The 576,716-nt window shown below is 44.5% G+C and overlaps 5 protein-coding genes, 4 long non-coding RNA genes, 1 other non-coding gene and 1 pseudogene across 18 annotated transcripts; 4 read left to right on the top strand and 7 right to left on the bottom strand.

Annotated features, from left to right (window-relative positions):
• Positions 1 to 18,182: 18,182 nt before the first annotated feature.
• DOCK9 (dedicator of cytokinesis 9) lies at positions 18,183 to 292,065 on the bottom strand. Of its 5 annotated transcripts, none has more exons than XM_065902028.1 (53): positions 291,617 to 292,065; positions 166,862 to 166,978; positions 147,684 to 147,773; positions 143,736 to 143,818; positions 141,736 to 141,805; positions 139,911 to 140,006; positions 138,813 to 138,947; positions 133,082 to 133,256; positions 132,062 to 132,129; positions 121,994 to 122,068; positions 120,552 to 120,692; positions 120,029 to 120,232; positions 119,508 to 119,630; positions 114,890 to 114,972; positions 113,863 to 113,985; positions 110,855 to 110,934; positions 110,582 to 110,769; positions 110,200 to 110,265; positions 109,032 to 109,124; positions 107,659 to 107,782; positions 107,179 to 107,300; positions 105,784 to 105,870; positions 105,320 to 105,409; positions 103,760 to 103,875; positions 103,417 to 103,486; positions 102,486 to 102,611; positions 101,850 to 101,921; positions 93,975 to 94,121; positions 93,696 to 93,779; positions 92,662 to 92,773; positions 89,128 to 89,306; positions 88,771 to 88,884; positions 86,638 to 86,758; positions 80,284 to 80,417; positions 78,108 to 78,222; positions 73,625 to 73,691; positions 71,782 to 71,829; positions 68,462 to 68,505; positions 62,286 to 62,401; positions 52,701 to 52,838; positions 52,398 to 52,580; positions 50,753 to 50,866; positions 50,415 to 50,630; positions 48,827 to 48,884; positions 47,180 to 47,286; positions 35,646 to 35,768; positions 34,862 to 34,975; positions 33,151 to 33,297; positions 30,304 to 30,514; positions 24,623 to 24,813; positions 21,660 to 21,760; positions 21,400 to 21,538; positions 18,183 to 19,477 (listed from the first exon to the last, which is right to left on the bottom strand). In XM_065902028.1, exons 1-53 carry the CDS (start codon positions 291,743 to 291,745, stop codon positions 19,355 to 19,357), a joined length of 6,192 nt encoding a protein of 2,063 aa, XP_065758100.1. In that variant the 5' UTR covers positions 291,746 to 292,065; the 3' UTR covers positions 18,183 to 19,354. The 5 variants fall into 5 exon arrangements, with proteins under 5 accessions (XP_065758100.1, XP_065758099.1, XP_065758097.1 ...); XM_065902027.1 differs by lacking the exon at positions 68,462 to 68,505 and adding an exon at positions 69,065 to 69,132; XM_065902025.1 differs by lacking the exon at positions 68,462 to 68,505 and adding an exon at positions 69,065 to 69,201.
• LOC136144272 (uncharacterized) lies at positions 24,773 to 32,230 on the top strand. The gene is made up of 3 exons (XR_010658513.1): positions 24,773 to 24,902; positions 25,900 to 26,010; positions 30,437 to 32,230. It is a non-coding gene; the product is annotated as an uncharacterized lncRNA (long non-coding RNA).
• LOC136144271 (uncharacterized) lies at positions 62,336 to 92,645 on the top strand. 5 transcript variants are annotated; one of them, XR_010658508.1, is made up of 4 exons: positions 62,336 to 62,460; positions 79,166 to 79,580; positions 80,326 to 80,471; positions 82,857 to 85,339. It is a non-coding gene; the product is annotated as an uncharacterized lncRNA (long non-coding RNA). The 5 variants fall into 5 exon arrangements; XR_010658510.1 differs by having other exon boundaries at positions 82,884 to 85,339; XR_010658511.1 differs by lacking the exons at positions 80,326 to 80,471; positions 82,857 to 85,339 and adding an exon at positions 92,253 to 92,645.
• On the bottom strand, positions 261,365 to 261,437 carry TRNAF-GAA (transfer RNA phenylalanine (anticodon GAA)). Its single transcript has one exon. It is a non-coding gene; the product is annotated as a tRNA-Phe (tRNA).
• A 118-nt stretch (positions 292,066 to 292,183) lies between the features above and the next one.
• Positions 292,184 to 295,032, top strand: LOC136144407 (uncharacterized). Its single transcript, XR_010658539.1, has 2 exons — positions 292,184 to 293,128; positions 293,248 to 295,032. It is a non-coding gene; the product is annotated as an uncharacterized lncRNA (long non-coding RNA).
• A 59,625-nt stretch (positions 295,033 to 354,657) lies between these two features.
• Positions 354,658 to 358,125, bottom strand: LOC136144419 (uncharacterized). Its single transcript, XR_010658542.1, has 2 exons — positions 357,612 to 358,125; positions 354,658 to 357,473 (listed from the first exon to the last, which is right to left on the bottom strand). It is a non-coding gene; the product is annotated as an uncharacterized lncRNA (long non-coding RNA).
• A 147-nt stretch (positions 358,126 to 358,272) lies between these two features.
• Positions 358,273 to 523,127, top strand: UBAC2 (UBA domain containing 2). The gene is made up of 9 exons (XM_065902222.1): positions 358,273 to 358,431; positions 383,957 to 384,084; positions 388,223 to 388,342; positions 388,876 to 388,985; positions 458,428 to 458,551; positions 461,977 to 462,024; positions 481,539 to 481,784; positions 507,115 to 507,237; positions 521,905 to 523,127. Exons 1-9 carry the CDS (start codon positions 358,401 to 358,403, stop codon positions 522,010 to 522,012), a joined length of 1,038 nt encoding a protein of 345 aa, XP_065758294.1. The 5' UTR covers positions 358,273 to 358,400; the 3' UTR covers positions 522,013 to 523,127.
• On the bottom strand, positions 394,447 to 398,172 carry GPR18 (G protein-coupled receptor 18). Its single transcript, XM_065902215.1, has 2 exons — positions 397,958 to 398,172; positions 394,447 to 395,561 (listed from the first exon to the last, which is right to left on the bottom strand). Exon 2 carries the CDS (start codon positions 395,525 to 395,527, stop codon positions 394,529 to 394,531), a length of 999 nt encoding a protein of 332 aa, XP_065758287.1. The 5' UTR covers positions 395,528 to 395,561; positions 397,958 to 398,172; the 3' UTR covers positions 394,447 to 394,528.
• Positions 438,895 to 453,468, bottom strand: LOC136144304 (G-protein coupled receptor 183). Its single transcript, XM_065902072.1, has 3 exons — positions 453,345 to 453,468; positions 445,625 to 445,778; positions 438,895 to 440,522 (listed from the first exon to the last, which is right to left on the bottom strand). Exon 3 carries the CDS (start codon positions 440,490 to 440,492, stop codon positions 439,422 to 439,424), a length of 1,071 nt encoding a protein of 356 aa, XP_065758144.1. The 5' UTR covers positions 440,493 to 440,522; positions 445,625 to 445,778; positions 453,345 to 453,468; the 3' UTR covers positions 438,895 to 439,421.
• A 5,838-nt stretch (positions 523,128 to 528,965) lies between the features above and the next one.
• LOC136144344 (single-stranded DNA-binding protein, mitochondrial pseudogene) lies at positions 528,966 to 529,537 on the bottom strand (annotated as a pseudogene).
• Positions 529,538 to 533,852: 4,315 nt separating this feature from the next.
• On the bottom strand, positions 533,853 to 534,920 carry LOC136144205 (G-protein coupled receptor 183-like). The gene is made up of 2 exons (XM_065901902.1): positions 534,441 to 534,920; positions 533,853 to 534,086 (listed from the first exon to the last, which is right to left on the bottom strand). The coding sequence occupies exons 1-2, from the start codon at positions 534,918 to 534,920 to the stop codon at positions 533,853 to 533,855; spliced, it is 714 nt and encodes a 237-aa protein (XP_065757974.1).
• Between the last annotated feature and the right edge of the window lie 41,796 nt (positions 534,921 to 576,716).

Raw genomic sequence — 576,716 nt, forward strand, 5'->3', positions numbered from 1 at the left:
ACTCAGGCAACAACTGGGGCTGGCTGGGTGGAGGGTTTCAAAGCTGCGCCCTCTGTAACCGACCAGGAGATGCTCCAACCAAGAGCCTTAATGGAGGAGCTTCAAAACCCTGGAACACGCTCCTGAAAGGTTTGTAGAATCTTCCTATCTTGAGATGGAAAATCGAAATGATGGTGGTACCCGTCTCCACACATCATATGGCGCATACAAAGAATTTCATTAGGTTAAGTCCTTCCTTAAAATAAAAGTCTTGACTATATTAAAAGAGCTGGCTTTTGAGACAACTTTGGCTGAGCACTGCGTTTTGGTGGGAGGTTTGACTTTTGCTACTTTGGGTGGGAGACTGGGGATTGCTTGAGCAGCAATTCCTAGGCCTCACTGGACAGATGAAACTTGTTGGAATGTAGATTCTGACGCAGGGGTTCGGGTGGGGGGCCAAGACCCTCCATGCCACAAGCTCCATGGGCTCATCGAGGCTGCTGGTGTTCAGACCACACTGAGACCAAAAAGGAATCGGATCAAGGCCTCTCAACGTCGGCACCACTGATGGCTGGGTGGGGAATTTCCCTGTCGTGGGGTCTGCCCTGTGCTGCGCGGACCCTCAGCAGCATCTTTGGGCTCTGCTTGCGAGATTTCAGAAGCAGCCCCAACCCCTGATTGTGACAACTGATAAAAGGCTCCAAACATTGCCAGATGATCTTGCCCTGGGGACCAAACCCATCTGAGAACCACTGGGCAGATGACTGTCAAAGACTCCTCTGAGTCCAGGTTTCTATGATCGAAAGCCCACATCAAAACACACATGCCACTAAGCCCAGAAAAGATGACTCCAGAGCTGGTCAAAGTGTCCTTTTAAAGGTATAAAGTCCAGGATCAACCTGCCTTTACCAGAGCCACGGGTAGCAGCCTGCCCACCCTCAGCAAAGCCTGGGTGAAGCTGAATTTGCACGATTAAAGAGACCCCTGTGTGTGGCGTGGTGGGTGTGGGGACAGGGAGGGGACCACCTGCTCTTTGCACACAGGGGCCTCACTCCGGGACAGGTGTGAGCCTGCCTGGGGGGACCAGGGCTGCTCACCCCAGATCGGCAACAGAGAGGTTCCTCGAGAGGCCGGAGGGCAATTCATAGAAATCAGCAGAACACAGATTTTCTTTACAAGGGAACTTTGCTCCTGTTATCCGCAGGGTTAGGAGGCGTGCAGGGGCTTTAGACGGGGCTGGACAAGCAGCCGGTGACTCAGGGCTCATCAGTGCCCGGAAGGACAGGATGGGGCAGAGGCCCAGGGCTGGTCCATTCCATAGCCAGCATCTCAGCCCCACCAGGCGAGAGAGGTGAGACTGAAAGCCACAGAGAGAGCAAAACGTGCCTACGTGGACGCCCGCTTATTTGAAAATGCGCTATTCGCTTTTATTGCTCTGAGAGATAAACAGGACGGTATTTCGATAGTTGGGAAAACGCCTGTGCTTCACTAGTAACAAAAACAAGTCTCCAGATACAAAGGTACCTGTTCAAGAACTACAGAGACATCCCCAGAGAGAGTGGGAGGTGGGCAGGGCAGGCTGCTACCTAAGGAAGCAGACAAGGGGTGGAGGTGTGTGTGTCTTGTACCGAAGAAATGAATGGGATCATTCAATACATTTAAGATTGGGTTTCTTTAGGGAGTAGGAAAGACCAGAGGGACCAGCACAGAAGTCAGACTTCTTTAACTGTACCTCTTTTTCCTTATATGTTTCACCTGGCCAACTATGGGAATTAGAAGAAATAACAGACTTTGCTTTTTAGTAGCATTGGGTTCCCCGTATAACTGAGCGGAGAGCACAGACAGCTCTCATGTACTTCCTCCCCACGCCCCTACAAGCACAGCTCCCGCCCCCCAGGTGGGGATCCTGCACCAGAGTGGGACACTGTCACACTGTGAAGCAACAGTGGCAGGTCATGATCACCCCAAGTCCATCACTCATGTTAGGGTTCACTCTTGGATTCTGACAAATGTATGATGACCTGAACCCACCCTGATGGGAGCTTTCAGACCATTTTCACTGTCCCCTGATGATCCTCTGGGCTCCACTAGTCGCCTTTCCTCTGCTATAACCCCTGGCAACCCCTGATCTTTTTATTGTCTCCAGTTTTGCCTTTTCTGTAATATTGGCAGATCCCATGGTGAGCAGTCACACTTGCCCTGCGTGTTCTGTCGGCCATGTGGTTAGATGGAATCACATGGTTTGTAGCCTTTGCAGGTTGACTCCTTTCATTTATCAACACGCACTTAAGTTTCTTCCATGTCTTTTTGTGCTCTGTGAATCCTCTACCAAATCATAAGCAAGATGTAACTAGAAAAAACCAATGTTTACAAACGGTGATAGGAGCTCTGAATGAAAACAGGCTAAGTAGGAAGCACAGGGCACCATGTGGGGCTGCCTCTGCCTGTGGGGGGTGGAAGGGTGGGCGATAGTGGGCTGTGCCCCAGAGGAGCCCACAGCTCACCAGCACCCCCATTTCAAAGCCCTGGACCATAAGAGGGCTGTGGTGGGGCCAGGGCACCCCAGGTCAAGGTTGCTTCAAGCGCAGTGATGCTGAACCCTCAAGGTCAGAGCAGACTAAAGGTTGCTTTGTTGGATTTGTTGGGCCCTGGTGGGGACAGAGAGGTGGTCCATGGGTTCCCCAGGATGTCTCTGAAGTTCTGTCCTCATGGCAGTGCAGAAAGCGACATTCCCTAACAGCCCACCAGGTGCCAGGCTCTGTGTGCACATCAAAGGGTCCTGCCAACAATCACAAGAGGCCAGCAGGGCCATACAGCGCGAGGCACCCGCACAAAGCCGTGTCGCTGGTGAGCCGCTGAGCTGATCCTTGAACACACAGCCCTTTGTGGTTTTAGAGCTCCATACAGATTTGACAGATTTTTTTCCCCCCAGATCCTTCCCAGCCCTGAGAAACTAAAACTAGAGCAACGTTTATAAAGCCCCACTTCATGACACACAACCTCATTTTTCACATGGCGGAGTGATGAGTGATGAGTGCTTGGGCTTGGCACATATTGAGTTCAGATTCTAGTCCATTTCCAACTGGGGGGTCGACAAGGTAGTATCTGCTGTTTGCAGAAGTCTGTGCAGACGACGTACATGTGAACGTCATCATACAGCAGCGCGTGGAGAAGGTGGGTCAAGGTTACCGAGGGACGGGGTGAAGGCAGACAGAGGAAGTGATGTCTTGAGCCCCGGGACCTCGGGAAGGCAGCAGCTGTGGGGCAGCAAGGGCATCTGAGGGGCAGGGACCCCGAGGTGGAGGACAGCCAGAGAGGGTGTGTTCCTGCTGCAAAGTGAGGCAGGGCGATGACTATCCTGGAACTGTGCACCCTGGGGGGCCACACGACTTCCCTGCAGAGCCATGGAGCGGGGGTTCTCTTGCCTCCCCTCAGATCTAAGATGACTCCTTTTGTGTGTGTTAGTTGCTCAGTTCTATCCAACTCTTGGCAATTCATGGACTGTAGCCCACCAGGCTCCTCTGTCCATGGGATTCTCCAGGCAAGAATACTTTAGTGGGTTGCCCTTCCCTTCTCCATGACTTCTCCTATGCCCTCCAAAAAGCCTACCCTCACCCTGCCACCCACTGGAGCAGTTAGCATAATTTGTAAGAGGGGAAATCACAGGTAGAAACAGTTCTCACAAAGATCGACTGATCAGATTTATCCTGGGAGATTTTTGAATGACATGTGTTCATTTGTGTGAATCTGCCGTTGATGTAATTTCAAACAGTGAAGTAAGAAATGGCAAGAAAACCCAAGTGCCAATAGGCTTTGTAAAAACTTCTTTTCTACTATAGGTTATTGCAAGATGTTGAATATAGTTCCCTGAGCTATACAGACGTTCCTTATTGTTTATCTATTAATATTTTCTACATAGTAGTGTCTCTCTGTTAATCCCATATTCCTAATTTATCCCCTTCCCCTACTTTCTCCTTTTGTAACTGTAACTCTGTTTTCTTATGTCTGTGTCTGTTTCTGTTTTGTAAACAAGTTCCACTGTATAATTTTTTTTTTTAACTAGATTCCACATATGAGTGATACCATATGATATTTGTCTTTCTCTGTCAGCCTTCTCAGTATGCCAACTTCAGGTCCATCCAAGTTGCTGCAAATGGCATTATTTCATTCCTCTCTATGGCTAAGTAACATTCCATTGTATATATGTACCACATCTTCTTTACCCATTCATCTGTTGGTGGACATTTAGCTTGCTTCCACGTTTTGGCTATTGTAAATAGCTCTGCTATTGGGGTGCATGTATCTTTTCGAATTAAAACTTTCATCTTTTCTGTGCCCAGGAGTCAGATTGCTGGATCATATGGTAACGCTACTTTCAGGTTTTAAGGAGCCTCCATACTGTTTTCCATAGTGTCTACAATAGGATTTTTGGGCAAAAAAGTGGGGTGGTTATAAGGAGCCCCTTCACCAAGTCCACTAGGCAATTCCAGAGAAATTCCAGAGAAATTTTCACTGAAAAGATAGGAATGTCGGGTGAAGAAGTGACAGTGTTTTGGAACCAGGTTTCTCACCAGGCTGGGCTCTCCTACAATTTGTAGAAAGAGCGCATTTTGGAGCAGGAATTGGTAGAATTTGGTACCCAGTGCCAGCATCACGTGTACTGCCCCGAGGCTCTCCAGGTAGGACGAGGGGAAGGTGGCCCAGGAGAGGCTGCTTAGCTAGCTTTTAAAGGAAGTGAACTCAAAGTCCAGGAGATGTTGACAGACTGGTAATTCTAGATGTTCCTACACAGTCTTTACTCAGAGCAAAAACTCCCAAGGCTGAGGCAAACCAAAACCTAGGTTCAAGAAGCACTAGGAGATTCAAAAGACAAAGAGGAAATACTGGAATGGAGTCAACTGAAATGTTGACGGCAGTTATCTGGAAGGGACAGGGCATGGGGGACTATGAATAGTTTCATTCTCATTTATATTTTTCAGTATTTTATACATTTTCTACCAGGACCAGGTATTGCTTCCCAATTAGAAAAAATCCTAGATGCACTTCTTCTAAAAAGACAAGAAAAAAGTTTATTGAATTTGTCCAGTACATGAGATTGCGACTGGGAAGTAATTACAGGGATAAATTAATCCATTTCTAAACAGGCCTGGGGACTTCCCTGGCGGTCCCAATGCAAGGGGTATGGGTTTGATCCGTGGTCGGGGAAGTAAGATCCCACATGCCACATAATGTGAGCAATATAAAACAAAATAAAAAACTAAACAAGTCTAGAAAGCTTAAAATGTCTAAAAATGTAGGCAATTTGAGTTCAGAACCTGGATAGATTCTATTCTTCATGCTTGGAATCTGCACATTGACATAAAATAGTCATTTTTAGTACAGCATAATGTTTTACTTTAAATGAGTACAATAAGTGAAACAGCGATATCTTATACTTCATAGGGTTCCCCCACCCCCACTTTTGAAGGTATTTCACTTTTCTCCTTGGCTGCCAGGATGCTCAGAGCTGTTTCAGGCTCCATGGTGTACAGCTGTACAACCATCTCCTCCCTCTGTTCACTAACCTCCCTGATTCTATGCTTGTTTAGATGGTTCCACGTAACAGTCTTTACGACAAGGTCCCCACGATACTTTTGGGGAGTGAGTGGGACACAATAATAATAAATGATCTTATTTGAGAGAAAGCCTCCGTGAAGAGGAACAGGGACTTATCTACAGATGACGAAATTTTGAGATCCACTTTGAAATAGAACCCAACTTTTCAGACTCCGCATCCAGTGCTGCTTCTACTGTGCCAAGCCCAGCACTGGGGTATCAGGATGGCTGTCTGCTGGGGGTATCAGGATGACTGTCACCGCTCGACAGGGAGGGTGACAGGAGGGACCGTACACACTGCTGCCCACTCCTGGTCACTCCCCATCGGGAAAGGCTGAAAGCAGCCGGCCAGGTGACAGGCCCACACAGCTCTTTGGGAAGAACCAGCCGAACGAGACTGCCGAAGCCAATGGTGACGGTGAATATTTCCCAATCTGGGTTTCAGAGCCGGGGTTAGTTCCTCCAAAGACTTGCTATCCTCATTTCTGTCCTGGCTTGGTGACATTTCTGTTCAAACTGTCCTCCCCCTGAGGGCCCTGAGTCTATCCACACAGCCAGGAAGCCTTTGTTCTGTCTTCTCTCATGTCTGGGAATCTCACTTGGTCATACGGCTTGGGTTGCCAAGCAGTGGTGACATAGAGTGACACAGAGGGTGGGGCTTAAAGGACAGAAGTTAGTTTTCTCATAGCTGTGGAAGCTGAAAATCCAAGATCGAGGTGAGGGCCGTGAGGGATGGATCTGTCCTGGGCCTCTCTCCGTGTCTTGCAGGCGGCCGTCTTCCCTTTGGGTCTTCATACCATCTTCCCTCTGTGCCTGTCTGTGTCCAAACTTCTTCTTAAAAGAACTCTCGTGATACTGGATTAGGGAGCACCTTAATGACCTCATTTTAACTTGATTATCCTATAAATCCAGTCAATCCTAAAGGAAATCAACCCTGAATACTCATTGGAAAGACTGATGCTGTTTGGCCACCTGGTGTGAAGAGCCGACTCTTTGGAAAAGACCCTGATGCCCGGAAAGATTGAGGGCAGGAGGCGAAGCAGGCGGCAGAGGATGAGATGGTTGGTTGGCATCACCGACTTGATGGACATGAGTTTGAGCAAGCTCCGGGACTTGGTGATGGACAGGGAGGCCTGGCGTGCTGCAGTCCACGGGGGTGGCAAAGAGTCACGCAACTGAGTGACTGACCAACAACAAACTCTATAAAGACCCTTATCTCTAAACAAGGTCAAATTCTAAGGTACAGAGATGAGAACTTCAACATGGATTTGAGGGGAAAGAATTCAGCCCCTAGTGCTTGCTCTCCGTCTTTGGTTGGGATGACAGCCCCTGCAGAAGCCCACGCTGCCAGGTGGCCCCAGGCATGCAGGCTGGCCAGGGCATGTTCGGCCAGCCACCGGCCTGGATTCTGGGTCAGAAGAGTCTTAGCTAGAACCCCAGTTCCACCGTTTACTGTGTGACCTTGGCAGTTTCCTCCATCTCTCTGAGATTCGGTTTCTTCATAGGAGACCACTTCCTACCTAACAGGGTCATTATGAGGAGGAAGAGTAACCGTGTCTGCGAAGTGCTGGCACCCAGGAGGAAGCAGTGAGGCAAGGCCATGGCCGATACTTAAGCAAATCACCAGCTTTTGCTGGAAGAGGCCAGGCCCGTTCTACCTCTGAGATGCTGCTGGATTAGCCCCACCCGGAGCAAAGGTGGACCCGGGACCGCCTCTGGGTCTCCGCTCTGAGGGACATGTGCTCGTCTCTGAGCATCTTTCAGAGTTCAGCTCAACAAACTTGCATCCAAAGAAAGTTTTCTTTTAACTTTCCTCATGCCTGATGACCTCAACAACCTAAGGATGGGTTTGGGCCTTGAATCAGGTATATGTTAGTCACTCAGCTGTGTCTGACTCTTTGCGACTCCATGGACTGCAGCCTGCCAGGCTCCTCTGTCCAGGAACTGAAACAACCCAGGGATTGAACCCGGGTCTCCCGCATTGCAGGCAAATTCTTCAATGTCTGAGCCACCAGGAAAGCCTGAATCAGGGGTGATGCTGCTCCAATTTCTAAGGTTGTGCAATTCACCCTCATTTCTTCACCCATGGTTCCTTTACAATGCACAGATCATTGGCGTGAAGGTTGATTTTTTTGTGTGTAAAGTTGACTGGGTCATGGGTTGCCCAGGTATTTGGCCAAACATTATTCTGGGTATTTCTCTAAGGGTGTTTTTGGGTGAGATTAACACTTAAATCAGTAGACTGCCCTCCCTATATGGTGGGCTTCACCCAATCAGTTGAAGGCCAGAATAGTACAAAAGACTGACCCTCAACCTGAGTTAGAGGGTAGTCTTCCTGCCTGCCAGCCTCTGAACTGGGCATCAGCTTTTTTTTTTTTTTTTTTTCCCGCCTTTGGACTCAAAATGAAACAGTGGCTCTTCCTGGGTCTCCTGCTTCTGACTCATCCTGCAGATCTTAGGACTTGCTGACTTCCATAATCGTGTGAACTGGTCCCTTAAAAGAAATCTTTACACACACACACACACACACACACACACACACACACACACACGTTCCAGTGGTCCTGTTTCTCTGGAGAACCCAGACTAATAAAACAGGTAAACTCCAGGTGACTATTGTCAGCTTACCTGTAGGTGCCACCACCCAAATTCCAACCAGTGGGTCCACATTCCAGCGAACTCTAATTGACACCGACTTCAGGGAACCATTGCAAGTGCTGTTCTTGCTTTTCCTAACAAGAGGAGGGCATTCCTTCTCAGCCTCAAGGGTCCCCCTTTAACATGCATATCAGCCCCACTCGAAGTTAGAGGTGATATGGCTTTATCCCTGCCTTCGTAGACAGAGGGACAGAGTGAAAAATATGTCTGCTCATGTCCTGTGTGGACATGGAAGGAGCAAGCTCTAGACTCTGGTGCCAAGCCTCTTGCTCAATGTTGGTGCAGCATGACACGCCCCAGGCACTAGTTAGATGACATGAAGTCTCATCTGTACACAGGCTCATCAGATCTCAGGGTTGGGGGGGTGACCCTCCCCTCTCAGGCTATCTGCCCAGCGGGAGGAGGTGACTGCTGTGTCCGTGTGCCCAGCTGGAGTCTCAACAAGTGTCCTGGAGCCACCACTCCCCATGGAACAGGGAGAGGAAGCAGGACAGGGGACGGGTCTCGGGGGATATAATGGCGGGGTCCCCAGAGAGCCTTCCATGGGACACTGGTCCTGGGACAGGCTACAGAGAAGCAAAATGGAGTGCCTCAATCAACTATTTAGGGGAAATGCCCCTTAGGAGAGGTCTGTCTTGGAAGCAAAGTCCATAAGGAAGCCTCTGAGGGGCACTGTAGGCGGAGCCTGCTAACTTTGCCTTGCTGGACCCGTAAAACGCAACACTCATCCTTTAACTGTGTTTCCTCATAACACCAATCGACATCCCACATCCTTTGGAATCAGTAATGTTCCACAAACAAGTGCAGGAAAACAATGGTCTAAGCAACTATTGAGCAAGAATTAATACTGAATTTTCTCCTCTTTTCTCATTTGGGCTGAGTCATGACTTTTTTTTAAGTGACATTTACTCAGAGCTTACCACAAGGCAGTCAGTAGTTAAATTCTTAATTCCTGTAACTCTCAGGACCACTCAGTGTTTTGGGAACCATTATCATCCCCATTTCACAGATGAGGAGACAGGGACAAAGGAAAGGTAAACTTGCCCAGGCTCAACAGCTAGCATAGACTGAATGAAGACACGCTTCACCTCTGGTGGCTTAATTTCCTTGTCTTTTTCTAGTTACTCAGATTCAAAAAATACAGTCAAGCTGTCCCAGGCAGATTTTACAGTGCAAAGTGAATTGTAATTGGAACATTTGTCAGAAAACTTTCAAATACTACCACAAACCCAGGAAAGATGCTTAAAGGAGACAAAATAATGAGCTCTGTCCTTGCCCTTGTGTTATTTTTTGGAGCGCAACTTGGGCAAACTGCCACGGTTATACTTTTTAAAATATGCTTCTGTGGGGCTCCTTAGGTGGCTCAGATGGTAAAGAATCCGCCTGCAATGTGGGAGATCCAGGTTCGATCCCTGGGTCGGGATGATCCCTTGGCAACCCACTCTGGCATTCTTTCTTGGAGAATTCTACGGACAGAGGAGCATGGTGGGCTACAGTCCCTTGGGTTGCAAAAAGTTGGATGTGACTGAGCAAATAACACTTTCACTTTCATATGCTTCTATACTGTGTGGATTTTCTGCAAGGTGCAACTGTAACCCTTGCAAATCAGAAAAAAGAAAATTATAAAGTGCCCTGGGGCCCAGGGGTGGTCAGAGGGGAGGTGTACATGGGGGAGGACAAAGTGGCTTGGTCTCCGCCGATTAGAATGAGTTGGTTATGTCCAAATCCCGGAGCGGGGGCTGCCCTGCTGTTCAGGCCTGTGCTGGACTTGTCTAGAACAGAAGACACCCCTGTCCCCTGGGGTGACGTCCCTGGACAGAGGAAATGGAACTTTTTGACAAATGGCACAGTTCATCTGAGGCCAGCAAGGCCCCACAGAGCACACAGGGACCTTTGGAAGAGAAGGGAGGCTTTGGGATTGCATAATCTCTGGAAGTGCAGGCCAGGTATTGATAATTTGCTGGTTAGTTCCTAGTGAGTGCTAGTTAAAGGAATACCAGGTGCATTAGTTTCCCATTGTTGCCGAAACCAGACATCAACAACTTAGGGACTTAAAACAACACAGATTTATTATCTCACACTTCCGGAAGTCAGAAGTCTGAAATCAATGTCACTGGGCTAAAGTTAAGGTGTTGGCAGGGCAAGTTCCTTTCAGAGTCTCCAGGGGAGAGTTGTTTCCATGCCTTTTTCAGCTTCAAGAGGTTGCCCACACTCCTTGGCTCGTGGCCCCTTCCTGCATTTCGCAAGCGCATCAGCCCAATCTCTGCTTTGTCATCACATCACCTTGTCTGACTCTCACCCCCACCCCATATCCCTCTTATAAGGACCTCCCTCTGATTACATCAGCCCACTCGCATAATACAGGATGGTCTCCTGCTCGGTAGCATTATTCCGCTCATCACTCCAAGGAACAGGGGCTACTGTTTCCTGTGAATACTAAGCAATGCAGGTATTCAAGAACTGAAGATGTAACCTGGAGCCCATCAGTTGGTGAAAGCAGGGAATGGGAACTGACGGGCACAGTGGCCAAGGGGATGGTGTGGTTGACAGCAGGACCCAAGACCAAGTTCTCAGGCTCTGTCCCAAGGCTGGCATAATCCAGAGACTCGCTTGGCCAAGATTGCACTGAGTTGGTTGAAAACTAAGAGTGCCAGGAAAATGACAAATGTGCATCCAAATTCTACCTGTGCTCATGGGGACCCCCTCCCCCTGGCTTGTCAGAACGAGGAAATGGTGACAAGGAGAATGTGAGACATGGGTAAAGCTATGAAGATGATGACCACCGTGAGGCCAGCTTTACTTCAACAAAACATGTGACAGCATTTGTGTCCCCAATTTCAGGGAGAGCCTGGCCCCCTCTGAGTGGGCAGCTCAAGGTCACACACACTCTGCTTGATGCCAGATGTGGTCTTGGCTCAAATGACCCCACCAAAGGTGACACGGGCCATATGGGCAGTAAGAGGGCTTGGCTGGGCAGGAGACAGGACCAGACCAGCAGCACTCTTAGGGGAAGCACACTGACTGAAACCGCCCACCCTGGCCAGGCACCATAGTAACCATTTGCATGAGTTGTTTTATGACAGGAGATCCTGATAAGGAATAAGGAACTAATAAGCCACCACCAACCTGAAGAGTTCGGGAAAGGTCGAAAGGAGACACCGTGTGTCCGTCCACTTCCTAGAATCCCCGTCGCTAGCATGCATCTTAACTGAGCGATGCGTGCGCCACCGGGAAAGACTCTGAATTAGAATGATTGGCCAAAGACCACCCGGAAACTAATCCCATCACCACAAAACCCGAGACTGCGAACCACGTGGCAGAGCCGTTCTCCTGGGTTCCCTCACCCTCCTGCTCTCCACCGGGGTGCCCTTTCCAATGACAGCTCTTGCTTTGTCAGCACGTGTGTCTCCTCGGACAATTCATTTCCTGGTGTTAGACAAGAGCCCAGTTTCAGGCCCTGGAAGGGGTCTCCCTTCCTGCAACAGCACTAGCCTCGGGTACCCCTTTGGGCTGCCCTCTCACTTCCTTCCCATCCCACCCCCTCTTTAACCCCTGGCAACCACTAAACTGCCCTCTACTTCTGTAATTTTGTCTTTTCAAGAATGTTATGTGAACAGAATCATACCGTGTATAACTTGGGGGGCTAAGCTCTTTTTTGCCGGCATAGTTCCTGGAGATTGACAGGTGTCGTGTGCACCTGCAGTTCACTCCGCTCTGCCACTGAGTAGCCTCCACGACCCGGGTGCACCTCGCTCTGTCGAAGATCTTCTAGGTTGCTTCCAATTCTGAGCTATTTGTATAAAAAGCTGCTGTTAACATGTGTAATGTTTTTTTTTAAGTGAATAAATAGAAGTTTTCATTCTTCCGGGATGAATGCCCAAGACTGCTGTCCCTGGATCACAGGTAACGACGTACTTAGCTCCTTAAGGAACTGCCAAATTTACCTTTCCACCAGCAATGTATGAACGATCCAGTTACTGCAGTCTCACCAGTATTTGGTGGTGTCCCTGTCCTCCCCAGCCGAATGTTCTTCCCAGCAGCTTTGGCCCATGTTCTGATTTTTTTAACTATTGAGTTTTGAGTATTCTTTAAATATTCTAGACACTAGTCTTTTGTTAAATGTATTGGTTTGCAAATATTTTCTCCCGGTCTGTAGCTTGTGTTTTCATCCTCTTAACAGGCTCCTCTCAGAGCAAAAGTTTTCACTTTTAAAATTCAATTTATGGTGCAGGGGCGGGAGGGGGTGGGAGGTGGCGGTGGTGGGAGGGAGGCTCCAGCGGGAGGGGATATATGTATCCTTACGGCTGATTCATCTTGTTCTACAGCAGAAACTGGCACAACATTGTAAAGCAATTATCCTCCAATTAAAAATAAATAAGTAAAGAGGGACCTCCTTGGTGGTCCAGTGGCTAAGACTCTGTTCCCAATGCAGGGGGCCCAGGTTCAATCCCTAGTCAGGGAACTAGATTCCCCTATGCCACAGTAAAGACCTGGTACAGTTAAATAAATATTTTTTTTAAAAACGCCCCCTAAAGTTAAAAACAATCCAATTTGTCCTTTTATGGGTCATGCTTTCGCTGTCAAGTCCAGGCCCCCTGGTGGTCTCCAAGGGTGGGACTCTTGGAGGGGGCATGGATGAGAGTCCTGGCTTGCTCAGGCCTTGTCTGACTCCATCCAGGCAGGTGTGCTGAAACCTTGCTCCGCCCTTGAGAGGGTGGGCGTGTAGCTCTCCACTGCTGATGTGGGCGCGGGCGGGGCTATGCTCCAGCAGTACCACTAGTGCCTAAAAATTTTCTCTCTTGCTACACTGCCCTTTTCAATTTCCTTTGGCTCCGAGAGCAGGTTTTTGGTTGCTTTTAACTTTGGCTAAAAACATACAACATAAAAACTACTCTTTTAAAGTGTTCAGTTCTGTGACACTAAGTGAAGTGATGTCGCTCAGCTGTGCCCGACTCTTTGCAGCCCCATGGACTGTAGCCCACCAGGCTCCTCCATCCATGGGATTTTCCAGGCAAGAACACTGCAGTGGGTTGCCATTTCCTTTTCTAGGGGATCTTCCCGACCCAGGGATGGAACCTGGGTCTCCTGCATTGCGGGCAGACTCTTTACTGTCTGACCACCAAGTATATTCACGCTACTTTGCAGTCAACACCACCATTCAGCCCCACATTTTCATCGTGCCCAGCTGGAACTCTGCATATTAAACACTAACTCCCCGTTTCCCATCCCCACTCCCAGGCCCGAGTAACCACCCTTCTACTTTGTCTGTAGACATTTGACTGTTCCAGGATCTCATATAAGTGGGATTATACAGGATTTGTCCTTTTGTGATCAGCTTGTTTCACTGAGCATAATGTCCTCAAAGTCCCTCCATGTTGAGACATGTGTCAGAATTCCCTTTCTTTTAAAGTTGAAGAAATACTGCTGTTATGCGTACACCAGTTTGTTTACCCATCAATCCATCCATTAGTGGACACTTGGATCGCTTCCATTATTTGGCTATTGTGAATCATGCTATGAACACAGGCGTACCAATTTGTTCAAGTGCCTACTTTCAATTCTTTCGGGCATATCCCCCTAAGTAGAACTGCTGGATCATATGGTAATTTTGTGTAATTTTTGAGGAACCATCATACTGTCTTCCAGAAGAGTTATATAATGTTACATTCCTACTAACAATGCATAAGTGTCTCAACATCTTCATCCTTATCAAAACTTTTGTTTTAATAGCTATAATAATGGGTGTGAAGCAGTGTTGATTTTTTTTTTTTTTTTTTGGTCTGTTACTGTATATGTTGCTGTGTTACTGTCTTCTTCAGCTCCAGTATGGGAAATATGAAGCAAAAAGAAAACCGGGAGACTTAACCACTGCATCATTCTTTGGGTCCCAAGGTCTCCAGCTGATCTCTTTTCATTTTTCCTTTAAGAGTCTTCTGATGCTTGCTTTTTAATGCATAATCTCCAGGGATTTTAGTTGTATTTAGTGTAAGGGGTAGGGAAACGTTTATTTACTTTATATGGTGGATGCACCATATCAAGAGAGCCCTGAATCTCTTTCAGCATATAAGTGCCCTCTCCATCTCTCTTATTCTTGTAAGTTATTCAGGAAACCAGGTGGGTTGATCTACAGAGCTTCTCCACAGGTTTGGATTTTGCTGATTCCATTCCCTGTGGTGCCATTTGACATGTTCCTCTGTGCCCTCTATCAGAGACCTGATCAGATTCAGGTTAGGGTTTTTTGGTTTTTTTCATTGAAAATGGAATTTTATTTTTAATTGAAGGTTTTAGTTTTAATTAAAGGATTTAATTTATTTTTCACTTAATGAGATGGTTAGATGGCATCACTGACTCAATGGACATGAGTTTGAGCAAGCTCCGGGAGCTGGTGATGGACAGGGAAGCCTGATGTGCTGCGGTCCATGGGGTCACAGAGTCGGACACGACTGAGCGACTGAACTGAACTGAAGGATAGTTGCTTTACCATATCGTGTCAGTTTCTGACACCTGGTTAGAATTCTTGGCAGGACTCCGTCACAGAGCGTGGTGGATACTTCTGAGGCAGGTGTCACCTCTTGATCTTTCTTAGTTATACTAACTCCGTTGATTGTTCCCAGTTTTTTTTTTATTTCTCTAGTATTATCAGGAATGAATGGACTGAATTTTACAATTTTAACTCACTGCTATTATTTTCTTGTTTATGTTCACCCCACGTCTACCTAAAAGGTGCTTTTAAAAATACTCTTGATGGGGTCTGTGGTATCTTAGCCAGTCCTCCGGATGTGAGGTAGGAAAAGAAGCTCCAGACTCACCCTGGATATTTTCTGCCCTAAAACTGGAGTCAGCCATTGTCCAGGAAGCCTGGCTACTTTTGGTAATAAAGCTATTTAGAGACCACAGTTTGGGCACGTAGGGTTGCTCATTATTTACTGGCTTGGTCATTGTTTTTAGGTCTTTTCAAGCTAGGAAATAAGTGTATATTTAAGATAAATATCTGATGGAACTAAAATTCATACTTCCATATCAAATTCAGAACTGAAGGGCTTTAATTTAACCTGTTTTGGCTTACAGATGCAACCTGTTCTTTCTCCCATGCCAAAAATGTGGTTCCCAATCATATCCACACAGTCACTCATTTACTTTCTCCAGCAATAAACACACAATTGTTTCAGAATGACAATATAGTCTCACAAAAACAAAACACTGCTTCCACGAAACAAAACAGTTACTGAAATTTTTTATTAACCAATCATTTATTGATTTGTTGCTACTACTTTTGTCCTGAGGGCATATCTCACTAGGGATGGATGGTAAAATCCCTGTATTTTAAAGTCATTTGAAATAGTTCTTAAGTATCTGTGTTGCCAACTTGATACATATGTGGTTATGTTCTTTTATTTCATTTTGTTTTCAATTCTTAGGAATTAAAATTTTATTTTAATAATGATATATTCAAATGGTTCTAAAGCCAAATCTACAAAGCAAATTATATTTGGACAGGTTAATCTTCTAATTCTGTCCCCTATATATCATTCTCCCTCTCCCATATAGGTAACAACTTAAAACTTTTTTGATTTTCCCTTTCATCTAAAGAAAACCAATTATCTCTGCTTACTTCTCTCTCCTTTCTCAAATAATGGATAGCGCATTATTTGTTTTCCTCCGTCTTATGTTTTTTACTTATGGTATCTTGAAGACATTCTATAGCAGCAAACAAATATATTATTCCTTTTTTTAGCTGCACAGTACTCCACTGTGTGGACGTACAATAATTTAAGCAAACAATCTTGTTGATTGAAGTCAAATTTTTTTTTTCAATGGACTTTCTGCACAGAGTAAGTCTGTCATACGGTTGTATAAATCCTGATAATTATTACACAAGTCGCCTTTTAATTTTGCATCCCTTCTCTCAACAGCTTTCTCCACGTAAGGGACTGGCTTTGTTTATGTGTACTATCTAGTGTTAGTTAGTTCCCAGGTGACAAATATCCTTGATAAGGTACCAAACTGTGTTTTAATTCCAAATTTACTTCAAACAATTTTCCCTGAGGGGGAACAGGGAATTCCTGTTTAATGAGTCTAGAGTTTCTGTTTGGGAAGATGGGAAAGTTCTGGGGATAAATGGCGGTGATGGCTGAACAATGAGAATGTACTTAATGCTATTGAAATGTATACTTAAAAATGGTTAAAAGGGCAAACTTCATGTTATTCATATTTTACCTAAAAAAAAGAGAAAGAATAGGACTTCCCTGGTGGCATAGTGGATAACAATGCAGGGGACACAGGTTCGATCCCTGGTCCATGAAGATTCCACATGCCTCAGGACAAGTAAGCCCACGCACCACAACTATTGAGCTTGCGTGTTTCAACTACTCGTCTGTGTGCCTGGAGTCTGTGCTCCTCAAGAAGAGCAGCCACCAAGATGAAGCCTGCACACCACAATGAACAGTAGCCCCTGCTTGCCGCAACTAAAGAAAACCCACGCAGAGAATGAAGACGTAGCGCAGCAACCTCCATCCCCAAAAAAGAATAAATAAGATCTATGGGAAGCATTTAAGAATTTACTGAAAAATAGCAATAAAGATTTCTGAATATTAAAAAACCCACAATTTCTCCCAATAAATGGATACTTTAATGGGTTACTTTATACCAAAATTAAAATTTTATACATAAACTAAATAAGGTTTTTAACATATGTGAATGTGTTTCGGTGCAGCGTCCACAGCAGATGTCTTCAACTTAGAGATGGCTCCTTTCTCCACTGTTGTAATTAACAAGGGTTGGTCACCTTCCAAGCTGAATCTTATCTGACATGAAATCTGTACAAATTATTTTCCAAGTTTAACCACGAGATAGCAAGATAGCTCTTTCTAGACATATATTTATCCTACTGCATGATGACTTGAATTTTATGGCCCCTAAATGAGGCATTTACGACGAGGAAATCCAGCCCAGCAACAGGAGACAAACTCTTAGACCTCTTTCCTGCTGGTGTTAGAGTCAAGGTTTATTACATGGGGCTGGGATGTCAGCGACTCTGGGCAAACATAGAGAATCTTCTCAAGCCCTAAGTCCGGATCCACTAGTGAATGGGCTGCAGACTAGTGAGCTGTCATAATGCCTCATATCTCTCCTTCACGACCCTGACTCCATCTGTAAAATACAGCCTTGCCCACTGCCAGAGAATGTTCCAAAGACACCAGAAGATCCTTGGCTTCTGTGTTCTCAAGATGTACACAGTGTCACGCTTTCTTTCCTCCACTGGTTATGAAAAAAGATAGCCTCCAAACCCCCCAAGTAGGAGAAGCAGCTATTTTATTTCTTGTGGAAAGACTCCTTTTCCTTCTGTCGCTGGAACTCTCTAGGGCTTAGTGGCTCACAGCTGGGGCGTGAGCCAGCTTGCCTGGGCGTGTCACAGGCAAGACCATCACCTGTGGTCTGAGCCATGACTTGACTCGGGTCCAGCGTTGGTGATGCTGTAGGGGCCCAAGAAGGTGTGCTCACCTGGCCAGGGCGCCCTGCTGGGATAAATGCTACCTGTCCCAGAGGAGTCAACCAGGGAGGTGATGAAGGAGTGGAAGGGGAACAGACAGGGGGATTAATGTGTCTATGAATCCTTGGGAACAACCAGCAGAATTCAGAGCCAGACTGCAGGGTGACAAAGCGCTGATCCAAGTCCTCTGGCAGATCTGGCCTGCGAGTCCACCTCTTGAATTCTGTACCGTGGAAACTTAGACAAAGTCAGAGACACAGGTACAACAGTCCCCATGCACCCAACCTCAGCTTCCGCAATTACCAACCAACATTTGTCAAGCTTGTTTCAAATCCGTACCCTCTTTTTTTCCCCTCAGGTATTTTAAGCAAAATTTCATATACCACATTATTTCACCCCCTAATATTTCAATATCCTGCCCCCTCTTAAGGCTGTCTGACAATAAATACCCAATACGCGCTACCGGAAAATCAGCAATGTTGTTTTTAATACAGATGTGGTACAGAATGTTTAATTACAGCAGGGCAGAGATTCTAGTTAAATAAAATTAAAAACCTTTATTTTTCCCAAATATAAAATTACTCAATTAATGTCTGAAAAGAAAATATAACACAGTGAAGGCTTTACATTACATCACTATTCCCCACAAGATTTATGATTTATCAGTGACATACTCCACCACTTTGGCAAAAGGATGAAATTTTTAAAATGGTTTATAAACCTAACATAGCAAAGACTGTATACACCTCCATACTGCACTGCTTTTATGTACAAGAATAAAACAGTAGAGTCAAGTGTGTTGCATATACTAAGAACAGCACAAATCTGTCACAATTAAACTTTATGCAGAAGCTGATGTATTAAAAATGTAGAAATGTCATACGTGTATGTACACAATGCCAAGACTGTATTAACAAACTCTATGTACATAACAGTATACTATACTCCTTTAAATGTTTAGCATAGTTGTGTTTATTAATACAGGCCTTTGGTTCTAAACTGCTTGACTAGTCTTAAGCTCCCTTAGTTTCTTAAGCTTTCCTATTTCTTAAATGCAAGTGAGTGAGTATAAAAGCACTAACTTTCCTGGTTCACTGGTACAAAAATTACAATGGTCAGTTTCCTTAGGTCATCAAAAACTAGTCACAAAAATAGTTCTTGTTTTCAACCTGAATGTGCCACAGGAAAAAAAAAAATATTTTCAAGATTTTCCAGCTTAGCCTAGAGGCCAAGGGTTACCCTCCAGCCTCGACTTCAGTGCTATGTACATTGCAAAACATGTGTTTTCTCCAGGCCGTATATTTTTAATACTACTTCTGTAAGGAAGAATAACATTTAACTCCAGCCGAAGAGTGTCCACCACACACCTCTGTTAAGACACAATGAAAACGTTGAATATTGCCAGCGAGGTTTAAAAAAAAAAAATGAGTGCTCTCTTGAGGAGGACTCCTCCAGGAAACATGCTATGAAATTACCCGGTTCTTTATTTCCTGTAACTCTTCCATTCCCTTGGCTCCTTCTTGTGCTCAGTCTCCCCGCGTCAGGCACATGCCCGGGGATTAGCTTTGGAGTCATCGTCCTGAGTTTGCAAATGACAGAGCAAGTCCCCACCCGTGGCCCACGTGGCGGGGGTCACACCACAGAGGACGAGCTGGTCATGCCCTGCACCAGCGTGCTGGTGGGCGTCCCGCTGATGGCGTTGAAGATGTGCAGGGAGTTTGGCAGGACGCTCGTCTTCTCCTCCAGGGGGCAGATCTCGGGGCAGAGAGACACAGCGTTACCCACGCGCAACGACCCCAGCGACACTTCTCACAACTCGTGACCTAGCGGCCACTGCGTGACTGTGATACCCCCAGGGAGCTCGGCCTCGGTGCAGGGCTGAGGGAGCAGGTCAGCTCACCTCCCCCTGTGCATCAGTGTTTATCGGATCAGGATTTTAAAGAGCAAGTCAAAGACAGCGTGTCTCATTTGCTCTACAGGTTAGTGAGCAGACAGCCTTCTAAGCTCACCAGGTCGTAAAAGCACCTTGAAGTCTATCCTGCATGTACCTGGTGGGGACACGACCTGGTCCCGGCCCTTGGAAGTCTTTTTTTTTTTTTTTTTTTAATGAATCTGGAGCATTGGTGTTCTCCACCAGCTCCTTTTTGCAAGGTCTTACAGATTTCCATGCTGGGGGAGAGAGAGAGAGTGGCGGCCTCGCTGACTCTCAACAAGTCTCTTTCACACTCAGTAACGCAGGGAAGAATTCTAAGCACAAGACTTGACCTAGTGCCTGGTGCACACTGAGGAACGTATGCACTCAGAGGCTCCCCTGGAACATCCAAGACTCCAGGGCAAGACCCTTTTTGCTTAAGGGTTCAAAGTTTAATCTTCACAGTTGTTGGGTTAATGGAAAATGCAAGGTGCAGTTAAGAGCCAGTATGGCGTTATGTCCACACTGTCTGGGAGTTTAATATTCTCAGCTCTGAATTTTTTTTCCTACTTTCATCTTGTCTAGTGCTAAGTGCTGACAGCCACTGATCAAGTTCTCCATCCTACCTGGAGGCCCCACGCAAAAGACCCTGAGCTTTCTCCAGACACTTGTTCCAACAAAACCTTCTCTTTCCTCTCAATTATTCATATATTTATTTCTTTAGTCATTTCTATTTTTTTTTACCTTTTCTAAATGCCCAGAAGAGGGCTGCCTTCTTTTTGCACATGCACTGTCATTATGTCAGTGTCTACAGTTGCCCAAACTCAGTCATAATTTTCTGTGAGCCAATTAAGATCCAGAGAAATAAAAGTATAAAATGACATTACCATCCCATCTGAACGTGTGAGCATGGAGGAGAAAAAAAAGCAAGTTAAAGCTTAGAGACTTAGGTTAGTTTTCTGCAACAGAAACCTCCTAACTAAATCATCACAGGTTAACTGACACAAATGGTACTGGCTTCCATTTTTTTTAAGACTGAAAGGCAGTAATGCAGCCAACAGACAGGAGCAGTCATGGGGGTCACTTAAAAGGCCACACTGATCAGAAAGGCTGACACAGAAGAAGTCTGATGGAGACCAGACCCCTCGAAAAGCAGCAGGAAGCGGCCTTTGACATTCATCCAGTTCCCTGGGCAGCTGTCCCCACTGACGACTACTGAGCCCACATACGTGATCCCACTGAAAGGAATTCACCCAGGAAGGTGGTGGTAGCAGTTCAATCCGGAAAGCTGCCCGGAAGGACCAGGAGTAAAGCAGCAGCCTTGAGGACTGACTCACTGGGCCACCCAGGTCAGCTCTGAGGAGTCACACTCTGCACAAACCCATTTTTTTAAATGGTGAAAGACATTTACTGCAATGGAGAATTCCTGAAACCAGGCTGGCAAACCCTGTTCTTCCAAAGGATTGGGTGAGTAAAGAGTTCCAGGAATGGTACTGGCATCTCTTTTTTTATGTGAGTTGTTTTTGAGCTATTGACAGATTGAGCGATACACAGGAGGTTAGACAATGACGAGTAGGCTTGTTGTTAGCTGTTCCCCAAGCCCTCATGGTTAGACAGTAGCAGCAGGGCCGCATGCTACATGATCCTTCAGAGAGCAACATTCTGGAAGGATGTCAGGGTGTTTAGACCATCCGAGGGTACACCCGAGACCCCCCAAGTGATGCGTGTTCTCTAAACATGAGAAGCACTTGGGTGTGGCACCTACCTGCTCATGCATGATTTCAGAAAGCTCCTTTGTCATTTCCCTGTAATTGGCCTTCATTTCTTCCTGATACTCTATCTGGTCCTCTTTGATGAGCCGTTCATTCACCACTAAGGCTTGACCGCACGCTTCCACAAATTGTCTGAAATGGTGTGGGAGAGGGAAATCAGGTATGAACAGAACAAAGGATGAGCCCAACTGGCAAGATCTCTTTCCTGAATCGATCGATACTTCAAGAGAAAGACATTTCCAGTGTGCGTTACCTGAAAACTTCTTTAAGCAACTTCACTTTATTGTCAGGGTATCTTTTTGTGTTTGTGTCATCTAAGAAAGCTCGGGCATATGCTAGTGGACCAGCGTTGACCTGAATAAAGAACAAAGATTTAAAATTAGGTTATGAAGAAAATGCCCATCATTTTTAGTTTCAGTTGGCATTTGCTAAAAATGCTGCTTGAGTGAGTTAGCTATGACCTCTGCCCTCCATGAACTTAGGACCCAAAAGAAGAAACCATGAATCAAGCACATATTTGTTATAAGCCATTTGATATTTGTCATCTCAGCCATCCTCAGGGCACTTGTGATGATGGTTCATCTTATGTAGGAAGAGCTAATGCTTGGAAAATGTAAGGACCTGTTTAAGGTGGAACAGTCAATAAGCAAGACAACTGAGATCAGAGCCAGTCTTCCAACTGGTATTTGTGCTACATGACACTGAACTAAGAGACCACTCTGGTGAGGTCAATGAAAACTGAAAAACGAAACACATGTGCCAGTTTTAAAGAATCGACTCTTCCCCTTGTGGAATTGTGAAGCTGATCTGCTATCCTTAAATGAACTAACCATCTCAGGGGCTGGAAGGCCAAAGATGCGGGGGAATTTGGCAACAAGATGAGGGGCTCAGAGCCCTGCATGTCTCCTTTAATTCACCAAGCGGAGTTCTCTGAGGCTGAATAAGTTAGGAAACGTGGGAGTCTGGAGAGAAAGAGGGTTACACACACTGGATGGGGAGGGGAAAGTTGCAGGCACTTGGGACAGGGCCTGACCACGTGATCATGCATGATTTTTCCGGTGGGGGTGGGGGGGGGTCCTGGAGGACTTGGAGGTAAGTGAGCAGGGAGGGTGTGGCTGTGGGTGAAGGGCATGGGCGGTGATCTTGGCCCATGGCATGTAGGACTTGCAGTAATGGCAGGGGAACTAATTGATAGAGTTCACACCAGGGGTGGGTAGACGGGGGGCAAAGAGGTTAGAGGGGGGGCTCTGACACAGGGACAACTAGCTAACCCTCAGGGATGACTGCGTATGATCTCTGGATATATGTGGGGAGCATTGTCAATAACCTAAAGGTGACCCAAATGAAGGAAGATCCAGACTGACGCGTGTGTTCAGTTTTAAGAAGGTGCAGAAGGAAGTTCGTGACACTTCATAAGGTCAGCATGACAAGACCCTGGAGTGGAGCGCAGAGTCACAAGGCCACCCGATCGCTCTGTCCTGTGCAACAGCCAGCCCAGAGAGGCTCTCGGTGGGAGAATTAGAGAAACACAAATGAAAGGATCAGGCTTCTCTCCCCGGACTCCAACTTTGTTGTTATCCTGGAGGGTGCGCACACGTAACCTTCACCTCCTCGTTTCATCACAGATTGCTTTGCTCTTAAAGATGACCAGGCATTTATCCGACTCTCAGGTCACTATCAAAACGCAGGGCACATGCCCTTCAGAAAGTGCGTCCTGCCCAGCCCCGCCCTTCACCGGCACACCTTCCCCTGCACTGGCCGTTTCAGAGGCTGGGTGTTTCCAGGCCCAGGCCACGTTACTGAACGGTTTTTGCTTTAAGCTGCAGAAAATTGTGGCCTCTGGGCCGTTATGCAATCACTCACGTGGTTGGAGTATTTATCATCTTCACCTGATACCTTATTTTGGTACATTAGTCTTTTGGGCCGTAAGGAAAGAGGTTGAAAACATCTGTAAATACTTTTGAGGTGAACGACATTTAGAAAAATGTGAGGTAACAGCTGAGCATTGATCTGACAAAAAGTTGACAAAAACAGATATCAGAAAATGAAACCACCGTATTACAATCTACATGTAACCTTCATAAACACATTCCTCTTGAAAGAGAAAAGAAGTGGATATAGGAATGTACACATAATGCAGGTGGCTAGAATTATTTATACATACTTAAAAACATCAATAAAGCAAGAAGCATGCTGGTCACTGGAGGGAATAACTTAACATTTATTAATTTCTCAGGAAACCATGTAAGTACAATATCTGAAAAACACCCCTATGATTGAAGTGCAGCATACCAACATAAAGGTGCGTGTAAGTGTTTGGCTTGATGGATTTTTACAAACTGAACATACCTGTGTAACCAGCACCTGGGGTGGAGTAGGGGGAAAAACTGGAAGATTGGGATTGACCTATACACACCACTACGTATAAAACAGATAACTAATAAGGACCTACTCTATAGCACAGGAAACTCTACTCAGTCCTCTACAACGGCCTAATGGGAAAAGAGTCTAAAAAAGAGTGGATGTGTGTATATGGATAACTGATTCACTTTGCTGTTCAGTAGAAACCCACACAACCTTGTAAACCAACTAAACTCCAATAAAAATTACAGAAAAGTCAGCACCTAGATCCAGTATGACTTCACCTCAACAGCGAAAGGAGGAAAAAAAAAAAGTCTTGACCCCTATTCGTTACCACATAAAAATCAATTCAGATAAACAAAGAAAAAAGAACATCTCTGAAACAGATTTCTTATAGAGGATACAAAAGCTGCTACTAATAAAGGGACAATTGATCAGTTGGGCTATGTTGAAATGAAGAATTTCACTAATCAAAAGATGCCATTACAAGAGTGAAGCTTAAGGTACATTTTCAGTTAACAATTTTCATAGAAACCAGAAAACAATAGTTTCATATGAAAACTTATAGCTCTCCATACTTCATCCTATTTAAGTCTTGATGCTTCCAATTAGGCAATCAGAATTAATCAAATTTCTGAGAAGCCAGGCTGTACCCCTCTCCAGCCCTTGCAGACAGCTTGGTGACAATGATGCTCTTGTAGCCAACGGGCTCCGGCCCGCCTGGGATCAGGAGAAACCACACAAATACCGAACGGAAGGGATGGGGATCGCCTCTGGACCTGGTGTGAACGACCTGAAATTCCCTGGGTCCACAGGAGCTGCCCTGCGGATTGCCTGGCCTGGCGCCCAGCTCACCTGGACGCTCACACTGCCCTGGAGCTTGAGCTGCAGTTTGATCATGTCTACTTCGGCCGAGGAGCACAGCTGCCGGAGCTCGGCCACCTTCTTGCTCATCTCGTCGATGGCCACCTCGATGGGGTTCAGGTCTGTGTGGTGCTGGTACATGACCGGGATCCGCTTCTTCACATACGGGAAGCAGTGTATCGCTGTGGAGGAACACGGCGTGGAGTTAGGCCACGGCTCGCACCACTACATTTGCCCCAAGGGACAGGTCATCACCGCACCGGAGTGACAGGTAAGGAACCCAAAGTGTGTCCAGGACACATGCTGGCACTTCGTGGAACCAGAATCTGGTATTCCTTTATTGTGGTGTGCATTTAACCACAGGCACCACATAAAGTCAAGAGGGTCGGGTTCTTGTTAACTTTAATAGGAGAGGTTTTCTTTGAAGAAGTCATTTGATCACTCCCTGCTCAATTTTCTTGCTCATAAATGCACTAAACTTTTCTTGGAAGTTGTGAAAGCTGAATGAGCTAGCAGGCATGAGACAGCTTTGCAAATATTTAAAAAAGACTACATAAACAGTCTTGAGATATCATATAACAGAGTTAAGTCCAGAAAAGAGTTCCATAGGAATATTCTTGGAACAACTTGGAATCACATGCTTAAGTTTGCACAGGTCAGAGAAATCAATGCAAATAAAATGTGAGAATGTATTTCCAGAAAATATTGGGATGTATTTCCAAGCAAAATATTTTGAGCCAGAAATTCAAAAATTTTGAGTTGCAATAATAAAGATGTTTTAAAACTTGAGTGATTCAACAACATTAAAAAACATTTATTTTTCTCACATATTTTTTAACCAAAAAGACACCACTCAATATTGTTTTCATTTCTTATAAGACACCTGAACATATCAACAGCAAAGAGTTGGTTTAAAAAAGAATAGAAAAATAGCTGTTTCTAATTTAGTACTGTTTCACATTTCTGCCTTATTGCTTATATATTGTATATGTAAATATAACATTCTTCTTTCACATATATATTTATGAATAGGCAGGTAGCTATACGCTTAAAGCTTGTATTACTTTTTAACAAGTGAAAATAAGATGGGAGTGTTATGTTTAGATTCTTTACTATTTAGTAAGTGGTTGGGGAGGGTTTACTCAAAAAGGACTAATCACAAAACGAGAAAGGCTGACTCCCAGAGTTCTCTTGGGCCACCCAAAGTCTAGACAGAGTGGGAAAAGACATTCAACCTGATCCAACCTTGCTTGTCACACACTTTACAGGCCTGTTGTAGTTGCTGAATGCTGTATCGATCTAAGGCCAAGGGCCCGTGTCTACCATTTCTGCTGCGTTCCATGCGGACACACCGTTTTTAAGTGGCGACACTGGGATTGGCAAGTCCTCTTCAGGCTGAAGGTTCCTTTGATTTGTGACAAGAACTAGATGCTGCTGTTTATCAGCCAGGGAGATGGCAACGGCCCTCCAACCAGAGGCGTGCCCGGGCGTGACAGACTGACGTGCTTTGCGCTGAGGAGAACACTGTGTTCTCATCTGTCAGGACACACATCTCGTGAGGCTCATGCCATGTCAAAACACACTGACTAGTGTTATCGCGGTGCTTCTGGGTGCCATGGGGTGGGAGCACCATTATTTCAGAGACGAAAAAAAAAACCAACTCCAAGGGTATTTGTGAGATGTCCATGTTACTCTGATTCCACTCAGCAAAAGGTCTGAGTCACTGCTTCTTATGATGGTCACAGGGGGCTAAAAGAGGCACAGCAGAGGTGAAATGATACAGAAAACTCAGGGTCTGTGCATGAGCCCACTAAGGCATGTGATCCAGGACCACCCCCTGGCCCAGCCTTCCTTACTGGCCTCATGTCTCCTCTCACTGGGGTCACCTGGCTCCAGCCATGCCAGCCTGCTGGTCACCCCTGACCGTGCTGGGTATAGGGGCCCCTGCCGCTGGCCTCTGCCTCCATAGCTCTGTCTTCCTCCAGACACTTGCACAGACCATTCCCTCACCTCCTTCAAGTCTGGACTCTCCATGAAGCCCACAGGGCTGCCATTTAACCCACCATTTAACCTGCAACCTTCCCCTTCCCTGACCTCCCATTTCCAACCCCCCTTTGCTTTTGTCCAGAACTCGTATTACTTTCCAACACAGACACATTTACTCGTTATATTTACTGTTTATCGTCTGTCTCTTCCTGCTAGAATTCAACTGCACAGAGAGTTCTGTTTGTTGATACACCAAGTTGGACATTGCCCGCCTGTGCTCCATAAATTTTGTTGAATGTTAGAATGTATTACTGCCCAAATGGCTACATGAAAGAGCAAATGGGCCTGGAAAGTGGAAAAGTAGGTGATGGCCTGAGTGAGCCATCACATCAAGAATCAACAGCCCACATCAGTGGTCTACAGCCCTTCAGTCAAGATGATGAGGAAGAGACGGCTGAGAGGTGGGGGTATATGGTCTGGTGAGACTGACCAGGGGGTGAGGGCTGGGGGAATTATTTCCAACCTGAGTAGCAGTCTGGATGTGATTTGGGAGACTGGGGAATAATGACCAGGGAGAAACTCCATGGAATGAGCTCCATGAAAGAAGGAACAGACAGGGCCAGGTAGGGAGGCAGGCTCAGAATTGACACCAAGGGGGAAGGGAGGGTGATCATTAGGTCTTTCAAATGACCCCACCATTGTAGCTGACTGAGTGAACTATCCAGGAAAGTGAACATGTCTGGGTTCAGAGTGCAGGGGCTTCTATACAACTTGGAAGGCCAGAGGTCAGCTCTGAAGCAGTGCAAAGGAAGAAGAACTTAAGGGATTAATAACACAAGGGAAAACACAGAATATCCTGGCCTGTGTGTCTTTTAACTGAAGGTTGGTATAGTTTATAGGTTCTCAGTAGCATTTGTATAACCCCTTCTCTAAATCTTTGTACCACCAATAGTTAGCCTTGTGAAATTCTGAGATCTTTCAGGGCAGAAAGTGCACCACTTCTTGCTCTTTTGTTGTATTATAATCTCCTTTTGCTCATCATCAACCTCAAAAGGCAAGGAGCTCAATGGTGGATGAGATTGTAGCAAAATGAAGTGCATTCCTTCCCCACCTGGACATAATTTACCAAATCCTTTCACACGGGATGGATAGTATAATTTTATTTTTACAGATGGAAAACTAAGGTGCAGAGAGGTTACATGACCTGTCCAAGGTCACACAGTGAGGATGTGATGGGGTCTGCAGGACCCAGGCCCAGGCTCTGCGCTGCCCACACCTCCTCAGGGTGATTATTTCCTGAGCCGATTATTTCCTTTCTCTGTAGCAGCGTTACTCTTTGTCCCCTCTGCTCAGGAGGGTACAGAGCTTTGCTCTGGTCTGTTATCTAATCTAAAATATTTCTGTGACAAAACGGGAAACTGGCTAGTGAAAACACCCCATGGTAACTGTTTATGAATCAGCACGCTCCCTGAGTGGGATAATCATTATACAAATCCTGATCCTGACTCATCAGTGAGCCAGGTTTATTTAAATCAGCAGTTCTACAACCTGAGCAGTGTCAGAAACACCTGGAAGCCTAGGTTAACCACACCAGCTGGGCCCCGCCCCCAGCGTGCCTGATTCTAACAAGTTCCCAGGTGTTGCTGACACCGCAGACCGGGAACAACCTTTGATAAGCACTGATCTGAGGTTATCACTGCTGGAGAGATAAATATGGTAAGCTGGTAATTCTTCTAAAATGACTCCATCTAAAAAATGCAGTTATTTTGCTTAATGAGGATTTGCTACTATGTCCATCAGAAAAACAATTCATTGCTCGGATGGTAAAGAATCTGCCTGCAATGCAGAAGACCTGGGTTCGATCCCTGGGTCAGGAAGATCCCCTGGAGAAGGGAATGGCTACCCACTTCAGTATTCTTGCCTGGAGAATTCCATGGACAGAGGAGCCTGGCGGGCTACAGTCCATGGGGTCGCAAGAGCCAGATATGACTGAGTGACTGATACTTTCACTTTCAATCTATGGGGAGGGGCTGATGTTTTTGAGGACAATATTGTTTGTGTTTTACAGGTTGTCTTATTCTTCTAAAAACAGGAGCAGAAGCTCCTTTTTAAAGAATGTAGGGTGGGGAGGAAGGAGAGGGTGGGATGTATGGAGAGAGTAACATGGAAACTTACCTTACTATTTGTAAAATAGACAGTCAATGGGAATTTGCTCTATGACTCAGGGAACTCAAACTGGGGCTTTGTAACAACCAAAAGGGTGGGATAGGAAGGGAGGTGGGAGGGAGGTTCAAGAGGGGGCGATTTGTATACCTATGGCTGATTCATGTTGATGTTTGGCAGAAACCAACACAATTCTGTAAAGCTATTATCCTTCAATTAAAAAATAAATTAAAAAAATAAAATAATACCTTTGAGAATAAGAAAAAGAATGTAGGGTTTTGGGGGTTCTTTGCTGAATTTTAATTTTTAGTTCCCTCAGAGGAAGAGTAAAAAAAATCCTATGCAATATGCTGTCCTGAGCTGTTTCATCATGAACCACACTTTTTCTTTGGTAACTGTGAAATCACATACCACACAATTCACTCACTTAAAGTGTACCGTCCACTGGTGAAAAGTGCGCCATCCTCACAGAACTCTCTTCACTGATTATTATAATGATCCCTGTTCCTGACCAGGCGGAACACTTGACAACATCAACTGCTGGACAGGCAGTGGGCACCTTCCTGGTTCGACTTAACTATGGCCGCTCTGAAAAATGTGCCTCAATAGCAGATACAGACAATACGTGGCATTCTCAACAGCCTCCTCCCTGATTTTTTTTTCAAGTCAAGAAAGCCTTTTATATGAGGTTGCCTGTCATTTGCTGACCCTAACCTAAGAGCGTTGGGGGTCAAGCTCTGCTCGAGAAGCTAAAAATCACTCCCAAGATGACTGCTACATCTGTCACACAGCATAGTTCTGGGGGGTGGGTTATCAGTGGCTAAGTGGTGCCAAAGGAGCCATTGAAACTCTTGCCACCGCTGAGTGGGCAGCCTGTGAATGCGGTGGGCTTCCTGGACTGGCAGCTGAGACTGTGCTGTCTTATTATTCTAAAAGCAAGAGCTGAGGCTGGCCAGCCACTCAGGGAGGAGGTGGGCCTCCTATCCCACTTGTTCCCGCCCCCTAGAGTCTCTGAGCAGGCTCAAGCTGGGGCCTGTGAGGCTAGGATGCTTCAGGGGTCTGCTCCCATGAGGTAGGGAGCCTCGGCACTGTGCGCAGGGGCTCTTGACCCGGGCGGCCACGTACCTGGAGAGCCTGCCAACCACCCGAAACTGAGTGCCAGAGCATTCTGGGGAGAAAAAGGGCCCACTGATTTCACCAGATTCTAAAAAGGCTAAGTGACCTGACACTGGACCTGACTGCCACCAGACCAGAAGTGACCTGATTTCTAGTCTGATGGAAGAAGACACCCCACAGGTAAACAGAAAAACGTTGTTTGAGTTTTCAAAAGCAAGCATGAGATGCATGTTAAACTGAAGCGGGTATGTAAGGAAAGTTAACTAAGCTCCCAGGGCCCTTCCAGTTCTAGAAGCTTCTGGATCATTTCTGGAGGCTCTTTCTCTCGCCCTCCATGCTGAGGGCCAGGTGTGGCTCTTACCGGAAGCTGGGTGTCTCTCTTACCGGAAGGGCTGGGGAGGCCATACCTGTCAGGATGGTGCGCCGTTTGCACTGCTCCTCCACGCCCCCCTGCCGCTTCCCGCTCTGGGTGAAGGGCATCTCGAACATGAAGCGGCGAATGTTGTGGGATCTTTCGAACTCCGTTTTCCTTTCTTGCAGTTCTTTCTCATCAAAGAACGGGATCACGTGAGTCACCTGGATGTACGCATACTTGGAATCCAGATCCTTGGGGTTGACCTTTAAATGAATAAAGGGAATGAAATACTGCTACTGGTGTCTGAAGGACTCCTCCAATGCATACCAAAGCTGTGTTTTCCCACTTTGTATGAGTAAAAGTTTTGGAGATTCAGAAAGTGAAAAAAACAGTACAATGAATGCCACATACCCACCACTTAGAACAATTGCTAACATTTTGCTATTTGTTTATATGTGTCTCTTTACATACACATGTACAGGTAGAGGTTTTTTTTTTACCTGAAGCATTTTAAACTATAAGTGGTTCACATCATGATACTTGAGCCAGCATCTCCTAAACATGAGGATAGTATCCTCTATAACCACAGTACATCATCATATGTTACAAAATTAACACTAATCTCCTAATAGTGCCCAGTATACCAAGTTTAGATGAAAATTTCTCAAATGTCCCAGAATGTTATTTATAACACTTGTGTTTGAACCAGAAGCTAATCAAAGATTGCATTTTATATTTAGTCATGGCTCCTTAGTCTTGTTTAATCCAGACTATACTTCTTCATGATATTGACTTTTTTTTAAAATTTTTTTATTAGTTGGAGGCTAATTACTTCACAATAGATATTGACTTTTTTAAAGACATCATGCTAGTTTTCATGTGGAATGACTCCCCATCTGGATTCCTCTGACTCTTTCCTAAGCTGTATTTTTACACATTTGGCTTAGAAAGAAAAATGTTTATTTTAGTAGTAGTGTTTAAAGCCAAGCCCTCAAGTCATAAATAACCTGTAGATAGATAAGACATAAACACATAGATATGAATTAATTTAATACAAATAATAGATGAATGCATGAACACCTTGAGAGAAGGTTGTTAGGTCAAAGACACAACCTGACTCAGACAAAGGTTTCGGCTTCAGAGAAAAAGGCAAGTTGGACTTGAGTGATTCGGTCTAGAAAGGAAGTAGGGCTTAAAAAGGTCATGTTGAGGTTTCTGGCTAAAAATAGACCAACAATGCATGTTTCTCCCTCTTCCTTTGTACAGCTCTGTCACAAAGACAGGATAGATTAAATGGCAAAGACAAAAAGAGAGGACGGAAGAACAGCAGTGGGTGAGTTTAATGAATATCTGGAAGGCAGGTGCATGGGGGTTAAAGTTCTAATCCACGTTCCCATGAAAGGGGCAACAAGGAGGAAGCCAGAGCATGCCTCAGAAGCCTGCTGTGATGGACTGGACATCTGTGTTCCCCCAAAATTCTCATGTAGAAATCTTAACCTCTAATGTAATGGTATTGGAAGGCAGGAGATGATTAGGTCAGGAGGGTGGGGCCTTCATGAATGGGGTTAGTACCCTTATAAAAGGCCCCCACAGAGCTCCCTCACCCCTTATTCCACATGAGGACACAGTGATAAATCTATGAACCAGTTAGAAGAATCTCACTTGGAAGACTGAGTCTGCTGGTGCCTTGACGTTGGACTTCCCAGTCTCTCTCCTGAATTGTGAGGAATAAATTTCTGTTGTTTGTATGCTACTTGGTCTATGGTATCTGTTACAACAGCCTGAAGAGATGGGCATCTGGAGAAGACCAGCACTAGGATTAGGGTGACCAGGGGAGGTATGGCCCAAAGTCTATGGTGGGTGGTGGCAGTACCCCAGGCTCCCTCCCTAGTCCCCACCCCCAAGAAAAGAACAGATTGTTCCTTGGAGAGATTGGTCTGGAAAGAGTCTAAGTGGGTTCGCCAGTCTCAGCAGAAAGCAGGGGCAAGGTACAGAGCAGGATGCAGGTGGAAGGCTGCAGGCTGAATGTGGGACCTTCGCCCTTGCTCCTCTCCTGCCTCCAGCATCCAGAATTACCTCCTCCCTTGTCCCCTCCCTACCCCCTGGGCAGGAGACTGCAAGGTTCTTCTCTGGAGAAAAGGAAGGGCCCCAAGGACATGAATTCCAGACACTGGGGACACCAACGCAGGGCTCAGGACAGAAACATGAACTGAGGCACCTGCAAAAGGATGAAGCGAGAAAGAGGTCGAGCTTATTGCTGTTGGAATCTGAACCGGAGGGAGCGTTCGTAAATGCAAAGAACAGGAGCTCTACTTGACCCGAGTTTCAGCAGGCAAGAGGATCCCATCTCTTGGGAGATGCCCTGAAGTCAGTGCAACATGTAAATACACAAGGAAAGTGTGGAGGTTCAGAAAGAGTCCTCGTGTGAGGGCAGCTTAGCAGAGGACAGCCTCTCTAAGGAGAAAGTAAATATCCTTCCTACAGACGTGCTGGTTAGTTAGTTCCTTCCCTGGTCTGTCTGCTCATCCCTCTGTCTGTCCATCAGTCAGTCAACTAGACACTGTGCTAAGTGCAAGGAAAAAGAGCAGTGACAGAACCTAGGACCCTACTCCTATGGAGTTTCTAAATAGCTGGTCTAAAAATGGTATGTCCTTTCAGATATTAATTGTAAAAGAATATCTGTATAAAGTTATGAAATAAAGGACTGCTTCATGAAGGATATCAGGGAAGCACAGAAAGGTATTGGAAAAAAATACACTTGTCACTTAAAGGCAACCATTCTTAATCTTTTCCTGCATCTTCTTTTTTTGGCACACATTTATGAGTATATAATATATGATCAATCATACATAAAAAAAATATTACATTGCTATGATACATTTACAAGCATGGTTCATACCTTGCCAGAATCTTGTATCATCTTGACGTTTTCAGCACCAAATTTATCTGAGTAAAGTTTGAGGAGTCTCTGAGAAATTTCTGACAGAGGTGTAAGTTTGGGCTCCTTGTAAATATACTCCTTTCCATCTTCATCTTCAAAGAACCCCTGTGACATAACGCACAATTAGAGCTGCCCCCAGACACAAGCCCAAGGCTGACCACAAGGAAGGAGTTTTTTGTTACAAGGGTTAACAACAACAAAAAAGGGAGTGATTCTAAAAACAAAATCGGGCTTTCCAAATAGGAAGGAAAATGATAACGTGAGGTCTGGATTCGAAGATAAAGGAAAAACACGAAACTGCAAACTCATCCAAGAATGTGGTCATTAAGTGTTGAGTGAATGAGAAATTGGGGATTCAAGACTGTGTTCTCTCAGTGAAGTCAAATGATGGCACTCAAGCCTGTTTCACATTCCCAAGGAACAGAACTCACTAAGATATGTCTCAGCAGCCGATGGGCTGGCATCAGACACGCACACACACCCCTTCTCCTGACCTCTCCCATCTACAGGGGATTTTACACTATAAATAGAAGCATTCTGGTCTGGAGAGTAGGTTTGGGAAAAGTTATGTAAAGTTGGTATAAATTCCATTTTGCCTCACTGATGAGAAAAAGTAGGAAAGGACTGTTGCATAATATCAGAAAATATTTTTATCATCACCAGTCATCACCTGTTTTAGCATCAGTTGGGTCTGAATACGACAAGGCTTAGAAAATTTCTTGGGAAGTGAAAAAGGTTGAAAACTAAAAAGCCCAAACTGGAGTTAATATTTGAAATAAACTTTTTAAAAAACATTTCTCATCTAAAATAAAAGAGAGAAAATGGTGCAAAAAACATGGTATATAAAAGAAAAAATGCAGGCTAACATGAGACAAAAAACACCCACATCAAACTTAGGAGTTTAGATGCAGTGATTCACTGTATTACTTGCTTTTTAAGCATTTACTGTAATTACCTCCACATCTGTTTCACTGTCTGTAAACTGGTATTGCTACAAAGTTATAAAAGACAATAAATAACAGGATAAATCGAAGGTTATATAAAGCTCATTGAAAACCACACACCCTAAATACGTGTATTATAATTTATACTATTTAATCATGTTAGAGACTTGGAGGTTAAACTTTCAGTTAAATATAAATGAACCTCTTTATGAAGGGTTTCTGAAATATTACAATGGTAAATCTACTTGCAAAGATACTATATTATAAAAGATAAGAGACGTACAAGTACAAAGGAAACCAGAAAGTCTTATTTTTGGTTTAAAACATGCAGTATAGATGTGTAAGGGAACAGGTGATTTATTTCTGTCAATGGAATAAAATGTTAATCTGTTTTTTTGGAGTGTGTAATGACTGGACAGATATACATACAGACTTGAAAAGCAAACTTGCAAACCACACTGAGGTACCAAAGATGCCGCTAAGAATATCTTATGGGAGGAGAACTTACCGCTGCCTTAAGAAAGTAATAAAGAAAAGACAGGAAGAAAGAAAAAAAAAAAAGCAGAAAGTTTACTACCGAGGAAGATAAGAACCATTGTAAACATGACAAATTCATCAAATTAGAATTTCTAGAAAATGGGAAATTTACAAAATACCACTTTATAGAGTCTAAACAAGAACAAAAAAGGACTGGGGATGGGCTGGAGGACAGAGAGGAGGCTCACCTGCCCGAAGAAGGCCACCCGGAAGTACGTGCCGAGGAGCCGGCGGCCGGAGTGCATGACCTCAGTCACCTTGCTGTAGGCGCGGTGCAGTGTGTCGTAGAGATGGGCCAGCCTCTGCAAAGAAGAACACAGCTCGTTTCTTCCCGTTTGCAGCTAGCAGAACTGATGTGAAACTGACAATGAAATGAGGTCATGTAGGTGAAAACTCCTTGGACTTGAGTTTAAAAAAAAAAAAAACACACAAAAATCAAAAATGCATTTTGACTGGACAGCTGGTAGTGATCATTTCCAAGTGCTAGGTTTCCAACCCGAAGGGCCATCTGGCATACTGAGGACCCATCGGACTCCCAAGTGCAGTGAGTCAGTTCAGTCCTCTGATGATGCTCGTAGGTTTTGTTTTCCTAGTCCATTCCTTAGCACATGCTAAAGAGAAACTGGACGGCATCCCCAGCCCAGAAAGGCCGAAAGGGTCACTCTTTTCCCCCCATCAGTGGAGCAAGGGAGAGTTCTAAGAGAAAAGGCACCTGGGGATTTTAAAAGTCAGGGTCCTGGCAACTTTTTGCAAGTGGAGTGCCAGAATCCCCAACCCCGTTGTTCGAGATTGGAGGTCTGAGTAGAGGTGTGACAGCTCGTGGCTCCGAGGGTGGTGGCCTCCAGGGTCACGTGCAGGGGCAGAGACCACGTGCTCAAGTGGCCTGCTTGCGTTCTCTGCATGTAAGAATGTCTGAGGATGCGTGTCACTCCCCGTCCTCTGAAAAAGTTAACAAAGAGACCACTCAGATACCTCAAAGTCCCTCCGCTTCTCGTAGATGGGGATGATGAGCTTATAGATGTCGGCGATCAGCTCGTAGCGCTCGGCCTTCCAGAGCCCGTCTGCGCACTGTTCCAGGAGCTCCGTGAGCACATCCTGATCAAAAAGAAGGCCGCCAGCCAGGAGAAAGTGTTACAGGGAAACCAACACTGCGCTCCTTGCAGAACGCATAAATGGTGAAGACGGCTAGGAAGACAATTTCAACATATGTAATATATTTTTAAAATTATTTTACTTTTTCAACTTTTTTGGCTGCATGTGAGCACGTGGGATCTTACTTCCCAGACCAGGGATCGAACCCTTGTCCCCTGCAGTGGAAGCGAAGAGTCTTAACCACTGGACCACCAGGGAAGCCCCTGAAAATATGTAATATTTTTAGATACTAACTTCTACATTCTTTTTTGCAATGAGCTATTTTCCAGTCATGTTTACAGACAGAAATTAAGGTCTCATTGTGTGACTGTGGTAATAGTTAACTGCATGGGGGAAAAAAAATGGAAATTGATAGCTTCACACAGTCTCCCAATTTTGGTTCTTAGTTCTCATTTTCTAAATATGATTTAGATTTTTTTTTTTTCCCTTTCTGAGGAACAAAGACAATGCTGAGACATGGAGAGTCACTCAGCGTGACTTCAAACCAATGTAAACATCTTAGAGGAATTTAGTGATGGAGTGTGGGAAGCACTGTGCCTGCGTTACCAGCATCTTTTTCCTTTCAAAATTCTTACCTACTGAAGTCTGGGCAGTCACCCTGCCTCCATTAAAGTCCTTGAACTTTAGAAGAAGCTAACACCATCTGTGACTCAAGGGCTGGACAGGTGGCTCAGGTTTAAACTAACCAGCATGAATCTATTTCCTGGCCAGGCATTGCTTTATCATGTGACCTAAACTGGCCAATCAGGGTGAACTTCAAGACCCCGGTTCAGAATGCTGGGACAGATGCTGTCAGTAGGATGGACATAGGGAGGCGGCAGGGAGGCTGGCTGGGGCTGGCATCCCCGCCCTGGCCAGCCAGGGGCCTGTCTGCCTTGGGGGCAGTGTGGAGAGCTCCTTCCTCCTTCCAAAGTGACTATCTTTTATCACTTTGTTAAGCATTCAGGTTGATTTCTGTCAGTCTCTCTGTGAAATTTCCTAACCGTCCCCAGTTTGAGAACCTCTGCTTTACCCTGAAATCAGGGAGCATGGCTCTTCCAACTTTTTCAAAATTGTTTTGGCTACTCCAGTTCCTTTGATTTTCATATAAATTTTACAACCCGTTTGTCAATTTCTACCAAAACTCCAGGTGGCAGTTTCATGTGGATTGCTTTGAATCTATAAATCAATTAGTGAGAACCGATGTCTCAACAATACTGAGCCTTTCATGCCACTCACTTAGGACTTCACTGATTTCTTTCATTGGTGGTTGGTAGTTTTTAGCTTACAAATCTCTACAGATTTATACCTAATTTTTCTAGGCTTTTAATATTATTATAAACAGTACTGTTTTTCAATTTTGATTTTTTTTTTTAGTAATAGCCTTTGTTGAGTAAGATTTAAGGTCATTCAGCATATGTTTGTAGGAATTATACAAAGTAATTGTTAACAGCATGGTGCAACTATGGCATAAGTATCTAAAAGTGAAGAGGGTTGGCTGATTTTTGTATACTGATCTTCTATCCTATGATCTTGCTAAACCCAGTTTTAGTAACTTCTCATGTAAATTCTTTTGGATTACTTGTGCCACAGAAGACAATTACATCTTCTGTCAACATAGGCAATTCTATTTCTTTTCTTATCTTACTGCACTGGCTAGAATCTGCAGGACAGTGTTGAACAGGCATGGTAAAAGCAGATATTCTTGTCTTGTTCACAGTTTTAGGTGGAAAGTATTCAGTCTTTCACCATAAAGTATGATGTCAGCTGTAGGTTTTTTGTAGATAATCTTTTTCTTGAAGAAGTTCCTTTCTATTCCTAGGTTTCCCCCACCCCCTGCAAACTCATGAGTAGATACTGAATTTTTTCAAATGCTTTTTTCTGCATCTGTTGAGATGGTCATATGATTTTCCTAATGTGTTCTGTTAAGATGGTGAATTATATTGATTGGCTTTCCAGGGCTGAACCAATGGTGGATTTTCAGGGTAAAGCCTGCTTAGTCACAATGTATTCCTCTTATTTATATATTGCTAGATTAAATTTGTTAATATATTTTTAAGGCTTTTATAGTTGCTTTTTAACATGTTTGTATCCCCTATTATTCTGTACATGAATGGCAGGACCTGTGTGCTTCATTACCAACCTAATGTTTCATTATAGTCCTAATGTCTATGATTTATAGGTCCAAAGAAAATAAACATTTAAAAAGCAGTTGTGAATCAATTCACCAGAAAATACTATCTAATTGACTTAAACAAACCATCTTTAAAACAAGACATTTAACTCCTATGTCATATTTACAACATTCAAATCATAAAACTCATCTTTGTGACTGAACTCTGTACCAAAGCTTATAAAGAGGTATACCAATTGTCTCATACTTTTATTGTAGGTCTCATTAAGCATAAACACTAAAGTCAGATATATGTAGTAATTATCCTAACAGCTACAGACAAAGAAAAGCATCAGTGAAGCTTCTAACAACATATCTGTTCATTCTGTATCTGTATTATGAAGATGCAAAGCCTCTCTCAGTTTTCTCTTATTTTGTCTCAGATCTTTCCCAGTGGAGAATCTGTCCAGGTTAAACACGGCAAACTTTTATGATTCTTCTCATGCTTCTCTGTTTATAAAAAGCTACATAAAAGAAAAGCGTAAAAATATAATCTGTATAATATCAGTGTCCATATACTTACTTTACCATATTTATAAAACTGGGAAATGTAATAAAGGTCTAATCTAATTTGGCAGTTGTAAGGATCAAATAAAATTTTACTCATCAAAATGCTCTGAAAACCAAATGCTGTAAGTAAATAACAGACCAGTTAAACAAATTTCTCTTATTTCAATCATCACTTCTACTTTGTATTCATTTTTGAAAAATGCTATCTTATTTCTACTGAGTAATGTAATATCCCACAGTGCCACATACATATTTGGTAGGCAAGAATTTCTTGGATGAAATGAATCAGCCTGCATTTTTACAATATTACTAACAGCTGTCCTTCGCTGTAAGGAAATGAGTTGAATTCCTGTATCAGAGCCTTGCATTTCTTCCATATCTTACATCACAGACATCACCACTGGGGATTTACTGAGCATCTTCATTCTCCTTGATGCTGTGGGACTATGGCAGAGGTGAATGAATTCTGAGAAGACCCAATTTCCCATCAGGAAATTTTGTACAACCATGGTATTCTTCTGATGACAAAATAGACAAAGGCATGGGAAGTTACCCATCTTAAAGCTATTCTCGGGTTTAACTTACAGATTATTCATTTGGTCCCTTCTTTTCTCACTACTGGGCTTTGTTCACACTATATATGGTCCACACTGTAGATGTAAATACATAGTGATGACACACGACTTACTGTGGATGGGATCAGAGAGACCTAAAGATTCTCAATTCTATACTATAGCAGTTACAGCAGCACCGTGAGACTCTAGAGTAACTGTCATGTAATCTCATAGAAAACTGAAAATTCTTCTCAAAGAGTTATAAATGTTATAACCAGGCACAGTCACTACCACATCATTAACTTGATTCTTCAGTCACCTACACATTTTACCAAGAATCTATTATGTGCAAGGCACTGTGCTTGACACCAGGTTTATAAGACAAATCTATATAAATAAAAAAATTTAGTTTCTGTAATTTATAAAAATGGCTCTATAGATTTTTACCAAATGTGGAAGGCAGGTTTGGGATAGTTTAGCAGGTGATATGGTATACATGAAACTGGCTTTGAGGAGGAGGCCCCCAAACACACACACGGGTTATCCTTCAGAGCAGCTAGAACTGACGGACTAGAGACTCATGACCACCAAATGGAAGAGATGTGACATACATGTTCAGATATTGAAGACAGAGGAAAAAAAACCACAGTGATTTCAGAGATGTGCCAAACTGTGAGTCGTGAGAGTGGCACTCTGAACTGAGAGCAGTAGGCATTTGCTGACTTTACAGTAGCCTATGTGTCTCTGGGTGAGTCCTGGGGTGGCCAATGATCAAATAAAGAGAGCACTTCGTGCTCTCACGGAGCTCAGAGTCTCTACGCAGACCCATAAAGAGATTGTAAAAGATGGTGGTGAGTGTGCTGATAAGGCTAAGCCCAGGGAACCAGGGATGCAGAGAGGAGCAGCAACAGTCCTGGGACAGGGGAAGGGAGGGGCACGGTATTGCAGAAAGGGACAACTGGCTGAGTGTTAGCAATGGTCAGGAGTTGGCGGGGTAAAGGTGAAAGGTGGGAATAGCAAGGAAGTCAGGGGAGATGTTTCAGGGAGAGGGAACAGTATAGGTAGAGATGTGGGAGTGATGGCAGCACGATGTGTGAGAAATTCTTAAGTAGTTCGAGGGGCTAGAGAATAAAATCTGAATCAGACAGGGCCAAGAGTTGAGGCTGAGGAGGTGGAAAGATTAAAAACACTGATTAAATAGCCACACTCAAGGTTTTAGTCTCTGACTCTCTGCGACCCCATGGACCATAACCCCACAGGCTCCTCTGTCCATGGGATTCTCCTGGCAAGAATACTGGAGTGGGTAGCCTTTCCCTTCTCCAGGAGATCTTCCCAACCCAGGGATCGAACCATGTCTCCCACATTGCAGGCAGATTTTTTACCATCTGAGCCACAAAGTAAGCCCAAGAATACTGGAGTGGGTAGCCTATCCCTTCTCCAGGAGATCTTCCCAACCCAGGGATCAAACCAGGTCTCCCACATTGCAGGAGGATTCTTTACCAGCTAAACTACCAGGGAAGCCCCTTTCCATATTAAAAATAAATTAATAATTGAATAGAGATAATTTTTATGAGACATAAAAATGCACAAAAACATATATTAACTGCCACAACTAGCAAGCATTCTATAAGGAAGATGTTTCTTGATTTTAAAATGATGTTATGTCTATCCTCCTAAGGTATCTGTGTATAGCAGCCTTTCAGGTATATTTTAAATGGTTTGAGATTTAGTCACTTAATAAATATACATCAAATAGAGCATAAATATATATCAAATAGAGCTTATAAGTAATCTGGGCCAACTGCTCCTAATTGTGAGACTAACATGTGAAAACACATGGAAAGTTTAATAACAATGACATCTGAATTCAAGCAGCATATCAGTATGATGGGCAATTCATTTCATTACGGAAAAATCTGCCATTCAACCAGAGGAATGCCCCAGAATGGCTGGAAAACAGAAATGTTTGATAAAGTGAATAGAGCCTAGTAAATAATTATGAAATAAGTATCACAATTTGAGGATGCATATCAATTTATATATGCTCCTGGATATTACTTTATCTTTGCTTCTGATCAGGAGGCATCTAGGATTTATAGTTTATCAGTCTAAATATCACTTATTGTAAAAATGATAATGTATACCATAAAAAGCAGAGTAGTTATAGATTTTACCTAATAACTAACTAAAAATGGCTTTTATTTTTAAAAAGGTTAAGTCCTTCTCTCATAAGGGTAGAGTATGGACTACTGAGCATCAAAGTTTAATTTGGTAAGGTAAATTATTCAAGCTAATGTCAACTCTACAACTAGATGTTTATAGTTGGTGCATCAGGTTCTTTGAAATAACCAGCAATCACAGATAGCTAAGTTTGAGAGACCATATGTCAGCACAAAATTACGAAGAGTAATAAAAACTCAGCCTTCATAGTAACTAAACATTGGGGCATATAGGAACAATTTTCTCAACAGAAATTCCATGTGTTAATTTACTTTGAATTCTCAGGAATCCCTTGAAAACCAGAACTAATACTGATAGTGGTCAGACAGCAGTGACCTTGAAAAGCGGTCATACAGAAAGTCTAACAATGTTTCCCCTTGTTTAAAATATAAATGCCAAGTTTTTTTTCCCCCCTAAATTGTCAGTACACTCAAAGAACTGTAAGTAATTAATGGTCAGGGGGAAGGAAAAAAACCTCAATGAATTTTATGCATCTGGAAAGTACACCTTTTATGATATTAGACTAGTCTTAAAAAGGTCTCGGTACACTAAGCTCATGAACCATTCAGGAAGCTGTTTAAAATGGAATTAGTCCATTGTTTTTAGGTGTGGGCAACTGAGGGCAGCAGGACCTGCCTGTGGAAATGGCTCTCTAATGCTGAGCATGGGTGCATGTGTGTGGGTGTGTATACATGTGTGCTTGAAAATGCCTTATGAGCCTGTGTATGTGGCAGGGTATTTAAACATTTTTCTCAATTAAATAATATTTGCTGCATCTTAGAGTTGACTGATTTAATTTAACCTTTCCTATGAAGCTTGTTGTTGTTGCTCAGTTGCTCAGTTGTGTTCGACTCTTTGAGACCTCATGGACTGTAGCACGTCAGACTTCCCTGTCCTTCACCATCTCCCAGAGTTTGTTCAAACTCATGTCCATCGAGTCAGTGATGCCATTCCAACCATCTTATCCTTTGTCCCTGTCTTCTCCTCCTGCCTTCAATCTTTCCCAGCATCAGGGTCTTTTCCAATGAGTCAGCTCTTCGCATCAGGTGGCCAAAGTATTTGAGCTTCAGTATCAGCCCTTCCCTAGCTGTCTTGATTATCTACCATTTGGGAATAACTGTCAGCACGTGATCTGACTTGGACAATGGCCTACATCATGGCATCATTCACATTTCCACTGAATTATCGTTTTCTCAAGATACAGCTGAAAATCCCTTGTATCAGAATAATCACCTGGGATGCTTGTTAAAAATACAGATTCCCAACTCACCCAACTGGATCTGGGGATGGGTGGGGATGGGGATCTGGATTTGTAACAGGAATCTAAGTAAGCTTTAAGCACGCTAAAGCTTGAGGGCTGTCACACCAGGTGAAACTTTGAGGCAGGCGCCCCTCTTATATGCCTCGGGTCAGCACATGGCACACAGTTTATGGAACAAATCGACAGACGTAGGTGTTACACATTTCCAGGCCACAGAGAGCTGAGAAGACTTTCAGTTTAGATTGTGGTTTAGGTGTTTCTCCTCAAAGGCGGCAAAGCATCAGAAGTCGTGCCATGTGCTGGGGGCAGCAGCTGCATCATGTCCACCTGTGTCTCCAGCACAAGGAAGCTTAGGAAATCCTTGCAACGTGCAACAGGGTGGTATGTCCTGGTATGAGCGGAGGGACAGCAGTTAGGTAAGTCCCGCAGGCTGTGGTCCCTATGGCTACTGGCTTGGAGAATCCTTGTGAAAATGAAGATATGCTATATAGCTTTTATGGTTCTAAGAGTAGTCTTGGTCATGGAAAAGTAGATGCTTAGACGACCCTTACAGGGTTACAGTCAGTCACTGAGCTTGGATGAGATGGAAACAGAGGAGGCATTGTGTTGATAACTGTTTCTTGGGATGTTCTATAGGTGTAAACATTTTTGCCTGTTCTTTCTGAAGAGAGACTGTTTGGCTAATACAAGGCAGTGACCTGCCTGGCTAACCCCACGTGCTTACTCTGTGAACAGTGACCATGATTGGTCCGGGGAACAAAACTGGAGTGTGCCAAATGGTTGATCCTCATTATTTGCTGTGGTTGTGTTCTATAAGGTCACCGCCAACAATGAATGTGTGAACACTGGACCCCCACTCCTCAGGGAAATATAGGGTAAGGCTTGGGTTATAAAATTTTGATGATTAGTACATAAGCTTGTTTTATGTGTTTGTGTTTAAAGACAGCTAATTTAGCATATACTGCTGCTGTATGATTAACGTTGAACCCATGACCAAAAGCGTTGTCACTGCTGTCGGAAAGGAGCTTATCCATCAAGTCAGGCACATCCTGAGCTCAGGAACACTGGACAGCATTTTAGTACCGACTCTGAGCCTGGATGAGGACCTGGTTTACAGTAGGAGCTGAACAAGGAGGCCTCATCTGGGAACGTGTGGGCTCTAAACTTGTTGCGGCTCTGTGTGAGTCCCCAAATGACTGCAAAAGTGCTTCAGTGCATGTTGATTTGGGGGATTATAGAGCAATTTTAGCACCTGGGAGAGTAACAAGGATGGACCATGTTTTCCATTTCCCCACTGCGGTTCCTCTTAGTCCTGTTTCTCCCTTGCTCTGTGCTGTGGGGGCCGACATGCCAGGACCACTGGCTTGCCTGCTAGACTCCTTGTCCACTGGCTGCTGGCTGGGCTCAGCCCGTGCCAGGCCAGCAGGAGACTGGTGGGCAGGGGGGGCGGGGGTGGCCATCCCTCTCTCTCTCCCTCCCTGCCCCCGTGCCAGGACTGAGTCCGAGCAGGGGACGCCCTCTGTGTGGTTTCTCTCTCTCCACCCTTAGCCCTCGGGTGGACGGTGGCAGACCAGTTGCTGTCCACCTCCAAGGTTCTGCAGTATTCCTCGCTGGTTCCCCTAAGCCCTGACCAAACTTGCCAAAACAGTCTCTTTGTTAGAGCTGCTCCCATTGCTGTGTGTGCGGTTTCCTTGGGATTCTGACTGTATGGGATAAAGAGGGAGGGTCTTGAGACGACATGCAGTTGTATGCAATTCAGACACCCCAGGAGATAGAATGCTTCTATCTGCATAGGCTCTGGTTTGTAAGACAAAATGTAAACAGGAATGGGCTGTTACTCTTTAATCAAAAGCAGCTGGGAGGGAGTCTGCTCTTTGGGTCAGAGTCAGGCAGGACGGACTGCTGCCAGTAAAAGCTCATCTGAGGCCTCCTGTCAGGAAAATCGCACACTTTTAGGTCGTGTCTCTAAAATCACATAGGAGAGCATCTTAGGCATTTACATATATCTAATAATGCAAATTACAAGGGCAACGATTCTTATTAAGCTATTATTCCACACCCATTCCCACTAGCTTTCCCCAAAACTCCTGGCAGAGATATATGACTTTCCCTTTTTCTTGAAACATCTTGAGGGCCAGGGCAAAAACGGTTACATGGCAATTTCCGTCGCTGTGACTTCTGGTACACACTATTTTTTCACTGCTGGCTGGTTTCCATCTTAACATGCAGGGCTTGCTTGGGACTTTATAACCCCCCGGGTCGCATCCTAATCGTGACAGATCATCATGGACTATGGACCTTGTTAAAGATTTACCAACTTTATGCTTTGAGGACAGGGTGGAAAATCCATATTCTGAAAAAGAGCTGATAAAGTTTTCCCCATCATATGTTTAGTTATTACTCAGAGTGGGTGCCATTCACAAATTTCCCTGATCAATCTGCCCTTGGTTTCACAGGGTTCACTCCCTAGGCTCTACTCCTGAGCCTCTTCCAGCCTGTGACTTAATCTGATGAGCCATCCTGAGCTTCATTTTATCATCCCTGAGGACAGGTTATCCAGAACTGTTTAACTTTCAAATCTTTAGTTGTTCTTGGTATCGCTCTTTTCCTTATCGCGAATTCTAAGCAAAAGTGCTGTGCTCCAGAGAACTGACTGGGCGGCAGGAACAAGGGTGGTTCTCCAAGGAGCCGATCCGTTCAGGCTTCTTTTCAGGGAAAAACCCAGTCAAGCTCTCCTTGAGTGAAGAGTTCAATGCCAAGAGCGTGTGGGTCTTGTTGCTCAGGGTCAGGTTCACATGTCAGAGTGAAAAGTTAAAAACTATCATTGGTCCAGGCATGTCAAGGTAGAGAGACAGTTGAATGGTTAATACCATGTAATAACCAACTGGCATTTTTTTTCTTCCTTCAGAATACTTAAGAGAACTTTACGTATTTTGGCTAAAATTAATTTTTAAATGTAAAATCACTCAATATATTATCTTCCTTTCTCATGGTTAATTTTTAATTTAGGGAGTCATTTGAAACCACAGAATTTTTGATGGTGGCTCTTAAGCCTTTGAGACTTAAGATCCTTTTATATATCATAAAAATCATTGAGAATTCTTTAAAAATAGGTGAGAACTTTTATGAATATGGGTGTTATCTCTCAATATTTACAATATTAGGAGTAAACACTGAAAAAAATGTAAAAATATTTATGAATTAATTTAAACTCAATAATAAACCAATTACATGTTAACAAAAATAAATGTTTTTAATGGAAAAAATTTTTCAAAAAAAAATTAAGAAGAGAGGCATTGTTCTACTTTTTTGCCACTCTCATGTCTGGCTTCATAGGAGAAGCCTAGATTCTGACTCTGCTTCTGCATTCAGTCTCTTCAATATATTATTCTGGATGACGCAGACTAAGAAAATCCCACCTCACAGAGACAGGTAGAAAAGGAAGGAACTCAAAGACTTCCTGAAAGGTTACTGGGGACCCCAGGGGTCTCGACCACACTTTGAGAACTGCTGGTTCACGGATGGTCAGTGTCACAGAGGATGTTTGCTCACGGGCCCTGCTTACTGGCATGAACATGATCAAAAGTCCTGACATTAAGTAGGACCTCCACTCATTAAAAATTACAATAGAGGCAGAAGATGTTTACTCCTGTCTCTGTTCTTTCTCTCCACATGAAGAAACAGACCACTTTATTTTCCTTAAAAGAAGGGCATGATTAAAAAGCTTTCTCCTGACTGTTTCATTTTGCTTTAAAGTTGAGGGGAGGCAGGCACGCATGAAAAGCTCTTCTGGCAGACACTCATGGAAGAAGAAAATCAGGGAACGTGGCAGAAAACTGGCTTTTTTCCCAGATACCTAGCTTTATTTCAAAACTGTCTATTCACAGAGAAGTAGCTGCAAGGGGACCCCGCTTTGGCAAGAAATTTGCAGAAACTGCTACAACGACCTAAAGTCAAATGTTTTGGTCTCTCTGGGGGGTGGGACAGGGTGAGCGTATCTACTCATGAATGCACAGGCCCTGGGGGACAGCACTCAAGCGGAAACAGGGATCCAAGGATGTCGACAGGGGCTGCTCTGCCCCCAAGCCCAGTCTGGCCTCTTGCGGCCTTGCGTGTCTGGGAACACTGATTGAAAAGTCAGATTAAAACAAGTAAACCCCATAAACCAGAGAAATTAATTCCTGAAAAGAATGAGAAACCTTATGGTTCAAAACAGTGGACCTTTTACGACGAGAGTTTAAGCTCTCAGTCTTACATCACCACTAGCCGGCTTGTCAGACTCCCTCTGGGCCTTCCCGTGTGGCTTAGTGGTAAAGCGTCTGCCTGCCAGTGCGGGACTCGTGGGTTCAGTCCCTGGGTCAGGAAGACCCCTTAGAGAAGGAAATGGAAATCCCGTGGACAGAGGAGCCTGGCAGGCTACACGGGGTTGCAAAAGAGCTGGACACAACTGAGCAACTAAACAACAACAACAACAAACTCTCTCCAGAGGAAAGGAGGAGTTCCAAGAAAGGGGAATGGCAGGAGCTTGTGCCAGTGTTCTGGAGAATTATCTTAGAGCCAAGTGTGGACACAGAGGCTGCGGAGAGAAAACCCTGGTTTGTGGGCAGGGGTGGGGAATGGCAGCACCTGAGACTCTCGCGTGGGCTGCGGGCCTCACCTCGTTGAAGTGGACGTCCTGCATGCCGACGTCTTCCATCATGGAGGCCTCCTCGTCGATGTTCGGGGTGATGACCCTGAAGGCTGTGCATCCTTGTCTAAACATGCCTAGAATTGAGACAGCAGGAGACAGCTGGAGTTATCAGCCTGAAGGTGGATGAGCCGTGCGGGTGTTTCCTGCCCTGTTTTGTCTCTGGGCTGAATGAAAACCAATCTTGAAATCTTGTGTCTCATGCCAGCTTTCCACAGGGAAACTTGGGGCCACCGGACACGTGCCTTCATTGGCTTCCTTATATTTAAGCCTCACCACCCTTAATTTGTTTCCTTTTCTCATCCCTTTAAAAAATTTATTTATTTATTTGGCTGTGCTGGGTCTTAGTTGCGACACGTGGATACTGGAGTAGGTTGCCGTTTCCTTCTCCAGGGGATCTTCCTGACCCAGGGATCAAACCTGGGGGGCTCCTGCCTTGGGAGCACAGAGTCTTAGCTACTGGACCACCAGGGATGTCCTTTCTCATCCCTTTTCATTTTTCGCCCACCTTTATTAAAACATGTGTAATCCTTAAACAAACTGAAATAGGCACTGAATCAAATTCACAGCAGAATATAGTAACAACAACAGTTTGATAAGATGACCCATGCTCAGATACCAAGCAAACTGAAGGAGCCAAAGCCAGTGAGAGAAACAGGCTCAGAAACGACTCTGTTTCTTTCCAGCTGTCACGTCACCCCCTTCGCTGGGGGGTAACCCAGAACTCGCCCTGCTCCTGCAGGAAGCGGTCCGCCAAGAGGTAACCCGGCGGCCGCAGTGGCTTGACGGTCGATATTCCTCACACGGTGCAGGGTCCAGCCAGACCTGCTGCAGCCATGCTCCAGTACACACGGGAACACAGCCGGCTTTTCTGAAAGCCCCGCGTTCTCGATTGGGAAGTGGAGACGAGCAACAGGTGTTTGACCGGAGGAGCCGTGAGAGAACTTGCAGCCTGCTGACGTGGGAACCAGCCCTTACACACAAGGGGGCGGCACACACTCCCACCCGCTCCTTCCACGGGGGAGGCCGGGTCCCGGCCTGCGGGCTGCCTCCTCGCACAATAGCGCCAACCGGGCTGTGCTCCAGAAAATGCGGTCTGATGACCTCCTGCTACAGCTGCCGTGTGATGGGTAAACAGTTCCAGGGAACTACCTTCAGGGAAAATAAAATCTCTCCAGCTGGAGACCGGCCAGCCGGAAACTCCCAGAGGCAAAGCTCATTAACTAGTTTTTGCAAGATGGAGTTATTAGCAAGAGGTTATATGACAACACACCACCTACTTTTGTTTTGCATTTTTGCGGTGCCTACCGAGTCAAGTAAACGTCACATCAATGAATTAAAAAAAAAATGAGTATAGAAGGAAATGCAACCCACTCCAATGTTCTTCCCTGGGAAATCCACGGACAGGAGTCTGGCAGGCTCTACGGAGTTGCAAAGAGTCGAACATGACTAAGTGACTAAACAACAACAATATAGTGTGTACACACACACACACACACACACACACACACACACACAGAGATCCTCCACCTCAAATCTTTCTGAATGGCTCTCGCTTGTCTTTGCTGCTTTGTAAAATTTTACAATTATTTCACAAGACACAGAATCATTTCTTACCTTTGCGTGTGAGATATTCTGCCACCAGGGCGGTGACATGCACATAGCACATTGCTGCCTGTAGAAAAAGACACACGCTTCAGAATCACCAGTTATAACGCACAAAGCTCGCCATCAGAAACCCAGTGACGGCATGTGCTTATGTTAGATCCCAAGGCATCAACCAGCGTTCCTAATGGCTGACGTCTTACCTACAGAAAAAAGTGGGACAATTCACACAAACTGAAATTATGAAACTCTGAATTCAGATGAATGGCAACAAGCTTGGTAAGGCCCATTTCTATCTAGAATCATTAAACTTTTATTAAAGATAAAAGATTTTTAAAAAGCGTTTTTTCTTACTATTTCTAAAATTTTGGCATTTTTTCTCTTAAAGGGAAAAGAGGATCACTTAAAGAAAAGGCATGTGCATTCCTATATTCAGAGAGAACTGCTCAAACTTCAGGGGCTAATGTATTTTTCTGTCAACCTAAAAAACAATGAAGTTATAAATTTTTTCCAAAAATAGAATTTTAAATGAAAGTAATGTAACGTCCAATGGATAACATTATAAACACTCTTAAAATGTAAGAAAAAACAAAAATAAATTCTTTTAACTGAGTTGTCATGGTTTATAAAACATCAAACAGCTGTTAGACATGAACCTACTAAAAGGTTCTAATGCCTAAGCCCTGGCTCTCGTCAGAGTGGTAGAAAAATTACTACTACTAACAAGTGCACAATTCATTTTTATTATGGCTAATGGATATCTGAGATTAAACTTCCGATCAAACAGAATGGACTCTGAATAATCAAAAAGTAAGAATTGCTACATACACTTCTCAGATGTAGGACACAATTTCACTAATTTAAGCAATTAGTATGTTTAAAAGTAAAAGCATATTTCTTTGGTCGTTCTGCTGATCACACCTAAATGCCATGGGCATGAACCCTGAGCAGAGTTTTCATGGGAACATGAAGAGAACCCGCCTTAGAGCCCATCGTTGTCCTTAACTGCCCCCATTTTACAGATGATGTCACTGAGACACAGTGGGGTTAAGAACAGGCTCAGTGTCACCGAGTTAGTCAACGTTGGGTCTGGGAGCCAGTCTCCTCAAGGCCCACACACCCCATCTCCGCACCTGCCACGCTGCTGCTTACTGAACCATGGGCTCTGCAGCCGGGGCAGCTCTGACCCCTGCTGCATTCACAGACAAAACCACTACCTCGAAGAGGAGAGGGCCATGCCCCGGCTGACTTGCGTATCAGGAAAATCTCATTTTACCATAAAATAGTTGCATTTTGGTCAGGAGAGGAGTTCTGATGCAGAAGCTGAGCGCATCTGCATTAGCGGGCACCTGTGTGAGCACGGGTGTCTTCTAAGAGCTCGCAAACAATGCTCCTGTGCCAGAGAAATCCCCTTACGATGTTCTAAACTGTAAAATGCTAAATGACTATGAAGGACCCCTGAGCCCAACACTGAAGTATCACATGGTTTTAACTGGCTTCTTGAATTACTGGGAAGCTTCTCTCATAATCAGCTTCTTTCAGTGAGTGGGGGATGACTCGTTTTCTCAAAAAGCCTGGACAGACAGGTGTGTGGGGCTACCTCGGACAGGTCCCCGTTCTTGACGTGGATCCGGGCCATGCTGTCCAGCCACGTCTTCCGGAGCTCGGGGGTGCTGGCGTAGGACTTGGCCAGGCTGTACTGGAGGTCCACCAGCATCTCGGGGTCGGCCTCATGCTCCTTCATCTGGGCTGTGGCCATCAGAACCGTGCGGATCCTTTTGGTCAAGTCCTTCACGTCCGAGGAGAAGGTGGTGTGCTGGAACAAGGGTGGAGGGAAGACACAGGCTTTCAGCTGTGATCTGTTTGTCTGCATGTGTTTCCCAGATGATATGACCGGACCTCGGGGGGTAAAAAACAAAACGGCACCGGGCCACCCACCTTGATGAGCCTGTCACTGTTGGCACAGTTGTTGATGATAGACAAGGACTGCTGGAACCTGGTTCCCCCGATGCCAACAACATCTGCTATCAGCTGGCTGACTGAAATAACGATCTGAGGGACACACAAACGTGAGCCAATCAATTCACCTTCACGGGACGCCCCCGGCTTGGCCCCTGACTTTGGTTATGATGTACACGGGGATAGGGCAACGGGGAAACTGTGAGCAGGGGTCGCTCCAGTGTGGGAAACAGCATCTGAGTCATTCCCCACCCGCTTCCAAGAATTATTCCAGAAGGTGACTTTGCTCTCCTTACTTGTCTGTACAGCAAAATGCTGAGCAGGCGAGTGTAGAGGGATGAGAACCAGATGAGCCCATGTCACTTGGACAATTACGGATCACCTTCTCTAGTAGACATGGAGACCTTATTATTTACTTCTCTGGTTTTGGCTTGGATTTATATGGGCTCAGTATTCAAAAGTGGATGACCCATTGCATTTATTATTAAAACATACACATATTAACCATGGCATGGGGGAATCTGTCTTTTGGGGCTCTATATTAGCACTACCTTGACCTAGTTTCTCAACTAACCTGCGACCTGTCCCCCCTTTCCTGCACCACAGCCAGGTACAATCCATCACCAAGTACTGTCAGCGCAGTCTCCTCTTCTTTCTAACCTCTCCACAACCCAGGACTCCATCCTCTCTGACCTAGACTTGACATGGTTTCCCCAAGGTCTCCTGAGCTGAGGCCTCGACTTCCGGATCCTTTCTCAGTCTAGAGTCCAGGTGATCCCCCTGAATATGCAATGATGCCTCCACATTCTCAACCCTACTGTGCGGACCTTCTACCGCTCCCTGGCTGGGCCCATTCTCATCCATGGCCTGGGACATGCTCATCCCCAGCCCCCTGTTCGTCCTTCACACCCCTGGGAAGCCCCTGGCCCACTCCTTGGTGCACTCAAGTTCCCCTGTTATGGCCCTGGACACACGGCACAGAGGCCTCAGGGTCTGCCTGTCCTCCAGGGATGACCACACCCTGTCCAGGCCAGGAGTGGGTTCCGCCTTGTTCCAGGCACCCAGGAATCCTAGGATGTAGTTTGCAAACCATAAATACTTTTGTTTCCAAAAAGGAATAAGTACAGGGACAAAGAAGGCACTCCTGTATGTGTTTGTAGAAAAAGAGGGTCTACAAAAATACCTAAGACCCCTAGTAGCAGGTACGGTTTACAGGGCAGGAAATTTGGCGCATTTTAACTCTGGAGAAATGGCAGGTGTGTTGACAGATGGACGACAGGAAAGGACTATTTTGGGCTCTCTGTGTCTTACCTGAGATGTTTACTGCGAGGAATCCTCTCGTAGGTTCTGTACATCCTGACTGAACGTCATTACAGTCAGTCCAGTCCTGACTCAATACTTAAATGTTCATTTACCAACAGAAACATATCCTGGACCCAAACCGTGCAATGTGGAGGATGAAATAAGCCAAACCAGTAAATGTGAGATTCGAGTTTTCCGTCTTGCGACCAGACCATTCAGAACTCACACCGAGGTAACTGGGCAAACGTTGACACGCACGGTTTTCCTGCTGAAGCAGAATTCCGCAGGGCGCAGGCGTCCTGGGAACCTAGAGCACACGCACCTGCAGGTGGGTCCGGACAAAGGACTTCTTGCCGGTGTAGTCGAAGTTGTTCCTCATCAGGAAGTAGAGCAGCTGGGAGGCCTCGGTCCGGATGGAGCTCAGCTTGGAGTTGCAGCACTTGAGGATCTCGTAGCACAGGGCCGCACACATGTCCGCTCTCCCCTCGTAGAACGTCGAGGGAAACTAGATGGACACGAGGAAGCAAACGGGCCCAGAGAGGTTAGTTAACGCCCCCTTCAGCCCTGGGGGGCAGAGGAGAACAGGTGACAATCGAAGATGACCTCCCCCGATGAGACCACCTACCTTATAGATCAGTGACCTTAAGGCGGTGAAGACGTGTTTTAAAGCGGTTTCAGACTGATGTTTTTGAAGAAAACATAGGTAGACATCAAAAACTTTCTTCATGAGGGGATTATGGCCATGGTCAGCCAGGAGCTGGTTCTTAAAACACAGGATAAGAGCCTGGTCAGTGAGACATGCCAGACATCGCTAACAGGTTTCATACAACTGCCAGCCTCAAGGGTTACATTTTCCAGGTACTAGGACAACTTATAATTTAAACAAAACTCGCCAGAAACCTTCTAGGAGAGCACAGAAGTCTCCTGTAGTTCAAATAAGCTTATCAATACATTTATGCTTTTACTACTAAGGGAGGGACTGATTTTAAAAGTTCGCAGCAAACAGTGATAGGGTTTAAAGGACCACAGTATCTCAGTATTGACTGGGCTTCATTTATTGACTTATTTTTATTGTGCCCAGCAACTGATACAGAGCTAAGGTTTGTGACACCTCAGTTCCAGCAGAGAAGAGTCATTGCAGGTATTGACCAGTGAACGGGCTGGAAAAATACTGAAGTGAGGTATATGAAACAGATCCCCTCTCAGTGAGGGCTGGGTTTCCTCGCCCACTGGAGGCTCTCAGACACTCTGTGAAGCCATGCATCACCCACCAGGCAGTCTGGTGAGGACGAAAATGCACGGGCTTTGGTCAGGCACTGCTTCTCCCGGGTACTTTCCAGGTGGCAAAAATGGTACAGAACCTGCCGGCCAAAGCAGGAGACTTAAGAGATGTGGGTTCGGTCCCTGGGTTGGGAAGACGCCCTGGAGAAAGGCATGGCAATTCACTCCAGTAGTCTTGTCTGGAGAATCACATGGAGAGAGGAGCCTGGCAAGCTATGGTCCACGGGGTCACAAAGAGTTGGACACGACTGAAATGACTGAGCACGCACTCCTGTGTATGGATTTGCAGGTATACCGAGTCTGGTCCTTCTCATCCCTGAAACAGTGATCCTAAAACTGAGCTACTGTGAAGACTTGAGGTCAAGTATACGGAGTATCTGTGCTCCCCCGGTGGCTCAGACTGTAAAGAGTCTGCCTGAAATGCAGAAGACCTGGGTTCGATCCCTGGTTGCGAAGATTGCCTGGAGGAGGGCATGGCCACCCACTCCAGTATTCTTGCCTGGAGAATCCCCATGGACAGAGAAGCCTGGCAGGCTATAGTCCATGGGGTTGCAAAGAGTCGGACGTGACTGAGCAGCTAAGCACACACAGGGAGTACCTGACGCACCCTCTGATTTGTTCGGTAAGTGGCAAGAGGCCCACAACTAATTTCTTCTCTATGCTTTTCATGATTTCCTCCCACCAGCAGCAAATCCACACTGATTCAACACCACGAAAGCCTGGCTAAAACTCCCAAAGATCGCTGAACACGTACGGGAGACAGACGTGTTGCCCAGCTATAGGCCAGCATGCAGCCACGACGCATGTGTGACACTGGAGACCTGCCTCTTCAAATACAGACAGGCCTGTCAAGACAAAGGTGTGCTTTTGGGAGAATGTGTGCATTGCAAAAGTAGGCAAAAATGACTGTCATTAAAAAAAAAAGAAAAAAGTCCAGAGGCCAATACCTGAAATCAATCTTACAATTTAGCGAAATAAGCAGCGATGACTTATGTCTGGGCAGTTCTGTTGCAGAGCAAATTACGGCTGGAATAATAGTTTTGAGATTCACCTCATCTTATTGTTGGAGAAAAAGTTTAGCTCAAGGAGTATGTTTTGTTTTTATAGGTCCAGTGACTCACAGGTGTATTCACAGCTGGCGGGACACCTGGAATCCAGTGATCTTTATATCATGAAACACTGAGATACAGCATTGAATTCCATTGTGTGAAAGAGAAACAATTTAATGAGCAGAAAATGTGACTTAATTAACTGAATATGATGTAATTCTCAACCACGAGCAGCTGTTCACCAACTAGAAAAAACAAACAAAATAAAAGCGGCTGTCCTCAGTGTTCGGGGAACTGCTTACATGGTTTGCTGTTTGTGAGCAGAGCTTTTCCCCGGAGCCGCAGCCCTTCCTAATTACGGCTGGAGGGAGGTTTGCATGAATCTGGATGTGAGCATTTATTTTCTCAGCACTTTTCTGGGAGAGATGGTTCGTACAAAAATGGCGAAGACCTCTGGTCTTGTTCTGAACTGGCCTGTCTTCAAGTTCTTACCACTGGAGTTAAACTTCCTTTCTTTCTCCTCTGGTCAAAGTTTTTGCTTCCCATTTTTAGGATTTAGTTTTCCTGGGCTCAGATCGCAAAAGCTGCTTGAAGAACGGAGTAAAAACTCACACCAAGATATACATAACTGCGCATTTAAAGGGGTGAAGAGCCTTTCATCCTGAACACATCCCAGTTTACCAGGTGCCTTCCTATTTTCTTCTGTCTCTTTCTTTCTCATTAGAAAGTAACAGATACTAAATATAAAAATCTTTGGACATTCAGAAAGAGCCAGAGAAGGGGGAAAAAAAGCAAAACAAAAATCACCTTCATTTTTCCATTTATAACCACAGATAACAATGGAGGATCTCATTTCTACCTTTATCTCTCTATAGATTTTACTGAAGATGGGAGAATTTAATTGAGAAAATTAGATGAGATGTTAGAATAATAAGAAAGGCGTGATGTATTTCTAGCAATAAAGTGGAGCAGAGGTTACTAACAATTCTCAGGAATTGTCTGACATGGATTCAAGTTTGTTGTCACACAGACTCCTAAGAGAAATGGGCCTTTCAGAGAACAAACATGCAATATAAAGAATTTCTAAAGAGCCAGGGACAGGAGAAAAACTTAAACATAGGATACCAAAATGAGATATCTGGAACCGTGTTATTTAAGACAGCTACGTTCTTCCTAGGCATATGGCTTTATTTTCATCTAAACACTGATTATAAAAATCTAGTCTAGAGAAGAGCTGTCTCTGTTACAGAGGCTCGCCAGTCGCCACGACGACCTGAACCCCAGGCTCCCTAGCTGACCTCCACTGTCCATGTACTCCCCACCCTGGCCACGCACCGTGATCCTTCTCAGCATGTCCTGGTTCTCACCATGCACCTCAGATCAAGAAAAGGCACCATGTGCAATTGCTTAAAATGCATTTTTAGATTACATTTGTTAGTATATTGACAGTATTGTCAACTATTTAAAGGTTATCACTGGTTTGCAAGTGAAAGTCGCTCAGTCGTGTCTGACTCTGCGACCCCGTGGACTGTAACCTGCCAGGCTCCTCTGTCTGTGGAATTCTCCAGACAAGGATACGGGAGTGGGTTGCCATGCCCTTTTTCAGGGGACCTTCCTAGCACTGGTTTGGCCGGAGAAGAAGTGTGTTTTTTTGCATATAACTACCCTGGTTTACAGAACACATCTTTTATGAATCGGATAACCTTTGAGGAAGGGCCTACACAGTACCAGCATCCGGCCGGTGCTCGCTCGCTTCCTTTTCTCTGTACGGGAGGTCATTCAACCACCTTGACACTCACCTGGTTTACTTCCTTTCCCCCTCCACCCCTCCACCCCATGCACACGACTGGCTGAGCGGAGAGCAAGGGCTTGACATGTCACTCGTGTACTGATCTTGGGTGAATTTCCTAGCCCGTCTCGGCCTCAGTGTCCTCACCTGTAAAAGGGGTAAGACGCTCTGTGGGCCAGGCTGTAGTGAGGACTGACACTGAAGACAGAAGGCACTCAGTGAACAGGAGGACGCTAATATGATAATAAACTGGGACTCAGGGCTTAAACCTTTTCAAACATTTCCTCTCATTTAGAATGTGATTTCTTGATTGCCTTGGGCAACTTATAAGATGTGGTCATTTAAGAGGCTCAGTCATGATGGGGCTCCGTTTATTGAAGATGACTATCTGCAAACAATTATGTCAGGCTAACTCAATGTAATAATTTAATTTTTCTGATAGGCTCTGAGGGATGCTTCAGCTGAGTAAATATCTACACAGGAAGATCCCAGGGCCTGCTGCACCAGTGGGCCTTGTGGACCTAGGCTGGTACTACTGCGGACCTACTGCTTGCCACGACACGCTTTAAGGCCGTAAGATTCGCCCATCTTCCCGTTAATGGGTGTGTGTATATGTGCTGAGCTTCAAACAAAGATTTTTGCACAGAGGCATACAGACCTTGATGGAGGCCACCTCAGCCGTAAAACTCAACCTTGCCTGTGTGTCTGAGGAATCAGATCCTTTACTATGAGGACCAAGAAGGCATGAGCAAAGCAGAAAGTGCTTACTGCTAAACTAGAGTCAACATTTGAGCTCCTGCTGCGTGCCAAACACAGGGTAGATGTTTTTGGATCAGTTCAGTTCAGTTCAGTCGCTCAGTCGTGTCTGACTCTTTGCGACCCCATGAATCGCAGCACGCCAGGCCTCCCTGTCCATCACAAACTCCCGGAGTTTATTCAAACTCATGCCCATCGAGTCGGTGATGCCATCCAGCCATCTCATCCTCTGTTGTCCCCTTCTCCTCCTGCCCTCAATCTTTCCCAGCATCAGGGTCTTTTTCAACGAGTCAACTCTTTGCATGAGGTGGCCAAAGTATTGGAGTTTCAGCTTCAGTATCACTCCTTCCAATGAACACCCAGGACTGATCTCCTTTAGGATGGACTGGTTGGACCTCCTTGCAGTCAAAGGGACTCTCAAGAGTCTTCTCCAACACCACAGTTCAAAAGCATCAATTTTTCGGCACTCAGCTTTCTTAACAGTCCAACTCTCACATCCATACATGACCACTGGAAAAACCATAACCTTGACCAGACGGACCTTTGTTGGCTAAGTAATGTCTCTGCTTTTTAATATGCTATCTAGCTTGGTCATAACTTTCCTTCCAAGGAGTAAGGGTCTTTTAATTTCATGGCTGCAGTCACCATCTGCAGTGATTTTGGAGCCCCCAAAAATAAAGACTTTATTAAAGACACTCTTTCCACTGTCTCCCAATCTATTTCCCATGAGGTGATGGGACCAGATGCCATGATCTTAGTTTTCTGAATGTTAAGCTTTAAGCCAACTTTTTCTCTCTCCTCTTTCACTTTCATCAAGAGGCTTTTTAGTTCCTCTTCACTTTCTGCCATAAGTGTGGTGTCATCTGCATATCTGAGGTTATTGATATTTCTCCCGGCAATCTTGATTCCAGCTTGTGCTTCTTCCAGTCCAGCGTTTCTCATGATGTACTCTGCATAGAAGTTAAATAAGCAGGGTGACAATATGCAGCCTTGACGTACTCCTTTTCCTATTTGGAACCAGACTGTTGTTCCATGTCCAGTTCTAACTGTTGCTTCCTGACCTGCATGTAGGTTTCTCAGGAGGCAGGTTAGGTGGTCTGGTATTCCCATCTCTTTCAGAATTTTCCAAGTTTATTGTGATCCACACAGTCGAAGGCTTTCACGTAGTCAATAAAGCAGAAATAGATGTTTTTTTCTGGAACTCTCTTGCTTTTTTGATGATCCAGCGGATATTGGCAATTTGATCTCTGGTTCCTCTGCCTTTTCTAAAACCAGCTTGAACATCTGGAAGTTCTCAGTTCACGTATTGCTGAAGCCTGGCTTGGAGAATTTTGAGTATTACTTTATTAGCGTGTGAGATGAGTGCAATTGTGCGTTAGTTTGAGCATTCTTTGGGATTGCCTTTCTTAGGGACTAGAATGAAAACTGACCTTTTCCAGTCCTGGGGCCACTGTTGAGTTTTCCAACTTTGCTGGCATATTGAGTGTAGCACTTTCACAGCATCATCTTTCAGGATTTGAAATAGCTCAATTGGAATTCCATCACATCCACTAGCTTTGTTCATAGTGATGCTTCCTAAGGCCCATCTGACTTCACATTCCAGGATGTCTGGCTCTAGGTGAGTGATCACACCATTGTGATTATCTGGGTGGTGAAGATTTTTTTTGTTGTTGTTAAGATCTTTTTTGTACTGTTCTTCTGTGTATTCTTGCCACCTCCTCTTAATATCTTCTGCTTCTGTTAAGTCCATACCATTTCTGTCCTTTATTGAGCCCCTTTTTGCATGAAATGTTCCCTTGGTATCTCTAATTTTCTTGAAGAGATCTCTAGTCTTTCCCATTCTGTTGTTTTCCTCTATTTCTTTGCATTGATCACTGAGGAAGGCTTTCTTATGTCTCCTGGCTCTTCTTTGGAACTCTGCATTCAAATGGGAATATCTTTCCTTTTCTCCTTTGCTTTTTGCTTCTCTTCTTCTCACAGCTATTTGTAAGGCCTCCTCAGACAACCATTTTGCCTTTTTGCATTTCTTTTCCATGGGGATGGTCTTGATCCCTGTCTCCTGTACAATGTCACGAACCTCCATCCATAGTTCATCAGGCTGTCTATCAGATCTAGTCCCTTAATCTATTTCTCACTTCCGCTGTATAGTCATAAGGGATTTGATTTAGGTCATACCTGATTGGTCTAGTGGTTATCCCTACTTTCTTCAGTTTAAGTCTAAATTTGGCAATAAGGAGTTCATGATCTGAGCCACAGTCAGCTCCCGGTCTTGTTTTTGCTGACTGTATAGAGCTGCTCCATCTTTGGCTGCAAAGAATATAATCAATCTGATTTTGGTGTTGACTATCTGGTGATGTCCATGTGTAGAGTCTTCTCTTGTGTTGTTGGAAGAGGGTGTTTGCTATGACCAGTGTGTTCTCTTGGCAAAACTCTATTAGCCTATGCTCTGCTTCATTCCATACTCCAAGGCCAAATTTGCCTGTTACTCAAGGTGTTTCTTGACTTTCTACAAAAGCATTCCAGTCCCCTATAATGAAAAGGACATCTTTTTTTGGGTGTTAGTTCTAAAAGGTCTCGTAGGTCTTCATAGAACCATTCAACTTCAGCTTCTTCAGCATTACTGGTTGGGGCATAGGCTTGGATTACCGTTATACTGAATGGTTTGCCTTGGTAATGAAGAGAGATCATTCTGTCATTTTTGAGATTGCAACCAAGTATGCATTTCAGACTCTCTTGTTGACTATGATGGCTACTCCATTTCTTCTAAGGGATTCCTACCCACAGTAGTAGATATAATGGTCATCTGAGTTAAATTCACCCATTCTAGTCCATTTTAGTTCACTGATCCCTAGAATGTTGACATTCACTCTTGCCATCTCCTGTTTGACCACTTTCAATCTGCCTTGATTCATGGACCTAACATTCCAGGTTCCTATGCAATATTGCTGTTTACAGCATCGGACTTTGTTTCTCTATTACCAGTCCCATCCACAACTGGGTATTGTTTTTGCTTTGGCTCCATCCCTTCATTCTTTCTGGAGTTATTTCTCCACTGATCTCCAGTAGCATATTGGGCACCTACCGACCTGGGGAGTTCCTCTTTCAATATCCTATCATTTTGCCTTCTCATGCTGTTCATGGGGTTCTCAAGTTTTTGGATACTTCATATCAATTCACGACACAGTAGGCATAACTGGCATGTTCTAAGGAAGGAAATCGGGGCTCACAGATGTCAAGGAGACCTGCCCAAGGCCTAACATCTGGCTAATGGCGCGGCTGGGGCTTGAAGCCCACAGTGTTTCTGTACACACACCCATTCCCCCGCGTCCTGCAGCCCGGTCTGTATCAGCAGAGTGCTCGGCCCTTCCAGGGGTCATCTCACTGTAACTTACAACAGCCCTGGGAGGCAGATTCCTACCTCTTTCAGTCTTACATCTTCCAGACCTAAGATGATCTGGAGACATGAAGTGATTTCTCCCAAGGATGGTTACCCAACAAATGTCACAGTCAGTCTTTAATCAGAGACCATCAGATGTTGTTTCTCTCGAGTCAGAACCTATTAATCAATTTAACAGTGGCCAGACACTGGAGACCTGGGAACCTTGACCAAGGCTCTTCTTTCATATGAAGCAGGCAATTTAAAGGAGGCTGAGGATGAACTGCAGGCTGTGCAGTAGTAAGGAAACGGTCACTGATCTCATAGTGACCACATAGCTCCCAGACCACACCTATGCTGCGTGTGCCCTCACTGTCTGCGGGGCCAGACCACACCTGCTGTGCAGCCCTGGGGCTGCCTGCTCATTTACACGCTGGGGCCCAGGAGACAGAGGAAGAAAGCGTCCCAACTGCTCTTCTGACCTTACAGATGCATCTGAGCTTATCAGCTAGCATGGGTACATATGCACGGGGCAAATATATTACAGATTTCACTGCCTACTTACAGAAGAACTGTTACTTAAAAATCTCCAAAAGAAAACAGAAAGAGGCTCAAAATGTGCTTCTAGTACAGCAGTGGTCCTCAGCCGCACTGTCTACATCTCACTTCAGGGTTGGGTTCGGTCAGGCAGCACCCAAGAATCTCCAAGAATCTGCACACAGCCTCTAACAAGCTTCAGGGCCTGCAGCTGCCGCCAGCCGGGGACCCACAACCAAGAACCGCTGGGGTCAGGCTTCACATAAGACACGGCTGCCCCCATTCTCATCCGAGGGACCCACCATTTCCTCATCTCTCAGCAGGGTTCCTAGTGAGGACACTTCCTGGGGACATGGGTAGCACGAATGCTAAGAACAAAGGTAAATTTTAACAAAGCAACAAGATGGCCGGTAACTAACTACTCTGTGTAATAAGGGAATGTGCTTCATGAGAAGACAAGATGAATAAAGTACAGAATGCCTTTGGGTATGTTTCCCAAATTGCCTTGCAAATAAACATGCTGTTTTCATATTCAGAGCATATTAACACTAACTCAGTCTCCCTGAAAAGCTAAGTAGTCACTGAGCAAGGATGAGAAGGGGTAGGTCCCAAAAAACGAGAGTGGCTGAAGAGACCGTCTTTACCTGTGTGAATGTGACTCACTACAACCTAAAGATGAGACCAAGACCACTTTTTATTCTCTATACCTGAAATGTTTTCTATCGTTTAACTTAGTAACAGATTAAAAAAAAAAAACTGAAAAGGTGAATGTGTTTTTACGTATTGCTCTTCTACATATGGGCTTCCCAGGTAGCTCGGTGGTAAAGAATCCACCTGCTAATGCAGAAGTGGGTTTGATCCCTGGGTTGGGGAGATCCTCTGGAGTAGGAAATGGCAACCCACTTCAGTATTCTTGCCTGGGAAATCCCATGAGCAGAGGAGCCTAGCAGGCTACAGTCCATGGGACAGCAAAGAGTCAGACACAACTGAGCAACTGAGCACATACCTCTATGTATAAACGTTTAATTTTAACTGCTGCCACATTTGGATATGTTTAAAGACAGTGGAGGTAGAAATGCCTGATTAGGCTCCTGTGTTTATCATCCTTGAAGGCAGAGCAAAGCCACGCTCCTGGTAAATGCTTGCATCTGGCCAAGGGTTAACCTCGCCAAAGCCTTTGTCCACCAGTCGAAGCAGACAGCACACTCTGACCAGCTGAGTTGTATTATATTTCAGGGAATTGGGGTCATTAGCTGTGGAATGCTTTCGCTAAGGGAATTTAAGGATTAATGGCTTCCTTACAGGGGCAAAAACAGTTGCTGCGGTAAAACTGCAAGGTAAGAAGTTCTTGCTGGTTCAGCTAAATAAGCAAAAAATGAGTTTCAGCAAGGCTCTGACCATGAACAGCTGTTCAGTACAAACCTTAAACGCCAGTGTGAACAGAGACAGGGTGTCCAGCGCCGTCAGGCACACCTCAGTAGCAATGTTGGCTTCAAGTAACGACTGGTGGAGAACGTCAGCGTCCGAGTGGCCGTAGCCTGCATGGATCATAACACAAGGTCACTGTCGGCGGCTGCGGAGCACAAGCTGGCGGACGGTATGGTCACAGTCAACTCTTGATTATTTCCAGGCTTCCTTCAAGGCCTTACCTCCCTGTTGGCCTTTTTTTTTTTTTGGTGGGTGGGGAAAAGGGGGTACTAATAATGTTTCCATTCCATTATGACTCTTTTTCCACTCTGGATGGGGAGTAACAGCAACAAACATGCATTGTGCGCTTGCTATGTGCCAGCCGTGATTCTGTGAACTTCACACAGATCATCTCATTAATGCCTCGGTAGCCCTATGAAGTGTGTACACTTATTAAATCCTTTCTGCAGATAAGGAAATGGAGCACAGAAGGGCTAAAACTTATCTTAAGTCACACAGCTGGTAAACAAGGGAGCCAGGACTGGTACTTGGACTGGAGTTCACTCAATTGAGCCACTTATCTGAGTTGTTAGGATGGGGGGTGGGTGGGGGAATGAATGAGGCTGAGGTGTCTGAAGCTTCCATACAGACAGAGGCAGCAGCTTCATTAGGGAAGGAAAATGAGCTGAGGGTCAGGCTGCTGGTCAGTGAATCCAGCTCAGTCCCTTATTAGCTGTGTAACCTTGGGCAAGTTATGTGACCCCTTTCTACCTCAGTTTCCTCATCTGTAGAACGGGGATAACAACAGTACCTACCCTCAAAGGGTTGTGGTGGCCATTAAATTAGTTAATGGTTGTGAAGCTCATGGAGTAGTGCCTGGCACATAGTGAATGCTACGGATGTCTCAAGTCAATAACATAAAGATTTGTTTTATCAGCTAGAATCATGAATGATAACCAAGAGTTGACTGTACCACTAATAGTATTCTACTTGCTATATATAAAAAGCATGAAAGCCACTATGACTGAAAGAAATGTTTAAGAAAAAGAAGAGACTTGAAGAATCACAATTTAAATACAAACTGATATCTTCTGTATGTGGCTGTAAAATCCATTTAGTACTGATATAAATGTAGTTTGACATATAATTTGAGATATTAAATTATGAAATGGTAATGCATTAGCAGAAATATATATAGGGATGCAAAGATGTTATGGTATTGATCTAGATTACAAAGAAAGATGGCAATATAATAAAACATCATGTAATGTCTTTCTCCAAGGAGCAAAACCAATCAACATTTACTATGTAGGTAATTTTCTTAACACTCCAGAGAGGAGGACATTTTGTACACAGATCAGGAAAATGAAGTACAGAAAGCCTAGAGAGTTCTCTGGAGGCCAGTAATGGGGAAAAAACCAGAAACTACACTCCAAGTTCCTTATCCAGGTCACTGTATCATAATCTCCATTATAAAGATAAAATAAAGTAACTAGCATGATGTTTTTCTGACTTTAATAAATGTCAGAGAGTTTTGAAAGGCTACAAAAGCTTCTAAGTTGCTTTTTAAAGTATGACTTAATAAAAACTATTATGTGTTTTCATCCAACTTTGTTTTTCTTTGAAAATGGTGGTTCTGTGTATCCTGCCTCATTTTCACAGTGCGACAGCGTCATCGTGTCCTTACTGAAGCTACGGAGCACATCTGGCACTAGTACAATGCTACTAGCTCTGTTTCTTTTTATTTCTGCTTTTTGGGGGCCAGAAATCCAGCAGAAAGAAAGACAGACATTTTTTGGAACTAATATTCATTGAACTGCCTTTGTAAGCCAAGGCATTTCCTCATCTGGCAAGGTTTGTTTGGTGAGACACAGAGCCAACAAAAAGAGGAAAGCAAACTGGTGATTATTGTTACGGTGATCACAAACCAGGGCGACAGAGGACCAAAAAACCAAATACAACACCTTTTATCAGACCAACCAAAAATTATCACACGGGTGATATTTTGAGGGCTGCCATTTACCCCAGATGAAGCTTTAGAATCCGAATTAACCTGTAACAAGGCAGTTGCTTTGGTGATGAACTGTAATCTCTGCACAGAACGATCCTTTTCTCTCTCTAGATAAACTACTGGATAAGTGTATCCGCGTTTGATCATTACAGATGAGGTGGTCTGCACACCAAAGAACTCCAACAGAGTTTACTTTTATCTAGCAGAATGTCTAGAATGATTCAGGAATTGCAGTTTGTGAATGTGTGATTTTTTTAAAAAATATACATTATCAATGGGCCATGCTAATTAGTGACAAAATTTCTCTAAGCTACTATAATACACCACCCATAAGCCATTACACTGGCTATCTAATCTCTCTCAGAATAAGAGTCAAATTCATATAAAACCTGCCTGCCTGTGTCCGAATCATATCAAAGAAGCAGTTCTTTGGGCCACAATTGGTTATAATTTGTTGTTGTTGTTGAGTGGCGCAGTCATGTCCGACTCTTTGTAACCCCATGGACTGCAGCATGCCAGGCTTCCTTGTCCTTCACCAAACTTCTCCTGGAGTTTGCTCAAACTCATGTCCACTGAGTCAGTGATGCCTCTTGCTTCTCTTTAAACCGTTTCGTCTCAAAAATCAGTAGGATTCCTGAGCTAGTGTTACTGAATCATTCCTGAAAATCAGTAGCAGCACAGGACGCTGTGTGAGTGATACAGATTGACTGGACAATCTGCCAACGGACACCCCCATGGGGACAGCCTGTCTTAAGGCCTGGGACAGAGCAGTGTATGAGGGAAGACTCAAACAGGTGGTCACCGTGTTACTGGATAACACAGGGAAATCAAACTGAGCTGGCAAACCCAAGAAGGGGTCTTAAGAGACACGGTCATTTCTCAAAGCATCGCTCAGCAACTTTTTAAAGCTGACAAAGCAGATTCTGACCGAGGCCAGTAAGGAGTGCTGTTAACCCTACTGACTTCCACTAGGGGGCAGTGGTGCCTCGAGGCGCAGGCACTGAGCCTGGTCCCTGAGGAAGGTCAGGGTGGGGAGGACTTCCCTGATGTGCCATCATCTCTGGCGGGCACGTCAGGGGTCGCTTTAGAGACCTCAGGACCCACTGCTCACATGTACAGTTTCCAGTCTGTTGTCACTCAGATACAGGATTTATGCTAAAATCCCACTCAAAGGCCAAGGATGAGACCTTTTCCCCTCTAATGTCATTTGCTGTGTTTAAACTAACTCTACTCCGTTTTATGCAGTTCAGTTTCCTGAAAAACCCGGTGTAGTAATGCTGACCATGCCTCTAACTATCCCTGGCCCCTGGCCCCAGCACACATCAGCGGTGATGTGGTGGGAAGGGCAGAAGCTGATCCACAGCCACTTGCCTTTTCCAAAGTCACAGGACATCTGGCACATAATTCTCTGCAAGGGCTTCCCAGGTGGCTCAGCGGTAAAGAATCCGCCTGCCAATGCAGGAGACGTGGGTTCGATCCCGGGGTCGGGAAGGTCCCCTGGAGGAGGAAATGGCATCCCACTCCAGTATTCTTGCCTGGAGAACGCCATGGACAGAGAAGCCGGGGCGGGGGGCGGGGGGGGGTACAGTCCATGGGGTCATAAAAGAGTCAGGCACAACTTAGCGACTAAACAACAATTCTCTGCAACTTAGTCCAGTGATCTTAAATCATCTCTTATACTGAATTATATGAAATACAGGTTTTCTTCAAGGGTTTTTACCTCTTGACTGGCTTTTCTCCCGTCAATTAGTGGGAAATATAGATTATCATTCAAGTGAATTTAACATATGCCTAGAATAACATATAATATTAAGTACAGAGTGTTATTTTATTTTGTAAATGTATCACTTATTTGCAAGTGTGTCACTCAGTTTTCCCCTCATTACCTGGTTTATATAAGATATTCTCTGGGCACCTATCACTTTCAATTTGTCCTCTGGCATAAGTCTTTTCTACCAATACACAATGAGTACATGTTACAGTAAACAGGTCAATACCTTAATGTTGTAAACATTTTCTTTTTATAAGCCCGGGCAATGTCCCATGCAACAAACTCCTCTGCTTTGAGTGTTTTTAAGATAGCTAAGCCCATTGGTCACAGTGAAATTGTCACTTTCATTAATTGCTGTAACAATCCAAGAGCAAGTGCCTGCTAGGGTTATACCTGCAGTAGGTATGGGGTCTCTCCCCTTGTCCCACTGTTAACTGGTGATGGGGACGCGGCAGCCTGGCCTTCATTGGCCTAAGTTCTTTGCGGTCCTCTGCTGCCCCCTGCTGGTCATGCTGAGCTCTAACAAAGCCTTTCCTACTTGAACCAGAGAAAAGAGGAAATGCAAAAATGCCGGTGTCTAAGGGATTCTTCCTATTTCCATTCTTTTCTAAAATAAATCCATTTTAGATTCTGGTATTCCAGCCAAGCCTCTCACATACTGGATATCTGTCATATTGGTTGGCCCAACAGAAGGTACTGTATTCACTGTTAAATAGGAATTTTCTTAAAGACACATATATGGCTACAAATTTCCCATAAAATGCCTAGGTTCCAGAAGTAAAAAAAATCACCTATATGTATATATACATGTACATGCTCACAGGCATACACATGTATACATACAGGATACACTCTCTCGCTCTGGCTGTTGGCTGAGTTGAAGACATGGAGCTCAAAGGGCTAATGGAGGCAGGGGCCAAAGCCCCCCAAACACAAAATCAGAATTAGAGACACAAGGGAAGACTGAGTTCCAGGGGAAGATGCATGGACTATGAGACACTGGCAGCTATCCGGGGTAAGCAGGCATTGCAGGCACCCTTCAGAAGGCTAAAATAATCAGCTACGCACAGCTGATTGGAAAGGCAGAAGGAGAAGCTTTGATTGAGGATGGTGTTGCTGAAAACTAACTAAAGAAAAACATTCAGGATGAAAAGAGGAGAGGGGCGGGTAGGACGGGGTTCTCTGTGGGCAGCAGGAAGAGAGGATGGAAATCAACAACGGTAGCAATATGGTCTTTGGCAGCAGAACACAGCCAGCTGTCTCTCTCTTCCAATTCAAGCCACCACCGCAAAGCCCATTTGCGGTGGGAGGAACTGCTGCCCATCTTAGTGGATTAAGGTTATTTATTCATGGGCTGATCATTCCGTTTATTTTTGTCTGTTTTCTATGTTTCCTAAACAATTACCTTGGCAGGCGGGGCCTTGGCCTGATTATGATGTTGTGTTTTTTTTTTTTAATACTTTAAGGTGTAAGCATTTATTTTAACTGATAGTGAGATAATCCTTGTGTTAAAAATTTTCTGGGCAAAAGGAAATATAGCAGGTCCTTCAGAAGAATGGAAATTTGATTTGTGTGCTAAATAGAAAAAGAAAACTAAAAACAGTGAAACTCCTTGTTCTGTTTGTTTGAACCCCATGTCTGCAGAGCTGAAAAAGCCGTAACAGAGGTGGATAAATCAAATTCTTAGATGTGTTGTACAAGGTACAGCTAAGTATAGAACTGAGAACTAGCATTTGAAGGCTACCGGCTCAGTGTGTGGCAGACTGACATAATATTGATTTAAATTAAGCCTAGAATTTTATAGAGAGAGACTGTATCCACTACATTTAACTTTGCTGGGGGTGGAAGAGGGGGTGGAAGCTGCTGTATTTTGATTCCTCAGCCTGAACTATTCTCAATTTAAGGTGTTGGGAATACATTGTCTTGACTCTCAGCCTGTACAAAGAAAGAGGTATGGGCATCACAGTTCATGGGATGAATCCCTATGATTAGAAATGATGAGAAGATATTAATAGCTATGTATTACAGATGTTGCTTGGAATGAGTATAAATAGTTGCCTACATGGCACAATAACTAGCTAACTCATGCACGGAGCGAGGCTGGGACGATTCAGAGACCACACCACTGACAGAAATGATCACACTGAAGTGCTGCAAGGTCGAGATCTTACAGGTTTCCTGCTTGAAGAAACCCTTAAGGAGATTAAATTTACACTTAGATTTCTAGAAACAGCACAGGTGCCCTCTGGCAGTTGATAAGAGTGAATTGAAGATAATGCTCCTATGTTTTGGCAAAGTCTCTACTGTGAAGTTAGGAAGCCCCAAAGTTAGGAAGGCGAGATGAATGAGAGGTCTCGGTTTGCAAGTGAAGCAGCCTCGTAAGCAGACTTCGACCTGATTAAATCTTACCATTGTCTACAGAAATCCCAAGCACACTTGATATCTTTCTCACACTGAAAACACAGAAAAAGTCACTTTGTTATTGGCTTTTCCACACCCTCACACATTGATTCACGGGCTTTACGGCTTCGCAGCAGTTTAAGGATTAACATTCAGGGCTGGAATGTCAGAATGGGGACGCTGGGTCAACTGCACGCATGGCCTTAAGGGGGCGAAAGCTGCCCCAGAGGTTTCCTTGGAGTCACGGGGGGGCGGTAAATGACAAGAAGGCGGCTCCTGGTAATGAATCAAAATACTGAACTAAAAATATCAGAGGATATCCCGCTATCATCATCAATTAGGCCGGATTTTGTTTTAAAAGCACCAAGCAGAGGGTGTGGGGCAGAGGGGATGAGCGTTTGGGTCTGCTGCCGCAGCTGACCACGTCCCACATTGTGTCATTCTCCTCCGAGGAAGGGGACTGCGTGGCGAGCTCCTGGTCCTCCTGCCCTGAGCTGCAAGAGAAGGCGAGTCGGTGACGCGGTGTGCGGCGCAGTGGCCGGTGGGGGGCGGTCCCCTCGGGGCTGTCACGTGGGATGGCTGGCTGTTACGATGGTGCGTCATGGGACTTACTGTGGTTAAAAGTGAGAGAGTTATCCAGGCTGCCCAGCGGCTGCAATCTCGCATGCATCATCCCTGTTCTGTTACGGGAAACAGGCAATGTCTGAGACTTTCGATCATGAACTATGGGTCCCAGCCCCTCCTGGTTCCTGCAACATGAGTGAAATGGGATAGGAGCCAAAGTTAGACTTGTTACACTGCGGCGAGACGGGGAGGGGCGTTAGTGAGGCCGGGACACAGCACGGAGGAGACGGGCCACACACAGACCAAGCGCGGCGGAGCCTGTCTGGGGCCCCGGGAGCCAGGGCCACACACGCAGCAGGGCAGCGCTCACATTCACAGCAAAGCACCTGAGGGTGAAGGAGCGAGAGCCAGGCCAAAGCAGAGGCCTTTCCGGGGCTGGAAAGTCCTTCAGAGATGCTCTTTTTTAATCAGGTGAGCATCAGTCCAGTGTGGTGCCAAAGACCAGCATCTGGACAACGGCCAAGACAGCACGCGCCTTTTCAGATGAGACATGTTACCAAAGAGCGGAAACGATTTTATTTTTTTAGGCAAAATAAAGGCATGGGAAGAAAACGGGACAAACATGCGGTGGGAGGGAATCTGTGCGGCGGTGTAACACCTTCGATTCTTACCCAGGCAAGGAGAAGAGCCACACCCTTTGTTAGACTTGTCAGCAGCCAAGTGAAGAAAACAGAAAAGTGATCTGGGTTAGCGGCCAAACGGCTGACTTCCTACTGTTGTACCATCACCAGAGCAGACGAGACATGAGCCCAGCGCCGCAGTGACGCCTGTCCCCCGTCCCGCGGCCAACCGTCTCCCTCACTGTGTTACTGTGTGGAGTGCAGCAGGGCATGCATGGAGTCTCATGGGGCAGCATGCTGCTGGGTGATTCCAAAGGGACACGATGAGAAGGTGTTCCCAGGACGGGAGCCCCATGGAGGCCAAACACGGACGACTCGGGATCCTGTCCGCATGCAGCAGAGACCACGGCACGGTTTCCTATAAACCAGCGTGCGGCTCTGCACCGGACAAAGCAACACCTGCCTCCTCCCCCGCCTCTCTATGCTCATTTACTTTTAAGACCGTCCCAGGAAGCATCTCTTTTACATGCAAATATATACAGGGTACTTAGGAAGTCAGAAGACTTTTCTCTTAAAAAAAAAAAAAGGTTAAATTTATAGCCATTGAAAACAAATCAGTGAACTGTTTCACAAAACCCAATTCCACAATTTGTAGGGGCCGAAATCTTTGGCTTCTCACATTCACCACGTTTAGCTCTGAGGCATTTTATTCTATTTGCACAACATATTCCAAATGCCATCTTGTGACGTGGGTGGCAGTTACTAAAAAGAGGATGAGAAGCTCCCCCAGCACAGTGTCTTTCTGCTACAAATACACTGTTTAACCATCTTCATGGGACAAAGTCAAAAGGAATGAAGTTATCATATAAAGAGGTTATTGCATAAGGACACACTGTATATACTTGCATTTAGGACTCAAAAAACTCAAAAACACAAAAATTACTGTTATGATAAAAAAAAAACATAAAGAGTTGAGATTAGCGGACGTTAAGTGCCACCATGTTTCAATTAAAAATAGTATTAATGGGAGGAAAGCATAATATAGTCTCTCTCAATCTGATTTTTAAAAGAAAACATACTTTTACTTAACATTAACACCATTCTGAAAATTTCTCAAATATCTCAAGAAAAGAACAATGTTACCATAAAAGCAAAATCCTGACATTCAGAAAGTCTATTAAAAATCTCTTTCCTATTTCATTGCTGTAAAGCAGAATTACAGATAAGCGAAAAACCTCAAGGACAACTAAACTTTTAAAGTTTTTTCTTAAAACATACATTTGTTTATTTATCATTAAATTTTTAAAACAGTAACAACAGAGAAATGAGACACTTGGACCAAGACCCCACGAATACATCTTCACAGGACACACAACACGGAAGAGGACGAACGCAGACACGCTGGGTGGCGACAGGGCCGGAGCGGGGAAGGGACGCCCTCTGAGGAAGCAGCGATGCCGCCAGAGAAGGGGCTGCTCAGCTGCCTGTCAGCAAGGAGCGTCCAGAACCAGGGGTCTCGGACAGGGCCGTGAGGGCCCATGACGCTCAACACAGAGCTCTGGTCAGCAACGACAGGGCACGGACGGTTTACTCAGAGAGAGAGGAGGAAGGGCTCAGTTGGAGATGGTACTGGTGGCCATCCGAACAGATCGGAGATGGGCTCAAAACTTTCTCTCATTAAGGAGCAAAGGAGCTGGATTGAGAAGTTAGTGTCTTGGGAGCTGGGAGGTAGAATGGTAAGAAAAAAAAAGAAAAGGACCTTTTGAGAGTGAGATGGGGAGAGAGATCATTGAGGAAGGAAAGAGAGAGAGAGAGAGAAGACACAGCCGGAGGAACGGCGAGAAGAGAAAGAGGAGACAGCAGGAACAGAGCGCGAGGGAGGGTTTGGAAGGAACTGCGGCACCAGGCCGCGGAGGAAAACCTTTCCAAGAGCTTCGCCTGAGACAGAACGAGACAGAAGGAACGCGGGAACGCCGGCGAGCGAGGCCGCCAGGCTTCATGGCGGCAATCCAAAGACCCTCCAAGTGTCTTCGTGGCTGTTTGTGAGAATTCTAACTGCCAATCACCGCAGATGACAATTCCCACACTTTCGGGTCCCAGTAATACACAGAATGACACGCACGTCACACTAAACCCCCACAGTACCTGGCGATGTAGCGCTTCCCCATGTATTGGAACTGGTGCAGGCAGACTCTGTGGGAAGGATGAAAGATTATTAGGGGAGGCGACAAAATTACTGGGGATAAAATCACTTCTGACACATTATTTTATTTAAATGCATTTACAGTAACACGTTCATTCAATAAGCTCTTACATATATTACTAGCCCCTTGCTTCTGGTTTTCAAAAATTCTCTGCAAGGTGCCTTTAAACCCAGAGAAAGTGATCAAACGCAAGGCAGGCCCTACGTTGTGCTGCTATCAGAACCGCGGTGGATGGTTTGAGCGACACAGAAGAAAGGCCCAGGAGGGACAGGGTCAACTCAGACTTAGGGCTTGGACATTTACTCTACGTTTGTCTTGGAAGTCACAGTGAAAACCCCATGCACTGCTCCGAATTGCTTACTTATCCTCATTCAACCTAAGGAGCTTTCTTTTTTTAACATCATATTTTTTCCTTTTAGCAAGACAACATCTCTTCATTTTATTTATTTATTTTGGCTGCTCCACGTGGTATATGAGATCTTAGTTCCTCACCTAGGGATCAAACTAGTGCCCCCTGCATTGGGAGTACAGCCTTAACCACTGGACCACCAGGGAAGCCCCTGGAACTTTCTTTTTTGATTCAAGTAAATGGACTGGTCCCTTATAGACATCAAGGATGTTTTTTGTTGTTGTTGTTGTTTATTTTACTATATCCATGACATTGCTTTAAAAAAAATCATATATTTAATTAGACGCAGTTAAAATAATGTCTAGGAAGTTCTTCTGGTAGTGAAGCTTGTCTCACATGTGACAACTATTAACTTTATCTTAGAGAGGAAATGGCCATGAATTCATGAATCAAGGCCATTAACTCCAAAATGCACAAATCTCTGAACATCATGGATTTCCACCCAAATTCATGCAAACACATGTGGCAGCAAATCATGACCCCCAACTAGCAGACATAAAGCTACTTATGAAAGTCACTCAGTAGTGTCTGATTCTGGGGCCCCATGGACTATACAGTCCATGGAATTCTCCAGGCCAGAATACTGGAGTGGGTAGCCTTTCCCTTGTCCAGGAGATCTTCCCATCCCAGGGATCAAACCTAGGTCTCCCACATTGCTGGCGGATTCTTTACCAGCTGAGCCACAAGGGAAGCCCATGATTTAACCAATTACTGTGAATGATCACGGTACTGAAGAAATAAGTTCTTAATGCCAAAACAACAATGTGCTTGACTGTGGGGTGCTCCCTGAGACCCTAATGGGGTGTTATGGAATATACTGTCTATGCAAACTTTTCAAAAATCCAAAAAATTCTGGATTTGAAAAACCATCTGGCCCTACTGGTTTTGGATAAGGGATTGTGGATTTGTGTTTCTAAAAATAAAAAGCTTAAAGGAAAAATAGAAACTTAAAGAGATCAAATAATAAAGACTGTATTTAAGACTCCACTTTTACTTACTAGATATTTTTAAATTATAGCAATTTTTCTGTCTCAGTTTCTTCATCTGCTTAAGTTAGAGTCAACTCAGAAGTGCAACATCCACCCAATTCAGCTAACAAATGTTGTGTTATTTTATTAAAATGGCTTATCTACACAAGTAGTAACCTCTCATCTATAATCATCACATATGTAATAATTTAGGGCTGTCACTGTCTTCCGGGTCATGAGTTCCTGAGACTGGGTGGTGGGGTCAGCTCCAGGAGAAAGAGCTTAACTAAGGATAAGTGTGGATGTGACTATACATTGCACTCCTGGTTCAACAACATAGTATTCTTCACACCTCTTAATTAGCCAGGGAAAATCAAGAGTCAATGAGCAAAGACAAAACTACTCACTCTGATATTGTAAAAAAATCCATAAGTTCAGCTGTTGAGGCCTTGTTCCAATACGTAAACAAAGCATCTGGAAAGTGAACATAGATTTGGTTAGAATCAGGATGCTTATTTTCTACGTATGTAATATGGGAGGAGACCTGAGTGTAGGCCTCCAAACCCTCCCAGCCCCCTTTCATAACTGATCAAAGGATGAACTACGGTGACCACTCTATACCAGATGACATGTACAACAGCTTAGTCAGTGTAAAGAAACTACATTTGAACACTTGAACTTTAATTTCATCATGCATTATCTAGCCCGACATGGTACATATTTTAACTTATACATGATGTGCTCCTAAATGGGTTAGAAAATTCAAAGAATACATGTGGGCATATAGTGTAAAATGAAGCTCACTCTTTACCAACTACAGAATCCCTTCTCAGTAGAGAATCTGCTGAAAATTCTTATATGTACATAAGTAACCCCTTCCCAACACACACACACACACACACAGAGAAATGGAAATATGCATCCTATGTGCAATGTTTCACTGAGTTTTAATTCAACAACAGACCTTCGATCTACCCCAATCTTTTCTAAGCTGCATAATATTCTTCTCCATGGACGCACTAAAAGTTACCAAGGCCCCGACTGACAAATATTTACTCGTTCTTCCCCTCAGTTTTTTGCTGTTATAAATCATGCTTCAGTGAACATGGGACTTTGCACACTCGTCCAACCACATCTATAGGACAAATTCTTCGAAGTGAACTAAACGTGTTAATGGTTTGTACATTTAAAATTTGACAGATACTGTCAAACCACTTTCTGAATAAGCAGTGTATGAGCGCTCCTATTTCCCAGCCTGATGGTACAATGTACCTGTGCTTAAGAACCTCGCCTGCTCTTTATCACAAGCAATTGGGCACATTTTCAGTTAAGGAAAATCCTACAAACTCACTTACAGGAAGCAATCATTATCTGTGTCTGACCCTTAACCATTCAGCACTGCACAAACAGTGTTATTGTTTGGGAGTTAACCATTTTTGCATTTTTACATTGAAGTTGAGACATGTGTTATAAAATTTCTCTTAGGGAAAAAGCCACTGAGTCTTTGGAGCCTGAGATGAGGGAGTGGGTGGCTGCAGAGAGGCTGAAGGCCCACAGAGATACATGGCCGTAGACTTCTATTCTACGTGGTCAAGAGCAGGTGGGAGAAGAGGGGGGATGCATAGCAAGTAGCTGTTATGCGCTAAGCACCGCGCTGGGTCTCAAGACTTCACATGTGTCCTGTCATTGAATCTGCACCGTGGTCAAGGCAGAGTTCCCATTTACAAATGGACTAATTAAAGAAGAACTAAAGAGTCTCTTGATAAAAGTTAAAGAGGAGAGTGAAAAAGCTGGCTTAAAGCTCAACATTCAGAAAACAAAGATCATGGCATCCAGTCCCATCACTTTATGGCAAATAGATGGGGAAAGAGTGACAGACTTTATTTTTGTGGGCTCCAAAATTACTGCAGATGGTGACTGAAGCCATGAAATAAAAAGACGCTTACTCCTTAGAAGAAAAGTTATGACCCCCTAGACAGCATATTAAAAAGCAGAAACATTACTTTGCCAACAAAGGTCCGTCTGGTGAAGGCTATGGTTTTTCCAGTAGTCATGTATGGATGTGAGAGTTGGACTGTGAAGAAAGCTGAGCACCAAAGAATTGATGCTTTTGAACTGTGGTGTTGGAGAAGACTCTTGAGAGTCCCTTGAACTGCAAGGAGATCCAACCAGTCCATCCTAAAGTAAATCAGTCCTGAATATTCATTGGAAGAACTGATGCTGAAGCTGAAGCTCTAATACTTTGGCCACCTGATGTGAAGAACTGACTGACTCATTGGAAAAGACCCTGATGCTGGGAAAGATTGAGGGCAGGAGGAGAAGGGGACGACAGAGGATGAGATGGTTGGATGGCATCACCAACTTAATGGACATGAGTTTGAGTAAACTCCGTGAGCTGGTGATGGACAGGGAGGCCTGGTGTGCTGCAGTCCATGGGGTCGCAAAGAGTCGGACACAACTGAGTGACTGAACTGAACTGAACGAAGGCTCAGAGACGCTAAGCAATTCTCCCAATGACCAGCAGAGAGAATGATAGTGGAATGGAGATTTAAACCAAGTGCACCTGATTTTGAAAGCCACGTTTGGCCTCGAGACCAGAGGGTGGGTCGCAGAGTTTCCATTTCCTGGGGGCGGGGTTTGAGTTTAGAATCCAGATAGACAGACTGGTTACTGGAGGCTGGTCATCTGGGTGTGGTGGGAACCTAGGGAGTTCCTGGGATGCTGAGAGCCTCTCTGGGTCAACCTGCAGACCTCTGAGACCCTTTCCCCAAGCACATAAGAGACAGAACCAGCAGGCCAGCCGGGCAGTACCATGGCAGCCTTTCCTTACACCGGCTGTTGGGTGTGTGTGGGGTGCGGAGAGGCAGAGCTAAGTTCTATTAAGGGGGGCAAGTGAAAGTGAAAGCCCCTCAGTCATGTCTGACTCTGCAACCCCATGGACTACACAGTCCATGGAATCTTCCAGGCCAGAATACTGGAGTGGGTAGCCTTTCCCTTCTCCAGGGGATCTTCCCAACCCAGGGATCGAAGCCATGTCTCCCGCATTGCAGGCGGATTCTTTATCAGCTGAACCACCAGGGAAGCCCAAGAATACCGGAGTGGAGAGCCTATCCCTTAAGGAGGGAGAAGGCACAAAAAGGAGCAGAGGGCGAGTGAAGGGCCCTGCGTGTACCAGGTGCTCATTAAATGTGGGATAAAGCAAAGAACAGCCACAGAGCTAGCTACACAGCTAATTCTGACTGGCTATCTGGTAAATTATTCTAAAGGCAATTTCTCTCCTGCCTCCCATACCATACACAAAAATCAATGCTTGGTAGACATTAGGATTTAAATGTGAAAATTGAAATAATACAGCTTTTAAAGAAAATACAGAATATCTTCAGAACCTGAGTGTAGGTACAGATTTCTTAAATGAGGCACACATAAAGAAATTCTAACTATAAAGGGGAAAAAATTATGCTTGACAGTAATTGATAAAAGAGAGCATTCTATAACTATTTTGAAGAGGTTGTTGCATTTTAAAAATATTTGTCTGGCCTTACAAAAGGCTGACTTTAAAGGGTAACTTTCATTTGGATTCAAAACTTCTTGTATATTTGTTTTTTTAAAAACAGTGATGTTTTAGTTATGCATCATATTTAATATTTGAAATGTAAAGTGCTTTTTTTTTTTAAATGTAAAGTATTTTAAAGAAAACCTTTAACAAAGGAAAAGTAGGATTATAATGCTGGCTAAAACTCGCCGATGAAAATTGAGAACTTCTGACTGAATGGGAAGAAGTTCAACTTTCTAACTGAAATATTAGAATAAGTGCCTGGTGCTTTTATATTTGGTCATCATTCGCCAAAAAAAAAAAAAATCTTGTCTATTTGTTTTTTTAAAAAATATCTATTTTAAAGTAACATATCGATAGAAGAATAAAATACTCCAGTTCCAAAGCATTTCAAGGATTGGCACACTACTCCTAACCTGTGAGCTAGGGGTCAGCTCTTGGCGCTGCTGAAATGGGAGCTCGATAGAAAAGAAACTCTATCTGTAGGAAGAAGTGCCATTCCCTGGATGCTCAATGGCCACAGCCCCTGCCGCCAGACAGGCGGGCTTCAGGTCTCCAAAAATGGCATTTTCCTTTCAGAAGAGTTCATCTTCTCTCCATGACTTTAATGGAGTTCACAGAACACTTTCTGATTTGTTACAGGGAAAATAAGGTTTTTTTGGTCAAGATAAGAGCTGTGACATTGTACCACTGCTTATACCACACTAAATCAGAGGTGCAGCTGTCCTGCCGTGGATGTTCACAAGCTTCACAAGGTGCTGATAAAGCATTAATGATTGTGGTCATTTCTGTTATAAAATGGGGTTGTCAAGCCCTTAGTCAGAAACTCAACCTACCAGGATAACACTACTTCCATTTAGTGCAAAAACTAAACACACCTCACTTCTAGTTAAAGCCAGGAATGCTGCACACACATGCTCAGGTCGCCGACACGACAGTCTCTAATTCAGGAGACTGACTAGTAAAATTAGGCAAGTGGTCCGTAAGTTTGTTTGGACAAATGAAACTTAATTAAAAAAAAAAAATCAAAAGCTCCTTTCATTTATCTGCTTCTGTCTCCTCTGGCGAAGATGTATGTCTGAGTTTAATATAAAATCTTAAAATAAGCCATTCACACTTTAGAACTCTTTTTATAGAATATAGTAATTAATGAAAATAAACGTCCAAATTAAGACTTTCATTTCTAGTACATTTAGTAAATTAACATGTATTTCAAACAAGAGAGAAAAAAAATTCATTTAAATCCTTAAACCCTCTCAACCAACTACAATTTTTAAAGGATAAACTGAATACTGAAACAAGGAAAGTAAAACAGATCTCGTCATTTTTTTACCTACCGTCAGACATGCTTTTTAATATGTAAAGGAAACACATCAGCAGACTCTTAATCTCAGACTGGTCCAGTTTGTCACAGCGAATGACGGAATTTCCCAAAGTGCCACCTTGTTGGTGCTAGAGGAGGAGAAAACACAGGTGACTTTTCTCCTTTGTTACAAGTAAAGCAAAGTTAGGTTCACTTTTCTCCCTTGAAAGAGAAAGATTTTCAGAATTTAGCCAAATCATGTAAGTTGGCAGGTATCCATGATCTGTCAACAAACCACAGGCACATCCTCACCAAACACACACACACATGTGCAAATCCATGGGAGAGCTGTCTTGTCTCCGTTGCACACTCTCCCAGGACAAGGCAGGAGGCACAGACCTTTCAAACTGAATAACCACAGTCGTGGTTACTGGCTTAGTTCTGAAGTGCCAAGTAAAACATCATGCAGAAAAGTTTATGTGCTAAGACGGAACCCAGAAACGATGCTTCAGAAGTCAGAGCCAAACCAAGTGCATCCTTAGGAGAATGTCAGTGGCTGAAATAGCAAATTAAGTCCAAGGTGCTGCCGTGGATCAGCCACTGAAGCCTGGAGCTGAGTCATGGTCATTCTGTTACATTCTAGAGCAGCCTTAAGGGAGGACCATGGGCACGGACCTGATGGGGCAAACAGGGTCACCTCAGCCCAGCAGGGCCAGAGACCCTGAGCTGATGCTATCACGCCACCATCAGCTCAGCTCAACACTGCAAACTTCACACAGCTCAGGGCGCAGGGTGAGGGCAGTTTTGCCACTAGGCAGCAGGTTCACTTCCAAACTATTCACGTAAAAAAAAAAAAAAGAACAAGAATCTCGTCTCATTAAAAGAAAACACAGGAAATTAGAAAATCTTCAAAGTTTTTTTTTTTCCCCAAATACCAAACTAGAAAGATCAATGAAAAAAATATTTTGTCTTTCAATTCAATATTTCATTCAAAGCATTGGTGGGCAATTGAAAAAATGCATAATTATTTTTCAATTCAGTTCAATTTCAGTTTTTCAATTTCAATTCAATCATTTTTCAATTTATTTTCAGGCTCAATGAACAACTTTACTTGAGTAGTTCCATCATAGGAAGGAACCCGGTGCCATCAGTGGCAAAGCGGCAGCACGGGGGCACCCTGCCGCCCACCCACTTCCTCAGCGCCACTGGGAGAGCTCAGGCCTCCTCCCAGCGGGGCCTCCTCAGGCAGAGGTGGCAGCGTCAGGAGTGAGAAGTCCACGGTGGCCCGGTGTCTCCTGGCCGGCTGGTCACTCTCCTCCTCCTCCTCTCCAGCACCGCGGATGACACAAGCCGAGTGCCTTCTGAGCAGCCTCTCCCTCTATGCAGGAAGGTGTGTCAGGGTCAAGGGAAAAGTTCGACAGGTCATAACCCCCGCATGGAGATGTCTGCGTGGCTCCAGGACCGTGGCTGAGCACCATCGGGGAGAGGCCAGACCCGCAACCCCATGGTAAGCTTATGCACCTGATCCCAAGGAAGGATGGCCTCCACATGTCTGAGAATTGGGAATGCATCCCTAAGTGGGTCACCGGTTGACCAATACATGTGCTTGCCTATAACTTGAAATAACTTAGGAAAACAGTGGCCAAGGTGAGACTCATCTATCATGGTTCCAGGTCTAAATCTAAGTTTCATCCATGTGCACTAAATTCAGAATAGCTTTTGTTATTTCAAGAAAAATATTTCAATATGAGCAGGTGTGTTATGCTGGGGACCCAGGGTGAATAGAGAGATTCCCAATAAAGATTTACCCCTGAGTCATCCATAAGATCAAGTAATCTTTTCTGGAGCCAGCTTTGGATCCAGCGCCCATTTGCGTAGGTAACTGTGTGATAAACACTGTTCTCTGGCACACAGAGCGTGGGGATTCTTAGCAAGTGGCATTCTGATTTCCCTATGTGTCTGAATGGCCAGAACCAAAGCGCTCACTGTAAACACTGATGAACTGTTGGAACAGGAATAGAGGGGTGCAGGAGATGGGCCCCACCCCTAGACCACACTCTGACCAACTACCCCAGGTTTAACTGAGTTGTTTAAGAAAGAAAGAAAAAAAAAGGTCCAATTTAATGAACACATGAACACTGAAGCTCGCCTACGTTGGGCTGAATCCATCAGTTTTAAGAAAACACTTAAGTTACCGGAAAGGAACTTGCCTTCTCCAGGGAGCTGCTCTTCTCACTGCTCCTTTCTGGAAGGCTGCTCCCGGAGTCTGTGCTTATGAGGGAGCCTCTTGAATCAGCATTTCTCACACTATTGATGTTGGGAGTCGAGTTCGTATATGGAGAAGCTAAACAGAGGTCAAGCCAAGATCACAGACTTGGTGAGACAGAACAAAATAAAGGTAAGCACTCAACTTTAAAGGAAACTGCTTCTAGGGCACTTGTTTCTTCTGTGAGGAAGCTGGCTCAAGACTTTTATCCAGTTACCTCTCCTTTAAAGAACTGAGCCACACAGAGTAAAAGTAAACTTGAATCTGAAACATTTGGACATAACTATCAATTCACGTATGAGAAACCACCTTTGATTGCTCAGACTGGGGGAGAACATGCTGTTTCAGACTGGGGTAGAATAAAGACTTCAACAAATTAAAAAGATAAATCTACCTATAACCATCAAATAAAAAAACCTAAATCATGCCATAAACCCACTGCACTCAAATGGCATGCCCAGGAGCCCCAGAAAACCCTGAGGGGTGTCACGGGACATTTTCAATTTTCAAGGAAAACACAATACTGGACATCTGTCGGAAACGGTAGTTTTAACCTCGGGCTGCCACATTCCTTTCCATGATGTCACATCTCTCTGAAGCGGGCTTGCTGTGATAAAAACCAAGGACTGGGTGAAAATCAATGTGGAAAAGGAAATGAGAATGCTGGTGAGCAATCTGATTTCAAATGTGAGAAGCTGAGGCACACATGCCCCATTAGTAAGAACCGTGGTTATTAAAAAAATTTTTTTTCTTTAAATTTATGTATATAGTTTTCAAATGCCTCTTAAGTTTTTCGGTTATACGTACTTATTAAGTTATCTGGCCTTAAGTACCTAATAAACAGAACCACTTGGTGTTTCTCTTGGCCTGGGGACGCCATGAAAAAAACTATTCTGATAATAAGGGTGCTGTGAACTGAGACTGTTTGGGAATCTCTGCAATAAACAATTACGAGCAGAGAGGAAATCTAACTTGGAAATAAAATTCGTGACATCTGTGAGGAGAAAAAACAAAAAATAGCATTTTAAGGCAGAAGTCAGCCCCAACCTCGAGACTATGCAATTTTAAAAAGTACTAGATTGACTTCCTGCTTAGATAAGATTTCAATAAATCACACAATTAAAAATGACCCTCAGACTTGCACACTCTGGGCTGAAGCAAGAGGCATGCCCCCGGCGGAGATGCCCGATTGGCTGCACAAACTACAGGAAAAGACCCCCAGCCCCACGCAGCAGGCTGTGAGCATAGCCCCCTCGTCCCCAGGCTGCCTTCACCTAGCACCTCGGGACAGGCAGGCCCCTCTGGGTTTCAGCCTGCCAGTTAGCTGCCATGGACTGAGACACCTCTAAGTTACTCCACCCCCACCCCCAGGCTTATCCACTGTCCCCGAAACCGATTCAGTGTGTTAAGTACATCAAGGAAAGTAGGGCCAGGAGGATCTGAAAATGGAAGTGAAGGCGGGAACATGTAAACCACTGGCCACCCGCAGCACTGCCCCAGGACAGGAACTGTGTGACTGACTGCTCGAGAAGCAGGTCAAAACGCTATGAAAAAGCAATGAGTCTTTCTCTACACTCAGAAAAGAGACATGCGTGGTGACCAAATTATAACTATTGGCCTCCTGATATAACCGGACTTAATGTAGAACACACAGCTCTGGAGAAAGAGGCTCTCGGGAAAGTGAAATTAGGCCCTAAATTCTCGGAGTTTTAGGCTCAATTCCAGCACAAGAGTCCTAATCTAAGGCAAACAGATGGAAATGCAATAAATCAAAATCAACAGACTTAGCAGAACCATGTTCCTGTTGTGTGTGTTTGTCTGTATTTAATATCCTGGCCCGGTGCATAACTTTTCAGAGAACTTTAGTTCAACTCTCTCCCCTTTTGTACAGACAGCAAAACGTAATACACTGAGTAGGTGGAAAAAAGAACTCTGAGCCTAAGAATGCATGCCTTTTAAAATGAATGTAATCTTAGAGTTTTTAATCAGGCGATGAATTGGTTTTAGAAATTTTCATGCACCATATTTCAAAGGCATTTAAAAAAAAATTGCTGAGGGTACATCCTCACTAAGTGTGGAAGGAGAATCTCCTCAAGAGATGGAAAGAGATGGAATTCCTTGGTGAATAAAAGAAGAGCTAAAGCTGCCAGAAAACAACTAGCAAACCCAGTTCAAAGTTGGAAGCTTCCCTGGAAGGCATTTCTAAAAGGAAGTTAGGGGTCCTTGGCTAAGAGGAGACTCTGCCTTGGGCCCGCCGGTGTAATAAACTGCACTCCACTATCTGCCTTGTCCTTCTGAGTGAGTTTGTTTCCCGGAACGCGTGGCACAACATTTGGTGCATGGACCGGGAAGCTCCTCACTTTGAGGAGACAGGTCTCATTTGAGGCCACCCCGAGGCTTTGTAGCTTGAATCTCCTAGAGGGGGGAAGGCGCCTCGCCCCTCTGGAAGGATTCTGCTTTTCAACGCCCAGACCTTTCACGTCAGCAGGGGAACTGAGCGCTCAGTTAAACTTGCAGGTATTGTCCCTTGATCCATCACACCAGAGCGAAGAAGGCATACCATGCTGACCCAGAAGACGCCGAGTGGACCACCCAGAAGGACCCCACCGATCCACGGGAAACCAAGATCATTCTGAGGAGGAAGAAGAAAATGAGGTCCCAGACGAGCCCTCTACAGGATGGAGCTGCTGCTTGGCCTCACCAATGCAATTCTGAACTTGGGTATGTGGGGCTATGCCCCTGTCAGTAATAGACAGACTCCCCTGGTGGGTATCGTCACTCCATTATGGGGACTTTAACAACAGAAAGGAACTTTCCTCTCTCTCACCAACCATAACCTTTCTTTGCCCTCTGGTGTTGGAAGAAGCCATCAATGGGCCAGGGACATAGAGTTACATTTAACATGAACACCAGCCCTACGGAGATAACAAAGCCTTATACCTCATACATGAGAATTAAAGAGGAAAAGGGCTCCCTTACAAAAGGGGGACAGGCCTCCCGGTGCCTTGAGCAATACTACCAGGTCTGGGATGAATATTTCCGGATGACTCCTGAGAAAGGACAGTTGATTGCCCCTGCTACTATTTGCTGGGAACAAAAAGAACAGAAAGTTGGATTTGGAGACCATCCCCTAGACCCAAAAGAATTGTTATTTGTCCCCTGAACAAAGTAAACAAATCTTGGAAGTTACCTATCACCCCAGTCAGTCTGCTCAGTGGCCCAGTTCCGAATGGCCTGGAAGCCGCTGGGTAGCCCCCAATGGGACCCAGTGGCTCTGTGGGCTTAACTTATGGCCATGGTTACCAGTTGGCTGGGTGGGGCGTTGCGCATTAGGATTTGCTTTCGCCCATGGCAGAATTAAGCCTAGCCTACACCAGCCTCCAGTAAACCTGCCTTATGGACATGCAAGATGCATGCAAGATGGACACAATCCATGTTCCAATGGTATGACTATCTTGCTGCCTTGTTTGTACCCTCTGTAGGGACAATAGATATCATGGTTAAGGTAGAGGCCTTAATTGATTTCACTAAACAGGCCCTCTTAGACAGTACTAAAGCCATTCAAGCTTTGAAAGAAGAATAGATTCAGATGAGGAAGGCAATAATTCAAAATAGGGTGGCATTAGACATACTCACAGCAGCCCAAGGAGGGACTTGCACCATAATTAAAGTTGAATATTGTGTGTACATGCCTGACCTGTCTGGAAATGTATCTACTACCTTGGAGGATATGCAAAATCAAGTGAAAGCCATGTCTAATGAACTGTTGTTATAGTAATCTTGATCATACTGCTTTGTGGGCCCTGCTTCCTACAATGCCTTGTGAATTTTGTAACCCAGAGGTTGATAGCATTCTCTCATGTGGGTGGCAGGAGGGCTAAGGTACAATTTATCTCAATAAATGATGCTCATTATGGAAACTAAGAGCATCAAGAGTGGGGAATGAAGAAGGAATTCATACATAGGGCCTGGACTCCATCTGAGGCCTGTCCATGCTGGTCATGTGCGGCCACCTCTCCAATGGACTCTGAACTCTGTGCTTAGCGCCTGTGGGAATGACAATGGAAGGATAAGACCCCCCCTCTGGGCAGGGGAATCTTGAAGAGGAGAAAACAGACACTAATCACCCCTGCCTCCGGACAGTATCTATCGAAATGTAACCACAGGCTTATTGGTTATTAACTGGTTGGAATGTAACCGCGGGCTTATTGATTATTAACTGTTTGAACACATAACACGTGAATGATGGGGTTATTGTGATTGTATTTACCCTTCCTTTGTAAGCCTCAAGGGATTTGGGGTGGTGGGTTTGGACACGTACACATGGGGTATAAAAGATTTTCACAAATGCTGGTTGGGGCCCTTGGCTAAGAGGAGACTCTGCCTTGGGCCCGCCGGTGTAATAAACTGCACTCCACTAAAAAAATAAATAAATAAAATAAAATAAAAATAAAAGGAAGTTAGGATTATAGTGTTTAAAGGTGGGGGGTGAGAGGAAGGTGGGCACATAGATAAAAGCCCGAGTCTGCTGCAGTGAATTCCCGTGAAAACTGGATCCAGATCTTAAAATTCAAGAAAGAATGAAAAAGACAAAATTAGTCTCAAGTACTTTTCATAACTTCACCATGAACACAGAGCAATCGAAGGCCATTTATGGCACTGAAGTTGTGCTGAAGACACCTCCATGGCTCAGCTCCATGTTCTCAAGGAATCCCAAACCCTAACCGGGCAAATGTGGAACTAGAGAATCAAGCCAGAGTCAAAACATCACCTCATTCTAGTTTCACCATTTCCACAAAGCCTTGGATCCTACAGAAATGCTGGTCAGAGGGAACAGAGAGTTAAGATTTAGGCTCCAGGACTCATCTGACTGGCTACCAAGAGTCTATCACAAAGCATGACTAACACTGAAGAACTGTGCTTGTTACAAAGGCAGTCAAATAACAACACTGAGGTGTCTACCTTGCCAAGCTCTGCAATTCTGAACTAGCTCTTCTTCCCTCACCAGGACTGTTTTTGAAATGTGGGCACAGGATGAAGAGGACAGACATCTTGCCCTTGCAATCGTAAACGGTGGAAGTTTGGGCCCAAGGACACAACTGTCTGACTTTAAAGCCAGTGCCATGAACCGCTGCAGACAAAGCCTGGAAGGGACCCCTCCCAGAGAGCGGCTGGGTGAGTGGTCAGCGTGGGAGGCCCAGGGGGAAGGCAGTGGAAATGCTGTGTGCCAGGCTCTGCATTCTGGATGAATTAACTCATTTCATCTTTACGGTGCCAAATGAGGTAAACAGAACTATCAAAAATACACATAAACATAAGCAAGATTAAAGACTGGTATGGGTGTCTGAGGATAAATCTGAGCACTGGTGTGAGGTTTCCAATTTTACAGTCTGGCCAGTTTCGTTGCCTACATGAAATAGCATGTTAGCAACAAGAACAACACAAAAGCTAAGGACATAAACTCAGAATGAAAAATGATCCTGCAGATTAATCAGATAAAAGGACTGCCCTTTTATTTTGCCCTGTGGGTTAATTCCGTCATTAAGTGGTCTGAGCACTAGCCACAACAGGGTGCTTCATTTATCTAAACTATGGTGTAAAACAGAGGGAGAGATAGAGACAGCATAAGCCTGTGAGTGTCTGTGAAGATGTATGTATATTTTTGTACCGTTATCTTTATGAAGGAGCTGGCACATGGGCTCAATTAGTCAGAATATTAATAAGTACATTTCTCAGGCATTTTTTTTAACGGAAAAACTACTCAGTTTGAAACTTGAATTATGCCATCTGTTTTCCTCCCCATGGGGGCTGCTCTAACATTATTTTAGATAGAAAAAAAAATTCTAGGAAAGAAGATTTTAGAAAACTGATTTCAGCATTGCATTCGAGCCATAAACCAGTAACTCCTTCAGGAATTACTCTCTCACATTTCATCTAAATCGTTAACACTACAAATAAACCCTAACCCCCCCACACACCTGCAAAGATTTTCTTCTCCTAAAAGCATAAACAATCTAATTTGAAGATTTAAAATGAAAAATTAACATGCATTAACCACAAAGCAAACAAGACAAATATGCAATTAAGTGTACTATATTCGGAATTCCTGCAAATTGGGGATCTTTATCTCAGTGTAGGGTTGAGGTGGGTTTCAGAGCTGAGCAGCAAAATCGGAAAAAGAATATGTGAAGCAGAAACTCAAGACTTCAAAGTTCTGATCTGAAAGCTAACGGACGGCTGGATTAAAGACACTTTCTGAATTCAACTAGAGAGAAATAGGTCAGAGTCCGAGCATTACCAATGCCAGAGATGGCGCCAAAGAGGTCCTTGTGCAGGCTGGCGTCCAGCGTGCCCCCAGACTTCTGGGGCGTCACTAACGGGTTCACTGCTGGCAAAGTGAGGGATTCTTCCTTCACAGTCTGTGGAAGGGGGAGAGAGAGACAAGAAATCATTAAATATGGTTTTAAGAGAGTCACCGACTGTTCTTGGAAGTGTGAGCATGAGCGGGAGAACTGGGCAGGACGGCCTGGCCTGCCCATCACGTGTGGATGGGAGGACCAGCACGGAGCCTGTGAGGGGAGGACGGAGGGGATAGTCGGAGCAGGAGTGGGGAGCACGGGGCATTTCAGGCCTGGGGGGCAGAGCAGCCGTGGCAGAGCAGCCGTGGCCCAGGGAGCCCTGTCTTCCCCCAGAAGGTGTAGCCCCTCTCCCCTTCCACAGCTCGGATGCCCAGCATCTTTCTACATTATTTCAGGAGGTTTCTTCCTTCAGAAGAAGCCTCGAGTACTCTTTGTAACTAGAACGCTGATTTTTCTCTCACATCAGAAATCCTCCCAAATGAGCAATAATGACCTCACAATAGTGGTGGTGAAAACCTCTGCAGGTTAGGCACTTCATGCAAACTCTCAGGAAATGGTGTTCATTGTGAAGTTGTGTCGTAACAGAGATTAGACTTCGGTGGAAGCCAGAGGAAAAGACAGTGTTCACGTTTCTCGGGGTTGAAGGAGTACAGAGAGGACCCTGAATTGCTTATTCTGATTAGAAAAGCAGACAGATTCAGAGAACACACAGGTGCAGTGCAGTGCTGTCGACTGAGACGAGTGCGGGGAAGCCCATTTAAGGACAGTGACCACTCATGCTCCTTGGAACTACCAATACAAGACACGCTCTACAAATAGGGCTCCTCTCAGCGCACCATCAGGTAGGAGATGTACTCGGAGCAGGAGAGAGGTATAAAAACCAGGACACAGCACCACCGTAGGAGAAAAAGGGACGGAAAAGAAACACACAAGGAAACTCCCCAGTGTATGCCATCACGACAGTGGTTAGGAACGACAGAGCCAGCACAAGGGTCTAGAATAAACAGGAAAAGGACACTGAACTGCTACCCTGTCCAAATCAATGGCCGACTGTCTCCAACCAAAAGGCTTTGAGATCATACCTGGCATTACCCTTCACTCAACTTCATTTCCAATATATCTTTAAATATCTGCATAAGGCTAAAATAAATTAAGGTGGTCAATTAGCAGAGGTGGGATTGCTCATCTTGGCCCCCCCTGACATCTAGTCTGATTATCTTTCTAATTTTATAGACACAGGGAAACTTATGCCCAAAGAAGTGGCTTTTCTAAGACTCTGTAGTATGCTATTAATACACCAGGACTGGGACTAGCACTGACATCTCGTAATACACCGGTTAGAATTACATAGAATTATGCCTTTTTAAAAAAATGAAATTCTTTCCTCTATAAATGTTTCTTGGATACACAAAGATCCTGACATCTTACAAGAAAGTGAGCCATCTCGGAAAGCATGGCTTTTTATAATATTTCTTTTTTTAAGAATGATTTTTAACAAGAGCTGAAAGTTTACTGATTGACCCCATCTTAGCCAGAAATGCAATTTACCAAGACTACTGTAGATTATTATGGTTTGGGGGGCAAAAAAGGAGGGGTGTATAGTTCAAGAGTGTCCCTCCAAATGCACATCCACCCTGAACCTCAGAACGTGACCTTATTTGGAAAGAGGGTCTCTGCAGATGTCATTAAGATGTAAGATAAGATGAGGTCACTGTGGATGAAATCCAAGCCCTGGTGTCCTTATAAGGATGGGACAGGATACCAGGGACACGGACGCACACCAGGGAGAACACCATGTGAAGACAGGCAGAGACTGAGTCATGCAGCCACGGCCAAACACGGCAAGCATTCCAGGCAGGCACCAGTGGCTGGGAGAGCGGCATGGCCCCAGCTCTTCACCCGGCGCCTCCAGAGGGAACCAACCCCGCTGACACCCTGATTTTGGATCTCTGGCCCTCTGACAGTGAAGGAATAAGTTCCTACTTGCTCTGGGCCACCCCGTTCGTGGTGTTTTGTTAGGGCAGCCGCAGGAAACAAATGCAGGCCGTGTCTGTGTGGGTGTGCTTACGTACACTGCCAGGGTTCACCGGGAAGGGAGACACATCTCTCACGTTGATCCGCTGGACGTTCTCAATCAGCAGACCGAACAGAGGCAGGTAGAGAGTGGCTATCCTCGCCTGATGGCTCTGGAACGAAGGTGCACAGTGTAAGTGAATTCCGGCCTTGGAGAGCTTAATGATGGACCGGGCGAGCCCTGGCCAGGTCCTGTGTTGGGACCCTTCCTGTAAAAATGGCTCTTAGATTTTACTGCATTAGCAGAGAAAGTTTTTGTGCTATTGTTACTAATTTTCTAATTGCTTATTTCTTTGGATTATTCCAAATGAAGGTCATGTTATCAGTCATATTTCCATGCATCAGAGAACGCTCACCCTGGAAGCGTATCTGTCGTCAAAAGAGTGCTTTATCAGCAGGTTCTTGAGCACGCCGATGGCGATCACCCGGACCTCCCTGAGCTCCTGGAGGGCGGCCCCCACCTCCCTCAGCAGGAGCCCCACCAAGAAGTGGTTCCTGCAGAACTCGTCTGTTAGCGCGTAGTCGAGCTGGAGGTCTGAAACGAGCACAGGAGCAAACCGCTCTAGTTAGAAGGGATGCAACACTCTCTGAATAAAACAAAAACCAAGCCCACCCTTTCCTTTCAGGCTCCCCTGTGTGTGTCAACAGGTGGTCACATATGGCTTCCAAAGGCTGATAACCTAAAACACTGCTCTACATTCCAAAATGAAAACAGAGTTTAAATACAATTAAATCAAACTGCAATGCAGGAGACTGTCTGCAATGCAGGAGATGCAGGTTCGATCCCTGGGTTGGGAAGATCCCCTGGGGGAGGAAATTTCTACCGACTCCAGTGTTCTTGCCTGGGAAATCCTAGGTCAGGAAATGCCTGGTCAGGGAGCCAGGTGGGCTACAGTCTACAGGGATCTCAAGAGAGTCGGAAAGAACTCAGTGACCAAGCCACCACCACCATATAAATGCACTGGATTTTGATTATAGAAAGTATTACATCCTACATAATTATTAAGTTAATGAATAGTTTTAGGATCAATTTTTAGAATATAGAACAGCCCATTATATTACAAATGTAATTTTGTTACTGATATGAAATTCAAATATTGTAGTAATTGACAACATTATAGAGGAGCAATTTGTGCACAACAAACACATAACTAAAGAATAAATATACATGGCCTATTAAAATGTTCTTCACTACATGAGTTCATTTATCTATTTCCTGGTCATTAGTGCCCATATACTCCACCCAATGTGTTTAAAATGACCGAGTTAGCAAATAACCTACTTATTTTGCTATCACTGAAGACCTTATTTAATATAGAATTTTCTCAAATACACTCTTAAAACTTCTGTACTTCAAAAAGCAAACAGAAAACTAATATAAACTAGAACTAAAATGGACAAAGCACCAAATCAAACTAGCTAAGTCATCAGCAAGTTAAGAGACAAGACTGAAAGCTCTTCTAGAAAAGAGATGTAACCAAATGTGAACTCTATTGAGGGAAGGTAGAAACAAGTAGCTAAACACCACACTCTAAAGCTGACCTAACACTTTTCCAGTGAGCTGTGGCTTGGATTTAAATTCTTATACTGAATCCATTGTTAGAGGAAAGTCAATAGGCCTCTACTTTGGTTTTAATCTCATGCTGGGCAGTTGTTTCTAACCCTATTTAAATTCTCACTCAAGTCCTAGGAACCTTTTCCAGGACTTTCCAGAACACTCGAGTCCATTGTTTATGAGTTTTAAGCACAGATTATTGAAAAAACAGTTCATAGTCTGAATTCACATGAGTCTCTTAGAAGAAAACTATTTATGGGTTTAACTGTACACATGTGTGTGTGCATGTGAGTACGTGTTTGCACAGAGAGAAAGGTGGAAGAGCAGGTGAGAAGGGTAAGAGGAAGGAGAATGCTAAAAAAAAACAAAACCTTATTCCTATCGGTGCAGTTATGAAAATTCATACCGAAGCCGTGTCCTTCTAGCCCCAACAGTCTACAAGAGTTTGGGCAAGTCTCGGGGTATGTGAAGGGTCTTCTCATTCTGTTCTGTGGGAATAAACAACTGGGCCAGTGGGGAAGATGAGAACACGTTCATTGCCCGACTGCTGGGCAGAAAGAGCTGTCCTGAGCACCCTGACAGGCGAGAGGAAAAGACAGTCATGGTCCCCAAGGACAGGTGGGCCAGGAACTGATGGTGGGCTAAGGGTGCAAGGTGGGGCGCCGGGAGAGGCAAGGGCCTGGCCAGCCCCAGATCCAGTGACTGGCTGAGTGACTGGCTGGGAGGAACACGAGGACCCCAGTGAGGTGCTATGTGAGGCTGAGCCATGTCAGGAGTGAGGAGCTGGGACCAGCAGGTATGTCTGGTGTGTGAGGAACACCACACACAGACAGATGGTGGGGCAGGGTTGGGCAGGGGACTCTGAATGGCCCAGAATGCTCAACCCTGCACTTTTTTCAGTTATTACCCCAAAGTCACCTTCTCAGGGAGGCTCTTCCCGGCCACCCGATCTCAACGTCACCCACTTCCTATCCCGTTCCCTCACTTTTCCTCTCCTTAGCACTCGTCACTCTGACAGCTGGGGACTTCATCCGTATTGTCCACAACTGTACCCCAAGGTTAGGTAGAGTTGGTGCTGGGCAAATATTTGCTGAATGCATGATAACCAATATCAGGCCACAGTCCCTACTTTGCTCTTTAAAGGCAGTTTGAGCCTATTTGGGGCATTTAAGATATTTATGTCTCCGAATGAATGCCTTTCTGTATTTCTCCCTGAATTTCAGGGTCACTTGATTTAGGTGTCATTAACAATTTGATGGAGAAGGAAACAGAAACCCACTCCAGTATTCTTGCCGGGAGAATCCCATGGACTGAGGAGCCTCGCAGGCTCCATGGGGTTGTAAAGAGTTGGACATGACTGAGTGCCTAGGCAACAACAAATAGTTTGGTGGCATCCTTCCACTTTTTCTCTCCTGCAGCTTAAATAATCCTGAGCACATACAAGGTGCTAAATATTGCACTATGATAGACCCGAGAGTCTAGATGGATTCATTTGACTTAGTGAAGACAAAGAAATCTCCGTGAGCTTAATTCTCTTCAAACTCAGAAAGGATACAGAACAGTTAATAAAGACTCAACATGCAAACATAGAAAGCATGTGAAAAGCCGTGTTGCATGTGACAAAGGTTACTGCTACTGCCATAAACAAGGACTAGGAAAACAGTGGGAGAATACACTTTAGAAGTGAAGCAGGGTTTTTTGATTGTTTGCTTTACTTCTTAAAGAAACCTCCTAGAGGACCTAGTGATCCCAGGAGCAAAAAACAAGAAGCCTCCCGGGGATGTTACGGTAATGTGTTAGCTACAGTGAGAACAAATTCACTGGCTTATCGTGAATTTTAAAATTGATCCAAGTACATGGGAAATGCCTAAATGCATAGCACACGTAAGCATTTCAGCAATCACTTGCATTCTTTTTCTTTTCAAGGAGGAAGATGCAAGAAAGCAAGCGTCACACCCCACACCTACCTACAGGAGTGTCATTTGACTCCACAGTTGGTGAAAGAAAAGCTGATTTGTAAGAAAAAAGGAAAAGTGAAACAAATAAAAATAAACTACAGTAAATAGAAAGGATTTCTATTGTTTAAGCAATGGACTTGTTCAACGAAAAAGAGTCACACTGGCATGATCAATAGTCTGATAAGTTTGCTAAAAAAAAGTTAAGTTCCTATGAAGCATTTTATCAATTAAAAAAAAATGGAAACAAGAAAAAAAATGAATTCACCAATGAAAAATGTCAGATATTCTTAATGTCACGTGTGAACTAACTCTCTTATTTAAAAGGAATGGCTCTCTTTTTGAAAAGACTAGGATTAATATATTTAAAGATAGATTACCTTGATATCTTTGAATCCTGCCTTTTCCAAATGGCATTGGTAAATTCAAAGGAATATAATGTTCATGATTGCACACCACACGGAGAAATTCGAATTTGTATTCGAAGAGGGTCTGCAGGAAAAAATTGGTTATAGTCATAAGTTATGGATACTCTGCACAGACTCCTAAGAAACCCCTGAGGAATGACACGCTGCCTGTGGGTTCGTTCCTGTCTCAGGGCTACACATTCGAGGCTACTTTACAGATTTCAGCATGACTTCAGGGATTCATGTGAAAATGGGGAATACACTTTGCTAAATAATGTCCTCCACTGACTTTTAGGGCATTTATTATTTATGCTCCTCCAACTTCAGTAAAGGATTTCAGGCGGCTTATAATTACAGACCAGATTCAAAGCAAGAAAAAAATGAAAAAGGCCGATCTTTAAAACAGACACACAAGGGAAGAAACAGAAAATTCCAGCAGAGAAAGACTGTGTGGTTCCTTCTGTTACCTCGTTAAATAAACTATGATTTGTAACAAGAATACTTTTAGTTTTGCAGCTGAGAAGCCATTTTGGGTATTAATGAGAAAAACCAACAGTTATGTTTATGTTACATTTGGAATTACTGTGTCTCTAATATCTCACACGGGCTTCCCTCCTGGCTCAGCGGTAAAGAACCAGCCTGCTAATGCAGGAGATGTGGGATTGATCCCTGGGTGGGGAAGATCCCCTGGAGAAGGAAATGGCAACTCACTCCCGAATTCTTGCCTGGGAAATCCCGTGGACAGAGGAGCCTGGTGGGCTCACAGTCCATGGGGTCATAAACAGTCAGACATGACCTGGTGACTAACTACACACACACACAATATCTCACATACTACTGTGAGTACTAGTTAGTAATAGCTAGTATCTCCAAGGGAGGGCAGTGAGTAGCACCTCTGGGACTGAAAGAAAATTCTGATGTGAACCCAGAGAAACAGGTGGGTATCTGGATTCACTCAGAGAGACAAGAAGAACAGCGTGTGACACGCACACACAGGCACACACTACCTTAGGATCTCCAGGAGCAAAGCAGCTGATGTAGTTGTTGATCTGCTTGAAGACAAAGCCCCTGTCCATGAAGGTGAAACATCTCTGCAGAGGAAACAACCCACAAAGGTAAGTACTCAGGCTGTCGTGGAAAGCTGGGTTTCAAATCAGTGTTCTCTGTGAATAAGCTTATCCTCTGGCATAAACACATTCACTGAGCATCTACTGTGTACGAGTCACTCTGCTAGAAAGAGCACGTTCGGCCCCCGGTGGACGCCCTCCCCGCTGGAGGCCCCCCACCTTGATGAACACAGCCAGGCTGTGGTTGGCGTTCTTGGACGCATCCGGGTTATCTCGGAACTTCTGCGTGATGTGAGGCATCAGCATAGTCACAACAGTTTCCACCGCATGATGATAGGAGGCAGGGAATCTCTGGTTTCGCAACAGCTGAAAAAGGTTTAGAGCAAACACTGATTATTTTTTTAAGTTGAACTGTTTTGGGGGGGGTGGTGGGAATCTCATCTCTGAAAGGTACAGGCATTCAAATCAGCCAAAGTAAAATGCAGAGATTGCTTTAGAAAGCACTGGCTTAGGATTAAGCCTCAAGTATTCAAACGGAACACACACAGAATGCTGACTGTATGTCACTAGTTGAAACTGCTCAGGAGGAGTCCTCTTTCACTTTACATAATAATTTTTTTCTCTATCAGGAATGCATACCTAAGAAATCCCACACAGATCACTTAGCAATTAGCTACTACTTACCATGTGTCTTCTACAAACTGGGCACTGTATTAGACATTTTTATGTAACTTTTTCATTAAATCCTTAAACACTCTCATTTTTATAGAGGATCAGAGAGGTCAGGTAAACGTGTCTTCAGTCACACAGCTGACAATAACAGAGACTCAAGCCTGGATCTATTTACACAGTGAGCTCAAGGCCTGTGTGCATTCTGCTATGTGAGGCCGCACTGCCCCTCCCACCCCTCTCCCGCTCCACAAATGGAACAGTTTACTGAGGACCGGGAATGGGAAGCGGGCTGTACTGGATGGTCCATGCATGCAAGTGATTCTAACCCCACAGCAGGGGGTATTTCCATCCCTATGTTACAAAGAGGAAACTGAAGCTCGAAAAGATTCAGTAAATAACACTGACCTTTAATATCCTTCCTTCCCTTCTCCCCTTTAGTGGCAGAACACTGGAGTTTGACAGGGACACATGGCTTCCCAGCTAGAGGCTACATTTCCCGGCATAACTTGTGGCAAGATAATGGCCATGTGACTCATTCTGGCCAATGGGCTGTAAGAGGAAGTTACGCTTGGCTTCCAAATCCCCCTCTTTGCCACTGCCTGGAATGTGGGGTGGTGGCGAGCCAGCTTCTCAACCATGCAGACAAGGATGATACCTGGGCTGGATAACTGGATAGGAGTGTGAATCCCCAAAGGACCTTGTGGGACAAGCTTCCCACTGTTTGAGCTGCCTATGGCTTATAATTTTCTAAAGGAGAGAAATGAACCTATTGTCTTATCGAAGCCACTATTATTTTGGCCTATTTCGGAGCAGCCAAACCAGTATCTTAAGAGCAAACAAACAGTATTTTGTAAAACTAGAACTGGAGCCTAGGTATTTTGGTATGAGAGCATGCATTATTTTATGCTTTAAATACCAGAAACTATAATGAAATTTTGGAACTCCAGCTTTACAACAATCTCAGTTCTCATACCAATAACAAGACAATCTTTGCAAATGTACATAAACTCAAGAATCCAGTGAGGGAAGGATCAAGTCATAAGAATTGGAAGTTTATCTACTTTAAAAACAGAACAGTAAAATCTGAAATTCCAAAAGGATTTTGTTCCATTCTTGCAAACCAGTAACTCTAGATCCTGAGGTGTCAGCCTCCGTCAACCATTAGCTATCAGGAACTCAGGCAAGGCCAACTCTAACCACTAAGAATGACTGCCAGCTCCCAAGCCAGCCACTCCTAAAAAACGAGGTCTTCCAAGAAAAGCCTACTGAAGGGCGCTGAGTTAACAGCTGCTTAAACCATGAAAAGTGCATGGAAAATTCTATCATGGAGGGATGGGGTGGACTGCATGGACCTATGAGTCAACAGTATCACAACTAAAAGTGGGACAACTGGGCATCCTATATCTCCTGATATGTAAGATACAGGAGTACCAGCTAACATGTATTCTTGCCACATAGAAAATGAAACCTTGAATTTAGCCTCTAGATATCACTACACAAGAAACAGAAGGTACAGAGAATCATGTAATGTATTACTGCAAGCTTACAATCGGCCAAATCTAGAGTGTGGGAAACTCTGCAGGTCAGGTGGCCTACTTTCTTCAACAAATACACTGCGTTAAGAAACAAACAAATGGAGAAGGAACAGTGTGAGGGTCCAAGAAAACTTCAGGGCCACATCAACCCCTGGCAATGTGTGGACTGTATTTAGATCCTGATTCAGATCAATTGTAAAATGACACTTTCAAGACACCTGGGGGAAACTGAATACAGATGGGGTGTTAGATGATAATAAAGAAATATTGCTAACTTTATTGAGTGTCATAATGGTGCAATGGTTATTCTTTAAAGGCTTTACCCACTGGATATTATACATTGTAGTTTTACAGAGGAAATGATAAAATATTGAGGAAATGTTCTTAAAATACTCTAGAGAAGTATGGGGGTGGATACATAAAGCAAGAATGGCAGAGTGTTGATAACTATTGAAGCTGAGTGGGTGAGAGGTGTGTGTGAGATTCATTAAACTACTCCCTTTTCTTTTAGAATTTTCTATAATAATTTTTTTTTTATTAAAAGGAAAGAAGTGTGGTGAAGAGTGGTGTATAATTAACATACCAACCAACCAACAATACTGCTCAGTGACTACGAGGTGATAACTCAGTGCCTTTGAAGGGTGAGATGAAGCTCCCTCTTGTGACAAACAGCTATTGTCAAGAGTCCTAATTTGGCAACACAGTAATGAGGTAAGATGCACATTGAAGGGTGATAAAGACTGAGGTGATGAGATGCTTTTACGGAGAGCACTATAAACTGAGATGGAAGCACATGACCTAGACTAACGAGCTGATGTCTAGAGCAGTTAAGTATATGAGCGCTGGCTCAGGACAGGATGCTAAGATGGCAGGGGACTTCCTGGCCAAATGAAGTGCTACCTCCTGACCATGTCCTGCTGCAGGATCTTTCCTCAGTGCTGAGGCAGCGCCCATGGTGGTCCAGCCCCCACCATCTCTGCCTCCAACAGATGCTGCTGGTGCGAGGTCTGCCTGCCCACAGACTGTTCAAACTCCAGGGGGAAGGTAGACTTGTTGGTATAAAAGTTTTCCAACCACTCTGGTAATGCACAGTCAATTTCACCTTGTCACTACTCTTTCTCTCCAAGGTCTCTATTAACTGTCCGCTGCTTGCCTGCAATGTTCTCCCACAATCTCATCTCTGTCTCTGAGCTAATCCTGTTTGCACTCATCCCCTCTACCCTCAGCCTGAGCCCGTACCTGGGCACGAGCTCCTTCTGCCGGACCCTCATTCTGCTCCCACAAGGGAGGCAGCCTCCAAGGCCCAGGCGGAGCTCCAGCTCCAGCACCACACGAATGTCCTCTCGTGTTGGAGCTCACACAGACACCTTCACACGCTCTCCTCTAAATTCGCGTTCTCCTTCTCTGAGGACTCTGTCAACTGCACGGTGGAGGCCGCACTCTCCAGTCTGCCTGCATCTCTCCTCAGTGCTCCGTCTGGAGCACACATTGTTTGAAACAAGCCCTCGTGGATGGAAGCATGGCTGTTAACCATTCTGCCATCACACATGCACAGAGTTTCACACATCGTTCAGGAGAAGTCTGGGCAGTCCACTCAGAACAGGAACCACACTGCCCTACTTTCACTCTTCAAATGAAAGCTCTTTTCTTGCTCAATTAAGACAGAAAATGGCTGAAAGCTAAACAACTGACACTTAGGGAAAAGGTTCAGCCTGTCCCCAGCCAGGTTTCCAGCTTCCTGGAGAAGCACCTGTGGAATGCTACCAATTTGCCTGAGTCAACATGGGAGGGAAGGAAACTCAAAATGAGTCTGCTGAAATTATAGCTGCTAAAACTAAACGACAGGGAAGAAAAACCTAAAATACGCTGACCTTACAGGTGGAGTGGAGCTGGGGGTTGGGAACTCCTCAGGAGGCCACAGTGAGGCCTATTTTGTACTTTCCCCCCAAAACTACTTATTATACATTCTAAGCACATCACCTATGGAACACTCAAGCCTGGAAGGGTCACAGGTAATCAATCTAAACTTCACAGGTCCATCTGTGCTGGCATGGAAGTTGACTATTTCAGATGCTAGTTCAGAGAAATGCTCTGATTCTCAGCTCTCCTCTGCAAAGGGGTCACAGTTTGATTGGCTGGGGATGGGAAGGTGGACACACGACATTGCCTTCACCTTCAGCATGACAGTGTGCAGGTCTATCCCTCCCCATATATGTGCGTCAGATGAAACAGCCTGGCCAGCACCGGGAGTAGAAAATGAAGACTTAAGTTCATCACACTCTATGACCCCAAGTGCTGGTTTGTGGCAGACTTTCTTGAGAATGGCGCCTTCAAGGACACTGAAAGCACTGTCTAGCTCTTATGTGAACCATGGCCCAGGTGCTCCTATGAGACAGCTGTGTGCCTGCCCACAGTGATTAAAGACAAGACTCACCAATGAGGAAAAATGTCAAGGTCAGGATTATAAACACATTGGATTATTTTGACAATCTTCAGCCTAAAAACAGAAAAACTCTAAGGGGATTTGACCATGATTCTGGAAACCACCAATGGTACAGAAATGGTGAATATGAACTTGTTCCCTAAATCCAGAGCACAAGAACTTGGAGACTAGGGCATACAACTCAACACATGTAAGATAAACATTAAAATAGCTAATTCAACCATATATAACTCATCACTCCTAAGACATAAGGCAAAGTGACTGCAGGCTTCAAAAAGCATAAGAGAAGTTACTAGATCAAGGTGTGATTGAGCTAGTGGTTACCATGGGGAAAGGGAATTGGGAGGGGCAATATAGAGCCAGGGGAGTAAGAGATCAGAACTATTAGGTGTAAAATAAGCTGCAAGGATATACGGTACAACAGGGGAATATGGCCAAGATTTTATAATAACTATAGATGGAATATAACCTTTAAAATTATGAATCACAATTACAATTACAACCTGTAATTTTTATAATATTGTAAAGCAACTCTACTTCAATTTTTAAATCCTTAAAAAATCCTTAAAAAAAAAAAAAGGTGTGGTTTCAGGGAAGGGGGGCATGATTTAGGGAAAGGGTGGTATCTTGGGTGACATGGGAGCAGAAGTCACGGGGGAAGGGAGCCCCTCTAAAAGTGACCAGTGTCAGACTCCCCCGAGTGATGAGCAGGTGTTCAGAATCCCTTTTTATAGTAAATTATGCTACGGTTAAGCATTCTCTTTTTGGATGCCTGTGTTTCTTTTCAAGCTGGAATGCTTTAAAATAAACTACCTCGAAAAACCCTCTGAATGCTGTTTTGAGACCAGGATATAATTAACTTACAGAAAAGGTTGTGCAAGGCAGCACTTGAGTGGCCTGTGTAAAGCCCCAAAGGATAAACTAAATATTTATCTATGGAGAGAATTGGGCTATAGGCTGGGAACGGCAGGACACTGGTGAGGAGTGACACTGACTTTGGCATGATTCTTGGCTCTGCTAGGCTGTGTGATCCTGGGCAGGCCACTTCATGGGTCTAGACCCCCACCATCCACCTCTGTGAAATAAGGGGGCAGCTGCACAAGAAGGTGGCTTTCTGGTCTCTACTGACCCCAAAATTCTACCGTTTAATTTGGCATCTTGAAAAAAGAACACACACAATTCTTCATTAACTTGCTATCATAGTTCTAAGCTAGATGACACAGATCCATGCCTGTTCAGTGGTGTCTGACTCTTTGCAACCCCGTGGACTGTATCCCGCCAGGCTCTTCTGTCCATGGCATTTCCCAGGCAAGAATAGTGGAGTGGGTTGCCATTTCCTTCTCCGGGGATCGAACCCATGGCTCTTGCCTCTTCTGTATCGGCAGGTGGATTCTTTACCACTAGCGCCACCTGACACTTGATTTAAATACACTCTCAGGAATGTCTCAGACGTGCTCCTCACCTCCTTGACCACGGCTCCTGTGTTCTAACCGCACATTTTCCCACCTGATCTCCATGGGGGCACGAACCACACTGCATTTAACTGCACATCCTCTGAGCCTGGCACATGATAAGGGCTCAGTGAGTACCTTCTGAACAAATTGGCTACTTTAAAAAATACAACCAGGTCGCCAGTCTCTGAAGTGATCCCATTTGTTTAAAGACAAAAATAATGAAAACCCAGTAGGGCCTTTTTGTGAACTGAATTGTGTCCCTCTCCCTGACTACCCCCCAAAAGCCAGATGTTGAAGTCCTAAGCACCTCAGAATGGGAGTGTTTTTGGAGATAGGGTCTTCCAAGAGGAAATTAGGATAAAATGAGGTCATCAAGATGAGCCTTAACCTTACAGGACACGCAAGGAGGATATCAGGATGCAGACAAGCAGGGAGAAGAAGACCCCCCCATAAACCAAGGAGAGACACCTCAGAGGAAATCAGCCCTACAGACACCTTGCTCTCAGACCTCTCCCCTCCAGAATCACAAAGAAATGAGTTTCTGTTGTTCAAGCCCCCGGAGTATTGTACTTGTGATGGCAGTCTCAGCAGACTAAGATTGGCCTAGAGCCTGTCTTGAATAGGAGATGACATCTTTAACAGAAAGGCAGTATAACATAACATGGTGAGGGTGTGTGTGTGTGCGCACACACGTGTGTGAGTGTGCCTAGTTAGCTGCATACTGCCAAGGAGACAATCTGCTAGATTTTTCCCTTGGCAGGCTGTGCTGGCGTGATTTAGATGGTGCATTACTCTGTGGAAGGCAGGGCCCACCTCCATCTGGCATCTCCCCTGTGCACTAAAATTGGATTTAAAAGGGAAAAAAAAAAAAAGAAAGGAAACCTCCTCAGGCTCCAGCACGGGCTCTGTAGCAGAAAGCACAGCTTTAGGTTCTGAACCACCACCCTCCCACCTGACAAAACCCACCGGCCCTTCCCCAGGCTTGCTCTGCACCCAGATCCCTGGTCCAGGGGGCCCAGAGCTCAAGCCTCCCTCCCTTGGGCCCCCTTATCCTCCCCACATTCACCGCGGGAGCTGCTGGGCTCCAAGACGGCTGCTCCCTACTCAAGCGCCTGCTGCACCCAACCACACGGCTGGAGACCCCGCTTCTGCAGAGCTAAGATGCAGCTGCTGACCATACGCCCTGAGACCCCACTACTGCACAGCTAAGATGCAGCAAGAATCCATCACACAGCAATTCTGGGACCCAGAGAGTCTCAGAAGCAATTCTGCCCATGGCCACCTGGGTTTACTGCATTGGAATTCCATAAATATGTATCTACACCAAGCCTCAGATAGCCAGCGGTGGTGTCAGTCCAGAGTCAGTTCATCTTGTGGCAGAGACCAGCAGGGACCAGGGGACAGCCCAGGACCCGGAGACTCACACACATCTGGGAATCACAGGGAGGTGGTGTCTGGTGGGCATGGAGTTGTCTCTGAGTCCACTCACTGGCTACCGAGGCCGTGTGGTCATATCAGATTTTCTCATCCAAGTTCCTGAGAATACTCTACCATGTTCAAGACACTTAAGAAACACCGGGTAATTACATTTTAACTGAATGCTTAAGCTGCTACTCCTGTTTCCACAAATGTGAAGATTTCTAAGCTAGCCCAAGGAAAAGACATACTTCTCTTTGGATTTTTAATAACACAGTGCTCATGAGTGTGGGCTCTGGACCTGGACTGGTCACAAAGTCCCCTTCCTCCATGTGCCACAGCACGGCCCTGGGCACTCATGCACTCTGGTCTTAGCTTCTTCATCCATAAAACAAGGGGAGAGACTAGCATTTCCCTCTGTGGGGTTGTTGTAAAGCTAAAATGCCTTAATACTCAGAAAGCCCCTAGAACAGTACCGGGACTGGCACCCAGAGAGCATTAATAACTGTTGGCTACAATGAAAGAGACTTTCCCTGGAGAACTGCTAGGCACACCTTGAGAGGAAGTGACATACCTTAACTTTGGAGTTCTCTATCAAATGCTGAGCCATGGATTTTATCAAAACTTCAAAGAAAAACCATGAGTACTGAAAGAAAAAAAAAAAAAAAGAATCCAGTAAGGAAAACAACAAATCAGAAGACAAGACGTTTACTCTCTTAGTAAGGTCACTGACAAGAAACAAGTGTGACCTGAAAACACAGCTGAACCTCTGGGCGAATGGTCGGACCCGAGGGCTAATGCAGATATGCACCTGCTTCCACGTGTCCAACAGTAAACAGCGCCTTCCCACTGGGAAACTGGGTGCTTACGCTCAGCACGGCACAGCCAGCCACAGGCGCCCCTGGGTCTCACACGTGGCCTTCCCCTCGGCTGACTCCCACCTGAGGACACTTGCCTTTATAGTCTCCGACTCAGTGTCCACCACGGGTCTGAACGTGGCTGTGACACTCTGAATGTACTAATACCTTGTGGCTGTCTTTGGAGCACAAGCATAAACAGCAAAGTTGGTACTGAAGAGCTAACTCTGTTACCCGCTTTGAGGAGGTGCTGACTGTCTCCAAAAGCACAGAGGGTGAAATCGGTCAGGCCTTGAAGTTTGAAGTTTCTTCAATTTGCCTACCGCAAAGCCACACTGGCCCTCCCGACGTACCTTGAGTAGTTTGTTGCTGGTGAGGAAGTCGGCAGAAGGCTTGAGAATTGTGGTCATGGATTTGGTCAGCTCTTCGTGCACCGTCTTGTATTCAGAAGCAATATATGGCTCGGCCTTATATGCATACTTTGAAGAAAACGGAAAGATACTTTAGTGCACTGGTTCTCCAAGATGGGTTGAGAGTTGGAGAGGCTCCCAAGGATGGAGACCAGGGATCAGGTACCATGGATGGGTGGGAGAGGAAGGTGTGGACACGGAAGGTGGGAAGGGTGGGTGTCATGTGACAGGAAGAGGGAGCCCAGGGTGTCTTCAGGGAACCTATCAAAACACGTGAGCCATCTGACTCAGCTGGTGGGTCTTCCAGGATAGAACTCTACCTCTCCAAAACTGTAATCAATGTGTCACATGACTGACATGCAGCAACTGATTCCTTGAAGCATCCCAACTTAGTTTAAATATAAACTAATACACAACTACAATTCAGAGGTGTTCAAGTCTAAAGAGAACGTGTGTAACTATTCAGAACAGTAAAGGCCACTGTGTTGACTGAATATTGTATGTGAAAGATGAACCTGTTGACATTTATCTAATGTCATCTCTTGCTTTCCTACATAGTCCAATTTGATGGTGGCTAAAGCTAACCTTCCATCTTTAAACCTCTACACCATCTGGGTCACATTATTTGAAAAACCCTTAAAAAAAGAAATGTAGCTGAAAGGATGAAGTTAAGGAAATAAATGAATGGCTGCCCCTCTTTAGACTTCCCCCTCATTCAGGTACAAGCACCGGCTGCAGGAATAGAAGAGAGAGCAGAGGTCATCCCAAATACATCCCCAAATAACTAGATTTAAGGGAAGGAAAAAAAAAGGTCCTTAGAAGGAAAGTTGGAGAGCCACAGATTTGAATGACTGGGGCAGTTTAATTTACATACCTTAACATATGACCTCAAGTGGCTCTCCAATCCTTCCTCATGGCACTGGGCAACCACATGAATAATGACCCTACACACCACAGGAATGAATAAAGCAATGAATAGTAATGTGGAAATGGAAACATTTCATTATTATCACAGTAGTAGTAGAACAATGATGATGCTATTGGCACCACAGGAAACGAGGAAACAAGGCATTGGATGGGGTCCCCACATATGGGATCTAAACAAGTTTCTTAAATATCACGTTCAACACGTACTAGCACCCCAGAGATGTATGGCTGTGCTCCAGATGTGGACAGACTGAAGGGGAAGAAGGGTGCCACCTTTCCGCCTCACTCACCGCGTCACGTTGACCGCGACCTCCTCCTGGGTTGCTCGGGTGAGGACGCGGAAGAGCTGGTTTAGGATGGTGGGCAAGAAGGCGATCATCACGTGACCCTCCATCGCGTGCAGGCTCTACAGGCGAGGGATGGCAAGGTTCGTGTTATCTTTTTAAAAGTAAACCGACCCTGAGAAATCTCCACTCAGCTTCAAATACAGATGGAAGAAACCCACTGAAACAGAGACAGTGGCAACCAGGCTACTGGACAAAGATGTCCACGTCCAAAGCCTCAGAACCTGTGACTACGTTACATGGCAAAGGGGAATTAGGGCTGCTGGTCAGATTAGCTGACCTTGAGACGGGGGACTCTGTTAGATTATCCAGGAGGGCCCAAAGCAATCACAAGGGTCCTTAGAAGTCAAAGAGGGATTAGGGGAGTGGTGGGGAAGAACGCTCGGAGATGCAACATTGTTGGCTTTGAGATATGGGAAGGGGTTACAAGCCAAGGAATGAAGGAGCCTTTAGGAGCTGGAAAAGGACAGGAAAAGCTCTCCAGATCTTACAGAAAGGAACTCAGCCCTGTTAATAACATCCTGGGTTTGGCCCAGTGAGACTCATGTCAGACTTCAGAGCTACAAGAAGTGCAAGAAAACAGATTTCTGTTCCTTAAAGCCACCAAGTCTGCAGTAATTTGTTAGAGCAGCAATGGAGAATGAATAAAAGGCTCTTGTTCAAGTCACATAGCTCCTATGATGTAGCTGAAAGGGGACTTGAAGCAGGGATTTCAGAATCCCCATTCCATTTTCCTTGCTTAAAACAAACCAATTCAACTTCTCATGCTTCTATTTTGTCCCAATGCCTAGAAGACATTTTTAGCTATTGCTCCCCTAGAATCACGTTCTGGGTGAAACTCCCCTGGACCAACCTCCTGCTCGCCCCAGGAGCCTCCCGTCTGCACAAAGCTAGGGCTGGTCACGTGCATTGCTGTTGTGCAGTCACTCAGTCGTGTCCGACCCTTTGCAACGCCATGGACTGCAGCACACCAGGCTTCTCTGTCCTTAACCGTCTTCCAGGGTTTGCTCAAGCTCCTGTCCATTGAGTTGGTGATGCCATCCAACCATCTCATCCTCTGTCGTCCCCTTCTCCTCCCGCCCTCAGGAGTTTATGTGCATTATTTCTGTTTCCCCCCCGCCCCACCTAGAGCACATTCACCAAGGTTACGTTGTCCCCCACAATGAACTAGAAGTTACTCAATGGTGGGACTAAAGTCACTGTCTTTTATGTCCCTGTGACCGTGCTCGTGTGTGCAGTGAGCACTCACAGGAAGGGCCTACAAGTGGCTGGTTTTCTCTGTGGAATCACATGTTTTAGGCCAGCCTGAGAAAAGTATATGTGGGGCTGGATGAAGACTGCAGTCATACCATTTCTGAGTCTACTCCTTGCCACTAGCTAAAACCCTAGAGACGATATCACTGTGAGAACATCTAGTGAAGAGCAGCCTTATAAGGTTTCCAGGGGTGGGAACAACACTCACCACTAAACAGAAAAAAGGGAGTCACTAAGAAAGACATCTGATACCTTAAGGTATTTTACGAGTTCACTTCCTAAGGCCTGGGCTCCGGATTCGGTTTTCTGACAGTACTGGAAAAAATTATGTAAGTGCTGATCCTGCGGAGATAAAAGAAGAAAGGGAAATGAAAGCCTGTTAGCATTTCTGGTGTGGACACAGAGGTATTTGCTTCCGCAGCATGCATGTTTTATTGAGACTATGAAACATCATATAAAAATAAAATAAAATTTAAAAAAAGACTTCAAAGGTCCTCCAACAAAAGTGGAAAATTTATTATGAGAACTGTTACTTTTACTATCCATTTATATCATTACATGAGAGCACCTTATATATACTTTCTTTCTTTACAAAAGGACTTACAGAGTGAAAATATATCTATGTAACATATCAATTAGGATTTTATTCTGCCAATAAAATCATGCAAATTCATTCACAGAGCTGGCACTACTAATTTTAATGGAACAGCATGTACCTGAGTGTACACTGTGGAAACCAGATGAGTCGAAACTTTGAGCAGAGGCTTGCTTCCATCTACCCATTTAATTTCTGGACCATAATGCTGAAAAAATATGGAGGGGAAAAAAATATCCCAACAGATTAGTGACCATGGCTTCTTCAGTTGAGTATACTGATGAAGTACTAAATGCCAGACAGCTTCACTGACTTGTTATTTATGCCTGGCTCATGGTAGGCATGTAACCATGCCCACTTTCTTCTCCCAAGTACAATGCTCTTCTTATAGATTGTCTAAGCTATCTTTTCTATATAGTTGCAGCTCTATGAATTATTGTCCATCTGAGAGGGAATGGTTCCAATTTTACCAATCACTTGACCAAACTTGAATTCAGGATTCTGAAAGTGATGGCATAAGGTACCAGATAAAATAAACAGGATAGTAAGTATTCCTGGCTCCTGAAAATGGTTGGTCATCTGTCTGTGCTTGTTTTTATTTCTGAAACCTCCACTTTTCTCATTTTCAGACTAGGAATAATAACAATCATAACAACTGAATATTATTAAGATTTTACCCTTATTTTTGAGTATTTTAACTATCTGTCCATAACATGGGCCCAAATTTGGCACTATTTAAATGCAGAGATATTAAAAGCCATTTACAATGAAATGAACCAGATCTTAACTAAGTATGTTATAAAACTGAAGTCGATAAAATTTAAGATGGCTAAAAAGAATATAAAACCAACAAACCAATTGGAGAAATCTGAGAAGATTCAGGCTTTCATGAATCAGAAATGCATCAGAATGGGCTATGAAGTGGATAAGGAATTTGCTTACTAGACTTACAATAAGCTGGAACACAATTTCTAATCATTTGCATGGCTGTAAGACCATATCTTTATTTGAGCATGGCTAATTTGCAGAGACAAACTCCCATCTCATCCTCAAGCTTCCATTTCCCTGCTGAAGCAGTACCAGTTCAGGGCTTATAAAATGCCTAAACTATAATTCTAGATTATGATAGCTATTACCAGCACTGCCTTCCAGTGGCCTAGTGAAAGTCACTCAGTTGTGTCTGACTTTGCAACCCCTTTGGCTATAGCCTTCCAGTCTCCTTTGTCCATGGAATTCTCCAGGCAAGAATACTGGAGCGGGTAGCCATTCCTTTCTCCAGGGGATCTTCCCAATCCAGGGATCGAACCCAAGTCTCCCACACTGCAGGTTGATTCTTTACCATCTGAGTCACCAGGGAAGCCTTCCAATGGGCTAAGTTTACTTGTAAAATGAATAACTACAACCAAAATATTGGGACTGTCAAAAATACTGCATGCTTTTGTGTGTTACTATTGTTTTAGCTGATCTTTAATGCTTTTGGAAGGAACTGGGGTAAACCGATCTTAAAGCCCCATACCCTGCCCATCCCATGCTCGTGGAAGCCTAGGTAGCCAGACGGGAGATTGGCTGAGACAGGGATATGCTGCTCGCTAGTCACCACCCTTCCATCCTTCAGGAGAGGAAGCCAGGAATAGCCAACTGTTGAAACAAAGAACAACAACAACAAAAAATCACTGTAAGTGTAGGAAAATGTATGAAGACAGTCATGTTACTAAATTGCCTGATCTTTAAGAACAATTAACACCAATCTGAGTAAGAAACTGAGAAGACTCAGAAAACAGCCTCTGCAAAAAAGAGTCAAAGTGCACGTTGGCTTCCACGGGATGAGAATTCTAAAACTATCTCCTATAAAATGTACACGTGAGCCAGGCACACTACCTTCTCGAACGTCATCTAAACACTCCTTCAGTGAAAGTACTCAAATTTAGAATCAAAACAAAATTTAACAACCTAATGCACAAGTTGTGAACAATCAAAGGGATGATGAAATTCAAACCTTGTGTTTCAATGACATCCTTCTTCTTCGTGCTTCCTTTATTTGAATTATCGCAGCTGACATGGAAGAATGTGAACAGCAAGTGATGCTTTTCATGTAGCTGGGTGGGCAATTCTATTTTAATCTGTAGGAAAGACAAAAATAACAAATCTTTCTTATATTCCAAAACAACAACATGTCACCTGTGCACAAACGTGCATTTGGTCTCCAAACTGATTTAACGCCTGCAGTTAAAAGAGATCTGAGACTGTTGAAGAAATGGATCCTTAATACACTGTTATGGTCTAACTGCTTGTGTCCACCCCACAAATTCATAAGTTGAAATCCTAACTCCAAAGGTGATGTATTAGTAAGTGGGGCCTTTGGGGTGATTAGGTCATGAGAGTAGAGCCCAAACATGGGATTAATGCTCTTGTAAGAGATTCTATAGAGCTCCTCAGTCCTTCCTGCCATGTGAGGACACAGCTGAGAAGTCTGTGACCTGGGAGGTGGCCCTCATCTGACCATGCCGGCCGGCACCCTGATCCTAGACTTCCAGCCTCCAGGACCATGAGCAATTAATATCTGCTCTGTACAAGCCACCCAGTTTGCGGTATTTTGTTACAATAGCATGAATGAGCTAAATTCACTGACCCAAAACAGGAAAGCTGGTATTTCAACTCTAGAAAGAACTGGAAAACACATGAGAGATGCATGCCATTTTGTTACCACAGCCAAGCCATAATGAAAAACCAGGTTTGACTATTTAAAAGCAGGATTCACATGGTAGTTTGACTGAATTACATTATAAATCTACATGTGTGTGCATTAGTCGCTCAGTCGTGTCCGACTCTTTGCAGCCCCAGGGACTGTAGCCTGCCAGTCTCCCCTGTCCACGGAATTCTCCAGGCAAGAATACTAGAGTGGGTTGCCATTTCCTTCTCCAGGGGATCTTTCCAGTCCAGGGATCGAACTTGGGTCTCCTGCATTGCAGGCAGATTCTTTACCGTCTAAGGCACCAGGGAAGCATATAATTCTACATAAGGAAACCCCAACATAAGGAAGATTCTCAGGTCCAACAGATGTTTAACTATCCTTAAGTACACATTTGAACAAAAGTGGTGAGAATATTAATTGTGGTAGTGATACAGGAAGAATTTTGACTTTTTCTTTTCTGTATTATCTGTATTTTCCAAGTTATTTTTTTTTAATAATAAATGTGTTGCTCTTATAATTAAAAAAATTAAGTAAACTAAATATTTCAACATTTAGTTCTAGCACTGTAATTTCAGTATAATATGCAGCTTCTCTTGAATTTTGCTTTGCTAGGCAAAGAAATTAGAGTTTTCCTCAAAACTGGTTAAACTAGGTTTTCCCTTGAAAACCTCACTTACCTCATCATAAAATTCTGGGTTTTGATGATGGTGTAAAACCGCAGCAAAGGCGCTTTCTGTGAATAGCGGCCCACCAGGTCTGCCGTAAATGCACTAAAATGAGAAGTAGCAAGGGGAGATACCAGAATTCAATCAATAGAGCAAGAAATTAAACTCAGATGTGTCGTAAAGAAAGCAGCATTCCTACAGCACAAACGAAGCCCCCTTTGATGGATCTCCTGCTTTCAAGACTCCAGACCCACAAGTCCCCTGACTCCCCTCGCTCGCCTCCCAGACCTCCCCTACCCCTACTCCACTCTGTGGACAGCAACAGCTCACTGCTTGCTTTCACCTCCATGCCTTTGCTAACACAGTCCCTCAGTCTGAACGACCTTCCCTCCCATGTACAACAAGCAAACTCTCACGCATCCTTCAAGAAATGATTCATTCCTTTCCTGTGTCCTTTCGGCGATTTTTTATACTAATCATTCAGTGTTACCCAAAAAACCATTTCCGTATCTTCTATGTGTCAGCAGCTTTTCCTCCATGACTGCCTTTCCTACTAAACTGAATTTCTTGAGGGCAAAAACTGTATTATATTCTTCACATATTATCTCCTTCCCTTTGGGGAAAATCACTTCCCCATAGTTTCAGTGAAGAATTTGGGTTCTGGAGCCAGAGTGCCTTGGTTTGAACATCAGTTCCAATAACGTATGGTCCTGAACAATTCATTTAAATTCTGAGCATTAGTCCCATCATGTGAAAGAAAAAAAAAAAGCAGATAATGAGTTCCTAACTCAAAAGACTGTTAGGAGCATTAAAGGAATCTAATATCTATAAGGCTCTACAAGCAGAGCCTGGAATATAGTAAGCACTCAATAAACATCACCAATAATCTACTACTATTATTATTACAACTAGAATCAACATTTTCAAGGTACATGATATGTTTACTGAACTGAATATGCATAAGAAAGCCCCATCCCTAAAGAGTGTTACAAAATAGAAACTGCCAATTAAGGGCAAGCACTCAGTTATTCCTGTTCTGTAAGGTTCAGTGTATGTGGCATAGTCTGTGATGTCACATATTTTGTGTTTGTGTCAACTAAAATGTACTGAGTCCCTTTAGCTGTGCAGTATCAGAAACTGCATTTTTAAAATGGAAAATGTGGATACATAAAGTACCAACCTTCAGAGGCTTAGAGTCTTCCTCATCTGAATCTTTGAATTCAATGCGAATAGCAATATTTCTGGCCTGCAGCGATAGTTACATAAAAAAGAGAATTTAAAAAAAGATTAAAGTATGCAAATATTTATGAAAGAACAAGAGAAGCCAAAAACCTAAGAAAGTTTGGTATCGAAAAGAAAACTTGGGCTCCCTTGGTGTCCTACCGTTGCGGTGGACACAGGTTCAGTCCCTGGTCGGAGAAGAGGCCACATGCTGCGGAGCAACTAAGCATGTGCACACCTCGAGAAACCCCTCGAGCAGCAATGCAGACCCAGCGCAGCCAAAAATGAACAAACAAATAAATCTTAAAAAAATTAAATAAAAACTCAATCTGGCCACTCACCTTGGCAAAAGACTTTTGACTGTCATATTTCAAGGACTTAGGATAAACATACAGGTGATTGTTGTAGATGGTGTAAGGTTGAGTGTGTTTAGGGATGCAGGGTACAAATTCCTCCACCTCAAACGTAATCGGCATTTTAGTACAGGTTTCAAATTGCTTTGTAGGAATGTATGATGAGTTGACATAATCTAAAAAAAAAATATTAAAAACAAACAAACTGAAGTAAAAACCAAACAAAAGCTGGTCTGTTTATTACACAGAACGTACACTTACTAGGAAAGTCTGAGGAAACGTTATCAATTGTAATGTCTAGATTGCCCAAAATCACGGGGAGTTTAGCCATCTTCTCAGGTCTACAAATAAGAGAAGAGAAAAGTCAAACAAGTCAGTTAGCTCTGAATTCTTAGAGTGGTACTTTCTAGAGAAACATAACGCAAGCCATGAAAATAATTTTAAACTTCATAGAAGCTACACTTAAAGAAAAGTGTAAAAAGAAACAGGTAAAATTAGTTTTTAAAATATTTTATTTAATCCAATAATATATTACAAATATTGTCTCAATCAATATGCAACGAGTATAAAAAGTACATTCTAGTTCTTTGAAACCAGATGTGTATTTTATACTTAGAACTCATGTCAGCAGGACCTATATTTCAAGTACTAGACAGTCACACGTGGCTACTGGCCACTGTGCTGGGTACCACCAGCCCAGATAAGAATATCAACAAAATGTTACAGTGGAGGTTTTCCTGAACCATTCCATTCTCAACATACACTCTTGGCTCAAACAGAATCGAGAAAGTTCAGGAGCCATCTGAGGCTCCATTGTCTAGTGAAATGCTGGATATAAAGAAGGTGTTGAGTGAATTGTCTGGTGTCTGTATTTGATCTGCCTCCATCTAATACAGGGGTGTCCTCTGTGACAAGCCCTGACAAGCATGCCCTCAGTCCTACCTAGTGACAAGGAAACCTTCAACATAGCCATTTTGACATCCATATTGCTCTTCCTTACAGCCTGGTAAAATTCACCTCGCTGAATCTTTCACTCATCAAGGAGCCTAGTTAAGTTTCTCTAACACTTTTAAAGTCATTAATAAACAGCTATCACACCGTCCTCGCTTCTCAGTCCTTTTGGGTCTTCCTCCAATGCCATTTCTCTCCTCTATATACACCCCATTTGTATCATGGCTCCCAGAACTGTATCAGTAAGGTTCAGCGGGGCCTGAACAGGTGGGATAGAGCAGCTGTCTGGTTTTGAACAATATACCTTTCCACTGATGCAGCCAAAATTCTACTACTTTTACACAGTCACACCACTCCAGTGAGGCACATTAAATATACAGTCAGCTAAAATATCTTTTTTTATATGCTTTACTATCTTGTTATATCTCTCCATCCTGTCTTTATACAATTATGTTTTTAGAAATCAAAACAGGATTTGATTTTTGTCCCAATGAAATTTTACCTTTTTATGACTGAGTCATTTGTAGTTGATCAAGACCCTCCTAAACCCAGATTCTAACATCTAATGTATTAGATATTCCTATTACATATGTCATGAAGACATTCATCAGCACTTTACATTCTCATAAAAGTCTTTCATGAAGATACTGCACAGACTATTGCCAAGAAGCAGCTCCTTCTCAAACCCCTAGAAGTCCATCGCCAGACGGAGACTAGCCACCCATCACCCCTCCTCGCATCTGGTTACTCCAGCACTGAACAATTTTTCACTTTCTCACACTTCTCTGACTTCTTGGTCATCTTGGAATATAATTTACATTCTTCTGTCGAACCAGCTTAGTGATCCAATTAAAAAAGGAGAAGCAGAAATATGGTTAGGACGACTGGTTCCTAGAACACAGGATGCTGCCTCCTGGTTCTTCAGAAGCCACCTGTTTAATAACGTCTTTGAGATCACTGGCAAGAAGCATCACAGCTCAGTGGTTCACAGATTCAGCATTTGGTTTGAATTGTTCCCAGTTTTGAAAAGTTCCCAACTCCTGATTTTAAGATTCCTCAGACATCATCACTGTCTTGAGCAGTCTCACATGTAACTGGTCAGGATATCTTGCAGTTCTGTTCATGTGAACCTGGATGTCCCTAATGGTTCCAAATTCTTGCTCCCACATGACTACAGCCTATGATGAACATCATCATCTTTGCCCTTCACCAGCCCCAACTAATGGAATCACTTTCTCTCAGGGTTCCCCTCATTTCCACCAGCCTCTTGTAAACCTCATGCGGAAACTAACAGCATTATCACCTAAACTACCCAATATGGTAGCATTTAGAAAAGATCTGCATTTTAAAGAAAATGTTCTATTTTTACACTTTGCTTTCAGATCCCCTGCAGAAATAAGGGACACAACCATGAGCAAATCGAATAAATATAAAATAGTGCATCCCTCTTCTTAGACAGATGCTTCTTGGAGCACATGTCAGCAATACCATCTCTCTGACAGGATTACTTTCTGACTAAATCTTGGACTGTCTCCTCTGATAATCACAACAAGGGAGAGGGGCAACGTGGCTTATGAGCTTTGACAGCTATTTTCTAAATACTAGGGCAGCTTCAGAACACTTTTCTCGTCCACTGCTAAATGACATTTGAGACAATCACGGGAGCAGAAACAATAGCTTTGGATCATAGCTGGGGTCCAAGCCACTGACATGTGATTATTTTTTTGTAAAAAAAAAAAGAAAAAAAAAGAGGAAAGAAAATAAAGCAACACTAAGGTTTAAAAAAACAAATGAAGAAGGAATTCTCCACTTCCCTAACTCAAGTGTGACGAACACTCAAAGACACAGCGGCATTTCTTCGGATTCTTAATGAGAAAGCTCTGCAGCCTCCCTGTGGCGCTGCATCTTCTGTGCTTGGCAGCACAGGGTCCCTATTTCCGGGTTTCTGACTCTCTCGCTGGCCTTCTGGACCACACTCTCCCCAGGAAACCCTTCCTATAGGGGGTCTGGTGCACAGGGAGAACCACCCCGTGCTCGGGACCAGTTGAGGCCTGTGATCTTAGCTGCTTGGCCGCAGGTTCTCTGCTCACACCACGTTTTGATTGATGGCCCTGCAAATTCCACCCTCCAGGCACTACCCAGGAAGCCAGACTGTGTGAGCAGAAACCACCCCCAAACGCGGTCACTTTGGGCGGGGTGCGGGGTTCACGCTAACCAGCCAAGGGAGTGACTTCTGACACAGGGCTGCCAACCCCCACCTCATACAGTAACTTCTGTTTCTCCGGTGCAGAAGAAACAAGCAAAGCCTTCAGACTCACTTCCGAAAGTCTGCAAGTAACTTGAGCATGTCTTCATTGGATAGCTTATTGCTGTCTTGCTTGTAGAGAGCAGAAAACCTGGCGCTTTTGTCAAGGTTTCCAGATGCATCCTTAAACAACGTCCTGAAATAGCAGAACGACATGTCTAAGCTGAGTTTCCAAATGACCAAAATAAATCCACAGCTGGACTCTGGTTTCTAAGTGAAGACTAATTGTCATTCCACTGGCTATGGCCAGCAGAAATCTCATTATTGAAAGATGAGGAAGGTATTTATGAGGATGAACACAGCTAACTCAATTTACATAGAAAATATTTCCAGCAAATGGCCTGCGCTTAGGAAATAACACACACAGCCAAATGCTTAAGACTCGAAATACAGAGGGTCTGTGGGCCTCACTGACCGGGCTGCAACCCCCTCCCAGCTGGAGGCACGTGCTGGAACCTGGCGCCCCAGCTCTGCCACACACACTCCTGTCCATCCCGCCAGGGCTGACAGCGCCCTTCTCCAGCCAGCACCGCCTTTCTCTGGGTCTCCAATAAATGATGTTTCAGATATGCAGCTTGGTTGGTTTTCAGTTTTACAGATTTAAATCTTCTGCTTCTGGACAACAAACAGAATGGGTCGGTCAGTCTGTCTGTCTGTCTCTCCATATAGCTGTATCTATATAGAAAGTATAAAGGATGTTCTCCTCCAGACTCCTGGACACCGCAGGGGAAGGACAAGGTGAGACGGACTGAGAGGGTATCACTGACGTATATACACTACCCTGTGGAATGTAAACGACCTGAGGGGTGGGATGGTGGGGCGGGCGGGGTGGTGGGGGGAGACTCAAGAGGGAGGGGAACCATGTACATATACAGCTGATTCACGCTGTTGCATGGCAGAAACCACCACAACATTGTAAAAAGCAATTATCCTCTAATTAAAAAAAACCTAGGAAAAAAAACGCAACTCCTTTAAAAAGTGACATTTATGAAAAACAATCAAAACACTTGGGGGGAAAAAAAAAAAGAGGTTCCCCTTACCTTGCTGCCCAAGCAAATGGCATTCTGTATTGCCCTAGTCTTTGGCATGCCTGCTTGGCATTCTTCAGAACCTTCTGAGCAACCTTAAAGACATCAGAGCAGAACTATCAGTTACTGTATCCCACTGAAGGGAGAGTTCTGAGCTAAAAGTTATTATCTCACAGGCACTGAACAAGCTCTTCCTGAAGTATCAGATGCATGGACAAGCACATCTTACTATAATGAACACGGCTGGATTTACTCTCGGTGCAGACGATTCTGTTCATCATATTCTCTGGCAGCAATTTCCAAAGAATGTCAAATGAAAACTGTTTCCAAAATGTATGTCTTTTCTTTGGACTTCATAGGCAACAGGCATGCCATTTCATAGGCTTTCATATTTCTTTATGACTAAGGGCTAAGTATAAGTCCCTGAGTTATCAGTAATTACTAGTACTTGGTATTCTCGCCCCAATATATCCCATTACTGGAGTTTAAATGAGGACACTAATGAAAACACTAGGCTTTGACAACTCCTAATGTGCACTGGCCTATGCAGACTTCCCAGATTTGGGGAGTATATGCTTGCTATTAAGGCATGACAGGTACTGACTTAAGTTAGGCCAGGGTTTTCAAACATCACGTTCTCGTTTCTAGGTATAAATTACCACTACTTTCACTTTCTCACAATCACTTTTGGTTTGTGTGGGGGGTGGATTAACTTTAAAGTGCAGAGGGAAGCAGATTTAGCTTTGGCCTAAGATGCATGCATGGCAGGTCTCTTTATCAACGAAACTCCTACCGCTAAAGCAGATGACACCTAGTATCCCCAAATTTGCTTGTTCTGGGATACTGCACTGTTACCACTACAAAGTCTGACTGATTCAGTCAGGGTAGAGTGTGAAGGGTCTTTTGCTATTGTTGTTCAGACACTGAGTCATGTCCAACTGTTTGTGACCCCATGGACTGCAGCATGCCAGGCTTCTTTGTCCCTCATCATCTTCCGGAGTTTGCCCAAGTTCATGTCCATTGAATTCATGATGCCGTCCAGCCATCTCATCTTCTGATGCCCTCTTCTCCTCCTGCCCTCAATCTTTCCCAGCATCAGGGTCTTATCCAATGAGTCAGCTCTTTGCATCAGGTGGCCAAAGTATTGGAGCTTCAGCTTCAGCATCAGTCCTTCCAATGAATATTCTGGGTTGATTTTCTTTAGGATTGACTGGTTTGATCTCCTAGCAGTCCAAAGGACTCTCAAGAGTTTTCTCCAGCACCATAGTTCAAAAGCATCAAATCTTCAGCACTCAGATTTCTTTATGGTCCAACTCTCACATACGTACGTGACTACAGGTCATTTATATTGCTTAAGTAAATCAGAATCAAACCAACGTTGGGCAACATGCTGTACTGCCGGTGAGCCACTGTGAACTCTGCAGAGCTGCAGCATCGGTCCCACTGGGAGCTGGTCAGGAAAGCAGGGTCTCAGGCCGCACTCCAGACCTCCTGGGTCAGAACCTGAAATCTGACCAGAGCTCCGGCGATCTGTGTGCACCAGGTCTGAGAAGCACTCATCCAGAAGACTCAGAAGGAGAATAGCAGCCTCCTGTCTGCTCCTGAGTCAAACTGAAGCCAGCTCTGTGAGTCTGGACCACTGAACCTCTCTGGGCTCTGCTTCCCTACCTGCAAAATGAAGAGCATGGGCTTCACTTGCCAGCATCCCTTCTGGCTACTAAATATGACAAGTGTACTGAAACCACGTGTAGGAATTGAGGCCTTCAGGAGTGATGATGGAAACACTTCTCCACTGAAACAGGTTCAGGATCCAGTCCCTCCCTTTCTCCTTCCAGAGGGGCACGTTCACGCAGACTCGGAGATCATAGAGTAGAACGGTCAGCCTTCCTGGAGTGGCCATTTTACTTACACATTTTCAAGTAGAAACAATTGCTTTTAGGTTTCAACAATAATAACTGTGTTGTGGACTAAAATGCAATATTTGCATAAGTTTCACTCTTGCCTGCAGTGAACTCTCTCTCACATTTACTGAGGATGCACATGGAACACAATGAATGTGAAAGCCAGAGTGAAAAACTAGTGTGTGTCCTTTGGGTCTTTTCCCCCACTTTTCTTTCTTTTTAAAAAAACATCTGTTCATGGTGGACACCTACAGAGACTCCTCCCAAAAATTTCCTCCAAAGCAATGATTTCCTCCAAACGATGCCAAAGGCCATCTTGGGAAACATGAAGAGACAATTTTTTTTTTTTTTTTTTACAGCTTGGTTACAGTTCAGAGTTTTATTCGGCAAGCAAAGAATAGTACGCCCTTCAGGTATGAGGGCAGGCCAACCCCAAAGGAGAGGCCATGAAGAGACAATTTTGATACACAGGGAAAAACCATCCCTCAGTAAAATCTCTATTGAAGCTTCTATTTTTACATAAGATGGCTGAGTCTTAATCTCTGCTTGAATTGACTGCTTTGGAGGTGTGAACGCATGGAAAATGTACACATGGCTGAGCCTCACATGCCGTAAGTATGAAGGAGGAGTAAATTCAGCAGATGCTCAGCGGACACTGGGAAGAACGGCATCCCGCCCGCAAGGATACGTGGTTTTCACACCAGCACGAGCTGCCAAATTCCAAGCCATGCACATGGCAGGCAGAAGCAGCCAAGCTGGTGCATGCTGGCCTTGGAAACGTGTTGTGCATACAGCAGGGGAATAGATCTCATCTTGGGTATTCACTGATTATTAATCAAAACACCAAAGAGACTAAAAGAGCTTCTCATCCCAGGTTTTACAGACTTGATTTAAAAAATAAAACAGCTTCTCTCCAGAGACTAAACTTGACCCAGGCTTTATCAGCCAGAAGAGCATCCTGTTTGAAGCTGTGTGCCTGGGTACATGGGCTCTTCCTTGATGGGGGCTGTAGTAATTGATGGTGATGTCCTCTTATATGCGTCAGGGGCTTGATTTACAGTCTCCACAGCACTGACTTGTACACGATCTGTTTGATCTTAGCACTGCTCCTGAGGGGAGGGAGGGACAGGTAGCAGCAGATCTCTCAACTACACGTGTGACCGCCGGGGCCCAGAGAGGTCGCATGACGTGCTCAGGCTGGCTGAGCACTCGGCACCCAGGTCTCTGACTCTAGGACCTGTCCTTTAACAATCATCCTGCACCTTCGTGGACACGCCTGTGATGGGCTGGTGGCCATAGAGAGGAAGCTCTGAGTCAGCTGAGAAGACCTCAGTGAGAGCCTCCAGGGTGTCCCCAGATGCTGACCAGTCTTTGTCACTGTATCAGGGTCATCTCACAGATGATCAGTTATAAAAAAAAAAATTGTTTTAAGAAACCAGAAGTACTGTAAAACTGGCACGAGTAGCATTCAAATAGCTGACTTAAACCAGGCGGCTCAACAGGCTGGAAAGTGACAGTCAAGTGTCCTTTGGCGACTCTAGCTGTGGGAAGCTGAGCGGGCAACTAAACCTTCGTAAATCTAAGTTTTTGGAAGTGTGACTTCTAATATTCAATAACTCTAAAGTATGTCCACGCCTAGGCACCCCCAAATACCAAACACTACACCAAAGTAATGAAGACACAGCACAGACACCTCGTGTGTATTTCCCTCCCCTCTTTTGCCTCATGTCACACCACCTCTGCCACCAGAGCCCTGTCCCCCCTGACAAAACACAGGGGGCTCGATCTGCAGATACTACCAGCCAGACGATCCCAGCCAGGTCACCTCCTAGTCTCTGGTCTCACATGTAAGAGTAAATGGATCCAAATTCACAATTCCGGGACCTTGGACACATGCCAGCAAGTGGAAATGAACTCCATTTAAATACAATGTATGTACTTTTTAATGAAAGAAAGTTTACTCTTAAGCTGGTAATTACTTTGCCAGTTATTTCAGGATGTCAGGATAGTCTAGCTAGATGAAGTGTTTATTTATACACGGAATTACTTTTCACTGAAAACTGGACACAGAAGGTTAACTCTTAAGAGTAAATCTATGAGAGTAGCAAACATAGACAGTGTATTAAAAAGCAGAGACATTACTTTGCTAACAGAGGTCCGTATAGTCAAAGCTATGGTTTTGCCCGTAGTCATGTACAGATGTGAGAGCTGGACCATAAAGAAAGCTGAGCACCAATTGATGCTTTCAAACTGTGGTGTTGGAGAAGATTCTTGAGAGTCCTTTGGACTGCAAGGAGATCAAAACAGTCAATCCTAAAGAAAATCAACCCTGAATATTCACTGGAAGGACTGATGCTGAAGCTGAAGCTCCAATACTTTGGCCACCTGATGCAAAGAGCAGACTCATCAGAAAAGACAGTGATGCGGGAAAAGATTGAAGGCTCAAGGAGAAGGGGATGACAGAGGATGAGATGGTTGGATGGCATCACCAACTCAATGGACATGAGTTTGAGGAAACTCTGGGAGACGCCGAAGGGCAGGGAAATCCAACGTGCTGCAGTCCATGGGGTCGCAAAGAGTCGGACACGACTGAGTGACTGAACAAAGAACAACAGTGAAAGCAGTCTATCTCTTTTAGAACATAAATACGGCTTAACTGTGATTTCTTTAAGCATTTCTATTCCTATTCTTCCCCCCACTGCTTTTTATCATCCCCAAGTCATCCATACCTTGGAGGAGTCGGAACTCTTCATGTATGGCTCAGCACCATGGGTGATGCTCCCCTGAAGTACTTTTTCAATTCTGGCCACAAGGAAAATATCAGGATGCGGACATGTGACTGAAAATATCCCCTAGGGAACAAACCATCTTCTTTAGTAGCAGAATTTACAGTTACGTTAAGCAAATCTCACGAATATTAAAGATTCTCAATCAGCAAACAGCACTGAAACAGCAGAACTACTCAGAAGCACCCAGCGTCAAACTGGCTAACTCATGAACAAACAGTTCATCATTCGATCAAAAAGCCCCTTTGGCAGTGGAGGCAACTGGCAGAAAGTTTAGAAAAAAAAGAAATGAGAAGTCAAAAGCCATTTCTCTTTCAGCTTGCTTTGACAACCTCGTGATATACGCGATCAATCTAATTAAGAGTCTCATTTACTCCGACTGCACCTTTTAAGCTTCATTCATGCATTTACACAGCTCGTACAAGGGCAGCCTTAGCGGCGTGGCCGCTGGGCCAGCCCCCCACCTGCTTCGGGTACTGCATGGCCGCCTCGTGGAGGGTGCCCAGCGGGGCAGGCGAGCTCTGCCGGTCGCCGTTCCTCAGAGACGGGGACATGGTGGCCAGCATCTGCCTCACTGAGAAGTGGTTCAAGTCGACGTGGAAGTCGGCAGAAATCTTCCGGTTATATTTTACGTCAAACAGGGACAGAGTGACGAAGAAAGGCTCGACCTGGACAAAACAAAACAGTCCGGACCATCACCAGGGCTCAAACTGTCGAGAAAAGAGAACGCTGCTATCAGAGAAGACACGACTAGGCCTGTGTGTGATTGCTGCTGCAAGGTACCGCGAAGTGCAACAGCCTCCCTCGCTGGCCTGTGTTGGGAACGTCCTGTCTGGTCCCAAATGAACCTCTGCACTCCGATCTCACCCTCTTGCTCTCCGACACCAGGAACTAGGACTGCGTGACATGACTGCACTGCAGCAGGCTCACCTGAAACCTCGGAATGTGGTTTTTTTTTTAATTTTAGTTTTTCAAAAGGAAAATTACGTTTGTAGTGGGCCCTTCTTCATTTTCGGCAACACAGCATTGCAGATTGAAAGATAAATCATTGCACTTGACGAGAATTCTTTTTCCAAACTTCTCTTCAAATGGCTTCACTTCTGGCTCAGCTGATGAGAAGTCAAGCTTCTTTAAAAGAAATGCAAATATATAAATGTATTATGTTCCCACTAAGAAAAATATATCCCATAATAAATGCACCCTAAAGAAACTGCTTAAAATATGGAAAAGCTATACATATTTATTTACGCAGTGTTTACTATTTTATACATTTATGTGGTATATAACAATGGTCAAATAAATGATGGTATATCTACTACATGACTGATTATATAGAGCTTTAAAATTATTGTTATGAATAACTCAAGTGTTCATCAACTGAAGTCTCTATAATCAAAATGTGGCATATACTATAAGTCCAATGAAATATTACTCAGCCATAAAAAGGAATGAAGTTCTGACATATGTTACAACAGGGATGGGCCCCGAAGACCTTATACTAAGTGGAACAAGCCAGACATGAAAAGGAAAATATCATATGATTCCACATATATTAGCTTCCTAAATAAGTAAAATCTTAAAGACAGAAAGTAGAATAGAGGTTACTAAGGGGGAGGGGAAGGAGATATGGGGAGCTGCTATTTAATGCACACAGAGTTTCTATTTGGGAGGACGGAAAAGTTCTGGAAAGAGATCGTGGTGATACTTGTGCAATAATGTGAACCTACCTAACACCAGTGAATAGTATGTTTAAAAATGGCTAAAGTGGTGAATTTTATATTGTGCATATTTTACCACACTAAACAAAAACCTGTCAAAACTATATGGTTTCGAAGTCTGAGAAGAGACAGAGGGAAATACTTACTATTAAATGGGGAAAAGAAATTCTATTAAAAAAAAAAGACAACGAATGAAGAGGAAACTATGGGAGGAGCTGTGGCAGGACAGTTGGCCTCTCTGAGGAGCAGCCCTGTTTGTGGGCAGCACTGGAGGCCCTCACCACGCTGTGTTTGGGGTTTTCTCAGGACACAGATGGGGACTGCAGGACAGAAAGGCTTGTGTTTGAAACTGAGCTTGGGCCAGTCAGGAAACAGTACTGTCTACTGGGCAACTGTAGAGATGCATGCTATTTTCTTGGTGGTGGGTTTACAGGATAGATTATATCCTGTATATATGTTCTTTGTGGACTAGCGCATCTTTGGATAAATCTCCTCAAATTTTCAACAATCTATGGAATATCAGATGTTCCCAATGGCTGTGCTATGGTAATGAAATTACCGGGTTTTGTTTTTTCTCTTTCTCCTGAATTTTCTATATTATCATACTGCTTTGCATCCAAAATATATAAATAAGCAAACAAATAAGCAAGAAAATAACCTATCAAAGCCTTTCTTTCCTTGAACTATTTTAAATATTAAAATACTTCTTACCTGAGCATCTGGGTCCAAGTAAAAAAGTTTAACTCTGCTTTCACTTTTCAGTTTAATTTCTGCTTCTCTGGCACTCTGATAACAAGATAAAACAAAAAGTAAAAATCACATTTAAAAACTTCCTTTTCTTATAGAGGTGCCTAAGTATGTTTGAAAGCTATCCCATCCTGAAGAGCCAGACTGCCAGACAACTCTGCCCTCATCTTGGTGGGTCACCTGCATGGCAACGAACAAGGACAGACGATGTAAGTACTGTGGACAGGCGGTAAGGACAGACACGATGTAAGGTCTGTGGGAGGAAAAGAGAAGCTAAGACTTGATCCCTGCCCTTGTGAAGCTGACAATCGATTAGAGAGTCAAAACCAATGCAAATAAAGCAGAAGAGAATAATTAAGTGTTACCATCAAGAAAAGCTTCATAGAGTAATGAAATAGGTGACACGCTTTGAATGAAGAGGCAGAATTTAGACAGCAAAAAGGAGGAAAACATGAGCATTTCAGATCGAATGAAAAGGATGCACAGAAAAGATAGTTAATGAGAGTAGAAAAGAGTTCAAATGGTAGAAAGGGCTTAGAGTTCAGCCTGTGACTTGAGGGTACAATAAAGGAAGGAGAAGGAAGATGTTCTGGATGGTGGAATAAAGAAAACTATGGTGGATCTTGAGGGACAGCTATTGGTTTCGGTGGCAGGCCGGGGGGGAAATGCTGGTTCATTCAATAAATACTTAGGAGCACATATTCTATGTCAGGCTAGGGACACAAACATGAGTGAAATGCAGTCCTTGTCCCCAAGGAATACCATCTGGAAAGACAGAATATGAATAGCAATACGAATGGCAAAGGAAACCATGCATACAGCTAGCCAACCTGCACCAGGGGGTGGCCACGAGGAAAGAGCTCCCAAAGGAAAGTCCATCTCACAGGATAAGGACATTTGGCCAGAAAAGGAGAGAAGGCCATTCTAAGAAGAGGGACTACAGGTATAAAAATACAAGCTCACACTTGAGCAATGACGAAGTCATTCATTACAATGAATGGTACATGATGAAAAATGTAGAGAAATGAATCAGATTTGTATAGTGAGGCCTGGGGATTTCATTAAGAATCCAAAATACAGAATCAAAAAATTCTGCAATATTTTCATCAAGGGAATAAAATAACCAATTTTGCATTTTACAATAGATCTGCCCTGCGGGTAGGGCTGAAGTGATGGATTAAAAAGAGAAAGACCAGGAGGTTCACATGGTTTCTCCCGGGTCATGACAACAGGCTCCCAGCATCACGGCAAGGCCCATGACAAACCTCATCTTCCTAGGCTTGGGCGGCCTGCTGACTGACAATTAATCTGGGAGAAAGAGCAGGTTTATTGAAAGAGTGGTAGACTGGATTCTGGAGGAGCCTGTGGGATTTCCAGCTGGCAACATCCAGAAGACAGCCAGAAAGATGCAATGTGAACAGAGGGTGGGAGGAAGGCTGGAATTACAGGTAAGGAAAACCTTAGCACAGAAGTCTTGCGGCGGGGTGGTGGGTGAGGGTCCCTAGGGGAAGTGTGAAAGCAAGTCTGTGGACGGAAACCCAGAGGCCCCCACACTGAAGGGATGGACAGAAGATGAGAAGACACACGGCAGCAGTGATGGGGGCTGGAGCAATGTGATTTAGGAACAGGCAGAAGAGGAAGCTTCTAGGACAGTCACAAGACAGAAGTCATCTCCAGCCACATTATGCCTCACACCTGATGCCTCTAAATCTATATCCTGCTCTTCCTGGCAGTCAGAGCTCTTAATAAAACAACCTCTCTCATCCGCTCCTTTGCTCAAAGATCATGAGTCACATCTCAGCACATGATCAGCAGTGACAGCCACTGGAGAGGGCGTCTAGTCCTCTCTGCTGGTAGCTTACTGAGGTCTATTATCACATTTCTGATCATGGCCAACTGGAAATTAAGCATTGTCTTCATTTCCCCAGCCATGGAGTTATTCTAAAAGGTTCACAGCCATGATGCAAGGGCTTCCCTGGTGGCTCAGACAGTAAAGAATCTACTTGCAGTGCAATGACCCAAACTCTATCATGATTATATTTAAACAACTGTCTATATCGAGCAGAATGAAATGACCATCAGAATATCACCTAAGAAACTGGGTACTAGTTCTAGTTCAGTTGTGAACTAGCTGTGTGAACTTGAGCAAGCCACTCAGCCTCCCTGGACTCAGTTTTCATTTCCAAGTAAACATGTTCAACGAGATGCTGGCTCAAGTCTCCTTCCATGACAAAGTTGTTGCTCTCCCTGCAGCTTTAAGGCTTTTGGAGGCTCAGGGGCCTTCCTACAGATCAGCTTATGCTTCTGCCCATGGCAGAGCGGCTGGGAGGGGGTGAACAAAGTTTGAAATCCATCGAGCCCATCATTTTTCCTAATTTTTCACATCAAAAGGGCTAGAATATGTGCACGTTCTTAGAATATACTTAACTGAACCCAAAGAAGAATTTGCTTTACTTTGTCCATGAGGTTTCCTAACAAAAACATCAGTACTACATGCTGCGAGACACCACCCACAGTGATATATTCTTCTCCTGAATTTCTGCTAGAGTCTTTCAATGAGGGCAACCTTTATGATCTCAGACACTGGAGCACAGCTGGCATAGGAGAGCATGCTCTCAGTCATGTCCAACTCTGCGATGCCATGGACTGCAGCCCACCAGGCTCCTCTGTCCATAGAATTTTCCAGGCAAAAAAGTGGAGTCAGTTGCCATTTCTTACTCCAGGGGATCTTCCTGAACCAGGGATTGAACCCGAGTCTTCTGTGTCTCCTGCATTGGCAGGCGGACTCTTTAACCACTGGGCCACCAGGGAATGGGTCCTTAATGTAGAAGCATTCCCTGGTGCCTTTCTGAAAGATGTTTGTTGACTCAAGCGGACTAGGAGATGCTAGGAGATGAGAAATGAACAAAGCAGGAATGACTGCTAAGAGCTCCATATAATTGGAGGGCAAACAGGGATGCAGATGCATTAAGAGAAAAGAAAATCAACTAGCCAAAATAGATTCAAAGCATGCTAATGTTGCCACTAATATCCAAGAGATACATTCTTCACCAGAAGAACCACTTAATGGGGAAGAAGGGACAATGTTAGATGTAAAAATAACCTCAAAGTGCATAATCTACCTTATACACATCGACAGCTCTGCTATGAGATAGATAAAAAGCAGGCTCAGCTTCTTAAAGTTCCTCCCAGCCCTCCCAAGGCCTAGAGTGCTTTAAAAAGAGGGTATGCCTGATAATAGTGTTTGAAACAATTGTCAAGTAAAACCTAGGCAGTAGGAAAATGTAGCTTTGCCCCAGAGTCAAGGAATAATAAAATACACAAAGGCATCACAGTGATAAAGGGGGTATTCATTCATATAGCCAATATCTCTCTGCTAGATGTTACCCTAAGAGCACATTTAAATTTGGTACAACCTTAGGAGGCAAGTCTTATTATTATCCTTGTTTAAGAGAAAACAATGAGGCAAAAACACTTATGAGGGACATGTCTGGAGCAAACACTTTGCTCCAAACTCACAACACTAAACAGAAGTCTGTCTTCTAACTCAGGTTGTCTGGTTTCAGTACCAACACTCTTTAATTATTAGACCAGAAAAAGAAAAATGGGTAAAGAATACAAACAGGCAAGTCAGACAGCAGAAAAACCAAATGGCAAATAAACATGAAAATATGAAAAATATCACTACTAAGCAGCAGAATACAAATTAAAGCAGTGAAACATCATTTTTCACTCCTCTGGTAAGGATACAGGGAAACAGGAATATGAATTGTTACAACCTTTTGGGGAAGTAACCCAGGTAATATTTAAAGCACTAAAAAAAAGATAAACCGTGACCCAGAAATCCCACCTTGGGAAATTCCTAGTACTGAAATAAGAGCGTGAGTATTTAAGTTTTGAATACGTCACGATGTTTATTGTGCACTGCTTGTGTAGGCTAAAAACAGAAAATTATCTAGACGCTTGTAAATAGGGAGATGACTAAATAGTGTGTGGTATCCATATTTGGAATATTATGCAGTTGTGGAAATGAGTTTGAAGGCTAAAGATTAAAGGCAGGAGGAGAAGGGGATGAGAGAGGATGAGATGGTTGGAGGGCATCACTGACTCGATGCACCTGAGTTTGAGGAAGCTCCAGGAGTTGGACAGGGAAGCCTGGCATGTTGCAGTTCATGAGGTCACAAAGAATTGAACACGACTGTGCGACTGAACTGAACTGATGGCAATGAGTGAACTAGATCCTGTATGGCCCTAGAGGGACACTTAAACAAATGTTTTTAAGTGGTAGAGCAAGTTTCAGAGTAGTGTATATATCATGAGCACATTAAAAAACAAATAGCTAAAACCACTACACATGTGTATATGTTTCCATGAGCAACTGGTTTAGTGGAGGAGACACCACAACAAGTTAAGAACATTAGTACTCTCAGGAATGTGGGGATGGAGGTTGAAGGGAAAAGATGAACTTTGCTTTATGTGACTTTGAATATTTTTACTTATTATAGAAAACACATTTATTTTCACTTAAGTTTCAGTAAAGACAATGAAATAAAATAAACTTCGGTAATAAGTACTTTCAAAATCTAAGAGCCCGCACAACAGAGCTGTAAGAAAATAGCCCACAGACAATGCTGCCCAGCACTTCTCAAAGTGACAGAAACCAGCCCTGCTCCTAAAATAACCTGAGGTCAGTCCATACTGTGGATGGAAGAAGAATGCAACTGCTTCTCCCCAAACCCGGTTGCTGCCATCCTACCCACTGTCCGTCTGATACTTTAGGTTCCTCATACAGGAAACCGAGAGGAAAATGGAAGAAGAAAAGTGACAACGACAGAACCGTTCTCTGTAAAAACTGACACTTCTCAGAAATCACAGAAGAGAACGAACTGTCTAAAACAAAAGCCATTCCACCCACTCCTGTAAACCCCAAATTTAATCACTAATGATACACTGACAATGCTTTCTTCCTTTCTTCAGATATGAACCATCCGTTCAAGAGTTCCCAGAACTACTGCAGAGTTTAGGCCTGGCGTGCTGCAGTCCATGGGGTCACAGAGTCGGACAGGACCGAATGACTGAACTGACCTGAACTGAACAGCTTAAGTTTACCTCTGAGCAGGTAAAACAATCGGAAGCCAGAGCATCGTACTTTGAGGGTGAGTCATCGGAAAAATATTCTGACTGTTGGCTCATTTAAACAGAATGGATTGGAAATAGGAAGACTTTGCAAAATCCTTTGAAGTCAGAATATATACTTTTTAATTTAAAGAGCTGTCATGATTTGTTTCTAATACTTCCCTGATATTTAACTCCCCGGGACCACTATCGCACCCTCTGTGATACAAAGCTGCAGTAAAACGTTCTAGATAAGGAAGCCCAAGGAATGGAATGCCAGCTGACCTCACAAACACAACCCTAGCCAATTCTTTTGTGTCGTAACACAATGACATAGTTTTCTGGACTAGTGAAGGAAGCATTTATTACAATGTGGTTTAAAAACTCAGAGAAGGTGTCTGAAATTCTTTGGTTTCTAACAAATACTTTTGAGCTTGGCATCCTGATGCTTACTGAATCTCAATGAGACTATAAAGTCTGAAACATCACACTCTAGCCTGTATTCAACTGTGGAAAATTTACCTAGGAAGGTAAATTCATTCCCTAAAAACAAGTCACACAGTAATAGGATGGGAGCAATTTTGGTTTAGCATGAAAAAACGGTTCTCTTTCCCAACCACTTGCGGAGACCAAATTAAGACTGAGCGGCTGTTTTTGAGTACAGCAAGAACACAAAAATAGAAAAGTTATGGAGGAAAATATAAGGAGAATGAGAGTTTTCTTCATACTATCTTTACACAGGAGACAATATATATATGTGTGTGCACATTCATTCCAATGTTACCTAAGGTAAATGTAACCAGAAAAAAAATATTTATCAATTAAATAGCAATCAGGTTTACCACATGATCATATTACCCCTTGACACTGTACAGGAGAAACCAATCAACTAACTTTAACTACAGTTTGCATATTTAATAAAAATGTTTATAAGACTATGTCCTCTTGATACTTTAAATCCTGGTACATTTAGAACAAACAAATATTTGGTTCTGTATTAGACAACAGAAGGAAAAGAACAGGTTTTAGGGTATACACAGTATGTCCCCATCAGAAAACAATGAAGGTGTCCAGTACTAAATGTACAAGCAACAAAAGGGCCAGGAATATACAAAATATGCCAAAAACTTGAGTCCACATCACTCCTACTGTATGTCAAGGGTCCCTGCATTACATTCCACAATGAAATATCAACTATTTTTGTACTAAAACAACTTCCTGTCACTCACATCCTGTTTGGTTATGTCTCAGTCACAGCAGAAAACAAAAGCTGAGGCAACAGGATGAATGAAGCAGAAAGAGGGGCTGCTCTGAGAGGAGCCTGCCATTAAATTACACCTTTGCCTGCCCCCATTGTTCTAGTCCTTTCTCTGCAATCCAACTTAACAGTGACCTGACTTCCCCTAGGACCATTCCCTACTACTGACCTCTTAACTTCCTCATCCCCTTGACTAAACTCTCCCTTCTGGTACAGCTGTGGGACTCCAACCTTGCTCCCCACCTTCCCCAATTCAGTCTCAGATTCTGCATCTCTGGAATGCATTCCTTCTAAAATCAGGATAACCAGTGATCAAACAACCTTCCTCCTTTCTTAACAGGTACTGATGATCCCCGTTCCAGAAACACCGGAGGGAGTTGGAAACAGTCAAAACCACTCACACTCGGGGCCCTGGAGGACAGAGGGGCTGAGAGCCGGGCACACAGGTGCCTGAGCCCCTCATACTGTATTTGGCCACCAAGCAGGCGCCTGGACAAGCGGCCTCGCCGACGGACACCTGCCCCACGGGGGGCGGGGAGGGCAGCATGCCGATGAGCGATGGCACAGCTTAATTTTCCTTTTTCCCTTCGAAAAATTACCTTCTGCCTTTCTCTACCTTCTTAAAGTAAAATGGTTTTAGAGCACTTGAGAGCTGGCATGAGGTGGGCTGGCGGGTGGGGAGGGGGAACAACAGTTAAACCCCTTATAATGCTGTAATTCTTAGATTTTGACCATGACTCAAAGTAAGAAATACATTTACATCACAACCACACACACACACACTCTCTCTCAAATATATGTGTTTATATGCATGATAATATAGTATCTTAAATAATACATATCATTATTAAGGGCAGGGCACTTTAGTATTCTCTATGCAATTCTATCCACTTTTTTATTCTGGGTCACATACTGTTGAGCTTAAGAAGCCTGCCATGAAGAGTACGTATGTATGCTTCCATTTTTAGGAAGGTCTAGAAGAGTTAGAATTAATCTATGGTGATAGAGGTCAAAATGGTAAGGGTATCAGCTGAGAGGGAGGATACAAGACAGTCTGCTGAGGTGCTGGAAATGTTCTATATGTTGACATAGGTGGGGGTTCTGTGGGTGTGCCAACGTAAAGTCCAGTAAGCTATACAATTAGTACCTGGGCACGTCACTCTATGTAAGTCCTACTTCAGTTAAAAGAAAAAAAGAGAATAAAACAGTAAAACAAGAAATAAATGAGAAATGGAGGTTAAAACCAACTTAATTACCTTTAACCAACTAAAACAGCTTAAGTTAACTTGGTCGTTACCCGCTGTTTGAAAACAGCTTCAAATATACTCTTTATACTCAAATATACTTCAAATATACTCTTTAAAGAATAAATATATGTGCCCTATGTCTCCTTTAAGTCTGACAATCAAGGAATTCTGAATCATGCTGGCCAGGTAGCAGTAGGCAGTAAGAGAAGAAAGGAACGCATAGCTCCTATATGTCTTCACAGGAAAAATACAGACTTCTACTTAATATTAAGCTCAGAGGAAAGCTATGACAAACCTAGACAACATATTAAAAGGCAGAGACATTACTTTACCAACAGAGGTCCATAAAGTCAAAGCTATGGTTTTTTCAGTAGTCATGCATGGATGCAAGAGTTGTACCATAAAGAAAGCTGAGCACCGAAGAATTGATGCTTTTGAACTATAGTGTTGGAGAAGACTCTTAGAGTCAAAGGAGATCAAACCAGTCCATCCTAAAGGAGATCAGTCCTGAATATTCATTGGAAGGACTGATGCTGAAGCTGAAGCTCCAATACTTTGGCCCCCTGGTGTGAAGAAATGACTCATTAGAAAAGACCCTGATGCTGGGAAAGATTGAAGGCGGGAGGAGAAGAGGGTGACAGAAGATGAGATGGTTGGATGGCATCACTGACTCAATGGACAAGAGTTTGAGCAAGCTCTAGGAGATGGTGAAGGACAGGGAAGTCTGGCATTCTGCAGTCCATAGGGTTGCAAAGAGTTGGACACAACTGAGTGACTGAACAACAACAAAAACAAAGCTCAAAGAATGAGTCTTGGGTATCAGCTGTGTTCACACAGTAAATGGACAAAGTTATTTTTTTGAATTACAGACTGAACTGTATATATTACCTGTTTCAACAAACATTTTGCTTTGAGAAATCACAAACCCCTAACATCCAGAAAGAAAAAAGCAAATCTCAATGTAAATGCAGTAGACAGAAGTTCATAACACAAAACAAACACATAAGCCAAAACTCTTCCAGCCTAGAAGGTTACAATGGTGGCACTAAAATTAGCTTTAATAGGCAGGTGCTAAAAAGACACTGTGGTAACAGTCAAGTTCTAAAGAAAAACAATACTCTCAAGTCCCAGCCAGGGAGGTAACTTTTATATTTTAGAACAGCTATGTTGTCTTAAAGTAAAGGTCAATGTTGAATGCCAGTCTATTTATAATGGTATATAGATAAACCATGTTTTCTATTACAGTGTTTAAGATGTGGGTGTGTAGGGTCTCTATTTCACTGTATTCTCGCAAAAAAAAAAAAAAAAAAAAGAGAGAGAGAGAGAGAATAAACAGGGAAAAACAGAGTAAGAAGATAAAGGGCCAAAGAAGACAAAGATATTTCTCTCATTTAAAAAGAATCATTCATAGATGCACACAAGGAGACAAGTACAAGGATATTCACTGTAGCATTGTTTGTAATAGAAAAAATTGAAAATAAGAGAATTGCTAAAATAAAATGCTTACACAATGCAATAAAGGGTATGAATTCGATATATATACCAACTTGGATGGATCTCAAAAATAAGGCTGAATTAAAAATAAAAGCAAGTGCAGAAGACTATGTAATCATTTATATAACATTTTAAACATACAGAACACAGTTGTATAGTATTATGATAAATATACTGGTAAAGATAAGAAAAACAAAAGGAAGTATCCCCAGAAAATCCATAACAGTGGTTGTCCCTAGATGAGGCTGTAAGGGAAGAAGGGAATACAGTAAGGATGATGTTTAAAAAAGAATTTCAACTATAAAGGATATTTTACTTCTTTAAAAGATATTGAAACTGAAAGGACAATACAGTAACAGGTGTGGAATCTGGGTGGTGGGAATGTGGATGTTTTGATCTTCTCTGTGCTTTTCAGTAATTTCTGACTTTCTCAAAATTATTTAAAAAAAAAAAAAACAGGCATGATTTTTTTTTCCATTCAGAGTGACCCAGGAACAAGTCATATAACTCAGGCAACCCTCTTTGGTTCAGTAACAAGATTACTAGTAATACAGACCTATCCTCTTTGGAATTGTCTCTATTAACTTAAATAAGGGAGCATATGTGTGAACACAGTAAGTAACATGTTACCATGGAAACATTTACCTGTGCATCTTGGTTGTTTCTTCAATATGTGTAATGTGGTATGAAATATTATAGAGGAAAAACAAAGAATAACAAAGAGAAAATATATCGCAAGGCACTTTCTGGAAAATAAACTAAAACCTGACTCAGGTCAGTAATGGTATTTTACCTCACCAAAGACTGTGGTCAAAAATTAGCAGTAACTGCACCATGAGTTTAGTAGTTCACTACCATGTATTTGTGAAGCATTTCAACATCGTCCTATGAAGAGTGGAAGATTTAACATGAGGTTACCTTGGCAAGTTCAGGCAGGTAGCTATCTAAACCGGAACCAGAACCTTCCAATTTGCTTTGTTCATCATCTAAAACAGTAAAAGAGATCACCCAAGTCACTTGAAGCTGAATGTATTTTATTTAAAACAGGAGAAGGAAGGCTGTTTCTCTTATGTCACCTGTAACACCATGGTTTTCAATCTCGATACCCGATAGAAACCCCTCAGGGCTTTTAAAAAATGCTGATGCCAGGCCCAGGGGTGAGAGCGGAATATTTGATGGTGGAACAGCCTAGGCAGTGTTTAAGCAGAACTGTCATTAGCTATGGACAGGGGACCACATGGCTATACCCACCAGGTACCAGCCAGGCCAACTAAACCAGAATCTCTGGTGGGACAAAGAGAAGGGCATTTGTTAAAGGTTCCCAGGCACTTCTAAGGCACAGCCAGCAGGGTTGGGAATCACCTGTCCAAGGGCCTGAAATAAAATGTGAATTGTCAAGAATGTAGCCAGATTTCCCCACCCACTGATTTAATCTGTGGCTTCTGCCCATCCTAACTCTGACTTGAAAATTCCAAAGGATATGATTAATGATAACAATAAAAACCATAATTAGCATTTTAAGTGCTGACTCTCTGCCAGGCACTTGAGATACATTATTTTCCTTAACCTTCCCACCAACCAGCAAATTCCGTTTTTATTCCCACACTACAAGTGAGTAAACCAAGGCTCTGAAGCTTGCCTTGAGGGAGCTTGCCTGAGGTCTCATGGCTGATGAATGGTGTTGCTGGGACTTGAACTCAGGTCTTCCTTTCTGCCTCCAAAGCTGTGGTTCTTCCCATTACACGATTTCCTTACACAAATGATGTCATCGTAGGACATCCTACTGTAAGGATCCCTACTGTAGGACATCCCATCTGTAAGGAGCTCACAGGTGTCCCACCTCCATGTACCTGTCAATAATCTACTTCCTGCATCCTCTGGGGAAATGGAAGACACAGTGGAGCGTTCACACACCTGGAGAGAGCCACACCTGCCTACCTTCATGAGAGTCTCCATTCCGCTTTTCCTGCATCACAGCTTCAAAGTTGAGCTGGAGAATCTTGTTCAGAATTGTGATCCACTCTTCCATTTCCACTTCACTGTCTGCTGCCAACAGGTAACTACTTTTGTCCTGCATCTTGAGCTCAAAAGCAAAACGCCTGACTTTGTTGTTCTGAAAGGGGGGAAAGAAACACATTTTAGAAGAATTGGAACACCCTTAAAACTTCTTCTCTTTATTGTCTGCTGGTGAGTACTATCTCACCGGCATTTCAGACCAAATCATTTAAAAAGGCAAACCCCTTCCCCTTCAGCCCTCATCACTCTCCACCTTCCCTGATTTATCTTCTTTGTGGCTTTATTTTCCCATCTGACACATTACAGGTTTTACATATTTATCTTATTTGCTGTCTGGCCCATCCAATGGAATGGGAGCTCCTCAGGGCAGAGATTTCTGTTCTTCCCTGCTTCATCCCTGTTTCTAGAACACTGCCTGGCAGGTAACAGGCTCTTGAAAAATATCTAAATGAATGAAATTTCACTGAAAAATTTCAATTCCTCTTGCTCCTATTTTTTTTTAAATGAAGTAGTATGTGGTATCACATTTTTAAAGCAATCATTCTCAGTGGACTTCCCTGGTGGCTCAGATGGTAAAGAACCTGCCTGCAATGCAGGAGACCCAGGTTCAATCCCTGGGTCAGGAAGACCCCCTGGAGAAGGGAATGGCAACCCACCCCAGTATTCTTGCCTGGAGAGTCCTATGGACAGAGGAGCCTGGCGGGCTATAGTCTGTGGGGTTGCAAAGAGTTGGACACGACTGAGCAACAAACACTACTAAACACTACTATTATCTACCAGTAGGTCTGACTCCCTTACCTGGAACTTTCTCACCACTTATGAGTCTCAGAAGGTATTTAGACACCAGGTCTCCCTTTCCCCAGCTTCTCTCAAGCCCCCAGCTTTTCTGCCCAAAGTATAGAAACTGTAATCCACGTGCGCTGTATTCAAAGGATGAATGTGCTGGGAGACCAGGGTTTCTGCATCTGGGCACTGCTGACCCCTGGGCTCTCTATTATAGGGACTGCCCTGGGCCCTGCAGCCTGTGTGGAAACAGCCTGGCCTTACCCCGGATGCCAGTAGCACAACCCCCCAAGCTGTGACGATCGAAACCTGCCTCCAGATAATATCAATCTTCCCCCGGAGGTACAATCACCCTGGGGACTGCACTAGATAGAGGTTCAGCTCCGAGGAGTATGACACAAGACTCCTGGCAAGGACAGGGTGAGGGACGTGACATCACACATTGCCACCAACGTGCGGGGGCCGGGCAGAGTGCTCACCCATTAAAATTCTGGCTGGTTAGCCGCTGGCCCTGGGGGGCCCCAGTGAAGGTCTCAGAGATAGGGTGGCCTCCCAAAGGCAGCTCTGAGTCCGCTACAGCATGGTTCTCAGAAGAGAGCTGCTCCCTGAGAGGAGCATGTTGACCACCATGCCCTGGGCGCACTTCATAGCAAGTGTCAGAGAAGGGGTCAAAGGCCAGGTGTGAAAGGAGTTCTCAGCATTCCTCATGCATTTCTTATTATGAAAATATGGTAAAAGTGGGGCTAGCAGCAGGTCTTGATTCCCAGTTATTCCTCTCTCTGAGCCTCAGTTTTATTATCCACAAAATAAGTGTAATCAACTTCAAGGTCCTAAAATAGGGGCTCAAGATTCATTTTGCGTATATTTTAAAATTTTAGTTTAGGCATTTCTTTGAACTCACAGCATTGATCAACTAACTTTTTTACAGTGTCCAAAAGCAATATTAGGAAAAAAAACAACAACCCTATAACACTTAAGCCATTAATTCTGGTGATTAGCTTACAAACAGACATGGAGATAGAAACAAATGATTTAAAAATTTTGAAGCCTTAGATACAATTCATTAAATGCAAAATGCTATCCGCCACACCTGCAAAAAGAATATAAAGGAAGTGATGGCCACTGAGGTCAGAACCTTAGATTCTTAAATATGCTCCAGAGACAAAATGATCAGGAATTCTTTACTGCAAACCATCTATGCACTGACTCTGTATTGCAAACCATCTATGTACTGACTCCGTATTGCAGACCATCTATGCGCTGACTCTGTATTGCAGACCATCTATATACTCTGCTGAAGACAGGCATCAAAACCATCTTATAAAACAAAAGCAATTACTTCTACTTTCCAAATGATGTTACCAATTATATATAGTTTTGCTTTAAACTTTTTTTTTTAAAGTCAGTGATAGAAAATTCAACAAAAACATAACTGAAAAGGTCTCTCTGCTTAAGAAGACAAATGAAACTCCCACTTGGGAATCCCACACAAGACGTTACTTCACTGTCATTGATAATGCACTCTGGTAAGCCTCCCTTTATGAGGTGAATAAACATTCTTTGACATAATTTGGTTTACATAGTGGCAGCTTTCAACTTTACATAGTGGTTTCATAGAGGCTGGGTCACACGCTGAGAGCACCGTGGGGTCAATTAGCCGTTGATGCAAAAATAATTTTCAGTGGACATTAAGTGGTGCTGTCATCTTGACCTAGGGCCTAGGTACACTTTCATGTATTCCACCCTCTTTTTAAATTTCAGTCCTGCACAGTGTTAGTGGGTTTGTGCTGTTGTTGTAACCATCAGTAATTAAAAAGACCAAGATTTAACTAAAATTTTGTATTTCTTGTTTTCCTAAAAAAACTCAGATGATCTAGCAGCCCTGAGCTGGCAGTGCCACCAGCAGCATCAGCTCCCCATTGAAGGGGGCCCTTGTGTTCCAGTTCGTCACAGTCCCCAGCATTCCCCACTGCGTTACACGCACGCCTCTTCTTCCACCTAACACTGGTTTGGCACCTGTAGCCATCTGAATCTGGACCCATCTGGACCCCTAACTTCCACACGAACTGTGACAAAACAACAAAGTCTGGACTTTCTCCATCATTAACTACTAGAAAACTGGGCAAAAGAGATGAAACAACTGTTTCCAGATATTTTGCAACCATCAGTGCAGCCCTACGATCCCCAATAGAAAGGAAATGAATGAGGTGAGCCCTACCAGCACCTTAGCTCTCTGCCTAGACCTAGGAAGGTGAGCCTGAACAGGGTCTAACATTCCCGCTGACCGAAGAGACTGCCCGGAGTTCACAAGATGCAGGTGGGCAGAACACGCAGGACAGAGTCTCCATAACAAGAACAGAGTTCTCAGCACACACAGACAACAGAGGCCCAAACTTAGTAACAACACATTCATTGTGTGGTTTCTATTTATATGTTATGCTTCACCGAAAAAGCTACTCCAAAAAAACAAAAACAAACCAAAGTCAAGACACAATAACCTAAACTTTAGCTTACCATCCATAAGGGATAAAGAGAAAATCAATAGGGAATAAGAATGGCATCAGACTTCAAAAATAACACCAGCCCCTAGAAGACAATGGAAGATCTTCAATGTCTAAGGCAAATTTCACCTTGGATTTTGATACCCAGCCAAACTGTCAATCAAGTATGAATGCAAAACTAAAGGAGTCTGCAGACAGACTAACTCAAAAAACTAAGCTCCTATGAATAATTTCCCAGGAAGCAATTGGAGGATGTGTTCCTCCCAAGTAAGAAAGCAAAGGGCGAAAGAAGATGACACGGGGTCCTGAAAACAGGGACTCTGACACAGGGAGGAAGGCAGAGGGAATTTCCGGGATGGTGACTGTACAGAGTCTGAGGAAACAACCAGTTCAGATGAGAGCAGGAAGGAGGGCTGCAGGAGCTGAAATCCTCTCTAGCATCACATAACATCCAAAGTTGATGAACAAAGAGAAGCGAACACTCCTTATCTAGCAATATGGACACAGAGCCCAGAAAAAAATTAAAAATAGTGGGAAAAGTTGAAAATGATCATTTCAGGGAGTGGGGAGTGGGCAAAGTGAGGGTGATGCTGGCAGGAATGCACCTTTAGTGCTTCCTCTCTGTGCTCTTTGACATTTAAACCAAATGGATGTGCTATTTTGGATGAAAACAAAATTTAATTCTCAATAAACATGTGAATACATACGCAAGGGCCAAACCAGAGAGCTGTGTCTCTAACCTTAGTCACAATGGCCCCACAAAACAACCCTTCTTAAAGGACCGAGCTTTGGGCCGATATCATCAGCAGATACTGACTCATTTTAAGGAAGCATCCTCTGATCACGGTGACTGCGTCTATTGTGAGGAGTCGTCAAGGAGATTGTTCATTAATCACACAGTGCCCTTGTATGAGGGCCCCCAAGAGAAACGTCTGAATGGGCTTCATTCTGAGATTACTCGGGCAGCTTCTGACTAATTGGATTGTTTGTATCTACAGACACTGTGCAACCGAACGGGTCTCCGAGCTAGACGGTGCAGAACCGGGGTGCCACCCACCCACGGCAGGCATTAGTTCTTTAAAATATATGCTTTTTCCTCAAATTATTCCCACCCTGTCTCTTCCCTACTCTGACTCCTTGTTCACCTCCCACACCCACTTTAAATGTGTAATATCCTATGCTTTTGGTATCCTTGTCAATTGCTACCTTAGATCTTCCTGGGAAATGGGAGGGGAGGGGATAAGTGGATGGACGGATGAACGTGCAGATGGAGAAACTGTCAACTTGCTTTCACAGGCAATTCCACACAGGTGTGGAAGGAGCCACATCAAACTGGTAACAGCAGCTCTTTGAGAAAGGAAAAGATGGGGAACAACAGGGACTTCTGCACTACCTGTACTGTCTAATCTTCTATAATACTAACATGCTCATGTACTGAGTGCGTGCTAAGTCACTCCAGTCTGTGACCCTATGGACTGTAACCCACCAGGCTCCTCTGTCCCTTGGATTTTCCAGGCAAATATACCGGAGTAGGTTTCCATGTCCTCCACCAGGGCACCTCCCCGACCCAGGACTAAACCCATGTCTCTTACATTTCCTGCACTGGCAGGCGGGTTCTTTACCACCAGTGCCACCTATTATGTATAATTAAAATGATGTTTAAGATTCACTCTTCAACTGTAACAGCACTTATGGCAACAAAAATACCTAATATTGGCTGAATGCTCAAGCCCCAGCGCTGTTCTAAGCTCTTTACATGTACTGATTATCCTCTCCATACCCACATTCACTGCTATCACTATCCCCCTTTAACAAATGAGGAAACTGAGGTGCAGAGAAGTTCACTCACATCTCCAAGGTTACAGAGCTGGTCAGTGATAGAATGGGGATGTGAACTCAGTCTGCACCTGAAACCCACATCTCTTGATCAATATATATTACTCTGCCATGGGTACTACGATGATAAAAGTCATCACTGAGATGCTAAGAGCTGTCCTGAATATTTCCAAGTTAATTCATCCAATCCTTTTACTTATTTACCCTATTAAGGAAATATTATCATTATCTGAATTTTGCATATGAACAAACTTCAGTCAATAGCTGGTCCAAGGTCACACAGCTTAAAAAGTAGATGAGCCAGGTTTTAAGAAGAAAAATATATGCCAGAGCACTCGGGCCTCCTACAACATAATTCTGCCCGTCTCACACCCACAGTCTTCTAAACTGATGAAAAACAAACCTTTACTCAATTTTTACATCTGCCATATACACAAATATAACCATTTTGGGAAGTGTTTGCTTAAATCTTAATTCATAGACAGTATTTTATAAATGAGAAAACTCAATGATAAAGCTTGTTTCATATTTACCTGAACCACACCCATACAAGAATCGAGAAATATTGATCCTTTTGGTTCCTTGGAGATCTTTTCATCTTTATAAAAATTCAAATTGTAGGACCCATCACCAAGTTGAATCAGGTGGAAAAATCGTCTTTTAAATGACTGAGAGAAAAATATACACACAGTGATTGTTTCAAAACGAAAAGAGCCACAGTCTCTCTCAATAACTCACAATGATGCCCTGACGTAAAAACCATTTCAGTTCTCTCCAAAACAAATCTCATTCTGGCCAGTGCCCAGGGAGCTGGGTGAGTTAAGACTCTCCATCACATCTAATAATTTCCCTGCATTTAAATTCTGGGAGACTGGTTTACTTAACATTCCTGGGTCATTTTTCTCACCCAGAAAATCAGAGATTTTTACATAACCACCCAGAATCGGGGCAGTGAGTTCTGATTTGGGATGCAGCTGGAAAGGATGGAAGCTTTCTCAAATCCCCAGGGTTTCTCGCACAGAGTAGGAAGTGTTCTTCGCCTCATGATACTGAATGACTTTTCAGCCTCACGGTTATGACAGTCAGCATTTCCCCTGATTTAATTTTATCTCTCCTGCCCATCCCATCTCCCTTTCATTTCTTCTCTTTATTATTAATTTGGTCTTTCTCTGCTCCTAATTCTCTCCTGGATAGTTTCTACACTAGTTTTATTTTTCTCTTGGCAACCTACTTTCCAACTTAACCATATTCCCTTTAGTCCTTGATTTCCACTTTTCTTGATTTTGTTGCAGGAAAGCAAACTGCTTAGGTGTAGCCCCTTGGTGATGCTCTACAAGGTACTGAGTACCCCTTTTGTAGTCAATACAGAGAAAGAAAGGCTATATGGTGACTGCACCTTCACATCAGCCTCCCAATAAACTTGTCACGCTGGTGGTCAGATGGTGACAAGCGGAGGGGGTGGAAACTGTACCAGTGAGGGTCGATCACCGATCACCAGGGAAGCATCTTATTAACCAGACAATGTCAGTTTTGTTGGGAAGAACAGCACACCCATTCATCTTGAGCATCATTCCAAGACCTACAGCAGAAAGGGCTTACTCAGGGGAAAGCAGGGTGATGGGCATCCTTACCCTCATGGTCACACTTATTGCACTGTTCATGTTGCCTTTGTACAGCCAGCCATGCTTGGTGATCCCACCCTTCTGAGAGCCGAGGGAGGCGGCATCCTAGGAGAGAAGGACACCACCAGTCAATCTCCCATTTTCACTGATGTTAGATCCGTTCAATTCATGCCAGGTGGCCCCTCACTCCTTTACTGGAAACCGTCTGGCACTCACACCTACTAAGTTCACTTACCAATCAATAAGGGGGACAAGCCTAAATTTCTGCAAACTCCAGTTCATTAGAAAGCAAAGCTTGTTCCAGTCCAAGTTGTTTCATTTTTAAGTGTTTAATGAGCCACAGAAAGTACATACCATACTTGACCACTCAAGTTGTAAGGTCTCGCCCAGTTTCATGAAAAATGTTTTCACATTACACTCCCCTATAGTTGGAAGACAAAAGCAAATTCCTGGACAACTTCCCAGAGGCTTAGTTCAGGGAAAGGTGAATAAGAAAGGAAGGAAATATGAGGCAATAGAGAAAGGAGAGATAAAACGCTGGGGCAACAGAAAAGAGGGAAAGAGAGTGAGAACACAGCAGGGAGAGAAGTGAAGAGCTACAGCTAGAAAAGTGAATAAAACTTGCTTCTTCAAGTTCTGATCCAACTCTCAGATCCAGGTTTAAGGGCATGGGGTGGCCAGATGCTGCGAAAAATAGGTCAGGTATACATTTGTACATACAATAACCAGACATGAAATACACACACACACACACACACACACAAATACACAAACTTTCCACGACACTCTGACCCGGGCCCCTTCCTCATTCTTTAAGATCACCCCTGGTGATGCCTTTTCCCCTTTAAGGCTGGGCCCAATACACACTTCAGTAGGAACTTTAGGAAGAGAGGACCACACAGTGTCAGTCACCCAGCTCACATTTCCTAAGCACTAGTCTAATTATGATATCTACTTCTACGGTCTGGTAGATAAATGCAGAAGGACCCATCTTATACTTTGTCTGAGATCACATCAATTTTAGTCTTGGTGATTTTACTGCTGCCGTCATTATCTGCAATAATAGAAACAACTCACCTGCCTAAGACTTTACAGTTTGCTGAGTGCCCTTACGTGTGTTATTTCAATCGGTCCTCCTCTCACTATTAATTCACACTGAGGTTTTAATATCTTGTTTTTCATTTTGAATGACCACTGACTCTTCCCAGAATGTTTCTAAAGTGCTTTCTGAAATATTTTGCTGCTGTGCACATCATTAATGTCCACAATGAGCTGAGTAGGGGAGAAGAAGAAATGCAGACAGAGACGGGCAGTACTGCCTTTTATTAGGTTTTCCCTGCTAGGTGCACATAACACCCTTAATGCCCCAGCTCAGCGTCCTTTACACATGCCTAGTCATCATTCATCCTCCAATAGTAGGGAAAGTGGGCTTGTTAAAATCAGAGCTTCTGGGTACCATTTACTTCACTCAAAGCTCTCCCTGAAGAAATAGTCATTTAAAACCTACTGGCTGCCAGTTTTTGTCAAATAGCCCTTGAAAAACAACCTAAACTTGGGATCTAAGTTATCTTGATCTTTTTAACAATGTCGCCAAATCTTGCCTTTGAAAACGATCTCAGAACAAATAAACAAGGACCAGAGGAACAGGCAATGCTATGCAGTCGAGTTGAAACAGAGACCATTATTTCAATCAAACAAGACATTAAAAAAAAAATTCTTCCCCTGTTTCAAGAAACATTCCAATTCCTGTTTTGGATACATGTTGGTAATTTTCCAATGAATCGTCTAACTGTGAAATAAGTCAATTTTTAAATCTGTAAGCAAGCAATCCTACCTCATCTTTGTCAACCTCCTCATCCACTTCATAGACGTGAACCGGAAGTTTATCCAACTTGGCCATTTTGCTTTAAAAAGAAGAAAGAAACTTGTTTTATAATTACCTAATCTATGAAGAGACACCACATTTCTTCCCACATCAGAGGAACAAGACTTTAACCAATCCAAAGCTGGTCCACTTGGCTGAAGAATGGAAACAACTGATGACATTGCTCCCAAAAGCTATACAGACAGGATGGCATAGCTTGCTGAGAGTTAGGTATATAATAATGGTAATGTGTATGAAGAAATAAAGACTTGGTAGAATAACTTTAACATGAAGCTTAAATGAGGTCACTGCCTTTGAAGTGACTGCAAAGCAGCCTTAATGATGATAGTATTAACGATAAAAAGAGGACAATAACAGTTCCAGCTACTATATGCTAGGCACTGTGCTGCGCTCCACACGTGGCACTTCCCTTCGTCCTTTAGATGGTGGGAGCCGGTGCTAAGACCACTTAACGGAGAGGGCCCTGAGGCTTACAGAGGGCAGAGGAAGTAGATCATGCCAGCAGACTATGGAGTCTATGTTCTTAAGTCACTGTTACAAACTCCTCTTCCTCACCACATGACTGCAACTCTTACTGATGCTCAGAGGTAAAATCCACCAGCAGCAACATATATCGTGTAGTAAACATACTATATCCCCAGTCTGTTCCTTTCAGTTATGAGAACAGCATGAACAAGCCTAGCAGTGACCACAGGTGAATTCAATCAAACGGGAAGAATCGAGGCCCCAGATGAGTGCTGGGTAAATATAGAAGCAAGGAGCAGAGCCATCTGGAGAAGACAATGCTGGAAGGGAGTGTTCTCAGCCGAGGTTTAAGAGAGGACCAGGAACTTGGCTGAACACTCTCAAGGAGCGGCTGAACCACACAAACAGAAAAAAAACAAACAGCCAGGTCCATTGAGAACAGTAAAAACAGTCCAAACTCACAGATGCAACAAACACCAAGAAAAATATATTAATAGAGTCTCAAGTACAATTTTCATTGGCAACAGTTACTTTTGACACAAAATCCATCACAGTTTGCTTTCAACTTTCATAATAAACCAAAATTTGCCAACTGTATCATTTCAGGATGTACCATTTTATAACAGATCTCCTCTCAAGGCAAGACCTATCTATACCTGGTTTACTTTAAACACCCTTAACCAATCTAAACACACTGGCTTTTGATGTAGTTCAGAATGAGTTAATTCTTTATATGGGAAAATGCTTTTTAAAACATAAAATTTGTTCAATATAAAATGCTTTTCATGTCTCTTCAAAATATTCTTTTTAAGATAAAACACATAAGTTCAATACCTTTATATTTTGTTTCCTATTTCTCACTTAAAAAAAAAAACCTCACCTGTTTGTGTTTTATCAGTGGTACCCTGAGTGATACTGAACACAATTAAACCATCCATGAGTTTATCACCTACCAATCCCATAGTACTAGGTTTGAGTTCTATGGTCAAATTCCCTGTAAACAACAGCTAATCCACATACACACAAAAAGTGAAAAGTATTGAAAGTGAAAGTCGCTCAGTCATGTCCAATTCTTTACCACCCCATGGACTATATATAGTGCATGGAATTCTCCAGACCAGAACACTGGAGTGGGTAGCCTTTCCCTTCTCCAGGGGATCTTCTCAACCCAGGATTGAACCCAGGTCTCCCGCATTGCGGGCGGACTCTTTACCAGCTAAGCCACCTGGAAAGCCCAAGGATAATGGAGTGGGTAGCCTATGACTTTTCCAGGGGATCTTCTTGACCCAGGAATCGAACCGGGGTCTCCGGCATTGTAGGCAGACTCTTTACCAGCTGAGCTACCCGGGAAGCCTCCCCATACACACAAACCCTCTAGAAACATGTTCTCTGATCACTCTGATTGCATGTGAAGTTACTCACTTCCCTAGGTGTCTCAAGTACAAAGACCTTTCTCTGTGGGTTTAACCCCATCACGTACTCACTTTGGAAGCTGCCGGAACTCTCCTGAGTAGTCTTCATATTTATAGTTCACAAGATGCCAGTCAGAGTTATAAGTTTTGATGCACTATTGGGAGGAGCAGAAAAAATAGAAAGCGTAAGAGAAAAAGGAAAAAGACATGTGATGACTTCTGGAGAACATTTGGGAAAGTTTATGAATGCACACCCACACCAACATCAAAATAGTTCTTTCCCCTCAACCCTCTCATGCCTGAAATTCCACCGCAGAGAGAGATTCCTTGAAGCTTAACAACCGCCGAAACATTACACTTGGCAGAGGGGTCATTAAAGTCACTATCATTCGTGGTCCAGGAGCAGAGGTTAAAAAGTGAAGTCGCTCAGTCGTGTCCGACTCTTTGCGACCCCATGGACTGTAGCCTACCAGGCTCCTCCCTCCATGGGATTCTCCAGGCAAGAGTACTGGAGTGGGCTGCCACAGAGGTTACAAAGAGACAAACCTCACCTCCTCTTGCTGCATTTACTTAACAACATGCTCCTTCTGACTTAAACCCAGTAAGTTCCTAAGAAGTCATGTGGCTTCTATGAGAACATGAAAGTAAATGAAAAGTGAGACCCTAAAGACTCTTTCATGGTTATTTACACACAATACAACTTGCTCATTAGTCAGTATTACATACATTTGCCCTCAGCATCTCATTTTATTTATAAGGGACAGTGTGAGGTAACAAGGAAGAAAGATTTAGATTCCAGTTCACAGTGACACCATGATCTCTTCATGTATGCATGCATGCTAAGTTGATTCAGTCGTGTCCGAATCTTTGGAACCCCATGGACTGTAGCCCGTCAGGCTCCTCTGTCCATGGGATTCTCCAGGCAAGAATACTAGAGTGGGTAGCCACGTCCTTCTCCAGGGGATCTTCCTGACTCAGGGATCAAACCCGAGTCTCTTGCGGCTCCTGAACTGCAGGTGGATTCTTTACCCCTGAGCCACTGCTGCTGCTGCTAAGTCGTTTCAGTCGTGTCCGACTCTGTGACCCCACAGACGGCAGCCCACCAGGCTCCCCCATCCCTGGGATTCTCCAGGCAAGATTACTGGACTGGGTTGCCATTTCCTTCTCCAATGCATGAAAGTGAAAAGTGAAAGTGAAGTCACCCAGTCATGTCTGACTCTTACCGACCCCATGGACTGCAGCCTACCAGGCTCCTCCGTCCATGGGGTTTTCCAGGCAAGAGTACTGGAGTGGGGTGCCATTGCCTTCTCTGAGCCTGAGCCACTAGGGAAGCCCAAATAAGTATATACTTGTACATAATCAGTGTATTTATGAACAGACACCTGAGTGCCCAGATTTTTAATATCTTAGGCAAAATGGGTAAGAAAGATTATTACAGTTTACATATTTTAAACTATTTGTTGTTCAGTCGCTAAGTCATGGCTGACTCTTTGCGACTCCTTAGACTACAGCATGCCAGGCTTCCCCATCCAAACTATCTCCCAGGGTTTGCTCAAACTCATGTCCATTGAGTGGATCAAGCCATCCAACCATTTCATCCTCTGTCATCCCCTTCTCCTCCTGCCTTCAACCTTTCCTAGCATCAGAGTCTTTTCAAATAATTCAGTTCTTCACATCAGGTGGCCAAATCATGAAGCTCACATTGGAGCTTCACCTTCAGCATCAGTCCTTCCAGTGAATATTCAGGACTGATTTCCTTCAGGATGGACTGGCTGGATCTCCTTGCAGTTCAAGGGACTCTCAAGATTTTCTCCAGCACCACAATTCTAAGGCATCAATTCTTCCGTGCTCAGCTTTCTTTATGGTCCTACTTTCACATCCATACGTGACTACTGGAAAAACCATAGCTTTGACTATATGGACCTTTGTTAGCAAAGTGATGTCTCTGCATTTTAAATATGCTGTATAGGTTTGTCATAGCTTTTCTTCCAAGGAGCAAGCATTAAAAAAAAAAAAAAAGAAACTGCAAAAAATATAGTTAACCAGGTTAAGTAGCCAGAGAATCATTTGTTTCATAAGTCACTGTTGACTGCTCACATGGCAGGCACAGGCTGAATTCCAAGGCAGGAACAGAGAACAAGGTAAGCAACCCCCACGAGACTAGGGGTGCAGAAAGTCCAGAAGACAAGGGGTTCAATCAGAAATCAGTACCTGGAGAACTATCCCTAAAGAGGCAGGAATCTGACTAGCTGGTTTCATGACTGACCTTTCAAACTCCTGAAATTCAATAATATTTTGAAGTTATAGTGAAAGGTTTTGTGTGTGTGGTTTTTTTTTTTTTAAGCCATTAGGTCCTCCTCCCATGGACAAGAGGACGGGGAGGAAGTGCTGGGGCACTCCACCCTGGTGGAAGGGGCCCAAGAGGGTGGGGCTCTGCTGGCCCCTGCACACAGGGTGAAGTTGCTATTGCTCAGCCTGCAGCGATGAAAGAACTCGATGGAGAGGTGTCCTTCAAAAATCCTATTTTTTAAGAAACTGGGAGAGTTGAATTAGTAATTAACAGTTTTTACGATATGCCTTAAAACAAGGATCAACAAACGTTTCCTGCAGAAGGCGAGACAGTGAATGTTTTCGGCTCTGAGGGGGACACTGTCTGCCGCAACCATCAAGTCTGAGCGGTAACGTCAAGCAGTCACAGGCATGTGTGAGCAAGGGGTGTGGCTGTGCCGCAATCTGACTTTCTTTACCAAAACAGGCTACAGGACGGTTCGCCTGTGTCCTGTTTTAAAATAAACATTTGAGATGATGTAAACATATCGGACTGCATTTGTCTTGCATCAGTGTTAATAACAGAGCAGCAAAGGAGATTAGGCAAGAAGTTACCTTTTCAGAACGATAAGAGAACATACTTCAGACAATTTAACCGCATGTTCTGTTTTTAAAAAATCCCAATGGAGGGCTTCCCTGGTGGCTCAGGGGTGAAGAATCCACCTGCCAATGCAGGAGACACGGGTTTGATCCCTGATCCAGGAAGATCCCACGTGCCTTGGAGCAACTAAGCCCGTGGGCCACAGCTTCTGCGACCATGCTCTAGAGCCTGTTCTCTGCAACAGGAGAAGCCACTGCAACAAACAGTAGCCCCCGCTCACTGTAACGGGAGAAAAGCCCTCCAAGGAACGAAGACCCAGCACAGTCCAAAATAAATAGGCTATTTAAAAATGGCCCACACCAAAAAAAAATTCTTTAAAAATCCGTGGAATCTAAATGTGGTTATCATAATCGGCCTTCACTTATAATAGCGTAGCTTCCTTGTAGTAGGCAAATTTATTGATGGCATGGTTAGCTTCTAAACATCAACTAGAAGAATGGGGATAAAAATTCACTTTTTTTTTAAATGAAGGAGCACTTTAAGAAACAAGGTTAAAGCACCTAATTCATTCATCCCATCTAAAGGCACCCGGAGGAAGAAACAAACCCCAAGAAAGAAAAAGAAGGCAATCGCGATGCAGTAATTTCTCTTTCCTCCTTGACAAGAGTCATTACCTGTATGATCAAACAAAAGTAATAATAATCATATATTGATAAGGGATAGCTATTATGCTCATTATTAGCTGCCACTTTGTGAATACTGAACTAGTCTCGATAAAAAGTTACATGTACAAAAATATAAATGAAGTCAACAAATACATAAATGCATGTGCTGAGTCTCCCTTGAAAAGAATATCAATGCCTGCCAGGTGTCCCATTTATAAGTTACTCTTTATCCTAAGCCTATGAAATAAGTTCTGCCAAATTTGTGTTTTGTCATCAAATGGACCCCTGTTGACATTTCTATCCACGTTTCAGACTCGGAAAATGGCACTTTATTCTATTGACTATTTTAAGGGCCGTGATAAAAATGTAATTAATTCTCTCTCTGAGACTGTCTTGAAAATACCACTGAAATTTTTAAAGGGGGAGGAGGCACTAGAGAAAAGTCACTTAATTAACACACGAGTTAGTGGAGAAGCAGCACATTACCTCTGTCACGAACAGGCTCTGGGCGTCCTGCTGTGCGGTGGGGGGCACGGTGGAGCGCTGGTACCGGTCCTGTCGTCTCAGGAGGGCCGTCTGTGAAGGAGAGCACCAGGACGAGGCTTGGTGAGTGGAGACGGAGAGGTGCTGGCCTCCCGGGGCAGTGGGCCCTTCCCCTTCCTCCTCGGTCGCACGCTGCAGACCCCAGACCCCAGCTGGCTCCTTACAGTGCAAAAGGTGAGGGCAGTGGCTCCCAAGTTCCTCTGCACCGAGGGGCCCAAGGACCCCCTGCAGGCATGGAAGAGGTCACTTTCAGAGACCCTCACACTCCCCCACCCCACATGCTTAATCTAGTCTCACTACGTTGCCTTTTACTTCCCTTAATTGCCTTTTACTTCCCTTAATTGCCTTTTTAAAATCATGGTAAGTCAGACATAATGTTTACCATTTGAACCATTTTAAGTGTCCAGTTCTGGGTCATTAAATACATTCGCATCATTGTACATCTACCTCTTACTTACCTTTTATACCCATTCTTATTTACTGCCACATCCCCAGCGGGGACACGCAGCGGTCCTTAATCCATGTTTGTTGACTGAATCTGTGACTTTTGAATGCTACCTTACCTCCTATAACTTGGACATGAGGTTTAAATCCATATTTTAAATAATAAAAAGTCTCACGACTTTATGCAGCAATAAATCTACCCTAATTAATGCTGTTTGGAAGGGACTGTAGTGTCATTATGAGATAAGCAGGACTTGGGTTTCAGAAAGGAATGTTCTAGATTTTTTTTTCTCCCATGGACTGTAATTCTTGGATTACTATTAACAGATCATAATTATAAAAACAGCACACACGAAACCATCGTGTTACAAAATTCATTCCGTTGGTTCCTTGGGTTGATTACTAAGCTGGGACTGCCCAGCCTCTGTCCAGCTGTTTCTCTTCTTTCTAAGGTTGGAGGAAACTTTGGGTCAAATCTGTGGTCCTTTCCCCTCCAGCACAGGGGAAGAATTTGAGGGCATACATCGTTTAAAAATTTATTTTTAATTGAAGGATAACTGCTTTACAATATTGAGTTGGTTTCTGCCATACACCAACATGAACCAGCCACAGGTATACACATGTCCCCTCCCTCTTGACACTCTCTCCCACCTCCCACCCCATCCCACCCTTCCAGGCTGTCAGAGAGTTGCTGGAGTCATAGAGCAAACTCCCCCTGGCTATCTATTTTACATAGAGCAGTGTGTATGTTTCTATGCTACTCTCTCAACCTGTCCAACCCTCTCCTTCCCCCCATATCCACAAATCTGTTCTCTATGTCTGCATCTCCATTACTTCAGTTAGTTCAGTCGCTCAGTCGTGTCCGACTCTTTGCGACCCCAAGAAGCGCAGCACGCCAGGCCTCCCTGTCCATCACCAACTCCCTGAGTTTACACAAACTCATGTCCATCGAGTCGATGATGCCATCCAGCCATCTCATCCTCTGTCATCCCCTTCTCCTCCTGCCCCCAATCCCTCCCAGCATCAGAGTCTTTTCCAATGAGTCAATTCTTTGCATGAGGTGGCCAAAGTATTGGAGTTTCAGCTTCAGTATCACTCCTTCCAATGAAGACCCAGGACTGATCTCCTTTAGGATGGACTGGTTGGATCTCCTTGCTGTCCAAGGGACTCTCAAGAGTCTTCTCCAACACCACAGTTCAAAAGCATCAATTCTTCAGCGCTCAGCTTTCTTCACAGTCCAACTCTCACATCCATACACGACCACTGGAAAAACCATAGCCTTAACTAGACGGACCTTTGTTGGCAAAGTAATGTCTCTGTTTTTTAATATGCTATCTAGGTTGGTCATATCTTTCCTTCCAAGGAGTAAGCGTCTTTTAATTTCATGGCTGCAATCACCATCTACAGTGATTTTGGAGTCCCAAAATATAAAGTCTGACACTGTTTCCACTGTTTCCCCATCTACTTCCCATGAAGTGATGGGACCAGATGCCATGATCTTAGTTTTCTGAATGTTGAGCTTTAAGCCAACTTTTTCACTCTCCTCTTTCACTTTCATCAAGAGGCTTTTTAGTTCCTCTTCACTTTCTGCCATAAGGGTGGTGTCAACTGCATATCTGAGGTTATTGATATTTCTCCCAGCAATCTTGATTCCAGCTTGTGCTTCCTCCAGGCCAGCGTTTCTCATGATGTACTCTGCATAAAAGTTAAATAAGCAGGGTGACAATATACAGCTTGACGTATTCCTTTTCCTATTTGGAACCAGTCTATTGTTCCATGTCCAGTTCTAACTGTTGCTTCCTGACCTGCATGTAAGTTTCTCAAGAGGCAGGTTAGGTGGTCTGGTATTCCCATCTCTTTTAGAATTTTCCACAATTTATTGTGATCCACACAGTCAAAGGCTTTGGCATAGTCAATAAAGCAGAAATAGATGTTTTTCTGGAACTCTCTTGCTTTTTCAATGATCCAGTAGATGTTGGCAATTCGATCTCTGGTTCCTCTGCCTTTTCTAAAACCAACTTGAACATCTGGAAGTTCATGGTACACATATTGCTGAAGCCTGGCTTGGAGAATTTTGAGCATTACTTTACTAGCATGTGAGATGAGTGCAATTGTGCGGTAGTTTGAGCATTCTTTGGGATTGCCTTTCTTTGGGATTAGAATGAAAACTGACCTTTTCCAGTCCTGTGGCCACTGCTCAGTTTTCCGACTCAGCATCTCCATTACTATCCTGCAAATAGCTTCATCAGTACCATTTTTCTAAATTTCATTTATATGCTTTAAAATACGATAGTTTTCTCTTTCTGACTTACTTCACTCTGTATAATAGACCCTAAGTTCATCTACCTCATTAAAACTGACTCAATGTGTTTCTTTTTATGGCTGAGTAATATCCCATTGTATGCATGGACCGCAGCTTCTTTATCTATTCATTAGTTGATGGACATCTAGGTTTCTTCCCTGTCCTAGCTACTGTAAATAGTGCTTCAATGAACACTGGGATACAAGTGTGTTTTTCAACCATGCTTTTCTCAGGGTATACAAGGCATACGTTTTTTAATAATCTTATTTCTTGCCCATATTTTGCCCCGTTGTGTCCACTTCACCTATATTCACTCTTTGCTTGCACTGCGTCTATCTCTGAAAGTAATTAAATTCAACTTTTAGAATAAGCCTCCTTTAGGCTAAAGGAAGGGAAGGGAGGAACTCTGTTCTCTATCTAAGTCCTTTACAGGTGAATTGTTTTTTCATTCAGCCTCCTCCAGGAGGGCTTTCAACACCCTGGCTCTTGGTTTCTTTGTGGAAGTCACAAATGATGACCCTTATTATATACCTGGTTCCATGAAAAGCCACACAGATGAGTGACAGTAAGCACTGGAGGCATAATCTATTCCAAAAGCTTCAAAGTCACACAGTACAGGGGATTGTCAAAAGTGTTAAGAATCAGGTATAATAAAGAAATTACTTATACTTCAAAGGAGGACATATTCTATATCCTCACTTACTTGTCCTTATCTTGATTTATTTGGTTCTTTCAAGATTTTTTAAAAATTAATTACCAGACTTTTAAAATGTTCATGAAATAACTCAGGTCAAGAAATAGGACTCTTAGGGTCATTTCTGGCCCAATCCCCATCACATCAGGAAGAAAGAAAATTTACTATAGAATTTTCCCAGTGGAATTAACAACACAAGAAAGTTTAATTATGTGACACTTTTCCAAATACTCCTTTAAGGTAAGAAATAGGAAATGAACCTCTTTTTTTTTTTTTAAGTGTACATCAAAGTGCCATTACACTCTCACTTTAAAAAGAAAGTAACTTTAATCATTAAAGACAGACTTGACAGAGCATTGGGCATAATTAAACCAATCATCCATGTGTTTATAACCACCCACCATACCAAAAAGGTGTAGAAAAGAAGAACACAGAATCACAGGCTGGAATGAGAGAAAGAGTAGGGGAGTTTAATCCGACAGGGAGGAGGAGAGAACAGCAGGAAGACATGCACTGAGGCCAAGATGCTTCAGCTGAACTGCACAGGATGAGTACAAGCTGTGTTCAGTACGGAAAGGAAGAGAAATGTGAAGATAACCCTACCCTTAGAAAGTCAAAATAAACAAAATCAAGTCATAAAAGATGAGATTAACTCTTTGTATACACACAAAAAAACAAATGCATTTAGTCTTAAAATTAAAAAACATATCCTATGCCAAAAGAATGCCTAGAACTCTTTAGGCTTGAAGTACACGACTGTAAAACTGCACCAACTTATAGCTTAGTCAATGGTTTTAATGAGGAAAGAATGGGCCAACAGAACGAACTGGGCTTGTATGACCAGAGCACTTCTGTCAGTGTCTTTATTACCATCTAATAGGAAAGACGGGATGCCCCAGGGGACTCTGGGACTTGGCTCCACTGAGGAGGCACTGTTTGATGCCACCAGTTGCCAAGGTCTTCCCACTTGTTGCCTCTGCTGTGAGTCTAGTCTCACCAAGTCACCTGTCATGATAACACATGTCAACTCTCCTGATCAGAGAACACACAGTCAATGAATGTATTCTGATCTGCTTATTAATTCTAGTTCTCAGTGAATTGAAGTGAAAGTGAAGCGAAGTGAAAGTCACTCAGCCATGTCGACTCTTTGTGACCCCATGGACTATATGGTCCATGGAATTCTCCAGGCCAGAATACTGGAGTGGGTCGCTGTTCCCTTCTCCAGGGGATCTTTCAACCGAGGGATGGAACCCAGGTCTCCAGCAGTGCAGGCGGACTCTTTACCAGCTGAGTTACCAGGGAAGCCCACTAGTCCTCAGCGCACAGTATCAAATGGTATTCTGGTTTGTTCTCTCGTAGAGTTAGCTGCTACAAGTCATTTCCACTGAGCCCATACAACTCTGGTCATACCGCCCAAACCCAGTCTCCAGGCTTTGAATATTGAGATCTGAACCCAGACCTTGGTGACCTTATAAACCACACCTCCCGAGGCACCCTCTGATAGCTCGTCAATCTCTGACTCCATTATCCAAAACTCTTCTGCAGGCACATGTCCTTCTTTCCCCTTCCATTCAGACTCTGGGTTCCTTTGAGGGCAAAAGACGTATCTTTCTATCTGCTAAGTACTTAATAAATATTTCAAGAAATGAATGGATAAAACAGTCAACAGAGATAGAAATAGGAGCCTACCAATAATCATCCATTACTTGCAGCTTTCCTCCCTATTATTTCAAAAAGTCCTCTGGTCCATTATGAGAACTGATAAGGAAAGACTGTTGCACAAGCAAGTAAATGCTCTATTTTAATTTCTCCATATATTTTATGTATGAAAAGTCACATTCAGGTAATAGTCTATTGCATGTCAAATCGACTCACGTTAAATTTCTGTGGCTTCATTTATCTGACTTATAACAGAGTCCAGAGTCCAAATCAATATCTGATTTCTACTCAATGAAGACTAAAATTCATCTCAAAAATGAGCTTAGTTCTCTTTTTCATTGCTGTGGTATTTTTTCCCACTCATTAAAATCATATTCCTGCTAAAAAACAGGTCTGTAGCCACTTCTACTAAGAAGTCAATGCACAAGGGGTGCATGTGTGCTAAGTTGCTTAGGTCATGTCCGACTCTTTCGTGACCCCATGGACTGCAGCCCACCAGGCTCCTCTGTCCATGGGGTTCTCCAGGCAAGAATACTGGAGTGGGCTGCCACTTCCTCCTTCAGGGGATCTTCCCGATCCAGGGATCAGAACCCATACATGTCTCTTATGTCTCTTGCATTGGCAGGGGTGGTTCTTTATCACTAGTGCCACCTGGAAAGCCACAGGTGGCCCCTTTTTCTACTAAAAAAGCTACAAGTCTTTTTTGTGCAAGGGGTAGGGCGAAAAAAAATTATACACTATGAAGTGTGATAAGATCTGAAAATTGAACCTAAACATAGTTAGCATTTCAGACAACCTTTGGGATATAAATCTAATAGCACAAAATACAATTTAAAAATAAAAGCCTTCTTCCAGCTACTATAATAGATTAAATCACTTCCAGTGGATACTGTTACTTAGGTTAAATACGGGCAGTGCTTGATGCACAGAAATCCTTAATCACCTTGGCCAAGCATAGGCATGAATCTTATGAGACCTTTCACAAAATTTTAAGACTAATTGAAAAGGAAACTTATTAGGACTGCAAGAGGAGGAGGAAAAGGTGAAGTCCTCTTCCAAAGGACTTACATAACCATGCATGAACACCTGAGAGCCTTTATTGGATTTTTTTTTAAAGCAATATTTTCTTAAGTCTTTATTGAAACCTTTACAATACTGACTTTTTATGTTTCGGTTTTGGGGCCACAAGACACGCGGGCTCCTTAGCTCCTTGACCAGGGATCGAACTCGCACCCCCTGTGTTGGAGGGCGAAGTCTTAACCTCTGGACAAACAGGGAAGTCGCTGAACTTTTTTTTTCAATGGAGTGAAATGATAAAATGCTGAGGTACCCCCCAGACCCCAATAGGAAGGTTACATTTTACGACTATTGCCACGTCTAGTTTGGAAGGCCAAATTTCAAATAGAAACTTTTTTTATTTTATACATTTCTTTTCTCTCTTGGCTGAAATGATTCCTTCCAAAACCTGGGGTCACTTGAATGGCTATGAGCCACATACAGAAAGTGGGATGCTTAGCCCAAGGAAGCAAGGCCCCTGCAGGGAACCATGTTTCCTCACCTGGGCCCCAGCCCAGGCTTCCTGGCATCTTCTGCTCCTCTTCTTCACCACTCACTGATCTTCCCTGATGGCCTGCCACAGCCCTGCTTCTTTAGCTTCAACTTGGAATCCCTCTTACTAATGAATTTCCTGCCCCCAACCTGGCCAGGACTCCGTCTTTCCTCCACCAGTGCGGGCTAACATGTTACCCTGACCCCACTGAAGCCGGGATGCCAAGGCGCTCGTGTTTCAAACCGCAAGCAATGTGAGGCGCATAATTTAATTAAACTTCCTATGGAAGAATTTGAGAAGTGATCTTGGAAAGAGGTTGGACTTGAGGGCCAGGAAACCTGAGTTCTCGTCTGAGCTCTGCCTCTAATTAACTGTATGGTCTTGGAGGAAAGTTTTAACCTTCCACATCCAAGGTTTTCTAGGATCTCCAGGTTTCCTTTGTGGTTTAAAAAGTCCACAGTTCCATGGAATTCTAAGTCTCTCTCTCCACAAATGATTTATTATCTGAGCACTACGAATTTCTCTCTGAGAAACTAAAAACTTAAAAACGTCCACAAAAGAGATGAATGTCTTTTTTGATTTTCAGTCATATTATCCCACTTATTTTCTTAAAGAAAGGAATAGTTTTAATGTGTTTTTATGAAAGGAATTGGATTACAAGGAGGGGAGATTCACTGTGTTGACTTAAATACAGGCTGTTAGTATTAACAAAGACGTCCTTTTGTATCATTATTTCTTTATTTTTCTAATCCTCTCAATTTGTAGGGCATCAGATTTTTTTATTAATCGTTTTACAATGGGCGTTAAACAACCCTCTACATTCCTGGTGGGAAGTAGGCATATCTCTTGGGTGTTTAAAATATCATTATTTTATAGGACTTCAATTAAGACTGAAACAAAAGGCCCACCCTCCCCCTGGGACACAGGAACAATGAGTTGGAGACAAGATCCCAGAGAAGTGGGTGGGCTGGAACCCGAGCCAGCTACGCGGATCCACAAAGACTCTCCCCATCTCTGGGTTCAAAGGAGCACAGTGCTGGGAGTGTCCGCCCTGAGAGAGAAAAACAAACGTCACTGGCAGCCCAGGAGGGAGCGTGGGGCTCAGAGCCGGCTCCTCGGGTGTCCTCACCAGAACAACCTCAAAGGAAGGCGGGGCCCTAGTGCACCAGATGAGACAGAGTTAGAAGAGGTGCAGAGGGTCCTCCCTGGCAACCAGTCAGCAAGGATGGCTACAGAGAGACAGAAGGGAATACCTAGGCTCCTGCTGTCTTTAAGATGGATCTTGGGGCCTGGGGATGGCCTAAAGTCAGAGGAGAGGGCCCCAGGCCCACTCTGACCAACTGCTGGACAGTTCAGCCCACCAGGCCCCCCACCAGGCCTCAAGCTCTGTCAGCTTCAACCCACCCCCAGACTAAGATGTGGACTACTTTAGCAGGCAACCCCTCCTGTCTGTAATCCCAAATAAAGCAAGTGTGTGTGTGTGTGTGTGTGTGTGTGTGAGAGAGAGAGAGAGAGAGAGAGAGAGATCAGTCACTAAGTTGTGTCCGATTCTTTGCGACCCAGTGGAATGTAGCCCACCAGGCCCCTCTGTCCATGGGATTCTCCAGGCAAGAATACCGGAATGGGTTGCCATTTCCTCCTCCAGAGGATCTTTCCGACCCAGGGACTGAACTCGTGTCTTTTACATCTCCTGCACTGGCAGGCAGGTTCTTGACCACTAGTACCCCCTGGGAAGCACCTGTACTTGTGTTTATTATTATGTTTGTTTTCATTTTCTTAGCAGAGCTAGCCCTTCACATGCATTTGCCGGAGAACAAGTACTCTGGTCTACCAGGAGCAAGGCACCCTTGGAGTTGGGGTGGGAGAGGCCAGGGTTCTGTGAAGGGAGGGTGTGTTAGAAACGAAAGCCCAGGCGGGCTGAGTGCCCAGGTGAGCGTCGCTGGAGCCCAGCCCCTCTCCCTCGATAAAGAGTTAAGCCCTGGGTTGAATTTCTATTGTGGTCAGCTGGGCCAAGTGGATTTTCAACTATCCCCCGCTAGCGAGACAGCGCCCAACACCTACTTCCTTTCGTTTCTGGGTCCCTGCGAATCTGCTGGAGATGCCCCCTTGGATGCGTCTGTCAGTGCACTAAAATGTTTCGAATTCAGCCCGGCATCAGAACTCCCTTTGGACGAGGCTGGGGACTTCGCTGCCACGTACTGGGCATAGCAGTAATGGAACCTTTCCAGATATCTGGCAGAGGCATTTGTTTCAGAGCAGATGACTCGCTTTTGAGAGGATTCAGTCCCAAGCTAGCCTGGAAACCAAAATTCACCCAGGGCGTTCCCCACATCTCACTGCGGAGATCATGGTTTGGCTGCTGACCCACAGTGTTCCATGATCAGACAAGTCCACTTCCAGGGAGGCAGTTTCCTGAGGATTTTCAGTGTTTAATTCACTAATAATCAAGGAAACAAACAAAGCACTGGGACCAGACAAGGATCCGGAGAAAGATTTCCATTTAGGTTTCTAGAGGAATTTAAACAAACAAACAAAAAAGACAAGCTCCCAGGACTTCCTTGGCGGTCCAGTGTTAAGACTCCACCTTCCAGGCTGAGGGATGTGCGTTCGATCCCTGGTCGGAGAGCTAAGATCCCACAAGCCTCACAGTCAAAAAAAACAGAACAAAAAACAGAAGCAATATTGTAACAGATCCAATGAAGACTTTTAAAATGGCCCACATCAAAAACAAACAAATAACACAACAACAGAACGTCCAAGAAATGAACTAAAACATTACAAGGACAAGCCTGATATGGACAGAGAAGTGGACATCTCTGCCTCTGACAGCTCCTCTTTACTAGCCCCTGCACGGCCCCCGAGCTTCCATCTTTTAAAAGTCTCTGTTCCCTCACAGTGTCACCTTGTGGCTTCAAGGCCTTTCCTTGCTGTCCATCGCCATGACAACACACGATTTAGGGGGCTCTTGTGTGAATGTGGGTGTTCACTGGAAGGACTGATGCTGAAGCTGAAACTCCAATACTATGGCCACCTGATGTGAAGAGCTGACTCACTGGAAAAGACCCTGATGCTGGGAAAGATTGGGCAGGAGGAGAGGGGACGACAGAGGATGAGATGGTTGGATGGCATCACCAACTCAGTGGACATGGGTTTGGGTGGACTCCGGGAGTTGGTGATGGACAGGGAGGCCTGGCGTGCTGCGGTTCATGGGGTCGCGAAGAGTCGGACATGACTGAGCGACTGAACTGAACTGAACTGTGTGATCCTAAGTGTGCACCCTCCCCGACAGGTAGGCCTGCCTTCCTTCTGCCAGCCCTCTGAACAGATGTCAGTCACCTTTCTAAAACTCTCATCCATAGCATCAATATCTCAGCTAAAATTCTTTCAGTGACCCCCTCACTGCCATCAGAATAAACTGCAGACTGCTCAGCACAACCTAAGACCTTTGGTGACCAGCGGTACTGACTTTCCTGGACTCTCCTCCCACCCTTCTCCCGCCCTCCAGCACTCAAGCTACTTCTCACTCCCTAAGGCACCCGCCCCCTCTGCCTGGCTGGTGGAGCTGCTCACTCCCACCTCCTGCAGCACGCAGCTAGCGATTCTACTGAAGTGACTCAAAAAGCCTTGCTGTATCGCCTACCAGACTCAAGAACTGCAGACTGTGCTAGTCATTTTTGCTTCTCCAACACCTTTAATAACATAAATGTCTGGGCGAATGGGTCATCGGGACTTGTAAATGGAGGCTGTCTTGTTTAGGTGTAAGATCACTTGAGGTGGACTCCCCTGGTGGTACAGTAGATAAGAATCTGCCTGCCAGTGCAGGGGGCAGAGGTTCAATCGCTGGTCTGGGAAGATCCCACGTGCCCAGAGCAACTAAGCCTGCGTGCCACAACCGCTGAGCCTGCGCTCCTAGAGCTGCGACTCCTGAAGCCCGTGTGCCTGAAGCCCGCGCTCTGCAACAGGAGTAGCCCCCGCTCGACACAACTAGAGAAACACTGTTCACGGCAACGAAGACTCGGTACAGCCAAAAATAAATAATTTTTTTTTAAAAAAAGAAAGATCACTTGAGGCTCCAAATGAGACACTGTCTTAGCAACTGGTGAGACATCAAGTAGCTCTGTCACTGCAAAATGTCCTGTTGCTTAAAGTGTCATATATGTACATTTATAAATGTCAGCAGACCTTTGAGAGGCATAAAAATTTCATTCTGCTACCTTGCAACGCAACCCCTCCCCCAAGATTATATATGACATAACAGCTTATTCAAGTGCAGTAACTTGAATTCTAACTAAGTTAAATGTTCAGAACACTTAGTGACCGGACTCGTCAATTAAGTTCAGTTTTTAGAGACATGGGGGGTTGGTATTACAAAGAGGCTGGTTTTTAATCACTTCTTAAGTATCACTGCACAGGTGAGGATGGAGAGACAGAGGGTACCCTGAAGACCAGAAGCAGCCATGCAGCCGTTCAGGGAACGAGTGGCAGGGCCAGCTTCCCCACGAGTAAGGGGCTCAGCCTGCTCTCCACATTGTATGACTTTGCAACTAAAAACTGTCACCCTCAAAAATAAAGCGATGCCACTAGAGGAGAGGAAGCAGGCTCCGATAAGCACCCTGGTCACTCAACCCCCTCCATGCTGCCTGGAGGACGCTAGTCAGGGTGTACAGAGAGCTCCCGTGAACGGTGCTACCTCTATGGATTCTCATACATCTAATGAGAACCCACATTTTAGGGCAAATGTGCCCTCTGAATTACAGAGGGTTAAGAAAAGTGAATTTTAGGAAGGTTTATCACTTACCAAAATACCCAGATTACTAACAGACAAACTGGGGCTAAAATCTAGAACCAGATGACTATATCTCAGGTCTTACCCCTACCCTGGTGCCTAATGAAGTGAAATGTGAAAGTCGCTCAGTCGTGTCTGACTCTTTGTGATCCCATGGACTATATACAGTCCATGGAATTCTCCAGGCCAGAATACTGGAGTGGGTAGCCTTTCCCTTCTCCAGGGGATCTTCCCAACCCAGGGATCGAACCAAGGTCTCCCACATAGCAGGCGGATTCTTTACCAGCTGAGACACAAGGGAAGCCCAAGAATACTGGTGTGGGTAGCTGTTCCCTTCTCCAGGGGATTTTCCTGGCCCAGGAATCAAACCGGCGTCTCCTGCATTGCAGGCGGATTCTTTACCAGCTGAGCTACCACGGAAGAGGGAAGGAGGAAGGAAAGAAACTGTGACCTGATATGGGGAAGACACTGCTTCAGTGATGGACTACCAGATTCATCCAATACCTTTCATTCTACCTGAGAAAATCAAATCTTAGACTCACTTATGCAGGTAATATTGTGAGTGTGTGTGTGTTTTATTTCATCTAGTTATTTATGTAGGTAATCTCAACTCCCTGCTCGATCATAAGTTTTCCTAAGCACCGCATCGTGTTTCTAACAAAAATCATGCCATGCATTGCCTGCGTGCTACTGCCTCACCATGCTGTCTTGAGGAAAACTGAAGAAGATGTCTGAAGGCTAGGTAAACACAGAGATCAACCTGACAGATGTTTTCTCTAAGGGTTTCTGCAGGTGGTGCTGCAGCTCCCGGGGCCGCCCAGCTGCTGGGGCAGCGTCACCCCACCTTCTGTGTGAATGCCACAGCTCCCTAACAGAACGCAGAACACACATCATCACATCCCCGAGAGCTGCCCACGGGAGCACAGTGCCGGCCCCACTCCGCTGAGGGATGGGCCTTCCCTGCCGGGAACGGAGCATGGGACCCAGAGGGGCGCGGGGGGGCAGTGAGGAGGACTGGAGCACCCACCTGGGCGCCACGTCAGCTGGACCGCACTGGGTACAGCCAGATGGCCCAGAAGCAGGTGGAGGGCCTGGCAGTGGGCGAGGGATCCACCGAAGAGCAAGGGTTGGAGGGAGGCCTGCGGGAGGTGGGGGAGAGCTGGGTGAAGAGTGCACGGGGCAGAGGGAACTGCCTGAAAAGAGGCCCTGGGGCAGGAGGCTGCTAGGGAGGCCAGCGGGGCTGCCCCAGAGAGCGGGCCGGAGGCAGTGACTGATGAGAACACCGTCAGCCACAGAAGACGTCACTGAGGCCTCTGAACACAGGCGTGAGGTGATCAGACCTGCCGATCACTTACTTTTTAAAAGAGCACCCTGGCTGTGCTGTTAGGACAGGACCTGGAAGACCTGACCCGATTAACCAAGGTAAGAAAGGATGAGGGCTGCATGGTTACATGGTTACAGCAGTGAGGGGCTGACCTGCCGCCACGCCCTCCCCATCCCCTGCCCTTCCGAACCCTCCCCCGGGCTGTTCTTCACCAGGCCAGCCTGACATTCCCTCCCTCAGCCCGATCCGCCTCTCAATTTCTCTAATACCCAATCCTCTCTTCCCATTCAGAGACAGAACTCTCCCTCCTTCCTGAACTCTTCCTGTAAAGACCCTTCATTGCAACCCCACAGATTCCTCTAAAGAGCCCTTGCTCCCAAACACATCCTCCCATAGCTTCCGTCTCCGGCCTCTTCCTCACTCCTGGGCTTCCTTCCTAGCTTGCTCTCTCACTTCCCCAATCCTGATCAAAACCTCCTGTTACTGCTCTGAGTCACGAGGACTCCTTCTCTCTGCTACCATTCAACGCTGACCTCCGGGCTCCGCTCAGTCAATTCTTCAGTCCCGGCAGGAAACGGCCATCCTAGGCAACGATGCCTAGGATGCTTGTTCATTGGAACAACACGCCTATTCACTGGAAGGACTGATGCTGAAGCCAAAGCTCCAATAATACTCCAGCTACCTGATGCAAAGAGCTGACTCATTAGAAAAGACCCTGATGCTGGGAAAGACTGAAGGTGGGAGGAGAAGGGGAAGACAGAGGATGAGATGGTTGGATGGCATCACCGACTGAATGGACATGAGTTTGGGTAAACTCCAGGAGATGGGGAAGGACAGGGAAGCCTGGCATGCGGCAGTCCATGGGGTTGCAAAGAGTCGGACATGACTGAGCGGCTGAACAAGAACAAAGACAACAGCGCCCTGGTTATCAGCACCGAGAGGACCTCTCTCCCACCTCAGCGGCAGGAGTGCGGGGCCACTGGCTCTTTCTGCCTGCCTCTTCAACGCCCTCTCGCTGCCTTGCAGGGCCCCTCACTTTCCTGGTCCTTCTCCCACTTTCTGTCTGATTCTCACCTCCCTTCCTCCTAGGTGAAGGTGCCCCCCAAGATCCAGTCCCTTGAGGGCACCCTCAAGTTCTTGGCCCCTCTGACTGCTGTCTCATTTCTATGGGTGAGCCCAGGTCAGTAACCCTGGCTTGGCTCTTAGGCTGGACTTCTGCATTTCCAACCACTAAGGGTGTCCCAGGTGGCACTAATGGTAAAGAGCCTGCCTGCCAATGCAGGGGACATAAGAGATGCAGGTCTGATCCCTGGGTTAGGGAGAGCCCCTGGAGAAGGGCATGGAAACCCACTCCAGCATCCTTGCCTGGAGAGGCCCGTGGACAGAGGAGCCTGGCGGGCTACAGTCCACAGGGCTGCAAAGCGTCAGACGCGACAGAAGCGGCTTAGCAGGCACACAGGCACAAAGGACTCGGCACCTGGAGGTCCCACCATCTTAAATTTCCAAAAACAAATTTCCATGGGGTTCAAACCGTCATGATACTAGTCACATTCTCCTTCTCATTATTAAGTTTAATTCAGTAGCTCCTTTCCTAAGTTTTGAGCAATTCAAAAGCAAGAACCCTGTCTGAGCCCTTTGCACAAGCAGTTAACTATAAACTATACGCTAAATAAATACACTCAACTCAGCTGGTCAGTGCTGTCCAAAAAAATAAGTTCTTCTCTTTAAGACATAGTTGATGATAAAAAAAAAAGATTAAAAAGACCTGTCACCATTTTCCATTAAAGGCATTACTTGACGTAAAATTAAAATCTTTATCTCCTGAGGGTCTGGCCAATGTCAATTCAGAAACATTATTTATCCAGATTTTTCAGGTAGGTTCAATCCTCGACATGAACTAATATCCCAGAAACCACAATGCTCACAAAAACGGACCTCACTGACCACTGAATGCAGACTGATAAAAATTTTGAGGAATTTTATCAAAAGAGCACTTTCCAATAAAAAGCCCAAAACAAAGTATTGAGATTACTTTTTGGCAGCATATAATAAAAAGTGAGGACAAAACACCACGGATAAAAAAAAGTTCTCTTCAAAAGGACAGATAGGAAATGAGATGAGGGACGTCCAGGCCCTTTGTAAGTAGCGGGGCCTGGTTTCCTTTTTAGGTCAGTGGTTTGTAGATCTTTATCAGTCTCATGTAAGCCGAAGAGGAAAAGAAACAGAGGAAAAATAAAGATCAGGATGTTATTTAAATGAAAATGAATTAACCACATTTTTTGATACAATGCTGAGAACACTCTAGGATTCTCCTGTAACTAAACATTTCCAAAAGTGAACATTTCTAGAGCTGCCAGTTATTAATAATTTTCCCATCTTCCCTTTTAAATTTTTTTGTTTAAGAGATCTAACATTGATGATACACCCTGAAATGTCAACTGAATGAGCACCAGAGAGTCATGCTTTGCCCTGACTTCTCATACAGCTTCTAGAAGACAACAATTTCAGATCTGCATGGCACAAAAATCTCATGACAACCTGCTCTTTTTTTTTTTCCATTGTGGCATAATATTCGTAACATAAAATTTACATCTCAACCATTTTTAAGAGTACAATTCAGTGGCATTAAGAACATCCTCCATCATGCACAGGGCTCTTTTCATCTTGGGGAATTGAAACACTGTACCCATTAAACAGTTACCTCCCTTTATCTCCTGGCAACAACCATTTCACTTTCTGTCTTGATAAACTGACTATTCTAGGTATCTCATATAAGTGGAATCATACAATATTTGTTCCTTTTTGACTCATTTCAATTAGCATAATGCCTCAAAGTTCATCCATGTTGCAGCATGTGTCGGAATTTCCTTCCTTTTTAAGGGTGAATAATATTCCATTGTGCATATACATGCAATTTGTTTATCCATTCTCCTATCGATGGACTCTTGGGTTTTTTTTCTGCCTTTTGGCTACTATGAATAATCCTGCTAGGAACATGGGATGTACAAGTAGCTCTTTGAGTCACTGCTGTCAATTCTTTTGGGTATATCCTCAGAAATGGAATATGACCTACTCTTTTCATATCTTTCTTACAAACTTTATGCCTCGTTAGTTTATGTCCGACACCAAAGCCTGATGTCTGGAGGTCAAAGAGGCACCAGCAGAGTACCTGGGCCTTCCTCAAGGCCACAGTCTGAGTGGAGACACTTGAAGACAGAAAGCATGAGAAGCCATTACTGAAAAGCTCTAGACAATGTACTTAGGTGTTCATGTACACAGAGCAGACTGTAGGTACTAGAAGGACGAAGAGAAGATGGAAAAAATCACTGTGGACTTGAACAGCTTCAGAAGACATGGCATCTGAAGTGGCCTCTTGGGTGAGAACATTCTAGAAGGTTGGGAAAGAAGAGAAGATATTGCTGGAGAGGAGAACCAGGACGCCAGGGCAGACACAGAGTAGAATGACCCAAAGCACTAGAGTCTGATTCTGAAAACACAAGTGCAGTCAGCTAGAGAAGGCTGTCTCAGCTTCGGCATTCCTGCCCCAATCTTGGCAGATAAAACTTAATAAATATTCTGACGGCTGAGAATTGTCTTTTTGAAATTCACATTGACTTCCTGTCTCTTGGGATTTTTTGTTTTAAACACTCTTCTCCCACCTTAGACAAGTAGATCCAACAACAGATCTTCTCTCAACAAGGTTCATTCTCAGACATCCTTAGGAACTGACCAATACCAACACAGGTCTACACGTGACCTGTACAAATGCATCATTACTATACACACCTACAGTTTAGTAAATTACCATTCTGAATATATTTGACAGAATTTCACACCAAATTCTATTAACTTAATAGATAACTAATACTGTTTAACTGGAAAGTGTAGGATTACAACTCAACCCCATTATGCGTTTTGCTCACTAGTTGACCTGTTTCCTAACCAACTTGCTACCTTGATTTCACATGAAGTAAAATACTTGCCCTGGTCTAATTTGTTCTCTCTGCCTCTAATAATATGATAATAGTTCTGCCCTCATTCTGCCTAAAAACGCAGGGACAGACAGAAGAAATCCATGACATCCCTGAGACACTTCACTGGATCAACTAACTACATAGTCATAAAAGCACTGAGACAATTTAGCAAGAAAGCACATCGCCTTCCCAGACTAGGATACAGGAGGACTCCTAGAGAAAAAACAACAGCACCCAAACCTCGATGTGGCCCATTGCAATTACTGTGATGGGGATCAAAGCTGAAATTCAAGCTCCTTAATCTTTGAAAAAGCTTCCCCTAAACAGAACTTAACACTCTTCATTCAATCTTGGCTAGCAAAATGTCAATGAGTTCTTTTCTGTTTCTAGAATATTTGTGTCTGGTATCCCCAGAAAAGGTGTTACAGGTGAAAGGAAAAAAGGAGTTTTTCTCAAAGTTTTAATCATCTGTTTCTACAACTGCTTAAACATCCAGGTTCTTTGTTGGTGAGATTAAAAAAATGAAATTCAATTAAGTGTATCTTATTTCTGGGGTTGGTTTGCTTCTGAAGCAACTGGATCTCCAGTTTTCAAATAAAATTTTTCATTCTAGGCTGCAAAACTAGAAATAACTTTGTTACTCTAATTGACACTAAGAAGAATAGATACTAATACTTCATGCTCAGAGAAACTTGAGATAACCTTTAGCTTCCTCAGAGCACAGTACAGGAAAAATATGTCAACACGAAGTCTAATTTGTAATCATCTGATTTAACTCATGTTAACAAATCTGTTGCCAAAATCACAGAGGAAAGACTGCATTCTGAGGTTTCCATTTATTCATCCTTTAGTTGGGTAACCTATTCTTACAATGAAGTTTTCAATAGGTTTCAAGGTAACCTATCCTTGTAAAGAAGTTTTCTGTATTTTGTGGCATGATTTGAAACCATTTAGCAGTGGAACATCCCACTAATGCCCAATTTCATTTCTGTGGCATTCCTAATCTTTCACGAAAAAACTGAAGAATCATCATTTTCTCCACAAGTATCTCTCACAAGTTTGAACAAGTGAATATTTGTGAAAATTCTCACCTTTGTTGTAAACTGGAAGGTCTTAAGTTTGGTGGGAAAAAAAACAACTTCAAGGAATATGATTTGATGATTGTTATTAACATGGCAGTTTCCAAAGACAGTTGAATACATAGAGAACTGTATATATAGCAAGTGATGTTCTGGGGAGTGGGATTAAAAAGAAGGTGGAGGGGAGGTTTTTTAATGTCAAATGTTTCAATACGGCGTGCTTATTTGTTTGTTACAAGCATATACTAGTTTATAAAATTAAACAACAAAGAATCAAGAAAGCTTCAGAAAAAAAGGCGGGGTGGGGGCGGGGGCAGGTAGTTTAATTCAGGACAAGACAGGTCTCGGATGATAATGGCATCAGGTAGAGAAGGAAGCTCCAAGGTTAAATCCCAGGAGAGCAAGGGCAGTAACTGGAGTCTCCAACGGATGGATGTGACTCCAGGCTGCCAAGCATCTAACACGACTGGGGTTCCATCACTCCTCTCTGGCCTGGAAGCTGCTGTGGGTCACTGAGCGCAGGACATAGTCTGAAAGGCTTCACGCAGCCATCTAAAGAGCCGCTCATAGCAAAAGCTATGCTGAGTCCCCTGCCGGCAGCTACTGAGCTCCCAGAACCAGCACCTGTCACTGCATCAGTGGGTTACATGTTAGGACGTTCCTGGATGTCAGGACCCCCAGACTCTTCTCAGCGAGCCCACGTGCAGTCAGGGCCTCTCTCCAGGCAGCTTCCCAAATTGACAGCTTAAAATGACGCCTGACAAAACCTTCCACCGCTTCTGAGCCAATCCCATCCTTGACTCTAAGACACTGGGCAAAAATCCCTAAAATCCTCTTCAAACAAATTCCCTAAGATGTAGGAGGCACTTGCGTCTACAGAATTAGCCCAGACTATGGACAGGGAAGTCTGGCGTGGTGCAGTCCATGGGGTCTCAAAAGTCGAACACAACTGAGCGACTGAACTGATAGCACTTCTATTCAAGATAAAAGATAAATGCTTGAGAAAACATTTGTGTTATATATGCATGTGTGTTTTATGCATATGAATATGCATGTATTCACACATATGCACACGTGTAACATATATTCATATCACACACACACATAACACATATATGTAAAAAATACCAATAAAAAATCAAGTCATGAGGGAATGCTTGGAACAAGATAATGGCAATAACTTTTCTCTCTTAAATAGCATCTCGTCTTTTCATCTTTTTAATTCCCTAAATGAACTGACCCAACAATAAACCAAGAGACAGAAAAGAACTGTTTGTATAGCTCGACCGCACAGTGCTGTTTGTCCTCACCTGAAAGTCATCATACGGGAAGAGCAGCATCTCCCGTAGACAGTCGTTCAGGATCTGCGTCTTCTTCTGGACGATGACATTTTCATAGTCCAGCGGCTCAATCAGCTTTGGCTTGGCCTGGAAGGTGAAGAGATAAGCAATTGAAACACCTACAGGTAAACGCAACTTCTCAAGACTAAAGAACTTTATACATCCTGCATGCATGCATGAGCACTCAGTCGTGTCCGACTCTTTGCGACCTCTAACTGTAGCCTGCCAGGCTCCTCTGCCCGTGGAGTTTCCCAGGCAAGAATAAACTGGCTGAAGTGGGTTGTCATTTCCTTCTCCAGGGGACCTTCCCGACCCAGGGATTAAAGCCGCGTCTCCTCCATTGGTAGGTGGATTCTTTACCGCTGAGCCACCCAGTAAGCCAGAAGCGTAGGTCCCTTATCCATCCTACTCTACGTGTTTCTGAATTCTCCAACTTCGCTACAATGAGAGTGTGTCAGCTTTGCTATCAGGAAGAATCAAAAGCAAGAGAAACAAGTTGTTTTCAAAAGAACAGAGGATACTTCCTGATCTTCATGCTTGTTTGGTTATTTAAGTACAAAGGAGACTATGGGGTCTGGTGGAACTTCCAGTCACGTCTTGGGTCACCCCTGGCTAGATTGCTTTCCTTCTAAGCCTTAAGATTTGTCAGAGCCACCCTGCTTGGGAGTCTAACCATGACCTAGCAACGATGGCCAGTGGCTCCAGCCATGACCATCTCTTCTTGGCCCTGGGCTTAAAACATCCACAGAGCTCAATATTTTATATAAAACTTTGGGAAACTCTTCTCTGAGTCTCAAAATAGCCCTGTCTAATCTGATCTATCTACCTACTTACATATGCAACACCAAAATATAGAGAAATATGAGTGGGACTAAAACCAGGCCAGTAAGGGGGGGAAAGTACTTAAACCCAGGCCTTGTAGGTGAGCCCCAGGGGTAGGGGTGGCCATCCCTAGCAGGCACTAATCAGAAGAATGAGGCAATGAGCTGGAGAGAATATGCCTTTTCTAGCCATTTCCAAAGTTAGTAAAAAATCTCATCTAGTTCCAGTCATTGCGATAGTGTTTAGTGATCACTTCCCACATGCAAGGCACTAACTGGGCTAACTCAACGGTAACGATACATATTCAAATAATTATAGCACAGTATGCCAAGTGCTAAAGAAATGCATGTGCATGCAAGCACACACACACACACAGTTATCAGAAATAAATTATATCAATAAATCCTTTACTGCAATATTATTTCTGAAACTATAAAAACATCTGATATATACAATTTCAACAAATGCTCTATATAGTAAAATGTCAATTCATATATAGGAAAAATACTAAAGATATCCAGTATATGGCAACTAGATTAGGAATTGTGACCAAGACTGCCATGTGTTCCTCAAATCTGTATCCTTTCCATCCAAATAGAGCTGGACTACATTTCCCAGCCTCCCCAGGGTTGGGTGTGGTCACATGACTGTCTTCTGACCAATGGCACGTGAGTGGAAGGGATGTGGCCACTGCCAAGCCTGGCTCATAAAAGCCTCTGCTATAGACTGCCTGACTGTGTCCTGAAAACCCATGTGTTGTATGTAACCTAATCCTGAAAACCAACGGGATTTCAAAATCGGGCTTTGGAGAGGTGATTAGGTAAAGAGGGTGGAACCCTCATGAACGGGATTAGTGTCCTTATAAGAGAGACCTCCAAAAGCTCTCCTGTCCATTCCACCATGTGAGGACACAGCAAGAAAAGAGCACCCAGGAACCAGAGTGGACCCTAGGCAAACACTAAAACTGCCCATGCCTTGATCTTAAGGCCTCCCAGCCTCCAGGTCTGAGAGACAGCCTCTCTCCCCTGCTTCTTCCCTACGCCCCTCTGCCAGCAGCACACAGTGGACCCAGCAGTGGACTCAGGAAGCTGAGGGGAGAGTGCAACCCCAAGATGGAAGGAGTCTGGATCCTGAATCACCCGGCATAAGGCTGCCTGCTTACAACAGGCACTGAAACAGTCTGTGAAGAACTAAAGCATCTACTGTGTTACGCCATGGAAGTTCTCAATTTTCTTAATGAAGCAGTCATCTTGCTCTACTAGAAGTATAAAATGATCATCTTTAATGTCAATTACTTCATTTAAGTAGACTCTACAAAATATGCTGAGAAAAAAAAAAAGTGCCCAAATAAGTGCACAATTATTAAAAAAGTGCATGTTTATGGATGGAGATTAAAAACATACACAATCCAAAAAAGTAAAGCTATCTTGTGAAAAGTGTAGGTAGTTTCTTCCTTCAAAATATTTGTGATTTTAAACTGTTTTTACATTTAAAAGAGGCCCAAAAAAGATTTGAAAGTGAAAGTCACTCAGTTTGTGTTCAACTCTTTGCAACCCTATGGACTATAACAGTCCATGGAATTCTTCAGGCCAGAATACTGGAGTGGTTAGTTATTTTCATGTAAGAATTGCCACAGAAAATGAAAGTGTTCTCCAAAGTATGTTAATTCAACTTAAATCATTTCCTCCTTTATTTCAGTTTGTTATGCTGTATATAGTAATCAGTATACAGGTGCTTGTTGGCAAAATGGATGTTAATTGTCCACATTCAAATAAGTGATGTGTTTCCTGTTCATGGACTGATACAGACAATATGTTTACATTTTAAGTGCATTTAATAACAGCTCTCACCATTTGACTGAACTTGGACTTCTTAAATCTTTCATAAGTGAAAACTATCAACATAGTCATAAATCACTTTTGCTATTTAGCACACCAACTAATGCTTTTGTTAATGAGGTTAGTTATTGTTTTCCCCTGAAGGTATCTTGGCAGTATTTAATGTAATGTTGTAGGTATTAGGACTACCTTGCTTCTGTGGGCTGCTGTTAACTTTCAAGCTGTTTTCACACAGATGATCACACTTAATCCACTGTTAAATTAATTAAACACAGAGGCCATCAGGTGCTTCTAATGCCATAGGTGGCTGCCTATGTAAGCAAACGGAAATGTAAGCCTGTAAATGCCTCAAGGTTATGAAATCAAAACACTAAGGACAACCCAGCACAAACAGCCAACTAGGCTCTGTGCTGGAGCCAGTCGATAGTTCTTTTCTTTGCTTTTGAGCTTATTTTTACAGGAGAAGTCTCTCCCCAGCTCCTACCATCAGAGCACTCCCAATCTCTGGGAATTGGGTATTGCTCAATTCAAATTTATTTTTGCTCAAACAAACTCTTGAAATGTTTAATATGCCTCAGGCTATCCTTTAACACCACGAAGAGGTAGGCGTGGAAACTTTCGTCCACTCGACTGAGCCCCAGGACTGAGGATCACAAGTTGAGTTCACGGCCTGACGTTGACCACCACCCAGTAGCCAGCAGACGGGATAAGAACACAGTCTCCCATCAGTCAGAACTCTTCCTTCCCCAGGCTGCCTTGTGAAGGGTCAGGGCTCACCAAAACTCGACAGCGGTACAGTGTGTTTATAAGCCAACCTTTCTGTTAAAAGACGGACGGTGCGTGTGAATCAGGAAAGTTCATAGGAAAATGGCAAAGTTTCAATGCCTACCTCTCAGGGAAGAATTAGAAATAAAGGAAATCTCAGGGAAGAATAACAAGTCTTCTGCGGTCTCCAGGACTGGGAAGAGTTGACACGTGTACACACCCTTAAGTTGCTCAATGAAATGACTCCTGGAGACCTGACTGGGCGGAGGTTTTCAACAACTGCACGGGGCACCGTCCCCGACAGAGCCACTGACTCCAAGGGAAAGGGGCCAGAGGAGGGCCACTCACCTGCCACCTAAGTTAAGAACAAGGCAGAAAGCTCTCGCTTCAAACACAGATAGCTGGCACAGTGCCTGCCTCCCACACGTGGCTTTTAGGAGGAGGGAAGAAAGAAACCATCAGAGGATGAAGGCTGAGAGTGGAGACTGGTGAAGAAAGACAGGAAAAGGGCCAAGATGGAGATGGGGGAGAGGAAGAGACACAGGTGACAGCCACCTCGGGGGTGGCGGAAGTAGAAGACGCAGAGATGGAGGAAACATAAGGGCAAGATAGAGACAGCAACAGAAGACACACAGAAATGACAGACAGAGGGGCTTGGGAGACGCGACGGGGCCAGTATCTACCAAGCTGTGGGTTAAGAGCACAATTGCCTATTTTCCACTCTTCTTTAAACTGATGATTCATTGGTTACAGCTGTTCACTGTTCTTCAGCTCCACTAAGCTTTTCCAGCTGGTTACATGTGTTTTTTTTGGGGGGGGGGGGACCTCAGCCTCACAGAATAGGAAGCTGGCTTGCAGCATCACTGGTAACAGAAAAGGACACACAAACAGCAAAATGACTCAATGGACGTGAGTTTGGGTAAACTCCGGGACTTGGTGACGGACAGGGAAGGCTGGCGTGCTGCAGTCCATGGGGTCGCAAAGAGTCGGACACGACTGAGCGACTGCACTGAACTGAACAGCAAAACGAGATTAAGTTAATTACCAGACAGCCAGACTCCTGGTTCAGAAGAAAGAGGCTTAGCGCAGAGCTCGCTCACGACCTTGGCTTTAAAACCATCTCGACACACCTAAGCTCAGTGTGTTTCCTGGTGACATGACTCGAGAGTGTCGGACTGCACCCCACAGTCCTGCAGTTCTTGCAACTGCCCGGCCACGAGGCCAAAGAAAGACCCTGGAGTCGGCGACAGAGAAAATCAACGATGCACTGGACGGGGACTCTTACAAGTCAGAGGCCAAGGTTGTGGAGTGACATCCCACCACGTACAGCTGACGGGAGGCAGAACACGACCACAATCTTCACTACAAGGGGGAGGGCTGGCTATCAGTGACAGGGGGGGCCTGATGTCAGAAGGGCTCCCCAGGTGCCAGGGGAGCAGCTAGAACACATGCCCTGTAGCTCTCTGGACTGGAAGTCACAGTGAGGACCGCTGTTTCCTACTGATGACTGTGCACACTGCAGCCCGTCTAGACTCAGGACTAGGACAGTCACTAGCTGAGGGGTGCGGGGGATCGGGCCAATCACACAGGGCATTACTCATTAAACTTCCAGCTTAAGCTGGGGAGGCAACCATGCACATAAAATAAGGCTGAGGCAGTGGTGGGCCAAGCCAGGATGCAGAGAGAGCAGGAGTGCAGGCATCTTACGAAGACTGATTATATGAAGGGCTACTTTATTCTTTTCAGTTGAGGTATAATTGACATGCCAGTTCTTGATTTATCTTCAAAAGAAATACGTGGGCCCAGAATTACCTAAATTGATGAATGGCCAACGCTCCTAGGCCATTAGAACTTCCAGATTTTGGAACTCTGCACATTTACCTGCTTGAATTTTCAATATTCCAGGACACTTGTGTCTCCCCAGGCAGGATGGGGCTCGCCAGCTCCCAAGCCTAGGATGTTTGGAACATGTCCAGTGCGTGACTGTGCTTTCATAGTGTGTAAAAAGTGCAGTTCAAGTCCTTCAGCTTCCTCCCTTGTTTGGAGGTTAAACGTTCTTATCTGTCAGATGAGCCTAGAGCCTGTTATACAGAGTGAAGTCAGAAAAACAAATGTCGTTTACTAATGCAAATATGTGGAATCTAGAAAAATGGAATCCCCGTATGGAATGTACCAATGAACCTATTTGCAAGGCAGGAATAGAGACTCATACATAATGTACAGACTTATGGTTATAGTCGGCCAAGAGGAGAACGGCACAGACTGAGAGAGTAGCACTGAAATACACACGTCACCATGTGTAAGACAGACAGCGAGTGGGAAGCTGCCGTGTGACGGGGAGCTCAGCCTGCTGCTCTGTGATGATCTAGAGGGGCGGGATGGGGCGGGAGGGAGGTTCAGGGAGGTGGGGACCTGTGCATACCCATGGCCGATTCATGCTAATGTGCGGCAGAAACCAACACGGCGTTGTAAAGCAATTATCCTCCAACTAAAAATAAATACTTTTTGCATGAACATTCATTTCTCGGTTACTGTGAAATCAGACAGGGAGAGGACTGTGGTGCTCCGAGGCCACAACAGTCTACCACAGTGGTTCTCAAAGCGGGGTCCGGGGAACAGCACCATCAGCATCACCCGGGAAGCTGATGCAGATGTAAATTCTGAGGCCTCACCCCAAGTCTGAATCAGAAGCTCCAGGGGCAGGGACCAACCATCCTAGAAGCAGCTCTCACAGGGATCCTGAAGGACACCTGGACTACCGTGATGGCCCAGGAACTGTGCTGGAATTGGTAAGTTCAGGGATGAACACGGAACAAGACCATGCTGAGATCCTTAGTCTCCCTGAGGTTATGGACCCCCTTGAGACCGAGGGCCCCTCCCCTCAGAAATGTATATACACAGTACTTTCCAAAATTTTTACCTAGTTTGGGGCGGAGGGAGGGCTGCCCTTCCCTGGAGACTAGCTATACGGCACTGAGAAAAAGAAACCCTGGAGGGTGGGAGAGGCAGGCTCGCAAACACCTAATTTAGTTTAGTGAGAGGTGCAGGCAGACGCTGATGCAGAGCTAAAAGTAGAGATGGCACCAACTGCCGTCCATGGGCCGTGAGATCGCCTCACTTCACCAAGGACGTGCTGCCTCACGAGGGCTGAGGGAAGAATGAGAATTCTTCAGGAGGGCAAGGGTTTGAACTCCTTGACTTGACCGCACAGCCCTCCTTGGGCAGGTGGATACGTGGGTTCCAGTGGCGTCTCTAACCCGGGGGCCCAGGACACAGGCAGTGTGGCTGTCACTCCCCACACCGACCCACCTGTCGCAATCCTACAGCCCTTCGCAGCGGTCCACAGAGGCTTTATTTTAGCAGCATAATTGTTGCTCTAAAAAAACAAATCTGACACAGGCAGAGCTGCCAAGAAAGTGAGAGGAGGGTTGCTCTAGCCCTGGGGCAGGCAGTGCGCGGCCACGTAACGGGGGCACCACCTCAGCCCATTAGAAGGCAGCCTGTCCCTTCTCTGACCACTGCGGCCGGGTTAGGAGCAGTCCTGAGGCTGCAGTTGCTTCGGCCGTGCACTGAAATGACCCATGGACAGCTCGTCTCCCCCACTGTCAGCGCCCGGGGGTGGGGCCGGGTCTCCTTGTCTCTACGCCCCCTCGGCACAGAGCGCAGGACCCAGAGACACGTGACAGCTTAATGCCCTGCCCTTGCACAGCCCCTCTCCAGGCCCCACATCCCTGCTGAGCTCGACTGGTGCTTGGCATCTTGGTTAGGAAGATTTACAAGAACACGGCTCATTACGTCGGTCCTCCCAAAGTCATGTAGGCCATACGACACGGAGGTGCACAGAAGCCGTACAACACAGGCACATCCCAAGATTTTGGGTCAGAACTGCTTGGAGGTATCGCAGATCAGTCATCGCCCAAACTCAGAATGCCCCCAAGGCACACAGCTCCTATATGAAGACCCTAACCGAGATTTATTCAACCCTCAAAGTTCTTGTGATGTCACCAAACATTGCAAAGCTAAACACTTCTAAATTATGATTAATCAAACACAAATTTCAACTAATCTTGCTACAGGAAAGACGGAATGATCTAATTCTTGTGACCCTGACTGATAACACAAAGTCATGACTGTATGAAGAGGTGATATGAGTATGAAGCCAAAAACTGTCTCAAAGAAAGTATTGCTCAGGTGTGTCAAGAGGTTCACTGATTAAAATGTATTGTTTTCCTGTATTTTCGATGTCGATAATTTTGCTTCTTACATGTTATAATTGGTTGTGATTTCTTATCAAATTCTAAGTAAATATTCACCTCCATGCCTTATTTTGTATTTGTAACTTGAATTATTTTTCTTAAAGCCCCCAAAGTCTACGCTTCACTGCTCAGAAAACCTGAATCTGCCCTGACAGGGCCATATATACACCACACAGATACTGATCAAGTTGAAGGCCGTCTATAGCACAGTGGTTAAAAAAACCGAGCCTGTGAAGTTATTGGGCCTCATTGAATTAATGCTCAACACAGCCTGGCAAACAGCAGGCACATAATAAATGTAATTATTATTATTAAATGTGTTGCTTGCATGACAGTAATCTGAGTTTTTTTGTTCTTGAGTGAGTGCTACACGTACATTCAATGTCACCAACCTGTTTATAAAGCCTTTCTTCTATGCTCCAGGAACATATTAAACACAACAATGGCTAGGATTTTCATAGAGAAGGAAAATCAACCGGCCGAACATGGATAAAATTATATAATAATAAACAGAGAGGACACTGGAATACAGGGTCTGAGCCCAAAGAAAACCCAGACAGACACTTCCATTACAAGTGGTGTCGGAAAGGACTGAACAGTTTGGGGGGAGGGGTGGAGCAAGCAGACTTCTCAGGGCCCAGAGACGGCCAATGAATCAAAGCCTTGGCTTCTTTGGACGGGACTCAGAACAGCCTGAGGCTGTTCATGTGACCAGATGGCGGGAAGAAGTGGCTCCATCTTAAGGGACACCCTGGGCCCGGATGAGCTGCTGATGCCCAGAGCCCCCGTCCCCATCTACTGGTCAAAGCAGCAGGCAGCAGGCTGGCCTCCAGTGACCATGCGGCTCTCACGGACATCAAAGGCCAGGACCCACACGCCCTCCCGTCCATCTCCCTTGGAGCCTCACTGAACTCAGTCCTGCCGACCGCATTTGCTGCTCTGGGTTTGGCCGCTTGACATCCATGCAAACTGAAGTTCCAGACCCAAAGGCAACCAGAAGTCAGGTAATGTTCTCAGCGCCAAGAAAGTGAGACTCCTCTGGAATCCAGCAGAATGGGAGAGTGCCAGCCCACAAGTGAGCTCGACGTTGGCCAAGCGTGCACGAAGCCTCGCAAACCAGGGGACGAGCTGAACAAAAAGCCTCTGATTCTATTGCTCTCCAATCTGACATGATGGCTTCCCGTGAACTTTCTAGTCATTTCTTGCCTTTGTGTGTCTGGTAATCAAATGTTAACACAAGCTGAAACCCTGAACGCCACTGCTTGAAATAGCAAACTGAGGAAACGGCAGCTCTTGGAGCACTCTATTTTAAGACATAAGAAATGCGTCGCTTCTGCTTATAAAGAATTTAGGACTTCCTTGATTTATCTGCGAGCTACAAAACCTTCTCCATCGGCTGAGATGAAAAGCCTTCATGGAACTGAGTACATTTTTCAAAACGGTGCACTTCTCCACGTTTCCCCAAAGGACCCAGCTCTGCTGCTGGGGTGGAGGGCAGGGAGGGGGGACGCTTGCAATAAGAAGGAAGGGGGCTTCTGAAGGCAGATATTAATCCTGCAGCCCCGAGCCTTTCTGCACCACTGTCTTGCACACAACTCTCACTCACTCCATACTCCCACCAGCAACTTCATAGAAGCTGTCAGATTTGAAGGAACAATCCTCACCTTCCTATAATTAGGGTGGGTGCAGGACATGAGCAGCTGCCTCCCTCCCCCACTGCAAGGGCCGTTAGCAGATATGTATTCGTTCTCTCCATGGGTTCTCATGGAGCCTGTCCACGTGCGCTATGCCAGGTCTTTGGGACCCTGAGATGAAAAGAACACAGCCCCCGCCCCAGAAAGCTCACTAGCCAGTGGGGAGGTGGACGTGTGAACGAGGCAGAACACAGTGACCAACAGCAGTGGGAACCCAGGAGTGGGACTCGACCCACTAGAATGAAACTGACCTCCTCCCCTCCCCGCTCCTGTTAGATTACGAGCTCCAGGAGGGGAAAGATCTCTGTTTTATTTACTGGTATGATGTCTACATGATTTCTGCTTTGTCCAGCCCCTGACACAGCACCTGCACTGCACAGGCATGCAGTGAGTGAAGCGGCCCAACAGTGCCGTGCTTCCTAAAGGAAGTGGTTAGAGCTGAGTCCAAGAGGTGAACGAGTCAGCCAGGCTTCAGGGTGGCCTGGAGACCCCTTGCAGAAAAAACGGAGAAGCCGAGGATCATGCTTGTGGCATGGGAGGAACCAGATTTTGTGGAGCTTGAAATCTGTATCATCGAAGGGGGAATGGGGTTTAAAAAAATACAAAGTTATGAATAGGAAGTTGCTGGAGTCTCTTCCAGGGCCTGGTCACCCTCTGAACAAGTGAGTTCAGGAAGTGAAGTGAAGTGAAGTGAAAGTCGCTCAGTCCTGTCTGACTCTTTGCAACCCCATGGACTACACAGTCCATGGAATTCTCCAGGCCAGAATACTGGAGTGGGTAGCCTTTCCCTTCTCCAGGGGGTTTTCCCAACCCAGGGATCGAACCCAGATCTCCCGCATTGCAGGCAGATTTTTACCAGCTGAGCCACAAGGCAAGCCCAAGAATACGAGAGTGGGTAGCCTATCCCTTCTCCAGTGGATCTTCCCAACCCAGTAATCAAATCGGGGTCTCCTGCATTGCAGGCGGATTCTTTAGCAGCTGAGCTGTGAGGGAAGCCCGAGTTCAGGAAGCGGCGGCCGTTCAGGATAGCCGGGCCGAGCTCACTGTTTATGAGAAGTCCCTTCTGAATGGGTCCTGGATGCGGCTGCAAACGAACAAGCCGCCTGAAATCAGCAGTGGACTCCTGGATGGACACGCTTAGGAAACAATGGACAGAGACCCGCAGGGCCTCAGCTTCTCTGAGTGGGTGGGAACACTGGAGGCTGAGGCGTAGAGCTCTGCGCAAGGGGTCCCACTCTACCGGTGCCCCAGGCAGCCCTTGGTCCTCCTCTAAAATAAACGACTCTCTGAACAGCATCTGTTTGAGGTCGTCCCGATGATTAGCTCACATGTCTCCAAGCCACCCCTGGACTACAGCCTGTGATGAAGGATGAGGCTACAGTGCAGGCAGGCCATGTTGAGAAGGGCCCTAAGGAAGCCAGCAAACCAGTGAAGGAGCAAAAAGACTGAGAGACATAAAATGAGATGCGTACATCCTTCAGCCGTGGAAAACGGCCTCCGATCTCCTTGTAACACATGCGATCTTCTTCCTTTAACCCAGGACATTAGGACTTGGGAGACCCTGACAACCAACATCTGATCACCTCCTCCAGCAATACTCGTTCTTCTGCAGACTGCTAACAATGTGAGCCGGAACAAAGGCCTCAGCAGCTGTTCAGAATCGGCATGTTTAAAATGAGCGGGAGGTTCGGTAAGAACAGAGTTGCAACTGTGCAAACGTCGGAACCTGAGATTTGTCTGGTCCAACCCTCTCGGCTTACAGACAGGGACACCGGGGAGCATGGGCGGGAGCTGCGTGACTGTCCCAGCTGGCAAAGCTGGGCTGGCATCCGGGGTCTCCTGACCCCTGGACCACATTCTTCCCTGGGCCCCGCTCCCCCTCTCAGCCTCTACATTTTAAATTTTTGCATGCTCACTGAAAGCATGCACGAGCACCTGCTCCAGAAGACTGGAGGAAAGGGGGACCCTATCTTAGCATGGACTGAGAAGAAAGCTCAAACCTCAGCATGAAACCGCAAGAACGGGTGAACTGGAGAATGTTTAGAAGGACCTGTAATGAACACCAAACTTGCAGACATCTAAATATATCTCTCATGCTGAAATGTGGTGCTATCCTCAGAAGAGACTAACACCAAGAATGACATACTTGTGAATATCGCTTTTTTATGTTACAAACACTGATAAGATGCTGAATTCCTTTTTTTACACAGTGTTGAAATGGGCACTCAAACGAGAGAGCTTGTCACTGAGAGACTGCATTGAATCACCATGTCAGTGTGAGCAATACTTGGACATGCAAAATCGTCAGTCAGATGGAAGGAAAAGAGCCTGAGTTTCGCATTTGTCACTTTTATAAATAAGTGTGGTTTTCCAAAACTATTATCCTATTACTAAAGTGAACAGAATTAGAGACTATGAAAAACTGTCGAATCAATGGCATCTAGAAAATGGAATGGAAATGGAGGTAATAATGAAGCTAATAATACTAATTAACAAAAGTCCACATAACTGCTTGCATGGAGTCAGCTGTGCTCGATGGGGGGGCCACAGAGGACGAGGGGCTTAGGGGGGGCCTCCTCCACGCCCTGTGCCCCTGAGAATTCTGGTGGAGCCGAGTGCTGCCTGTGCAGACAGCACCTCAAGTGTCTTCTTTCTGCCCTGAGGCAGGGCATGAGCCAGAGAGGCAGAGAAGGGAGGGAGGAGACGGCGAACAGGCGGGGAGCCCGAGGGACGCCTCTGTGCACGTCGCTCACACACACCATGCCAGCTGCTGATTCTCCTGCCATTTTTTCACATGTGAAAAGTGACGATGAAGGCAAAAGAAAAAGACCCACATCACGGCAGGTGCCTAAAGAAGTTTAGCTTCAATCTACACCAGACTCCGCTCCCGGCAGTAATTTCACTCCCACTTTTCTTAGCATTATGGACTGAAATTCTTCACTCTTCCTAGGTCAATAAAAGCTATTTTTGAAACCTTGAAATGAAGAGGTCAAGTAATTAAGCTGAAAGGCTCTAAAAGCCAGATTTAGTCAGATTTCAAAACAACTTAAACTACTTATCTGTAAACACTGGGGGGGAGTGTGGCGGGGAATGGAATATTCATAACACGGTGCTGGTTCACAGGAGTTTCCGAGCACGTCATCACCGGGGAGGCAGTTCGGACACCAGCAAGGGCAGGTGTGGGGTGTCAGGATTAAAGTCCCGATCCCCCAAATACCTGCTACTGTTGCAGGTGGCGATGGGTGGATGAGGGGGTCATCATATCAGCCCAGTGTTTCTCAAAGTGTGGCTCCAGGCCAGCAGTACCAGAGCTGCCTGGAACTTGCTAGAAATGCATGTTAACCCCAGAGCCACCGAATCAGAAATTCTGGGGGCAGAGCCATGCCATCTGGGTGCCTGTGATGCCACCCAAGTCAGAAAACCACTCTCTGAGTCTGTCTACCTTCGTGTATGTTCGAGAAATTCATATTACAAAGTGTTTTTTTAAAACTCCTGGCTCGACTGCTTGTTGACTACGTGGCCTTGGGACAAATTACTCAATCTGCATATCCACATCTGAAAATGGGAAAAATACCAATTTCTCTTATCTTCATCACAGGGTCACTGAAGGGTTTCAATATTAAGTGCCTGGTACAAAGCACTGAAAAATACCACTTTCTCTTATCTTCATTGCAGGGTCACTGAAGGGTTTCAATATACAGTGCGTGGTTCACAGCACTGGTCATGGGGATCATATGTAGTTAAGCTCATTCAATACAGAGAATTTTAGTCCCTAGAGTATAAACAAGCCTTTGCTGGATCACACATAAATTCTCTCTCTAAACCTGCCCCGAAACTCTTAGGGTTGCATCACCACCTTTTCCTAGATGGGGAAATCAAACCTCGGAGGGATTCCATGAATCAACAAAGGTCTCACAGATGGTGACCTGTGGGTCTCCTGGCCCCAAGCCCACGACCTTTCCCATCACCCGCTAGCGAGGCACGTGACGGCATTGCAGAGTTCCAGAACAGGAAGCCCTTCCCTAAGGCCTCCACTTCTTTTTGTCCCGGGAATGCACAACACCGGGCCACACCATGTTGCCTCAGCCTCCACACCGCCAGGGAGGACAGGAATCTGAGGCCTTCTGCTCACCTCTGAGATCTAGAAACATAAGCGACACTGAACTAACTACCCAGGCACCACGATCTCACAGCGGGAGAGAGAAAAGGCAGAGTCCTTCCCTGAAAGATAATCATTTTCTGTATCAAGTATCGAAACATCACAAATCATACTCCAAAATACTAAATCTTCCTGAAGAACCAGATTTGAACATGAGGTTTTAATGCCATTAGGTAAAAGGACACTCACATTATTTCCAAATACTTCAAGGACATGATCCTGGCAAGGAGAACCCAACCTTAAACTTAAATCATGCATTTCCTCCCCAACCCAGATTCACAAATATGACTCACCCCCACAAAAAAAAACCCTACAACTTTTCTGATTGGAGGTCTTGAAGCTCTGGAATGTGTATGGTTACAGACCTGCATTGTTCGGTACAGTAGTTTCTAACTACATGTGACCATCTTGAATTTAGATGTGCTACAGGTGTAAAATAGACAGCTTCAAAGACTTAGTATGAATAAAAGAATGTATAATGCCTTGATATTTTACAAGGATTAAATGCTGAAAGGATACTACTTTTGGAAATACTGGGTTAAAAAACTATATTACTAAAATTAACTACACATATTTATTTCACTGTAATTTGGCTATAAGAAAATTTAGAACTACATATGTGCCTAGTGCTATAGTTCCACTGGGGCTTTCCTGATGGCTCAGACGGTTAAAAATCTGCCTGCAATGCAGCAGACCTGGGTTCTATCCCTGGGTCAGGAAGATCCCTTTGAGGAGGGCATGGCAACCCACTCCAGTATTCTTGCCTAGAGAGATTGTATGAAATACACTTTTTGTTTACAGATAATTTTTAACACTTCAGGGCAAAACAAGGAACAGATAATTTCCTGAAATTTTCACTTAGGGAGATGAGATAAATTTTGGGAAAACTACCCACATTGGAGACAAAATAGTCAGGTTAAGTTGTGACGAAGTTAAAGCAGGCAAACTGGATTGTTCAGTGTTGCTAACAGGTCCCACTTGACTGTTTTCCTGGCCCTGCAACTTGTGGGTCTCCAATACCCTTTCCACATATAATCAATTTACTGGGATTCTGGTAATAGAGTCACACAATGAGTTTTCCCAAATGTCCTACAAGAATCAGAGATCGTGATGTTATAGTTTCAGTGGCTAATGAGAAGCAGTAGAGCTGATACAGAAACGATGGGTGCTGGCTGAGAGGAAGAGAGAAAGACAGATTTGGACCCTGGTCACCTATGTTTGCATTTGTGTCCTTAGGTCACAAAATGTAAGCCAACATTTTACTTTAGATCACAAATAACAGAAGCACAGGAGAGTTTGGGGGCACAATATCCACATCGCATTTAGTCAAAGAGGCTCCTCTAGCGACCCCCTTTTACTTGTTCTGGCATTTCAGCATGTTTGAATATTGGTGGCAAAACCGATGAAGGTGAAAGAGGGAAGAAAAAAGAGGAAGAAAGACCCTCAGGTCCAGTCTCTCCTAAAAGCCCTTTCGGCAACCCGTGCCTTGCATCCTGCAAAGGTGACAAGGGCCATGCCAGAAGGAAAGAAAGTGTGGGTGGGGGAGCGGGGGAGGTTTGACATTACGTCAGAGATGGAATATTTAAAAAAAAAAAAAAACAGGGTTCCTATGGGGCATATACCCCACCCCCACAACTAGAGAGGCAGACTGTTCAAACCTCAGGACAACACAGCGTGATAACCTAACACGCTAGAATGATGATTCATGGTGGGCCCCGGGGCACAGTCTTCAGGAAGACGTGGGGAGAGAGCACAGGCTTTTTCGAGGAGCTGGTATGTGACTGAGACTTGAAAGACGAGAGAAAGTGGTCGGGCAGGGAAGCCGTGCCAGGCAAAAAGCAGCGCTGTGCCACGTGTGAAAGCACCCCAAAGAACAGAGGGCTGGGGTCAGGACGCATCTGGGGAAGTGCAGCAGACAAGGGAGGCCTGCAAGCACCTTCAGCGCCAGCCTCTGAGGGCCAAGCAGGCGTGCTTTGCCTTCTCTGCAAAGACAAGTCAGCCAAGGGATGTAAGCAGGAGATTAACGGCCGCTATCTGCACCTTGGGACAACTGGCCTGGCTGCATAATAGAGCATGGCTCAGAGTAAGGAAAGGCTGAACGTGGTTTAGCTGACCAGGGCAGCCCAGACAAGCTTTCAGAGACAAGGGGTTGGAAGACAGCCATCGTGACTATCTCCATCCGGCAGAAACAATCCCGGCTTAGAAAAGTGTTTAGAAGACACAGGGCCCAGGACTTCTGACCGCGAGGGCAGGCCCTTGGCACTGCCCACTTCTGCCTTAGCCGTGACGACATCCCACAGCAAGGAGACCCCGAAACAGAACTCCGGACCAGCCCCTCCCCGAGCCCTGCTAGGAAGTGGCATGGCCGCTTGTCTGGAAGGCGAGCACTAAAAACTTCTCAAGCCTCAAACGACACTCGAAGAGAAACTTAGGACAAGCTGTATCACATTACAGGGATATTTCCAACTTCTGTAAAGTTGAGGATAAACTATAATTTCCAAGTCTTCTTGCTTCTAAAATTAAACTCGGTCATCTCATCTGTAGGTTCAAGCCAGATCTTCTTGCCTTTGCTGTACATTATTCCCTGCTACCACTTCTGTTTGCTTCCCTGGTGGCTCAGATGGTTAAGAATCTGCCTGCAGTGTGGGACCGGGTTCAATCCCTGCGTCGGGAAGGTCCGGTGGAGGAGGGCATGGCAACCCACTCCAGTGTTCTTGTCTGTCTAGAATCCCATGCACAGAAGAGCCAGTCCATGGAGTTGCAAAGAGTCAGACACAACTGACTTACAGACTCACCATTTCTATTTATTTTCAGGTTTGCCAACCCACTGCACTTGTCTTATTCATTACATTGGGTTGAAATCCAACATCTCCTGTTTTACAGCTCCTCCAACTCAAAATTCAGACGATTCTGGATAAACTGAGCTCAGAACCTAAAACAAACCCCCAGGTCCTGACGTGATCCCATCACAGCATACTGTGGGCCAAAGTGAATGACCCTGAAACACGGGCTTTTAGTGCCAGATGGAAACTTTGAGATTATTCACTACACGCTTCTCATTTTACTTTTTATTTTTTTCATTTTTCTTCTCATTGGGCTTCCCTTGTGGCTCAGTTGGTAAAGAATCCGCCCGTAATGCGAGTGACCTGGGTTCGATCCCTGGGTTGGGAAGATCCCCTGGAGAAGGGAAAGGCTACCCACTCCGGTATTCTGGCCTGGAGAATTCCATGGGGTTGCAAAGAGTCAGACTGAGCAACTTTCACTTTCACTTTCTCATTTTACAGACAAGAAAAGTGCTGAAGCCAGGGTCGGGCTAGTATTTGAGGGAGGGAAGGGTGGTCATCTGCAGAGATTAAAAGGCAGATCCCTGAGCAGATCTGAAGCTGGTCTCCAAACTGTCTTCTCGGGACCAGCCACATCACTCCCTGGCAGTGACACAGTGCTGCTGTCTCATGTTTGGCCACCACCTGTCAAAAGCTAGGGGACACTGAGCAGATGGCAGCCTCCTATTGACACCATGGGGACCACGGTGCCTCTTTCACTGATTAGGAAATAAACATTTCAGGATTATCCTGGATTACGCTGTAAATCAATTAAAAAAAAAAAAGAAATCTAGGGAGGAAAATAAGATATCTCCAGACTCTCAGATATTCTACCAATCTATCTATGCTGCTGTGTAATTTTCTGGGAGGATGATAAAACACAACCCAAAAGAAGAGTGATGTGACCCCCAACTCCAGCCTGTTCACATTTCCAACACCTTTAGCCATGACCATCCTCCTCTTCGTCTGTCTGTGCTGTTCAACTGCTGTTGTTTTGCCACTTAGAAACTGGCCTTTCTCTAGCCAGCTTTACATTTCTTAAGGGCAGGGAGATGTTTTGAACGTCTCTTTTTTCTTTATAATCCCAACTTCAAGCATAAGGGATACACTGGTTTTTGGTAATGAACCATACATATGTGTTCAGGTATGGGTTCTGGGAAACCTGACTGGCACCTTAAAGCCGGCTCTGTCACTTCCTAAAAGTACGATTTTTTGTAAGTTACCTCTCTGGGCTCAGCCTCCTCATCTTTAAAAAAGACTAATAATAATAGTAACTGCCTCTTGGAACTGGGAGGATGAATTGACATAACATATTTAATAGGTTTAAAACAGTTTTTGGCACAAAGGAAGACACTATATAAATATTTTCTATTTTTGTTTTTACATCGAAAAAAAAAAAAACAACAGAGCAACTGCCAGTACCTTGTTATTAAAACAGTGACTAGTCACTCTGCCTCCATGTTACTGGCACGCACGAGAAAAGAAATGAACAAGCCTCCTGGAAGGTGGGAGAGGCCCAGGGCTACAAGGACACAGGGATACGAGCTCTGGAAGCCACTTCTCCAGGGTGAGAGAAGCATCCACTTGCCAAAGATTCCTCCCAGCAACTGACCCCCAAAGAACGTGTGCCACAGCGGGGCCTCACTCACAGACTGTTCATGAGAACCGTCAGGGTCCCTACGCCCTCAGTAAAGCAGGCTTATGCCTGCTGTAGGTGCTAAAAACACAGAATGCGTCCTTGCTGGAGCCGATGATGAAGATGATTTTAAGTGTTGTCTGCCTCAGTGGAAAAGGATGGGTGAGACCGACACTCACTGAGCCTAACAAAATACAGGGTGAACAGCATTTCTGAGGAAAGAAGCCCCTCATTACCCATGTCGTGCTGCTTGGGGAGAAGAAGCGTGTCTCACTCACCTCTGTATCCCCAGCGCACTACCCGGTACGTTTGCAAATCTCGGTTCTTAAAAAAGTGACCGAATGAACAAAGACACAAGTGAAGGGGAAACCGAGGAGCACAGTGAAGGCTGGTGGCTCTGAATAAGGAAAACGTCCTGTTGTTGTTGTTGTTTTTTTGTCACCTGGGAATATGTCATTACACAGAGCTTGCAGGAATTTCCTTCCTTCACCACTCAGTATATTAAAAAAAAAAAAAAAAAAACTACCTATTGAATAACATCAATGTAATATCATTAATTAATTACTTCTAAAGACATCTATAAGGATGCAGAAAAACATGGAGGGCAGAGGGCTTTACAAGTATAAATTAATTATCTCAATCACAATATGCTAAAGTCTTATAGGATACTGACAACAACATGAACATTACCGATAAGGGTATCGTTCAGGGTTTGTATCTTAATTCACTTCTGATATTTCTAGAGTAAATAGAACTTACGGGAGAAGAGGCTTCCCCAGGTAATACACTGACTTAATGAGAAGCCCAGTCTCCTATTTCTTTCTACATGGGTACGCATGCTGTCATCTCATACAGTCATTTAGCTAATCACTTGTCCTTTAAAATAGTAAAATAAGAACTCGGATTCCGTGTTGAACACTTGAAGATCCCAGAAAAATATTAAAAACTGGAGATTCCCTGGCCCTCCAGTGGTTAGGACTCTGTACTTCCACTGCAGAGGGCACAGGTTCAACCCCTGGTCTGGGAACCAAGATTCTGCATGCCACACAGCCAATAAACAAACGAACAAATAAATATAAGTATTTCTTTAAAAAGAAAAATATCAAAAATAAAACAGATGTTGCTAAAAAGATACTGCTTTAAAAATACCTAACAAGGATATCTAACATGTGAAAATGCAGCTCTCTCCATCTTCACATCTTTCAACTTTCAGAATTCCCCAAGTAAGACCTGAGCTGCGGGCCTTACCTGCCTCTTCAAAGTGAGCAATGCAAGGGCAACACACAGGATGTAGGCCCCAGCCAGTCCTGAATCTCTGAAGCCACACCCTTTTCCTCTAAATTGTTGAGCCGTAACAATTAGCATAAATTATTTCCAGGAATTGCATTAGAGTTTGGGGAGCAAAAATAGGTATTCAAATGTCAGCGGGGTAACTAACTTGTAGACATTAAGAGTATCCTGATTGTTCCCCTGTTAGTCACTCAAAGCCCACAGAGTCATTTTTCCACAGGGTTGGCAGTAAGCCTGGAGAGGAATGGGGAAATTTCACCACGTACTTCCTCCCCAGCTACTGTCACAATGAAGGGACAAGACCCACCTGCATAGATGCCTGTAAGTTGAACCTTACAGCCTCTGAACACATACTTCTCTTATAATAGAAACACTGACCCTACCCAGCACGGAACAAGCAGCCACGGCTAAGGCAGACTTAACTGTTGCCCTGGCAGAGGCGAAAGAGGCATTAACTTCTGATAGAAGTTTTACAGGAAAACGGCTTCTTCTCACTAGCTTTCAGATACATTTACCAGCACATTCACCATTAGTCACTCACAGGCCAGAGAGTCATTTCTCAAAGACTGTACATTGTACTAGTGGCAAAAGTTGGAAACAAACTGAATCAAATTATGGTACAGCCATTAAAAATAATGGCATACATCTATACATGGTGGCAAAGACGTTCTTGATATGTTCTGGGAGAAAATTAATGCAGAAGTTTATAGTAGCATACATTTTCCAAAGACATACAATAAGTTATATTTTCACATGCATGGGAGAAAGTTTGGAGAAAGTCATTTACCAAGTAATTAACTGTGGGTACTTTTGGAAATCAAAGGTAAGGGCACTTTACATTTCCCTATTTTATACTATCCCTATTTCTAATTATATGCATTAATTATTTTTTGGCTTTTTAAACTATGTCATATTTTCCCCAAGGACTGATTGTGTACATAACTAAAACTAAAACTTGATTTCAAGATTCTCCTCTTGAATAAAATAAGTTACTTACATTTAAACATTATAGACTTGGGGATTCTCAACAAGCAAGCGAGCTACTGACATAATAATAATGAGCAGATCTCAAGGTTGCGCTGCGTAACTCTTAAAAACTCGTCTTGGAGAAAAGCTGCACTCCTAGCGGTGTGCTGAGTGCGCATTTGTCGAGGGCAGTGAGAACCCCAGGTAAGGAGATCTGCCTAGGGCAGAAGCTCTGCTTAAGTATCCTTGCTTCTCTTATCTGTGGTAGCTCTTTCTATCTTGTTCACCACAATGCAAGAGAGAAACACTATCAGGTTCCTTCTCGTATCACTGCTGCCTCCCCGTCCCCGGCACACCTCTCCGCAAGTGTGCAAGCCAGAGCGCCCCATGCTCCCAGGAGCTTCTGGGTCCCCCATGAGCACCCCCAGCAGGCACAGCTGCGGCCGGCCCAGCCTTATCTATCACAGCGGAAAATAAGCTCCCCCGGACCTGCCCGGGTGAGACTCGACCTAAACAAATAACTGGGACATGAGCAGCTCATTTTCTTTTCTTTTATTTCTTTAGCACAAGAAAGAGAAACAAATTTTTTAAAAGTCACTAGGGTGATTCAAAAAAAAAAAAATCACAGAGCATCTTTCTACAGTGTATTTAATCTTCTGGACAAATATTTCTATACATCTGGAGAATCACTGACAAAAGATTTTTCAGGATATTCACAAGGGAACCCAAACCACACAACTTCCTCCAAGAAATCACAAGCGACATCAGCTGGGAGCTTTAACCGGTTTAATCTATTACCGCATGTAAGCAGCTCATGCTTCTCAATGGATAAATGAACTATTGTGCTACCAGAAAGGAATCCAAGATAACGAAAAACATCTCTAAACAATGTTGGGGGGAGTGGGGCCTAAATCTCTAAAATGAAAACCTACATCCAAAAATCCCCTTAGACTTTACTTTCTCAGTTCCGGATTAGCAATATAATTTTGAAGGCAGTACAATATACGGCTGTCTCACAGATCAAAGGCGGTTTAATTCAAGTCAAATCCATTACAGAGAAGTTGAGGTTTAGATTCTTAAAAACATTAATTGAAAAATAAGTTAATTAACCCAACACTTTATAACAGAAAATGAACCTTGATGTTTTAAAAAACAAATCACTATATAAAATTGCTAAGTATGAGTGTAACAAACCCTTTAACAGATCATTTGAAAGGCTTAATTGTTCGCTCCAACGTGCATGTTGGTGGCTTTTTGCAGTTTGCTTTAAAAGTTATGTGCCTTTATTGTACTGAAGAAATTCCAAGAGAGGAGCACAACCTACTCATTGATGCTAACAACAAAACCATTTTTCACATTCTGCCCTTACAAAGTCTACTGAGGCACTTGAATTTATCCAGACTGCTCTGAGTTTAGCTAATGTTAAGAATAGAAACTTTACTAGCAACTGGTTTCCAAGCACAGGTTATTTCTTACTTTATTCAATTCAAGGCAAACTTGTTAGAAGGGGTGAGAACACATGTCAGTTCAGCAGCTAGGTTCCTTAAACCACACCCCCACGTTACCATCCTAACGTTCACAAACACATAACGTGAACAAGCTTTAATTCTGCAAAGGGCATCTTTTTCAATCCTATAAAAGGCAATTACAGCGTGCCTCCCAGGTTTACACTGGCAACAGCGCAACAAGGTAAGACTTAATTTTAACAATATGTAGTTGTTGTATATACAAAGGAGCCTCTTGGAAACCATGTTCACCCACAAGATGTCAACATATTTTTCCTCCCAAAGAAGAATCAAAGTGGAACCCAAGTCAAATCTAAAGGAGGAGACAGAGAAGAGAGCTCGCCAGAGACAGGCAAGTTTAGAATCCAACCGAAGGGCCAGAAGGAACGGAGCACGCACAGACGATGACAGCGCTGTGTGGGGAAGACAGCAGAAGCCCCGGGGACCGGCCCCTCTTACCAGCACTGGCCCCGGGCTCTCTGCTTCCCCCTCGCCCTGGGCTGCATCCTTGCACCGCAGCGGGGACTCGATCACCAGCTCCTTTTTGACACTTCGGCTACTTGTCCTGCATTTATCAGCCTGCATCCTCGGCTGAGAACGCAAGTCACAGAGTCTGCAACTGAGACAGCTGCAAGTCCTTGGCCGGGCGACGCACACGCATGCCAGGGGCCGGAGGACAGAAAGGAAGCTGCCTTCCCAGGCACAAGTGGTCAGCCCCGCCGGCTGGGTCTGCAGAGCCCGCCAGGGTGGGAGGGCCAGCCTCCAGGGGTGTTACTATTGCTAGGAAAATGGGAGGTTCCCACCCGCCCGGCCAGAGGAAAACAAACCCCGAACTGTACAATGCACAGTGCACTGCCTCTCCCGTGAAGACCGGCCTCATTGTGTCTGCTCCACACGGCGTGGGCCACATCGACCCCAATCAAAACAGTGCAGTGTGGAAAAGCAAACCAGTCACAGTGAGATTCCTTCATAATTACTCCGCATCGGGAGCTGAAGAGAAGCCAGGTCATCTGGCTGTTCTCAGATTCTTGCAGTTTCAGGAGGCTCTCCTTCGTGTTACAGCTAAACACCAAATGCTTGGCTGACGATCAAAGCAGCGAGGGGCAACCAGGAGGGATTCCTGTAGCAGGCACCCCACACAGGCAGACAGAAGGGCAGAGTTTCTCGTTGCATGACAGCCCCTGGCACGGCAAACTTAATTTATCTACTGTTTAATAGTAGACAAAAGGCGAGGTCGACACACATTTCCATGAAGATTCCACGCATCACAGTAAATGCTTTTATTAAACAGAATATCACCTCAAATCCATCCACGGTTGTGTGGGTACCACCTGGTAACGAGTCTGGTACTAGGTTCCGAGAGGATCTCGGTGAAAAGGTAAGGCAGAGGAGAGGGTCCCCACCTTCCAGGAGTGTCAGAGCAAGCTGAGAAGGCAAGATGAACAGACAGCGTGAAGGACGGAGTCATGCAGTTAACAGGGATTTACACGGAAGCACAGGAAAGTAGCTGGGTCACCATCCCACGGTTCAGCGGTGACAGCACTTGGTGTGTTTCCCCAGAAGCCTGCTCTTTTCATCATTTCCTCACATTAATGGTGGAGTAACTGTTAGGTCATCTTAAAATCATCTCAGGAGAAACCAAAAGCGTTAAGGGATTCATTAATGAACTGCATGTGAAAATGAGCCTAAGATGGGATTAAGTATTTACCTGTACTTCCTGGAATGCCACAGAGCGTCCCCCAATTAGTTATTCTGCTTATTTCATTGAGGCTGGGGAGAATTTCCTAACAGTAGATAACAGCAGTGGTAGTAGTAACATGTAAACCATGGAACAAGGCATCACCAACAACAGGAGCCACGAGGTATACAGGTACCTACATCCAGGAAAACACAGAAGCCACTGCATGAGATACAGGCACAAGTCTGCCCGTCCCCGCCAAGTGCCTGAGGCCGGCAGGGTCCCCGGGGGCAGCAGGGGAGCCCAGCTGGCACCCTGTGTCCGCCCGCTCATCCTCTCACCAGCGCCTGCGGAGGGCACCACTTCAGGAATCTTTCTCAGTGTGGACAGCACTGGGTAATGAGTCACAAAGGTTCTATGAATCCATTTAAAAAAAAAAAAGTAGTCTCTACAATAATTTTTTTAAACTACCCAATTTCTCAATCTTGGTAATCTTTCAGGGTAATATAAACTCACCGTATCTGTGTTCCAAAATAAATACAATCTCTGAATTTTCAAAATGTCTCTTTGTAAGGTTACAAGAGGATAGGAAAAAAAACCCAAAAAGCCTCAGTTACATAAATATAGATTTGAAATAATGGTTAAGTCGAAACTTACAGTTGTTCTCTAAATTAGAGGAGATAAGCCATAAGCACTAAACAGACAAGCTGAACCATAGTAATGCACATGGTTAAGTGTGACGTGAAAGTCGCTCAGCTGTGTCTGACCCTTTCCGACCCCAGGGACTGTAGCCCGCCATACTCCTCTGTCCATGGAATTCTCCAGGCAAGAATACTGGCAGTGGGTGGCCATTCCCTTCTCCAGGGGATCTTCCCCACCCAGGGATCGAACGTGGGTCTCCTGCATTGCAGGCAGATTCTTTACCATCTGAGCCACCAGGGAAGCTCAAAGCACGTCATAACCAACAACTGAAAACCTTTCTGAAATGTCTCAAAGAGTTCAAAAAAGCTCAATTCTTCCTCAAATCCCCACCATCATTAGGCCACCAGAAGTTCTAGACTTTAAGGAGAGAAATGTTATCCTGTTTATTAGGTCAAAATACCCTGACATTCTGTAAGCAATGAAAAGGAACTTAAAAGGTTATTTATTTTATGAACACTGTTAAGTGCTCACTGTGTCCCCAAACCTGCACTGGGGATTTATTTAATCATTATACCAACCCTTGCTGTTGTTCTTTAGTTGCTAAGTTGTGTTCAACTCTTTGTGACCCCATGGACTACAGCCCACCAGGCTCCTCTCTCCACGGAATTCTCCAGGCAAGAATACTGGAGTGGGCTGCCATTTCCCTCTCCAGGGAATCTTCCAGACCCCAGGGACTGAAGCAGAATCTCCTGCTTAGCAGGCAGATTCTTTACCACTAAGCCAACTGGGAAGTCCTTTAACAACCCTGTGAAGCAGGAAACATGGTTATTCCCATTTTACAGATGAAGACACTGCTGGCCAGAGAGGCTGCTTTATGTACAGAAGGTCACATAGTGCATTACGGATGCAACGGACACACTCGTCATCATGATGCTATGCAGAATCAGTTGTCAACTGGTTCTGTCAACTATGCCAACGGCTAGAGGGCACAAATAGGTAAAAGCTACTGACCAGCAATTAAAGGCAACATTTGGGTTTAATCCAACTGAAATAATTTCAGTGAAGAGGTAAAAGTGTAAAACCAGCAGAGCACAGAGCCTGTTACATAGCAGGTACTCACTTAATGGTAACTATTATTGTTGCTGTTGCTATTCCAATCTGAAGAAATTAACCGTAGTCTTAAATTCAGGACTTCAGCTGTGTGATCAAAAATGACAATTCTGCCAGCAGCGTTGCTACAGCGCATTACAAAGTGCTTCAGCAATTTAAAATTCACTGCCCTTCCCTCTTTGCTGCTTGATTATGACAACTGTCTTCCAATAGGTGTCTTGATCCCCTTGTGTTCTGCCACAATCCAGGCATCTCCTTGAAGTTTTTCTACTTTTCACAACTTTAGCTGTGAGTTTATATTTCTTGTGTAATCAAGAAAAAAACGATGCATTGGTTCTAAGCATCTAGGTAGTCAAGATACAAAGGCAAACATAATCAGTTCCATAATTCATATCCTGAAAAGGAAAAACATACCAGGCTATAAGGCAAGTACATTTTTTCTAGTTTCTCACAGAGAAATTTACATAGACGAGAACTGATCAATATCTAGATAAGGTGCCCAACATGTTCACAGGAAATATAGCAGTGAAATTCACACAGCTTTCTCACACCAACTCAGAGCATTATACCTAAATCCAGATAAAGGAAAGCAATTCTCAAAGCAAGACACTGGTCTGGTCTGTCACCTTTGAGGGGGGTCTAATTTATGAAGGAAGGAAATTCTCAGGATTTAGAGGAGTGGAGATACTATTGTTGCCTTTCCTGCTACCTAACTTCTCAGGCAACATAAGAGGCTCTTGTTTGATTCTGCTCATCAAACACACACTAGTACCAGTAAGTCTGCCTGTCAAGGGGCCACACGCTACAGCACTGAGCGTCTGAACCTAAACCAACAAGTAGGATGTGGTTTCTCTAAGGGCTTCATGAGATTGGTGTCTGAGGACAAGAGAACGACATCTGGTCAGAGCAGCCACAGAGGAAATGCCATCATAGAAGGACAGGAAGTATGTGGTCAAGTTTTCCTTTACAATATTTCAGAGGGGAGGTACATGCTGGACCTCTGGATTCAAATCCACAAATATTTACCAAGCTTCAGACACTAGCAACCTCAAGTTCTTCCACACATTAACCAGTTTAACTCGTATAATAACACATACATCTATTAACCTGCAATAAAGGAGGAGGTGATATATGTATAATTACAGCTGATTTGTGTTGATGTACAGAAGAAGCCAACACATTACAAAGCAATTTTCCTTCAATTAAAAAATAAATTTAAAACATGGAAACAGGTAAATATCATCTATACACTGACAATTCCCCCTCCCCCCCAAAAAAAGCATGCATTAAGGGTATAGAGTTTTACTGTTAAAATAGAATGGGAATGGGGGAAAGACCCATGGCAAAGTAGGAACATTTCAGAGATAAGATGAAATAGATGCTTCCGCATATGAATTTCAGCTCTCGGATTTTAATATACACACAAATTATTATACAGGTTGGGTACAAAAAACCCATGAAACTGTATAGGAAATTTAAGGAATTTTTCCAAGGGTAATTATTTACTATAAGAAAGTCTAACTCTAGACTCCAAAGACCCTGTCATCCCCCACCCACCATACAATGAAGTTCCATCAAATTCTGAAAAGCAGGAAATTGAATAAAGGACCTTCTCACCCACAGGACACCGATGCGACTCTCCAGACCCAGTTTAAATGCCACCTTCCTAGGAAAGCCCCTGGATCCTCCCAGCCAGGCTGCAATAGCTCCTCTTCTGACACCCCTGGGCATCTCCTTCATTTACTGCCATCTTGGAGCTTGTCACAGTCCACCTTTTATTAAGGGTGTTATGTACCACACTCTCCAGTGAGCCTGTAAATTCATGGGGACAGGAGCTGAGTTCCCAGGCTCTGAGGTTCTGCATTCAAAATGTATTGGTTGAACTGAATGCTTGTGTCAGTTTTATGTCACTGATTATCTTTAGCCCTGAAGCATAAATTTGGTGGATGTAAAAATATGCAAATATTTCCATGTGGCCCAGATTAAGGCAGGAGCATTCAACTGTTCATATGCTGAACCCCAATGGATCATTTACTAATAGTTAAAGTGTTCCTTTCTCCCAGCTAAGAAAATGTTATTCTGAAAAACTTGCCAGACATTTTTTAAGACCAAGGTATCCTTGGAAACAGTATAACTGAACCTTTAAGAAGTGTTTTTGGCAATGAATTATATAAAATTTGCGACTGCATTACGCTGTAGCTAGCAGCTATATAAAGCATGACTGTATAAGGAATAAATATCAATCATCTCAACAGAATTTTTTTTTACTCTATTAGAGACTCATGGCAAATCAGGAAGATATTTACAAAATAACAATTAACTGTAAAGGCAACACACATATATGTGTGTGTGGGTATATATGTGTGTGTGTGTATATATATATATATGAATGTGTATGTATATATTGTGTGTATTTATATATGTGTGTGTGTATATATGGGTGTGTGTGTATATATATATATGAGTGTGTATATATATATACTGTGTGTGTTTATATGTGTGTGTGTATATATGGGTGTGTGTGTATATATATATGAGTGTGTATATATATACTGTGTGTGTTTATATATGTGTGTATATATATGGGTGTGTGTATATATGTATGTGTGTGTGTATATATATAAATTGTGTGTGTGTATATGGTTATATGTGTGTATATGTGTTGTGTGTATATATGTGTGTATATATCTATATGTGTTTATATGTGTGTGGGTATACATATGTGTGTATATGTGTATGTGTGTACATGTGCATGTGTGTATATATATATGTGTTGTGTGTGTGTGTGTACTTGTAAAGTATATTTAAATATATAAAATGTGTGCGTATACCAGTCAATCCTAAAGGAGATGAACCCTGCATATTCACTGGAAGGACTGATGCTGAAGCTCAAGCTCCAATACTTTGGCCACCTGATGTGTACAGCTGACTCACTGGAAAAGACCCTGATGCTGGGAAAGGTTGAAGGCAGAAGAAGAGTGTGACTGAGGATGAGACGGTTGGATGGCATCACCGACATGTTCACAGACATGAACTTGGGCAAACTCTGGGAGAAGGTGAGGAACAGGGAAAGCCTGGAGGGCTGCCGAGCGTGGGGTCGCAAAGAAGTCAGACATGACTTGGTGACTGAACAACAATAAAAAAATATACATACACACATACTTTGGAGCGGAGACTTAAATACATATTAATTATGTACTCTGAAGTAATCACTCAATTTCTCCTTTCTGGGAAAAAGTGAAACAGTAAGAAAAAGTTATTAAGAAAACTTACAAAAAGAAAGAAATGACTAAAGACTTCCACAGTGTATTGTTACCGGTCAGCTTGCTGGTCAAAGAAAAGAAATGGTGTTGGGAATACGATCTGTCCCTCTGAGGAGACAAAAGCATCGTGCATAGAAGCGGGAGAACAGAGGACAGGACAGGACCAGAGGCAACAGGTGCAGGGAACAAGGGGCTGAGCAGCCGGCTACAACAGAGGAGGGACACGGCGACAAAAAGGCAGGGAGAAGTGGGAGGGCAGGGGAGGGAGGGTTCCTAAACCAGACCCTTGGGGCCTCTCAGAAGTTATTATTAAAGAAACACATTCTGATATGAAGTCTGACAGGGCTTCCCTGTTAGCTCAGATGGTAAAGAATCTGTCTGCAATGCAGAAGACCTGGGTTTGATCCCTGGAGAAGGGAACGGCAACCCACTCCAGTATTCTTGCCTGGAGAATTCCATGGACAGACCATGGAGTTGCAAAGAGTCGGACACAGCGGAGAGGCTAACACTTTCACTTCCCTTTTCACGAAGTTTGATGCTCACCTCGATGATTTTTGTCATTAGAGATTTAATCAGATAATCACATAAAATGAGATGCACGCTATCATCTAGCCTAGTGTTCCTATCAGACTGGAATCCAAGCCTGGACATGGGGGAAAATGGTCCATGAACCCTTCTAAACCTACATTCAAAATTGTGTTCCTGTAATTTCTACAGAGTTTATCTAGTCCTTAGACAAGGGACCAGGGGAAGATCCTCCACTCACAGAAAAAGGAAACGGAGGTCCAGAGAGATGAGCCAGACAGTCAACCAAAGTTTTAAGACACAAAGCCCTTCACTTCAGCAGGTTTAAATTTGACTGAAGCAGACAGTAAAGCAATGTAAACGGTTAAATCAACAGGCATTAGATGGCCATCAGCGGCGTCAACACCTGCAGTCTCGCTCACTTGCTGACTGATGTCCTGAGTGCGCTTAGTCGCTCAGTGTGTCCAACTCTCTGCAACCCCATGGACTGTAGCCCGCCAGGCTCCTCTCTCCGTGGGGATTCTTCAGGCAGGAATACTGGAGTGGGTTGCCATGCTGTCTTCCAGAGCAATGCCGGAGACCTGGGTTCGGTCCTGGGGTTGGGAAGATTCCCTGGATCTGGCTGAATGATGAAGATCAAGCCACGAAGAAGGCCCCGACTGACACCCAAGTAAGCCAATAGGTCATCAGATGAAGCTCTCACTGAGCAGCTTCTAGTGAAGGCAGGAGGGGATGGGGGCAACAGAGGAGGAGATGGTTGAATGGCATCACCAACTCAGTGGACATGAGTTTGAGCGAGCTCCGGGAGAGAGTGAAGGACAGGGAGGCCTGGAGTGCTGCGGTCCATGGGGCTGCAAAGAGTCGGACACAGTTTAGTGACTGAACAACAACAAACCACTCCCACTGAATATTACATGTTTCAGAACCATATTGCCCGAGAACACGCAGAAGAGAAATACACAGACCAAAAGGTGGACCTATATCTAAATGTGTCAGAGCCTCATTTCCAACAGAGACAGAGCTGAGAGTCTGGCAGAGGACAAGGATGTCCTACTGTGAAGAAGCGGGGAGGAGGCCTGCTGCCCTCTCTCCACGTCTGGGGTGAGCCCACAGTGCTGCGGCAGCGGGAGGGGCCCTAGAGAAGGCTCCGCTTTCAGATAAGGGAAGTAAGATGGGTGGAGTCCTCCCATTTCTAGACGGGGGGGGGGGGGGGGGGGGGGGAGGCTTAGTGTACTCTCTGGGGCTGGCTCTGTGAATGTAGGACAGCGACTTTACCACTCTGGGGACCCACTTTCCTCACCCGAAAGACAGGGATCACCATTACAACCCGAGCTAGAACTCGTTCACTCCCAAGACCCAGGGGGACAATGGACGTATCCCACTGTCGTCGTAGAACGCTGCCGGCAGTCACAAATCATCTAGAAGCTTCTCGTGAAGACAGCCCACTCCCACCCGTGACATCCCCCTTCCCTGCCTACACTCTTGCACAGCCTCTGTCACCATCTGGCGTTCTATACTGCTGTTTTCCTTATTTGTTTAGTGTCTGTCCAACTCCACTTTAAAAAAAGGCCGCAGTTCTTGGAAGACAGAGATTTTTGTCTATTTTGTGTACTGCTCTATTCCCAGGTCCTAAGACGGGGTACGTGCTCAGAACACATTTATCAGATGAATTCACCCAAGGGTCAGGATCCCCTTGGGCTGGATGGATATAGAGCTCTTACACTCTGGACACCAAGAGTTTTTCTGTGAACTATTTGTTTTGGTCACAATGATGATCACTCAGCCAGCGGTGTCAATGATTTGTTTCAGAGATGGAAACTTACACAGCCAAGGGAAACATAACGTGCTTGGGATTTTTCTCAGGAAATGAAACTCCCGGCCTGAGACCACAGCGGGGCCTGCCGTGGCCGCCACCTGGACTGGACCTAGCCCGGCGTGTCATCTGCCCTCGTCAGCTCTGAGCACCGGGGGGTGGGGGACAGCTGAGTGCTGGGTGCACAGCAGATAATCCATAAATGTTTGCTTATAGAACAAACAGTGAAACTGTCCCACCTTGGCTTGATTTATCACAAACTCCAGCACCAAGGGAGTCCACACAAAGTAGAATTTTCTAACTTTCCTCACCACGTAACAAATGTTGAGGTGAAGGGCCAGAAAATGTGTGCTTGGTGAGAAAAGATAATCAAAACCTTCTTTTAAGGCCCTAAGCACTAATGTTTTCCCTTCAAATGTCTTATTCAGCTATAAATGGAAGACGAACAACCATTCTTTCACTTCTCCCCCATCCACCTCTCTAAAGAACATAATGAAAAAAACGCAAAGAGCCACCCTCTGAGGTTACAGGTTTTATAAAAATATCTGTGTATGCTAACTTACTTAAAGCCAGTCCCATGAACGTTTACAAGGGAGAAAGTTGGGAACCATCTTGATGGGTCTATGACAGAGAAGCGACAAGCTAGAGGTCACAGGGCTCTGACTACCCTCCAGGTGTCGCAGTTCATGGCCATCAGTTCCCTAACCTGGGGGAAAGAGAGAGAATGGTCCAGCCAACATGGCATACTGACTTCTGCAAAAACAAACACGCCCAGGCTTCAAGGGGCAAACCCACCATGAGGAAACTCTGCAAAGCGATCCAGCAGATCTGGCCAAATTCAGCTTGCTTTAAAAAGACAATGTGGCTCAGTGGGAAAGAATCCATATGCCAAGCAGGAAACGTAGGTTCGATCCCTGGGTCTGATCCCTGGGTTGGAAGGATCCCCTGGAGAAGGAAATGGCAACCCACTCCAGTATTTTTGCCTGGAGAATCCCACAGACAGAGGAGTCTGGCAGGCTATAGTCTGTGGGGGTCACAAAAGAGTCAGACAAGACCGAGCGACTGGACAATGAAAAGATAATGATCATTGACAGTCATGCCAGTCCCCTGACAATGATTGGGAAGTCCCCTCTTTGGCAGCAACAGCAGATTACGTCCCTTCCATAAGATAAACTCATCAGTGGTGAAGACGATGTATCCTTTCTCATCCTGCTGCCTAAGCGAGCACTCATTGTGACTGATTTCCTTTGTGAATTTAAGAGACTGACAAGGAAGAGAAAACAAAGCCAGCGGTTTCAGGGGCTCAAACCTTATTCCCGGACAACCACACATCCTGACAAATCAAAGTTTCCCCCTGAGTACTCGCAAAAATACATAACTCAATTCAAAGAATCTTTCATAGATAAGCTACAGATAAAAGTAACCGGAGGTGGAGATAAAAACACGGTAGGTGAGGAGGGCAGATGTCAGGGAAGATCGCTACTGGGGCCTCCTTTCTCCCCACTACTGAATCGACACGCACGCATCACACAGCCTAGAGACCAAAGGCGGTGATGGAGGTGGAATGGTGAGGGAGCTGCAGCCACCTCTGGTCCCTCACCGAAGCTGCTCAACAGGCCAGGGCTCCCTGTCACATTCCTGAAATGTGACACACGCAACAATGGGCTCCGGCTTTCCCCTCCCACACAAGGGAAAACACTCCTCCAGGAAAAGCACGGCTAGAAGACAGAGGGTGAAGGGGTGGGGGGTGTGGGCGGTGGGGGTGTTTAATCAGGCTCTGAAAAGTAGCTATGACTATCCCACTGGCCTTTCCACAAAGAGGGGCCAGGTCTTAAAGTCCCATCATCGATTCAAAGCTAGCAGGTTAAATAACTACAATATAAATGAGGCTTCCAGTGTTCCATGAAGCGTTTGGGAACTCTCCAGGTACATGCTTCAATTTATGCTCTGGCAAGACCTATATCTAGAATTCAATGTTTATTTATTTGTTTAGGTGACTGTCACACAGGAATTTCAATACAGAAGAGAAGTGGGAAGGAAACAGAATGAATGGCCTTGGGGTCTGGAGGAGAGGGGCAAGGAGAACATTCCCAAGTCCCTCCTGTGTGCTAGGCGTTCAGCATACATACTCGTTTAATTCAGTTCAATTCAACCCTTACAATAATGACACTATAAAGAGGTATTTTTCTTTAGAGAAACCAGTGTTCTTATAAACTAAATAACTTACCTTAAGTTCACATAGTTACTATGCTTTGGAGCGCTGCTTCAAAATTAACATTAAATCTAATAATTAAGTAGATCGGAATATTTTAAGTTTTATTTCAAACGAATCTGACCTCCCTCTCGAACACACATCCCCTTAAGGGAGCCACAAATACTGCAGAGTTTTCTGAGGCCTGAAAATATCAGGATGGAAGATAACAAGAAATGAAAACTGAAGTTCAATGTTGATAGTGTTGTGTCAGAAATATGGAACAAAGGCTTTCATCTTCCCTACTTTCTACTTATCTATACTTTTTAGACTTCCCTTAATAAGCATGAATTATTTTAAACTAAACATTATTTAAAATTTCTAAAGCCATTTATTCCTATTTGGGAAACTTTTAAAATAATGTCTAAAAAGTAGCTAATGCATGAATAAATACTTCCTCCATGGTCATGACTGGGATGAGTTAAGTGGAGCACTCAGTTGAGAGACAGAACTTAAGACAGCACTAAAAACTCAGTAATCAAGATAAGTAAAATTTAATGAAACACTCAAGTAAAATCAAAGTTCATACCCCCCCCCCAAAAAAAGCCATGATAAACAAACCACAACTTGAAATAAAGATAAGATCAGTACTACTGACTTTATTTTCTTTTTGCTTCAGGCTCCAGTACAGTTCTGCTCAGCATGGCTTTACCCTGTGCCTGGCAGTGCCGTAAGCAGTATATTCCTCCACCAACTCTTACTTTACAGACGAGGAAACCGAGGCACAGAATTTAGGGGGTCAGTCCAAGATCACAGAGCTCCTAAGCAGATTAACAAGAGGTCATTTTTACTTGCCTTGACCATAAAGATAAAATCAACACGTACTTTTAAAACTGGTCTACAAGTGACCAGATCTTCAAATATCATCCACAACTGAAAGATTTAAAATAAGCTCAAAATGAGTTCTTGTTCCTTAGAAGACAAAGTGAACACAGGGGGCATGCCGTGCTAAGTCAGTTTGGTCATGTCCAACTCTGTGTGGCCCCATGGACTGTAGCCCAACAGGCTCCTCTGTCTATGGGAATTCCCAGGCAAGAGCACTGGAGTGGGTGGCCAGTTCCTTCTCCAGGGGGTCTTCCCGACCCAGGGATCAAGCCCCATCTCTCGTGTCTCCAGCGCTGGCACACAGGTTCTGGACCTCTAGTGCCCCCTAGAAAGCCCCTTCAGGGGCAACGTGGGCCAAAACCTCACTCTACTGAAATCTTTTTTATCTTATTTTATTGTTCACACATAGGTGAAACCTAATTGTTCAAAGAATGGAACAGAGTGAGGGAAGATGGGAATGTGAGGGCAAAGACTTTCTGCCCATGTTAATCCCCCCAAGGAGGGAAAGAAGAAACGAACAGTACACCCTGGAGATCTAGCTCCCAGGGCAGGATGGTCTCTCCATGGGCTAAACCACGACCACCCTTCTACAGCCTGCTGGCATATGCAGCACACAGACCCGTTGGGGTCTCCCCTGCCCTCCTCACCACCCTCGTCCCGAATCTCATGCACAAGGAACACTGACTGTATTGCCTCCTCCCGCCTCACCTCCATGCCTCCAGAAATGCTGTCTGTCAACCTGGAATGTTACCTCCCACCTCCTGATCTTAACCTGCCAGGTGCCTGCTTACCTCTGTGTTATATAAGAAGGTTGGAGCCTTGAGCTGAGACCTGGGAAAGTCCTCCAGGCGATACTTAATGCTGTAGGCTTTCACCTCAGTCTGAAGGGTCACGGATCTTAGTAACACAAAAGAGGAAGAACACCCACAATGTTTAAGCCCAGATCCAATACAAGGAAACATGGACGGGTTCCCAGATACATGAGCATCTCTTACAGGCGTGACACAGATGACTGTACTTCGCTGCAAGCAGAGGACAGGGACGAGGCTAAAACTTTCACTGTCCTCCAGGGGATGCACACACACTTTCACGCTTGTGCTCAGTGGCCAAGTCGCGTCCGACTCTTTGCAACCCCACGGACTACAGCCGGCCAGGCTGCCCCGTCCACAGTATTGCCCCAGCAAGAATACCGGAGTAGGTTACCATTTCCTTCTCCAGGACACACACCGTAGTCTTGCTGAAATGCCATGGCAGGTTTCCATTGATCATTTCGATTTAGCTGGATTTGGGGGAAAAAATACAACTTTGCGGGTGGGCTCCTCCACCAGAATCACCCTTCATCCACCTTCCTTGCCCCGTCTTCCCCAGCCCTGCCAAAATAAAATGCCTTTCAACTCCAAGCCAATAAGAAAGGCCCTCCAGAGTAGCAAGAGCCCCACGCATCTCTCCAGTTATTTAAATGGTGTGATCACACACCGAAATGGGCGCTCAGCAGTATACTTCCCTGAAGAGAATATAGAACAAAACCAAACCCCTAGGGTTTTGTTGCCTATAGTCCCTTAATACCTTATTTGTCAGCTAAGTTACAAGCGCTCATTCAAGTTCAAATTTGTGACCACAATGGCTGAAGCAATTTGTTTAGAGTAAGGCAACATGCATTTCTAAGGATTTCCTTTCTTCCTGCTGTAGAGGAATAAGATGCCAAAGTGACATCCTCCATATGCATCCTCCACACTGCAGCTAGGGCAGTAATGAAAAAAAAAAAAAACAAACCCCTAATCCAATACTGCTGTCTAATGTACCCCTGTCTGTCTTCCTGCTCAACAGGATCTCAGATGTGTACACTAGACTGATAAAACTTGCATGAGCATTTCTAGTTCCCAACTGAAGACTTAAAGAAAAGGTGGTAAAACAAACAGAAAATCTTCAGGAGGTTCTGTTTAGCAGCATTTTTAAACTGAGACTATGTTAACAATTTTCCTAGCATCTTGTTTTGAAATAATGGCAGCATGTTCCACAATATGTGTTCATTAATTTGGGGGGAAACACAGGGCTTCAGATTTACTGCAATAGAGTTAAATCAACCAGAAGTGTCAGCAGACCCAGCTCCCTGGAGCTAACGTGCCACCTCCAAGTCTCCACTTGTCTCTGGGACACGTGCTCATCAAATGAGGACACCGAACCATCTGACGGTCAGGTTCTTTCAGCTCGAGGTTCCTGCAATTCAGTAGTACATACTAGCACCCCAGCTAACCGGGCTTACTTTACTCTTCTGCTGTGACACTAATCTTGTCTTACTCTGTGCAAGCCGGCACTTGCCACAAAAGAGAACTTCTTAGGAACTTTCATGAGAGGAGTTCAAAGAGCCAAGAGGAATGCTCTCCCATATTTACTCATTAGTTCATTCATGACTCAGTTGATTCATGCATTAAATCTCCTGCCTGCTCAATCACGCACAAGCATTTCTTAACCACAGAGCACTGTGCAAGGACTGAGACGGAAGGAACACACACAGTCCAGTGGGGGAGGAAAGATGGAAGGATTCAAATGAGGAACTTACATACCAAGTGTGGCAGGGACTGGCTAGAAATGTGCTGTTCACTGGAATAGCAGAGCCACTAGTCACATGGGGCTATTGAGCATTTGACATTTGGTTAGTCAAACAGAAATAAATTCTCAGCGTAAATTTCAAAGGCTTTGGATGAAAAAACAAAGAATACAAAATATCTTACTCCTAATTTTTATTGCTGACATGCTGAATAATACTGGTAAATACTAGATTAAATATATTATTAAAATTAATTTCATTTGTTTCCTTTTACTTTTTTAAATGCAGTTACAATGTACAATGACAATGCAAATGTACAAATGTACAATGACATCCATGGCTGGCACTGTATTGTGACTGGACAGAAGGGGGCCAGATACTCCCCAATCCTGTGTCTTCTTCCTGGGATAGAAAGAAAGACCACCCTTCCAATTTGTCTGGCAGTCAGGCTGAAAACTATGTGATTGGGTTCTGGCTGAGGAATATCAGAAAAATGCGGTAACAGAGCCTAGGTGCAGTTATAAAACATGGTGCACAGGGGTGCCAGCTCGCTCTCTCGCTCTCTCTCCTTGATGGGCCCACTGAAAGCGCAGACCGCACAGAGAGCTCTGAGGAGGTCGTGGGCAAGGGAGAAGCCCCGGACGTAAGGGAACTAGGCTCTGAATTATCACATAGAAGACCACTTGAGGCATACGCAATGGGGTCCTATCGCAAGTGAGAAATAAACTCGGTGTTAAGCTACCACCATCTGGTTACTGCAGCTAGCTTTCCCCGACTAAGTAACACACTAAGAAAAAGTATCTGAACGTGAGAGATGACTGCCTGCTCAAGAATTCTCAGGACGAGCCTCTGGGACAAGGTACCAAGTGAAAGGTGTCTGAATGTGGCGGTTCTCCAACTCTATCACGTCAGAACTACTCAGAGAGCTTGTTAGAGCACAGACTGCTGGGCCCGCTTCCAATCCTCTCAAGGACGATGCAGCTGGGGAGGGAGGTCTGTCTGTGCATGCTGGCCCTCTGAGGGCACAGGGTCTCCCCCAAGACCCTCCGCTGAGCTGCTGTCAGTCTCTGTCGCCCTGCCCCCAGTCGTCCAGTGCAGGCACCTAGAGGGCCGGTGAGGCTCTGCAGCTCTGACGAGCTCCCAGGCAGCACACCTTGAAAACCAACGTCTTTAAAGAAGGAGCAAGATTTTGTGAACAGAACAAAAGGCACTCAAGGGAAAAGGAACAGTTGTTCAGAAAGGTTTGAAGGGTTGGAAGAGCACGGTGTGTTTGGGGAGCAGCAAGACTTTCCGGGAAGAAGAATCATGGGGCGTAGGAAAAGAGTAAGGGGGAGAAAAAGATAGAAAAACATTGACTTGCATTCAGCAGTCAGGAGTGAATTCCGCCGCCTCAATGAGAACTTTAAGGCAACAGTTTTTCGTTTCACAGCATATGTAGTAATACAAATAATTACTCTTCTCAGCGAACACTTCAATTACCTACAAAATTGCTGGGGAAACGACCGGGGTCGAGTATGGTGATTTATCCATTATGGACAGGTATGAGACTCCAAAATCATAATTTCTGGATCAACCACCCCTTCATTATAATCGTGTTATGTGACCCGAGAAACAATTTAACTGCCATGTAATTGCTGTGTGTGTGCTATAAGTAGAGTAACATTTGCCTTCGATCTACTTTATAGAAACCCTTGAGAGATTACATGTGGAAATTTTAAATATTTGTTCCCATGAAAAGATATATAATTCACATTCAAAGAGTGTCTATTATTTTAATAGGTGCTGCTCAACCTTGTGAGATACAAATGGCTAAGTGTCTGGGAGAGAAGCCACCAGAACTGACAAATACCATGATGGAAGACAGATGGGCTTGGGCCAGATTAGGGAGGGCAGGGACTATGAAGACACAGCTTCACTAGGAATCCCTTCCAGGGGTAGGGTGATGAGTGCCCTCCTTCCCACCATTCAGGACACACACACACACAAACAGTAACGGTCCCCAACTCACTCAACTCATCAGTGCCCTCCGTATAGCTACAAACTATGGCACTCAGATAGATAAGCTCTAACATCACCGTTAACAGTATTCTATGAAATCATAGCCTAATTTATGACTATACCAAATTCCCATCCCTACCATAAATGTTTATTCACACAGGCAACATGACTTTAAAAAAAAATTAAATGGTGAAAACAGACATCTAAGTGCAAGGTGCTGAAACAGGCATGCTATTTGTGCCGTATCCAAATGAAAGCTGGGGAAAATACATTAGTAAGCATTTTTCTAACAGTATGAGGAGGAAGAGTTTTGTTCCAGCAAAACATATTCTTTGCTCAAAGAGAAATGGTCCCTTTGTGATCTAAAGATCTAAAGGCCTCTTTGTTATCATCTAGGTGTTGGGAGTGGGGGGGGGGGATGATTTAAAATAATTTGTTAAAAAACAGTTTATGAAGTGTTTTCTCCTAGTACAGTTAGAATTAGATTAATAATATATGACGGAGGGTGAGGAGGAGCAGGGGGACATGGGGAAGAAGAGGAGGAGAAGGCTTCTTCTGCCACAGGGGACGCAGGCACAGAGAGCTCAGTGCATTCATCCCGTAATCACATCTTAAAGAATCATGTCACTTATAATCATATTTGTGAGTAGAGCTTCCTAGGAGGTCAGTGGTAAAGAATCTGCCTGCCAATGAAGGAGACGCGGGTTCAATCCCTGGGTCGGGAAGATCCATTGAAGAAGAAAATGGCTACCCACTCGAGTATTCTTGCCTGGAGAATCCCAAGGACAGAGGAGCCTGGCAGTCACAAACAGGTGAACACAGCTGAGTGAGCACTCCACTCCATATAGTATTACATAATTATAATATATAAATTATAGATAATAAATAATAAATATTTTTATATAAAAAATATATAAATTATAAATAATCATGTTCCTAATCAAGGTCAATTAATTCATTATCTTGTTCTTTCCTCCCATTGTGCTCCTAAATATAAAGTGGTAGTTTCTCTTTTCTTTTCTTTCCATTCTTTTGTATGGATTCTAGAAAAAAATTAGAAACATGCTTATCAAAAACCCAGGCCTTACATATGGTTAACTAATTTTTTGTTAAAAATATGTAATCATTATGTTTTAGAAAGTACACTCTAGAAGCCCAACAATATTAAACATTAAGTTTCACGTTTTCATTCAGTTTAAATTGTAGGCAAGTGAAAAACTTTTAAAGAGTTAGGGTCGTATGGTTACTACCATTTCACAAGCAGGAAATTGTATAAATGACCCAGGTGTTCCAGAAAAATGTACACATAGGGAAAAAAAAAAAATCCCCAGGGTCTGAATCATGCTGTTAGAAGTCTCTCTGCAGGTGGCACAGTCCTCAACCATCAGGGTCAATGTGCAGGTCATGGGGCCACAGAGGACCCAGAGTCCCACCATGACAGAGACATCTTTTCCAAGAAAGGGCTTTGCTTGTGGACATTCCACTAATAGCATTCTTTCATGTAAAGGTAATGCCAGGGCACCATCTGAAGTGATAACGTCACTATGGTTCATCACATGCAATGACAAGCAGGCTGGGAGGAAGGAACAGTGAGACGTGTTGGCAGTCCAAGGTCTCTACAAACTTGTGCAGAGGTCCCTGTGGTATCACCCAGTAAGTAATGAGCCACAAACTGCTAGCTTACATGTAGCTGTGATCAGCGCACTGAAAGAAATGCAGAAGATGCTCAACCAGTCTGGGCTCAAATAAGCCTCTCTGAGGGAGACACTCTTGAGCTGAGGTCAGAAGGAAGAGTGCAGTTGAATAAAGAATGGCTGAGCGAGATGGGGAGAGGGGATAGCACAGCACTTGCCAAGATGCTGAGGCACAAAAGAGCTTGCGGGTTTGGAGAACTGAGAGATGGCCCACTCAGCTTCAGTGCAGTGGTCTGGGGAGAGCAGTAGAGGCTCAGCCTGGTGGGGTAAGCAGAGTACAGATCGGACCGATAGGTGTATTAAAGATTGTGTGTCTTAGCCTGATCTACACGGGAAGCCATCAGAGGGTTTTAAGCAGAAAACGACACGTGGCCACACAGGCATGGAGATAAGAAGTGAGCTTCAGCTGCAGATACGGTGGGAGACCGCATTCAGGGTGGTGGTGGCTAAAACAATGCGAGTGGATGACATCATCCAAGAAGATGAGGGCTCTGAGTAACACAGGTGCTACCACTAGCAATTACCGAAAACCCACCTCGCCCACACCGCTTCCGCGGTGCAAACCAGATAACGATGACAGTGGTCACACACCTTTTTTTCAGATCTGCACGCAATTCACCAGTAGCTGACTTATACCTTCTAAAGTCACCTCTAGCTAAGACCAAGATTAATACTGCACAGTTATTTAATGTTTCATATAGTTATACCCCATACTCCGGCTGGACCACACTTTACAGTTCTTTGATGATCTATATATGTTCCAATTATCAATTTTAAAATAAAATTGAGTTTCTGAGCTTGAAGGAATAATCCACTCCAAATCTGCCTTCACACAAGAGGAAGGGTAGCTCAGGAAAGTTAAGGAACTTGGACGACATTTGTCCACCCTGGTCATGGGCTGGGTGTTATAGGAGGATGTCCAGGACCACAGTGCGAGATTTCCCATGTAAACCTTTGCTTGTGTCTTATTATAACATTCATGTGGAATTAAGTTGCTCTGCCAGTGGTAAAGTAAACAGCACAAGCATTCCACACAAAAAATCTGAGTGTTCTGAAACCCAAAGAAACTCCATCTGTGCTGAGCCCAATATGTACTCATTTCTCAGCTGGTTTAACAGAAAGAAAAGAAGAAAAGATGCATGCTCCCATTTCCCTAACCTTTGAGAAGGAAAAGAGACCTGCACACGGTGCTCACCTTAGAACACACCTGCTTAACAGGGGCCCCCGAGGGGCCACGTACCTAACTTCAGGGACCAGACAGTGAAATGGGATCCCTCCAGAGATGACGTCATACTTTCTTCCTACTGAAAAGGGATGGTTCCCCGCCTCCATCCCCAATCAGGACTGATAATAAAACGCGGGATTTAAAAAAAAAAAAATCCAATTTTGCTCAAACTTCTAAACAAAGCCTTCTGTTTAACCTCAGCCATGCGGAGCCCTCAGAGCTGCTGTGCCTAAAACACTCTGCAAAGACCGTTCTCAAGGGCCGTGATAACACGTCTCCTGCTTGACTCTTAGATTCCTATTTGCCACACCTGAGATAAAAACGTGAAGCAAGGTTAGTCTTCAAAACCAGCCGACATCCTAGTCTGCCGTCCTTCATCCGCCATCCTTCGGGTCCTCTCAGCACGTCCCAGCCACCCCCCCCCCCCCCCCCCCCCGCCCCGGCCCCAGCGCCCACGTCTCTGCCAGCCTAGCTTCCAGGCTGAGCACGCGCGGCTTCTTCCTGGGGAGCTCACCCTCCCGTTTCTGTGTGACGCTGAGTCACCCCCACTGGGGTGAGGCGTGAGGTCCTGGGTGGTCAGGAAGACCTCACATGACCCCCTGGTTTCGAGCATCTTCGTGACTGGACAGAAGACACTTCCACGTGGGGTCGTGGGAGGATGGCTGAGAAGTCGGAGCACCCCGGCAACCTCGCAGTTAGGGAGGGCGTGGCTCCGCCCAGGCCTCTGCCGACCCATCCCTGCTGAACCCCCAGCGTCCTCTTTGCCCTGAGGAGCTTCTCTGAGGGGATGGCAGAGGCTGGTCTGCTTTGCCAAGAGGCGCTGCCAACCTGAGAAATGCCCCGGATGGTGGTGAGCGACAGCACAGCGGCTGACCTGACAGCCTCCATCCACCACGTCTCCTTCGCACTGGACTGAGTGAGGCGGCGAAGAGCCCACCTAGACCTGGATGCGGGATGGAGCCACAGGGCGGGGGTGAGGGGGCGCGACAGAGCCAAGCCACACACGGTGCGACGAGGCCCCCGTGCGTCTAACTGAAACGGAAGCCCCTGAGGACAGGAACCACCCCACCTCTGAGGCTCCAACTGTGCTCACCCTCTGCTCTCGGGGAAGGGCCATGATCTGGCCAGGCAGACAGAAAAGCGGAAAAAGCCTGTCCCTGATGGGATGAGCCCTTTTTGACCTCAAGTGCACTTACAGCACTCCTGGCTCGGTTTCCATCTGAATCATGCAGAAGCAGAAAGAGTCCAGAGCCAAGGTGCCGAAATATCTCACAAGCTTCTGACCCAAGAGACTCGTTAAGGTTGACGAAGTCTGAAAGGGGCCTGCGGTTCAGCGCACGCAGTCTCGGTCAGCCCCTTCTCCCTTGGTGCAGCCTCCCCGGGCCCTGCCCGGTGAGACCTCCCCAGTCCACCTCCTACCGGGACACCTCTCAAGGCAGGCTGCTTGGCAGCTAATACTCCTGATTCCTTAAACTCTGGGCACACAAACTCTTCTAGATCTTTCTGGATACTCTCCATGAATTCTAAAATAGGAACAGAGAAAAGTGATCAGGCAGACAGTCCATCGTGGTGGATGACCCACGGCCATCTGTATTTGCTTATAGATCGGAGCAGCTGGATTCATCTTGAGGGCTATTTTCTAAATTAGTACACAATCCCAAGTGTACGATGAGTAGGTAGTGGAGGAAGACAGCCACAACATCACCGGGGGTGAGTGGAGGAGAGAGAAAGAAAAGGGTGAGGAAGCTTGGAAACACAGTTCTGTTATATCTAACCACAGACAACAGAGTGGACAGGAAGTCAAAGAGAAGCATCAACTCCCCCTTTTACTTTTGTGATAAACCCAGACTCAAGAGTTTGGCACCGGAAGCTCAAACATTGTATATTTGGAAAGAAATGGTCTACATGTCCTCTCAAAACCTAGCGTGGCAATTCCCTGGGTTCCTTCAACAGTCTTTCTGACTCATTAATCTTGTTCACAGATTCAGAGGGTGGGTATGTGGCCTGGAACAAGGTTCGTAAGAGCGGTTTATGAACACACACATGAAGATGGCCAAGGAAACGATAACAAAACAACTCTTTTTTAATAAGAAAGGCAAAAATAGTTTAAAGGGCTTTTTTAAAAAATTCATTTCCCAATAGAAAAATTCTTAAACCATGAACTCGCTTGCATGTTTCAAGATCACCCACCCTTCTCCTGAATTCTTGAATTGCCTGCTTGTAGCCAAGTGCTCCAAGTCTGGGGCTGGAGGACAGACAACATCAGCAATCCTAAAACATAGCTTCAATGATTTTTTTTTTTAATGTTTCATTTTTAACAGAGAGTGATTAGAAATTATAAAAATGAAAAAGGTTTTAAAGTTTTGGTACAGCTGAAGGTTGTTTTTGAAATCGAGACCATTACTGCCTGCTTTCCCTTTGGACAGGGCCCAGCATTTTTCAGATAAACACACATCTGCAGAAACCATCAGAGTTTCCACTGGTTTTATAGCACCGGTCACAAGAGAGTATGACTTGGACAGCTGCCTGCAACCCTCCGTTAACACAAGAGGGATGTGCTCTAAAGGTGGTTGAGTTCTGAGGGTGAAAAGTGAAAGCGGAAATTCAGCATCAACTCTCTTGCATCCACCCAAGTTCCCATAAACTATCAATGTGCCCTCGTTTATTCATTTGCTGAAGGGGGACTGGTGAAGTCCCACTCCAGTTAGCATCAAAGGGGAACCAAAAATAAGACTGTGGTGTCCACTTTTCAGGAGTGGCTAAAACATTCAGGGCTCTGCCTGCCTTCAATACCCCACACCCCAGTCATCCCTACAATACAGGTTCTGGTGTCACTCAAGGCTCCTGGGCTTCCCAGACGGCACTAGTGGTAAAGAATGCACCTGCCAATGCAGGAGATGCAGAGGTGCGTCTTTGATCCCTGAGTTGGGAAGATCCCCTGGAGGAAGCATGACAGGCCACTCTAGTATCCTTACCTGGAGAGTTCTACGGACACAGGAGCCTGGCGGGCTACGGTCATGGGGTTGCAAAGAGTCGGACACGACCGAAGCAACTTAGCGCACATGCATGCAAGGCTCTTGGAGAGAATATACTTAGAAGGAACTCCCACACACCAACTTTCAGTTAAAAATACACACTCGTCCTTTTACAGCCCTTTTTCTGGCTCTTCTCCTACTCTATCAGGTCTTTCTTCAGATGCAGCACTCAGTTCTCAGCACTGACTCCAGAACACCAGCAGGTCATGGATATGAATCAGAAAGCAACATCTCGGTACCCTTTCTTTACAAGGCCCCGGGATTTCAGGCCCAGTGATGTACATTGCAGATGTTTTCAGTTCACAAGAGCAGGAGCCAACCTTTCCAAAGCAAGGTGCTAGATTTCCAAGATGCTCTTCTTTCTGGGAATTTGGTAACTTGCAGGTGGCAAAATGCAGCAGATAAGGCCATCACTGAAAATCTCACCCCCTCCCCAATTAAACATTTAAAGTTTGTGCTGTGGTGTTTTAGTTGCTCAGCTGAGTCTGACTCTTTGGGACCCCATGGACTGTAGCCCACCAGACTCCTCTGTCTATGGGATTCTCCAGGAAAGAATACTGGAGTGGGTTGCCATTCTCTTCTCCAGGGAATCTTCCTGACCCAGAAATCGAACCTAGGTCTTCTGTATTGCAGGCAGATTCTTTACCGACTGAGATACTAGATAAACAAATGTAGAAAACCTGTGCCTACCTGGGGATGTGGGAGGGGGATGGGGGAAAAAAAATGAGGTAAAAACATTCTCCTCCTATAATTCAAACAAAACCCCAAACACACACAGGAACTAGCATACAAATTCCATTCAGTTCTGCAGTTTGAAAACGAATGACAAATGGCTCCAAAATCTTCCATCATCTGCAGTGCTCCCCTTAGTTAGAAACTCCCCTCTAAAATGCAAACACCCTTTGACAGATACATTTCTGTGAGCTATTTATACCACGGTGTGAATGTTTTAATCAGATAAGAGCCTAACATCTAGCTGAGATCATTCACAGGCAGACTGACAGTGAAAGGAAAGTGGGGGTAGATTTCTGGAACACTGAGGGGGGGGGGCAGTGCTGCCCAGAGGATGAGGCACTGGTTGGGGGGGAGGGGGGAGGGGGCGGTCCCAAAGGCCAAGGTGCAGCAGGAGAGGAGACATTTGATCCAAATGTAACCTGGTCCTTGGTAATGTCAGTAATTATCTCCCTGCAAGAAAAGGCTTCGCAGCCAAGCAACAGAGACACAGACTAAACAATGACTCTACTCCACAATGTTCTCTTCTCCACTCCCTCTCTCAGCTAGAGACCTCTTTCTGTACATGTTATTGGAATTATTATCTAAATGTGCTACCTTACATTCACTGGCTCTTATTAAAACATTTTTAATCTGTCAGGAGACCACACAAGTTTGACCTAAAAGACTTTATTCTAAGAAGCTTTGGGTAAATAAGTCCCCAGAACTCTTTAACAGGAAAAGTTGGAAGTTCCAAGCAGTTCAATGTATACACATGGCCGCCGATTCCTGCTGATGATCCAAACAGAACGTAACTTCACATCACTGTGCTCTCTTGGTCATGGGGAGTGGTAACAAACCAACCCCTGGTCCCAGACAAGCCTTTTGTGGCTTTTTGTTCTGTTTCACTTGTGTGTCAGGGAGATGGGGGAAGCAGGGTACCTTTTCCACTGAAAAGTCAGAAGGTATAGCAGCACAGACCTTCCTCACATTGAGGTGACCCTCGGGTTAACTTTAATTACTGTGGTGTTGGAGGAGACTCTTGAGAGTCCCTTGGACAGCAAGGAGATCCAACCAGTCCATCCTAAAGGAAATCAGTCTTGAATATTCATTGGAAGGACTGATGCTGAAGCTGAAACTCCAATACTTTGACCACCTGATGCGAAGAGTTGACTCACTGGAAAAGACCCTGATGCTGGGAAAGATTGAAGGTGGGAGGAGAAGGGGACGACAGAGGATGAGATGGTTGGATGGCGTCACTGACTCAATGGGCATGAGTTTGAGCAAACTCCGGGAGTTGGTGATGGACAAGGAGGCCTGGCGTGCTGCAGTCCATGGGGTTGCAAAGAGTTGGACACGAGTGAGCGACTGAACTAACAGTCTACACAAGATGATGACCAGCCTGCAGCTCAGAGAGGAACCTGGGGTTTTTCTGACTTGCAGGAGGATACAGCAGGGGACACCAGAGAGGGAAAAGGACGCCCGGGAGCCTGGGCATCCGCCCGGACACAAGAGAAGGTTCAATGGAAATTACTGAAGCTCACACTTCAGGACCCTCCCTGGCAGAGGCCCCTCCCAGACTCCTTTATCTAAGTTGGTCTTTAGAGTTCCTGTTGGTTCTCTTAAAGAGGGGTCTTAACTATAGGAGCTTCAGGCCTGACAAAAGCTGGATCTGTCCCTGACCTGAAGGGTCCTCTGGCATTTGAACACAGCAAGACCAAAAGTGAACCCATGATCTGTTCTCCTTCCTCTGCTCCACGCCAGCTATGCTTAAACCCGTCCCTCCTCTCCCGTGCCTGCATTTGATTAATGGCATCGCCACCTCCCAAGTCAGAAGACTGGGCGTTGTTATTCCCTGCTCTCTCATCCATTTCCAGCGTGCAACAGTCAAGTAAAATTCTAGTTCCAGAGAAAATCCCTCTGGTCTGACCCGTTCCCTCCATCCCATCCTTCAGAGAAGATTTGTCCAGATGCCTTGCTTTCACCCCTGGTCCCCCTGCCTCCAGTCTCCCCCTTTCTGCTTCTACACCGTGCAGCTGTAAGGAGGTCTCAGCTCTCCCCCGCCTCCCCAGGACTGCTCCTTTTGCAGACATGTCCTTCTCTTACCCCTTCATCTGGTTGACTTCTTCGCCTCCTTCAAGACTCAAGTAAGACATCACCTCCTCCTCCTTCCTTCACTCTGCCCCCAAGGTGAGCTAGGAGTCCCTTGCAGGTTTTCTCATAGTGGCTGGGCTTATTCCCATCGCACTGTACCCCACTTAGGAGCTTGCCAGGCCTTCTGAGAGCATGGACTGCGGGCCATACACCATCGTTTCAGCAGGCATCCAATGGATATCGGGTGTGACATAGTATGAAATATGTATTTGCTCTCTGCACTGTTTCCTGGCCCAGAGCTTCTGAAACTCTTGTAATTCTGTGAGTAACAGGGGTGAAAGAAATACCCTGGGATACATAGTAACTCCTTTTCAACTATGCCTGAGTTTATGCTAATGAGGTGACTTTTAGAACAGGAGGGGCTGCTTACCTGAGGAACCAACCCTGTGAATAGAGGGTCTTATAGTTTGGCTCTGCTGCCGGACTTCCCAGGAGGGGAAAGAGGCTGCAGGTTGAGTTCAATAACCAATAGCCAATGACTTTAATCAATCGTGCCTACATAAAGGGGGCTTCCCTGGTGGCTCAGCAGTAAAGAAGGTGCCGGCAATCCACAGGAGACGCAGGTTCCACTCCTGGGTTGGGAAGATCTCCTGGAGGAGGGCACGACAACCCACTCCAGTATTCTTGCTTGGAGAATCCCAGGGACAAAGGAGCCTGGCAGGCTACAGTCATTAGGGTCGCAGAGAGTCGGAAATGACTGAAGCGACTTGGCATGCGCATGCCTACACAATGGAGCGGCCGTGTTCACCCTAACACAGGGGCTTGGAGAGCTTCTGGGCTGGCGAAGACACAGAAGTGCTAGAAGAGATGCCTGCCCGGAGATGCAAGGAAACCCCTCAGCCCTTCCCCACACCCTGCCTCACACAGCGCCTCCATTTGACTATTTCTGAGTTGTACCTTTTCTAACACACCAGAAATAGGAAGTAAGTGTTTTAAGTGTTTTTCTGAGTTCCGTGACCCTTTAGAGCAAATGATCAAATCCAAGGCGGGGAGGGGTGGGGTCCGACTGATATACAGCTGCTGGGTCAGAAGCACAGCTGACAAGCTGGGAATATATGAAGTGGAGGAAGTCTTGAGGAAGTCTTGTAGAATTGAGCCCTTGAGCCCTTGACCTGTGGGGATCTGCACAAGATCTGGGCAGTTAAGAGTCCAAATTATTTAATGTGAGGGAAAAAAATCCCCACATTTGGTGTCAGAAATGTTGTTAGTAGGGCTTCCCAGGTGGCGCCAGTGGTAAAGAACCCGCCTGTCAATTCAGGAGACACAAGAGACAGGGGTTCGATCCCTGGGTCAGGAAGATCCCCTGGAGGAGGGCATGGCAACCCACTCTAGTACTCTTGCCTGGAGAATCCCATGGACAGAGGAGCCTGGCAAGCTACAGTTCATAGGGTCGCAAGGAGTTGGACATGACTGAAGCGACTTAGCTTCTGCTTCTGCTGTTAGCAGAGAAAATAGTTTTTCCAGTGTAATGGAAAAATAAGAAAAAAGTTTGAGTTCTCTTCTGATTGTTCTTCAACAATAGAGAAACCCTAGAGAAATAAGAGTAACTTATAAGACTAATTCTTTGATGATGCTATTACAATGCTTTAATGATGCTATTTCATAAACCCAGAAAACACAAGGAATACCAAATGTGCAGAAGGGTAAAACTCTTCACAAATAGGACTGCCTGGCACCAAGCCCATATCTTAGAACGGTAAAATATAAGCAAACTCACATTACACAGACCCTGCAAAGGCAGAACCTACTCCAGAAGAGAAGAGAGAGTCTATCCACTGGCAACTGACTCCATGTCCCTCTGCTTAGGCTCACAAGTCACATCTACTTCATTTTTCTAGAATATGGATTTTTCCTTGGCAGTAAAACAGATGTTTATTGAAATGCATCCTAGGAGAAAGCCTTGGATTGTTCACTGACATATGAAAAAAGTAACACTTTATCCAATATATCAGTAGTGAGATGACAATGAAAAACATACACACATACACAAGTAGACATAGTCGAATACAGATTCACAGACACACACACACACACGCACACACACACACACACATGCATCTCCAAAACTTAACACACATTTAAATGTAGGTAAAGAGGGAAATTAATTATCTTAAAGGAAAAACTAGAATTCACTCTTCATCTGTTAAGATACAGATACACTTCCTGTAGTCACAAACACAATTCATTTGGAAGCTCTGGTAGTACCTCTGCTTGTAGTTTGCTGGGACTCCTCTTGTTAGCAGAGACCGGATACGCAAAAAATGTAGATTCAAACCAAGGTTACTTGAGGATGCAACTGCTACGCTGGAATTTTTCTTTCATCAAAATGCACCAGAGAGTCTTTATGAGGACAAGCTTGATCTCCTCTATGAGCAGGCTATTTCACAAGAGAGCAAATTTACAAATACATACAACTCTACACTCAGTCTTTATCCCTTAGACCCTGAACCTTTATCAATATATGCTTTATAAAACTACCTAATTCAGCAATGTGTGCAGTACAACCTGTTTATAGATAAATCTTAAAAGTGTAGTATTTGTTTCTCCAGATTTCTTGTTTCCATTTTTATTAAACTGTAATTGAACTCACAGCTGGATAAGAACTTTGCTTCTATAATGGACAAAAAGTACTACCAAAACAAAGCCCAGTACAAAAAGGAACAGAAAATATAATGAAGACAGGATTACAAGTCAGTATCTAAGGAATGGATTATTCAAAACACAAAATTGAGAAAAAGGAGTGTTAGGGGTAAGGAAGGAATCAAATTAGGGCCTTGACTAAACTATATATCAAATAAATTCTAGGCTGACTAAAGCAAGGGTTGGCAAACTTTCTATAAAAGATCAGCTAATAAATATTTTAAGCCAGAAAGCACATATTATAGATCTCTGTCACAACTAGTCAGTTCTGCCACTAAGAGAGAAGATACAGACATGAAAAAAAATGGCCTGGAAAAAAATGCCAACTAAACTTCATTCATAAAACCAGTTGGCGAGAAGGATCCTTGGATGCAAGAGTCAAATATAGTAGTAAATAAATAAATAATCAAGAAAACAAATTCCAAAAGAAAACACTGGTGAATTTCTGATCTGAAACAGGTAAGAATTTCTAACCATAAAAGTAATGGAAGAAATCACAGAGGAAAAGACTATTATGCTATCACTTACATTTAAACCTCTGTTAGTAAAATAAGCGCTATAGCTGTTAGTGTTAGTCGCTCAGTCGTATCTGATTCTTTGCAACCCCATGGGCTCCTCTGTTCATGGAATTCTCCAGGCAAGAATACTGAAGGCGGTAGCTACTCCCTTTTCCAGGGGATCTCCCCAACCCAGGGATCGAATCCGGGTCTCCTGCATTGGAGGCAGATTCTTTACCATCTGAGCCACCAAAATTAAAGGCAAATGACAAAATGGAGAAATACTTGAATATGACAAAAGATATAAGTTTGAAAATTATATCTTTTGTCTCTCAAATTGGCAAAATGATGCTGGCAATCATCAGCTATATAAAACAAGACTAATATTCACTGGGTAGATCAACTGGTAAAGAATACGCCTGCAATGCAGGAGACCCTGGTTCAACTCCTGGGTCAGGAAGATCCCCTGGAAAGGAATGGGCTACTCACTCATGTATTCCTGGGCTTCCCTGGTGGCTCAGGCGGTAAAGTATCTGTCTGCAATGTGGGAGACCTGGGTTCGATCCCTGGGTTGGGAAGATCCCCTGGAGGAGGGCATGACAATCCACTCCAGCATTCTTGCCTGGAGAATCCCCACAGACAGCGGAGCCTGGCGGGTTACAGTCCATGGGGTTACAAAGAATCAGACATGACTGAGCAACTAAGCACCGACAGTGAAGCAAAGGAATGTAACTTGGATCAATCATCAAGCGATAAAACAATATGCATTAAACGGCCTTTAAAAAATTCATTCCTGGCTTAACAAGTTTATGTTTATGAATCTAACCTATAAAAACAATTATAGATCCATAAAAATATGTTTGGGTAAAGATGTCCTCAGTAAACATAGTCAATAACAACCTAAATGCCTAACAAATGAAAAGCATTAAAATAAATTTGGTATATACATTACAGTGGAATGTTAAGCATATATTAAGTAGTGTGTTAGCAGAACACTATGGGCATAAGAAAATGGCCATAAAAATGATAAGAGAAAAGGGCACCAGGATTATTTATGGGATATACTATTTTTGATATTTGTATAAGCACAGAAAGATATCAGAAAACATGCACTTCATGTTAGAAGTGAAAGTGTTAGCCACTCAGTCCTGTCCAACTCTTTGCAACCCCATGGACTGTAGCCCACCAGACTCCTCTGTCCATAGAATTTTCCAGGCAAGAATACTGGAGTGGGCAGCCATTCTCTTCTGCAGGGGATCTTCTCCACCTAGGGATTGAACTCGAGTCTTCTGCACTGCAGGTGGATTCTTCACTGTCTGAGCCACCAGGGAAGCCCCCACTACATGCTAAACAGAAATTAATTCTGAGCTGTGGGATTATGGCTGGCTTTGTTTTCCTTCTTATATTTCCCTGTAGTCTCTAAATTTTCTAAAGTAATTATGTATTCTAAACATGAAAGACAATCAACATTACTTTTAAAAAGCAAAGAAGTTGTTGCTTCTCACCATTTCTGTGGAAGATACATAAATCGGCTACTCTGAATATCTAAAAAGCAAGACTTGAACAAAGCAATAATGGCCTTTACTCATCTGTTTCCATTCAGTATTTCTGCTGCTCTTTCCTCTTTAATGTCTATGAAACAGCTACCAATTCCAAAAGGTTGAAGACCTCCCAGAACAAACACATTCCAGCCTCCACAATGGAACATTTCAGAATTCTCCAGGGAGATTTAGCGCTAGTGGTCATACTTCCAGAAGTTGAGACAAAATTGGTACTAATTTGAACCCTGGTGTGAGTCTTACTGCCTAAGCATACAGCAATCTAAGTTGATATTATTCTGTTGAGCAGATAGCTCCATCAACCGCTTAATAAAAAGCAATTATGAAGGCAAATTGCTTGAAGTCACAAGGGGAGAAAACAAATTTTCTTGTCTTCAATTTTTTAAAAAAAATCTCAAAACAGTTATTTCTGGAGGACAGTCTGGCTATAGATATAAAAACTGCTTAAATAGCAAATATACTTTGACGCAGCTATTCCAAGTCTAGAAGTCTGTGCTAAGAAAATAACAAGTGTTTAAATTACATATGGAAAGATGTTTATCACAGCACTTACAATTTGAAAAAATGGGATACTGGGTAATGTGTTAAATAAAATGTCACTTCCAGATGTCTGTGTGAAATTTGTGAATACGGGGAAGTAATACTTTATGAAATGCTACAAATTGGTTGGTATCAAAAAAAAAAAAAAAGGTAAAAATTTAGGCCTAAGTCTGCCTTAGAGCCTAATTTAGTCCATTTTTTAAAAATACAGAACACTCGATGAGTGGTTACACATGTTAGAACTCCAAGCATTCATTATTAAGGTCATGGATCTTTGCCCTTAAATCAATGTGTGGTAGAATAAATAACAATGTCATGAACAAACAAATAAACAAAATGTCACCTCCTCCAATGTGACTGTTTTTTGAGTCCCCTCAAAATTCCCCATGTGACACTGTCTGAAGGGGAAGCCTTTGGGGGTGGAACCCTCAAGAAGGGGACTGGGGCTCCTTGCAGAACAGGCTCCAGAGAGCTCACTCACTGCCTCCTCTGTGAGACGTTACTGTGAGAAGACAGCCATCTGCGAGCCAAGAAACAGGTCCTCACCAGGTATTAGACCTGTAGATGCTTCCATCTTGGGTTTCCCAACCTCCAACAGGAAATAAATGGTAGGGGACTTCCCTGGTGGTCCAGTGGTTGGGACTCTGTGCCTCCGATGCAGGGGGCCTGGGTTCGGATCCTGGCCAGGGAACCAGATCCCACATGCCACAACTAAGAGTTTGCATCCCGCAACTGGAAGATTCCACATACCAAAACAAAGACTGAAAACCCTACGTATCGCAACTAAGACCCAGTACAGCCAAATAAATATGAAAAAAAAGAAGGAAAGAAAGAAATGGTAGTCGTTTACAAGCCCCTCTGTCTATGTTATACCGTTAATAGCACCCGAAATGGCTCATCCACACCATTAATGACACCATTAAGAATGAGAAATAAATGTGTACTCAGTCATACGGAAAGATGTTTGTGAGTCTATTCAAGCAAGTAACAAGACTACATAACAAAATACCATGTATCACTTGGGTTGCCAGAATAAAATATCACTGACTGAGTGGCTTAAACAACAGAAATTTATTTTCTCACAGTTCTGGAGTTTGAAGTTCAAGGTTAGGGTGCCAGCATGGCCAGTTGGTGCCTGGTAAGGACCCTCATTCTGGCTCGCAAACAGCTGCCTTCTTGCTGTGTGCTCACATGGCAGAGAGAGATTTCTTACTCTTCTTAGAAAGGCCACAGTCCTATTGGATTAGGGCCCCAACCCTTATGATCCCCTTTAACGTAATTATATCCTAAAGACCCTATCTCCAGATGTAGTCACATTGTGGTTCTGGGCTTCAACATACAAACTGGAGGTGGGGGGGAGATAACACAATTTAGCCCACAGCAACCCATTATATAACTTTTATGAATAAGACTACACATGGATGAAATTCTAGAAGTGTTAGTCAATCAGTCGTGTTTGACTCTTTGCGACCCCATGGGTTATAGCCCAAAAGGCTCCTCTGTCCATGGAATTCTCCAGGCAAGAATACTGGAGTGGGTTGCCATTTTCTTCTCCAGGGGATCTTCCCAACCCAGGATCAAACCCAGGAGGTCTCCTGCATTGCAGGCAGATTCTTTACCATCTGAGCCACCAGGGAAACCTAGAAGGTTTGCTTCAAAATGTTTCTATCAGTGGTTACTTTTGTGCAGCAAACACCCCAGGCTTGGTTTCCACAATGAATGTTAATCTCCTGCTTATGATTTAATAAATATTAAAAAGGTGGTCAATTTTTAAAAAACACTGCAGAAAGGGACAATATAAACTCTCCTGCTAGCTCATGCTGGCTGCACTCAGAGCATCAACAGAGAAATGCAATCCCAGGACGCAGCAAATGGATCTAGGAATCAGAGCAGACTGTTCCTTGAAAACATCAGCCGAGTTTACTGCTCCGGTGAAAACAGGCAACAAAATCCACATGGCACCATTAGGAAGGATATGATAAATAAAACAGAACACACAAAGCCATGGTCCCATGACAGATTAAGAACCAAAGGAATGTTCCAGCAGGCAACCAAGCAGATTTCTGCTTTCTTACACCTCAAACAGCTATCACAGTTCAAGAAACAGTTATGAGAGAACATCTAAAAAAATATAAAGATCCAGCCTTTACTTTCCCCACAGCCTCAAGCTGATGGGTATTATTATGCCAGTCTCCACTAACCCCAGTCATTGATTACACCACAACCTCCCCCTTACCCTCCCGCCAGCCCACCCATCCCCACAGCCCTGCAGCCCCACAGACACACACAAGTGGGGCTGCAGGCTCTTGTGATCATATCGCCTTCAGCTCTGTTCTCTTTGCACGGTGCACACAGAATAAACCAAAGGAATTTCATAACCAGTGGGTGTTTCAAATGAGGAAGGCCTGTTTCGCCTGGAGAGACTGAAGTGGTCTCTGTATAAAACTCTATACAGCAGAAAAGGTTGAGAACATGTTGAAGACGTGTAGCAAATCTTGCAACAGGAGGACCATGAAAGACTTCAAAGCTTTAGAGAGACAAGAAAAAGAGATCAACTAGCCATTTACAATGGGTAAGATTATCGTTCTGTTATCCCAACATGTCATGGAAGAAACTGAGGATAAGTGTTTGTCTTCTCCCTTTGCGACTTGCAGGAACGTGCTCTCCGTGAAGGGCTGACAGAATCCCAGCTGCTATCAAGATTAGAACTGAGTGGCTTCTCCCATGTCAGTTACATTACGCAAAACGAGAACATGCTACAGAACAATCCCACAGTCCCTCCATTCTCCCATGACAGACACATCAAGAAAGGGAGAAGCTACCACCGGTGATGGGGAAACAGGTCCAGTCCTGGTCACCAGGGCTGGGTCCCTCATGAACCTTCCCAGACGAGCAAAATCTGGGGTTTACAAGAGTTCTGTCTCGGCTCAAGCTGCCCCTCCTCATGGAGGGTGCCTGGGCGGCGGGCGGGGCCGCGCCTTCACGCCCTCTGCGTGCGCCCTGTGGATCCAGCACCCACCTCCCCCAGTGGAGACTGAGCATCCTCCTTATTTCTGTACATCTAGCACCCAGCACAAAGAGGCACTCAAGGCTTTAGTTAATTTACTTCTTTCTCTGTTTGGCTGTGCCAGGCCTTGGGTGCGGCACAGCAAGATCTAGGTCCCAGGCCCCCTGAATTGGGAGCACAGGGTCCCAGTCAACAGCCCAGCGCCAAGTCCCCTCAGCGGTGTTTCCTGAATGACCTGGACAGTCATTAATTAGAAGAGACAATGTAGGAAAATTCTATGCTCACAAATGAAATCTACCCCAACTCAGTCCTGCCCCTCCACTGGGGTTAGAAACACCGGTCAAACTCAATCTGAACCTCAAGGGGTACACTTCAAGTCCACTCAGTCCACAGCTGCCAGAGAAGCCCCTTTCCCCAGGTACTACCCACCAGGGAGCTGATTCAGGTCTTTTGGACCTAAAAGGAAAAAAGAGCTTCCTGTACAAGATCACAGAGCTGCAGCCTTACAAAGCTAATGTCCGCACTCAAGACATTCAATTTTTAGTCAACTTTACTCATCTTAAAAAAATCACCCAAGTAATTTTTAGGTAACAGATAAAGGTATAACGTGCAGCGTAAGTGTTAACTGAATGATATAAAAATGTCTTAATTCTGATTTAGCCTTTGGCACAACAACAACAAAAAAGCAGGCAACTTATGTTAAAATAAAAAGTTAAAAAAAAAAAAAAAGCAAGCTAAACAAAACAAGATTTTTATGGAATTAAATTAACATTAAAAAAAAAAAAAAAAAGACATCTGTATCTCCTCACATCTAGAAAAGCACTAAAATCCTTCATGGTGATGACTGTTCCTCACGACTAGCCAAAGCTTCACGAGGCTGACCAAAACCTTCTGAAAAAATATGTGCCTGACTGCATGTACTCCCTCCCCCCCTTCACCAAAATCACATATATACTGATCTCCCCACCTTGCCTCTTTTCACAGACCGATCTAAGGTGCTGTCTCCCAGGCTGCAGTTCTCATTTTGCCCCAAATGAAACTTAACCCACACAAAAAAAGACATCTGATTTTGCTTCAGAGCCAACCTGCAGGTTTGTTCTTCACCAAAGTTCTCTACTAGCTTATTAATTCATGCTCTGCTTTGTTTCAAAGGGATTTAAAGTGATTTACATAAGCAAGAAGAATATTAAAAGTATTTTAATAAGCAGATGAGAAAAACTAGGCAGTGATAAAATAGTAGTACAGGAAAAAAGAAGCAAAGTTTAAACAAAATATAAAACAAATCATTTTGAAAGAGCCCATATATCTGTTAGAATCAGGTCATGTGTGTGAAACTAAACTTTCCTTTAACAGTCGAGTGAAGAGGTGGCTGAGGTCAGTTACATGAATCATAATGTATATAAAATAAATACAATTCAATTAGCACTTCTGCTACACAAAGTAGCTCCTCAGGAAAAGCACCATCATTCAGAGCATGAAGACAAGAAATTTCTTCCAGGGCTTTTCATAAAAGGAACACTAAAAAATAGAAATAATTATAATCGCCAACAATTAGCACTAACTTACACGAAGACACTGTCCTAAGAACTTCAGATATAGTCATTCATTTAAAAATCTTATGAGGTAAGTACTGTTATTATCTGCATCTAATGGATAAGGAAACTGAGGAACAGAGAGGTTAAGGAAATTGCCCAAAGTCACACAGCCAGCAAGTTGTGGATTTGGGGCTCTTCGCCATTAGGAAAGCAAATGAGCAGCACCCTCCACACCCTCATGGTAGATATCAGTTTCATAAGGATGTTTCTCATGCCATTCACCGTGGGCAAGAGAAAAACACAAAGCTTAGTTCAGAAGCAGCAATTTCTCTGAGGCCTGAATGAGCCAGTCCACCCTGGTGAATTCTGACACACAGACAGATAACTGGGGTATTTTAGAGTCTCTAGAAGAGTAGCAGCCTCATGAACATTGCTTTTCCTCCATAAAGTTTGTTATGTATTGAGTGGCCAGGGAGGGGCTTACGCTCTGAGGAGCAGTGAGGGACGGTTCTGACGCGCTGACAGTTACGGTGTAGCCACAAGCCACAGTCACTACGTCAGCTGAAAGAAGGACAGACACTCTCCTAACGGAGGCTGAGGAGCCTGACAAAGACCTACAAAGGATCAGCCTACTTTGTACGAAGCAGGCCCAAGGGAGGGCCACTGGGCAAGGCTCCCTGAATCAACAGCGTGGCTGGATCAGACCAAAGGATGAGAAGGTCCTCAGAAGCCCACACCATGGAACAGGTCTCAACAGAGCCAGTCTGGACAATACCCAGACAGCATCCTCAACTGTCGCTGAAGGGTCACAGCAAACCCTTAGAATGGCCAGTTTAGGACCATGCAACTTCTTAGGGTAACTCCAAGACAAAAATGGTTTGGAAAAAAAAAAGCCTGGTTTCAGAAGACCTTCTCAACAGCTTCTCCAACTTCGAGTTCAGGACTATAAAACCATTTCCTCAGAATTCACTCATTAGCTGAGCACTTACTAGGAGCCAGGCATTGTTCTGGCTGTTGAAGGCAGAAGCGGTGAGTAAAACAGAGAGAAACCCCTGCCGTCGTAAACCTCATCCCTGTGTAAGTACCGTAAGGAACACTTAGCAATAATCACCATCACCACACTTATGCTATTAGCCTCACCTGTGTCAGAGGCAGCGGGGGGACTCGAGAGCAGTGTGCAGGGGGTGCGGCACAGTTACACCGGGTCAAGGAAGCCTCGCTGCCAGGGGGGCTCTGAGCAGAGCCCTGCAGGGGGCCGCAGGGGGCCAGGCCAACGCCCAGGCAGAGACCCCAGGAGAAACAGAGCCCTCCAGGGGGCCGCAGGGGGCCAGGCCAACGCCCAGGCAGGGACCCCAGGAGAAACAGAGCCCTCCAGGGGGCCGCAGGGGGCCAGGCCAACGCCCAGGCAGAGACCCCAGGAGAAACAGAGGCCTTCAGGAGGCCGCAGGGGGCCAGGCCAACGCCCAGGCAGAGACCCCAGGAGAAACAGAGCCCTCCAGGGGGCCGCAGGGGGCCAGGCCAACGCCCAGGCAGGGACCCCAGGAGAAACAGAGCCCTCCAGGGGGCCGCAGGGGGCCAGGCCAACGCCCAGGCAGAGACCCCAGGAGAAACAGAGCCCTCCAGGGGGCCGCAGGGGGCCAGGCCAACGCCCAGGCAGAGACCCCAGGAGAAAAGGTCGGGGAGGGAGGAGTGCAGAGAACGGTGAGGAAACGTGGTGATGAGGAGGAAGCAGGGCCTGGGGGGCGGGCTGGGGATGGACCCAGGAGTCATCTTGAGGACCCTGGGTCTGCCTCTGAGCAGAAGGATGGTCTACCTTCCCTTCCCCAAACACCACTGTCAGGCACACAGAAAAGACGCCAAGATGTCAAGGAAAGAGAGAGGCTGGAGGGCGCACCCTTCCACCCACAGCGCCTGGGCCACAGGCACGCGTGGTCTCGTCAACTTTCCAGACCTGCTGGCGCGGGCGAGGGTGGCGGCTGAGGGCATCCGACCTGAGGCACAGGACCAGGGCTTGGCACCCAGTCCTAGAGTCCCACCAAAGCCCCGGGGCAGGTGAGTATTCCCTCATGCAATAATAATGAAAAACAAGCAGGGTGTCTCGCAGGCAGGTTAACCAAGGACCACCCTGGTGTGGCCTGCGGGAGCAGGAAAGAAGCTGGTGGCATGGGAGAGGTGCTGGCACCATGGCCAGGCAGTCCAGGGGCTGCCAGGTTGGGGTACTACACCAATGGGACAGACCCTCTACTGGGCCAGTCCTCCTAAGCTGTGATGCCAGTCATTCTGAAAAGCATATCCCAAAGTACTTTAGAGTCTAAAATATTTAATAGTTAAGACAGCATCACTTAAACTGCATGCCCACACATAACACTCACTGCCTTCCAAAACGCATCTGAGGCTCATCCGAGGCTCTCCTTCCCTTTCCTCCCAGGGATTCTGAGAGCTAACATCACGTAAACCTCTCCCTAAGATGCATCCTCTCTTGGGGCTCCTGCAAGCCTGGGGCGAGCTGGTTTGATCCTGGGAGGGGAGGTGGGGGGTGCATGTGGCACGCCAGCCTCCGGGTCTCGGATGACAGCCCACGACCAGGAACGTTTCAGGGTCTCCGAATGCCCTGCTCTGGCCATACCGGGCTCCTGCTGGCCGTCCCCCTACATGTAGAACGCCCACATGTATTATTCCCCACTTGTTTGGACAAGAACTGCCATAAGAACAGAAGGAAAAACGGCAAGGCATTCCGAGGGAGGAGACCAACACGGAGCTTTCTCATGAGCCTGGTGTTTGTCAGAAGGCCGCGGAGAGGCACACCCATCTGTGACTTGACACCTCCTCGTGTACTGGGAAGGAGGAACCAGCACAGGACTGTCAACTGAGCTTCCTTCGACTCTCAAGAGCCTTCACTCGCAAAATTCTAAACGGCCAGATTTAAAATAATAAGCCTGTAAATATCTTTCTCACACCCATTACAGTTTTCTTTCATGTTCCCTTTACATTTCTGCCCCAAATCAAAGGACGAACCACAAACCATTAGTAAGGGAAATCTAGCCAAGTGAAAGGCTGAGAGGTAAAGGGACCGAGTAATTCACCATCACAGGTAGAGGTTCGATCCACAAGACCCGAGACACCGGCTGTGCCCACTGTTGTTTCTGGCACTAACTGAGAACAGGTAAGCTCACAAAGCGAACTCAGAAAACTGTTCCGTGGCCACATGTCTTACTCCACCTGCTCTCCCTGCATGTATTTCAGGTCTGACGAACACATGACATTCTCACACATACAAACAGGCACCTCACAATTTAAAACCGAAGGCCACTCACTACCCACTGACACACGCAAGCTATACATATATAAGCATGCTGAAATAAATGAGTATATTTGCTTTACAAGTAAAGGCTAGTTTTATTCTAACCCCAACCAGCTACTTGTTAATTAAGAGACAGCATTTACCAGACAGGAGGCGATCAATAGTTCTGAGTCTTCTTTTGTCCAATTGTATGCTGTGCATTCAAGGGCATTATTCTCTCCTTGCTGTTTGCACATATAAGCACAGTTTCTCTCAAAAACGGTGCGGATGCCTTTAAACAGAATCACACTAGTAGTGCAACCCATCCCCAAGCTGTGGATGCTCAGGTCTCTAGCAATCTCTACTCCATTTCCACATTATCTTCCTTGGCTCTTCAGAGCAGGCTCCCACTGTACCATCTTCACGACAGGCAGTTGCTGACACCAGAACAGAAGGGAAGCTCCGAGCTGTTGTACTAGATGCCGCTCCTGCCCAGCCGCCTGACAAAAAAAAAAAATTCCGAGCTCCGAGTGTAACACAGGAGGGGTGGTGCAAAATAACAAGATGACACACCTCGGATGCACCAAAATCTTTAAAGTATTGTATTTTTTCCAATAGACTTCCTCACTGTTAATACCAAAGGACAAATAAGCAGAAGATGTACGTGTGGTTACTGGAAAACTGCCGGCTCCGGTGATTTGCTCAGGATTGTTCTGAATCTCAGAACCTGCCCAAAAATGAAAAAGACGGAGCCAGACAGTCACCCTGCTGCAGAGGCTGCCGGAAGGCACAAAGAATGTTCATCTGCTGCAAGAAGCCTCTCTCCCAGAATGCTTAGCCTAGCATCTATATTAGCAAACATCTCTTTCCTTGACCTAAATATGCTGTTTGTTTAATCCTGCATCAGCGAGGAACAGAGAAGCAAAAGGGAAAAAAAAAGTCCAAAAAACGAGAGGAATCACTAAGATGACTGCTGCTATGGAAACATGCGTAAGCCCACTTCAGACAACCTTTGGCGTGTGTGGGTAACAGCTTGCTGACAGCAAACCACAAGGGGACACGAAACTGCTGTGTCAATCTTGACTTCTGCCCACTCTCACTCTTTGCTGGAGAGGGGGCTAGCAAGTTTGCACTGCTTAAAAGAATTCTCCCCTGTTTGGTAGCCAAAGATGCAAATGAGAACATGGATACAGGGTTACCTGGCACTTCCTGAAGCAGAGCTCTGGTATGCAAGGGTAAATGCACACTTAAGGGCCACAGGCAACAAGGTTATTATTTTTGGTGCATAAGTAATCCAAGTCCTTCAACTGCAGACTGAACTCAGTAACACTGTTCTACCTTGTGATATCTTTGGGGCTGGCTGATAGGAAAGCTTGTTATTGATATAATACCAAGTTGACTCTTGCCATTTTTCCTTCTAGAAAATGAAAAGCAAATTACGTAAAAACACCATCATGAACATACAAGGAAACCCCTCCCACCTACAACATATATCTAGAAAAAAGTTACTGCTCTTTTAAAATCTATTCTGACATTCTTCCTTATTTCACAAGGCAACAGATGGTTTTCATTTTCTAGCTACAGATTTCAAAGTTAGCATGAATTATAATTGAGTACCTACAGGTTGGTAACAGAAACCTGTGTGATGCAGGGAAGGTAAAATTTAGAGAATAACATGCAATCACATAATTCCAACATTTGTGTTTTCTACGGCTAGTTTACTTATTAGGACCAACAGATAAGCAGAAGCCTGGGATTTGTCTATCTCCTGAATTTTTATGCAAAGTGTATCAAATAGCTACAAGCTACAGAGATCAAAGGAGTAGATAGGGGCCACATGCAAAAAAAAAAAAAAAAAAAACCAGAATAACTATATGCAGTCTAGAGTGATCATCTTCAGAACGGTAATTCTGTTGCGAGAGCAGCAGTGAGAGGCATTCGGTATCACATGCAGAACAGACGGCTGGCCTGACGTCGCTGTAAAGCCCAGCAAGCTCAGTTCAGTGCTTTGTGACAACCTAGAGGGCTAGGATGGGGTGTTTATTATGGACACCAATAAATAAAGTCTTTATTCAATTTATTACCAAAAAAAAAAAAAATGGCAATTCCGTTAAAGAAGAGTTATCACGCCCAAGTTCTGACGTTAGAAGGTCTAAGTCGTCATGCGACATCACGAGTGACAGTCGTGTCCGATTCTTTTGGGACCCCATGAACTGTAGCGCGCCAGGCTCCTCCCCTGTCCGTGGGGATTTTCCAGGCAAGAATACTGGAGTGGGTTGCCATTCCCTTCTCCAGGGGATCTTCCCGACCAGGGGTTGGACCCAGGTCTCTTGCACAGGGTGTGGGTTCTTACTGTTGAGCCACCAGGGAAGCCCTGACATCACCGTGCTGGCAGATAAATAACATGGGCACTTATCTGCACAGAAACGGACTCTTGTAGACTGTAAATCAGTAAACACCCAGGTTAAAAACTGTCTTAAGATTTCAGAAAATTCACCAATTAAATCTAACTCCTATACTGTAAGGGAAACATTTTTAAAAAAGTAATAGTTAAATTAATTAAACAAAGATGATACCTAGAAATTTAAACTTAATTTACTAGTATTACTTAGACATCTGGGGTGCAGAAGCCAGTGACTACTACTTAATATACAAAAGATGATGCTTGAACTTTACAAAGGATCATAAATGATAAGCAAGCAAATATGAAGCTGCTGGTATATTCTATTTGATTTACTTAAAAAAAAAACAAAACACCTAAAAGTTAATATTTAAAACAAAGAATGAGAATGAAACAATTTCCTAACAATCATTCAGAGGAAAAAGAAATCTCTCCTAGAGAAACATTTAATAACCATTTAAGCAACCTTTATCAATTGTAAATATCAAATACTTTCCAACAAGCAAAATTAGTGGGCAAGGAAAATAGAAAACATTTAGAGCGAAGGATACAAGGCCAAAAAGTGATTTTCATGCTAATAGAAGCATGACGAAATGAATCACTCAAAATGTGCATTTGGTTTTGCTGAGTTCTCTCACCAGAATGATCTTGGACTAGCGTAAAATGATAATTACTATGAACCTCATCAGAGGACATGAATAGATGGGTGATATCTATTGGCAATCATTTCTGCTACCTACAGAGTACATATTTCAATTTGGAGGATCAAATTTACTCTAACATCTTGAAATGTAACCCCTAATTTACACATCTCCCAAGACAGGATGTCTGCCCTTGACTCCCTTTGAGATCCAAGTTCATGTTTATCTCTCCTGCTAATAATGATACCTGGTGCTCCTATCACCTCCTTACCCTCAGATCCAAGGCAATCATCTTTTAATATGACAGACTAGGAGAGCAGCAGAATATTACTCAGCCATAAAAAGGAATGGTATCCCAATGCATGGTACAATGGGGATGAAGCTGGAAAATGTCACAATGAGTGAAAGAAGTCAGTTTAAAAGATCTCATATTACCTCATTTTTTAAAATGTCCAGAATTAGGTCAGTTCAGAGGGACAGAGAACAGATTAGTAGATTCCATGCAGGATGACTGCTAATGGGTATGGCATTTCTTTTAGGGTTAATGAGAATGTTCAGAAATTAGTGGTTCAAGCATATACACTATTTATACATAATATATATAGTCTGTGAATATACTAAAACCCACTAGATTGAATATTTTTTCTCTCTTATTGAGGAACAGTTGATGTATAATATTATATAAGTTATAGGTATACAACACTGATTCCCAATTTTTAAAGGTTATATTCCATTTATAGCTACTAAAAACTACTGGTTATATTCCCTGTGTTGTATAAATAGAACACTTTTTATTTATTTTTTCTTTTTTTTTTTTAGAACACTTTTTAAAAGTGGATTTTGCTGTCTGTGAACACAACAAAGAGCCTGACTCCATTTTTGATGTTTTACTGCTGTCGGCTTTTAAGTCTCACCTCTCCTTCCTCCCCTTGTGGGCAGTGACAGGGAGGGCCGGGTGGCTCCCTCCCTTCGTGCCAGTGGGGAATCCAGCCCACTCTCAGGACCGCTCAGCCCAGCCCCAGCCGCCACAGGATCCCCGGGCCAGTATCCGTCCCCTGCCCTGCCAAGCCATTTCAGACACGCTTGGGTGTAGCCCTGCTCTCCCGATAGAATTTCATTACCTAAGCAGTAAACCTTAGCAAACTCTCTTGGGCGGGGGGGGGGTGGTGGGGGTGGTGGTGGTGGTGTGTGTGTGTGTGTGTGTGTGTGTGTGTGTGTGTGTGTCAATCCTATGTCTGTAGAGCAACTCCAACATTAAATTATATCTCAATAAAACCGTTATTTAAGATAGAAGAGGTGGACAGGATTGTACCTCTTCTGCCAACTCCCTAAGGTCCTCAAAGTTCAGATAAAATAACAGGAGAGAACTCAACCAAGAAACTGTTATAAATACGTTAATAGCTGTTGCTTTATACTTCACAGAGGATTTACAGTGCCACTCAAAACAGCCACCATGCTTAAGGAATTCAAGGATGTCTGAAGGTTGCTTTGGCCCCACTTCTCAGGAATGGGCTTCCCTTGTGGCTCAGCTGGTAAAGAACCCACCTGCAATGCGGGAGACCTGGGTTGGTAAGATTCCCTAGAGAAGGGAAAGGCTACCCACTGCAGTATTCTGGCCTGGAGAATTCCAAGTACAGTCCATGGGGTCGCAAAGAATCGAACACGACTGAGTGACTTTCTCTTTCACTTCACTTCACTGTTTCTTGGACCACACTAAGCAAGTAACAGGGAAGGTGCCTGGGGCTGTCCTCAGGGTGTGCGTGCCAGGGCTGGGAGAGGGGCTCCACACTGCACTAAAGCAAGGTCCGGGAGGGTTGGGCTGGCCACACCAGCGGTCACCCGGCTGCCTCAGCCGTTCGCAGACACCACGGCACACAGGTGTCATGCTTTGAACCCCCTCGCCCCCAAAGCACCTGGGGCTGCTGCTCCCACTGGCAACCTCTCTCCTTGCCGAGTGTCCTTCTGCTTTAAACAACTTCTGCATCTCATGTAATAATATACCACATATGATACAGTCACGTTTCATAAAACCTAGATAAATGCAGTACAGGTAGAATTTGATCGTACGTGTCATTTATTCTATTTAAGTGCCCTCATGATAGCCAGTCCATATGAAGAGCTTATTTCCATCCCTAACAGTCCATATTTCATAAGTTAATGCAGTGAATTCTGCTGAGCAAAAAAACCTTATATAAGTTGACCTGTCAACACTCCATTTTTTATTCAATTAGTATAATCAAACACTAAGTCTAGTGTCTAGCAGAGGGCCTAGTATATACCACATGCCCAATAAATGTCAGTCTCTTTTACCCCGTGTTAAAAATTTTCCTCCTTGATATTAAGAGGAGAGAGTGAGACAGTTCTTCCAAAAATATAAGCACCCTTTCCATAAAATCCATGTATATGAGAATGCAATAAAGTCTAACTATAGATTACTTCTTTGAATAAAAAAATAATTAAAAGAGAGAAATGTGGGTGTAGGAACAGGAAAAAGGAGTTAAGATAGTGAAGGGGCAGAAGTTTCAACAAAGATCATTAAAAAAGGCGGTGGTCTTCCAGAGATGACCAGAGTCCCCCCAAAAAAGGGAGAGAGACTCCTCCTTTTTCTCTGGCAGGAGACCAAGTTAAACCTTTTAAACAAAACAGATCTCCAAAAGGAAGAAAAGTTTGGGATAAAAAAAACCAACTTATTTGTTGGTAGGAATGTCAAATAGTGCGGGTCACTTTGAAATACGGTATGGCGATTCCTCACAAAATTAAACAGAATTATCTTATGATCCAGCAGATCCACTTCCGGGTCAAGCCCCAAGAGAATTGAAAGTGCAGTTTCAAAGAGATGTTCATACACACCCATGATCATAGCAGCACCACAGCCAAGAGATGGAAGCAATCTAAGACTCCATCGAAAGATGAATGGGTAAACAAAACGGGGTATGTACATGCAGTGGAATATCATTCAGCCTTAAAAGGAAGGAATTCTGACACAGGCTACAACAACACGGAAGAACCCTGGGGACATTACACTAAGTAAAATAAGCCAGCCACAAAAGGACAAATACTATATGAGTCCACTTACACAAGGTACCTAGAACAGGCAAATTCATTGAAACAGAAAGTGGAGGGACTTTTCTGGCCGTTCGGGGGTTGAGACTTTGTGCTTCTACTGTGGAAAGCAGAGATCTGACCCTTAGTCAGGGAACTAAGACCCCCGCATACCACGAGATGTGGCCAAAAAACAAAACAAAAGGTAGAATGGTGGTCTCCAGGGGCTGAGGGGAAGAGGAAATGGGGAGTTGTTATTTAATGGAAACAGAGTTTGTAATGATGAAAGAGTTCTGAAGATGGGCGGTTACATAACAATGTGAAAGTACTTAAGGCCACCAAAAAATACCTAAAAAGATGGTAAACTTTATGTTATATATATAATATTATACATATATTTAAAAAATAGAAAACCAACTTACTTACTAGGCACAGATTTCCTAAAATTTCCAGGAACAACTGATATGAAATAACAGGATACCTGGGAGGGTAACTAGTCTTACCTCCCATTCTTTCCTCCCACCCCTCACAAAGGACAGATAAACCCAAGAAACAGGCTTCATATGCCCATTTTCCTTCTAACTTTTAACTAGTTTCTATTAGATTAACTTATGTACTATATTTTCTATAACTAATAACTACAGTATTTCCTCATTACACTTGGTGATGAACTTCTTAGAAAAACGCTTCAAACTATGTACCATCACTGAAAAAAGCAAAGCTGAGACTGAAATTCTTCACTGATAGACAACTTCTGCTTCTTCATTTCACACTACAAAATGAATGACCCAACAGCGTTTATACAGGTGCTGATTTATCCCTCAGCTCAGGAAGCTGCAGGCGAAGTCGGAACTTCAATCACAGTTACGGGAGGTCATGGAGCAAAACCATGGTTTCTGAGGGAGCTCAGTTTTTTGAAGAGAAACCAATAAACCCACAAATGCCGATGCTTTGTCAAATATGAGAAGCTGCCAAAAGGGCTATTTGCAAAGCTTTTCATCCTTACTGAACACATTGGCAGGGGAGGGGCTGACTGGAGGGGCTGGAGGCACAGAAGAGCACAATGAATAGAGTGAGTGCCAAGGTCCAAACTGTAAATGAAACACGAAGTGGAAAAGGAAGGAAGCAGTGCAAATTCATGATGGCTAAGTGAGACCTCCTCTTGGCCTCCACCAGCCTCCTCTAAGGAAACGCTGTTTTAGGCAGACATCTGAAGAAATCACTTAGTGGCAAGGTATACTTAGCTTAAACAATGGAAAAGGTACACAGCATAATTTGTGTAAAAACACACCCACTCCAGTATTCTTGCCTGGAAAATTCCATGGACAGAGGAGCCTGCTGGACTACCGTCCAGGGGCGTCACAAAGATTCGGACACGAGAGAGCCACAGAGCACCCATGCACTTGTGAAAACAGTTCATGTGCTTCAAATACGGAGTCACAGCTACTGGAAAGCTGTTCTCACATGTGAGGAGAGACAAAATTCAGATTCCATAACACTTCGAGTACATGTATCTTGGATTGTAGCAGCTGAATATTTTAAAAATTGCACTGTCATTGTGTCAGTATAGAAATATTGTCTCGATATGAATAAGGAAAGGAAATAAAAAGGAAAATATAAACATAAAATTTGTCTGCCATTTTAAAAACTACTGCAATTATACTTCAAAAAAACTATGGCCAAATAATTTCACTCTTGTATATATATACCCAAACACAAAAACACTATTTGCAAATACATGCACTTCAATGCTCACTGTAGCATTATTTACAATAGCAAGATATGGACACAACCTAAGTGTCCAGCAACAGATGAGTGGATAAAGAAAACTTGGTACACATACACAATGGAATGTGACTCAGCCAAGAAAAGAATGAAACAATGCCATTTGCAGCAACTTGGATGAACCTGGAGGGCATTATGCTTACTGAAACAAGTCAGACAGAGAAAGACAGATACTGTATGATATCACTTGTATGTGGAATCTAAAATATACAACGAACTAGAAAGTAGTACAAAAAAGAAGAACATCCCAGATATAGAGAATATGCTAGTGGTTACTGGTTGAGGAGAGGGAAAGGGGAAGGGACAATATAAGGGTAAGGAACTGAGATACAAACTATTACCTGTAAAATAGGTTACAAGGATATACTTTACAAGGGAAATACAGCAAATATTTTCTAATAACTACAAATGCAGTTATTTGCTTAAATTTAAAAAACTGTGAATCACTATATTGTACACCTGTAGCTTATTTAATAAAAAGAAAAAAAAGCTGAATTTCTCCTGAAGGCACTCTATCCTCGACAGAGTTCTCTCTTCAGAGCATATGACTATCTCCAACACAGTGAATTCCCGAAAGCATTCCTGGCGCTGAGAATTCAGAAGGGAATGGTAAGATGACTTCTTCAATGATGGCCAGTTAGAGCTATCCAGCTTTATTAAATTCACAGAGCACTTCAGGGAAATCTTTGTTGAGTCAATAACTTTGGCTCATTCATTCTGTGAGGCAAGGTCTGGGCCTGAGGGCTGAGCCATCTATCCCAATTCATTCTAAGAAATTTATTTTGCAGATCTTTCCCCACAAAATTTTCATCTCTGCTTTAACCACAAGGCTTTCAAGGTCCAAAAAAAAAAAAAAAATTCCATTTGGAGAAAAAGTCAGAGAAGGGGTGGAAAGAGAGAGATGATGAACGGGGTATCTGAAATTTTATTCAAATCACAGAATGGACTCTATTTAGGGCACTCTAGTCATCTAGACAATGTAGGGGATTTACATTTTTAAAATAAATTATATGGTAAAACTTAAAATAAACAGTGCTGGGCACATCTTTAACAGAGTCTGTCATATGGACCTAATTCCTGCTACACGCCAGAGGCTGAACACAGAAATTCAGTCACATGGTTTCACCTAATCAGCTCAACAACTCTAAAAGTTAAGTTTATAGGTGATCTCATTCATGACTGCCATCCTTTGATCTTGTTGCACGTAAACAAGATCTCCGCAGAAACCCATCCTGGTGCCCTGGACCACAGAGCACTGTGGCCAACACTGACATCGTGTGGACTGGGGCTGACAAACCACGGGGGGTGCTGGACGCGAGAAACCCACAGGCTCAAATGTCTCCTTAGACTGGTAGCTTTCAAAGTGTTGTCACCATGAATTACATTAAGAAATGAATTTTAAATCATGATATATATATGTGTAGAGTAGAATAATTCCCCCCAAATATGTACCCTTGCAACATGTGTTACTGTATTATTTTCTGTCCCAGCCTCTCTAGTCCATTCTAGCTCACTGGAAAGAAGGGAGGAAACGTAGGAAGGAGGGAGGGGGACAGTCAGAGCCCACTAAACCGTCTTCAGGACCACCACGGCTCACGCCTACAGCTGAAAACCCCACATGCACCTGTCTTCTCTCCTCGACATGGTACCACGACATAGACAGTCGTGTCTGCTGACATTTGGAATCACCAGTTTCAAGACACATCCCATTCCCTACAAGAAGCTCACCCTGGCCCAAGAGCAGGATGGAAGGGCCTACTGAAGACAACAGTCGTAAGAACATCCCCAAGTCAGAAGAAGCTGGTCCAGGAATCGAGGGGTCGAGGCGAGAGCGGCCACTGTTACCCTGGTAACATACTCCACCACTGCTGGTCAGAAGGCCTGGTTTGAAACGGAAGAACGCTTGCATTCAGAGGAGAAAATAAAGCACAATGAATGGAAAGGAGAGACGGCCCTGGCCATCTGGGGGCCCCCTGAGCTGCTGAACCAGAAGGCAAGTGAGGAGGATACTCTACCAGCTAAGGTAAAACTGGGCTGCTGCCTTCCAAAGGGTCAGGAAGGACCATGGCTGGACCCCAGGGTGGATTCTCCAAGACATCTGAGTATTTCTAGCTCCAACACTACAACTTCATGAAAAACCACAGCAATTCAAAGAGAGGAAAGACTACTGAGAATTGAGATGTTCAGGTAAAGGCAGCAAATCAGTCAAAGTGGGCAAAAAACATATGGGACGAGCAAGAGGATAGTAAATGTATAATTATCAACTACTGCCAAATGGCCAGTCAGAGAAGTGAACACTGCAACACCTATGCGTATTTCCTTCCTGCTTGGGTATGTGTGTGTACCAATTTCATCTCTTCTCCTCCTTCCTCTTTCATTATTTTACACAAGCATAATTGTTGAAACTTGACCGTTTAGACTTTGCATAGCACATACTCACATGAAGACTGCTACTGAATTTAAGGATTAATTTACAAGGCTCAGAAATGGGTGCTGTTACTCCCTCCCAAAGAAAGATACAATGGAGACTTTGTGACTCCTTCCTTGTTTGAGGAGCCAGTGAGAACACCTTCCTGTGCGTGAAGGATAGCTATGCTCTGTTGGGCTGAAACAAGTATGGAAGGTCAAATATGTGTAGAGGGTGAGTCTGCACGCTGACGAATCAAAGGGGAGGGCTGTGCCAGGGACTAAGCTATTGTCTGTCAGCTCCGCTCCTCCCTTCCACACTCAGCTCTAGGATGCTAGGGCTGGTCCTCCGAAAACCACAGTTTTACTGGTTGGGGTCCCTGTTAGGCTCACCAGCAGGGGGCACCAGAGGGAGACTGCAAAGCCTGGGGGAGAAGGCGCTTGCTCCTTAGGCTTCCTACTGCCTTTTTGGTTCCTAGTATCACCAGAAGGAAATCAGCCCTGATTATTCACTAGAAGGACTGATGCTGAAGGTAAGCTCCAATTCTTTGACCAGCTAATGCAAAGAGCTGACTCACTGGAAAAGACCCTGATGCTGGTAAACTGAAAGTGAGAATGTTAGTCGCTCAGTTCAACTCTTTGCAACCCCAGAGGCTATATAGCCCACCAGGCTCCTCTGTCCATGGGATTCTCCAGGCAAGAATACTGGAGTAGTACTGCCTTTCCTTCCCTTCTCCAAGGGATGTTCCTGACCCAGGGATTGAACCCTGGTCTCCTGCATTGCAGGCAGATTCTTTACCGTCTGAGCCACCTGGGAAGAAAAGGCTGGGAAAGACTGAGGGCAGGAGAAGTGGGAGGCAGAGGACGAGATGGTTGGATGGCATCACTGACTCAATGGACATAAATCTGAGCAAACTCTGGGAGACGGTGAAGTCTGTCACGAGAGGAGCCTGGAGTGCTGCAGTCCATGGGTCACAGAGTCAGACACGACTGAGCGACTGGACAGCAACAATCACTGAGCACCACGGCTTCACCTGGCAGCAGGAGGGCCTTCCTGCGCGGCAGTGGAGTCAGGCCTGCCGTTTCCCCAGCACTCACAGAACCATCGTCACACTCGCCACGAGGGACACCATCTCCAGCTGCCCAGCACCCACTCCCCAGAGGTCTGGGTTTCAGCTCCTGGGGAGCTCCTCCTCTAAGCTTCTAAGATTTAATAACACAGTCTCAACCCTTGGCCCTCCCCAGCTCCTGGCTGCCTCCTGCAGCCACTACCGCAGTACATGTGAATGCTCTCTTGTTACCTTTTAACACCTACTTAACAATTTTATACCTAGTAGCAAGTCTTTATGTTTAAATCTATTAAAATAACTGGTGTGATTTTTGTTTCCTGGCTGTACCCTGTGATGCTACAGTCAGCCCTTGTTATGTGCAGACGATTGGTTCCAGGACCCTCTGCAGATACCGAAATTCCAAGATGCTCGCGTGGCATAGCACAGTCAGCCCTCAGTGTCTGCAACTTCTGCATCCACAGATATAGAGGCCCGACCATGCTAGGTTCAAAGTAGCTTTTAAGATTCTCACCAAAAAATGAGAATAACCAATAAGCACATAAAAAAGATGTTTAACATCATTAAGAAAATGCAAATTAAAACTGTAGTGATATTTCATTATATATAGCCCACCAGACCCCTCTATCCATAGGATTTCCCAGGCAAAGTACTGGAGTGGGTTGCCAGTTCCTTCTCCAGACAGACCTACCAGGATGGCTAAAATCTAAAAAGACTGGTCATACTAAATGTTGGCAAAATAGCTGAAACTCTAATAAGTAGCTAGAAGAGCCACTATGGGAAACACTGTTGCCAAAAAAAGTTAAAGAGTTACCATATAGCCTAGCAATTCCACTTCCAAGTGCACTGTGAACATCAGTATCATGAGTAATACTGCTGTTAACATTAGTATACATGTGTTTTCATTTTTATTGGGCAGATACATATATTGAATGATTCCATTTATCTGAATTGTTCAGAAAAGGCAAATCTTTAGAAACAGAAAGCAGATTAGTCGTTGTCTAGAGCTGGGGGTAGGAACTGAGAAGGACTGCAAATGGGCGTGAGATTTCTTTTGGGGGGTGTCAGAAGTGTTCTAAAGTTAGACCATTTGCACAAGTCTGCAAATTTCCTAAAACTTGTTGAACTGTACCTACAAAATTTAGAATGAATTGTATGGTATATAAATGATACCTCAATGAAGTTGTGAAACAAAAAACTAGGGAAAAGGTTTGAAGAAACTCTAGTGAGGTGGGCAAAGGAAATAAATCATGATAAGAAACCACAATGCACTAATAAATAAAATGAAACATTTGTGTCTGGACGTACATATAACTGCATGTGATAAATACAGGATGCCTAAGAACCAAACCGTTTCAGCAAACAGAATGTCTTTATTTCAAATGCTTAAGAATAGGTCTGGTGTGTAGCACTAAAGAAATGCTCAGTTCTAGTGAATGATGGTTTTTTGACTGCTTCAAAACTGAACAAATAGGATAGTACCAGCATTCATATCTAGCCAATGTCATCAAATAGGGAGATACTGTTTTGAAGCTGAGAAAATTCTTTCCTGTGAACAGACAGGCTTTTTTTTTTTTTTTTTTTTTTAAGGAATGCCCTTAACAGTGACAGTGTCACTACCAAGGAAGACAAACTGATGATGCCTTATTACAAATCAGCAAAGACTGACTGACCACAGGTGTATAATACAACTAAATACATACATCACTGAAATTATTCTTGACCTTGAAAAAAAAGGCTGAACACAGACATCACTACAACGTAAAAGTAAGGGATCTCTAAAGATGGAAAACTCCCTCCACTAGACTAATGATTCAGACAGGCAAATATTTTTTCTTAAAATGAATGACTCGGATTTTGAACTCTTTTGTTGATTCCCAGGCTTCCCTGGGGGCTCAGATGGTAAAGAATCCACCTGCACTGCGGGAGACCTGTGTTTGACGCCTGGGTCAGGAAGGTCCCCTAGAGGAGGGCATGGCAACCCACGCTAGTATTCTTGCCTGGAGAATCCCCTGGACAGAAGAGCCTGGTGGGCTCCAGTCCACGGGCTCACAAAGAGTCGGACACGACTGAGCGACTAAGCACAGCACAGATGACATTTATGCTTACTACAGAGAAAAGAACTATCCTTTACCCCAAAGTTCAGAGCATTCACATTGCTGTTTTGTTTTTGAAGTTATAAAAAATTTATTTTTCGAAATTCAGTACATACTGGAAATTTTTTTTTGTCCTATTGTAACATGTTTTGCTTAATATTCTACAAGGCACCACCACCAAAAGTTATTTCAGATGAACATCTGCAGGGCGTTCATATCTAAAGAAGACTTTTCCCCAGAACTCCATGCAAAATATTTCAAAAAAGGAATATAATGATAACAGATTTTGTAATAAATATCATTTTACATAAATGTTTGTAAAAGCTAATACTCATTATTCCAACTTAAAAATCATCTTTCATGCTTTTATAGTATAAAAGTATGTTCTACAAAAGAAACTTTGTAACATTGTGCTTAAGAGAAACCTAAGGGAAATTTAATGTTATCCAGGAACTAACTAGGCCATGAGACAAGGGTTGCCTGTATTATCTCCCGTTACAGATGACAAAACCAAGGTTCAGAGGAGTGAAGCTGATGTGACCAAAGTCACATAGTTGGTATGTGGGATAAGAACCAAGGATCCCTGGCTCCTAGGCCCTTGCTCTTTCCAGCACGCCTTCAATCCCATTAACAAATGATGGTGATTGCACAAGAGGTATTTAAAGCTGGTAAAGAATCCACCTGCAATGTGAGAAACCTGGGTTCGATCCTTGGGTTGGGAAGATCCCCTGGAGAAGGGAAATGCTACCCACTCCAGTATTCTGGCCTGGAGGATTCCATGGGCTGTATTGTCCATGAGGTCACAAAGAGTTGGACATGACTGAGCGACTCACTTTCAACCATACATCTTACGATGCTACAAAATATGAACTTCCAGTGCTTTATCAAGTGGTGTTAGTTCTTTAAAATAGATTTGGTCCTCTATTTGGGAAATGTAAGGCTGGGGTTAGGTTCTTTTCATCAGCTGAAAGGTGAGGTACATCCTTTAGAGCTGAAGAGCATCGAAGAAGACGCTCAGTAAGCAAGTAGGTACACTTTTTATTATTCCCACCTTCCACCAAAACTTCTAAAATATGAAGTGGTTCATACACAGCCAGTGTAGTCTCCATTCAAAAGGCTGGCCTTGTGTTCTACTCAGGACATAGATCCCTCCAATCCACAGAAGGTGAGGCGTCAACCCTACAGCTCCTGTTAGGAACCATGGGGAGCTCAGGGGCCGATGTCACAGCTGGCTGCTGAGCACACACCACTGATGGGAGGGAGAGACTGGAGTCCTCCTACTTCTCAAACGCACAAACTCAAGGCCACTTCCGATAAGACGTGCTTCTCAATTTCATAATGACCAGCAGCTTGATTACATCTACCATGTGACCAGAGAAATATCTTGATGATTCAATATTTCCTAGGAAAAACTAGGAACGACACATTTCCTTCTGTTAACTATCAGAGTCACCAATGCTGGCCACTAGCTGGAGGTCACAGGAGACCAAAGCACATCTTTATACTCAGTGGCCTCAGTCCAAGAAGGCTTCTCAGTCTGTAGTTCTCACCCACTGGAGAGGAATATGGCCATATACATTTAATCCAGTACTTCAGTGCCAATGAAGAGACAATGGAGATTATACACCAAAGTTCAAACTGATTCCAAAATCCATTCAAATATATGAACTTTTAAAACCCCTCTATTTGGGAAATAAAATACTGAGGCCAGGTCCTTTACAACGACCAAAAGAAGAGGTACTATAAATTTACTAATTTATATATTATAAATTGATGCTTTATTGATTTTCCACTGAGGATACCAAATGTGTAATTTTAAAGGAATTTTGAAGAGTATGTTTCAACACATCACAAACTTTTTTGTGCTTAGCAACCAATAAGAAGATCAACCTAAATTAAAGGTCTTTATTCAGCAGACATCTACTCAATTTTAAATTACCAGAAATTATGAATGGTAAAATTACACATTCCCACAGAAAGTTCAAAGTAGCCTAAAAAATGAAAGTTTTTTCATTTTACTTCACCACACATTAATAGCAGATTCAAGTAGTCTAAGATAATCATTGGCTTTTAGGAACAAATGTGTCAACCAACAACTGCTGAAAAATAGCTCCCTGCTATAAAAGCTAAAAAACTTAGGACATAGGATGTTTTAGCATATATATGTGGGCACAGATAACAGATGTAAATATATATGGCCACATTCCAATCCACCAGGTAAGAACCAAAGACTGAGAAACATTTTTATAATACTTTTTATTTCTTATAGATCATTTAATTCAGCCAGGCCAAGTAGTAAAGAATGTTCCATCTTGGCTCTAAAACAGAAAATCTGAATAGGGAAGACAGAACACACTATAAGATCTGAGTTGCTCTAGAAGGGATCACCAGGATCAATATGCAAAACTTCTCTAACAAACAGGAGCAGGAATGCCAGTGAGTGATGACGTACTGCAATGGCAACTGAACTAGAGGACATCAAAGGCCCCTTGGGGTCCTACAATTTGATGGGTTCTCCACTTTATAGGCACAGGCAGAAAGGGAATGAGTGAATCTTTGGTGGCACAGGTAACTTAAAGGGATTGCAGAGAAGGCCCCAATATGCCTCATAAAGTATATAAGATATACCTTGTAAGGTTTATCTTACATATTACTTAGGCTTCCCCATAGCTCAGATGGTAAAGAACCCGCCTGCAATGCAGGAGACCTGGATTCAATCCCTGGGTCAGGAAGATCCCGTGGAGGAGGAAACGGCAACCCCTGCAGTACTCTTGCCTGGAGAGTCCCACGGGCAGAGGAGCCTCGCGGGCTAGAGTGCATGGGGTCGCACAACGTGGGACACGACTGAATGGCTAAGCACAGTACAATAACGTCACCAGTGAGGACGCTGAGGTCCAAAGATGCTTAAAGAAGACATGACGAAAGCCAAAGCACTCTGGGAGTCTGAACTAGGACCGCTCGTCCCTCATCCCCAGACTCAGACTCTATGCTCTACCAAGATGCCTTCCCGTCAGGCCCCCAGAGAACCTCATTCCTTACACACAGAAGTTCTAAGCAAGTGAAAGAAAATTTGACATTTATAGAGGAAAAAATAAAACCCACAGATCAAAATGCCTGCCCAACTTCGGCGGGGGGGTGGGGGGGGGGTGGGGGTGGTGGAGCTGCAATATGGCTCCAGTGAAGACCACATCTTTCTTCCAGTGTCTTACCATGAAACATATGCAAACCATGTGCTCCATCTAGTGGATTCATGGGAGAGCCTCAGGATGAGGGAAATGTCTTTACTCTTCAGTTTACACACTCCTGAAGCATGCATTTTCTAGCGCAAACCTCCACCCGAAATGGCAGTGCTAAAAAAAGAGATTAGAAAGATTCCAAGCTTCCAGGAGTCAAGGATAAATTCTTTCCAACAAGTTAAAACCAGACTCCACACTTGCTTCCTCCCTCATTCCCAGTTCTCTCCAGCATAAGGAAATCAGTCAACGAGGTAGGTCACCTCACAGGTAATCAAAGTAAAAGCTTTCACGTGACACATACCCCACAGGTATAACTCAGACTTGACTCTGAAGTTCAGAGTCTCTTGACATTCCTGTGGTTACTGTCACCTTAAACCCAAGAGCAGACCCTCCTCTCAAAAAAAAAAAGAACAAGATGTGATGAGAGAAACCCAACTCGGAAGTCAGCCAACATTCCTGGTCCTGCCAAGTCTCTGAATGTTGCAACCTTCATTCATTCAACTGCTGCCTAGGTCCCTCCTTTGTAAAACGTAGACGATGCTGTGAGGATGACGCGGGATGACCGATGTCAAGCACCTCTGGGGGACCACAGCACTCAGTGAATGGCAAAGACAGACAGGAAGATTCAAGTAGGCTTCTTATTTATAGGTGCTTCCTTTCCTTCACTCCCAAATTTTTATTTTAAAAAGGCAATACATCAAAACAGCAAGCAGAGTTGCTAGAAGATATGCAGATGATAAGAAGCAGTCAAGAAACTATCCCTTATTGAGTATGACCAGAAAAACAGAGAAACAAGAAGATGGGTCCTTATAAACCACACTAATGTGTCTGAATTTCATCCAACAGTCAATGAAAAGCCACGACATTACCCTTCCTTGACCCTGATCTGTCACAATCCCACACAGCTCCAAAACTTTTCGTCAACCCATTTCCTAAATTATAAAATAGGATGTTCTTAAAGTTGTGCTTCTGTCTTCTGTCTCAGCTTTGCAATTGGAATGTCAACTGTCACGCACATGTTCACTCTAGACTTGTGTTTTAAGTGCTGAAGAAACATCAAATAATGTCCATTATGAACCTTTTGTTGCGTCATAACTCTCAACCAATCTGTTTTGAGCAAGCATGTTTCCTAACAGCGGTAAACATCTTTGACTCCAATTAAACTATTAAGTGTAACGTAACATAAAATATGAATGAGACAGCCGATTGCCTCACTCACCCCAGTGTCTATCCTCCCTTTTCAAACTGAGTGGGTGTATGGCCACCCGGCCAGAGACTATGTTTCTCAGCCTCTTGCGCAGTGAGTTGTGGCTACAGGAGCAGGTTCTGGTTAATGGAATGTAGGCAGAAGTGATGTAGGCAAATATAAAGTCATGCACTTAAACGGGAAGGAGTCTGCCATCCTCATGCTATCTCCCCTTCCTGCTGGCCAGAACACAGACCAGCTGGCAGGAGTTGGAGTACCCTTCTAAAATTACAAGAAAGATCTTGTGGAAGATGGCAGGACAACAAGCTAGCAGGAACCTGGACCCCAACATGGTAAGAGTCATCAAGCAAGCTGTTTACACTTGGACAATTATTGTAAGAAAAATTTCCCATCCTTTATAAGCCACTGTTTTATTAGTCTTTGCTAAAGGTAAATCCTAACAAATACTGAAATAACTACAAACCTGAAAACAAATATTTTGTCCAGTCAACAGATATTTATCAGGGACCCATTACAGCCAAGCATACTATAGGCTCTAAACACACAATTGAGAATAAGACTCAGTTCCTGCCCTGTAAGAACTCATACACTGATGGGATGAAAGACTTTAGATCATGGTATTAAAAAAGAAAATAATGCAAATGTACTTCATGACATTGAACAAATCACTTAAACAATGTTTAAATAGTACATTTTATATGTACATTTCCATAGTGAAAAATATTGTCAAAAAAAGAAAAATCCAGAAGAAACAAATTTTAACTCAGTGTTTTAAAGTTTTCAAATCACAAATCTGATAAAGGATTTTTATCCAGATAGAAATTCTAAACTCAATAATAAAAGTGAAAGTTGCTCAGTCGTGTCCAACTCTTCGTGACCCCATGGACGATACAGTCCATGGAATTCTCCAGGCCAGAATACTGGAGTGGATAACCTTTCCCTTCTCCAGCAGATCTTCCTGACCCAGGAATCGAACTGGGGTCTCCTGCATTGCAGGTGAATTCTTTACCAACTAAACTATCAAGGAAGCCCAAACTCAACAATAATAAACAATAAAGACAGACAAAATGTTTAAACAAAATTGTCACAAAAATATATCTAGAAATATTTAGAAATAGTACATTATAAAATGCACAAAATCACTAGTAATTAGCAAAATTTATTTTAAAACCTATTGAGCTACCTCTACACACCTACTGAAATGGCTCAAATTAAAGTCGGACCATACCAAGTGATTGGAGAAGGGGGTGACAACCCACTCCAGTATTCTTGCCTGGAGAATTCCATGGACAGAGGAGCCTGGAGGGCTACAGTCCATGGGGTCACAGAGTCAGACACGACAGAGCAACTAACACACACACACACACGCCCAAGTGATGCCAATGATGTGGGATTGGGATGTGGGATACACTCTGACGAGCTGTTTCTGGGAATGTAAAATGGTACAACCACTTCGGAAAACAGTCTGACAGTTTCTTACCAAGTAAACACATTTACCAACCACACGACCCAACCATTCTATAGTTATTTACCTAACAGAGAGGAAAACATGCACCCATACAAAAGTTATACACCAATATTCACGGCAACTTTATCTGTAATAAACAAAAGCTGAAAAGAACCCAAATGTCCAAGTGACTAGCTAAACTGATCAATTATAGGATACCCTTATAATCCAATGTTACTCATCAATTAAAAAAATGAACTATATGAATGAACCTGAAATAATTATGCTGAAAGAAAGAAGTTACACAAAAAAAAGTTTGTAATGTATGATGGCATTTTTATAAAAAATAATAGTAACAGAAAGCAGATCTGTGATTCCCTTGGAAGAGAAAGGATTACAAAAAAACACAAGGAAACTTTAGGGGGTGATGGATCTGTTCATTGTCTTGAATGGTGATTGGTTTACAGATGTACACATATATCAAAACATCAATTTTACGTTTTCAGTATGTGCATTTTAACGTACATCAGGTATCCTCAATAAAACTACTTAAGGGGAAAACATGTTACTGGAGCATTTTCACTCAGTCTCTCAAATGTACATGTATGTGTTTTTAGCTTGAACTAATCTAATTCAGACTGTGCACTAAGGCTATTAAAATACCCCAGTATTACAAATTATTAAGATGAAAACCTGACATTATGCCACTTTTAAGTCAAAACAAAACTGATTTCTGAAGAAAAGGGGGGAGAAGAACAAGCATTTCAGACTCTCTGTCCTTTGAAAAATAAGGGTTCAGTTTTCCTACGTGCCATTTTTGGCTTCTCCCATGGGAAAGTACACTTACACTCAGTCTGTGCATGTGTATATTCTATAAAGGGGGATTATGAAAAGAAAGGATAAGTGGTACCTAGACGTTATCATGCACCAGCGGATGAATGAAAATTCTCCTGACTCCAGAATGAGAATGTCTCCAAACACAAGAAGAAACTCACAAATGCAGTATCTGTTCGCTATACTGGAAATCATTCACATTTGGGGCAAGACAACTGTTATTCCATATCATGCTCAGAACAACTGTAAAATATGAAACAGTAGTTTAACTTTTACTGCACTTAATTTATATCCACTTGCTTTCCTGGAGAATTTCTAAATAAAAATCTGTGCTATTGTATCTGGTATATCCATTGTGAATTACCAAAGTTTTCAGGAAACATCTTTCATAGATTAACGCTTTAAAATGTATTAGTTAAAAAACAACATCTGTGTGGGCAATAGATTAGTAAATAAAATACTTAACTTTTTGAAGTTAGAAAATGTATTGTTTTGTACACATAATAATTATGCTAGTAAACTCTCCAATACATAAGACAAGACCTTAAAAGTCTTAAAACTCAGCTCATAAAACAGACTTTGTAATTTATGGGTATTAAAATGGCTGTATGAGTTAAATGACATTACTGTCAACCATGACTCACAGGAAGAGAAAAATGGTTTTCATTTCTTAACACTTGGGAGTTGCTTCATTGTTAACTACTAAAATTAAGAACAAAAGATAAATTTTTTAAAAACCACTCTCAAATGACATTGTGGGAAACTATTACAAAGAAAACTTGGTAAAAAGTTATACATGTAATACTTTAATTGAATATTGATAACAATAGTATAGTGGCTGCTCTCTGCACAGTGATGCCTTGGGGTTATCAGTCTTTCAACAAACACTACGCTTGGAGAAGAAGTAATTCAATCCCATGAGGGTCTCTGTCTAGTGAAGAAGTTTTCTGCATGAAAGGTGAAGACAAGCCCATTCTTGGCAACTGGCTCCACGTGTTTCCTCCTCCACATATGTTAACCAACAGCACAGCCACAGTTGAAGAAAGGCTGAGCACCATTATACTTGGATTACAAATTCCTGTTTGAATCACCTGTGGGAGTTACACTTTTCTGATAGTACTGAGAGGGTGCTCAAAACCCAGAGGGGCTCTAGAGTCAGACAGCTCTGGTTTGAGGAGTTCCAGCTCCACTTCTTATTGGCACGTAACCCTGAACAAGTTACTGAACCTCTCCAAGGCTCAGCTTTCCCATCTCTAAAATGGTGACAAAGGCAGTACCTACCTCTAGCAAAGTAAGTACCCCATAAAAAACATCACTTCATAATTCTTTTTCTATCACAATCAGCAAGAGGAATATCTACAAGAATTGCTGAGAACTGAATAGAAATTGAAAAAAAAAAAAAAAACTGACACTGATTTTCTGAGAAACCAAAGAAACAGTCAGAGACATAAAAATTTCAGGAAAGCGTGTACATAGTGATTAAGTAAACTATTCTACTTCAAAATTCAATCTAAATATTGTACCAAATATCTAGTGGCTGCATAAATCATTCCTGGATCCCCAGAACTCAAGTATTCATTCACCAAACAGAGCCAAATACAGAGAGCTCCTATTCCACTCCAGACCTCAGGGATGGCACATGGAGGAAAGAGCTGCTCGCATCCTAAAGGAGCCGATGACAGGCGGGTGGGGAGACTGCGGGGAGGAGAGGGGCAGGACACACTCTTAATAGAATACACTGACCAACCCTTCCTGCCTCACTGCTCCACCCGGGAGCTGCCTCTTCCCCACCTCACCTCCAAGTGTCTATCACCGCTTAAGTCAGCAGTGTAACAAAAGATGGCTTTTAGCATTTGAAGCTTCAGTTTCAGCACCAGTCCTTCCAATGAATATTCAGGACTGATTTCCTTAGTATTGACTGGTTTGATCTCAATCCTAAACTAAATCAGTCCTGAATATTTATTGGAAGGACTGATGCTGAAGCTTCAACACTTTGGCCACCTGATGAGAAGAACTGACTCACTGGAAAAGACCCTGATGCTGGGAAAGATTGAAGGCAGGAGGAGAAGGGGACAACAGAGGATGAGATCGTTGGATGGCATCACTGACTCGATAGACATGAATCTGAGTAAGCTCTGGGAGCTGGTGATGGACAGGGAAGCCTGACATGCTGCAGTCCATGGATGGGGTTGCAAAGAGTCAGACACAACTGAGTGACTGAACCGAAAAGATATGCCCACCTCCTAACCCCTAAAATCTGTGGAAAAGGGGCTCTGCAGATGTAATGATGCTGAGATGAGGTCACCCTGGATTACCTGGATGGATCCTAAGCCCAATGACAAGTGTCCTTAAGTATAAGAGAGAGAGAAGAGGGAAAGACACAGACCCAGAGGAGAGGCCGTGTGGAGTCAGAGGCAGGGACTAGAGTGACGCAGCCACACGCCCAGGAAGAGGGGGGTCCCCGGCAGCTGGAGGAGGCAAGGAAGGCACCCCCCTGAGGGCCTTCAAAAGGAGCACAGCCCTGCCTGATTTCAGACCGCACGCCTCCTGAGCTGAGAGAGTAAACCTCTGTTGTTCGAAGTCACCGAGTTTGTGATCATCTGTTATGGCAGCCATAGGAAACAAACACAGAGCCCCACATGATTAATACAGGAAACCCTGTGGCTTTAAGGCCTTTCTAGTGGGCTTTTTACTGGCAGCGGAGGGTCACGCACCTTATTTCTGTTGTAGCTAATAATTCTAAGCAACTGCCAAGGAAGGAGGCGTAATTGCCCTACAACTTGGTCACGGATGCACCGTAGCTGAACTTGCTTGAGGAGTAGGCAGCAAGAGACGGCGCCGCGGCATTTTACACCCCAGGCTCCACTAAACGTGGTCTTCTCCCTGCACCCCTGCGCCTTCCAGCCAGACACCGGGTAAGATCACCGCACCGTCCAGCCCCCTCCTGCGCATCACCAGTCACCCGCTCAGCCCTGCCAGGCAGAGTGAGGCTTCCCAGACTTGGGAGCGGAGGAAGGAACCTGGACAGATTTTCAAACTTTTGAGTAAACCATGTCAACACCAGTGAGTAACTTACTGTTCACGTGTTTACAGTTTAAGACATTTTGCTTTCAACTGTAGCACAGAACGCTATGTCAGTGTTACATAAATGAGGCAAAGACGGCCTCTGTGCGTTGGTCCCAGGGTCATTTATTTCTTCACTGCTGAAGAAAGAAGAAATCAGGCTGAGACTGGTTAGCTCGAGAGCCCCCTGGCACCAAACTCATTTTTCACACATCTAATTATTTTGAAAACAAACAAGCAGATTTCTAACCATAGAGGCTGCTTTACAGAACCCGTGGAACAACACCTGACATTGACAAGGTGGGATCTTACAGTTACAGGTCTGCTAGGGCTCTCGGAGCGCTCTGCCGCTGAGCAAGGTCACTTCGACATGTGAGCACCTTCCAGCCCCCACCACACCCCCCCCTCAGCTAGCCCACTCGGGGGAGGGGAGTTCCCAGCTCTCCTCCCCATCTGAATGGTAGCCCCCTGGGAGCCTCTGTTTAGCTGGTCTCGTGCAACTTTGTCCGAGCGCTGTCCAATCAAGCTTGCATGTTACTACTGCTTCTCATGGTTGTGCCTTTTTCCTTGGTCAGCCCCCAAATCCTCAAACCCCCTACAGTCACCACAACACGACTTGGAGGCAAAAGAAAGAAACTAGGAAGAAATCATGCTGTCTTTTCCTTGCCTTGGAAATTGAACTTCCCTGAGAACTGGCCCTGAAGCAACTGCAGTCGCCTGGGTGGGCGCACACTTGGCCCTCTGCCCCAGACATCCTGGACAGGCTCTCCCTTCCCAGAGTACAGAGAGCCAGAGTTTCAGAGGGTACAGAGTTTCTCTACAGTTTCCTGTCCTGGGATGTCAGCTCCTCCAGCTTTCCCTCACTGAGGAGGCAGAACTCAGCCGGCAGAGAGGAAGGCAGCCAGGCACGCACACAAACAGGACCCAAGAGCAAGATGAGGCAGATGAAAGTGAAGCTGCCAAGGACCACCTCTATCCCTTATCCACCAAACGTGGGGCAAGGGGGGAGAGGACAGCCCAGAGGGATCTGAGGAGGACGGTGCAAGTAAGCTGGGGTAACCGCAGAGGGGAGCTGACCCCTTCACGCAAAGCATCCAATCCCCTGCCCCCTCTCAGCTCAGCCCCTCTCTGAAGCTCTATGTAGGCTGCACTGCAGTTGGGACAGCACTGATGTGCCCACACTTCTGCAAGGCGGGGGTGAGCATCGTCTGGTGCCAGAGGACTCTAGTAAATGTTTGCTGAATGAATGACATGAGCACGGACTTCTCCTTTACATTTAATTACTGTAATTCTTATTCGACATATTAATTCTGCTATAAAGTATCTGATAACAATGGCTCAGGGAGGCTCGGTCATGGCTTGCTGGTCGTCAAGCACGTTCAACTGCTCCTGCGACATTGCTGAAATTCACAGGTGGAGAGCCAGGGCCCAGCCTGACTGCTCACGCCCCACAACGATGACACCAACGGATCTTAAACACCAACACTGAGCGAAACAACCAGTCAGCTCTCCTGAGACTTCTGGAATCGCCAGCTCAAGAAATAAGAAGCCTGCAGGAAGTTGGCAGCCGGCGCTGGGTGTTATTTATGTGTGTTCCCTCGGCAGCTAGCAGTATACAGCAGGACGTCCATAAATGCTCAGTGCAGGGTTTCCTGGAGCAGCAGATGCTTCCCACGGCTGGGGTGCTTCAAGCTCTGGGGACAACACATGCCCTCTCACCTGGCTGCGGGCCCCGGCCAGACCCACACCACCCAGGACCAGCACAAGGTGGCAAGTGGAGAGGGACAGCAGACCAGACCGCCACGCACAGAAACAAGGGCGACTTCCTGCTTCTTGAAAGTAACACGTAAGGACTCACTGACGCCTTATCAAAGTGCAAATTTTGACACACACACCAAAAAAAAGGAATTGAGAAATCCAAAAACTTAGAGAGCAACTCAAGAGACACTTGCTTTGGGCTCCCTTAGAGATGGTTTCCATATGGGCAACAGGTTGAAGACAAGGGCAATCATTTCCCCCGAACTGTTAGTACAATGCAGTTATTAAAACCATAAGTAGAAGTTACACTAAAAGAACCTGCCTGATTATAAGCTCAGCAGCTGACATCACACACAGGCTGCCCCCCGCCCGCCCCCAGTAACACACACCGTCCCGTTTCTCCCTACGTTTTTCAACAGGAGGACAAGATTTTACCACACAGAGGGGAAAAAAAGGAAGGAAACCTCCCACCTCATCCAACCCATAAAATCATCACCCACAAGCCACTGAGTAGCGTCCAGACAAAACTTGCCTCACTATGTTAATCAGCTTTTTTTTTCTTTAAATGGTATCAAAGAAACCAGAACCTGTAGGCAACGTGTAAATAGCACTGGGTGTTATCTATACATGTCCCCTCGGCACCTAGCAGTATACAGCAGAACTGATATCACAACCAGGAAACCTTAAAGCAGACAGGGAACTCCTTTTTAAAACGGTGGCCCCAGGCCCGCAGGACCCCACTGAGTGACCTCTCCAAAGCTGCCTTTCCTCCAGGGAAGGTGGGAGGTGGGATGCCCAGCAGCAGGTTTGGCTGGATTGATGCCCACATGCTCTGAGGAGGAGGAACCTGACCTCGGGGCCACTCATGTCCCATAAGTAAGGGCTAGGCCTCATCATTCACCCTCTCAGAGATTAAGAACGGAAGTAGTTTGTTGGTTTTGAGGTTTTCAAAAGGAGGAAGGATTTTACAACCAGTGTGCTAACCCCACTTTGGCTCTCCTCTGGAAAACAACAATTAAACGGTTGCCCAACTTTTAGGCCCTGTCTTGGCGGCAAACAGCCTGTAGAACCTGCCCGGTCAGCAGGAAAGTCGAGGGGCATGGGGGCGGGGGGTCCTACAGAGCTGTTCTGACTCACTGCAGTGTTAAATACCTTGAATGCATTTCACCCACACCCTTGAAACCGGTTTTATTAAGGGTATAGACTCGGATATGGGTATCTCTGCCTGATTCCACTGTTTACTTTTTCCTTATCATTATATCCAACTCCCGTGACCCATAGCTCTTAGCCGCGGAAATAACCTATGCTTACTTTCATTGGTTGATGCTACAAGATGTAGCTCTGGGTGTTTCCTAAATACTTTTTAAAGTCTTTATTAAATTTGTTACAATTTTGTTCTGTTTTATGCTCTGGCTTTCTGACCATGAGGTATGTGGGATCTCAGCTCTCTGACCAGGGACTAAACCCACATCCCCTGCATTGGAAGGCAAAGTCTTAACCACTGGACTTCCCTTTCAGTGATGCTTCAAGTGAAAAATCCATCCTGAAATTTCTTCTTCTGTCAGGGCGAGGATGAAGAGACAGCAAAAGCTGAGCAAACCAAGTTTACTCTCTTGTATCCCTAAGAGTTAACAGACAAAATGTTTATTTAAAACAATGTCAAAGAGCCACTGAAATCTATGCCATTTTTTTGGTGGCTGTGCTAGACTCACATTTGAAAGTCAAATAAATAAACTGAGCCAAGCATTTCAGTACACCTTGCTCAATGATAAATTTCCCAAGATGATGTGCTAATTAAAATACCTTCCAGTTGACCCTGGAAGTAAAGTATGGTCTATTTGCAAAAAAAAAAAAAAAAAAAGGAAAAAGTAAATATTCTACTCTTGATCTCCTCAGAACACACAGCCTTTCCTACGGGGGCCACCTTAAGAAGAACAACTGTACAGATTCTAGAAAGAGCCACCAGACTGAGAAATGCCCCTACCATACAAGGACGCAGGTTTGTGTCTGTCAAGGTCCTGGAATCAGACAACAAGAACCAGGGGATTATTTTTTTAGATCTAAGAATATTTTCTTTAATACCTTCTTTATTTGTTTTTCACTCTAGGGTGTGGTATGAAAGTAATGAAACAAAAAATTAAACTCCACGGTCAAACTTGTTCTCAAATCAGTGGTTCGAAGAAGCACCAGCTTTAAGCAACATCCTTTCCTGCAAAGTGTCTCTGAACATAAACTCAACATTTCGCTCTTCCTTCTTTTTCCTCTCCTATCTGTAACTCACTTTCTTGCTTTCACGTCCAGGAGTGCAGGATTCCTCATTAGCAGGGCTCCTACCAGTCCAGTAATCGGCTCTGCCACAAGTTTTTACCCTGGCAAGTCCCCCAGGCCACGGGCAGCACCAGGGACCACAGTGGCAGCACAAGCATTGATCCAGCACTGCCCGGTGACAGATAACGTACCCCATTCTCGCTCAAGGTTGAAGAAGATGTCCACGGGGAGTTAAGAAATGATTCACTGCTGTTTGCTTCTTGGTTTACTTCTCTGTTTGTCTTTACTTCTTGATTTACTTTTTTGTTTGTCTTTCCATGTACAAAGCTCTTGCAAGATTTTCACCAATCTGTGAGTTTTGGAAAAGAGGCAAACCTGGAGCAGGACTCTAGGCATCCCAAAATTCATGCCGTATTCCCACTGTGTAACTTTATCACTCTGCTACTGTCTGGCCCTATCCTGGCCAAGAAGACAGCTGGAATTTTTAACAATATATGTTTTGTATCTGCCAAAGTAACATATGCACATAACAAAAAACATAAACATTACCAAAGGGCTTATAATGAAACCAAGCTTAACCCACTCCACTCCCAGCCTTGCTTCTCAGAGGCAAATCCTTTCAGTGACTTCTCCTGGGAGTTCCCTCTGTACCTAATCTACAGATTTTCTAAATTTATCCTTTCTAAGCATTTTCAATCAACTTTATGCTATGAGAGATGAGGAAGCACACAAACAAAACTCTGGTGCTCACATGGTCACTATTTTCACCTGTGTAACGTTAAGTAACACACTTTATAATCTTACTCCGTCACTGAGAGTTTCTCATGCCTTCCCACTGTGTGAGGTAAAGATGTTAAGTACCAGAAAGTGAAATTTCAATCACTGAAATTTAGCTTTGCTCCTAGGTGGCACTAGTGGTAAAGAACACGCCTACCAATGCAGGAGACACAAGAGATGCAGGTTCTGTCCCTGCGTAGGGAAGGTCACATGGAGGAGGGCATGGCAATCCACGCCAGCATTCTTGCCTGGGGAATCCCATGGACAGAGGAGCCTGGCGGGCTACAGTCCGTAAGGTCGCCAATAGTTGGACACAACCGAAGTGACTTAGCATGCACTAATACTAGCTGATAAATCATGTGCCTGAATATGGAATGAAAAGGAAGAGTAAAAAAATACATTTTGGCATTATATGGACCGCAGTAAATCCCTCCATTTCATGGTTCCAACTGGCAGAGTAATCAATGGGTAGTCTCAAGAATTCGGGAGGGGAGGCCCAACCACGAAGCAAAAATTCATCATTCGTGTGACTATGTTTACAATACCTCTGAACTCACACACCCTCCCCACCCCCTCACCTTCCAACCTCAGGGTATCTTGCCAAGAGGAGGTAGCAGGTAATGCCAAGGTGTCTCATCACACTTTGGCCAGTCCTGAGCTTCAGGAATCTTGCTTCAGCCAGGGGGTAAGGAGGTACCAGAAAAAGGCAAATCTGATTTGAGGGTGCCAGTTAAAGGTTACTGGTGTAACAGATAATTGAAGATAAGACATATACTACAGCCAGTTAATGATCCCTAACATAAAACACTGAATTTCATTTGGAAACTGCTGATCTTTCAAGATCATCAGTGCTGGAGATCAGGGGTCCCCAACCCCTAGGCCATGTAAGGGGACCGGTCCAAGGTCTCTTAGGAGGTGGGCTACACAGCACGAGGTGAGCTGCAGGCGAGCGAGTGAGCAAAGCTTCCTGCGTATTTACAGACGCTCCCCACTGCTCGCATTACCGCCTGGGCACAGGACAAGTCCAGGGCTCCCCCTGATTCTGCATTATGGTGAGCTGCAGAATTACATCACTGTACATCACAGTGTAATAATAATAGAAATAAAGTGCACAAAAAGCGGCTTGAATCATCCTGAAACCATCCCCCGAGCTCCCTAGTCGTTGGAAAACTGTCTTCCATGAACTCAGTACCTGGTGCTGGCGAGCTTGAGGACCACTGCTACAGATACTCTCTTAGACCAATATCCTCATTATACCTAAAAACATAAGCAACTAATATAGCAAAAATATTTTAAATAACTTACTAAGTTTTCCAAGTTTATCAAGGTTATTTAAGCTTCAGAATGTAAAATGACATTAGATTACATTTTGGATCCTGCCGAAAATTTCCAACAGTAGAAAGGGAATAAAAACTTGAAAATCAAAAACTGAAACACACATGGAATATGTAGTTCTTTGTGCACATACACACGTGTGTGTATATATAGTCTTTGTGCACATACACATGTATGTGTATATATATTCTTTTTCATACTCGTTTCCATTATGGTTTATTATAAGATATTGACTATAGTTCCCTGTGTTATACAGTAGGATCTTGTTTACTTTATATATAGTGGTTTATTCCAGAAGAGATCACATCCTGGGCCATAAATCTAGCCTTGGTAAATTCAAAAAATTGAAATCATTCCAGTCATCTTTTCTGACCACAGTGCAGTAAGATTAGATCTCAATTACAGGAAAAAAATTATTAAAAATCCAAACATATGGAGGCTAAATAACACGCTTCTAAATAACCAACAAATCATAGAAGAAATCAAAAAAGAAATCAAAATATGCATAGAAACAAATGAAAATGGAAACACAACAAGCCAAAACCTATGGGACACTGTAAAAGCAGTGCTAAGGGGAAGGTTCATAGCATTACAGGCTTACCTCAAGAAACAAGAAAAAAGTCAAATAAATAACCTAACTCTACACCTAAAGCAACTAGAGAAGGGAGAAATGAAGAACCCCAGGGTTAGTAGAAGGAAAGAAATCTTAAAAATTAGGGCAGAAATAAATGCAAAAGAAACTAAAGAGATCATAGCAAAAATATATATAGTAGTTTACATATACTAATTCCAAAGTCCTAACTTATCCCTCCCCCACTCTGGAATGTGTAGTTTATATTATGTCACAAAGCAGAAGATAAAACTTCAGTGATGTTTTAATTATAACTCAGTGCCTATACTTCACCCCATATTTCAGGCCTGTAGGAGAAATATAAACAAGACAGCTTTGGGGTGATATGTCAGTAGAAATATCTAAGAAAGCAGAAACGTTGAGTCAGCCATGGTGTGATCCTCAATGACTCACTGATTCTCCTGGCCGCTCAGTAAACATTTCATAAGCACCCACTGTGTTCCAGACACCATCATCAAGTCCCATAAGCTCTCTTCATCTATCTCTTCATCTATAACCTGGAGCAGCTGCAGCTTGACCCACTCCAAAGTGCCTGTGGCTCTCAAACTGGATCCTATTTGAGACACAGGACCGCCCCAAATGTTGGTTCTCCTCTGCCGCAAAGGTGCCTGACCCTTCAAATCAAACAGCAAACCTTTTCAGAGACAGCTGCCCAATGCCTGAAGCCAAGCCCGACAAGCCCATTTCCCCAAGTGGAATAAGAAGGGCGAGAAGCAGGTGGGAGCCTGCCTTCCACCCTCCCACCCTCGCCCTCAGCCCCCTCCCACCTCTGCCGTCCAGCAGGCGAGGGTGTGGCAGCTACTGCCCTCCATGGACTCACAGTCGTCAGCCCCCACTGTTCCTGGCGGGGCAGGAACGACGGCACCTGGAAGGTGGGGACACCTCACCCAGGCTCCCTGCTCCGTGGCCAGCTCCACGTGCCCTTTACCGGCCGGGAGCCGGCGATTAAAACCGTGACCTCTGGGCCACCCATCTCCCCCAGCTCCTTGGGTCCAAAGCTCGGTTAGTGCTTCCTACTTCACTGATTCCCACAAATGCTCACTCTTCCTGCACACACACCTCAGACTATCTCAGAGCTGGGACACGCATCTCACCCTGGGTTTGGGGCCTAAGGCCTGAGGCCGCTTCATCCTCCCACTTCCCTGCCAATCCTGAACAGGCACCTAAGCCTGCATCTTTCGTACCCAAGAAAATATCATCCAAACAAATTCCAGGGGGTTATTTTTAATTGAAGTAGAGTTGATTTACTATATGGTGTTAGTTTCAGGAGTACAACATAGGGATTCAATTATCCATATTTTGTTCAGATTCTTATCCATTATAGGTTATTACAAGACATGGAGTGTAGTTCCCCGTGCATTACAGTAAATCCTTGCCATTTATCTATCTTATACGCAGTGGGATATATCTATTAATCCCATACTTCTGATTTATCCTTCCCCCTCCATGGTTTTTTTTTAACACCCAGAACTTAAAAGCTATGAGAATGCTGTACAAATCATTCACTGATAGGCCAATCAAAGAAAGCAGAGACAGGAATGATGGGGACAGTCTCTAGGAGGGCCTGAACCAGCTACAGAAAGGAGTCTGTCCCCATCACCATGTTCATCCTTTTTACCTGCAATACCCAGACAAAAATGACCCCAGTTGCTAAGAATGATCCACAAAGGATATAAGCTAAGCTAAGTCACTTCAGTTGTGTCCAACTCTGTGAGACCCCATAGACGGCAGCCCACCAGGCTACCCCGTCCCTGGGATTCTCCAGGCAAGAACACTGGAGTGGGGTGCCATTTCCTTCTCCAATGCATGAAGGAGAAAAGTGAAAGTGAAGTCGCTCAGTCGTGTTTGACTCTTAGCGACCCCATGGACTGCAGCCCACCAGGCTCCTCCATCCATGGGATTTTCCAGGCAAGAATACTGGAGTAGGGTGCCATTGCCTTCTCCGCCACAAAGTGTATAAACCCTCTCAAAACTCAGCAAATAAACTATGTTTCAGAGGGTGGGATATTTGAAAGAGTAGCACTGAAATATATGTATCACCATATGCCACACAGATAGCTAGTGGGAAGTTGTTGTATACAACACAGGGAGCTCAACCCAGTGCTGTGTGACAATCCAGGGCTGGGGTGGGCTGGGAGAGAGGCTTAGGAGAGAAGGAATATATGTATACCTGTGGCTGATTCATGTTGATGTATGGCAGAAACCAACACAACATTGTAAAGCAACTATCCTCCAACTGAAAATAAATAAACTGAAGAAAAAGAAAACCTATGTCTCCAATTTGAAGTGAAGATAAAGATACTTCACTCCTCCAAAGGCTAAGAAAAAGTCGAAATTCACAATCTGCTGAACTTCCCTCAGGATACATTTGCCCACAAAAATACAAGGGCTACAGGAAATACCTCTTCAGAAAGAGAAACGAGCTGGCTTTTTTGAAAATAAAGAAGAAATTCAAGGAGCAACAAATGCCAAACTGATATTCAGCCAAGGGACTGTTCCTGTTTAAACATTCAAAACATCCTTAATTACCATAAGTCATTAGCTCTTGGCATCTCAGCGTGGTCGTTTTCTCATGGAAACGTGGGTGCCAGCAGAACCGGGGCCTGGAGTGGAGGGAAGAGGCATAAACGCGCCACTCCTCGCAGAAACACCGAGACACCCGCCAGGCGTGGCGGACAGCCAGCCAAGGAAGAACCCGAGCCTCCTCTCCTCCACGGGGACCGCTGCCCCTGGCCCGCCGCCCGCCACCTGGGCCTGAAGCGGGATGGAAGACTCTCACGTAAGACACACGCTAGCACCCAGGTGCCTCCCAAGCTGGCTCCCCATCTCCCTAGACTCTCTGAAGGAGTAAAAATCAACATATAAAATACTCTCTACTCCAAGTATCAATTTCTTCATTTATCTTCCTGCCTCAGTCTCCAAGGGAGAAAGATAATACGGGGTTTACTGTAACATTTTTTTACCCAAAAGGCCTTTGCCTTTGGTTGGATGGCATCACTGACTCGATGGACATGAGTTTGAATAAGCTCTGGGAGTTGGTGATGGACAGGGAAACCTGGTATGCTGCAGTCCACGGGGTGGCGAAGAGTCGGACACGATTAAGTGACTGAACTGGACTGAACTGAAAGAGTAAAACTATATTATTAGTTATTGATAACTACCAATAACATTTTTAAGAGGCTTCAAAAATTCAGTGCCTGTAAGGTGCCAAAGCTTAAGCCAGATATTTTATACACACCATCCTTCGTCTTCCCAGATTATAAAATTAGGGATAGATAAAAGCTGCTTTGGATCATGCCAGATCCATTCTTGCCAGAAATGGCCCTTATAGTGAAATTTCCAATCTTATTGTTAACCCAGCTGTGAACCAAGGTCACTGGGAAGCTTTACGAAGTTGCTCTCACATTCTGTGTTCTTCCCCCTTTCTATGGTCTCTCTTATCTCAGAGGACAATTATCTCATTGAAAATTTAATCAGAAAATCTCACAGAGAAATTAATTTGTACTATGATACTAGTGAGTTAAGGCATTATTGCTCCTAGAGATAAATCCTCCATAAAGGAGACCACAGGAAAAAAAGCTGTGCTTAACACAAATAAATGAAGGACTAATGGTAGATTTTTGAGGTCTCAGGATTATTTGGAGGGCTGAAGTCTTTCCCGTCACCCCTTTCAGTACCCTGTTTCTCAGCTGTCTCCACAAGCACAGTTCCTAAACAGTCCTGGGCGGCATCCTCGACCCTATCCCCTCAAACGGATTACTGTTGACATAGCCACTATTTCCCCTCCTCATTTCCACTGTTTTACTTTCCTACTGAAGTCAGGCAAGAATTATGTCAGTAACTTAAACCATAGACATCACAAGGACTGTGTTAAATGAGAAAAGTAAAAATTCACAAACCTATAATATTGCAAAGAAGGTAAGTTTGCAAAAAGAACTAAGAAGGTAAGTTTGGCCACTTGTACATTATTTAAAACTGCAGCAGTGGGTACCATCATGTCCGACTCTCTCCAACCCCATGGACTGCAGCCTGCCAGGCTCCTCTGTCCATGGGATTCTCTAGGCAAGAATACTAGAGTGGACAGCCATTCCCTTCTCCAGGGGGTCTTCCCGACCCAGGGACTGAACCCAGATCTCCCGCACTGAAGGCAGGTTCTTTACTATCTGAGCCACCAGAGAAGCCCAAAAGAAAGACTCTGCCAAAACCCGGGATCAAACCAGGGTCCTTTAGATCTTCAGTCTAACACTCTTCCAACTGAGCTATTTTGGCGCCCCAGGAAATTAGTTAAAACTGTAGCAATGTGTACCATCATTTCCCACAGTAATCATGTTTGTCAAAGGGGGAGGAGGGGAAAAACAAACCCATCAACTCTGATGCCTATTTTCAAAGTATCACATTAGATTTTTAAGAAAAAACTTAAGATTATAAATTGAATTCTTCAAATTCAATTTAATCAAATTTAATGTACTTGCATTAAATTATTTAAACTGTTTTCAAAGATATTCTTTCCATAAGCCACTTGAATCAAAAAGTCAACTGCTTTTATTCAAGGTCAACAGTAAGTACTTTCTGAGAAAAGCAGGGACCTCTGTAACTCGGATACCAGGACCAAGGAATAAAAAATAAAAACAGGGTCCCAGGTTTCAGTAACTGCTAGAGGAATCTGCTTCCTGCCACAGCCTGGAGTCAGGATCGGTTACTGTAACTAGGAAACCTCAAGTCGTTACCTGGTCCCCTGTGATAGGCAGTGCCTGTGGCCCGGGCCCATCAGATAACACGAACTCAGGGTTATCACCAAGGGAAGCAAAGCACCCAGTGCCCACCTGAGCCCTCACCTTCCTGCTCTCAAGAAAATATCAGGTGGTTCTGAGAATAAGGGTCATTCTGCACCGGAAAAACACACAACAGATGGGGCTAAAGCAGGTTAAAAGCCACATCTCAGAGATGATCTGCCCTAACACATTAAGCAAGAAAAGGGGATCACGGAGAAGCCCAAGTGAATTTCAATATAGGATCATTTTCATCTTTCTCCTTTTCCACCATAAAAGACATTGCGATGCTTTGAGTATGTCAAAGGATGTGGCTCTTCTGCTGGACTGCTCGGAAATCTAGTTCATGGGGATTATCGGATCTATTTATAAACCCCAAAGGCTGCGAAATTACAAATATCAGAGCTCTCACCTAGAAAAATGAAGACTCGGTTCTATAATTAAAACACAGAAAATGTTCCTCTCCATTCTCTAAGGCTCTCAAGGTAGGTTAGCGTCTTACCTAGCTGAAAATGTGAAAGAAGGTGGGCCCATGTGACCCACTGCCACCTAGGACTGAGGCCAAGATAGCTGAAACCAGAATCCTAGTATCTCTGAAATAACGCAAATCACTGTGAAGCGGGTTTTACAGTGTAACAGGGGAAACAACGTTCTCACTAGCTCTGCACTGGGAATTTCAGAGGCTGCAATATTAAATAGTGTTTGATATAAGTACACAAATAAACACAATATAGAGTTTTAAAAAAAAAAAAGGAAAGGGAAAAAAAAGCCCTAGAAGTACTGGGAAGTCAGACTAGTGGGATTTCAGACTAGGGAGAAATCATACCTGGTTCATCCTTTGCCCATGTTCTTTCAGGAAGATGATCAATAACGACTGCCCCTAAAGTAGACACCTAGGGGTACCTTGGTAAAGAGTACACAGCACTCCCTGGTTTTAGTCTTGCCTTTGTGTGCAAGCTTGAAATTCAATAAAAGTTCCAAAACTAGAAAACGGGGGGGCAAGTTAGTAATTTGCCTTCCGTGTGGGACAGGGTTCCTTCTGCTGAAGACCAACGCTAAAGGAGCTTTCTAGAAACTCTCAAAAGCAAAATCTACATCCCTGTGTGGAAGCAGGATTCCTCTCCTAGGAGAGGGGATGTTTGTTTGGGCGGGGGGCGCTCTTGTGAGTGGGGAAGGACACCTCAGGACGCCTAGCAGGGAAAGCCAGCCAGGCTTCTCTGCTTGGAGATGGAGCGGGGCAGGGACTGGAAGAAAAGGCAGCCTGGCCAGCACTCAGCCAACTGCGGTGGGGCCAGAAACACAGGGCTGAGGGGAAGAGAGGTACAAGGAATTTGGATTGGGGTTTTAACGGAAAACGATACGTAATTACACAGGCCTAAGCAACGTAATCAATTATATTAATTACTACCCTGCACCCAAGTTCCTAACTTTTCTCCAGGCTTTCAACAGAACTGCCTCGTAAGCCTGTACAGCCTCTCTCCAGCTTTAAATGCAGACAGACAGCAGATACAGAGAAGAGAGCTCGGAACGATCCTATAAGTATGCCCTGCTAGACCCAGAATCTGAGGCCTATTGTAAATTCCTAGCCCAAGGCATCTGCGCTTTTTCTGAAATAAGCCGCGCTTTCCCAAAGCACCCTCCGAACCGAGTATGGGCTGCACTAGCATCTCAGGGACGAGGAATTTTAACAAAAGTGCCTTTGTAGCTGAACGAAACAGAACCTCGTCTGGTTATTGTATTCCACACCAAATGCTTCGAAGATGACAAATTTAAATTCCAGAAGGTCTTCTTCCAGTTTAGTGAACACAAGTGCCTCCCTGGAAATTTTTTTTTTTTTTTTCGTTTTCTGAGGAAGAAAGCACTAGATATACTTTTGGGTCATTTTTAGAATATATGAAAATGCAACTGTGAGAGTGGTTTTGCCATACAGGCTAATAATAGGCAATTTAACTTCCTCCCGGGCACCCAGTGACTTTATTGTTTGACACTGCTTTGGCACATTAAATAGTGCTGAGGAAGTTGTTTTTGAGCCTGTCCTTTAAAACAACAAATCTTAATGGAAAACATCAAGGGGAGATTTAAATACTAAACATTCAAAATATTATACAGATAAGTTAATATCCTTATTAAAGATAACTAATTTTTTTGTACATTATTAACTCTGTGGGGGAAAAAAGACGTTATGTCTGTAATGACTCAACTAGGTGTGGCCCAGGCTTCACTGTGAGTAAAACCAGCTCCTAGTCGTCCAGAATAAAGAAAGGAGCAATCCACAAGTCATTTCTGAATGGATTTATATTTTCGGGCAACAAACTGTCCTCCCCAGTTCTGTTGTCTAAGTTAAAATAGATGTCGTGGAGTGAACGCTTGCTGGGTGGCTGCCCAGCACTCCCCTCAACCCCATCACAGGCTTTTTTTCTGAAATGCCCCTTTCCCTATAACCTCCTCCACAGCAGTGCGGGCTCACTCATGCCAGAACAGGTTGGAAGGCGGCCCAGGCCAGTCCATCCCTGGGGCCAAGAAGCAGTCCCTTGCTCTGATGAAAGGCAGCAGCCTTACAAAGCAAGAGGTATAGCCGTGGGGCTCCCTGAAGCCACATTCCTACGATGACCCAAGGCCCCGGCCACAGAGGTAGGTTCTAACGATGGTCACCAGATCCAGGCCCCCTCCCTGTGGGTGTCAGAGCTGGGCCTGAGAGATGGGCCAGTCTCTTGTCAAGTAGCTGGACCCTCAAGAGTGCCATTCCCCACCACTGGATTGGCAGCAAAAGGAGAAAGGGAAGGTAGAGGATGAGAGAGTTAGAAACGGTGATCACTGACTCAGTGGGCCTGCGTCTGAGCAAACCCCAGGAGGCAGTGGAGGGCAGAGCCCACGAGGCTGCAAAGAGTTGGACACAACTTAGGGACTGAGCCACAACAAGACCAGGAGCAAAGCAAGGAAATCTCCAAGTGGAGAAGGACTCAAAACCTTAAGAACAGCAGGGATAAGGGAGAGCTTACTGAAGGCTGGGAAACCCCAAGATACACCCAGCTGCATCACTCCCCTAAGGCTCTGGGAGACACCCTGCACCTGCCCTTTTTCACTTATATTACTTAGACTGACTAATGTCACTTGGAACCAAAATTCCAAATTAATACAAAGATTTTCAGCAGTCACACAAAAGAACTGGTCCAAAATATCAGGTGATAGATACCTTGGGTATAAAATCTTGCAAGCACAAAATAGATACCATAGAATAGGGGGGAAATGATATTTTTTAAGTCCTAATTTAAAAATAATTACCCTGCCACTCAGGGAGGGGAAGTCCTGGCTTGAGCTGGTTGACTGATCTTTCATCTCTGATTTCTTTATTAAATCACTGACTTAGGGTCAATTTTGCATTTAGGGGACTTCCACATCTTCCTATTACACAATTTTCCTCCAAATAAAAGAATAGTTATTTGAACATTTAAATGTTTCTGTAACACTAATGTGCTGCCTTTAACACTACTATGCTGCCTTTAATAAAGAAAAAAGTAACTGCATCTTATAAAATAAAGGTTAAGTGTGCAAATTATAAATTTAAAAGTGGAACAACTTCAAAGCTCTTTGAAACAATAAGTAAACCCTCCTTAAAGGATAGTGGTTTCAAAAATACAGATAAGCAGATGCGGAGTTCCATGCTGGCTTACAAGAGACTAAAAGCCAAGCAGGCACTCTGCTTAAACAGTAAACTACTAAAAAAAAAAACAGTAAACTACTTGACATGTATTTAACTGAGTTTGAAGACACTCTCATTTGCACTGATTTTTCTTACACTGACAATACACCGTCAATTTTGTTATGTTGAAAACTGATGAGATCTACATTCACAACTTTAAAAGAATCACCTAACTTGTATTGGACAATATTTCAAAAGGCAAAATCAGGATTCAGAGGGTTATTTCAAGTATTTGTACAGTATCTCTCCCAAAACTGTACATGACCCACACATCAAGAAAAATATGAAATGCCCCAAATTCAAAAACCCAAGTCTTACTAATTTAGACCTACAGCATAGCAGTCCAGGGAGAATCCGGGGCTTCCGCGATGGCTCAGTGGATAAAGAACCTGCCTGCGATGCAGGAGACACAGGAGGTGTAGGTTTGACCCGTGAGTCGGGAAGATCCCCTGGAAGAGGAAATGGCAACCCACTCTAGTGTTCTTCCCTGGGAAATCCCATGGACAGAGGAGCCTGGCAGGCTACCGTCCTTGGGGTTGCAAAGAGTCAGACACGACTGAGCAACTAAGCAGGCACACATATGGCATTACCTTACATCTTGACATGGGCTGTGCCGCTGGGATCAACCAGGTCAAGTGAAAACCCAGGTCAAGTGAAAACCCAGACGGGACATCCACCTGTGTCAGCGACCCCAGCACCCTCTGCCCTAAGGCTGCATCTTCCCTTACCCTAACCAGGCTCTATGTGTCCCACAGGCCAAAGCCACTCACCAAGGGTTTTCCCCAAGCACCCTGGTCAAAAACTCGCCCAGCGGAGGCCCTTGGACGTATCTATCGTGCTCCAGCGAGGCCGTGCTGTGGAATGAAGCAGAGCCAAGGAGAGCGTGCTGGGTGGCACAGCCCATCAACACCAGCACTCTATCTCTGCAAGGACCCCGGGGCCTCCTGGGAGGCCCACGCCAGCTCTGCTCCAGGGACATGTCTGCACCATGTACCCATGCACCACGGCCCTTACCTAGCACCACCACTTCAGTAAATCCAACACCCAGTTTGCATCTATCACCTTACCTGACCTCTCGGAAATGTGTGATAGATGTGTGACCATCTATCACACACCTGACAAGCTTATGTGTCCGTGCTTTGAAACACTCCCCTGACTTCCCCGACACCCCACCCTCCTGGATGTCTGTCTCTCTCAGGGTCCAGACCTCCTGTGAGGTCTCCTCTTCCACCACCCAGCCCACAAGTGGGGACGGAGCCACGTCTCCTCTCCTCCACAGGCTCCTCCACAGGAAACCTCACACCACTCTCTTGCTTTGGAGCCATGTCCACAGGGAGGCCTTCAGTTAGGTTACTGTTTAGTCTCTAAGTCATGTCCAACTCTTGGGGTAGAGCCACCCTGATCAGAGATACCGACTTAATACGCATAAAGCGAAGTCTCAGAATTTGCATTTTTCACCAGCCCCCAGGAGGTCTTGGATCCTGAACTTGTACCAACCACCTACTCAACACCTCTATGCTGAGCAGACATCTCAGTGGGTCCCGCCGTAGGCGTGCTGAGGTCACCTGCTCGCTCCTCCACCTGTCGCTTAAGCTGGGCATACAGGCGCAGCCCTTGAGGTCCCCCCACCTCTTTCCCTCCCACATCGAATCATTCACCGAGCCCCGTTAAGTTTACTGTCCACTTCCCGTCATTCCCACTGCCATTTCCTTAGTTTAAGCCAGCAGAGTCTCTTAGAGGGATGCCTGCCTCTGTCGACCTTTCCAAGCCACTCTCACTGCAGCCAGAATGATTTTCCAAAACCAAATCCAACCACGCCAGCACCCTGCTGAGGATCCTTCAGGCAATCTCAACCAAGCTCAGGATAAAATTTACATTGTTTTAAAAAATCTATTAAGATATAATTCAGACTTCCCCGGTGGCTCAGCAGTAAAGAAGCCGGCTGCAACACAGGAGCTGAAGGAGATTCAGGTTCGATCCCTGGGTCAGGAAGATCCCCTGGAGGAGGGCATGGCAACCCACTCCAGTGTTCTTGCCTGGAGAATTCCATGGACAAAGGAGCCTGGCAGGCAGGCTACAGTCCACGGGGTCAGACACGACTTAGCACACACGTATGCAAGATACAATTGAGACACCAAGAAACCCATTCAAAGTATACAATTCCCTGATTTCAGTGTATCTAGAGAGTTCTCAACATTCACAACAATCTAATTTTTATCACTCCAAAAAGAAGCTGCGAACCCATGAGCAGTCTTTCTTCATGCCCCCTTCCCCAGTCCCTGGCAATGGCAAATCTCCTTTCTGTCTCTGTGGACTTGCCCGTTCTGGACATCCTAAATATGCGCGCTTTCATCTGGCTTCTTCCGCTTAGCATGTGTCAAAGTTTATCCACCCTGTGGGATGTATCAGTACTTCACTCCTTTCTATGGCTAAATAATATTCCATTGTATGGTACACTATATACACTATACTTTGTTAACTATAAATTTGTTTTTCACCAGTTATAGATATGTGGGTTCTCTATTTTTTTTTTTTTTTTTGGCTATTACCCATAATATTACTGTGAACATCTGTTGTGATGGTTAATTTTATGCGTCAACTTGACTGGCTCACAGGGTGCTCTGGGTGTATCTCTGAGGGTGTTTCTGGATAAAATTAGCATTTGAATCAGTGAACTCAGTAGAGCAGCTTGCCCTCCCAGTGTGGTTGGGCATCAACCAATCAATGCTAACTGCTACTGCTAAGTTACTTCAGTCGTGTCCGACTCTGTGCGACCCGTCCCTGGGATTCTCCAGGCAAGAACACTGGAGTGGGTTGCTATTTCCTTCTCCAATGCATAAAAGTGTAAGTGAAGTCTCTCAGTCATGTCTGACTCTTCGAGACCCCATGGACTGCAGCCTACCAGGCTCCTCCGTCCATGGGATTTTCCAGGCAAGTAGAGTGGGGGTGCCATTGCCTTCTCCACAACCAATCAATACAGTCCCCCAAAATGGGACCAAAAGGCAGAGGAAAAACCCGGCGTTTCCTGCCTGAGGATTTAAGGCAGGATGTCAGTCTCCCTCTGCCCTTGGTACTTCTGGTTCTCAGGTCTTCCGACTCCAAATTGAATCATACCAACTGGCTTTCCTGGGTCTTCAGCCTAGAGACAGCAGACTGTGGGACTGCTCAGCCTCTGTAATTTCATGAGCCAACTCTTCACAGTAAACTTCTTTGTGTGTATGTGTGTGTGCGCGCGCAGGTATGTGTGTAAAAGTCGTTCAGTCGTGTCTGACTCTTTGCAACCCACGTATGTGTATGTATATGGCTTCCCAGGCGCCTCAGAGGTAAAGAATCCGTCTGCCAAGCAGGAGATACACGTTCGATCTCTGGGCTGGGAAGGTCCCCTGGAGGAGGAAATGGCTACCTACTCCAGGGTTCTTGCCTGGGAAGTCCATGCGGTCGAAAGAATTAGACACAACTTAGTGACTAAATAACAACAATACAGGTATATTGTCAGTCGCTCAGTCATGTCCAACTCTTTGCAACCCATGAGGCAGAAAGAAATGTTTTTCTGGAATTCTCTTGCTTTTTCTAAGATCCAATGGATGTTGGCAATCTGATCTCTGGTTCCTCTGCCTTTTCTAAATCCACTTTGAACATCTGGAAGTTCTTGGTTCATGTACTGTTGAAGCTCAGCTTGGAGAATTTTCAGCATTACTTTGCTAGCGTGTGAGATGAGTGCAATCGTGTGGTAGTTTGAACATTCTTTGGCATTCCAATTATTTTTTTTATTATTGAAGTATAGTTGATTTACAATGCTGTGTTTCAGGTATATAGCAAAATGATTCAGTTATATGTGTGTGTGTATATATATATATATATATACACACACACATATACACATCTATATCTGTACTTTTTCAGATTCTTTTCCCTTATAGATTATTACAAGATACTGAACATAGTTCCTTGTGCTATACGGTAGGTCCCTGCTGGTTATTTATTTTATATATAGTAGTCTGCATATGTTCATCCCAAATTCCTAATTTACCCCTCCCCACTAGATTCAGCTTTTTGAAGAACTGCCAAACTGTTTTCCAAAGTGGCTGCACCATTTCACATTCCCCTCAGCAACGTATGAGGACTCAAATCTGTCCACAAGTTCACCAACACAACAATAACAGACAAGGCTGGTGCCCATCTTCAGGTTCCAGCATCCGAGCAGAGGTGAAGTGGTAGCTGACTGCGGTTAGTATTGTGCTGCCGAAGCGAGCACTCACTGTGGCTTTAAATTACATTTCCCAGATGACTAATGTTAAGCAGATTCATTTGTATATTTTCTTTAAAGAAACAGTTCCTTAGATTCCTTGTCAATTTTTTAACTGAATGGTCTTTTTATTAACGAGTTGTAAGAGTTATTTTACACATTCTTTTCCCTCATTCAGTGGGTTATTTTTCCACTTTCATAGTGTCCTTTGAAATACAAGTTTTCATTCTGATAATATCCAATTTATTTTTTCTTTCGTTGCTTGTGCAAATCTAAGAAACCACTGCCTAACCCAAGATCATGAAGATTTACACCTATGTTCTTTTTCATGTTTTATAGTTTTAGGTCTTAGATGTTTAGGTCTGTGATCAATTTTGAGTGGGATTTTACCCCTGGTCAGACAGAAGGATCCGACCTCAATCTTTTGCGTATGGATATCCAACCGTCCCAGCACTGTTTGTTACAAAGACTATTCTATCTCCATTGAACAGTCTTGGTACTCCTGTGAAAAATCAATTGATTACAAATATATATCCAGTTCAAGCCTCTACACTTTCCACTTTACATGTTAATCCTACATTACCAGTAATAAAATGGCTAGCATATGGTATATATGTTTTCACAAATTTTTTTAAAAAGCAAGATAATTTAATCCCATGCCTTATAAAATTATCCCAGTAGCCTTATAAGCTAAATCTGACTAAAAGTATGACCTGCTGACAGCTGCTCTAAGTGTTTACTGAGATACAACAGTGAAACAAAGCTTATTCATTCCATTGAACACCTAAAAACTTGTCAATATTGCAAGACATGGAGGAAGTGGGAAGGTCAAGAAGACATAAAAGGATGACAGGGGCCATAGCTTTTAACACGTTTCTCCCTCACCCCATCTCCCCCAAAACTGTGTTTTACTCTCCTGCATCTTCTCTTTTACAATTTCTTCATCTCCTCTACAGCCAAGGTTTTCAGACTTACTTACACACACACACCCCTCTCACTCACTCGCTAAGATAAACCTGTCTCTCTTCAGAGATATTCCCTGGCTAGCACTCCATCTCCCACACAGACAAGATGTGAAACATGGTGAGTTAACTGGCCTTTCAGCTTGTCAACACACAGTTTTCCAGACCCAAACAATCTTGGAACGACCAGATCTGGCAGAGTGGGGGTGCCAGCCTCAAAGGGTATAAAGTCACCACTGCAGGGTGTGGCATGCACGCCAGACAGCCTTCTGGGGGTGCCGGGGGAGGCCTTCTGACGCTCCCCACGCCCACTGCTCCCAGAAGAGCTGATGCTCCTCTCCTTTCCCACACTGTGCTAATCCTCCACTTCCACGTCTTGCTAGCCCTCTCCGGTTCTGCTGAGCTGTCTCCACCTGCTTTCTAATCTTCCTGTAACAAACATGTCTTGCTCTTGTAGTAAGAGAGGGAATCATTCTTTTTTAAAAGCAGCAAAGAATGGTTCCCTAAGAGCGATACCAAAACGCCTTCTTACAAATCTAATTCAATAAGAATTTGCCATCTTAAGTGCCTAAGAGCGTATACCAAAACGCCTTCTTACAAATCTAATTCAATAAGAATTTGCCATCTTAAGTGATTTTTAAACTTAATAATAAATAAAACTTGGACAGCGTTTACATTTACTTGTACAGTTCACGGACCCCTCCCAGGCAAACTTAGAACGACCTCATGGGAAACAAAAAACTATTGCACTTCTTCCAATTTGTCATGTGCTACAGATCTCTGTGTCTGACAAATTTTTAAATCTCACAGCACACACTGGTAATCTTATTAAGTACCGTAAATAAAAGGAGAACCACTCTGACTTGGCCTGGCTGATTTCCTTTCCAACTCCTCTTATTCCTTAAAGACACGGGAAGAATGAGGTATGTTTGTCGACATTCACACCCCAAGCCTCCTCCAACAGGATATCTCCATCCGCTGCTCGCTTTTTGTTCATTGCTCAGAACAGGAAAACTCGCTTTCCTGCTTTCTCAATACCAAATGGGTGAGAGCGGCGAGGGAAAACATCCCCTCAGAACCCACCCCAAGGCTACACAGAAGGCAAGAGAAACAAAAGCTGGTCCATTCTTTCCCCAAATATTCCCTTGGCAGGCAGCCGAGGGCCACGCCAGCTCAGTGGTTTAATATCCTGTCGCTTCGGCGGAAAAGATAGAGAATTAGGAAGCTGCCAGCCCAGGAAGCCAGAATCTGCTCTGCTGGTGTTAATATCTATCTGCTGTGCATCCATCACACCATCACCTTCCACAGAAAGAAAAGACGGCCGTTGGCAGACAAGTGACAGAATCAGGAAAAGGTCTACAAAACGGTACACGGTTTAGAAGACAAGGGGTCAAGGCAAACCATCAACAGAAGGAATCCTTTTTAATGTTAGAAGAATTGTAAAGAAGTATTCAGGAAACAAAAGAGAAAACTCATCATTAAGGTTTGTACAGAATGTCTAGATAGAGTCCAGGCAGGAAAGAACGAGGACAAGTAAAAGAAGAAAAGCAATCTCAGGGCACACAGAAAGACAAGACAACCTATTCATACCTGGTGAGCCCAGAGTCACACCACAAGTGATGGCCCAGCAGTCCCAGCCTAGAAGGCGCTGGTTGTTCAGTCACTAAGTCATGTCCAACTCTTTGCAGCCCCGTGGACTGCAGCACACCAGACTTCCCTGTCCTTCACCATCTCCCAGAGTGTGCCCAAACTCATGTCCATCGAGTTGGTGATGCCATCCAACCACCTCATCCTCTGTCATCCCCTTCTTCTCCTGCCCTCAATCTTTCTCAACATCAGCGTCTTTTCCAATGAGTCGGCTCTGCACATCAGGTGGCCAAAGCCACCTTGGCCAAAGTTGGAGCTTCAACTTCAGCATCAGTCCTTCCAATGAATACCAGGGTTATATTCCTGGCAGCTGAAGATGGAGACACTCTATACAGTCAGCTGTATAGATCTGTGGTTCAGATCATGAGCTCCTTATTTTAAGATTCAGACTTAAATTGAAAAAAAATAGAGGGGCCTGGCGGCGGAGTATTATACAGTCCTACCATATCCTAGGGCTGGGCCTTACCTGGGTGTGGGACAGGAGGAAGCAGAATAGGGAAGAGTGAGAGAGAAATATACACATGAACAAATACTTCTCACTTCTCACTACTACCACTATCAGCACACTGAGGAATAGCCAGGTAGTGACGAGTCTCCAAAATCACTGCAAACAGCGGCTGCAGCCGCGAAATTAAAAGACGCTTGTCCCTTGGGAGAAAAGCTATGACAAACCTAGACAGCATATTAGGAAGCAGAGACATCATTTTGCCAACAAAGGTCCGTCTAGTCAAAGTCATGGTTTTTCCAGTAGTCATGTACAGATGTGAGAAAAGGCTGAGCACAGAAGAATTGATGCTTTCAAATTGTGGTGTTGGAGAAGACTCTTGAGAGTCCCCTGGACTGCAAGGAGATCCAACCAGTCAATCCTAAAGGAAATCAGTCCTGAATATTCATTTGAATATTATATCTGAATATCTGAAGCTTCAATTCTTTGGCCACCTGAGGTGAAGAGCCGACTACCTGGAAAAGACCCTGATGCTGGGAAAGATTGAGGGCAGGAAGAGAAGGGGACGACAGAGGATGAGATGGCTGGATGGCATCACCGACTCAATGGACATGCATTTGAACAAACTCCGGGAGATGGGGAAGAACAGGGAAGCCTGGCGTGCTGTAGCCCATCGGGTCCTGAAGAGTCGGAGACAACTTAGCAACTGAAACAACAGCAGCGACAGTATCAGAGGAAGATGGGGTTTCAAAGAGGTGAGATCTATGGTCAAAGGAAGCAGAGAAATCCAAGAGGAGGAAAACTGAGAACACTTTTCCATCTATAATTTATCAATCCATGCGGGGACTTAGCTTGTATCAGAAATGTTAAAGAAGCTCACATCCAAAGATGAACTGGGGCCCCGTTGTACAAAGCAGTCACATTTATATTCTCTTGCCTAAACCAAGTAAATTACAGAAATGTGCACCAAAAATGGATAACAAAATGAATTACCCAATTATTTATCTTCTCTCTAAATAATTGTTTATGAACCTACCATTTTTAAAGGCTTTAATTTTTCCTTAAAAGGGGAGGGGGGAAGAGGTCATTCCAGAAAACTGATATGAAGGCAGACTATCAGTCTTGAGGACATAGTGGTAGAGAAGGCAGCTGGTTGGGGCAGGCTAATTACCAAGCAGTTTAAAAAGGACAACATGGGTGTTTTTAAAGCTATCTGCTCTACCCTCAACACTCTAAAAAAGAAAGGCCCCTAACAGCTCACTGCTGATCCCCTTCTCCAGTGGGGGTGGATGGTGTGACATGAGACTCTCACCTGTCTGTTTATCTGAAAGCAGGAGACCAGATAAACTGGACACTGGACACTCCCTTCAAAGTCTGAGGAAGAGGTGTGAGTGTTCCCGGGTTTCTGTGTCACCTCCTTCCTGGTCTCCCACCTGCAACCCAAGGCTATGTTTAATGCCTCCAGCTCCCCAATCTCACTTAGCCATGGAGCACCCAGCTCACCCCGGTGCAGAAGGTAGAAGGATTATTGGTAAATATTTACTAAATAAATAACAAAAACCATGGCTGCAGATGGTGACTGCAGCCATGAAATTAAAAGATGCTTGCTCCTTGGAAGAAAAGCTATGACAAGCCTAAAGAGCATATTAAATAGCAGAGACATTATTTACTGACAAAGGTCTGTATAGTCAAAGATGTGAGATCTGGACCATAAGGAAAGCGGAGCACTGAAGAATTGATGCTTTTGAACTGTGGTTCTGGAGAAGACTCTTGAGAGTCCCTTGGACAGCAAGGAGATCAAACCAGTCCATGCTAAAGGAAATCAGTCCTGACATTCATTGGAAGGACTGATGCTGAAGCTGAAGCTCCAATACTTTGGCCACTTAATGTGAAGAGCCGACTCATTAGAAAAGACCCTGATGCTGGGAAAGACTGAAGGCATGAGAAGGAATGACAGAGGACGAGATGGTTGGATGGCACCACCAACTCCATGGACACGAGTCTGAGCAAACTCCCGCGGTTAGTGATGGACAAGGAGGCCTGGCGTGCTGCAGTCCATGGGGTTGCAAAGAGTCGGACACGACTGAGCAACTGAACTGCACTGAAACCAAATCCAAACAGGCTCAAATACTTACCAGCTTTATCCCCAAATTCTTCTTACACATGACCTCTTTACCTCTTGCCTAATTATGGCAAAGCATCATAAGTAACATCTAAACCCCCAATTCTCTGCCTCCATCCCCACCCTAGCCACTGGGCTCAGCATCACTGTCACCGTATTTCCCTAGCAAAGCTCTGATCCAGGTGCCTTCCAGCACAAAAACCCTAACAAAGAAAAAAGTTCACATTCAGCCCTCCTTGGGTCACCAGGATCTGCCTGCTCCGAACTCTCCCAACACTGCACCAGACTCAAGGACCACGTTCAGCAGACCTCCTCCCTTGGGACCTTCATCTAAGGGCCCCTCTACCCAGAATAGCTGTCATCTCTCAAATCAACTTCCAGCTCAAATTGCCACCACCTTCATTAAGCTCCTTATGATTCCCTCCAGTAGAGGTAGGTACTCTCTTTGCTGAGTAACCGCCTTAATTTTCCTATCTTTGATTTGTTGTTCTTATTTAGTTGCTGAATTGTGGTCGACTCTTTTGCGATCCCATGGACTGCAGCCCGCCAGGGCCCTCTGTCCATGGGGTTTCCCAGGCAAAGAACACAGGATTGAGTTGTCATTTCCTTCTCCAGGGGATTTTCCTGACCCAGGGATCAATCCCACATCTCCTGCATTGGCAGATGGATTCTTTACCACTGAGCTACCTGGGAAGCTCATCTTCAATTTAAATGTGTATAAAGCTTATTTGGCCATCTTCTCTCTCCTATTAGTCAGCAAGGTAGGAAAGGATGCCTTACTCATCCTGGTTCCCCCAGATGCACAGTCCTTGGCACAGGCAGGAGCCCAACAGATGTGTCCAATTAACTCTGTGAACATGCAAAATTAAAAATCTATCTATTCCTGTACATGGAGAAGGCAATGGCACTCCAGTACTCTTGCCTAGAAAATCCCATGGACAGAGGAGCCTGGTAGGCTGCAGTCCATGGGGTCACTAAGAGTCAGACACAGGACTGAGTGACTTCACTTTCACTTTTCACTTTCAAGGATTGGAGAAGGAAATGGCAACCCACTCCAGTGTTCTTGCCTGGAGAATCCCAGGGATGGGGGAGCCTGGTGGGCTGCTGTCTATGGGGTCGCACAGAGTCGGACACGACTGAAGCGACTTAGCAGCAGCAGCATTCCTGTACAAGACGGGGAATGCAGTGAGTATTTTATAACAACTGTAAGTGGAGTATAACCTTTAAAAATTGTGAATCACTGTTCCCTGGTGACTCAGCTGGTAAAGAATCTACCTGCAATGCGGGAGACCTGGGTTCAATCCCTGGGTTGGGAAGATCCCCTGGAAAAGGGAATAGCTACCCACTCCAATATTCTGGCCTGGAGAATTCCATGGACCGCATAGTCCACAGGGTCACAAAGAGTCGGACACAAAGGAGCGACTTTCACTTCACATACACACTGTACAGCTGTAACATATAATATTGAACATCAACTATAGTACAGTTAAAAAATTAAAATCTATTCAGATACGTAGAAACAAAGATATGGAAGCACCTATAATATGTAAATTTATTTGTCAGTCAAGCACTTGTTCATTTCTTTTCCCAGGGGCTTACTAACATAAGCCATACACAGCCTTAAAGCAGGGAGCAAAAGTCAAAATCATTCACTGAAACTAAATAAGAATCTAGCCTAAGCCAAGTAATGCACCTGTACATAAGAACCAGTTTTAGTATTTTATGAATAAAGATATTCCTCCGCACTTGACAACTGGTGCTTGTTACATATCAGTTATGCCTAATATTACGTGTCAGTATCAGTGTTGTCGCGTATCAGTTATGCCTAATATTACATGTCAGTATCAGTACTGTCACGTATCAGTTATGCCTAATATTACATGTCAGTATCAGTACTGTCACGTATCAGTTATGCCTAATATCACATGTCAGTATCAGTGTTGTCGCGTATCAGTATCAGCCTAACTGCAATCAGCAGGGTGTCACCTTGCCTCCAACAGCCCCCATGCTAAGTAGTCACTGTCTTTTACAATCACTGAAAACCCAGGCAATAAGCACCATGCAAATCTGTGTTCCACAGAGCTTAAACTCACTGACAATTTTGCATAAAAAACTGAATTTCCTTTTCATGCACAGTTCTCACAATCAATTCAGATTATTTTTAATCTGGAGCCCCACGAAAATTGGTTTCGTTTTCACTTCTGAAGAAAGTTGAGGTTTTACAGTTCTTACAGCCTCAATGATAGCAATATAAATAGCTATGATAACACACTACCATATTATTTAACATAAGTTTAATATGTTAATATGATACTACATTATTTAACATAAGTTTCATATGACTTAAGGACTAAATAAGGATCCAGATCCAAATCCTTGCATATCTGGGGGTCTTTGCAACTCAGAACATATTTTAGATGCCATAAGAAATAAATCTCTTAAACGGCCAATCTGTTCTTCCTAGTTGGCAAATTACTTGTGCACAGCTAAAGATCTTAATTTAGGCTCCTTTAGGATGTCAATAGCAACATTATCATAAAAATAAAACGCCTTCCCTCCCTCTCTTGCCCGCCTGGTCGTTTGGTCGGTGCCTTTAAGCCTCACCCACAATTCCCACTGCACTCTTATCATTGAGATGCATTTCCTCTATTTAATACCTTCATGAGACAAACATTCTGTCACTACTCCTACAATGAACATGCAGGTCAAGCTTCATGTTTCCTGGGTCTCAGGAAAGCAGTGTAATAGTTGAGGTCCCAGTAGGCTTCTGATCCCCCAAAAGCCACCTTCACTCTCAGCACGTTTCTAGGAACTTGACCTGCTCTGATCACAACTGTCCTTCTTCCTTCCAGGGTGCAAAACAGCCAAGAGGCAGAATATTGTCGAAGCAGAACACCAACCCAAGAGCTCCCTGGGTCCTGTCTGCGCTCCTTTTCCTTCTAGACTGCACACTCTCTGAGGATAAGGCCTGTGTCTTAACTAAATGTTTATCCTTCATAGTCTGTTGAGTACTTTGACGACCAGTGACAACTGGGGATCTAGTGAACATTACAGCACAAGAGCTTAAAAAATGGTATTAACAACAGGGCATTTTTGTCTGCTAATGTCATTGTTAAGTACCCAAATAGAAAAAAATGCCTCAAGATCTGCTAAGATCCCAACTAAAGGATAAACAAGAGGAGCTGAATCTCAGGAGGCTCCAGGGCAAGACACCCTGGCCTGATAATAGAGAAGATCATGAGGAAGCCTGGAGCAGAGGAGACTGGGCTCTGTCTGGCCTCTGCCCCTCCTCACCCAAAGGTCACCTTTGGTGGAAATGAGCTCCAGGGCGGCACCAGGCCAGGCTCCAGAGCAAGGAATCTGGTAGGAAAGAAGGAGCTTAAATCCACTACAGGCTGGTCAGTATCCCCCCCCACGTTGCACAGGTGACCCTGGGTCAAGACCATGAATGGGCAGGCATCATAGGGGGAACCCAGGTCTCCTGACAGGAAGCGTGGGGCTCACTGCGACATGCTGGGAGCATGGGGGGTAGGGTGGTTGGGGCTTCCTTTAAGACACCAAGACACTAAGTGGTAAGCAAAGAAGTCAGGACTCTTCCTGGTCATTTCCAACAAATGAAGCTATGGGAGAGGACATCTGTGATTCTCTCAGATTCTGGAAGCTATTCTGAAACCCCTTTCCTCAAATGGACCCCTCTCCCCAATATCTACCAAAGGAGCCCATCCCCACCACCCTACCTAGACGGTATCCAGCAGGTACGCCTGATACAGTAACTGGAGAAACACAATGTGTCAGGAATCTCAGCCCATCTAGGGTTTAAGTGGCTTCAAGTTTTAAGTCCCCTGCGTGGATCACAGCCTGGCTGTGGTGAAGGGGCTTGCGTGACTCAATGAAGCTATGAGGAGACAGTGAGGACAGAGGAGCCTGGCATGCTACAGACCATGGGGTCACAAAGAGGCGGACAGGACTGAGGGACGGAACAACAACAAATCTGGTACATTAACTGGTTTCTGATAAATTAAAATTTGATATATCAATCGGTTTTTCACAAAATCACCTCCAAAGAAATCAGTACACACATTCGTCCACTAAAAAAAGAAAAAAAATCATAAAATAGCTATTTCTGTTCTTTTGAAAAGAAATAACCAACATTCTCTCAGAAGGTTTTCTTCCAAGAATAAAGAACATTTTAAATGGCCATGACCATATTAAAAGACTGGAGAGGAAAAAAAGTTAACCTCAGAGATTAAATATCCTGTAAATTCTAGCTAGTGTAATGGTTTATAAGTGAATGTAATATACTATAAATATTATGGCACCTCTGCTATCACCATAGGAACTCTGCTTTCTACTTAAGAAAACAGCAATATGTTAGAATGACAGATTAAATAAATTATCTAAACAGTATTACAAACGCAACTCTTTCTGTAATGATATAACTTGAACAAACTGCCATTTATAGCTGAATATTTATTTTAGCCAAGGGAAAGCAGCCTGAAAGGTAAAATGACCTAGATTAACAGAGTTTATTATTCTACATTAAAGAACTTTAGGTTACTAGGTCCAGGAAGGGTTTTTTCCCTCAAGCTACATAATTATTTTAACCAAAGTACACATAAAACTATGATCTTATATCCCTTAAAAAAATACTATTTGACTACTAAATTAATTCTTCCTTCATCAATAAGTTTCTATTGAGATCTTTTTTAGATTAATCTTGTCATTCTGATTTTTTTTCTTTCTCTCTGTCCTAATATTCCTTAAACCGAAATGAAGAATGTATTCCTTGGCTTACGGAAAAGTGAATGTCAATCACCCATAAACTGGCCTGGGACTAATGAAATATATAAACGGGAAAGAGATCCATGGTACAAATAGATGTTTTATAGTCTGATATTATCTGATTACCACGTCTGTAACGATATTTGATGAAATGCAAGAGCAAACAAGGTAAATTCAATTATTTCCTGTGATCAGCGGAAAATACAGTGGATCAAGAGCCATAAACTGGATCTCACTCCTGTCTGTAATACAGACTGTATGACCACAGACAAATCAATTAACCACAGCACACCTTATCTTCCTCATCCGTAAAACTAGCAAGCTGGAACAGACAACCTCTAAACTACCTTTTACCTCCAAAACAGTATGATGTCTACCAACCCAGAGAATTCATGGTACTTTCCAGAAAGGCTCGTAATAATTTGAGTTAACCATTTAAGTTTCTGAGAAACTCAAATTTTAAAATGATATCTTCCGACAGTCCCTGCCATCTTATCAAGAAAAAATGTCAGCTATCAGCCAGGTGACCTTAAGCGAGTCACTTGATTTCTCTGGTCTGCAATTTCCTCATCAAAACAGAAATTTAAAGAAATAACTCCCCCCCAAAAAACACAAAAACCTCACTATCTCTGTCTGTCTGACTAGATTTCCCAGAGGCTCAAGCAAGATGTTCTTTGGAAAGGATTTTATAAACTGCCAAACACAAGATTTAATTATTTAACCTGGGTCTCCTTCCTCCTTGAGCATTCAGAACAGAACTCTTAACTGGTTGACAATATTTCTGCTACCAAGATGCACATGTGTATCTTGCTCCTGGAACACATTTTACATTAAGGTGCACATGTACATAAACGTTAAGAGGTACAATTTTCAGAGTACTAATTTGAGTGTCTTAAATGAAGCACCAAAATTTCCCTTCTATATTATTTTTTTCTTGATAGATTACTATCTATTCACTTATGAAAGCTAGACAATTAAGAAACATTAGAATATATAAAAAACAAATCATATTCCCTTTTCATGCATTTTCTTTCAAAATTTTTCTTACCCACAGGTTATTTCTTTCACAACTGTGACATACCTATCAATGTTTCCACGTACTATTTCTTTTTCACCTAACATTATAATTTTCCCATTATAAATTCTCCTGGAGGAGCTCTATTAAGAGTTATATGATATTCCTTTAGGATGCCCTCATAAATCACAAAAGTTTGTACTATTGGGTATTTACTGTGCACCAAACTCTATTCTAAGTGCTTTTTATGCATCTTCTCACTTAATCACTACAAACATCTACAAGAAAGTGTTATTATGATATCCATTCCTGGGGTCGAGAGATTGAAAAAGCAGAGCTTTCTCTGAAGAGCTGGGTTTAGGATCTCCTGAGCCCAGGTTCTTATCCGATATATCCTACCACCACTTCTCACAGAATTATTCCCCTATTAACAGAACTTGGGTATAGCAGGGTATTTTCTATGTTCCAGAATTCAGAGACTAAACATCTGATATTGAACTTATTCCTGAAACAAGAGCATAGTTTAATTTTTTAGATTAACCTTATCATTTTTGCTTTTTGTTTCTTTCTCTCTGTCCTCCTTCCTGATGGGCTTCCCTGGTGGCTCAGAGAGTAAAGAATCTGCCTGCCAACGCAGGAAACCTGGGTTCATTCCCTGGTTCGGTAATATATCCTGGAGAAGGAAATGGCAACCCACTCCAGTATTTCCTGGCTGTTCAGCTAGTGAAGAATCTGCCTGCAATGAAGGAGACTCCAGTTCGACTCCTGGGCCAGGAAGATTCACTGGAGAAGGGATAAGCTACCCACTCCAGCATTCTTGGGCTTCCCCGGTAGCTCAGCTGGTAAAGAATCCACCTGCAATGTGGGAGACCTGGGTTCAATCCCTAGGTTGAGAAGATCCCCTGGAGAAGGGAACAGTTATCCACTCCAGTATTCTGGCCTGGAAAATCCCATGGCCTCGCCAAGAGTTGGACATGACAGAGCAACTTTCACTTCCTGGAGAAGGAAATGGCAACTCACTCCAGTACTCTTCCCTGGAAAATCCCATGGACAGAGGAGCCTGATGGACTACAGTCCATGCGGTCGCAAAGAGTTGAACACAACTGAAGTGACTTAGCACATACCATAAAACTTTTTCATCAACAAAACAGTGTTTATACTTTAAAAAGTGAACAACTTATATACACTGTTTATAATTTTTTAACTTTTCATGGTAAACAACTTTCCTTAATCTATATGACAGAATGTATATTTTCTCTATGAAAACAGTATGTGAATCTGTAAATAAGAGTTTGAGAATAAACTTCTCATGGCCAATGGAGACCATAGGCAGTTCACTGACATTTGCTTTCAGATTCACTTTCAGATTAACATTCAACAAATGTTAATCTGTAATAAATTAAGTGGGCATGTCTCCAACACATGCACTGACCCAACCAGCCTCCCTAAGCAGACATACCCAAGCACTATCTTAACTGGATTTATTCCTGCCAACTTCAAAGAAATGGAGGACAGGGAGATTCCAACAAACCATTTAGCATTACAGAGTCCTGATCAGACTATAAGTCTCCTTGCCTTCAACTTGCTGATAAGAGTTAAAGGAGTCCATTCAAGAAAAAGTGACAGAGATGTAAACGAAACACAAAAAACTTCCTCATCTAAGTACTCTTGATGATTTGCAGAACTGATGATTCTAGTGATAGAGAAACACTTCCAGATTTTTATTCTTTGTGTTTTTGTTTTGTTCTCAGATAAATGAGTTACCAAATACCTAGCATAAGAATCAGATCACTGTGTTGTTTTACACACTGGAGTTCAACAGAGTTGGTGAAAACAAACTGCCCTAAAAAAGGAAACTAACCTTACTTGTATTAAAATGTGTTTGATTCATTCAGTCACTCAGTTGCGTCTGACTCTTTGCAGCCCCATGGATTGCAGCACACCAGGCTTCCCTGTCCATCACGAACTTCCGGTTAAATTAAAAATGTGTAGCCGCTCTCAAAGGTCATACAGGTATACTGTATGCAAAGGTCATACAGGTATACTGTCCATCACGAACTTCCGGGTAAATTAAAATGTGTAGCCGCTCTCAAAGGTCATACAGGTATACTGTATGCAAAGGTCATACAGGTATACTGTCCATCACGAACTTCCGGGTAAATTAAAATGTGTAGCCGCTCTCAAAGGTCATACAGGTATACTGTATGCAAAGGTCATACAGGTATACTGCCAACCGCTTTTTCCTAAACTAAAGCAGACAAAGGGCTAGCCCCAAAATGATGCATTCTTACTTAAATGAACATTATCAAATCTATCAGGCGGCAATGAGAAACTAATGATACAATGCATCCTGTGCATTAGGAAAATTAATCTGGCAGAGCAAGATAGGCTGGAATGAAATAAATAGAAAGAGGTTGCAGGGGAGACAAATTAGGGGCAATGGGGAATCAAAAAAAGATTTAAAAACAAAACATGTCAGATGTAGAGACTTCAGGAATCTTTCATTCATCAAAATATATAGTTGTTGCTGTTTAGTCGCTCAATCATATCCGACTCTGTGACCCCATGGATTGCAGCACTCCAGGCTTCCCTGTCCTTCACTGTTTCTCGGAGTTTGCTCAAACTCAGGTCTGTTGGGCTCGTGATGCCAAAAGGGTACACGTACACACAGACACACACACACAACGAATTACTTTGCTGTGCACCTGAAACTAATACAACATTGTAAATCAACTACATTTCAATAAAAGTTTTTAAAATATATGTCTATTGAGCCCCTGCTATGTGCCAGGTACTGGGGAAACCGTGGTGAACCAACAGGCCAGGGAGGGAAACAGAGGTGACACAAACGTACACACACGTCAATAGATAAATTGCGTTAAGGAGTACAAAGGAAAAGAAGAGTCTGGGTGGACAGGCAAGGCCTCTGAGAGGCAAAGACCTGCAAGCACAGTCCCAAAGACCCAGGCGGGTGGCCTGGCAGTGAGGAGGGAGGCAGCGTGGTGATTACTCTCTGAGGCGGGGGCCAGAGCTCCTGCCGAGGCCATGCGGTACGAGAGCGCCTGGCATCCAGAAGATGGAAGAGGCAGGCTGGTGAGCGATGCACGGGTGGTGCCTGGTAAGGACAGTGCCTTACAGTCCGAGGGAAGGGGCTTCCACTCCAAGGGCGGTGGGAGGCAGTGCGGGTAGCGGTGTGCTGTGCAGCCTGCTCAGTCACGTCCCGCTCTTTGTGACCCATGGACTGTAGCCCACCAGGCTCCTCTATCCATGGAATTTTCCAGGTAAGAATAGTGGAGTGGGTTGCCATTTCCTATTCCAACTGGTGCATTAAGGATTCAGAACTGAAGTCCTAGGGATGGAGCAAGAGTGGAAGCAGAGACCAGAGAGGAAGGATGCTATCCTGTGAAGACCAGAGTCGAGGCAGGAGCCGGAGAACGGGGTGGCAGGTCACAGCAGCCTGGAGCACAGGTCACCACAGATGTCCGCTCTCCAAAGGCCTACAGGCAGCACTGGACTTCCCCGCCCTCTGCAGTTGGGAGTGTGGCCAAGAGACTTGCTTTAGCCAATAGAACATAAGCAAAAGGGATGGGTGGAAACCCAAGAACCTGTGAGGGAGACCCCACATGCTTTCCTAGCACAAGAAAACCCATCTCTTTCAAGGTAGGGGCCATCTCATCAACCCAGATCCCAGAATGTAGACAATGTGGTCCTCAGCCACCCTCAGTGGAAGGGCCACGTGAGGGAGAAACAAGCCTTTCTGTTCCAGATCGCTGAGACGGAGGAGTTGTTAGCCCATTCTGACTGATGCAGAAATAAAACGTGATAGATGCCGTGACGACAGGATGAGGAAGGCAAAAGGAGGTGAACAGAAGAGACAAAAGAGGAATCAGAGATTTCAGAGTTGGTGACCATGCAAAGATGCTTCTCGCTAAAGAAAACAAGTATGCAAGAAAGACGGCTGGTTTGGGACGAAAAGTGACAATTTATATTTCACAGATGCTGAATGTAAGGGATTGGTAGGACAGCTGGGTACGTATGTCAGGCAAGTTAGCAGAAAAGCAGCTCTGAGCTGAGGGGGGAAAAAAAATCAAAACTGAGATACAGATTTGCAAACTGCAATGAAGGAATCTAGCTTCTTGCAGAGTCAAGGGAAGCGATAAAACGTTATGAGCCAAAGACAAGGGACTCTTTAGGAAGGGAGGTGAGGAGCGAAGGGACGGAGGAGCTGGAAGAGAACCACAGGAGGGGAGGAAGGGGTGCTGAGGGGTACCAAACGGTGCAGGTGGCAAGCTGAAGGGGTGAGGACTGAGACCCTGCCCCACACTGAGGGCAGAACCAGGCTGCGGGGCCACAACCCGAGGTCACCCCGTGGCTAGTATTAAAGCGGTAACAGAACCCAAGCCCCAGAACTTGCCTCCCAACATGATCAGGGAAGAATTTTCTCAAGTCATTATTCTTCTAAAACTAAACTTCATGGCATCATAAACAAGCCAACCCCACAATTCATTTAGACTACTGTTAAGATCTTTAGAGAGTCTGCAGTGGGTCGGTGGTTTACAATTTTTGCCCTGAACCCTCAACACTGTGACTTCAGACACTGTCATTTATGTACATTTCAGTTCAGTCCTCAGGGGGAGTTCCTACAGTTGTTTAAGTACTGAGCCAAAGAATGGGAGCATGTTAAAGTTCTTGATACATATAGCCCAGCTCAAGTAGTCATACCATTCATCATGTTATAAAACCCAGGAGACACAATTCTCATAAAATGCCATGTGAATGGAACTGTGAGATGAGGTGACCCTGCAAACAAAAGTGCCCAGCTCGCCCCACCCTTGCAAAACCTTCTCTATCTTTGCAAATTTTTCGGGCAAAGATAGCATCCTGTTTTAATTAATGTTTCTGTAATCATTAGCAAGGCTGAATTTTTTCTTTTTCCTGTTCTTTATTGGCTAGCTGTATTCCTTTCTTTGAGCAACTACCTATGAATGTCCTTTCCTATTTTTCCTCTGGCATATTTTTCTTTTTTTAATTGACTCCTAAGAGCTCTCATTATTTTTTTAAAACTTAACACTATGACTGAGATATAGATATACAGAAGAAGACAAATACTGTTTCTAAACTGATTATTGGCTTTTAAATTGATGGTACTTGTGACACAGAGAATGCAGGTTTGAGTGTTTGCATGAGGAAGCAGGAGGCAGGGTGGTAAGTAGGGACACATGGTCTGAAGCCACAGTCCCCAGGTTTAAGACAGATTCCCCCACTTACAGCCTCCGACCTTCAAATGACTTGACCTCCCATGTGTAAAGCCCTGACATATATCCTAGGACACAGTAAGTGCTGGCTCCAAATACATTTAGTCAAGATGAGCAATCTTTTACTACAATATGAGCTTATCTTTGTTAAGCACCTACTATTAAGTATCTTTACATACATTAAATCTTTTAATCTTTAAGAACTCCCTGAGATAATAATACTTAACAATCCCAATTCTCAGATGAGTAAACTGAGGCTTAGGTGAAAAAACCTGATCAAAGTCCTCAGCTCATCAACAGCAAGGCCCTGGGTTCACCTCCCAAGCCCAGGACAAACTGGTTTTCCCCTTTACTTTCATTCTTTAAAGTCCCTCTCCACCCTTACATGATTATTCACCCATGTTTTACACTGTTTCTTTGACTTCTTCTACATGTGTCTCTTACATGTAGTTATCACTTATTTCAGTATGTGATATAAGGTGGGGTTAATACTTTTTTGTAACATCATTTACTCAGTGGTGTACCCACCGTGTTTGACTTACTGCTCACATGTACCCTAAAAGTTGACACACACAGAGGCCCGTTTTTGTTCATGCCAAAGACTTCACTTTGGGTCCTTAGGACTGAGTGACACAAAACTGTCATATTATTTACCCCCAAGATTACGCAGAAGGGAAGATTTCTAAGAAGAGTATGTTCAGGGACTGGTTTGAACCTCTTTCCTAAAATAGGTTTCAAGAAGAAAAAACATCTATTTTATGATCGTTCTCAGCCAGTCATTGAAACCGTCCTCCAAATGAGCAACTGTATTTCTCAAAACTTCTCTCCCTTCCTCCTAAACCTTACCTTCCCTGCCCAAGCTGCTCTGCTCCTTCCTGGCCTAGCCAGGCCTTCCAAGTAAGTGCTCGGTCTCTGGCTCTCATTCCTTTCTGGAAAGTCTCCCTTGTCTCGGCATCTCCCAGGTCCCATTCAGTTCTTCACAAACCCTTTCCCGAGTGTATCAATTCTCTATTACTTCATCTTTCTCTGGTCCTTCTTAGTATGTGTTCCTTCACATGTGTTCGATGTGTTTCTTCCTACTGCTATCTTTGTGTTGAAGACTGACCTGTCCACCTGTTGAGAGTTTAAATCATAAACCCTTCAGGGCAAGAGCCTGCTCTAAACAACAGCAGATCCTCAGTACCCAGCAAAAAGTCCTAGCACAGACCAGGCCCTTGACAAATGTGGACAAAGGTTTCACAATTCCACTCCTCCCTTTTCAAACTCAAGGCATTACGAATGCCCTCCTGTCTCCCAATATTCAAATGGGGCAGAAACCAAAGAAACACACAACCTGTTGTTGATTATCTAGTTGGAGATAGGCCTTCGCCCTGCTTCCTGTATGCTGAGACATTTCTGTTGTTGGGACTCCACCAGAGGGTGGAGAAAGAAGGTGAGGTGAAGCCCAGGCCAGTCCAGTTACCGATTTACTATCCTATCTGATTTAAAATTACAGCCAAAATGAGGTTTTATGTTATCTGGGGATTTCAAAGAACACCACCCCCCCGGGTCTCAGGTTACCTCAGATCACACTGGACCTGGGAGGGTGAGAAAGGCCCCAGGGCGGCACTCGAGATTATCAGGCTTGTCCATCCCCCTCCAGTTACACAAAGGGAACTTTGGTGCCTGCCTGACTTGGTTTTACTTCATCTCACACTGCAGGGCTCTCGGATGCCTGTGGAATGGTGTCACCAGCAGGGACTTGATGTCAAAGGAGAGCCTCAAGCTGGACACACTGAGATAAGATCGGCAAGGAGGCCAGGTGACTTGGGCAACTATACCCAAGCGCGTGGAGCTGCCAAACCCACGCGAAGGGCCCCGTCCCAATATTCACACAGATCTTTCAGAGAAAGGATATTTTTAGGCCCTGGGTGGTATACTTCCTTAGATCTAGGCCATTATGATGCTATCTTTAATACATCTGAAAGATCCAATCACAACTTAACACTGCTCAGGGAATTATTTCTCGTTTTTCTCCTGAGCTTGCCTATGATCTGAACGTGCTGCCCTCCTGACAGTTCTCAATCACGGAAAGCTAATTCTGGAATTGTGAGGATTCTTCTTTCACTACCTGAAATCATAAATGACATCTTCTACAGTTAGGAATATTACGAGTGGTAGTACTTCTACTGCTCTTATAAAAGAGTCGGACACAACTTAGTGACTGAACAATGACAACAACTCCTACAAAAGCATCTTTGAATCGAAGCCTGTTGGTAGGGAAAGGGACTCTAGAGCCATCTAGAACAGCTCCTTATTTACAAGAACAGGAGCCCTGAGGTGCAGAGAGATTAAGGGACCAACCCAGGGTGACTTAAGTACTGGTAGGATACTGACCAGGCTCCGTGTAAGAGCTTTACCTCCATTGCACACTAAATCCTCTCAACAACCATAGAAGGTAAGTACAAATACTATCTCTGCTGCGCTACAGGTGAGGAAGCTCACCAAGGCTGGACTCTGGGCCTAAGACTGCACAGGTGGTACCGGGCAGAGCTGGAATTACAGCCCAGGCGCTCTGACTTCAGAGCCCACGCTCTGCACTACTAAACCTCTCAGATTAAAACCCAGGACTCCCGACTCCCGGGAGGGTTCACTCTGTCATTACTAATTCTAAAGTTCAGGAAAGAACAAACCACATTTGAAACGGCCAGCAAAACTTTTAGGATCCTGAGGAGAACAAACTACCACCATTCAAAGATGTTTCTGAAGCAAACTGGGAAGTCTGAAGAGTATTTCAAGATTATTGCTAACTTTGACATAATGGCATTATAGTTATGTGGGAAAATATGCTTATTTTTTAATAATACAACTTAGCAACTAAACAACAACTGGGTATTATATGGATGAATGACGGGCACCATAGAACTCGCAATCACACAAAAAATGGAGGGGGGAAAGGGAGACAGTTAAAGCAAGTTTAGCAAAATCTTGATAATTGTTGAATCTGGCTGATGGATTATGAAGGTTCATTATGATATTCTCTCCACTTTTTTGCATGTTTTTTTTCAAGGTTTACAAATTAATATCATCTTTAAAGGCCCACAAACCTGACCCTATCAAACAACAACAACAAAAAATCTATGAGTACACCTTACTTTTTAATGGCAGCCTTTATCACCCACTGAATTATTTAATTCTGTTGTTTCTGATGTCACTAACAGCCATTCATCAGTACTAGAAGCATGAGAAGAGCTACTTAAGTCCATACCCGGTCTAGTTTTCTTTCAGTCCATCTACAGAATTGCTAGGTAAGAAACATTTGTGTGTTTACTATGCTATTAGCACTGACTCAGGCTGTCAGATAAAGCAGAGAACCACCTCCATCCAAGCTGGATCAGTGGACCCTGGGATTCCAAACCCTGGCCTGGTTGCTGCTCTGCCTCCTGCAAGGATCTGGGTACCTTCTTAGACCTTCCTAGAACAAAGCCGAGACAGGTGCATCTGCTGTGGCTTCCTGACAGACACGGAAGCAGCAAGAAGCAGCAGGTGGTGGCAGAGTACCTGGCAGGAGGTGAGAGGGGTGAGGGTGATGGGTAATTTTTAGTATCTGAAAGTTATTCCAAATTCTCTCCATCTGCAATGCAGAACCACTGCAACGCGTTTCCCTTTTAGCCTGGGAGCCTTTCAAAGGCCCAAGGAGGCCCACTTGACTTTCCCATATTTTGGGTTTGTTTCATCAGACAAGCGATTGCAGGTGGACATCACTAAGGGTTGAGACATCAGCTAAATGTCTGACTGTTCATACTTCAGGGTGCCCAGGGAAAAAGAGATGTACTGTTAACGTGTCATGAGACAGAACACAGCAGGAATGGACACTCCTGGGTCACTATCAGCAGGCCAGCCTCTTGCAGGAAGGGCTGCTGAATTCAAGGACTACAGTGGTGAGCAGTGCTGTACTTGACCTAATGGCTTGTTAAATTAGTACCTCCTTTTCAGTCCTGGTCTGTCCGCATTATGGAACTCATGATTTTATTTATTCTTCTTTTGGTTCAGCTTTCTAATGGTGGGGTATTATTAGTGCCCCCAGTCAAAAGAACTAAGTTTCCTTTCATGACAGAACAGGATGCCACAGATGTTTGTGGGTTCTATCCTTAACATACACAGGTTGGCAAAAGTCAGGAAGATTCAGGATATACTACTTAGGCCAAAGCAACAAAAGGCAGGAAGAGATCCCAGGTTTTGGTCATTATCAATTCCCGCTCTACTCCTTACCATCAAATGATCAACTTTAGCAAAAACAGAAAAACAAAATCCCTTATTACTGAACAGATTGGAGTTTATGGAATCTACAGAGAGCTGTCAGAGCCATCGAGAGAAAAATAAAACTGAGCCAACTAGCTATGGAAATCAGTGAAGCTTCATCTCCATTCTCCACAAACATCACTCATGTCATTCTATGTCTGGCCAGGAAAGGCATCTATCTGCCACCAAAAGGATGAGCCAGGCCTTGTGTTAAGGCACCCAGCACTCCACCGAGACAATACCCCACACACAGTCCCACGAAGCCCTGAGAATCACTTCCAAGGCCCAACAAACACAAGTCACTCACCCACAAACAAGCCCCTTTCAAGAAAACAAACGCCAACTCCCGGTGCAAGGAGCTGCTGGAAGTATCCAGCTACCCACAAGGGCACGCTGCTGCTCAGACATCGCTCCTCTCTCGCACTGTCCAGGCAATCAGTGCGTACTGCGTTTCCAAATACAGCAGGACCCAGCCGGAGCAGTGGAAAAGTTGATTTAAAACTTCATCTTCCTCACACTCAGAGGCCTATGTACAAAAGACTTTCTGCTAGGACCAGATTAATCCCCAGGGCAGCTTGCTACGAATCCCCCAAATCGTTGTCATTGCACCCTTGCGGAAGTCACCAGCGATTCCTAGCAAGCCTCTTAACCTTTCGTAAGAGGCGCTCAAATCTCAGGATGCCGGCCAGGGGGAGGGAGTGGAAGAGAGAATGCGGAACCCCTGCCCTTCTGAGGCTCAGCCCATCGAAAGGGGGTCCGCGAGGCCTTATCCCACCCTGGGTGTCGGACTGGAAGAGGAAGCCCCCACATCCATTCCCCTGCGCCCCACCGAGCCACAGGTGTCAAGCCCCCTCTCCTTACCCCCCGGAATAAGGGAGGAGAAGGTGGGGTGGGAGGGATGGGGGAAAGGAGAGAGTAAATTCTCAGTTAGTAAACTTGGGGGTGGGGAGGGGATTGGAATGAAGGAGATGGCGATTTCCCTCCCAGGAAATTTCCCATGAAGGAGGTGAGCAGCAGCGGGGAGAGGACCCACGGGCGCAGGGTGGAGTTGATGCCCCCTCCAGGATCTTCCCTTCTCCCCTGTCCGACACCCGCCTCCTCCACCACCTCTTAATCCCGCAGACCCAGGAGGGTCGGGGGCTCTGCCCCCGCCGGCTCGACTTAGAGGAGCGCGAAGGGGGTGGCCGCCCGCCCTCCCGCCTCCCTCCGCGCTCCCGCACTCACCAGGAGCACCGATCCGCGCACCACCTCCGACACGCTCTGCCGCAGCTCGGCCGCCGTGCCGGGCTTACTCAGCCCCCGGGTGAACTTCCGAGTCTCCGCCGAGGCGGGGAGCAGCGGCGGCTGCGACATCCTTGCCGCCGCCACCGCCGCCGCCGCGCCTGCTCCCGCAGTCCGGCCGGGCCGCGCCGCCGCCAGGTGCGCCCTGGGCGCTCGGCTCGGCCCGGCCCGCCAGCGGCTCTCCCGGCGCAGCCGCCCGCCCGCTGCCCCCACCGCCCCGCCGCTCGCCGCGCGTCCGGGAGGCGCAGCCCGGGCCGCGCCCTCCGCTGGATGTCACGCCCCGAGCCGCCCCCCAGTCCCTAGGCGTCCGAGTCGCTAGTGCTCCGAGCGGCGCCCGGGCTCGCTAGGGAAGACCGTGCGTGTGGCGGCGGTGGCGGCGGCGGCTCCCCCATGTCACCAGCCTCGCTCGGCGGCCGATTGCCCGGCCGCCTCCTCGGGGCGGGGTGTCCGGCGCGGCGCGGGGCGGGGCGGAACGGGCGGAGGAGGGGCCGACGCGGCGGGACGGCGGGCCCCCGCTGGTCCGGCGGCGGGTGCCGCGGGGCGCGGGCTGCGCGCAGTCCCGGAGCCCTGGCGGGACAGGTGGGGACCCCGAGGGGAGGGGAGTGGAGGGGCGCCTCCTCCCGGGTTCGATTACTCCCCGGGGCCGCACGTCCGAAGACCCCAGGCCGGGGCCGTGCACGCCGCCGGGAAGGCGCGCGACCCCGGGGCTGTGGCGCCAAGTCCTCCCGGGGGCCCGCACCTGTACGCGGGGACCCCGGGCTCCCGGCTGGCGGAGCCCCAGCATCCCGGGGCCCGGCAGGGGTCGGGATAGGGTGGCACCACGCCCCCCTGGGGCGGCCCCCGCTGACGGGGGGACGGAAGTTTCAGGAAAGCGGCCTGTGAGCCGCCCTCGGGAGAACGCAGGGCGGTTGGCAGCCCCGGCGGGGCGGAGCGGGACGGAGCGCCCCGGGGCCCAGGAGCCGGCGAGAGCGAGCGCCGCACGCACTTGGCGGGGGCGCTTCTCAGCCTCCCAAACCCCCTTCGGCCCCCAGAGGCGTCGCGCGAAGCGTGGACGCCTCAGCGAGCCCAAGGGAGGGGTCCGCGATGAGTCACGCAGACCCTGGCCGGCCGAGACCAGCTGCTGCGTCACTGTCAAAACTTCTGAGCCTCGCCCCGCTCCTCTGTAAACGGAGGGCCGCAACCTGCCCAGGGGCTGAAGTGACCGGCGAGCGCCGTCGGCCGCCCCCGCCCCCAGCTCCACGGCCCGGCCGGACCGCTGGGCGCCGAGCCCGGGAAAACCCAGGAGCGCCGGCCTGCAAGCCCAACGTGACCCCGGGAGCTGGCGGCCGCGAGCGACAGCCGCGGCTCTGAGGAACTGCCTTACACCCGCTGTTTCGGCTTCCCCATTCCTAAGGGGGCCCCCACCTCTTCTCTTATTTCTGAGGAAACGCGGAGCACCCTAACTGACCTCCTGAGGTGAGGGCTTGAGGGGAGGGAGGAATTTGTGTAGCGCCCACGGCGCATGCTCACTGGTTTGGGTTTGGAGGCGGGAGTTTGGCTTAATGGAGGCTCTCCTGATTGGTCGATTTGCGCAGACCACGCCCATCGCGTGCCTGATGGACAGCTCCTCACCTGCGCGCGGGGTGGCGGTGTGGACCCAGCCTTCAGAGGAATCCCTCCCGTGCCGGTGCTGCTGGCTTGAGCGCGTGGAGGCCTCCTAGCCGTCGTCAGCCTGTAAAGAAGGTCGCCAGTGGCCTCCCACCCTGCTCGAAAGCCAAACACCGGCCCAAAGCGGAATCTTAAAAGTGGGGAAACTACCAATCTAGGGTAGAAAGCAAAATACCACCGTTCAGGACTTAATGGGCAGGTCTGGCCCATTATAAAGTCTGGAGTTTTCGGCATGCAGTCGGCACTCAATAAATGCTTTTGCTGGATCGGATTGTTGTCCCCGGGTCTTGAGACGCGGGGTGTAGCACTACACGTGAGCCTGACAAGCTGGAAGACAAAAGAATAGCGTGTGAAAATAAGAAGAGCAATTACACACTAATCTATTTCCTCTGCTGCGTAAAGCCTAGATATTAAGCAGGCTGCTCGTGTTCCAGGGGAACGCTGGGGGACCCCGGGGCAGAAGGCGCAGCTTCACGCCGGAGCCTGCGGTGTCTGATTTCACCAGGCACATCCCGGGTTGTACCGCTGAGCTGCATGGGGTAGGTCAGTTCACTTCTTACCGGAACTGTTAGAAACTGGTCTGAGAAACGTTAAGTTTTCCCTTTGACCTTCTGACACCTGAAGAAGTTTCCAGATAGCACAGACCTTTACCCCCACTGAGTTGCCTTGGCTGTCTAAATCGCATCTACTTCCAGAGAATACAAATAATAGATTTTATTCAATGAAGAAAATAGAAACACACAATGTTGTGCGGCTTTTTTGTTTGTTTGTTTTTGTTTTGTTCTGTTTAAGAAATGAATGAACACAGAAAAGAGCATGTATCTGGAAAGTGAAGAGTATCCATTTCTACCAGTCCTACATTCTGTGCTTGCTTACTGACTCATTATGTTCTAGAATTGGCAAATTTTCATTTAGGAAGCAAGGGTTGAACTGTAAGATACTGCCAGTAGTCGCGGACAAGGTCTAAACAAGAACAAGTTCTGACAGAGAAGGAAGCATGGTAATGTGAACTAAGTCCAGGAAGGCTGATTTTCCCAGCGACCCAGAGCAGTGCCTCTTCTTCCTGGTGAAGTTAACAAATGGGGCATTTCTTAGGTTTAAATTTGAGCAGAAATTTCATCCTTTCTGTTTTGGATTGAATTGTGTCCCCCCCTAAAACATATAGGGCTTCCCTTGTGGTTCAGCTGGTAAAGAATCCACCTGCAATGCAGGAGACCTGGATTCGATCCCCGGATTGCAAAGATCTCCTGGAGGAGGGCATGGCAACCCACTCCAGTATTCTGGCCTAGAGAATTCCATGGACTGTTTAGTCCATGGGGTCACAGAGTCAGACACAACCAAGCGACTTTCAGTTTCACTTTTCAAGACATTGAAGTCCTGACTCCAGTATCTGTGAATGTGACTTTATTTGAAAACAGGGTCTTTGCAGATGTCATCAAGTTTCAGTGATGTCATACTGGACCAATATGACCAGTGTCCTTATGAGAAGAGAAGAGACACAGTCAGAGACACACAGCAAGAAGGCCTGAGATTGGAATGAAACAACTACAAGTCAAGGAACACCAAGGATTGCTGGCAACCACCAGAAGCTTGATGAAATAAAGGATTCTTCCTTGAGTCTTTGGAGACAGCATGGCCCTGCTAATGCCTTAATTGGATTTCTAGGCTCCAGAACCATGAGAGAATAAATTTTCTTGTTCTAAGCCACCCAATTTGTGATGCTTTATTGTGGTACGGCAGTCATCGGAAACTCACACACTTACCAAAGGCTGTTTGTTTGTTTTTATTTATTTTTTTTTAATCCCCACCAGAGTGGACCTAGAATTGTGTGAATTCTTACTGCATCAACTCCTGGAGAGAGGCTGTCACACCTTTGTTGAAGGAGGCACATCAGGTCCAGGTTGCAAATGCTGCATGGAATGGAGAGGGATGGTGTTTAAGGTGTGGTGGAAGATACATCTATCTACTTTAGCTTGAGGGGGTAACCCCATCTTTGTTTCACCAAAACTGTAGGAAGAAAGCCATCCTTTTTGTTGAGGATCATACTAGTAGGTACTGGAAATGAAATATAATTCCAGCCAGTTTTGAAGATTTGCACATAAGTAACAGTACAGCATTCAAATATTTATAATTTAAGCATTAGCCATGTTTTACTAATAATCTCTTACTGAATCATTTCTTATTAGGTTAGCTTTAGGATGTGTGTCTTTCTTAATGACACAATTATTTTAAAATCTCTTCTAGGTTATTCTGAAAGAGCACATCTGTGAAAATGAAATATGAGGACCTTATGAGATCACTGAAACCAGGGTTTCTCAAACTTTATTGTGCATAAAAATGACCTGGGGATCTTGTTACACTGCAGATTCCAATTCAGAAGATCAGGTGTAGTACCCGAAATCAAACTTTAGGAGATGGTGAATGACAGAGAAGCTTGGCATGCTGCAGCCCATGGGATTGCAAAAGCATCGTACATATCTGGGCAACTGAACAAGAGTGACAACCTGAAATCAACAGTTCTAATAAGCTCCCCACTGATGTCAAACTCCTCCCCCAAGCAGATGATGCTGGTGCACAGACCACATTTTGTGAGCAGTGAGCATTTAGACTTCCATTTCCAGCAGTTTGGCAAACCAAAGGCCCTTAAAACTTCTCCCCTTCTAGAAGGTGAGGGTGGGATGTTTCAAAAGAACAGCATGTGTATTATCTATGGTGAAACAGATCACCAGCCCAGGTGGGATGCATGAGTCAAGTGCTCGGGCCTGGTGCACTGGGAGGACCCAGAGGAACCGGGTGGAGAGGGAGGTGGGAGGGGGGATCGGGATGGGGAATACGTGTAACTCTATGGCTGATTCATATCAATGTATGACAAAACCCACTGAAATGTTGTGAAGTAATTAGCCTCCAACTAATAAAAAATAAAAGTGAAAAGAAAAAAAAAAAACTTCTCCCCTTTTAGAACAGTATGGAGGTTCCTGAATAAATAAAAATAGAGCTACCATATGACCCTGCAATCCTACTCCTGGGCATATATCCAGAGAAAAGCAGGGTCAAATAGGATACATGCACCCCCAGTGTTTGTTGCAGCACTGTTTACAATAGCCAAGACGTGGAAGCCGCCGAAATGTCTGTCGACAGAGGAATAGATAAAGAAGATGTGGTACATATATACAATGGAATATTACTTGGCTATAAAAAGGAACGCATTTGAGTCAGTTCTAATGAGGTGGATGAACCTAGAGCCTTTTATGCAGAGTGAAATAAGTAAGAAAGAGAAAACTTGTGCTAAACCACTCAGGTTTGAGTGTTGTTAGTTACAGCTTCATTGAGAACAGTCTGGTATTTGGGGAAGGAGAATGGAAGGAGGTAAACCAGGCAGTAGGTGTAATAGTTTAGTCCCTAAGTCGTGTCCGACTCCTGTGACCCCCATGGACGGCAGCCCGCCAGGCTCCTCTGTCCATGGGATTCTCCAGGCAAGAATACTGGAGTGAGTTGCCATTTCCTTCTCCAGAAACCACATAATTGGCACCAACCCAACCAGAGAGAACCACAACTATGTCTATTAATTTATGCATAAAAAACATCATCCTATGCTTCTGAAAAGTTACTCATAGTCTAGTGGAGAAGACAGCCCCATAAATATAACTGTGATCCAATGGATCAGGAAGGTGGGACCACAAAGGAGAAGCAACTAACTTGATATGTATGAGCCGGGGGCAGTTTCTCAGAGAACAGGAAGCTGGAGCTGGTTGCTCTGCCTGGAGGCTGCCTTGTGACCAGTAGCTGAGCAACTTTGGCAGAGAGCACCTGGGGCATGTAAGATTTGCATGGTAATATTTGAAAAACACCAACACAGGATCTATCTCACGCAATAATTGATCAGTCATTACTGGCTATTAAATAATTATAGGATATTTCAAGAAATTATCATCAGAGCTGTTTACTATGCATCCAAGAAGGGTCCAGATTGCGACATAAAACTCCCTACCCCCAGACTAAGGAGATACTTTCGTCACCAAGTTATGCCTCTTTTTGAATTAGTCTCAGATTTTCCCTCCCTTTCAACTGTTCATCACCAGCACTTTTGCTCTAATTTGTGAACATGGTTAATTTGTGAACAAAGGTTGACTGACACCAAAAAAGCAAACAATGTTTGTTCATCTGTAGCATGCAATCCAAAATGACATTAATATTCTTTGTAGCAATGTGTATTGCAAAGTCTGTTATCATTTCATAAAAGAGAGCTGGGGACAGATGAGGAATGAAAATTGGCTTTAGTATCATTGAATCTCAGTAACCTGTGATTATTGCCATACTAGGTATAACCAAATAATGATCATATACAATCACAGCAAATGCATAATCCTAATAGTTTGGTTTAAAAACTGCCATATGACTTAGCAATACCACTTCTGGGCATACACACTGAGGAAACCCGATCTGAAAGAGACAGGTGCGCCCCAATGTTCATCGCAGCACTGTTTATAATAGCCAGGACATGGAAGCAACCTAGATGCCCATCAGCAGACGAATGGCTAAGGAAGCTGTGGTACATATACACCATGGAATATTACTCAGCCGTTAAAAAGAATTCATTTGAATCAGTTCTAATGAGATGGATGAAGCTGGAGCCCATTATACAGAGTGAAGTAAGCCAGAAAGATAAAGATCATTACAGCATACTAACACATATGTATGGAATTTAGAAAGATGGTAATGATAACCCTATATACAAAACAGAAAAAGAGACACAGATGTACAGAACAGACTTTTGGACTCTGTGGGAGAAGGCAAGGGTGGGATGTTTTGAGAGAACAGCATGTATATTATCTATAGTGAAACACATCACCAGCCCAGGTGGGATGCATGAGACAAGTGCTCGGGCCTGGTGCACTGGGAAGACCCAGAGGAATCGGGTGGAGAGGGAGGTGGGAGGGGGGATCGGGATGGGAAATACATGTAACTCCATAGCTGATTCATGTCAATGTATGACAAAACCCACTGCAATGTTGTGAAGTAATTAGCCTCCCACTAATAAAAATAAATGAAAAAAATAAATAAAAAAATTAAAATGCTGTTATTGAAACCATTCTGACCTTATCAAATTAATCCCCACAATATTCCTAAGTGATTTAAAATTTACATCAAAGATGAGGTAGGTGTGTGTGTGTGGGTGTAAAGTCACTCAGTCACGTCTGACTCTTTGTGACCCCATGGACTATAGCCCACCAGGCTCCTCTGCCCACGGAATTCTCCAGGCAAGAATACTGGAGTGTTTCCTTCTCCAAGGGATCTTCCCTACCCAGAAATTGAACCCACATCTCATTAGGGCTCATGTATTGACAGGCAAGTTCTTTACCACTAGCACCACCTGGAAAAAACTTGCACAATATTCCTGAGTTAAAGTTTACATCATAGATGAGGTATAGAAACACAAATAGAGATGCACTCCTAGGTAATTCTCTTGCCAAACATGCTCAAATGGGACTTGTATATCAAGAACATATCTGAGGAAATAACTAGAGCTTTCTCCTGAATTATTTCCATTGTAGTTAAGGCTTTCCAATGAGCCAATAAAGCAGAAATTAGGTAGGAATTCTGCATGACTTTGCAATGTCTACCTGGTTAAAATAGGATCTAAAAGCCAGTTTCCTTTGGAAAAGATTTATTTAGCAAAATTTACACAATTTTTCTAGGAAACACAGAATTTAAACAGATGGGGGCCTAAAACAGTCGACCATGAGAAAATAAAAATCGGGGGTAAAAAATGAGCTTGGAACAGGGCTATACCTCTTAAAAACATAAAACTTCTCATAGCAGAAAAATGCTGATCTCTAAATGCCTTTTTCCAGGCTTGGTCTCCAGAAGAATGTGGGCCAGGATGAATGGCACAAGAGCAGGGCCAAAGAGAATCTGTGGTTAGTGCAAAGAGGCTTGGCATGGCAGCCCCTACATTGGACCTGGCAGAAACCTTAAGGCAGAGTCCCCTTTCCACTTGGGAAAAGGTCCAGTGTCTAAAACGGCAATGACTCTGCTGAGTACTGGCTATGTATGTAATTTGCCATAATCTACATCATCTGTTTGGGACTGTCTACATAATTTGCAGAGCCCAGTGGAAAATGAAAATGTGGGCCCTGTTTTTCAGAAAAGATTTTCAAAGGCCTTCCTTGGTGGTCCAGGGGTTAAGCATCCACTTTGCAAGGCAGGTGTTGTGGGTTCGATCCCTGGTCCGGGAAAAAAGATCCCAGATGCTGCAGAGCAACTGAGCTCATGTGTCACAACTAGAGAGAAAACTGTACACTGCAACAAAAGATCCCATATGCTGCAACTAAGACCCAACCTAACCAAATTAATTAATTGAAAAAATAAATTAAAAAATTTCAAGAGCCCAGTTCAGTTCAGTTCAGTCGCTTAGCTTTCTTTATAGTCCAACTCTCACATCCATTCATGACCACTGGAAAAACCATAGCCTTGACCAGACAGACCTTTGTTGGCAAAGTAATATCTCTGCTTTTTAATATGCTGTCTAGGTTAGTCATAACTTTTCTTCCAAGGAGTACGTGTCTTTTAATTTCATGGCTGCAGTCACCATCTGCAGTGATTTTGGAGCCCCAAAAAATAAAGTCTGACACTGTTTCCACTGTCTCCCCATCTATTTCCCATGAAGTGATGGGACCAGATGCCAAGAGCCCAAGGGCCCTTCTAAGCACAGGCCTGGAGGTCCCTTTCACTGTCAATCATTAACCCTTTAAATGATCCCAAGCTGGTAGGAAGGACCCAGAGTGACAAGGTGGTGGCTATTTATCAGCCAGTAAGGATATTGTTTTCAGTGTTTTAGAAACAGGTCCTGTAGACCCAGCTGTACCAGCTTTAACATCAACCAGACACTGAGTATATATGGGAATGATACAGACTAACTTTAAAGTTTTTCAACAGATAGGAGATTGAACAAGTAAGGAGAATACATCATCTTGATTAACAGGGTAGAAATATAGGTAGATACAATAAACTCTAAAACAGAAATAAACAATAAGCCCAAACAGATGGGATCTGTGATTGCTCAAAAGCAAGTTTGAATAAACTGATCCCAAGAACTTCAAGAGAGAAAAGGAGAAAACAGCAGCAATTCTCAAAGGCTGAACTGTGTTCTAACCATGACCACAGACATGGCCTTGAAGAGAGAACTGATAGAGCAGTGCTGTGTAGAAGCTTACCCAGCAAAACCAAATCCCAGTCATGACTTAGAAATATAGTAAAGGCTTCACACCCATTAAGATGGCTATTATCCAAAAACCAGAACGTTTTTGGTTTGCAAGGATGTGGAGAAATTGCACCATTGATGGAGTACTACAGCTACCTCCACACTGTGTAAAGCAATATGGTGTTTTCTTGAAAATTAAAAAGAGAACTACCATATCCAGCAGTTCCATATCTGGGCATATATCCAAAAGAATAGAAAGCTGGATTTGGAAGAGCTATTTGTACACCCATGTTCATAGAAGTATTATTCACAATAGCCAAGGGGTGTAAATGACTCAGGTGTCCAATTATAGTCAAATGGATGAACAGAATGTGGTATATACACCCAAAGTAATATTATTAAACCTTAAAAAGGAAGGAAATTCTGACACATGCAAAATGGATGAACCTTGAGGATATTACGGTAAGTGAAGTCATATACTCACAAAAGACAAATACTATAGAATTCTACTTAATGAAGTATGTAGCTTAGTCAAATTCATAGACACACGAAGTAGAATGGTGGTTACCAGGAGCTGGATAGAGAGAGGGATGGGGAGTTAGTGTTTAAATGGGTACAGAGTTTGAGTTTGGAAAAATGAAAAGAATGGATGGTGGTGATGATTATACAACAAGGTAAACGTTCATAATACCACTGATCTGTACATTTTTAAATGGTTAAGATAGTAAATTTTGTGACTTCCCTAGTGGTCCAGTGGCTAAGACTCCAGGCTCCCAATGCAGGGGACCCGGGTTATATTCCTGCTCAGGGAACTAGATGTCATATGCCACAACTAGTAGTTCACATGCTGCAACTAAGACTGGTGCATCCAGATACACAAATAAATTAAATAATACATTTTTAAAGATCTACCTCTAAAGAAAAGATGGTAAATTTTATGTCATATATATTTTACCACAGTTTTAAAGTGTATTAAAGATATGTTAAAAAGAAAAAAATGTATAAAAGATATAAAGCTTATAGAATTTCAAGAGGCCCTCTTTTAGAGAAAGAGTACAAAATTATAAATATCAAATTGGGTTTAAAAAAAGTGGATATTTAGTATAATAAAAATCATACCAACTACAATTTTAAAGCTACTAAATACCACAAACATTACAAAATCCAGAAAAGTAACAGTGTTTCTAACTAATTTACTTCCTCATGCATCTCTGAAATGCTTTTTTTCCTACAATATTAGTGCATACATTCTGATAGTCTCTTCAAAATACAATCATTTTTTTTTTTTTTTACTATTTTTCCAGTGTGTTTAGAAAGAAAATTCAGTCTTTCCTCATGCGTACTTAATTGAAATTTTTTTATTATTGATAATTTAGAAGAGATTTCTTTCAACTTTGCCACTAGCTGTTAGTGTCTTATAACTCTTGGATTTTTTCAAATTTGGAGAAAACAGGCAAGTTTCATAGATGAGCTGTAAGATTTCAGAGTATTTTAAGCATTTTTTGGTGTGTCAGTGTCTTCAAATTGACACTATTCAATAGTTTAATCTCCAAAATCCTCAGTGTATTGGAGGATTAAGTTTTATATTCTCCTTATCAATGTCAACATTTCAGGGTTAGTCTAAAAGAATCTGGAAAATTCTTTTCCAATGAGTTCACAGGATCCACTTTTCATTAATAGGATTTTCAAACAGTCCAAATACCATTTGTTTTCTCCTGATAGAATTTTCCTTCTTCATAATGAATGACTGGTTTTAGTATGATCTGAAAGTCTGTTATACTTTCCTACTCCATGCCAGTATAACTTCTACTGACTTAATCACTCATTGTAACTGTTTTATTTCCTATTCCAGTCATTTTTAACCTGAATTTTCTCTTAATTTTTTTAATAAATGAATTTAAGGAATGTAAAATAAGCTACCTTTTATATATATCTAAATAGAAGCTTATCATTTCTCGTGTGTTTTTGTTAAAATGTACCCAAACATCTCTCTCAGTTGCAGTTAATTTAGGGTATTCGTAACTCAACCCTCCCTTAGCAAATCCAAAAACTATCCATGAAGGCAGTTGAGATGGAAAGACACAGTGGGGTTAACTGACTATGGCTAAAATATCCTACTTCTACAAGTTTTTAAAAGCTTAATTTTGTATCTATATGAGATGATGGCTGCTCAGTAGACTTACAGTGATAGCCATTTCATGGTTTAGGTAAGTCCAATCATTATACCATGCACCTCAAACTTACACAGAACTGTATACCGGTTACATTTCAGTAAAACTGGAAGAAAAAAAAAAGCAAAGATGATTTTTAATTGCTTAGAAAGATGTCCCAACAAGTGAGACAAGTAGGTTACGGAGTAGCACATACAGTATATAAAACTGAATACATCAGTGTAGGTGTGTATTTGAAGAGATAGAAAAAGTCTTCATGTGCATATGAAAAGTGTTTAGCAAAACGTTAACAGTGATTGTCTCTGAGCTGTTAGATTTCTGGTGACTGTCTTCAACTTCTCAAAAAATTTTCTGTATTTTTTCATTGAAAATAAAATTCCTTAGGATCGTAGGAACGCATTGCTAGGGCCCCTGCCTAGCCTTGGAAAGGACAGATCAGAGAGGACCCTGAAGCTTAGGCAAACCTGCTTCCAGGCCGCCAGCCCCAAAGAAGCTGCACCCTAGGAACAGGGTCAAGTCCAGAGTGCCAAGTCAACGATTTGCCAGTTGTTGTACCATATTTTAGTTTTATTTCATTTCATGACGGCTTCCTGCCAAACTCCTCCCTCTCTTGCTCTAATCCGTGTGGTGAAGAATCCTGTTCCCTCCCTGCCCCTCCTCCTCTCTTGGCTGCTTTTCCATCCTTCTTGCACCCTGGGAGATCAGGTTCTGGGGCCCTGCTGGTGCTGACAGGTTTCATTAGCCTGATGGAAAGGCTTCTCGTCCTCCTTTGGCAGCTGCTGGATTTTTCTCCTCCTCCCAGGGTTCTGGGAGTCTCAGGTCAGGTCTACGCTGACCCAGAGCTGCCTATGGCATGGGGCAGAACAGGGCAGTCAGTGGAAATCCAAGCAGGGACCCTGGCTGAACCTTTCCTTTAGTTCACATGAAGAAAGAATATATTTTGTTCAATGGAAATAAAAATATAAGGACTTCACAGGCAGTCCAGTGGTGAAGACTTTACCTTCCAATGCAGGGGGTTGCAGGTTCAATCGCTGGACAGGGAGATATGATCCTACATGCCAAAACATAAGGCAGAAGCAATATTGTAACAAATTTGATAAAGACTTTAAAAATAGGGGACAAAAATCTCCTATAAGAAAAAATACAGAAAAGTACAACCTTGGTGCCCTGAATCTGATCTCTATTCTTCAACCACGCTTTGCCCTTCCACATGTCTTTGATCTCAGGAGCAAACTGAAGATTCAGGAGCCTGCAGGCTTTCAAATGAGGTGACATCCAAACTGTAAGGTACGTTATCAACACCTCGTGATTACAGTTTTTTGCAAATGCAAAATCGAATTACACTCTCAGTGCCAGGGAGTGATAATTTCAAAAAGCAGACTGCTCATGGAAGAATCCTAATCATCTTGCTAAGCATCAAGGTAAGTCTTCTGAGTCAAGGACCTGAACAGTTTCTGGTGAGAGATGAACAAACTGCTTTTGCTAATGCTACCTAGCAGACATCAGATATCATGCAACTTGGGGGAAGACTTTCTGAGTCACACTGTCCTCTGCTGTAAAAATAAAAGTATTGTTAAGCTTCCCCATGCAGCCATGAAATTAAAAGACACTTGCTCCTTGGAAGGAAGCTCTGACAAACCTAGACAGCATATTTAAAAGCGAGATATCACTTTGCTGACAAAAGTCCATATAATCAAAGCTATGGTTTTTCCAATAGTCATGTATGGATGTGAGATTTGGACCATAATGAAGGTTGAGGACAGAAGAACTGATGCTTTCGAACTGTGGTGCTAGAGAAGTCTCTTGAAGGTCCCTTGGACAGCAAGGAGATCAAACCAGTCAATCCTAAAGAAAATCAACCCTGAATATTCATTGGAAGGACTGGTGCTGAAGCTGAAGCTCCAATACCTTGGCCACCTGATGTGAAGAGCTGACTCATTGAAAAAGGCCCTGATGCTGGGGAAGATTGAGGGCAGGAGGAGAGGGGACAACAGAGGATGAGATGGCTGGATGGCATCACTGACACAATGGACATGAGTTTGGGCAACTCTGGGAGATGGTGAAGGACAGGGAAACCTGGCTGCTACAGCTCATGGGGCTGAAAGGAGCCAGACAGGACTTAGCAAATGAACAATGTTCCCCTAGCTCTACTGCCCTAGTCATGTTCATCTTCAATTCTTCATCTTTTTTTTCCCTTTGCATGTGATCTTGGCCTCTCTCTTCCTGTGTTTACACAGTAATAAAAAATTTTAAGAACCAAGTTCCATCAGGTCTGATATAGCCCAATAAAAACCCTTGGAATAGGAATGGGAAATACCGACCCATGGTCACAGTCCTGGGCTCAATTTTTCTGGAACCTTCAGGTGACAATTGATCAGTCTTTACTGCAGTCTAAAGCAGGGGGACCTAAACTGTTTCATGCACTCTCAGTGCCAGGAACTTCGCTGGAATGTTCCCTTTGCTCTGTGATGCTGGTCCATTCTAGTTCCCTGGGGTTCCCTTGTCGGTCCTTCATCTCGAAAGCTATCCCACTCGGGTGCACACGTCTCAGAACAGTGCTCTTGTTCAGGACTGAGAGACGGGAGCGCAGAGGGAGGAGAAAGCATTAGGATTTGCTTCCCCTCGTGGCATCACAGCTCCTCTGACTAAAGAGGAAGGCATCCACACAGCACAGTTTTCTTGGATACTTACGCGTTCCCACTGCTGCTTCTATGACTGGGGTTGCCTGGGGGATAGGGCTCAAAAAAATAGAGAAGAGAAGGAGCGAAGAAGAGTTTGGATTTCCTCCCAAACTCTTCTTAGGAATCCTCTTTCTGGTTGCTTCTGCCAGACCTAAAGAGTTTTCCTGAAGCTCTTTCTGTCCGTGACTAAAGTTGACATCTAGGTTTCAAACAACCTTGAATCCAGGTCTGGGGGCTACTGGAGGCAGTAAAAATAGGAGCTCACTTGCATCTGGTGGTACTTCAGCTCCGGGCTTCTTTCCCAATCCATCTGCCTTTTTACCCAGAACCAGAGCTCCTAAACAGAAGGCTTTTGATATATATATTGAATTTTAATATATAGACTCTTTTGATATATATTGAATTTTCCAGAAATGTACCTAATGTATAAAATCAAGAGATACTGTATTTTTTTTTTTTAATAAAAAATGTGTTTATGGGATTTGGGTTGCCAGTTGCATTTGTAATTTTGTATTCTCCAGGGATTCTTTATACACCTGCCTTCTTCATTCTGCTTATTGTGTGCTTTGCTTGAGGCGTTAAAATATTGAAACACATATTTTACTATAAATTACTTACATTTTATTTTACATATACTATAGATAGGGCATCACAGTGTTATTTTTACATGACGTGCTTTGGCACGTTAAAGAGGGCTTTAAGTCTTTTGACATTACTCTTGTCCAGAGGTGCGTCCAGGGTTGGCCAGACATTTCTCTTTTGTAATTTCAGGGACTCACCACGTGGTGTCTAAAGCATCATGGTCTCAGGGTAGCTGGACTTAAATGCAGCAGTTCAGGGTTTCAAGGATGCTCCCATAGCTTCAGAACACAGATGCAAGATTCTTATGGCCTAGCACTGGCTGTCCCCAAAGGCTATCTTCTATTTATCAAACAAGTAACTAAGGGCCAGCTTGAATTCAGGAGAGATAAGGCAGGAACTGCTCAGAAAAGGCTGGTGCCAGGAAAGGCTTGTGGATGAGATAAGGACTTGGAGGACCAAGGCTCCCTAGATGCCAGTGAATGATTAAACTGCTTAACATTGAGTGAATCTTGATAGTTCATAAAGAAAATAGAGAGGAAGTCGCTTCTTTGGGTGAATTTGCATGTAATGTACAGGGTATATTTCTTATCCTTGTATAGAGCCACCAAGGCTGCCTTGGAATGCCTATATGCACAGAGCAAATATTTATTTCTTTAATATCACAGCGCTAAGTATATGGGTAATAAAGTCAGTGTCTCTGTCCTTCAAGGCTACAACGCTATTATAAAAAAAAAAAGCATGTAAGTATATATAAATTAAGCAGTGTGCTACGGTTAAGCTATGGTTTTTTTCATTAGTCATGTATGGATGTGAGAGTTGGGTTATAAAGAAAGCTGAGTGCCAAGGAATTGATGCTTTTGGACTGTGGTTTTGGAGAAGACTCTTGAATGTCCCTTGGACTGCAAGGAGATCCAACCAGTCCATCCTAAAGAAAATCAGCCCTGAATATTCATTGGAAGGACTGAAGCTGAAGCTGAAACTCCAACACTTTGGTCACCTGATTCAAAGAACTGACTCATTTGAAAAGACCCTGATTCTGGGAAAGATTGAAGGTGGGAGGAGAAGGGGACAGCAGGATGAGATAGTTGGATGGCATCACTGACTCAGTGGACATGAGTTTGAGTAAACTCTGGGAGTTGGTGATGGGTAGGGAGGCCTGGTGCGCTGTAGTCTGTGGGGTCGCAAAGAGTCGGACACAACTGAGCGACTGAACTGAACTGAAACAGTGTCCAAAAATTATCAAAGAAGAGGTTCACTAAAGAGCTTTATGAATCCAGAAGAGAAATTAGCTCTTTTCATCTCTAACCATCTATTTGCAATTTCAACCCTGGCTTCCCATTGGAATCATGTGGGGAACTTTTAAAACATAACAACTGCTCCCATCCCCTTAGATTATGGTTTTAACTGAGGGGTGGGGCCCAGACGTCAGTTCTGATAAAGGAGATTGATAAAGATCCATATGACTCTCTAGTAAGTGATTTGTCTGACTCTTTTCAACCTCATGAATTATAGCCTGCCAGGCTCCTCTATCCATGGGATTTTTCAGGCTAGAATGCTGGAGTGGGTTGCCATTTCCTTCTCCAGGGTATCTTCCTGACCCAGGGATTGAACCCAGGTCTCCCGAATTGCAGGCAGACTCTTCATTGTCTGAGCCACCAGGGAATCTGACTTTCTAGTAGGAAGCTGCTTCTCTACTTTCCTGATAATCAGAGACACCCGGGCTCGTCACTAACCCTGGGAGGTAGATTCATCAGGGTAGAGAGGAACCAGGAATCTGTAGTTCCAACAATTCCCTGGGTTGATTCTTGTCCTGTGGGAAGTTAACTCTGCTGTGTTCCCATCTTTTGCAGTCCTTAATGCAAATGCTGCTCTGAATCTAAACTCAATCTCAAATACAAAAAGCCATCCCCACTTCAAAACTCTTGATAAAATCCAAACTTCAAAGCCAGCCCTAAATTGAATGCTATGTATTTTATTATATGCCATGTGCTCAGTCGTGTCCGACTCTTTGCACCCTCATGGACTATAGCCTGAGAGGCTTCTCTGTCCCTGGAATTTTCCAGACAAGAATACTGGAGTGGGTTGCCATTTCTTTCTCCAGGGGATCTTCCCAACCCAGGGATCAAGTCACATCCCTGTGTCTCCTGCATTGCAGATGAATCCTTTACCTGCTGAGCTGTCGGGGAAACTGAATCCTAACCTAACGATTTATTTCAATTCCTGACTTATCACTTATATCCAGTTTTGACTCACAAATCTATTCATTAATACCTCTGAGGAAAGTGGCACATATTTGACCCTGTTTTTCCCACCATGTTCTTCACCTTTATCTTTAATCAGCTTGTTTAAAGTGACTCTCTCTCTATGTGAGAGTCACTGATACTTTAGTTTGGAGACAGAGGGACCTCTGTTTGAATCTCAGTTCCACTTTCTGACAGTTGTTGAATCTAAGACTCACCCTTCCTTATCTGTGAAGTAGAGATAACAATGACTGATTTATAGGATTGTTTGGAAGAATTAAGAAAGTAATGTCTGGGGGGCATTTAGAGTTAATAGATGCAATTAACATTCTTACATCTATTATATCAACCTCATTGGAAAATACCCTGATGCTGGGAAAGATTGAAAGCAGGAGAAGAGGGCAACACAGGATGAGATGTTTGACTAGCATCACCGATTCAATGGACGTGAACTTGGGCAAATGCTGGGAGATGGTGAGGGACAGGGAGGCCTGGTGTGCTGCAGTCTGTGGGGTTGCAAAGAGGCAGACACAACTTGGAGACTGAACAACAACAAAATGATGATTCTATTCCAGGTTTCAGTCCCAGAAGCATCAGTCTAACCTCCTGCTTCAAAAAATCTAAACAAAATTTATTTGACAGTGTTGGTGATGGGCAGAAAAAAACTTACCTTACTAAAAAACAATGAGAAAAAAAATCAGAACAATTATCAGGGACGAATGGTTTGCTGAGATTTCTGATCTCTTCCCCTTCTGTCACTGAAAATTCAGAAAGCAAGTTTTTACAACTTAGAACTACTTAATTTGGAAATTTTTACTATAAGCATTAAAGGAATATTAGCAACAGATGTTTCGTGTTCTTTCTCTTCTGACCTCATTTATGAATCTACTGCTGTTCACTCTGTTTATATTTTGAAAAACTTGCTTTTCTTTTAAAACTTTCGTTAATTTTTCTCTAGGATTTAGATTTTGACATAAATCCACATTCCTCTAAAAGAAGCAAAATCAGGCTTAGGGATGATTTCAGCTTTAATATTTTCAATGTTTCAGAAAATAGAGAATGACAATGACTTTTAAACTACAGCTTCCCTTCATGTATTCCTCAGTGTGCACAGGCTCTTTTCTAGAAGTAGGACATAACCTACTTTTATGTCAGTTATTAAGATCAAAAGAAAAGGAAAAATACTTCTAACCTGACTTTAAAAATGGTTTCTTTTTTGGTAGAATGGGAATCAATGGAAATGCAGTTCCCAATAAAAATGGGAAAAGAAGAAAGGTCATTGATAAAAGAAATGTATTCTCATTAAAAACACAAACAGTTGGATTCATGGTCAGTAATATTAAGGAAAAGAAAGTGTTTATTTTAAATACATATATGAGTGAGTGGGTGAAAGTCGCTCACTCGTGTCTGACTCTGTGCGACCCCAAGGACTATACAGTCCATGGAATTCTCCAGGCCAGAACACTGGAGTGGGTAGCCTTCCCCTCCTCCAGGGGATCTTTCCAATCCAGGGATCAAACCCAGGTCTCCCACATTGCAGGTGGATTCTTTATCAGCTGAGCCACAAGGGAAACCCAAGAATACTGAAGTGGGTAGCCTACTCCTTCACCAGCGGATCTTCCCGACGAAGGAATTGAATCAGAGTCTCCTGCATTGTAGGTTGATTCTTTACCAACTGAACTATCAGGGAAGCCCTAAATATATATGTACACTTAAACTTGGAGAGCATATGTGTGTGTCTGTGTGTGGGTGTATAGATAAATTCTCCAGATAGAATTTTTAAACTACATTGTCAATGGAATTTAGAATTGAAAATTCATTGCTGAGATATTTAACATTATTAAAAATTCTAGCAAAATGAATGAGAATTAGGGACAACCACATGCAAATATTCGTTGGAAGGACTGATCCTGAAGCTGAAGCTCTAATACTTTGGCCACCTGATGTGAAGATACAACTCACAGGAAAAGACCCTGATCCTGAGAAAGATTGAAGGCAAAATGAAAAGAGAGTGACAGAGAATAAGATGGTTGGATGGCATCACCGACATAATGGACATGAGCTTGAGCAAATTCCGAGAAGTGATGAAGAACAGGGCTGCAGTCCATGGGGTCGCAAAGAGTCAGACACCACTGAGCAACTGAACAGCAACATGTGAATTGAAAAAGAAAAGGTTATGCCCCATACTGAGAGCCCATTTCTTCTGGGTTTTTTTTTGGGGGGGGGGGGTTGGGCAAGAAAAACAATCCTATTCTTCCCTCTGAGTTTTTTGCTATAGAGTTGTCTCCTTTATTTTTCTCACCCTTTGGTGTAGATGCCTGCTGTAATGAGGACACATCATTCTTAATGTCTCAGAAATCCATAAACATGCAATTAGAATGAAACAGAAAAGGTTTCGCTCAGAAGACACAGCTCTTTTAGCCAAACTTTTCAATTCCCTTCGACAATTTGTACATTAATCTAGTTGTCTCCTGTCTGTGGTTGAGTGGTACTATATAAAGCAGAGTAAACAATAAAAGGCTTGTTTCAGTTATAAAAGATTCTACTATTTCAGATCCTAATTAGGATGTAAGAGCATCACTTATACAAATTTGCGGAGTGACCACAAGCAGACTTGCCAAGGTATGTGCACCATTGTCATTCATCCTTAAAGATGCTGCTTTGGCTAAAAATGGCAGTTGCTTTATTGTCGTTTTTCTTTTCCCCTTTTGGTTTGGATAAGATAGCAGTCATATCCATTGTTACTGTGCTTTGCCACCTAATGTTTAGAGCATTTCTGTCCAAACGTTCTTTTTGCTCTACTTTTCATACAACATAAAATGAATCAAAGCCCCTTTTGGCTAATATGGCAGGTTCACAGGGTCGCAAAATATGTTTCTTTCAATGAGAGGTAAATTGAACACACCTCAGTATATTTACAATTCTGTCAGAGGCTGAGCATCAGAATGAGAGAAATCTCAGTGGTGGGTTTATAAAGGTAGACCAGAGTGCATTGAAGAAGGACCTTGCTGTTTGAGAGGATGCCTTGGATGGCGAGCCTGAGATGGGAAATAGAAGGTCAGGGATGAGGAGCTTAGCAATAGAGAGCTACAAGCCCCACCCGTGTCCGGAGCAGAGTCACTTTCCCTGAAAATATCAGGACTGGAACAGTCTAGCTGAAACCGGGGGAGGGGACATTAGTCACAACATTTTTATCATAACCTTCCTGTTGTGTTTAGTCGCTAAGTCATGTCTGACTCTTTGCGACCCCATGGACTATAGCCTGCCAGTCTCTTCTGTCCATGGGGATTCTCCAGGAAAGAGTACTGGAGTGGGTTTGCCATGCCCTCCTCCAGGGGATCTTCCCAACCCAGGGATCGAAGCCAAGTCTCCTGCGTTGGCAGGTGGATTTTTTTTACCGCTGAGCCACCAGAGAAGTCCAATAACCTTCCCAATATCGCACAAGACACAAACACATACCCAAAGGGAAGCTTTTATTGGTTGCCAGGGACCAGGCACTATGTTGACAAAAGCTTTCTTGGGACTGATCAACAAATCCAAGAGGGTCCCAGAAAAAGTTCAAGGGAGGTAGATTATAGTCCAACCCAGAGAAAACCATCCTAAAAGTGGAGTGCTTCTCTTCAAGCTGCCTTGCCTTGGAGAGTCACGCCCCCCACCTGCCCTAGCGGCCCTGAATGAGTCCTTTTTTTTTAATTAAATAAAATTATTTTTGGTTGCGCTGGGTGTTCGTGGCTCTCAGGCTTTCTTTATCGTGCTGGTCAGGGGCCACTCTGCAGGTGCGGTGCGCAGGCTCGTCATTGCGGTGGCTTGTCCTGCCGCGAAGCACAGGCTCTAGGCGTCCTCGAGTTTCAGTGGTTGTGGTACACAGCCTTCCTTGCTCTGTGATATGTGGGACCTTCCCGGACCAGGGATCGAACCCGTGTCCCCTGCTTTGGCAGGCGGATTCTTATCCACTGTACAACCAGGAAAGTCCTAGATTTTTTTTTTTTAATTCATATGACACATTTTAAAAAACTTTTTATTTATTTATTTTTGGCTGTGCTGGGTCTTTGCTGCTGCAGGGGCTTTCCTCTTGTTGCAGAGACGAGCGGGTGTGGTACTCTCTATCGCAGTGTGCAGGCTTCTCATTGTGGTGGCGTCTCTTGTTGTGGAGCACAGGCTCAGAGTTGTGGCTCCTGGGATCTAGAGCAACAGGCTCAATGGCTGAGGCACACACTGGTTTAGATGCTCTGTGCATGTGGGATCTTCCTGGAGCAGCGATTAAACCACTTGTCTCCTACATTAGCAGGCAGATTCTTTACCACTGAGTCACCACGGTAGCCTTTCTTTCTTTCTTTCTTTTTTTGAGGTGGACCATTTTTAGACTCTTTATTGAATTTGTCACAATATTTTCTATATTTTGGGTTTTTGGACCCCAAGGCACATGGGACCGGGAATCAAACCTGCACCCTCTATGTTGGAAGGCGAAGGCTTAACCATTGGACATCCCGTGGAAGTCCTACCCCTGAGTGCTTCCTGACTCACGCAGACTCAGTCCTGCCTCATCCCATACCCCACAGGCCCTGCAGCCTGACTGGTGTCATCTGCTCCTTCCTCCAAGCCAGTGGGCTCAGGCCCGCCTCGCCATCCAGTGCCCTGGCTTTCTAAGTACTGTGAAGCAGAAGCCAGTCCTCGGGAAAGCACCCTCCCCAGCCCTGGGTAGCCGCCCTGCTGGCCCTTCTGCCCGGTTCCCTGACTCTTGTGTTTTCTACTAGTTCTAGCAGGCTTCCCTGGTGGCTCAGATGGTAAAGCGTCTGCCTGCAACGCGGGAGACCTGGGTTCGATCCCTGGGTGGGGAAGATCCGCTGGAGGAGGAAATGGCAACCTACTCTAGTACCCTTGCCTGGAAAACCCCCTGGGAGGAGCCTGGTAGGCTACAGTCCATGGGCTCACAAAGAGTCGGACACGACTGAGTGACTTCGCAGAGAGAAGAGAGGAAGGAAGGAAAGGAAGAGAGAAGCTCACCCGCTTCCTTCTAAGCTCTTTACCTAAGGTTTGCCCTGTGTTGGTTTTTTTTATCCCCCCTGGGGAACTGCATCTCCATCAGCCGCTGGAAGACTGGTATTTCCACCTCATTCATCGTTTGGGTTCCAGGCGCCTGAGGTCGTCTGGAGCCGAGGTTCTCGCTGCTCATCTTCACCCGGTGTGACTCAGGTTTGGCACAATGCTCGCTCAGACCCGCCACCTCCATTAATCCAGGATTTTCCCCCGTCCACCCGTACCCCACCCCGCTTGGACACCGCTGGGTTCAAGGAGTGAGTGTCCCATCCCTCCCTTGGGTCACAGTAGGAATAGGGAAGGGGATCTTGATTCTTTCCATCTTCCCCGCATGGGGCAGATGTTATGGGTGCCCCTCGCCCCAAATCCTTTGGCATTCACCTCCAGAGTCAAAGGCTGACCTTGAAAATCTCTACTTGAAGGTCTTTTCTTGCCTTGGGGAACACACAATGTCCAAGAACAGGGAAGTCAGAAATGCTGACTGTGAATTCACCTGAAAGCGCCCCGAACCAGTGGAGAACTGGTGGATGAATTCCTATCCTCTTACTCCTCGGTTGGGTTAATCCTGAGTTTCAGCTCATAGTTTTCTGAGATTGCCAGCGGGACTGAGCTCTCTTTGCCCAGAGTAGCAACTTGCTAGATAATGACCTTCGTGTCTTCCTTCATGTGAGACCGTCCCTGTCTCGCATCCCCCATGTCCAGTGTTTCCTGGGACCCTCTCTCACCCAAACTACTTGACTTATATCTTTATCTCAGGGTCTGCCAACGTGCCTGACTCTTTGCAACCCCAGGTCTCCTGTGTTGCTTCCCTGGTGGCTCAGTCGTAAAGAATCTGGCCTGCAATGCAGGAGACCCAGGTTCGATCCCTGGGTTAGAAAGATCCCCTGGAGAAGAGAATGGCTACCTCCTCCAGTGCTCCTGCCTGGAGAAGTCCATGGACAGAGGAGCCTGGTGGGCTATAGTCCATGGGGTCGCAAAGAGTTGGACACGACTGAGCGACAAACGCTGCCAACGTGCGAGGCCTGACGCAATGTCTAGCACACAGTAGGTGCTCAATAAATATGTGCATACATTAAGTAAGGCTGGACAGGTCATCTCTCAGTTTGGTAAAGAGGATTTCCACCCTGGGAGAGAGGCTAGACCATAGGACCATTCCAGGAGCAATAACTTTCCCATATAGAAATAGCTTTCCAGCTAGGAGACTTGGAAACAGAGCTATGAGATGAAAATAGAAAAAAAAAAGAGAGAGAGAGAGAGAAACTCTTCTCCCCTCCGCACCAATGCGCTTTCAGATGTGAAGGGGAGGGAAGTAGAACCACAGGTTAGCCATGAAATCATGCAATTTCTGGAGCCAGCACATTGCCTTTTATGGATACTGCAGTCCAGGGTTCTGTGCAGGGAGCGATTTTTCCATCATGGTCTATATAATTCACAGCTTCCAGTCACAACAAGAGGAGCCAAAAGTAATATAAGATATTCAGACCCTAGAGTACTATAAATATATAAGGTCGAAATCATATTCGAAATACAATTTTAGTTACCATGTGGCTAGGATTCTCAGAACACCCCTTTAAGGCTGGTTGGCGCTGCATTAGTATTTCTGTGTTACAAGTGAGGAAATGAGGCACAAAATCTGTCAAAAGAACGTGCTGAAGACTCTGCGCCGCCGTCTGAGGACAGCTGGAAGAGAATGTTCCCGATGATTCTCCTCGTATGCTCGGGCCAACACAGGGTTTTCATCACACTTTCAGACTCTCAAATCCTCCTGATATATTTTTATAAGAGAACAAAATCTTGTGGCTAATGAGCTATAGAAGAGCCATTTGTGAAAGGGAGTTTGATGAAATTACACATTTAGGAGGTAAAATGAGAATGTGAATATCAGATTTTTTTTTTTTCACCCATAACGATGAGTTTAACATGGTTGAACAAAATCAGGTGTTTTTTCAGGACAGCTTGGAGTTTAATGGGCTTCTCTGGCTGTTCAGCTGGTAAACAATCTGTCTGCAATGCAGGAGACCCTGGTTCAATTGCAGGGTCGGGAAGATCCCCTGGAGAAGGGATAGGCTACCCACTCCAGTATTTGTGTAGGGAGAATCACATGGACCGAGGGGCCTGGCGGGGCTATATAGTCCATGAATCGCAATGAGTAGACAGGACAGAATGTGACTAAGCACAAAGAAAAGACAAAAAGTTAACATTGTATTGTAATTACGACAATTTACATAGCACTTGTGTATTAGAAGTCATCTAGAGATGATTTCAAGCATAGAGAAGATGGTATAGATGCAAATACCTTGCCATTTTACATAAACGACTTGAGCATTAGGGATTTTGTTATCTCCCTGGAACCAATGCCGCAGCCCTACTGAGGGATGAACACAGTACACGGGTGCCGTGCCGACAAGCGGTCACGTCTGACAGCCAGAGGACTGGCTAAAGGGACAGTCGTTAGAAGTCAAGAGACGCTCGAACCCAGTGCCAAGTGGGGACAGGGTGTTCAGCCATTAGAATGAGAAACAAGGTCTGAGAAAAATCCAACCAGACTTATCAGGACTCACTCGAGGAATGCAGGCAGCCTCTACAAGCTCGAGAAAACATGGAAATGAATTCTTCCCCAACGTCTCCAAGAAGAACAAAGTTATGCTGACATCTTAATTTTAGTACTTCTGACATCCAGAACAGTAATACATTTAAGTCTCTGTAGGCCACTGAGAGAAATAAAATTGTTGGAGGAGACAGACAAAAAGTTGAATTAAAATATAAAAAAGAGCACATGATAAGATTCAATCACCCACAACCTTTCCAGAATGAAAAACACTTCTAGCTAATATATTAAAAGAGAAAATAGTGACTGATAATTTAACTTGGTGGTATGGAAGACAATTAGAACAGAAGCTTAAAAGACAGAATGAATATACAAAGAAATTGAAACTACGAGAGGGAAAAAAAAATTCAAAAGATATAACCAGAAGAAAAACAGAAATAAGAGGATTCCAGAAAGATAAAGAAAAATAGGTTTGCTAGAAAACAGAGTCAAATCTTCTGTGCTAACGTGTTCGTGGGGAGTGCAAGCTCCCGGAAGCAGTGGAGGGGGAGATGGGGATGAGGCAGGGAAGGAGGGAGGGTGGTTATAAAGGGATATGTACTGAGCTGCCTACAGCTTCATAAGAAGCTCAGCTGTAAGCTTGGCTCTGTGTGATGTATTCAGACAGGTGGTATAAACCACTGCATCCCAGAAAGACTTCCAGAAAGGGTAGAATTGACTCTCCAGCCTCTGCTGGGGTTCTGTCTCCCGCTGGTCAAAGGTTGGGGACTCTAATGACACAGATGTTAGATACTTAGTTACTGCCTCACAGGTCCCTGAGGCGCTGCTGTTTTTTTTCCCCCAGTCTCCTTTCTTTTTATTGCTGTTTGATCCTTGAATGTACATTTCATGGCTGATGCCCAGGGTGCCTGCTTTCAAGCCATCATTTGATTATATAACTGTCCTTCCTTGTGCTGCAGCATTTTAAAAGAATGGCACCTTAGAGAAATGAGTCACAAACAAAATACACAAATAGTCAAAAGAGCCAATATCTTTATAAATAAGCCACTAGATTGAAAATTGAGGCTAATCACTAGGAGACCAGAGATAAAACATCCATCATTAAAAATCAAATCATTATTGCTTTGATTAACATAAACTCATCAAAATATGGATAAGAGGAGTAGGAAGGGAGCTTGAAAGTAACAGATTGATGTATCAAACAGCAGCATGGAAAAATTCGTTTTTATTGCTGTTTTATTTTCTAGAACATAATCAAAGAAAGAGAAATAAATTCAATTAAACTGTCACATAAAAAAAAATCCCCGAGAGACTCTACCGGGACTTTCTGGCAGTGCTCAGTGCCAGATTATATAAAGTTCAATATAACTTCAGGATCTCCTGGCTCCTGGGCCCAAGGAGAAACTCATAGTCAATATACATGTATATGCGTTGGCTGGAGGAGGACAGATTCTCTGCCATCAACTCCTTACTTCCTCTAATGCCCTCTCAGAAGACAGGTTTAGTGCTGGAAAACTCAGAAGGAAAGGCTCTGAATGGAAGCCCAAGACAAGTCAAACTTTGGCAGCCCGAATGCAGGGGAGTTCTTTGAGCCGGAGAGTGGAAGAAGGGCTGGGTGGGGGAAGGAGGACATGCAGAGATGCTGTGGAGTTTATTTTTTTATTTTATTGTCTTTCTTTTCTTTTCTTTTTTTATGGTTTTTTTTTGTTTGTTTTCTTTTTTTTTTAATTTTTTTCTATGTCAACTTTAATAAGAGGGGAGAGCTATTAAACATATTTACTTTATTTTTTTTTTAATTGCTCTTTGACACTTTGGTCTCACAGCCACAGCAGGAAAGGAGTAAAGGAAGAGAAAAATGAGCACTGAAGAATATGGAATTTGGTCTAGTAGATTTTAACCAACTTAGGAAGTCGCTGGCAAGGTTCTATGGGGAGAAGACATAAGGGTCCAGGTGAGAAGGGACACATTTCGTGTGTTTTTCCAGAAAACTGTCAACTCTAATTCTCATCAAGGATTCAGGGCCAGTGCGGAATTTCTAATTTCCTAATTTCAGAGTGTGCTGGGCGCTGAGAGCTCCTGAGCTGGGAGCACGAACGGTCGTGACGAGCTGGTCAGTGCTGCGGACGGAGCAGTAAGAGGCAGCCCCTGATCCAACCCAGGGAGTCGGAGGTGTTTCCAGGTCAGTTCAACCTGAACTCTCGGGAGGAAATCAGGAGAAATCAGATGATGTGCTAAGGGTAGGGAATGTGTGCAAAATGGTGTGTGTGTGTGTGTGTGTGTGTGTGTGTGTGTGTGTAAGCAGAGAGTTTGTGTGAAAGTAGAAAACAGGGTGGGGCACGGCTCACTGGGGATCACGGAAGTACAAACGTCTCTCAGGAGCATCAGTCTAAGAAGAGTAGAGCATCAGACTAAATATTTTTAATTGTATAAATTTTTTTTTAAGTGGCCCGTCAATGGGACACAGGCGCCACAGCAAGGCGGCAAGCAGAGACCCTCCCCCTGGCTGAGACCCGGGATGGTTCCCTGCAGGGTTCCTCCACGCTGGGGACCACACTTTCTAAGCTCCTGCTGGAGACACGGGGCTTCCCAGGTCAAGACATGACTGAGCCTTTAACACTTCCACTTCTCAACGCCTTCTCTCACAGTTCTAGAGGCCACACGTCTGAAATCAAGGTGCCAGCCAGGGTTTGCTCCATCTGAAGGTTCTAGAGGAGCATCTGGCCCATGCCTTTCTCTCAGCTTCTGGTGTTGCTCGCCATCCTTGGCATCTTCTGGTTCATAAACACATCACTCCAGTCTCCACCTCTGTCCTCACAAGGGGTTCTTCCCGTATCCGTGTGTCTTCTCTTCTCCTTCTAAGGATACCAGTCATACTGGAGGAGGGGCCATAACCTAATGAGCACGGCCTTATTTTAACTTGATTATATCTGTAAAGGGCTTGTAATAGTATGGCTTTATCTATGAGACTTAAGTATTGGGTTGGCCAAGAAGTTCGTTCAGAAAACCTGACCTTTTTAGCCAACCCCATATTTACAACATTTGTGTTTTTACTCCCTACAGTTAAAGCTAGATTCCTTTTCTGGTTACGTACTAGTTTTGAGTTGGAAATTATGCACCCTTAAGTGCTACTTGCATGAAACAAATGAGTCATTAACAATATAATAAATAAACTGTACAGTGGTTAAGAATGTGGATTCTCCTGTCAGACAGCTTAGGTTCTCATCAGCTCTGTAACTTAATAGCTGTGTGACCTTAGGCAAGTTAATTAATTTCTCTGAACTTTCAGCCCCTCAGTTGTACCTGGAGATGAGAACAGTACTGTTATCCTTAAGCACTCTGCTTGGCATTTGCTCATAGTTAACACTCTGAAATATTAGCTATTATTTTGTCTGAGGTATTCATTTATACATAATAAGTCCAAAAATGTAAAGACATAATAGAAGTGAAATTTTTTATTATCTTTTTAGGTAAAACCTCACATTTATCCAAGAAAGCATTACTAATATTTTCCTTTAAAATAAAAGACTATAATTAGTCTTTTCTCTTTGTCTTTCTGAATTAAACTATTATTACCAAGATAAATATATTGTTTTAACTCCTTTCATGAGAAAAAATTTTAATTGTATACATCACTAAAAGAAATATAGTAAAAAGTAAGTCTCTTCCCCCTTTTCCCAAATTAGCACGTGACCTTTCCAGGGCAACCACTGTTGGATATATACCCCCCAAATATAACATTTTTTCTTTGGTTAAATCTATCAATAAGTTCGGAGACTTGCAATTCTGCAGTTAGGAGGTCCAGGTAGCTTGGGATGGAGTGATGCTAGTGGATGTGGTAATAAATGTTAAGTAAGGATACAGGTCCTGTGAAGCGAGAGCTTGCTGATACATTAAAGACAGTGACAGGAGGTGGAGTGGACAAGATGAGAGAAGGAGATGTTGACTCTGGAGCTTGTGGCCTGAGTAACCAGGTGGATGATGATGTCATGGACTAAGATGGACAAGATTTTAGGGGGAGAAAGTCTATAACTGGACTTCCCTGAAAGTTCAGTGGTAAAGAACCCGTCCACCAATGCAGGAGACATGGGTTCTATCTCTGGGTCGGGCAGATCCCCTGGAGGAGGAAATGGCAACCTACTCCAATATTCTTTCCTGGAGAATCCCATGGACAGAGGAGCCTGGTGGGCTACAGTCCATGAGGTTGCCCAGAGCTGGATATGACTTAGCGACTGAACAACTGCAAGTTGTTTTGGAAACATGCTTCTACAAGCCTGGTTTCATAATGTGATACACACATAAGGTGATACATCCAAGTCCTGCTGGTTCATTGTCTACTGAGGTTCTTCCCATCAAAGTGAAGTCCTGAGTCAAACTACATACTCAGCATGTCTGAAACAGTCATTACTAAGTTGCCTGTCCTCAGACGTGGGGACTTAGAGGCCCAGAGAGCTAACGTCATACCTGCAAAGTGGTCTCTTCTGGGGACTTCAGCTATGCAGTCACTGGGAGCTGTGTCCTGGGTTGATTTAAATGAGTTTGACTAGTTTCCCCTGACCTGGCTCTGTGTCTGGGATTGATTTAAATGAGTTGACTAGTTTTCCCTGAATTCACAGGTATTTAACTGGCAGGTTGAGTCAGTTTAACAACTTGGCCCTGGTAACACAAGAACAACAACAAAAAAACCAGACTGGTTTGTACATGTCCTAAGAGAGGGCTATGGCCTGTGAGCTCAGTCGGTGGGGGCAGGGGAAAGGGTTGATAGTTTCAGAGACTTTATAAACATAAAATTCCACATGGATGATTAATACTTATGTGCAATATAACGGGTGTTGGCACACAATGGGGAGAAAATCTTACTGAAAGTAGAAAACAGTGTTGTGGGATGATTCCAAGAGGAATTTAAGCCAATCTCAAGGAATTCTCTGAGAGTCTCTTAATTTGTCTTTTCATGTGTCCCTTTGACAGTAAAATCAATGCCAAGCATTATAGGATGCAATAAAGAGCAGCTGCCAAGGAACACCCTGACTTCTTCCAATCACCAAGCCCTAAATATCTTCCTCAACAGCTTTCAAATCTGTGTATCTTCTTTCCGCAGCTTCATGAGTAAAACTGTGCATCACCACCACAAGATATCAAACATTCCCAGCCCCTCTGTGGGGTTCCGTAAATTGGGGAAAACAATAAGTTCATTGTACAGAGAGAAGACTGTTTAGCTATGATGCTTCCTTTGCTATTTTGTTGGTTCTGAGCCACTGAATGTTTTCAGTTCTGGTCACCCAGCTGACTTTCCTAATAATGTCTTAGAGGTTTATCCAGAGGCCAGGAGAATAGAACACACACATGCACTACAAGGGAGCTTCAGTACCTTGGCAGGTGGGTTTCAAACTAGTTTAACTCTAGAAGGGAAAGGCTTAGGTTACCGGCCTTGGCCAATTGTATTTTCCTGAGATGGTGACCTTGCACTGCAAGGAGATCCAACCAGTCCATCCTAAAGGAAATCAACCCTGAATATTCATTGGAAGGACTGATGCTGAAGCTGAAACTCCAATACTTTGGCCACCTGATGCGAAGAACTGACTCATTGGAAAAGACCCTGATGCTGGGAAAGATTGAAGGTGGGAGAAGAAGGGGACAACAGAAGATGAGATGGTTGGATGGCATCACTGACTTGATGGACATGAGTTTGAATAAACTCCAGGAGCTGGTGATGGACAGGGAAGCCTGGCGTGCTGCAGTCCATGGGGTCACAGAATCGGACGCGACTGAGCAGATGAACTGAACTGAACTGAGACGGTGACAACACTAGATTCCCATCCCCTGGGCACTTCTGCAATGTGATCTTGTCACTCTCACATACGATTGAGGGTCTCATTCCCCGCGCCTTGAATCTGGACCAGTATCAGTGACTTACTTTTCCTAGAGAAGGTAGAAGGGATGTTCTGGGCTTCAATGGACAAATCGTAATAAGCCTTGCAGCTTCTGCCTGGGAATGTGGAGCTCTTGCTTTGGTCTACTCCCTCTATGAACCCAGCTGTCAGGCTGTGAAAAGCACATGGGGAAGCCAGGCTTGGGTGCTCCAGTTGACAGTCCCAACAGAACTCTCAACCAGTAGACAACGTCATCCACAGGTCATGAGAGTGAGCCACTTTGGATGTTCAGTCCAGTTGAGTCTGCAGCTCACTGAGATGCCAGCTGACATCTGTTTGCCACTTCACGAGAGACCTCTAGTGAGAACTTCCCATTTGAGCACAGTCAACCCACGGAAATGTGAATGGCTTGTTATCAAGGAATAGTCACTGAAACGTTTGCCATTCTAGGAGAAATAGGGGTCAGGGAAAGTAAAATCAATGAACACACGCTGAGCATTCTAGAGCACTAGAGTCTACGGAAGATACAAGAATCTGTGTGCAATTGAGATGCAGAGAAGGAACACTTAACATAAAAGAGTAAGAAATGGTTCAAGGTAGCACGTGACTCCTAAATATAGGTGTGTAGGGAACAAAAGAATCAGTGGAGGCTGGAAATCTTCCTGGAGGAGGAGGGACTTTAAGTAAAAATGAACAGATAGGGGAATGCAGCAAGCAGAGAAGAAGAGGGAGGCCTGGGGACAGCATGGATAGAAGAGTGGTTTTAGAAATATGCCTAATGCTTAAAGATTGAATAGATCAACTTGGCCGGAACACAGAATTTATGTACTTACCCAACAGCTGATCAAGCCAGAGACAGACCCGGAATAACAGGTTAAACTGGTTATCAACAGAAAGGTTGAGGCAAGAGTTTTGAAGAGCCACCTGTGCTTAGTGAGAGGTAGACCATGGAAGTGAAAGTCTCCAATGAAAAGAGCCTCAAAATAACTTTGTAGGAGTATAGAATCTTTTAAATTGGTCATTTATTTCTGGGGGAAAAAAAAAACCTGATTTTTTTCAAAAGCAACTTCAGGTTGATTAAGGGGAAGGAAAAAGAACCATTCAGGGAAGAAGCACCTAAGATGATCACTGTTGAGGAGAACGATAATCTGGGATGGTTCCAGCCTAACCAAGGAGAAGTGCAGGGATCACTGGTAATAGTGATCACTGGCACCAGTTAGGGTGCTAAGATCATCATCCCAGTTGCTAAGAACAAGGCTATTCTAGCTGTTTCAGTCACTCTTGAGGCTGACTTCAGGAAGCAGCCAGATTCCTCCTCGGTCCAACCCCAGCCTCCTGGGAGGGAAGCGGAGCTGGAGATTGAGATCAATCCCCAGTGACCAGTGATTGACCCAATCGCGCCTATGTAGTGACACCTCGATTTAGCAAACTCTAAACAACAGCTTCCTGGATGGTGAACAGTTGATGTACCAGTTGGATGGCATACCCTGACCCTACAGGGACAGAAATGCTTGTGCCCTGGACCCTGCCAAGCCTTGTCCTATGTGCCTCTTCATCTGGCTCTTCAACTCTATCTTTTATAATAAAATCATAATTTTAGGTAGAGTACTTTTCCCGAGTTCTCTCTTTTTTTGCACATGTGGCTATTTTTTTAAATTTTTAATTACTTTTTATTGGAGTATAGTTGCTTTACCAACGTTGTGCTAGTTTCTGCTATAAAGTGCATCAGTCACATGTATACACGGAGGCCCTCTTTTGTGGATTTCCTTCCCATATAGGTGACCGCAGAGCACTGAATAGAGTTCCCTGTGCCACACAGTAGGTTCTCATTAGTTATGTTTTATGTACTGTGCTATGCTTCTCACTCAGTTGTGTCTGACTCTGTGCAACCCCATGAACTGTAGCCCGCCAGGCGCCTCTGTCCATGAGATTCTCCACGGAAGAATACTGGAATGGGTTGCTATTCCCTTCTCCAGGGCATCTTCCTGACCCAGGGATCGAACCTGGATCTCCTGCATTGCAGTCGAATTCTCTACCAGCTGAGCTAACAGGCAAGCCCCATTTTATACATAGTAGTGGATATATTTTATACATAGCAGTGTGTATATGTCAGTTTTTCAATTCATCCTACCTCTGAGCTCTCCTGAATTTTGTGAGTTCTTCCAGTGAGTTATCAAATGTGAGAGGGGCATTGTGAGGACTCCTGAATTTTCAGTCAAGCTGAACAGAGGAGTGGTTAGTCCCCGGACCTGTGACTGGCACCTGAAGTAGAAGCCGTCTTGTAGAACTGAGCCCTAACCTGTGGGGGTCTGCATTAACTCTAGGTAGTTAGTGTCAGAGTGAATTCAATTGGAGGACACTCACTTGGTGATGGGAAGCATGAAGGAGGGTAACCCAGCTGGACATCGACATTAAAAAGCCCTATGTGTATAAGGCCCGTCCCCATAGTGAGGGAGTTTGGGATGGACATGTACACTCTGCTGTGTTTAAAATGGATCACCAACAAGGACCTACTATCTAGCACAGGGAACTCTGCTTCCTGTTACATGGCAGCCTGGATGAAAGGGGAGTTTGGGGGAGAATGGATATATGTATGTGAAAGGCCGAGTCCCTTCACTGCTCACCTGAAGGTATTACAACCTTGTTCATCAGCTAGACCCGGATACAAAATAAAAGTTTAAAAAAGGCCCTTCGCTTGTGTAATAAAGGGGAAGCAGTCGTGCTGATGAGGTCAGAACCTCTGTCTCTTGCACTTTACCACATTGGTAAGAGAGCTGCCAGTGCGGTCCGGCACTTGGCGCTAAGTTAGGAGGTAATCAAGAAAAGGGCAAGAACTGCTTCCTGGATGTCTTAAGAGCAAGAGGGAAGGAATTTAGGCAGAGATGAGGTTGAAGAATTAAATCTCCCCAACGCATGGATTTGGCGACATGTAGGGTCCTCCTGATTCATTCACCTTTGGATAAGCATAACTTTCCTATTCATGGGGTGGGTGGGAATTGACCCCACCACCTGGCTTCTGACCCAAGTCAGTGATTGACTCAGAGGGGGCCCACTACCTAGGCCAGGCTGATCGGAGACTGGAAGCGTCACGCCAGGAATTTTGCTAGCATTACTGGGGGGAAAATACGCTCTTCTCCCCTCTGGGTTTGCAAGTAAGGAGATGTAAGCCTAGAAATGTGGATGGGGGACTTACCAACTGGTTCAGTGGTTAAGACTTTGCCTTCCAATACATGGTTGCTGCACTAAGATCCCACATGCCTCAAGGTGCAGCCAAAAATAAAAATGTGGTGGGTGTCTTGACTTCAACCTGCCAGAGAGTGAAACCAACAGGGAGGAAAGTAGACTGGAGGAGTGAGTGGATGTGGGTATACATGTGTGTATGTGTGTGTGTGCATGAGAGAGACAGACAGACAGACAATGACAGAGGGAGACAGGGAGGCACAGAGACAGGGAGACGTTATCTCTGGAAGGACTTGTGTGAGGGTAGTCTGTCTTGAGAAGTAATCCCCCAAAATAATGAATGACTGGGAAGAGTGAAATACGAGAGAAGGCAAAAACAGTCGGAAGGTGTTTTATTCAGTTGCTCCCTGTTGTGACCTACTGACTCTGGATCCCACTGAGCCCTTCCAAGAAGCCATACTGAGCACCCTGGAACAGCGCAGAAGTGGGAAAAATTGACCTAAGGTACCAGGTTCCCGATGGATCAAAGGATGCTCCATGAATTTTCTAAAGAATTAGTTTATTTAATTTTTAAACTTATTATTATTATTTATTAATTTTATTTATCTTAGTAAAACTAGAAGACCTCTGGGCTTCCTGGTAGCTCAGTCAGCCTGCAGTGCAATGGAGAGCCAAGTTCAATCCCTGGGTCAGGAAGATCCCCTGGAGAAGGAAATGGCAACACACTCCGGTATCCTTGCCTGGAAAATCCCATGGACAAGCAGGGCCTGGTGGGCTGCAGTCCACGGGGTCACTATGAGTCGGGCACGACTGAGCGACTAACACTTTCACTTTCTTTTCAGAAGACCTCTAGAAGAATACTGAAATTTTTAACGAGTTCAGTCATTTGATTTGATGTGAAAGTGTGTGTTCCCCTCAGCAAATGTTCTCCCAAATTGATATATAAGGGGAGAAGGCAAAGCCAAAGCCTTTCACTTTAACAATTAAGAAGCATGAATTTCTTCCTTCCTAGAGATTGGAGAAATTCCAGAATTCTTGGGATATTTCCCTCTCACCAAGGAGAGAAACATCTTCAGAGACTCTAAATAGCGCTAGCCCATGTTTTTTTAAATTAATTTTTTGTTGGAGTATGGTTGATTCACAGTGTTGTGATAATTTCTGCACTACAGTAAAATGAATCAGCAACACATAGACGTATATCCACTCTTTTTTCAATTCTTTCCCCATATAGTCATTAAAGAACATTGAGTAGAGTTCCCTCTGTGGGAAACCCAAACGAACATTTTGGCCAACACAATACAAATTGAATAACTCTTTATCTGTAATAGAGGGGAAAATAAAAGAAGATTTATTTAGGCTTTTGAATGTGTGAAAGTCACTCAGTTGTATCTGACTCTTTGCAACCCCATGGACTATACAGTTCATGGAATTCCCCAGGGCAGAATACTGGAGTGGGTAGCCCTTCCCTTCTCCAGGGGATCTTCCCAACCCAAGGATTGAACCCAGGTCTCCCACATTGTAGGTGGATTCTTCACCAGGAAGCCCAGGCTTTTGAATAAGCTCAGCCAAGTCACTTAATCCAAGCTGCTTAAGACTTCTAACACATAACATGAAATTTATTTTTTTAAGAAAAGAGATGATTTTAAAACATCTAGTACTTAGTTCTACTTATGTGAGGTAACTAAAAGTCAAACTCATAGAGACAGAAAGTTGCAAGGTGCATCAAAGGATCCACAGGGGCTGAAGAGAGAGAGAAGTGGGGATTATTATTTAATGGGTAGAGTTTGGGAAGATGGAAATGTCCTAGAGATGGATGGTGGTGATGGCTGCACAACACTATGAACGTAATGCCACTGAATTGCATGCTTGAAATTGGTTAAAATGGTAAGTTCTAATGTTATATACATTTAAGCACAAAGAATTTTACTGCAGAAACTTAGCTGTGATGAGTGATTCAGGGGGTTACAGCACCTCCTGGGCAGTGAGCAGGCCACGTCCCTGATGATTAGGCCAGACTGAGCACAAAAACCAACAGCTTCCAGAAGTATTGCTGCGCTTTTCATCATAAAATATACATTCACTTTCTGACTTGGAGATAGAACAACTAAGAATGTGATTAAGAATGTTCTTAAGGAGAAAGGCCAAAAATGTGGCCTGGGCTCTGTATTAGCGATGGAAAGATGTAGGGCAGGAAAAGAATTCTTCTCACAGAACAGGAATTCTCTGCAATTTCTCCTTTACTACTTAAAAAAAATGGTGGATAATTATAGTCTAATAGAAAAATGCTGGGCTTTTTGTTGTTGTCATGGGCACGATCTATGAGCAATACATTCTTTGATTTTATTAATTGTCACCCCTTCCTATGTGTTATCATTTTGACTAATAAACACTGATTCTTTCAATTACCTGTGTACTTTAAATTAGAGTCTTTTTAAATTAAAGAATTATGTAATTCCTAAACATAAATCTACCTAAATAGGAAGCTTGTATTCTACTTTCTTTGATACTCCTCCTTTCTTTGACCTAAGGAAGCATGGGCTTAGTTGCTCCATAGCAGGTGGGATCTTCTCGGACCAGGGATCCAACCCTTGTCTCCTGCATTGGCAGGCAGATGTTTTATCACTGAGCCAGCAGGGAAGTCCAGCTATTGGATTTATTGAACGTGAGTTTCGTGCTTTCTGGGGCCTCAGGTAACTCACTCCTCTCGATTGTGGACTGATTGTGATAGTGTCTGATTGATTTTCAGTCGGTATCACTCGGTCTGACCCCTTTTACAGGAGATTTCTGGAGGACAGTTGGCTGTGTTGCTGATGAGAAGCTTAGACTGTCTGGAGTTCCCTGCTCTACAGTTGGTCTTCAGCAGCTCTGTCAACAGGCCCTAGAGCTTTACTGCCTCCTGCAAAGTCCCAGAATCTTTCCCACGTTTTCTTGGATGTGTGCTTTGAGATTGTGAACTGTCAACACCGGGTAAAGCCTGCCCCACAGTGCCAGAACTTTTGATAACATAACCAGCCCACTGAGCTCCAAGGGAATGAGAAGTCTATCTGCATGTCAGCCTCCAGTTTGCCTTTTGTGTCCACACGGAGAGATATGCTCAAATTTTGAGCTGTGGAATGAGTCAGGGTGCAAACCAGTAATTTGACACAAGCGGCCAAATTTTCATGCATTAAGTTCAAAAACACTCAGTAGACATAGTAAATGGATGGATTTCTTTGGCCGCTCAAACTTGCCAAATGTATATTTTTATGGACTTAACTACATAGATTTATGGGCTTAGGAATAACATCAGGTGGAAAGAGGTCTGGATACTGTCATCTGCACATCCCCTGGAGGGGCTCTGAAGCAAGGACGGGGTCTGCTAGATAAACCCCGTGTGTAAGTGCCGGCTGGGATTCTGCGAGTTAGCAGCTGACAGCTGTGGTGAATAAAAATGTTTCACAGTATTTCGCTTCCAACAAAAATGTTTATGGTGGTATAAATGTAAGAGTAGCCTGTGGGCATGTATTTTGGCTGAAAAGGAACGACTGAGAACCCCTCGTCTAAATAGCCCTGGCTAGCTTGAGACTCAGCATTCGTACATTTTGTACATGCATTAATTTGAATCACTTGTCCCTTTTTCAGAACCACATTCCTTTTATGTGAGACATCAAATAATAGTTGGTATGATCATCCAAGACAAATTATATTTCAATCTCCACAAGTGACAGTCACACATCTAACAATGCACACAGTTGGGGAAAAAATTAAGCATTCTGAGTAAAAAAACATGTGAAGAGACCTCCAGAGGAAGAGATGTTATTGCTCTGATATTCACAAACATAGGCAAAGCCATGTCTCTGAGGATTAAACTAATGGAGGAACATAACTGCCCATAAAAGAGCTCCATAAGCTATAAAGGACAATATTAAATAGAGGTTATCATTGCCTTTTTTTTTTTTTTACTACAGATGTTCATTGTGCATCTAGAATATTCTGGACACTGTTCTGAGTCACTTAGATGCATCAGCAAACAGTTCAAAGTCTATGATAAATATTCAAATACTGGTCTGATAATATAAAGTCTATTTCTATTGATAATATAAAATCAGGAGATGACTGATTATACTTGATATAAAATAAAGCAGGACTTCCCTGGTGGTCCAGTGGCTAAGAATCTGCCTGCCAATGCAGGGGACACAGATTCAACTCTTGGTCTGGGAAGATTCCACGTACCTCGGGAAAATTAAGCGTGAGTGCCCCAACTGCTGAAGCCTGCCTGCAAGCACCAGAGCCCATGTTCTATTACATGAGAACATGAGAAGCCCTCAATGAGAAGCCTGCGTGCCACAATGGGTGAGTAGCCCCTGCTCGCCACAACTAGAGAAAGCCTGCATGTAGCAACAAAGACCCAGCATAGCCAATAAATAAAATAAAGCAAGGCAAGTAGAGTGGGGAGTTGCGGGTTCTGTTTTACATAGTGCATTCAGGGAAGGCTTCTCTGAGGAGGTGACATTTGATGGGAAGGAGTGAGCCACGTGGAGGTAGGAAGGACAAGGGCAAAGATGTGAGAACGGAGTGTTCAGCATACAGATGTTATTTATAGCCATGGACTTGGGTGAGACTGTGAGGGTATCCAGACAGACAGGACAGAGGGCATGCCCACTCACTCATGGAGTGGCTACAAAGAGGAAGGGCTGCAGTGAACACAGCAAAGAGCCAGGTGGGAGGGAAATCAGGAGATGTCCCTCAAGTCAAGGGCAGAAAGTGCTTCAGCAAGGAGTCGAGCAAGTGGCAATCCAGGCCTCCCCTAACGTGCAGAAGCAGATTCCACCTGACCTACATGTGGAGAGCAACACTTAAAACCTTTCTGAAGGAAATGTAGGCAGATATTTTTATGACCTCAGTCAGTGGAATAATGCCTCTAAAAAGACATAAATAGCACATACCACAGAGGGCGAAGAGAAGACATTTTATATTTCTAGTCATTAAAAAAAATATATTAAAAATTAAAAAGAGCACAACCTTGGGGGAAATCTTTGCAGCACCTATAATCACCAGAAGCTTCTTAATAAATCAGACCAGAAAAAGAACTCCTACAATTTAGTAAGACAAAGACCTACAAGCCAATAAGAAAATGGGCAGATGCCATTAATAGGCATCACTTATTATAGGAAGCTTGAATGGGCAATAAACATATGAAAAGGTGTTCTATCTCATTAGTAATTTGGAAAAATGTAAATTTTATTTAATTTATTGTTATTATTATTTTTCAGGCCACACTGTGTGGCATGTGGGATCTTAGTTCCCCAATCAGGGATTTAACCCATGTCCTCTGCATTGAAAGCATGTAGTCTTAAGCACTGGACCCACAGGGAAGTCCCCAAAATGCAAATTTCAATCTGCAAAAGATATCATTTTATACCTGCCAGAGGGGCATCAATTTAAAAATATGCCAAATAAAATAATATGACAATACCAAATAATGACAAAGATATAGAGCATGGGAAATATTACTCACTGCTGGTAGGAGTATAAACTGGTTAACCACTTTCGGACAATTTTAGTTTAGCTAATCTATTTGAAGATGCACATAGCCTAGGACCTAGGTGTCCCCCTCGGGAGAAGCTCATGATTATGTACACCAGGAATCCTAAACAAGAATGAGACTAGAAATGCTGTTTATAACTTTAAAAACTGAAATAACATTACTATCAGTCACAAGAGAATAGATAAATTGGGATAGCCAGTCTCCAAGATGACCACTGATGTCAGCTCCTGTTACTCACAATCTTAGTGTTGTCCCCTCCCACACTGAATAGAGCTGATCTGTGTAACCAATAGAATATTTTAGAAATAATGGCACATGACTTCCAAGGCCAGATAATAAAAGTCACTGTGACTTCTGCCTTGCTCTCCTTGATCTTTCTCTCTAGAAGAAGCCAGCTACCACGTTGGAAGGAAACTCATCAGTCCTGTGGTGATAACCACATGGCAAGGACCTGAGGCTCCTTCCAACAACCAGTACCAACTCTCAGTCTCCTGCCTGAGCCACCTTGGAAGAAAAGTCTCCAGCCCCGGTCAAGCCTTCAGATGACTGCATCCTTAGCAAATATCTTGAATGCAACCTCGTGGGAGACCCTGAATTAGAATAGCTCAGCGAAGTGTCTCCTAAATCCCTGACCTACAGAAACTATCATTGTTTCACACTCCTAAATCTTGGAGTAAGTTTTTTGCACAGCAGTAGATAACTAATACAGGTGTGTAATAGATATTGCTGCTGCTGCTGCTGCTAAGTCACTTCAGTCGTGTCCAATTCTGTGCGACCCCATAGACGGCAGCCCACCAGGCTCCCCCGTCCCTGGGATACTCCAGGCAAGAACACTGGAGTGGCATGCCGTTGCCTTCTCCAAAAGATACTGCACAGCAGTAGAAACAAGCTGAGGTTTTAAGCAGCATTATGAATAAAACTCATAAAAAATAACGTGGAGAGAAAAAAAAGCAAGTTACAAAGACAAGTGCAATAAGTTACTGTTGATGTGAAAGCTCATAAAACCAAAATGAAATAACGCATTGCTAGATAAATACATGGATAAAATGAAACCATGCAGGATGGCAAGGGAATAAGACACACAAAATTCCAAAGGGTGTTTATAGTCCAGAGATAAGCAATCTGAGAAAGACACATGAAAGTTTCCAGTGGAAGTGCTCTACTTTTTAAGCCACCAAGGGGTACACTCATGTTTATTATATTTGGTGGTTCACACAGTAAATAATCCACCTGCAATGTAGGAGACTCGGGCTCTATCCCTGGGTTGGAAAGATCCCCTAGAGGAGGAAATGACAACTTGCTCCAATATTCTTGCTTGGGAAATCCCATGGACAGAGGAGCCTGATGGGCTACAGTCAATGGGGTCACAAACAGTTGGATATGACTGAGCCACTAACACATATTTTATCTTTTTAATGTATAAAACTGTCATTGATTTTTTTAAAGGTGGGAATAATTGATTCCCTTCAAAACTTCTGAGAGTCAGTTATGCTGAGGACAAAGGGTCTGATTGACCATTGGGCCGTAAAGCAGAGGCCATCAATAACACTAATGAGCGTGATTTCAGTGAATCATGTGTCAAAAGTCGACCTGGAATGGGTTGCAGAGAGAATGGAAGATGAGGAAATGGACATAGCAGCTACCAGCTCTGAGATGTTTCATAAAGGGAAACAGAAAACAGTGTGAAAGCAAGAAGGAGAATAAAAGGATCTACACTTTGGAGCAGGGTATTTTTAAAGGATCTAACAGGAAGTGGAAAGTTGTTGTTTCAAGAGAAAGTAAGAATTGTCTATTCTTGAAAAGTTGAGAAATAATGAGATACAATTCAAAAGTTAAGGAGTTGGTCTTAGACAATAGTACAAGAACTTCATACTGATTTTATTCACAGGATACTGGCGGTACCAAGGCTGAGTGGGCAACAACTGTTATACAAGGGAATAGAACACACAGACTCACATGGTCATAATCAAGGTCTGACTATTTGGTGATGGGGAAGACATCAAACCATCCCTGGTATCTTAGGACAGACAGGATAAAGACAAATCTATGAAGCTGATACTGGAGAAGGAAATGGCAACCCACTCCAGCACTCTTGCCTAGGAAATCCCATGGACAGAGGAGCCTGGTGGGCTGCAGTCCATGGGGTCATGAAGAGTCGGACACAACTGAGCGACTTCACTTTCACTTTTCACTTTCATGCACTGGAGAAGGAAATGGCAACCCACTCCAGCGTTCTTGCCTGGAGAATCCCAGGGATGGGGGAGCCTGGTGGGCTGCCGTCTACAGGGTCACACGGAGTTGGACACGACTGAAGCGACTTAGCAGCAGCAGCAGCATGAAGCTGATACATAATTTCCAGGATTTATGTTTTGATTATTCCTTTGTCCTTACAGTTCTTCTTTCCTTTCCTTTCTTCTTGTACTCTCTTCCCAGACACAAATTTTCACAATCTGATCTCAGTTAATGAAATCACAGGTATTTAATAAGAAGCAGCAAATTCATATGGTTCCCTTTGAGGGAGTTTTAGCACTTTAATTCAATTCCACAGTTGTATTTGAACAAGGGTTCAAGTTCATAGTTGAAGTGGAATTCCATAGTTCCAGTTTTTAATCTCTAGGTCTCTCCTCCTCCTAAAACTAGTGTGAGTCCGTGAATTTGTCCACAAGTTAGTGAACATTGTCTCAACCTAATTCAAACCAATCTGGAAGCCAAGTATTAATATTATACTTCAAATAATACAGTGCCAGTCTGGGTTATGAGGGAGCCACTCTTCTTTTATTCTTGAGGTGTAAATACATGTGTTGGAGAAGACTCTTGAGAGTCCCTTGGACTGCAAGGAGATCCAACCAGTCCATCCTAAAGGAGATCAGTCCTGGGTGTTCATTGGAGGGACTGATGTTGAAGTTGAAACTCCAACACTTTGGCCACCTGATGCAGAGAGCTGACTCATTGGAAAAGACCCTGATGCTGAGAAAGACTGAGGGCAGGAAGAGAAGGGGATGACAGAGGATGGGATGGTTGGATGGCATCACTGACAAAATGGACATGGGTTTGGGTGGATTCCGGGAGTTGGTGATGGACAGGGAGACCTGGTGTGCTGCAGTTCATGGGGTTGCAAAGAGTCGGACACGACTGAGCGACTGAACTGAACTGAGACACATGGGTCCACTGTAGGTACCTGTGATTAAGGTATCGATATTATACAGCTGGACCAATGTTAGAGCGGGAGCCATCCATCTCTATGCTCTGGAACCACACCTGAGAATGGAATATAGGGAAGAAAGGTGAAGTCTCTCATGATGTCAGGGGAGGGGTCAATACTCAGAAAGAAAGAAAAGAAAGTGAAGTCGCTTAGTCGTGTCTGACTCTTTGTGGCCCCATGGACTGTAGCCTACCAGGCTCCTCCGTCCGTGGGATTTTCCAGGCAAGAATACTGGAGTGGGTTGCCATTTCCTTCTCCAGGAGATCTTCCCGACCCAGGGATCGAACCTGGGTCTCCCGCATTGGAGGCAGACGCTTTACCGTCTGAGTCACCTGAGAGTGTATCAGTACTCAGAGGAGGGGTCAATCTTTCAGGTCAGAAGCTGGAATGGGGAGGAAGGCCCTAAGTGAAGAAAAGAGACCTTTTCTTTTGGGTTAAATTACAAAGAGGTCAAGGTGCCCAGGAGGAGCACAGAGGTGGGAGGTCAGCTGGGACCACCTACAGAGTCAGGACAAGAGCCGTCTTTCTTAGGGACCCCATGTGCCATGGGAAGGGAACCTAAGCCTTGAGGACTAAAAGAAAGAAGTGGTGGCCATAGAGATTATTTCTGAAACAGACTGTGTTTGTATTCCTCATATTGCCTGTGTCAGTTGCCTGTTCATCTTCACTGGCCTCCAATGAAGTCTTGCTGGAGCCAGTCTGGTCAATAATGGTATCTAACATTACTGAGAGGGCTTCCTTCATGACTCAGTGGTAAAGAATCCACCTGCCAGTGCAGGACACCTGGGTTTGATCCCCGGGTTGGGAAGATCCCTTGGAGAAGGAAACAGCAACCCACTCCAGTATTCTTGCCTGGGAAATCCCAGGGACAGAGGAGCCTGGCAGGCTGCAATCCATGGGGTCACAAAACAGCCAGACACAACTTAGCAATTAAACAACAACAACAACAACAACATTACTGAATTCTTACTCTGTGCCAGAAACTCCATAAAGCCACCTGACAATATGACCCCCCCGTGGGTTAGGGGAGACTCAAGGGACACAGTTAAAGCCCCTATAGACCAACCCCCCCAACCCCCCGATGCACCAGCCTGTAATTCTAGCATAAACTTTAGAGGCACTGTGCTTCCCTACACAAAGGATGCAGAATCCAAATAGGAGAGGACCTAGGACCTGGAAGCTGAGAGAAACTAATGAAGTCAGAACTCGGAGAAAATGTGATGAGAAAAGGCAGGGCAGGAAGATGTATCAGAGGGAGAAAATGAGAAACGGAGCTGGAAGCAAACGTTCCAGAGGACACAGACTGGAGAGGATGTTCAGGACAGCAGTACGTCATAGATGGAAGTGGAACAGGCATTGTCCTCCTACCAGCACTAGGTGTTTGAAATTATACATTGGTTGCTCTCATCTTTTATTTTTAATATCTAGTCCACTGTACTAAAATCTAATTTGGAAGTGAGTAGCTTCTTCTGTTTCATCAAGAACCGCTACCTTAAACCAACCATTCTGCATTCACCGAACCAGTCTGGGGGAACTCGAAACATTTTGCCGGTTTTAAGGCATTTTTAAGGGATTGTCTTATTATAGTTCTTGTAACTGGATCTTTTATCTCTGCTGCTTCAAATTCGCCTGACTAGAATCTGTTCCAGTGTCCTGAAATGAAACAAGGTCAGTCCAGGTGAAATTTTTGTTCTGAACATTATAAAGTTTCTATTCTTGTTCCATTGGCTGGCATTCAAAGTGTGGGGTCCTGTGGGCTTTTTTCCCCCTTTATTATTTTTTTTTCTTGTCATAGGTCAGAAACTGTAGCATTTTTCTGCCTCTGAGGCAGATGGAAAAAAGAAAAATGTGACATGTTTAGCCCCAGCTGTCTCCACTGAGGGGCAGGGTCATTTCTTGGCCCCAAAGTGTATGTGGTCATGTTTCTTCGAAGCGACCTCTAGTCCTGACTTTCTGAAATGGAGATGCTACCCATGCACCAGGGTGAGGGTAGCAATGATGCTCACGGGGCAGAGAGGGATTTGGGAGCAGGATTCCTAGGGGGAAACTGGACTGGCCACACTGGCTGTAGCTGGCTCACAGCAGGGCGAAAGCACTCCTCTGTGAATTCAGGTTAATTGCTGCTAAAATTATAGCAGATTTCTTTTTACTCTTTCTTTTAATAAAAAAAAAAAATCTGGGAAATTCTGCAGTTAATTGATGAACAAAAAGACACCCTGTCAACAAGGAAGTCTTTAGCACTCGTCCTCAGCAGGCTCTGCGACCACGAGTTTTCTCCACCGGCAGACTCAGGCCTGCCCAGGCTCTGAGCCAGCACCTTCACAGTCAGGAGGGCACATCAGTGTATCTTTCTTCACTTCTGACACCATCGCTCCCAGGCCAGGTCAAGAATCTGTTGCACTGTTAAGGGTCTGGTATTTCCCGTGTGGAGTAGGGACCCTGTTATAGGCTGAATTGTGTCCTCTCAAAACTCAGGTATTGAAGGTCTAAACTCTAGCAGCCTCAGAATGTGACTGGATTTAGACACAGGCCTTTAAAACAGGTAGTTAAGATGAAACAAGATGGGGGAAAGGGAGGGGGAGGGATAAATTAGGAATTTGGGATTAACATATATACACTCTACTACATATAAAATAGATAACCAGCAAGGACCTACTGTATAGCCCAAAGAACTAGACTGAATATTTTGTAACAACTTATGAAGGAAAAAAATCTGAAAAGAATGGATATATATATCTCCACCCTTTTTATCAGCCTGTGCTACTAACATTTCTGAGCAGAGTACCGGGTTGGTTTATATAGGGATTTTAGAGAGCACGGAGATCAGGGATCGGAAGACTTGCAGAGGCATAAGTGGGTTGACATCATCTGTAGGAGCATGATGCCCACTGAGCTATTGTTGATTGGGTGGCACTGGGAGGTGTATTTATTAAAATGAGTCGATTGCTGATTGGCTGATTTTCATAAACTAGGGGCTGAAACTGACTGATTAACTTATACAAGGGTATCACTGAGAGAAAGTGAAACTGTTAGTTGCTCAGTTGTGTCTGACTCTTTGTGACTCTGTGGACTGTAGTCCACCAGGCTCCTCTGTCCTTGGGATTCTCCAGCCATTTCCTTCTCTAGGGGAGCTTCCAGACCCAGGGATCGAACCGGGGTCTGCTGCATTGCATGCGTCATCGTGAATCAATTAAAAGGATGTGAAACTAATTCTGTTGTGCATTTGTTACCATGACTACATCAGCTTTTTCCTAGGTAGGTAGGAAATTTTTAATTTTTATATATTTTCTGTGTAGCTGTTTCTCCAGCTGTTGAAAATCTGCCTTATCCTCCTTGGCAAAGAATGCTAATTGCTGGAATTCCCTGGTGGGCCACTGATTTGGACTTGGTGATTGGCTGTGGCCCAGATGCAATCCCTGGAGGGCGAACTAAGATCCCAGAAGCTGCCAGGCACAGCCAGCGGGGGGGGAGGGGGGAGCGGGGGTGGGGGGAGGGGGGGTGGGGGGTGGGGGGGTGGAAGCTAATTGCCTACACAGTATCCATTTCCCCCTTCTTCCTTATGAGCAGGAGCCTGCTTTTTTATCAAGGGAACAGCTCTGCTCCATCCACCATGGGGCCTCGCTGGAGCAAGATAAAAGAGTCATCCAGGGCTTCCACTGGGTGACTCTTTGACCAGGGTGCTTGGAGAGAGCCCTTGGTGAGTGGCCCTGGCCTGCGGGGCCCATAGAGCCCGGTTAGAGGAAAGCAAGATGCAGCCTTAGGGCAAAGGGTCCTGGGGTCGCTGACACAGGTGGAAGTCCCGTCGGGGTTTTCACTTGACCTGGTTGAGCTCAGTGGCACGACCCGTGTCAAGATGTCAGGCACTGTTAAGCTGTGGGTCTAAATTATTAAAGGCTGGGATTTTCTCAGCTGGGGCACTTCATATTTTGCTTGGTGTGTGGGTCATAGACCATTCTGAGAGATGCTGTGCAAATACTTGACATAATCCTTCCCAGGCCCTAACTTGGGCACCTTCTTTGACCTTTTGAAAATATAGCCTACTACTCATACAAGTTATGTGACTCTCTCGGAGTTACAAATCTAGATCTCATCTGTTTTCAGCACAGCACAGTGACAGCGCATCATCAGTATAAGAAAAATCAGTGTGAACGACAATATCTTCAGACTCAGTTAAATGCATGTCACTTAGTTCACTGTCTAAGCAGAGAGCCTGCTGGTCTTTTAGACTGTTGTAAACCAGCATGGAGGGCCTCCCAGGTGGCAGGGCGGTAAAGAATCCGACTGCCAATGCAGGAGATGTGGGTGCAATCCTTGGGTGGGGAAGATCCCCTGGAGAAGGAAATGGCAACCCATTCCAGTATTCTTGCCTGGACAATTTCATGGACAAAGGAATCTGGTGGGCTACAGTCCTCGGGGTCACAGAACAGTCGGACGCAACTTAGCGACTAAACAACAGCAACAACAATGTCCCCAACAGGTACCTTCTCCAGACAGCCTTGCCTACTGGGCCGAGCGCGTGACCCAATCCTAACCAATGAGCCATGAGCAGATCCCTGGGTGCCCTTTGGGGAAAGCTCCTTCAGAGGCAAGGAGTCAGTGGGCATGCCCCTTCTCTCCTTCCTGACTGAAAGGGCGTCACATTGTTTAGGGGGGCAGGCACCATCTTGGACCCATGGGAACTACAGCCATAAAGACGGCAGATAGAAAGAGAGAGGGAAAGAGCCCCTCAAGATGGTGGAGCTATCACATCCGCTCTGGACGGTTTGTCTCCTGCTCGCAGGTGCATGAGAAAAACCAAGCCTCTGTTTGGTTCAGCTACTCAGCTGCTGTGAGTTTTCTACTCAGTGTAGCTAAACCTCTTCCTATTTGGCCAACATGCCCTTCTGTTTTCCTTATCTCCTCACCTCACCGTCATTATCAATAGCTCCCGTGTGTCTTCACCAGATAACAGAGTGCTAGCACATCACACGATAGACTCTTAATATGTATTTGTTGAGTGCATTTCCCAGATGAGGTCTTTGTGCTTCCAAACATGAGGCAATGGAAAGTATAAAACATCAGCTATGGTAACGATGGCCCTATATGCAGGGCAGAAGAAGAGACGCAGAAGTACGGAACAGACTTTTGAACTCTGTGGGAGAAGGGGAGGGTGGGATGTTTCCAAAGAACAGCATGTATATTACCCAGAGGAATCGGGTGGAGAGGGAGGTGGGATGGGGGACCGGGACGGGGAATACGTGTAACTCTATGGCTGATTCATATCAATGTATGACAAAACCCACTGAAAAATAAAAAAATTAAAAAAAAAAAAATCAGCTACAAAGCAGGCTTGCCAGAAGCATCTCATCTGAGTCCAGTGGTGAAGGAACTATGAGGCAAATTCGACATGGAAGACAATCTAGAACATCTCACCCTTCCAAAAACCTCCACGTGACAGAAACAGTAACCAAGAAGGTGGAAGGGAGGATTATTCTAGATTAAAAGAGACTAAACAAACATGACAAGCCAGTGCAATGCATGAACCTCATTGAATCCTGGAGACCAAACAACAAAAGAGACCTGCATCCACTGGTACACCTGGCCTGACCTGCCGGGAACCCCGGAGGCAGCCACAGTGGCCCGTGTGGTGTAGAAAGGACACTTCTCAAGAGAGGGGTACCCCCAACTCATGACCCCAAGCAGATGAGTCAGATCAAGAGAGAAACTGGGAGAGTTATTTTCTCCCCAAACCACCCATGTAGTTGGGTTAGAGAAGTCCAGGAGTTTCTTTACCATTCATTCTAATGATCGGGACAGCCAGAGAGGCTGAGGAAAGCTCTGAAATCTATCAGGGATGCTCCTGCAGGAAATGAAAGTCCGTTGTAAATGACATATGATAATCATGCCACAAACCTTGGAAGCCACCAGGGTTGCTGCTCCTGGGAGGTGAGAATCCAGGGATGCTCATCAGGGGTGTAGCGGAACTCAGCTACTGCCACCACTCACCGTAACATGGCTGGTGTGGTGCATAAAATAATAGAGGCATTATTAGTGCATAAAATAGCGACTGTGAAATGTCTTCTTACCCAGAGGGAGCGGAGCTGGAGACCTGGTGTCAGTGAGGCAACGTGAGACCAGGGGATCCACTAGGGGGCGGTGGAGTCCACTGGTTCAAGATAAAGTCTGGAACCCAGAGAACCCCTTCAGCCCTGTCTTCTGCACTTAGCAGATAGATGACCTGAGGCTGGTTATAACCCCTCTAAGCTTAAGCTTCCTCATCTGTAAAATGGAGATGAGAACAGTGTCTACAACAGAGGTTTGCTGTGGAAGATAAATGAGCTTGTCATGTCATCTGTTTATGTTTTATGTGAAAGTCTCCCAGTTGTGTCCGACTGTTTGCAACCCCATGGCCCGCTAGGCTCCTAGGTCCATGGAATTCTCCAGGCCAGAATACTGGAGTGGGTAGCCTTTCCCTTCTCCATGGGATCTTCCTAACCCAAGGATTGAACACAGGTTTCCTGCATTGCGGGTGGATTCTTTACCAGCTGAGCCACAAGGGAAACCCAAGAATATTGGACTGGGTAGCCTATCCCTTCTCCAGGGGATCTTCCCCACCCAGGAACTGAACCAGAGTCTCCTGCATTGCAGGCGGATTCTTTACCAGCCAAGCTACCAGGGAAGCCCATATTAAATATCCAATTTATATTGACTATTATTCATTATTTACAATAGCCAAGATATAGAAGCAAACTAAGTGTGCATCAACAGATGACTAGACAAATAGGAGGTGGTGTATATATAATGGAATACTACTTAGTCATAAAATGAGTGAAATATTGCCATTTGCAACAACGTGGATGGACTTGGGGGATCCAGCAACACAGATGCTAAGTGAAATAAGTCAGACAGAGAAAGGCAAATACTGCATGATTTCACTTAGATGTGGAATCTAAAAAACACAAGAAACTAGTAAATATAATAGATAAGCAGACTCACAGATACAGAGAACAAACAAGTGGTTACCGGTGGGAAAAGGGAAGGGGGAGGGGCAAGACAGGAGTAGGAGAGAAAGAGGTACAGGCTTCCCAGGTGGGGCTGGTGGTGAAGAACCTGCCTGCCAATGCAGGAGGTGTGCGTTTGACCCCTGGGTCAGGAAGATCCCCTGGAGTAGGAAACCCGCTCCAGTATTCTTGTCTGGGAAATTCCATGGACCTGGGAGCCTAGCGGGCCACAGTCCGTGAGGCCTCAAAGAGTCAGACACCACTGAACACAGTAAGAGGTACAAACTACTATCTTTAAAATAAATAAGTTACAAGGATACATTGTACAACCTGGAGAATATAGCCAATACTTTATAATAACTATAAATGGCATATAACCTTAAGAAACTGTGAGTCACCATAATAGGATAGGGCTCCCCAGGTGGCGCTAGTGGGAAAGAACCCGCTTGCCAATACAGGAGACGTAAGAGATGCAGGCTTGATCCCTGGGTGGGGAAGATCCCCTGGAAGAGGGCAAGGCAACCCGCTCCAGTATTCTTGCCTGGAGAATCCCATGGACAGAGGAGCCTGGCGGGCTACAGTCCACAGGGGTCACAAAGAGTCGGACACGACTGAAGTGAAGTAGCACTCATGCATACATATCATACACCTGAGGTTGTGCAATCTTATACAGCAACTGTACTTCAATAATAATTAAGTAATTACAATAGAGGTGGCTTAAAATAACATTTGTGTTGCAAAAATAAAGAAAAATGCCTTAATCCAAAGTTTAACAGCAAAAAATGTACATGAGCCATCATTATCATTTGCTGAAGAAAACACAACATTTATAGGAAAACCAGAAGGATAAGGCTGTCCCTGCACATATACAACTTGGCAGGAGGTGGGTGTGCCGCTGAGCAAACAAGGACACATGCCTGGTGGAACTTACAGAGCAAAGTCTGGAAAATGCTGCTCAGGAAGGTCAGTTGAGGAATGAATCACTGTGGGAAGGTGCAGACCTGTGACATGTCAAGCGAGGGGCTGCCCACTTGGAAGCTCCAGCCGGAACCTTTTAGTTCCTTTTTGTTGTTCAATCACTCTGTCGTGTCTGACTCTTTGGAACCCCATGGACTGCAGCATGCCAGGTCTCCCTGTCCATCACCAGCTCACGGAGTTTACTCAAACTCATGTCCATTGAGTCAGTGATGCCATCCAACCATCTCATCCTCTGTCGTCCCCTTCTCCTCCTGCCCTCAATCTTTCCCAGCATCAGGGTCTTTTCCAGCGAATCAGCTCTTCACACTAGGTGGCCAAAATATTGGAACTTTAGAATCAGCATCAATCCTTCCAACGAATATTCAGAGTTGATTTCCTTTAGGGTTGACTGGTTTGCTCTCCTTGTGGTCCAAGGGACTCTCAAGAGTCTTCTCCAACACCACAGTTCAGAGGCATCAGTTCTTCATCACCTCAGTCTTCTTTATGGTCCAATTCTCACATCTGTACATGATTACTGGAAAAACCATAGCTTTGACTATGCAGATCTTTGTTCCTTTTAAAAAACATGTAATTGTGGTAAAGGGCCTTCCCAGGTGGCAGTGAAGAATCTGTCTGCCAATGCAGGAGACTCTAGAGATGCAGGTTCAATCCCTGGGCCTGGAAGATCTCCTGGAAGAATGCACGGCAACCCACTCCAGTATTCTCACCTATAAAACCCCATTTACAGAGGAGCCTGGTGGGCTACAGTCCATGGGGTCACAAGGAATCAGACTCAACTGAGCACAACTATGGTAAAATACACATAACATAAAATTTACCATCCTAGCAATTTTTTTTTCATCTTAGCAATTTTTAACTTGCATTTAGTGCATTCACATCATAGCATAACTATCACCAACGTTCATCTCCAGAATATTTTTCATCTTGCAAAACTGCAAATCTGTCCCCATTAAACAACAAAATTCCTTCCGCCTCAGGCGACCACTGTTCTACTTCCTGACTCCATGAATTTGACTACTCTGTACTCTAGCTTTCCTTGGTTAGCTCAGCAGTAAAGAATCCACCTGCCAATGCAGGATAAGTGGGTTCGATCCCTGGGTCAGGAAGATCCCCTGGAGAAGGAAATGGCAACCCACTCCAGTATCCTTGCCTGGAAAATTCCATGGACAGAGGAGCCTGGTGGGTCCATGGGGTCGCAAAGAGTCGGACATGACTTGGAGATGGAACAACAGAAAACAGGACTCTAGGTGCCTCATGCAAGTGGAATCACAATACTTTGTAGCTGCCTTCTATGAAGTCCTCAGGGCTCACCCATGTTGTCGTATATGTCAGAATTTCCTTCCCTTTTAAGGCTGAATTCCATTGTATGTATATATGACATTTGGCATATCCATTTGTCTGTTGATGGATATTTGTAACACTTTTTAAATTCTTTTTGAACTAGGTAATACATCCGGAATTTTCTGGGAGGGGATAAACAACCAAGGGAACCTGCAGCTGAGTTCTGGGATGCCAAGAAAGCTCCAATTCAGCGAAGAGCCATCAAAATGATTCTCAGACAAGGGAGGAAAGAAATTCAGCCAGCGTACAGACTCGCATATGTGTATAGGCACTAAATGTCGCTCATGCAGTGGAGGGGTGACTTCCTTGTGATGGTCATTGCCTCTCAGCTCCAAAGCCGAGCTTCTCTACTTGGCTTCATGCTACTGAGAGAAGGTTTTGCAAACCATAGGGGTGCAACAGGAAGGCTGCAAGCCTGCAGGAAGAAGGTGGGACTTGAGACCTCCTTTCTGCTTGCGGTTATTCAGAGCAACACCCCAACAATGCCTCCTTCCCTGGCAGGGGCTGTGTTTTCCTGTAACAGCAGTTGAATCCAGTTTCCAGTTACTCCAGCGCTTACAGAGACAGTGTCATTTCTCCCCGACCATCACCAGCCCGCCAGCAACCCCTCCTCAGAGGGCTGGGTCCTGGTCCCATGGGACCACTCCTCTAACGTGTAAGGTTTTAAGTAATTCCCCACTCATCTGCCTTTGTTTTCCCAGTCTGAGAGGTCATAACTACCTACTCTAAGATATCTTGACCTTCTCTTTAATGTACTTAACCATTATTTATATTTACTTCTCTCTTCTCATATTATTGCTGTGGGTTTTGTCTCCTGACTAGAGTCAAACTGCCACACCACTATCTCACACCCTTAATGCCCTCCCAGACCGCATGTTTGAACCCAAACCCTTTGCTCTAAGTAAGGATTCACCCGGTCTCCAGTTTCATTCAGAAAAGTAAAGATATTATAGGTGAAGGGATCTCAAACATGCCCACCTGCACCCCATCTATAAAAATTTCTATGGCCCATTTTATTTTCTAATGGATTTGTGATTTTTTTTTTTTTTTGACCACACCATATGGCATATGGGATATTTGTTCCCCAGTGAAAGTGAAAGTCGCCCAGTCAAGCCTGAATTTCTGGGCGAATTCTGCACACCAAGACGCAGCAGAGCCCCAGGCAGGGCGTGACACCCTGGGTTCGGAGTCGAGGCATCTCACCTGCTGTCACTAATCAAGGCCGTTTTAAGGCTTGCAAGGCCTCCCAGCTGTACGTAGTCTAAACAATAAGATGTTTACCAGAGTTCTTTCCCAGAAACTTGCAGTCAGCGGTGTCTCGTTTGAGCAGAGATGGTGAAGGCCAGCTCGGACCATGGACCCTCCAGCTGGACAGACGTGAGTGAGCTTTCAAACACGTGGAGGCCTGCAGGCTAGTTACACCTGTGCAGACTAATGATCACCACACCTTTTCCCAATCACCTTCCCCTCACTCCCCGTGTCTAAGCCCACCCTGCTGCTGCTTTTTTTTTTTTTTTTTTTTAAGAACTTCTCTTGCTCTCTTTTGCCACGTGGGTTGTGGGATTTTCGTTCCCCAACTGGGATTGAACCCAGGCAAAAGTTGAACTCGGCCGTGAATGCATGGAGTCCTAACCACTGGACTGCCAGGGAATCCCCTTGCCCTCCTTCTTTATTCTTTATCTCATAAACACCCCAGGCCCCTTCCCTTTAGGGAGGCAGATGACACTCAATGTCTTTGCTGAATGAATAAGATGGACAGGGAGTCACCCCTCACCTGCTTGCTGAAAGGATCAGTGAGTGGGTGGGATTCTGTAGCCAGAGTTCATGGCATACCTGAGCCACGCTTCTCCCAATGAGGCCCTTGGACCACCTGCTCCGAAATCACTTGGGGATTTTGCGAAAAAATACAGACTCAAAACCCACATGGGAGGGGAAAGGGGTGCTCAAAGAGACATACGAGCTGGGGGAAAGAGGTCCCGGTGGTCAACGTTGGGACAGTTTGAGCAACAAAGTGGTACCGGGTTATAACCCAGAATATGAAATAAACATCTGTGAGTCCATACTGATGTAAATACATGGTTGAGTAAATTAACAAGGGAGAAGAGGCAAATCTGTGCAGAAGAATTCCAAATAATTCATGCAGGTCCTCTGTCCTTAAGGATATGGAGCCTCATTTCACCCTCGTGTGAGTTGCACGTGGTGGCTTCCTTTCAAAGAGGGCAGTACGAAAAGGCGTGTGTGGGTGTGTGTGAGAGAGAGAGAGAGAGAGAGAAAAAGAGAGACTAATCTGACGGTAGAGGAACCTGACTAACACAGCCTCAGCCTGCCGATCGAGGTCAACACAAACAGTGAGGAGCCAGCCTGACAGTATGCACACTTGCTATGAAGTGATGGAAATGGCATTCTACCCTTGGATCTTCTCCCTGGCAATCCATAATCTCAATCTTACCGTGAGAAAAACATCCAGCAAGTTCTAATAAAGTTCTACCTTTACCTGACTGATACTGCCTCAAAAGAGTCAAGGTCATGGAAACAAGGAAAGTCTGAAAAGCTGCCACGGCCAAGAAGAGCCTAAAGAAATGCGACAATTAAATGTGATGTGCTTTTCTGGACGGGCTCCCAGACAGAAAAGGACAGCAGGTACAAAGGAAATCTGAATATCGTATGGTCGTTCATTCATCATAATGCGTCAGAATTGGTTTGCTGACTGGGACAAATATGTTCCAGTAATGTAAGATGTTAATAAGAGAAACCGGGTGTAGGTCTTATGGGAACTCCTTGTACTATCTTCTCATTTTTTTTTTCCTGTGAATCTAAAGCTTTTCTAAAAAATAAGGTCTATTAAAAAATGTTTGGTTCTTTTAAAAATGCAAATCCCTGGGCCTGCCTTCAAAATCTTACATTACGAACCACTTAAAACTAGCATCTGGGTGGTTTTGTGCACACACATCTGAGAATCAGTGTCTTAGAGACCCTCTGCTCAGAGGAATCGAGGTTCCTCACTGGCTGTGATTGGGACCCAGGCCACCGTGCTGCACGACCCCCAGATCACCATTGGTGCTGTGACCAAACTGACAATGTAAATGGCAGCTATGCAGCAGACTCCATGAATTGTCAACTGCTGCAGGCCTTCCTGTGGTATCATTTGGATTGGCCCACAGAGGTCAATATGAGCCAACATTTAACAGCTGGGGAATTCTTCATCAAAGCCCAAAGCTCTGGGTTGCATTACTGTATCTCCCCCCCCAATCCCTCCTGGAATTTCCTCGTGGGGCTCAGAGTGGTTCAGCTCCTCAGATGAGCTGTGTGCTGATCCCTTCAATAGTCCCTACCATGCCCTACTGTCCTTCCACTTTGCTGTGTTTAGTCGCTCAGTCGCTCAGTGTCCGGCTCTTTGCAACCCCAGGGACTGCAGCCCGCCAGGCTCCTCTGTCCATGGAGATTCTCCAGGCAAGAAAACTGGAGTGTGCGTTGCCATGCCCTCCTCCAGGGGATCTTCCCAACCCAGGGACTGAACCCAAATCTCCTGCGTTACAGATGGATTCTTTACCGACTGACCCACCAGGGAAGCCCCCTTACACTTTAAGAGCTGTTATTATCATGCCTGTATTGTTGACTTTCCATAGGAAGGGAAAAAAAAAACTTCTCCATATCTGGGTCACCTGGGTCATCAAAAGTGGAAAAATGGAAGATAAATGAAGTGAGACTATGTCCTCAAAACCTGGGAGACAGGGTCTTTTGTAATGTTTGCTCTCCACAGTAAGTGCACTAGAACATTCTCTCCTTTTAAAAATTTTCCCTTTTTTTTTTTTTTGGCCATGCCACATGGCAGGCAGGATCTTAGCTCCCCAACCAGGGATCGAACCAGTGCCCTGTGCAGTGGAAGTGCACGTTTTAACCACTGGAATGCCAGGGAAGTCCCCAGAAAGCATCTTTATTTGTGTACGTGGGAGAATCTCACTGCGTGACTAAGATGCAAGCTAAGTGTGTCTGTTGATGACTTATGGCCAGACTTTTCTCTCAGTGATGGCCTCTGTGGACATTTGAGCCCCCAGTTTCCCAGGTCAGCAAGAGATGCTGCAGCGATGAACAGACCAAAGGTGGATCGTAGAGAAAGAAGGAAGGGGAAAGTCAACTGAAAGTGAAAGTCACTCACTTGTGTCTGACTCTTTGCAACCCCATGGGTTATACAGTCCATGGAATTCTCCAGGCCAGAATACTGGAGTGGGTAACCTTTCCCTTCTCCAGGGCATTTTCCCAACCCAGGGATCAAACGCAGGTTTCCTGCATTGCAGGCAGATTCTTTACCAGCTGAGCCACAAGGCAAGCCTGAGAATACTGGAGAGAGTAGCCTATCCCTTCCCTAGCAGATATTCCTGCCCCAGGAATCGAACAGGGGTCTGCTGCATTGCAGGCATATTCCTTACCAACTGAGCTATCAGGGAAGCCCAGAAGGAGGAGGAGGATGACTCTTCTTTTCCCCTGTTTTTACACGCCCTGGGAACACCTCCAGGAGAGCAGCTCAAGTCCCCAGAGAACCAGGATCTGGCGAAGCTAAGCCAGAAACTGCACCCCCAGGTCCTTCGTCAGATGGCGTGATCACGCTGTTCCGGTTCTTTATTTCTAATTACTCCTTTTGGGACAAACTGTCTCATGAGTGCTCTGGCACAGATAACCTCGATTTTGAGAACTGTTTCAGCCTCCTTGCCAGTGTTCAAAGTATAATTATGAAAATGACAATAATAATAATTCAAGAAATGACTATGCACAGGACCTGTTCAAAGTGGTCTTTAAAAAAAATGTATTAACTTATTTAATGCTCAGAAGACCCCTAGAGGCAGATACTATTACATCATCATTTTCTGTTTACAGATGAGAAAATGAAGTGTGGAGAGTTAAGCAGAACTACCTGAAGGTCTGTACTAGTTTTTGTTTATTTTTTCCCAAGCAATTTTCCTCCCTATTTTTTAGCTGCACTCCAAGGCAGGCAGGATCATATTTCCCCGACCAGGGATTGAACCTGTGCCCCCTGCAGTGGAAGCATGTGTCTCAGCTATTGAACCACTGAGGAAGTCCCGGGTCTACACTAGTTGAGAGGTGACATGGGATTCGAAGGCAGGCTTCTGGCTCTGAGCATTTGACCATTGCACGACGCTTCCCTGGCTCCCCCTAGAGTTGAACATATACCTAGGGTTGTTCAGCTGTTAAACTATATCAAGATGCTAGAGGATATGACCGTCTGTTTATATTTTATGTGCATAACACATTTGTGTTCATGTTTTAAGACAATAAAGAGCATGCAATGCATAGTGTTAGTCATTCAGTCGTGTCTGACTCTGCGACTCCATGAACTGTAGCCTGCCAGGCTTCTGTCCATAGAATTCTCCAGGCAAGAATACTGGAGTGGGTAGCCATTCCCTTCTCCAGGGAATCTTCCCAACCCATAATCTCCCACATTGCAGGCAGATTCTTTGCTGTCTGAGCTAGCAGGGAAGCCCGCAATGTATGGTAACAGTATACAAGTCATTTCTTTTCAATAGCATTGTTGATAAAAAGCTCTGACCTTTTTATATTTGGCATGGTGGATAGTTAGCTGGAATTCATATAAACTACTGGTTGTGTGTGTGGGGGGCAGTTGTTCTGCTGTGAATTTGCTTAGAATAATTTTTTAATATCTTTTATCTTAAAAATAGAAATAGATTATTTTCATTATCCATTTTTCCTTATTGTTATTTCCTTATTATTTTCCTTATCTTGGGTTGATTGGCAGATTGTGTTAGAATGTCCTTTTTTTCCTTTAGGAAGTCTGGAGCAAGGGATTAGACCTTGTCAGTTATCATCACAAATATATCATGATCATGATATATCAGGTGTTTTATGCCTCTATTTTATATGTAGAATCTCATGTACCAATTAAACTCCATAGGGTAAGAATAATATAGAAAACTAGAGAGGAATAAAAAAGGAATAAAAATAATCAAAGGGTGAAAGGTTATAGAAATATTTAGTCTGGGGACGAGCAGGCTGAAGGTGTTTGAAAAATTCACTTCAAAAATGACTAAGGACTCAGGAGGATATTGAACAGATGTCTGGTCAGCTGGTGGCTGGAGGAGCAGGTCTGCTTGAGGACGTTACATGGAGCAGCTACAAGGGAATAAATTAGGGGCATCAGTACCAGAGATGAGGGCTGTAACCAGCAATGGGCATGTTTTAACCCGGAAAACGACAGGAGCACAAAGGCCGCGGTTTATTAAAGGCTTCTCGGCCAGATGGGGTTTTCCAAGTGGTGCAAGTGGGCCTGCCAGTGCAGGAGAGGTAAGAGGCAAGGGTTGCGAAGATCCCCTGGAGGAGGGCATGGCAACCCACTCCAGTATTCTTGCCTGGAGAATCCCTTGGATAGAGGAGCCTGGCGGGCTACAGTCCATAGGGTCACACAGAGTCCGACACAACTGAAGCGACTTAGCACACACACGCTCACAGGCACGATCAAGGTCAGTCAGGACCCCACCAGTCCTGTGGGTACTCATTTCCCCCTGGAGTCGGGCTCCCTCCTGCAAGGTCCACCTGAGTTCCAGGCTGTCCACCTGGCATGTTTGCAAGGGTAAAATCCTCCTTGGCCTGCACACAAGGACAGACTGTTATCAGTTAGTTCAGAAAACCCAGGTCATTAATCTTTCATCTTTTTGACCATTGGTGGGACACGCATTGCTGAATAATTCCCTTATAAATAAATACTGCAGTCCCCAGCAGGCATATGGATATGAATACTTGCCAAATCAGAACCACCACCTCATTTTAACACTTTAACCAACCCCCAATTCTAAAGCTACCTATTATCATTGAGACAATATAAAGGAGAATGTTAAACGCCTTTATTGATGCAGTTCTACCAGTAGACTTTCCGAGACTCTCCTAGCATGAGCTTTATCTTACAGTGACTCTGGAAATCCTTTGTCCATACCTGGGGAGGGATGGGGGTGGAGGCCGGGAGGGGAGGGAGGCAGGGAGGTGGGCTTATCTTGAAACAGGCCAGGGCTTTGTTTTAATCAGGTATGGTATGGTGGCAGCCATGGAGACACCTGCCTTTGAAGAAAAGTTTACAACTTACAATTCCCGCAGGGAGGAAGCACCTTGCGCTACATAGAGGGAAGAACTAGGGCCAGTCCGGAGGCAAAGGGAGTGGGAACAGAGAATGGTCCAGAGTCTTTCCTGTGGTTTCTACAGGGAGGAACGGGCCAAGAAGGGTAGGCAAATTTGAGCAAGTTTAGGATTGGATAGCTTGAATAATTTGGGTGGGCTCTGGGCTATAGGGGTGGTCTCTAGTAGTCTGATGCTGGGCCCTGGGGGGAGTTAGAGCAGGGGAAGATTGGTTTGGGGTATGAGAGCTAGATGGGCTTCCTTGGTGGCTCAGACAGTAAAGAATCTGCCTGCAATGTGGAAGACCTGAGTTCGATCCCTGGGTTCAGAAGATCCCCTGGAGGAGGGCATGGCAACCCACTCCAGTATTCTTGCCTGGAGAATCCCATGGACAGAGGAGCGTGGCAGGCTGCAGTCCATGGGGTCACAAAGAGTTGGACATGACTGAGCACAGCACCACAATACATGAGAGCTACACACAGGAGGGGCCCGAGAATGGGGGTTTTGGCCTGGTTCACTTGCCTGTGAAAGTCATGCTCCCAGGCAAGTTGTTCACCATCTCTAGGGTTCCCTAGTCCTGGGAGGAACAGTCTTTCCAAGCCCCAGAATGTAAAATTACAAAACAGAAAAAAAAAAAACCCACGAATACAGAAGTCTGAAGTCACAGAACCAGGTTTGAGTGAGTCTGTGAAAGGCTTAGGGCAAATCTAGACAGGCTGCACACACCTGGGGAGCAGGGCAGCTGGCAACGAGTGTGCCTGTCAGAGCACGTGGGGCGGGGGGCTGCCAGCGATCACGGAGTGTGCGGCCTGCACATACATACTCTACTCAGAGAGCCGAGCAGACAGGGACCGTCTGTCAGCAAGGCAGCCAGTGGGCCCAGCATTCCCAGAAAGGTCACTGGTCCTTGGAAGTGGGTGGGATGATGTATTGATCAGGGTTCTCCAGACAAATGGAACCAGTAGGATGTGTAACTATATCTCTCTGCATCTATACATTTCTCTGTCTCCCTGTAGATATATATCATCTCTCTCTCTCCCACTCTCTCTCTCTCTCATCTATCTATCTATCTATCATCATCATCATCATCATCATCTCTCTCTCTGGCCAAAGAGAGAGATTCATTATAAGGAACTGGCTTATGTGATTGTGGCTGGAGATTCAGGAAGTGTTGCTGCTGCAGTTCCAGTCTGAAGACATCTGCTAGCAGAATTTCCTCTTCTTTAGAGGAAGACAGTCTTTTTTACAGGGCCTTGGACTATTTGCAAGAGCACCAAATCACTATGGAGGATTGTCTTAGTCTACACAGGCTGCTAAAACAAAAATGCCATGACTGGGTGACTTAAACGACATATTTCTCACAGTTCTGGGGGCTAAGAGGTCATAGACCCAGGTGCTGGCCAGTTTGGCTTCGGGTGAGGGCTCTTTTTTTGGCTTACAAACTGACACCTTCTGGCCTCATCCTCACATGGCAGAGAGAGATCTCCTCTTCTTACAGGGACACTAGTTCTACCCCTATGACCTAATTACCTCCCAGAACCTCCACATCCAAACCCCATCACATTGGGGATTAATGCTTCAACATATGAACTTGGCAAAGAGATGAAAACATTCAATCCAGAGCAGGGGCAATCTGCTTTACTCAATGTCTACCGATTTAAATGTTAATCTCATCTTAAAAAATACCTTCATGGTAACTGCAGATGTATCTGACCACATGTCTGGGTGCTGTGGGCTAGCCAAGTTGACACATGAAATTCCCCATCACAGATGGGGTCAGCGAAGGACAACTATAAGGGTGAGAAGTCTGGGGGCACAAGGCATGCACTACTCATGGGGCGGGAGACAGGCACTGACCTCAGGAAAAGCTGAAGACCACCCCTTAGAGCTGGGGGGAGCAGCCAGTATGGCCCATTCACGTCATTCACTAAATAAATATGGATATTGGAGATCGACTGTGTCAATCACTGTTCCAAGGTGATAAAAAGATTAAGGACAGGCCCTGCTTGCAGTGGAGTAGGGGAGACAGGCAATCACTGATGAATGCATGAGTGCATACTCACTTTCACAGAGGAATTCCATTCTCAAGGGGATGGAATCCAGCCACCCTCACAGAGCAGGGGACTGGAACCTCTCAAATTCCTCTTACCTTGCATCAGAACTGGTCCTTCTGACTGGACCACAGGTTCAAATGCAGAGGGAGGTCAAGGCGAGCCATGACTGTGGGAACAGTGGGTGCCAGGTGAACAGGTGATGAAGCCAGGTGAGTGAAAGAATGGTTATTTCTCCTTCTTGCTGGTCAGATCAGAAAACAACAGCCTTGGGACTTCCCTGGTGGTCCAGTGGTTAAGACTCCATGCTTCCACTACAGGAGGCAAGGGTTCGATCCCTGGTCAGGGAAGTTTCACATGCTGTGTGGCATGGCCACAAAAAAGAAAGAAAGAAAACAACAGCCTTAACTCATGGCAGATTTGGTGAGCATCATGGGGAGAAATATCTTACCAGTGAAGTTTTGGGTTCACAATCTTGTCATCAGACATATGACATACGAGAGCAGACACATTGTTGCCTTTGGGACTAAGGTGACATTGCTACAAAGAGTATGGTGAGCTACTAGGTAATGATATTCCTAAGTATGCCTATTTCCGTGGCATTTCTATAGATTTACAATAATCAATATTACTAGTAATGGAAATAAGAGTGATAAGGTGTTTCCTGAACAAAATCATTATGATTATCTCCACTTGGGAAAAGAATAATTACAAAATTAAATGAATATGTGTTCTGGCTGCACTGTGAAACATGCAGAATCTTAGTTCCCCGACCAGGGCTTGAACCTGTGCCCTCTCAACTTCTGCAGTAGAAGCACAGGGTCTTAAACAATGGACTGCCAGGGAAGTTCCTAAAAGAATATATCTTGTTTCAGGACGTTATGTTGAACGTATCAAATCAACATGCTATCACTGGTCAGCATGACCTGGCCATGAGATGCACAGCAAAATTAAACATCTGAGCCAATAATGATCCTCATATCTCTGAGTAAGCCAGTTAGTGACAAGCTCCCACTTCTGTTGATACAACCCTGGGGGATGTAGATCTTGGTCGTTAGCCTTGTCCAAATGGACAGGAGGCAACTGGGCAGATTCCTAAGAGGACATATCCTGGGCAGAGGATGAGATTATGAAGTTTGGCATGTCTGTCCTGTTTTGATGATGCCCTGAAATCCAGCCTGCACCCTGACAAGGATCCAGGACAGCTACATCATGGGCCAGGATGAGTCATGTGGTATGAATCCTCAGCCATCTCCATCAAGGGGAGGAAAATGCTGGCCCAGTAAACAGGTCCTGCCCTGTGGCCTGCGGTAAGAGGATAAGGGGAATTGGTCATTTGGCCTCAATACCTTCTTTCCACTTTTGGCAGATGCTGATGCTGTCCCAACCATAGCCTCTTTGCCCATGTTGAAAGTCACCTAGAGCTTCAGGGGACAACTGTAAAAGCGCCTGTGTCTGTCTACAAGAGGGCCTTCTTGCATGCAGGAGCATGGCTGAAAGCACAGGGGCGGGTGGAGGGTGTTGTAACCTCAGGAGCAACCCTCATCCAATGAGAAAGGGAGTTGGTACAAAAACAGCTCGGCTTCCTTGCCTGCTGGTGAGATAGTTGTGAGATGGGTTTTGCTCAGACTCTTAGAAGCTCTCTAACAGGACTCACTTCCAAGTGCTCACAGCTGTAACCCACTCATTATTCACTACCCTCTTCCCTATCTCACTTCCCTAGGTCCTCACCACGCTTCCTGGAGTCACCTCTCAAATGGAGGGGTGGGATTTGCACCGAAATTGTCTCAAGGTTGGCTTTCGGGAGAACATGAACTAACAGCACTACATCTGATAGCCTCTTTGAATGAGTATTCAGTTTGTTTAAACAACACGGACAGGCTAGGAAATGAAGGTGTGGTGTTGACAACCTTGCAGTGGGAGGTTAGGTATCCATTCTACTTTTAATACTGCTCTTGTACTATGAGCAAGACCCCATCCATTTGATCAAAATTACCTTCAGAGGAGAAAAATGGATAAGGGACAGAATAATCATATTTGTGAACAATATAACTTACAAATATTCTAGCCAACAGTTAGTGTTATGGAATATGGATGGCATATTAAGGTAATAAAGAGCTTCTATATCTCCAAATATGTGATATACCTAAATATATGCCACAGGAAAACATCTTTTACATCTGATAGATACTTTTGGAGATGCCCTAAGACTACATGGTCTTTATTCACATTAGGCCATCCAGAACCCAACTGTACATGCTAAGTCACTTCAGTTGTGTCCAACTCCTTGTGACCTGGCAGACTGTAGCCTGCCAGGCTCCTCCTTCCATGGGATTCTCCAGGAAAGAATATTGGAGTGGGTTGCCATTTCCTACTTCAGGGGATCTTCCTGGCCCAGGGATCAAACCCACGTCTCTTATGTCTCCTGCATTGGCAGGTGGGTTCTTTACCACTAGTACCACCCGGGAAGCCCACCCAATTACAGTCTGTCAAATGTATGCATGGCATATACAACATAGCCTAATGGCTCTCATTTCTAGGAGATCCAACTCTCCCTTTTATAACAAATATTCTGTAATGCTGTCTTTAATACCCTAAATGAAACTCAGGAAAATATGCTATGCATAATTTTAATAACCATATAACGCCATTACTTTTATGCAATGAAACAAAAGAAAGAAATGTATAGAAATTAAAATATATTTTGATCTGTCAGTGTTTGGACATGAGTACACTAGGAGGAGAGCTTCCCTCGTGGTTCTGTGGTTAAATAATCCACCTGCAGTGCAGGAGACAAGGGTTTGATTTCTGGGTTGGGAAGATCCCCTGGAGAAATGGCAACCCACCCCAGTATTCTTGCCTGGAGAATCCCATGGATAGAGGAGCCTGGTGGGCTACAGTCCATAGGGTCCCAAGAGTCCTACATGACTGAGCGACTAAACAGCCACAACACTACCATTCCCCTGTAAATAGAAGAGAAATCAGAAGATCAGAAGTGATGCCACACAGGAGGTATAGAAAAATGAATGTACAGTAGAAAAATAACTAATGGAAGTTGAGAACGTGCACATGTGGTACCAGCAGACCAGATCATGTTTGTAGGTGACATGGGAAAGACAAGGAACCTTCGCTTGGCCTCCAAGAAAGAGCAGATGGTCAGAGTGAAGATGAGGACATTTGACTGTCTCACAATCAGGCTCCATATGAGTTGCTTTAAAATACTTCCCTATACATTGAGTGGTAGTGATAAGTCTGACAGAAAACTGATTTCCCGTTCTGACACCCCACCACGTGTTAGGGCGTACGATCCATCTCTAGGACTCAGACTCTGGAAACTATAGCCTTTGCTATGTGATAGAAAACAGAGAAGAGAGGAAGAAAGGAAAGAAGGGAGGGAGGGAGGGAGAGAGAAAAAGAGAGAGGAAGAAAGGGAAAAAGAAAAAAAAAAACTCTAGAGTAATGATGTGGTGGACTTCTAAAGTGGGTACTGGCGGAAGACTGGGGGTGGGGGATGCAAATCAATCCATCGTTTCTGTTAAAAAAACAAACCCACTCTCTGATTTCCATATCTAACTTTCTCAGCACAGCCTTCTTACCATTGTGCTGCACAAACAGGAAAGCCAGAGGCGGGATGGTACCGTCGTGTTAGCACCCCACCCTGAGCTTTAACCACCTAAGGTCACCCTTCCCAACTGCAGCCCTTGCTCTGCCACCAGAGCCTCTGCCCGCTCACATAGGGGGTGGAAGCGCTGGGGAACTGCACCGCTGCAGAGCGGGGGGATACCCCTGAGTGACCGTGGATAAATACCCCAGCTCCCTCCCCGTCTGAAGGCAGGATTCTAGGGCACTGGCTCAGCTGCCTATAGTGCTGATTCATTTGATGATTCGCCTCTGTTGGCTTCCATCCTTTCCTTCCCAATCTCTTTTTCAAAAAACAGTGGTCTTTTTTAGGACTACTGCCAGACAAACTTGAAACTGAAGTTGAAACTTTGCCTCAGAGTCTGCTTTTGGGAGACCCAAATTAAAAGAGGCACAGCACCAGTGGTTCAGACAGTAAAGAATCTGTCTGCAATGCAGATGTGGGTTCGAACCCTGGGTTGGGAAGAGCCCCTTGAGAAGGAAATGTCTACCCATTCCAGTATTCTTGACTGGAGAATTCCACGGACAGAAGAGCCTGGGGGGCTACAGTCCGTGGGGTCGCAAAGAGTCGGACACAACTGAGTGACTTCAGATCAGAAACTAAAGCGATGGTAATAATCTGAAATACTTAAAATTTTTTGATTGATCAAATTTAAAGATGTTCTAATTCTGTCAAAAGAAATCTCAAATGTTCTGTTACACTTTGTTGCTTTTGCCAGAATTGTTTCACTGTACTGAAACTCTTCACCTAAATAGGCTGTTGGAAATAACTAAAATAAATAATGTAGTTCCCTTGTTGTTCAGTCACTAAGTCGTGTCTGATTCTTTGCAACCCAATGGAGTGCAGCATGCCAGGCTTCCCTGTCCTTCACCATCTCCTGGAGTTTGCTCAAACTCATGTCCATTGTTACTTACAAAGGCTTTCTTATCTCTCCTTGCTATTCTTTGGAACTCTGCATTCAGACGGGTGTATCCTTCCTTTTCATGGACATGAGTTTGAGTAAACTCTGGGAGAAATAGTGAAGGACAGGGAACCCTGGCCTGCAGCAGTCCATGGGGTCAGAAAGACAGACTGGACTGAGTGACTCAATAAAAACATGTCCATTAAGTCTGTGATGCCATCCAAACAACTCATCCTCTGTCCTCCCCTTCTCCTCCTGCCTTCCATCTTTCCCAGAGTCAGGGTCTTCTCCAATGAGTAGGTTCTTCGCATCAGGTGTCCAACGCCTCCCCATATGTGTTCTTTAAGATCTGTGTGCATGCTTGATCACTCAGTCATGTCCGACTCCTTGCGAGCCCATGAACTGTAGCCCGCCAGGATCCTCTGTCCATGGAATCCAACAGGCAAGAAAACTTGAGTTCCCATGCCTTCCTCCAGGGGATCTTCCCAACCCAGGAATCCAACCCGGGTCTGCCACTTTGCAGGCGGATTCTTTACCAGCCGAGCTACCAGGGATGGTAACGACCACATAATACTAAAGTTTTCGAGCTCAGTTCAGTTCAGTCCCTCTGTCGTGTCCGACTCTTTGCAACCCCATGATTCGCAGCAGGCCAGGCCTCCCTGTCTATCACAAACTCCCGGAGTTTACTCAAACTCATGTCCATCGAGTCGGTGATGCCATCCAGCCATCTCATCCTCTGTCGTCCTCTTCTCCTTCTGCCTCCAATCCCTCCCAGCATCAGGGTCTTTTCCAATGAGTCAACTCTTCAGCATGAGGTGGCCAACGTATTGGAGTTTCAGCTTCAGCATCAGTCCTTCCAATGAACACCCAGGGCTGATGCTCAACCTCCCTTTAAAAGAAAAGTAAATTTGCTTTACTAAGGAGTAAAAATTTGGCAAGAGAAAAAAAAAAATTAAAATGGCAAGGGTCCGTTTAAGGATTCCATGACAGAAGTCTGGAGAGCCGGTTCGCTCAGCCACAGACTCACCGCGCCTGGTGACACGACACGGGCCACCGCGGCGGGGAAGCGTCCAGAGGCCACGGCACTCGGAGCTTTTTGTGGGGATTTCGCGAGGGACAAACACGGGAAAAGGGGGAGGGGACAGCTGGACCGCCCTGTTCCCCGCGACAAGGACGGCCTTCCAGCTCCGGGTACCCTTCCATCGGAGAAGCTGTCTCTTCAGCACTCGGCCGGACACCGGAACTCGAGGCGGTCGGGTCGACAGTCAGCCGGGGAGCCGGCTCCGCAACGGCCCAGAAAGGACTGAGCACGCGCGCAAAGCGCCTGGCGTCCCGTCAGCCGGGGAGAGGTGTTAGAGGTCGAGAGGAAATGTCCCCCGCGCCAGCATGCCTGAGGCATATGTTGCTTTGGTGACTCCACGGGGTGAGGGGCGGCGCTAAAGTACTAGTGCGGTCTCCCAAAAGCTACACCCACTTCTCCCACACGCCATCCCCACTCCTTTCCCAAGGCTTCCGCGGCCGTCGGAAAAATCCGGAGAGGCGGACCCCTTTCGCTTCGGACGCACTTCCCTTTCACGGCAGGAAGTAGAGAGGGGTGGGGGGGGAGCCGGGCTGGGGGGGGGGGGGGGGAAACCGGACGAGCCGCGCATGCGTTGTTCTCTGGCGGCCTCTGGTGTGGAGTCGAGTTGCCGGATTCGTCGCCCCGGCCGGAGTGCGCCTGCGCGGTCGCAGGGTTTTCTCCACAGGCCCCCCCGCCTCAGTCTCCGCTTCCCCTCCCCCTGTCCCCCGCGGGGGCTCTGGGTCCGGCGCCGGGACCATGTTCACCAGCACCGGCTCCAGTGGGCTTTGTGAGTACCGGCCGCCGCCATCCTAGTTATGTCCCCTAGACGGCACCCTTGGGTACCTCCTTGAGGAGACTGGGGGCGGCAGGGACTCTGGGGGCTTGCAAGAGGTTTTGTGTGAGTGGTGAGGGGGCAGATCTTCCATCCCAGTTGCCAGAACCTTGGTAGTTCCTGCCCCGTGGGGGCCAGCGGTCACCGCCCCCGTCTCAGCCTGGAGGGGCCAGTGAGGACTGAGTCCCGCCTCCAGCTCCCCCCGCCCCCCGCCATCTGTGAGCCCCAGGTTCGATGCTCAGGTGCTCCCGGGGCTGCCGCCGAGTGGGCTGGGCAGTTAGGGCTCGGGCTGGGTTGCCCTGGTGTTCTGGCCCGGCTTCTTGCCCTCAGCGGAGAAACCAGAGGCTGTCCGGGTGGAGGCGATGCTGGAAGCCTGCTCCCTTCCCACTCACCTTGCTCCATTCATTTTAGGCTACCGAGGGATCCAAACTGCCTTCCCTCAGATGCAAATTTCAAACCTCGGCTTCAGAATCTGACCCCTTAGTTTTACTTCGATTTTTTTTTCTCCCCCTCAGCCTCCTTTAGGAGTATTTAGACAAACAAAAACTGATTGAAAGTACTTGAAAGTGAAAGGAAGTTTGGAAGGAGTTTGGCACAAGCAGGGCCGTTGCTGCTGAATGTTTGTTATATTTTAGTGGCGTATCAGCGGTGGGGTGTCAACAGATAGAGGGTAGAGAAATATATAGAGCCTTTTAAACAGCTTTCTTTTTCTCGCTGAAATGGCCTAATTGACTCTTGGTAAGGTGAACTGTATGTCAAGTGAACAGCATTGAGGTTAGGCATTGACAGGGCAACAGCGAACTGTTTGAATAGATACAGTTTTTGCAATTGCTTGTCACTGTTCATGCTTCCTTATCTCCAAACGTGTGAAGTTAATCTTACCGAGTACAGAGGCAGTTGACATTTCCAAATGTTCATGATCTGTTGTGAAAGTTAGGAATCTTTTTAAGAACACAGATCACATTATTGACCAGGGGATTTTTGCAGAAATTAACACCTGTGGGCAGCAGTTTTGTTACATAAGTGAATATTAATGTATCTCTGGTCAATAAATGTTCTGGTAACAAAAAATGTATTAAGATACCTGGTCAGTAAGTTGATATGTTAGTCTGGAAGTAAGTTAGTATCAGGGTGACAGGCATAATTATACAGGCTCACTTCTCAGCTTCTCAGGTTTTGAAGTGGGCTTAGTATTTATGATTTCCCTTGTTTCATGATTTGATTTATAGCATTTTTCAAGCACTGGCTTGAACAGAGTACCGTAACAGCTACTAGGTAGTTAATCTCCCTCAGAGTACCCTTTGGATAAAGAACATCATGACTGTTGAAACTGATAGTTGAGAAGGTGGTGTGTTTTTCTTGGGATCCTACTATGAGCCATACACTGCTGAATAGGAAATTAGCAGTTATTGTTCAGTCAGTCGTGTCTGACTCTGGGACCCAGTGGACTGCAGCACCCCAGGCCTCCCTGTCCTTCACTGTCTCACGGAGTTTGCCCAGATTCATGTCCATTCATGCCATCCAACCATCTCATCTTCTGTCGTCCCCTTCTCCTCCTGCCCTCAATCTTTCCCAGCATCAGGGTCTTTTCCAATGAGTCGGCTCTTTGCATCAGGTGGCCAAAGTATTGGAGCTTCAGCTTCAGCATCAGTCCTTCCAATGAATATTCAGGGTTGATTTCTTTTAGGATTGACTGATTTGATCTCCTTGCAGTCCAAGGGATTCTCAAGAGTCTTCTCCAGCACCACAAATCAATAGTAGAATTCTTAGTTTTGTTTATTTTCTTAAGTCATTTTGAGCTATCCTTCTTTGCTAATCAAAAAACATTAAAAAATTAAAATAGCAGGCAAAATCTGTTACTGGTTACTATGCTCTTTTAGCTATTATGTTGCCAAAGTGTATTCAAATTAGATATAAGGTGACTCTGGGGAAGGTAAGACATGATTACTTGTGGCACATGGTTGATAACTATTGATTTCTAGGAGCCAAACTGCAGCTCAGGGAGAGGCCTAGGCTCGAGGCTTCTTCTTAGCTGTCTTGCCTTGTTTCCGAAATAAATGGGTGAACCTTAAAAATGGGTGGAATGGCCATTCCTCAGAAGTCCATGTCTTATATGTTCCTTTAACAAACATTTTGAGCAAATCTTATGGGTTGGTTTCTGGGGATTGACAACTCTTGCTCGGTTCTGGGGACGTGACATTGCACGAGTCTTGGTCCCAGTGTTTGCAGAGCTTACAGTGTTGTTTAGGCACCATTTTTTTCTGGACTGGTCTTTTCACAAGTTTGGGCAGGGAAATTTTCCTTGCTCTGGTTTTTCTTTGCAAGGCTCCCCACTGAAAGGGAAGTGATTTCCTTTAGATAAGTCGTGTGCCCTTTGGTAAATGAGAGTTCTGATCCTAAGTGTCCTGAGGATGAATGTTTGCCTAACACTGCCCCAAGGGATGTTTTTTAAGGGAAAAATCCTGGCTCTTTCCTACCACCTGCATATTTCCCACCTCTGTGACTAGTAGATGATGGTGTTTTCACATTACACTTGCTTTCCTCTCTCTCATTTATTTATTTATTCTGCAAGTGTCTATTGACTACCTACATAAGCCACATACTGTTTGTGTACAGAGGATAAAGTGGTACACAGGATGAAGCAGACCAGCATCCAATAAGTATGTTACTATGTGATTTCACATCGTGGTAAGTGTCATGAGGAAAATTCAAGGGTAGTGACATAGGCTGCAGTTACAGAGGACTTTAGCAGGACGCCAGAAGAATGCGAAGGATGCTGCTTTAGCTGTCGTGGTCAGAGAAGACGTTCGGGAAGGTGACCGAAATGGTGTGAAGGAGCCAACAGGTGAGTTTTTCTTGAACAGTGTGCATCTTGCAGAAGGGGATGCACAAGCACAGAGACTCTCAAGCAGGCAGAGCAGGGCGTTTTCCAGGTGTTGAAGAAAGCTGGTGCTGCCAGGGCCATGAATCAAGCAAAAGGCATTTGCAACCATGTCTTTGAAACTGTACTGCTGTCGGGTAATTAGGACTGGATAAACGTGCGTAGCACTCATGTTCATGCCTCTTTTAGATCCTTGCTTCGAGACGACTACACGTTGAGTAATAGATGTATGATTTCTTACATTTATTAGTAAGCGTTCCCATGACTTCACAGTGTACTCACTGACCGTGGATTCAAGCAGCACTCACTGCGTGTCTAATGTATTCCAAGTGGAGATCCCACCCTCAAGGAATTCAGTGTCTAGTGGGAGAAAAGGTGACAAAAAGGAATGAGACAACATCTGTACTGGATGCTGAGGGTTTCGGGCAGGGGGTGGGCTCGGGAGGAGAGAGTTGCTGTTAAGACTTCCATCGTGGGGAGACGCTTCAGCTGACTTGCGGCTTGAGCGCGAGCTGGTCGGGCCTGCGAGTGGGGAGAGGGCATCTCTGGGGGCCGGAGCCTGGGCAGGGCCCGGCAGAGAGGCTGGAGGTGATGAGGTGATGATTGCTGATCATGGCTGAGGGGAGCACTTCCTGCACAGAGGTGTGTGCAGTGACGTCATTCAGAGGCCAGGGAGGCGAGGGCTGGGGATGGAACCCGAAGAGGCGATGTGGCCAGCTGCCCCTCCTCAGGAACACAGACAGGAGTGGATGGTAGAGCCGAGTTCAGGAAGCAGGAGAAGGTGAAGCTCTGAAGCTCTGGTTGGGGAGGCTTCACGCTGCTGTGGGCGGCAAGATGGAAGCCTCCTGTTGGGGATGCAAGCAGTGTTTTCCATATGCTGCCTGTGTCCTGGGTGCGAGAGCAGCCACGGAGCTTTCAGATTCCTGGTCCCATCCCCAGAGAGTCACATTCAGAAGAGCCATTGTGGCCATCAGAGATCTGAATTTTTAAAACCAGGGGAAGATTCTAAGGGACAGATTTAGGTCAAGGCAACAGGGTGGCCAGCAGGAGGGGCCCAGAGTCCAGCGGGAGAGGCTGATGGCCTCGGTGAAGGTGGGAACAATGGGAATGGGAGAAGAAGGATTCTAAAAATGTGTAGGCAGGTAGGCTGTGTCAGTAAAGCTCATGAGATTGGGAGAGAGAAAGGAGTTGAAGGTGACTGGCTATACATGTTCCTGTTCACTGAGGCAGGGCGTGTAGAAATGGAGGGGCTTAGTTGGGGGAAGACATTCAGTGTCTAAGGGCCTGGGAAGTCCAGTTGGAGATAATGCAAGGGCCATCTGCAGAGAGAGAGTTGGCCGGACACGGGCCATTACGTGGGGGTTGTGCCCTAGATGTGAATGGTGACACCGGGAGCAGGAAGTAGAGCAGGAAGGCTGAGGACAGAACTGAAGACAGTTCCAGTCCAGTGTTGAAGGCGCGGTGGAGAGAGGAGACAAGAGTAGGTAGACATGGGTGTTTTTTTTAGGAGAAAACCATCTTCACCTGACCTAGTTTGATTTGCCTGCTTTCTTTGTAAACAAACTCCTGCAGCTTCATACTCTCTCACGGTGACTCTGATGGCCAGACTTCTGATCTCCTTGACTCCAGTTTACAGGCCATTTCTGGCATCTTCTACTTCCAGTCTGGAGACCACGGTTGATTCCCTGAGTTGCGTTCCCGTCGAGACCCTTGGTGACCTGGGACCCCTGTCCTGCTGTCTCTCCTGGCAAAACCCCAGCCTCATCCTTATGTGTGGTGTCCCGTGTTAGCTGAGTCCTCAGCACGACTGCTTGGTTCCATTTCTTGGATTCCATTGTCTCATCATCAAGACTGTTCCCACACTTCCTCTATCCCAGATATAAGGGCCATGGGTGTTGGCACCCGTGGCCATACCTGGGCACAGCTTCTCGCTAACTTGTTTGTATCCATTCTGCAGGTGTTAGAGGAGATGTCTTAATGTAGGTGATGTTCAAGCTGATTTTGGGGGGATGAATAAGGGTTTGTCAGGCATGTGAACTTAGTTCCTTTGTTTACCCCAGTCTAAAAGAATTCTTCTAATTGAGGCCCACCCTTTGTCTATTCTTAACTCATTCTTTTAAAACTTATTTTTATTATTTATTTGGCTGCATTGGGTCTTAGTTGCAGCATGTGGGATCTCGTTCCCTGACGTGGGATTGAACCCGCGGCTCCATCATTGGGAGCTTAGAGTCTTAAACACTGGACCACTGGAGAAGTCATTCTCTACAGCCTTTTCTAGTGACACTTCCTCCTCTCTTCCGGCATGAGTTAAAGCTGGTGCTTTCTCCTTTGGGCTCTGCAGAGACCCCCAGGATATTTCAGATCCCTATTCTGTGGAAAGGAGATGTTATTACCTATTTTTTTCAGGTGGTTGTGAAGATGAAAACATTTATCATGTGTAAACTGCTAGAGTTTTGCGTAGTAAATAAATAGGGTGAAGTATTTCTTTTTCTTTTTTATTTATTTTTAATTAAAGGATGGTTGGTTTACAGTGTTGTGTTAGTTTCTGCCGTACATCACCGTGAATCAGCCATGGGTAGACATGTGTCCCCTCCCTCCTGAGCCTCCCTCCCGCCTGCCACCACATCCCATCCCCCTAGGCTGTCTCAGAGCCCCGGTTTGAGTTCCCTGTGTCACACAGAGAGAGACTTCTCTAGGAACAACCTATGGAAATGATCCCTGAAAGTATTGTCTTGGGGTGAAGTATTTTTTTTTTTTTGGGGGGGTGAAGTATTTTTAACTGGAGACTTGTGTGGAGTCTTATAAATACAGAAGCATAGCCATTCCATCCATTGACTGTGTTCTGTACCTACCCAACTGCTAATGACTTTGTTTCTTCTTCCCTACCAGGCTTCTTGAAAGATGTCTCCACTCTTTTCCCTTTCTCACTTCCCTTCACTCTTAAGCTCTGCAGTTAATCAGCTGGGGTTTTTTTGATGGTCACCGGCTGTGGCCTGGCGTTCACGGCACCTGCTTCCCTCCCCCACATGCCGCCGAGAGTGAGTGACTGGAGACCTCCTTGTCCACATACGGGCCTCTCACTCCTTGTCTTAAGGGAATGTTCTCTCACACTGGCCTTGATGAACACTTTTTCCTACACTTTTTTTTTTTTTTTAAATAGAAGTGTCATTGATTTACAATCTTATATTAGTGTCAGGTGTATAGCATAGTGATTCGCAATTTTTATAGATGGCCTTCCATTCAAAGTTATTATAAAATATTGGCCATATTCCCTGTGCTGTACATTACCTCCTTGTATCTTTATCTTATTTATTTTATACCTGGTAGTCTGTACCTTTCTAAAATTCCTTGTTCTTTGACTCTCTCCTCATCTTCTGACCACATCTGCTTAGTTTCTTTCACATCCTCAGGGGCTCCTGAATTTGGCTCTAAGTTATTGTCACTTTAAGATGAGCAGTTTCAGTGGATCATTAAGGCCGAAACCTATTTATGTCGAAGTAAGGAGTGAACTAGAGGTGGTTGTTGCTTAGTCACTAAGCCATTTCTGACTCTTTGTGACCCCAGGGACTATAGCCCACCAGGCTCCACTGTCCATGGGGATTTTTCAGGCAAGAATACTGGAGTGGGTTGCCATTTCCTTTTCCAGGGCATCTTCCCAACCAGGGATGGAACCTGGGTCTCTTGCACTGTCAGGTGGATTCTTTATCCCGAGCCACTAGGGAAGCCTGTGAGCTAGAAGTAGAGAGTAGAAATAGAGTGGATTGTTGGGATGGACAGCTGAGCGAGTCTCAGGAAGACAGAGCTGGAGTCAGCCCTTTGGAGATTCGGATGGTTGTCAGTACCCAAAGATATCATGCTAACTAAAACTCACATAGCCCTGAGTTGGGAACCAGTAGTATACATTTATCAGAATGAGAAATCTCAGCTGAGCTGGAAGTTTCCTTTGAGTGAAACTCTTCTTGATCCAAAACCTTAATTAGGAAGACCAAGTCAAATGCAGCTGATGAATCCAAGGTACAGTGGTGCCAGCCTGTGGTAGGGACATTCTTCTCACTCTAGAGATGGGTGAGCCGTAAGGATCAGTGGGTCATTCAGGGTCTACAAACCCCACCCTCATTTCAGCTTTAGGATATTGCCTCATAAGCCGAGCACTGTCCCCAGCATCGCACTGACACGGACACTTCCATAGTTTCCCGCTGTGACTGTGGTGGTGCTCCCAGGAAGGACCATACCATGTTCTGATATATTCTTTCTTCAGGTATGTACTCAATGTGTTGAATACATAACTTGTGGGAGGTGATCAAAGTAAATGTTTTTGTCTCTCACCATCTCTTTTTGTGTGTGTGTGTGTGTGGGTAATAAAGTTTTATTAAAGTATAAAGGAGATAGAGAAGCTTCTGACATAGACATCAGAAGGGGGTCACCATCTCTTTAAAATATACTTATCTTGGAAAGCTTTTTGCCTTTATGAAAAGGCTTCAGGCCTTATGACTTTTTATTCACTCTTTAAGTTATTGATTCAACGGCTCTTCTACTAGGAGCTCGGGATTCAGTAGTAAGTGAAAGACAAAAGGTGCATTCAGGTGGCAGTAACCTTAGGGAACAGAAGTCACAAAATGTAAGCTCAGTTTAGAGATTGAAAGTACCCAGTTCAGTGTATTCAGCCTTCATTCAAAGGTAAGACTTTTTCTCCCTCTTTATCCCAGTTAAGATTTTCTCCCTCTTTAGAGGTTGAAAGTACCTAGTTCAGTTCATTCAGCCTTGATTCGAATTTAAGACTTTTTCTCCCTCTTTCTCTCAGTTGAGATTTGTAGCTGGTAACCACTTGTCAGAGAAAGTAATGTAACTGGCTTCTGACCTTTTGTGTCCCATCCAACCCTGAAATTTCCAGTTTCTCCTTCCTGATTTCTAGATGGGGCAGAGTGGGAGGAAGAAGGAATGGTGAGAAGCTCAGACTGTTCTTATGCTTCTCTCTGAGCCTGGCCAGTGGTTTAAGCTGCTTCTGTACTGTGGGTTCTTACGGTGTCTGGGGAGGCACTCATGCGGGTTGCTCCCCTGACCTGGGGGATGTACTGTTAGGCTGGTGGTCTTCATTTGGTGACTTTTCGTTAGCTTCTTGAAACTTAGGTCCATCTACAGTTTCTTCCTTCTAAGGCCTGTTTGGCTTGCTTGAGGGCACTGTTGGACTGAATCAAAGATGACGCCTCTGGCTTGTGGTCCACCTCTGCTTTGCTGGAATTGCTGATTCTTTGTCCTGGTTGTGCATTTTTTATCTCATTGATCAACATGGCTTCTCCTCCTTCTGCTTTCCAGAAACCCGCTGTACCCCCCACCTCCTATCAGGGCTCATGTATTCAGCTCACCCTTTGCTCTGCTTGATGCGAGGGCGTGGATGTGTATGCACAGTGGGGTGGTTCACTCCACTCGTCATCCTCATGACATCCTCTCTCCACAGCAGAGAACTCTCACCCTCCTGCTCTTTAAACTCATGATCTGACTGAGAGGACTCTCTTGGTGTTGTTTCTTTGTAAAATCTGCATTTTGTTGTTGAGTCTCCCTTTGGTATTCAGCTACTCTTATATTAATGTTTCGGTACCTCAGTGGAACCTGCAATTTTGCCATCTTGTTTTAGTTAGGTTTCTGTTTTCAGGGACCAAGGATCACTTGGCTGGCCTCTTTAGAAGTGACTTTGTGTGTTTGTGTTCTGATTTTATTCCTTGTTGCAGTAAGGGATTAACTCAGCAGGCCTGGTTTGCCCAAACCCCTGAACCAGTTGCTTTTAATGCATGATTCTTGGGGATAAGCTGCTTCCCAGATTTCTTAAGTTTTGAGGGAGTGTATTTTTTGAAACTCTTGAGAAATATAATGCTCTTTATTCAAGAATTTTGATTGAGAAGGAAAGACATATTAAGTAGGAAAGGGCAAACCTGAGTGAGGGTGCTTTTAAAAACAATGTTTTTCTTTTCAATCTAAAGTAAGATTAACCACATTATAGAAAGCTTGCAAGATAGAGAAAAACCACAGTTAGCGTTTCAGTTAATTTTCTTAATCTTTTCCCCTCTATCATTTATGTTCTTGTTTTAAATGAACTGATTTTGTTATTGTACAATGAATACATGTTCACCAAAGAAAATTCTGAAATATGGAAAAGTAGTGAGAAGAAATAAAAACACCATTTATTAACATCTTGGTGTTTATACTTTTTCCATTGCAAAAATGAATATCCAAATTAATAATTAAAAATAAGTTTATCACACTTGAATACTATTTTCTAACTTGCTTTTATTTCATGCAACACTCTTAAAATGCAGTCGTCGTGACTGTGTGTGTTCCGCTGTTTTCTCCTTTGTCATAAGCATCTTCTTAGTACTACTCTCACAGTTAGGTTGGTGCTTCCCTCCGTTTTTTTTTTTTTTTTTTTCCATTATAGTAATGCTGAGAGCATCTTCATTTTCAAATATTCCTAGAAATAAAAGAAGACTAAATAAAGCGTATTTTAACTTTTGATACTGCCAAATTCTAGGCCCACGGAATAGTACCTATAACTTTACCAGCAATTTTAAGGGAGAAGAGATTGGTTTACTTAAGTTATCACTTTTAATTTTCACAGTAGCTCTAGGTATTGTTACTCTGTTTTTTCTGCAAATGAGTATGTTGAGTCTCAGAGTGTAATTTGTCCAAATTATGTGGAAGAGCTAGGACTTGAGCTCAGGTTTGCTTGCCTCCAAAGCCAGCATTTTTTTTCACTATGTCATGCCACGTTAGAGACTAAATTGATGTGAATTTAGTCTCTGACTAGGAGCAATGGTAATATAACTTCTAAGCCTTAGGAAAAACACCTGGGAAAAAGAATCATCATTTAAATGAGAGTTCTGTGTATCTCTGTAATTTTTCAATCAACAACTAATGAAGTATGCGTTCTTAGCAGTTTTATTTATATCACACTGTAAATTTTACTGTGTAACACTTACGTGACATTACTAGACTCCATCTGAACAGCTGGTTAGTTCTCAGAACAACCCCATGAAGTACTATTCTGAGTTACTCCCCGCAGTTTGCAGATGAGGAAAGTGAGGTGCAGGTATTTAAGTAACTTGCCCAGGATCATAGCTGGTGAGGAACAGGGCTAGAATTGGAATCCAGTCTGGCTTCATGTTGTGTGTCGTGAACTAATGCACACTACTACTGCTCAGACTCAAGTTTATTTACATTTCTCTCTCTTGACCACTTGACCCTGTTCATAGGATTGTGACGAATACAGCAGTTCTGCTCAGCAGTGGGACTTATTTCCTGGCCACTGAAAACTCACTCGGTCCTGGCAGGTTACTTTTCATTCCTCCCCTTGTGTCTGCTGCAGCTCCTTTCTCTTGGGTCCACCATGTTCCTTTTGTTGGCTTTCAGTTCAAGAGTGTCTCTCTTTCTTCCTGAGCAGAACCAAAATCCAGTTCTGCTTTCACTAGAGATGTTTTGTGTCCTAATTAGGATTTTTTTTTCTTGTAGGAACTAGTATACTACGGTTGTTTTTATTTGCATAGTGTTCTTTTTCCCTTCTCTTTTTTGATTAATAACTTGATTAATAAAGAGAAAGTAAAAAGAACACTATGCAAATAAAAACAGCCATAGTATATTAGCTCCTACAAAAAAACCCCAAAAAACCCTAACTAGGGAATGGCAGCCCACTCCAGTATTCTTGCCTGGAGAATCCCCATGGACCAAGTCTGGTGGGCTACAGTCCTTGGGGTGCAAAGAGTCAGACACGACTGAGCGACTAAGCACATTATCTACCTTGGGCTTCCCCAGTGGCTCAGCAGTAAAGAATCAGCCTGCAGTGCAGGAGACCCAGAGACATGAGTTCAGTCTCTGGGTCGGGAAGATCCCCTGGAGGAGGGCATGGCAGCCCTCTCCAGTATTCTGCCTGGAGAATCCCATGGAACAGAGGAGCCTGGCGGGCCACAGTCCATAGGGCTGCAAAGAGTCAGACACGACTAAAGTGACTTAGCACATTATCTGCCTTTTCCACCTTTTTCCATTCTCAGCTTATGGCAGTATCAGTTTAAGTCATGAAGGCGGAACCTACCTTAAATCAAGCTACTTTAAAAATGCATTTCTATGGAATTTTAATAAGTACAACCTGACAAAGAACATCATAAATAATAATTGACTCCTACATTTTTGAAGTGTGCTTTGTGGAACACACTGGTGCTGTGTGGGACTGCTTTTAAGCATTAAAATTTTAATTTAAAAATTAAAATTTTTAATTAAAAATTTTAAACCCAAAATTATATTGTTCAGTTTATTTTTTCTAGCTTTATTGAGATATAATTGACAAAAATTTTATATGTTTATGTTGTGTGTGATGTTTTGTCATATGCATACATGGTGAGCTGATTACTGCGGTCAAGGTAATTAACATATCCACCTCACAGTCATCTTTTTTGTGTGTGTGGAAACATTCAAGATCTACTAGCCAGTTTCAAGTATACAGTACAGTATTATTACCTATCGTCACATACTGTACATTGCTTAAATTTTAACACTCATTTAAATTATAAGTGAAAATTATTGTTATTTTATTGTTGTTCAGTTGCTCAGTCATGTCCAACTCTTTGCGACCCCCTGCACTGCTTATGTAAATCATGATTCCCTTTCCTGGATATTTTTCATAAGATTTTTATGTTACATTGCCACTGTTCTCAGACATTTTCCAATGCGTATGTCACCTTAGTCCCTTGAATGTAGCATGAAACAGTGGAAAGAGTACAGTATTAGTTGGTTTTTAAAGGTTGATGATGCAAGTTAGTACTTCCAGGCTTATGGACCCTGCAACAAGGAAATTTAACTCTTTGTTAAATTTATTAACTATGACTGGAGTCGTAGAAGAAAATAGAGCCCTGGATCATAAAACCTGTGCTACTTCAGGGAGTCTCTTAATTTCTTTTGATGTTTCTTCACTACTTAATTTCACCCTCAGCTACTGCTGCTTCTTGACCCTTGCATCATTTTCTTCTTGGAAGTCTTCTGTTTTTCTCCCCTCTGGCCTACATCCTACAGTAAATGTTTTGGTGCAGAGGACACAGGGTGAACTTTCCAGGTGCTCACTTGGCCGTTCGTGAGCATAGTGAGAGCCTGGATTCCTAAGTAGCTGGTGTGGACTTCCTCTTTATTTGTGGGTTGGTCTTGGTCCCCAGGAGGCCCATACCTCTGCAGCAGGGCTGCCTGCAGGCCCTGTTCAGGTGTGCAGAGCTTGGGACGAGGCTGCCTTCCAGCTGGGGTGCAGAGGTGGGGAGCAGGAGGAAATCCCCGACTGCTGGCGGGCTGGGGGGCTCAGCTCTGTGTAACTCTCAGTCTGAGTAAGGCTGCCCTTCCTCTTGGCACCCATCCCCTCCCACTGATCTGTGTTCCCCAGGCTGGCACCTCCTGGGGGAGTCTGAAGACACCCGCGCTCTTTTCAAGTCCTTCTCAGCCCTCAGACTCTCAGCGTCCTCCCAAATACCTCACCACTTTTTCAGAGAGCATTTCTTGAATTTTATTTTGGGGGCCAAGCCGTTTCTCCTGCTGGGGAGAAAAACACCAGATGAATGGGTGTGTGTGAGAAAATGTGAGTGTGCCTGGGGGTGGGGTTTTGTGGAAGGGCCGCCCACCTGTCACGGCAAGGCAGGCGTGTGTGCCATTTATATGGGGATGGTTTTACACAGGATGTGGGCTCCACACCAAGGGCCATTGAGACAAACGTGAGATAATAATTCCCTTGTCAGTTCTTTCTCCTTTTGATTGTAACAGAGAGAAAGTCTCAGTCAGGTGCTAGTCTGAACTGCCTTACTATTAGCAGCCAGCTTCCTGCTGTCACCTAGAGAACAAGAGGCCGGCCCCCATCTTTCTGTCAGCAGCAGTGTTAGAATTTCATAAAGGGTGTTCATTTTCATAGTTACCAGCTACTGATGACAGTGTGACACTCATTTTGCAATTATTGTAGTGATGTAAAGTTTCTTTTAAAATACATTTATTTAGCTAAATCATAGTAAAGTGAGTTGAAGTGTTAAATAACAGGGTAGGTAGCACTGGGATATAGCAAAACTTGTGGTGCCAAAATGGAAATGATTGAAGTTTGAGGAATACTCTAGATTATTCTGACGGATAATTGTGTTTGTACGTTGTTCCTCCCCGGGTCTTGGTCTTTATTGATTGTTTCTTGGACATCTTTGAAAGGAGATGTTTCTCTTGTGTTCTGTGGGCCCTCTTGTTTCAGTGTGACTTTGGAAGGGAGGAAAAGTGGACAGGTATCGGAGTCTGTCATCTTGAACTGGAATTTTGTCTGGAGCTGTCTTTTTGGTTTCATTGCTTTTATCCAATTTTTGAATCCACTTAGAATTCATTTTAGTGTTTATAGAGTTTAAGTGGGTGTTTTGTGTTGCTACTGATCTGCCAGTCTCAGCACCAGTGGTTAAAGATGTTTAGTAGTGTCTTTACACACAAATGGATTAGGTGCTAAAAGGGTGTGTGTACAAGTCCAGACTTTAAAAGACTTTCTGCTTGGTTCTCTATTTTTTTAAATTAATTTATTTTAATTGGAGGCTAATTAATTTATAATATTGTAGTGGTTTTTGCCATACATTGACATGAGTCATAGACTTTCCCACCAGACAGAAGTGGAAGAGGTTCCTTGGATCATCAAACTTGAAAATCAGACTTAGTTTTCTCTACTTGCAGATATGTGTTTTGTTTGTGTCTCCCGCACCGCCCCCTCCCCCAATAGACCAATTTTATGGATGTCTTTGTGGGGACGGTCACCAGAAGACACTCGCTGTCCTCCCCTGGTCACTGAGGGTATATTTTTATCAGGTTTCCTTCCAGGAGACTCACAGTCCTGAAGAGTAAAACAAGGTGGATACTGGCGGCGTCCCTCCCAGAGGCACAGGTTTCTGCCTTTTCGCAGACTTCAACATATTAGCATAACCCCTTTTTGATGAAAAAGTTTAAGTGACTTCATGAAACACCAAGTCACCCCATTCTTGTGGGACCCCTGAGAAGTTTACCGAATAGTTAAGTAGTCAGAAATAGGAAAACCAATCTGGTAGGATATGGCGGCCCCTCCTCCCAGGGTGCGAACCACACCGGGGCTTTTGGCGAGTGTGCTGTGACTCGGTGACTTGTGGGAGCCGGCAGGGTTGCTGCCTTGGTTTCCCTCATCCCCACACCCTGCAGCGCTCCTCAGCTACGATGCTCTGTAACAGCCCACATGGCTGCGCTTTGCAAGACCTGCGGTTAGTGTCTTCAGTACCTGAAAGATGCATATTTTTACTCAGGTAGGATTCACATAACATAAAACTCACCATTTTAACCATTTGAAGGTGTACCACTGTTTGCTTCCGACCCATTTACACTGTTGTGCAGTGGTCACCAATCTCTAATTTCAGACCATTTCTGTCGCCCCCTGAAGAAGCACAGCTTCCACTAAGCAGCCCCTCGCATTCCACCTACCCCTCATAATCCACTTTGATCTGCTTTCTGTCTCTGCATTTTTTAATTCTGGGCCCCTCATGTGTATGGAATCATCATGTGTGGCTTTTTGTTTCTGGCTGCTTTCACTAAGCATGATGTTTTCAAGATTCTGCTATATTGTAACCTCTGTCGGTAGCATTTGTCCTTTAATGACTGAGTGATGGTCTGTTTTATGGATGTACTTCATTTTGTTTATTCATCTGTTGATAAACATTTGGGTTCTTTCCACTTTTTTGGCTCTTAGGGTATACTATGATGAATATTCAGGTTTTTGTTTGAATATCTGTTTTCAGTCCTCTTAAGTATATAACTAGGAGATGAATTGTTGGGTCATATGGCTACCCACTCCAGTATTCTTGCCTGGAGAACCCCATGGAGAGAGAAGCTGGGTGACCTACAGTCCATGAGGTCACAGAGTTGGGCATGACTGAGTGACTAACACCTGGACACGATGGTAATTCTATGTTTAACTTCTCGGAGGAACCGAAAAAGTACAGGTGAGGTATTAAAAATAGTAATAGTGAAAATCCCTTGGACCATGGACTATGATACAAAGATATCACATTTTCTTGTTTTATATTAGAAAACCTTTTCTTTGGAGTCAGGCAGAGCAAGTTAAGATCTAAGCCCCTCTGCTAACTAGCTATGACCTTGAGGAAGTTATTTAACCTTTTTTAATCTATTTTTTACCTAAAACATTCAGATAAGTAATTATTGCCTCAGGTACTGTAAGCATTCACTGAGTGCTTTTTTTAGCCCAGTGCTTGGCATAAAGTACTCCACATGTACTGTAATAATTATTTTAGGACAATACGCAGTCACCATAGCCTGATGCTATTCAAAGCCACAGAGAGATGGCTGTGTACCTCAGTCATGCCAAAGAGTTGAGTGACCCAAAAGGAAACACCCTAAACTTTGGTGTTTTATGTTGTCTTTACCATAGATGCTTTGTATTTTTATTTTTAGATTAATGTATTGCTTCTCATTCCCAAAATTTGTAACATCCCTATTTTCAAAAGTGGAAGGACCCATTGCAAAGAAGTGACTTGTTTTTAACCTTCCATTTGATCCCTGCTTGGGTTCTTCATGTATGAACCACATCCTGGTTCCACTAACAGAGGGGCCAGCAGATTGCTAGCGATTTGCCTTGTCTTGCTGCATAAGGATTTAATGACACTTTTTACTGAATTAATAACTAGCTAAACCAAAATTATTTTTTCTAATTCTTAAAATATTTTTGTAAAAAATTAAAACCTCCCATGAACAGATCACTCAGAGATTACCACTGTTAATACTTTGACAGATGCTTAAAAAAAAAAAACCCATGTATGAACTATTTTTTTAAGTGTTATATAATAATGCTACTAGAAATATTTTGCACTTACTACTTAGGAACATTCTCCAAAACATGAAATATTTTTCTGTAACCTAGTTCTTAAAATTGGATATTATTCCATTTTATGGATAGGACAGTTTATTTTCCTATTGGATAGTCATGTTTCTAGTTTTTTTCACTGTTATAAACAATGCTGTGATAAATGTGTTTATAGCAAAAATCTTTTTGTATATCCATGGTAATTACTTTAGACTAAATTCCTAGATGTAGATTTTTTTTTTTAAATCAGAGATCTTATATATATTTTTAAAACCTTTGATCTGTCTGGCATTTAATAAGGTCAGGGAGCAACAGTTAGAACTGGACATGGAACAACAGACTGGTTTTAAATTGGGAAAGGAGTACATCAAGTCTATAATTGTCACCCTGCTTATTTAACTTATATGCAGAGTACATCATGAAAAACGCTGGGCTTGGATGAAGCACAAGCTAGAATCAAGATTGCTGGGAGAAATTCAATAGCCTCAGATAGGCAGATGACACCACCCTTATGGCAGAAAGTGAAGAAGAACCAGAGTCTCTTGATGAAAGTGAAAGAGGAGGGTAAAAAGTTGGCTTAAAACTCAACATTCAGAAAAACTGAGATCATGGCATCTGGTCCCATCACTTTATGGCAAATAGATGGGGAAGCAATGGAAACAGTGACAGACTTTATTTTGGGGGCTCCAAAATCACTGCAGATGGTGACTGTAGCCACGAAATTAAAAGACACTTGCTCCTTGGAAGAAAAGTTATGACCAACCTAGACGGTATATTAAAAAGCAGAGACATTACTTTGCCAACAAAGGTCCATCTAGTCAAGGCTATGGTGTTTCCAGTAGTCATGTATGGATGTGAGAGTTGGGCTGTAAAGAAAGCTGAGTGCCGAAGAATTGATGTGTTTGAACTGTGGTGTTGGAGAAGACTCTGAGAGTCTCTTGGACAGCAAGGAGATCCAACTAATCAATGCTAAAGGAAATCAGTCCTGAATATTCATTGGAAGGACTGATGCTGAAGCTGAAACTCAATACTTTGGTCACCTGATGTGAAGAACTGACTCATTGGAAAAGACCCTGATGCTGGGAAAGATTGAAGGCGGGAGGATAAGGGGACAACAGAGGATGAGATTGTTGGATGGCATCACAGACTCAATGGACATGAGTTTGAGTAAGCTCCAGGAGTTGGTGATGGACAGGGAGGCCTTGTGTGCTGCAGTTCAGGGGGTCGCAAAGAGTCGGACACAAGCGACTGAACTGGACTGAACTCAAGTACCCACCACTCTGTGTTGCACCCTCCCAGACTGCCATCTCTTTATGTCTTCGTTCACAGTTGCATTTACTTTTGTTACATAGGGTACCACTTTCTGTTTTTATTGATTTCTGTTATTACTTTTTCATGTCTTTATTTCAGTTAAAACCCACCATGCAGGTGACAATCTCTTTGGACCATGGAGCTCTGTGGCCAGCCAGCATAGGGAGCAGTTTTATTTGTAGCGGTTTTATTTATTTATTTGTCAGGATTTGTACCTGGTCATTGCCACTCCCAGGCCAACAGGTCAGACACCACTTCTTGAATAGCATCGCTGTGTGTTCAGCCCCATCTCTTACTCCATGTATTTGTACACTCTTGTTTGGTGTAAGCTGGTCTGATCTGGTAAAACTTACTTCTCTGTTTTTCCCATGGGCCTTCTTTTCTGTGGTCACTCTAGACTTCTGAGGGATGATGGATAAAAATGCTTTCCTGTTTCTTCCCTGGGTGATGTTTCTGTGCTACATTCACAAGGCTTCTTAGAAAATCCTGCGGGACTCAGCTCTGGACTGTAGCTCCTCAGAATGATCTGTAACTCACAGAGGTGCCTAACTTCATAATGAATATTTGTATTGACTCTTCTGTGTTTTATTTCCAATATCCTTCACCCCTGCTCCTTGGAATCACATTCCAAAATAAACTAGCTTCCTGCTTGTCTTTGTCTTACCTTTACTTTAATGGAACTCAGGCTAAATCATTTGTGATAATGAACAGGTAACTTACTCTGAGTCACAATTTTCTCTTATTATAAATTTGGAGAGAGTACTACCTACCTCATATAATTCTGTCCTTCACCAAATACGTACTAAAACCCTCCTATTGGCCAGATACTGTCCTGGGTATGGAAATACAGCAGTGAACAAGACAAATAGGATCCTGTCTTCATGGAGTTTACATTCTGATGAGGGAGACGACAAAGAAGTAAAACTTTCAAAGAAGAATTCCGAACGGTGAAAATTGCTATGCAGTGCTGCAGTCCATGGGGTCGAAAAGAGTCGGACACAACTGAGCGACTGAACTGACTGACTGACTGAACTGAAATACAGAGTCATGCGGGAAAGCCACTCTGAAGTGCTGTCTGAGATGAGGACTGGAGTGACGAGAACAGGCTGGACAGGGGGAGAGCGTTTTGAGTAGAGGCCGTAGCGGGTGTAAAGGCCCTGAGGTGTACGGCCTCAAGAACAAGGGTGTTCGCATAAGGTGCTGAGAACGGGACGGTGCACTGCTGAGTAATCCGTAAATGTTGATAGTATCGGTAGTAAGATCAGAGCACAGGAGTAGCCTGTCGCTAACTGCCCAGCAGTGAGTGTCCAGTTTTGTCACGTGAATGGACGAAAATTGGCATCATAGAATATGCAGATAATTGAACAGCATGTGAATAGAGTTGCACAGCACGTTTTTCTTTATTGTTGTGAATTACATTGGTTTGCTTTGCATTCCTGGTATGAACTTCACTTGGTTGTGACTATTACCTTTTTCGTGTATAGCTGGATTCAGTTTGCTAGTATTTTGTTGAGAATTTTGCACCTGTGTTTCTAAGAGATAATTCGTTTGTTGTTTTCTTTTAATGTCTTGGTCTGTTTTTGGTATGAGTGTAGCATTGGCATCATGAAATGAATTGGTAAAGGTTCTCTCCTTTTCTGCATGGTGGAAGAGTTTGTGGAGGGTTAGTTTTCTTTTTCCTTTAAATGATTGGTACCATTTATCAGTGAAGCTGTCAGGCCTGGAGTTTTCTATGTTGGAAGACATTTAGCTGGGGATTGTTTCTTCATTTCTATAGGTCTGTTCAAGTTATTCATTTCTTTTTGAGTGAGCTTTGATAGACTGTATCTGTCAAGGAATTTGCCTGTTTCATCTTACATTGTCAAATTTGTGGCCAAAATGTTGTTTCTGATATTCCCATATTATCTTTTAAAAATTGTTTGTGATAAAAGTACGTACATAAGATTTAACCACTCTAACCATTTAAAGTGTACATTCCAGTGCATTAAGTGTGTTTTGCAATGCTGTAAACCCCTTATTAGGCTCTTAATGTCTGTGGCATCTGTAGTGATGCCCCACTCCTTTATTCCTAATACTGGTTATTGTGACTTCTCTTTTTTTTTTTCCTGGTCAGTCCTGCTAGAGGTGTATCCATTTTATTGATCTTGTCAAAGAGTTAGATTTTAGTTTCATTGATTTTTTTTTCTCTATTATATTTTGGTTTTCTATTTCATTGATTTCTGCTCATAATTCTTTCCATATGCCTGGTGAGGGTTTAGTTTGCTTGTCTTTTTCTAGTTTAATTTTTAAAGCTTGTAGCCTTTGTTATGATTTGAGATCTTTTCTCTTCCTGTATAACCGTTTAATGTTACAAATTTCCTTCTAAGCACTGCTTTGTTTGCAGCCCACAGATTTTGCTTGGTTGTACTTTGACTTTTTTATTCTATTTAACATATATTCTATTTTCCCTTGTGACTCCCTCTTTGACCCAGATATTATTTAGAAGTATGTTGTTTAATTTTCAAGTACAGTTGACCCTCGAACAACTTTGGAGTTAGGAATACTGACCCCCATGAAGTTGAAAATCCAGGTTTAAGTCTGTAGTCGGCCCTTCATATCCATGGTTCCACATCTGTGGATTTAGCCAACCATGGATCATGTAGTGCTATAGTATGTATTTATTGAAAAAAAATCACATAGGTGGACCCTTGAAATTCAGACCTGTGTTGTTCAAGGGTCAGCTGTATTTTGGAGAGTTTCCATCCATCTTTCTGTTGTTGATTTCTAGTTTTAATTTTGTGGTAGTCAGGGAACACACTTTGTATGACTTTAATTTCTTTAAATGTATTGAGATGTATTTTATGGCCCAGAATATGGTTGGTCTATCTTGAGGAATGTTCTATATGCATTTGAAAAAAAAAAAGTGTAATTTTCTATTATTGGGTGGGGTGTTCTATAAATGTCAATCAGGTCACATTGACTGATACTGTTTTTCAAGTCTTCTATATTCTTACTGATTGGTATAATAGCATATTGCAGTGTGGTGTCTTAAACAACCAAAACTTATTTGCTCACAGGTCAGGAGGCTGGAAGTCCAAGATGAGAGGGTTGGCAGGCCTTTCTCCTTGGTCTGTGATGGCTGTCTTCTCCCTGTGTGTTCACACGGTCTTTCCTCTGTATGTGTGCAGCCCTGGCACCTCTGCCTTCTCTTATAAGGACAGATTGGATTAGGGCCCCACCTTAATGACCTCATTTAACCTTAAATTACCTCTTTAAAGAGCTTTCTCTTAATACAGTGGAATTGGTGGTGAGAACTTCAACACATGAGTCTGGAGGAGGGCAGTGGACATTTCAGTCCATGACACTGATTTTCTGTCTGCTTGTGTCACTGATTGCTGAGAGAGGAGTGCTGAAGATTCCTATTGTAATTGTGGATTTATCTGTTTCTCTAAGTTTTTGCTTAATGTATTTTCAAGTGTTTTCTCAGCTCTCAAATTCTGTGTTTCACTGTGTACCCCCCTCCGTGTTATGAAAAATTTCAGACGTGCTGAAAAGTTGAAGAATGGTTGTAATAAACACCATATACCTACCACTTAGATTCTGCAGTTAACATTTTGCACATTTGCACATCTGTTCTCTGTTTCATCAGTTTGTCTTATTTTTTTGATGATTTCAAAATAAGTTGTAGTCACTTATTTCTAAACACTTAAGTGTACATGTTGTTAACTAGAATGTGATCATTGTTTCAAGTTCTTTTTTTTTTCTTTCTTAAAGTAAACTTCATATGGTGAAATGCACAGGTCTTGAATTGATCAGTAAATCTTGCTGTATACAGTAATACTGTGTACTTTCCCTGTGATTGCGGACTTCTTGGACAATTGTATATTATCTTGTAGTTTTCCTCATTGGTTTTTTGGGACCTCATTTTTGCCCACCTTAAGAGGAGAACTTAACAGTTCTCTGATTTAAGTACTCGGATCTGTGTTTTTAGTGGTTTAGTCCTAGACAGAATGAAAATGGTTGTAAAAATAAGATCAGTTACTAAGTCAGTAAATAATTTATTTATATTCAGTCTTTATTTTTAATTGTGGTAAAACATACATAACATAAAATTTGCCATTTTAACCATTTTTGGTGTATGGTTCCGTGGCATTAAGTACATTCTCATTGTTGTGCATTTATCTCTAGAACTCTTTTCATCTTGCAAAACTGAAACTCTGTACCCATTAAACAGCTCCCTATTCTTCCCTCCCCCCAGCCCCTCGAAACCACTATTCTGCTTCCTGTCTCTGAATTTGACTACTTAGATACCTCATATAAGTGGAATCATACTTATCATTTTGTGTGTACTTATTTTGTGTGTGACTTATTTCTTTCAGCATAATGTCCAAAAGGTTTATCTATGTTGCAGCAAGTGAGCATTTCCTTCCTTTTAAAGACTGAATATAGTTGATTATATCCCATTATATGGATATACTGCATTTTATTTATCTACTTATCTATCATGGATGTTAGGTTGCTTTCACTGGTATTTAGTGAGCGTCTCTTATACATCAGTCACCCTTCAACACACGAACATGTGTTGACTGCCTTAATGGACCTGATCCTGCTATAGGCGTGAGGGATACTGCAGCAGTGAACATACAGACAAAATTTCTGCCTTCAAGAAGCTTATATTCGAGATGGGAGGGGGGTTCAGGATGTGGAGCACATGTACACCCATGGCTGATTCATGTCAATGTATGGCAAAAACCACTGCAATGTTGTAAAGTAACTAGCCCCAATTAAAACAGATTAATTAAAAAAAATAAACTTATATTCTAGTGGGGACTGAGGATGGGGAGATGGGCAGTATCCAAAGAAATGTTATTTCTTGATTCCAAATTGCAATTTTTCTCACATTTTAGTGTTTCTAGTCTTGGGTTGTTTTTTATAATTGGTGCCATCTTTGAATTATATTTGACAGTATTTCTTTTTTAATAACACCTAAAATAACAGTGTATCTTACAGTCAGTTTGAATCATAGATTTGATGAATCACTATTTAATAAGTCACTTGGTGATAAGTGCTATGAAAAAATGCACTAGAACAAAGGAGATACAGAATCACATGGGGTAGCCAGATAAGATGACATTTGAGCAGAGTGCATGTTCAGTACAGATATTTTTTTCATAGCAGGACTTCCTACCTGAAGGACATGGTGTGTTGGTTTACACTCTGTTCTCACTGTGGACTGGTAACAACTTGTGGACTGATGACTTTGAGTGGCACTGGTGGAGAGGATAGAGCCTTGGTAGGTGGGGGTGGAAGTGGACTTAGAGAACACTCTGCAAGATGGGTGAAGATCTTGTAGGCAAGGTAAGGGTGAAGGTGACAGAATTTCCCAGCCTAGGAACTGGCAACAGTTCTCCTATTGCTCACAACAAAAACTTTGGCGGCGTCTTTGATTTCTCCATTTGTCCATGCTTTATACCCTGTTAACCAGCAAATCCTGCTTGCTGTACCTTCAAAACATACTCCAGTTCTGACCACTCTCACCTTCAAAACATATACCAGTACTGACCACTTTCACCACCCCAGCCCAAATCACCCTGGTCCAGGCTGTGATCATTTCTTGTCTGGATTATCATGGTGGCCTCCGACTGGTCTCGCTTCTTGTCCACTTGCCTTCCTATAATCTCATCTCAGTTTAGCAGCCAGAGCAATCTTTTGAGAACACGCGTGATCATGTTATCATCTCCTTAGCCTCCCCCAGAGCATCCTGTCACTCTCCGAGGAAAGGGTAAAGTCCTTGTGGCCTCTAAGGGTTCTCCACTGTTTGCTCCTCAACTCCTCTGAGCTTATATCCTTCCTGTCTGCTCTGCGCATATTCTGCTCTTGGCCATCCTGGCAGCCTTACTTCATCATGTGGAGTATGTTTCTGTCTCACAGCCCTTGGACTTGATCTTCCCTCTGCCAGAAACACTGCTCCCCAGGCCCCTGCTGGGCCCACATCCCCAGGCATCTGCTCACATCTCACGTTGTCGGAAGGGCCTTCTAAGCACCCTGTTCTTTCCCCACCAGCACTGTGTTCCCCCAGACACCAGGGCAGGCTAGTTAGTTAGGCTGCAGCAGCCAATAGCTTTAAAACGTCAGGAGTCTGAAACGACAAGCTTTGTTTCTCACTGATGGCCTCCCTTTGTTGTGAGTCACCCAGGAGGACCTGTTCAACTCTGTCTTCCATGCTGGGATCCGGCTCACAGCCTAGCCTTCATCTTGAGCACTGGCCCAGGTTAAGGACAGTCACTGGCTGTCCGTTATTTGCCTGGGAGTGACGTCTATCATGTTGAGTTGGCCAAAGCAGGTCACATCACCAGGTACCCCTTCAGCCAGGGGCAGGTGTGAGTGGGCAGCAGTCCTGTTTCTTACCTGGAAAGAGAGCAGGAAGTCTATGGTAGGTCACACAGCCTTGCTCTTTACCCTGCTTAATTTTCCCGTAGCATTTATTTCTACCTGTCATGGTACGTATTTACCTCACTTTGTGTATTTTCTTTTCTCCGCTATCTAGACTGTAAGCACCGCAAGGGGAGGAGCTTTGTCCATCATCTGCTACTGTATCCCAGGGCCTTGGGGTGATTCATGGTCCCCAGCAGCAGGAGCTTGTTCATTGTAGAGATACGAACGAGGACACCAAAGCAGACGGTCCATTTATTCATGCGGTGACATGTAAGCCACCGTGAGTGTGGAGCAGGAAGGTTACTGGAGAAAAGCAGTAGTGTTGCTGCTCCGTGGACGTGTCCGTTTGAGGTCTGAGACCGTGAACCTACAGTGGTTCCTTCCAGGCTGCAAGGAAGAGGCGGGAATAAACGGAGGGGCCCATTTCACAAGCATAGGTGAAGTCCAGGGTCAAGAAGGAAACCTTCAAGTGTGCACCTGTATCACCCATGCTTGATGCTCAGTTCTGTCTGAATGATAAGGGAGGAGCTTGCCGCAGTCATCACCTGGGATGGTGATTGCAGTGGTTGGAGCAGTTTTCCCTTCGTTCTTTCTTTAGTTCGTTTACTTCTCATAGGACTTCTGAGGGAGCTTCTCTTATCTTCATTTCACAGGTGAGGACAACTGCACTTGAAATACCTCTCCATAGAATTGGTCAGGCTCACAGCTGTAGTGCTTCCCTGTACGTTTGAGCTCCTGGGCAGTGGGGGCTCCGTTTTCTAGGGGGTGGGGAGCTCTGTTAGCTTTTAGATTCCCTGGAGCCTTGATTGCATCTTGGTGGTGGAGGCAGGTATGCAGTGACTTTACCCGTGGTTTGAGTTTAGCTGTTGGTGAGACCTGACCAGAGAGGAAATAGTTGGGCTATTTTTATATATGTAAACAAGTGCAGTAACCACACCACTAACTGTGACCAGTGGATTCATTCCCAGGGAATTTATTATGAATACCGCTGAAGTGTGCCTCACGTCATCTGAGAATGTCCCTTTTGATGACCCTTTCCTGTGGTTTTGAATGTTGATGGTCTGGATAGTTCATTCTCTCAAGAAGCTGTGCTAGGCTTTATAGCCAGCATTCAGAAGCATATAGAAGAGAATCATATTAAAGATTCTTACTTGGGAATCTTTAATGTAGTCAGGAAGGCAAAGCAAGTTCCAGACCCTGACTGGTAAAGTAGTACCTGGAGACAGCGGTGCGGGGTGGGGGAAAAGCCCCCCCACGCTAAAATGGGAGAGACTGACTGGAAGGAAGTGGAAACCCAGCTGTCATTTGAAGGCTGCGTGAGATGCCGACAAGGCTCCGGGGGTGCCCATTGTGGAAAATCTCAGCAGGCCACCACAGTCAGCCATGTTTGCACTTTTAACCGCTTCTTAAATGTCCCTGGTGGCTCAGATGGTAAAGAATCCACCTACAATGCAGGAGACCTGGGTTTGATCCCTGGGTCAGGAAGATCCCCTGGAGAAGGGAATGGCACCCCACTCCAGTATTGGTGCCTGGAGAATCCCCATGGACAGAGGAGCCGTGTGGGCTGCAGTCGATGGGATTGCAGAATCGGACACAACTGAGTAACTTAAATTTCTTAAATGTTTATGTACCTGAATCCCAGTCACACTCAAGAGCTGACTGGTCAGTTTGATGGAAAGCATACTTCTCTGTTTCTTTACACTTCAGTGGGTACTTTTCTGAAAGGTAGTCTATGAAAGTAAACTTGGTTTGGTTTCATATAAAAACCAGATGGCAACGAAGCACCTGTCAGCAGATTCCACGCGTTTCCCAGCGCCCTTTAATCGCTTACCTCTGCAGGACGATATTTTGAAAATATATGTTAATAAGAATTAAATTCCAGAGCATGCGAACTTTGTCTTCATTCTAATTCAAAAGAAGTGAATTCTCTTACTTTTCACTCTCATGGTCTCTAGAATCTTAGGGACGGTCATTCTGAAAGCCGTGTTGTTTCCCCCCAGACAAGGCACCTGTGTCCAAGAGCCTTCTACTGGTCCCCAGCGCCCTGTCCCTCCTGCTGGCCCTCGTCCTGCCGCACTCTCAGAGGTTCTTCGTGTACGACCTCCAGGCTGTCAAGGACGACTTGCAGGTGAGCGCCGCTCCACTGGCCCCAGGAGAGGAGGAAGCAAGCCTCTTGTCTGCGATTTGCCCTCCTTTCTGCCAGTCTCAGTGTCTCATAGCCTCTCAGTTTGTAAGAAATATGTATTATTACTGTCCCGTTAACAAGTCACTTTTCCAGTTGTATTTATTGATAATTTCAGCAAAGCAGATTATAATGAGGCAGTTGCAGTAATTCCAGTTTCCTTTTACACATTTCTTTTCAACTTCACCTTTTACTATGGAAATGTGATTTTTAATTTCAAGAGATTTAAACAGTGTTAAGTCTGTTTTGTTGGTATGATTAGTTTGCATACTTAACATTGCAGAAACTTGCTTCAGTTTGAGCATCTGTTAGATGTGCTAAGCTCTCTCAGCTCTAGCAGATTGTGATTCTGTGAATTTCTTTTACAGTGGAGGTTAAACCAATAGGAAATTTCTCTTGGATTTTTGCCCCACTCTCCCCAAATCTCCACATGTTCATCACCCGGGAAGCTCTCAGAGGCCTGTCCTTTTAAGGGTTTTATGGAGATTTATTACACAGGTGTGGAGGTGTGCTAAGTCGCTTCAGTCACGTCTGACTCCTTGCGACCCCTGAACTGTGGCCCGCCAGGCTCCTCTGTCCATGGGGATTCTCCAGGCAAGAATACTGGAGTGGGTTGCCATGCCCTCCTCCAGGGCATTATACAGGCAGGATTGATTACATCACAGGTCATCTGTTAGTTGACCCACCTTCTAGCCTCCCTGAGGTCAGGGCATGGGACTGAAGGTTCCAACCTGCTAATCACAGGGTTGATTTCCTGGAAGCCAGTCCCCATTCTTAGGTGCTTCCAAAAGTCACGTCATTAATCTGACAAAAGACACCGTGATGGCTTTCTTCACTTTGGAAATTCCAAGGGCTTTAAGAGTTGTGTGCTAGAAACAGGGGCAAAGACCAAACATATTTTTAAATGTATGTGTGTGTGTGTACACGTGCGCACGTGCTCAGTCATATCCAACACTTTGCGACCCCATGGCCTATATTATAGCCCACCAGTCTCCTGGAGAGCGGGCTGCCCTTTCCTTCTCCAGAGGATCTTCCTGACTCAGGGACCAAACTTTGGCCTCTTGCATCTCCTGCATTGGCATGTGGGTTCTTTACCAGCTGAGCCACCAGGGAAGCCCCATTGCTAATTTATAAATCACAGTATCACAGAATGTTAGTGCAAATTATGGTTATAATCTGCCACCTTTTATTTACTAAATTCTTTATTAGCCATTTTAAGCATGATAGTCCATCCTTTTTTTAAAAAAAGATTTTAATTTTTCATTGATTTGTTTTTCAGGGGCATTTCTCTAGTTGCAGTGAGTGGGGGCTACTCTCTAGCTGCAGCTCTCGGGCTTCTCCTGGTGGGGAGCAGGGGCTCCGGGACGCGGGGGCTTTAGTCGTTGCAGCTTGCAGTCTCAGCAGTTGTGCTGCACCAGCTTAGTTGTTTCAACGCATGTGGGGTCTTCCTGGATTAGAAATTGAACCCACCTCTCCTGACTTGGCAAGTGTGTTAATCCGTTCTTGAGCATGACACTTTTTCTTCATAAGGATGTCATTAATGCCATTGCTCAGGTGGGCTTCGCCAGGTTCCTATGACTGAGTTATTTATCTATACTACTGCTTTATGTGGGAATATCGTAGAGCTTCTGTTATGATTTCAGTTGCTGTAATAGAATGATTCTTAACCCTGTCCATGCACTAGAATTCACCTACATAACCTTTTTTCTTTCTTGATGCTCAGACCTTGCCCTAGACCAGCTGAGTCAGAGAGTGTAAGAGTTGGTGTACTTTTTAGAAAGATCCCCAGGGGATTGTAGCTTCTGGCCAGCCCTGAGAAACACTGCTGTTAAGGGAGTGTCAGGGCCCTGTGGCCCCGAGTTGGCACCTTTCCGATCATGGGGTGGTGCTACTTTGGTTCATCTGGCTAAGTTGGCACCAGTCCCATTTTCCTGGACCACTTTGTGGGCATCTGTGCTCTAGGGCTGGGACCTGCCCAGGTGGAGGACAACCATCCTCTGTCCAGGAGTGAGAACAGCGCCACTCTCCTGCCAGAACCTCCTAGGATGCCCTCAGTGTGCGTCTCTAAGAGCTGCCACAGAGATGGAGAGTTTCAGTTCTGCCTTGGGAAATCTGAGCTTCAGTTCAGTTCAGTTAAGTCTCTCAGTCATGTCTGACTCTTTGCGGCCCCATGAACCGCAGCATGCCAGGCCTCCCTGTCCATCACCAACTCCCAGAGTCCACCCAAACCTATGTCCATTGAGTCGGTGATGCCATCCAACCATCTCATCCTCTGTCGTCCCCTTCTCCTCCTGCCCCCAATCCCTCCCAGCATCAGGGTCTTTTCCAGTGAGTCAACTCTTCGCATGTGGTGGCCAAAGTACTGGAGTTTCAGCTTCAGCATCAGTCCTTCCAATGAATACCCAGGACTGATCTCCTTTAGGATGGACTGGTTTGATATCTTTGCTGTCCAAGTGACTCAAGACTCTTCTCCAACACCACAGTTCAAAAGCATCAATTCTTTGGCACTCAGCTTTCTTTATCGTCCAACTCTCACATTCATACATGACCACTGGAAAACCATAGCCTTGACTAGATGGACCTTTGTTGGCAAAGTAATGTGTCTGCTTTTTAATATGCTGTCTAGGTTGGTCATAACTTTCCTTCCAAGGAGTAAGTGTCTTTTAATTTCATGGCTGCAGTCACCATTTGCAGTGATTTTGGAGCCCAGAAAAACAAAGTCAGCCACTGTTTCCCCATCTATTTGCCATGAAGTGATGGGACCGGATGCCATGATCTTAGTTTTCTGAATGTTGAGCTTTAAGCCAACTTTTTCACTCTCCTCTTTCACTTTCATCAAGAGGCTATTTAGTTCTTTGCTTTCTGCCATAAGGGTAGTGTCATCTGCGTATCTGAGGTTATTGATATTTCTCCCAGCAATCTTGATTCCAGCTTGTGCTTTCTCCAGTCCAGCGTTTCTCATGATGTACTCTGCATATAAGTTAAATAAGCAGGGTGACAATATACAGCCTTGAGGTATTCCTTTTCCTATTTGGAACCAGTCTGTTCCATGTCCAGTTCTAACTGTTGCTTCTTGACCTGCATACAGGTTTCTCAAGAGGCAGGTCAGGTGGTCTGGTATTCCCATCTCTTTCAGAATTTTCCACAGTTTATTGTGATCCACATAGTCAAAGACTTTGCCATAGTCAATAAAGCAGAAATAGATGTTTTTCTGGAACTCTCTTGCTTTTTTGATGATCCAGCGGATGTTGGCAATTTGATCTCTGGTTCCTCTGCCTTTTCTAAAAGCAACTTGAACATTTGGAAGTTCATCGTTCACGTATTGCTGAAGCCTGGCTTGGAGAATTTTAAGCATTACTTTACTAGCGTGTGAGTTGAGTACAGTTGTGTAGTAGTTTGAGCATTCTTTAGCATTGCCTTTCTTTGGGATTGGAATGAAAAACTGACCTTTTCCAGTCCTGTGGCCACTGCTGAGTTTTCCAAATTTGTTGGCATATTGAGTGCAGCACTGTCACAGCTTCATCTTTCATGATTTGAAATAGCTCAACTGGAATTCCATCACCTCTACTAGCTTTGTTCGTAGTGATTCTTCCTAAGGCCCACTTGACTTCGTATTCCAGTATGTATGGTTCTAGGTGAGTGATCACACCATTGTGATTATCTGGGTCATGAAGATCTTTTTTGTACAGTTCTTCTGTGTATTCTTGCCACCTCTTCTTAATATCTTCTGCTTCTGTTAGGTCCCTACCATTTCTGTCCTTTATCGAGCCCATCTGCATGAAATGTTCCCTTGGTATCTCTAATTTTCTTGAAGAGATCTCTAGTCCTTCCCATTCTATTGTTTTCCTCTATTTAAGTAAACAATAAATTGGCTCGGAGAAGGCAATGGCAACCCACTCCAGTACTCTTGCCTGGAAAATCCCATGGGCAGAGGAGCCTGGTAGGCTGCAGTCTGTGGGGTTGCACAGAGTCGGACATGACTGAAGCAACTTAGCAGCAGCAGTTGCAATAAATTGGCTAACGAAGAGATGCCCAACAGAGCTTACTCATATTTGTTATTCTTTTTTAATTCCCCCATCTATAGATCTGGAGGTTGATTTCTGGAAGAATAATTTGCCTTGATCTGAAAGATACTTTCTGCAGTAGTCTGCTTATTTATAATTTTAGGATATTTGAAAGAAGATATGGAAGCAGAAAATTTGCAGTAAGTTTTTATGTATTTTCCCTTTGTTACTTAGGTTATGGGGAAAAAATAATTGTTTTCTCATTTTTAAGTAGTTTTGTTAGCTTGGTGTTATTTTTTAACAGTTGTCTTTTTATCACATAATCCTCTGTCTGACTCGGAGCATGGACATTAACCGAAGAAAAATTTTAAATTGAAGCCTTTAGCATAATAAAATAATAATAATGGTGAGAGTAAATAATAATATCAGTGTGAGTGGGCAATAACCATTTTAATTAGGACTTTTAATATAGTTCTAATCACTTATTTTGCTTAATGGTTTGTGCATTACTTGTAAAAATAAATCATTCTATAAATATCTTTTCTTCAACATACTTAGAAATTATGGAAGTTAATAACATTTGATCAATATGGTTTTAATCCCTCATTTTGAAAAATGTATTGGAACAAAAAGAAACTTTAAAAAATATTCGTAAACCTGAGTTGGTTTTAATTGAATAAAGGTTATTTTTAGAAGACTCTTCTCTCTAATATTCTTCCTGTTTTGTTTTTAGTCCTTTTTGCTGGGCTCCTGGGTTTTGTCAGCGGTGGGTGACTTCATCCTTGTTGAAGCTGTGGGGTATTCCTTTGGTGTCACTGCAGCCAGGAATTTGCCTTCTGGATTGTAAGTAGCTCTCAAAGATTAGCTTAATTCATAACTATGTAAATCTGATTTAAAGCATTATTGTACATGAAAGTCAGTAAAATAATATTTTAAGTTTTTAGATATAGTAAAAATTGATTTTATATGTAAAAAATCCAGTGTATACATACATTTTCATTATGTTCTTGAAGCAGATAAAATAGATCTGAAAAATAGATTTTATTCTCAGTCTTTTTTTCAGCTTTCAAATCTCGTATTTTAGAGCATTTGAGATGAGTTTTCTGTTGTGGTCCTGAAGATAGAATTGTATTTTCATAGTTAAATTTCATCTTTGTAACTTTAACTACTTAAATACAAAAATACAACATTTAATTAGATTCAGTTAGGAAACAAAATAAGTTTGTCTGAAGTTAGGCTTCTGAAGAATGATGCTTTTGTAAAATGGTATTGTTTATAGATTTCCACCAAATATAAAAGAAAATCTATATATAGGTTATGACTTTGTGACCAATCTGCAGTGGGCAGCCTAAGTTGCAGAGTGTTTGTGCTTTCATATTGTGGTGGTCTTCTTTAAAAACAAAATGAAAAAACATGTATTAGTTTGTGAAATAACTAGCGGGAAGGAGCAGAGTTGTTAACACATACAAATGATATTAAAACATCTCTGAATAAAGTTTCTGAGACTGTATTTAAGAGATGAGATACTGTGAAATAAAGACACCTTATATTCAAAATTCGTGTGTACTAACTTAAGCCTTATTTTAATTTTCAGTATGTGTTTTTGAGAACTATTAGGCTATGCAAGTATCTTGATCCAGCTTCACTTTGGATCTGTAGTTTTAAAATTTGGCTAGTGATCTAATAACTCTCACACTTAACGTCGTTAATACTTAACAGTTGTGATGAACTTACTGAATTATTGGCATGAGTGTCGATCTTTAGTTGTCTTATGAATGTTTAATTCTGAATAGTCTTTTAGTGGAGACAGATGAAGTTCTGTGTCATAATTATGCAGTTTTTGAGCTTCATGGGTTGTGATTGCAATTAGGTTAAGAAGTTTAACTATTCTGCTGTTGTGGAAGATGGTGTCGTCATTAGGAATGATCCTGTATTGATTCAGAAAAGAAGTAGCATTACTGAATCTTTAGTTTTTCCCACACATTTCTCATTGAGACCAATTCGTTTGGTTCTTTATAAGACCTCCTGAGTTGTGGAAAGGTTATGCATATCATGTATGTTTGTGTTAGCGTAAATTTAGGGAGTGGGTAGTAACATAGCTTTTGATTATTATTTACATTGTCTTCTTGTGAGGACTTTTTTTTTCTACTGTACATAGAGTGGAGTGACAGTTATTTCTTTGTAATAAATGACATTTCTTTATGGAATCCTAACTGATACATATAAGGAATATTGATTCAATTTTGAAGTTGGTGGTAAATTTTTTTTTAACCAATTCTTAAGGCCAGAAGACATTTGCCTATTTATATCTTAACTGATAGCAAGAATTGCAAATTTGGGTAAATTCAAAAGTTATAGGATCCCCTTTGGAAGACTGTGAATGTTAATTCAGACATTACCTAAATGAAACAATGTTTCCCTTTCTGTTATTGTATGGCTTATTTGAATCTTGAAGCATTCTCAAACATAGACTTCTTGAAATATAAATCTTTACTTCAGTAAGTAAACTTTGCATTTTATAAATATATCTTTTATTTGATGGTAGCAAAGCTTCAAAAACTCAGGAAACTTTTTGGTCAATGTGCTTTATGTGCATTATGTGCCGTATTTTCCACATAATGTCTTTTTCATTCTCATCAGTGCCAGATTTATCTGCACTCCCAACAGTTCTTCACTTATTTGTGTCTCTCTCTTTTTAACCTCACCACTATTAAAACTATAAAGGTCAGCAGTGGCCAACTGATTTCTAAAGCCAGTGGCTTATTTTCACTTGTCTTATTTGACCGTTCAGTCGCAAGCTATTTGCTTTTGGCATCCCATTATTTCATGAAATAACCTGCTCTCCTCCTGAGTCCTAGCACACTACTGTCTCCTGGTCCTTTTTGACCTTATTTATTACTCTTTGCAGTTCCTTTCTCAATCTTGTCCACTCTCAGGACTTCAGCTATCATTAACATCTTTTGTGTCCTGGTTCTCTATTTCCAGTTCATATTACTTTCCTGATCTTTACTCGTATTTCCTAATGACTTCTAAGGCTCAGAGAAAATTTGTCGTGTTTAGAACCTCTCACCTCCTCTGGTCACCTCTCTTTCTGTGCTCTCATCTCCTCCTTCTATACTCTTTATTTTAATTAAAAGCATTTCCATCTACACAGTCATCCAAGCTGGAACTCTTCCCCTTTTCTCATCGTTAAAGTGGGTCACTGAGCCTTATTTGTTCAAAGTGCTATATAAGTTATCCCTTCATTATGTATTGTCATTATCTCAGTCTTAACTAATCTTTAGCTTTTCTTGCCTAGATTTTTATAATAATTCTCTAGTTTTCCTATCACCTGCAAAGCATTTCATGCAGTGTTTTCACAAGTTGTCTTTCTAAAATAGAAGTTTGACCATACTAATCTTCCTTTTAAAAACCTTTAGATCCTTATTTTCTTCAGAATAAAAATAAACTCCAAGATGGCATCAAGCCTGTCTGGAATAGTGTGAATGGCATAGGCTTTACCATCACGTAAACCAGATATAACTGAGGTTTCCTCACTCTGCCATGTGTTACTTGTGTGTCATCTTGAGCCAGTTACTTCTCAAGTTCTTTTTCCTGAGTTCAGTTTGTAGAAAATCCTCATATGTAAATTGGGGGGTCATACTCTGTACTTGACAGGGAATTAACTAACCTATGCAAACATCCTAGCAGTAGTAACTTCCCCATCCCATGTGTGTGTGTGTGTGTGTGTATATATATATATATATATTTTTTTTTTTTTTTTTCCCTTTTCCTTCAAAGCCTTTATAATCTGACCCCAATCCAGAGTTTCCCGTTGGTCATTCTTGACCTGCTGTGTATTTGTATCCTTATATCTGCTTGGTTTTCTCTCTGCACCCTGTTGTCCTTCGGCAGGATTATTTGTCCTTTGGTGTATAGTCCAACACATGTATTAAAATGCCTATTAGTGTTGATTGCTTCGCATCATCATTGTCATCATCTGGGCCTCCTGCCCCACCCTCCTAGCCCACTGAGGGCAAACCAGCTTTCCGTTATGTACTCTCTGCCTCACCCTCAGTAATGTTGAAGGGGTAGCCTTGGTTATAGTGTAGCCCCTTAAGACTGTAAGGTGAGGTCTTTGAACCACAGACATGTTCATCTCTTTTTCTGGTGCTTTACAAAGAAATTATACCTGGCATGTAATAGATTCTCATGACTGTTATTAATATTCAGAAAACGCAACCATTAGGTTTTGAAAGTAGCTATATGTATTAGTTTCTTCCAATAACCCATGCTTATCACACACCTGTCCTTACCTGCCTATTATTTTTTTTATTGTTAGTATTTATATGTGGATGTTATATAGTTTCCCAGAATCAAATCACTCCAGAATAAGTAGAATTTTACATTTTACATATATATTAAAGTGTATCTGATTACAATGCTGAATAAAATTATTTTTAATTGTTTTATATTGTCTGTGTTTTATTGTGAGAACCATGACATACATTTTCACTTTTTTGACTTTGTGTTGATAAAGGCTTTAGTTGTGTCATGTGCTCTCAAATTGTTCTCATCAAGAAAAGTCATTGCAGAGAAGTTGTCATTTAATAAATTATGTAAGAGCAGATTAATCTATATAGGTGAGAGTAGGCTGTGACTGTATAGCACATATCAAATAGAGATTTCTCTCGTTTTAGCAATATTCACTTAATGATATGTAAGTATCTTGGTCGCTTGACTAATAAAGCTAAAACATTCAAGTGGTTGTCTCTTGTTGAGGAACTGCATCTCAGTATCATCTTGACTCCTTTTCGTTGTGTAGCTATGAGGATGTTTACATTCTGTGAGCTCGTTTGCTTTTTACTATTGAAAAATTGGTGGTTGACATGAAAGGAGAGCTAAACCTGGTTTCTAATGCTGGTGCCTTAGCTGAGCAAGTCACATAACCTCTGTGGACCTCATTTTCTTTATATTTAAAGCAGAAGGACTAGACTGGAAGACCATCTAAGAGATCTTCTAGTATGAAAATGCTATTTTATGATTGGGTTCCTTTGCGTTTCTCTATTTTTTTCCTTTAAGAATATTTATTTGCCCATGTTATAGAAATATATTTGTAGCCAGTGCATTTATTTGATTCTTAGTCCCAGTAGGAGATGATCATGCTGAGAGTCATGCAGGCTATTCAGCAAAGAGGGAGTTACTGTTGACTCACTTCTGTGCTTTCATAATGTTTAGAGTAATATGTTTACAGATTATAGTTCACTTCCTTTCCTTTTTAAATGGAGAAGTCACTTGGTTACTTTGTTAGGAGAAATTAAATGATAAGGCTTGGACATGAATCCAAAGTCTTTGACTAGTAAAACAGTCGATCAAAACCCTGAATACTCATCAGAACGATTGATGCTGAAGCTGCAATACTTTGGCCACCTGATATGGAGAGCCCACCCATTGGAAAAGACCCTGATGCTAGGAAAGATTGAGGGCAAAAGGAAAAGGGGATATCTGAGGATGAGATGGTTAGAATAGCATCACTGACTCAACAGACATGAATTTGAGCAAACTCCAGGAGATAATGGAGGACAGAGGAGCCTGGTGTGTTGCAGTCCATGGGGTCACAAAGAGTAGGACATGATTTAGCAACTGAACAATAAATGTATTTCACCATATAGCAGAAACCTCATGTCATGGGAATGAACTTAGATTATTGGGCAGAAATAGGGTGTCAGGTTCGGTGTCCCCCACTAGTCTGAAGTAGAGTCTGGCGCATACTAGGCTCTCAGTAAGTGTTTATTGAGTGGCTGTGGTCTGTTTCCAAAGGAAAATGAATTCTGTGGAGGGGAGGGCTGATGGCAATGACCTTTATCACCCCTCGGGTGTTTGCTTCTGCAGATTTTGCTCTACAGCAGTAACAGTGATGAGTTGAATATAGTTGTTTGTATAGGAATCCCAGAAGTTTTATATTTAGAACACAAAGAACTGGACTTAGACCACCATTTCCGAGCGTAAATCAAACAAAGGGAGCTGCATCTAGTTGGAAAATAATTCAAATTATTTTAAACAGTAGCTCAATTATTTGAGATCAGGTAATTCTCACTTGCACATAGGGTTAAATCCAAACAGTCAATGATGTATTTAGATAAGGCTTGAATCTGAAACATGAATTGGATGCTTTGCTCCCAGTCATTCATGCAAGTGTTTTATGTAAGTTTTTAAAATAAAAATAATGAATTAGAATGTTTCAGTATATTTAGTTATGCTACCACAATAAGATCCCACAAAAGAGGAAAGGTTTTTAAAGATTATTTTATTCAGGAGAGAAGGGACTTGTTGATATCCTAGAGAATATCCATTCACCCTAAGATAGTTAAGTGTATTTAAAGATCTTGAAGGCGAACAGTGAGGATTCATAACATTTCACTGTTTACGTTGCTTAGTGACCGTAAGCTACCTGAGCGGAAGCTCTTTCTGCGTACGCTCCGAAGGTAATTACGGTAGAGCATGACACTAATGACTCGAGCCTGAAATTGTTTCGAAACGATGTAGTAGAGAATCACGTCCAGACAAGTGCTGAGGTTCATGAGGAAGGTGGTGAAGGCTCCCCAGGGGTTGTAGCTGTTCTCATCCCCTCCCAGCATCAGGAAAGCAAAGCAGATGTGGAAGGGCATGAAGCAGACCAGCACCTGCACCATCAGCGTGATGATGATCCGGATCGACTTCTCTTTGACCTTTGGCTTCAGCTTAGAGGTCTTACCGTGAAGGAGACTATGGATAATGACCAAGTAGCACCCAATCATGATGAACAGAGGAATCAGGAAAAAAAATACCAGTCGAGTGAAGTTCAGCGCGTTAATAGCTTTTAAGTAAATGATGTCAGAAATCTTGAGGCAGGTGGCGGGGGTGGAGGAGGCTGTGTCTGGGTCTTCATAGAGCAGCAGGAGGGGGATGGTGGTGGTCAGGGTCATTATCCAGACTCCCACACACGCCATCACGGCCTTGCATGTGTTTTTAAGTTCCTTGGCATATTTTGGCTGTACGATGGCCATGTATCTGTCGGCACTAATAAAAGCAAGAAGCCACAGAGCAATACTTGGGTAAAACACTGTGAGAGCCCCAAGAATCTGGCAAAAGTACTCTCCAAAAGGCCATTCACCTTTTGCATAATAAAACATCCTAAAGGGTAGGCTCATTATAAATATCAAGTCCAGTAGTGCCACGTTCATCATATAGATGGTCACAGTGGTTCTCTTCTTGGTGGTACAGCTGAAAACCCATAAGGCAGTGACGTTCACAAATAATCCAATGATGAAGATGCAGCTGTAGAAGACGAGGGCTGCGATCTTGTATTCATCTGGATGTGGGTCAATAGGAAGGTCAGGTTGCGTTTGACTCTGAGGAGTAGTCATCTTATAGCTCGTTGGTGGGCATGACACTTAGAAACTGTAAAATAGAAATAGGAATGAAACCCTTAGTTGAAAAATAAATGCTTAACATTCTTGCAGTCAGCTTGGCATGTCAGTGGATTTTGAGAATACTTCCTGTGGTAGAGTCAATGCATGTGTCTTGGTATTTGTTAAGAAATGCACTCCCTGGGTACTACTGCTAATAGGCACTAGCCCATTAAGATGGTTTCTGGTGTGTCTCAGTGCCCTGGCCAGTGTATTCATTTTCTGTCTCCCTGTAGTATGGGATTGGGTAGCAGTTGTTCCTGTATTAGGTATCCTTTGTTTGGGACTACTTGGGGAAGGGCCATTCTGAATTTTACTCTTAAGTTTGTCACTTTTTATCATGTTTATTCTGTTTAAATATTTGGTAACTCAGTAATGTCTGATTTTTACTCATTAAATATAATTTTAATATATAATGGATTATTACTCATTAAATATAAAATATTAATATAAAAATTATGTATTAGAAAGTAAAGAAACCATACAGCTGGCTGACTCCCGAATGGTCACAGTCATTCTCATTTGAGAGCTGGAGGTTTTCCTTCCCACCGCTGTGTTGTCTGCACTGCCTGATGAGTACATAGTATATGCTCAGTTTGCTGGATTGATGGGTAAGTGCAGGAAGGAACCTTTGGCAGGGTGACGCACAGTAGCTACTCTCTAGTTTGTCGATGAAACCTTGCTTAATTGGCCATTAAATCTACTTTTAAGTGGCAAACAGTTCTTCATAGCATCATGTTCTAAGCTATCGTAAGTTAGAAACAGCAGTTCTTCTGCTATGGTGTACAGATTAAGAGCTTGACTCTTAAAAACAATAGACAGGCTAGTTTTTAACGTGCATTTGGGACCGTCTAATGCTGAATCCTCCAGATGGTGTTTACCGGTGTCCGAGAAGGAGATTTCATGGCTACAGGGGCGCACAGGGCGCATCACCTTGAGAATAAGCTGTTTCTAGTATAGTAACTTTCACCTCCTCACTCTACCTAGATGCAGAAACATAAGTATTGTTTGTCAATTTTAATTTTTAAAGGAGTATCAGAAACAAGTATTTATTAACAAGAAGTCACTCGGTGACTTTATGTGTTTGCAGAAGCTGTATAATTTCTACCCCTCACCCCTCCGGCAGTGCCCATTTCTACTGGAAAGGAGTTTAGTTGTGATTGTAAATATCATTGACCCCCGCCCCCCTGTGTGATACTTCCATCACCCAAGGTGTAACATCACCAGCAGTGATTTTAAAAATAGACTTGCTACAAAGAGATGGAACCTTGTGGCATCCCCCTTGAAATAAGGAGGTGTAAGAAAGTTTCCTTCAAAAATGTCACTTTGCAGAGTGGGCTTCCTCTCCTTCAACCCTGAGGCTCTTTAGTGAAAACTGTGGGGGAGATTGGCCATCTGCTCAGTGACATCGTGGGCAGTAATTTAAAACTAACTAGAGCAGTTGCTGTGGACAAAGACAAGATAGGACTTTGTTTTCTTCCTCCCTCCCTCCTTCCTACCTTTCTGAGTTTGCTGAATATTTAGGTTAAATACAATTTTTGAAATAGAATTCTATATATTTAAAAGCCTATGTTAATTAAAATTTCCACATATTCAGGTGACTGGAATATTAATTTCTATAAAATGAGAAAAATACTACACAGAGAAGTTAAATCTCTAGTATCATACCAAAAAAAATCATTTTAGAGACTTGGCTCTTATTTTTAACTTTCAATGAATTTTTCCACAGTAGAAATTGTAATATAAAGGACATTTTGTATCCTTCTTTTCTCTTGTGTTAGAACTCCCTCCACCCATCCTCATCCCTGATTTTTGTCCCAGAAATTCCTTACTTACAAACCTCTTCTGAATGAATCTTTTTCTCCTCCTTGGGCTCAGGCTGACTTTATGTCATGAACAGTTGTGCTCATTTGCTTAAATGAGCAAATTTAAGCAAATTTAGTCAAGTTTGACTAAAATCTGTGTGGATGCATGTGTTTTAAAGGCATTACCATATAGTTGTACTCTATACACACACATAACATTTTTGGATAAATATTGAAAAATGATTAGCTTGTAAGTCAGCATTTTTAAAGCTTTTGACATTCTTTGAAACAGTGTAATTGAAAACCAAGTGATAAAGACTCCTGAAGATACTTACAATTTATCATATCAGCATTCTCTGTAAGTTGAAAAAAACTACGTTTACTATTAACGTAAAAAATACTGAAAATAAATGAAAATCATATTAATAACATAGGAAGAGGACAGTATAACCCATTTGAAGGTCCTTCACCAACATAATTTCAGCAACATAATATTAAAATAAAGCAAACATCTTGAGATTTAACAAATAAGTACAACATTACTTCTGACAATCTGTGATAAAACTGATTAAATGCTACTTACCTCCTGACCATCAAAAGGCTGTGTTTGAGAAGAACATTTTTCGGTAAACACAGTTCTGTAAAAGAGATATCTTTGAGTTGCTTGTGTTAAAACAGCTCTTTCTAGAAACTGTGTATTTAAGAAGCGCCGTATTTTCTTTGTTTCGGGCTCTTCCCTTGCTTTAGGACGTTGTTTCGGATGCAGTCCCCGGTGTGGGACGTGATGCTCGCTCAGCTGCAGTTGCTGCTTTGCCTCTTCCAGGAAGTGCTCGCTGAAATAAGGCTTTTTCAAGTTACGGCTTTGCCCTGGATGTGGTTTTTCTCTTTCACAAATGATTTGTTTATGAGGTCATGCTTAGCATAAGCTCCCTTTGAAATGATGGCATGTATTTAAGAAAATCACAGAAAAATGTCTTCACTTTGTTTACTTTGGTGCTTAAAGCCTGCATCATCTGTTGAAGGAGAATGGGATTTGATATTGACTAGAATAGAATTCATAGGATAATTTATTCACTTTCTAAGCTGTGTGACTTTATTTAGTTACTTAAACACCATGAACCTCTGTTCCTTAGTTTCTGTAGAGCTAAAATAGAGATAATACCCATCTGGTAGGATTGTGAGGACTCTAAACCAGGAAAGTCCAAGTGCTAATCTGGCACTTAGTGGGAACCCTTTACTACAAGTTCCTAAAATCATTGAATATCTACTTTTTGCTACTAAAATATTCCTAAATGGTAGAAATTTGGACACCCTCAGTTACTTAGTTCAGCTTTTCACATACTTTTCCCTACTTTGGTTTGCTTTATTTTTTAAGTCCCCAGTGTTTCATATCCCTTGTCTGTCACATGGAAAACTAGAAGTAATTTCTTTGGCAAAAACATCCCTATGAATTGCTGAGAAAGGACTCTGGGAAGCAGCAATGGAGAATAGACTTATGGACACGACTGGGGGGTTGGGGAGAATGAGAGGGTGGGAGTTATGGAGAAAGTAACACAGAAACATGCATTAACATATGTAGAATAGATAGCCAGTGGAAAGTATGACTCAGGGAACTCAAAATGGAGCTTGATAACAACCTAGAGGGGTGGGATGGGGGGGTGGGATGTTCAAGTGGGAGGGGACATGTAAACCTATGTCTGATTCATGCTGATTTTGGTAGAAACCAATGCAATATTGCAAAGCAATTATCCTTGAATAAAAATAAACCCCAAAAAAGTAAATTAAAAAAAAAGAAAGGACTCTGGGAGTCTTGAGTGGAATAATTTACATACTAGGAGTATTTTAACCTAAGAAGGGAAGTGAAAGCAAAGAAAAGAGAAGTGAGCAACTCCAATCATTGCCTGCTTGGCTATATTAACTTTTTTTCTTCTTCTTTAAAAAAAAATCATAATTTCATTTGCTCGTCCTAAAATTTTAATTATGTTTATATTTTGTATGCATGATTTGTCAGCTTTTAAAAGGTACGTGAACAGTTTTTTTTTTTTTTTTATTTAAGACAGCTTGTGGGCACATGCTCTTTTATTTCCTCCGATAAAACTGTAGTAAATCTGACTTACAAATTATTTAGATCCTTTCCTTTGGTGATTAAAATACTTTTGATTGTGATAATGCTAGGTGAATGGGTTTTAGAAGCACAAGTGGCAACCCCGAGCTACAATTTCTTGTGTAGATGGAGATTCAAGGCCCAGTGTGGGCCAGTGACTTGCTGAGAACTCAGACACCGAGGCCTAGTCTCTTCTGGTACCAAGTTCAGTACCCTCCCCTTTCTGCCCTGGCTGCTGTAAAGACTTTCCACTGTGAGGTGATTACATTGATATTATTCACTAGACGTCATATGCTCATTGCTGAATTACATTATAATCAGTTTTTTACACACAGAGTTATATTTCATATGCAGGATAGGAGCTTGATATTTTACCTGGAGATAGGAACCTCTCATCTGCAGATCCAATCTTTTCATTGCCCTGCTTTCATACAGCCTGTGACAGGTCTTCTAAAATTCATTGCTGATTAGTGTTCTCCTGCTGCTGAAGTCAGCAGGTATGGAAAGGCATAGATCTCATTAAGAAAAGGCCCCTTGTCTGCGCAGGGAGATTCCTTTTTCTGACTCGACAGTCTCTCATGGGGAGGCCCCAAGGGACACACCTTGAGGGTGGGCCCTGTCTTTCTCTCCATCCTAGCCTAATGCGTCTTCCTACTCCTGGCCTTTCACAGGCTGTTACACCAACCTGTGATATCCCTTCCCACCACACCCCCATCTCTTGATGTGGCTGGCTGCTATTTATCCTAAAAGTTTTAGGTTAGATGTTGCCTCTCCCACGAAATCTTCTCTGACCCCTGAAGCTGGTTGGTTATTCATGCCTGTAAGGTTCTTTAGCACTGGCTTCTTATCCCTGTAGTGGCATGTATTTGTATTATTGTTGGGTCTTTACTTGCCTTTTATCCTCCTCTAAATTGAGTTCCTTGAGGGTTTGCATGTGTTGTGTATGTATGTGTTTAACTGCCATTTAGTAAATATTGGTTGAACGTATGATTGAAAACATAGGTAAAGAAGTCGAGGGTTGAGGGAGTCATGGATAAAACATTAAGCCCAGTGTCAGCATCAGGGACATTCTGACTTGCTGTTATGAAGGGAACCTGCCAGTTGCAAGAACAACAGAGATAAGACCACCCCGTCACCCCACCCCCGCCCCCAACACTGCAGCGCTTAGCACTGTTCTCTGTTTCCAGGCTTCTCACGGTGATTTTATGGTGGAAAAGAATTTCAGTTAAAAAAAAAAGTTCCCCCAAACCATTTGGCAGCAAGTGAGTAAACAGTGGATCAAGAATTAAACTTTTATGTCTAGTTTGCTTCTTTAATACTTGAACCTAATGAATTTTTTATTCAAATGGAAGAACTTGTCTCATTCAGGGATCATTCTTGCAGCTTTAATTTCCTCACTTATATTGGGATATGAACGAAAGAAAATTTTCACCTTGCAAATGAGGGATTTCACAGAGTTCTCTTCACCTTATGGAATCATCCATTTCAGGTCTATTTTTGAATTCTGGTTTAGGTACTAAAAGCCCCAAATGAATTTTTATTTTAGCCCTCGAGTCCAGTTTTAGCGTGAATATAATTTAGTTAAGCCAATTTTACAATTATTGGAAAGAATGTAGTTAATAGACTTACACAGTAAATCCCCATTATAAAAGCATGCTCTTATATCAAGAGATTTATTTTGTCTGTGCCACAGGTAAAACTGTATTTCTCATTCTTAATACATTTCTCTTTTCCTCAGCGGATATGAGGCTTATCCTGGTTCCTCAGACCAGTGTGGTGAGGAGGGCCCTGCTGTTACTGTTTATCTTGCCCAGCGCAGGGGGCCATCAGCAGACACAGGCAGAGCAGTGGGTAGACAGCCAGTCCCCACAAGTGAGAGGTGGGGACGGCAAACAAGAGTGAGAATCTTACTTGGCCCTGATGGTCTCCCACTTTGGTGTTAGGAATCTTTGTGCCCTACCCCTTTTCTTTTTCAAGCTTGCTTCTGAATTCACTGCTTTTTTTTTTTTGTGGAGAGGGCCAGGTATGTTGCCTAGTGGTTTCTGGATGAAGAAGGCTGAGATAATGTTTGTCTACATCTATGTTATTCTAACTCCAGCAACTTAACAGCTGTAGTCTTATAGCCATACTGGTTGTCAAACTCCTTTCAACCTCCTGTAGAAAACTTGATTTTCTAAACAATATTGTAAATTCGGCATTTCCCAAATTCCTTTTCCCCAGCAATTTTTGTCCCAACTTCACAATTTTACAGACACATAGACAATCAGATGGTTTACTTACCTCACAGCAAAGAAGTTGAATCCAGATAACCAAAGTGATAGATAATTCTAGTTAGATCTAAACGAACAATGTGTAGAGTTGCCTAAAGATATTAAAGATTCTTTCACTTAGAGGATCTTAGGAGAAGGCTTCTATATGGCAGTGAAAGCACTCCTATGCCCCCTAAAATCCCAGATCAAGAGTTTGTGGGGTGACGTTTCACTCACTGCCTGGAGAGTCATTCGGGGTCCCCAGGGCACAACTAGTTGAGTAGAACTCTGGTTATTGTGATGTACTGGGCTGCCCTCTACAGATTCTGGTCTCACAGTTCAAGGAGATAGTATGTGTAGAGAGAGATGAATTTCTAGGGGAAAATGTCTAGTAGTATGGTCAAACAGCAGTTTAGAAGAAAAAGGTAGTGTGGAGAGTCAAGACTGGTAAAGAAATAAAGGGTGTGTTATTGAGTTACTTAAATCCAACCTTGTGTACTAGTGTGTGTGATGGAGGCTTTTAGTATCATATTCTGAAAAGTAACTACGTGTCTGTAGGTTGAAGGTTATTGGTTTTAAAAGAGTTACTTAGGTTTTTTTTAAAAAAAGTTATCTCTGTCATTACTCTTATCTGTATTATCAGAGGTAAAGAGTCATCAGGCAGAGGTCTAAGTGCTTTACATGGGTCATAGAATTTAAACGTCATGCCAACAGCAGAATATGTTGAGGACACAATAGTAGTTTCGATGGTGTAACCCAGGGATATTTACTCAGGATTCTCAGATTGTGAGATTGTGTTGTGCTCTTTCTCTATTACGGTGGTGTACTTTCTTTCTGTAAGTTTTGCTGAGGTTGGTCTTACTTAGTAGAGAATAGTCAAAGTAGTCATTCAATCTGTAGCAAAAAAAAATCTGGGGAAATAGAACTTCCTATCCTATCCTTGTTTCTCACCAATGATTTGATATTCCCCAGGGAAAGTTTTGTAGCTGGATTCTGTCAGCCTGTAAATTTAATTTTGCAAGGGAGATTGCTGCCATTCCGTGAGCCAAAGACTTTGAAGCATTCAAGAAAGGGTGTATCCAAATGGTCAGTAAACATGTGTGAGTACGCCCAACCTCATAAGTATTCAGGGAAGTAAAAATTGAAACTGTCATTAAGGATGTTACTACCCACACACCAAAGTGGCCACAGTGAATAAGACTAATAAGAAGTGTTGGTGAGGGTATAGAGCAACCCGGAACTCTTGTGCATGGCTGGTGGGAGCTTAAATTTGGCAGACAGCTGGATATTAAGTACTAAGATGAAGATACATACACCTGTGACTCAGATTCCACTCCTTGGTAGAAATGCATGTTCCTGTGTACCAGGAGATGATAGATAACAATGTTCATAGGAGCGTTATTTCTAATCGCTCCAAATTAGGAACAGCCTACATGTTCAGCAACTGTAGAGTTGATAAATCAGTTGTGTAAACAGTTTTCTGCTTTTCACAATCAAAATGGATCATATAGGAGGTGCATGTAACAGCATGGACAAATGTAGTGTATGTGGTGTGAAGCGAGAAAAGCCAGACACAAAGGAATTCATACTGTACGAGTCTATCTGTATGAATTTCAGAAAGTAGACCAAACTGAAATAAAACATTTAAGGATTCACACATAGGCAGTAAAACTCACCGAAAGGTTTGTGGGTTGTGGGAGCCTGTTTTTAGAGGTGGGAGTTGGAGGTGTCTGTGGATCTCTCTCTCTTTCACCAGTGTGTTGTTATTTCACCCCTTGATTGGACGCTCATCCCTATTATTCACATTTTGGGTCTCTCTTGTTGACAAGGACCTGATCCATCTGTCTTCACATGTCTCAGAGCACCTAGCACCCTGCTTAGCACACAATAGACCTAAATAAATAGGCTTTCTGACTTCACTAGAGTGTGTGTGTTTCTTTTTCTGTAAGAAAGAAAACTACCATGTCCCTCCAAAATGAATGTATAATATTTCTAAATAGATATGATCACAAAGACATATCAAGCAAGAAAAATGAGACAAGATAGAGTTGGTTGAGGAAAGGCCCCAGGGTGAACATGTTTTCGCAAGATCAACACTCACAGTGTATCAGAGAAGTTGATACAGTTTGTTTAATATAGTAGAACTTGAATTGCCAGTGTTTTCTGCTGTCCCATACTGGTTGACCTTGAAGGCTGCTTTGACATGAACAATGTGCCTTTACTGCCACCTACAGGTGACCACCAGCCATGGCGCTCTTCTCCTTCCCATGATTTGAAGCCTCAGGGAGATTGAAATCAGTGTTTTCAAAAGCTCTTAGTTGGTACAAGATAATACAGATCTTTGTGTGCTATGTTAATTTATCAGTATTCCTACATTATGTAGTATTATGTAGGAGACATATCCTCATTTCTCTAAAATGCTTTGGCTTAGAGACCTTTCCTGGGAAGCATCCTGTTGTTTTTAGGAACCTGTTTTCCTCTATAGGACTTTGCCTTCTTGGGCTAGGACTTTGAGAAGATTCCACTTTAAATGTTATTTGTGCCTGATATTCTAGTAAGAGTCAGGCATAAAGGTGACCTTGGAACAAATTTGATAATGGCTTAAATTTTTTAAATGGTGGTAGAATGTACACAACATAAAATTTACTTTCTTAACCGTTTTTAAGGTACAGTCAGTAGTGTTATGTACATTCACATTGTTGCCCAGCCAATCTCCAGAACTTTCCTCTTCCCAAACTGAAACTCCGTGCTGGTTAAACGGCTCCTTTACCTGCTCCCCCGGCCCCTGGCCGCCACTGTTCTGCTCTTTCTCTGTGAATTCGCCTCCTGTGTGCCTCGTGTAAGTGTATATCCTTTGTGACCAGCTTAATTCACTTCGCATAATGTTATCAAGGTCCATTCGAGTTGGAACATGTGTCACAGTGTTCGTCCCTTTTAAGGATGAGTGATATTCAGTTGTATGGATATATTGCATTTTATCTATCCACTCATCTGGAAATGGATACTTGGTGTGCGTCCATGTTTTGGCTCTTGTGACTAATGGGAGTACACATGTCTCTTGGAGACCCTCCTTCAGTTCTTTTGGGTATACATCTGGAAGTGAAATTGCTGGATCATGTGGCAATGCTATTTTTAATTTTTTAAGGAACCACCATACTATTTTCCATAGCAGCCATTCCATTTTACATTCCCAGCCGCAATGCACAAGGGTTCCAATTTCTCTACATCTTTGCTAACATTTATTTTCTGTTCTGTTTTGTTTTGATAGTAGCCATCCTAATGGGTTTGAGGTGGTGTCTCATTGTGGTTTTGATTCTATTTCCTGATGATTATTGTTATCGAGCATCTTTTTACATGCTTATTGGTCATTTGTATACCTTCTTTGCAGAAATTAAGTCCTTTGTCCATTTTTAACCAGTTTTTGTTGTTGTTGTTAACTTCTAGGAGTTCTTTATATTTTCTGCGTATAATCCTTTATCAGATAATATGATTTGCAAATATTTTCTTTTATTCCATAGGCTGCCTTTTTAACTCTGCTTGCATCCTTTGATGTAAGGCAATGCTTTGGACATAGTTTTAGGTCCACCCAGTTATCATATTCTCATGATAAGGATGAATTGAAAAGCTTTAAAAATTTAAATGTTAAGATAGGGTAGGGTAGATTTTCCTCCATTTGTCCTTTAGAGACTTTCCCCAGTGACTTAATCTGAAGAGTATTTATCTCCAGTCCTCAAGGCCTTTCCTTCATCCAGCAGGGTGTAAAAGCAGGGTGAGCAGAAGCAAGCCATATCCCAGAGTTGGCTCACTTCAGAGCCTTCCACTTGCAGGTGCTTCTTACACTCTGGAAATTGCCTGTATTATTGCAATAATATGAAAATGAAAGAAAAGCATTTACCTTTCTGTATTGTTCTCATTCCCTGCTTAGCCTGATAAATATGTATCAGTGATTGCTTTGAAAATAAGAGCATGTTTGCTCATGAAATTTGCAAACTACAAAAGCTTCGGGAGATATGTTAGGAATAGCAGAGCAGAGAAAATCCTGTGGTGACTCTGTGGTAAAGAACCCACCTGCAATGCAGGAGACGCAGGTTCGATCCCTGGGTCAGAAAGAACCCCTGCAGGAGGAAATGGCAACCCACCCCAGTCTTCTTGCCTGGGAAATCCCACGGATGAGGAGCCTGGGAGGAGCCCGGCGGGCTACAGTCCATGGGGTCGCAGGCCTGTGAGACGGCGCTGCGACGTGCCTGCTGACTGACCCGGATGTGCTTGTGGATGGTGTAGGTAGTTGGACAACACGCGCAGCCCTGGAGGTCGCCGTCTGCGTCAGGACAGGAGGGGATCACACCTGCCCTGGGAGGGGCAGCTGTGGATGCAGGCCGTGCTGATCCTGGAGAGGAGAAGGGCAGAACAGGCTTCAGCTATCATAGGGACTGCTCGAGGAAAGAGGAGTTAAAAGTTGGGGCGTGTGGGGCACGGCCAAGGGTGGGTGACGATGAGCCTACAGAGATGCTGCTGGAAGTTACTGGGCTTGGTAAGGGCTAGCTCGGAGGCACTGTCTGTCTCCAGGCGAAGTGACTCCCGTGGGAGGCACTGACTTGCTGACTCGAAGACTCTCAAGCAGAGGCTGGAAAAGCAGCAGGCAGGGACATCCAGGAAACCCACAAGTTGGGCAGGTGGCAGGAGTGAAATTCCCATGAAAGCCCTGGAAACTCTGAGCATCTCTGCTCCTGTGCTCTTCATGGTGGGATTCGCTGGTCAGCTTGGAGAACTGGAGACGTTAAAAGGAGTCCAGCAGAGGGACAGGTGTTTCCCATGGGAATCTCTGCAGCCCAGTGGTGTACAGTGACCTTGTCCTCCGGTCCTCGCAGTAACAAAGTATATGCATCCATGAGGGGGTGAATGGGTAAAGAAAGTGTGCTGTGTACGCACACACACACACAACACAGAGTGACCTTGTCCTCCTTTCCTCTCAAAACAAAGATATACATGTCCATCAGTGGGTGAGTGGATAAAGAAAACATGGTGTGTACACACACACACACACACACACACACACATAGTGACCTTGTCCTCCTTTCCTCTCAATAACAAAGATATACGCGTCCATCAGTGGGTGAGTGGATAAAGAAAGTGTGCTGTGTACACATATACACACGCACACACACACGCCGAGTGACCTTGTCCTCCTTTCCTCTCAATAACAAAGATATACGTGTCCATCAGTGGGTGAGTGGATAAAGAAAGTGTGCTGTGTGCGCACACACAGAGTGACCTTGTCCTCCTGTCTTCTGAATGACAAAGACATGCACATCCATCAGTGGGTGAATGGATAAAGAAAGTGTGGTGTGTAGACACACACACACACACCCTGGAATATTTCCCCAGCTTTATAAAAAGGAGGAAGTCCTGTCATTTGCAGCAACATGGACAGACTTGGAGGGTGTTACGTTAGGTGAGGTAAGTCAGACAGAGAAAGACAAATACTGCATGATCTCACTTATATATGAAATCTTACAAAATATAGCTCAAAGATATACGGAGCAGACTGCTGGAGGTGGGGGGTAGGCAGGCGGCAAAATGGGTGAAAGGGATCAAAACGTATAAAATCATTTCTGGGGATGCAGTGTGCAGCACAGTGACTGTAGTTCATGCTACTGTATTGAGTGTTTGAAAGTTCCCAGAGGAGTAGATCTTAGAAGTTCTCATCAGGCATCCAGGACTGGTGACCACACGGAGACGGAGGAAGAGTGCAGAGCGGCTGGCTGACTTGGAGAGAGCGCGGAGCTCTCAGTCCTTTCCCTGTGTCTTGCCCCGTGCGTCTCTTCCATCTGGCTGGTCCTCAGTGGGTGAACGGATAGAGAAAGTGTGGTGTGCGTGCACACACAGAGTGACCTTGTCCCCTGTCCTCTCAGTGACAAATACATGCGCATCCATCAGTGGGTGGATGGATAAAGCAAGCGTGGTATGTACACACCCATATACACACACACAGCGACCTTGTCCTGTCCTCAGTGACAGAGATACACGCGTCCATCAGTGGGTGAGTGGGTAAAGAAAACGTGTGTACACACACACGGAGGGACTGTCCTCCTGTCTGCTCAGTGACAAAGAGAGTTATGTCCTCTTACAATATGTCCTCTTATAAGAAACTGGTAATCTAGCTAGAGGAAAAAAAACACAAACGACCTCATCACAAGAAAAAAGTTTTGTAACTTTGTAAACGGTGAAGGATGTTAACTAGACTTACTGTGGTCATCATTTTGCAATATATACACGTCCTGAATCATCATGTTGTACACCTGAAACTAATCTTTTATGTCAATTTTACTCAATAAATATAACAAGGACATAATTCCCTGCAGTAGGTTCTTAAACTAGTGAAATAAGCTATTTGTAAAATGAGTTTTTCTGTACAATCTGAATGATTTATTTTGCTCATGAACAAAGAATATTTTTAAATTTTTGAAGTATTTCCAGAAAATACTTTATAAATACTTAAGGAGAAGTAGAGTGAAAAATAATCTTAATAATTATTTTAAATCAATTTTAATCAAGTTCAACGCCAGATGACAAGACCTAAGTGATGAGTTGGTCGGGTGACATCTTTGAAACATTTTTAAAATAAAATATTCAGAGTGACTTATATTTTTCACACATTACTAACAGTTCTTATAGAACTTTAGTATGAACTATGTAAGCTTCCTTGTGAGGAGTGTTTTCCCCTTTCTGAGAGAACAAGCCCATCGGCAGTGTGATTGGCCTTGCCTGCAGCCACCTTGTGAACCGCTAGGTGGCAGTGTTGGGCGGAGCCTGATAAAACTACTCTGCACCTGCTCTTAAAAGGTGTGAGATGGGGCTCAAATTGTGAAATCGTTTGGTAATCAAAAATACGAGAGAGATTTTATAGTTTATACAAACAACTTGAGCAGTTTGGATTACCTCTGACTATCTTCAGAGCCTATATACTGTAGTCAGAATTTAAAAATGGTATTATGTATATGTGTTTTATTTATTACTAAATTACATGGCACATTATTTCAGACACCATTGGTATAACAATTTTGAAAATCCTGTGATAAAAACGTAAGAATAATCTTAGCTTCTGATTATGAGCGGGCTCAATATTGCCCAATTCCAAATTTATAACTATTCAAGGTGAAGTAATACCCTTCTTGGCCCCAATACTTATCTTAAGGAAAAAAACAAACTGTTATCTGGGATAAACAAAGCGAATTATAATGAGAGATTTTTGTCAAAAGGATACAGTAATACTGTTTTATGTTTTGTATCTCTGAAGTCTTATGAGCCACAGACTATATTTTTATCAGAACCCACATGTGTGTAATTACTAATAAGAAGACACTTGGAATTTAGCAGAGGTGATAATATGATGCCATGTTATAGTCATTGGCTTCCCAGGTGGCTCAGTGGTAAAGAATCCGCCTGCCAATGCAGGAGACGCTGGAGATGTGATTTCTATCTCTGAGTCGGAAAGATGCCCTGGAGGAGGAAACGATAACCCACTCCAGTATTCTTGCCTGGAGAATCCCATGAACAGAGGAACCTGGTGGGCTATATAGTTCATAGGGTTGCAAAGAGTCAGATACGACTGAGCATGCATGCAATCGTTACAGTCATCAGCTTTTGTCTTCCCAAAGACTGTATCTTAGGTGATTCTTAGGCACAGAATGGAGTGATGGATGCTAGCATTTCTGTATCAATATCCAAGGGTATAAGTATCAACAACAAGTAGAATATTCTCAGAACTCATTAACTGAGGAAGTAGGAGGAAAGAAAAACTATATAGTTTCTATATATGTAGAAATTGATGGTGTGGACATACATATGACTTCTCAGGAAAGATAAAAATAAGGAACAGGAAGCTGAACTATGAAGGGTGCTTTTTACTATACTGTCTGTACTTTTAATGCCTTAGAAAATGTAGTGATGTTTTATATAAGTTATTTTTTGAAAAGTCAATTGTAGTCATTTTTTAGGATGTGAAGGAGGAATTTGCACAGTAAGGAAAAGAATACCTTGATGCTCCCTTGTATAAGGTAACGACCGAGTTGTGTTTGGGGGTGCATGTGTGCATGCATGAGTGAATGAGAATTCTGCCTCATCTCTTACCAGAACAGTTCACTTCCTCTGATTTCCCCGTCTCTTCACTCAACACATATTTATTGAGAACCTGCTTTGTGGTAGATAGTATGTGTTCCAGGCTCTGACCATCCTGCTTTGATCAAAACAGATACGGTCTTTCTCATTGACTTTATGTTATAATCTGGGATAGAAAGTAGTACGCAAGATAATATAATACATCGTATGTCAGATGATGATATATTCTGTGTGAAAACAAATCAGCCAACCAGCCGGCAGGAAAGGCAATACCAGGGTGTAAGCAGGGTTGCAGTTTTCAACAGTGTGGTCAGTACAGGCCTCAGTGGGTGGGTGACAGTTGAACGGGGGTCCAGGGGAGAGCCATGTGGTGATGTGGGGGGGATGGGAGGGCTTGTATCCAGGTTCAGGGAACTGCCAGCGTGGGGGCCCTCGGGTGGACGCCTGACTTGGGCATCTGTGTAGCCCGAGCAGAGGGAGCCAAGGGCAGGGAATCGTAGGAGGTGAAGTTGGGGAGGTGAGAGGTCACCAGGCTTTACAGGTCTTTGTACCAACTTCAACTTTTACTTAGAGGGTGATGGGAGCCATTCATGAGTTTTTGGAAGATGGAGGCATATTGGTCTATAGTGTTGGTTTTTGTGTTTTTTGTGTTTTTTTTTTTTTTTTTGTAAAAAATGGTTCCTGTTCCTTTAAAAGCACGTGTAATAGTTTTGTACATTTGCACATTGTTCTGTTGCTTCTAGTTCTCATATTATCAAATTCTGCCTTAGGGCAGTCTCTTACTGTATTTTGCAGTTTGTGATTTTTCACTGTGAACTCATTTTCTGTGGGTTTTGTCTGCTGCTGGGGCCCCCCACGTTCCCTAGCTCATGAAAGCATTTCTGCAGGAGGACTTTGTGTTTCCTCTTGCTGGATCCCCAGGGGTTTTTGTTGTCTTGGAGTAGCTTTTATGTTATTTTCTTACATTGGAGTTCCCACGCCTTTCAAGTAGGGTAAATCTAGACCACAAATTCAGGTATGATATTGGCCTTACATTGTGATTAGTTGTTGGGACTGTTTATTGTTTTCTTTTCCAAGGCCTTTCTTGTAAGCTAAATGTCATCACCGCTTTAGCAGACTGAACGGAATATTTCTAGCCTTCTCTGTAAAAAGTACAGGTCTTTTAGCATCTGTGCTCAGTCCCAGGTCTTCTTGCCTGAGCAGCGTGGGGCCATGTCGTCTGTCTTAGGCCTGAAAATTCAGCTTTCAACACCAGGGGCGTGTATCTAGTACCCACCTTGGGGATCACTGAAGTAGCACATGCTGTTATTTCTGTTTTTGTTCAGATATTTGGAATTATTACACGGAAAGTTTTAAGCACATAAAAAAGTGTAGAAAGCACTGTATTGAACTCAGTTTCAACATCACCCAACTCCAGCAATGGTCAGCTCGTGGTCACCTTGTTTTATCCGTATTCTCACTCACACTTAGTGATTCCAGCGGACCTCTGGTGGACTCTCTTTGGCATCTTAACCCGGGAGCAGAAATATGTGTGCGTGCATTCTCTGTATGCTCTGTTGTGTGCCAGCTGTAGGTCTCTCTATATGTTCATGTGCCCCATACTCTAATATCTTTAACTTATTTTGCTTTTTAGTGGAACAAGCAACTTTTTGTTCAGTTATTGCAAAATTAGCCTAACTACTCATGTACTTTTATTCTTCCATAGAAATTTTAGAGTAAGTTAATCAGTTATCTTAAATTCAGTTGAAATTTGATAGAGTATTGAATTTATAGTTTGATTTGGGGGGGAGAACTGATACCTTTATCAAGTTTCCCAATCCAAGAGCGTAAAGGATATTTCCATTTATTCATAACATCTGTGTTGTTTATTTGATTTAAAATTTTTCTCTTATAGATCTTTTGTAATCCTAGGTCCCATAGAGTTTTTGTTATGGTGAATGATGTGTTTATTTATTATGTTTCCCAAGTGTAGCTATTTTATTGCTGGAGTAGAGAACTGTTAGTGATCTTTTTAAGTTGATCTTGGATTTGGCAACTATATTGTGTTAGTGATCTTTTTAAGTTGATCTTGGATTTGGCAACTATATTGAACTCTCTTATTTATTGAATGTTTATTTTTCTAGGTGGCATGGTAAGTGTATGTTTTACTTTTTAAGGAACTGCCAAACTGTTTTGTTAAGTATCCATAACATTTTGTGCTCTGATTAGCAATGTATGAGAATTCTAGTTAATACCCATCCTCAGGTCATTTAGTGTATTAATTTTTAAAGCAAGTTTTTAGTCATTCTAGTGGATGGAATCTGTTACATCTACTGTCATTTTAGTTTGCATTTCCCTAATGACTAATGATGTGTTGGATATTTCTTCATGTGCTTGTATGTTATTAATCCATCTTCTTTCAAACCTTGCCCCCTTCCTTTTTAAATTGGGTTGTTTTCTTAATGCTGAGTTATGACTGGCCTTTGGGGTTTGGATGCAGGTTCTTTATCAGATGTGTATTTTGCAAATATTTTCTCCCAGTCTGGCTTGTTTTTTCATTTTCTGAATAGTGATCTTTGAGGAGCATAGTTATAAGTTTTGATGATATGTAGACTGTCAGTTTTTTTTTTTAATAGCTAATGTTTACTGTGTCCTGTCTAAGAAATCTTTGTCTCATCCGTGAGCATAGAGATGTTTTTCTTCCTTTTGTAGAAATTTTATAGCTTAAGGTTTCCCATTTAGGAAATCTCTTTTAGTTTATCATTTGCCTAGAGTTTTTTTTAAATCATGAATAGACTGAATTTTGTCATAATTTTTTGGATCAATGTGGTCTATGGTTTTTCTTATTTAGACTGCTTTATGGTAAATTACATTTATTTTTGAATGTTGAATCAACCTTACATTCCTGTGATGAACTCCATTTGATGTATATTATCCCTCTTATATATTTCTAGATTTGATTTGCTAATATTTTGTTGAGAATTTTTGTGTGTATATTCATGTGTGACATTGGTCTGTAATTTTCTTATAATATCTTTGGTTTTTGGTATGAAGGTAATGCTGGTCTGGGACATGTTGTCTTCTGCCCCTTTGTTTGAAATGTTTGTGTAGAATTAGTATGCTTTTCCCCTAAATATTTGATAGATTTTCCATTATTCCATTTCATTGAAGCTATCTGGGTCTGGAACTTTCTGTTTTGATAGGATTTTTAAAAATTCCTCTATGAACTCATTTTCTTTTACCTATTAACAACTCTAATTTTAGTATATGTGCTGCCGAAGCGAGCACTACCTATTAACAACTCTAAAGATGGCAGAAAACAAAGAAGAACTAAAGAGCCTCTTGATAAAAGTGAAAGAGGAGTGTGAAAAAGTTGGCTTAAAGCTCAACATTCAGAAAACTACTAAGATCGTGGCATCCCATCACTTCATGGCAAAAAGATGGGGAAATAGTGGAAACAGTGAGAGACTTTATTTTGGCGGGCTCCAAAATCAGTGCAGATGGTGACTGCAGTCATGAAATGAAAAGACGCTTGCTCCTTGGAAGGAAAGTTATGACCAACCTAGACAGCATATTATAAAGCAGAGACATTACTTTGTCAACAAAGGTCCGTTTAGTCAAAGCTATGGTTTTTCCAGTAGTCATGTATGGATATGAGAGTTGGACTATAAAGAAAGCTGAGCACCGAAGAATTGATGCTTTTGAACTGTGGTGTTGGAGAAGACTCTTGAGAGTCCCTTGGACTGCAAGGAGATCCAACCAGTCCCTCCTAAAGGAAATCAGTCCTGAATATCCATTGGAAGGACTGATGTTGAAGCTGAAACTCCAATACTTTGGCCACCTGATGTGAAGAACTGACTCATTGGAAAAGACACTGATGCTGGGAAAGATTGAGGGCAGGAGGAGAAGGGGACGACAGAGGATGAGATGGTTGGATGGCATCACTGACTCAATGGACATGAGTTTGAGTAAACTCCGTGAGCTGGTGATGGACAGGGAGGCCTGGCGTGCTGCAGTCCATGGGGTCGCAAAGAGTCGGACACTACTGAGTGACTGAACTGAACTGAGAAAGAATGAAGTCTTTACAAGAAAAAAAAAGTTTCAGTGACTTTTCTCTACTTTCTCTTTTCAGTGTCATAGATTTTTACTCCTATCATTGTTACTTCCTTCCTTCTGCTTACCCTGGAGTTAATTTGATACTCATCTATTTTCTTAAACTAGAAACCCGGATCATTGAGTGAGACCTTGCTTTTCTTTTTTTTTTTTTTTTAATTCTAAAGCATTAGCTTTATTTATTTTTTTTTTCCAGTGGGTTTTGTCATACATTGATATGAATCAGCCTTAGAGTTACGAGACCTAGCTTTTCTAATATTTAGTATTACATGTGTTCAGTGCTATACATTTCTCTTTACGCACTGCTTTAGCTGCATCCCACAAGTTTTATGTTGTTTTTATTTTCATTCAATATCCAACATTCCCTGTGACTTCTTTGATTCATGGATTATTCAAAAAAAGTTTTTAATTTACAGAATTTTTCCAAATATTTTTCTGGTATTGAATGCTGATTTAATTCTGTGTAGTCAGAGAAACTACTTTGTACGATTCCAGTTCCTTTAAGTTTGTTGAAGCTTGTTTCTTGGTCCCCCTTGCTGAATGCTCCAAATGCACTTTAAAAATGGGTGTATTCTGATGTTATTGGGTGGTATCTTCTGTCAATGTCACTTTGGTCATTGGTTGATATGCGTTTTTATGTCTTCTGTATCTCAAGTGGTTCTCTGTCCTCTTGCTTTTATCAGTTACAGAACAAGGAATGTTGAGCACCCTTGTGAATTTGTCTCCCCTCTCTGATCACCTTAACTTCAGCGTTCTGTGGTTCCCCCTTAGTTCTTAGTAGAGTAATCTTTTCACAAGTGTTTTCACAGTCTGTGGCAGAGCTTTGAGTCCTTATGTACATAAAGATATTTTTCATTTGCTATCACTTTTAAATAATTTGGATGTTTAAAATTTTTTTAATATTTAAAAATTTTTTATTATTTCAATATTAAATTTTTTTTCCCACCTGGCATGACATGTGGGATCTTAGTTCCCTGACCAGGAACTGAGCCCGAGCCCTCTGAACTGGAAGTGTGGAGTCAACCAGTGGACCACCAGGGAAGTCCCTTCTTTAGTATTTTACTAGTATTGCTGTACTCTCTTATTGAATCCCATGTGTCTTTTGCAAATTTGAGACTGATCTTATCCGTTTGTTATTTGTTTATTCTTTGCCTTTGGAAGTTTCTAGAATTTCCCCTTGACTTTCTTAAATACCACCATGGTGTGTCTACGTATAGGTTATCTTTATCTAAACTGTATGGCTAAGAGATCTTTAGTAGAAATATGTGTGCATTCTTTAAATGACTTGCTGTATCTTTAAATATGTTATCTCCATGTCTTTCTCGTGTTCAGCCTCTTACGCTGACCTCTGGGAGGATGCCTAAGTTTATTTTTCAAGCTTGGTTAATTTGTTCTTCAAGAGTATTTATCCCACCTGTTATGTTTTTCATATTTAATGTTTCCACGTAGTCTGACTTCATATTTTTAACATTTTATCTTATATTAGTATAGATACTAGTATATATTATAACTTGAGGTTTGCCTGTTCTAAAAATTCCACTTTCATTAGTGATGTTGTTTGTTGTTTCTCTTTCATTGTGACTGTTCTCTAAGGATGTCTAGTTATTTGGGCCTCTGAACTCATGTTCCCCTGAGGTGTGTTCAGCCTTTTGGTGATGTCAGAGCAGATCAGTGGGGGCACTGAGCCCCCCAAGATAGAAAACCCACAGTCACCACAGAGACCATTTGTTACCCACTCCTGTTTGCTGACATCCCATTAGGCATGCAAGCTAGTTGGGGATTCACCTTCAAACTCTTCGAAATAAATCGTATTGAGAAGAAGCATTTCTTTTTTAAAAATATGGCAATTTGTCTGAGGTGGAGGAGGGAGGATGTAGAGGAAGAAGTAGGTGAGGGAATGCTATCTCTTGTTACCAGTACCAACCTTGCACTCTTGCTATTGACAGATTGTGTGAAAATCTGCTAATTAATACCTTGAGACAGTTTGTGATGAGGTGCTTCGTAGCGATTCAGCTTTCATCTCTCTTAGTTGTACAAATAGTAGACCCTTGATATTAGAGAACTCAAGACACTTCTCTTCTTGAATTTTTCTTGAATTATTTTGATTATTTCTCTTCATTATTCTTGGTTCTCTGTTTCTGAAAAAATCCTACTCTATGGGTGTTCAGCCTCCTAGACAGGTCATTTTCATCTCTTTCCCCCCCTTCCCTTTTCTTCCTTTTAGTGTTCTTGCTGTCCTTGTGGGGAGATATCTGGAGCTGTGTCTTCCAATTCTAATTACCATTTTAAAATAAACTTCTACTGAAGTGCAGCATGTACATGAAAAAGTGTACATATCCTAAGTGTGGAGCTGACTGAATTTTATAAAGTGACTCCCATTTGGACACATTCCAAATGGAGAAATAGAACATCACCTGTACCCTAAAAGACCCACTTGTGCTGCCTCCCAGTCACCGCTTCCTTCCCAAGTCTATCCTGCCTTTTAACCCTGGTCTGATTTTGTTTGACTTTGACCTCTATGTAAGTGGAAATGTGGTCTTCTATATCTAGTACCTTTATCTCAGTATCACACTGGTGTTGCTGCACGTTGCAGTAGTTCGTGCCTGTTTATCGTTGTGTAGTATTCTCTTGTATGAATTACTGCTGTTCCTTCATTCTATTGTTGATGGACATTCAGCTTGTTTCTGATTTGAGTGATTATAGATGCCGTTGCCGTGAACATCCTTGATCATGTCTTCTGTTGTGTATATGTGTACATTTCTGTTGTGTGTGCACCTTGGAGTTAAAAGCTGGATTGTATGGCGTACCTCTGTTTAACTCTGGTAGATGCTGCCAGTTTTCCTGTGGGTCAGGAATTTGTGAGCCACTTAGCCGGGTGACCCCAGCCCTGAGTCCCTCATGTGGTTGGAGTAGGAATGCCAGCAGACACCATGGTTGTCTGGAGGCCTGGCTCAACTGGAACACCCTCTTCCAAAATAGCTCACTCACAAGGCCGTGGACAGGAAGACTCAGTTCCTCCCCAGGAAGCTGCTTGAGCATCTTCACGACCTGACAGCTGACTTCCCCCAGAGCGCACCCCAAGAGTTAGCCGTCCTTCTCATTTCAGTCCTTCTGCTGGATTTGTAGTGATATGTCATTGTGGTTTTAGTTCGTGTTTCCTTGATGACTAATGATATTAAGGACCTTTTCACCTATTGAACACCTTTACAATATTTTTGCTATCCTGGTTTTTAATTTCCAGTAGTTCTTCTTTACTTTGCGAATATTCAATTTTTCTGGCATCCTGCTTTTTTGTTTCATGGATATAGTCTTTTTTTTTCCTTGTGTCTTTCATGATATTAAGGATAATCCTCTACTTCAAGATTTTCATTTCTATGCACAGTTTCTGTTTCTTCTGAGTCCCTTTCTTTCCTCCTTGTTTTCTGCTTTTGATATTAGAGGCTTTTCTTAAATATCTCTGAGCCTTTGGCTATCTGTTTATAGGTAAGCGCCAGTTTCTAAAAAAGCCTGATTGAAGAAATGGATTGTGTGCGAGGGGCTGAATGAATTAATGGACTTCATGGTGGGGTCCCCTCATTGTGATATTCCACTGTGAACGCCCAGTGTCCGGGTGCAAGGAGCAGGGACGGGCCTGCACAGTCTCGATCTGTCCATAGGAATTTACTATTGTTCTCATTTCTGCAAGTCCCCAATTTCCAGCAGGATACGGATACATTTCCTGTTAGTGTTATAGAGGGACCTTCCCTGGTGTTCTTGGTGATCAGATTATATGTATGACATAGATCTAATTCTTCCTAACTCTGCAAAGGATCAAACCTTTTAGGACTGGGCACAGCTGATTCAGGAGGCTAGGAAACAAATATTACAGTGCTACCGTAATTATTTATTGGAATAACTTGGTTATTTAGACCTGTTTAACGGAAACAGTCATAGATATTTAATATAATTCTTTCTTAATTTTGTTGCTCTTAATGGACTTTCATTTGAGCTCCCCTGTTACTGTAGTAACAGTTGGTACCAAGAGGCAGTGTTAACTTTTAATCTCAAAGTGCTAGGGGTTGGTTTCTGTCACGCTGATGGCCAATTAGAGAGTAGCAGCGCACCTATAATCTTCTGTGGTCATCTTGAATATCAACCGTTGGGATATTTTAAGGGAAGTGGGTATTGTGGGCAAAGTTAACAATAAGTGACAGTTAGCTTTCTAAATTACTTGTCCCTCTGGCTTGAACTTGGGCTCAGTATCCAGATCACAAGTTAATTATCACAGCTGGAATAATGTTCAGTGCCTTTACTTAAGAAGTAAAGTGTTATTTCTCAAACAAAGAGCCGCCAGGGACTCCAGATTTGAAGTGATCACGTTATTGTGTGTAGATTAATAGATTAGATGGATTGAGGTAATAGTTATTTCAAATACCTTATCACCTTTGACTCCTATTTTAAATAGCACTTTTTGTGAAATCAGTATGATTATATTGATTCCAGTTCAGCTCAGTTCAGTTGCTCAGTCGTATCCGACTCTTTGAGACCCCCTGGACTGCGGCACGCCAGGCTTCTCTGTCTATCACCAACCCCCGCAGTTTACTCAAACTCATGTCCCTTGAGTCAGTGATGCCATCCAACCATCTCATCCTCTGTTGTCCACTTCTCCCCCCACCTTCAGTCTCTTTCCCAGCATGAGGGTCTTTCCTAGTGAGTTCAGTTCTTCGCATCAGGTGGCCAAAGTATTGGAGTTTCAGCTTCAGCATCAGTCCTTCCAGTGAATATCCAGGACTGATTTCCTTTAGGATGGACTTATTGGATCTCCTTGCAGTCCAAGAGACTCTCCAGCACCCCAGTTCAAAAGCATCAATTCTTCAGCACTCAGCTTTCTTTATTGTCCAACTCTCACATCCATACATGACTACTGAAAAAACCAAAGCTTTGACTAGACTGACCTTTGTTGGCAAAGTAATATCTCTGCTTTTTAATATGCTGTCTAGGTTAGTCGTAACTTTTCTTCTAAGGAGCAAGCGTCTTTTAATTTCATGGCTGCAGTCACCATCTGCAGTGATTTTGGAGCCCAAGAAAATAGAGTCTGTCACCGTTTCCATTGTTTCCCCATCTATTTGCCTTGAAGTGATGGGACCAGATGCCATGATCTCAGTTTTCTGAATGTTGAGTTTTAAGCCAGCTTTTTCACTCTCCTCTTTCACTTTCATCAAGAGGCTCTTTAGTTCTTCTTCACTTTCTGCCATAAGGGTGGTGTCATCTGCGTATCTGAGGTTATTGATATTTCTCCTGGCAATCTTGATTCCAGCTTGTGCTTCATCCAGCCCGGCATTTCATAATATGTACTCTGCTTATAAGTTAAATAAGCAGGGTGACAATCTACAGCCTTGACATATTCCCTTCCCCATTTGGAACCAGTCTGTTGTTCCATGTACAGTTCTAACTATTACTTCTTGACCTGCATACAGATTTCTCAGGTGGTCTGGTATTCCTATCTCTTTAAGAATTTTCCACAGTTTGTTGTGACCCACACAGTCAAAGGCTTTGGCATAGTCAATAAAGCAGAAGTAGATATTTTTCTGGAACTCTTGCTTTTTCGATGATCCAACGGATGTTGACTATTTGATCTCGTTCCTCTGCCTTTTCTAAATCCAGCTTGAACATCTGAAAGTTCACGGTTCATGTACTGTTGAAGCCTGGCTTGGAGAATTTTGGGCATTACTTTGCTAGCATGTGAGATGAGTATAATTGCGCGATAGTTTGAACATTCTTTGGCATTGCCTTTCTTTGGGTTTGAAATGAAAACTGACCTTTTCCAGTCCTGTGACCACTGCTGAGTTTTCCAAATTTGTTGGCATATGGAGTGCAACACTTTCACAGCATCATCTTTTAGGATTTGAAATAGCTCAACTGGAATTCCATCACCTCCACTATCTTAGGAAGCCATAGTGATGCTTCCTAAGGCCCACTTGACTTCACATTCTAGGTTGTCTGGCTCTAGGTGAGTGATTACACCATCTTGGTCATCTGGGTGATAACGATCTTTTTTGAATAGTTCTTCTGTGTATTCTTGTCATCTTTTCTTAGTATCTTCTGCTTCCATTAGGACCATACTGTTTCTCTCCTTTATTGTGCCCATCTTTGCATGAAATGTTCCCTTTGGATCTCTAATTTTCTTTAAGAGATCTCTAGTCTTTCCCATTCTCTTGATTTCCTCTATTTCTTTGCATTGATCACTGAGGAAGGCTTTCTTATCTCTCCTTGCTATTCTTTGGAACTCTGCATTCTAATGGGTATATCTTTCCTTTTCTCCTTTGCCTTTAGCCTCTCTTCACTTCTCAGCTATTTGTAAGGCCTCCTCAGACAAACATTTTGCCTTTCTTTTTCTTGGGGATGGTCTTGATCGCTGCCTCTTACATAGTGTCACAAATCTCCATTCATAGTTCTTTAGGCACTCTATCAGATCTAATACCTTGAATCTATTTGTTACTTCTACTGTATAACCATAAAGGATTTGATTTAGGTCATACCTGAATGGTCTAGTGGTTTTCCTTACTTTCGTCCATTTAAGTCTGAACTTGGCAATAAGGAGTTCATGATCTGAGCCACAGTCAGCTCTCCGTTGTTTTTGCTGCCTGTATAGAGCTTCTCCATCTTTGTCTGCAAAGAATATAATCATTTGGTATTGACCATCTGGTGATGTCCATGTGTAGAGTCTTGTGTTGTTGGAAGAGGTGTTTGCTGTTACCAGTGCATTCTCTTGGCAAAACTCTGTTAGCTTTTGCCATGCTTCAGTTTTGTACTCCAAGGCCAAATTTGCCTGTTACTGCAGGTGTCTCTTGGTATCTATTTCACTGATTCTCAAAAAGATAGAGATCTGCCCAGGGGCATGTAAGTCAATTGGAATTTTGGCCTAGATTGCTCCACTCTAAAAACAGAATGCCTCCCAGTCAAGATAAAGCAGTGGAAGTTGGCAGGCTGCTGGATCATCATGTTTATCAGTTTGCAAAGGATTCTGTTTCTGAGTATCAGTCACAAGAACGGTTTAGGTTTCTCTCCTTAGCGAGTCTGCTATTGTGAAGCTAAACCTTTGGAGTCCGAGCCCTGTTGCCCTCATCTCTTTTCCTTACAGACTCCACCGTCTCCTCTTTCCCCTTCTCTTACGCTTTAGCTTCTGCCCACTCTACTCTGTTCCGTTTATCCTCAGTCTTCCTTTCCACTCCCTGCCACGCCTACTGGTTTCATTAGACCTACCAGTGGTTTTAGGAAGTCAGTACTTATATGTGGCTGCACAAAAGCAAAGTGTACTAGTGAAACAGAAGGTTCTCACATTTTTATTTAGAATGAGAGGTGTGAGAAAATTCATACAGCTGATTCCAAGGCATCAGGGAAAACCGAAAGGTCACTCCTTAAAGATACTTTCTTGGACCATGCCCACCCTGAGATTAGGGCAGGGTCTCTTGTGATACGCCCTCTTAGGACGTTTCTCATAACTCTCATCACCATGGAAATTAATTGTGTAATAGATGATTTAGTGTCCGTCTCCTCCACAGCATATAAGCTCTCGCAAGCAGAGACCATGCTAATCTTACCCATCGATCATGCCTCAGTTAGCATGGTGGCCCCCACACAGTGGGCACTGTGTTTGGCGGGTGGTTGGGTGGATGGGTGAATGGATGGTGGGTGGGTGGAGCAAATACGTGAATGAAAAGCCGTGTTGTTTTGATTCAGTTTCATCTCCTTGTGTGTGGACTATTGCAGTAGCCTCTCTGTTCATCCAGTCACCAGCTCCAGGCTGTCATCTGTGCTGTTCCCCCTCCTCCATAACTTTATCTCGTTCCTTTACACCTTCTTAAACCTGTGACTTCCTACTGCTGCGCTGTGAAGTCTAACTTGTTAGTGAGGCACCTCGGAGTTGAGTTCCCACCCACCTTTCCAGCCTCGTCTACTCAGTCCCCCCTTGTGCTCTCACACTGGCCTAATTGCATTATTGACCACCCTCTGTCACTCGTGTGTCATTTCCCGTCTCTGAATTAATTTATTAATAAATCAAACAATTCTGATTGCAATATTCTCTCTCCCCTTTTCCTGGCAAAATTTTTCTTGACCTTCAAGGCTCTCCTTGGATATCTCTGCTTTATGAACCCCCACCCCAGCCAGAAATGGTCACATCTTCCTTTGTGCTCACAGGTGACTCTATGCTTCCAAGTTACATGTAACATTTACCACTCGATTTTATACTTGTTTACCTAATTGACCCTTCTCTCAACTTAGTGCTTTTTGGAACAAAATCTTACTCTCTTTTATTGAAAGCTCCCTCAGCATGGAGCATCAGGGAGATGGCATGAAGCCGTGAAGTGTTCTTGAACACCAGAGAGATCTGCTGCGATGGACATTTTGATCTATCTGCCACCTACTAGTTACTTTGATATTTCCTTTGTACTAATACCCTTTTCTTTCTTTTCTTTTCTCTTCTTCTTCTTCTTCTTTTTTTTTTTTTTTTTTTGGTGACTTACCTCAAATCTGCTACTTATAAGAAAAATGTAAAACTGAATTTCAAATATGAATTCAGTGATATGTTTAAAAGATTAAAATGTTATTGATTTATAAAATCATTCCCAGTACCATATCTAGAGAAAAAACGTATAATACATTGATTCTTATATTCTCAGAAGAGGTTTTATCTTCTTTTTCAAATATATTTATTCATTTATGGCTGTGCTGGGGTCTTCGTTTTTGCTGAGGCTTTCTCTAGTTGCAGCTGAGCAGGGGCTACTCTTCATTGCGGTGCACAGGCTCCTCACTGAGGTGGCTTCTCTTGTTGCAGAACACAGGCTCTAGATGTGTGGGTTTTAGTAGTTGGGGCACACAGGCTCAATAGTTTCAGCTCATGGGCTCAGTAGTTGTGGCTTGTGGGCGAAATTGCTCTGTGGCATGTGGAATCTTCCCAGACCAGGGATTGAACCCATGTCCCTTGCCTTGGCCGGCAGATTCTTATCTACTACACTACCAGGCAAGTCCCCAGAATAGTTTTTTATTAAAAGAAAAAAGTCTTGATTTATTTATTTGGCCGCACTGAGTCTTAGTTGCGTCACATTGCGGCCAGTAGACACTCCAGTTGTGGCACGCAGGCTCTGGAGCTGCAGTGTGCGGGCTGCAGGATGTGGATCTTAAGGTTCCTTGAGCAGGGATCGAACCTGCATCCTCTGCAGTGCAAGGCAGATTCTTAAGCACTGGAGCACCAGGGGCATCCCAGAATAGCTCTTATCTTAATCCCAAAGTTCTCAAACTTCCCATCAGTTTAGTGTCCAGGCATCTAATGCTGTGTGTCTGACGTCACCCATCAGGAGTCAGCACACGCCATGCTCGTCCCAGGCGGTCTGCACACACACTGGTGTCGCTTTAATCCTCTGTACAGTGGGAACTGTCATCTCCTCTGAGGAAGCCAGCTCAGAAGCCTTGAGCAGCATTTTCTGTAAAGTGGAAAAAGAAAAGTCATGATGATGTTAAAAGATGCTTAAGGAGAGGAAGTGGCTTCTGTTACTTCACTTGTGCGTTTGACACTGTCTTAAGGGATGATTAGAGAATGAGATTGCTACTCAGTGTAATCAAGGTGTTAGTAATGTTTGAAGTCCAGTGTCTTTAGAATCAAAAAAGCGGCATCAATAGCAAGTCTCTTACCCCTGGAGACAGCTGGTTAATTGTGAAAGGAGACTCAGGTTTTTTACACGCGGAGATTTCACTGGCAGTTTCAGTGGCCTGAGCATCTTCCCAAGGAGCAGATTTAGTGTATCTTGTTTGAAAGACTCTGTAAGCTATCATCAGAGGTTATATGAAGCCACCCCATTGGTGATTTTATACTTGAATGTGAAGGGCAGCAATACTGTCAACCCAAACCAGAGTGTTCTCAGCCTCGGCTGGCACTTTTGGTTGCATAGGTCTTTGCCGTTGGGGGGCTGTCCTGTGCATCACAGACTGTTGAGTAACAATCCTGGCCTCTGCCCTCAGATGTCTGCAGCACCTCCCACCCCCCAGTCCTGACAACTGGAAACGTCTCCAGATACTGCCAGATGACATTGAGGGGTGTAAAATTACCCCTGATCACAGGCCACTGACCTGAACTAAGCTTTTACAGAGCCTTTCACCTGTTTTGACATGCACGGTGCTGGGTGGTAAATAGAACCCTGAAAAGAGTTAACCCACACCCTGGAGGAGGCAGTGACCTATGAAGCTTGTTGAGATCTTTTGACTAGGTAGAATATTTCTAGTCGTTGACTGAAATAGCTTTGGTTGAGGCTATCAGTAAAAATTTGTTTCAAAGAAGTTTAACATCTGTTTTCATTTCTGCTTTTGTCAGTTGCTTTGCTACTCAATTCCTTTATTTTAGCTTGTCTTCCTCTTAGGACCTAAAATATTTAAGTACATGTCAAAATTTCCAGTTTGATGGGAAATATGTTTTATTGAAACAGAAATGAAGATGTTAAGAACTTTAGGCTAGGACGGTGAAAAGTTTAATGTTGTTAATCAGGCTAGATGACAGCAGAGTAGATAATACTGAAGGGAACTCAGTCTGGTTCTAGTCAAGATTCACTTCCTGTTCTTGTTTATCGTTGGAAAGCTGTACCTTATGAAGATTTTAGACTCAGATCATTGTATTATTCTAAGAAAAAAATTTCAAAATGCTCACCACGTCTTGGTAACCATAGCAAGATATGTAACACAAGAAAATAATCTCATATCTATCTCAGGGTTGAGTTTTTTCTGGTATATGGTATACCTTGAGTTTGGAAATATCTAATTTGCTTCTGTTATCTGAGGTCAAAGGAAAAAACGGCTTTCTGAATTACAAGACACAGGCACGCCTGTTAGTTTAAGTAATAGAACCAACACTGGTTTATTTAGTAGAAAGAGGGTTTATTATTAAAGTAGTTCAGAGACTACTTGGGGGAGGGCAAAAATCCAGTCTTGGTTGCAATGAAACCATAATTAATACTTAAATTGATCCCTTCCCATTGAGGGAAGGTTGTTTGCCTACTTAACGTTTTATATTGACTTGTAGAACATAAGATTCATGAAGGTAACTTGGTCTGTATTGTTTTCAATTCTTGCATCCTGGTGCCACAAACAGTAGGAGGCCCTTAATAGATAATTTTTGTATAAATACGAGATAAAGCATGTGTTCATTAGTATGAGCAACAACATGGAGAGAAAGTACAATAGTGTTGAAATGTTAATATTATACATTCTATTGGGAGACTTTTTTGGCAGCAAAATAAGCTCTTTTTCTTTAGTAATTTTGACCAATAAATATTAAATGACTATTTTGTACCATAGAGCCCTGTTTTACATATGTTCCTTTTAAATGAACACCCATGGCAGTCTTGCAAGAGTAGTAGATATTGATACGGTTGTATCCTTCATGAGAAAGTGGAGGGTCTGAGAATTGATTTAATCATCAGGCTCACAACTATTTAAGTGACAGAGCCTAGATTGAAATCCATGCCTGTCTGACTCAACACAAACATGTCCCTCTGTGCAACAGAGCCTTAATGCCACTTTCCTTTTTCTTTTTTTTTTTTTAAGGTTAAAAAAGTGCAATTAATGGTCACCTGTATAAATTCATCAAACTGAAACTTCCTTTTTGGATTTTCAACTACAGTGTTGCAAATGTTTGTAAAAATGTTAGTCTTCTAAGGGCAACTTTTATGATTACATTCAAGTTTTGCTGCTAAATGAGAAGTAAAAAAATAATCCACCATGGAATGATATGTGTAAAGGCACCAATTATGCAATACTCCAGTTATTTAGCTTTTAAATTTCATTTTAAGTTGACGTTGTCATTGTTCAGTTGCTAAGTCATGTCCGACTCTTTGCGACCACATGGATTGCAGCATGCCAGGCTTCTCTGTCCTCCACCATCTCTTGAAGTTTGCTCCTACTCATGTCCACTGAGTCAGTGGACCATCCAACCATCTCATTCCTTTTCCTCCTGCCCTCAATCTTTCCCAGCATCAGGGTCTTTTCCAGTGAGTTGGTTCTTCAAGTTAGGTGGCTGAAGTATTGGAGCTTCAGCTTCAGCCTCATTCCTTCCAATGAATATTCATGGCTGATCTCCTTCAGGATTGACTGGTTTGATCTCTTTGCTGTCCAAGGGACTCTCAAGAGTCTTCTCTAGCACCACACTTTGAAAGCATCAGTTCTTCGGCACTCAGTCTTTTTTATGGTCCAACTCTCACATCTATCTGTGACTACTAAGAAAAACCATAGCTTTGACTATACGGACCTTTGTCAGCAAAATGATGTCTCTGCTTTTTAATGGGTTGTCTAGGTCTGTCATAGCTTTCCTTCCAAGGAGCAGGCATCTTTTAATTTCATGGCTGCAGTCATCATCTACAGTGATTTTGAAGCCAAGAAAATAAAATCTGTCACTGCTTCCACTTTTTCCCCTTCTATTTGCCATTAAGTGATGGGACCAGATGCCACGATCTTAGTTTTTTGGATGTTGAATTTTAAGCCATCTTTTTCACTCTCCTCTTTCATCCTCATCAAGAAGCTCTTTAGTTCCTCTTCACTTTCTGCCATTAGAGTGGTATCATCTGCATATCTGAGGTTGTTAATATTTCTCCCAGCAATCTTGATTCCAGCTTGTGATTCATTATTTTAATTTAATAGACAGAAAAACAAAACCAAAAAACAATGCTGTTTCTCTTCAGAGCTCCCTAATGCTATCACTGTGTTCTATACTTTAAAAAAAAAAAATTCTGAAATAATTCAGGCCTTATAGGAAGGTCATAAGAATAGGACCCTAAACTCAAATGCCCTAATTGTTAGCGTTTTTTATGTTTGTTTTGCCATTTTCCCTCTCTCTCTCTCTATATATATATATATATATTTTTTTTTTTTTTCCTGAATCATCTGAGAGCAAGTTGTCGATGTAATGCCCTTTATCCCTGAATACCTCAGTATATATTACCATAAAATTAACAATTGGACAGTTTTATAGCAAAAGAAGAAAAAGAAAAGATGGCCATGGACTTCTCGGAATTACAGCTTGTGTTTCATTGATATGTCCCTTTACTCTTTTATCTGGGACAGTCTTCATTCTGTCTTTATCTCCTGTGATCTTGGCATTTTGAAGAGTATAAGCTAGTATTACTTTATAGAAGATGGTACTGATTTTAATAATGTAGTAAAATTAAAGTTTTTGAAGGCAGCATTAGATGAAAATAATTTGTGCTTCCGTGTTTCTCTTGGTATAATCTGTTAGAACTTTTTATTTTGAAAAATTTCAATCACAGAGGCAGAGAGAATAATAAAATGAGCCCTGTGCTTATTTTATTGCTCCGTCATGTCTGACTCTTTGTGCTCCCATGGACTGTCGTCCGCCAGGCTCCTCTGCCCATGGGGATTCTCCAGGCAAGAATACTGGAGTGAGTTGCCATGCCCTCCTTCAGGGAATCTTCCCAACCCAGGGATTGAACCCAGGTCTCCTGCATTGCAGGCGAATTCTTTACCGTCTGAGCCACCAGGGAAGCCCTCTCCTCCAGGGGATCTTCCCAACCCAGGATATTTCCCACATTGCAGGCAAATTCTTTACCATCAGAGCCACTAGGGAACCCAAAATGAGCCCTAGAACCCAGAAATAATAGTGAAAATTTTTGCCTCCCTTCCCTATTCTTTTTCTGGTTCCTTAAAAACTAAATACTTTCAGACATTTTGTTTCCGTTTTTGGACATCCTAATCAAGTGGAAGTTGCTTAGTCATGCTCTTTGACCGGATGGGCTGTAGCCTGCCAGGCTCTTCTATCCATGGAATTTTCCAGTCAGGAATACTGGAGAGGGTTGCTATTCTGTTCTCCAGGGGATCTTCCTGATCCAGAGGTTGAACCCAGGGGTCCTGCATTGCAGGCCACAAGGGAATATTCCATATTTAAGGAAGGTCTGAAAAGTAGTGACATTTGCTTATAGAAACATATTACTTTAACCTAACAAAATTATTTATAATTCCTTAATAATTCCTTATTATATACTACCAAAACTATATTCAGATTTCTCCTATATTCATTTTTTCTCTTTGAAAAAGCCCTTTACATTTGGTTTTGCATTTGGTTATGGTATCTCTTAGCTTTCTCTTTTTTTAATTAGACACTCCTTCTTCCCATTTGGTAGAAAGCTTTAATATTTGTTGTGGTATAGTGAATAAGCCTGGATTGTCTTGCTCTTTATCTTTTCCAGGGTCCTCTTAGTGTGTATCCACAGAAAACAGAGGTTGAAAAACTTAATGCTATCTTTCTCATACTCCCTTGCATCCAGAGTTCTGCCGATGATTTAGGGTCTTGTGCAGTTTGAATTCAGTGAGCTGAATTCAGTGTAAGCTGAGGCAGTAGCATTTGAGATTTCCGTTTTGGTGGTCCATTTCCACAGACCCCACAGGGCCCTGGAGGTTATAGTTCAGACTACTTACTGCTCCCTAGACTGTGTTGAAATGATGTAATGACTTCCTTATTCCCAACATCCTGACTGTGGCAGAGGAAGCAGTGTTCATGGTAGACCAGTCCTTATGTGTTGCTTTAGAGTCTGTTCCTGGACACCAAGCCTGGATCTACCCTTCTGGCCCTTTTAAAAATTTTACAAACGCCTAGTTTTGTAAAGTAAATTTTCTCTTGCCCGAAACAGCTTGAAAGGTTTCTATTATCTGTAGGTGAACCTTGGCTGACAGTATTGGTAATCAAAAGAACGTAAGTTTTATCTTTGACTTCAGATGTATATGTCCAGAGCAACATACCCGTATCTGAAGCATGCAGATTTGAACTGGAACGTGGTTTAAGGGAAAGGAAGCAGCTTTTTGCCTGTGTATATGTGTGTGTGTGTGTGTGTGTGTGTGTGTGTGTGTGAAAGCCCGACAATCTTTTCATGCGGATATCTGGTATAACCTGTTCTTTGCTGGTGACTTTGTCACAAAAAGCCATTTCTTACTAGGATTTCTCATAGGTCCATTGAGACTACCCTTCCCTGCCCTCTTGAGGTATGAACGTGGCCCCATGTGTCTCATTCCCGTCTTCCCACGTGACTTGGGTTGTGTGGCTCAGTGGTAAGAGATGGAGACCAGCAGCCGTGTGACCACCACCTGCCCCTCTGACTCATCCCTGAATTTCTGCCTCCACCCCTGTTGTCCCAGCAGTATGGGAAATATATTGGAGACTATACTCAACAATTTAAAAAATTTATGACAAAATTTCAAAGATACGTGAATGCAGAGAGGACAATATAACGAAAGACTACCGTGTACCCATCGCCTTCTCAGCATTTTGTCAAAGACCAAACTTCAAATAGTTCGACAGTTGGGTCCCTTATGGGACACTTTTTCTTCCTTTCTCTTTTCCACTTTACTCTTGCTTCCTCATCTCTTCATGGCCAAGGCCTACAGTATTTCTCAGCCTGCCCCTGCCACCAGCTGACCAGCCCCTGCCCAGGTCTCTCCCCTAGGGATCTTGCCCTCCTCCCAGAGTCTCCCTTCCTTGGGTCTCTGGGGACCTGAGCGTGTGGGTGCAGGCACCATCCATGCCCAGTCAGGTCGAGCCCTTTCCAGATTGTTGGAACTCACACCAGGGACTGTGTTGAATTACAAGATATGGTACACCAGTAATATAGTTTGCGTTGATTTTTTAAAACCCTGATACTGGCAATGACCCCATATATTTTTACTATATATTTTAAAAAGCAGATATTTCACTCCAGGACTTAAGGGGAAAATTGTGGAACTCAAACAGTGAGAACACATCAAAATGTTACTTTTTTTAGAGTAGGATTAAAACCTTTTTCAGCCTCCGTGTAGTTTCGTTTTGACGCATTTTTTTTCTTCTCAAAACCTGCATGGGAAAGTCATTCTTATAAGATATGGAAACCAGAAATAAATGTTCTCACACTGAAAAAACTGTTAAAAGCCAATCAAAAATTACTTGAGTTCTTGGTTCAGACCCATTGTAGTACCATGCAGGACAGAAGGGTTCCCGCCCAGACATGGCTGGCAGTTTACTCAAGTAGACAAGACATCCAAATACCACTGTCAGCAATGAGAAGCAGCGTAGCAAGTGTGCAAATAAAGAGGAAGCGGAAATCTTTACAATTTGGGGGGCAGATAAGCAATTGAAAAGTAAAATAATATCTGGATCTGCATTATCAGGAACAGATTAAATGAGCATAATCATCTGTTGCCTCTGTGTATAGGGAAGAAAAGGGAAAGATAGTGGCATGCCTCTTATACTCTCATCAGAAAACTTTTTGTTTTTTTTTTTTGGAAAAGAAGTCTTGATTTATTTAAATGCCATTACAGTTTCCAATTTAAAATATTTTCCAGGATTAGTATTTCCTGGAAATACCATAATGTAATATGGTATAATGGTATAATACCATAATGTATTAGTTATCTGTTGCTGCCTAACAGACTACCACACACAAGAATAAAACCTCTCCTCCACCATACTTGAATAGTACTAATCATAATAAGGGAATTCTGAGGAGGCTTTAGGGGTAGAGTCCACCTGCCAGTGCAGGAGGTGTAAGAGATACGGGTTCATTCCCTGGGTCGGGAAGATCCCCGGGAGGAGGGCATGGCCATCCACTCCAGTATTCTTTCCTGGAGAATCCCATGGACAGAGGAGCCTGGCGGGCTACATACAGTCTGTAGGGTCGCACAGAGTGGCAGATGACTGAAGCAACTTAGCTCACACACAAACACAATCGTAATATGGACAGAGAATGGTAAAGGCCTGACAGAAGCAGAAGAGATGAAGAAAAGGTGGTGAGAATACAAACGATCTGTACAGAAACGGTCTCAATGACCCAGATAACCGTGATCATGTGATCACTTATGTGGAGCCAGGCATCCTTCAGTGTGAAGTCAAGTGGGCCTTAGGAAACATTACTACAAATAAAGCTAGTGGAGGTGATGGAATTCCAGTTGAGCTATTTCAAATCCTAAAAGATGATGCTGCGAAAGTTCTGCCCTCAATATGTCAGCAAATTTGAAAGATTTAGCAGTGGCCACAGGACTGGAAAAGATCAGTTTTCATTCCATTACCAAAGAAGGGTAATGCCAAAGATTGTTCAAACTACCGGACAGTTGTGCTCATCTCACATGCTATTAAGGTTATGCCCAAAATCCTTCAAGCTAGGCTTCAGCAGTACATAAACTGAGAACTTACAGATGTACAATTCAGTTCAGTTCAGTCGCTCAGTTGTGTCCAACTCTTTGCGACCCCATGAATCGCAGCTCATGAGGCCTCCCTGTCCATCACCAACTCCCGGAGTCCACCCAAACCCATGTCCATTGAGTCGGTGATGCCATCCAATCATCTTATCCTCAGTTGTTCCTTTCTCCTCCTGCCCTCAATCTTTCCCAGCATCAGGGTCTTTTCAAATGAGTCAGCTCTTTGCATCAGGTGGCCAAAGTATTGGAGTTTCAACTTCAACATCAGTCCTTCCAGTGAACAAGCTGGGTTTAAAAAAGGCAGAGGAACCAGAAATCAAGTTGCCAACATCCGTTGGATCATAGAGAAAACAAAGGAATTCCAGAAAAACATCTACTTCTGCTTCAGTGACTATGCAAAAGCCTGTGCATAACCTGTGCATTGACTGTGCAGATCACAACAAACTGTGAAAAACTTCTTAAAGAGATGGGCATACCAAGCCACCTTATGTGTTTCCTAAGAAACCTGTTTGCAGGTCAAGAAGCAACAGTTAGAACCTTATATGAAACAACTGACTGGTTCAGTATTGGGAAAGAAGTACGGCAAGGCTGTATATTGCAACCCTGCTTATTTAACTCTATGCAGAGTATGTCATGAGAAATGCCAGACTGGATGAATCACAAGCTGGAATCAAGATTGCTGGGAGAAATAACAACCTCAAATGCAGATCATACCGCTCTAATGGCAGAAAGTGAAGAGGAACTAAAGAGTCTCTTGACGAGAGTGAGAGAGGGGAGTGAAGAAACGGGCTTAAAACTCAACATTCAGAAAACTAAGACCATGGTATCCGGTCCCATCACTTCATGGCAAATGAAGGAGAAAAAGTGGAAGCAGTGACAGAGTTTTTTTTCTTGGGCTCCATAATCACTGCAGATGGTGACTGCAGCCATGAAATTAAAAGATGCTTGCTCCTTGGAAGGAAAACTATGACAAACTTAGTGTGTTAAAAAGCAGAGATATCACTTGGCCAACAAAGGTCTGTATAGTCAAAGCTATGATTTTTCCAGTAGTTGTGTATGGATGTGAGAGTTGGATCATAAAGAGGGCTAAGCACAGAAGAATTGATGCTTTCAAATTGTGGTGCTGGAGAAGACTCTTGAGAGTCCCATGGACAGCACAGAGGTCAATCCTAAAGGAAATCAATCCTGATATTCATTGGAAGGATTGATGTGGAAGCTGAAGTTCCAGTACTTTGGCCACCTCATGTGAAGAGCTGATGATTGGAATATACTCTGATGCTGGTAAAGATTGAAGGCAAAAGGAGAAACAGGTGGCAGAGGATGAGATGGTTAGATAGCATCATTGACTCAGTGGACATGGATTTGAGCAAACTCTGGGAGATAGTGGAGGACAGGGAAGCCTGGTGTGCTACAGTCCATGGGGTCGCCAAGAGTCAGACACAACTTAGTGACTGAATAACAGCAACAATCATATAATGTCCTCAACTACCATTTGATGACCTGTGGTTTGTGTGTGTATGTGTGTGTGTGTGTATAATTTTTAAAATTTATTTATTCATTTATCGCTTTGCTGGGTCTTCGTTGCTGCCTGAGGGCTTCCTCCAGTTGTGGCCAGTGGGGACTGCTCTCTAGTTGCGGTGCGTGGGCTTCTGGTTGCGGTGGCTTCTCTTATTGTGGAGCACAGGCTCTAGGGCATGCAGGCTTCAGTAATTGCAGTGTGTAGTCTCAGTAGTTGTGGCACACAGGCTTAGTTGGCCCTCAGCATGTGGGATCTTAGTTCCCAGACCAGGGATCAAACCCATGTCTTCTTCATTGGCAGGTGGATTCTGAACCACTGGACCACCAGGGAAATCCCAACATATATTTCTTTGAGCATTATCTCTATGCAAGGTGCTGTGCTCAAAGCTACCCAGAATGGAAAGAAGATTCAAGATCTCTGCCCTAATGGGGCTTATGTTTAAACTGAAGGATATAAGAGTGATGCATGTAAAATAACAGACCACAGGCTGTGCGATGGTTGGCAGAGAGCGTACATGTCACGTAGTGCTGTTATTTCATTGATAAGATAACGGAAATCTAGAAAGGCTAAAAGACTTGACAAGAGGTGATGTAGCTGATACACAGTCAAACCAGAACCAGGTTTCCAGGCCATTGTGTTTTTTCTCTTCTTTTGTGGCAAGATAATTTTTGTCTAAAGTTAAAACTGTATGGCATAGGCTATGTGAAAGCCAAATAAGTTGAGGAAAGGGAAGATGGGTGGCTTTGAGTAGTCAAAGGAGAATGAAAGGAGGAGGTACAGTTAGAATGTGAGTGTAAAGAATGAATGGCAGAAGCAGGAGAATCCAACCAAGAGGACCAAGTATTTGTCATATTCATGGGGTAGACCAGCTATCTTGAGAGGTACTTATTGAGCAATGAAGAACAGTGAGGTAGCAGACGCTTGAAAGTGTGAGAGAGGAACTTGCACTTCATGCGGTCCATGATGGGGAACTACTCTCAATCCTGGAGCATGAAATGACATGATGAAACTGGGATTAGGGAAGATTACATCTGTTTGCTGGGAGAACTGCATAGAGGGCACATTCTTTTCTTACCCTTGGTGTATGGGTCGGTGTGTTGATTAGTCTCCGTTGTGGCTTCAAATTAGCCCTGAGGTCTCAGTGGCTGAATATAAATGCATCTCTCATTTGCACTACTTTGTCAACACAGTTGGATGGAGTATGGGCTGGGGAGTTCTCCATTTACTCATTCAAGGACCCAGGCTGACAGAGGTCCCGCATCTAGAACCTCTCTGGTTCCCACTGCCAAAGAGTGGTGTGGGAGGTTCGTCACTACTGTCCAAAGCTCCATGTAGGAAGGGACCTACATCGTTTTTTCTGGCCAACCCATTGGCTGGAGGTAGTCACATGTGCCACAACAGAAAGTTGAGAATATCCAGTGAGCAGTAAGTGTCTCTTCCAAGGCTGTCTGAGGACCTGGCATATACTTCTACTTGCTTAAAAGAGACAGTGTAGTGATAATGAGTGACAGACCTTGGAGCCAGACTGTAGAGTCAAGAGCCTGTCTCCCCTGCTTGTTAGTTGTGTGGCTCTGGGTAATTGACTGAACTTCTCTAGGGCATAATTTCCTCATCTATAAAACAGGGATAGTAATGGGACCAGGAAAAGGAAATGACAACCCACTCCAGTATTCTTGCCTAGAGAATCCCGTGGACAGAGGAGCCTGGTAGGCTGTTGTCCATAGGGTCGCACAGAGTCAGAAGCGACTTAGCATGCATGCATGCATTGGAGAAGGAAATGGCAACCCACTCCAGTGTTCTTGCCTGGAGAATCCCAGGGACGGGGGAGCCTGGTGGGCTGCCGTCTATGGGGTCGCACAAAGTCGGACACGACTGAAGTGACTTAGCAGCAGCAGCAGCAATGGGACCAGCCTTGAAGAATTATTGTAGGCTTGAATACATATAAAGCCTATCTCATACCATGTTACTGTTAGCAATTGTTTAGCATGGTTTTTGTTATCAATCTACTGACTTCCGGTGTAGCACCTGAAAGGAAGGCCAAAGTGGCTGGCTTCAGGGAGGGGAGCAGTAGGCAAGACGTTGTAGTCATTTAGGTGTGTGATGCCAGCGTCCAGCCTAGGATGCTGATTTGGGGCAAAGAAAAGATGGGCAAGAGTGAGTTCTGGAGGAGAAAATGAAAGCAGGGCTTACTGGCCAAATACCGTGGATGAGAGACAATGATCAGGTGTGGGACTGAGGGACTGGAGCTTGAGAAGCAGAGAAATTAGGGTGCTCCCACAGGGAAAGAAGATAAGCTGAAAGTTCGACGTGGTGTTGGGGCATGTCCGAGGCCCAGGAAGCCACAGGAAGCAGAGGAATGGAGCCATCTCTTAATGAACGTAGTTCTGTAGGTGGTGAAAACCTTGTGCTCCCAGTCGCACTACCCTGGGGCCACAGGGTTTGGATCGAGCTCCCAGCTCCACGTCTCCATGGCCTGGCACTCCAGTCTCCTCATCAGCAAAATAAAGTTATGTGTGTGCACTTAGTCACTCAGTCGTGTCAGACTCTTTGCGACCCCCATGGACTGTAGCCTGCCAGGCTCCTCTATCCATGGGATTTTCCAGGCAAGAGTACTGGAGTGGGTTGCCATTTCCTCCTCCAAGGGATCTTCCTGACCCAGGGATTGAACCCCCCGTCTCCTGCACTGGCAGGAGGATTCTTTACCACTGAGCCATGTGGGAAGCCCCAGATAAAGTTCTACCCACCCCTTAAAGGAGTGAGGATTGAGGGAGGTAATGCCTGTCAGGTACTCGAAAGCGGTGTGTAGCAAACAGTCAGCAGTTGTTCCTTCTCAGCTAATTGAACTTTCAAATGAATAGAAATCTGAGGATTATTTTTTAAGTGACCAGTTCTTCAGAGTTTAGTGTAAAGCAAACGTCCAGTGACATCAGTTCTCCTGAACGCTAGTCACCCCCAGATTCCAAAACATGGGCTGTGTTGTCACCAGATCAACTCTTCATTTTTTCACTCTTAATAGTCCAATGAGCAGATGTTTTTAGCTTTGCAAAGAATAACAAATTACAGTGGGCTAAGAGTGACCAAAATAGACCATTTTAAAAGTTTATTTAAGAGCCGAGCTTCCTCTTTTAAGGTTGCCTGGTACTTTTTAGTGATCAGTAGGAGTCACTGCCCTTGCCTCTTGAAATTTAAAGTTGTTTTCAAGCAGAACATATTTCTATAACTAAATATGAACTGGCTTCTTGGGAAATTAGTTCTGTTCTTAATATATCTGCTTTAAATTGCAGGGTCTTTGAGAAGCCCTGTCTTCAATTACACAATTACATATTCTCTAGCATATGTAACTTCTTTTTCATTTCCCAAAAAAATTAAGAACTTTGGAGATCTTTCAGTAGGGCTTTAGTATTTTGTTGGTAATAGTACAAAACAGGTGCTATTCAGTTCCATGGGTATCTGAGAGACTTCTTTGGCCCAGGCTGGGACCAGGTGCTGTGTATCTGACCTACAACACCTGCATCCTCGGGGAACTCACAGCCGGAGCGTGCTGTCTTCCAGCTCTTGGTTATTTGTCCTGTTGAAGGGTTAGCTAACCTGCTGGCCTGTAATTAAACCTGCCTTCTCATACTTTTTTTCTGAGTCTGTGTGCTTCAGTTCTTTTTATGACTGGGACATGAAGTTAGGGTTACGTTCCTGTTGCTCCTTGTCTCTGAATTTACCAGGTTCCTTTCCTTAATTTAGATTTCTTTATAAAGTGTGGGCAATACAGTCTGTTCATCCTGTTTCATAGATTGTGAAAAGGAAGACATTACACAATTCCTGGACCAGTTGCACTCTTCATATATACCTGATGTCATTTCTAAAATCTAACCTTTACTGTTCTGTACTATCCTATATTGTCACTGAAGAGTCTGCGTGTTTATACTGACTTAAGCTAAGTAGCTTTGAGAATTTGTTTTTTTTTTAATTAACCAAATGATCCTTTTAGAAATAAAAATAAAACTGTGGAAGAGGAAGTATGGTTAGCTGCCTTGTAGCTATCAGCTTCAGAGAAGGCACTGGTGACCCACTCCAGTACTCTTGCCTGGAAAATCCTGTGGACGGAGGAGCCTGGTAGGCTGCAGTCCATGGGGTCGCTAATAGTTGGATACGACTTAGTGACTTAAGTTTCACTTTTCACTTTCATGCGTTGGAGAAGGAAATGGCAACCCACTCCAGTGTTCTTGCTTGGAGAATCCCAGGGACGGGGGAGCCTTGTGGGCTGCCGTCTATGGGGTCGCACAGAGTCAGACACGACTGACGCGACTTAGCAGCAGCAGCAGCTATCAGCTTTCTTAGATGTTTTCTTCCTACCTCCCTGTTATTATTTAAAATTGTTAATAATATATCACCTGGTCAATGCAGAAGGACTTATAGTTTGTGATTTTCACATAATGTGTGGTATATAAGGCCACCTCCTTTTTTCCTGTAACAGAATACAAATATTATACATCATTGTCCCTGTTTTCCAAGGTTACCTACTCCCGAGGGAAATGCATAGGAAATAAACCTGAAGCCAACTAATAATACAAGATAGTGCTCCAAGGCCATGTAGGAACCATGGCTTCATGAATGAAATAGGCAATAAGGGCCTTTCAAAGGACAAGGAATAACTGGGTTTGATTAGAGTACATACCTTTTTAAAAAAGATTAATTGGAGGTAGGTTTAAAGTTTACCTTTTTGGCTGTATGGCTCCTGATCATCGGATAAAATCGTGTATATAGACTTGTGGTATAGTAGAAGGAGGAGGCAGAAGACTGTTCTGAAAAAAGCGTGTTATTCCTTCATCAAGTGACATAGATATTTACTGTCTTGTTTGAAGGATCTTAAGAACTGACCCCGTTAGCACAAAGAGGACTCTCTCATCTGCTATGAAACAGTATGTTGGCTCATACAAACAGTAGTCTGTGCTGGAACACAGTCATACAACTTGTGTGCCATAAAGATGCTCTGAAATTCAGGAAGCTTTTGTTTCTAGTTTTCATTTGGCTACTTTCACAATGGTTTCTCTTTGGGAATCAAACTCAAATGTCTACATAAGTGCTACCTTGCATAAAGTGTAGTATTTTGCCCTTTTTCTTCTTCACTTGGAAAAATTTATAGATGAAGGAAAGGCCCTAAGTTCCTGACTTCTATCCATATGGTCATCTATCTCCCTAAGGAGTCACAAAGACCAGTGGCTATTTTTGACAATGGCTTTAAGGTATCTGTGAAATTAACACAATACAAATCTGAAAGTACACAGTAAATGATATTGAATCAACCATTAAGATTAGTTTTCTTACAGGATAAAATCTGAAAGTGAGTAAGGTAAGACTTTTAAAAGAAAGTATTTTCAGGATATAAAGCCTAATAAAAATTTTCAGTATGACCCATCATATACCATTTCATTTCTTTAGTTATCAAATGTGGAGTCATTGCTAGCATAGGTACTGTCTTAAGGTAGTTGAGGGATCCAGTAAAGCAAATCTGAGCCGGCAGATGGGTTACTGTACTTGGGGAGGCCATGCTACTTGTAAAGAAAGTGTTAGTTGCTCAGTCATGTCCGACTCTGTGCAACCCTGTGGACAGAGGAGCCTGGTGGGCTACTGTCCTTGGGATTCTCCAGGCAAGAATACTGGAGTGGGTTGCCATTCCCTTCTCCAGGGAATCTTCCTGACCCAGGAATCGAACCCAGGTTATACAGAGGTATTTCTGTTTGGTCACAAGAGTTGGACATCGCTTAGTGACTAAACAACGATAATGTTGTAAAGAATCCTGGTGACTCTGAAGTTCATGATTTTCCATTTTACTCTCCATCTTAACAAGGCAAGCCACAATTACACCTCCACTGCTCATCCTCCCTACCCTTCCTGGTAACCCAACCCACTGAAATACAGATACAGGGTACTGCCGACTTCTGTATAAATAAGATTCCATCCCCTAGGGACCCAAGAAAAACCAAGGCTATTTGCTTTTTTTTTTTTTTTTTTAAACTCTCAAGAAGCGCTTAGCAAGTGTACCCTCTTTCCATATGAGATCCTTGTCATGTTCCTGGGCAGTGGTCCTTGAACGCTGTGCTGGCTGCTTGGGAAGAGCTTTCATTGCCTTCATCACCATCATCATCATAAGGCTTTGCTCCAAAATCTGCCTACTGCTAGTTTCCTCTTCTGTGTAACTTTTGCTGAGAGTTCACAGTGAGCATTGAAGGACATACTCATAATTTTGTAGCATCTAGCTCTTTATTCAAAAACAAGTTTCTTGAGATGAAAATTTATGACTCAGGAAAAAAAAAAGGTTATTATCAAGGAGGTAAAGTCTAAGATTGAAAGAAACATGAATTGATATGTTATACACAAAAAAAAAAGAGAGAGAAAGGGAATATTACAATATTAACATTTCTACACTGGCAATATACAATTTGAATAGTTTTTTTTTTCTTTTTTTGAATTATTGGTGAGGAACCTTAATGATTTAATTTTTTGTTAACACAAAACTTTTCTTTTTACACTGAGACTTATTAAAATACCCTCCCTTTTAAAGGTATATTATTTCATTTACAAATAAGAATTTTGCTGAATGTTGTTCTTGAGTGTAAAAATATATCAGTTTACTTCCAAGTTGGAGGTGAGAAATAGTGCCCAGTGAAAGGAATTCAAAAGAATCCTAATGGGAAGCCTAACACTTGTTATAAGAAAAGTCTTGCAAAATTCAACATACAGTCTACTTTGGTATAAATCCAAGACTCCTTTCCTTTTACTTTCCATTTAAAGACTTGGAATGTATCATCATTTGAGTTTCTGTCATTTCACGTGAGTTTTCTTCAGGGGCTGACCTCACAGCACTGGAAATTGATACACTGACTTGACGTTTCAACATCTTCATGACCTTTCTCTTGTACCCTTTACATGCAAAAAAGTATATAAAAGGGTCCATACAGCAGTTGAAGTTCATCAGACATACTGTAAAGTGCAGAGATATCTGGAATGAATGTCTTTGGCTGCATTCCAGGAGACCAGGAAAACTAAGCTTCTTGATCATGTGTTGAATAATTGCAACATGATACGGCGTGAAACATACAACAAACACAACAATTATAAAAATAATTGTGTTGAGAGCCTTTTTGTTGACACCAGATTTCTCAGTTAGCGGGTTCTGTTTGGCAGTTTTAAAGAGCTTGCAACAGATTTGAGAATAGCAGATAAGAATAATGACGAGCGGAATTACGTATCCTATGAAACAGGCACCAAGCAGAATCCAGGGGAGGGATTCGGTTTCCTCGAAGTTTGGATATTCCATACACGTAGTCCTGTCAGCCTCCTGTTTTGACATAGGGTTTATGAGTAACGGGAGTGTTTGAGCAAATACCACAATCCAGACAAATATGCAGATGCCTTTCGCGTGTTCAATTCTTTTTATCTTATTGTACCGCAGGGGGTGCACCACAGCAAAGAACCGATCAATGCTCAGGCAGGTCATGAAGTTCACACCTGCATATGTGTTGATGTAAAACACAAGAGCGGTTATCCTACACAGGGCATCGCCGATTCTCCAGTCAAAGCCCAGTGCATAGTAGGCTATCCGTGTAGGCAGAGCCGTGGTAAAAAGTATATCCGAAATCACCAAGTTGGTTGAATAGAGAGTGGTAGAATTGATTTTTTTCCTGTTCTGAATAATGACAATCAAGGCCAGTAAGTTTCCCACAAGCCCAATTATGAAGACGATGCTGTAATGCAGTGGCATGAGGATCCTGGCTGTATGGTGGTGGGCATAGAGGTCACAGTCGCTTTCCAGAGAAGCTGCAGAGGGTGTAGTGAAATTGTCCATTTTTATATCCGTCAGTGGTGTTCAGGGTCTCTAAAAAAACCAAGAAGGGCATGTTTTATTAAAAGCATTCTTGTAAATCTCCTGCATTGGCAGGGAGGTTCTTCACCACTAGTGCCACCAATTTGTGGAATACAACTAAAAGTTCTGATTATAGGGAAATTTATAGCTTTAAAGGCAAACATTAAAATAAAGATTGACAATCAAAAAAGAAAAATTAAAAGCATTTTTAGGGACTTCCCTGGCAGTCCAGTGGTTAAGACCTATCCAGGGAGCACAGGTTCCATACCTGGTTGGGGGACTAAGATCCCACATGCTGAGCAGTGAAGCCAAAAAAATTTTTTTTTAATTTTAAAAGTTTTAAAATATAAATAAAACAAAAAGCATATTTAACTAAAAGTGATATAAACTAACTCCTTGAGATCTAACTTAAAATGTCAAGATTTATATAATTTTCAAAAATCTGTATGTCATGTGGTTACAATACTATATTGTAACAGGAGGAGCAGAGACTGAAATTTATGCTTTTACTCTTAAAATTTGGTTGTTTTGGCAAAGCTGTGGCAAAGGAAATAGAACCATTTAAATAGGGCAAATGTATTTTTGTGACAAGGGAATGCACTAACTTTTTAGGCAGAAATTTCCCCTTCATTTTTTTGGATCATTATCTGGTAGAGTAAAATCACGTAAAGCACCCCACACTTCAGAAAGCGTAAAACTTTGCTTTTAAATTGAATATCAGTTGGACTTTTTTTTTTTTTGTCAAATGCATATCACTGCCAGGAAATGAAATCAGTCACACATTTATGTAGCGAAATACGAACTTACCACAGTAGTCTGATTTGTGTTAACCCAAAAATTATGAGAAACAAGCTAAGGCCTTTGTTAGGAACTGAAAGTTAGGTTTTCTTTAAGAAAAGAAGAAGAAGAAGACTGTGACCACGGCAATCATGACAAAAACAACAAAAAAAGAAGAAAAAGAAACAAAAAGAGAAAGGAAAAAGTCCTTTGAGGGGAGAATGTTAAATTAGTGTTAAGCGTATCACTCTGCAGGTGTCCCCCTGATGTATGCTGTGTGCATTCTTACATGTGCACACAGTAGGAAAAATTAGACACGTGGCATCCTGTGTTCTGTTTTATTCATTTACTATGTTCATGGATCAGGGTAGTCTGTCTTTGTCATATGTGTAGATCTCATGTATTCTGATCTCTGTGTTAGATCTTACGTATTCTGAAGTGTTCCAGTGTTAATGCATAATTTGCTTCCCTACCCCCTTGATGAATACCTGGATTATTTCTACCTCTTTTCTTATTATAAATAGTGTCTAAGATGAAAAGTGAAAAACTCCTACAATAGAAATCCATATATAAGGATGAACTTCGATAAAACTAAGAAACAGCAGAGTAATAAATTCTGTGAAGTTTTTTCTGTTTGTTTGGCCACACCACATGGCATGTGGGATCTTAGTTCCCTGATCAGGGATTGAACTTGAGCCCCCCTACATTGGAAGTGCGGAAACTTAACCACTGGACTGCCAGGAAAGTCCCCTGTAAAGTTATTTTTAGAAGGAAAATACTTTTGTGGTATGTCTCTATGCACAAATCTCATCTGAAAGTCACTGTAACTGAGGGAGAAGTCAACATATCTAGTAATGATGGTACTGTATGTTAAAGGGAAGAACTCTGTTTCTAGCCTTATCAAAGCACTGACTAGACATCTGCATCTTCAACTGCTGTATTAAATGAAGTGGAAGCTCTGTAACAATCTTAAAACAGTGATACCAACAGAAAAAGGCGGTTCTGAGAGGACTGCACTAATGTCATAGGTGTGTATTACCTACAGTGTTGATAGGTTAATCATGAAAATATAGGAATACAACCTAAAGCAAATGGGAGCAAAAAAGGAAGTAGAACTTTTTATTAATCAAGGGAAGACAGGAAAGGAGACTCTGGGAAAAAGCAAAGGATGAGAATGGTAGGTTGAAAAATCAAAATAAGAAGATAGGGAAAGTGTCTCGACAAATTTAAATACATTGATGTGAAAAAGTGTTCGTTGCTCAGTCGTGTCCAACTCTTTGAGACCCCGTGTACTGCAGCCCGCCAGGCTCTTCTGTCCATGGGATTCTCCAGGCAAGAATATTGGAGTAGAATTTGGTGTATGACTCAGGGAACTCAAACCGGGGCTCTGTGACAAGCAGAGGTGTAGGATAAGGAGGGAGGCTGGAGGGAGGTTCAAGAAGGAAGGAATACACACACACACACACACACACACACACACACACACACACACACACACACACACACACACACACAGATTCATGTTGATGTATGGCAGAAACCAACACAACATTGTAAAGCAATTATCCTTCAATTAAAAATAAGTAAATTTAAAAAAAAAATACTGGAGTGGGAGCCATTCCCTTCTCCAACAGATCTTCCCAACCCAGGAGATCGAGCCAGGTCTCCTGCATTATAGGCAAATTGCTTCCCATCTGAGCCACCAGAGAAGCCCCAAAAAGTTGAAAGTGAAAGTGTCAGTCGCTCAGTTTGTGTCTGACTGTTTGTGACCCTATGGATTATAGCCCACCAGGCTCCTCTGTCCATGGAATTCTCCAGGCAAAAATACTAGAGTAGGTAGCCATTCCCTTATCCAGGGGATCTTCCTGACCCAGGGATCGAACTAGAGTCTCTTGCATTGCAGGCACATTCTTTACCATCTGAGCCACCATTGAACTCACCTCTTAAAAGACAGAGACTATCAGTTTGGATTTTTAATAATTAGCCGTATACTGGTAGCTCAGTGGTAAAGAATCCACCATTGGAAGGCTAGAGTAGCAATAGTAACATCAGAAAAAAGTAGAATTCAAAGCACAATCAATATTAATAGAAACAAAAAAATTCACTACACAAGTTCAAAGGAACAGTTCAAGGACATAAAAATAATCATAAATTTTACATGTAACAGCAAAATTTGACAGAATTTAAAGGAGAAATTGTCAAATCCACAACTGTAATGAGAGCTTAACACATTTTTATTAGAATATGATAGGTAAAAAAGAGAAGATTAACCCAACAGGACTTAAATGCTAACAGAATTTGTGCTTAAAGCACATTAGAATTCTTTGCAAGTTTGACCTTGTACTCAGTTATGAGACGTGTCTCCAAAGTCTCAGAAAATCGTTAGCAAGCAGCTCACATTCCTTGTGAGTAAGGGCTTCCCTGGTGACTCAGGTGGTAAAGAATCTGCCTGCAATGCAGGAGACCCGGGTTCAGTCCCTGGGTCAGGAAGATCCCCTGGGGAAGAAAATGGCAACCCACTCCAGTATTCTTGCCTGGAGAATCCCATGGACAGAGGAGCCTGGCGGGCTACAGTACCTGGGGTTGCAAAGAGTCGGACACGACTGAGCGACTAACACAACATAACACAACAGCAGTTCACATTCCTTGTGAGTAGTACAGTGCGTCTAAACCAGAAATAAAAAATAAGTTAAAGAATCAATTTGGACTCTAGAAATATATTTTTCTAAGGAACTTACAGAATAAGAAATCACAATGCAGATATTGAAGATCTTAGAACGAAAGGACAAAAGTATTATAAAACGGTGGAGTGGAGTGCAGCTAAAGAGTTAACCCAAGATTGATGCAAAGCCTTGAAGGCATTTATTTCTTAAAAAATTGAAAGTAGCTAAGTTAAATAACTGAACTGAAGTTAAATATATAGCTCAAGAAGCTAGAAAAGAACTGAGTTTGCCCCCACCCCCAAAATAGAAGAAAATAATAAAAAATAAATGGAGTCATTGATGAATTAGAAATCCAAACAAAACCCACCCAATAAGTATAGGCTTTATATTTTATGTGTTTTGGTCGGGGGGTGGGGTGGTGGGAATGGAGTGATTCTCGAAAGGCAAATCGTAGAATTGCAATTATGAAATAAAGAGAGAAGAAACTTTATCCATTAGTTGGGAAAGGTTTTGTATGGGAAGCAACTCTGCAGAAACTGAGACTGGACACAGATGGAAATTCCAGGCACAGGTTGCAGGAACAGGCATCAAGAGCTACCTTTGGTTTTTGAATTTTTGTGAAAAAAATTTTTTTCTGAAAATCTCAACATTTAAATTAATATTTTGAGGAATCTTCCAAAGCAGGTTCCTGGGAGCTGCCTTTGAAAATACATGGTGGGAAAAAAAACAACAACAACACCGTGGAGTCTGCTAATCCTCCATGTGAATAAGAATGGTTGTAGAGGTTAGGAAAGTTACACTGACTCTGAGAATGTGTCACTGCCCACCAGCTGTAAAGCATGGCCAACTGCCTCACTGAGCGAAGTCCAGCATCCAATAGTATCCATCAAAAATAAGTGTCTTTTGATGGATGGAACACAAAAGGCAGTGTTTTCAGAACATTTATCCTAAGGAAAAGATGTTTAACACAGTGTCAAATTTTAAATGTGAAAGTTTGCAACCAAATCAAATGTCCATCATTAGGGAATTGGTTAGTTTATGACCCTGTAGTGAAATAGGACATGGCCACATAGATGCCTGTTTCCTGACGGGGAATAATGTTAAGTAGGGAAAGCAGAGTCCACGTCAGGCCACTTTGGAAGGAAGAAAAGCAGTTATTTACACACACATCCGTGCATGGATATAGAAGCCAGCACATCATTTTGTACAAGTAAATTTTGAGTTTCATTCATACCTTCTCAATTTTGACACCGAACATGAATTAACTTACTATATGAGTAAATAGGTAAATACTTCCTTTTAATGTGAGGAAAAATTTACAATTCAGCTGTTGTTGCCAAAGCCTGTCCTCTGACCTGTGTTTCAGAGCTCACCCCTGAGTGTTCTTTATTCAGATTCAGGCCTGAGTCGTTGCTGGCCACCCACCTTAAGTGATATCTGGAAGACCCCTCCCAGCTGCCCTGGCAGCCAGGTGTGGCCAGCACCTGCCTACTCTGCCCTCGAGGCGACCCCTCTCAGCCAAGGTAGAGGACACGCTGGATTCTTCTCCCTCCCCACCTGGCTGCCAGCCTCCTACCCCGTCCAACGCTCGGCAGGGGCAGCCGCTCCACGCTGCCTCTCGAGAACCGAGAGTCTGTGGTTTCAGGGTGGTCGAGGCGTCAGGGCCGTCCTTACCTGTGCACAGACAGCTGGGGCACACGTGGTCTTGCCGCTCCGGAGCGGGCAGCCGGTTCTTCCAGCAGATGGTGGGGATCCCGTTCCAGGAGAAGCGCCTTCCCAGGTCGAGGCCAGGCCGGTGGACGCTGCGTCATAGAGCCCTGAGGGGAGACTGCAGAGAGGCCCCATCCCAAGTCAGAGAAAGGCGCTTGCACAAGGGGGCCGCGCCCGTGGGCTGACCCAGAGGCTCTCGGGTACAGGGGAATGTGGGCTGTTTTGAAATGTGTGCGTTCGGCTCTTTAGCAGCCTTTGGAAGGTCAATTCCGTCGATCGACAGCTCTACCTTTGGTGGTGTTATTATTAATGCTATAGTTCTAGTCCACTTTATCTTTTTCAAATTGAGAGAAAAACCTTTTCATATATTTAACTGTTATACTGTTCCTGTATCAGGCAGTCCCAGTTTGTTATCATATTCCCTCAGAAACCCTATTTTGTCTCTTCCTTTAATCCTTTTAGGATTCAGGATTACTTTCCTGTACCTCGACTTACTCCATGCTTTTATTCAGGAAAAATGGTTTTCTAGTGCTCCCTCCGCACGCCAGATCCTGAAAATTCAGACATAATACCTTTTAATGTCCGAGGACCTACACCTGATGATGAATGGATGCTAGAAATGTGCTCTTGTCCGAATTAGGTGTTATATCATTGACACACCCGGGTTTTGCCTGCTCCTTGCGTTACAGTGCTCCTTTGTCAACCTTTGCATTGCAAATTCCCCTTTAAACTGTTTCTAATCCTTCCTCTTTTAGTCATAACCAAATCACGCCTTTCTTTACCTCTTTGTTTATCTTACACTGAATTTTAAACATTTTTCATAATTGTTAAGACAACAGCATCTGATGTGTTATTGAGGTTAGATATACTGAGTTGTACTTGAAAGTCCTATGGCTCGCCCTTTTATTGCCTTGAGAAAAGCACAAAGAGGTGCTTACTCTAAATCTTTTTTCCTTAGAGTACTTGAACCTCTAACAGTTATAATTTCACTGTAAAGCTTTCTGGTGAAAAGACGTGCCCTGTCGCTGAGCTGTCCTCTGTGCCTTACTCCGGAAAGGAGGAGGGTTGCCCTGAGGGCACAGATGTACCTGGGCTGCGGGGAGTGTGGGTCCTTATTCAGGTTCCACCCAGGGAGCCACAGGGCAGCCATCCGTTCCAGGCCTCTTAAAGTTTGTGTTAATAAGCAAAGGAAGCTGGCTCAGTTTTGTCTCTGTCACTCAATATTGATCCTTTTAACTTTACTATTATCCTAACATTTAACAGCAAGTTCTTCCACAGCAAAATATGAATAGCCTCCAAAGTATTTTTACTTATGTCTTGGGGAGTGGGCCTGTGTATGTGGTTTTCTGTAGATTGATTTCCTTACTAGTTAGGTTAGCGAGCATTTCTTAAGACACTATCATCTCATTTTTGCATAACCGGACATGTTTACATGAACTGTCATGTTCTTTCTAGCCACAGAAAGGAAAAAATAAAAAGCCCCCTCAAAACTCATTTATTAGTATTTCAGAAAACTGTCCAAGAGCTAGCGTGGTTTGTACTCTAGAAATATTTACCCTGGATACCAACTTGGAGGCAGTGTGATTTTTTTCACAGGGTACTGATACATACTTTTTGCAGTCTCAGCTTACTTGCTTGGATAATTAGTGTCTTAGCTTTTATTTGTGGCAGAAACAGAATAAAGTCTTCATTATATTCAAAGATCTAGTAAATGCTAGAATATTGGCTCTTAGACTTTAGCTCTAAGATTCCTGAAATGTCACCTTTATCCCTAATATGTATTCACTTAATAATCATCAATGCTTAAAATGAGAAGGGCTTAATCTTGTAGTAATTTTGTTTAATTTCAGGCCTTAATTAATGAACCAAATGGGTCAAAGCATGCTGACAGGATCATTGCTAAGAGGTGACTTGTCTGTGAGGTGAAGTCTGCTCAGGACCATGTTTACACATCGAGATGGTCTGAGTCAAAGTGCCCACAGTGGCCTGCACCAGAGAGGAAGTTCCTGGAGCACGCTCTCAAAAACAACCCAGGGGGCCCCAGAGTGGACGTGCAGATGCAAATGATATTTGACTGTTGTTAAATGATGTCTGATCCGATTCTTTGATTTCTGTTGATACACTGTCCTTTGGTTATTTTGTTGAAGAGGGTTAAGATTGAAGAAAGATTTCTAAGTGGGGGAAAAGAAAGTCCCTGGGAAAGGGGTGGGCAGAGAAAGGCTCCGGACTCAAAGGGACAAGGATTCTGTCTCCTGGGGAAATAGACGAGCACAGGTGTTTCAGGACAGCAGGCTGAGGCTGATCGGCGCCTCTGGGGACAAACACTTGGACTTCCCAGGTGGCGCTAGTGGTAAAGAATCTGCCTGCCAATGCAGGAGGCATAAGAGACACAAGTTCGATCCCTAAATCGGGAGGATTCCCTGGAGGAGGGCATAGCAACCCACTCCAGTATTCTTGCCTAGAGAATCTCATGGACAGAGGAGCCTGGCAGGCTACAGTCCATAGGGCCGCACAGAGTCAGACCCAACTGAAGCAACTTAGCACGCATGAGGACAAACATACTCCATGGAAGAAATAAATCATTGCTGCTTCCTCCAGTTACCCGATTTTTATACGTATTTGTCAGGGGCTTGGAAAAGCCTTCGTGTTCTGGAAGCTGAGCGAACAGGGACATCTGAACCTGGTCGAGTGTCGCACACCGGGGCCTGGCAACCACCCAGGGATGTTTTTCACCTGCTTCAAGGTGAGAAACCACTCGAGCAGTTGTGTGTCCCCACTGCCCTGCAAAATTTAGTCACGAGTCACATCTGACTCTTTTGCGACCCTGTGGACTATAGCCCACCAGCCTCCTCTGTCCCTGGGATTTCCCAGGCAAGAACACTGGAGTGGGTTGCCCTGCCCTCCTCAAGGGAATCTTTCTGACCCAGGGATCAAACCTGCGTCTCCTGCACTAGCAGGCAGATTCCTTACCACTGGACCACAGGGAAGCCCACCTTGCAAAACAGGAGCAGTAGAGTCATTCCTGATTGTCATTCTGATTGTGGAAAGAGTCCCAAGGCACGGACAGCATTGAACAGCACAGGCCCAGCCTTGCTTCCCGCCACTGGCATGGCCAGGCGCCTGTTCCAGGCCACTCTGAGCCGCTGTGATGTCAGTCCATGCCCGATAACCTAGTCAAAGAAATCTTCCCATGCTATCAGGTGTCCCGCCGACCCAACCAACTTTGAGTCCTAAGTTGGTAGCTGTGTCCAAGATTGATTTTGGGGGAGGATGTACAGGGAACATCGTCCAGAAAGCAGGCTGATAGCTGCCTCCATGTCTCCGAGGGAAACCACCCCCCCACCCCGCCCCACCCCAATGCGCCAGAGCGTCTATGTCAGGAGTCTTGTCATCTGCGATCAGTGTGTCTGAGGGCAGCTCGCCTCCCTGCCTCCTGGGGAGCTCACTTGCTTTCTCTGATCTGTGGACGGGTGACCCTGCGACTGACCCCAGGACATGGTCTGGTCCTGACTGCCTCCTGGTAGGTCTGCCCAGGGTCAGGTGCAGGCCAGTGCGTGGGGTGCATCTTCAGAAACGAAAAACACCTCAGTGTTGGCTGGTCTGTCCTTTCCTCTTCGTGCCTCCGTGGTGTCCTGAACCCCGTGGAGACGCCGCACCTTCTGTAAACGCGTACGTCAGAACTGATGGGAAAGTGAAAGGTGCCTGACCTGTGTTACCTGCTTAAACACCCACTTGCACATTTGGGGTTTTATGTAGTCTGGCTATTTTTCTTTCACCTTTCATTGATTATTTATTCCTCCTGTGGCTTTTTGGCAACTTGAATACTGACTCGAATGATATGGAGGTCTTCAGAGATGAGGACAGAGGAGGTAGTAGCACTGAGGACTTGAAATATGTGGCATATTGTTTAGGAACTGGAAGAAAAAAAAAATTCCCACCCTAGTATGCTTTTCAGTGTAAGGAAGACAAAGGCCATTTCCGTGTGGCATGATTGGACCTATATGCAAGATAATCAACTGCATGAATATATGTATATAAATATATAAAGACTTCTTATAAAGAAGGGCTGAGTCAGTATTAACCTTTATCCCCTGAATCCAAAATGTTTCCAGAAATAACATGTACCTTTTCTCCTTAAAGTCTGAGGAATTTTCAAATTTTGCATTTCATCTCTGTTATCTCATAGAAATTAGTCAGAAACGTTACATATCCTTACTTTATGGATGAAGGGAATTCCAGAGAGATTAGATCTCTCGCTCAGGGGTCCTCCCCCCAGGACAGGTGCCAAGCCAGGGGCCACGCAGGCGCCCAGGCCTCCGCGTCCTCTGTCACCCCCTGCCTCCTGCCAGTCAGTGGTTCCTGGGCCTTCGGCCTGCTCACCCCTCCTCCCTGCCCCCTGCACGCGCCCTTCTGTCTGTCTGTCTGTCTGTCTGCCTGTGTGTGTGCTGCTCCCTCTGCTCTGCCTGTCTCAGGCTGCCCTCACTTCTCTCTGGAGCTGCAGCTGCAGCCCCCACTGGTTCACACGGTGCCCTCTGGACCCGCACAGACTGCACGCTGTCTGTAGTGACGCTCAGTTTCCTTCGTGATCGGGCTCCGCTTCCCTCTTTAGCTGGATCTCTGACCGTCTTCCCTCCCGTGACCTCAAGCTCGGGCCCTGCTGGAATAGGCTGTGTTCTCTCACAGCTCTCTTCCTTTCTGATCCTCTTCCTTCTCTCTGGTGCCTCCTCAGCCCCGGCCTGCATCCTCCACTCCTGCTTTCTTTCCTTCAGGCCTTTGTTCAAAATCAGCTGCTCCCAGAGGCTTCCCCGATTCTGTCCTGTCCTCTCCTCCCTCACAGCACCTGCCCCGCCCTGTGGAAAGGCAGCGTGGGGCGCCGTGTACTAGCGTCCGTACTGGTTTTTGTTTTGTTTTTCCTGTTTCCTGCTAGCCTGTGAGGTCCTGAGAGTGGCGGCTGTGTTAATTTGGTGTTATCTCCAGCCGGCCCATCATTGGTGTTCAGTAAATACCCATTAAGGAGTAGCAGAGTCCCAGCTTTCTTGATCCTCCATCGGAGTTTATTTGTTAGACTACAGGGTGCGTTTGATGAATAAAAGTAACCAGTAGTATTCAGCATAGATTGTGTCCCAGGCACTGCCCTGGGCACCCTAGGTATACTCATTCCCAGACTGTCACAAAGCTTTCCCAAATCCATTGCCAGTGGTGAAACCAAGGAACAGAGCGCTTACGAGTCTTGCCTCAAGACACAGCTGTTAAGTGTCAGGATTTACTCCCGGCAGATCAGCTCCAGGAATGACATTCAGTGTAATACATTTTAGCTTCTGCTCCTATTTCCAGCATGATCTGATGTTATTGGTAGGAAACAAGTAAAATAGGAAGACATCTCAGAACTTTTAACACATACCAGCTCAAACACCTGCCTGCACCAGAGGGAAGAGAAGGGCTGGGGAGACAGGACAAGAGAGGGAAGGAGGAGAATAAGTTGCTGTCAATAAGGAGTTCATTAATTTATCTCTAGCATATTTTAATGCAAGTAAAAGTTTCATAAACGAATTTAGACTTCACTAGCTTTAACAGAATGTTTATGAAAATAGTTTGGACTGAAGTCTCCACCAAGAGATAGTGAATACCTAGGACGACTTATGCTTGTTAAGTATTTGCAGATATTTAACAGAATATTTTTATTTCTCTGTTCAGGCTTTCCAGATACCACAAGGATCTTTGTCAACTCTGTTGTTTTTCAGGGGATTTTCACATGTTAGTTATTTTATCTACCATTGAATGCCTGTGTTTTACAAACTTCTTGGGAGGCTGGGAAGCTGTATGCACTGGGGGATACTACACATCCTTAGCACATGCACAGATGGGACATTTTAGCAGCTGCAGGGGGCCCATAACCATAGCAGAGAGACTACTGTCCCTGCCAAACTCCTTTACTGGCTGGGGAACTCTTTTTTTTAGTTGTAAAGTTTTAAAGGGTGCAGATTTTATCTCATGTTATCACCTAGAATGTTTCAGATCTGGCCAGCTGCAGATATCTAATCAATGCCTATGGAAAGCATAAATGAATAAAAGTCATAGAGTGACCTGAGTTAACATTTATTCCATTAAATGACTGGTCATGTTACTGAGAAACTCTCAGAAGCCAGTTGAAAGTAATTTATCATAGGCTTTCCCACCGCTCACACAATACATGAGCCTAGTGAATGAGGACACTTTCTGGAACCGCGTGCTCTTTGCAGCGTCATATTCAATAACTGCGATTAACCCCTCCAAGAGAAACATGCACTGAAATCCTGGCAGATGCAGAGTCCAGCCAGGCAGCACAGTTAGGTGTATAGACATCCATAGACTCAGTCTCCATGTGATATGTTCTCTAAAGATCTCGAAAAAAGTTCAAGAAAAAGAAAATGCCCACAGAAGTGGTAGGGCAGGGAAACTTTGCCTGTTGGATTCATCCTTCAGTGGTTTAATGGGCAGAGGGAGGAGAGACCAAGGCGAACAGGCAGTTTTCCAGCACTTTCTATGACAATCAATGTTATATAGCACTTACGATGACACCCAAGGACTGGGCAGTATGGTTACTCCCCATTTTACAGGTGAGGTAGATGAAGCCCGAGAAGTACCATGTCCAGGGTCACGCAGCTGTTATAGAAGAGAGGGCAAGCCTGACTCCAGAGCCCATGCTCTTAACCACTATCCTATATCGTACTTGGAGCAAGACGCCCCCCCTCAAAAAGCACACCCTCCTTTAAAGGAAGTCTCTGCACAGCTTACATGTTACCAAGAGTTTCTGTCACCTCTGTTCCCAACCTGGGCATAAATATTGCCAGTTCACTGCACCTAGTTCATTGTTTTGTGATATTTTTTATGCATACAGAAGTTCTAGGAAGAAAATACCAAGCTGTGTTTAGCCTTTCTGATCTTCAGATAAACATAAACAAGCACTGTTCCTTTTTCACTTATTAGATTAATAGTTTATATTTAGAATTAAAATACTCATGTTGTCAGAGAAGCAGTGAAGCCCAGACTGTCTGCCACTGGTGGGAGAGTAAATATTTCTGTAAACTGAAAAATATCAATTTTAACTAAAGTTCTTTTTTTTTTTTTTTTTTTAATGTGTACCCTTTGCTCCAGGAATTTGACTACTGAGATTCTATCCTGAGAAATAATAGAAAGTATAAAAGTAGAGAAGTAACAGAAATACAGGGAAGACTTTTATGTACATAGATCTGTGGTCAAATAGTAACATGTACTAACTTTTCAATTGTGCTGAATAACTTCATCACAGTACATTTATGTGTAGGAATGCTCCATTCTACATTAACTTTGTTCTTTTCCTTCATAAAGTATCCTGAAATACTGGCAGTATTTGCTGATTACTTGATACTGTTTTTTGTAATTGTGAGTTCACGCAGAAATACAAAGTAAGCCCTATTGTTTTTTTTTTTGGCAAAGATATTTCTGGCCTGATTCACTACCTTCACCTAGCTTAATATCATCTTATTAGAACTGCCAGTCACCAGAGAGTCTCAAATATATAAATGATAAGATTTCTGATGTTAGAAATGTTTATAGCTTGTTGTTAAAAAAGTTCTTTACCTTTACTTTAAACCTTAACTAGACTTTCAAAGTTTTTCTTAACTTACAAGAATTTGTTGGAAAAAGCAAAATATCTGTTACTTACCTCTCAGTGCCTTGTTGGGGCCCCTGTGTGGCGGCAGTCAGTATTCGCCCAAACTGAAGTAGGTTAACCTTGGCATGTTGTTTTAAGGGAGATTACCAGACATCCTTTTATGGTGGCGGCTTTTTTTTTTCTGTCACCCTGTGACTGAGCATAGTAATGATCAGTTAGCCTCATGTGTGCGTGTGCACTTTTTTTTTTTTTAATGGGAAGTGAAATTTTTCTGTTAGTGATTTTTTTTTTTTTTAAGAAAAGGGTTATCCAAAAACCCCTTGGAATTTATGAGTTGTTGATATCTATGGAACTTTATAAATTTTTCTATAAAGATTTAAGTTAAAAAAAAAATTCTTTGGAAGAGACTGAAGAAATAAACCTTAACCAGGGGGGAAAAAAAGGAATATAGCTACCGATGATGATGTATCCATATTACGTGTGAAGTATGAGTGTTAACATGTTTTAAGGAAAAAAGTCAATTTTGCCAATTCTGTCTGGAAACGGTGCAGGGAGTAGTTTACTCATTCTGTGTCTTATCAGCAGCTTAATGAGAAAGAAATAGAAGTTTCTGTGGTGAGTGGAGGAAAATGCTCTTTTGCATGTGTATAATGATTAGTTGGTGTTTTTAGGCAGGAGACCAACCGACTGGATCAGTGACTGCATGAACCCATGTTAACAAGGGAGGGGTTGAAGGGGGCGTCTTACAGCTAAAATCACCTGTTACTCTCACAGACCTGTGCTGTTCACCTTCAAGTTTTAATCGGCTCAGTTTAAACCAACAGTGCCACATGGATATCAACATGCAAATTGATTTGCAGGCTAAATTAATGGAAATAGAGCTCTCAGAATACGAGAGATGATCTGGCCATTCTCAGTGAGCTCAAGAAACTGCAGAAACTGCATTTTACCAAGGCATGGATGACCTGGAGCCTGCCCGGGAGGCGCGGGCTCTGGGTCCCAGGTCTTAGGAGGAAAGATTGAATGAACTAAGCATGTTCAGGCTTGGCAGGGATGTGATCATTATCTTCATGATCACAGTAAAGGGTTTAGGTTGCATGTGTCAATCTTCCTAACTCCAGAGGGTAAAAGGAAGGCATGTAAGAGGAGGTCACAGGAGACAGCTCTCAAATCAGAGTAGGAAAGCAGTTCTCAAAAGTTGGGGTCATTTGAAAAAAAGGAGGCACATTGCCTCTTGTTTTTGTGTGCTCAGTCATGTCCAACTCTTTTACAACCCCATAAACAATAGCCTGCCAGCCTCCTCTGTTTGGGGTTTCCCAGGCAAGGATACTGGGATGGGTTGCCATTTCTTTCTCCTGAGGATCTTCCTGACCCAGGGATCAAACTGGAGTCTCCTGCACTGGCAGGAGGATTCCTTACCACTGAGCCACCTTGGAAATCCATCTCTTCTGTAGATGCTTGCATAAATCAGGTGTCTGTTTGGAGGGCTGTTGTAGAGAGAATTGAATCATTTGGTAGGGATTTGTGACTCTGTGCCCTCAGAGACCCTTCCACTCCAGGATTCTGTCAAAGTGCTGAGGACTTTTAGCCTCTCGGTGTATTATTCCGTTGAGGTTATTATAAGCTCTACCGTGCTGAAGATGCATAGAGAAACCTTGTCAAACAGAAGAGTACCGCTTACCTAAGTTCTTTGGGACTCCATGCCACTATGTAAAATAAAAGTACTGAACTAAGTGATCACCAAGGTAACTCCTAGTATAAAAATTCTCTGAGTGGGAAATACAGAGATTTTATCATTTGGTTAGTCAGTGTGGTAAACTTTTACAGAACTAGTTCCTTTAAAACTTGGTTTGAAGACTCCTTTAGACCATGAAATTTTGAACCTTGTTTAATGTCCCTGGATATGTTCCAGTGTCTCCTGGTTTATAGTTTGTGGGAACTTGAATAGAATTTGTATCCTGTTGTTGCGTGAAATTTGTATAGATCTTAATTATGTTGAGTTGTTCATAGTGCTTTTCAGATCTGCTGTATCCTTATACTTTTTTGTCTATTCATTCTATTAATTTTTGAGAGTTTGATGTTGAAACTACAACCAGAAATCTTAGTTTTTCTACTTAAAAAATAATTGTAATATATAGTGAAACTATATGTAACTTTGTTCTGTATTTTCCAAATCTCCTGTAAATATGTTATCATGCTTCATAATTTAAGAAATAAAAAAGAAGGGAAAAAAGAAAAAAAATTTGGATTGAAGAAGCCTTGAAGAAGACACTGTTGAGAAGTTTTTCAATTTGTTGAAAAGCCATCCTGGTGGGGTTTTTGTCTTTTAATTTTCAAAATAATTTTTGTTAAGTAAAACATTTTTATTTTATGAACTTGTCTAGGTAAAGTAAATGTTCTAGCAAACTGGATCTCCCCTTTTTTTGGTATTAGAGTAGTCAGTATATAAAGAAGAGGTGCCAGGGTAATTGTCCTTTGAGATGCTGTTGATGTTTACTGTGAGATAGTTTCATGAGTTCACAAACCTTATTTTTATTGTTGAAAGTTACCAGGATTTCTTTACTTGTACTATAAAAGTGGAGTCACTGTCCTTTTTCCATAGTAAATGTAAGATGAACATTTGTGACCTGACCTGAGTGCTTCTATTTTATTTGTTCTGTCAAGCACAGTTGTGAGTATATAGGAGATACTCAACAAATGTTAGTGACATTAGTGAATGAATCCTTTACATCGTGTATTCCTTTGTACTTCAGCCCTGTATGCTTAAGCCAAATAGGACTTCCAGAAGTTAGCTGTTCTCAATATGAAAAGGTCAGGCTGAGTTACTGTTGACAGTATAAAGAACAAATGTTGTTGTAAAATAAGGAAAAGAGAAAGACTGGTCAGTGACTAATAACACTCAGTGTGTATAGAAATAGCAATGGAAATTTTCTACAGAGCAGCCTGTACCACCGTGGTCTGAAATATGTGCTTTTGTATATTGGGTAGATGTGGTTTAGTATTTAGTCATCATTTAAAACTACATAGTGATGAATAACTTCTAAGGAATTTTGAAACTTCTTCTATTGGTATATAAGATATGAACTGTGGTCATTAAAATTTCTATCAATATTTCTTAGTTTACATTGAAATGTACCCTCAAGAACTCTGCTTCAGATGTTTTATTATACTGTCACTCTTTACATTTATTGCTATATGTTAGCAGAAGACCTTCTATAAATTGAGTACCTAAAGACATGTTCCTTAGTCAGAAACTTCAAGTACAACCAAAATAGGGTTTTCTTATTATTACCAAGAGACCAACAGGCCATAGTTTGAGTGTATCTATGAAACTGTATGTCTTAATCCCATTAAAATAATAAAGCAAGAAAAGGGGCTTTTTAAAACAAAAGACAAATCCTGCTGTATGGCTTTACCACTTTAAAGAGAAATTTATTTATTCAGCAAGTACCAATAGAAGAAGTTTCAGAGTGCTGCCATCTACCTCATTTTCAACATGTGTTGGCTTTTTGCTTTGTTTAAGAGTAGAAGGGACAGTGGATGATTTTTTAATAACATATTCTCTATCAAAGATGGGAAAATGTTCTAGAGGGACCTGTTGTTTCCACAGAAATGGCAATGAGAACATTTCTTTGTGGAAGTGAAAAATATTTCTTGCATTTTTCTTATGATGCAATAATTTCTTTGTGTGACACCACTCATCCAAAATACGAGGAAATAAAAGACTAATTAAATTAACAAGTGTTTAATGAAGAATGTGTGTTAAGTGTGTGTACAAACCACAGGACTCATTCATGTCTCCTGCCTTACCCTGGTAGAAATGTGTGTTTGCAATCCTGGAGCTAGTTCCTTGAGGTTAGGGGCTGCTTCCTACTTAGAGGTGTTAATGGAGCTGCCTCTCACACAGCGCCCAGGTGATTGATTCATTGATTCACTCGAGCAGTGAAACTGGGGTAGTTTCACGGGCAAAGGAGAGCAGCTAACCACCAGGAGGGTTGGAGAAATCACTGGGGAGAGGAGCTGAGCTCTGTCGTACACCATAAGCGTAAGTTTCCTAAGCAGAAAAGTGCAACAGACACTTTTGTGTTGAAAGAATAACCTGCATCAGTGAGTAGTCAGCAGAGGGTAAGGTACCCAGGGAGCATCTGGACGGGGAAGGGGTGAGAGGGGATGGGCCAGATCAGGGGAAGGGAGAAGAGGATGGTTGTAGGAAACCACACTGGTAAGAAAGAATCACAGGGTTTGCTAGTTCATCCTGATGTTTGAATTTCCTCTTTGGATACTGGGAGCCTGTGGAAGGAAGGGTTTTAACCAGGGGTGTGACATGATCAGAGCTGCGTTTGGGGAAAGAAAATACTGTTGGCAGTATTAGGAGATGGATTCAAGAGAAACAAGTCTTCATGTAGAAAGACGTTTGTGACTTTTGAGCATGTCAAGTTGAAGGTATCGGATCGAATTTCACAGCCAAGGTGAGGGGACAGTCAGACAGCTTGGAAACTCACTTCATTTTTTTTAGTTGAGGGCGTAGAAGGGCTTAGGGTTATCCAGAGAGAGACTGGAACAAGAAAAGGCTTCAGTGGAACCCTGGAGACAGTAGAAGAGAGGTGGGAGAAATCATGGGTAAACCAGCAAGAAGCAGGGTTTTAAGACAAAATCAGGAAGACATTTGAGGAAGGGAGGACAGGAGCACAAGCCTTGTCAGGTGCTACAGTGAAACAATTGGACAAAGTCTGACATGAAGATTTTGCATTTTACCATGATGAACTGTAATGTTTCTTGATTTTGGTTTGTCTGACTTCTTTCATCAGATTTCAAGTCATTCATGAGAAGAAAATGTAGCATCAGCTTTACATTTTCTCACAGTGCTGATGGTTCATTAGTAGATGCCAAACCACTACTTTGCAATAGCTTTGGGAGAGTTAATGAAGATTAGATAGAGTTCTCATAAAATATTCTATATCTGTACAAATTATTTTGGCTGTATTGTACATGTAGAAACCAACTTGCATATCTAAGATCATGCTTTCAGAACGAAATAAAATGATAAATAGTGTTACTTCAGATATACATTTGCCGTTGGTGTTGTAAATTGAGCATTATACCATAGTGATTTTTTTTTTATTTGTTTGCATAGCCTGGCACCTGTGTTTGCTCTCTTTGTACCATTTTACTGCTCCATCCCAAGAGTCCAAGTGGCACATATTCTGGGCCCGTTGTCCATCACAAACAAGACACTGATTTATATATTGGGACTACAGGTACAGTATACATTTTTCTGTTCACATTTCTTTAACCAGATCTGTCTCTCTCTCTCTTCTTTTGTTTTTTTTTTTTTTTTTTTTGGTCTTTTTCTCATTTGATCTCCTTGAAAACAAAGTTTTTTTTCCCATAAGTTTGGCTTCATGATCTATATCAAATGTTCAAAGGAAGTGTTACAGAACAAGAACATCAAGGTATATAAGGTACTAGAATACTTTCATAGCCTTTAGAAATCTGATAAGCGCTTTCACTGTAATTTGTATCGGTGGAAAATATTTTAATTTTGTTGTACAATTGCGAGTAAGTACTTTTTCAAAAATCGCAGTATGAAGTGGAAACATGAGAACAGTCCAAAGGCGGAGCGTGGAGAGCCACTGCCAAAATTAATTCATTGAATACAGAGTCACAAATAAAGCTCTGAAGCAGGAACCAGATGCGCTTTGCCAGCCTCATGGCTCCTGTGCTGCAGCCGGCTTGATTGCACTGTCGCCATTCGCTAAATGGTTTGACCCGATGACCATTAGTGGACTTACCATTTGACTTAAATCGAAAAAGATTGTCTTCACCAACATTCAGTGAATATTAATTGCTCTCTGCTAGGTTCCAGGCCGAGGAATAGAAGACACGTGTGATTTTCAGGTTTCTACCTGTAGCATTATACCTGTCACTTTGCTCTCACTCTCACACCTTTTAATGTAAACTTTTATTCTGCTGTTTCCTGTGGTACCATATGCAGCTTGGCCTTTTGATCCACTGTCAGTACTCATAACATTCCTTATCCCACACACATCAAACCGGATACCAGTGCCCTCCTCCCTCCCCTTTTAACCTTTAGCATTTCCTCCACCTTCTCTTGTCTGCTCTCACGTGTTATCAATGGCCCATCTGGGGTGGGTGTTTCCTTGCCACTTTTACAACCATTTCTCATGAAATATGTTTATTCCTCATCTCTCAGCCTATGTAGCTTTACACTCCCCTTTGTCCTCTCTCATACTCTTATAACCTAAGAGCCCATTTCTACATTTCACTCTTATTACTAGAGTTTGCAGTGGCATGCTTAATTCTTTTCAAGATGTCCCGACAGAAGGCAGAATGCAGTGGTCGCAGAGTCCCCTGGACCAGGGGCAGAGACCCAAGTTCCAGTTCTGACATGGCATACGCAAGCTTGACACTTGGGTCGGGTCATGGAAGCCTCTGGTCCGCATTTTGACTCTAGTTAGAGAGCAGCTTTGAGTGCGGAAAACACTGTTTCGTTACCTGTAGTGCGGGAATTCAGTGGCGCACTGTGGCAAGTCTTTGGAGCCAAGTGGACATTGGTTCAAGTACTTGCTCTGGTAATTATTTTCCTTTTCCATCACTTTTTCTGAGCCCCCATTTGCCCACCTGTAAAGTGGGAACAATGATGTCTATTTTACAGAGTCATTTGAAGATTTAGAGATTGTAGCATTGGGTTTTGGGGCATAATCAGAACAAGTAATAAGAAACTAAGTCTTTGGTTCCTAATATTAATAATTTATGTCTATATGACTGCCACCTTTGGTTTTTCTGAGATCATGAGTGGTTTTGTTTTGTCGTTTTTTTCCTTTTTTGTTTTTTGGTGGGGTAGAAGTTGATGCAGAAAGTAGAGGTGGAGATGCTCCAGGCCTCTTGATAAAATTCAAACTCTTTAGTGTAAATGACATCCAGGATTTCTTCTTGCCCATCTAGTATTGACTCCCACCCTTCCCCTACCTTGACGTGAGTGTGAACCTTTTATTCCCCAGACTTCTGTTCCCTCCCCACCATCCCTCCCCTCCTAACCTTCACACACGTTTCTATGCCTCTCTTACTCAGCAACTTTTTGAAACCAGGGACGTTTCATAGATGAGTGATTGAATGACTGTAGTCCTTATCAGGAGAGCAAAGACATTTGTTGTGTACATTGAAGTACACGGGGCCCAAGAGCGAGTCATGTAATGCCCAGTGCTAGGGGCCGTGGAGGATAAAACGAAGCTTGAGGTGCAGCATTTGCCCCTCTGGGAGCCCAGCAGTGAGAAAAAACACACAGCAAGTGCTGCGGAAGCATTATTGTTCTCTGTACTTTTGGAAGAAGACTACAGAAAAGTATTTTTCCACCTAATTCTCATTCTTGTTGTTTTCAAAGTCATTGACACTGAACAAGCATCCACACTCGATCAAAGGATTAAATTTTAGATCAAGGGATTAGAGTTGCAGCCAGTACTCATTTCTCCATGAGCTAACACAAGAGCACAGCTTGTCAGACTCCTTTTTACCTGTGCTTTGCCATCCCTTACCTTTGTATCCGTCTTCTTCCTATGTATCTTTTTTTCTATCTATCCTTGATAAATGTGCACGACTTTGAGGTTTTCATCTGGCACTGATGTCAGCAGTGAACCTGCTTCTTTCTCTATGAGCAGAAATGCTTAAACTCCCTATCTAGTGATCTAATGATTTAATTGTGAACAAACACTAAGATACAAATCTTTATTTTTAGTCTGCATATGTGACTTCATTTTATTCTCTAAATATTTCAGTATTAATATTATATTTCAGTATATTTCTTATAAATAAGGTCGTTCTCTTGCATAACTACTGTTCAGTTAACAAAATTGGGAAAATAACATTGATAAAGTCTTATTCAAATTTTACCAGTTGTCCCGATATTATCCTGTTACTAGGCTACAAGTCTTTCTTTCTTGCAGGAACACTTGGGAGATGTTTTATGACTTTAAAAAAAAACAAAACAAAACCCTGAACACAATCCTTGGATATAAATGATTTGAAAAAGGCAGAGATTTCATGAGACCATTTCTAACTACTTTTGCTATTAACGAACTCTGAGGCCTGTTACTTGGTTTGCTCTTTTCTGGGCCGAACTGGAATGAGGGGATCAGTGGTTCAGCAGAGCAATATGGGGCAAGGACCTGTATGCTGACAGATGTCTTCCATCTAAAACTAGAGTAGCAATAATAAGAAATTGAAATAAGAGAATTATATGAACTATAATATATGTCATTACTTGATACTAAACATTGGGTGGTGACTACATATTTTCCGTGTTGTTAATGCTAATAATTTCTGTCCATATAGTACTTTACTTTGTGTAAACCAGTTAATGTTCATTTGTAAACAAAAATGTGCTTGAATTTCACTTATTTTTCTTCACACAAGAGTGAGCTGGTTTCAACCAATCTGTTTTAGGCTATCAAAAAGCTGAGTGAGGTCTTGGTAGAAGAGGAAAGAAAAGAAAAATTGGTATATTATTTTCCTCTATGTAACAGAGTATTTGGTAATCTATTTGTTTAGATTAAGAATATATATAATTAAGACAACAGAAATGGTAATGACTATAATTATGTAAAAGTAAATATGCTGTGACTGGCAGTTGAATTTCATTTTTAGTTGCTTTTTTTTTCTTTTATAGCTTTTCACCTCTGGTTCCTACATCTGGATTGTAGCCATAAGTGGACTTGTAAGTGTGATTTCCCCCCTCCCCCACCTCCCCTCTTTCCTGAAGAAAGTTGAGGGAAAATGTCATATTGAGAGTATGGGTCATATTCAGTTGTCTTCAGATGTCAGATTCTATCTCAAAGCTACTTCCTTAGTGATGAAAAAGCCAGTTACATGGATCATTGAGACAAAAGAGGCAGATTGTCTCAGTTTTCAAGGTAATTTTAGTGAAAGTTTTAGCCAAGTTTCTTGTCCGTGTTATTTTTAAATTACATTAGCAGTAGTCGAGCTCATAGCAGGACGAAAACAGCAGAAAAGAAAATGAAGAAGTCTGATTTGTCAAAAGTAGGGAGAGATATTTTGTTTCTTTTGGAAAGAGACTTGGTCATGCAAGAGGAAAAATAAGGTTAAGTGGAAAGTCAGTTGGATGAGAACTGATGCAAGATTCGTCAGGGGGTGTGGCCGGAGAAGGAAGAGGGAGCTAGCTGAAGAATTTGGGTGGTATCTCATCTGTGTGCCACACAGAAGCTTCATCTTCCCCCATCCCCATGCTCTGTATTGTTTTGTTTTATTTTAATTAATACATATCTTCAACTCTATGAGGTATCAAGAAGGAATCTAAAGCATGAAATTGGGCTTTATTTTTCATCCATGGCTTAAATTCGAACTCCCAGATTTCTATAAAAAATAAGTTTATAGCTAGTATATGTGGAACATAGTTTTAATTTCTTTCTTGGAAATGACTAAGAAAGTTACAGACTAGATTCACAGGGATATGTATAACATCAACGGGAAAAGCTCTGGACATGGCTTTGCATTCCACTGGGCCCCCCTGGTGGCTCGTGAGTAAAGAATCTGCCTGCAATGCGGGAGACCTGGGTTCGATCCCTGGGTCGGGAAGATCCCCTGGAGGAGGGCATGGCAACCCACTCCATTATTCTTGCCTGGAGAATCCCATGGACAGAGGAGCCTGGTGGGCTACAGTCCATGGGGTCGCAAGAGTTGGATTTGACTTGGCGACTAAGCCGCCGCCACCACCACCACCATGCGTTCCACTGCAGACATTTTAAGTTATCACTCCTTACTCTTGTTTCCTGGGTAGATAGCGTGATGGGACACTGGGTCATTACTTAAAGCCGGCTCACTTCTGTCCTTCCATCATGCTCTCTGTATTAACCCTTTTCTGTGTGTGTTCTTTTCATATACAACTTATTCCTTTACTCCTCGCAGTTTCCAGCCACAGTTCTGAGGATTGAAGTGACTTTGTTTCCCCCTCCCCAAACACTTTCCACCGATGCCCAGATTGGCTTCAGGACCGCAGAGCTGAACTCCATTGTGAGGTCTTAAAACCATCTGAGCCACCTGGTATTCTTAAGACTTGCGGTGACTTAAGGACAGCCTGGGGTCATTCTGCTCCTGTGAGGCACAGTGGCCAGGCTCTGGCCCATCTAATCTCATCCCCACTTGATCTGCCAGCTTGACTGGCAGGTTTTTAACCAACCTAAAGACAGTACGTTGAGAGTTCATTGCTTTCATAATGAGAGCAGCCTGAGAATTTACTCTTTCATTTGTGATACATTCTGTTTCTCTTAACAGTGATAATCTTCAGTCTTTTTTTTCCTAAAACATCCAAAAATTTGAAAACTACCTTATTGTATTACATCTCATTGTGTTCGTTGTCTGTTGATTGATTTGCTGTCATTATCTGAGCCCTTCTTTAATATAAACTCACTGTGTGACTCATTTGTTTTAAGACATCCCATTTTATTTCTTTATTCTGTTTGTAGACTCCTGGTTTTCAAATAAGTTCCTGATATCACCTCAGAAAGTTTCACTTTGTGACATTCAGTGCTCTAGAATTGAAGGTTGCATTTCTCATCTCTTTCTAGTCTTTTTAAAATCTAAAGTTTGTGTTTTGTGGTCAGTCTTTTCTAGTACACATGCTTAACAGGTGGTAAGGGGCTGATTTAATTTCATAAAGAAATCAGAAGTTTAAAATTTTTTAACATTAACATTCAGAAGAGTGAATTGAATTGCTTGATATTTGAAATATAGTTTTCAGATGAATGTACCTTTAGAATAATCCCATTATTAATATCTCTAAGCCAATTCAATGTTCACTTTATTGTAACTAATTCAACCAAGGTTACAGACCTCCTAACATTACACAAATCTGATAAATCTTCCTATCCGCCTTGTTCTTTATTATTATCCCATGGTAGTTAGATGATACTAATTGTGTTGACTTAAAATGATTAGTGTCAGTGATAATTATCCCAGTTTTCCTTCACATTATACCATAGATGTTAGTGCTTGTTTTGAATTTAATGAATATTTTGTTTCTGACTTTTTTCAGAAAAGCACACTTTTATTATGAATTATTTAATATAATATGGTATACTTTAGATAAGGATAATTATAAAGGAGGGTGTTGTTTGTGAGTGTTTGGTTTACACACCACTGATTATAGGATCGAGGTCTGAGATTCATAAAGCCACAACTTGTCCCAGATGTCTCTTGCTCAACGTGACTTCTCCTCTCCCCATATTTATCAAGCAACTTCCTTTTTTTGTTTTTTGGGGTTTCTTTTTGGTTTTTATGTTAAAATACTAAAAATTTTTACTCTTCCCAAAAAATGCACAGATAATACTCAGTGTTTTGGAGGAATGTTAGAAAACCTGTTGATAAAAGATCACCTTTTAGCTCTGAAATCAGTAGTTCTCCTAACATACTATGTGTAATAAGGAAGTAATTTTATTTCAATCTGTGTTTTTAAGAGAAAGAGCTTTTTTTTCCTTATAAAGAGACATTTGTGTAAACATAAGTAATGTGTTATCTGCTGTCATAGAAACCAAAACCTTTACTCATGCTTTTCTGAAAAGCTGCCAGCTTTGGGTTTATTTTATTTAGTTATGGGTGGGTTTATTTTGCTTTATGCCAGTTTTTCTCTCTCCTTGTGTCACCCATCCTTTCATGATTAGAAATGTTTCTGAATACCCAGCTTAAAAATACCCCACTGATTAAAAGAGGAGAAGGAGGGTAAATTCCATTAGTACAGTATTTTGCTAGGTTGGGAGTGATGTCACAGAAGAGAATAAGGACTAAGTATTTTTCCTGGTTGGATAGGGGTTAGGGAAGTGTGTTTAGCTTTCAAGGAGCAATAATGAGTTGATTTGCCCAGAACAGCTAGGATCCATTTTTCGATCCCTCAGGGATTCCAGTTGCTGCCCAGAAATTATAAGGGGCATTTGATTTTGCATAAAGATTGAGATTACTCACATGTAACATTGATACCTATTTTAATATCGCATTGTTCTTCCATCGACAGTTCTGGCTTCGAATACCAACAGTTAAGGCCTAAAAATATGACTGCTCCCTTGAAAGTTGGCAGAATTGTATAATAATTGATATAGTACACAAGTGAAATATTTCCATTTAAGTGGATACTTCAGAAATATTAGTCTGCACCTCCTTGAGTCCTATTCCCACCTCATGTCTCACTATTCTTCTTCATGTTTTTTTTTCTCTTCTTCACGTCTTTTGTGAGAGATCTTCTTTGGAGGAAGTCACTCTGTATTCCACAGTTTCACTACATTTGTTACACGTTAATAAGACTTTTTCCTTAAAGAAAACACTGCTTACTTATTGAGCTTTAAGTTCTTTGTGTGGTTCTGCAGAAAGCCTTCAGGCCGTCCGTAGCCTTGCACCTCTTCATTTTCTGCCGTCCTCTGAATCATAGTAGTGAGTCATTAGCACCGGGATGTACCCTAAGTCTCAAAAGCTGAAGTCTCAGGCCTGAGCTGATTCTGGAATGATTAAAATAGAAAGAGCCTGCTGTTGCCAGTTTTTGTCTTTTTACAATTCATGTCTTTATCATCGTCTGGTCTTCTTTCAAGCTGTTTAAGAGCAGGTGAAGAGGCAGTCCTGTCCTTCTCAGACTCTGGCTTCTCCCCGTCAGCCTGTCCCTTTCACAGCCTAGCCATTTCCTGCATTTGTTACCTGCTCTGTACAGTATGTCAGACTTTGATTATCTTGCAATCAAGTCACCATAGTGTGAAAGAAAATCTGTCCTACCCAGTAACAAGATTAGAAACATAGATTCATACCAGATTCATTAGGACTTTGGATGTGGTCTGAGTTTGTATGTTTTTTCTGTAGGCAGTGGGTATAGATCTTTAAAGTGTAAATCTTTAAAGCTTTTCAAACAGAAGCTTCATGATGGTGCGAGATTATGGATGTCTTATTAGGGTTTATAAGTCACAGAAGTGGGGAAGGAGAGAGTTAAGCATCCTTGAAGGAATCAGGATGGCTCATCTGTGGGCTGTAATTTACCTGTCTCTCTTCCCCCACAAGAGTTTTAAAGACAAAAAGTAAAACATTGTCTGATGATAAGTGTAAAAGAAAAAGCATCAAACAGAACCTTATGTTGATGGGCTTTCCATGATAAATCATTAAGCGAAAAAAGCTTGTGGACCTAGCGGAATCCACTGTGGAAATCAGAACTTCTTTGGAGGAAGTTTTGGAGCCCTGACCTATTTCCCCGGTGAATGAGGATGGGTGTTGGTTCTGCTCCTTTTCACATCTTTCTCTGCTTTCATGCTTGCTTTTCTTCTTCCTTATTCTTTCTTCCCTTAGATTTCTTCTCCCAGCTCACCAAAGGAAGGGTGGGTACACATAGCAGATCATCATTCGATGCCCAAGGTTTTCAGTTGAACCTGAGGGATTGAGATGATTTTCTAGCAGTTCATTGAAAATGAGGACAGAGGGAAGTCTAGGGTGATCAGAGCTGTGAGGTGGGTTGGGCTTGTGAAAGAGCCTCGTGTAGAAGACGAGGTGAGTCCTTAGAAAGCAGCCATATGTAGAAGGTGCTTCCACCGTCTTCTAATTAACACAGTATTTACAATCCCACCACCAGATTGAGTGCTTATGAGTCCATTGTACAGTGCCCTCTCTCTCTCTGATTCTTTCACACTCTCTCTCCTCCCCCCGCCCCTTTTCCCTCCCTTCCTCTCTGAGCCCCCTTCCCCTATCCTGACCCTAGATAGCCTGGACCTACTGAAAGAAACCTTCTGTCCTCTGCCTTGTTGCAATGGTTGCAACTCAGTCCACGGCTGACAGAATGTCATCTTAGACAAGTGTTGCTTGGGGAATGACTGGTAGACTTTTAAATGTTCAGTGCAGAGCAAGTGAAATCATGCCATTGTTTTGATAAAAAGTGGCATAGAGTGCCTCATCAAATAGAGCTATATAATTGGCATTACTGTCCCCTATCTTTTACCTAGGCAAAAACCTTGCCCTCTGACAGAGCCTTTCGAAGTTAGGCCTCCTCGGGTCCCTCTCGCAGCCCGTGGACCCTGTACTCCAGAGTCGCTGAGCACTGTACCCTTCTGACATCTCATGCTGTCTTGAGACTCTTTGTCATCACTATTTTTCTTTAACAAACCCACAGCACACGCTATGTCCCAAGCATTTGTAGTAGATGATATTGCTCGTTCAGCTGTTTTGTTGGTTGAGAGTATTTGCTGTCCCATCTCCCTGGGCCCCTCTCTGCAGGGCCTCCAGGGGCCGTGTGAACGTCAGACTCCACTCTGACTTACGTGAGCCACCGGACTGTGAGCAGCAGTGATGGGTGCTTCTCAGGCAGAAGTTCTAAGCACCCCTGTGTGGTCCCACCATTGCTCTGTTCATTTTGTCATGAGAAAAACACGTGCCAGATAGCAGTTGCTCCCTCAGCCCAGATCCCAGAATGAAGAAGACACACAAGCAGCACGATAGCCAACGTGTAAGATGAGTGAGAAACAGCCTTTGTAAAAGCAACTGAAATTTGGATAATTTGTTTTCAAGGTATAACCTAGAGAAAGCAGACTAATGCAGCTCTTTTCTAAGCACTTTACAAATACTATTTAACTAGTCCTCCTAAAAACCTGATACTGTAGACACTGTTGTCCCCATTTTATAGATAAAGAAACAGGCACAAAGAACTTACCTGCCAAGAATACAAGCTGATAAGTAGTGGAGACAGTGTTCAAATGCAGGTTCTGGAGCTTTAGCATCTGTGCTCTTCAGAGGTAGCTTTGCATAACCATGTGGCAGTTTTCTTCCAGCCATCTCCATTCCTTCACCATTAGATCCCTTCTTTTCCTAGAAAATCGTATTCCTTTAAATTCTGACTCTGAAGCCTTCTCTGAATCTGCCCTTTCAATTTAGAAGCTATATATTATTCTTTATCATCCCCAGTGCCTAGCAAAACATCTGGCATTTTATCTATATTCTAGAAATACTTGCTGAGTTTCAAAATTCAGTATTATCAAAATAATCACTTCTGTACAACAAAACACTGCTATTCTTTGTGATTGTCAGAATGTTGTCAGTGTGTGCCGCCTCATTAGGTTCTTGACACACTCTCTGCAGTGGTGGGGAAACTGGGCTTCTTGTTTTAAAACTGAAGCTCAAGTTGCACAACTGCTGGGCGACTGAGCCAGAACCAAAGGCCAGGTGTTCTGGTGGTCCAGCAGGCCCAGCACCTTCCAGTGCATATTTCATGGCTCTCATCCATGTCTGCTTCAAACGGAAGACACTTAGGTACCAGCTGTTCTTAGATCTTCCTTGCCAACCCCACTAAGATGAGGCCCTGATCATCATCATGGAGACTGGATACTGGAGGGAGATCCTGGTCATGAAGAAGTTTTAAAAGTACCCAGAAGTGCTGAAAGACCTGTACCCCCAGTAATTCCCTGCAGCCTTCATTATGAATTTTGTGGGCTGACCAATATCCTAGAAAACTTTATCTTATTTGGCAGCCTCTGCTTTCTTCTTAATACGAAGAATTTGGTCTGTAGCTGTACTGTACTTTCTCTTCTAAGATCATCAAAGATATTTATTTAACTGGTCCTCCATATGATGGATTAAAAATGCAGCTCAAACATCACCTTCAACAAACTCATTGTCTTATGTCTCTGGCATTGTCATGCACAAGAAAACGAAGTAAAGGATGGCTTTTAGAAGCCTTAAAGGATAGTGTAGGATATATTAAGCTGGGTCAGTACTGCTGCTGCTCAAAGGGAAAAGAAATGGCGGGAGATAAGAGGTCAGCAAGAAAACACCCAGATGTTTTCATTCTTGATAATTACTGATAGACTACATGGCAGTTGCCACACAGAGAACTTTTTCCCTTTTCTCACAGTCTTTACATTGTTTTCCTATCAAGAGATAGAAAGTCTTGAATCAGTTTTGATTATCTCTTTCAACTGATTTTTTTGAAACAGAAATGTCCAGTGTTCCTCCCTCTTTGGGGCTGATTATGTTGATATTTTTCTTACATCTTTATGGTCACCTCTGGGAAAGAACTATGGTAAAATCAGTGCATGTGATTTTTAATATATTCATTATGTGCGTGCTTAGTCACTCAGTCATGCTGACTCTTTGTGAACCCCATGGACTGTAGCCCGCCAGGCTCCTCTGTCCATGAGATTATCCAGGCAAGAATACTGGAATGAGTTGCCATGCCCTTTTCCAGGGATCAAACTGGGGTCTCTGGCATCGCAGGCAGATTCTTTACTGTCTGAGCCACCAGGGAAATTGACATATTCATTATAAACAATAGCATAACTTATTATCAGAAAGCCTTCTTATGTTTATGTTAGCTGGAAATATTTTCAAAATATCAGAAGTTTTTTGTTGCTAAAGACTGGTTTCAGTCTGTGAAAACCTCACCTCTTTTATAAAATTTAAGATGAGAAGTATATATTTAGAAATTTCAGTCTTCCTAGATCTTCATGTTTACTTTTTAATGAAATTTTTTTTCTTTTTTGTTTACTAAAGTATTACAATACAAAAAAATTTACCAACTTTAAATGTACAGTTTGGTGAATTTGGGCACTTTTATACTGTTTTATAGCTACCACAACAATCAGGATAGAAAACATTCTCCTCTCCCTAAACTTTTTTTTTTTTTCATTCCTTTTGCTCTGTCCTCTCACCCACCTGCCATCCTCAGATAACCACTGGTTTCTTTATGTCACCACAGTTTTGCCTTTTCTAGAATCTCATATAATTTGAATCATGTAGTATGAAGTCTTTTATGTTCTACTTATTTCACTTAACATGCTATTTTTGAAATCCATTTACCTTTGATTACTGTTTTATTCCTTGTTATTGTAAATATCAATCCCTGGTAAGTTACACCACAATTTGTCTGTTCAGTAGTTGGTGAATATTTGGGTTATATCCAGGTTTGATTATGAGTAATGTTGCTGTGAAAATCTGTGTACACATTTCTGTGTGGACATGGGTTTTTACTTCTCTTGGGTAAATGCCTAGAAGTAGAATTGCTGGAGTTTATCATTTGAAAAATATATGGTACCATATTATTTTACAAGGTGACTATACCATTTTGCATTTCCACCGTCAATACATGAGTATTCCAATTCCACCATCTCCTTGCCAGGATTTGGCATTGTTAGCCATTTTAATTTTAGTCATTCTAGTTGGCGTGCAGTTTTATCTTGTGGTTTTAATTTGTGTTTCTCTAATGACTAGTGATTTGAGCATCTTTTCTTATGCCCATTTTATATTCTGTGTATAAGCTCTTTGTTGAATATATTTTATAAAAATTTTGTGCCAGTCTGTGGTTTGCTTCTTTGTTTCTTTAACTATTTCTTTCAATAAGCAAAAGTTTTAAACTTGATTAATTCAGTGTTTCAGTTTTTTAAATAGTTCGAGCTTTTGATATCTTATTTAACAAATACTTGCTAATCTGATGTCACAAACATTTTGTCCTGTGTTTTCATCTAGAATGTAATAGTTTTTGCTGTTACATTGAGGTCTGAGATCCAATTTGAGTAAAATTTTTGTGAAGTTAAGGATTGAGATGTATTTTTTTTCCATACAAATGTCTAGCATTATTCCATCAATGTTTGTCAAAAAGACTTCTTGGTGTGTTACCCTGGCTCCTTTGTTGAGAGTCAGTTGACCAGTGTGGGTCTGTTTCTTGACTTTCTTTTCTATTTCAGTGATTTATATGTGTATTCTTATACCAGTACCTCATTGTTTGAGTACTTTTGAGTATGGTAAGTCTTAAAATCAGGTAATGCAAGTATTTCAGCTTTGTTCATCCTTTTTCAAAGCTGGTTAATCTATTTTAGGAACTTTGATTTTCCATGTGTACTTTTAAATTAGCTTGTGATTTTCTTCAAAAAAGAAAAAAAGTTAAAATTTAACCTGAGATTGCACTGAAACTATAGATCAATGAAGGAAAGATAGCCATTTTAATGATTTTAAAAGTATGGCCACAAATTATTTTGTATTTCAAGAAGTGGAACTTAATTCCCCCCCTTCTAGAATGTGAGCTCTACTCAGCAGTTCACTTACAATGAATAGAAAATGGCAGAGATGATGGAGTGTGGCTCCAAAGGGTGGATCACAAAAGACATATTGCTTCCATATTGTTCTCTCTCAGATCACTCATTCTGGGGGAAGCCAGCTGCCATGTCACAAGGGTCCTGAAGCAGCCCTGTGGAGAGGTCTACATGACAAAGAACTGTGGCATCCTGGCAGCAGTCGGCACTAATCTCCCAGTTGGGTTTTGAGCTACCTTAGAAGCTGATCCTTCAACCCCAGTCGAGACTTCAGATGAACATAGGTAGGATGACATCTTGAATGCAGCCTCATAAGAGACCTTGAGCCACAACCACCCAACTAAGCAGTTCCTAGATTTCTGACCACATAAACTGTGTGTATATTAAGTGCATATTGTTTTAAGCCACTGCTTTTGGGATAATTTGTTATTCAGTAATGTGTAACTAGTACAACTATTTTAATAATATTGGGTCTTCCAGTTCATAAACATAGTATATGTCTACTGTGGAATTTTTTAATTCCCGTTTTTAATTTTGAAATTTTCAATGCATAGGCCCTGTGCATCTTTCATTAAATGTATTTCTAATTATTTGTGAGGTTTTGATGCTATTTTAAATGGAGTTTTGTCACAAATGTTTGTTGCTAGTACATGGAATACAGTTGATTTCTGTATACTGCTGTTGTATCCTCTAGGATACAATAACAATTTATTTATTTATTTCTGGTAGCTTTTCTGTGGATTCTTTAGGATTTCTTACATATTAATATATGATCAAGTCATCAGGAAATATATTTGGTTTATATGTTTTCTTTCTTCCTTTCTGATCTGTGCATTTTATTTTTCTTGCCTTATTTCACTAGCTAAAACCTCTAATATAATGTTAAATAAGAGTGATGAATAGACATCCTTGTCTTGTTCCTGGTCTTAGAAAGGATTGAGTTTTTCCCTGTTGAATCTCTGTCTGTAAATGCATAAGTTATTCTTGATAATTAAATTCATGTTTATTATTTTTAGCCCAATGTAAGAAACAGATTTTAACACAAGCCTATTTACTTCTTAATTTTAGTTTTTTGAATCAGTTTATGAAAGTGGATATAATTATAAAAGGGGACAGTCTCCTTGTGGAAAGGGATATTAAAAGGTATTTACATTTTAGTGTTTGATTAAGGCTTTTTGCCGCCATGTACTAGAGACTGTATCTGTCTCCCAGTGTATTTTTTCCTTAGTAACAGAACCTTCATCTTATTAGGGGCAATTGGGCCTCCAACTAAAAGATCACATTTTCGAGTTGCATTTGCATCTAGGTCTAGCTGTCAAGCTAAATCTTGGCATCCTGGCCAGTGAACTACAAGCATACTTACTGGCAGGACTTCTAGGAAGTCTCCCTAAAGTAGCCTTTTGTCCTTTTGTTCTTCCTCATTTTCTTCTCCTCACTGCCTGGAATTCAGTTAAGATGGTTGGTTTCTAACATGAGAGAGAAGTAAATTTCTGTTGTATTTAGACCACTGGAATTTATAGTTTTCTGCTTCATGCAGAAAACCTCATCCTCTTGATGCATGGTTTTCTGAAAAGAAAAGCTTAGAGCAACTTTCTAAGACAGTTTTTTAAAAACAAATAATCTATTTTTAGTTTAATTAATTCTGTTCCTCTTCTAATTCAAATTCCCACGAGTCAGAAGGATACCCAGTGTTTTAAATAGATAGTTCAAAATAATAATGAAAAATAAAAGAGAGCTATGGAAATAGATAGTTCAAAATAATAATGAAAATGAAAAGAGAGCTATGGGAAATTCATTTGAATCACTTTTGTACTTGACAAAGAACAAGATAGCAAGACTCTTTCAATAAGTGCTAAAGCCACTTGATTCTGTCTTGAAAAGGACAGTCTTTTTTTTTGTAGTAAATTAAAATTTTATTAACAGACATTATTTAAAATTGAGTGTTTCTGTAAAGAGCATTTCAAACATTTTTTGATATATTAAGAAGCTATAACATCAAAGTTTTGATAACAAAAGTGATCATGGTTTGTTTGTTTGTTTTTTCATTTATTTTTATTAGTTGGAGGCTAATTACTTTACAACATTGTAGTGGGTTTTGTCATACATTGACATGAATCAGCCATGGATTTACATGTATTCCCCATCCCGATCCCCCCTCCCACCTCCCTCTCTACCCAATCCCTCTGAGTCTTCCCAGTGCGCCAGGCCCGAGCACTTGTCTCATGCATCAGTCATTTCATAATTAATCACAAATGGCACAAATAATTTTGGGCACTTCCGATTTGTGTGCATATTCTTTGCATAATCAAATAAGTAATTTCCTTCCTTCTTTCTTTAGCATTTTCGGTGAAGAAGAAGGAATAGGAAAACGGACGGTCTATTAGAGCAGGAGTTTTCTTTGTCCTGCTCCCTGCTTTTAGAACACAGCCTAGCACGTAATAGAAGTTCAGTGAGCATGCATTGAATGAATAAATGAGGCTTCGGTGGCCTGCTTTCTTCAGGACTTGAGTGAATAGGAAGTCTGTGTGAAGGGGTCCAGGTATAAAGGTCACGTCTCTTCCCTTGTCTCGTCTTTTATCTTGAGACGGTAATGCTTTCTTCCAGGATAACAGCCCCTTGTGTTTGTCCTACTGTCCCATTAGATAAACTTCTCAAATGTTGGGACCTCGGTTCACCAGGACCATGGCAGTGCAGTTTGCCAAGTCAGTTTCTGTTCAGCCATAGTTGACTAGAGAAAGAGATCAATAGAAACCTGAGTATTGGTGCCATGTCATGGTTTCTCACCTTTGCTGGCTGTGGTTTCATGCTAGCACTAAACAAGACCAGAGGACAGTTGAGGTTTACTCTCTGTAATCAAGAGAGTTTCACATGGTTCCACCCAGCAAATTAAATTCTTTATCCCCTTTGGCTCAGACTTTCAACTGCAAGAGATCCAGAATGCTCTCTGGTTGCCTGACCACTGGGGCCCTCTTGCTGGCCAGGATTCCCAGTTCCTACCTCTTGAATGTTCTGGTTCTGGGTGTACCTGGCCTTCACAGACACAGCCCACATGGTCCTTCCCGCTGTATCTGAGCGTCCTAGACCTGTCTCCCAGCCTGCCCAAGACCCCTGCCACTGCTTCACCCCTTTTCATTGGGCCTCTCAGCTTGATCCAGGGCTTCTGGGCTCTGCGGACCTGCCAGACCCCTCCCTTAGAACTTCCTCTGGCCTCTTGACATGCAAATCCCAGCAGATGGTCTATTTTTAAAGCCTGTTTTTTTTCCACAAACTCTATGGGGTTTCAACCAAATTCTCATTCAGAAGTCCCAATATAAGAAGGGTTCATGAGATAATGAAAATGAAAGTTAAAAGTAATGTGTTAGCACTGAGGAATCCAGATCTGAAAGAGACACGTGCATCCCAATGTTTATCGCAGCACTGTTTATAATAGCCAGGACATGGAAACAACCTAGATGCCCATCAGCAGATGAATGGATAAGGAAGCTGTGGTACATATACACCATGGAATATTACTCAGCTGTTAAAAAGAATTCATTTGAATCAGTTCTAATGAGATGGATGAAACTGGAGCCCATTATACAGAGTGAGGTGAGCCAGAAAGATAAAGAACATTACAGTATACTAACGCATATATGCGGAATTTAGAAAGATGGTAACAATGGCCCTATATGCAGGGCAGAAGAAGAGACGCAGAAGTACAGAACAGACTTTTGAACTCTGTGGGAGAAGGGGAGGGTGGGATGTTTCGAAAGAACAGCATGTATATTATCTGTGGTGAAACAGACCACCAGCCCAGGTGGGAGGCATGAGTCAAGTGCTCGGGCCTGTTGGGCTGGGAAGATCCAGAGGAATCGGGTGGAGAGGGAGGTGGGATGGGGGACCGGGATGGGGAATTCGTGTAACTCTATGGCTGATTCACATCAATGTATGACAAAACCCACTGGGAAAAAAAAAAAAAAAAAGTAATGTGTTAGGTAGTATAGTGATTAAGTATTATTTGTAGTTCATAATAATACTCTCTCAAGGCTTTTGGTAGTAATGAGGCATAACTTAGGTAAAGTTTACTGTGCTTATCTTATCCCCCATCTTCTCCTAGAAGAGAGTGATGTGATTATCACATATTTATAGGAAATTAAATTCTTAAAACTCTTTATATTTTAATCAATAGTCAATCTAAGAAAAAAATGGAAAATTTTATCTGAGCCAACCTGAGGATTATAACCCAGGAGACAGTCTCTCAGGGAGCTCTGAGAAGTGTTTGCAGAGGGAAGGAGGTGACCAGAACATATGTGATGTTGACGAAAGGGTGCATGCAATTAAGAACACATCTTGGCAGCAGGTTGCTGCTGTTTGCAAGGAACAGATAGCTTAGTTAATGATTTTAGTGCTTTTCTAAGTGTGGGAAAATGCCAGACCCTAAGTTTATGACATTTCCTCCTGAAACATCGAGCTGTCTGAGGGCCAGCCCTGTCAGTTTTCCCAGAGCACAGAGTGCCTCACCCTGAACTTTGTTTTGAGTTCCTCTCAGAGTGTGCTATAGGTCAGCGCCCGCAGTGGCTAGTGATTTGGTTCTTGGAGAACGGGGTGGTGGGCAGCTTTCTTCATTCTCTCTCTTCCCTTTCGGTCGTAATACTCACTAAGGCTTGGGAGACATTTCGTCACCAACTTTCCCCAGTGCTCTTAGGAATGCTTGTTCCCAGGTCAGGAGGATTTCATCATTAGGCTACTCAGTGCTGTTACTGGACTAGGCCTTGTTCACAGTAGCCACAAGCCTCTGAACCACCCGTCTTATTAGTGTGTTATGGTCTAGGAAACGGTTCCCTCTTATTGCTTCTTCCCTTACCTAGAGTCACACTGTTGGCTCTTAGAGGATATGCATTTGGTCAGTTTTTTCATGTTGCCTAATCATCATTTATTTTACCACACATTTGGTAATGCAAATAACAATAATCTTGTGAAATAGGCAAGATATAAGTAAAATAAGGTCATAAGTATTAAAGCTATGAATTTCCATTCCACGTGGCCCAGTATCTCCCCAGGTCACTGGACCAGTTTGTTCTGCTTCAGTCTCTATCTTTGAGGAGAATGATGTCTTGGCATTGTTCACCTGAGGTGTCTGCATGTACAAGGTTTGTGAGGGTCATTGTGAGCCCCCCACAGGATTGAGTAAAGGGTGTTATCATCTAAGGAGTTGCCTAGCAGGCACCAGAAGGAGAAAGATTGATCTCTGTGGTTGAGCAGGAATTTCTGCTATTGGGGAGGGCTGGGTACCCACATGACAAGGATGCAGACTGCACAGTAAAGAAGAGGGGGAACAGCAAAATGGGCGGAGAAAATTTTATGTTTAAATTTTTCTTGTCTTACCTTAACATACAAATCTTTATTTCATCACCCAAAACATTTTACAGTAGCACTTTATTTATTTGATGACTTGAGGTTGTGCTGAGGTACCAGAGGCATGAACTGGTGGATTCTATGTTTTTGTCATATGGGAGGTATGAACCCAGCACCAAAAAAGTGTGTCCTTTGGCACCTTTCCAGTTTCCTTTAAAAGAATCTAAAAATGACATGTTTTTTGGACCGTTCCCTCACCATTCTCCCGGCAGGCCTTTTTCTATGTGCAGAGGCTTTAAAGTGATCAAAATAAACCAGAATTCTTCCCCTTCCAGAGCATACATTCAGATAAGTAAGCCTTAGAGTAGCACTTTATGCCAATGAGCACACTTTGTCCCTGCCAGAATTTGCAGTCATGCGTTTGTTTATTGCTGAGTAGAATGTACTAATTCTTGATAGGCTGTCCCTCCTAAAATCGAACACATGGTTTCATAATTTTATATGTAATGGTGGGGGGGATAAATATGGGCAAGAGAATAAAAATCTTTAGCCTTCCTCAATTCCTTAAAGGAATCTCTGACCTACCCTTCCTATTAAGAACCACTCCCCCCCTTATTAAATTGTGAACTCCTTAAGTACAGGCAACAATTGTACACTGTCATTATTCTTTTCCTTATTTCTTTTAAGACATATGATTGCATAAAGCGTGACTAACACAGTTGTTATGTGGGTTCATAATATATTAGGACAGAAAAGTAGCGCAGTGGATGAGGGTAATGTTAAGTGGAACTGTCCTCTCGTAAGTTTCTTTTATTTTACTTGAAGTATTTTGATATTAATTCTAAGCGCCTTGTGTGTGCACTGAAATCCCTAGAGCAAACACAAGAAAAAATGAGATATTGCTTTAAAAATGCCATTGAACGAATTAAGATGAAATACTGAGAAGTATTTGTTTAATGCAAAAGGAATTAAGAAAGTAGGAGCAAAGAACAAAAAACAGTTGAGATAGAACCAAACAGCAAAATTCATCAAGGTAAATATATTAAGTGTGAACAGGGAAACATGCTAATCAAAAGGCAGAGATTGTCAGACTGGATTTAAAAGTGAGAAACTGCCGTGTGCTGTCCACAAGGCACGCTTTAGATGCAGATACACACACACAAAAGGTTGACAGTAAAAGGATAAAGAAAGATTAATATGGAAATAGAAATCTGAAGTGGCCATATTAATCTAAGACAAAATAGGCTTTTTTTGTGAGTGTTACTGAAAACAAAGAAGGAGACTTTATTGTGATAAAAGGGTCAATGTATGTGAGGCTGATAACAGCTTCCACATACACGAACATGTTCCAGATACTCGAGGTTAGAACTATGGGCAAATGGATAAATTCACCATCACAGTTGGATACTTTGAGACTAAAAGAAAAGAAAAGTTAAATTTTTTACTTAATTCAAATCTCAGAATTCTGATTCACTCAGATTTTTTTCACAGTTCGTGATATTTATGACAACGTTTTGCTGTCTTCAGCTGAATCACTGTGCTTTCGCTGTTGCACAATTCCATTTTCCATCTTCTTTTTTACTCAGACCTTCAGAAAAGGAATCCTTACTTCCTCGCCCCCTCCATGTGACTTTTAGCCTGCTGTAGCTTTTAAATTATGAAGTAGATGAATGTATGTTTTCTTTTGTAATCTAGGTTTTATGTTTCTTACTTAAAAATCCTTCCTCATCCCAGTGCCAAAAACATGTTCCTTCTATATTTGCGCAGAAAGATGTGCAGTTTCATAAATTACATTTGTGTCCTTAAACCCACTGGGAGGTTTTGTGTGGTATCAGGCAGAGGGAGCTGGTTTGACTTCTTCCTTCTGTGTGGCCCGTGTGTTCTTTTCGTGTGTGACATACCCATTTCTGCTGTGTACGAGGTGCCTTGTAATCCCTTGCTCTTTACAGCAGTTTGAGACGCTCTAGATAAAGACCTGGGGCTCCCCAGGTGGCATGAGTGGTTAAGAACCCACCTGCCAGTGCAGGAGACCAGAGAGACGCAGCTTCAGTCCCTGGGTCGGGAGGATCCCCTGGAGAAGGGCACAGCTCCAGTGTTCGCCTGGAGAATCCCATGGACAGAGGAGTCTGGCGGGGTGCAGATCATAGGGTCACAGAGTTGGACACGACTGAAGCGACTTAACACATAAAGACCACCCTGTTTTGCTTACTCAAACTTCATAGCATACTTTATAATCTGATAGGCCTTAGTATGCTTCCCCGAAATTACATCTATCCTGTACCCTTTATTCTTTATTTTTAAATCATTTTATTGTGATACGTAACACACACCAAAGTGTCCATAAACTCTTTAAGTGTCATGAAGCCAAACAAATAACGGTGAAGCGAGTGTGTATGGATTTATTGGCTGGGAAGTGCATCTAGTCAGGCCTACATCCTGCTGAGAGATTACCGGTAATCACAGAGGGCAGAATCTCAAGTTCATTTTAGTGCTTCACTTTTTACATGAAGGTGCAGGAATCTGAGGTCATTGAAACTGCTTCCTGAGCTGTGCATCTGACCATCTAGGGACCTATTTATCTGAAGCAAAGGGTGCCTCCTCCTCTGTTTTCATCCTGAACTTTCCCCAGGGTGCACCGTTGGTGGATGACTACCATGGGTTGTGACTTCACTCCTGTGTAATGAGCTGTTTTGTTCTTTTTTTTGTTCATGCTTTTAAGGATTTCTTTCTCTGACTCTTATGGAGCTAGATGTACATTTCGTTTTATTATCTTTCTTGGGACTCTTGCACTTTCAGTTTGAGTATTTATATTCTTTGTTCATTCTGGAAAACTCGGTTATTATCTCTTGAAACAAAGTCTTCTTCTTCATATATTTCCTCTGTGGTCTTCTTTTGGAAGCTCCCAAGACATCCACAGAGGGCCTCTGTGTCTGTCTGGAACCCCCACCATGTGAAGCCCAGGTGCCCCCTGAGGGTCTGCCCTGCCGAGCCCTCCCCTCCTCCCTGCAGAGGAGACAGGTTGCTTCTTGCCCTGAGGCCTCTGATCCTCCCCTTCACTCCCGCCTTCCTCTCTCATCCGTCCAGGGCCCCTCTCCCACCTGTGGATTTACCCTTCCTCGCGACTGCTAAGTGTGTTTTCCATTTTGTTAGTGTGGTTGAGGATTACAGATGTTCTCTCATTGCACTGAATCTGAAGCTTGTTTCTGTTTTCGTTTTCTTTGTTGTTTTGTACAATTCACGAAGGAAGTAGCTTGGAAATTATTGAAATCAAAAGTCCTTTTCCATTTGCCCTTTAGCCTCCTCCAGTCTGTCTGTTGCTCCTACCACTGCACCAAAGTTGGTTAGTTTTGCCAAATCCAGTAGTCATTTTCCTCTCTCTGTCTTACGTGAACTCTGAGCTGCATTAGACATAGCTATTTCCATCTTAAAACACTGTTCTCTTAGCTTCAGCAGTACTAAACTCTCCTAGTTTTCCTTCTTACTTGCAGCCCCTTCTCAGACTGCTTCACCGGCTTCTCCTACTCTGTCCTTCCACAAAGCACTGGCGTGCCCCAGGTTCAGTCCAAAGTCCTCTTCTCTCCTCGGTAGCATGCCTTCACCCTCCTGTTATCTCTTCTAGTTCTCATGCTTTAAATGCAGTCTGATACCACTGACTCACAAATCCTTCTCTCTGCTAACTTTTCCCTTGAGTTCCAGAATTTTATATCCAACAACCCACTTGACAGCTCCACCAGGATTTCTCACAGATACTCCTGAGTTCATTCTTGCATTGCCTTTGCCATTTTCTCTGCCTGAAAGGTTTTCCTTCAGTTCATCAAATCACTAGGACCTCATTATCCTTAAGAACTCTGCTCAAGCGTCACTTCCACCTGAGCAAAGAAGGTCCCTGCTCCAAGTCACCTTACTGTAATTCCTTCATAGATCTTGTCCAGAATCGTTTTATGTGTTTGCTTGTTTATTGTCTGCTCTCCGTATTGACCATGACTGTCAGAGTAAGGCTTTATGTCTTCTGCTCTATTTTAAGTGTCTAGAAAAGCACTGGTATGTAACAAATTCTCAATAGATATTTGCCTGATTAGGTAATTTTATTAATAAAATATTAAAGTGTACTTTTCTCTTATTAGAAAGTTATCAAACTTGCTCTGATTTGATATGAATAACTTCTTATCCTAAGAATCAGATTCACAAAATTGAAGATTTCTAACAACGTTTACCGAGAAAACCACAGGGACTCTAGATTCCTCTTACCATGTAAATTGCCTTAAAGATGAAAAATAGGAAGCAGAACTGTGCGTTGCCAACTATTGGCAAGGATTTCTAAATCTAGGAAAAATCCATACATGATAAATTTATTAAAATACTATATACATTTTAGATCATCTTTATTTTCTGATAAAGGTGTGTCTGGGTCACATCACTGACTATCAGGGTTGTTTTATGCCAGTATCTCTTTCTGATGGCCATCTGCCAATAAAAGTAACCACAGAATTAGTACAGTGTGAAAGTGTCTTGATAATCAGATATTTTATGGCTTTTTTTTTTTTAAAAACAACATGGTTTTTAAGTATGGTGCCAGTACTTTCAAGTGTTAAATAGGATTTTGCTGTCTCTTCTAACTTACTAAAAACACATTTGTTTACTGAGGAGATTCAGTTTTTTTGTTGGTTTGGTTTGGCCTGCTCAGTATCCTGCAACTTGGTAGGCGTTCTGGTTTTCACCTCACCCTACGAAAGTGAAGGGAAAAACACCACCTGAAGTATTTTACGGTCACTAATTTCTGTGTCAGATATGTTCCCTAAAAACTTCACGACCTGTCAACAGTGCAGTTGGTCTCTTTCTCTTCTAGGTTTCTGGGATCTGCTACAACAGCAGAATGCTGCAAGTCCACGAGGTGCTGTATGTGCCCAGTTGGATGGCCAGGTTCTGCGCTTGGACGCTGGAGCCCCTCTTCTCATCCTCGGAGCCCACCAGCGAGGCCAGGGTCGGGATGGGGGCCACCGTGGACATTCAGAGGCAGCAGAGGATGGAGCTGCTGGACAGGCAGCTCATGCTGTCACAGTTTGCACAAGTGAGGCGGCAGAGACAGCAGCAGGTAAACGATAACAATCACAGTCGAGAGTTGGGAAGGACTCAGGGGCCTGCCTGAACGTCTCCTCTGAGACTGTACACATCAAGACCACGTGTCATTCCTCTGCGTTGTAGCGTGGATATCTTGGCACGTTTCCAAGGTCCCTGATCGTGGCTATTCTTAGTGTTTTCTTTGAAAGGTAAAAAAAAAAAGTAACTTGCCACTGAAAGAGTGGTCAAACTGGACATTGTCGCTCCACTTCCAATAGATAAGCATGATTTCTTAGAGAGAAACACCAACCTAGTTAACAAGACGGAATATTTATCTGTTTTTATCATCTTGTAAAAGCCACAGTGTCTTCCTGTTAAAATGCTTATTATTGTATGCTCTGGAGTAAAGAGCAGATATCAAACTTCTTGATTTTCCTTGGTTGAAATGGAGAGACTATGAAGGTAATAGAAGTTCAAGGGAACAGCCAACAAGTCGGTCAGATAAGTGCTGGGTTTTCTCAGCCTTGTCATTAATCATCAGGAAATACCGAGCATTTATCCACAAAAACGGCTCCGTCCGAACAGTGTGATACCACACTGGTGTTCCCAGGGTTACTCTCCATCAAGCTGATCCTTCTTGGGCACTTCTGTGATCCAGCACCCTGTGCTTGCCATTTCCCGTCTCCATCCCCTTTACCCTCTGGGGTATGAGAGAGCGTTCTGTTCTCTCCCACATCGCCTGCCTGCATTGCGTGTGAGACGTCGGTCTTCATTGCATGTGGTCTGGAAAGTGATGTCAGGTGTGACGTCCCTGGACGTCAGTGGAGAGCCAGGTCCCAGAATTTCCATCGGGTGGGGAGAAGGGGGCCCCTTATCAGTGGGCCAGGTCTGCAGGTGAAAGAGAGGGAAGTGAAGGCTGGTCCCTGCAGGTGTGTTTGAATTTGAGGTGCCTCTGGAATGTACAGTAAAGGAAGTTGACCCGTGGGGAGACTGACTCGGCTCCTGGAGAGATCAGGGCTGCAGGCTCCTAGAGTCCTTGTGTAGGGTTGGGAGGTGAATCCAACAGGTCAGGGGTCCCCACCTCCGGGATCTCATGCCTGATGATCTGAGGTGTAGCCAATGTGATAATAATAGAAAGTGCACAGCGAATGGAATGTGCTGGAACCATCACCTCCACCCCCAATTCGTCTTCCGTGAAATCAGTGCCTGGTGCCAACGAGGTCGGGGACCACTGTGGAGGATTACACTCTGGATGAACGTAGGTCATAGGCTCAGCCTGTATTTAGCAGGAGCAAGAGGGGAGAGCCTTTGAGGAAATGGATGGAAGAATAATAAGTATGAGGACTCAGAATAACCAGCGTCCAAAGCGATAATGAGTATAAATATTTTCCAATAGCCCGGACAGAGCTGAGAGGGAGAGAAAGTAGCAGTGTGTGATCTGAGATTGCTGGCTCAGCTAACGAGAGATTCGATGGCAGCACCATCCCATCAGCACAGAAGAGCAGACAAGGAGAAGTACATTGACCGGGGTACCCGTGGGTTGCCTGAGAGGAGGTTCCCCAGTAGGCAGCTGTGGTCTTATGCTCATGAACAAAACAGGAGGTCATGTTTCTGAAGTTGGGGTTCCCAGCAGATTCTCACGCATGGAGTTGATCAGAGAACGCTGTTGGGATGAGCACAGCCTTGGGGAAGCAGTGGTGAAGGACAGAGGGGGACTTTGAGCCCCAGTCACAGGGAAGGTCCGAGAGCCAGCCTTACGGCGCGTGAGCCCTGGCGTTGATAGAGTGGCTGCCAGGTGTCTCCAGTCCAGACAGACGCAGGTGCGGACTGCGGGTCTTGAGAGCTGCACGCCGTCCACAGAGCAGTGTCCCTTGAGGACTGTCACCCCCCACAGCAGGAAGCCTGAGCGCCAGTCCTGCCGGAGGAGGCACCTGAGCACCCGCCCCTCACACTGCTGGGAGCTTCGTGTTTCACTCAGGTTCCCGGAGCAGCTCCTCCAGGGCGGCAGGAGTGCTCTTCCCAAGGAAAACCTTAAGCGGAAGGTCCGCAGGACAGACCACCTCCCCTTCTGCCGCAGCCAGCCTTGAGGCCACCCTGGTGACCAGCCCCCTCCTCTGTGGTCCGCTTGAGAGTCCCAGCCCTGCCTGAAAGGTGACTTGATGAAGAGACAGGTGCGCTCAGCCCTGTGGGGTCTGGGTCCCCGGTCCCCATGTCCTTCCTGGGCTGTCTGCCATACACGTGCCTGCGAGAGCATGGGTGAGGAGGTTTAGGAGATGCCTTCGCAGGTCTGTGAGATGCCCGACCACCTCACAGGGTCTTGCCTCCCACCTTGTGTGCCCTTCCCTGAGCTTTTCCTAATGATCAGGGTTAATTACTCCGGCAGGATAATGACTCCTTCCCTTGCCTCCTTTTCTTTGGTCAGGAGTGCCCAAACTGACGGGACCACAGTGGTCACTTAAGACGTAGCAGTGTTCTTGCTTTGTCCCCACAGGAAGCTCCCTTCCGGTGAGCCAGGATCTGTACACCAGGGAGTCCAGAGTCACGGGACAGGGAGCACAGACGCCCCTAGTAAGTCACTAGGAGGGCGGATCGTCAGGGCCCCTCTCCTCCCACCCCTGGTTGCCAGGAGCCGTGTGCTCCGTCTCCATGTCCTCCGCCTGTTGATTTGGGTTGTTCTGCACCCTGGAGCCCCGAGCACCATCCTTGCCAGGTACCACCTGCAAGTTGGCGTCTCTCTTGCCTCACCTGGCTGCCCATCTGTCTGGTCATGCTGTGAGAGGGTTGGTGTGCCCCGTGGTCTGGGCACTGCCCTGCTCTCCTGGCTGGGAGCGGGCCTGTGGCCTGCGAGACGTCATCTGGCACCCTGGTCAGCCCCTCACTCAGCCCACCAGCCCACAGGGAGCGGTGCCATGTGACAGAGAAGGCAGGTGGCCCTGAGACCGGAAAATGTGTCACTTGTGGTAAAATGAACTGCCTGTGTCAGCCAGCTCAGGTTGCCCCAGGAGAACACCACGGGCTGGGTAGCTTAAACAACAGTTTTCCTCAGTGCTCTGGAGGCTGGAGGTCCAAGACCAAGACACCGTCAGGGTTGGTTTCTGGCGGGACTGCCTTGGCTCTCGCTGTGTGTCTCGTGGCCTCTCCTTGGTGCCTGCGTGTTCCTGGTGTCTCTTCTTCCAAGGACGCCAGTCCTGTTGGATTAGGTCCCATCTTTATGACCTCATTGAACTTTAATTACGTCTTTGAAAGGCTTCCAGGTGGCCCCAGTGGTAAAGAGCCTGCTTGCCAATGCTGGAGACACAAGGGACCCGGGTTTGATCCCTGGGTCGGGAAGATCCCCTGGAGAAGGAAATGGCAACTCACTCCAGTATTCTTGCCTGGGAAATCCCCATGGACAGAGGAGCCTGGCGGGCTAGAGTCTGTGGAGTTGCAAAGAGTCAGACATGACTGAGCACATGTGTGCCCTTTAAAGGCCTTGTGTATGAGTATGGTTGCACTGGGGGATCAGAGACTTCAGCCTGTGAATTTTGGGGTGGTGGGGTACATGTTTCAGTCTACAGCAGCGCCCCTTCCTGAGTAGTGAGGGCCCAGCAGACTCACCCTGGCTCTCAGGCACGGTCCATTTCTCCTGGACGGGTGGTGGAGTGTCCAGGCTCAGCGCTGCTCTCGCTTACCCTCAGAAGCAAAGTCCACCTTGGAGAGCGGGGCCCACGCACAGCCTCCATCCACCTCAAAGCACTGTTCACGTACCATCCCCGGGGTGACTGGTGACGGGCTGGCTGACGGCCGTCTGCCGAGTCGTTCTGTCCCCCCTCTTCTGTGCTGGACGATCACGGTGAGCTTGGGGGCCTGGATGTCACACTGCCTGCCTGTTCCTGGATGTCACACCACATGCCTCTCCCCAGGCCACCTTGTCCCCTACCTGTCCCGTCCCCTGGCCACCCAAGCGAGCCCTTCACCACGTCCGGTGAGTCCATAGATGCTACTCCTTCAGGCCACCACTCTTCCCACGCAAAGCACACGCCCACGTGCACTAGCCAGGCCTCCCCGCTGGGAACGCCTGTCCCTGGCCCTGTCGCTTCACGGTGACCCCCAGCGGGGGCTGTGGTGCAGCCCCGTGCATTTTCAGCTCTCACTAGTCTATCGAGCTAGGCCAGGTACTGAATTTGGTCACTTGGTCCTAGGAACCCAGCCCGGTGCTGCAGGAGGTGTGAACTGGGGCGAAGGTTTTTTGCGACAGGGGTGATGGACACAGCGGTCCAGGCGAACTTCTCCGCAGCCCCGCAGCACCCCCGGCCTGGCTCCTGCTCACCCTGCACACACCACTTCCGTGGGGCGGTGGGTTTCCTTAGCCCCACCTGACACTAGAACTTGGTAGGTCTCACACTTCTGACCACCCACTCACTCCGTACCCGTGGTCAGGCACTTCCTATCCCGAAGGGTCCAGCAGCAGCGTTTCGTGGAGTTTGTGTAATTCTCTGCCGTGTATGCATGCCCTGGCCCCAGTGCCCGAGGCGTCCACACCACGGTTGTCTCCTGTGGCTGGCTGTGGACTCCACCTGGGGTCTTCCCCCATCACAGATGCTCTGAACACCGTAGCATCTGCTGGGTCGCACAGCCCAAGCACCCATGACTAAACCAGCCCTGGGTCCCTGCCCTCCTTAAAGGGCTTTCCAGCGGGCAGCCGTGAAGTGGTGCCCTTTGGTCTGTGACTCCGCCCGCCGCTGGGCAGGCTCCCCCACTTTCCGAGGTCGGTCTTGCCCCCAGGTCAGTGTGCTAGCCCCTGGAGTCCTGCCACTGGCTTCCCATTGTGGGGTCTGCTGCAGAGAAGAGCACGGGGGTCCTAGTCCTGGACTGCCTCAATTCCCTCTGCATTCATTCCCAGCATCAGCCTTGAGGGTCCCAGCTGTTCCCTGCCCGCCCCTTGGGCTCAGGGTGCTGGCTTGCCCACTCACGGCTGCCAAGAGGGCTGCAGAACAGGGGCCCAGATGTGTCTGACTCCAGGGCCTCTGCCCTGTCCTTCACTGTGTTTTTCTTTCCTTCTTGGCTTCAGCTGGTAGGAAACTCAATGCTAAGTTTAAGGTTCAGTCAAATTAACGTTTTTTTTTTTTTTTAATCCAAAGTTAGTATTCCTGCCTCCATCTTCTTTAAAATATCTTTTTTATTATTTTAGGGTCCTTCTACTTTGTTGCAGGCCTCCTCAAATTCTGTGATTGCATTTACGATAAATTTATTATTTGTTTACAGACTGTGGGTTTCCAAATGTTTTTTCATAGAACCCAACGTTTGTTTGGTCAGAAAGCCATTTAGCTCCTAAACACTGTACGTTAGATTGATCTGTCTGCATTTCAAGCATTCCAGAATAAGGCCAGAGTCCTGTTTCGGTGTATTCCTTTGCACTTCTTTGCCTGCTCCTGTCAGATTTCATCTCGCTGCCCGGCACCTGCTTCGTGCTCGCAGTCGTCCACCCGCCTGTGGTCTGCACTTGGCTCTGGGGTCGCAGTCAGCCAGCGGACATTATTGAGACAGTGACCAAGTTTGCTGGGGACTCAGTGGGCCCCTGAGAAGTGAAAAGCACACTCCTTTCCCTTTAGAGAGATTTTGATCAGTGTCAGGGAACTCGACAGATACACTTGAATTAGAGAAACATCTGAGAACGATGAAATATTGGCCAGAGTGCCCAGGGCAGAAAGACCCCTAAGGGGGCCTGATGCTGTGAGAGGCTTCAGGAACTAGAAGGATGGGTGGGATGTGGGTGGTGGAGAGGATGATGCTGGTCATCCTAAAGAAGACCAGCAAGAGGGAGGGGAGGCCTTGGAGATGGTAAGGAGGCCTGAAAGAGGAAGGGCCTCGAGGAGACGTGGGGGCCGAGAGGTAGGTACGTAGTGACCGCGGGAAGGAACACAGCGACCGTGACAGAGGGAGGTGTTTTTCAACCCAACGGCAGAGTTGGAGTTTGACATTGGAGGCTGTCAAAAGTGCTTTAATCAGTAGTGTTGCTAGGACAGTTATCTCAGCCAAGTTCCTCTTATCGCTGCATATGAGATTGGTAGAGGAAGGAGAGACCGTGGAGGAAGAGACCAACAGAAGATTCTAGAATTCCAGTGCTCAGCTCTGTGAACCCCTGGCCAGGATGACAGCTGTCTCTTCACTGAGCTCCAAACCCACGCTCTCTCCAAGGTCCAACCTGCCCAGTTCTCCCAGGCACACTCCCACCACACCCAGTGCAAGGCTCCCCTGAGCTAAGCTCCTGACTCCCAGACCTAGCCCTGTGGCCTCCACCTCCTCTCCTGGGGTCTAGACCTCAGCATCCTACCGCCGCTGGGTGTCTCCCCCATCTGCTCCGGAGCGCCGAAATGGACCACTGCTTTGCTGACCTGGCTCCTCTGCCCATCCTTCCCTCCCTGATGGGAAGTACCACCATCCTCCCGGAGGCCCGGACCAGAGCATCCTGACTTCCCTTTGGACTCTGCCCTCGGCTTCCCCATCCCGCAGGTCCCCTCCTTCACCCGCGTCCCAGAGAGTCTGCATTCTCCGTATAAACCCGCCATTGCCTCTCTCTCCATCTCCTGCCTCAGTCCACGCCACCGTCTTCACTCACCTAGGAAAATCTTGTCTTGAGTGCGCCCTTCCCCCGCCTGCCCCACACTCCAGCCCCCAGCTGGGCTCCATGGACACAAATCCAATTGTCTCACTCCCACCAGGACCCGTCGGAGGCCCGCCTCAGCTTCCAGGGTGGTTCCTGCTCCCTCCATGAGGCCCCTGCCTGCTCCTTAGCCCCATCTCCCCCCAGCCCCGCCCCAGCCCCCACCTGCCTCCGGCTGATCACGCTGAACTGTTTGCAGAGCATCTCAGCCCTGTTATTTCTCACTTCTTGCCTCCACATCTGCCCTTTGCCGACAACAAACTTCCCCTGCACCAACTTCCCCACCCCAACCCCACCCCACCCTATGCGGCCTTTGCTTGCCTAACTCCCGCTCACCCTTGAATGTTTTCTAAAACCCCCTCCTCGGGGAAGCCCTCTTCAGCCTCCTGGTCAGCTCCAACGCTCTGTCCATTCTCAGAGCCCCGTACGGCCGACTCAGGCACCAGGGCTAGCCGAGTGTCTTGGGGGTGGGGTTGGGGGTGGAAACTTTTTCCATTGTGTCTCTAACATGTTAATAATGCCTGGCACGTGGTAGGAACTCACGTATTCGGGAAATTAGTGGCTCCATATGCGTAGAATAAATATTTACAGAATTTCTTAACAGACTGAGGCCAGGGACTTCCCTGCTGGTCCAGTGGTTAAGACTCCAAGGCAAGAGGCACAGATTCGATCCCTAGTTGGGGAACTGAGATCCCACCTGCCACGTGTTGCAGCCAAAAAAAAAAACACACACTGAGACCACCAGCCAAACGCAAGTGTATAGTCCTAGCCAGAAAGTACTCAGGACCATACACCTGTCCCCTGAGTGGACAAGGCTGGAGCAAACCACTAAAGACAGCCTGAGACCCAGCTTGAGAGAGGGCAGAGAGGAGGAAGAAGGGCCATCCAGGGGGCGAGGAGGCGTCCAGGAGAGTTCAGGGCAGCTGAGTGATTCTGGAAGGATGGAGTATGGGTGCTCAGCAGATTCAGAGGCCATTCCTCACCCCCCACCAAAAAAAAAAAAAGGCCAGACAGAGACAATGAGGAGGAGGGGAGACCACAGGAGCCGGCTCCCTTGTGGAACGTGTTTTGGTGGAAGGCACCTCGTTAAGAAGCAGTACACGGACTGGCGCAGAGGACAGGCACGCCTCCCTTGTGCTCAGAGCACCCGGCCTTGTCCTCAGACCTCGTGCGGTGTCATGTCCCCGCTCCCGAACGTGCAGCTCTCCCACGCTCTGCAGTGAACGCATGCTCCCCGGCGCTGAAGGGAGGCGACAGCGTGACGGCTCTGCAGGCCTCGCTTCCCCTGGGCTCACAGGGCCGCTCTTCGGCGCCCTTCAGTTCATCGTCAGGCCCATTTCCACAGTGGTCACTCCCCAGAAGCTCTGATGGACTCGCCGCGATGAAAGCTGAGCTGACTCCAAAGTAATGCCCGGCCGGTCCTGCCTTCTCACTCTCATCTCCCTCCCAAGCCCAGAGCCGTCCCCTTCTTCTGTACACTGTCGTAGGGGCGGCGTGTCAGCTCCACGGTAACCGTACCCCCACCAGCTCCTTGCTCCCGGGCCCACTGCCCCCTGCCCCCAGCAGGCTCGCCAGCTCCACGGTGGCTGGCGTCGCCCAGTCATTTTGGTACTAGCAGCTGCCGATTGTTTTTCCACTGCCGAGACTGTTATGTAACTCCTCAGGGGTTTGTGCTTCATTCATTCACTGAAGAGTGTTTGAGTTCCTGAAGGACGAGAGCTGTGTGCTCTGTTTGCTTGTGCCCCTCTTGGTTCCACCACAGTGTGCAGTCCAGAGAGAGGAATGGTCCTGCCCTGGACCTCGAGAAGCCGGCAGCCCGTGGGGGACGAGAGATGAGTCAACGCACAGGGCCAGGTTTCTGTTGGAGTCCATGCCAGCAGAAGAGTCCCGGTTTGCAAAGCCCTGTGTGGTTGAGTGGACTTGGGGAGACGCCAGCATGCAGGCCTAAAACAGGCCTCAAGGGCCTGGTGAGAAAAAGCATAGGGGCTCGAGACAGCTGCGGGAATGACGAGTGAGTGCATTTGTCTAAGCTCAGGGTTTCCCTCGGGAGAGGGCAGTGAGGTGAGGCCAGGACATCAGAGGTCTTGTCCCACACTCGGAAGTGTTTTTCTCTGGTCTTGCAAGAAGTAGAGTTTGTGAAGGCTTTTAAGCGGAAGAGTAAGTAAGATTTGTCTTAAGAAAGATGATTTTGGCCTTGACATGAATGATCCTGGGGAAGAGTAAAACTGGAGGAAGAGGTCACTGGGGAGATGGTGAGGATGCTCTGAGTCCTTGGGACATTCGTGGCGTGAGGCACGGCATCCTCGCTACATGAGAGTTAAAGGGTCAAGCCCTGCCAGCCCCGGGGTGCTCACACCTCCAGAACAGTTGCTGAAATCCCCTCTGTGACGGACATTGGAGCAGCCATGGATCTCTGCAGCTCCTCAGCACATGTTCCCCTCTTTGCTGGTTGTGCTGCCATCAGAGTAGAAAAGCAACAGGATGTAAATTTAAAGGGGAAGAAATCTGCAGTCAAGGAATCAACCCTGGGTTGACAGAGAGCTCCGTGCACAATCTCTCTAGGGTTGTCATGAGGATAAAATAATTGGTGCAGCATTACCTGATGCATCAGAAAGATCTGTCAGGTATTAATTATTCTGACTGCATCAGAGGGTCTGTTTTCAGGGTCTCAGGAAGTTTGAGAGTCCTGATTCAGGAGCTAACCTGATTGTTATTCCTCTCTGAAACTTGTAACCTTTAGAACAAAGGTCAGTAGGCTGTGGGCGCATGGGCCAAACCTGAGCCTAAGAATGGTTTTTACCTTTTTAGTGGCTCTAAGTACCTGCATAATATCTTTGAATTTGGTCTATTGGTCTTCACAACCTAAACCGTTCACTGCCTGACCTTTTACAGAAGAGCTTTATCAACCCTCTGCCCTAGAAGATTATGTAGCCAGCAACTTTGCAAGCAGCTCTGTCTCCCAGGAAGGCTGTATTCTCTTGAGTGTGGCCGTCTGGTAACTGGTGTGAACCGCCATTCACTCTGCTGTTTGGCTGATGGTGACATTGCCATCACGTACCATGAGCTGAACTTGGTGACGAGATTTTCTAAGGCATTTCTGTAAGATCTCCGTGTGCTCTAGAAGTAGAATTAGGGTGGAGCCCACTGTGAACGCATCTGGGCTTGGCATAAGCCAAGCAGGAATTTTGTCAACAAAGCAGTGAGGTCGCTTGGTGCTGATTTTTTTCGTTACCTCTGCACTTCCTCTGGCTGCCCGTGTTTCCTGGTTGATGATCACCTCTGTTTTCAGCAACGACCAGCCTTTCTGACCCGCGAGGAGAGGAGATGTTGGTGCCTACCGCAACTGGCCGTGATTCACACATGCATTTCAGTTATTTTCTTGGTATTTGGTTTGACTGAGTTGGCTGTATTCTCTCACCTTCCCTTAGTAACGTTTTGCGGCTGTGAAAATTGTTTCTCTCCTCATCCAGCTCAGCAGCAGTTGTCAGGTAACAGCTAACATGTGCATGGTTACGAGCCACATCTGCCTTGCAGATCGTGAGCGTTCCTTTTATTAATCAAGGATTTTTAATTTAGTGACTTTTTTTTAGTGTAAATAAACATGCTCTCAGGTTCTCAATTTTATTAAGTTTTTGTAGTCGCTTTATTGAGATTGAATCACATACCATATAGTGCACCTACTTAAAAGAGATCAATTCAGGGGATTCCCTGGCCGGCCAGTGGATAGGACTTGGCACTTTCACAGCCAGGGCCCAGGGTTTGGTCTCTGGTTGGGGGCCTAAGATCCCTCAAGCCACCGGCACAGCCGAAAAAAAAAAGTACAATTCAGTGATTTTGAGTGTGTCCACAGAGTTGTCCCACCATCACCACGTTCAATTTCAGAACATGGGTGTTGCTTCCAGAAGAGACCATTCCCATTAGCAGTCAGTCCTGCATCCTCCCACCCACCTCACCCCGGGGCAGCCAGCCATCTGGTTTCTGACTCTCTAGACTCGCCTGTTCTAGACGCCGAATCGAATCAGATACTGTCTGGCCCTTTGCGACGGGGGCCTCACCTGGCCTCACGTTTCTGAGGTTTGTCCTTGTCAGGCAGCATGCCTGACTGTCCTTCATTCCACTTTCTGTCATTGTCCCTTCATCTGGCCGGGTTTCACCTCTCGGCCTCACCAAGACTAGTTTCCGTTAGCCTCCTTTCCACAGAACATGCTTAGCGTACCTAGTGTTCAGCCAGGCTCTGGGGTGTGCCACAGCGAACAGGACGGCACGGGCTTGCCTCTCCCCGCGTCAGAGTAGGGAGCAAATGGTCACGAGGGCTCTCCTGGAAGTTCGTCCCCCAGGCAAGTGTGTCTGGAATGGAACCCTGAATGCTGTATACCTAAACCTGTGTGTGTCTGTGTGTGTGGTGTGTGTCTCTGTGTGTGTGTGTAGCTCAGGAGTCCACCTTGACTCCAAAGGGAGCAGGTTCTCAGCCAGGATGAACCCTAGCAGCCCTGAAGACAGCACCCGAGCACGTGGCTTGCTTCTCAGCACTTTTCCTTTTCAGCTTTGCTCTTTCACTTTTTGGTGCAATTTGATTTAAAAGCCATCCTTTTCAAGTTGCTGCACTGCCTTGTCAACAAAGCAATCTAATCAGTTAGAGCTAGTTCTTTTATGACTTTTTTCTTTTATGAGTCTGAAGTATGTAGTATCAGGTACGGAATAAGTTACTAGCGCTCGGTTGATAAAAATCTGCAAATTAAATCAGAACTAGGTGCGAGAACTCTATTTTCAAGTGAAATTCAAGCTCTGCTGTTTATCTCAATCTGCACCTACTTGCAGAAACTGCTGTTATGTTTTGGGTGCTCTTGCAGTTGATCACTGACCTTTGTGACACAATTCAGAACAGGAAGATAGGATCAATATAAATTCTAATCCCTTTCCAAGGCTGACTCATTAAGTGACCTTGAGAAAATCATTTCTGTTTTCCACTCTGCCTTGGTCTTCATGAGAAAGAAGAGGGTGGTACAGTCTCATGGTGCTTAAGGACACAAATATACGATGACCAAATACTCAGTGTTTGGGGGAAGCTGAAATTATCAACAATCCTAATTCTCTTCATAATTGTTTTTTCTGTTTGTTTGTTTTTCTCATCACTTTTTTAAAACCATGAATTTAGAATTATCAGCAATCCTAATTCTCTTCATAATTATTTTTTATTTTTATTTTTCTCATTTATTACTTTTTTAAAACCATGAATGAATCTGGAGATGTACCTTGAAGCACAGCTAGTGTTAAACAGAGGAATATTAGTGGGGAAAAAATTGTATCTCCGTAATCATTTTGTAAATTTTTCCACCTCAAAAAAAAAGAAAACCCATCCCTGTGGGTTTTGAAAACCAGTAAACAGTCCGAGTGCAGAACAGACCCCTGGGCTATCCATGAGTTTTTCAGGAAAAAAAAAGTCTTTCTGATCATCTCGAGCAGCCTTGAATTTCATGGAACCCACCCCAGCTTCAGGCCTGCGGCCTGCTGCAGCAGGTGACAGACGTGGTTTTGTGAAGAAGACAGTAGGAGCCCAGGAGTTTCCAGGCTCATGAGTCATGATCTCCTATTCGAGATCAGAGCACAGATTAGCGATACCAAGATTTTTTTTTTTTTAATCATACTTTCTAAGTGATGGCAGTGTACACACCCTTGTCACGCCTGGATTCCTGGGGTGGGGTGAGAGGTGCAGTGCCGCTCCATCGGTGGCTCAGAGCAGGGGCTCCGGGCTCTGAGAGATCACCGCTCAGTGCTTGGCTTCTGCGTTCCTGAGCTGCCTGGCGCTGCCATCTTCGCAGGGGTGGTGCTCAAGGGTCCTTGCTCAGTAGAGATGCCCATCAGAGCGCCTCCATCAGTGCAGGTGACACTCATAGGCAGTCTGTACAAGAGGGGATAAAGTGGAGAGTGTCTGGACCTGTGTCTGCCTGGGCATCTCTTGCAGCAGCTCAGGCAAGTGGCCCCCTGGGCTCCTGCTGCAATAGGGAAGACCTGTTTTTGAGAGAGAACTGCCTGGCTTTCAGGACATTCTTTTAAGGGATAGAACCTGGGTCTCCCGCATTGCAGTCATATGGTTTACCCTCTAAGCCACCAGGGAAGTGAGATACTGATTTGGAAGAGGCAACTCAGAGGGATTAGTTTAAGGATCATCTAGTCCAGTTTTCTGTTGTACACATGAGACAACCTAGACTCAGGTTGTCTCATCCTCTCAGACTGGCTGCTTGACTGAGTTCTGTAGACGTTCAGTGATGGGGAGACCAATAAGGATTTGGATAGTCAAGGAAGAAGCTGCTTACAGACGGAAAACAAGAACCAGGCCCTGTACACACTGGTAGGGTGGCAGAGGGGTGGAGGGCCGGGGGAGGGCGTTTTAGGTAACAGGCACAATTTGAGCAGATGTTGTCTCAGTAAGTGAGGACATGGTAAGTGGAAGGAACGTGCAGGGAAGAGATGAGAAGTAATTAGGATGAGGCTGGTTTTGGAGGGCCTTCAAAACAGGACAGAACAATTCAGATGTGATTTCACATGTAATTAAGATCCTCAGTTGAGGTGGTGGCGTTGTGAAAGGCCATATAGACGCGGTTCACCTGCCATGGCGTACAGGTTAGACAGGGGCAGTACGGTCACACCTGGAGATGCTGCAGGTTCGGCTCCAGACCACATGAAAGCATGTGTTGCAATAAAGCGAGTCCCAGGAATTTCTGATTTCCCAGTGCATATAAAACTTATTTTTATACTATACTGTAGTCTGTTGAATATGCAATAGCATTATGTCCTCAAAAATGTACATACCTTAATCAAAAAAATACATTATTGGTAAAAAATACTGGGCATCATCTGAGCCTCCCAGGAGTCATAATCTTTATGCTGGCTGAGGGTCTTGCCTCAATGCTGAAGGCCGCTAACGAGTCATCAGGGTGGTGTTTGCTGAAAGTTGGGGTGGGTGTGGCAGTTTCTTAAAATAAGACTACAGCATGCATGGCACCCCGAAACAGTTACAACAGTAGCATCAAAGGTCACCGATCACAGATCACCATAACAAATAGTGATGCACAGACACAGAGTGAGTAAATGCTGCTGGGAAAATGTTACGATAGATACACTCAATACTGTGTTGCCACACACCTTCAATATGTAACAAATGGAATATCTGTGAAGCTCAGTAAACCAAGGCAGTGATGTCATCTAAGAGGCTGTTGGTTTAATCACAGTGGATGACACTGAAGTTGTACACAGTGGCAGACCCCCTTGAAAGGAAGTGCAGCTGGTACTTGAGAGTGGGCTGGATTTGATGTACAGGGCAGAGAGTTGAGTCAAAAAGGGTCTCCAGGCTTTCAGGAGATGCTGTCCACGCTGGCCTGGTGCTGGTCGGAGGACGAGTAAGGGGGTGACAGGTGATCACTGAAGGGTGAAAATGAGTGACCGCTTTAGGGGGAGGAGATGTAGAAAGAGGGGAAACACTGAGTCATCCCCAATCTCAGTTTTAATAACAAGTTTCACCTCTCCTTCTGTCCAAACACTTACTGGTAACAAGTACCAGAGCTAAATTTAATTTTTACTTTTATCTAATAATTTCTGTGTAGAGCTAAGGTTAAGGAGCAAAAGAAAAAAAAAAAAAGAGCAAAACAAATTGTAAACAAAAGGTGTAAAGCGGAAATGTGTCATCCCAGTGCCAAAAGATGCCCTTTCCTTCGTATTTTCAAGGAAGCTGTGTCTTGTGCTGTGCAGTTCTTGTGTTCAGTGTTCACATGCATGTGCTAGTGAATCAAGTGAAGATAGTAAAGACGCCTTCAAGCGAGAGAGAGGTGTCCTCTTCCTGCACCAGATGGCCCCAGCCTAGGCTGTTCATGCCCTCACCACCACTTCCTCCTCACGAGAGAGCGAGCGTTCCCGTTTAAGGCCAAAATCAAAACCAAACCTCCCCCCAAAAGGCGGGGAAACCTTTGATCCTGATGCTCCATGGAAGAGAAGGTCCCTGTTAGAGGAGGGTCAGCCAGCCTTGGGGAAATGTGAGCACCCCCACCCCACCCCAGGCATGGCAGTACCTGGGATCCCCAGTATCAGCCCCCCATCTCACCCCCCCGGGGTGGGGAGCCCCTGACCTCGGGGTCATCTGAAGCCCGCTGCTCTTGTCTCCGAGTCCTTTCCTCTGCCTGTTAGAATTGCACCCGTGTCTCAGAAGGCCTCTCATGAGACGCCGTCCAAGACACACAGGACTTGGGACACATGTCGGGTGGCGCACACCAGCCAGAGCGTCCCTTGTAGGGAGTGCAAGGCCTGGGCTGTGGCATTGCTTCCTAATTGCGGCCTCCGGGCGCCTCCTCACCCCACTCCTCACTGCCTCCCCAGTCCAGTGTCCAGACCACACCCGTGGCCCAGGCCCCCACCCCCAGCCCAGCGACGGAGTGGCCCCCAGGGCTCTGGCCAACCAGGACAAGAAGGAGAATGGGGAGCCACGGCAGAGGGCATCAGGCTATCAGAGATTCCTGTCTCAGGTCTCACTACTGTGGAAGCTGCCTTGTGTTTTGCTGAGAAGGGTGATTGATGTGAAGTGTCTGAGCTCCAAAAACTGGCTGTCAGATAAACCCCAAAGAAAAAGTAAAACTGAGAGCTGTAAAATTAACCTGGGACTGTGTTCAAGCCACCCGCTAGTTTCCCGCTAGTCAGTGATTTCCTCCGAGCACCTGCTGAGACTACTGTGCCCGGCAGCGCAGAAGCCACTGTCGTGACCACTTCTGGCATCTGTGCAATGTGAGGGTGGGGCGCTCCACACACCATGGCCACCTCCGTCTCCCACGCGTGCTTCTCCTGGTCATCTTCCTAGGCGTGACCCAGGAACCGCTTCCCAAAGGCGTGATCGGACTTGTTCTCAGCCCTGTGATTGTCCTTACATCTTTCATCCACCTGATGGATAGATGTATGGCTAGTTTCTGGGTGTGGCGGCTCTAATGGGATTTGTTTCCGGGTTTTGCTATGAAGCTAGTGCTGATGACAGCAGCCCCTGGCGCTCAGTCTAACAAGAGGCCTCTCACGTCGCCCTCGGTCACTACCTGCCGCATCCCCAGTGCCTCCTTTTCAGCTTCTCCCGTGCCTGTGTTTGGTCACCTCAGCTAAGCGCTCTCTGGGCCATAGGGAATTAGCCACATCTCAGTGTCTCACAGCCCTCTTTACCTGGCCCCAGTGCAGCGCTCTGCACATAGAAGGTACGGAATGAAGCCAAGCCTACTCGTATTTACACCGTGAGCGGCAGCCTGCGACCCGGACATGGCAGCAGTCCAGCACTTTATAAACACCCCTCCCGTGAGGAGCTCCTAGCTCCAGCTCCCCGGCACCACCGCAGCCCCCCAGCTGCAGTTCTTTGAAAACTGCTGGTTCCCGTGTTAGAGGGAGATGGTGCCTCCTGCCGCCTCCTGCCATTAAAGGTCTTATCGTCCATGGGATGTACTCCTCCACTCCCTGGCCCTCCCAGCCTCAGCCTCTCCCACCCTGGCCATCCTGACACTTAGGGCCCCGTATTACAACTCAGTGTTCCGTCTTTGCCAAAGAAAACCCCCTAGAACTTCACTCAGCAATATGCTTTGCTGTATATTTGTCTGCTGCTTTATTCATTCAGCGAATGTTTCTTAAGTAGTTGGATATGCCGAGTGGCAGGAGAGGCTGGGTTTATTAATACAAAGGCAAGAAAGACAGTGTCAGCCTTCATGGATCTCGTCACCTACTGGGAAGATTCCTAGCAGAGAATTGAAGTGTAATGTGCCAGGGTCCATCCTTGGCAAGCTGCGTGAGGGAGCAGCTCGCCCCGGACTCGGGGGGTTAGAGAATCCTCCTGGGCAGGTGTCTAGACTGAGGCCAGAGTGGGGGGGAAGGCCGCTGGGACGGTCAGCGGGCGGCTGGCACACCCAGGTGAGAAACCCCAACTGTATCCTAAGACCAATAAGAGCTTGACGAGTATCAGAGAATTTATCAGAGAAGGCTCTTACTATACTCTAATTTTTTTTTTAGCTCTGTATTTCCATATGGCTAGATATTTTTATATAATTCAGAAGCCAGAGTAGCTTGTAGCAGAGTTGACTGGAGACACAGATGCGAGAATCCAGCTACCTTCCATTACTGCTGCTGCTAAGTCACTTCAGCCATGTCCAACTCTGTGCGACTCCATAGACGGCAGCCCACCAGGCTCCCCCTGGGATTCTCCAAGCAAGAACACTGGAGTGGGTTGCCATTTCCTTCTCCGATGCATGAAAAGTGAAAAGTGAAAGTGAAGTCGCTCAGTTGTGCCCATTAAGCCAGACATAAAAGAGATTTACAAAAATAGAAAATAATGATATGCTTCTCAGTAACTAATAACCTTTGTTTCGGAAAAAAAAATTTTTTTTTCTTCATAAAAGTATGTTAGCAAGTAGTGGGTTAGTGATTGCTATCAATGAAGAAAAAAGTATTTTAAGACTGATAGAAAGGCAGTGGGAACCACTGAAGGGTTTTTAAGTGGAGAGATGGTGTGATGAGATTTGTCTCTCAGAAAATCACCCTTGCTGGTGATCTAAAATGGGACGGTGGGAGTCAGAGTGGAGGGAAGCAGACAGATCCCAGAGGACTCAGGACTTAAACAGTTGGCAGAGCTGGTGAGCTGGCTTGTGCTGTGGGTGGACATCTGTGTCATTCCCCAGCAGTGGGGACACAGGAAGAGATACGGGAACGATGAGGAGTTTTGTCTGGGACGTGCTCCATCTTAGATGTCTCTGGAGCCTCTGAGGGGACGTGTCGGGAGAGCTGGCCGTGTGGCTCCAGGGAGCAGCACCTGGATGGCGGGAGCAGGTAGGAGTCTCCACCAGACGCGTGGAAACTAAAGCCTTGGGGACAGATGTGGAGAGAGGGGAGGAATGTTCCTAACAGGACCCCAGGGACACCAGCCAGCGTGTTAAAGACACAGACCGGAGATGGCGGCTCTCAGGGGCACTCAGGGAGTGACCAGAGGCTCAAAAGACCAAGAAAGTGTGATTCTCCAGAAGCCAGAGGGCCGTGGAAGCGGGGGGCGGGGGGTGTCCAGTGCCCCGGGAGGGTGTGGAGAGCGAAGGAGGCGCCGCTGACCAAGCAGGGGGTGTTCCGGGTAACCTGGACAAAGAGGGAAAAGCAATTTAACGGATGGAATACCAGACTGGACATTTCTGGAAGGCGGGGACGCCGTCTGAGCTCTCTTTGCAGCTTCACGGCTCAGGTTCTTACCGGTGCTCGAATAGGCACTCTGATCCCACTGATGTTACTGTAACCGAGCCGCCCGAAGCAGTCTGGTCTTCCCTGTGTCTGAACTCCACGGTAAACTGCTCCCATAAAACGTACAGTACTTCCTTAGAGCCTGCGGCAGAACGTCCCGACCCCTGGGTCACGGTCACAGGAGGGCTGGGGGGGGGCGATCCCTTCAGCGCACAGGGCAGCAGGGGGGGCCCGAGGCTGCCAGGCCAGGTGTGGGGGCTTGCTGTGTCCTGTGTCACGGCCGTGCAGCCCTCCATGTGCCACCACGTGGAGGCCGCCGGGCAGCCAGGGTCCACAGCAGGGTGGACGGTTCCTGTGTGGGTGCTGCCTCTCGGCATCACTGAGCAGTCCTGTCGCCATGCCCTGATGAACCCGTAACCCACCCCAGCATCTTCCCGACACAGGAGCCACCGTGGAGAGGGCCCCACCTGCTCTACAGTTCAGAGCCTAGCGTCTGATAAAGGCTTTCAGATCACCAAGACAGAGAGTAAAGGATGCTTTCCCCACCCCACCACCCGCAGTGACCAACCTTTTAAAATAAGATAAGGATGCTTTTGGAAAGACTTCATTGTTCTAAACCATGACCTTCTCTTATACCTGCTCTGTAACCTCCATCTCACCCTTTGCTGGGGACCCAGCTCGGGCTGCGCGGAGCTGAGTGTCGTGCCCGCCACCTGGGGGCTTTGATGCAAATCTCACCCCCAGTGCAGCTCTGCAGGGTCCTGTAGTTGAGCTGGGGAGATGAGAAATAACCCTGTAAGACACCGTGCGAGTATCAGATGGTAGTAATGGCTAAATAATAGCTAAGACTTCCCTGGTGCCTCAGAGGGTAACACATCTGCTTGCAATGCAGGAGACTCGGGTTCGATCCCTGGGTCGGGAAGATCCCCTGGAGAAGGAAATGGCAACCCACTCCAGTATTCTTGCCTGGAAAATCCCATGGACAGAGGAGCCTGGTTGGCTACAGTCCATGGAGTCGCAAAGAGTCGGATACGGCTGAGCGACTTCACTTTCACTTTAACTAAGGTCACATGATAAGTGGCAGAGCTGGGATTTGAACCCAGGTATTCTGGCTCTAGAGACTGCTCTCAGTCACTCAGCCTCCTGTACTCTTTTGTCCCTCCGTCATTACTCCAGAGCATTGTTTTGGCCTTTGAAGTAGGAATAAACGCATTCTCAGTTCCCTGTCTTTGAACAGCCTGACAGAATGCCTGGCTCTCCTCTCCATGGTTGAAACCTCGCTCAACCTTTAAAACTCAGCTAAGCCCCCACCCTCTTTGAAGTTTCACCCCTGAGCTTTGGCTGCGCCCTTTGATGCCTTGTGGCTTCCTTCCTGGACCTGCTTGCCTGTTTCCAGCTTTTCCCTTTCTGGATGTCTTCCTTTCCCCGAGGAGATCAGGAGCTCCGTGGCAGCAAGGACCAGACCATGCACCTTGCTCGTGTCTCCCGTGGGAGCTGCAAGTGCCCCCGGGGTCCCTGGGGGACTCTTCTGACCGAGCTTCTTGGTGTAGACATAGCCTGGCCTGACAGTCCCCTCAAAAACCTTTAGAGATTGAGTTCTAGCCCATGTAACTTCCACACGATGCAACATGAACAACCATTTGCTGCTCTCAGTTGGAAAATCAGTTGTTTGCTTGTTTTCAGAAGAAATGTGACTTCATTTGAAAAATCTCCTTACCAATTAATAACATAAAATGGCTCTTCAAAATGCAAGCTGTTTCCGCCTTCCTCTTTTGAGTGTGTGGTTATTGCTTTTGAAGAAGACAAAGTGAAGGAAGTGTTTCCTGTTTGCAGAGGCTCAAGTTGAACCTACAGAAAGAGCAGACCGGTGTCAAAACATCCCAGAACCTAGAGCTCCTGTAACTTTCTGCTTTTTAAGCACTTTTTTCTATCACAGCTTGGGGTTTAGTTTTGTTTTTTGTTGGTGGTGTTTTGTTTTGTTTTGCTTTGCTTATTCTTTCACTCTCAGTCCCTTTGAAGAATAAAAGGTTCATTGCCCTTCCCACTGTCCTGTCCTGAAGCAGGTGAATTGTGTATCTGATGCCTTTTACGGTGTCCACTGCCTGCGTGTATTTGTATCTTCGCCACCTGTGTGTATATCAGGGCTTCTCAGCCCTGTGGGCCTTTCGGTCCAGGCCATCCTTTGCTGTGGGGTCTGTCCTGTGCATTAGAGGCTGCTTAGCAGCAGCCGTGGCCTCTACTTGCTAAAAACCAACACCACCCACCACCCTCTCCCCAGACTCCTCCCCACCCCGCAAGACAACCAAAAATGCCTCCAGACATCTGCCCCCAAATATTCCCTGAGGAGTGGGGGCAGAATCACCACTAGTGTGTGTGTGTGTGTGTATACAAACACATATATATATCCATAAAATAGGTTACATAGTATATTATTCTAAATATTTTTAAATTTATGTAAATACTTTTATATATACATATTCTTATGTAGCTTTCTTTGTTTATTCAACATTGTGTTTTTGAGATGTATCCATTAGATCTAGTTCATTTATTCTAGCTGCACATGTAATAGGCTTTTATGTAGTGGAACCACTCACTAGTTTATTTCCCTACTTAGGGACAGTTGAATTTTTTTTACGCTTTCTTACTTAATATTATAATCGGTGCTTCAGAGAATATCCTTCTAAATGCCCCTTTAGGCATTCACAGCTCCCTGGAGATAAAACTGCTAGACTATAGAACATCCTCAGTTTTACTAGATCTTGACACATTGTTCTCTGAAATGTTTGTGCCAATGTAAACTCTCATCAACACTGTATAGAATTCCCATTTCCTTCACATCACCCCATCCTTGGTATTGTTGGACATTTTATTTTTGCCAGTCTTATGGTTATGAAATGACTTAGTGCTGTTTTAATTTGCATTTCCCATGCTAGTGAGGTTGAACATCTTTTCTTATGTTTATTGATTCAGGGTTTCCTCTTCTGAATATTGTTTTTTCATATGCATTCTTCACTTTTCTCTTGTGTTATTTTTTCTCATTGATTCTTTACATATTCTGGATAATGTTTTGTCAGTTATATGTTACACATGTCTTCTCTTAATCTATACTTCGTCTTCTAGCTCTGTTGTTTTTAATCACACAAAATTCTTATTTGTAGTAATTATTAGCAACCCTTTTTCATGATTTATGCTTCATATTTTGGTTTTAGAAATCCTTTCCCATCCCAGCAACATAAAGAATGTCTCTTATTTCTTCTAAAATGTTTAAGAGCTTAGTTTTCGAGATTTAAATCGTTAATCTATGGGGCTTCCCTGACGGCTCAGAGGGTAAAGCGTCTGCCTGCAATGCGGGAAACTCGGGTTCGATTCCTGTGTCGGGAAGATCCCCTGGAGAAGGAAATAGCAACCCACGCCAGTCCTTGCCAGGAAAATCCCATGGACGGAGAAGCCTGGTAGGCTACAGTCCATGGGGTCGCAAAGAATCTGAGGTTTACAAAAAAAGATTTAAATCTTTAATCTATGGGGATTATTTTAAAATAAACTCATTTTGTATGTGGCATGAGGTCTAATTCTTTTTCCATGTCTGTAACCAGTTGTCTCAGTACTGTTCATTAAATGGTGTCTTTCCTGCTGACTTACAGGGTCCACTCCATCATGTACTAAGTGTCCATGTTTACTTCTGATTTCTCAGCCTGTTTCTTAGCACTGCTCACCTATCACGTGCTCATACCATCCTCCTTTAATTCTTGTCATCTGACAGTAAGTCCTGATAACTTGTAGATAAATGTCCTCCTTTATACTTCTTGAAAGTATTCAGGTCTAGTTTTGACCCTTAATTTCAGGTTGTCTCGTTCCACCAAAACACACACACACACACACACTTGTCTCGTTCCACCAAAACACACACACACACACACACACACTTGTCTCGTTCCACCAAAACACACACACACACACACACTTGTCTCGTTCCACCAAAACACACACAAACACAGACACACACTGAAAGTATTCAGGTCTAGTTTTGACCCTTAATTTCAGGTTGTCTCGTTCCACCAAAACACATACACACACACAGCTTTAGCTGCGTGTGACAGCAACATGAAATCACGAAACCTAAACAAGGTGAGTCTGTCTCATGTATAACAAATCAGACGTTGACAGCACACACACACACACACACACACACACACACACACACAGCTTTAGCTGCATGTGACAGCAACGTGAAATCACGAAACCTAAACAAGGTGAGTCTGTCTCATGTATAACAAATCAGACGTTGACAGCACACACACACACACACACACACACACACACACACACACACACACACAGCTTTAGCTGCATGTGACAGCAACGTGAAATCATGAAACCTAAACAAGGTGAGTCTGTCTCATGTATAACAAATCAGACGTTGACAGCACACACACACACACACACACACACACACACACACACACACACAGCTTTAGCTGCATGTGACAGCAACGTGAAATCACGAAACCTAAACAAGGTGAGTCTGTCTCATGTATAACAAATCAGACGTTGACAGCACACACACACACACACACACACACACACACACACACACACACACACACACACACACACACACAGCTTTAGCTGCATGTGACAGCAACGTGAAATCATGAAACCTAAACAAGGTGAGTCTGTCTCATGTATAACAAATCAGACGTTGACAGCACACACACACACACACACACACACACACACACACACACACACACACACACACACACACACACACACACACACACACACACAGCTTTAGCTGCATGTGACAGCAACGTGAAATCATGAAACCTAAACAAGGTGAGTCTGTCTCATGTGTAACAAATCAGACGTTGACAGCCCCGAACCGGTGGGAGCAGCTGCTGCCCCCAGTCTCCTCTTCTCTTACCGCGACCCTGTCCTCAGCGCGGGGCCAGGACAGCTGCCTCGGCTCCAAGAAGGAGGAGGAAGCACTGAGGAAGACTTCGTCCCTGCCTTGAAGGTCCCCTCTGGGGGTCCCGCTTTCCCTTTCTGCTTGCGTACCATTGGCTGAACTGAGTCCATGTGGGGGACGCTGAGAATGTGTTGAAGTGATTGTGTCACCAAAAGAAACCTTATTTTTAAGGAAAAGGGAATGTGGGTATTGACAGTCAGCCCACCATCTCTGCTGCACTCTGGAATTGGCAGAGTATGGAAAGATGCTAGTTTTGATCCTTCCCAGGCAGGAACGGGCTGTCTTCCCACTGATACCCTTCAGTCAAGCTTACCATTTTTCATAGAGACCTTGCAGGTCTTCTGTTAGATTTAATTCGTAAGGACCTGTGAGTGAATGTGAGAGCTAGTTGCTCAGTCATGTATGACTCTTTGCGACCCCATGGACTTAGCCCACCAGATTCCTCTGTCCATGGGATTTCCCAGACAAGAATATTGAAGTGGGTTGCCATTTCCTTCTCTAGGGGATCTTCCCGACTCAGAGATCAAACCCACGTCTCTTGTGTTGCAGGAAGACTCTTTACCATCTGAGTCACCAGGGAAGCCCTCCTAAATACCTAAATAGTTTGTGTTACTTTTTGTAAATAGGAATTTTTTGCAGTTACATTTTCTCAGTGATCACAGGCAAGGGATGTTACTGATATTTTTGTGTCTTGTATTCTATCTTGTTGGTCCTCATTTTCTAGGTAAGACGGTCGTCCTGTGTGAAGGACAGTTTTGTTTCTTCCCTTCCATCATGCTGCATTTTCTTTCACAATTGGTTGGTCTTGTCTTCATTATGCAACGACTTGTGTTGAATGCTAGAGGTGGTAATAGGCATTCTTGTCTCTTCATCAAGTTTTATCAAATTATTTTTGTATCTGTTGAGTGAGCATTTGGTTTTTGTCTTTTAATCTGTTAATGTATGAATTACCTTACTATATTTTCTAAGATTTCTGAGATGAATCCTAATCTAATATATTTTACTGGATAAGATGATAATTTTTTTAACATTGTTGGATGGAGTTTGTCGATATTTTATTTAGGATTATTGTACCTGTCCATAAATGAAAAATGGACTGTTTTATAATTCTTCTTTCTCATGATAGCCTTCTCTGATTTTGGAAACAGCATTACATAGCCTCAGAAAATTAGATGGAGAGCTCTTTTCCTTTTCTCTTCTCTAGAACAATTTGTTTAAGACAGCGGGTCCTTAAAATTTTCATGGACTTCACCTGTAGATTTTTTTTTTTTTTTTTACCTGTAGATTTTTAGTAGGTAGATTCTTAACTATTATTTCAGTGACATTAATGGCTAAAAGTCTAGTCAGGTTTTCTATTTCTTCTTGTAACATTCTATTAAAGTATAACACACAGAAAAGTTAGCATACAAAGAGAGTCATACAAATGTACTTTTGTGTTTATTTTACTCGGTATTACGCTGAGAGATTTCACCACATTGTTGCATACAGTTGTAGCCTCTTTCAGACCCGAGGCCTCCACTTCTGAACCCAGATAGGTGCCAGCGCCCAGGTGCATCTGAATTAGCAGGGTGTGCTCACCCTCACACCTGTCCCTGCTTCTTTACCGCCCTGGTTTCCAGAGCTTGTTTCTGTCACCCTAGGGCCTCTGTCTCCCCTTTGTGTTCAGTTCTGCATTTGAAATATTTTAAAATATTATCCACAAGTATTTATAGTAGGAAAAATTTTAGGTTTTCTTAGTCTGTAAATCTTCCAGAACCAGAAGACATCTAGAAACAGATTGAAGTTGATAAATTAAAAAGTTGGCATATGGGCAAAAACATCCATTTTTAAAAAGCAGCATGAGGCACATACTTTTTTTTCTTCCCATTGTGGCTTTTGTTCACTGATGACATAGAAAAGGCAAGAAATGACCTCGCCGTCAATGTTAAGTTGTCCAGAAAGCCACACGGAGGACAGGCCTAAACCGCTTGTCCCTCTGTGGAGGGTTTACCTTTCCACTCAAGCCTGTCCCCCAACCTGGGGTTTATCTCCACCTGCAGTCTCTGTCTCTGCTGACCTTGCTCAGAATTTAGTTAAATTTTAAAAAAGAACAAGAAGAGGGAGGAGCAGCATTTTGAAGAGCTGCTGAAGGAAGCTCCAGGTTTCTGGTTGCCTGCCCTGAGTTAGCTGCCTCCTCGCGGCTTCTCCAGAGCCCAGCGGAGTCGGGACGGCGTCAGTGGGGACACCACGGGGCTGAGGTTAGGAGTGACTGCATGTGTCTTCCGCCAGCTTCCGCGCCAGAGGGCACAAGTCCCTTTGGCAGCACCCTCCCCCTCCGTTTCTCTCTGCGCGTCTCCTGCAGGCTGCGGATTTCAGCCTGTGGATGGAAGGGCTACAGGACCCTTTCCGCTTGAGGACAGCACATCCATCTGACATCTTACCTCCAGTCTGCAGCTGTGACTGCGTCACTGGAGAAGGCTCTGCGAAGCATTACGAGGCTTCCTGGCCTCCACGTCTGATCTCTGTGCGATGATCTCTTTCTAGGGAGGAATGATCAACTGGAACCGTCTTTTCCCTCCTCTGCGTCAGCGAAGAAACGTAAACTACCAGGATGGTCGGCGATCTGAACAACCAGCGTCCCCACCTCTAGAGGTTTCGGAGGAGCAGGTAATCCTAACACCCAGTACTTGCCCTGAACCCGGGCTTCACACCCCTGGCAGTTTTGGTGAACAGGACTTGAAAAGAATTCAAGCATATATTGATAAACAGAGATCTTGATACCAGGTAAACCGTCAGCTATACCCGTTTTAGACATTTGGGCCCAGTCATTGGCTTCTCTGCGTCTTATGACTTTGAGGAGGATATAATTTTTTAAAAAAATTGCCTTGCAATTGCTTATTTTTAAGTGTATGACATTTCATATGTACACAACTACTGAACCTGGTTCACTGCAAGGGCTGGGAGAGAAGGAGGCAGAAGGTCCAGGAGCTTCTCTGTTTGTATGGTTTTAACTTTAGGAATCAAGTAAATGTTTTATAGGTTCAAAACGCAAATCAACACTGGGGACAGCCGTGAAACTAAAAGGCAACTGAAGTAAATGTTCCAACTGTATCTTAAGGGAATAACATAAGAAAGGGGAAAACTAATTTCAATAACTTGTAAACATAATATGTCCTCTGCCTAAAAAAAAAAGAAAGAAAAAAGAACTGCAAACAAATCTCAAATTCCTCATGGGTACAAATATAGCAATTCTGAAATTGTGTTGTGTGTGTGGGCTTCCCAGGTGGTGCTAGTGGTAAAGAACCCACCTGCCAGTGCAAGAGACATAAGAGGCTTGGATATGTTCCCTCGGTCAAGAAGATCCTTGGAGAAGGAAGTGGCAACTCACTCCAGTGTTTGTGCCTGGAGAATCCCAGGGACAGAGGCAACCTGGAGGGCTACAGTCCATAGGGTTGCAAAGTCAGACACAACTGAAGCAGCTTAGCACACATGCATTGTAGATTAGAACAGATAAGGAAATAGGGACAGGATATATGCGGCTTCATCTCAGGTGGCTCAGGGAAAATAAGTGGGAGAGAGAGAGAGTGTGTGTGTGTGTAGAGCATATGTGTGTGTGCATGTGGATAGAAAGCAACTGCAGCAAAGTAGTAATCAGTGAATCCGGGTGGAGGAGCGATCAGGTGCTTAGTGCTCTTCCTGAAATTTTCCTTGAAGTTTGTGATTACTTCCCACTGGAAAGTTTTTGAAAATCTATAAAAGTCAGTTGAGAGCATTTCAGTAACAACCCTTTTAAATTTCATTCCGCGAACATCGCTTCTTTCTCATGAAAGCAGACCGAGGTCAGCGTTTCATAGTGGGGCGCACCATGCCCTCCTCCACTCCCAGTCCCCAGAGGCAGCAAGCACCTGTCCGACCCAAGGCCCTCAGCATCTGTGGCTAAACTGTCCATATCCTGGCTTTTTCTGGAACTCAAGTGGGGCTCTTGGGCAGAACCTCCACGGGTCCCTCTGGGTGAGGCCACGACAAGTGAAAGAAACCAGCTGAATGTGCCTGACGAGTGACCTGGCCCCTCGCCCTTAACTTCTCAGCTCAGACTCACCCTTTGAGCAACTCGTTAGGGTTGAGAGATGCATTAAGGAGCCATGGCTCTCTTCTGCCTCCATTGACGAATTACCAGAAAAATGTTAGCCCTGTGGTTAGAAGCTAAAGCCGACCAACGAGGCATTTGTGAGACATTTATGCTAACTGATTGAAGAATAAACTAATACTCTCAAATTCAGGGGAAGAGAAATGAAGTTCTGTTATATTACTGTCTCCTGTTAGAACCCAGGTCACATCCCTCACAGAGTAGCCGTTAACGATAAAAAGTATTTAAAGGGGAAATAGTTCTTAGTTTTGACATTTGGGGGGAAAGAAAGTGTCAAAAAGTGATAACAAGGTGAATGTGTGTAATTGAAGTCTTAGCATTGTTTTTTTTTTTTAATGAATCATTGTCCTTGATCCTCCCAGAATGACAAGAGTGAGGTTAACCTGTTGTCGGTATCAGTTTAAAATACCATGTGCTTCTTCTTGACTCTGTTATGGAAAGATGTAAATACACGAGAGGTTGTTTTTAACATAAACTTCCTTATTCATTGATTTTTTTTCCAAATTTTATGTTTTGTTTCTTGATTATCCTTAAATGCTCTTAAAGACGATCCCACATTAAGACATAGAGTACCCCCTGCCCCAGCATTATTTTTGTAGATCCTCAGTATTTTTTGTGGTAGGTGCTCGAGAGACTGTAAAAGAAAAGAAAGATGCTGCCCTTGTCTCGAGACACTTAGAGTAACATTTACAAATGTACCTTCCATATGATCTCTTGGTTAGCTGGAGGCTAGGTAATAGAGTTTTGCCAAGAGAACACACTGGTCATAGCAAACACCCTCTTCCAACAACACAAGAGAAGACTCTACACATGGACATCACCAGATGGTCAACACCAAAATCAGATTGATTATATTCTTTGCAGCCAACAATGGAGAAGCTGTATACAGTCAGCAAAAACAAGACCAGAATTTGACTGTGGCTCAAATCATGAGCTGCTTATTGGCAAATTCAGACTTAAATTGAAGAAAGTGGGGAAAACCACTAGACCATTCAGGTATGACCTAAATCAGATCCCTTATGACTATATAGTAGAAGTGAGAAATAGATTTAAGGGACTAGATCTGATAGAAAGAGTGCCTGATGAACTATGGACGGAGGTTCGTGACATTGTACAGGAGACAGGGAGCAAGGCTGTCCCCAAGAAAAAGAAATGCAAAATAGCAAAATGGCTGTCTGAGGAGGCCTTACAAAAAGCTGTGAAAAGAAGAGAAGTGAAAAGCAAAGGAGAAAAGGAAAGATATACCCATTTGAATGCAGAGTTCCAAAGAATAGCAAGGAGAGATAAGAAAGCCTTCCTCAGTGATCAATGCAAAGAAATAGAGGAAAACAGTAGAATGGGAAAGACTAGAGATCTCTTCAAGAAAATAAGAGATACCAAGGGAACATTTCATGCAAAGATGGACTCAATAAAGGACAGAAATGGTATGGACCTAACACAAGCAGATGATATTAAGAAGAGGTGGCAAGAATACACAAGAACTGTACAAAAAAAGATCTTCATGACCCAGATAATCACGATGGTGTGATAACACCTAGAGCCAGACATCCTGGAATGTGAAGTCAAGTGGGCCTTAGGAAGCATCACTATGAACAAAGCTAGTGGAGGTGATGGAATTCCAGTTGTGCTATTTCAAATCCTAAAAGATGATGCTGTGAAGGTGCTGTACTCAATATGCCAGCAAATTTGGAAAACTCAGCAGTGGCCACAGGACTGGAAAAGGTCAGTTTTCATTCCAATCCCAAAGAAAGGTAATGCCAAAGAATTCTCAAACTACTGCACAATTGTACTCATCTCACACGCTAGTAAAGTAATGCTCAAAATTCTCCAAGCCAGGCTTCAGCAGTACGTGAACTGTGAACTTCCAGATGTTCAAGGCAGAGGAACCAGAGATCAAATTGCCAACATCCACTGGATCATCAAAAAAGCGAGAGTTCCATAAAAACACCTGTTTCTGCTTTATTGACTATGCCAAAGCCTTTGACTGTGTGGATCACAACAAACTGTGGAAAATTCTGAAAGAGATGGTAATACCAGACCACCTGACCTGCCTCTTGAGAAACCTATATGCAGGTCAGGAAGCAACAGTTAGAACTGAACATGGAACAATAGACTGGTTCCAAATAGGAAAAGGAGTACGTCAAGGCTGTATATTGTCACCCTGCTTATTTAACTTATATGCAGAGTACATCATGAGAAACGCTGGGCTAGAAGAAGCACAAGCTGGAATCAAGATTGCCGGGAGAAATATCAGTAACCTCAGATATGCAGATGACACCACCCTTATGGCAGAAAGCAAAGAAGAACTAAAGAGCCTCTTGATGAAAGTGAAAGAGGAGAGTGAAAAAGTTGGCTTAAAGCTCAACATTCAGAAAACTAAGATCATGGCATCCAGTCCCATCACTTCATGGCAGATAGATGGGGAAACAGTGGCTGACTTTATTCTTTTGGGCTCCAAAATCACTGCAGATGATGATTGCAGCCATGAAATTAAAAGACGCTTCCTCCTTGGAAGGAAAGTTATGACCAACCTAGACAGCATATTAAAAAGCAGAGACATTACTTTGTCAGCAAAGGTTTGTCTAGTCAAGGCTATGGTTTTTCCAGTAGTCATGTATGGATGTGAGAGTTGGACTATAAAGAAAGCTGGGCACAGAAAAATTGATGCTTTTGAACTGTGATGTTGGAGAAGACTCTTGAGAGTCACTTGGACTGCAAGGAGATCCAACCAGTCCATCCTAAGGGAGATCAGTCCTGGGCTTTCATTGGAAGGACTGATGTTGAAGCTGAAACTCCAATACTTTGGCCACCTGATGCGAAGAACTGACTCATTGGAAAAGACCTGATGCTGGGAAAGGTTGAGGGCAGGAGGAGAAGGGGATGACAGAGGATGAGATGGTTAGATGGCATCACCAACTCAATGGACATGAGTCTGGGTGGACTTCGGGAGTTGGTGATGGACAGGGAGGTCTGGCGTGCTGTGGTTCATGGGATCGCAAAGAGTTGGACACGACTGAAGGATTGAACTGAACTGAACCTGAACTGAGACACTATAGAAATATTATTTTTTAGTAACATTAAGATAGTTGGAATTAGCAAAACCTTTTTATGCTTAATTTTTCAATTGGATGTACTGTATTTTCTTTATTTACAGTGAAGGACAGTGTAGCCTGGTGGGCTGCAGTCCATGGGGTCACAAAGTCAGACACAGCTTAGCAATTGAACGACAACAGTTTTCTTTATTTAAATAGCACAATCATGTGATTTTAATGCATTAAGAAACAGTAATTTTTCTAAACCAAGAAAATGAGTATTTTTTTTCTGATGTGAACAAAAACTTTAGGAATTTTAGTGAGAGATATTTAAGATAGGAAATATAGTCCATCTATTATGAAAACAAAGAATATTCTAAGAAAGAATGTGCATCCCTCATTAATTCTAACAATAGTCTCACATAGGACCGTAGAAATATTTGCCGGTTTTTCTACTTTGGCTGTTAAGTTTCTGGATTTTCAGTTCTTCACAGTCCACTCCTACTATCTTTCAGCCAGCAGCTTTGTCAGTTCACCTTTTGCAAATGTCACCCCAAACCCTGCTTTCTTAAAAATATGTCTGTTCATTATTGCATTGCTCTTGCTTTTAGAATTTTTTTCTTCTTAACCAAGGATTTTTTATATTACCCCCAAACTCAAAATTAAGAAATAATGAAATTTTATCATCATTGGTCCCATTATTTTTTTTTTAAACCAGAAGGGGAAAATACTTCCCAAGTTTGCCTCTCTTGAGCCCTCCCCAAGCTTACTTAGAAAGGGATTCCTGGGCTCATGCTTAATGGGACGCACAGATGAGGCCAGATGGGGCAGTTAGGCTCACTGAGCCAGCACTGGGACTTAACGAAAGTAAGATGAACATGGACTTGACAAATATTGACTTCCTCTCTTCCATCCATGTATTTCCTTCCTTCTAGTCAGCCAGCAGTTACCAGCTGTCTGCTCCGCCTGCTCTAACCCTGGGCTGGGTTCTTAAAATAATGGAGATAAGTGAGGCAGCGATTCCCGCCCTCGCATGGTACAGAGCCTGGTGCAGGGACCCTGGCAGAGGGACAGCTCTGGTCAGCTGCATCCAGGTTTTCTGATGCTGCTGAAGGAATGCCAGTGTGTGTGTATGGAGGGGTGGGGGTGGGCAGCACTGTCTGTAAAGATGCAGCCTGGTGAAAAGCGCATCAGATTTGGGGAGTACAGGTGGGTGAAGTTGGAGTGGGACTTGACAGGTGGTCCAGGGGCCCCACGCAGGGAAGAAACAGGAAGGCCTCCCAGAAGCCCTCAGCGGTCATGGACCTCTGCTTCTAGGCTGTTCTTCAGTCACTCAGTTGTGTTCAACTCTTTGTGACCCCATGGCCTACGGCACGCCAGGCCTCCCTGTCCATCACCAACTCCCAGAGCTGGCTCAAACTCATGTCTATCAAGTCAATGATGCCATCCAACCATCTCATCCTCTGTCGTCCCCTTCTCCTCCTGTCTTCAGTCTTGCCCAGCATCAGAGTCTTTACCAATGGGTCAGTTCTTCGTGTCAGATGGCCAAAATATTGGAGCTTCAATTTCAGCATCAGTCCTTCCAACGAATATTCAGGGTTGATTTTCTCTAGGATTGACTGGTTTGATCTCCTTGCTGTCCAAGGGACTCTCAAGAGTCTTCTCCAGCACCACAATTTGGAAGCATCAGTTCTTCGGCACTCAGCCTTATTTCTGGTCTAACTCTCACATCCATAAACAACTACTGGAAAAACCATAGCTTTGACTATATGGAATTTAGGCATTAGGAAACCAAGCAGGATTTTAAACAAGGAATCACATTGTTGGGTTTCCTCAGAGGATGGATTAGACATGGAGGAAGGGACTTATGATCATAACCACGTATGTAATTTCTTCCATCCCTGCCTGGGGAACATAGTACAGTCCCAGTGCCTTTGAGACTCTTGCCAGATGAGATATGGTGGCATTCAGCATGTTTATAATGTGTGAGACTGGAATGGAGTTGTGTGGATTCCATTCACGTCCTCTGAAATACCCATTGGCCCCGGTAGAGAGAGGGCACACAGACACTTGATCTCAGGGGATAAGTAGCCAAATCTCTTCAGTGTGAGAGGACCTCAGTCTCAGGGGCTCTCTTCCCTCATCTCTGGGATTCTCACCACTGCCTCTGAAAAGCCCACCCAAACTCCACAGAGCTCACTATGAAAACAGCCCCTCACTTAGTGCTCCTGCCGTGGGTATCTGGACCCACAGTGAGTTGAGTGTTGCTCTAGAGACGCCCACGCCGTCTGGCTCCCTGGCAGATGGTGAACTCCACGAGGGCTGGCACCTTCTCTTCCATGTTCTCTCCTGAGACGGAGCCTGAGACCACAGGTGCCCCAGTGGAGGGGGTTAGAGGGCTGAACGTGAAGGTGTGGTTGGAGGGCTTCTCCTTCAAAAGAACACTTGTTTTCACTTAAAAATGGGTTAGGGGGTGGTCCTCCGTCAGCCCTTTCCATCTCTGATCTCTAACGCATGATTTGTTAGAGTGAATGATTGGGTAGCAATCAAATAATCAGCCAATTTTGGGGGTGCCTGAGTCTGCTGAATGCTGAAAGATGTAAGCAGAGGAGCCCCCCCAGCCAGTAGTGAGGGTCTTCTCAGGACCAAACCCCAAAGCACTCAGGAAAGTGCAAAGATGAGGGGCCACTGAGCTGCCTGCATCGGGTGGGCACAGAAGAGAACCAGTCCACTCAGCCAGCCGTGTGATCATAGGGGTTCAGCAGCTCTGAGGAGGAGGTGGGGGGGTCAGCTGACAGGAGACGAGGGGAGCACTGGCCCACAGGGGTCTGGCCCTGAGTTTGCCTCGACAGGAGACAGAGGACAGTTGCAATGAGGGCAGGAAAGGGCAAGCCCAAGAGGGGGCCACCCCTCCTGGCAGGGCGTGCATGTGGCCTGGGACGTGGCCAGCCACCAGGGGCAGCCCCGGGGGGAGGGGCTGGGACCACCTTTCAGGTGGACGTGACTTTTTGCAAGAGTCAGAATTTGGGAAGTAAGAACCCCAAACCCATTTGTTTTTGACACCCTTAGCTAAAGGGAAGTTAAAGAAAACCACAGTCTTACTCTAACAAAACAAGCAGAGGAGTGTTTCAGACTGAGAGGAATTGCTGTAGATGTCATTGGAATAAGTGTCCTGCTTCACTCAAGTCAGAGAGTAGTTGAACTGCAAGTAGAATGTTACAGCAGTGTTTGATGCCTTTCTTCGAGTAAGAATAACGTTGAGGTGGTAGGGGCACTTGTCCCAACCACAGAGGATTTAAAAAAGAAAAAGGGGAAAGGAAAGGAAAACTGGCCCAGGTTTATCTCCTCTCTCTTTAGGTTTCTTTTCTCGCTTGCTGGGGTCTCTCCTGGGGAAGTGTGTTCCACCGTGTCCTCCTTTACAACACACACATGGATGACAGTGACAGGACCCCTCCCGTCTCCCAGGCTGGCCTCGGGGGTCCCTGACCAGGAGCAGCTGATGGAGTCGGGTGTCACTGCAGGGGACCCTGCAGTCACGTTTCCCTCTGAGCTGCAATTTCAGTGCCTGCTCCTCCTCCCCATCCAATTCCTCTGATCATAATGCTGGGAAGTCGCATTTTCAGTCACCAGAAACAGGCCCTGGAGACATTACGTTTGAGTCACCTGAGTTTTTTATGAATAAGTGACGGGAAAAATCATACCATCCTCTCTGGATGTTGACCCAGCTCCACCCGGTTTCCAAAAGAAGTTAGAGGCAAGGATCGTTCAGGTTTTTAGACTAGAAACTAAGATGAACTCTACTGTGATGTTTCGTGGCGAGAATTTTTAGATGGAAACTTTCCCGCGATCAATGAGCAGGCAGAAGAAAGAAAGGACTCACTGGGCTCTGAAACAGGAAAGGAACGTTGGAGGAGATGCATTTTAGGAAGTTCCTGTCCTGGGTTTTTGGGACTGCCGCAGCCCCACCAGCCCCGCACTGACTCATATGCCCTTGACTCTGCTCTGTTTCTATCGGACTCCATTCAGGCTGACCATCTTAGTTTTCTCAGACCAACGCTTATTTACAAGGTTTAAACGCTGGAGAAGGCAATGGCAACCCACTCCAGTACTCTTGCCTGGAAAATCCCATGGATGGAGGAGCCTGGTAGGCTGCAGTCCATGAGGTCGCGAAGAGTCGGACACGACTGAGCGACTTCACTTTCACTTTTCACTTTCATGCATTGGAGAGGGAAATGGCAACCCACTCCAGTGTTCTTGCCTGAAGAATCCCAGGGACGGGGGAGCCTGGCGGGCCGCCATCTATGGGGTCGCAGAGTCGGACATGACTGAAGCGACTTAGCAGCAACAGCAGCAGCAAACGCTAGAAACAAGTGACAGACGTCCCTTGCTTCGCCATTCAGCATGGCCGTACTCAGCCGTGGCAGGAGGTGTGCGTGTCGGGGTGCTGGCTGTGGACCAGGGGTGGAATCTCAGAACTCGGAACTCTCTCTGGATGCCAGTGACTCGGGGTTCAGGGGGTGGCCCTTCTGCTCCGGGACCTCCCTCCAGCCACTCCGAGCTCACCGCGGCCCCTATGAAAACGAGCCTGCCTTTGATCTCGCAAAAGGAAAGACACGTCAGTTCTTTGACCAACAAAGGATATAAAACTAGCGAAGTGGAAGCAGTTAAAATGAGTGCCAAAAACAAAACCCGAGGGCAGTCCTGTCACCTCGGAGGCCCCGAGGGAGGGATCCCACCTGGCCTGGTGGCTTCTCGGTAGCACAGGATGATCACAGGAGACGTTCCTGAGTGCCTGCCAGATGCCGGTCACTGTCCCAGGCCTTTTGCACCCGTCTTTCTGACCCCGAAAGCTGTGAGAAGCTGGGAGCCCGACGCCCTGGTTCCTGGCCTGGGGTCACACAGTGACTCTGGGGAGCCCCTCTGCCACCCGGCGGGGTCCCCGCCTCCCCCTCCAGGGCTGGGGCGCCTCTCTCACAGCTGCCGGCTCCCCTGTGGTTTTACTTTGAGGAATCGTGAGCCTCTAGAGAGTCCTGCCCGAGTCTCGCTCACCCGACCACAGGCCTGCGTGGCCTCAGTCTTCTCTTGCCACTGCCGAGCACGGGAGTCCCTGCGTCATGGGCTAAGTCAGCCTTCACACCCGGACGGTTGCGAAATGCTCGAGGTTTGTGCAAGTCGGGTGCTGGTTAACATGCAGGACCATGACGATGGCTCTCAGCGTCCACCCCAGGGCTGCGCCGTCAGCTGCAGCCTCACCACCCTGGCCGTGTGACCTGGGCCCCCGAGGAGGGGCAGCAGCAGGAGGCACAGGCTCCTACCTGGCCGTGGGTGCCCCAGCCGGCACTGTCCGCTGCAGGGTGACGGGGACCCCGTGGGAACGCCTCAGTGTCCTCCTGGTCCTCTGATTATTTTCCTCATACCCACCCAAGCTTGCCAGTTCATTTTCTGTAGGTGTTTGTAGTTTGGGGAAGTAAAGGAAACCCACAAGTACCCTTTCCTCATGTTGTTCAGTTTTTAAATACTGCTAACCCGATTTCTACTTTGTGAGCTTTCTCATCTGGTCAGAGTACCACCTCATTCGGCAGTGCAGATTCTCTAATCACACTCGTCTCCTCACCCCCCGCAAGAAATCCGAAGACCCCAGAGCCAGCTTTAGGCAAGGGGCTGTGATGGCCAGCCAACTGCGGAGACCTGCGAAAAACCCAGCTCGGCTGTCAAAACCGGTGACGGCACATGTGGTCAATGGTGTCCGGGAGAGAACGACCTCGGAGGCAGCCTGGCATGCAGGGAATGTGTCTCTCCTCACCAGGACTTCACCACCTTGGACGCAGCCCGGCCCACCCCAGACCCCAGCCGCTTTCCCTCCAGCCGCAATGCCACACACGCTCTGCTCCGTGTGGAGGGTGGCCTGTGCTCAGCATCTCCTCGATTCCAAACCAGATTCAGAGTTGGTGGACAGGAAACTGCGGCCAGCACCCCCCGCCCCATGCCAGTGCCAGGCGAGGCTCTCGCGTCACCAGCTCCAGGTTATGAATCGTGATTTGCCAAACAGATGGATTTTCTCCTGTCGCTGGATGCGAAGAAGCTCCCAGGCCTTAAGTCCTAGAGGTGACAGCGAATGTGGCGTTTGCCACGTGTTTGTTCTCCGTTGTTGAGAACAGCCAAATCGCCAGCACCGTGGTGTGTGTCCATGGGTAACAGACACGGCAGAGAGGGAGCTGCCCACCCCCTCACTGGGCCACGTTTGCTCCACTAACGATCGTGGTCCTTAACCGGGAGTCACGGCAATAAACACCGTGAAAGGTTATATTGATCCAGGAGCGGATATAGCCCGGCCGGGGGTACCTGGACCCATGAGGTGGCTGCGCCCTATTGACCACACGTCCAGCACGAGTCCTGGGGCCCCTCTCCCCAAGTGACACTCAGTGTGAAAGGCCCCCCAAGGAAAAGGGAAAAGTATGGATCCTGAGAATGGACGTGTCACATCGGGCAGGAGCCTGCAACAGATGATGGGGCAGACACGCATGGAGGAAAAGGGCCTTGTGGTCTGAAGGCCCCACACGGCTCCTGTTGACACAGGATGCCATCAAGATATGTGCACCTCTCGTCCCCTCGAGAGGGATGTTGATGACATCGCAACGGATAATAACACCGAGTCTGAAACTGGTGAAAATGCAAGAAGACTGTTGACTAAGCCACCTGGGTAGAAAGGGGCGGGCTCTGGTGAGTTCTGGGCTCGCCTCTGATCTTGTCTGCTTGGTGTTTACCTTGAGTGGCTTGTTCATTTGCTAATCAGATGGGGATGATACCCATTTGAGGGGGCTGACTAACACCATTGAGGACAGAATTTAAGCTGAGGACACTTTAGGTTACGAGCGGATTAAACTCACCCAGAGCCCAGAGGCCTAGCTTGAGCACATTTCGCTCAGTTTATCGTAGGCCCAGCATCACTCGCCGCCCCAGGATGCTGTCATTACACACTCAGGGCATGTGTGCACGCGCACATACACGTGCACGCCCACTGAGACAAGGCTGGGAATCACAGGAAGGTGCGCTCTGCCCTGGGCACACCATGCCAGCAGCACCATATCCTGCAGCCATAGAAACGGGCAAGCGTTGGGGGGCAGAGGCAGGCCGGACAGTGCTGGGCCCTGAGACGAGGGGATGGGCAAAGGCTGCCGGGCCCTGAGACGTGGGGATGGGCAAAGGCTGCCGGGCCCTGAGACGTGGGGATGGGCAAAGGCTGCCGGGCCCTGAGACGGGGGGATGGGCAAAGGCTGCCGGGCCCTGAGACGTGGGGATGGGCAAAGGCTGCCGGGCCCTGAGACGTGGGGATGGGCAAAGGCTGCCGGGCCCTGAGACGGGGGGATGGGCAAAGGCTGCCGGGCCCTGAGACGTGGGGATGGGCAAAGGCTGCCGGGCCCTGAGACGGGGGGATGGGCAAAGGCTGCCGGGCCCTGAGACGTGGGGATGGGCAAAGGCTGCCGGGCCCTGAGACGTGGGGATGGGCAAAGGCTGCCGGGCCCTGAGACGGGGGGATGGGCAAAGGCTGCCGGGCCCTGAGACGGGGGGATGGGCAAAGGCTGCCGGGCCCTGAGACGTGGGGATGGGCAAAGGCTGCCGGGCCCTGAGACGTGGGGATGGGCAAAGGCTGCCGGGCCCTGAGACGGGGGGATGGGCAAAGACTGCCGGGCCCTGACCGGGATAAGGAGGAGCCACCCACCCAGTCCCAGCCAGGAGGAGCACAAGGCGCCCACTCTGGGTTCATCCTTGGCTGAGGGACTCGGGAAAGGCCATGGGCCCTGAGACCGTTGGAACAAAGACGAGTTAACCAGGTGGGAGACACGGAGCCACACAGCCAGGAGGGACCAGGAGCAGGAGAGGAGGACACTGGAGGCCTCACGCAGAGAAGGAAACAAGGCATTTCCTGTGGCTTCAAAAGCAGATCAAGGCCTTGGAAGCCCCATGGGTGGCAAGTAGTGAGACCCAGATCGGCCCCCTTGAGGAACAGCCTTCTGTCCCAGCCAGAGAGTTGTGGAGTATTCCTGAGACTCCAGAAATGGCTGTTCCTCCCCGAGGGGACATGGAAACGGAGACCCCCGCCTCTGCCCATGCCAGCCATCAGTGCCTCAGCCCGGAAGGTTGAGCTGGAAATGGGCCACCGGCCTCCTCCCCATGGTCAACCCTTCAGGGGCATGTGTGGAGGGTGGGGAACCAGAATGAGGTTCCTCGGAGGGAAGACCCTCACCGTCCACTTTGTTTTTAATCTTGGTCTTATCCCACTGATGAGGGATCCCAGCCTCAGTTTGAAAAACACCTGCCAGAGCCCCAGCTTCTGAAAAGTGTGCTGTTTCCTCCCAGCTGGGTTAACCTCTTCCCAAGCCTCTTGATGAGCATTCAAAAACTAAGATGGCAGCTGGTCCCATCACTTCATGGCAAATAGAAAGGGGAAAGTGGAAGCAGTGACAGGTTTTCTTTTCTTGGGTCCACAATCACTGTTGACAGTGACTAAAGCCATTAATGATGCTCGCTCCTTGGAAGGAAAGCTATGACAAACCTAGACAGTGTATTAAAAAGCAGAGACATCACTTTACCAACAAAGGTCCCTCTAGTCAAAGCTGTGGTTTTTCCAGTAGTCATGTTCAGATGTGAGTTGGACTATAAAGAAGGCTGAGCGCTGAAGAATTGATGCTTTCGCATTATGGTGCTGGAGAAGACTTTGGAGAGTCCGTTGGACAGCAAGGAGATCCAACCAGACAATCCTAAAGGAAATCAACCCTGAATATTCATTGGAAGGATTGATGCTGAAGCTCCAATATTTTGGCCATCTGATTTGAAGAGCTGACTTCATTGGAAAAGACCCTGATGCCGGGAAAAATTGAAGGCAAAAGGAGAAGGGGGCGGCAGAGGATGAGATGGTTGGATGTCATCACTGACTTGACGGACATGAGTTTGAGCAAACTCTAGGAGAGAGTGGAGGACAGAGGAACCAGACATGCTGCATGCAGCCCATGGGGTCACAACTTAGTGACTGAACAACAACAAAAGCTTCCTTGAGCGCCCAGGAACCTGGGATCTCAATGGTTCTGGCCCACTCAGCTCTGCACCTCCTTCCCCACTCGCCCCGACCTCCCCACTCGCCCCACCCACACCTTCCTCCTCGTGGGAAGAGGGGCGGCAGGACTCTGACCTCTGGGTGCCCCCCGGGCGTCGCGTTTTGTGAAAAGGAGGTTAGAAGTGATGACTAAATCCCCAATGACTAAATCCCCAGTCCCTCGTCAACTTACACCTTATTGAAAATCTCAACATTTGGAAGAGTATCACTTTTCAATATATGTTTTTGCAAATGTGGTTTATTTGCAAATAAGTTAAAAAAAAAAAAAAAGACGCCTGCGGCTAGTCCAGGGTCCTAAATGTTTCTGTAATACATTTTCAAGTGGGAAAACAGGTCACAAGGAATAAACCAATAACCCTGCCGTTTCGACCTTGGAGACCGCCTGTATGTAAAAGCACATGAAATCTCTGCATTCACAGCTTCAGGATTTGTGGTTAAAAAACACGCAGGCGTCGTCCTCCCTATCCTCGACGGCTCTCGCAGCCTCCTCCACGAGGTTGTGCCTGGACTTCGCCCCTTCTGCCAGAGCCACGCCGGGAGCTCTAAGGCGTGTGTACCATCTGAGTCCGCCAGCATCAGGAATAAATCCTCAGTTAAGCAGCTGTTTGCCTGCCCAGGGGAATGAGGCTAGGATGAGTTATTCTTCGGGAATCCGATTTGACCCTGAAGGCGTGTGCACGGGGCTGCTGGTAGGACCTGCCCCCAAGGCCCAGGCCCACAGCGCAGCCACCCTCTGCTCGTCCTGGCAGGTCACTGCTCCTCGGGAGCCCCTTCCTTGTCCTGAAAATGAGGATTCAATGAGAAAATGCACATCTGTGGACCGTATATAGTGAGCACCTGAAAACGTGTCCGTTGTCATTTCATAAACATCAGCTTTCACACTGAAATGAAAGTGTGATTTATTTTATTTTATTTTATCTTTGAACCTGAAAAGCTCACCCAAGGAGCATTAAAACTCGCACGAGGAACATTGTGGGTCTGGTGGATTTGTGGCAATGTGTTCAGCCTCCTCATCAGACTTCCGGTTTTCTTTCTGTTTTCAGGTCGCCCGACTCATGGAGATGGGATTTTCGAGGGGTGACGCTTTGGAAGCCCTGAGAGCTTCCAATAACGACCTTAACGTGGCCACCCACTTCCTGCTGCAGCACTGAGGGTTCCGGCCGACGATACAGGGACTGGCGGGCTGCTGGCCTCGGCGGACGCTGCCCCCGCTCCCGGCTCAGCCCAGGACCCCAGGCTGGCTGGTGCCGAGTCCCCACTGTCCTCCTGGGCACAGGGGGTCCCTGCTGCTCCTTAATTTCAAGATCAGTTACCATTAAGTATCCAAAATAAGTTTGCCATTAAAATAGCATGCCTTTTCTATCTTTATTTTTGTATGGAGTATTTCCCTTGGTTTGGAAAATCATCACTCATTCCTGATGTGTTTAAAATGCACTCAAATTGCAGATTTCAGGAAGCAGGGGAATGGTGCTGCAGATGGGAATTTACTGCTGCTGTAATATTCTTTCTACTGTAATATATCTTCCTACATTATATCAGATGATTCGTGCCAGAAAGGGGGCTGTTATTCAAACAGCACCTGTCAGATTCTATTTATGGACTTTCTTTCATTGCTTTTTTTATTTTTCCCTGTCAAATTTGCTTTCAAACTCCAGTGGCTATTCAGGGTCCTCACTCCCCCGGAACGAGGGGAGTGTCCCCACCTGCAGAGCTGGCCAGGCCCACCAACGAGGGAAGGAGAGGGAACTTAAACCCCCCTCCACCCGTTCCAGCCCACTCAAGTCCAGGGGATTTGTCCCAGCTACTCCCCACTTCCATTAAAAAAAAAAAAAACAATGGGAGTAATCAGATACCAGCTTGAGGTTCTGGAAGACTCCATGAAACTTCACTGGGATGAATTTTGCTTTTGAATATACCCAGTTAGCCACTAGGGCTGGGAGTAAAAATGGGACAAAGAGAAAACAAGAAGAGAGGGCTTCCCCGAGGAGTACAGGCCGCCCTAGCTGCAGGGCCAACCCCTCTAGAAGCAGATTTCCACTGGCCCAGGGGTGACCTGATGTCAGCGTGGGGCAGAGTAGACTGACCCCACCATGAAGAGGATCGGGAGGCCGGAGCAGACGAGCCTGGAAAGACGTAAAGCAGGCGACAGTTAGGATTTAAAAGAAACCTGCAACTATTTTGATCTGCAAAGCCAGCAGAAGTGTTTCAGACTGATGCAAATTTAGACATGTGTGGTACTTAACAATAAAGTTTTTAATGTGTTTTACTTTTTGGTGTTTTTTTTTTTTATTAGAATTAACCTAAATAAAACTTTGTTCTAGGCTATGCTATTCTTTACCACCAAAAAAAAAAAAAATTGTTTTCTTTTTAACCAGACTGCTTATCTTTCTGCAGAAGATTTGGGTCCTTTATTTGAAGTGAGAGGAGCTCTTTGGTGCCTATGAATAGGACTGGCCCCTGTGAAACCCCATCCTGAGGTTTGCCAGGGCCATCAGGCTGCTCGGAATGGGGACTGAGGTGACTCTGGGAGCCTAGCTGGTCCCAAGGAGAGGCCACAACTCGATCTTGAGTGTCCACTTCTCAAGTTGCAGGGACAGTCAACAGTGGAGGGACATCCTCAACCGCAGTCACTGGCACGGCTCGACCAGAGAGCCTGAGAGGGTGGATTCGTGTGTCACCTCCACGGCAAATCTAAACCCACCCTCTGGGCTTCCAGTGCAAACCAGTCACAGGAGAGGAGCAACCGTGTCCAAAAACACACCATGTCCTGAGTTCCTCCTCCCTTCCAGACAGCGCCTAGTGGAGTAAAACCAAACCAGAGGCAAATTTCTCACTCAAGACTTTCCACCGCCTCCCTCCCAGAGGATGGGGATGGATCCCAAGGTGAGGCCTGAATTTTATAAAGGATTCACCGCCCCCAAGCTCTTGTTTGCTTTCTTGTCAGGATTCCCTCCTCAATGAGAGAGCCTTAGCCAGCCGAACAGAGCCTCAGCCACCCTCTGCTTCAGTCCTTCACCAGAAACTGAAGTCCATGAGGGTGGCGTGACTGTTCAGGCTTGTCCTGGCTTTGTTGCAAGGAGAAGTCAATTCTGACTCCACGCTGGAGCTGTTTCTTCAGCTTGCTTTCGTTGTTTTTTGTTACTATACTCCTGTACATAATGGCCTGCCTCCGAGAACCCTGCCCCTCTGCCTGGCTGTTCAAGTGCCTTTGTTCAGGACCCTGTCTGCCTGGGAGGAAGGAAGAAATGAACACATTCCCCTGGCTGAGGCTTACCATTCTAGGAGACGTCTTTGAGATTAAATGACCTTTTTATTTTGTTTCCTCACCTCCTTTCCTTCCCCCCTGCCACCCGGATCTCTGATTCATAAAAGAACCTGGCATCCAGACCCTGACAGGACGGTTACTTTGAGACATTAGTCTGCCATCTTCTTGGTCAGCAGGCTTGCTGGATAAAGTTGTATTTCTTGCCTCAACACCTCGTCTCTGGGATTCCCTGGCCGGGGACTCGGTAACAGCTTCTTTCGGCCTCTTTTCCAGTTCCCTCCTGCTGCCAAGGTCTCAGCTCCCCGCTGGTGACCCTCTATTTTGCATCCTTTTCCTGCAGCTTCCAGGCCATTGTCCCCCTTCATCCATTACCAACCCTCTAGGACATTCCTGTCCCCACACACACCCTTCCACATCTGACTTTACTCCCAGACGAGTTTCTGTGGGTGACTGCGGTTCCCACCCCGACCTGCTTTTGCTTCCAGCAGTTTGTTGCAGATAGTGCCTGCTACCAGAGTGTGAGTTCCTGAAGACACCCATGCCTCTTATCAAGACACCTCGAAGTCTCAGGCTGATGGCACCCCTCAAGGACCCCTCTTGCAGTCACACATGGGGATGCATGCCAGAGGGGTGCATCAGGGAGCCATTTGGCTTGGTTTCCTTTGTTTACTTGCTAAGTCCTATCCAACTCTTTGTAACCCCATGGACCATAGCCTTCCAGACTCCTCTGTCCATGGGATTTCCCAGGCAAGAATACTGGATTGGATTGCCAAGGTCTAGAAAAGATCACATAGGCTCTGGATTTTGTGCAAAAGGCAACAGATTGAGCCTAAATTCCAAGTGAAATTTAATTAAGAGATTGTAAGAGAAGGAAGGAGAAGGAAATGGCAACCCACTCCAGTACTCTTGCCAAGAGAATTCTGTGGACAGAGGAGCCTGGTGGGCTGCTGTCCACGGGGTCACACAGAATCGGACACAATTGAAGCAACTTAGCGTGTGTGCATGCATTGGAGAAGGAAATGGCAACCCACTCCAGTATTCTTGTCTGGAGAATCCCAGGGACAGAGAAGCCTGGTGGGTTGCCGTCTGTGGGGTCGCACAGAGTCGGACACAATTGAAGCAACTTAGCGTGTGTGCATGCATTGGAGAAGGAAATGGCAACCCACTCCAGTATTCTTGTCTGGAGAATCCCAGGGACAGAGAAGCCTGGTGGGTTGCCGTCTGTGGGGTCGCACAGAGTCGGACATGACTGAAGCAACTTAGCAGCAGCAAGAGAAGGAAAAAGTTGTCTATAGTGAACCCCCGCTCCCCTTCCCAAATAAAGGAAAACCTGCCTTTAAAGTCCCAACTCCTAAGACTAGACTGAGTTTTGGATTCAAAACGGATTATTTTGGAATCACATCACCCCTCCCCATGGTCAATATCTCCCGCTCTGGGTGCTCCAGACCTGGCGTCTAGCTGGGATATTCCAGCCTCCATGCAACCTGCAGGATCAGTGGGAGCAGAGACGGAAAATCTCATGTGTTCCACCTCCAGCCTTTCCCCTGGGGGCCGTCCTGACTCTCTGCCTCCTGCCCCAGTCTCCCCAGCTCCAACCACATCACAGGGCTCGCAGCTCCTCCCTGTGTACTGGCCGCCCTGCTCTCTGCATGGAGAAGGGGCAGGGAAACCCTCTCTTTCTGCGTGGGGCCAGGATTCCTCCCGTGGGGCCAGAATTCTCTTCCCAAACCGCTAACTGTGCCCAAAGCCACCCAGCTCTACCCAGGCTGCTCCCAACCACCCTACCCCGGACTCCTGAGAAACCACAGCTGCTCTCCCAACAGGCCCAACATTCAAGGTCAGGATGTTGACCCCCAGACTTCCAGGAGCATTGGTGGCAATACAGCGTCTCCCCTGAGGTTAAACTGTTATTAAGGACAAGTCTCCATTTTTCCGGGTGGCCAGGTAGAGCCTAAACAGCAGACTGGACTTAATGTTTCTGGGTATCCCTAACCAGGAGCCCTAGGTTCCTGTGCGGCCAATGCCCAGAGCCTTTGTAACCCCTGACTCTGAATTGAGCCCTTGAGTTCGGTGAGTTTCCTCAGAAGTACTGTGCTGTGTCTAAACATTGCTCAGCCTAGTACTTCTGTGCAGGTTTTGTAAAACCCTTATTTCAGTAGCCTGTGCTTGACCCTAGTCTTTCCTATGCATCAAGCCACCAGGGTAAGAGGTCTTTTCAAACCCCTCAGCAGGCTGGGTTCTGTCCAGTTCAAATCTGCTCAGAGATAAATATAACATCGATATCTGCTGGTGACTTAAGGACTGGTTTAAAGGGGGAAGGATGCTTGACCTCCAGTCCTGCTTCCCTCCCTGGAGGACAGAGGGGTGGGACAGAAAGTTCCAAGTTCCAACCCTTATCAGATGATTAGTTCTCCCAGCGATCAGCCCCCATCCTTAGGTGCTTCCAAAAATCACCTTGTTCACATAATAAAACACACCTACATGATTCTCTGCACTTAGGGAATTATAAGGTTTTAGGAGCTGGGAGCCAGGAACTGTAGATGAAGACCAAATATATATGAGAAAGGATTCTGGTCATCTGAGTGACCAAATATACATTTCTTATGAAAGCTTTTGAACCATGGTGCTGGAAAAGACTCTTGAGAGCCCCTTGGACTGCAAGGAGATAAAACCAGTCAATCCTAAAGGAAATCAGTCCTGAATATTCATTGGAAGGTCTGATGCTGAAGCTCCAGTAGTTTGGCCACCTGATGTAAAGAGCTGACTCACTAGAAAAGACCCTGATGCTGGGGAAGATCAAAGGTAGGAGGAGAAGGGGACAACAGGATGAGATGGTTGGATGGAATCATTGACTCAATGGATATGAGTTTAAAAAAACTCCAGGAGATAGTGAAAGACAGGGAAACCTGGTATGCTGCAGTCCACGGGGTCGCAAAGAGACACAACTTAGCGACTGAACAACAACAAATGAATCACAATATTTCACCACGATTTTTAGTACAAATGCCACCTGCCAGAAGCCCTCTTGTCCTAGACTGAGAAACGGTGGTCAGTCAATTAACATTAAAAAGTTGTATAAACTACAACTTATTTTCGTTTGAAGTATGATTCCCAAACTCTCTTGCAAAAATAAAAAGTAGATTTCTGCTAATGAATCGAGCAGACATTTAACATTTTATGTGCCTTTTGACATAGGTATATGAGAGATTTGATATGTAGGTCAAGAATCAAATCTCCTGAGAAATCTGTATGAAGGTCAAGAAGCAACTGTTAGAACAGGACATGGAACAACAGACTGGTTCCAAATTGGGAAAGGAGTACCTCAAGGCTGTATATTGTCACCCTGCTTTTTTAACTTATATGCAGAGTACTTCATGAGAAATGCTGGACTGGATGAAGCACAAACTGGAATCAAGACTGCCAGGAGAAATATCGATAACCTCAGATATACAGATGACACCACCCTTATGGCAGAAAGTGAAGAAGAACTGAAAAGCCTTTTGATGAAAGCGAAAGAGGAGAATGAAAAACCTGGCTTAAAACTCAACATTCAGAAAACTAAGATCTTGGCATCCAGTCCCATCACTTTTTGGCAAATAGATGGGGAAACAATGGAAATAGTGGGAGACTTTTTTTTCTTAGGCTCCAAAATCACTGCAGATCATGACTGCAGCCATGAAATTAAAAGATGCTTGCTCCTTGGAAGAAAATCCATGACTAACTTAGATAGCATATTAAAAAGCAGAGACATTACTTTACCAACAAAGGTCCATCTAGTCAAAGTTATGGTTTTTCCAGTAGTCATGTATGGATGTGAGAGTTGGACTATTAAAGAAAACCGAAGAATTAATGATTTTGAACTGTGGTGTTCGAGAAGACTCTTGAGAGTCCCTTGGACAGCAAGGAGATCCAACCAGTCTATCCTAAAGGAAATTAGTCCTGAATATTCACTGGAAGGACTGATGCTGAAGCTGAAACTCCAATACGTTGGCCACCTGATGCAAAGAACTGACTCACTGGAAAAGACCCTGATGCTGAGAAAGATTGAGGGCAGGAGGAGAAGGGGATGACAGAGGATGAGATGGTTGAATGGCATCACGGACTTGACGGATGTGAGTTTGAGCAAGCTCCGGGAGTTGGTGATGGACAGGAAGGCCTGGTGTGCTGCGGTCCATGGGGTCGCAAAAAGTCAGACATGACTGAGTGACTGAACTGAACTGAACTGAAGCCTTTTGAACTGTGTAACTTAATATTTGGATACTTGACAATTTGTTTCTTTATCGAATTTATAAAATGGTGATATGTATTGACATTAGCTCAACCATATATGTATACTGTCCAGGAACATTTGGTTATAGTTCTTTGGAAGAAATAATTTTATCAGTGTTCACCAGCTTGTAAAAATCTAGTGCGAGAGCTTAAATATTAAATAAATGCATGCATGCATGCATGCTCAGTCATGTCTGACTCCTTGTGACCCCACGGACTGTAGCCCACCAGGCTCCTCTGTCCATGAAATTTTCCAGGCGAGAATACTGGAGCAGATTACCATTTATTTCTCCATTAAATGAATAATAAAATGAAAAAAAAAAGTTGGATAAACTGCAGAAGACACACACAGATGGGCCCTGATTTAACAATGGTGTGGCTTATAATTTTTTGACTTGATGATGGTGTTACAGTGGTACCCATTCAGTGGAAACTGTACTTAGAATTTGGATCTTGATCTTTTCCTGGGTTCCTGAGGTTCTTTTCAGTCCGGTTCTCTTTTTTTTTTTTTTTTTTTTATAGCGAAGAGTATTTTAATTCTTGTCCTTAGGAACTATAAACACTGGCATGATTTGGAAATGAGACTGTACCAAACACCGGCCAGAGAAGAATCGTCCAGTCTACGGCTTCTCTTTCATCTGGTCACTCAGAAATATAATATTATCAGCTATAATTGTTGTTGCTTGTCGTCTCACATTATTTTTATCCGTATATTCACCATAGTCTACTTTCCCTTCCACAAAAATTCGAGACCCCTTTTTCACATACTGATACGCCACGTCTCTGAGGCCCGGTCGGAACACTGAAATTCTATGCCATGTTGTCTTTTGACTGACATCACCCATTTGGTAGGTTTCATTTTCCCCTGATCGCCACATCTCATTTGTTGCTAGGGAAAATATTGTGACTGGGTTTTTTCCTTCTACCTGTCTCATGACAGGGTCCTGACCTACACGACCAAGCCACTGCACACGATTCAGAGATCTCTCGAGAACCAAACTGCTAGCTACTTCAGACTCATGTCTTACAAACTGGCGAAGCACCTGTACTACAGGTCTTCGAAACATGGCTTCTACTCTCTTTTCTTCCAATCTAATCTTTCGTCTTTTCCTGAGGCTCTGGGCCGCACAGCCTCCAGGCAGGGAATCCCGGTTCTCTTTTGTAATGCTGGGAATGGCAGGCAGGCAGACCCCCATCAGCCATATCACAAGGGTCAGCAAACATTCTGCACCCAGACGGCCAATTTGTTTTGCACCGTCAGCTCAGAATTCAATAAATTACATGAGATACTCAACACTTCTTTAGAAAATAGGCTTTGTGTTAGATGATCCTGCCCAGATGTACGCTAGTGTAAGTGTTCTGAGCACATTTAAGGTAGGCTGGGCTAAACTGGGATGTTTGGTAGGGTATATGGATTAATGCATTTCAACTTATACTTTGAACTTACAGTGGATTCATCAGGCTTACTGGGTGGCTCTAGTGGTAAAGAACCCGCCTGCCATCGCAGGAGATGTAAGAGGTTCAATCCCTGGGTCATTGGGAAGATCCCCTGGAGGAGGGCATGGCAACCCACTCCAGTATTCTTGCCTACAGAATTTCATGGACAGAGGAACCTGGTGGGCTATAGTCCACTGGGTCAGAGTCAGACATGACTGAAGCACCTTAGCACACACATATATGCCTATAACACACACACACACACACACACAAAGAGAAGCCCATATATTAAATATTTTAAGTTAAACATGTCAATGATGTTATTGTCACTAAGGCCTTTTTAAAAATTGTAGTTGTACTTATTAGAAATGTGTGTCTTTCATAATCAGCACCCACATTGCATTGCTTATGAGTTCCAGTTTGGGGTTTTTTTTAATTGAAGTTAGCCCCAGAGCTCAGCAAAGCAATCAGATTGCGTGTCATCTTGGATTTCTACCTTTTTCCAAATGACCTATAAGTGTTACACTCACGCCTATTGTGACAGCATTTTTTGTTTTGTAAGCGATTCACCTTCACCAAATTTCCCAAAGCATTTAACTTAGTTCTTAGAACAACAGCTCTTTCTTTTTGCCTTTATACTTTATTGGTTTATGTAATAATGATTTAATTTTGATAACAACTGATATGAGAAGATTTGGGAACAAACACAGCTGTGTCTTGGGGAGCCCAGAGCCCCACTTGTGGGCATAGAAGACCAGGAGTTGGGCAGAAGCCACCGGCCACAAGCAGGCGGTGTGCGGTCCGTGACCCTCAGGTCCACAGAGCTCCTGAGATGGCTAAGTGAGGTCTGCTAAGAGAACGGAACGTCTATCGCAGCATCAATAGTGAGTAAGCAGGACTTTCCTAGCGGTCCAGTGGTTAAGAATCCTCCTTGCGATGCAAGGGACTCAGGTTCAGTCCCTGGCTGGGGAACTAACATCCCACAGGCCGTGGGACAAGTAAGCTCTCACGACACAACCAGAGAGCCTGTGTGCTGCAACTGAAGATCCCGCGTGACCAAGACCCAGGACACCCAAGTAAATAAATAAAGGGGAAACAAAGGGGCGGAAATCTAAATTATTAAAACCAAAAAAGAACAGCAAGAAGTTCATAAAGATTGAGGAAATTGCCACAGAGGTCTCCCAAGCGGCGGCAGCAAGAACGTTTAGGGGCCTCTGCCCCGATTTCTTATCCGGCTGCCTCGATGGCCCCCGCCCTCACTGAGCTGGAACAAACGAGTGACAGCGTGTCACCAGTTCCAATGTCCCCGTCACGAAGGATTCCTGAGGCCTGAGGTGTGACCCGACCTTCAGGGAACCCGGCCCGTCTGAGCCTGGCCGCCCACAAGCCCACACACCCCCAGAGGGACTTCACCTCTGTGTCGGCGCCGTGCACCGTGACGTGGTGAGGAGACGGAGAAAGCTGTAGTGAAAGCTGGACCGTGGTTAGCTTGTGGTGTGTGGCGGTGCCAACGGGGCAGGGATTCTGAGTGCAAAATACGCCTTCTGGGCAAAGCTGACAGCGGAGGGACATTTGGGCATCTACCAACTCCATTTCTGAATCTCTCCATTCTTCCTCCTTAAAAACGTCAAGTGATTGAAATTCTTAGAAGTCATCGGGAGACCTTCTACCCAAGAGCAGAAACTTCCAGACACCTCCACGGGTAGTTCATGCGCCGGAAGGGGACCCGGCGACCTCGTTATACAGCCCCCACCTACAGGGCCCACCCCCCAACCCTCTGACCCTACACTTTCCTCTGGACCAAGCTCCCACACGCAGAGTGAGGGGACCCTCTGAAGGGGTTACTCTGATGCTTCCATTTTGACATGTATTTATTTTGAGTAGGGCTGAAAAACAAGCTGTGGCAGTTGACCTGTTTTTTGGACCAACTAGTATTTAAACCAGACCCCTCTTACTCCCTCCTCCAAGTCTCACCTTGGTCATTGGTATCACAGGGGCTTACAGGAGGGGTCAGGGATGGGCTGAGACTCTTCCAGAGAAGAGTGTCTGGAAAGAGGGGTGCTCAGAAATGGGTGAGTATTAAAAGCTGGATCCCCAAATAAGATCAAGTCCTAACCCCCTCCCCCGTACCTATGAATGTGACCTTAATTGGAAATAGGTGTAATCAAGTTCAGAGGAGGTCATTAGGGTGGAGAAGACTTGAGAGTCCGTTGGACTACATGGAGCTCAAACCAGTCCATCCTAAAGGAAATCAACCTTGAATATTCACTGGAAAGGCTGATGTTGAAGCTCCAATACTTTGACCACTTGATGTGAAGAGCTGATTTCATTGGAAAAGACCCTGATGCTGGGAAAGATTGAAGACAAAAGGAGAAGGGGGTGGCAGAGGATGAGATGGTTGAATGGCATCACTGATTCAATGGACGTGAGTCTGAGCAAACTCCAGGAGAAAGTGAAGAACAGGGAAGCCTGGTGCGCTACAGTCCATGGGGTCACAAAGAGTCAGACACAACTTAGCGACTCAGTAACAACAACAAATCCAAGGTGACTGGTGTCCTTAGGAAAAGAAGGAAATGCCATGTGAAGACAGAGACACATGGGGAGAAAACCAGGTGAAGATGGAGACAGAGATGGGGGTGATGTTTTACAAGCCAAGGAGCACCAATAACTGCCAGCAAAGCGCCAGAAGCCAAGAGAGGCCTAGACCAGTCTCCCTTGCAGCTTGAGAAGGAACCAGCGCTAGTGATCCCTTGACTTTGAACTTTTAGCATCCAGAACAAGAGCATACATTTTTGTTGGTTTAAGTCACCAGATTGATGATGCTTCATTATTGACTCCCCATGGGGGAGGGTTAGGGAATCCATGGGGGGGGGGAGGGGTCCATGGGGAGAGGGCTGGGGGGTCCATGGGGTGGGGGGAGCACAGAGGTCGTGAGCTGGTTGGGCTGGACCCGCATGGCTGAGACAGATCTCAAGCTGACCCCAGTGCCTCCCGCATTTTTGGCAGGCAAACATGTGTTTTATTTCACAAAAAATCCAAAATCACCCAAGTGAAAATGATCTGTGTTGTGTTTTAAACTCAAGAAAGTGCCATGAAATGTTTGTTTTGACCGAATGCAAACAACACTCGCGTGCATAAGCACTTTCTGACATGTGCAACTGAAAAATGAATGCTCATGCCCACGTTCTTGTCTTTCTTCCTTCCCCCAGACTGTTCCCGCTCACACACGTGATACGGGAATGTCTACCCCCTGCTCCAGATCAGACTTTTCCTACAGAAGTGATCACCCAGCCCCTCACTCCATTCCCCCACCCCAGAGGCCGCCAGGCCAATAACTTGAAGGGCTTCTTCCTCTCGTTTGCTCACTTTCTCAGGAAAACCTTGGCATTTTCCCAAAGGTTTAGAGATTTTGGCTTTTGCGGGGAGGGGTATTTTTTTGCTCTTTACAACAATTTGCCTCCCCAAATCAGAAACCTTGTCCAAACTGAGTCTAGTGCTCAGCCAATGATTCTTCTGGTCATGACTGCATTTGATGTGAAAATACTCTTTTCCCAAAAGAAATTGCACACCCTTCAGAGGCCAAGGATGAAGCAGTGTTTATTAGAATACATGAGAGGTGCATGCTGTGTGCTAAGTCACTTCGGTCAAGTCCAACTCTTTGCAACCACATGAACTGTAGCCCACCAGGCTCCTCTGTCCATGAACTTCTCCAGGCAAGGATATTGGAGTGTGTAGCCTTTCCCTTCTCCAGGGGATCTTCCCAACCCAGGGATCGAACGCAGGTCTGCCGCATTGCAGGCAGATTCCTTACCAGCTGAGCCACCAGGAAAGCCCCAGAAGTAGTTTTATGGCAAAGCTAATGAATGCACGCTTCAGAGCTCCTCACTCACCTTCCACGACCTTGTACCTAGCTTTGCATCTATGGTTGTGTATTCTTTTTCTTAAAGAACCCAATCCCCAAATTGTACAAGCTTGGGGTCCTCCCCGAACCCCAGGTGCAATATGAAAGCCCATCACCTCTTAGACTTCATTCTCCTCCAAGGGCAAGGAGCCTCCCGTCTGGTTGATACTGTGTGTTTCTGAGGAAGCTTTTCCCGGCGGGGAGGAGGGAGAGGATGGTGATGCTTTGAGTTTCAGAAGGCGGCGGAGCCATTTCCTGTAACGCGAGGACGCGAAGAAGTAAACGACAGGGTCGATGCTGCAGTTCAAGTTCATGAGGCAGACGGTGAGCTGCAGGCACAGTTTGAAAACCCTCTGCTCGGGGCAGGTGGGCTGGCGGAGCATCTTGGTCACCATGAACTGGATGACGTGGAGGTGGTAGGGGATGAAGCAGACGACCACGGCCACCAGCACCACCAGCGTGAGCAGGCAGGCCCTGCGGTGGTGGCCCCTCCGGCTAGCCAGGGGGTTGTCCCGGGCCGTCCGGCACAGCTTGACGGTGATCTTCACGTAGCAGAAGAGGATGACGGCCACGGGGCCGCAGAAGCTCAGCGCAGAGGTCACCAGGACCATGATGGGCAGCGTGAACACCCGCTGGACGCTGTCGTACTCCATGCAGGTGAGCCTGCCAGCCACGCGCGTGGTCATGGTGAACCCGAGCAGGGGCGCCGTCTGCAGCGTCGCCAGGACCCACACAGCCGCGCAGATGAGCTGGGCGCGCCCGGGCTCACGCAGCCGGGGACACCGGGGGGCATGGACCACCGCCAAGTAGCGATCCACGCTCACGCACATCATCAGGTAGATGCCCGAGTAAGTGTTCAGGAAGAAGATGAAGGCCGTCAGCCTGCAGAGCCCCTCCCCGAAAGGCCAGCTGAAGTCCAGCAGGAAGTAGGCGATCTTTCCGGGCAGGGTCAGGGCGAACAGGAGGTCGGACGCTGCCAGGTGGACCAGGAAGACCCCTGTCGAGTTGATCTTCTCGTCCTTCTGATAGGCCAGGCGAAGGGCCAGGACATTTCCCAGGACAGCGAAGATCAACAGGGCCGTGTAGAACAGAGAGAGCATCACGCTGACCACCCGGGGCGGGTGGTGGGCAAGGCAGGAGTTGGTGTGCTGGACAAGGCTGCTTGGGTCAGCTGTGCTTGAAGCCATGTCAGAGAGGTCCTTGGGAAGACAAGACAATTAGATGTAGTGTTGTATCTCAGGGTTGCACCTCTAGTGTGTCTTGCTGTTGTTCCGCTCAGTCGTGGCCGACTCTCTTGTGACCCCGTGGACTGTAACCCGCCAGGCTCCTCTGTCTGTGGGATTTTCCAGGCAAGACTACTGGAGTGGGTTGCTATTTCCTCCTCCAGGGGATCCTCCCAACTCAAGGATCAAACCCGTGTCTCCCGCATTGCAGGTGGAGTCTTTACCACTGAGCCATCGGGGAAGCCCTCACCCCAATACAGCTACACTTCACAATCTGCTGAAACCTCATACCCATCAACAGTATCTCTCTTTTTTTAAATTAAAAAATTCCCAAAATGAACACATCTGTGTGATCAGCACTCAGTTTAGGAAAGCACCTCACCAGCACCCCCAGAAGCTCGCCTTTGCCCACCCCAACCTCTACCTCCACTCGAGGTTAATCAATACCCTAACTTCTAAAATCACAACTCAGGGGCTTCCCTGTTGGTCCAGTGGTTAATACTTCACCTTCTAATTCATAGGGCGCAGGTTCAATTCCCCCCTTGGGGAGCTAGGATTCTGCATGACTTTGGGCCAAAAAAAAACAAAATGTAAGAAAACAGAAGCAATATTATAGCAGATTCAGTAAAGACTTTTAAAATGGTCCACATTAAAAAAAAACCATAAAATCATAATAAATAAAATCATAAATGTTTAAAAACATAAACTCTTTCACTTTCATCAACAGGCTTTTTAGTTCTTCTTCACTTTCTGCCATAACTGAGACCTGGAAGGGTGGGATGGGGGGCCAAGGAGGGCGGCTCAGGAGGGAGGGGACGTATGTGTACACACAGATGATTCACTTCATTGTAGAGCAGAAGCTAACACAACACCGTAAAGCAATTGTCCTCCAATAATACGAGTTTTAAAAAGTCACAACTCAGCATGCCTGCCTCTGAGCTTTAATGAGATCATATGCTGTGTATACTATGGATACCAAACCACCTTACCTGCCTCCCGTGAAATCTGTGTGCAGGTCAAGAAGCAACAGTTAGAACAGGACATGGAACAACAGACTGCTTCCAAATTGGGAAGGGAGTACATCAAGGCTGTATATTGTCACCCTGCTTATTTAACTTATATGCAGAGTACATCATGCAAGATGCCAGACTGGATGAAGCGCAAGCTGGAATCAAGATTGTCAGGAGAAATATCAATCACCTCAGATATGCAGATGACACCACCCTTATGGCAGAAAGTGAAGAACTAAAGAGCCTCCTGATGAAAGTGAAAGAGGAGAGTGAAGAAGTTGGCTTAAAACTCAACATTCAGAAAACTGAGATCATGGCATCTGGTCCCATCACTTCAAGGCAAATAGATGGGGAAACAATGGAAACGGTGACAGACTATTTTCTTGGGTTCCAAAATCACTGCAGATGGTGACTGCAGCCATGAAATTAAAACACACTTGCTCCTTGGAAGAAAAACTATGACCAACCTAGACAGGATATTAAAAAGCAGAGACATTACTTTGCCAACAAAGATCCGTCTAGTCAAAGCTATGGTTCTTCCAGTAGTCATGTGAGATTTGGACTATAGAGAAAGCCGAGCACCGAAGAATTGATGCTTTTGATCTGTGGTATTGGAGAAAACTCTTGAGAGTCCCTTGAACTGCAAGGAGATCCAACCAATCAATCCTAAAGGAAATCAGTCCTGAATATTCATTGGAAGGACTGATGCTAAAACTGAAACTCCAATAGTTTGGCCACCTGATGTGAAGAAATGACTCATTGAAAAAGACCCTGCTGCTGGGAAAGATTGAAGGCAGGAGAAGGGGATGACAGAGGATGAGATGGTTGGATGGCATCACCGACACAATGGACATGAGTTCGAGCAAGCTCCGGGAGTTGGTGATGGACAGGGCGGCCTTGTGTGCTGCAGTCCATGGTGTCGCTGAGAGTCAGACATGACCAAGCAGCTCTGGTACAGAGCTAGGAGTGGGGATGATGAGTCACGGGTTCGCACGGTTGGTTGCAGTGGGTCCTGGCAAACAGTTTGCAAAGAGCCACTCTTCATGGTCTGACCGTGTTTGAGATTCCCATGGTATCTCAACTCTGCCAGCACTAGGCACGGTCAGTCTTTTCCAGGGGAGCCATTCTGGTGGGTGTGCAGTGGTATTTTCTTGTGGTTTCGGCTGGCATTTGCCTAATAACCACTGACAGCAAGCACCTTCTCTCTGGTTTATTGGCCATTTATATTTTTTCTTTATGAAGTACCTGTGTATTTTGTACCTTTTTCTATTGGGATGTCTGTCCAAAAATGTGTGTTTTCCCCTTTTTTTCCAGTCCATTCCCCCCACCTGCCTTTGCTCTTCACACCTCCATTTCTGTCATCTGCATTCTGATCATCCTTTAACATTTAATTTCCGCACTGAGACAAGGGGAGCAGCGCTCTCTGGGCAGCCAGTGAGCGGGGTGACTGTCCACGTGGTCCACAGGTGTGCAGAGGGTATGCGGTTTGCCCAAGGGCCACAATAAAAGTAGCTCGCAGAACCAGAGACCCAGGCGGAGGTGCTGAACTCGGTCATGGGCTGGCTGAAGGGCACCAGCTCCATGAGCCCCAAATCTTATCTTATTTGAGTCACGACACAACAGTCTCCCCCTTTGCTAATTTGGGGCTGGCTAGTATGGAGCCTGGGGCTTCCCTGGTGGCTCAGTGATAAAGAATCCCCTTGCCAAATGCAGGAGACCTGGGTTTGATCTCTGGGCCGGCTGGATACCTTGGAGGAGGAAGTGGCAACCCACTCCAGTGTTCTTGCCTGGAGAATCCCATGGACAGAGGAGCCTGGCAGACTATGGTCCATGGGGTCACAAAGAGTCAGACACAACTGAGCGACTGAACAACAACAGATTAGGGAGCCTGCTGTAGACTGTGCCTCTTTGCAACCTAGGCATAGAGAGCTCTGTCTAGTCTCTGCAGATGGAGAAGATGCTTCCATTCAAATGGGAAGTAAGTCCATCAGGAGAGAGAGGAGCTCTGAAAAGTCCTTTGAACCTCAGGATGATGGATGAATGGATGGAGATGATACAGTGATGATGACTAGATAGACAGATACACAGTTACATAGGTGGTTACAGTTACATAGATAATAGATGGTAGATAGATGATAGATGACAGAGATATAGAGATGGTGACTAGATAGATCTGTAAACAGACAGCTAGACAGAGATAAGGAGGTAGGTGTGTACACTCTCCCAGGGGTCCCACCAGCTCCAAATCCAGGGGGAAGGCTGTTTCTCCTCGTCCCTTCCTTGTCTGAACAAACTGACCCTCAGGTCGCACGGAGGTGGGGGCTGGGGGGAGAGGATCTGTGCCTTCCCAGTAGGGCAAGGAGGGCATCTCAAGGGGCCAGTTTAGCTCAGGAGGGTCCCAGCCACAGGTCGATTCTGCTGCTGGAATCACTAGCACTCTGCCCAGAGCTGCAACCAGGAGGGCTGTGGGAAACTTGTGTGACCCTTGCCGTTTCTGTTCAGGACTCACTGGACTCAGAGATGAACTGGCACTTTAAAAGACCCCACCCTGGGCAAGCGACCCACTTCCTGACTTTCCTGGGCCTCTTCCCCACACACCAGCCCACAGCCCAGGGCGCCGGGCACATGGCATAACCCCAGGGCCCCGCCAAGCGCCACCTCCTCCCTGAAAACCTGCGGGGAGGTGCACCCACAGAGCTGCCACACCCACCTCCCAAAGTGGGGGGATGGGTACTGCCACAGCTGTGAGTCCGGGGAGATCTGACCCACACGAGGAGCCCCTCCCTGCCCAAGAGAGGGGCCCTAATGCCTCGGACCCGCTGACCTTTCCTCCCTCAGCTCTGGTCCACCCCCCTCCTAACTGCAGACCTCGGCGGGAATGTCCCTTCCTGCCCCCCAGGGGCACCAACTAACTGCCCAGTGCCTTGGGCTCTGGCCCACACCTGCCCAAGTTGTGCTCCTCGGCCTCTTTCTGCACCGGCATCCCTGCCCCGACCCGAGTTCTCCCCACCGCACACGCAGAGCAGCCCATCACCCCTGCCCCATCCCACCTGCTCATAGAAAACGACCCGCTCTTGATCTTGCAGGGGAGCAGAATTTGCCCCCAAAACACACCTCTCTGGCCGAAGGATCACTTTAACCTGCTTATTTTTAAGAAATCACAGGCACAGAAGAGGCACTGAAAGCCAAGTAGAAGTTACCCTTAAATGAAAGACATTCAGGACTTCCCTGGTGGTCCAGGGGTGAAGAGTCCGCTTGCCAGTGCAGGGGACGCGGGTTCGAGCCCTAGCCTGGGAAGATCGCACATGCCTCGGGGCAGCTAACCCGATGTGCCACACCTACTGAGCCTGTAATCTAGAGCCCGGAGCCCAAGAGCCTGTGCCCCATGCTGCAACTAGAGAGTAACCCCCACTAAAAGCCCGCAACCACAACAGAGACCCAGCATAGCCATAAGTAAATAAGTAAACATTTTTTAAGGAGACATTTCTATTTGTCAGGGTATCTCCCTTGCCCTACCAAGAAGAGAGGTTAAGGACTCAATGTCTGGAAACTCCAGTCAATGCAGACGGCGAGGGGTCACCTTCAGAGCAAACTTGCCCTTGTCTCCTGCCCTTCTCCGGCCCTGCTCTCACGTCTGGCTCCCCCCACCACCCCGGACACCCAAGATCTTCTGTTGTTTCTCGCTGGAGGACGTATCTAGAAGTGATGGTTTCGATCACTCCGGCGACTTCGTTTTCCTGGGTCTCTCCCCACGTGTACACGTTATTCAGCTTCTGTTCGTCTTCCTCCTATTAATCCATCTCTCATCAGTTTAGGGATGAGGCCAAAGGGAAGGGAAGAAGAGACGTGTCCCCTCTCCTACAGCCTTCTCTGTCTTGATACAAAGTTACGGATGCATCTCCCTCTCACAAGACTATGCGCCTTGGAGACTCACCCAGTGGCGACCGCAGAGCCAGGTGGCCGGCTGGTGCAGCCACGTAGGGACAGATGCTCAAAAGGGCCTGCAGAGGGTTCTGAGGGCTACACCCCAGGTCTAACCCGGTTCTGTCAGCCGGTTTTGCTCAGGGACATGAGGCTGACCCTGACCTTTGGTCTTTCTGGCCTGACCTGCCTGCTGCCTGATTGGGAGCGGCAGCAGTCCCCCTGGGTGTCCGGGATGAGTAAGGATGCTCCACCTATGGCTGAGAGAAGCAGAGAGAAGGGGGGTGTGTGTGAAAGGCAGAGTGATCTGAGCCTTTCTCCCCAAGTCCCAGCGAGACACACCCTTCCCGTGGTGCCTAGAAACACTCACCGCTGGTGGGCTTACCTCGCTCACCAAGGATGATGCCAGGGAGCCGGGTGGAGCCTGGGTCAGCCGCCTCCCCAGGGGCCCTGGAGCATCAAATGTGCCCCGTGCAGTCTCCCCGCTATAGGGATTGAATCAGTTCACTGCACTCTTCTTTCCTTCACCCACCCCTGCAGAGGAAAAAAAAAGAAAGAAAGGAAAGAAGAAAAAAACCACTCGGGGTATCAGGCAAGGTGATCTCCCTGCCACAGGCGGAGCTCAGAGCTCGCTCAGCCACAAGGCCTCCCACCTCCCAAAAAGGACGAAGTGGGGGAGCGTTGCTCCAGGATCCGGTCCCCCCCTCTTCCATTTCTGTGCCCCCCGCAGGCAGGCATGTAGGCCACAGGTGTGACTCTCAAGCCACCAGGGTCAGGAACTTCACAACCCCGCCAGCATTCTCCCCCGTCCCGCCCCCGCCCCGACGGTAGGGAGTGAAGTTCAGCAAGAAGGGCTTTAAGGGGACCCTGATGAGCTCAGGCTGGGGTTGAGCAAGTGAGGGGAGCTTCGCCTGGCTCGGGATTTCCTGGGAGTATGATCCAGGCTTTAGGGCTCTTCGATGGAGCCTGAAAGCCAGTTTGCAGCCCTGACCAGCCGTGCTCCCGAGGGCTGCGCTTGGCAGGAGGTGGACGGCTGATGGAGCCAGGGTGCTCCCTTCCTCTGCCTCCCAGAGAAGGCGTCCCCCCACCACACCGCTGGCAAGTAAACGAGGCATCAGACCCACCCTGGGATGCGGACTGGGCCTCACTGCTAAGCTGTTCGTTCTGGGCACGTGAGCGCGGGCTTCTTTCTGGGCACTCTCTGAACATGGAGGGAAGTCTCTTCTCTCACCAGCCAGCTCACCAGTCCACCCAAGACTCCCCACCCACCTCCCTGCCCTTTTCCACCCCCATCCCTGAACTGTGTGTCTCTGGCCTGACATCCCACCTGCCTTGGGCTCCTCCAGTCTAGAATGTGGATCCACACACCCCCCTACCTGGTCTCCCACTGGCAAAGGCCATGGGGCCCCATGGGCCCCAAAAGACATCTTCCAGAGCCCCAGATGGGGTGGAGAGAAGTCTGTGAAGCAGTCCTGTCTCACCTGCAACTTCCACCATCAAATTCCCTCCAACAGCCCGGAAGGAAGAACTAACAGTTTCTTAGTTCAGAGGTGCCTGACTTCCACTCAGATTGTAAACCCTAGGGAACTTGCCTCCAGGCCCTCCAGACATTTAGGATTCTCCCACTCAGGGGAGAGCCCAGAAGGCCTAAAACGGGGCAAGAGACTGTAGAATGCGCCCACCTCAACCTGGTCACGCATGATTCACTCAACAGGCATTTAGCACGTGCCAGCCTGGAGCCAGGAACACGTTTCTGTGTGTGCCGGGAAAGGAAACACTTTTCCTTTGTCCCCCTGTGTTTAGTGGCTGTGTGTGTGTGTGTGTGTGTGTGTGTGTGCATGCGTGTGCACACTTAGTCACTCTGTCAACTCTTTGTGACCCCATGGGTTTTTTTGCAGCCTGCCAGGCTCCTCTGTCCGTGGGATTCTCCAGGCAAGAATGCTGGAGCGGGTTGCCATTTCCTTCTCCAGGGGATCTTCCGGACCCAGGGATCGAACCCGCGTCTCCGGCATCTCCTGCATAGGATGGTTTACCACTTTGCCACCTGGTTTGGCTGAGGTTGTGCTAATTAAACTGATGAAAGACGGATTAATAAGAGAAAAGGTGCACACATCTTATTTGATGTTAAAATTTTTTACTTTAACGCAGCATGGGAGCCTTCACAGGTAAGAAGGAACCAAAGTGGATAGGAATGAGTACACAGCATTTTAACAAAGAGCGCGCCATATGGTGGAAACTAACAAGACAGAGAAAAAGTGGCTGAGGGTAATAGATGGAGAAACAAATGGAAGGTGAGGGTGTTCAGTAAGGTATGTCAAGCACATTCCTCTCTGTTGGCTCTGGGTGAAGAGTCTAGCGTCCTCTCAGAAGCTTTAAGAGTTGAGGTCTTTCTGGTAAGGAGGGCGAAATGCCTTTACAAATGGAAATTTATTTTCTGCTCTTAAGCCAGACAGGAAGAAGCCAGAGATATATTTTTTCTTCTCTTTCTGCTATTTTTGTTAACTGCCTTCAGCTAAAAATAATCCTTATGCCAAAGAAGCGCATGTGGGTGGCATATTCTGGTCCCCTCTGTGTGGACATGTGACCGAAAAGTCCACAGATGCTCCTCACCGTGTTCAGACAAACACATCGTCGGTCAGTCCCTGCCCGGCCTGGAATCTAGCTGATCCCTTATGAAGTTATCATCTCTCCTGGCCATTCATGATCTTGTTCAAGAGTTAGTAGCAGCCCCCACCGGACACCATCCTTATCACCGGCCACCATCCTGGGCTTGTCACCTACACGGTGCACTGGGTTTCACACTGTCTGGGGCTGTTCTCTGGGTGTTTCTCGGGCAGAGGTGTTTCCATTTAACCAGTTGATGGGTTCCTTGGGGGTAGGCATGGCAGCAACTCTTTTATCTACAGAGGCTGCTACAAGGGAAGGTGTGGGAACATCACCTAGTCCCTGGGGGGCCAGGAATCAGGAGGCATGGGAACTTGAATGGAAAAAATTACCGCGTTATTTTCACGAGGCTCTAAGAGCAACCTGGCTTTGTGGTAACAGTCGTGGGTGGCCAGTCAAGATGGGATGAAGTGTACGTCCGACTCTGTCACTTATAGAAGTCATGACACTCCAGACAGAGAAAGAGAAATGTCGTACGATACCCGTTATATGCAGAATCTAAAAAGAAATCATGCCTCTTGTCATAGCCCATCGAAGGTGATTCAATGAATTTGAACTACATTTGCTCATCATGGCTTTGAAATTATAGTTGCTGTTAATAAAGAATCAAATGGAAGGAGTTTCATATTAGAAGTCTGGTTTTTAACATTTGGATAACTGCATTTTAACAGAAGTTGTTTTTTCATCTTACATATTTTACTGCATGTATTTTTAACCATCACCCAGAGGAGGGCTTCTCTAGTGGCTCAGATAGTAAAGAATCTGCTTGCAGTGCAGGAGACCCGGATTGGATCCCTGGGTTGGGAAGATCCCCTGGGGCAGGAAATGGCAACCCACTCCAGTATTCTTGCCTGGAGGATCCTATGGACGGAGGAGTCGGGGGGCTACAGTTCATAGGGTCACAAGAGTCAGACACGACTGAGCAACTGAGTAGGGTCCTTACTTTCACCTGTCAGATCCAACAGGGAAAGAGAAGAACCCTGATCCAGTCTGGCATTTTTGTCTTCCAAGTGGAGAAATTGAGGCACAGGATTTCCCGCCACCCCCCCCCCAACAACCCCCCAAGGCTTCCCAGCTTTCTCCATGAAGAGAGGACAAGAACCTTCAGCTGCTGGTTCCTTTTTGGGGCTTCCCTTACAGTGAGGACCCTGTTAACCCCTATACCCACCTCCTCACAGCCCCAAACATGCAATGCTCCTCAAAGGCTGGGGTTTGAAACTACGGTCCAATTCCCTGATCCCTTGACTGTCCTGCCTCTGTCTCAAGATGACTTGACAGCTGTCTTCCTTGTAATCTATTTGTCATCTTCCACCTGGCCCAGAAAATCAATAGCAATGACAGTAATGGTAATGGCACCCATCACTGAGGACCTACTCACATCATCCACAAAGAGGCATTGTTATGCCCATTTTACAGATGAGGAAAATGAGGCTCAGAGAAGCTAAGCGATTTGTCTGAGGCCACACAGCCAATTGCATCAAAGATCCAGGTGCTGCTTCTGATAATTTCGATTATAAGGCAGTTGCAGCCAGGGCTGGAGATTAAGGAGGTGGCCACGATGTCACCCAGATCTTAGGGACACAAAGGACTTGATGCTGCTGTCTCTGGAGTGGGTAGAGCGCCTGCAGCTGTGACTGGTGGTGTCTGAGCATGGCGACCACCCTGGGTGTTACCCAGGCTCACAGGGCACAGATTTCTGATCTGATCTGTGCCCGCCCAGGGAAAGCAGGGGTGCACCCCTATCTCATCTGTGTGGTTTGGTCGTCTGTGTTCCATGAACAACGACAGCCCCGAGCATGAGCGGAGAGACACCAGTTCCGGGTACAGCCACCCCCGGGGGTGGGGGCGGGGTCTGGAAAGCCAGCGTTTTCTATCCTTTTATTTCTTTAATGATGGAGGAGGCAAAGGATGGGGAGTGGTTACAGATGTAGTTGTTTCTTCCTCCTTTTAAAAATCCATTTAATTGTTGATCTGCTTCTAGACACTTGATTAACCTATTTATTCCCTCATGTGCAGCAAAAGTCTGCACTACACTGGACTTCCAGAAGCAGCTAGGGTTACAACAGCGACAGAAGCCCTCCTTCTGGTGAAGTGGACAGATAAGCAGGCAGTGACCTTGTGACCTCAGACCCAATGAAGAGAGTGAGTTCAGGTTACTAAGGCAGCAATCACCAGCCTGTTCGGGGCCAGAGACCGGTTTCATGGGAGACAATTTGTCTGCAGACTGGCGGGGGCGAGGGGATAGTTTCAGGATGATTCAGACGCGTTACATTTGCTGTGAACTTTATTTGGAATCTAATGCCGAGGCTGATCTGACGGGAGCAGCAGAGGATGAGACGGTTGGATGGCATCACTGATTCAATGGACATGAGTTTGAGCAAGCTCCAGGAGATAGTGAAGGACAGGGAAGCCTGGCGTGCTGCAGTCCCTGGGATCAAAAAAAGTCCAACACAATTGAGCGACTGAATAACCACAACCGATCCACAGCTCGGAGGTTGGGACCCCTGTCCTAAGTGACCATGTGAGGAGGAGCTGGTCCCCAGTCCGGAGTAACCAGGAGGTTTCCCAGAGATGAATGCTGAGGATGCGGAAGGAAGCTTTCCTCTACCCTCTAGGTTCATCCGGCTGCTCTAACATTTAAATTGATAAGAGACACATTAACAGGAGAAAATCACGTTTTAATTCTTACAGACAGGAATCCCACATACATGAGAGGGAAAATGAGGTCTATGTGCCATCCTGAGCTGAGAGTCGAGGTCGGAGCCTGGGGCTTTCCAAGGATGGGAGGGTCCCTCCCAGGATGAAAAGAAGAAGAGCAGACGCTGGGCAGCTGTTTGCCCTGACACGAAGATGGGGGCCACTTTGGTGACGTTTATCACTGGTACTGACTCCTTCCTGGGAAAAAGCCCCAATTTCAACTCTTCTGGGTAGTAAGGTAGTTTCTCGTCAACCCCCAGGATCTCAACTGCCTTTAGCTCAAAATAATCCTCACACAAAAGAGACATATTTGGGGGAGGCGCATTCTGAACCCCCATACTATGCACAGCATCTATACAAAACATTGAAGACAAGAGGAAACCAGGCACCCGGTATGCCCCCGCCCTATCCCCATGTGTCCACTTGGGGTGAACGGCGCTTGGTAACTGATTACCAAGGACAGGACCCACGGGAGCTGCTGCTATTCCATTCCCATCTGCCACGGTTCCTATAGGCTCATCTTCCCACCTCATCCAAAGCCTTCTTCCTACAAGGATTCCCTGAGCATCTGCTTGGTACCCTATGCTAGCCACCGGGGTGCGGATACAGCTTGGTCCATGACATCCCCACGCCTACAGGAGGCTTAAGTCTGAGTGCTGACTGCAGCCATGAAATTAAAAGACGCTTGCTCCTTGGAAGAAAAGCTATGACTAACCTAGACAGCGTATTAAAAAGCAGAGACATCACTTAACCGACAAGGGTCCGTCTAGTCAAAGCTATGGTTTTTCCAGTAGTCATGTATGGATGTGAGAGTTGGGCCATAAAGAAGGCTGAATGCCGAAGAATTGATGCTTTTGAATGAACTGTGTAGTGTTGGAGAAGACTCTTGAGAGTCCCTTGGACTGCAAGGAGAGCAAACCACCCCATTCTAAAGGAAACCAATCCCAAATATACATTGGAAGGACTGATGCTGAAGCTCCAATACTTTGGCCACCTGATGCGAAGACCTGACTCATTGGAAAACACCCTGATGCTGAGAAAGATTGAGGGCGGGAGGAAAAGGGGACGGCAGAGGATGAGATGGTTGAATGGCATCACTGACTCAGTGGACATGAGTTTGAGCAAACTCAGGGAGGTGGTGAAGAATAAGGAAGCCTAGCATGCTGCAGTCCATGGGGTTGCAAAGAGTCACACACGACTGAGCAACTTAACACAAGTCTGAGTGGGAAGGGGTGGTACCCACAGGTGGCTGAGAGCCGGGTGGTGCTGGATGTGGGTGTGAGGATCCACGCCTTCTGTCCCCGTCCCCCACTACCTGACCTCGCGGAGTCACAGACAGAGGAACTCAATGGCGTCTCCCGCCCAGGCCGCTCATTTTGCAGATGAGCAAGTGAGGCTGGGAGAGGTGGATTGAACCGTCCGCGGTCACACAGGGAGCTACAGCCGGTGTCAAAGCCCAGCTCAGCCTGCGGCCTCTCGGATAAATGCTCTTCAGGAAGAAGAGGGCAGGGCGCCTCTCACTTCACAAAACACAGACCGAGCAGGCAGGCCAACACGCCGCTAACTGGGACCCACCGTATTTTCTCTTCCCCGTGCTCTTCTTCAGAAGGAAACCTCGATTGAATTGAATTATTTCTCCTTTCTCTCTTTCAATCACTATTGTTGTTTATGCACATTTCACACTCCAGGTGCTGGGCTGGCTGCCCTCGGTCATCCATGAGAAAAACCCTCCTTGTTTCAGGCTGTGGGAATGAGGCGCCTGTGGCTGCGTGTTAACCAAGAATGCAGGGGAAATGCCAAAAGGGTGGGTCAGGCAAGGAAGACGGCAGGCAAAGATTTCACAAGAAAATGCCCCCGGGAGAGATTTAGTCAGAAAAGCAGCTCCTGGGGAGGTCCCTGGGGTCTGCTCAACCCTGATCGATCTCTACCTGCAGTCCTACTGTGTGGTCTGACGTCACTGATGAGCCTACAGACAAGAACGCAGAAGCAACAAAATTAGACAACATTGTCATCGCTGTGTGAGGCCAGCTCCTAACCAACACTCTGCCAGCAGGATGAAGGCGCTGTCGTCATGGAAGCAACCTAGATGTCCATCAACAGATGAATGGATAAAGAAGTTGTGGTGCACATATACAATGGAATATTACTCAGCCATAAAAAAGAACACATTTGAGTCAGTTCTAGTGAGGTGGATAAACCTAGAGCCTGTTACATAGAGTGAAATCAGAAAGAGAAGAACAAATATCCTGTGTTAACACACATATATGGAATCTAGGAAAATGGTACCAATGAACCTATTTGCAGGGCAGGAATAGAGACTCAGACACAGGGGGAACACACTTGTGGACACAGCGGGGGGAGGAGAGGGTGGGATGGAGAGAGAGTAGCATGCATACATTACCACGTGTAAAATAGAAGCTAATGCTCCATGACAGCCTAGAGGGGTGAGATGTGATGGGACGGTGGGCTTCAAGAGGAAGGGGACATGTATGTCCTTATGCCCGACTCATGTTGATGTATGGCAGAAGCCAACACAACATTGTAAAGCAATTATCCTCCAATTAAAAATAAATTTTAATAAAAGGTGTTATCCCTGTTTATAATTGCCAGGACATGGAAGCAACCTAGATACCCATCAGCAGACGAATGGATAAGGAAGCTGTGGTACATATACACCATGGAATATTACTCAGCCGTTAAAAAGAATTCATTTGAATCAGTTCTAATGAGATGGATGAAACTGGAGCCCATTATACAGAGTGAAGTAAGCCAGAAAGATAAAGACCAATACAGTATACTAACACATATATATGGAATTTAAAAAGATGGTAATGATAGCCCTATATGCAAAACAGAAAAAGAGACACAGATGTACAGAACAGACTTTTGGACTCTGTGGGAGAAGGCGAGGGTGGGATGTTCTGAGAGAACAGCATTGAAACAAGTATACTAGCAAGGGTGAAAGATATCACCACCCCAGGTTGGATGCATGAGACAAGTGCTTGGGGCTGGTGCAGTGGGAAGACCCAGAGGGATGGGATGGGGACGAAGGTGGGAGGGGGGATCGGGATGGGGAATACGTGTAAATTCATGGCTGATTCATGTCAATGTATGGCAAAAACCACTACAATATTGTAAAGTAATTAGCCTCCAACTAATAAAAATAAATGAAAAAAAAAATAATAATAAAAGGTGCTATCCTTCCCCGGGCCGTGCATGGTGCCTATCTCAGTCACCCAGAATCAATGCGTATGTTGGTGTGTGTGTGTGTGTGTGTGTGGAATGAATGCACACCTTCTTCCTAAAGTTTTCCTATTGCAGAGGTTGACCTCAAAAGGAGTGTTTCCTTAACCTTTCGTTATTCTTATAGGAAACTTTTGGAACATAACCTATGTCATTTATGTTATGTGTACATCTTTTAAAAAAAAAGGCTGTAAGTTGTACACTCAATCAATTTTCATTAAGTAAACTATCAGGGAGGAAGAAAACTTCTCTATCCTTCTAGGTTCTTCTGGCTGGTCTAAGAATTAAATTGGCGTGAGACTAACAGGAGAAAATCCAATTCACATCTGTGTGTATGGGAATCCCACATACACAAGAAGGTCAGAGACAGCAGAGTGAAACGAGGTCTATGTGCCATCCGAGCTGAGGAATGCAGTTAGGGCCTGGGGCTTCCATGGGCGGGAGGGTCACTCATGTGATGGTAAGAACAGGAGTGTGCATGCGTGCTAAGTCGATTCAGCCGTGTCCGACTCTTAGCCACCCTATGCCTGACTCTAGCCCACCAGGCTCCTCTGTCCATGGGACTCTCCAGGCAAGAATACTAGAGTGGATTGCCATGCCCTCCTCCAGGGGATCTTCCTGACCCAGGGATGGAACCCACATCTCTTATGTCTCTTGCATTGACAGGCAGGTTCTTTACACTCGTGCCGCCTGGGAAGCCCTAGAAGAGGAGCAGATGTTGGCTACTTAGATGTCTTTTCCTGACATACAGATGGGGCCACTTCGGTAAAATACCTCTCCGGTAACAACTCTTTTTCTGGGAAACATCCCCACATGAAATTCTTCTAGGTAGTTAGGGGACAGGCAGTCACTTCTCTAGAACCCACAGGGTGTTGATGGCCGTTAGCTCAAAATAATCCTCATGCAAAAGTGATACATTTTGGGGGGCCTCATCCTTTCCCTAAAAATCACACTTATGTACTAGCACCTAAGTAAAAATCCAGACCAGTCTATGCAGCCCAGCATCCCCTTCCCGTTACTACCTCCTAGGTTACCAGATTTTTTTTTTAGTCTTATTGAATTTGTCACAGTATTGTTTCTCTTTTATGTTTTAGTTTTTCACTGCAATGCATGTGGGATCTTGGCTCCCTGCCCAGGGCCCAGGGATCAAACCCACATGCCCTGCATTGGAAGGCAAAGTCTTAACCAATGGACCTCCAGGGCAGTCCCAACTCTAGATTCTTTTTTTTGCCAAATTTTGAATTTGAGATAAATGGAGCCATGTGGTATGTGTTCTTCCAGCTCTGGCTTCTTTTACACAACATCATTTTGGTACAATTCATGTGTATTCATTCACTCCCATTGCTGTCTTTATTCCTTTGTGGGGATAGATCAGTACTTATTTATTCCTTTCCCTGATGATGAACACCTGAGTGCTATCTAGATGAGGCTGTTACACACAGCACTGCTGCTAACATTCCTGAGCATCAGTTCAGTTCAGTTCAGTTCAGTCGATCAGTCGTGTCTGACTCTTTGCAACTCCATGGACTGCAGCACACCAGGTCTCCCTGTCCATCACCAACTCCTGGAGCTTGCTCAAACTCAAGTCCATCGAGTCAGTGATGCCATCCAACCATCTCATTCTCTGTCGTCCCCTTCTCCTCCTGCCATCAATCTTTCCCAGCATCAGGTTCTTTTCAAATGAATCAGTTCTTCACATCAGGTGGCCAAAGTATTGGAGTTTCAGCTTCAGCATCAGTCCTTCCAATGAATATTCAGGACTGATTTCCTTTAGGATTGACTGGTAGGATCTTCTTGCTGTCCAAGGGACTCTCAAGAGTCTTCTCCAACACCACAATTCAAAAGCATCAATTCTTTGGCACTCAGCTTTCTTTACAGTCCAACTCTCACATCCATATATGACTACGGGAAAAACCATAGCTTAGACTAAACGGACCTTTGAGGGCAAAGTAATGTCTCTGCTTTTTAATATGCTGTCTAGGTTGGTCACAGTTTTTCTTCCAAGGAGCAAGCATCTTTTAATTTCATGGCTGCAGTCACCATCCGCAGTGATTTTGGAGCCCCCCAAAATAAATTCTCTCACTGTTTCCATTGTTTCCCCATCTGTTTGCCATTAAGTGAAGGGACCAGATGACATGATCTTAGTTTTCTGAATGTTGAGTTTTAAGCCAGTTTTTTCACTCTCCTCTTTCACTTTCATCAAGAGGCTCTTTTGTTCTTCTTTACTTTCTGCCATAAGGTTGGTGTCATCTGCATATCTGAGGTTACTGATATTTCTCCCAGCAATCTTGATTCCAGCTTGTGCTTCATCCAGCCCAGCATTTCTCATGATGTACTCTGCATAGAAGTTAAATAAGCAGGGTGACAATATACAGCCTTGATGTACTCCTTTCCCGATTTGGAACCAGTCGGTTGTTCCATGTCCAGTTCTAACTGTTGCTTCCTGACCTGCATACAGATTTCTCAGGAGGCAGGTCAGGTAGTCTGGTATTCCCATCTCTTGAAGAATCTTCCACAGTTTGTTGTGATCCACACAGTGGATCTGTGTGGATCCTGAGCACACTTTTGGACAAACCTATGCACTCACTTCCCTTGGGACTCGCCCAGGGTGGAGCTGCTGGGCCACAGAGGATGCTTGACTGCAGTTTTAGTTGATACCGTAGCAAGGCAACCCACTCCAGCGTTCTTGTTTAGAGAATCCCATGAACAGAGGAGCCTGGCGGGCTACAGTCCATGGGGTCACAAAGAGTCGGACACGACTGAAGCAACTTAGCACGCACGAACACGAAAAGAGAATAAGAGAGCCAGAGAGAAGACTTTTTCAATTACCTGAAAAAAATTTAAGTTCAATCAACATTTCATCAAGAGGACTTTTACTCCATGATTGCACAATTAGATTTTAAAAATAATAATTGGAGGAGAATTCAGGAATTGTGTAGTTCAGGACTTTTCAGCCATTGTAAAATTTAAAATGGGTTTTTCAATTTTCTTATTATGATAAAACATGTGTGCGTGCTAAGTTGCTTCAGTGGTGTCTGACTCTTTGAGACCCCATGGACTGTAGCCCGCCAGGCTCCTCTGTTCATGGGATTCTTCAGACAAGAATACTGGAGTGGGCTGCCCTTCCCTTCTCCAGGACCTTCACAACCCAGGGATCAAACCCGGGTCTCTTATGTCTTCTTCATTCGTAGGAGGGTTCTTTATCACTAGCGCCACCAAAATATACATAACACAAAATTTACAATCAGGGACTTCCCTGGTGAGCCAGTGGTTAAGACTTTGTTTTCCAAAGCTGAGGGTGTGGGTTTGATCCCTGGTCGGTGAGCTAAGATCCCGCATGCCTCATGGTCAAAAATCCAAAACATAGAATAGAAGCAATATTGTGACAAATTCAATGAAGACTTTAAAAATGGTCCACATTAAAAAAAAAATCTTTAAAAAAATTTCCTATTTTAACCATCTACAGAAGATTTTGAAATTATTTTAGTGGGTCATGATAAGAATTTTTTTTTTAATGCAACAGAATACAAAAGAAAATGCATCCCAGTAGACATAAATACTATTCTGTGGGACTTTTGTTATTGTGGGGTGGGGGTTGTGCCCTGGATCACAAAAGTTTATAAAACACAGGTCTAGTCCAGCTTTTTAAATTTGCAGAGAGGCAGGTACACTCAGAGGCTAAAGCGATGTTTCTAAACAGAGCCTCAACTAGACCATGATACCCTGACTTCCGATTCAGCATACTTTCTAACTCCCCTCTCAGCTCTCACTGAGATCAGAGGAGCTGATCCCGCCAGAGTTACAGGCCAGATGGGGCTGTGTATCCCCTGCCCCTGGAGCCGGTCCCCAAGTAGCCCGTGGAAGCCAGGACCCAACGCCCAGCACCTTCTGAACCATTAAAACTCGGGGTACCCATTTGACCCTATCTACTTTAGGGTCAACCAGGAATAGTACAAACCTAGAAACTTAAAAAGAAGAGTGGGGAAAGGACCTGTGGTTTGACATTTTTCAGAATTTTTTTTTCTCTTGTGCCTGTGTTTCAAGGACACTTTTCAAGTGCAGAGAGCTGGAGAGGAAGCTCTATAAATAGAAGGGGCCCCACGGTGGGGGGGGTGGTGGAGGGGGGAGCGGTGCTGAGGAGGATGAAGTGCTCTCGGAACACCTGCTTGTCTCCAAATCTAGGGCCCTGGAGGGGCTTTTCGGGAGGCCCTTCCTCACCATCAAAACCAGGAGTGGTACCAAACGTGCTGGCCTGGGCCCCCAGGTTCCAGCTCCAGCCCATCCCCAGCCCCATGTCCACCCAAGTCAGCCTCCTGGGAGGAAGAGGATGCGTCTCAACTTGGACCTAAGCTCCAGGGGGTCGTTTGGCTTAAAAGGCCCCCCTCCCCGCACTGCATTCGCCCCCAACCCACTAGGGCTGTCTTAACATCACCTGGGTGTGTCCCGCCCTAGTCGGACCTCAGCAAAGCCTCCCCAAGGTCTTGGGATGAGCCCTACCTGCAGCCCACCGACAGCAGATCCATTGTTTTCCGAGAAAGTGAATTGAGAGCGGGTGACACGAGGCTGTATTTGCACCGCATCCCTGGTTTTTCCTGGGAGTGTATGTTTCCTTGGGGGGGAGGGGGTGCGGGCTTTGGTGGGAAGAAGCCGAAAGGCCGTGGAGAGAGTTGGGGGAGGGGACAAGACTCCCCCGCTTCCCCCTGCACACGCTCATTGACCACCTTTCCCTCCTCCCAGCTGCACCCGCCTCCCCCAGACCTTCTCTTGGCTCCTCACCTGGACCTTCTCTTGGCCGTCAAGCCTCTGCCCCAGGCTCACCTTGCTTGGCCAAGGGCTGTTCAAGGACCCTCTGAAATCATAACCTCTTTTTGGCCCTGAGGGCCCTTCCTTCCAACAGCTTATGTGTGCCAGCCAGCATTTGATGGGCATGGCCATTAGCTGGATGTTTCTGTCCCCCAACAAACTGTGAACTCTGAAGATGAGCCCGAGTTGGTTTTGCTGACCGCTGTGTACCCACCTTCCGGCTCAGGGTCTGCAGGGGAAAGGGTACCAGATTCGTTACAGGCGGGAGGAGGGAGGAGGAAGGAGAGGAGAGAAGGGGTCCTGCAGGGAATAAAGGAGAGGGTGGACAGGAGAGAGGAGGGAACGGGACCAGTTATCAGCGAGAACAGTGCGGGCTCTCTCCAACACTCCCTGAAAACTGCTCTAACCAGTCGGTAGGGCTTCCCAAGTGGCACTAGTAGTAAAGAATCCGCCTGCCAAAGCAGGTTAAACGTAGCAGATGTGGGTTGGATCCCTGGGTGGGGAAGATCCCCTGGAGGAGGGCATGCAACCCACTCCAGTATTCTTGCCTGGGGAATGGCACGGACAGAGGAGCCCGGGGGGCTACTGTCCATAGGGTCCTGAGGAGCGGGGTAAGACTGAAACGACTTTGCAGGAACGCACTCACAACCTCAGTTAAATAGTCAGGAGACCAGAAGGGGGAGCTGCCCCTGCCCTGTGGCCAAGGCTGAGCCCCTCGGGAAGATGACAGACTCCTGAAGCCAGGGACGCTGTTTACTACCAAAGCCCTCCCAACCTCCTTTCCCCTCTATAAAAGAGTTCTCCTTCCCGTTCCGTGTGGGGACTTGACGTGGCACAGACAGTGGCAGGTGCTGAATGCTAATTCTCTGCCCACCCCGAATAAACCCATCTTGAGATGCTGGAGAAATATCTAGCGGTTATTTGTTTCAGATCACATTCCCAGAAGATCCCTGTGTCTACTTAAGGTCGCTGGGAAAGATTGAGAGCAGGAGGAGAAGGGGCAACAGAGGATGAGATGGTTGGATGGCATCATCGACTCAATGGACGTGGGTCTGGGCAAACCCAGGGAGATGGTGAAGGACAGGGAAGCCTGGGGTGCCGCAGTCCATGGGCTCGCAAAGCATCAGATGTGACTGAGGGGCTGGACAACAATTACCTCCCAGTTCACCCCAGACCCAGCCAACCTCTCATCTGCTCTCTCTCTCTCTCTCTCTGCATATAGATTTGCCTTTTCTGGATGTTTCATGTAAGTGGAATCATCCAGTATATACCTTTGGCGTCTGGTTTCTCTCACCGAGCTTAAAGATTCTGGGGTTCACGTGGTGGCGTGTGTGTTTTGTTGCTGAATGGTAGCCCCGAGCCTTGGTTTCTCATTAGTGAAGCTGCGCTGAGTTGCTCAGTCGTGTCTGACTCTCTGTGACCCCATGGACTGTAGCCCGCCAGGCTCCTCTGTCCATGGGATTTCCCAGGCAAGAATACAGGAGTGGGTTGCCATGCCCTCCTCCAGGGGAATCTTCCCAACCCAGGGGTCAAACCCAAGTCTTCTGCATTGCAGGTGGATTCTTTACCATCTGAGCCACCAAGGAAGCCCTATTAGTGAAGGAGAAAGATATCTGCAGTGCAGTCATAGAGAAACCATGCCTTCTTCCACGGACCCTACTGAAAGGGAGGTTGGCCCAGGTACGTCTCCTATGTCTGGGAGACAGAGGACAGCCCGTGATGATGATGGAGACCCAGAAAGAATCACTAAGATGGAAAAACTTAAAAGATATCTCAATGGGATAGAGTGACAAGCAGAAACCGGTGAGGTCAAATGTCAAAAAAAAAACCAACTTTCTTTTGGTTTCGCATATCACTTTCGTGAGTGGGAAGTGCCAGAATAGATAACATCTTGAGGAAAACAGAGGAGCCCTGAGTTTGGAGAGATGGGTTCCTTCAACAGGACCCAAGGTCAGGGGCACCCCCATACCCAAGAAATGGGAATCCCCTGGCAAAGATTAGGATCAGAAGCCCTCCCACGTGATTCCAACATACAGCCAAAGCCAAAGTCAAGGATGACTGTGATAGAGGTTACAGGGCACCCAGAGTAACCAACCGCTGTGTCAGAAGCGAGGACCTCAGGCGGAATCCTGGTCTTCCCGTAACAGCCCCACAGAGACCTCCCTCTTCTGGAAGGCCACCCAGAGGTGTAGCTATTGCCCTCACTCCCACCGATGCCCTAATGCTGACTCCACAGGGAGGACCTGGCAGGTGCATAGACAAGGCCAGCTTATCACAGGGCGGAGACGGCTGGTTCTTCCTACTTTAGTAAAGAAAAAAAAAAAATTCACCAATACTATCTGAATACATCCTCCTAGAAAATTCCTGAAGGAAAGTTCCCCTAGGACTGCTCACAACAGTCGGCTATGTATATTTCTAGACATTTTTCCTTGCATTTTACCTCTCTAGGTAAATATACAACTACATAGTGTACATTGCTCTCTACATTGCTCACTTCTGCAAACATCATTTCGGTGAGCCTTCTCGTACATATATACCCATGCATGCATCCACTTATTTTGTTATTAGGGTAGATTCTGAGCAGTGAAATGTCTGGGAGTCCTGGGCCCTGCATTCAGCTTTGTTCATTTATTTGCCTTTGGTGTTACAATGACTATAGCAGCAGAGTTGGCGGTTTCATTCTTGGTTGTATTATGAACTCTGTCACTTTTCAAGTAGGCTCCCTTTCCCCTTGTGTGAATGCGTGTCTCTGCTAAGTCACTTCAGTCAAGTCTGACTCTTTGCAACCCTATGAACTGTAGCCCGCCAGGCTCCTCTGTCCATGGGATTGTCCAGGCAAGCATACTGGAGTGGGTTGCCATTCCCTTCTCCAGGGGATCTTCCCGATTCAGGGACTGAACCCGGGTCTCCTGTGTCTCCTGCATTGCAAGCGGATTTTCTACTGCTGAGCCACCAGGGAAGCCCCTCTTTCTCCTTACCTTTTCTAATGAGTTACAGTTAGCAATTATGAAAACCACTAATTTTTTATTCTGGTAGTGGTGGTGGTTTAGTTGCTAAATCGTGTCCAACTCTTTGCAACGCTATGGACTGTAGCCCGCCAGGCTCCTCTGTCCATGGGATTCTCCAGGCAAGAATACTGGAGTGGGTTGCCATTTCCTTCTCCAGGGGATCTTCCCGACCCGTGGATCAAACTCAGGTCTCCTGCATTGCAGGCGATCTCCTGCACTGCAGCAGATTCTTTACCGACTGAGCCTCCAGGAAAGCCCACTTTAATCAGTTTTGAGCAAACAGTTCTGTGGCACTGAGTACAGTCACACCGGTGTGCATCCATCCTCACCATCCAGCTCCAGAACGTGCTCATCGTCCCAAACAGAAACCCTGTACTCATTGGACGCTAACGCCCCGGCGCCCCCTGCTTCCAGCCCTGAGCTATCACCACTCCTCTTCCTTTTGTCTTTGTGGACTTGCCTGCCCTGGGAAGCCCATAGAATATTTGCCCTGCGGTGTCTGGATTCTCTCACTTAAATACTGTGTTCAAGATTCACGCACAGTGTAGCCTGTATCAGCTCTTCACTGCTTTTTATGGCTGAATGACAATCCATCGCACGTGTGCGTCACGTTTTTTTATCCATTCAACTGTCAATGAACACTTGGGTGGCTTCACCCTTTTGGCTACTGTGAATACTGCTGTGACAATTAGGAACACCCACTGTAAAAACATCTGTTTCAGTCTCTTCTTCTACTTCTTTGGAGACATATCCAGCATTGGAATTTCTGGATCATATGGTAATTCTTTGTTTAATTTTTCTGAGGCATCATCACACCATTTCCCACAGTGTCTGCACCATTTTACCATCCCCCCAGCAACGCACAGAGATCCAGTTTCTCCAGTTCTCATCAACAGTTGTTATATTCTATTGTTTTTTAGAAACACCCACACTAAGGAATTCCTTGGCAGTCCAGGGGTTAGAACTCTGAGCTTCCATTGCCGAGGGCACAGGTTCAATCTCTGGTTGGAGAACTAGGATTCTGCAAGCTGTCTAGCTTCCCCCCCCCGGCCCCCGCCACAAAAAAGTAAAATAATGAACTCTTCGATTAAAAATATCCACACTAATGGAAATTAAAGCCACTGATTTGTATATGTTGATCTTGTGTCCAACACCTCCCCAAATTCTCACATTAACTTTTCATTTGGTGTCTTGGATTCTCTAGGTCGTTCATCACATCACCTGGAGAAGGCAATGGCACCCCACTCCAGTGTTCTTGCCTGGAGAATCCCAGGGACGGGGGAGCCTGGCGGGCTGCCATCTATGGGGTCGCACAGAGTCGGACACGACCGAAGCGACTCAGCAGCAGCAACATCACATACATCACCTGCAATAGTGACAACCACTTTCCTTCTCATTTTAGACTCAGGCCCCTTAGTCTTATTTTCCTACGCTGTCAAGGACCCACGTTACAAGGTTGACGAGAAGCAGTGTTGGATGGCAGCCACCCCTTCTTTCCAGTGTTTCACCCTTGATGTTGTTCAGCCACTCGGTCATGTCCGACTCTTTGCAACCCCATGAACTGCAACATGCCAGTCTTCCCTGTCCACCATCTCCTGGAGCTTGCTCAAACTCATGCCCATTGAGTCGATGATGCCATCCAACCATCTCATCCTCTGTCACCTCCTTCTCTTCCTGCCCTCAGTCTTTCCCAGCATCTGAGTCTTTTCCACTGAGTTGGCTCTTCCCATCAGGTGGTCAAAATGTTGGAGCTTCAGCTTCAGCATCAGTCCTTCCAGTGAACATTTAGGGTTGATTTCCTTTTGGACGGACTGGTTTGACCTCCTTGCTAAGGGACTCTCAAGAGTCTTCTCTTACATCATGATTTGTGTAAGCTTCTGGTGAACCCTGGTTAGGGATTGTTCCTGGATTGCTAATAGTTTATCAGTAGTATACAGCTTTTCAAATGTTTTTGGGGTGTCTATTGAAATCACTATGGTTCAGTGCAATGAAATACACTGATAGGTTCCCTAATAATAACCCACTCCTGCCTTTGTTGGGTTAACCTACTTGTCATGAAGTATTTGTGTTTAATGTAAAATCCAGGCTACACTCGATCGCCATGGATGAACAGGTGGCCAAAGGCTAAGGAAACACAAGACATAGTGATGGATAATTTCATATCCTTGCTCCCAGAAGGGCACATCGGTGGGGAAAAATCCCAGAGGAGCAAGAGTCTTCAAAGAACTTCTGACGCTGTTGCAATAAGATGGATAAATGTGAATAAAACCACATTTATCCAAGTTAATATCGAGGAGAGCTCTGGGTGCCCTTAGAAGAAACATTGTGATAAATAGATTGCTATTGGTGAAATGTCTACCCAAGAAGAGCCTCATGTTGTGCTGAGAATCTGAGCTGCTAGGGTAGGCAGGGCTGACTTGCCCGTGGCGTGAAAAAGACAGGAAGAAAAGCTGGAAGCGGAAAACCAGAGAGACTGGGCAGTGTGGGGAGAAAGGAGAAAAAGAAAAGGAAGAAAACCCTGGCATCTGGGCAGCCAAGGAGGCCCCCAGGGAGAAGAGGCTGTCTATCAGGCTGCAGGAGGTCTGCTCTCATTACTTGTGGAATTTGTTCAACCGTGTCTGACTCTTTTGCGACCCCTTGGGCTTCCCGGGTGGCTCAGAGGTTAAAGCGCCTGCCTGCAATGCGGGAGGCCTGGGTTCGATACCTGGGTCGGGAAGATGCCCTAGAGAAGGAAATGGCAACCCACTCCAGTATTCTTGCCTGGAGAATCCCATGGACAAAGGAGCCTGGTGGGCTACAGTCCATGGGGTCGCAAAGAGTCGGACATGACTGAGCAACTGCTAGGCCAGGCCAGGGCTATACAGTCCATGGAATTCCCCAGGCCAGAATACTGGAGTGGATAGCTGTTCCCTTCTCCAGGGGATCTTCCCAACCCAGGGATCAAACCCAGGTCTCCCACATTGCAGGCTGATGCTTTTACACATCTGAGGTCCAGCGGGGGAACAAGCAGAGGGCCAAGTTCTGTCGGCATCTGGAGACACCACCATTCAGGTGGAGCGAAGGAGCTGACAGAGCCTGACTTCAAGGTCATCCCAAGGTTTGGGAGGCAGCAAAACTTTGCACCTGAGCTGGCTGGGGGTGGGGGTGGTGTTTACCAAGGGCAAGGGCAAAGTACGACTTGGGAGATGAAAGTTCTAGTCTGGAGGCTCTTAATCACATGGATGTGGATCCTTCAAAGGGTCTGTTGATAGAACCCAGAAGGTCCACGAACTTAAATAGGAAAAATTTACATCTTTATTTTCTCTGACCTCTAACCAAAATGGAGCATTCCCTTCTGTTTTGAACACAGGAAACAAATCCTAAATTTTAGCCGTGCCAAGAGAAATAACGAGACAGATTCCTGTTCCACACTTTAGGGGCTGTGAGTATCTCAAAATATTGTCCGTAACCCACTGCCGCTTTGAAATCACATGGTCACGGACCAACCCTCTGGGGATCCGAAAGAGGGTGATAGGGTGGACGGTAAGAACCATTCGCAAGGCAGGCTGGAAGGGGCTCCACCTGGTTCTGTTTTGTTATTTAACCCAGCACTTTCCGGTGCCGGATACTGGTGGCCCGAGGGCAGATACATAGATACAAGGCAGACAGCCTGCCTGGAGTAACCCAGGGGCTGGGGGAGGGACCCAGCTCAACCAGACACACAGCTCCGCGCCGATGATTCACGCCGCGGGAGCACAGAAGAGGAGTTTGCGGGGGTCAGACGAGGTTTCTCACGGGAAGTGACATTTGAATTGAGTTTTTCAGGATATATTAAGAAGTGCACACAGGACATAAAAACTTTCCTCTAACCAGAAAAATCCCTCATCAAGCACATACGTGTCTCCGCTTAGAGTTCAAAAGAGCAAAAAGCAGAAATTTCCCCTGGCCGGGGGCTGAAACAGGAAACCACCCAGAAACCCTCAGCAAGAGGAGGCTGGGAGTCCCCGGTTTCCTGGGCCCGAGTGGACATTTCACAGGAAGCACCGCCGGGTCCAGCTCGCGTCTGTGGCCGCCCCTCTGCCTTGGCATGAAGCTTCCATGAGCTCACGGGTTGCCATCTGTCTCGAAGGTTAATGAATCACAGGCACCTGTGCCTGACGTGGACCTGGCCCCTGCGGATCGCCGTTGAATGAGCAAATAAATCCAGCCACAGCCTTCTAGAGCTGAAGGGGGGCGGCCAGATAGGGCGGCCCTGCCTCTGTCCCTCTGAGTTGCCATTCCTATCCCCAGATCACCAAGGTGTCCTGTCCCCCTGGACGACCTGGGAAGACCCCCGCCCCCAAACTCCCAGGGATACAGAATGGCTTCAAGGCAGGGGGCAGGTGGAGCGCCATCCCCTGGGCTGCTCAGGTGTGAATCACTGCTGCCTTCGTCCAGGTGGGCAAGGTGTCGTCACGGGGATCTGCAGGGGCCGAGCTTCCTAGATGAGGGACCCCTTTCCTCAGGGCGTGGTCCGGGCTGGAGGGATGAGTCCCAGCTGGTGGGAGCAGAGGGCTGGAAGCATCTTCACTGGAGCCTCCATCCTGAGCTCACAGCGGGTGCAGAAGGTCGCCTCCTCGCACGGCCTCCTATGAGCTGGTCCCTGATCTGCAAAGGATACAGTAGAGTGTTTCTATGGCATCTCTGTTGCCACCAACAATGTTATGGGCAGAACTGTGTCGTCTCCTCCAAATTCATCTGCTGAACCTCTTACCGTCAGCACCCCAGAATGTGACTGTTTTTGGAGATGGGATTTTTAAAGAGGTGACTAAGTTAAAATGAAGTCACACAGGAGGGCCCTATTCTAATATGCTGTTATTGAGTTGCTAAATCATGCCCAATTCTTTTGTGATCCCGTAGACTGGAGCCCGCCAGGCTCCTCTGTCCATGGGATTCTCCAGGCAAGAATACTGGAGTGGGGTGCCATTTCCTTCTCTAGGGGATCTGCCTGACCCAGCGATTGAACCCAGGACCCCTGCATGGCTTCCCTGGTGGCTCAGAGGGTAAAGCGTCTGCCTGCGATGTGGGAGACCAAGGTTCGATCCCTGGGTCGGGAAGATCCACTGGCGAAGGTAATGGCAACCAACTCCAGTATTCTTGCCTGGAGAATCCTACAGATGGAGGAGCCTGGTAGGCTACAGTCCACGGGGTCACAAAGAGTCGGACATGACTGAGCGACTTCACTTTCTTTCTTTCTTTCCCCTGCATGACAGGTGGATTCTTTACCGCTGAGCCAGCAGGGAAGCCCAAGCTAATCTGACTAGTGTCCTTATTAGAAGAGGAGATTAGGACTCAGACGCACCCAGAGGGATGACCATGCAATGACACAGAGAAAAGACATCCTGTCTGCAAGCCAAGAAGACAAACCTCAGAGGAAACTGATAGCTTCGGGTGAACGGTGTCAGATTCGTGATCTCCAAAGATTGAACATCGGGACCAGGGGCCAGGCTTGATCACTCAAGAGCTTTTGTATAGCAGGGTTTTACTAAAGTATAAAAAGGAACAGAGAAAGCTTCTGACACAGACATCAGAAGGGGGATGAGAGTGCCCCCCTCGCTAGTGTGAGCAAGAGAATTACATACATTTTATTTGGTTATTACAATAAATCAGAAGAATGTCTCCAGGTTGTTAAGATCTTACTAGACCCACTCCCACAATTTACATTTTAGGATACCTGGATTAGAACTTAACAATAGAAAGATCCTACCAGACCCACTCCCATAATATACATTCTAAGACATCAGGATTAGTCAGAAGGTCTTCAGGAAGGAGAAACTGTCCTCAAGAAGGACACATTGTTATATAATCCTTGCTTCTGCTAAGTCACTTCAGTCGTGTCTGACTCTATGCGACCCCATCCCTGGGGTTTAAACTGAGTTGTTTGTTGTGTAATCATCAAAGAAAAAAACTTTTTATGTGACCAAGACTAAGGATGTACAGAGAAAAAGGATGTCTGTCCTTTCCTCCTCCTTGAGAATTCAAGACCCCTATCTTCACTTCGAGAGCCCCAGACCCGTTTTTACTCCTTGGGGACCCCGGACTTCTTACCAACCTTCCTAGGAAGTGACTCTCTCAAAACCAACCCCACTGACGCCTTAATCTCAGACCTCCAGCCTCCAGATGTATGAGGAAATAACTTTCTGTTGCTTAAACTCCCCAGACTGTGGTCCTTTGTTACGACAACCCTGACTGACTCCTACAACTGACCTCACTCCGTGAAGTTTTTCAATGGGCTCCCAGAGATAACACCCACACGCTTCTATCACCACAAAGGAGAAATAAACAGAAGTGCCTTCAAAGACTCATAGGTCAGAAAGACCTCGGGACCCAGGGGTGGGTTATTTGGTTATTCGCTGACCTTATTGCATCTCCGCAAGCAAAACAGGGTTTCAGAGCTTGAATTTCCCAGAAGCACCAGCTGCTCCTTGCTGATGTCACAGAATCCACACTCGGCAGTAGGCTGAGGCTGTCTCACGTCGATTTTACACGCAGATAAGGAGAACCACGGAACTCTGAATCCCGTTACACGGCTGATGTCTGCACGGAGGTTAGTGGCTTTTAGTGTTAAAAAAAAATCTGATGCATGCCTTGGTCTTTCACAGGGTTTATTAGGCATGTGCCTGACTTGCCGGCTCAAAGGCAAAAGTAAGAGTTAAGTCCAGCTTGGAAGTGTCCTAAGGTATAATAGTAGGCAGCCAGTCTTTAAATTTTCACGCATTTCGCTGATTTCCTGGCAATGCCTCCGGGAGCTCTGGGGACACGTGGGCGACCCCCCCCTTACAACCCCACCCCCACCTCCAGCTTGCTGTGCCTTCAATTGCCAGGCAGGTAACAGCTTCCAGCTGGGCTCTGCTTTAATAAGATGGAAGTTCCCTCTGCCTCCAGAGAAAGTCCAGGCGGTTTTGTTGGTTTGGGGTGATAAGGGACTGACGAGTATGCGCGTGCAGGAAAGCCACGATGGGTTAAACCGCCTCCCGCTTTCCCCTCTGCCGGAGGTGAGTAAGCTTTCTAGGGGGGAGCTGGAGGTCCCGGGATGGGAGAGGCAGGGTTTGCTGCTACCTGGCCCAGTGCCTTCACTTTCTGCACTTCTGTTTCCTCATTGTAAGATGAGAAAAATAATAACAGCCCACCCAGACCTTTGCAGGCTGAAGGGAGTCACCTATGAATGGACTGTGTCTAGGGTCTGGTAATACTGCGTGTCTGTTTCCTTTCTGCCCTGTCTTGCCCCTTGAAGGCAGAACTACGGCCTCTCCTCGGCACCCCCCGCCGTGCCAGCACCGAGCTGGGCATGTGCTGAGCACGTGCTGAGATAGGGATGGAGAGTGTTGATGAACTGATGTCCTGGTCTCAAATCCATTCCACGTGTCACTCCACGGTGTCCGCCTCAGCTGGGACTGTCTTTGAAGAAGGTGAACTTTATCTTTCTGATAAAAATAACTGATGATCCTTGCATTCAGTTTGGAATAGGTACTTGAGCACAAAGAAGAAAATAAGTATCATAGCTAACCCTAGATGCTGAAGTTTCAGTACATGGGCCACCGGATGCAAAGAGCCAGCTCACTGGGAAAGACCCTGATGCTGGGAAAGATTGAAGGCAAAAGGAGAAGGGGAAGGCAGAGGATGAGATGGTTAGGTAGCATCACCAACTTAATGGACGTGAATTTGAGTAAACCCTGGGAGATACTGAAGAACAAGGGGAACCTGGCGTGCTGCAGTCCACGGGGTCACCAAAGAGCTGGACGTGACTTAGCAACTGAACAATATTTCACAGCCTTTCCTTCCAGTCTTTTTTCTATGCATATGTGTACCCAAATCCCTTTTACTCCTGGACGTTTGCCCTGACCCTCTTAGAGAAACCCTTCAGCATCTAAAGTCTCAAAGACAAGACCTTCCCTACAACAGAGCTGCGTCTGATGGCCCCGTCTCAGTAGGTGAAGTGCCTGTACACGCCAGGGCTTGTCTCATGCTTCTGGCAGAAGTAAGATCACTCTCGTATCAAAAACACAACCGAGAAAGCTGCCGGGATATTTCCAGGTTGGCAGCTTGTGGTGATGAGTACTTTTTAAGTTAGGCAAATGATTTAGAGAAAAGAACGTCTCCAGGTTCCTGGATATCTTGCTCCGTGTTTGTTACTTAGATGAAGAAATACAGTCATCTCGGTTTTATTTCTGGTTATGGAGGAATTAGCTGCAGGGCCCTCATGTTGGGTCCTTTCCCCAGATCAAGGTTTCACAAAGGAAACAGGAGGGCACGCTGCTGCTGCTGGGCAACCTTGCTCCACTCAACTGGGCAGGTCAACCTGGGCACCCAGCCAGGAGGGGAAGCGGGTCTGCAAGGCTGGGCAAGCTCATCGGATCCAAGCATTTTTAGGAAATAAAAGCGGGGACTCCCCTAGGGGTCCAGGGGCTAAGACTCCTCGCCCCCAGTGCAGGGGACCCAGGTTCAATCCCAGTCAGGGAGCTAGATCCCACATGCCACAACTAAGACCCAGCGCGGCCAAATAAATAATTTTGTTAAAAAAGGAAATAGCAAGCAAAGAGCATGTTGCTCAGGTCTAAGACCATTTATGGAGGCCAGGAGGCCTCTCATGCACCCCTTCTCATTTGGTGTAGGGGCCACAATTTCACACCAGACGTATAAACAGCTGTGATTCTCGCGTAATCAAAGCTGAGCTTGGTGGGTGACTTTTTTCTTTAATTGAAGTATAGGCGATTTACAATACAGTGTTAGTTTCAGACGTACAGCAAAGTGATTCATTATATATACATATATATTTCAGGTTATTTTCCATTATAGGTTATTACAAGGTATTGAATACAATTCCCTGTGCTATACGGTAAATCCTGGTTGCTTATCTGTTTTATATATGGTGGTTTATACCTGTTGGACCCATATTCCTAATTTGTCTCTCAACCCCTCCCTCTCCTCTTTGGTAAACATAAGCTTGTTTTCTACGTCTGAGAGTTCATTTCTACTTTGTCTACAGATTCATTTGTATTATATTTGTTAAGATTCCACATATAAGTGATATAATATTTGTCTTGGCCTGACTCACCTCACTGAATATGATATTCTCTAGGTCCATCCATGTTGCTGCAAATGGCAATATTTCATTCTTTTTATGGCTAATATTCCATTGTATGTATGTGTGTATATATATGTATATATACTGCATCCTCCTATGCCAATGGTCTGTTTTTGGCCACTGGGCTTGCTTCTATGTCTTGACTATTGTCAATAGCACTGCTATGAACATTGGGTCACGTGTGTCTTTTCATATTAGAGTTGTCGTTTTTTTTCTAGATATACACCTAGGACTGGAACTGCAGGATCATATGACAGCTCTTGTTTAGTCACTCAGTCATGTCCGACTCTTTGTGACCCCATGGACCGCAGCACGCCAGGCCTCCCTGTCCATCACCAACTCTTGGAGTCCACCCAAACCCATGTCCATTGAGTCGGTGATGCCATCCAACCATCTCATCCTTCTGTCGTCCCCTTCTCCTCCTGCCCACAATCTTTCCCAGCATCAGGGACAGATGAGTCGACTTTTCAAATGAGTCAATTCTTTGCATGAGGTGGCCAAAGCATTGGAGTTTCAGTTTCAGTATCAGTCCTTCCAATGAATATTCAGGGCTCTAGTTTTAGTTTTTTAAGGACCCTGCATACTGTTTTTCCATGGTGACTGCACCAGTTTACATTCTGCTGGTGACGTCCTGAAATCTGCCCTTCATAGCTGTGACCCTCCCACCACTGTGGTGATGAACCCAGCTATACTTCAGATACATCTGTGTGTGCATGTGTGTGATTTTGTGAGTGTGTGTGGGTCTATAAAGGGAAACACTCCAAGGTCAGCCTTGCAGTTTCTTCTTGGCTAGGTCTAACTCTAAAATATTTTGATCATGAAAATATCTGCTTCTCCATACAGTTTTTCCTCATAGTATTTAAACCCTACCCTTCACCCTGAAATCATGCTAAATTCCTATAATTTATTTACATGTGTGCATGTACCTATGTGGATACACACACACCTCAGGGCTCTGCAGGTAGGCAATAAGTTACATACCTTAGCTATGATTATTGTTTTCTTTGGATTTCAGCCTGACCTTTAGAACCCCGTGTGAATAAAATGGAGACCCCAGGAGTACAGACCAAGGACGCCTGGGAGGGAAAGTGGGGTCGTCTGTCGCACGGAACAGATAGAGCTCTTGACTACGCCCCCTCGTGGTGAAAAAGGAGTAAGACCGAGGGATTGGTCCCTAGCGCAGAAAGTGTTTCCTTTGTGTGGATGTCAGTTATCCCTACTATATCACTATAACTGTTGCTGCGACCACTACACTTTCTGCTGGTTGGTATTATTATTCATAAGGGCACTGTTGAACCTGGCGCTGTGCTAAGTAAGCACTTCCTGCACTTTATTTCATGTCAGATTTATAACAACCCTGCGCTGTGGCTGGGGTTTCCCAGGTGGCTCAGCTGCAGGGAATCCGCCTGCCAACGCAGGAGACCCGGATTTGATCCCAGGGTCGGGAAGATCCCCTGGAGACGAAAATAGCAACCCACTCCGGTATTCTTGCCTGGAGAATCCCATGGATAGAGGCGCCTGGAGGGCTACAGTCCAGCGCCGTCACAAACGTGTCAGACATCACGTAGCGACTAAACAATAAACATAACTATTGTTAGCACTGCCATTTATAGAGCAGGAAGCTACAGCTCAGAGGGTTTGAGTAACTTGTTCAGAGTCACACAACTCATAGGAAATGGGTCTAGGACTTAACCCGAGGCCTAACCCTTGCGCGTAACCACTTACCCACTGTCACACCATAGCCGCTTAGAGTGGTGTTTCTCAAACCTGAGTTACGTGTGGACCCCTTTAAATGAAAAGACTTTCTTATGAATGAAAGAAAACAGACTCCTCTGAGACAGTGAGTTAAAACCCTGTAACCACAGGCGATCCTGGGCACCATCACAGCCATGCACAAGTCACGGGGGCCCAAAGAGCCCCCGGCATGGGCCTTCCCTGGATGGCCTCATTCAGTTGATCCTATCCCTTTTTTTTTTTAGATGATCACTGAAATGAAAACAAAGCTGAGTTTTATTCTTAAGGGGGCATGTGGGCAAGGCATTGCCCTCCTGCATCTACCCTGCCAACTATGTTAAATAAACCCCAGTCTGAGAAACACCCGTTCAGAATGCAGGTAGAGAAGAAAGCAGTTGGTGTCACACCGCTCTTCCCATAGTGCTCCTAAGACTGTTCTGATGGGCTGGCCCTTTCATCTCATACTTTTAACAATCCTGTAAGGCTTTTCTTGGATGTCATTTGAATCCCAGTCTTGGAGGTGAGTCTTGCCTGAGGCAGAGTCCCCCCAACACCAGAGCTGAGACAAAAGCTAACTGCAGCTGTTAACTTGATTGATGGGATGTGATCCCAGGAGGCAGGAGTGAGGGATGTGTGTGTGCGGGTGTGCTCAGTAGGATTGGGGAAGGGAAATAAGAAAAGTGAAAACCATAGAAAATGTGCTTGCGAGCTACCCACCAGAATCCTCTGCAGAGGGTATGGACCGATCTCAGAGCTGCCCACCTGCCCAGGAAGGAGAGGAAGGGCAGCTGCCCTTGCCTGGCTCATTATCTGTCCCCCCAATCCTGGGGTCCCCTGGTGGCTCAGCCAGTAAAGAGTCTGCCTACAATACTGGAGACCCGGGTTCGATCCCTGGGTCAGGAAGAGCCTCTGGAGAAGGAAATGGCAACCCACTCCAGTATTTTTGCCTGGAGAATCTCATGGACAGAGGAGCCTGGCGGGGTTGAAAGAGGTGGACACAACCGAGTAACTAAACCAGCACCGCTGATCAAGGACCCCCCCCCCATCAAGGGCCCCCCCCATCAAGGGCCCCCCGAGGGCAGTAACCTGTGCACCTGTGCTCTTCTAGGCTGTCTAGTGAGCGCCAAGCCCCAGAGATGCCCCCAGGGGTTGGTTCATTCATTTCCTGAAGTTGCTATAGCAAAAATACCACAGTGCTTTGAAACCACAGACACCTTTTTTCTCCTCCCACCTCCGGAGGCCAAAAGTCCAACATCAGCTTTGCCGGGGCCCCAGTCAAGCTTATCTTGGAGACTTGCTCCCTCTGGAGGCTCCAGGGAGAAGCCCACTCCTTGCCCCCAGCTTCTGGTGGCCGTAAGGCTCCTCTCTCCAACCTCTGGCTCCATCTTCACGTTGCCGTCTCCTCTCTGTGTCAAACCTCCCTTGGCCTCTTTCTTATAAGGACGGTTGAGGGCATTTAGGACCATCCTGTTCACCCAGGATGAGTCTCCTCACCTCAAGATCCTCAGTCACATTGGGTGGCTTAGTTGCTCAGTCGTGTCCTACTCTTTGCAACCCCATGAACTGTACCCCACCAGGCTCCTCTGTCCATGGGATTCTCCAGGCCAGAATACTGGAGTTAGTTGCCCTGCCCTCCTCCAGGGGATCTTCCCAACCCAGGGATCGAACCCAGGTCTCCTACGTTGCAAGCAGACTCTTTACCCGCTGAACCACCAGAGGAGCCCCTTTAGTCACATCTGCCAAGACTCTTTTCCCAAGAAAGGGGACCTTCACAGGCTCCACCAGCCTCGCTCACTGCAGGTGAAACCGGCGGGGCCGAGTGGAGGGAGGCTTGTCAGGGCTGGTGGTCCTCCCCGGGGCTGCAGGCAGAGGCGAGGCTGACAGCAGCAGGCAGGGGGTGTCTGACAAGAACCAAGTGGATGCCTCTGACACAGACCAGGCCGTTCAAAGGTGATGAGCCGGCAAACCTCTGCAGGAATTCCGGGGGAATTCTGCAATTACACTTCCGTTCTGGCAAATGTGTCCCCGGTGTTGTGGCATCTGCTTGATTTATTTCTGCAGGACAGTCTCCCGTGTCCCTCTTGGGGCTGCATCACAAAGAGAATCTAGGGTAACACCTCGGTCATCCTTTTCTACAGGTGCTTGCTTTTCGCTCACTGGGAATGTTCCGGAACAAATGCAGTAGGCACCTGCCTGGTCGCCCCGCCTTCGAGTGCTCCATCCTAGAGACATTCTTCTCCAAAAGGCAAGCCTGCCCACTCCCCGCCCAGGTCAGGCCCTTCAGTGGTTCACGGCGCTGTGAAACCGCAGTGAATGGCGCTGGGATGGCACGTTGCATCACAACCTCTGCTTTTATTAATCCCCAGCTTATGGGAAGGGGTCTGAACAATATGAACCAGGAGATGGTGAAGGACTGGGAAGCCTGATGTGCTGCCGTCACGGGGTTGCAAAGAGTCGGACACAACTGAGCAAATGAACAATATTTCAATCTAATCGTTTTTTGACTTAATTTTAGTTAAAGTATAGTTGATTTACTCAACATAACTTTTCCTTTGTTATTCTCTGTAGTTTATTTCATGCTTTTGAAAACATTATCCTAAGAAAGGGTGATAGGCATCACCAGAATGCCTAAGGAGTCCCTGGCCCAATAGAGGTCAGCCTCACTTGCAATACTCACTGCAATGGTCCAGTAGAGGGCACTAGAGCTCCTATGCAAACCAGCATACACACTCCTGCCTGTTGTACTGTTATTTCCCACCATTGCAGAAGCAGAAATGTCCTTTAAATTCGTATTCCTTTTAGAATAGTAATAATGTATGAACAATGATCAGAATATGAAAATACTTACAGACCTGCTCTCCTATTTCTTTGTCGACTTTTAAAATTTCCATACCATTTTTTAAATGCTTAACTAAATAGTTGGTACTGAAGTTATTTTTAAACTGTGTCTTTTAGCTGGAGCTACTTTATAATTTCTATGTCCTATATGAAAGTATGCAATCAGTATAAAGTGGAAGTTAAGATAAAGACTAGCCTGACCACATTATAAATACACACAAATGTATACAAAATACCAAATAATGTGAGTCATAGCGATAAGACTGAGGAAGAGCCTTCTTGGTCTTTGGCCAACTCACCTAGAACATTATCTAAAGGCTTCCTAGTGTACATAATGTAATCCTTTTTTTCTGAGCAAGAAAACCCTTTCCTATTGTGTTTTCTCAGAGAGTCTGATCACCCTGATCAAACTGATATTTGTTAAATTCAGTTCAGTTCAGTTCAGTCGCTCAGTCGTGTCCGACTCTTTGCGACCCCATGAATCGCATCATGCCAGGCCTCCCTGTCCATCACAAACTTCCGGAGTTTACTCAGACTTATGCCCATTGAGTTAGTGATGCCATCCAGCCATCTCATCCTCTGTCGTCCCCTTCTCCTCCTGCCTCCAATCCCTCCCAGCATCAGGGTCTTTTCCAATGAGTCAACTCGTTGCATGAGGTGGCCAAAGTACTGGAGTTTCAGCTTCAGCATCAGTCCTTCTAGGGAACACTCAGGACTGACCTCCTTTAGGATGGACTGGTTGGATCTCCTTGCAGTCCAAGGGACTCTCAAGAGTCTTCTCCAACACCACAGTTCAAAAGCATCAATTTTTCGGTGCTCAGCTTTCTTCACAGTCCAACTCTCACATCCATACATGACTACTGGAAAAACCATAGCCTTGACCAGACGGACCTTTGTTGGCAAAGTAATGTCTCTGCTTTTTAATATGCTGTCTAGGTTGGTCATAACTTTCCTTTCAAGGAGTAAGCGTATTTTAATTTCATGGCTGCAGTCACCATCTGCAGTGATTTTGGAACCCCCAAAAATAAAGTCTGACACTCTTTCCACTGTCTCCCCATCTATTTCCCATGAGGTGATGGGACCAGATGCCGTGATCTTAGTTTTCTGAATGTTGAGCTTTAAGCCAACTTTTTCACTCTCCTCTTTCACTTTCATCAAGAGGCTCTTTAGTTCTTCACTTTCTGCCATAAGGGTGGTGTTATCTGCATATCTGAGGTTACTGATATTTCTCCCGGCAATCTTGATTCCAGCTTGTGCTTCTTCCAGCCCAGCGTTTCTCATGATGTACTCTGCATATAATTTAAATAAGCAGGGTGACAATATACAGCCTTGAGGTATTCCTTTTCCTATTTGGAACCAGTCTGTTGTTCCATGTCCAGTTCTAACTGTTGCTTCCTGACCTGCATACAGGTTTCTCAAGAGGCAGGTCAGGTGGTCCGGTATTCCCATCTCCTTCAGAATTTTCTACAGTTTATTGTGACCCACACAGTCAAAGGCTTTGGAATAGTCAATAAAGCAGAAATAGATGTTTTTTTGGAATTCTCTTGCTTTTTCGATGATCCAGCGGATATTGGCAATATGATCTCTGGTTCCTCTGCCTTTTCTAAAACCAGCTTGAACATCTGGAAGTTCTCGGTTCACGTATTGCTGAAGCCTGGCTTGGAGAATTTTGAGCATTACTTTACTAGCATGTGAGATGAGTACAATTGTGTGGTAGTTTGAACATTCTTTGGGATTGCCTTTCTTGGGGATTGGAATGAAAACTGACCTTTTCCAGTCCTGTGGCCACTGCTGAGTTTTCCAAATTTGCTGGCATATTGAGTGCAGCACTTTCACAGCATCATCTTTCAGGATTTGAAATAGCTCAACTGGAATTCCATCACATCCACTAGCTTTGTTCGTAGTGATGCTTCCTAAGGCCCACTTGACTTCACATGCCAGGATGTCTGGCTCTAGGTGGGTGATCACACCATTGTGATTATCTGGGTCATGAAGATCTTTTTTGTACAGTTCTTCTGTGTATTCTTGCCACCTCTTCTTAATATCTTCTGCTTCTGTTAGGTCCATACCATTTCTGACCTTTATTGAGCCCATTTTTGCATGAAATGTTCCCTTGGTATCTCTAATTTTCTTGAAGAGATCTCTAGTCTTTCCCATTCTGTTAATTAGCCACCTGATATTTGTTAAATTATGCCAATGAACGGAATGTCGGGTATTCAACACCTATTTTACACAACAGTTTTGAATAGGGAGGTCAGTTTGAAGGCAAGACATGTTTGTCCTCCTCTTTCTGCCATTGTCTCACCATCGACTCAGGGGTTTCACAAACAGCAAACTTCACAGACGGCCTTCTCCCTGCTTTTTCTGGGGGAGCAGGATCAGAGGAGGGGGGAAATGCAATATAAATGTGAGCCCCACCTATTTCTCCTTCTGACGCTGGTAAGGCCTCTGTTGAATAAATTAACAACAGTTTCTCAGCATGTCTGACCTGCATCCTGTGTATGCTTGTGACCCAGGACATGCAGAGAAATAGTCCTTCCCCCAAACCTAAAAACTCTTTGTAAGGCAGGGCCACCTTCTCACACTGTATGGCAACCATGTGGCGTGGTTTAGGGCTCAGATGGATGTGACTTCAAATCCTCACTGCAACTCTTAAGTGATATTAGTCAAGTTGGCTTCCAAAATGGCTCAGTGGTTAAAGAATCCGCCTGCAGCGCAGGAGACCCAGGCAAACGTGGGTTCGATCCCCTGGGGGGGAAGAGCCCCTGGAGGAGGGCATGGCAACCCACTCCAGTATTCTTGCCTGGGGGAGAATTCAGTGGACAGAGGACCTGGTGGATGACAGTCCACAGGGTCACAAAGAGTCAGACAGCAACTAAGCGCTCACACATGGGTCAAGTCACTTATTTTTGAACATTATCTCTGAATCGGAGTTGCCTCCAATAACACTTATCTCTGAATAATATTTATCTCTGGAATTATCTCTGAACACAAGCTGTCTTCTCCATAAAATGGAGTAGCAGTTGCTCTTCCTCGGGGTTGTGCAGATTCCGTTCAATTTTGTTTGGAAAATAGAAGGTGCACAGAACATATTCGGTCAATGTGAGCCCCCACCCCTTCCTGCTCCCCCCAAAGACACATGCTTTCCCCTTGGAAGAGACACACAGACCAACTTTGAATGTTACTTTAAGATCCTAGGGAGACTTAGAAAATGCGGCAAGATAAATTTCAGGAAGAGATAAACTCATGACTCTTATTCAAATACAAAAAAAAAAAAAATGACACATGTTGAAGATACTATCTAGCTCCTCATACAGTGAGGGAGGGCTTCCGTGGTGGCTCAGTGGTAAAGAATCTGCCTGCAATGCAGGAGATGCAGGTTCAAATCCCTGGGTCAGGAAGGTCCCCTGGAGGAGGGCATGGCTGCCCACTCCAGTATTCTTACTTGGAAAATCCCAAGGACAGAGGAGCCTGGTGGGCTACAGTCCATGGGGTTGTAAAGAGTTGGACATGACCAAAGTGACTGAGCATACACATACACACGCACAGTGAAGGAATCAGGCAGCTTTTATAACTGTTTCAGTGAAGAAGTAAAAAAGCACACAAGTATACGGAATAAAAGAAATGCTGTAACGAATCATAAAGGAAACAAAGCTCTTTTTTTTTCCAGCAGTTGGGGGGAGGGGGAGGTAAGCTGGACCTCTCCCAAACAGGATGGAATGTACATAATTACCAGTTATCTGCAGCTCCACCAGCTGTAAAACAGCTCAGAGTCAGAAAGAAAAAAAATCAGAATCCAATAAGGCAGAGATTGTCTGCTATAGACAAGGCTCAGTTTTCCATTATAACACTTTTTTCCCACCTTACCGCTGAAGGTGTGTGCAGCAGTAACAGGCGCTGTTTTTATTTCCTACTTCCTAGAATTAAATAATGCAGAAACTACCTGGCGGTGACCCCAGGTTTTGAAATCACAAGGAATCAGGGTTCCCGGGTCCTGGAACAAAGCTACAGGCTCCCCAGGCAAACAAAGCCCTTTGCTAAGAATCCATGCGTGTCGCAGAGACAAAGCAAGCCCTGGCGGGCAGCGCCCAGCCCCTCAGGGCCCTCAGAGCTGTCTCCAGTGTCCAGGCTCCAGCCCCGGGCAGGTGGGCTCCTGGGGGTGCGGAGGGGATGCCCCAGGGGAGGGCGCCGCCTCCACCCGCTGGGAGGGACATTGACCAGTGTGTGGCCAGCTCCTAGTCAATTTCACGCCTCGCGGACTGCTCAGGTAAGGCTCCCCGCCCAGGTGACTGCACCACCAGCTCCCAGTTTCTAGCTCTTGTGGTCTGTTCACTCATACAAAATATAATCTTTCCCCAACAACTTTTCCAATTCTTGAGACCCACCAGAAGCCCAGTGCCACCTAATGTGGCCTCCCACCTCCGTTCCAGCGCTCCTGAAAATGCTAGTCCTAAGGTGGCTTCTTCACGTGGCCCTGTGGGTGGGCATGTGAACTGTGATTATCATCGCCAGATAGTTCCTGGCATTTATCATTCAGGGTTAGTAAGTAAGTTAGGGAAGTGATCCAGAACCATGATTCTTATTGACTGAACCGACCAGCTTCTTGAATAGCAAGTGGATTCAGCTCCTGTTTCAGACTTTTGCTGCTCAGTAGTCTTCGCCTTGGACTTCCACTTAGCAGGGTAGGTGATTGAGGCATTTGCTCAGACTGCAAAATTTTAGGGGCACCAGGGTGCAAAAAAAGCTCCTTAATTAAGATAAATAGCCTTTCAATACAATTTTAGGAAACTGAATTTAATGCAAACAGTCCATAATGAGCAAAATATAAACATTTTAAATAAAATGAGGATCCAGCTCTGTATATGCAGGATCCAGAGAGTGAGTCCTGAGCCTTCCACCAAACCTAAATAAAAGCAAAGCAGGAAAATAGCACCTTAAACTTTGTCCCACTGATGCTTTAGAGTCTAGGCTCTCACAGGTAAATGTGCAGTTTTAAAACAGTGAATGCACACTTAAGATTTCATTTCATTGAAAGTAAATTTTACACTAAAAGAAAAAAAATTAAACGTATTGAACTTTGCTTAGCTAAATCCTTACGGGGTAGTGTATTGATGTTTACAATTTACTTTGTCCTATACACACACACACATACAAATGGGCTTTCCCAGGTGGTACTAATAAAGAACCCTGCCTGCCAACACAGGAGACATAAGAGAACTGGGTTTGATTCCTGGGTTGGGAAGATCTCCTGGAGGAGGGCATGGCAACCCACTCCAGCATTCTTGCCTGGAGAATCCCATGGACAGAGGGGCCTGGCCAGCCACAGTCCATAGAGTTGCAAAGAGTCGGACACAACTGAAGTGACTTAGAATGCACGCACGCATATATGATGGGTTATGGATGAGTAGAGGGAAGGATAGAGAAATAGATATTGATAAAATACAGTAAAATGTTAATAGTAGAATCTAGGTGGTAGGTTCATAGGTGTTCACTGTAAAATTCAATTTTGCTCTGTTTTTGAAAATTTTTAAAATAGTTTTAGAAATTTAGAAATAGTTAGGAAAAAAATAGAGAAATCTAATGTCTGTCAAGACAAATGTAGGATCACTAGCTCCCAAGTTAGAGGCTTTGTTCTTGTCATTTTCCCTTGACCTTTAATGAGTAGAAAATGGTAAGGATTTGACGCTAAGCATACCAAGTTTACTGTCCTCTTTGACGTGTGTTAGACCACACCCCAGTCCTATCTGGCAAAATCCTCTGATGTTTATGTCAAGACAACCACATGCTTTTATTTCTTCTGAAGCCCTGACCTCACCTAGGGTGTAAGAATATGACATAGAGTGAGTATCTGCTCTCAAGGGCGTTTCATACGTCACGCCCTGATCAGAGCACAGGGTTTCATTTATATTTAATGACTGTTAGCTACTGAAGAGTGGCAGAATATGCCACTCCAAAATATGCCACTTTGGCGGAAGAATTATGCTGAGCTGAAGGCAATTGAGAAGAAACAGATGAAAGAAAAGCTCTCGGTCCTCCCCTATTTGCCTAAAAGCAGCACACAGATTTGTAAAGTTGTCTCTCCTCCCTCCTGTAACAGGAAGGACAAAGGTTAATCCCTGGAGATAACTTGAAACCAACTTAAATTTATAGTAAAAAACTGACTCATATTTACTGTCCCCTTCCTGATCACTTCCTCATGACTGGCCTCCTCCACACACTTCTCTTTTGTCTTTAGTTGAAGATGATATTTAAGCCTGAGTTTTAAGCCATCTCTGAGAGCTAATTGCTTTTCACTGGATGTCTCCCATATATCTATGAGGGATACTGGTTAATAAACTTCAGTTTGTATTTCTCATGTTAACATGTCTTTTGTTACAGGGGAGGTCCCAGCTGAGTGCTAGGAAGGGTAGGAGAAAATTTTTTTTTCCTCCCTACACTGTTAATATTTTTATTAATTATTGCTGTCTAACCTCAACTAAGATCATGGCATCCGGTCCCATCACTTCATGGCAAATAGATGGGGAAACAGTGGAAACAGTGGCTTACTTTATTTTGGGGGGCTCCAAAATCACTGCAGGTGGTGATTGCAGCCATGAAATTAAAAGATGCTTACTCCTTGGAAGGAAAGTTATGACCAACCTAGACAGCATATTAAAAAGCAGAGACATTACTTGTCAACAAAGGTCCATCTAGTCAAGGCTATGGTTTTTCCAGTAGTCATATATGGATGTGAGAGTTG

Source organism: Muntiacus reevesi, chromosome 11, assembly GCF_963930625.1.
Source record: "Muntiacus reevesi chromosome 11, mMunRee1.1, whole genome shotgun sequence".
NCBI lineage: Eukaryota > Metazoa > Chordata > Mammalia > Artiodactyla > Cervidae > Muntiacus > Muntiacus reevesi.

Bases quoted from the DNA above. Each gene is read 5' to 3' on its own strand.
- DOCK9 (XM_065902025.1), bottom strand. From the start codon at position 291,745: ATGTCGCAGCCGCCGCTGCTCCCCGCCTCGGCGGAGACTCGGAAGTTC. The intron at 103,876-105,319 runs GTATCAGATGTC...CCTCGCCTGTAG, and splicing joins AACTCGTAAAATACCTTAAG to AGCCTGCACGCGATGGAGGG. The intron at 52,839-62,285 runs GTTTGTACTGAA...CTGTGTTTTAAG, and splicing joins TGTTCACACTGGCGTTTAAG to AACCAGCTCCTGGCTGACCA.
- UBAC2 (XM_065902222.1), top strand. From the start codon at position 358,401: ATGTTCACCAGCACCGGCTCCAGTGGGCTTT. The intron at 388,343-388,875 runs GTAAGTTTTTAT...TTTTGTTTTTAG, and splicing joins ATGGAAGCAGAAAATTTGCA to TCCTTTTTGCTGGGCTCCTG. The intron at 507,238-521,904 runs GTAATCCTAACA...TTCTGTTTTCAG, and splicing joins TAGAGGTTTCGGAGGAGCAG to GTCGCCCGACTCATGGAGAT.
- GPR18 (XM_065902215.1), bottom strand. From the start codon at position 395,527: ATGACTACTCCTCAGAGTCAAACGCAACCTGACCTTCCTATTGACCCA.
- LOC136144304 (XM_065902072.1), bottom strand. From the start codon at position 440,492: ATGGACAATTTCACTACACCCTCTGCAGCTTCTCTGGAAAGCGACTGT.
- LOC136144205 (XM_065901902.1), bottom strand. From the start codon at position 534,920: ATGGCTTCAAGCACAGCTGACCCAAGCAGCCTTGTCCAGCACACCAAC. The intron at 534,087-534,440 runs GCGCCCCTGCTC...TGCCCCGAGCAG, and splicing joins TCCTGGCGACGCTGCAGACG to AGGGTTTTCAAACTGTGCCT.